General features: G+C 46.3%; 7 protein-coding genes and 1 long non-coding RNA gene across 16 annotated transcripts; 5 read left to right on the top strand and 3 right to left on the bottom strand.

Annotated features, from left to right (window-relative positions):
• Positions 1 to 39054: 39054 nt before the first annotated feature.
• On the bottom strand, positions 39055 to 60372 carry Zbtb49 (zinc finger and BTB domain containing 49). Of its 3 annotated transcripts, XM_021649642.2 has the most exons (8): positions 60254 to 60372; positions 56360 to 56526; positions 52958 to 54036; positions 50171 to 50217; positions 44460 to 44533; positions 42207 to 42289; positions 41956 to 42117; positions 39055 to 40148 (listed from the first exon to the last, which is right to left on the bottom strand). In XM_021649642.2, exons 2-8 carry the CDS (start codon positions 56509 to 56511, stop codon positions 39472 to 39474), a joined length of 2274 nt encoding a protein of 757 aa, XP_021505317.1. In that variant the 5' UTR covers positions 56512 to 56526; positions 60254 to 60372; the 3' UTR covers positions 39055 to 39471. The 3 variants fall into 3 exon arrangements, with proteins under 3 accessions (XP_021505317.1, XP_060221386.1, XP_060221385.1); XM_060365403.1 differs by lacking the exons at positions 44460 to 44533; positions 56360 to 56526; positions 60254 to 60372 and having other exon boundaries at positions 52958 to 53357; XM_060365402.1 differs by lacking the exons at positions 50171 to 50217; positions 56360 to 56526; positions 60254 to 60372 and having other exon boundaries at positions 52958 to 53357.
• A 38-nt stretch (positions 60373 to 60410) lies between these two features.
• Positions 60411 to 75514, top strand: Lyar (Ly1 antibody reactive). Its single transcript, XM_021649646.2, has 9 exons — positions 60411 to 60565; positions 64235 to 64405; positions 65101 to 65215; positions 67518 to 67625; positions 67714 to 67797; positions 71422 to 71827; positions 72092 to 72178; positions 74435 to 74520; positions 75201 to 75514. The coding sequence occupies exons 2-9, from the start codon at positions 64284 to 64286 to the stop codon at positions 75333 to 75335; spliced, it is 1143 nt and encodes a 380-aa protein (XP_021505321.1). The 5' UTR covers positions 60411 to 60565; positions 64235 to 64283; the 3' UTR covers positions 75336 to 75514.
• A 16919-nt stretch (positions 75515 to 92433) lies between these two features.
• Positions 92434 to 101860, top strand: Tmem128 (transmembrane protein 128). The gene is made up of 5 exons (XM_021649636.2): positions 92434 to 92574; positions 94178 to 94319; positions 96935 to 97093; positions 99434 to 99540; positions 101285 to 101860. Exons 1-4 carry the CDS (start codon positions 92484 to 92486, stop codon positions 99531 to 99533), a joined length of 492 nt encoding a protein of 163 aa, XP_021505311.1. The 5' UTR covers positions 92434 to 92483; the 3' UTR covers positions 99534 to 99540; positions 101285 to 101860.
• Positions 101861 to 109292: 7432 nt separating this feature from the next.
• Positions 109293 to 139180, top strand: Otop1 (otopetrin 1). Its single transcript, XM_021649644.2, has 6 exons — positions 109293 to 109735; positions 123358 to 123494; positions 129755 to 129813; positions 132990 to 133120; positions 134794 to 135701; positions 137752 to 139180. The coding sequence occupies exons 1-6, from the start codon at positions 109339 to 109341 to the stop codon at positions 137920 to 137922; spliced, it is 1803 nt and encodes a 600-aa protein (XP_021505319.1). The 5' UTR covers positions 109293 to 109338; the 3' UTR covers positions 137923 to 139180.
• A 13340-nt stretch (positions 139181 to 152520) lies between these two features.
• Positions 152521 to 156247, top strand: Drd5 (dopamine receptor D5). The gene has a single exon (XM_021649643.2). The coding sequence runs from the start codon at positions 152923 to 152925 to the stop codon at positions 154846 to 154848; it is 1926 nt and encodes a 641-aa protein (XP_021505318.2). The 5' UTR covers positions 152521 to 152922; the 3' UTR covers positions 154849 to 156247.
• Positions 156248 to 185891: 29644 nt separating this feature from the next.
• On the bottom strand, positions 185892 to 333139 carry Slc2a9 (solute carrier family 2 member 9). Of its 7 annotated transcripts, XM_060365397.1 has the most exons (14): positions 322544 to 322600; positions 319980 to 320084; positions 315285 to 315363; positions 309146 to 309244; positions 295123 to 295283; positions 284003 to 284127; positions 278311 to 278456; positions 257941 to 258073; positions 241054 to 241241; positions 233466 to 233576; positions 223731 to 223832; positions 221670 to 221745; positions 203852 to 203979; positions 186262 to 187888 (listed from the first exon to the last, which is right to left on the bottom strand). In XM_060365397.1, exons 3-14 carry the CDS (start codon positions 315330 to 315332, stop codon positions 187634 to 187636), a joined length of 1572 nt encoding a protein of 523 aa, XP_060221380.1. In that variant the 5' UTR covers positions 315333 to 315363; positions 319980 to 320084; positions 322544 to 322600; the 3' UTR covers positions 186262 to 187633. The 7 variants fall into 7 exon arrangements, with proteins under 7 accessions (XP_060221377.1, XP_060221376.1, XP_060221380.1 ...); XM_060365394.1 differs by lacking the exons at positions 315285 to 315363; positions 319980 to 320084; positions 322544 to 322600 and adding an exon at positions 311536 to 311849 and having other exon boundaries at positions 185892 to 187188; positions 187736 to 187888; XM_060365398.1 differs by lacking the exons at positions 319980 to 320084; positions 322544 to 322600 and adding an exon at positions 332976 to 333139.
• A 20861-nt stretch (positions 333140 to 354000) lies between these two features.
• On the bottom strand, positions 354001 to 386794 carry Wdr1 (WD repeat domain 1). Its single transcript, XM_060365392.1, has 15 exons — positions 386571 to 386794; positions 386161 to 386282; positions 378340 to 378430; positions 373810 to 373957; positions 372705 to 372885; positions 367702 to 367779; positions 367406 to 367486; positions 366862 to 367095; positions 363612 to 363704; positions 361661 to 361812; positions 360240 to 360327; positions 357918 to 358028; positions 356951 to 357124; positions 356540 to 356684; positions 354001 to 355108 (listed from the first exon to the last, which is right to left on the bottom strand). Exons 1-15 carry the CDS (start codon positions 386584 to 386586, stop codon positions 355002 to 355004), a joined length of 1821 nt encoding a protein of 606 aa, XP_060221375.1. The 5' UTR covers positions 386587 to 386794; the 3' UTR covers positions 354001 to 355001.
• A 97-nt stretch (positions 386795 to 386891) lies between these two features.
• Positions 386892 to 437997, top strand: LOC132646794 (uncharacterized). The gene is made up of 3 exons (XR_009585050.1): positions 386892 to 386948; positions 387652 to 387768; positions 437429 to 437997. It is a non-coding gene; the product is annotated as an uncharacterized LOC132646794 (long non-coding RNA).
• The last annotated feature ends 36109 nt before the right edge of the window (positions 437998 to 474106 follow it).

Here is a 474106-nt window from a genome sequence, read left to right as displayed (position 1 = left end):
TCCATTCTAGCACCCACCATCTAATTCCCAGGGCCACAAAGGATTGTTGGCAGAATGTGTGATTTATCCAGATGAGACCTGGATGTATAGCTCGGCATCCCTGACCCCACCTGTCGCTACTGAGATAAGACCGCCTTTACCCCTAGCAGCCAGATGCTGTTCCTCTGTACCTGGATTCAACCTGCCATTTCTAAGCCCAAGGTTTTCGGTGACTTCCCCTACTTTACTGGTTAAAGTCCAGACTGTCACCGCCATGCCTGTGTATGAGTTGGTTTTCTGTTACCATAGTGAAACCCCAGAGGATGAGCAGTACCTTATAAAGAAAGTTCATTTAGCTCACAGTTCTGAAGTTCAAAGGCATATGACATAAGTCAACATCGACTTGGCCCTGGTGAAGGGGTCCAGGCGAACTGGCAATGTGATGGCTAACACTGATTGTCCACCTGACAGGATCTAGAATCACTTAGAAGACACACCTCTGGGCATGCCGTTGAGGGATTTTCTAGACTGTGTTCATTGAGGTGGAAAGAAACTGCCCCCCCCCAATGTTTGAGCATGTGACCAGCTGCACCTAGCAAAAGCAATTTAAGGAGGAAGGGTTTATCTTGGCTCAGTAGGGAAGGGAAGGTGTGGCAGTCCGACTTTGGTGCAACTAGGCACATCACATCTGCAGTCAGAAAGCAGAGCTGTGTGCTGCTGCTGGGCTCCCTTCTCCTCTCTGCTCAGTCTGGGACCCCAGCCACGGGATGGCGCTTACATAGTCAAGGTATGACCTTTCGGGAAAAACCACACCTAAGCCCTAGACCCTTGGCCTGCTTTGAATCATGCCTCTCTTTTAGGATGTTGGGCAAGTAGGCTAACCTCTCTGCACCTCAGTTTCCCCACCTATAAGATAGAAGGTGTGGTAAAACCTCTGCAGTGGTATTATGAGACTCAGATGTGCCATTGCTATATAGTTCCTGCTGTGGCTGTTTTTAGTGCTTTGGCTTCTACTCCTCCATCCTTGGGATTACTAGTTTCACTTGTTCCTGCCAAACGAGGTGAGGAGTGCTTTTTTTTTCTTTTATTATTAATAATTTTTATTATCTTAATCACAGGTCATTCACTTGTATCCCAGCTTTCCTCTTTCCCTCCCAATCTCACCCTCCCTCCCTCATCTCCTCCCTGCCCCCTTCCAAGTCCACTGATGGGGAGGTCCTCCTCCCCTTCCATCTAACCTTAGCTTATCAGGTATTTTCAGGACTGGCTGCAATGTCCTTATCTGTGGCCTAGCAAGACTGCTCCTCCCTCGGGAGGGGGGTGAGGATGAAGCTCAATGAGCCATTCACTGAGTTCATGTCAGAAATAATCCTTGTCCCCCTTACTAGGGAACCCACTTGGGTACTGAGCTACCATGGGCTACATCCGAGCAGGGGTTTTAGGTTATATCCATGCATGGTCCTTGGTTAGAGAAACAGACCCCTGTGCCCTGATATATTTGGTCCTTGTAGGGCTCCTGTCCCCTCTAGGTCATACTAACTCCCCCTTTTTTCATATGATTTTCCCTACACTCTGACGAAGGTTTGGTTATGAGTCTCAGCATCTGCTTTGATACACTGCTAGGTAGAGTCTTTCAGATGCCCTCTGTGGTAGGCTCCTGTCCTGTTACTTGTTTTCTCTTACTTCCAATGTCCATCCCCTTTATCTTTCTAGGTGATCATGCCACCCCTGGTCCTCTTTCTTGTTTATCTTCTTTAGGTGTACAGATTTTAGTATGTCTATCCTATATTATAGGTTTAGTACCCACTTATAAGTGAGTATATACTGTGTGTGTCTTTCTGCTCCTGGGATACGTCACTCAAGATGATCTTTTCTAGGTCCCACTGTTTGCCTGCAAAATTCATGATTTCCTTGTTTTTAATTGCTGAGTAGTATTCCATTGTGTAAAGGTACCACAATTTCTGTATTCATTCCTCAGTTGATGGACATCTGGGTTGTTTCCAGGTTTTGGCTATTACAAATAAAGCTATTGCAAACATGGTTGAGCAAATGTCTTTGTTGTGTACTTGAGCATCTTTTGGATATATGGAGGAGTGCTTTTTATGGTTGTATTGTTAGCCCTCAGGCCAGCTAAGGGAACTCATCCCTTGGCATTTGGTGTACATCTGCAGCTCTAAGAAGCCTAGTTCCTGGCTGCACTTCACCTCACAAGACTGGGATCCAGAAGTCTGTGCCCACTTGCCTGATTCCAGGACAGGAGCCTCCTTCTAGGAGGTTCATGGCAGCTTTAGTGGCTAGGAAAGCCCTGCCCTCTGCCTTCCACCATGTGGCCACAGCAAACTGGAGATCCTTCATCTTTTTTTTTTAGCATAATATTAACAGTTACCTGCTGCTCTCCTCTCTCAGCTGCTCCCACATCCTACTCTACTTGGTGTGGCTTCCCTGCTCGGTACACACCCTCACTGCTGGTGGGGCTCTGCAGGCCACCCTCACTCATGTGTTCCAGCCCACCTGTCAACTGTCAGTCAGCACAGATTCGGGTTAGGGAGACGGATCTTGGCAAGTGTGAGGAATCAGGTGTGTTTCAGCTGCACACCAGCTCCACACCACTTTCCCAGATGCTTCCTCCTCCACCCAGAGTTTCCCCTCACCCCCTTCCTTGTCTAAATGGTTAGGCCTTACCCTTCAAAGCCCTTATCCCCCTCTTTGTAACTCGCCTCGCTGTACACTCCTCTATGCAGTGCTGTTTGTTTTCATGTCATTCTAGAGCACAAATAAATCCAGGCAGAATGGCTTCATTCCTTTCAATGCCCTCTGTGCCTAGAGTGAAGATATTGTGGCCCAGTGACCCCCACCCCAGAAGGCTCCACCTCTTAAAGGTCCCAGTGTCTCAGCACCTGAAATATGCTCTGAGTGGACCATTCGAGGGCCATCCACTTACCGTACGCTCAGTCGCTATGCACTCAGAAAGTATGAATGCCACTTTCCAAGGCCCAGCAAGGAAATTCAAGCCCAGTTCATGCTGGAGGCAGGGTTGCCCACGACACCATTGTGACATTCCGTCTCCTAGGTTTATCCTTACTACAAAAACACTCATTCATGGAAAATTCCAAACAATACCATAGCACATAACATACACAACAATTTGAACATAATATACAGTGGTCCCTAGCATTTTATTTGCTTCCATACTTCCCAGCACTTAGCCACATGAAGCAGCCCAAAATGGTCAGAAAACAAAACAAGAAAAGGTTGTTTTGGTTCTGAGTTTATGGTCACAGGAATTGAGCAAGTATTGTTATGAGGTCCAGAGGCATACAGACGAGGCAATACACTTGTGGTTTTGGTTGGGTTTGGGGGAGATTGTTTTAAAGACTAAGTTGACATCTCAGAAATTGCTAATTTTACCAAATTAGTTTTAAGATCCATTTCACTCTGGGCTGTGAGGCCCTTGACCTTCTGGGAAAGGCTGTGTGTGGGGGGGTCCTCTCTGGACCTCATCTTCCTCTTCTAAGAATGGGTGGGAGTTGTCCCAAATGTGTTCTCCTTTTCAATTTCAATATCTGATGCACAATATGAGAAGACTCGTCAAGGGCTCCCCACCTGGTGCCCAGTTTGGGATTTTAGCTCCAAGCGCTTCAGTTTGTACCAGCTCTGACTTGAGTGAGCAGGAGAGACAGAGGTAGCAGAGTTGAAATAGAGATGCAGGAGGGTTTCTTATAGGGATTGACTGGGTGTCTATGGAAGCAGAGCAGTTCCAGCTGCAGGATGTTGGGGGCATAGCTCAGGCTAAGCCCATAGGCCCCAAACCCAGGAAGCAGATAGTATGACTCTTAGTCAGAGGTCAAGGGCCTAAGAACCTGCAGAGGGCACCAGTTTGAGTCCAGGGCCCACAGCCAGGCAGCCCTGAGCTCCAGCACAGAGAAAGCTGTTTGTCATATTTAGATTGATCTGACAGAAATGGCTGATGGTGCCCCCCAGACGAAGGACAGACCCTACCCACACAGTTTACCAATCCACATGCCAGCCTCCGCAGAACACCCAGAAACAGGGCTTCACCAGGCTGTGTGTGCTGCGTAATCACCAGGCTGACCCTAGAGTCACCTGTCACACACAAACAAACTTCAGGCACCAAGTTGTGGTTGGCCTGGCAGTGCTATGAAGACAACAGGTCCCCAGACTCTCTCTCAGAAACAGGAGCTCCCTGGTAGGTCCGTAGCCTTCCTCAACGGACCTGAGACTGGCCTCACTCCTCCAAATGGTCCTCATTCTTTCAGGTACGCACCCCACCCTTGCCTCTCCTGCTGGCTCAAGGATGAAAACGGTCCACACCCTTGTGCCTCAGCTGAGGTCCCTCCAGAGGCCACTCTGAGCCCCACACCCTGATACAACTTTGCACACCACCCTGTAAAGCAGCTAGGTCTTTTCAACTTCTGAGCTCCAGTTAGAATATAACCCCCTCTTGGAATCCTGGCTGGTACACATGCCAACCCCATCTGGAAACTTCCTGGAGTAGCAATTTGCAACCTGTGCACCAATCTCTGGAGGCCACAGGGTCGCCTAAGACCATCAGAAAACAAAGACATTTACTTTACGATTCATAACAGTAACAAACATTACGGTTATGAAGTAAGCAATGAAAATAATTTTATGGTTGGGGTCAGCTTTAGAAAGGTTGAGAGCCACTGTCGTAGAGCCCCAAGAGAGAGACCCTATTGTGTACTCCAAGACAAGAACTCAATGGCAAGGATGATGACAACACCAAAGGTGGGAAGAAATCCTTTCTCTTCCAAACTTTCCTTTCTTTCTTTTATATTTTCAGCTTCACAAAAGTTGAGAGGTGAAGGGGACAGACAAGCTTGTACCCATTTTGCAGATGAAGGAGAGGCAACAATTGATTGGAATGACTGTGCTGATAACTGCCACACTGCAGTGAGCACCAAAGCCACCAATGTGCTCTGCAGGTGTTCTTCCAGCTGCACACCAAGGCAGGTGATACCCCGGGTGATGACTGCAACTTGACAGGACTCCAGACTCGCTTGGGAGACACACCCGTGGGCCTGCCTGTGAGGGAGTTTCTGGAGTGGGTCCATTGAGGTGGGATGGCCCAAGCTGAATGTGAACGGCACCATTCCATGGGCTGGGGTCCTGGACTGAACAGCAAAGAGAGACAGAGCTTGTTAGAATCTTTCATCTCAGCCTTCTGGCTGTGGATGTAATGCAACCAGCTGCCTCAAATTCCTGTCAGCATGACTTCTGAGCCTCAGACCGTGAGCTGAGATGACGTTCCCTTACTGCCATTGTCAGGTGGTGTTTTACAGCTGAAAGAGAAATAACTAAGATGCTGGGGAAGGCTTTGGCCGAAGAGGGGGACAAGGCAGACATCTGAAGAACTGTCTGCCTGCCTGAGCCACAGCCCTTTCCCGCCCCCAGCCTCTTCCCATCCTTCCACTCAGGCTGAGCACCTCAGCTCTAGACTCCCAGTTTCCTTTGGGCTCCAAGGAGAGGGCCAGTCCCTCTGCCTAATACCACCCCTACTTCAACTGTGTCAGTCAATCCTTTCCCCTCCTCCCACTGGGGTAGGAGAGACCTGAACCACGAGGACCCAGGCAGAGTATGGTCTCCCAGACCTCAGGTTCCCCTTCCATAAAGTTAGGAGGTGGGACAAGAATGGGATTCACTCCTTCCAGCTTAACCTGCTCCCACGTTGCTTGCCGTCACCAGGTTGAGAATGGGGAGGCATACATCAGAACCAATCTGAGGGCAGCTGAGGTCATACAGGCCAGTGAGTGAACCCAGAGATAAATTACCAGGTCATATAATCTCATTTGGCTCTTTACTGCTTTTTTTTTCACAGCATTCCAGGATCAGCCAGCACAGCGAGGCTTCTAGCTCATAGAAACAGCTCGTATTAAATTATTTAGCCAGCAAATGACTATAAAAGCACCGTGCCAGAGTCAAAGCCACAGAAAGGCCATATTCGAATAACAAGAGCACTGTCTGCTTCAATTAATTATTGAATTTTTTAAGGGGCCACGAACGGGTAAACACAATTCATTGCTTGTTCTGGGGAGCCAGTGTCCCTGGGAGGTTTCACAAAGTACACAAGCTCCCTGGTGCGGAGCAAAGTGTGCAGGAGATGGTAGCCAAGAGCTGGGCTGCACTGCAGTCAGCCTTCTTGGGCCCACTGGGCCTCTCCGCTCAGCCTCTGCAGGGAAATTAAACACGTGTCCCCTGGCCAGCCCTTGCCTGCAAGCCCTGAGTCACCCTTGAACATCTGACCATTGCTTGCCTTCTTTTTTCCTCTTTATCAGCCACAACTTACAAAGCCCTCTCTGCCTTGTGGTTTACCCTTGCTTCTCTGACCCACTGCAGAGGTCGGGTGGAAATCTTTGTGTGCAGATTCCCTGGCAATTGAATTTTGATCCATTTAAGCCAGCCTGCTTCCTTCTGGACTGGAGCCCTTCTGACATGCAAGACACGTCATCCAGTTCTGAAACATGGCCTTGAAAAGAAAGTAATGTTTCTAGAAGGATGAAGTCAGCTTTGTGAGCGTGCAGTGATGATGCTGGAGCTGTGTCAGTCGCAAAGCACTGAGCTCCACACGCAGCATTCAATGTCCCTGGGCTGTGTTGTCTTCGAAGTCTCTGAGTTGGCTTGTGTTGTCACCTGTGACAGGAGCCAGCAGGACCCTTCACCACACACATCACTGCCCTTTGCCAGCGTGCTGCTTTTACAAACCCCACACTTAAACTGGCATTTACTTGGAGCTAAGGAGCTGCAGTGGGTCGGATACTGTCTTCCCAAACTTAACGTTGCCTGCAACCCTAGAAATATGACTGCCTTTTCAGTTAGGTTCTTAGCAGGTAGAAAATGGTAAGACTCTAAAGATGAGGTCACCTTTGGTTTAGGGGTTCTTGTGGGAAGGAGAAATACAGCATATGAGGCATAAAATGAGGCCATGATGGAGTGACACGGCAACTAGCCAAGGTGTGCTGAGGGTTGCCAGCAAAGGTGACAGCCGGTCCCGCCCAGAGCCTTGGAGGGAGTGTGGTCCTGTAGACAGCTTGACTGACACTGTAGCTCTAAGGTTCTGTGCCATGGCTCATGTTGACACGTGGGACATTCTGAAGCAACTAACCCAGAGGTACTCATAGTCTAAGGAGCTGTCAGTCTTTGATGTTTTTACATTGTATTTTAATTTTTTATTATTTGCCTATTCAAGGGCATGTGGAGATCAGAGGGAGACAGTTCTCTCCTTCTACCTTGCAAGTCTCAGGGGCTGAACTGAGGTCCTCAGGCTTGGTGGCAAGCATCTTACTGGTTGGGCTGTCTCGTCAGACCCTTACATTGCTCCTTGTCAGACAAAGCGGCTAAGGGGAGGGTGAGCGGAGCTCTGGTTGTCAAGGGAAACATGAAGAGGGTTGAACTCCTGGCCACTGGGCCTGCATGGCCAGCTCTCCCTGCCTTAACTGATCTTGGGAGGTAAGGAAACCCCATTCCTGTCTGCTGGAAACCAGCTCAGGAGGTAATGAATGCCTCTGCAAGGGTCTGTCTGCCCCTAGTCTTCCACACCCAGTCTCTCTGAGAGCTCTGGGAGGGTGGACCGGGGACTTGTTCACTGCACACTCTGGGGTCTCCTGTGTGTGCCTGTGTTTGGGGGTTTCTCCACACACCTGCATCCAGGAGATTGAAGCAAATTGTGATATACAGGAGATAAGGGGATGGAACGGTGCTGTTTGCTTTGTTTCATGTATCCTCTGGCTTCCAAAGATAGATTTTTAAACCTCCAACAACGAGCCTTGAATGTGAATGGAAAATGTTTCCCCAGCAAAAGACTCATCCACTCCCCTGAAACCCGGAGGCAGTAGCAGAGACTGAGAGCTCGCTGCGTTCCCTGCTTCAGCCCATGTGGAAGGAGATGAGATGTAGAAATGATACTGCTAATTGTGTTTTTCTAGGAGATTAATTTTACTGCTTCAGTATCTGCTCCTTCAGAGTCCACTCAGGGGTGGATTGTGCCTTGGCTTTCATCTCTGCAGTGCTCGTTAATAATTAGGTCACCTTTTACCCAGGCACTCTGCTTGCCTCAGGCCAGAAGCTTCCAGCTGCAGCAGCCCTGAAGAAGCCAGGCAGCACCTCCCTGCTCGGGGTGAGGTGGTGAGCGCTCTGCTATCCCTAGTGTCAGCAGGGGGAGAACCAGCATTCGCCTGGTGTTTCACAATCCCCGGACTGCACTGGGAGTGCTTTGTGAATTCCCACAACACGCTATAACACTGGGGTTATTGCCCCGTTTCACTGACACAGAAGCTGGTTTTCACCCAAGCAGAATAATAAGGCATGAAGAGCCCTCACCCCAGAGCTGGACCCAGGACAATTTTCCCCAAAGCCAGTGCTGGCCACCCTATCGGTGAGCAAGCCACATCCCAGAGTTCATACATTTGGAGGCAGAGTTGAACCTCTCTGTCAACCAAGCTGTTTACAAAGCACACTGAACACACTGATGCTGGGGTGTTTTCCCATCTGGTGGGAGATAGGACAGCTGGAGGAAGGTTGGAGGCTCAGGGACATTACCAGCCATAGCATCCCCTAACAGCCAGGTGGGCCCGCTGCATCTGTGATGCTCACATCCTTCTGTAGGGCCAGCCATATGGCCCTCTGTTCTCCAGTCAGATGAAATTGCTGAGCTGCTGGGGACAAATACAGAGCAGATACACACCTATGGCTTGGGCCCTGGCTCACACTATTGAGCATACAAGACATTTATGCTCCTCACAAGAGTAAGCCACACCATGGTGAGCGTCAGACACGAGTGAGTGTCTGTGTGACAACAGTCACCCAGGGATTCCCAAAAATGGGAACAGCATTTGGAACATCAAATGGTTTTGAGCTAGTATTGAATAGAGAGACAAGAAAGTAAACAACTGGTTTCCCATCCTTCCTTACAGAGGGAGACCATGAGACCCTGTCCTGGTCAGTGGGAGCTGTATATGAAAGTCACATAGACATCTATGGGGAAACTTTTATTCTCCTCTTCATCTTTCCTTAAATACTAGACTGACTAATGATCTGTCAACTTGACACAGGCTGGAGTCAGCTTGGAAGAGAAAATTCAATTGAGAAATTACCTCCATTAGATTGACCTGTAGGTAAGTCTGTGAGGCGTTTTTGTGATAGATGATTGATGGAAAGGCCCACTATGGAAGATGTCACCTCTGGGCTGGTGGTCCTGGATCCTGTAAGAAAGCAGGCTGAGCAAACCACGAGGAACAAGCCAGTAAGCAGCTCTCCTCCATGGTCTCTGCTTCAGTTCCTGCCGCCAGGTTCCTGCCTTGAGTTTCTGCCCTTTTCTTGTACCTATAAGCCAAATACTCCTTTTCATCCCAAGGTGCTTTTGGTCAGAATGTTTTATCACAGCAAGAGGAAAAAAAAAAAAACTAGGACAAATATAAAAATAGTATTTGGAGACATAAACAGCCTTCTTTCATCCATGAAGCTACAAATCCAAGGGCATAAACTACCCGTCAAAGCATGTTCATGTTTGAGAGCATTCTACAAAACACACTTGGTCTATGAGAAATACAAAGCCTTATCTGCTCGCACCCCATTGGGACAGGATTCCCCCTCCCCCAAGGATAAGCACATTCTAAACTAGCCTTGGTTCACACAAGGGTTAAGGGTGGTAGATACGCTGTATCTCCCGACATTCATTCTTCCATGAAATTAAAGTGTTTTAAAAGCCTGCGACTGCCCAGAATAAAAACTCCATTGTTGTGGGCCAAGCGGAGGCTCAGCATGTGGGGGCACTTGCTGATCATGTTACGTACCTACGTTCAGTCCCAGGGACACATATAGTAGAAAAGAACCAGCCCCAGGTTGTCCTCTGACCTTCACAGACATGCCATGACACTCATGTTCACATAGATAAACACACACACACGCACATGCATCATGAATATAATACATTTTTTAAATTGTTCTCACTTCGCCAGCAGCAATTAAGTTATGTCACAAAGAGAACAGAGTGGGTGGTGGCATCTAGTACCAGGTCTCACACTCTCAGCCTGTGCTTTATCGAAATGCCACATACAGAGTGGCAGGGAGCCTGAAGGAGTAGGGCATGGAGGGTCCATACCTCAAGCTCTCCACACTCTATGACCACTCTCTCAGTAAAGCCACTGTTATTCTGGATTTTCTGTCACCAGAGTCAAACCTAATCTAAGCTGTATTTGCTTCCTGTGGCTTCTCTAAGGAGCTCACTGAGTGGTCCCACGCAGCTCGGATTCCTTCTGTTTCAGGTCAGAGGTCAGAAGCTGGAAACTAGCGTCCTGGACTGGCATCATGGGGGAATCACTCTCCTGTCTCCTCTTTCACGTTCCGAGAGTCATGACTTGCATTCCTTCCTCGATTTGCCTTCTACACTGACAAAAAGTGTCTTTGCAGCCTATTTACCTCTCCCAGTGTCCTTTCCTCTGTCCTTGTCTCCATTTGTGATGACATTGGGCTGTGTGGATAATCAGAATTCTCCACATCTGGGATCTTCTCTTCCTCATGCATCCAAAGCTTCTTCTCCTATGGCAAGGGCACATGCCTAGCTATCATCCAACCCATAGGGCCTTTGCCTTTGGTTGTCCCTACATAGGAGTGTCCACCCAAAATCATATTTGGAAATCCTAGCTCCATTTGGAGATAGAGCCTCTGAGGAGGCCATAAGAATGGCAAGATCCTGAAGTCTCCCTGATCTGTGCCATTCTAAAAGAAAGGGCCACCACAGCTCCCCCAGCTTGGGAGTGCACAGGGAGAAAATGCCATTGGCTTCACCTTGACCCCAGACTTGCTCTGCAACCTCAGGTACCAGGAACAATGCTTTTTCGATGTATAAGCCTGTGGTCTTGGTCATGGCCATCTACTCAAACCATACACTGGCCTTCAAAAGTACCATCATTGTAGTTCAGATAAAAGTAGCACAAACCCTTTGTCCCATGGGTTTACAGTTGCAATGCTACAGCCTAGACCTCAAATCTGGCTGCTGTCATCTATGCCTCTGGGGTATTTTGTAGGTGTGAGAGGCCTCTGCTCCACACCAAGAGGGACACCATGTTCTCCCTTTCTGGTGGTGAGCAAAGCAGGCTGCTAACCTCCCTGGCTGCAGGTTCTCTCGTCTGTGAACTGGGTGTGATAACCGCAGCGACAACATTAGGTAGGCTGGCTCAGTGTGCGTCAGGACATGGTACTCAATAGGCTCAGAGCAAAGATTTGTAAGTGTCAGCATTCGGGAGTTCAAACTTTGGAGGCACAACACCCCAGAAAGGACTTCCCCTAGACTTATAGAGACAGAAACTCAGGCCAAACAGGAATTCAGGACTAAACAGTTTATGAAGCAGAGGTGAGCTTCAATAAGAAGATACTTTAATGCAGGCTTAAGGCATAAGGGTAAGAGCAAAAGAGAGAAACAGTAGAAGGATGCAACAGACCTGTAAACATGGGGCTTCTTAAAGAGACAAGCTCATCATCTCAAGTTATTTTCCAATTTTTTTGTTTTTTGTTTTCAAGACAGGGTTTCTCTGTGTAGCATTGGCTGTCTTGGAGTCACTTTGTTGACCAGGCTGGCCTTGAAATACTCATGGGGAGATATGCCTTCCTCTGCCTCCCTGAGTGCTGGGATTACATGCATGTGCCACTGCACCTGGCTTTTTCCATTTGTTTTGTTTTAACACTAGCCATATACAAGATTTGGTGGGCTTCGTTACTGTATTTAAGTGGTTGCTAAGATGACAGAATGACACCCCCCGCCCAGGTGTTTCCAGTGGGGCACCTGACAAGATTGCAGTTGACAACATAAAGGTCTAGGCTGAAAAGATGGCTCAGCATTTGGCTGGAGAGGGCCTGGGTTTGGTTGTCAGTATCCATGTGGCGGCTCACAACTGCCCCAGACTCCAACTCCAGGAGGCTTCTTGTGGTCTCCTCAGGCACTGAACTCCAGCACACACATATTAAAAACTGTAATAAATAAATAAATCTCTGGAGACTGGAAAGACGGCTTAGCAGTCAGCACTCACAAAGCGGCTTGAAACCACATAAAACTCCACTTCCAAGGGATCTGGTACTTTTTCTGACCTCCACAAGTATCAGGCATGCGTGTGGCTCTACACACAGGTAGGCAAATACTCAGCTACACCTTTTGAATTTAAAAATTCTCATCCACATGGGTATAGGCTTCGTCCTTTCTAATACAGTTTATGATTTTGTTGGAGATGTAAGGAAAGGGATGTGGCCATATACATTCCAGCATTAAACTTCTGTTACTTTAAATGGAAATAGGAGACAGAAGAATCCCTGGAATCCCCCAGGCTAGCTACTCGTGGTTTATGGCTGCAAACAGCAAAGTGACCATGCCTCAAGTAAGGTGAAAGGCAAGGACCAAAACCAGGGATTGTCCTCTGGCTTCTCTATGCATGCCCTAGCGTGTGTGTGTGTGTGTGTGCATGTGTGTGTGTATGTATATGCTAAACCCATCACACTAAAAAAGAGAAAAGATTAGTTGTGAAGCAGAGAGGCTTGTAGGTATATGCAAAACCTCCCAAGAAGTTATTCATACAGCCTCAACCTGCACTCATCATCTTGCCCTTTCTAAAATGTATTAATGAACCGGTCACTTTATCATAAAATGTCTGTATTTTATGACATGTAGTGATGTCACATGCAGGAGATCTTGCCCCTCAGCTGGTGAGAGGTTTCAGTCCAACTCCAGGGCACAGGGCTCCTTTCCCTCTCCATGCTGCCATAATTCTGACTTTCCATCTTGACCCAGTAAGTGCACGCCCTCCAGTTTTGTCAGCAGCCACCCATGACTTAACCGCTTTACACAGCCCTCATTCACCCATCCCCTCACTCATTCAGCTGTGCAGAGGACCTATTTAGGAATCGGGCTGGAGTACAGAGTGTGGGGACACCAAGGAAGCAGACACGGCTCTGCCTTCCCCTCCCACACAGCCTGACTCAGGAGTGCTCTGTCCCTCTTCTTGCTATGTGTGTGGGGTGGGAATCAGCGGCACAGCCAATACCTCGTGGAAAAGTGTGTTTGGGGTGTCTCAGGCTTTCAAGCCAGAGCCTTGCTCAGCACCTGCACTCTTCATGCAGGAATGAGAAACCCTGTTTGGCCAACCCGCACAGGCCACTAATGGTTCTGTCAGGTGTTTTGTTTCCGAAGTGGGCCAGGGCAACACAAGCAAACTGACCCGCAGAGATGTGGGCTGGGCGCTGTCCATGGTGCTTGTTTGGATTCCCAGCTCCTCCTACAAAGCAGGCTCTTATTAGTAGGGCCAATCTATAGGTGAAGATTCCTTTGTAGAAAGTAGTATTAGTTGCATTTTAGGGGAGAAGAAACTGGTTCATAGAGGCTCAGTAACTTGGCCATGGCCACACCAAAAGAAATGATGACATTGAATTTGAACAATACACCTCTGTCTCGTCATGCTGGGGGCTGGAAGGAGAGGGGACAGGGATATAAAAGATGGTGAGAAGGCTCCAACTATCCAGAGAGTCAAGGTTCAGGCTGCAGCACCAGGCAAAGCTAAAGTGTGTAGATCTGTCCTAGTTTTGGAGGTGGGCCCCAGGCTCTGTAGGCCTGTTCCTTGTCTTGCGGTGAATACAGTGCCGCCTCCGCAGGTCCTCCTTAGTCTGCAGCGTCCCACAGCATGCCTGCATTGCAGACAATAAATTAAGATCTCCAAGCTGTAAAATTGACATTTGGACTCAAGTCACGTGCAAGGGGCTTAGCCTTCCTCTGTGAGCCAAGAAACAAAGCAACTTGGGGCAGAAATGGCCATTCTCCTTCCTCTGCAGGCAGATAGAGAGACAGCTGCATCCCTCTGTGTGGGTGTGAGAAGGGTGTCAGTAATGAAAACTGTGTTCCCAGGGTTGCCTGGGAACAATGACCTGCCAACACATTTACTGGATAACACCCAAGCAAGGCTGCTCCAGTCCTGTGGTTTTGCCCTTTCTGACCCTCTGGCACCCAAAGAGAAGACACAGTCACCCCTACACTCCTGTAGCACAGCATGGCAAGGGGAGTTAGACAACCCTGGGCTCCTGTCTTCCTGATGCCCAGCAGTTGTGGCTGCTCTCAGGAGGCAGCATTCAGGGCCCTACAAGAGGCCTTCAGGCACTATTTGGAGAGACACCATTGCTTACTCCACCTAGCTCAGGGCACAAACCTAAATGCTGTCTCTGTGATAAGGGTTACAGAATGACAGATGAGCCATGGGCCTATGTCCCCAAGGTATGCAAAGGGATTTAAGCAGCCCTTGGGGCTAAAGCGATTTCTCTGCAGTTAAGACCACTTGTTGCTCTTAGAGAGGACTCAGGTTTGAGGACCCAGCACCCACATGACAACTTTCAACCACTTATAACTCTGGTTTCACGGGATTCCATGCCCTCTTCTGACCTCATCCGGCACCAGACATGCACCTAGTTCACAGACATACAGGCAGGCAAAATAAGACAAATCTGAAAAACAAGCAAGAAAATTAAAAAGCAATGGCTAGCCCTGGCCCAGCCCTACACTTTCCCTTAATGAGTGTCTAGTGTTTCCAGGCACTACTTACAATGAATAGGAGCACAGGGAAGGGAATCCAAGGGCAAGCCCTACATTCCAGGAACTTGGAGTGAGGGATCAGAAGTACAGGATCCCACCCCAGAAGGTATGGCAGGCAGTGGAGAGCAGACCCTGCCCCTACAGGACTCAAGGGACAGAGTAATAGCCATTCTTGTATTCCCGAGAGTGTAGAGATACTGTGGCTCTAGGATTCAAGGGTGTAGGAGCACCACGACCAGAAGGAATAGTGGTCACATGCCAGAGGACCTCCAGAATATCCTCCTGAGTTCAAGACTCGCCTTGGCATAGACACAGGGGCTTCTTTTAGGGGCCCGGGCAAGCATGCAAGCTCTCTGCCATGTCTCAGGAACTCCTGTGTAAGTCTCAGCTGCAGCCAGCCTAATTTGTAGCAGGCCTGTCTATGTCTGGGCTGCCTCAGGACAGTGAGCTCTGGGCTGAAAATGATTAGTACCTTAAATGCATCTAAGGGCACCTTTCCAGTGCTTATAAGGTAGACTGCTCAGCGACCAGGCAAATTACAAATGCAACAGAAGTCACCTTGTTGACTCTCATGGAGATGGCCCTAACTGCTGGCTCTGTTTAGATGAGCCAGCTCTGCCAGTACCAGAGGCTTGCAAAGTGGGGAGGGGAGGTTTGCTTTGGTCCATCATGGCAGCAAGACATGGCAGCAGGAGTTTGAGGCCCCGGGTCACATGGCATCCACAGTCAGGACGCAGAGGAAGGCGAACACTGATGCTCAGCTTGCTTTCTCCTTATGTAGTCAGAGACCTCAGTCTGTGGGTCTTCCCACCCAGCCTAGAAATCCCATCCCAGACACACCCAGAGGTGTGTCTCCTAGGTGATTCCAGAGTCTGTCAAGCTGACAGTCAAGATTAGCCACTATAGAAGGGTTCTGCAAACAACCAGGGGACAGCCAGCTGCACACAGCTGCTGATGCTGATGTATGCTGCTCACAGACCTTCAGTCCAAGACTCCTCCTGTCTGAAAATTTCACCACCTCACAGTCTCCTGCCAACGGAAGGAAGGCTCACCTTCCCTATATTTTCATAATAAAGCTGTGCTTAACTCTAGGCTTGGGGCCATTTCCCCAGGTGCTATCTAGAGCTGCATCTGGGGGCTGGGAATCTGCTCCCCAAGTCGTTTTTCCAGGCAGTGTTTGTCTTGGCTCAATAAGCCCTTTTCTTCACAAAATCACTCAACTCTCCCATAAGACCCCGTGCACAAGATAAAACGGGGAAGCCACCGTGTTAACTTCTGAGAAGTTTTTAAATGGTTAAATGCAATTAAACTCAGCAACTAGCTTCTGAGGCATGCACACAAAGTAACAAGAGCAGGACTCAGGTGGACATGGGCACTCCACTGCATAAGCAGACTTGATGGTGTTGTAGCAAAAAACACAACATGAACAGCTTAGGGGAGGAAAGACTGGCTGGTAGTCTCGGAGGGGTCAGTCCATGGTCCTCGGCTCTGTTGATTTTGAGCCTAGTGATGATTCCAGAGAGGCAGAGCATCGTGCCTGAGGGAGTCTGGAGAAGAGGAAGCCATTTACTTCATGTCAGAAGGGAAGCAGAGGGAGGGGAATGCAGGAAGGGCCCTGGACAGATATAGCCCCCAAGGGTCCACTTTCTCCAAGTAGACCTCCTATTTTCATCACCTCCCCCCAGTAATGTCGCCGTGTTATGGATATACCCGCAGACCATTGATGAGATCAGAGCCCTCAGCCACAGTCACTTCCCTAACGCCATCAGCTGGTGCCAAGCCTCTGGGAACATCTCGGGTTCAACCCAGAGCCTGTGTGTTGAACTGAACGATGACAGCTGTCTCGCCCCTGTCCACAGTGAGTGGATACAGTGGTCTTTCCACATGCCGGGCAATGCAGCCCTAAGAGCAGGGTGCTCTGACACAGCCTGAGGAACCCTGAGGAGGTAATGCTGACTGACGCAAAGAGCTAACGGGATTACACACAGAGGAGGCCCTGGTGCTCTGATCCGCAGTTATGGATGCAGAGTAGAGGTCCCGGAACCAGGCAGACTGCAGCACCTGGTGCTTACTGGACAGACTTCCTGCTTTGTGTTGGAGAGACTTTGTAATGGGATAGAAATGACGATTATACAGCCAAACTGTCAGAAAGCTGGACCCCTCATATGGCTAAATGGCAACGTTTATAAAAGAGATGTAAATTATATATCATGTACCATTTACTGGCAGTATATGTTATATATACTATATATAAGCATGTACATATTATATTCTAGCTTTTGTCAATGTTTAAAATCCTGTGCTCCTGGGGAGATGGCTCCGTGAGTGAAATAAATGCTTGCTGTGCGAGCAAGAGGACCTGGATCCCCAGGACCCACACAAAACTGCACGTGCTGGCCAGTGTCTGTGTTACTAGTGTTTCTACAGTGAGATCGGAGGTGGGGACAAAAGAATCCATTCAGAGTCACATGAGCCAGCTACCCTGATACACACAGCAGTGAACAAGAGACCTAGTTTTAAACACAGTGGAAAGGAAGAGCCAGCACCTAAGGTTGTCCTGTGACCTTCACACACACTATAGCACATATATGCACCCCCCGACACACAAACATATGCAAACACACCTGTTAAATGTGATTAACTAAATAAATAAATAAATGGACACTGCAATGTGCTGCTCAATTTACAGATACACCCAGGGAGGGTGGAAGGTAAGAGTACTCAGAACACATCACACTCTGCAGAGGACACCATCTCCCTTGAGGTTCTTGCAACTCTGGGTCCGGGGAGCACAGGGATCCTGGGTCTGGGAGTGAGGGGACTAAGCATGGAGAGCTGGGGTCTGGAAGAGAGCAGAACACAGCCAAAGGCTCTGGAATATACAGGAGGCTCAGCTCTATTCCAACAGTGCCCCATGTGGTCTACGAGCACCAGGCTCCATCACAACAATTTGGGGGCATGGGGTGGTACTGCCTGGCGCAGGGACAACTGGTCTGGACTCTGAGAATGTCTTTAAAAGGCTGAGACCTCCTGAAAAGGCAGGAAGATATTCTAATGCCCAGTCCTTACCTGTGTGCCAGAGTCTTTTCTGATGCTCAAGGGCCCCAGAAGGGAAGGATACAGTGGGATGATTGCATATAACCTTGAAAAGGGTTTTCAAGAAAGCCATGAGCAGCAGCATCCATGCCCACTCTTAACCCTCTTGCTGTGGGGCTGAGGTGGGTGGCCACTCTGCTCTGATCTGAAGACAGAGCCCAGCCTTGGCTCAATGTTGCAGCCTGGGGAAGCTGTCACCAAGCACCCACATCACAGAGGCAGGCTCCCAGAAGTCCTCTCACTCCCATCTCCTGGAACACCTCCCAGCATTCCTCAGGGCAGGCTAGCCATAGCTCTGTGCTGCTGAAGGGCCAGCTCGTTCTTAACAGCAGCCTCTTTCTCATCCACCCGATACATTGTGAGAACCTTTCCTAGAAGGCACAAAGGCCCACAGGAAGAGCTAGCCACCCCCCCCACACACACACACTTACCACCTCACTAAAACAAAGTTCGTTGAAGCAGTAACCATGCCCATTACCTCTGGGACCTTATCAGGCTCTGAACATAGCAAGTATAAAGTCAATATTGATGGAGCGAATTGGATTAAAAGAACACACACTGGAAAATGAAATAAATTAAGAAGAATCAAACAGAGTCCAGATGTCTGGAACGAGATGAAAGGTGACTCCAAAATGAGATGCCCACTTAGTGACCACTGAAACCATGAAGGTGACCTTATTTGGAATTCACCCCCTCCCCGTGTGTGTGGGGTGTGTGTGTGTGTGTGTCAGCCAGAGACCAACCTCAGGTGTCTTCCTCAGCTGTTCTCTACTTTGTCTTTTTGAGGCAGGGTCTCTCATTTTCATCTGATCCATCTAGACTGTCTGGCCAGCAAATCTCAGGGTCCTCCTGCCTCTGCCTCCCCAGTGTTGGAATTATAATTTCATGCCACCATGGATGGCTTTTTAAAATGTGGGTTCTTCTGCTGACATGGCCAAGCACTTTATTAACTGAGCCATCTCCCCAGCCATGTGTGCTCCCCGTGTGTGTGTGTGTGTGTGTGTGTGTGTGTTGTGAGTGTGCCCATGCCAGGGTGCACGTATGAAGGTCAGAGACTAACGTAAGTGAATCCAGTTCTCTTCTTCCGCCATTTGGGCTTCAGGGATAAAATTCAGGTCACCAGGTTTGGCAGTAAGTCCCTTCACCCACTGAGTTGGCTCACCCACCCAAGTTAAGACTCCTGAGATCAGAACATTTTGGACTGTGCACTGGGACCCCAGAGCCATGACATTGTTCTTTCAAGAATTGCTCATGAGACCAACAGGCAATGGAGGTGGAAATGGGGATGTTGGAGACACAAGCCTAGGAATGGTGGGCAGCAGAAGCTGGTGGGGGGAGGTCCTCATGCACACCTTGTTTCTGACTTCTGGCCTCCATCAGGGTAAGGGGGCCGATTCCTCCACGACATGCACAAAGCCCACTGCTGAAGGAGTGCAAGAGGTCAGAGCTGTAGTAACATGGCAGCTTTCTCACAACACCAACGACAAGCTGAGAAGACCAGGGAAAGTGATGCCTGAGGAGTGGAGTCTCAGGGGTAAGTGGCAGGGGGACATTAAACAGGACTATGAAAGTAGAGTTGCAAGGAGGAGTCCAGAAAGGTGTGAGACCAGCATCCTGTCACAGCTGGCCAAGAAAGCTACTGTACCAACACGAGACTCCAGAGGTCAACCACATGACCCACAGCCAGCTATCATTAGGCTGAGGGTGAGGACCCAGGGCTCACATGTGTTGAGCTGCTAGGCTAAACCCCTGAGATCTAGGGCTGCCCCACGCTGAGTCCAGCTTCGAGTTAGTCACTTGTCGTTGCCTCTTCCCCGCTGTAGGAACAGCAGTGTGTCCTAGCACCCATCTCACCTGCGAATCTTGGAAATATGTCACAGAATTTTAAATTAACTTTCAGTTTTTGAGATTATGGTATGACTACATCATTCCCCTCTTCCCTTTCCTCACTCCAAATCCTCCCATATACCCTGTTCTCTATCAAATTCGTGGCATCTTATTTCATCATCTATTGATACACATATACATACACATATTCCTAACACATAACTGCAACCCACTCATTTTATACAATGTTACTTGTATGTATGTTTTCAGGGCTGGCCAGTTGATACGCGATAACCAATTAATGTGCTCTTCATTGCTTAGTTGCCTGAACTTCTTTGTATAAGGCTGAGACCTCATGGTCTTTCTACCATCCACTTTGGCATGTCTGTTGTAGGGTTGATCATTTTGGGTAGGCTCAATGGGTGTAGCTTCCGACATTACTATGCTCCCTACACTTCTGGGTCTCACATCTTTCTGCCCCCCCTTTGGCAAGATTCCCGAGGCTTAGGTGTGAGAGTAGTGTTACAGACATACCCATTTGGACTAGGCTCTACAACTTCACACTCTGATAGGTTGCAGTTTTCTGTAGTGGTCTCTGAATGTTGCAAAAAGAATGTTTTTGTTTGTTTGTTTGTTTGTTTGTTTGTTTTTGATAGAGGTGAGGACTGTGGGTATCTGTGGGTATAAGGACAAATATTACAATGTAGTGAGGGATAATGCTGGTTTAGTAAAGTGATAGTAGTAAGGTCTCCTCCAAAATCTACGGCTTCACTAGCCCTGGGTATTTCCTTAGGTTTCCAGTGCCAGGGATGATTTTCCTTTTGTTGAATGGGTGTTAAGTTCAAGAGAGCTGTTGTTTACCTCCAAGATGTGTATACCACTGCTGCACCCTTAAGGTTATTGAACCTTGTTGTGGTTCATAGGCTTCATAGCTAGGTAATGTTGTTGGTTGATTCCCTCTTTTGCAAGCTTTCACAGCATCTTCTGGTACCATGAAATCTAATCCTCAGGAAGAAAGCCTAAAAGTCAATTTCAGCTCAGGCAACTCTGGGCCCTGAAACACATTTCACATTTTTATTTTTATCCATCTATCTATCTATCTATCTATCTATCTATCTATCTATCTATCTATGTATTTATTTATCTATTTATTTATTATATCTGTGAGGCAGAGTGGTTCTGCTTGGTTTTTGTTTGTCTGTTTGTTTTGTTTCTTTGGTTTTTCAAGCCAGGATTTCTCTCTGTAGCCATGGCTGTCCTAGAACTCTTTCTGTGATCAGGTTGGCCTCAAACTCACAGAGATCTGCCTGCCTCTGCCTCCCAAGTGCTGGGATTAAAAGTGTGCACCACCACCACAGGGAAAGCATATTTTTTTAACATTAAAAATTTTATTTTATGTGTGTGTGCATGTAAATGCCAGTGTGTGTGTGTGTGTGTGTGTGTGTGTGCATATATGTGTAAGTCTAAGTACAATTTGAAGGAATCAGTTCTCTCCATCTACCATGTTGGCACTGGAAACCTAGCTCAGATTTTCAGGTTTAATGGCAAACAAGCTGACCTTAAGTGAGTTAGCCAGAGAACAGAGTTTCTCCAAGGTTTCTGTTTCAAATTCCTCCAAGTCCTGACTTGACTCCCTTCATGATGGACTGTCACCTTGAACTGTTTAAGGTGAAGTAATACCTTCCCACTCCTATGCTGCATCGGCTCCGGGGATTTTATCACACCGAACCTACTCAGAGAGTGGTGGGCTCAGCTGCTAACGTGTCACCTTCCTGGACACCCACTCCATCCTGAGTCCATAAGACTCTGCCTTGAGCTAATTCATTAGCCCAAACTCAGGCTGACTTTGGGCTCTGTGTGAAGAACCGATGACGTCCATCGCTCAGGAAATTCCAAGGCTTTTATGTAGCTCCAGGAGACACCAGTGCCAGAGACACAGAAAACTCACATTTGAACAGAGCCCACAGCTTTCCCAAAGAGTCCCTCTGTCATCCCAGGAGATGACACACCCTTTGATGAGGTTCATTCTAATGAGCAGTGCAACTTCTCTCTTCTCTGCGTGGTTTTGTGAACATTTGCGGTCCTGCCGGGCATTCGATTCTGTATCATTTTTCACAGCATAAGCATTCTTCCAAGCCACTATAAACCCTTTGAACATGTTCCTGCCCTGCCAATATGCCATTGCTTATTTAAGTAATCACTTATGGTTAGTCATCTAAGCTATCTCTAATTTGTTGTTAACCACTATTTTTTAGATGCTGCAATAACATCATTATGCAGAAACCTTGGCCATGTCTCTGATTATTTCCTTTGGAGAGATTTTTATAAGTGAATCACGGAATCAAATAGAAGGAGCCTCTTGGAAGCACTTGGGAAATGAGATCAAATTACTTCCCCCAAAGAGACCACAGCAATGGAAAAGAATGGCTATCTATTTATTTATGTTTTGGCTTCTGAGACAAGGTTCAACTGTGTGGCTCAGGTTTTCCTGGAACTTGTGATCTCCCTGCCTCAGCCTCTTGGCTGCTTAGATGGCTCAAGGGAGTGACCCGTCAGAGCGTATCTAGCATTGACATGACCACTGTATTGAAAAACATTAACTTTCTCAGCTAGAGAGATGGCTCAGTGAGTATGAATGCATAGTTCTCAATGGGCATGATGGCACATGCCTTTAATTACAGCACTCGGAAGGCAGAGGCAGGCGATGTTCGAGGCCAGCCTGGTCTATAAGGAGAGTTAAAGGGCAAGCTGTTACACAGAGAAACCCTGTCTCAAAAAAAAAAACAAAAACAAAAACAAACAAAAAAATGCATACTCCTCTTACAGAGGACCCCAGCTCAATTTCCAGTAACCATATCAGATGGCTTACAAGTGTCCGTAACTCCATCTCCAGGAGATCTTAGTGCCTGGCTTCCAAAGACACCTGTACTCACATCACGAACCCCTCCTTAAACACAACAAAAAGAGATCTTTAAAAAAAATAGTAACTTCCACTAATTTGAAGGGCAGGAGATGGTTTTTATTTTGTTTGTGTATGTGTGTGCATGTTCATGGGCGGTGATGCATGCCTGTGTGGGACCCTAAGGCCAACCTCAGTGTCATTATTCAGAGGCACCATCCACCCACCTTATCTGGGGCTGGGGGACAAAATCTCTCATTAGGGCCTGAGAATAGCTAATGAGCCCAGATGCCCCTTTGCTTCTTCCTTCCAGCACTAGAACTACAAACACATCACCATGACTGGCTTTGATTGCAGATTCTTCAGATGAAACTCAGGCCCTTACGATTACAAAAAAATTGGCTTTGCCATTTGAGCCGTCTCCCCATCCCTGAGCTATCCCAGCTGTATCAGCTGATAGAGGCATGATGACAAGGGCTTGATATCATTGCATTCTGTTCGACCAGCAACATATCCACCCATGGGCCGTGTCCACACCCTGCCCTTCACCTCCTAAAAGCACTGCTCCATCCAGCCTGGGAGCCCTAGACACCAGCAGGTTAAGGTGCTCACTGGAGGAAGAACAATGAACCAACCAAGAGCACAAGGCCCTGCTTTGTTGGGATCATAGCTGTTGCTACTTGGGACAGAGTGCCAGGCACCATAAGGCCTCCAGGCCTCCCCCGTCTGCTTCTTTTAAGCTTATGGTACACATGGATTCCAGATTGTATCATGGTGACAATTAAAAGTGACCACACCAGAGATGTTTCCTTTCCTTCCTTGCTTTTCTGAAGATGGGCCTTTGATCAGGCACCCCAAGTTCCAAGGCCAGCTCCACTCTCTGGGACTTGGCAAGCCATTAACAATTCTAGCCTCAGTGTTCTTATTTACCAAGTGGGGCTATTGAGGGATTAATGAGGTGTTACATGTGCCTTCCCAGCCCTCAGCAAGGGCTCTGCAAAAGGTCAAGGTTTAAACCCCATTCCATGACAAAGAGGATAGTCCAGAAAGGGCTTGCTCCTCTAAGCATGGCTCCTGAACAACAGCATGGGCTCCACCCTGGAGCTGGCTAGAAATTGGGTCCTGGTTCACACTAGTGAACTTCAGGCACACAGAGTGTAAAAAGCGGCTTTCGTGAGGTGGCCCCAAGCTTTCTCCTAAACGACAGAAAATGGGCTGAGAGGACATGTGCCAAGGTCTGCATCCACCAGATACAGTGGGACCCCTGCAGAGCCTGGCAAGCTGCCAGTGGATTCTCTCACTGGAAACAGCTGGAGACACTTGGAGAGCAGCTGGGACACACCTGGAGAGCAGCTGGGAGACAGCTGGAGAGTGGAGAGAGCTGATTAGGCTCACTTAGGAGCAGCATTTCCCCTATACTCTTGTCAACTGGATGGGCATGGCAGCCTGGTTTGAGAGGAGCTCTGAGGAGGTGAAAATGAGTGAGTCCCCAAGAGTTTGTTGTTGTTGCTGATGAATATGTTGTTGTCATTTGAATATGACCAAGTGACAAAGAAACTCTGGAGAAGACAGGAGACCGCTTGGGATTTCCTCAAGAATGTTCCGGCTCTCAGGGCACAGCCAAAGCCTGCCTTCATGGTCTACCCATGACTCCTCCTGGTCTCGGACTAGCAAGTACAACACCTTCAAACAGCTCCAGGTTGCTTGTCCTCTCCTGTAAGGTCCTGAGCCCCCGGTCAGCCCCTGTCAGATAAAGTCTGCTTTTGTGACAGCTACAATTTGAAGTCACCTTGTTTGCAGCTGCCAGCCTGTCTGTTCCTGCTGTAATCAGAACTCCCTGAGACTGTGTGCTGCTTGGCAATGCTGGCATCCTTGAATCTCTCTGATTCCATCCATGCATCACCTTTGATGGAAACAGATGTGTCTCCCCACAGGCCTCTACTTAACATAGGCCATTTTGATCTAAAAGCATGAGCAAGAATAGAGAGGTTGTCAGGCCTCCGTCCCCACTTCCACTCCTTCAGACCAGATTGATGCCCACCCCCTCCCTGAAGACCAGAATGGCTGGAATTCCAGCTAGGTCTTCTGGAAGGCTCTGCCTCTAGAAGCGGCAGCTTCTCCTTGCCCCACTCATTCTCAAAAGTGTATTTCTTGTTTTCTGCTGGAAAGCAGATAGCCAGGCCACGCCCCTAGTTAGTTGCTCTTCCTCCTGTATTGTACGTGATTATGTGAAGTGTTCTGCATGGCTAATAAATCTACTTGGTTTTCTCTTGTTCTTCTGTTACAGAAGTCTCTAAACTTTGAGGTTTGAGGGGAAATGCCTTTTCCCCCTCCTCGCTATGTCAAAGCTCCCCTTCTGGTGCTTATTTATAAGGACATTCTCATCAACATCGCTTTGAAGTCCCTGCTGCCCTGTAAGGTTGGGACCTGGAAAGCTTTGAGGCAGATGCCCCCAGGAGCTCCCAAAGGCTGCTGGATGCCCAGCAAGCCTGCTGGAGGAGATGTGAAGGGAGGCCTCTCAGGACTTGCACAGTGAGGACAGGGTGGACTGCCAAAAGTCCATGAAATGGGTATAGGTTGTGGACAGGGAAACTTCACAGCCAAGAGCAAATGTGAGCCCAGGAAGCTATGGAGGGCCATTCCTTCCCCTTTACAGCAAAGCCCACCTCACCTATACATGATGGGATAGGCATACAGACAAGGCATGGGACAGGATGCAGAAATGGAGGAGGTAGAAATAGGCCAGCCAGGACCTACTTTGGGCTGGGAGGTGAACTCAGGTGTGAAAGCAAAGCCTTAACAGCAGGTTAGACCAGGCTTTCACACCTGGATACCAGTGACCACGTGTGGTTTGAGCACAGGCGGCAAGCCTATAGGGTCTGCAAAGGTTTCACATAGGCTCTGTTGAAAGAAGCAGAGGTGGGACTTAGGGATGTGGCTCAGTGGATAACATTGCTTGCTATAAAAGTGAGGCTACCTGAGTTCAAATCCCTAGCAACCACATAAAAGTCAGACATGGCCAAACACACCTGTAATGCCAGCAGTGAAGGGCAGAGACAAACAGATCCTAGGATTTGGCTGTCAGGCCAGCCTGTGTAGCCCAAACAAGCTTCCAGTTCAGTGGAAGATTTGCCTCAAAAATGAGATGGTGGGTGTCTTAGTGAGGGTTTTATTGCCATGCAGAGACATCATGACCAACACAACTCTTATAAAGGACAACATTTAATTGGGGCTGGCTTACAGTTTCAGAGGTTTAGTCCATTATCAGCATGGTGAGAAGCATGGCAGCATGTAGGAAGACATAGTGCTGGAGAAGGAGCTGAGGGTTTTACATCTTGATGCACAGGCAGCCGAAGGAGATTGTGTGCAATCCTGGGTATAGCTTGAGCATAGGAGACCTTAAACCCTGGCCCCCCCAGTGACACACCTTCTCCAACAAGGCCACACCTACTGTAACAAGACCACACCTACTAATGGTGCCACTCCCTATAGGCCAAGCATTCAAACACATGAGTCTATGGGGGCCATTCCTTCTCAGACCATCACAGTGGGTGATAAGGGATGGTACCTGATGTCTTCTTCCAGCTACATGTGCATTATAGGCACATGAACACACACATACTTCTAAAATATCCAGGTCTGATAGTTCTCCACATTCATACTATACGCCATGAAGAACAGGCTTTCATCCCCAGAGTTACTGGGCGTGGGGATCCAGCTGACTGCAGTCTACTCCTGCTGTCAGGTGACTTACAGTCTAGCAGTGATATAAGAGAGGAGGCCAGAGAGCCCAGGTCACTGATGAAGGGACACACTCAGGGAGGTATTAAAAGGCCTAAGTGTGCAGCTGGTGTTTTTTGGTTTTTGTTTTTGTTTTTAACAAACCCTGGGCAAACTTGTGAGTGACCATAGCACCTTAGTCCTTCCTGTACCATCCCCAAGGGGTAAGAGCATGGCTGCATCCACCTGGAGGAGAGGAAAGACAACATGCCCATAACCACCCTCTGATGAGGATGGCAAAGAGGATGACCAAAGGCACCTACTGGCCACACACAGAAGCACTGTGTACTTTCTCAGAATTGCTGTTCTGAATGTCCTAGGGCTAGGGACTGCCACTTTGCATAAGTGAGGAAGCAAGTGATATTCACACTGACACCTGAAGCCCAGAAAGAAAGGATGGGGGGCTTCCCATCCTGCATGGCTAATAAATCTACTTGGTTTTCTCTTGTTCTTCTGTTACAGAAGTCTCTAAACTTTGAGGTTTGAGGGGAAATGCCTTTTCCCCCTCCTCTCTATGTCAAAGCTCCCCTTCTGGTGCTTATTTATAAGGACATTCTCATCAACATCGCTTTGAAGTCCCTGCTGCCCTGTAAGGTTGGGACCTGGAAAGCTTTGAGGCAGATGCCCCCAGGAGCTCCCAAAGGCTGCTGGATGCCCAGCAAGCCTGCTGGAGGAGATAGACATAAAGAACAGCTCAAAGATACGCCAACTGGAATTAGCTCAGTAAAGTGTTTGTCTTGCAGGCACAAGGACCTGAGTTCAATCCCAAGAACCCACATTGGAAGAAGAAGGAAGAAGGAGGAGGAGGAGGAGGAAGAGGAAGAAGAAGGAATGAAGGAGAAGGAAGGAAGGAAGGAAGGAAGGAAGGAAGGAAGGAAGGAAGGAAGGAAGGAAGGAAGGCAGCAGCAGAGCATGGTGATATGAATGCTTCATCCAGTACTAAGGAGTAGAGAGAGGCGGATCCTGAGACTCTCTGGATAACCAAGCTGGTCTCCTAGGCAAGTTCCAAGCCAGTGAGAGATCCTGTTTGTCTTAGTTACCGTTCTTTTGCTGTGATGAAACACCATGACCATGGAAACTTATAAAAGGAATGGTTTATTTGAGGATTACAGTTCAGAGAGTTAAAGTACATCAACATCATGGTGAGGAGCATGGCAAGAGGCAGGCAGGCAGGCGTGGCGTTGGAGCAGCAGCTGAATGCTCACATTCTGATTCACAAATGGGAAGCAGAGAGCTCACTGGGAATGACATTGGCTTTTGAAGTTTCAAAGCCCACCCCAAGTAACATACCTCCTCTAACGAAGCCATACCTCCTAATCCTTTCCAAACGGCTTCACCAACTGGGAACCAATTATTCAAAAATGAGCCAATGGGACCCATTCTCACTTACACCACTATACTAACAACAAAAAAAAAATGGTGGCCAGCCCCTGAAGAATGACACTTGACATTGTCCTCTGGCCTCAACATACACACACATACATGTGCATCATCACCTGCACACACATATGTAGACATGTACGCATACATGCCAAATAATAACAAATGTCTGCTTTTTGACTGAACAAAACCACAAATTGGTGTGAGAACCAAAGTCTGGAGGCCTGCCACACAAGGTGGTATTCTAGCTCATTCCTTCAAGGTGGCTGTTGAGGTGATTTAGGCCCAGGATGTCTACACCTTTCTCTAGTGCACTCAGCCAGGCTGGAAATAACTACAAAATAGAGTGTGTGGGGAGGAGGAGTTCAGGAGGGTCCTGATACTCTCCAAAGCTCAGTGAGGAGACACTGCAACTGAAGCCACATGTCTGCCTGGAGCACTAGTCACATGAGCCTAATAGGCCTTTCCAGGGGAAGGAGCTCAGAGAGGGCAGGCACTTTCTCAGGACTCCCATTACAAGCTGGAAGGAAAAACACTGGGGTGGTGTGTGTGTGTGTGTGTGTGTGTGTGTTGGAGGTGGAGGACTTTGTCTTAGCCAAAGGGGAAGGTCAACCCATACCAAAATATAGCACCCTCTTTCTTAGAAAATTAGGAACAGTGCTACCTCAAGATCCAGCTATCCCACTCCTAGGCATATATCCAAAAGATACACAAGTACACAACATGGACACTTGCTCAAACATGTTCATAGCAGCTCTATTTGTAATAGCCAGAATCTGGAAACAGCCAGATGTCCATCAACTGAGGAATGGATACAGAAATTGTGGTAAATTTACACAATGGAATACTACTCAGCAATTAAAAACAAGAAAATCATGAAATTTGCAGGCAAATGGTGGGAACTAGAGAAGATCATCTTGAGTGAGGTATCCCAGAAGCAGAAAGACACACATGGTATATACTCACTCATAAGTGGTTATTAGACATATAACATAAGATAAACATACTAAAATCTGTACAACTAAAGAAGCTAAGCAACAAGGAAGACCCAAGGGAAGATGCCCAATCCTCATTCAGAAGGGCAAACATGATAGACATTGGAAACAGGAGAAGACAGGGAACAGGTCAGGAGCCTACCACAAACAGCCTCTGATATACTCTACTGATTGAGGTATTGAAGCAGAGCCTGAAGGAGACCAACAGAGCCAAAACTATCTGGGCCAGGGGTCCTGCAAAGAGAAATCCCAACCAAGGACCATGCATGGAGATAACCTAGAACCCCTGCACAGATGTGGCCCATGGCAGCTCAGTCTCCAACTGAGTTCCCTAGTAACAGGAGCAGGGGCTGTCTCTGGCATGAACTCAGTGGCAGGCTCTCTGATCACCTCTCCCTGGGAGGTACAGCCTTGCCAGGCCACAGAGGAAGACTATGCAACCAGTCCTGATAAGACCTGACAGGCTATGGTCAGATGGAAGGAGAGGAGGACCTCCCCTATCAGTGGACTAGGGAAGGGTCATAGGAAAGAAGAGGGAAGGAGGGTGGGATTGGGGGGAGACAAGGGAGGGGTCCACAGCTGGGATACAAATTGAATAAATTGTAATAAATGATGATAATAATTAGAAAATAAATTTAAAAATAGCTTCTTCCTGGTCTTCAACCAGCACTAGGGACAGTGCCCTGGGGCTGCCTGGCTTGTGGTTTGGCTGGAGCTCACATTCCCCTATCAGTGATTTCTCTACCATGAAAGCAGACACCAGCTTCTATAAGAAGGCTGTAAGAGCCTAAAACCACAGGGCTGGAGGGGCAGCTATCTCTAGCCTATTGGTTTCCAAAGTTGATTTTATATGGGAAAAACATTAGTGGTGGGAGTTTAAAACAAAGAAAAAGTGGCAAGTGACATTATTTTTCAGCACCACCTGGATCTCCCTCACTGTGCTGAACACATGAATCTTTCAGTCTGGAAATGGCCAGCTTAACTTGCCTGGCATGCTGAGCCTAGTAACAGATTCCCTTGTTGCTTTGGCCACCAGCTATCTCCAGGCTGAAGGCAGTGCTCCTGTGTGAGAAAGGCAGGACTACCCGTGTATTACTTTGCTAGGGATTTCGTAACAATGTTCCACAAACCAAGGATAACAGTAATTGGCTGTCCCATAGTGCTGGAAGCTGGAGTTAGACCCAGGGGTCAGTGGGCTGTGCTTCCCTCCCAGGGCCTAAGGAGAGACCTGCTCCAGATCGTTCTCCTTGCTTCTGGTACCAGAATTCCAGACTCCAGTCTTTACAAGTCATAGACTGTCTTTGTCTGGCTATGTCTGTCTCTCTCCGTCTGTCTGTCTCTCTTTCTGTCTCTCTCTGTGTGTGCATGTGTGTGTGTGTGTGTGTGTGTACATTGTATTTTTCCACATGGGACCTGGGCCTTCTGCCTCACCTCATTGTGAATCTGTTTTCTCTGTCTCAGCCTAGTGGATATTTTATAAATATAGATACATTTGAATGCTCAGTCTGCTTAGAGTGAACAGTCTTTATAAATAACAGAAAACGGGGCCCCGGGAGATGGCTCAGTTGGTAAAATGCCACTAACCAACAAGCATGAGGACCTGTGTTCAGATTCCACGCTTGCAAGGAAAAAGTTAGGAATAGCTGCGGACATGTATAATCCTTGTGTTGAAGAGGCTGACACAGAAGGATCATGAAAGCTTGCTGGCCAGCAAGTCTGGCTAGATTGATGAGCTTTAGGTTTGGTGAGAGAGCCTGTCTCAAATAAGAAGGTGAAAAGCAATTGAAGAAGAAATCTGAAGTTGACCTCTGCCTCCCCATGCATCTGCACAGTCACGAATGCATGTGCGGGCGCATGAGCACAAACACACACACACACACACACACACACACACACACACAAACTGCTTTGAGTGCAGCACCGGGGGCCCATGTGACAGACATGACTAGCCAGTCATTTCTAGCACTTTCTTCTTTGAAAGCTCAATGGTCTTCATTTGAGCTGTTAGGAGGTCTCATGAAGGCCCTGAGTGTTCAAGGCTAGAGCCTGGTAGAGCAACAAGGGATCATACATGCGGAGCTCTTGGCTGCTGGTTTCCTGTCAACAAAGGTGCCATGTCTTTGGCTCAGTGATTGATCAGATTTCCACACAATACTTTAAGATACCACAATTGAGCCTGTGGGGCCCCTGCAAGAAAGAAACCAAGGCATCTCATCAGTACTCACCGCTCTCCAGGTGAGTCCTGGAGAGAAGGCTGGCCAGAAGGCTGCCGTGGTAAGAAAACCAGCTGCATTGAGAATCCCAGGGACAAGGTAAGACGACCCCTTTCTTCCGATATCGACCTTGCCTGCCATTAGCTTTTTAATATTGGAGTCTGAAATTATTGGCAGATACATGGAGGTGGCTCCTGCTGAGCACTCCTTCTAAATGCTAATCACAGTGCTCAGGTCACCCCACAGGGTCTGACACTCCTCTGACTGGCTAGGTCACACCAGGTCTCTTCACACCATAGACTCCGACACTGACTGCTTCTTGTTCCATCTTGGGGACCAACTTGTGTCCCTCACCAAAATCACTGGATGCTGAGGTCTTTGTTTCCAGAACCGCAGGATGCAGCTGTGATGGGGCCCCTGAAGAGATCATTAAAGTAAAGCAAGGTCACACACATGAGTCTGTGTCAATCTTCTCGGATGCCTCATGAGAAGAGGCGATGGGAACAGACACACAGAGGAAGAGCTCGTGGCATACAGGAAGCAGACACCTGCAAGCCAAGGAGAGAAGCCCCAGGAGGAACTGACCCTGTACCCCCTTCATCTGGGCCATCAGCCATCAACGCTGTGAGACACTAACCTGTTGTTCATGAGACCAGCCTTCGGGCCTTGTTGCATCCGACAACTAGACACTCTCTGTTTGAGAAGCCACCAAATCAGGCATGAATTAAATAGAAATCGAGAGGGAAAAAAAATCAAAACATGGGCAAAACTTCACTTTCAGAAGCCAGCTAAGAATTCTTTTCTTAACAGGTGGAACCATGTGCTTCATGTGTACCAAAAGCAATGTGTGGTGAAGGTTTTTGTTCTGCTTGTTCATCAGGGAGGAGAGGAGGGGAATCCAGAGTCAATGACTGGAATGCACAAGGAAGCAGAAAAGTGCAGGCGAGCTTAGCTCTTGGCCACCAAGGGCTCCAGCAAAAGGTTTGCAGTGTGGTAGGTTACCCGCTAGGACCACCATGGCAATGGCTCAAAGACACTGACTAACAGGTGTCGTCCTGGGAAGAGCTTGGTACTGTGTAGAGACATGGCAGGAGCTACCTCCCCGGAAGATATGCTCTATGTGGAGAAGGAAGTCAGCCCCTGGAGTGAGGCTGATGGGAGAGTGCTCTACCAACAACTCCCTTCTTCTGGCTTCCAGTGTGCTACTCTGTCTGTGGTCACCAACAGAAGGAGTTCCTCTCCTGAGCTTTCTCTCCCTCTCTCAGCTCCCACAAGCTGATCTCCACCATGCATCTAAAGGCTTTTGAATCATTTCTGCTCCCCCATAGGTTCCTGCACCTTCCTTCCCTCCTTCCCTCCCTCCCTCTCTCCTCCCTTCCTTCCTTCCTTCCTTCCTTCCTTCCTTCCTTCCTTCCTTCCTTCCTTCCTTCCTTCCTTCCTTCCTTCCTTCCGTCTATCCTTCCTTCCCTTCTTTCTTCACAAGGTCTCACTATGTAGCCCAGGCTCTGTGTTATTTAGTTTTGCTTGTTTGTTTGTTTTTGTTGTTGTTTGTTTCTTTTGTCACCTTGACACAAGCTGGAGTCATCTGGGAGGAGCAAACATCACCTGTAGAATTGCCTCCATCAGATTAGTCTGTAGACAAGGCTTTGGAGGCATTTTCTTGAATAATGACTGATGGGCAGGTGGTCCTGAGTTGTATAAGAAGGCAAACTAAACAAGCCACGGGAAGCAAGGCAGTAAGCTGTGTTCCTCCGTGGCCTCAGCATCAGCTCCCACCTCTAGGTTCTTGCTTGAGTTCCCACCCTGACTGACCTCAGTGAGACCGTGAGGGGGACATGTAAGCCAAATAAACCGTTTCCTTCCCAAGATGCTTTTGGTCACAGTATTTATCACAGCAGGAGAAACGAACCTGGAACAGCCTATAAGGCTAAGGTTGCAGGTGTTTACCATGTAAGGTTCTTACTAGAAGTTGGGGTGGTGGTACTTGCTAATATTCATATGTGGCTGTCATAAGCCAGATACAGGCCAGGCAATTCTGGGGCTCTGAGTTTTCCATGCCTACAGCTCATTGTCAATTTGTATCTCAATACAACTTTGTTCACGTGCATAAGCAATGAGATGAAAGTGTCATGGAGCCGCATACTCATAGGAAGATGCACAGTGCATATCTTGAAATGTTTCCTGTCCCTTTCCTGTCATATACATGAGAGAAAATAAAATTGAGATAATTGAATGAGGAAGAGAAGAGGAAACACAACAGCTGGTTTACATTTATTACCTAGTCAGGTGGAGAATGGCACTATGGCCATCTTACAGATGAGGAGCTGAGGTGGGCTCAAGGTACAAGGTCAGAGTCAAGGTCTCAGCATGGAGGAGGCTGCTGCACTTGGCTAGGTCAGGCTCATATAAGCATCAGCACTGACAAATGTTAAGGACGTTCCTTTGTAAGCTGTCCTCTGTGGCTGTTGAGGTCACAGTCTTCCCCCAGGCCACCCAAAGCATTTACCCGCCTCAGACAGGCACAGACTAGACATCAGTGGTGTGCAGACAGGGAGCAAAGACCCAGGCCTGTTTTGACCCCTGAGGTATGTCTTACAGAAGTCAGGATGGTCAAAAGCCATGGTTTGGTTCAGGAAAAGGGATTTTTCAAAACTTGCTTCATTTCGTGCTTCTGTACCTCAAAGGTCAGGCTCCAGTAGCAGGTGCATACCCAGCTCATGAAGCAGAAAAGCAGGACTTACGGCAGCGAAGGATGGGCTGAACCTCTGAAGGTGCTGTGGCTCAAATAGGCTCCTGTCTTTCCTCACCTCCTTGCTTGTTGCTGTGATAAAATGCCCAGCAAAAGCTACTTAGAGAAGGAAGAACCTTTGCTTTGACTGTGGTTCCAGGGCCTGTTGTCCATCGTAGCAGAGGAGGCATGAGAGGGAAGGTCACACTGCATCTGCCAGGAAGCACCAAGATGCCTGTTGGTGCTCTGCTGGCTTTCTCCTTACTCATTCCAGGACCCCAGCCGTGGAACTGTTTGTATTTAAGGTAGGTATCTTCCACTCAGTTAACCCATGTTAGATAATCCCCTATGCCCAGAGGTCTGTTTCCATGGCAACTCTCAATCCCATCAAGATGGACTGTTACACTCCTTGACTTTCATGGGACTGGATAGGTAGACTTCAGTGACCTCTCTCCAGGGGAACAAGCCAGGAATCACTCAAGACACGGAGGATACTCTGGCCTCCCTTCCTTTGAGGCAAAGGCTCTGGAGGTGCCCAGATGGTAGTAGGCTATGCACAGAGCATTTGCATTCAGTATCACCACAGGCAGAGGGCTGGCCAATATGGCAGCTCCAGGGGCTACAGTTGGTGGTGATAGGGTTGAAGGACAGTACTGTAATATCCTTAGGCACTGATTGGCTATAAGGCCCTGAGCAGGGGTCCTCGGTTGCAGTCAAGAGTGGAAGTCAGAGGACAGTTGCTTCCTGAGGTTCAGGCACAATCCAGGTACCTACATCGTGAGCCATGGGTTCTTAGACCCCCAAGTCCATATTAGGGGCAACAGCCAAAGGCTGGGAGTACTGGGAGAACAAGCAATTCCTAAAGATTGTAAAATCTCCTGAGCTTAAAACTGGGCCAGTTTTTTCTGCACTTCCCTGATTCAGAAAGAATTAAGAAATGATCTGCATACCCCTGTGTGGTGTGAATTAGTTTGAGACCTCAACACTGGAACTTAATTAGCTTGCTGCCACAAAGAGGCACGGACTTGGTAGTTTAAACAACAGAAACGCCCACTTGATAACCAGCCCAGGGCTGGAGGCTGGAAACCTGGCTGGCTGGTCCCTTCTCGGGGCTATGATGGCCATGTGGGCTGTGAGGCTTACAAAACAATCACGGCCATCCCTGTTCCCATCCTCAGAGGAAGTTTTTGCTGTGTGCATGTTCCTATGTCCAAATGTCCTTCTAAGACATCAGTCACCTTCCTCTAGCATGGCCTTGTTTTTACTAATGATATCAGCAATGACCCAGTTTTCAAACAAGGTCATATCCTAAAGTGCTGAACGTTAGGACTCATGGCTCTGTGTGTTTGTATGTTTGTGTTTGTGTGTGTGTCCAACCCATGGTAGTAACTGAATTTTGCTTGGCCATTTGAACACTGTCATGGAGGGAATGTTGTTTACCACAAACACCATCTCCAATGACTGTTCTACCTGCTATGCGCTGGGATACCATTTCAGGGCTAGGGAGAACACCAGTGAGCAAGAAGTACCACTCTCCTGTCACCCCACAAAAGAGCAACGGCAAGGAACACCTTAGCCTTCCATTCTCCTCATAGCCTCTAGTCTGACCTCCTGGGTTATCACCTGTAACATCACAGCACACCCTGTGAGGTGGGCAGAGTCATTCCATTTGCATCTTGCAGAGGAGGAAAGTGAGGGAGACCTAAGGTGGCGGCAAACTGCACCAGGTTGGACAACAGCATCTGACCCTCAATGAAGTCAGTTTTCTCTAGTGCCCATATTGCATAATCCAAACCCAAGATGTCAGTTGGGAGGCAGGGAGTGGCAAGGTGGGGTGTGTGTGTGTGTGGAAACTACAGGTGTATCTTACTAGGACACCAATCACATTGGCCTCACCCCTAAGACGTGTTCAAACCTACTTTCCTCCTTAAAAGCTGTGTCTCCAAACAGTTTGTGGGGGCAGGGACATAAATTAGGGCATCATCACAACTCAGTCCTAGATAAACACTAGATAATTTTAGAATGTTTAAATCACCCCACACAGAAACCTGAGCCCATTAAGCACTCGTCTTTCCACTCTCCTTCCCCGTACCTGGCCATCAGATATCTGCTTCCTGTCTTTCTGGATTTATCTGATCTAGATGACTCATAGAGAACCATATAATCATGTAGTACACACAATATATGGCCTTTTCTGTCTGGCATTGTTCACACACCTTAGGTTCAGGTTCACAGAGCCATGTTTTCTTCCGTGCTGGAAACTGAAACCCAGGACTGTAGGCATGCTAGGCCCAGTGAGCTACAGCTTCGGCCCTCACACCTATGTTTTACTTCTCTCTCTCTTTTTTCCTCTCTCCCTCTCTCTTTTCTTCTTCTTCCTCTTCTTCCTCTCCTTCCCTCCCTCCCTCCTCCCCCCTTTCCTTCCCTCCTTCCCTCTCTCTGTCACAGAGAATCAGGACCCCTAGGACCTTGTGCAAGTTCAGACTTCTGCTATTGTGTGGAGTACCCTCCTGTAGTGTCCAAGTAAATGTGGAGCATCTCAGCACTGCTAGAAACATTTCCCAGCCCGAGTTGTCCATGAGAGAATCCTCAGTGTGAATACTAGACCCGGAGTTGTGGACAATACCCAATAAGCTTGAAAAATAAGCAAGCAAGTGACTTCCTGCTGGGGGGCAGGAGTGCTTGGTCTTCACAGGGTTGCAAGAGGGCCTGAGGTATGCAAGAGGCTAAGGTATGTGTGTGCTTTGTTCTCTAGAGAGAACCACCAAGGATGTCATAGGCCTTAGCACTTGCTACCAGGCCAGGCCGTGTTTCTGAGGTTGTGAAACACGGTGATGCTGCCATCTGCTGGCTAAATGAAAACCTGCACAGAGCAGCAAAGGCAGAGGCCCGCTCTGCTCACCATTGAGAGACACCATCAAGCTAAAAGGACAATAGATCAAGGCTTTACACAGGCATTTAGAACGCTGGTGACAACAGGCTTTTTTGATTCATTTTTCATAGTTTATTTTTTCAAGATTAATTTACACATCACAAGACTTACACACAAGTATACAGTTAGTGACTTTTAAGATAAATTCATAATTTTGCAGTGATGGCAGAGTTGTATGGTGGACCCTAAGAGTCTCATTCCTGGCACACATGTCCTTCCTCAGATGTTTTGACAAGGGATAATGTCATTGGTACTTTATGACAGAATAAGGTCACTGTGTACCACTTGAAAAAATGTGTCTAAATTGTATCTGAAGAAAATATCTGGAAGGAACTAAACCCATGAATGAAAGCAGTGCTACCTTGTTGGGGTGTTGGATGAGCTGATGGAATGACACAGGGAATGGCAGAGGGTCTTGCCAAGTCCTACATACTGTTTTTTTTTTATTGGATTTAGTTTTTCATGTTATCTGTATGTGTGCAAGTAAGTGTAGTGTCTTCAGAGGCCAGAAGAGGGCATTAAACACCTCTTAAGATATGATATGACCCATGCAGCTGGAGTTACAAGTGGTTTTGAGCATCCCAATGTAAAACTGAACTACACTGGGGTCCTCTCCAAGAGCAGCAAGCATTCATATAACTCTAGAGTTCAGAGAGGTCCAGGATAAGATGTCTCGGGCTTATAGACATGTAGTCAGTAGTCCTGAGATCTAGGGAGTGGGCAAGGAAAAGGAGTGGGGATCCAGGGCCTTGAACTTGATGTTCAGATGTGGACTGGAGTCAGCAGGGATAGAGTCTGAGACTGAGTTAGTCACCAGAGAAAGTAGTGGCCCTAGGAAGAAAGGTGGGCATACTCTCAGGTCTACCTGAGAGCCACCTGAGTTGGGGATTGAGAATCCATTTGTGAATTGCAATGGAGAGGTCACTGGTGACCAAAGGAAAAACATCTCAGTGGAGTAACAGGACTAAGGTCTGAGTGACTGGGGCTCAAGGGAAAATCAGATGATCAATCTAGGGGGCCATATTCCAATGAAAAAGCCTTTCAAAGCACTCACTGGTCAAGTAAGTACTGAGTATCTGAAGTACCAGGAAATTCTTGAGACATTGTCCAGGCCTACATCCCTGCAAGGTAACCAAAGGCCTGCACAGAGGCTTACTGTATTATACAGTGAGGACATGGAGGAGGGCATGGGAGGGGGCTGCAGCTGAAGTGGGTATAGTCAATGGGTGTAGCTACAGGGTAGTGGGAGTTGTAGGAAAATTCTTGCTTCTGCATTCTCAGAACCATAGCAAGGCCACAGGAGGGATGCAGGGATAGGTGTGAGAGCCCAGGGAGGTGGAGGAAATTGCCATGAAGGACAGCATGAGATGGCTGAAATGGGTAAGGGCTCAGTGGACATGTTGGCTAGAGAGCAAAGGACCACTTCTTACAAGCTGGGTACAGAAGGCAGAGATGGATTGTCCCATCAGTGTGATGGACGACCTGGTGGAGGAGTTGTGACACAAGGACTATGCCATGTGGCCTGGCTAGAGGGATCTGTAAGATGAGATGAGAGACCAAGGAAAATATGGCCCATCGAGGTAAAAGCTACTGGAAAGAGCTGCTGAGGCAGTGGGGAGATGGAAGACAGTGAGAGATGGGAGGATGTAAGGGACTAACATTCACCAGCAACCATCACACTCCATCCATGTTCAATCCAGGCACCTGTTATTCAAAGCACCCATACTCAGGCACGCCCTTGGGCAGGATGCTCAATCCTCATGAAGCTTTGGTTCTGCCTGCTGTGACAGCCTTGGGGGATCATGATGGAGTGAGTGGCTAGGAAACTGGAAGGGGAACCTGATGTCACTCATAGCTGACAGCTGTCTGTGTCTAGCTGTTCTCTGTGGAAGCCTCTTGTCCTTGCCAGGTTCTTGTCAGGTACAGTTCTTTTCTGTGTTTGAGTTGCTGGAGGCTGCTCTCAAAGAATCCAGGAGGTAGTCCACTGTGTTACAAAGCCATTACCATGTTTGCTTAGACATCCCAGAGACAGTGCTGTGGACATGGCAACCATAGAGGCTCTCAGGCCTGAGAGATGGAGCAAACCCAGGGCCAGGGAGCTTCATTTAGGATGGGAGCTGACAGGGACTTCCAAGAGGGTGCTAGACTACTTCGGGCCTATAAAGGGCGAATCTCACTATGAAGCCAGCCACTCTGGTAAAGATAATGGGTGGCCAAGTAGTTGGCTAAGACCTACCCAGAAGTGGCTGCCAGGTCAGGCCGTTCAAAGGACTCTGAGGCCTCCACACCAGGCTGGTAACAGGACTGAACTCAGGGCTTACAGACAAGTCAGTGAAAGTTATTTCATATCTGGGTGGTGCTGAGGCTCAAACCCAGGATCTTCTGTATTGACACGTATTTTTATAGTCCTAAGTTCTTCAGGGTAATAAAAATGCTTTGAGAACTGAGCATGGTGGTACATGCCTTTAATTCTAGCACTTGGGAGGCAGACACAGGTAGACCTCTGTGAGTTCAAGGTCAGCCTAGTCAAATAAACAGACACTTCAAGGCTAGCTAGACCTACATGGTGAGACCCTGGCCAAAAATAAATAAATAAAAAGTCCTGAAAAAAATTACAAAATATAAAACATTGTATAGAAAATCAAGCTCATTTATTCAAATTAAATTACAAGTTCCATATACAAATATAATCTGTATAAATATTTAAAAATATAAGATACTAAAAACTTCAATCTTATAAAAATGTAAAAATATCTGTATTTTTATGTATACATATGTCATTTCACAGGACCAAAATGTACAGTAGCTGACAGGAGGAGGTACACTGACACATTGATAGCCTAGGCTGCTGTGGAAACAGCCCTATGTGGTCTGCCTCCCTGGAACCAGCAGGGGGCGAGCAGGTCTTTCTCCCAATTCCCGGACTCACGGCACTGGAGCTCCCAGCAATCACTGGGAGGGAACTATCTAACTTTCAACTCCAGAGTTGAAAGAGAGCTGGCCTGGGCAGGAAGGCCCCTTTTCTCCAGTGTTCTGAGATGGCATATCACTGCTCCAGCTCATGTTCATTCTGAAGCGTCTTCATTGCCAACCCCCACAGAGTCATACTAGAGAAAAACTGTCCCTCAGAGTTCCTGTAAGTCACCGGAGGTGCCCGGCTGCCCAGTGGCTCCGTGCAATGGTTGTCCAAAGTGGCCAGGGAAGAGCGGGACACAGCCATGCCATCAGTCTGTGGCTGCTCAGCACCTACTGATGTGTCCACATCTGAGTAAGCATAGGCCTGCGGCTGGCTCTGCAGCTCTTGGGGCTTGGCCAGTTTGGCAGAATCCAGGCCCAGTTTGTCCTGGTCACTCATGCTAGGAGGGTGGAGTATGGAGCGTAACTTACTGTAGGAGCCAGTACAGTGACCATCAAATCCTGCCACAGAACTTTCCACTGGGTGCACAGGGAGCTTGACAGACACAGGCATCAGTGTGACGGACACATCCTGGGAGAAGGAGTCAGAGCTCTGGGACCTGTCCAGGTCAGAGGTCTCAATGGCCTGGCTCAGCTCATCCAGCACGGCTGGGCTCCTGGCATCAGCTCGGCCGTGCATCTTCTTGTGCCGCCGCAGCACTGCAGAACGTGTGAAACACTTGCTGCAGATCTCACAGCTATATGGCTTTTCCCCAGTGTGAGTACGGACATGCCTGCGCAGGTCTCCTGAGCCCCCAAAGCACTTCCCTGCAGAGAAGGGGTACTTTAGAAGTGGAAGAATCCCCTCTTTCTGAACAGCTGATCTAAGGGAAGCTGGTGGGCCATGACACCCTCACTTTAGCTAAGTCCTTCTCCAATGGACCCTTGCAGTTTGAGACTCAGAACAAGTGCTCTAGGCCTTGATGCTAGGGGCCTGCCTAGGCAGCCATGGACACTCCCACATTGGGCTCAAGTACAGCCTTCCTCAGCAATGGTGCACCTGTGCAACACTACTGTCATTTGAACCTAAAGTGTTCCTTGATGCTCCCCAACTGAGGATGGTATTTAGGAAGGATGAAGAACTCTTAGGAGAGGTGGCCCAGCTAGTGAGAGTGAGTCACTAGGGCTAGACCTTTGAAGCCCAAACCAATCTAGTTTCTGTTAGGAATGGTGGTGGTGGCAGCCAGGCAGGAGTGGCTGCAGTGCAGCACGGCCAGCTAGGACCTACAAACACCCCTTTTCTGATGTCTGTGCAGTCAGCTTGTACCAAAGACGTGCACATACTCGTCCTTTAGACTGCTTCCTTGTGAGAAGCAGGAACTCAGTAGGTGACTGCAAAGGTGCTAACATGTAGAGAGCTCCCTGAAGAGAAACACCCCAGGAACATTGGACTACTGAGAACTCCCTTACTGAATGCCACTGCCTTTGAACTTCAGCTATGTAGGCCTTGTAGCGTAACAGGGGCATGTGGGTGGGGTTGGGGTACAAATAAGAATGCCTTTGAACAATCAAACTAGATAGGACTCCAAGCAAGAACTCTTAAATACCTCCATATAAAGCCTGAAACAGCACACACGAAGAGCTCACTATGTTTTACCCAATGTCAGGCATCTTCACAGCTTGATGTGTTGTCCTTGTAATGTTTTTAGTAATCTATGGCTCGGTAGTTTCTGGCTCTTTCTTTAATACTGTGTGTCGTGGTGGCTTTCTATCTTAACTTTCACTGGGAATTACTGGGAAGTTGCCACCACCATCTATAGGGTACTTAGCATGTATAAACTTTAATCATATGGAGTTACAATGAAGAGAGGAGTAAAACCTGACCTCACAGTTACTAGGACAATGTGGAGTTGGCTAGATCTGTCAAAACAGAGACAGGAATGAAATTCTGGCTGCATTCCCAAAGCTCTGTGCTGTCAGATGCCAACTGCAGTCCCAGACCTGTAGAGCCTAATATCCAGGTGCACTCTGAGGAACCCCCCCACCCACCCACCTAACTGCTCTGAACAGGTCACAATAAAGATCAGTAACTTAGTATATCACAGCTCCATTAGCCTTGTCAATCTGACACATGCAATGGGCACATGGGCACATGGCCTCCTCAGGTGCCTGGGGTGCATGACTTTTGATTCCATGCAGTGGTGACAAGCTACAGGTGCCAGCTCTTAGTCTTCGCCTGTGCAGCAAGGCACCTGCGGTGGAGAGATACTTGCTCTCCATGTACCATCAGTGCTCTCACTAAGGCCTAGATAGGCCCTTTGCTTTCTAATCTGTGACTCCAAGAAGCACGCCCTTTGTCCCCAAAGTGTTCTCCCACACTCCACCCCTTCCCGTTAGGGCTGCCAGCTCTTGGTGACGGGGCTTGGAGTTGCTTTGTATCTGGAGCATCAGGGTTGGTTCCTGATGCCTCATAGATGTAGAGTATGATATGTGGCATCATTCTTATGAAGAGGCAAAGGAACTACCACTTCTACCTCTGTAAGAAAAGAGCAACTCATGGCAGCCAGCAGCAGGGTGGGCCACTCCACCTCACTCAGGATGAGGCTAGCTTCTGGCCGGCCAACATCAGACTCACCGCAGGCAGGGCAGCTGTAGGGCCGCTCTCCTGTGTGCCGCACACGGTGCTTCACCAACTTCCTCTGCATGTTGAAGGACTTCCCACACTCATCACAGGTGAACACCTTGTCAGCTGTGTGTGTCTTTTTGTGCTCCTTCAAATTGCTGAAATTGCTGAACCCTAGACAGACCATAGCAGGTATTAGGCTGACAGACAGGAACCTGAAGCAGTGACCGTGAGAACAATGGGAGTCGCTCACTCAGCAATACCTCGGCCACATGTGTCACACAAGTGTGGCTTTTCTCCAGAGTGAATGATGATGTGGCGTTGGACATCACCAGAGGCCGCAAACCTGCAAGGAAGTGCAAAGTCCTATCAGGAACCTGGTGAGACTGATGAGACCCTGACAAGGAGGACCATTCAGGGTTGATGGGCTGCCCCACACACTTCCATTTCAGTTTCAGGCAGAAAGTGGTGCCAGCCTTTTGGTTTTAAGATGCTTCCTGTTTGCTTCATCACACTTTCTAGTTTCCAACAGTACAAGACCAGAAAGGCAACAGTTCAGTGAGACAGAGACTCATGGTTCATTTTCTTACCTTAAAAAATTACATTTATTTATTTACTGCATGTGCACATACACTGCAGCATGCAAGTGGAGGTCAGGGGACAACTTGAGGGAATTAGTTCTCTCCTTCCACTCTATGGGTCCTTGGAACTAACTCAGGTCACCAGGCTTGGCTGCAAGAGCCTTTACTCTCTGAGCCACCTCACTGGCAAATCTCAGACTTCAGAGGAAGGTGCTGTTGACATCCTGCTGCCATTATTGGGCTTGTGGGAAACACCCCATGCTGTGTATCAGCTCAAGGCACACACTGAGGAACACAGGGTGAGCTCTGCCTGGTCTTGGCCATGAAGCCAGCTCTGCTAATCCTAGGGTGAAATACAGATTCCAGGCTTCAGGCCATGATAGTCTGGGTCTCCTGCACCCATCCTAGAAAATAAGCTCACTTACTTTGAGACTTATACACATCTATCCCAAGACAGAGAGACAGAGAAGGGGATGAAAAAGGAACCAGTGTTCACCAAGCAGCTACCCCCAGCCCAGGACATGTTGAGTATCTGACTACTGTCATCTTCCAAAACTGTCTCCAAACACCAGAAGCCCTTTCACCCTACCACCTATGTTTCTGGATGGGAAACAGTGAGTGTGGAGTAACTAACAATCTTAGGAAGGCAGCAAGGACCTCCTCACCCATGATGTGAAAGGCTACTCCTTCCTGGCTGCCCCTCACCCCCACCCCATGATGGCTGGTGGGTTGCTCCAAGTCAGTGAGGCAAAGAAAAGATTTTACATGGAATTCCCAAGATTCTAATTTTCAACATTGCAATACACTTGGGAGCCCATGGGAAGTGGACGGTACATTGAAGCAGTTCAGTCTGTGCTGCTGGGCACCTGCCATGACCAGATGATTGCCACCCAGAGCTTGGCTTTATGTTCAAGTAGCTGCAACAAAAGGGAGCCATGGTCAGCACGACAGCCTTTGCTTTGTTCCATTTTCCTCCAATGCAGAGGCAGGCCACGTTCCCAAAACCCATATAAGGCTCACATTTCCTTCTTCTATGGTGATAGCATGTGCTGTGGTGTGGTGGAGGATTCTGACTTTGGAATGATCCTGTGTTCATCTCTATCCTCCACACATTGCAAGTCGGACTTGTGAAGGGCAGAGAATCTGAGCTACTGATGTTTATGTTCCCCTTACAGCACTGAGCAGATGGTAGCAGTATCAGATGCTAGGTGAATGAGTAAATAAATGATGGAACCCAGGCATGGAGCAATGGGCATGCCTCCGGCTTGTAAGGCTTGTGAAGCTTCTGGTTGAGGCCTGCAGTTCTAACAGCCAGGATGTTGGAGGCAGGATGATGGAGTAAGAATCTGCTGGCCTATTATCAAGCAATGGAAAGGAGGGCTGAGGTTGTGGTATGTACACAGGAGGAATGGACAAGCTCCTCACTTACCCCATGCCCTCTGAAGGAGTCCATGCAAAGGTGTCAACCCACCCCACCCAAAGAGCCTGATTCTCTGTTGCCATGGCAACACTCAATTTTCAGGTCAAAACTCAACCACCAAGGTGCAGTGTTATCAATTCTGTCCTGAAGCCAACAGCCTGGTTTGATAACACAGCTTAGTACCTTCTGTTGCCTTCTCTCTGGAGGTCTAGTCACTCAGGTTGCAGGCGACATTTTCCCTAACTAACAGTCTCCTCCTTGGGGATGATTTTAGAATGAACATTTCAGCATAAACTAATCTGTTTCCTGTAAAGCAACTTTCTTTCCTGGGGCCCTGACCTAGATTTTTATGCTTCCCATTAACTTTTCTTCTTATTCTCTCCTGTGTTGCAGAGTGAATACACTTATGCTCTGCCATGGCTGCATGAGCCCTGGAGGCCAATGACATGGACCTGGAGAAAGACACTTGGACCACCCACAGCTGTCATATGTCACACCTCAAGCCCAGCACTGACCTCTTTCCACAGATTTCACAGATGTATGGCTTCTCCCCAGAGTGCCGGCGTAAGTGAGTCTGAAGGTTGCCTGCCTATAAGGGGACAAGAAACACCAATGATGAAGGACCAAAAAAGTAACAGAAGCTCAAAGGGGAACTGACAGATTTAGCAGATCCCACCAAACTTCCAGTAAAGGGCAGACAGGAAGCTCTACACAAGGTCAAGGTCAGCCACCTGCTGCACAAGGAGGCCCAGCTGTGGCCTCACACTGGTACCCACTTTGTGATGCCTCCCTAGTAAAAGGACAGGAACTTGGATTCCCAAGCCTAATTTTAAGGAGACTTTGATATACTTAATTAGGACTACCCACATGCAGGGTCATCTGGAGAATTTAGTACGTAGGGGGCTTATCTCAATGCTCATGACTTTCTTCTAAAACACATGCATTTGTTCAAAAGAAGCAAAAGACGTTTCCAGAAAAAGTGTCTTCTCACAGTAAGATTGGCTCTGCCTGGCCAGCTTTCCACTTTTTACCTCTGTGCGAGAGTGTATCTCAAGAGAACCACAGCAGCATTACAAGGTCTTTGCATCCCTAGTTCATGTAGCTAGCAGGGTTTTGCACATAGATTTCCATACACTCATCAGTATGAAGTTAGAAAATTATCTAATATAGTGAAAGCAAAGCTGCAAAAGCTCCCCGTGTTACAATTGCCACCTGGAAATGTTCCAAATTAGGATTGAGAGGCAAAGCGTTTCCTCGATATACCTGAACAGCTCAAGCTGTGTCTTCCTGACAAACACGCCCACAAAGACAAAGAGGCCTACGGGCCATCCTGCAGTGCACAACACAGCCAAAAGGAAGAGTGAGTAACAGCCAGCTGATAAATTTGCTCTTTACCTCTGAAAGCAGCCTTAAGCAAAATGTGGAGACACTTCTGGTTATAGTTCATCTGTGAGTAAAAGCTCACAAACACAAAACACACTGCCTGTGGAATCTGATCAGGGAAGCCTCAGTTAGACACAACATTCAAGACTTTGAAAAACACAACTGAGAGAAAACTGGGACTTTCAATAACCAGAGGGACTTTGGCAGACATTGGTAAACAGCCTACTTTTAATATAGGGACTATTAATAACAAGATCACGGCAAATGTCAACAGCAAAATCCACATGCTGAAATTCTAACCAGGCTTTTATATCCACTGGCAATCGGTATTCTATTTTCCAGCTGAAAAATTGAGATTTGGCAACCAGAACAGCTGCTTAGGGCCATGGTTGGACTGGTTATTGGTCTTGTGAGTTCAAGTCTTCTCTGTTTTTGCAAATCACAAGAAACTGACATGTCCTGAACAGTCAACACGGCATCCACTTTGCCACCTGGGATACCAATCCTTGGAGAGTGGGATTTCAAACATTAATTGCTTTAGTCAGCAACATCCAAACTTCAGAAAAATGAAGGCCATACACCAACACAACACCTGCTCTACCAGAGACAGCTCTACTATCCTACTCAAGTTGCTCAGATGATGAGCACAGTCTGAGCTGGAAGAGGTGGCCCACACCTTTAATACCAGCACTCAGGAAGGAAGGGGTAGGGGAAGTTCTGCCTCTGAGAATTCCAGGCCAGCCTGGTCTATAAAGAGAGTTCCAGGACAGCCAGGGATGTTACAGAGAAATCCTGTCTGGAAACACACACACACACAAACTAAACACATTTATAGCAAGGACACCCTTTACACACTATGTTGCATACCCTCGGGGGATTACTTGTTTTAAAGCAACTGCAACCCATCTTCAGATGCACAGTGTAACAAGCATAGAAGGCTGAGGCAGGAAGACTACCTCGGTAAGCCAATGATACCAAGCAAGTATCAGGGTAACCAGGACTACATAGGGAGACTGTCTCAAAAAATAAACAACAAGAGAAAGCAACAGCAACAAAAACCTTAACATGTCTTTTTATACCAAAATCAGCATCATTCCCTAGACACAGAAGCACATACTCGGATGACAAACCACACAAACACAGATTAAATAAAACTGATGGAATGATTTGGGCACAAAAACCCAACAACCTAACCGTAGCGCAAATTCAGGTAATTTGTACAGATGGCCCATGAGACCTGACCTTGTTATTTTAGGTATCAATCCATGCTTTTTATTTTTAGCCATGCTATTGGTATCCAAAGTGTACAGACCACATCTTTAAAAAAAAAAAAATCTGCAGTTGTGTTTACAGAAACTATGCCAAGCAATGAATTATGTTACGACCAGAGAGCTCTGCTCAGGGGCCACATGCACTGCTTAACTCAAGGCTTACAGCGCTGTACTACATTTTACAGAGAAGTCGGCTGAAGTGCTGAGAGGCTTTGGGTCACAATACTGGGAGTGAGAGAGCTAATTCACCTGGTTTTGATGTTGTTGTTTGTTTCCCGAGACTGGGTCTCACTATGTTGCCCTGGTTGACTTGAAACTCACTATGTAGAGCAGGCTGGCCTTAAATTTGCAGAACTGCCTGCTTCTGCCTCCTGAGAGCTGGGATTAAAGATGTGTATCATCATGCTTAGCCTAATTCAGGTTTATCTGCTAACTTCAAAGCTGATGATATTTGCAAAAACAGATTACAGGTGTGCACCACCATAAAGCATTTTATAATAAACATTCTGATGTGGACTCAAACTTAAGTATTCAGCAATAAAGAAACCTGGACTCTCTTTCCTATAGATGGCAGTGGAGTAAAAGTGAGGGCTTCACAAACTCAGAAAAGGCATCTTAGATATTATCCATCTAGTTAAATTTCAAGTCTTTAGGATTTCAGAAAATAGTAACATCAAAAAGACACAAACATATACTTCCCCTGTTAACATTATGAAATGATGTGACTAGATCTGCCGAAGCCTGGGCCCCAGGTTAGTGTTTCAGGACATGGTCATTAAGGTATCCCCGCTTCTTGTACTTTCACCAAGGATGGGGTAAGCGATTGCTCTGATGTCAGCCCAGGACCTAGGACTGTGCCTCTGAACTGCCCCAGAAGGCTTTTTTGACATACTACATGGGACAAGGGAAGCCACCACACCTAGACAGCACTACCAGAAAACATGCTCTCTCACCCAAGACTGACCTCTGCTTATGTGGTACCAGCTGACCAAAGCTTCTCTTCCTGCCTCCCTGGGAAGAAAGAACAGCTCTGCTACTCTTCAAAGACAGCTGACTCACCAGGCTTCCCCTCTCCCCCATGTGCTGATGTCCTTGTGCACCACACAGGAAGCACAGTACACAAGACATGGCCATTCTCTAAGAGAATGTGATGCTATAAACAGCTGAGTGCATCATCACCACAACCCAAGACGATGCTGACTAATGTGCCACAGTGGCTGTTGGCACATCAGTAAAGCTGTGGATAAGTACAGACAGACCAACCCTTCTAGACACCCAATCCTTTGGAAATAGAATCAGAGATTCTTACTGGTAAATGTTTTCAAATTTTCAAATTCTCCAAAGAAAAAGCTCTTAGGAACTTGGTACTTATCACTCTGTCAGATCAGAAGGGGCCACCCACTGGTCCCAATCCACTGTGACCACCACTGTTCACTCCAGTCATTCCCAGAATGATTTACAGCAGAAATGGGAGGGCAGGCTATTATTTTCTAGGTATCTTAGACAACAGCACCCTGTCCTCCACCCACAGTCGTAGCAGTCTCTAAAGCTTATCCAACGACAGTCAAGCCCCAAATGCCATGCCTGTCAGGCAGCCATGACTGCTGTCTTCTCTCTTTCTGCACTGTTCCTATATGTATTCTGGCATATACGTCCCAAGTTTCCTTGTCCTTGACTGTCCACACAGCTATTTCTTCCTCTGAAGAACGAGCCTCTCAGAATCTTACTCATGTTTGTCCCATCCCAGCATGTGGTAGAGCTAGGGGCAGGTTAGTAACATACAACTCTTGCTGAATCAGGCTTTTAAAACAGTCCTTTTTCAGAATGGTTTCATTACTCTGTTATGAAAATAAAGCAGCAAGATCCATCTGAAAACCACAGCTATAGACAGCTCTGTATTCATAAAAAGCAAACAGAAGCAGACACCAGCCCAGAAGAAAGGTGTTTTCAGACAGCCACCCTGGGTGGCATGCAGAGGGTGGGCACAGATCAAGGTCTAAAGCATGGTTCTTACACTGGGCTGCACACCAAAATCACTGCTTAAAAAGATGACAGAGATCTACTCAAAGCAAGAACTGGGCATTTCTGAGGGATAGTATAGCAGCAGTGCTGGGGGAAGGAGGAACACACAAAACCCACATATAAAGACCAGAGGACAACTTGCTGTAGCTGGTTTCTTCCTTCTACTGTATGGATCCCAGGTGTTGGAATCATTTGTCACACTTGGCAGCAACATCCCTACCTGCTAAGTTATCTCACTGGCCCCAGTCCTCAGCAGCTAGGATGAAAGTGTGGTGGTGGAGAGGACCACAGAAAAACTGAGGTGCAGAGCCATGAGAGAGGATACAGGCTGTTCTAAGAACCTCCTCTCAACAACTCCTTACTCCTGTGCTCTCTAGGGCAGGTGCTCCTTCATCCCTGTCTAACACATCAATACTCTGGTTCATCCAAGGTCACAGGACAGTAAATCTGACAGAGACAGGTTCAAATTCAAACCCTTAAGCTTCAGAGGCCAGGCTCTGCACTCTAGGTGCCCAGGTGAAAGGCTGTGAAGGCCTCCCTGAGAATGGTAATAGAGGGATCACTTAACACCTGTCCATAGCTGGGGCTCCTGATGATGTTGCTCCTAAGTCATTACCCTGGGAAGACAGGGCCAACCACAAGAGTTGCAGGGAGTCAAGGAGAGCTAAGAGTGAACTGAGTAAGCTAGCCGGTGCATGGGAAGATAGAACAAATCCCCTCAAAGGACCCCGGAAGAAGGGTGTGGTGGCACTCGCTGCTTCCATGCTCCGTAGGGCTTCCTTCCCAATCTCTGCCATATCAGTTTCCTGTTCTATGACAAAACCAGCCCAATGCCACTTTCCTGGCTGAGCAGAACTTCACCCAGCACCACTATGGAACTACTACACTGAATAGGACAGCAATACTGACTATTCCCCCTGCAGAGTCCCACTCTGGAAACCTGGGACCCTGAATGTGACCATGAAAAGAAGGTCTCTAGTTCAGAGAGAACAGCAGCTGCCCAGAGCCAGACTATGACACTGGACACTTTCTGTGTGGAAGAGACATTTCTGAATGCCTTTGAGTCCAGGCCCAACACAGTACTTGTCACAGCAAGGCACAATAAGTATGTAAAAAAATTCCACCATGCCCAAATGACCTTCCTAGAGGTCAGATCAAAGGCTGCAGTCAAAGTAGGGAATAAAAATGGCTTGGTCTATTCTTGCCCAATATATTGCCTGTAGTCCCAGTGAGAGTATTTGTCTTGGACCTAGCCCAGCACATAGTGCGGCTCCAGGGAAGCTTTGTGTGGACTACTGGAAACCTCAAACACACCAGGGTGGGGCCCATCATCAGTGGAGGAAAAGGAAAGGTGCCTCGAGGGCTCTCACTCACAAAGGCAGCACCATCTAATGTGCTGGAAATGTATGTTCTGACCCAGCCCGAAGTCTTTAACCTGCAGCTACCACCACAGGTTTCTCTTCCAAGGACAAAAGTGAGTCTTATTGGTAATAAAATAAGCAATGGAGTTCAGGCTTCCAATTATCAACAGTAAATAACAGTATTCCCACCTGAGAGAAATGTTTCCCACAAATGTTACATTCAAAAGGTTTCTCACCTAAAACAAAGCAAAACATAATTTGTTGTCAGTATAAGAATTTGCACAATCATTTTTGTTTAAAATATTCACTCTCCTGAGTCATCCCTTTCCAAGCAAGTATTTCATTCTTTTGTGTTTTATTTTAGAACAAAATTTCCCTCTGTAGCCCAGGCCGACCTGGAACCCTCAGCAATTCCTGCCTCAGCCTCCTGAGTGCTGGGATTACAGGTGAGAGCCACATCCGGCCCATAACATTGTTTATCCCCAAAGTGAGGCACAAGGCATCACTACTTCCAAATACTTATCTCTCACTTGGAGACTCCAGAAAGATGATAAAACTCAAATCTATATACCTCATCTAAAAGTCAAATTGTTCTCCAAATACAACCTATGGTAAAATAAAGACTGCCCGGCATCCTCTCAGCACAAAACCAAATGACAACTTTCTTGCTGCATGTCTCTACTTGACTTCTGACTCCTAACAGAGTGGACAAGCCCTACATACTGTGGGGGCTATGGACACAGGAGCCCAACGAGTGGGGCACAGGTGGCCTGAGGAACAGCCCTCTGCACTATCTCATTGCCTGGGCTGAGACACAGAAATGGGCCTCCACAGTGGAGAGGAGAGGCGTGGCCTGCTGTCTTCTCCACTCTGGGTGCAGGTACTCAGTTATTGCACTGTGGGACAGAACAGAGGGAGAACATGGCACTGCTACAGTTGTTCTCCACAAAGGTCTGCTGGGAGGTGTACTTAAAGGATGCTACCTTTAGTCTGCATGAGCCTAATAAACGGATGTTGAACCTCCAAGAGCTGTCATTTCCCTACTCTCCCCAATTCAAGTGGCTACACTAATACCCTCTTAAAAATAACAACACTGTTCTGCATACAGGGCGTGTGACCTTGGCAATGGCAGCTTGCAGTGTTCTGCGATTGTACTAAGCTAGTCTTTGGCCCTGGATGATAATGACCATGTAAGCCCGTGTTTTGCCTTCTTTCTTTAACTTCGAAAGTAATACATAATGGTAAGGTCAAGAGCCCATAAAAGAGATGAATTAAAAAAAGAAAAGTCATAGTGACAGAGACCAAGGTTTTAGCAACTGTACTCCAGTGGGTCTTGGGAGACCTTTTCATTGTTAAAACTGAGGCTCTACAGAGCTTTTGTCCTATTGGCTGTGACTATCAATGTTGGAAATGAAACAGGAGGCATTTTGAAGACAGAGAAACACAAGTCTCATTGGCCATGAGCGGGGCACCATCACACACCATGTGGCCACTGGCAGCTTCCACAGCACTCTGAGAGGAAGAAGGTGGCATCAGCACCATTCTGTGGCTCTGGCCTCACAGATCTCTGGCATCCAGGCCTCGCTCTGCTGCCATCTCAATGCAGCACTTATGTCAGAGGAAGTGTTTCTGCCCTATGACTGTATCTGTCACTCACAGGTGCTCTCCAGCATTAGTAATTTAATTTTTCTCCTTTAAAGCTACAACAGGTAAGTTTCTAAAAGAAAAATGAAATAAAACCAATAGTATTCCTCAGGCTGTAGGAAATTTAGCAAACAGAATAATTTAAATCAAGCTGTTTTCATAGCAAGACTGAGCGAGGGCTGCCTGTAGTTGGTCTCCTTTTAGACTCGTAGTGATGGAACAATGGCGGCTTGTGAATACACTGACATCTACAAAGGCTGTTATAAATAGTGAAGAGTCTCCACTGATGCACAGATGTGGAAACCACCTGAGCAAACTAGAGGTCCAAAGTGCCAGGGAAGAGCATTTCAGGGAAGGCAGCTGCAGCTTACAAACAGGACAATCTGGAAGCATGCTGCTATGCGTTGCTGCTCGCGGCTATGCCTAAGACTGGGTCTCCCTCTGTAGCTTTGGCTGTCCTGGAATTCACTATGTAGACCAAGCTGTCCTCAGACTCCAAGAGATCTGCCCGCCTCTGCCTCCGCAGTGCTGAAATTAAAGCTGTGTGCCACTCCGCCCAGCTCACGGTTATGCCTTGTCATTCATTCACGATGACTAATAATTCCATCTCAGTTAGCCAGGGAGAGTGAGACATAGGTGTTACACAGTGTGATGCATATTGTATAATACCCTTAAACATTTTTTTGGAAAGACAGTAGTAGGAATTAAAATAACAAACATTTGGAAGTTCAATGTCTCAGGTAGAACAGTTTTCATTTGAAAATATAAGGTGAGGAGGGGGGCTGGGGGCAGACACAGCTCAATGGCAGAGCAGTTGTCCAGCATCCTTGTACCACTAAAACAAAAACAAGCAAGCAAACAAAAAAATAAGTAAAGTTGGTTCTTACTTAGTTTACTTCCCTGACTCCAAAATTCTAACTTTTCATATTAAAATTACTTTGGAAAAAAGTTTAAGAAGGATTCAAATCTAATGTTACTGTTCACTATCCATCTACAATCTGCTGAGAAAATAAGCTTAAGGACCCTAAAGAGATAACTAAAACAGTGCCTGTTTTAGAGTTAGAAATCTGAGTGTATCAAAGCAGCTGACTGTGCACCAGACAGGTGGAACCGATCATGAAAGGACGCCATCTTTTTACAGCAGCTTGATGACGCTCTGCACACAACATAAGCACATGTCATCAAAAAGTGCAGCAGATGGCAGCTAGCACCCTGGAGCCTCAGTACAGATAGTGGCTCCACCGAGGAGTCAAGTGTCTTACAGATAAGGCCTGCCAAGGAGATGGGCAAGGCTGCTTCCTCCTCTGTGCCTGGGAGCTCGGGGCAGTGTACCTGTATGAGACCGTTTGTGCAGCTCCAGATTGCTTGGGTGTTTAAAAGGCTTCCCACACAATTCACACGCATACTGTCTCTGGGACTGGAGGGCCTGGGATGGGTCTTCCCATGTGGCTGGGGCTCCCGGCACCTCTGCCTCATGACTGCTCTCAGGACCCAGTTCTTCGCTCCCTTTTTCTTCAGTGGTCTGGCTCCTGGCTCTCTCTCCTGCATCTTCCTTAGCAGCAGATTCCTCCCTCCTGACCAACCCATTCTCTGACTCAGGACGCAAAGTATGCTCAGCTGACTGCTGGGACTTGAGAAAGTTTAGTTTCTTCAGGTGCATGGCCTTCTTTAGGCGCATCTGCTTGGCAGGTAGCTGGCAAAGGGGGTCAGCCTCAGGGTCAATGCCAGAGTTCCTGACAGTTGGAGCCAGGAAGGTGGAAGGCAAGTGCTCTGGAGAGTTCAGAGCGCCTGGACGGCCCTCCACAGAAGGCTGTGAGTCAGCTGCAGTGAGGTCTGTGGAGGCACTGGGAGGGAGTGGCTGTTCTGCCACAGGCTCCTGGCTGGGGCAGGCGGTTTGCTTGTAGTACTGCTTGCTGTACAATGTTCTGAGTTTGTAATAGTAGTTGGGCTGTTTGCTGGGCAGCTCTGGGCAGCTGCCACCTGTAGCATCCAGTTTCGACCCTTCTCCTGTGGGACGACTGAAACCTGCTGATGGAGCATGAGGATTCAGCTCAGCCAGGACTTTAGCATGCGGGCCTTCTGCAGGGCACTCCTGCAGCGGGTGAGGAGGGTAGTGCTCACCTCCCGCACAGGTGCCATCCAGAGGCACACTCTGCAGGGAGAAGGCACCGGCACAGGGCAAGCCTGGCAGCTGTGCTGCAGAGGCCGACTTCAGAAATGTGTGGCACAGATTCAGAACATTCTGCACTTGCAAACACTGCGCCGTGTCCAGCATCACCTGAATGTTGTCCTGGTTAAGGTCGAGATGTGACGTGTACATGAAGTCCAGGATCTGCCCTATGCCGCTGACGTTTTTAACATCTAGGTGAAAAACGTCGTTCTTCTGGCTTGAAGAGTTCTGAAAGAGGCTCCTGACAAAAGAAAGAACGCATTAGCTACTTTCAAAAGAAAGAATGCATTAGCTACTTTCATATTCTGCTAACTTTTTCTTTTCAAGTTCATAAAAAATTTCAAAATATTATTTCTATGAACACTAAAGCATTTGTCACAACTATTTTTAATGTTTTATTCCCCAAGTTAATTCATTTTTATTGTTTTATTTCACTATTTTTTTATTTGATTGTGTTTAAGTGTACTGTGTGTGTGTGCGTGCACACGTGCACAAATGTGGAGGGCAGAGGTAAGCCTTGGGTGCTGTTCCTCAAGCACCACCACCCTGTTTTAGGAGAACAGAGTCTCTAACTGGCCCAGATCTTACAAAGAAGGTGAATCTGGCTGGCCACTGAGCCCCAAGGATCCATTTGTCTCTGTTTCCCCAGCTCTGGAATTAGAAGCATATACCACCATGCCTGGATTTTTCATGTGGGTCCTGGGGATCAAACTCAGGTCCTCATGCAGGAACTCTATGGAACATGATCTATACTGCTCAAAGTATAAATAACCACATGCAGCAATTATACAATGACATACAACAGCAAAAAAAGGAAAAAGGGACATTACATACTTCAGTCTGACATGATACATTTCACATCATAAAACATACATGCAAATATTTATAGACCTAAGTACCTTACAACTTCTAAAGATAAAGACAGAAAGAATAACCAAGCCTCAGTACATAATCCCTATATAACCTGTAATTTGGCTGCTAAGGTTTTTTTGTTTTGGTTTGGTTTTTGGTTTTCTGAAACAGGTTCTTACTACGTAGACTTAGCTGGCCTGGGACTTGCTATGTAGACCAGACTGGCCTAGAACCCATGGAGATTTACCTGCCTCTGCTTTCCCAGTGCTTGGTGTGCCAGCTACCATGCCTTTCTCACTGCTAACTTTTGCAGAGACTCAAAGGTTCATAAATCAACAGGAAGAAATGCACCTTGACTTAATGAAGAAAAAGGCAAGAGGTCTGGGCTCCTTGTTCCAGTACGAGGCAAGCTCACAGTGAGGGAACTGGCATCAAGCACAACTTGAGAAGATGATTTGGGTACATAACTGTCTCAAACCTGCTGCAAACATTTTGCCAACAGCCTTCGGTTTTTATACCAGCTCAGAACAGCCAACACACCACACCTGCAAGAGCTAACTGTCCCGGGAAGAGGGAAGAAACTGAAGACAGCAAAGCCCAAGAATATGGGCTCATTCTGCACAGGACAAAAACTGCCATCCACTGTACTGAACTGAGTCATAAAGTGTGTGGAACAGTGCACACAAGAATCCAAGGCTTACTGCCACAGTGTAGGGTTATCAGGGGAACAGAAGGTCATTCTCCATACACTGCTGACCAAAGCAGGTAAATGTGTACCAAAGAGAAGCTTGGTGTCTAAAGAGAGATTTACTAACCAGAGAATTTACTTCTAAAGAACAGGCAATTGTACAACGGTTTATCTACATTGAACTACAACTGCTTATTGTTATTTAGTATATGAGTAAATCATAGTCTGGCGTGGTGGCACATGCCTTTAATCTCAGCACTCAGGGTGGCAGAGGCAAGTGGACTGATGTGAGTTCAAGGCCAGCCTGTTCTAAAAGAGAGCTCAGGACAGCTAGGCTACACAGAGAAACCCTGTCTTGAAAAGAAAACCAAAACTCCACCCTCACCCCCCAAAAAGGTAAATCACATAAGCCAAAACTATGGCAAGAATAATTAAATTAAAGTTAAACCAAAGATTTTCTGACAACACTCCAATAGAGGGATAAATTGAACTGCCTTAATTTAGAAAGGGAGGGAAGTAGGCAAGTAGGGAGAGAGGGAAGAAGAGGGGAAAGTATCTGAACACTTTCCCCATGCTGATTTCTTGCTCTTCTTTCAATCATCCCTATCTGGCCTTGGCTGGCCTGGAACTCTCTATCCTCTTCCTATGGCCTCCTATGTACAGGGATGACATATGTGCACAACAACAGCCAGCCATCTCCACTCCAATTTCTATCTTAGTAAAATTCCTACCACAGATTCAATTCCTTAGTTATTTTATTCGGAAAAACGGAAATAAGAGAGAATATTGAAATTAATTCTTTTCAATCATTCCCCCATATACTTTAGCCAATAGTCTATTTTTCTTTCAGGTTACTCTAAATACAAAACAATATTAACTCAAGAAATAAGAAAACCCAAAACTCTCATTTTGTTTAAACAACAAAGACAAAGACGGAAAAATCCACGAGGAAGGTGAACTGTAGCCACGATGCTTTCCTGCCAGGGTCTCCTTGGCAGTGAAGGACATAGTGTGAGGTACTCACCTGAAATACTGGCTGAAGGCTGCCAGCACGTTCTTGTGTGCTTTGAAGCAGACTCCCCTTACCACCAGCATGCAGTCACAGAGCAGGCCTTGGATCCGCTGCTCTCGCAGCTGCTGGAGGAGGTGGCAGCTGTGAATAGCAACAGGGTCCATACTAGACCATGAGACCTACAGCAGAGAATGCAGGTAAGAGACTCTCAAGGACACCACTGGGACAAAAGAGGCCTCAAATGCACAAACCACCCTTGGCTTTCATTATGTCCATCAAGGTTTACTGCTTAAAATGCACACCTACCCACTGAGCTGTTTTGGCAACATCTAGCCCAGAGCTGTTCAGCCCAACTCTCTGCAATATGGAAATGTCTCCTTTTAGTGATCCATTATGGAAGTCATTAGCTATGTGAAACCCAAAGCACGTGAGTGTGCTAATCTAGAATATGGCTATGATAATACTGTATGCATTTCTTTTATGGCCAGCTATGAATATGTCAAATTAAAAATAAAAAAACAATACATATACACAAACAAATGTTAAAAAAAGTCAATCAGCTAAGATCAAACCTGTATTTATTAAATACCTTGTGATGCTTAATCTTGACCTTCAACTTAATGGGACTGAGACCCCCAGGGATGCACCCTTCTCAGTGTCAGAAAGGCTTAAATGAGCGGGGAAGTCACATGAGGGATGTTACCCCTGAATGTAGGTGACACCATCCCATGGCTGGGGTCCCAGGCTGAATATAAGTAAGAAAGCAGCTGAGCAGTAGCGTGCACCTCCCTGCTTCCTGGGTGCAAATGCGATGTCAACACCTGTTTTTTGCTCCTGCCACCAGGCCTCCATTGCCATGATGGACTGCACCCTCAGACTATAAGCCAAAATAACCTCTTCCTTAAGTTGCTAGTATCAGACTTTTTGCTATAGCAGCAATGAAAATAACGAATACACACCTACACACAGGTCAGTGAAATCAAAGCTGGAGAAAATCAGGACCCCATTTGGGAAGATAGGATAAAGTTAAGATAACTACCATCACTAGAGAGACAGCAAATCACTATCACAAAGCACCATGTCTGCTTAGCTGTGCCAATCACAGGTGTAGGGGAAGCAAGGGAATGAATGGGGTGTGCAGGTTCCTGGGGTCTGTGACCAGCAGGTCTGGGGACCTTTAGATGAAGAATTGCTGGGCTTCAGAGTAAGGCTGAGTAGTAGACAGCATACCATGGAGGCAGAGGACAGGTTACACTGAGCTTCATGACTTATGATAACCCTGACTCTGACTGAAAAGGAGACAATAAGCTCCTGTGTGGATACAGAAAACCTGGTCATCCCGCATCTACCTATAGAGTAACTACCATACACTACACTCTAGGACAATAACAGTGAGTGCAGCACACCAGGTCTCCAGGAAGCATCAATTCTAGTGAAGGCAGCACACACCTAATGGAATAATTATAGCTAGATATGCAGACACACAGCTGTCTGGAATCCAAACACAGTGGAAGAAGAGTGGGAGGACATTGAGGATATAAATAGCAATCTGCTGCACTAAACTGTAGAGGGCAAAAAAGGCCTTATGCACAGGTAGACACTGAAGAGGCCAGGAAAGTTAAAGACACAGCTTACCTCTTCAGTGGAATGAGGTCTTAGCTGCTTTCTGGCATGCTGAAGGAAATGTGGTGATCCTTTTGAGCCAGGCCCTGCCAAGAATTGATGTTTTACCTATCTCAGACCCTTTCCTCTGAAAACCTTGAGTATTACTTTTAGGCCCTAAAACTCATCCATGTGAGAGATGTCATTTGTACAGCAACCTAAATAAATAACACAATGCCTGTTTACCTCAGTCAGTATTTCTAGACCCTAAATCTGGGTACTATTTCTGAGTCAACAGTATTCATTTTTGTGAAATAAGCCAGATTACTTTATAAAAATAAAAAAAATCTCAGTGTAAACATGTCTTAAAATTGCTGTGCACTTGGGACTAAGTTAATTGTTATCAAAAAACTTTCTTCTCCAAAACTGCATTGTGCTTTAAGTACAGTAAAACGATCTGGGTCAGGCTCTAGAAGTCCTGGCCTGGCCCAACACCAGTTAAAAAAAAATTGGGCTGATCAAATTTCACTTTTATCTTACACTGATAAATTTTTCCTTGCCTGCTGTAACACCTACAGGGACCCTCTCACGCTAAACTGTAGTTTGGATATAAAATAGTTCCCAAAGATTTAAGGCTCAATCCTCAGTGCAGCAGAGTTCAAATGTGAGGTGGCTAGATGATGAGGGTGTGAATTCCTCAGTGGGTTGATCCACTGATAAGTTCACAGTTGAGTGGACTATTAGGAGTGCAACCTAGCTGGCAGAAGTGACAGTCTTTATGTGGCAAAGATACAGTCCAGATCTGTTTCACTGACCATTGTAACTCTGATACCTGAAAGTGTATGGGGCCTCACAGGTATTCAGCTTATCGTTTAGTAATAGAGAACTATGGGGTTCCTTCAGCAAGCTACAATCAAAACCAAAAATATAACAGCAGAAAGATCAGTGTGAAAGACATCAAACAATGGAAATGCCAATTGAAGAAATGCCAAGTAGAAACAGAAGAAAACGCTTGGGATGGTGTGAATGAAGAGGAGCTTCTCAAAGAAAGAGTCGTCTTAATGGAATTTTAACATAGGAGGCACCCACAGCAAAGGTCTTTCTGTGTGGTTAGGTGATTCTGCCAAGCAGTTAACACCAGGGGATGATTTGAGGGAAGTTTTCTGTGGAGCTTTATATCAAGCTTTAGAGGGATCCCTAGTTAACTACAGTACAGATATGTGTGCCTGTTCAGTGTATATGTGGGTACACATGTGTGAAGGCCAGAAGCCAACCTTGAGCATTGTTCCTCAGGAGCTGTCCACCTTGTTTTTTTGAGACAAGATCTCTTATTGAGATGTGAGGCTCCAGGGATCCACCTATTTCCATCTACCCAATGCTGGCATTACAAGTGCATGCCACCAAAATGGGCTCTTTATGTATTCTGTTGCATTCTCTGGAACCTCATAATTTGATTATCTGTAAAGATTATACCTTTAATAAGGCAACTGGGCTAAAAAGAGTCTATTAGCATGAGTCCTGTTCCAATATAACTGATGATCTTACTTAAGAAAATGTAGATACAAGCAGAAATGTCAATGCTGGAGTGGCACAGTATCAGGGTCACCACCTGCATGCCAGAACAGTCCTCTAAAGCAAGCAAACCTGATGCCACCACATTCATGACCATCCATCCTCCAGAACTGTGAGCAAATAAATGTCTCTTATCTGAAACACCTCATTCTGCTGTACCCTGCTTTGGAAGCCACAACAAATAAAGAAATCTCCCTGTCACAGACAAATTTCCCATCCCAGGGTTGATATTTCTCTTAATACTAGTCATAGCCAGTTTGACTTTCATCCACTTATTTAAGCAAGCGTGACCACTATCATTTACCAGATGCTGTCTTACGGGCTGACACAGCTAACGTCTGGTAAGTACTTACTAAAACACACACGCCCACCCCGCACCCGACTTGAACCGACTCATTTAGTCCTACAAGTTTCCGAGGAGTAGTGCTGAAGTAAGTAATAGCATTCTACAGATGGGACATCAAGGTACAGATGGCCACGTGGTGAATGAGGTATGCAGCGCCTATGAGGCCCAGAGTCCTAAGCGTTTCTCCTATTTTGGGGCGACGCAGGTAGCAAGAGCTGCGCAGACAGCAGCAAGGGTGACGGCGGGAAGGAGGCCGGCTCCGATGTTCGGAGCCCAAGCTTTTTGCTCGCACGGGCCCCGCTACACTGTGCTGTCAGCAGGCCCGCGCACACCCCAGCCTCGCAGACTCGCAGCCTGCGCGAGGCCAGCGTCCCGGGACGCCTTACCCCCGGAGGCCGCTCCTGCCCGGCCGCCTCCTTGTCACTCGTCCCTGTCAAACCTTCGGCAGCAACTGCAAGACTCCAACCGCCTCGGAACCATTCCGACAACGCCCCTCTGAGGCACGTCGGCGACTTCCGGCGCCGTCACTTCCGTCCAGGGGGGCGTGGCCGCGACGCGCGTGCGCTTTGGAGCGCGACGGCCCGGAGTGTGTTCTACGCGGGATAGTTGGGTGAGCTGGTGGCGGTGCTTCGCTGGACTGCTGCAGCTCCACGTGCTCCTAGCGGCCGGTTGAGACCGTTAGCGGAGTCTACTGGGAGGTAAGGGTGGTTTGGATCCCCGGACCTGGAGGGAGGGAGATGGCAGCATGGCCGCCTTCCTTGTTGACCCGCTCGCGGGCAAAATCTGGAGTTCTGAGCTCTAAGAGACATTCCGTCCCGTTTTTTAGTCGGAGAGGCCTTCGGGGCCGGCCAGATAGCATGGTTGGTCCCCACCTTACAGGGCTTCAGACCTGCTGGCTGATGGGAAGAAAGCTTTTCTCTGAGTCTCGAGAACTAGGTCCTGAGGAGCGGCCTGAGGGTCCCTGGAGCTCAGAGTACCAAAGAGCTAAGAAGTGAGTGCGAATCTCCAATCTCCAACTAGATACAAGCTACTTAACTCTGTTGTACCCGGCTCTACATCTGTCCAAAAGGGATACTAGAGAACCTAACTTGGTGTATATGTGTATAGATTATAGGGGCAAAGGGCTTGGCATATAGTAGCCACTCAGCAAATGTCAGAATTTTCCTGAAGCACCTACCTCTTAAGAGAAATAAGAGGGTTGTGTGTGCCTACAAACCTAGCTTCTGGCCATTGAGGTCCTAGGACACGGAGCCTGCTCAAATTGTGTCAGGCGTCTGGTGACTACCATAGTGCCTAACATGTAAGTCAGATGAGGCTGGGGTGGGGAGGCTCGAACTGCAAAGCAGAGGCATGGCTTGGATTCTTTGAGGATCGTTGGAAGTTGGTGCCCACTCATGGTCTTCCTCCAGGTCCCGGGAGGGTGGAGGTGTGTGCTTGTCTTTACTTTTCTTGCACTGCAGCTGTGATTTCTGGGAATTCTCTTGGAAGAGTCTGTGTCTAGTTATGGTGGGCTGAATCATAGATGGGGAGAACTTGAAGTTTAACGGGAGCAGTGGCTTGCTCCCTGGACCTTGTGCTGGAGTTGCCAGCCTGTCCTTTAAGATGTGCTGTTTTGGGGGTAAATATAGTCAGTGTGTGTAGGGAGATAGTACAGTCTGTAAAATGTTTGCCACACAAGCATGAGGATCCGAATTCTCATGCCCAGAGAATTAAAAAGCAAGGTGTGGTGATAGATCCCTGTGGCTCACTCACTAGTCAGCTCACCTGATCTAATCAGCAAGCCCTCCAACTCCCAGTGAGAGAGATGGTAGGGGGCCAGAGACATGGCTCAATGATTAAGAGTACCTGCTGCTCTTCCAGAGGACCTGGGTTCAATTCCCAGCACCCAGAATCCATGAGATCTGATGCCTTCTTCTGACCTCTGAATACTGGGCATCCACATAGACACAAAACATTTATAGACTCAATAAAGTGAATTTCTAGAAAAGAGAAGGTGGGTGACTTCTGAGGCTTATCTCTGGCCTCCCCAAGTTGCTCTTGGTTGAGTGTTTATCACAGCAGAGTAAACCTAACAGGACAATGCTATCTTCACTTAGCCTGGGATTCTGTTTCATATTTTGTGGCCTTCACACTTCTGATGCTGTTAAGCCTAGAGAAAGACTTGGACCCTGCTGGATGGTCAGTCGAGCTGGCCTTTGTGATTCTGAGCCTTACTGTTGTTTGTAGCATGTACTCTTAAATGAAAGGTATTTTCCTGGGTTGGATGTGCTGTATAGCCAAGGTGACCCTGGGTCTGGATTGTCCCACCCTGGATCTGAATAAGCTCCTTACAAATCTTATCTCATTAGCCAAGCAGGTGAACAAACTGTTACCCATTTCGTGTCCAATAAATAGATAGAAAATGAGTTAAGCATGGCTCCAGATTGATGTTTCCCTTGGACATATGATCTGATTCCAATCTTCTCCTGAGTTAGTGTTCACACTGTGCCTTGGGGACCTGTTTTTCATAGATGCTGTGAGCATATTTTTGCCATGCCATTTCTGTCGCTTCCTGTATCTTGTTTCCAGTGTCCTTCTTGGGCTTTACTTCTGGTCTTTCCTGAGAACAGACCCTGTGGTTCTCAAGGTTTGTGGAAGTCTGTTCTCTGCTCTCCTGCTTGACCAGAAACAGCAGTCCTCAGTGGCTGAGGTTGAAAAGCTCTAAGTCATGTCTAAGTTGAGTGTTATTTTCTTCATCATCCTCGTTGTGGAAGTGCCTTCTAAGTTTTCAGAGGATCCTTTAGCTAATTGTAGCAGCTATTGGCTGTGTTATGATGGCAGTCCATTTCTTGGTATCTAATCAGTGACTTTTATTCTTACATAAGTGTGTAAGAATATCCAGACCAGGTGGCAGTCAGCTCTTATTCCTGTTTTCACACTTGCAGCAGAACTGCTGGTCTTGCTGCCTGGCATCTATTCACCTCCATCTGCCTGTGCAAAATGATAGTGAGCATCTCCAAAGCCAGGCTGTGGTAGACATTAAGCATGGTCCCAGCTCCCTGAGGTGTGACACAAGTCCTTAAAAACAACAACAACAACAACAAAACAGGCTAGACAACAATACTTGCAGGCCTAGAATGGTCCTAACTGCCTCAGTCTTCCTTTGGTGCCAGGCTATAGCTGCCCACATGCCTTCCCTTGCTAATTAGCTCTGTTCACAGGCTGAGGAGGAGGGCACAGGGCATTGGTGTCAAGGACCTGTGGTTTGTATCTAAGATGAACCAGTGTCCAGCAGTGCTTCCACAGGGCAGGAGGCCTTTGTACAGCAGGATGGATATTTCCATTCAGAGCTCAGTGGAAGAAAACAGTCCTGATCTTGCTTTGGTGTGATCTCAAAGGCTTGTGTCAAAAGGCAATTTGTACTTGAATTCTCTGTAAACCAAGCGCAGCTGAGGAGTTCTTACATGAAGCAGAGAAGCAAGTCCCGTGTGTTTACTTGATGCCCACCATTCCTCTCATACTGAGGAAGAGGGTACTGGGTTAACAGCTCTCAGTATTTGGGCTGAACGAAGCCCATTTTATAAGAACAGCACTGCTCTCAGAGTTCGATGATTAAAAGCCTATGTAAGCATGGAAAGTTACTGTGGCATTGGTAACACTTAAGGAATCTGTTTGCAGAGTACAGTAGCATACATGCAACATGAAGTGGCTATGTGTGAGCAGATGCCCCTCCATGCAGTGTGCACCTTGGGAGGCTGGCATACCTGGGTTTGGGAGCTCCTTTGATAGGTTCCTTCTCTTCCTCCCTGGCATGCATACACCCTACTGAAATATCTTTGTTTGTCCTTGTCCACTGAGGCCAGGAGGATGTCTTCATTTTAACACTTGTGACTCCTTCATTGTGCATATATAAAAATAGGAACTATTTCTTAGTGTTCGTTGGAATTGTTATTTAACTTTTCCTTGCTAAGCTCTGCTGCTTGTCCCATTGCTTTGTTGTTGTCGCCTCAGTAACAACCTGCAGAGCACACCTACGCTGTGCTGCTGGCTACCACTTTGATTTTGTATAGTTTAGGCTGCTTAAGGACATTAGGGAAAGCTTTATCAGTGTTGCCAATCTTCCAGGTTTTGTGCTGTCCTGGGCAAGTTTCTTATTTTCTGTGCCTCTGTGGCTTCATAGAGATGTTGAGCCATGATATTCTAGCTTGTTGCTAGGGCTCAGTACATTAGCATGTGAACATAGCTCCCTGCTTCAGCTGTTTTTTCTGCCTTTGGTGGTATGTTACTTCTCAGATTAGTGATAAGCTTTGAGCCTGCTCTTTTATTATGGAATTCATTTATTGGGAGGAGTTTCAGCTTATAACTATCTTCATCTTGTTTTTTTTTAGGGCAAGAGTACAAACCTGTCTCAAAGAATATTTAATCATTTAACCAAAAATGGTATTTTTTACATGCAATGCATGTGGTGAATCAGTGAAGAAAATACAGGTGGAAAAGCACGTGTCTGTCTGCAGAAACTGTGAATGTCTTTCTTGCATTGACTGTGGGAAAGATTTCTGGTAAGTTCTGATAATTCCTGAAGAACCAGGTATATATAGATCCAGGCCCCACAAAGCTTGGAGAAATAGAGGAGCAAAATGAGGGCAGTGACTTAAGAATGAAAGTTTATGGTCTGTTGATGACACTTGGTGTGATTCTTCAAGGGAGTGCCATTTCATTTTAAGGACTTGTTAAAAAGAAGACCAAAGGAATAAGATCCTGTTAGTTAGAGAATTTGGGGCTAGCAAGGTGGCTCAGTGGGTTTAAAGCATATACCCTACCAGCTTGACCACCTAAGTTCCATCCCCAGGACCCAGGGTAGAAGAGAGAACTGACTGCCCCAGTTGTCCTTGCAGCTCCACGTATACTCTTTGGCAGGTAGCACGCACACACACAGTTGGGGGCGTGTAGTTGAAGGGGATATAGGTTAGTGGCAGAGCTTTACCTGGCATGCGTGAGGCCCAATTCCCAGCACCATCCAAAAAAAAAATTTGTTTTTAGTGCAAGTTTGGATTGCTCCACTTTCTAGCTGACATTTACTTCGTTGTCATTTTGTCAGAGCCCAAAAGCAACAAATAAGCAGAAAAAAAGAAGTTAAGAATTAGGCTGTTTGTGCAGTTGACCAGGTGTGGAAAGTCAAAAACAAATTACTGTGCTGTTTTTGAGAGCCACTAGCATGGTGTCAGCCTAGTGATGAACCCTGGTCCCTCTGCAGGGGTGATGACTACAAAAGCCATGTGAAGTGCATCAGTGAAGGTGAGAAGTATGGAGGCAAAGGCTATGAAGCCAAGACATACAAAGGTGATGCGAAACAGCAGGCATGGATTCAGGTAAGGGTCTCCCATCCTATTGCTCATCCCACAGCTGCTTCCTTCTGGGGCTTCAGTGATTATGTCACCTTTGCAGACAAGTCCCAGAGGCAGCACTCCTTAGGGTAGAGCAGAAGTGTCAGCACATGGTGAGAAGATAAAACTGTGGTGCATTTATCTGTGGCTCCTGTTTTTTACCGATTGGGGGTTCCTTCTGTCTCTTGGCTACAAAACAAAAAATCGAGGTATGTACAGGTACACTCCCAGTGGTAGAGGTCTTACAGCTTAAGACATATCAGTCTGTCACATCTGAACAAAGTAGACATTTTCACAAATGTAAGAACTTTCTAGTGAAAAAATGTACTATAGAGGAATTTATAGAACGTGGCTGCTTGGGCAAGAGATTCAGCAGGAATACAAACACACCTTTAATCCAGAAGACAGGCAAGCAGATCTGAGTTCAAGGCCAGCTAGTATAGAACAGGTATCAAGTAAAGAAAAGCTTAGGTCCAGGCATAGTGGTACATGCCTTTAATCCCAAACAATGAAGGTAAAGTTAGTTTGTAGAAGGAAGCACCCAAGTTTGAAAGTGATATCTAATTGAGTGGCAGAAAATCAGAGAGAGATTTGACAGACTCGGATATGTTCAACTCTCACAGGAAGAGAGAGGAAAGGGAATCTACTGAAGGGGCAATGCAGAGAGAGAGAAGAGGAAGTTTACTGGGAGAGCTTTACAGAGAGAGGTTGCAGGCAGAACAAGCCAGGAATGAGGAGCCAGATTGGATATGTCAGCTGGGAGAGGAGGTTGAGCCAGAACAGCTGAGTTGAGCCAGTCAGCCCAGAGCTCAGAAAGAAGAAGAAAGGGTGAGCTTATTAAGCAGTAGGTGTCAGAGGCTGAAAACATTCTAGGCCTAGGTTTTGATTGTGTGGAGGCTAGAAGCTTCCAGGACTAGGCCTATGTTAGCAGGCAGAGGCAGTAAGCATCCAAGACAACAACTGAAGCAGGACAGTAAAAGTTCCTTTTACAGTGTACAAAAGCAGCTCCAGTTTGAAACAAAGGAAAATGGGTGGACAAATGTCAACTTTGTGGAGATGGCATTTTCCTAAAAATCAGGTTAGTAGTTCCCTATTGAATGGCAGAGTGTGAGTGTGAACTTGAAGTGTTGGCTCTCTCTGAAGGTGCACACTCTGGTCATGGCCCTCATGAAGGACTTTGCAGTAAGTTGCCCTGTTGAGGACCACTTGAGAAGCTGCAGAAACCTTTAAGTTGTATGTGGTGCTGGCAAGATGGACCAGCTAGGGTACAGATGCTGTCACCTCCATATAAACACTATTGGGAAAAGGATTTGTGTGGTATCTCGATGATCCTTAATGTTTGTCAGGTGTTGTATATAAGAAACTATTACCAGATCAGATATCTTGAAGGATTTTTTTCCTCTGAGGCTTTATAGTTTAACTTTTAAAATTTAGGTTTTTGATTCATTTTGAACTATTTTCTGTATAACATAAGGAAAGAGTCCAGTGTCCGTGTGAGGATCCACTAGTCCCAGCTTGTTGAAAAGGGGGTTCATTCTTCCATGGACTGTTGTTGACATCCTGTCAAAAAACCTTTGACCACATCCTTGGGGGCATATTCCTTCCTTGTCCTTTCCAGTGGTCTTTGTGGCAATCCTGCCCTTTTTGGATCATTGTTAGTTTTGTAGTGACTTGTGAAATTTAAAAAACTTATTTTTCAAGATTGTTTTTGTTATTTGGAGACCCTCAGGGTTCCATGTGAATTAGATCACGTGAACAGCTGGACTTTGCAGGGCTTTCGGGTCCTCTTGATGTTGGTCCATGCGATCAATGCTGTCTTTCACACTGTGTTTAGTACACAATTCCTTCACCTCTTTGGTCGTGGCTTTTTATGTTGTATTGCAAATAGGATTCTCCTAATGTTCAAGTTTGAATTGTTTTTTGTTGGTGTATAAAAATGCAACTTGCGTTTCAAGAGTTGATTGTGCTGCTGAATGAGTTGTTAATTCTAACTGGTTGCACGAACCCTGCCGAGCTTTCTGCGTGGGGGACCATGTTCCCTCAAGGCATACCTGTACACCTGTGACCTGATTTTGTCCCTTCTGTTAGGGAAGCATTAACTCTTTTCCCCCTTGCTTAGCTGCTTTGGCCAGAACTGTGTTGAATAGGAGGATATTTGTCATTACACATAAGTGTAAATAGAGAATCTTGGCTCAAGAATGTGAGAGTCCTCTGGCCAAGCCAAGGGCATGAGTTGGGCTTTATGTACTTATGTCATTTGTTTATTTTCTTCTTTTTTCTAAAATAGAAAATTAATGAATTAATAAAGAAGCCCAACGTCAGTCCCAAGGTGCGAGAACTTTTACAGCAAATTAGTGCTTTTGACAATGTTCCCAGAAAAAAGGCAAAGTTTCAGGTATGAATTTAAATGATATTGCCAAATCAGGGTGTGGCCCATCAAGTGACCTCTCAGAGGGGACAGCGGCTTTCTCTTGTGTCTACAGAACTGGATGAGGAACAGCCTGAAGGTGCACAGCGACTCTGTTCTGGAGCAGGTGTGGAGCATCTTCTCTGAAGCATCTAGCAGTGTGAGTCCACTCCACTTTTCAATTGCAGTGTGACAGACAACTGGGAATACCGAAATGCAGTTCCATGTGTGGAGGTCAAGATGGCGTTTTCAAAGAACTCCCTACTCTGTCCTTGGTGGGCAGGATGGAGCACCTGTCGTACAGACCCGGCCATTCATTCTACATGCTTGGCAGTGGGACCAGTTTTTGTGGCATGATTTGCACAGCAGTGAGGCCGAGTGCATGGGAGTGGTCCAGGATTTGATGTCTGGCTGATCTGCTTCTGGCCTTTGTTTTGCTTTGTGTGTGTGGTCATAGTCACATTAGCCTCTGAGCTTCCACTTCCTAATCTAACATCCATGCTACTGTACACTTTGTATTTATTCCTTATAGCAGATCATAAGTATCTCAGGAGTGGCTTGGTGTTATGAAGGAAGTTTAAACAGGCTCAGGGCATCGTAGCTGAGTGGTCTTTCAGTAGACAGTGAGGGTCCCCATATCCCCTGCATATTGTAGCATTGTGTATATCTAATGGGTGTTCAGTCATCCTGCTTCTGTTACAGGGAGAGCTTGTGAACCATTAACCACCTGTTGGTCAAAGTGATTGAATAGAGAACTCCCTGGTGTAGAGTGTAGGAGCAGGACTTGGCTTGCTATTCTTTACCCAAGTTGTTATGGTTCCATTGTTAATGTACAGTTGTCCACTTACATCCTGTTCAGGAACTTTGTTCAGCCATTTGAGAACAGAGGATGCTCTGGCTAGTCCTGCTCTAGTCAGAAGTCCAGAACTCAAAACAAAGCGCTTGCCGCACAAGCATGAGGACCTGACTTTGGATCCCCAGTGCTCTCATACAAGCTTGGCATGGCCATGATTGTCTGTCACCCCAGCGATGAGGAGGCAGAGACAAGTGGATCCCAACCTGTCTGGCCTAATTAAAAAGCCCTAGGTTCTGTCAGAGACCCTGTCTGAAAAAATAAGATGGAAAGTACAAAAAAGACAGCTGATGTTGACCTTCTGGCTTTCACACATGTATACACAAACAAGTATACCGGCATACATGCCCACACAAAGAAGAAAAGCTAGTGTGAACAGCAAAAGGAAATTTACCTTTGTAGTATATCTTGTACTTGTCTCTCCACAGTACACAGATTGAACCATGAAATCTTAAATCCATTTTATCATTTAATTGACATGAATGATACCTATAATTTTAAAAGGTGATTTCTATTATTTTCACAAAAAAAATTGAAGATTTGAAATTGCTTAGTTCAATTGCAGTGTATTGATTTTTTTCTAGTTCTTTTGAGTCTTTGAACTTATGAATTAGAGGGAAATGAGCAGTCAGCTCCTGCTGTGCTCCAACAGCTCAGACATGGCTGCAGTAAGTGAGGAATAAATAAAAAGCATATAATAGCAGCCCTTGTACTTCTGCCCAGGGACGTCTATAGAGCAAATGAGCCTCTGGCTTGGTTTAGCCTTGGCTTGGACATATCATCCTATACCTGCAGGCATGGTCGGGGTGGGCCTCTCTATTTCTGACAGACAGCTTCTCTCCATGTCAGTTATGTGCCTGTCCTAGTGGAGTTGAGTGTGGCGGAAGCAGACAACAGCAGATGAAGGGTTACAGATTAGGCCGGGTCTTAGTGCTGTGAAGAGCAAAAGGCAGTGGGCAGAGAGGAAAGGGGGTGGTGGGCTGTTCTACAGCGAAGGCCATGCTTCAGGTAAGGTGTCACTTGGGAGCAGGGTATGGAAGTGGGAAGAACTGAATTTCTAAGAACTGCTGTGTGCCTTCCATCCTGCAGCCATGAGCTAGTTGAACACCAGCTGGAAACTGTCTAAGCTTAGGAGAAGGGAATTTGAAAGCTGGCACTCAGTGGTCATGTTATTATTGCTTGGGTATTGAATGTCCTCAACGGCCCATGTCTTGAAGGCTTCTGGCACTGTTAGGGGTTTTGGAGCTATTAGCAAGTGGGTCCTGGTCGGAGGAAGTTAGGACACTGAGGACATGCCTTTGAGAGGGTGTTGAGACCTCAGCTTCTTGTTCTCTCTGTTTCTAATTCACGACATGAATGGTTTACCCTGCCACACCCTTGCCTGAGACCCAGAGCATTTCAGTCTTAAATAGGAACCTTCAGATTCATCAGCCAAGATAAATGTTCTGTAAACTAGTCACCTCATGTATTCATTATGGCAATCCGGAGGTGGCTAGTTAGTACATTGTAATAATTTAACAGAAGACAGTAGGAAAAGGGTGCCTTCAGTTCTTCCTCCTGGGTCTGTTTCTGGGTTCACACTAAGCCTCTTTTTCCCAGGAGCTTTGTCAGCTTCATAGAAATCCTCCACAGTTTAGTTTGTCTGCTTTCCGGTTATGTCCTCCAAGCAACAAGTGGTAAGGTCTGAGTTTGTGCTCCAAGTGAAGGCTGATTTGCCTTCAGTTGGCATTGCAGAGAGGACTAAGTAACTTGTCCCATGTCATCTGGAAGTGACCAAGTTGTGGAACTTGCTGTCATGCTTGTGGATGCCTCAACCCAGGCTTTTTCTAGCACCTGGAGCAGCCTTATTCTTCCCTCTGCAGAGGGGACTTACAGGCAGTTCAGTACTCTGTTCTGATACATCTGGAGAAATCAGTACAGTAAGAATATAGCAAGGAGGGGAACTGTCTGCATGGGACCTAGTGAAACACCAGTTTCACTAAGTGCAGAAGCAGGCAGAAAATATGCTTCAGCACAGTGCATGAAGTGCATTTGTCTGTTTTCTGTGGCTACAACAATTTTAAGCTGGGTACTTTCTAAAGAAAAGGCTTGGGTGGCTCATATTTTGGGGGGTTGAAAGTCTAAGATCAGGTGGTCTCATTTGTTGGGCTTCTGGCAAACAATGTTGTTATGGGAACATTTTGGGAAGCAATGACATGGTTGGCAGGAAGCTAACAAGGTCTGGGGTAGGTTTGGTCTTAATTCACTGGGGGCAGCATCCCTGATGATCTAAACCCTATTGGCCCTCCATCTTGAAGGTTCTGCCAATTGAAGCCAACCTGCAGTGCCTTGCCTGTAAGTGCCTGCAGGAAGTACTCAGACCCATCAGATTCTCCTCCCCATTATTTACACTGACAGCTGTGACTGTTCTGAGGGTGGCCATCTCACCTGGAGAAGGGCAAAGTGACAGCACCTCTGTCTGTACTTGTTCGTCTTCAGAACACTTCACCTGCATCAAGACCTCTGTACTACACGCAGGACATACCTTTCTCATGTTACCGTATGTTAGCTGTCCATGGAGTTGCACCATGCCTTGTCCTACAGATGAAACAGTAGCTCCCGAGCACCTGCTAGCAGTGGAACTGGAACTTGAGCCCAGAGCTGCAGATGTGCAGCCCCCTGACTTATCCACACCTGGCTACTCTTTCTTTATCCAGATAAAGGGTGACAGTGAGCCAGAATTGGGCTTGCTTCATTTCACCCTTTAATATCATGAGAACAGGTTCCAGAATGGGGTATGTGCTTAGAGGTGTTTTGTTGTTGCTGCTGGTGGTTTTGTATTTGTATGGCTGAATTTTAGTTGTTAGGTGTCACAATCATAAACAGTATAGTGTGAACAATGGGCGTGGCCAGACCAGGCACTTAGATGATTCCTGTTTTTTACTTCATAAGGAGCAAGATCAGCAGCTACCCAGCCACACAACCAAGCCACATGCAGAGATCCCCACGAAGGTTCCATCTGCGAAAACAAATGGCACCACAGAGGAGCAAACAGAGGCAAAGAAGAATAAAAGAGAAAGGAAGGAGGAACGACAGAAGAACAGGAAGAAAGAGAAGAAAGAGCTAAAGTTAGAAAACCACCAGGAAAACCTGAGGGGCCAGAAGCCAAAGAAGCGCAAAAAGGGCCAGGAGGCTGGTGGGGAGGAAACCACTGAGGCCAATGGCCCGTCAGAGAAGAAAGCCCGAGGTGGGCAGGTCTCAGAAGAGGGAACAGACAGAAATGGAGTTTCCGAGGATGCTGCTGAAGGGGTCCAGACCAAGAGAGCAGGAAAACGGAAGCGGCAAAAGCACTTGGAAGGTACGTGCCCAACCTGCACGTTAGGTTCTCAGTGTGACTGTGAGTTCTGGGTACAGAGAAATGTGTTAGGCCTTAACATTATTGACCAAGTAGGGAGAAGAGCAGGAGCTCTGGGGAGTCTACCTAACCTCACCTCTCAGCCTTCTGTTGCTCACCATCAGCAAGCTTGATGCCAGATCTTGCAGAGTGAGGTGTGGGAAGGAGCTGATGCCAAGCCAGGCTTCTGTGAGTGATAGCAACTAAAACTTTTTGCTTCTCTAACAGTTGAGTCCGATAACAAGAAGAAAAAGATGAAGTTGACAGGACAGCCCGAGGAGGGAGAGCCCAAGGACTCTGAGGCTCCATCGAAAGGTACCACCCCCTGTGTTTACTCTGAGTGGGTAGGGAAGAGATGCTCCTTGCCAGAGGTGGGCCAAGGGCTTCCTTGCAATGCCATGCCCGTCAGAGGCACAGCCAAGAATTTTAAAGTTAATTCAGTGCTTCAGGCCTGTTTCTTAGTGCCATAGTTCCTCCATCATCCATAAGAAAAAGGAGGGGAGGGGATTGGATTGAAAATACCTAGAAATGTTGGACAGCATTTCACTACTGTATCAAATATCTGAGATGATCAAACTAAAATCAATCAATTTTGGCTCATGGTCACTAGGCCCTGTTGATTAGGGGCCTGTGGAAAGGCCCTGCTATTCAAAAGGCCTAATGGGTCCCACAATCTCTTAAAGGTCACATCTGCAATGACCCAAATCCTTATTAGTGTTGCACATTGTCAAGGGTTTCTATACTTCCTAGTGGCACCAAGCTTGGTCCCAGCCTTTAGAGGCACTCCAGAGCCAAACAGTAGCAATATATTGCCGTTGGAATTGACAGTGAGCCCAGTGTAGTTTTGCAAGGCTTGTTCCCTTCCCACCTTCCCCACCTGTCTCGTCTAGCTTCTGGTCCTATAGAGATGTCCTGAGGTCCAGGCACTTGTAGCTGTTCTCTCTCTGTCTTTGGGTCTGTTTCTAGTATCTCTTTGCATGGCCACCTCCCAAGATCTTGGGGCTCCCCTTAAATACCACCTCTAACACAGAGCTCCTGCATCACAAAGCAGGAAATTCTGTTGTGAAGTGGCAGATCTACACTCTCTGTAGACTCCTGCCCTCTCCTCCTGCCAGCAGAAATAAACCAAGATGGGAGTTACAGCTGTGGTTGAAGGCTCAGCAACTGGTCAAGCTCAGTCAAGTCTCTTGAAGCCTCTGTCTGAATTTGTTGACCAAAGGCTTTTAAAGATTAAGTTGTTCATTTTCTTGGCCTTTGTCCCTCACTTTTCTGGTTGGATTTGGGTTTTTGTTTGTTTTCCCACTATTGTGATTTGAGATTTCTTTATATATCATATGTGTGTTATACATATAGTTTTTGTTTTGTTTTCAAGACAGGGTTTCTCTGTATATCCCAGGCTGACCTTGAACCTTTCTCTGCCTCCTGAGTGCTGGAATTAGAATCTAGCTACTTCTTTCCCCACCTCTGACTAAGGCTTGAATGGGACCTTGCCTGTGCTAAGCAAACAGCCCATCACTGAGCTTTGTCCAAGGCCTCTTTTACTATTTGGGGACAAAAGTATCACTGTGGTTGTCGGGGCTGGCTTTGATCTTACTCTGTGTGCCAGGCTAGCTGGCTTTGAATGTATGATCCTCCTACCTAGACGCCAAGTAGTTGGCATTACAGGCCTTTGACCCACAGCATGCTTCCTGTCTTCCTGGCTTTCTCTCCAGACCTTAAGGTGGGGGTATTCCTGCTGCCAGGTAGATGTGAAGGAAGTCCAAGTTCCTGCTCCTTTTCAGTGCCGGGCAGAGTTGCCCCCTGTGGATTCTGCTGTCACTACAGCCTAGCAGCTTCTGACTCATTACCTACTGTCATGGAAGAAAGTTCAGATTTCTTGTTCATCTTTGACAGTGTCTCTACCACAGCCGTTGGAAAGCAGGATCCTGCCCTCAGCTTGACCCCGGCCAGCGATGGTTGAACACAGGCTGTGGCACTGGCCTGGAGTTGGTGGTTGTACTGGCAGAGTTGCTGGCCGGCCAGGCACCTTTCTTTGCTCCTTCGCTGAATCTGCAGGTGCAGACTGCGCTGTACCTGTTGGTCTTCCAGGTCACTGACTTCTCAGCTTCAAATCAGTGGAACAGAAAAGCCTGTCCTATGGCAGACCCTGAGACGCCGCCAGTCTGTCTCGCCACCTTCCCACATTGCCATAGGTTTGCAGAGCCTCCGTTAGAGTCGGGCCTGCAGAAGAAGCAGGAGCAGGCTGTGCTGCTCAGGTGCTTCTACAACCCACGGTCTCTTTGACCCAGCTCAGTGTGTCTGTTGGTCCTTTCTCCTTTGAGGCTCTCTGAAGCACAGTGCTTGTGAGGCCTATCTCTCCTCCCTGAGTTCAGTGTTCCGAAGGACCCCGTGGTGCCTGGAAGCCCCTGTTACTGGGCTAGTGAAGAACTTGGCATCTTGTTCATGGGAGAGTCATGTCATTTCCCAGGAAGCAGACAACTGTGTGCAGACTTTTTTTTTTTTTTTTTTTTGCTTTTGGGGTGACAAGACAAAACATCTTTTTTTTTTTTTTTTTTTTTTTTTGCATCATAGGTAAATTCAACTGGAAGGGTACCATTAAAGCTGTCCTTAAACAGTCCCCAGACAACGAGATATCAATCAAGAAGTTAAAGAAAAAGGTATGTCCTGTAGCAAAATGAGGCCTGAAACAACTGGGGAGGGGTTGTTTTTGTGTATATGTATGTTGTTTAACCTGAAACTCTGAGAGAGTCAGATATTTCCAGAGCTGCCCACATGGCCCTTTAGTGGTGTGCCACTGGAACAAGCCCATCTTGTTGCCAAGCCAGGGTAGCTTTCCAGTTCTGGACTGTCTAAAGACCGCGTTGCCAGCAGTTGATTGACCGGAATGATCTTTGCATGCACTTTGCTCTCCTTTGTGGATATAATTAGCTGTTGATGCTTTTTCCAAAGAAAGTTTTACTGTGTGTGTGTGTGTGTGTGTGTGTGTGTGTAGTTCTCTCTTTCCATCATGTGGGCCCTAGGGATTGAACCTAAGTCATCAGGCTGGAAAGTCCTTTACAATTGAGCCATCTTACCAGCCCTCTTTCTTTTTTGATGCTGTAATGGTGTGACAAACAGTTGCATATGTACCTGGGCAGCTGCTTGCCTTTACAAGGAGAGCATGCTTGTGTGACCAACATCTAGGGGTCTTTTTTTTTTTTTTTTTTTTTTTTGTAATGTTGGTCCAAATCTGGGCCTTTTTCTGTGTACTGCATCCCTCACAAAAGCCTTGACAGGTAGATTTTCGGAACTCATTTGCAACATGGCCTCCCCACCTGACATCTTTCTCTTTGTAAAGGTTATAGCTCAGTACCACGCAGTGACAAGTGAACATCATCTGTCGGAGGAGGAGCTCCTAGCCATCTTCAACAAGAAGATCAGCAAGAATCCAACCTTTAAGGTGCTGAAGGACAGAGTGAAGCTCCTGAAGTGAGCGCTCTGTTGCTTCGCACTCTTGTCTACTGACTGCTTTCCTCTACTATTTGTAAAATGTGTAATGAATTATAACAACCTGAACTTTTTGCTTTCTGAAAAAAAACTGCATTTTTAAGTTAAGGAAAAAATATATTTTTGTTAAGACTTTTATGAAAAAATAAATATATTCTTGTCGAATTCTGCACTTGTGGTAACAAATTCTTATACTTTCAGAAAATACTGCAGGAAACTTTAGAACGTGCTGTGATAACAAATGAAGATGGATTTCCCCATTTGATGAGGTGGGGGTGTCAGTTAGGCATGTCCACCTGCTTGCCTCCAGTGTCTCTCAAGATAGGGAATGGAAAAATACCTAATAAAATATAACCAAATTAAGTATAGCAACACATAAGTTGATATATGTTGTGACAAAATGCTTAAAAAGACAAGTTGGTTTAACATTTTCAGAAAAGAAAGTATATGTAATAGGCATCCCAGAATCAGAAAGACACACATGGTATAAACTCACTTATAGGTGGATATTAGACATATAATATAGGATAAACATACTAAAATCTGTACACCTGAAGAAGCTAAGTAATTTTACTTACTTAGACACTGCCTGATTTCACTCCATTAGACACTGCCTAATGGAGCTGTGGTACGCATTCCTGAATGGTGGTGACTGGGATTTTACCTGTGATGATCCCTGTTTAGGCAGGGGTGACAATCTGTAGAGGAGGCATCTCTGTGGCAGGTTAGGTTAGCCCATGCAACCAGGTTGTCAGGATGACATTGAGAAGTATGGCCTATGAGGGGTTAGCTGTAAGCATAAGAAAGCCTGCATTTCATCTCTGTTCCTGCTCTAGGGTTGGCTTGGTGCCTTCTGGTGACTATGCCAGTGGAGTCCTGTGCCACCTACTAAGAGTTGACATTTTATCCAAAAAAAAAACCTTAAGCCTTCAACAAGAATTACCCCTTTGTTATTCACTCATCTTTGGGGTGAAAAAAAGATGGAGACCAAAACAAGGGTGTGTGGCTAGAGGGATAAGACAAGGTAGAGTGACTTAGTGGCCTAGGAAGACTTCCACTTAGTTCCTGGACTGTGGTTGGGGACATTGTAGAGGAATTTTAAATTCAGAACATGTCTGTTCTGACAAGAGATCACATCCAAAGAGCTAGGACTGTGTGATCCGGCTGGAATACAAACATGCTTTTAATCCAGGAGACAGAGGCAAAGAAAAGCTTACGTCCAGGTGTGGTGGTACATGCCTTTAATCTCAAAAAGTCAGTAGAAGGAAGCATCCACGTTTGAAAAGGGATGTCTAATTGAGTGGCAGAAAAAGTGATGAATCAGAGAAAGATTCGACAGTATAGGATATGCCCAGCTCTCATGGGAAGACAGGAAAGGGAAGCTACTTAAGGGAGCAACACAGAATGGGGCAGTTTTACTGGGAGGGTTTTAAAAAGATGTTGAATGAGAGAACAGATATAGGTGAAGACAGGAGTCGGAGATTAGAAAAGATTATTAGAAATAGTATGAGGCCAAACAGCAATTCAGAGGCCAAGAGAAAAGCCAGATTGAAAAAGTTAGCTGGGAGAGGAGTTTGAGGCAGAATAGCTGGGTTGAACCATTCAGCTATGAGCTCAGAAAGAACAAGAAAGGGTGATCTTATTAAGCAGTAAATCTCAGAAGCTGAAAACATTCTAGGCCTAGGTTAGACTGTATGGAGACTGGAAGCTTCCAGGACTAGGCCTGTGTTAGCAGACAGAGGCAATAAGCATCCACGGCAACAACTGAAACAGCTGAATAAAGTTCCTTTTACAAGACATGCCACTGTATACAGATGAATTGACTGGCTCTGTGTCCTGGCTTGGTCCCTTAACATTAGTTCCTGGACCTCACCTCCCTCATCTGTACAGTTTAGATGAAAAGGTCCCTTAGGGTTGGAATGAATGTGCTAAGTTAGTATCTCATGCTAGACCTACATTTGATGGCTACTTTCTTTATTCTTGAGCTCAGAGAATCCTTAGACATTCTGGAAAGCAAAGGTTAAAGTGGAGATTGCCCCAGACTACACACATAATGAGGGACAAAAGGCCCATGACTGCTGAGGTCAGCCTGAGACAACCTCTATTCCAGGCCCCAGGGAACAGAAGTATACCCAATTGTCCACACACAATGGACTTATGCAAAGCAGCCCCAGGGGAGCCTCATAAAAATGTTCAAATGCTACAGTGTTTGACAGTGTGCAATCTCAGTTCTATCAGCTATCTTCAAGGTAGTTTGTCAAATGTGTTAAAAGTTAAACTATGCTATGCTCCAGTGGATTTCAGGTGGAACAGCTAGCTCAGGTCCCAGAGGAGGTTGGAACTCCTCAGGGAGGAAGAAGGAAGGCTGCTGATGTTGATTTTGGCAGGTGGCATCATGGTGGGCAGATGTCTGCTGGTCACTGTGGCCAGTGGAAAAGGGCTAGCCATGCAGGCGCCCCTGGGGTCTAGCATTACAATACATCATCCTATGGTCCTTGCATAGTAGCTGTCACAGGTTTTAGCATTACAATACATCATCCTATGGTCCTTGTATAGTAGCTGTCACAGGTTTGGCAGCCGCCTACCGGACTCAGACCCTCTCATACAAGCTTACACAGTCCTGTAAGAGCTCAGGCCTCCTGTTTGAATGCAATGTCAAGTCCAATAGTGCCACCTGCTGCCCATGCTCGGACTTATCTGCAGGGTCTGGCACCCAAGTGTCTCCCCCTCATCTGACAAACACCTATTCTGAAAAACTGATGGTCTTAGTTTGATGCCTTACAGTTTGTTGTCTGTGTTTACTGTGTGTGTTTGGGTGTTTGGCTTGCATGTAAATCTGTGCACCACATGCATATCTGGTTCCTGTGAAGGCTAGAAGAGGGCTTAGGATCTTCTGGAACTGGAATTAGAGATGATTGTGAGCTGCCAAAATGTGTGGGAGTTTAAACCTTTTTTCTCTGGAGTAGCAGCCAGTGCTTTGTTTGTTTGATGCAGGGTTTCTCTGTGAAGCCCTGGCTTTCCTGGAATTCGCTCTGTAGACCAGGCTGGCCTCAAACTCAGAGATATGCCTGCCTTTGCCTCCCATGTGTTAGGAGCAGTCAGTGCTCTTAACCACCGAGCTACCTCTCCAGTCTGATGATTTTTATAACTGGAATCTGTCAGCGGCATATCAGTAATTTTCCATGATGCCACTTAAGAAGGATTTGGGGGCAGATGGGCTTTGTCAACTTGGGAAAGATGAAGAGGTGTGGGTGTTTCATGCTGGGACCTCTTCATTATTGAGCACGTTGTGAACTCTGGTAAGAAACAGGCTCTGAAACATGAGTGCATAGAGCCGCCTTCGCCTCTGTGGCCAGACTACAGTAACCAGGCTCAAGCTGATGCAGGAGCCAGAACACAAACGGTAGGCAGCAGAGAGCCATTTATACAGGAAAAGCTGTACAGGAAAATTGCTGGCTTTTCTTGAACAGGGTTGGTGGAAACTTCAGAGGAGGCAGCTTCCCCAGAGCCCCTCCCTCACTCATCCTGCAGGGTGGCCACAAGAGCAAGTTACTGTCTGATGAACAGCCACTTCACAGGCCTATATCCTTTATCATCCCCTTTGTAAAGCTCATTTATTGCCTGGTCAGAACCTCATTTTCTCCTCAAAGCCAAAACTTGAGTTGACCTGATCCTTAAGCAGCTTTATATATATATATATATAGATATATATCTATATCTATATCTATATCTATATCTATATCTATATCTATATATATATATATATATATATATATATATATATAGTTTCACTAGCCTTTTTGCCAAAGTAGATATCCAGGAATACATGGAATACATATTTTCTCAAGATATAGATACAGATACATAGATTATGTTCAAGATATCACATGTTAATATATATTGTTAAGACGATTTTTTAAATATTTTTGGCCCTGGTGGGGAGGTCAAACCCAGGGCTCCCTACATACCTTCTATTTACTATTATTTAAAAGATTCATGTTTATGTGTTTGAGTGTTTGCTTGCATGTGTGCATATGTATTACATGTGTGCTTGGGACCCAAGAAGGCCATAAGAGGGCATCTGATGCCCTGAAACTGGGGTTACAGATGGTTGTGAGCTTCCATGTGGGTTCTGGATACTGAATGCAAGTCCTCTGGAAGAGGGGCAAGTGCTCATAACAGCTGAGCCATCTCTCCAGCAGCTGCCCACACATACACACATTTTCTTAAAGATTTTATTTTTATTTTCAAGTGTGTGTGTGTGTGTGTGTGTGTGTGTGTGTGTGTGTACATGTGTTTGGGTATGTGCAGTGAATGCAGTACTCATAGAGGCCAGAAGAAGTGTCAGATGTGCTGTGAGCTGCCCAGTGTGGGTATAGGGAAGTGAACCCAGGTCTTCTGGAAGAGAAGTCAGTAATCTTAATCACCATGTCATCTCTTCAGCACGTATATATTTTCTTTTTAAAGAAGAAAATATTTTATTATTTTATGTGTGTGTGTTTCCTACAGATGTGTCTCTGCATGCAGTGCTCATGGGGATCGAAAGAGAGCATCAGATCTCCTGGAACTGGAGTTACAGATTTAGATAGATGGTTATGAACTGTCATGTGGGTACTGGGAGTTGAACCTTGGTCCTCTGGAAAAGCAGTCAGTGTTTCTAACCACTGAGCAATCTCTCTAGCCCTATCTTTTAAAATGTTTTTTATATTATGTGTAAGTGTGTGGGTATTGCACAGAAAAACATGTGCCAGTGGAAGCCAGAAGAGAGTACCAGATCCTCGAGCTGAGTAATGGGCAGTTGTGAGGCACTGAATTTCACTGGGAACTGAAATTCAGTCCCCTGCAAGATCAGCAGGTACTCATAAGGACTGAGACATCTTTCCTGCTCACATACATATGTTATATATATATTGAAGCAAGCACGTTGACATCTGAATAAAGAGAGGTGTAAAAGACCAGTATTATATTCAGTTCATTTCCATAGTGACAGTGGTGGATAGTGTATCTTGGTAAGCCAAGCCTCCTCACTGGCTTTATGCTCCTTTGTCTCCATGGCAAACATGGACTCCAGCATAGATAATTATATATTGCTGACTTCTACCTGAACCATGATGAGGCAGAACCCATTGTAGCTCCTTCTCCTGCAGAAGGAAACTGGAGACAAATTGCTGCCTTCAATAAGGTAAGAAAAAAAGCCATGTTCTGGGCATCTCTCATTACCTTGTGGTTACCAGGCCTGAAACTTCAGCCTTTATCCCTTCTTCCAATTTGCTTTCAAGAAATAGCTGGAATAAACCTTCTACAGAAGAGCTTGCTGCACCAAGCATATTATACTTTCCATCCACTAGAAAGGGGAGGAAGTATAATTTTGTAGTGATTCCTAATTATATATGTCAAGAGGTGGTGCAGCTAGTCCTCGGGGTCTGGCAAAAGACTTGGTCTGTATGTGAATATTTGTTTCCTCCATTTTAGAGCTACTGACCGCAGCCCATGGGGGTCATGGTTGAGGCCCTGCTGCCATGTGCTCAGAACTTCACCTTTTCTAAGTTTAATGCTGAGTCCTTGGGTACCCTTTAGGGAAGCCTCTTGTCCTTCAGAATGCCCTAAGTCACATGGCTACCTGTAGCCTTCCAGGTCATTTACCCTGGGCAGAGCTGTGTGCTAGGTACTAAGGGTGTGGAGGTTGCAGGAAGAGGGGAACCATCAGGTCTAACTCAGGGAAAGTCATGTGTGTTATGATGCAGTTCTGCCAGGTCAAGATGGGTGGCGCTAGTTCAGTAGAGCTCCTAGGATTCTCCCTCCCCACTTAAATGCAGTGCTAGGGATGAAACCCAGGGCCTTTGTCTTCTAGGCAAGTGCTTTTTCACTGAGCTATACCCTCAGCTTCCACTGCATTCTTGAGTGGTATGTCCTCGTCCTAGTTAGGGTTTCTATTGCTGTAAGGAAACACCATGACTAAAGCAAGTTGAGGAGGAAAGGGTTTATTAGGCTTATACTTCCACAGATAGCACTGTTTATCAGCAAAGGCAGGACAGGAATTTCAGAATCCCGGAAGCAGATGCTAATGCAGAGACCCTAGAGGGGTGCTTCCTCTGGCTTGTTCAGCCTGCTTTCTTATAGAACCCAGGACCACCAGTGCAGGGATGGCACCACCCACCAAGGGCTGATCCCTTCCCCCATCAATCACTAATCAAGAAAATGTCTTACAGCTGGATCTTATGGAGGCATTGTCTCAACTGAGGTTCCTTCCTTTCAGATAACTAGTTTGTGTGCCAAGTTACTATAAGACTAGCCATGTGATATGTGAGGTCATTGTTTGTCACATCCCTGCCTCTTCCTCTGCTCCCCTGTGCAGGATATGTAACAGTCTCTACTGAGTCTGTGTCTTTCAACAGCCTTGTTGGAGCAGGTTGATGAGCATCTCTGAACCCTAGACTTTTGTCTCACATACTGACTGCCTAGGACAGATAGAGTGGCGTGAATGCTGTGTACACAGTGCCTGGCACACACTTTCAGGTGTCTGAAAACAGTCTAAGATGGGATAGGGAGAAGGGTCAGTGGTTAGAGTACTTGCAACTCCAGCAAGAGGATCAAGGTTCAGATCCCTGGAACCCATGTAAATGCTGAGTGGGTGTGATGGCATCCCTGTAATTCTAGCCTGGGAAAGCAGAGATAGAATTCTCCTAGCAAGTTCACCAGTTGTATTGGCAAGCTCTGAGTGACTGAGAGAAACCCTGCCCCAAAGAATAAGAAGGAAGAGAGATGATTCCCAACATCAGCCTTGGGCATGTGCATGCACAAGCATAGCAGACACACACACACACACACACACACACACACACACACACACACAAAGAAAAAAACCCGAAAGATATGCTATGCTTCCTGTGCAGGGTCAGCCACTGACCAAGGCCCTGGCCCAAAGTGGTTTCAGACACCTAGCTTCTTCCTGCATGAAGCATCCCCTGCTATGGATGCTGACTACAGCAGATAGGAAGTTTACCATCTTTCCTTACCTAATCATCCAGCCTGTCACTATTTGTCTTGCATACCAAGGATGTGCCTAACTCCTAGTCCCTCACTGTGTTAATGAAAAACAAAAGCTGAACATGGTGATGTTCATTGTAATCTCAGTGCTGGGGAGGTGGAAAACAGTTCCCTGAGTTCCAATACCAGAGGGAGACTGTGTTTTGAAAGAGAGAGAGAGAGAGAGAGAGAGAGAGAGAGAGAGTCAGACAGAGAGAAAGAGAGAGAGGGGAAAGGGAAGAAAGAAGGAAGGAAAGGAAGGAAGGAAGGAAGGAGGGAGGGAGGGAGGGAGGGAGGGAAGGAAGGAAGGAAGAAAGGAAGGAAGGAAGGAAGGAAGGAAGGAAGGAAGGAAGGAAGGAAGGAAGGAAGGAAGGAAGGAAGGAGTGGGTGATGACTGATCAACAACACTCAAGCTTATCCTTTTGGCCTTCATACTTGCACACATGTGCATGTTCACTCAACACACGTGCTGCACAGACATGAACACTGACAACAGAAAGCCTTACGTGATCCCTTGCCTAATACATGGCATTAGCCACATCTCCTCAGGTTGATGATCATTAAAGAACCTCCCATTTCACCCAGGTGTCTTAGCCCGCAGATTTTCAGCTTCTGTTAGATGGGGTTGAGCCTGACTTTTGTCTGTCTTAGTCAGAAAACGGACAGGACTTTTGAGGGGAAGTCTGCACTGGTGAAGAGACCCCTATGTTTTCTTAGAAGTGCCAGTGTTGTGCTGCTCTCCTTTGTTATGGGATCCTTACCAGCTTTAATTTATTCCTTTGATACAAGGGTTTACACAGCCCCTTTGGTGGTTTAAATGGTAATTGCTGAGCAAATACATATGTTTGTGGGAGTTTAAAGGTCAGCCATCACTCAGGAGGGCAGGCCTTTGTTGAGCCACAGAGTGGCCATTGTGAGCTATTCAAACAACTTACTGCTCCTCCCTACCCTTCCCAGTGACCTCAGGCTGACTTCTGCCAGAGGCCCGCAGTCACCCACATATTAGATTTCTCCACTGCAGATCAAAGGGAGGTAAGATGCAGTCTTAACAGCATTGCTTTGGGGATTTGCCAGTGAACTTGAATCAGGAGGCTGAGAGTCCTGTCACAGGACCTCCCCTCACAACGCTCCTTTGCATGGGGCGGTGTTAGGCAGCTGAACCTGAATCAGTAATCTCTTGAAGGATTCAGGAAAATGTTAAGGTCACAAGACTTTCACAGTCTCTCTGGGTATGTATGTTTGTGTGTACACGGAGGGAGGCATGTTCATGTGGGTACACAGTGTGTGCACACAGAGGTCTCACATGTTCCTTAGGAGCCATCTGCCTTGTTTTATGAGACAGGGTCTCCCACTGGGGTCTGGGGCTCACCCTTCCGGTAAGGCTGAGATAGTTGGCCAGCAAGCCCAAGCATCCTGTGTCTGCTTCTGCAGAGCTGAGATTTCCAGTCATCGCCGCATCCAGTGTCTTTACATGGATTCTGGGGACTGAACTTGGAATCTCACCCTTATGCAGAAAGTACTTTACTGACTGAGGTATGTCCCAAATCCAGTAGGTTTTATTTTATTCATTGTTAAGGTTAGAACATGTCGTGGTAATCCAATGTCTCCAATGTTCTCAGACATTGAAATGCTTGCTCCCCCAGTTGGTGACACTGTTTGGGGGGGGAGCTTAGGAGGTGTGGCCTTGCTGGAAGAAGTTCATAGTGTGGGGCAGGCTTTTATAGTTTAAAGGCACTGGCCTTTTGTGTTTGCACCCTCTGCTTCCTAAGATGTGAGCTCAGCGGCTTCCATTTCCAGCCACCACGCCTGCTGCTGTCCTGCTTCCCCTCTGTGATGATGAGCTCTAATCCTTCTAGAGCTGAAGGCCCTAAATAAACCTTTCCTTCTATAAGGAAGTTGCCTTGGCCATCGTGCTTTATCACTGCAATAGAAAAATAAATTAAGATTAGGACATAGTCACACACACCTTTAGTCCCAGCACTTGGGTGGCAGAGGCAGGTGGATTTATGTGAGTTTGAGGCCAGCCTACAAAGTGAGTTCCAGGACAGTCAGGGCTACACAGAGAAACTCTGTTGAAAGAAAGAAAGAAAGAAAGAAAGAAAGAAAGAAAGAAAGAAAGAAAGAAAGAAAGAAGACAGAATACAAAATTGTTTTTATTTGATTGAACTCAGGGATCTTATTACAAGTTTACATTGTTGTGACAATAAATACCTGAGCAACAATTTATACAAGGAAGGTTTGTGGGAGGAGCTCATGGGTACAGAGGGTCTCTGTCCATTATGGCTGGGAAGCACAGCTAAGCTATTACCTTCAAAGACCCTGCTCTAGTGACCCACTATGCCAAGTAAGCCCCTTTTCCATGGCCTCAAGATAGTGCTACCTATTGGGGAACAAGTGCTTAAACATGCATTTTGTGGGATACAGTGGATTCAACCTGTAACAAGGAGAATCAGAATCCAGTTGATTTGTGTGTGTGAGGACTCATCTGCCAGTGCCAACCTGAACCACTTGGTTTTCCTAAGCTTGGTGGGAGATTTCCTTTTAAAACACACATATGTATTTTACCTTTGGGGGTTTGGTACATGTGAAGAGCAGGTGTCAAGTGTCTTATGGAATGATGCCCAGATTCTCATTGGTGCAGAAGCAATGTCGTGTGTATCCCTGTTAGGTTATCTGGGGTATTCTGGACCCTTGGACTAGTGAAGCACACCAATTCCCTCTGACTAATTGATTCCCACCAGTATGAAGTGATGCTTGATGCTTTTCAGGACTCTGAGGCCCTGACTGGGTTTCAGAAAGGAAATACTGTGACTGGTGTGGCACCCACCAAGGGCATGAGTGAAAAGGGAGTGACAGGGCTGCCAGACACAATCAGCCTTCAGTATCTGCCAGCTCTCAATATGGGATCAAAAATATTGTTTTAAATGTGTACCGCACTGAGAATGTGCAAACAGTTTTCTGATCATGGTTCTCTGAACAATCTAGTAGAAGAGGCATGCACAGAGTTTATACTGTGAGTAGTCCCAAGGTGATTCAGAGAGCAGAGGAGAGAGCTGGCCAGATGGCATAGTGGGTAAGACACTTGCTGGGCAGGCAGGAAGACCTGATTTTGGTTTCTTGAACCCACATGAAGGCAGAAGGAAAAAATGAACTCCACATAGCTGTTCTTTCAGCTCTGGCCTCCACATACATGAAATGGCACATGCAACCTCCATACACATAACATATGCCAATAATAATAACATTAGTAATAATACAAATAATTATTTTAAAGCTTACCGAAGAATGTGCCCAGCCTGTATGAAAATACTGTTCTGTGTTGCATCAGAGACTTGAACTTTTTTTTTTTTTTTTCTGAGACAGGGTTTCATGGTGTGGCCCTGGCTATCCTGGAACTAGCTCTGTAGATCAGGTTGGCCTTGAACTCAGATATCCTCTTGCCTCTGTCTCCTGAGTGCTGGGATTAAAAGCATGCATCACCACCTCCTGGTTTGAGACTTGAGAATTCTAATGCACCAGGTTCCCCATCATGGTGTTCATGGGGCCCCAGAAATCAGTACCTAGTGGATCTCAGTTATTTCCTTTGTGTCTTCTAATCTTATGATATTAGTCCCTGATGATGCTGGCACAGAGCCGACATTCAGCAAGGATGCACCCAGCCTTTCCAGCTTTCTTGAAACTCGTGCCCTGAAACAGTTTTGAGTCCTAAGAGGCAGTGCAGATTGGCAGCAGAGAGCCTGAGCTCCAGTCTTAGCTGCTCCTCTTCACCAGCAGAGACTATGGCCCAAAGACCTTTAAGCTGTGACCTACCCTGAACTCAATCAGTAGTCACAACCAGCTCCCAAAAGAAGTGGTGCCTCAATTCAGGGGAACAAGTGAAAACCTCTCCATATCTCATGACAAAACATGTTGTTTCTCAGTTTCCTCACATGGACAATGAGAATCATAACAAAAGAGACATCATAGGGCTGCTGTGAGAATTCAAAGGTTGATGATCCAACGGCTTGCTTCTGATTCTAGGCAGGAGTAAGGGTGGGCAGGGGTGTCTCTGGGGGAGCCTGACACCAGTGGTAGAGGAGAGCGTCACCATGAACCTGGTGGGCACCAACTACAGTGACAGACAGTCTCATTAACTGCACAAGGTCATACAGCCTGAGATGGGTACCAGAGGAAGATGGTGGCCACAAACATATAATACTTTCTCAGGATGATCTTGCTGTGTCCCTGACAAAGGCATAAACGTAGGAGGACACTCACTCCAGCCTGATTGAAGCTATTTTCCTTCCAACATTATGGAATTCTCCAGAGAAACTGCAGTGTTTCTTTTAAAAGTTACACATGGATTCTGTGGCCATAATGTTTGTTACAGCTGTGAATCTTATTACTTTGCTGGCTGGAGTTATTTGTTAGTCACAGACTTTCTCCTAGGATAAATGACTACTTGGAAGTAATAACCAGGCCCATGGATGTTGTCAAGTGATATGTATCATGTACATATGTACGCCCTTTGAGTAAAGGGTGCTCTGATCTGTGGGTGATGTTCTAAGAACCCAGCAATGCCTGAAGATAACAGCGGCACTGACACCCACAGACATTCTGTTTACCAATGAATATGTGGCCATGTTAAAATTCAGTTTATATGTTAGGCAGAGTTAAACGTTAACAACAACTACGAATAAAACAGAACAATCATAATGAATATATTTTAATGAAAGTTGTATAAATCTTCCCCCTCCCTGTGCCCCTGGCTGCCTGTCCCCTCCCCACAGGGTGGCTAGTGCATACAATGAAGATATTCTAGACAAAGTGGGTGATTCATATGTCCCTCACAGGAGAAAGTGGGACGGTACAAAGCCACGCTACTCAGAAGAACAATTTGAAGCTTATGAATTATTTAGTATTAGAATGGTCCGTTAATACAGTTGGGTTGCTGTTGGCAATGCATGAGATATCTCAGAAAGCAAGGCCCTTGCACTGCCCTTATCCACTTAGATCCTGCTGGTGAGCAAAGACCTTAGAAAGCTGCTGATCACAGCTATAAAAATGAAGCAGAAGATGGGATGCCTAGTGTGAAGATGATAGAACTGAAAGTTAAAGTAAATCAGGAAAACAGACCTGATATTCACAAACATCCATGGTGAAAATAAGCCAGAAGAAAACGCTCCCAAATGCATTTTATTAAATTTTTTGTGAGTGAAGGCATTAATTATTTTTCATCAAGCTTTCTTCTTAGAATGAATGGCTTTAAAATTATATATATTAACACTTATTGGGTACTTCACTAAGAGCTATTAGTTTTCCTGTGTGTATAAACAATTAACATAAAAAATATGTAGATAAAGAAAAGCATATGAACATCACCATTTTCCCCAACTATCTACTGGAAAACAATTATCAAATTGATCAAGTTCATTGTTGGTCGAAATGCTGATATAGATGGCTTCTTCTGGCCCCTGCTGGTGAGAATGTGAAGTACTCCCCTTCATTAGAAACATAAAATACTGCATCATGTTAATATTTGCCCTTGCTATGCCATGTTAACGCTACAGCTTTTGTTGTGGAAAAGCCCAGACATATGTGCGAAAAGCGATATATTTCATTAACTTTTTATGAGTGAGGGTATTATTTTCATCAAGCTTTCTTCTTAGAATGAAAGGCTTTGAAATGATGCACCGTAACACTTACTGGGCACTTCCCAGGAGAAGCACTTCACTAAGAGCTGGGCGTGTATTAGTCTTCCTGAGGGTCTCCAGGCTATGTGCTGACCTACAGGGCAGCCACAGGATGCAAGGAAAGAAGAGGGCTGTGGCAGCCTGGCCACAGGGTTGTTAGAACAGGAAACCACTTGTGCTAGTTATTCTTCCTCTTGCTGTGACAGAATAGCTAGAATAGAAACTTAAGGGAAGCAATTTATTTTTGGCGGGTGTTTGTAGCCCATTCTAGCAAGGAAGCCATGGTGAAGCTCCCAGCAGTGAAACTACAGGGCAGGATTCTTCAAATCAGGGCAGCAGAAGGACACAGAGAGAAAGACCGGACCTAAAGTAGGGCAGGGCCACAGTCGTCAAAGGTTCTGCCCCCTAGTGATACACACCCATTAGTCACTTCTCTCACTACCAAGGTCGTACAACCTCCCTGGCAGCATCATCACCCGGGAACCCAGTGCTGAGATGTATGAGTCTGTCGGTAGAAAAATTTATACCCAAATCACAACGCCACTCAGAACAGCACTGGGGTGGGGTGGGGGGCTGACTCGGCTGGTGTTCTGTATGCCTCACAAACCTGAGGATCTGAGTTTAACCCCAGATCCCACAGGGAAATGCCAGGCATAATGGTGCATGGCTGTAAACCCAGCACTGAAAAAATGAAGACAAGGTGATCTCTGGGATCCACTGGCCAGCTAGCCTAGCCTACTTGGTGAATTCCAGACCAATGTCAGACTCTGTCTCAAATAAGTGGCAGTGTTCCTAAGGATGACACATGAGGTTTTCCTCTGGGCTCCATCTGCACCTGTACACAGATGGCACCCCCAACATAAAAACACATGCATACCTATACATTCACAAAATTAATGTGTGTGTGTGTGTGTGTGTGTGTGCATGTGTGTTGGGGGAGGGATTTAAGAAAAAAAATGTACAAGCGCCTAGCAATAAATGATAGCCATACCTAGTCCAAGAAGGCCACACCTCCTAATCCTTCTAACCTTTCTCAAATAGTGCCGCCCCCTGATGACAAAGCATTCAAATATAAGAGTCTACTGGGGCCATTCTTATTCAAACCACTGCAGCCAGTGAGGCTACTGGCTCCAGAGCTCATATTGAGAGATTTGGTTTTAGTTGTGTGTGTGTGTGTGTGTGTGTGTGTGTGTGTGTGTGTGTGTTGGGGGGAGTGTTGTTCACATGTGTGCAGGTACCTGTGGAGGCCAGAGGCATCAGATACCTTAGAGTTTTAGAAACAGGTGGTTGGCAGTAAGCTGCCTGGTATGGAAATAGAACTGTGGTCTCTCGCAAGTACAGCAAGTGATTCTTAACCACTGAGCTATCACTACAGAGTTCCAGTTCACAGTATTCCTGGGCTACCTAGAGATCAGAAAGATCCATGAGTTGGAACAATGATCTTAGCCTTTCGGAGTGCCCTTCCTAGATGGGCCCCTCCTGTTTCTAGTCCACACTGACCTCACAGGCCACCATTCAAAAGCAACAGAGAGAAGATCTTCTCAAAAGCTCAGTATCAGTTCCAGGGACTGTGAGGTCTGGTCTGGGTCATGTTCCTCTGAGGCAGGGCAAGGCACCTGAAAACTGACCAGGACCACAGCAGAAATGGAGGAAAGTTGGGGAGTTGTCTGTGATTAGGTTAAAACTAAAAGCAGGTTATGGAGTCACGGATATATATGCTCAGTATTTACCAGACAATGAGGACACGACTTCCCCCAACTCCAGCCCAATTGAGAATTTGTTAAGTGAAGAATGTCAATCAAGCTTGATAATTCTTGGAAGGATGACATGAACAGTGAGGATCCAGACTCCAAGTGCAAGAAAATTGATGAAGAGATGAGCAAGTAGATCAGGGCTAGAAATATAGCTCAGTGGTTAGATCACTTCCCTGCCAAATGCACAAGCAAGGATTCAACCCTCAGCATGTACACACACACACACACACACACACACACACAGGACCATAAAAAGCAAGTGTCAGATCTTGCAGGCTGACAAGCCAGACCTAGGTGTAGAGAATGGCAGGCACTACTGTCTAAATGCATAAAGGCATGGTGTGATGCTATCAGAATGGAGTTATCTCTCGAGTATATGCAGCTTCATGGATGAATAGACTGGTATTTATCACAGTGAAATCACTTGCCCAAGAGCCCACAGAAATGGAGCAGGATTCAATAGTGCATAAACATGTGGACTTAACTAGACAGCTTTGGGGGCAAAGGTCATAATCAAATTCATTTTCTCCCACAGGTAATCAACATTGAAAATGAAAATTTCTTTGTTGGTTGCAGCATGTATCACATATCTATAATTAAGGTGTCACAATGAATACACTGAAGAACCTAGGAGATGGGCCCCAGCAAAGAAGATGTCATTAAATACTGGACTGGTTCCAATCAGCTTTTAAGTATCATCAATATGGTGTAAAAGCAGTACCCTTAAGAAAAAAAAAAAAAAAAGCCAGGGGGAAATACCTGGAAGGATTTCAGATCTAAATACAAAGTCTTCGAAAACACCAGAGGGGAAACTTGACCTGACCCAAATATACCACATATGGAAACTCCAGAATGGCCATGGTTCTCTTGGGAATATCCAGTTTCAAGGAAGACCCAGCAGTGACCCTTTTTAGTTGATGGGACAATCTGACTTTGCTGTTAACAACACTTCTAACCTTGTACAAGAGAAAGAAAGGGAGAGCAGTGAGGAGCTGAATCTGGTTCTTTAGGATCCTGGAAAGAAAAGAGAACTGGGAAAAGGGACTTATTGTTTAGAAAGGCCATATGATCTGCTCAGCTGTTACTCTTTGCCTCAAAGGATGCAGAAAGGCTAATAACAGAAACAAATTTAGAGAAATTCGACTCTTTTCTTCACTATTTCTTCAGCAATCCCTACAACATATAGAAGACTGCTCACTAACTATTTCAGATTTTCCTTCTGGGATGTGAAGCTACAGTCAGCTCACTTCTCTAGCAGAACACACCACCTTTCTTCCATACTCCCCAAATCCCACAGATTTCTATCATGGCACCATACTGATATTGTCTCACCACTACATTCCTGCCTCTGTCCTCATTGTCACTGGTCAGAAAGTGTTGGTTGGATTAATGAAGCACTTCTGGACATTTCTAGTAGCACTGTACTATCTTCTATATCTCAGATCATTTTTGAACCAGGGGCACCTCAACAGCAAGGTCAGTTCTTACTCATCTCTGTCTCCATAGATTGGCCTCATGCGTGACAGTTCCCAGTAAACAGCAGGTGCAATAAACGCTTGAATGGTTAAGCACAAAATTTCTTAGCTCATGACTCATTGGGGAAAGAGTAGGAGAATAAACAATAGAATTATTGAAAGAGGGAAAAGCTGTGATCCAACGAAATGCAGATGGGTGGTGGGGGCAATTGGCTGGAGAAGCAGGCTGGTTCTCCCAGGCCAGATAGGGCCATTTTTAATAAGCCAGGAGAAAAGGGCTCACAGGAGCCATAAACCAGTGGTCTTCTCTTAAATCCAAGAAATCAGATATAGAGGTGGATATAATGTCTGTTAGGTAGAAAAGCAAACAGTCTCAGAGAGGTTTTCTCCTTGCCCAAGGCTACCCAGCTTGTCAATATCACCAGCCTCAATGGATCCACCTCTTGGTGAGCGTCAAAATGAACAGAACACCAAAGTAGTGACCACATGGAAAACAAAAACAAACAATTATCTTGCAGCAAATGGGAACATGGGGAATTGCTTTCGAAACTGACTCCCAGAAACTGGGGAAAGCTGCAGTTTATTTATAAGAGGAACACCGTCTCTGGAGGCAAAAGGTGCCATCACATGCCTGGGAGGAAGTCAGTCAAACTGCATGCCCTTTCATACTTTCATGTTATGATAACGAGAACTTGAGGATCTAGAGGCGGTAGCATCCGTCACTGAGTTACGGTGCACGCTACTCAAGGAAGCTTGTGGAATGTTAATATTTCTGAACAATCTTAATGGTATTTCTTAAAACAAAACACCTTGTATTTGGGGCTCAGAATACAGAATGGAACCCTGTCATCATCCTGCTTTCTACTAAGCTAGGGGAGGATTCATTTTTAACCTCAAAAGTAGCTTCTCCCTGATCTGGAGCTTCTTTGCTCTTCCTAGGACTGCCTACAACCCATCCTCGACAACCAAGGAAACCCCTACAAGAGCAGGAGTAGCCAGGAGACTGGGGTTTGGAGACTCACTGCTCCTGAGATCACAGATCAATATTCCAAGTTCAAATTCTTTTTGTTTGTTTAGCGCGGATTCTACCCGGCCAACTGCAAACAGCGAAGGTAATACCGTTCCAATCCGCAGGGAGATTCCGCCCTTGTGGCTGGCGCCGGAAGTACTGCGTGCCGTCACTTCCGTCGCATTGGGGCGCGCCAAGATGGATGCTCCGTGGGCTCGGGAACAGCTCCGGCGGCGTTACTTATTTCCTCCCGAAGCGGAGCTGGACTGCGAGGACGACGCCAGGCCAGGTGACGCTCCCCGGGCTCTGGGCGCCAGGGCTAACCAAGTAGGGCCGCAGGTCTTGCAACCCTCGCTTCTTCCCCTGAGCTGCATTTCCGCATTCCGTGGAGAGCCGACTTAACGCGGGTTTGGAAACACCCTTTAAGCTAAAACCAACCATTGTTTCTTGGTCTAAGAATTGACTCAAGAACCGGTACAAAGACGTGTGCAGTGTTTCGCTTCAGCTTTGCCTGTAATACGGTACGGAAATACTTAGCTGCCTGTCAGCAGAAAGCTAGTTGAGTAAGTTTGGATTAGATGCATCTCTGCCGGGTTTCAGAGGGAAGCTCTGAATAATGTATGACATGCCACCATCTGGGTATAAACTACAACCCACGATGTATCCTGTGCCTGTAGATGCACAGAATAAGGAACAATTCCATAGAACTGTTACTGTTGGTTGCCTATAGGCTAGAGAACTGTAAGGATGAGAGACAGTTCATTTTAGAGCCGTTTGACCTGGATGTTGTAAAACCTTTGTTCATTGAGTAGCTTTTCAAAATAAACACTGGCTATACCGTGCCAAGGCATGACAGTGTATGCATTTTGAGAATACCTTCGAGAACTTGTGTCTGTACTAACCTTTCCAGAGACCCTGATAGTCAACTGAATCTCACCTGGAGACCAATGGTCCTCATGTGACAGCAGCGAGAGGGAGTGTCAGAATCCTTTCATTTTGGTTTGCAGAGAGAGAGAGATGGCTTGCCTAACACCTGTGCAGTCCCTGGGACATTCTGGGGCTAGAGCTCTGCTGTGCCATTCCATGTTTAGGCTACCCCAAAAGCTGATGTCTGTTTAAAATATTGTGGTAAAATTTTTTATTTTATTTGGCATTTTTCTGTTTTATTAGTGCACCCACATGCATTTACTGCTCCATGTGCTTTTGGAGGCCAGAGAGTGACACTGGGCATCTTCCTCCGTTCTATTCATCTCCACATTTAAAAAAAATATATATTTTTTTATTGAGACCAGGTTCCCCTCAATCCCAGGATCTACCTGTCACAATCCTAACATTGGGGTTACAGGCATCCACTGCCATGTTCGGTTTTATGTGGGGATGAACTCGGGTCTCATGTTTGTGCAGCAGGTGCTTTACCCACTGAGCTTTCTCATTCCCATACAATTGACGTTTTTCCTAGTTAGCCTAACTAATTACTTTCCTAGAGGAAATGGGAAATAAATTACTATAATTTTGGATGGCATCACAGCATGCAGAAAATTAGAAAGGTGTAAATGTGAGTCCAAGATTTATTTTGAAGGGATAATTAATATATTGAGCATAGTTTCTAGTGATCTCCTATTAACTATTTCAGCAAATGTCAGTCTGCCATTTTTCTATTTGTTTGTTTGGTTTTTGGCATAGAACTTAGGACGTCATGCATGCTAAACATGTATTCTACCACTGGGCTACATCTCTGCCCCTGCGTGTAAACTTATCTTGATGGTTTTACAGAAGGAGCTTGTGCTGTGGTGGGCTGGGATTCTAGTTGCTGGAAAGGTCTAGGGGATGATTTCATCTGTCGTAAAAAACTGGTTAAGTTCTTTAACTCAAAAATCTCCCCTGTTTTGCAGAAACTTCCATAGCTGTTGAGAAAAAGGAGAGACCTCTTCCAAGACTTAACATTCATTCTGGATTCTGGATTTTGGCATCCATTGTTGTGACATATTATGTTGATTTCTTTAAAACCTTTAAAGAGAATTTTCACACTAATAGGTAAGAAAGCCTTGTGGTAAGTGTAGTGACACACACCCTTAATCCCAGCTCTTGGGAGACAGCTACAGGAGTTCAAGGCCAGCCTGGTGTACATAGGGAGTTCTAGGATACCTAAAGCTACATGGTGAGACCCTGTCTCACATAACCAAAAAGAGAACAACAACAAAAAAAACCCCAACTTTGTTGCTGCCTGTAATCCCAAGCACTTGGGGGAGCAGAGGCAGGTGGATCTCTGTGAATTCGAGGCCAGCCTAGTTTCCAAAGTGAGTCCAGGACTGCTAGAGCTACACAGAGAAACCCCATCTTGAAAGCCCCCCTTCCAAAACAACAACAACAAAACATTTTATAGTTTGTCACTTGGGTTCTCAGAATAGTGAAGAGATGGTGAGATGGTTCAGTTGGTAAAGTGCTTGCTGAACAAGCACATTGACCTGAGTTTGAGCCCCAGACCCTACTTTTTTTAAAAAAGAAAAAAAGCCAGTATGGTAGTGTCTGTCTCTAGTCCCAGCTCTGGGAAGGTGGAAGTGAGGATCCCTGGGCTTGTTGGTCAGTTACTGTAGCTGAATCTGTGAGCTTCAAGTTTGCTCCACAGTCAATCCCTGTCTTAAAAACAAGGTGCTAACAGCACATGGGAGGCCTCAGAGGTAGGTGGATCTCTGAGTTCAGGGTCAGTCTGGTCTACAAAGAGAGTTTCAGGACAGCCAGGGCTACACAGAGAAACCCTGTCTCCAGAACCAAAACAAAAAAAAAAATTAAGGTGGAAAGTGACTGAGAAAGACAGCCAGTGTTGACCTCTGTCCCCTTCTCTCTCTTTCTCTCTCACACATTCTCTTACATACACTCTCTCTCTCACACATACATACATACAGTGCACAGGGAACAAGAATTCATGAACACAACAAAATGCAGTTACTTGTTAGTCTCTGTCAGACATGGTGTTGAAGCAACTACTGATGATATAGAAAAGAGTAAAACATGTTAGCTAAAGGGTTCAGCTTTTAACATACAAGCCTGATAAGTTCTGGGGATACAGTGTATGTAAGTTCTTAATGTGAGCCTCTCATGTACTCCTCTCCGCATTATCCTCATATATGCACTATTAGCTGTATGATATGCTGGATATGTCTGTTAGCTGATTCAAGTAGTCATTTTCCTATGCTGCATACAGTAGATCATTTCATTATACCCTGAATGAGTGCAATTTAAAATTGTCACTTGTGCCTCCAGAAGGCCTGAGAGCTAGAGGAGGAGTGATAACTGTGGCCTGAGAAAGGTGTGTTTCAGAGTAGTTTTGGCAGAGTAGTTAGGAAGGGGTGATCAGAGTATGTGACTCAGAGATGCCTTGAAGGTCTATGGGAAGAGTCAGGAGCTTAGGTCTGAGTCCTGAAGTCAAATAGCCCTTCAGTCCTGGGATGGAGATTTCCTATCCTCCATCCCAGGAGTTGAGCAGGAGTTGACTATGGAACAGCAGTTACGGATCATGTGTGAATAATTTGAAGGCTGTCAGATAGCAGAAAGGTTGGTGATAGCACAGCTAGCCCGTGACTTCGTTTAGTGTCAAGAGTGGTGCCTGGATAGAATGGCAGGTCCATAAAAGATGCAGACGGGACTTTGGTCTTACTGAATCATGGATGTACAGCCCTCAAACAGGTCTTCAGGTGGAACAGACTATTCGTGGAGGCGCTGTCAAGGTCCAAGTCCAGAGGGAGTGCCTTTAAATTCTAGGGAAGAGATTGCTTCCTCTTCAGTGAGGAGGCCACCCCCACCCTATTCACCTCTCTCTGGTGGGTCATGTGACTTGTCTAAGTGAGTTTTAAATGAAGAACTATGTCCTCTTCCTAAAGGAGGCAGACTCTACTCACTTTCCTTGCTTTCAATTTTTAGAGGTAACACTCACAAGGTGAAGGTCTTATTTGTGGTCTGGAGCCTAGGAATAAGTCTGGGATTTAGTGTCAGCAAAGGCTTTATTATCACTGCCCAAAGCCATCATCTACCCTCAGCTCTGTCAATGACAAGGCTGATACTTGATCTTATTCAGTCAGCAAACTTCATCTCTCAGCTGGTTTAGAACCTTCTGGGAGAAAGGAGAGTACTTGAAATGCCACCTCAGCATCTGCTTTTTCATTAACTAGAACTTGAGATGAGCCCAGGGTGAGTCTGCCATGGAGGCAGGAGCATTTCTGATTTCAGCAGCTCATTTTATGCCTGCTAGATGGGTGTGTGTGCAGGCTGTTAGCTCTGCCTGGGAGCATTGCCTAGTGAGTCCATGCTGGGAAGGTAGACTTTTCAGGGCCTTCACTGCATGTCCTTTTTTGGGGGCTTCTCTAGAACTTTAACGTGAGAGAAGAAACGATTAGAAATGATCTCACACAGATGATGTGTTGGATCAACTACAGCCATAATTGGGGCCTTGGGACCATGTGCCCTCCAGTGGTAGAGACAGTATAGACATTAGACATTGGGCCAGGGCTGTGGAGATGAGAGAAAGTTTAAACATACCTCTCAACACATGTGCTTTTAGAGACAAAAAGACATGGCCACATAGCCAAAGACTGAAGTCATTGGAATCTCTGCTGCTCCTGCTAATGCTGTCAACACTTTCTTTGTCTCCACAGTTGGTTTCTCTTTGGTGGGGCCTTGTTGTTTGTCAGCCTGTCAGTTGCGTTTTACTGCATAGTCTATCTGGAATGGTATCGTGGGATTGAAGAATATGATGTCAAGTACCCAACGCTGGTACCCATCACAACCGCAACTTTCGTTGCAGCAGGGATTTGGTGAGTGGACGTTGAAATGTTGAATGTGAGTGAAAAATAATTGTTTTATGGTCAGGTGATGAGGAATGTGACCCATAACCTAAATTAAGCAGCGGGGTGTAGCAGGGAAAAGGGGTTCCCAGGCAGTCTGTTCTTTGTGGTCTCCTCAGTTCCTTTCTCTCTTGACCCACCTTAGTTATTTAAGACACAGATGGTGGGGGCTGGAGAGATGACTCAGAAGTTAAGAACACTGGCTGTTTTTCCAAAGGTCCTGAGTTCAATTCCCAGCAACCACTTGGTGGCTCATAACCATCTATAGTGAGATATGGTACCCTTTTCTGGTGTGCAGGCACACATGTAGGCAGAATGCTGTATAAATAATAAGTCTTTAAAAGAAAAAAAGACACAGTTGGTGATCTCTGCGCATACTCTTGTGTTCTGTCTATTGCATATCTTTCAATGCAGTGGATAAGATATACAAAAGGAAAACCAAGTGCAGCTGAGTGAATTAATCATGAGCTGAGTGCTGCTGCAGCTCTTACTTAGGTCAGGCGAAAGTGGAGCTGTCGTCCTGGTGATCATTTCTGACCCTTCCTTTCCCTTCACTGTGCTTCCTGTCACATGCAAATGCTGCCCCATCTTTATGGCCATTACTTGCGAATTCCATTATCACTGTTTTGATTTTCTGTGTTTTGAATTTTAGAGCAGTTGATCATACCGTCATTAGTCTTAACATTTAACTGCATGTGTGAAGTGTATGCTGTTCCCTTGTAATTTTTCCCAGCAGTTGTTCATTGCCATTTGTCATCCCACTACACAACTGAATCACAGGGTATCTGTCATGCTGCCACACAGTCAGGCTTGTTTATAGTCGGTGCTGTTTGGAAGGATGCCATTAAGCACACTTCTGCTCTCCTTTGGGCTTAGATGTGCGTGCATACATAGAAGGGTGAGGTCAGTGCATCCCCTGGGCATCTGTACCTTCGGCTTCATTAGATGTCATCAGGCTCTTTCCAGGTGGTTGAGCTCACCAGCCACAGTTCCCCCAAAGTGAATGTCAGTCTGTTGAGCATGTGCGGTCCTTTTCTCTCCGCTCCTCTCTCAACAACATAACAGTGCCTTGGGTAGCAGTTCACAGTATGTGGCACACTGTAAGGATCCTAGAGGTGTGACAGAAGGATGTGGGGGAAGGTGCATGTGACCTGCAGATGCTCCCCATAAAGCCCTTGAGCATTTGGAGATTTGTGTCTCGGCAAGATCTTGGAGCTAGTGATCCCCAGGTAAGAAGGGACACCTGTCATCTATTCTGTGTGTGTCTAACAGCACAGCCTGTAGTTCTAACACAGTGGAAGTGGCTGTATCTTAAAGGTTACATGTCTTTCACAGTGTGCACATGCCAGGACTGCTCAGTCCATTCCCTGTTGCACACACAGCAAGTTTTGTGCTCATACAGTGCCAAGTGAATCCACCTTTCCAAGTTCACGCTTGCTCAGTGAAGAAGAGAGGCTGTTTTTGGTTTTGTTTGTTTGTTTGTTTTTGTCAAAAAAGTAATACTTGTTCACTGAAGAAAAACTTGTAAATAATGGAAAAAAATATCTATTAGAAAAAACAAGCTTCAGCTCTTTGGCTTTTCTTTATGTAAATTGGATTCTGAGTTTTTGAAAAGTCTTAAAGCCTTATGTATAGTAAATGTATGTAAAATATATTAAATGTATATAGATTAAATGCATTATCTCTGACCTTGTTCTGGCTGTAGTTGGGCTGCTTGCCACTGTGAGGCCACTGTGCGAATTCCATAGTGAGGGGGGACTGAGGAGGCTGCTTCATTTTGCTTCCTGTAGCTGGAGCATCCCAAGAAATGTCAACTTAGTTTTAGACCTGTGACATACCCAGAGCTTATGAAAATGTTTATGCTTTCCCCTGGTAGCCTCTGCTTCTTCAGTCCAGTCATCGAAACTTGTTTGCGTTTAGACAGTGTTTTGGTGACAGGAATGCTGTTTTTTGAAATAAAGGTTTTGTAGCATTGTGTACACCCTTGTTTTCTCATTCTGCTTTAAGAGTCGCTTCGCCTTTTTCCTATGCTAATGCCTGAGATGATAAAGCAGGCTGCAGCTGTTTGAGTTTGGTCCATCACACATGCTAACAAAGAGACTTAACATCAATTGAGCCATGCCATTCCCTTCAGAGGCCACGTCACCCAGGTCCCAGTGCTGCTTCTCTTAGGACAGGCAGAAATCTCCACTGGATGGTGGTGTTGGGTGTAAAGAGCTGCGTGGGTGGACGTTCTTCAGCCGCGTTCCTTAACTCCAGTGGAGTATACGTGTCCACTTGCCGTTGTCAGCTGTTTTTGGTTTCTTTCAGCTTCAACCTGGCTCTGTGGAATGTGTGGTCATTCTTCACTCCCTTGCTGCTGTTCACCCAGTTTATGGGGGTCGTGATGTTCATCTCACTCCTCGGATAAGCTCAAGGTAGGACCCCTGTTTCTAACGGTGAACTGTGACTAACAGTCACTTCCCGAGGGCACTCTGACTAGGAAACACTTCCTGTTGTGTTTGTGCCAGAGCACGTCACCACTGAACACAGCTAAGGCCACTGTCTCAAGGTGTAGAGTTTTTGTTTTGTTTTTAAACAAGGTGTAATTCTGAGTGCCCATTTTTTTCAGAGACGGCACTCTGCCTTTCAAAGAATTCATGAGGATAGCGTGTGTGTCCTGTTGTGGTTCACATGGGGCCATTTTCTACTGTGTGGGGCTGTTGGCTCTTAATAATTGGTGGTCTTACCCAATTTGGTACATATTCTGCCATTTTCTATAGAAATTGGGTGGGTGGTACCCTAACCCTTTTTAAAAAGTTCTTTTCAGTGGCTGGAGAGATGGCTCACTGGTTCAGATCACTGGTTGCTCTTTCAGAAGACCTGGGCTCAATTCCTAGCATCAGTGTCGTAACTCACAATGACCTGTAACTCTAGCTCCAGGAGATCTAGCACCTTGGCCTCCACAGACATCAGGCACACACGTGTGGTATACATACATGCACATAGGCAAAAGATTCATGTGCATAAAATAAAAATAAATTAAAAAAATTCTATTCCAGCCACCTGTTCTCTTCAGCCGGCCTGTGGTGGTGCATGCCTTTAATCCTAGTGCTTGGGAGGTCGAGGCAGGATCTCTGTGAGTTTAAGCCTAGCCTGGTCTACAGAGTAAGTAACTACTCTTACAGAGTAAGTTCCAGGACAACCAAGGCTATACAGAGAAACTCTGTCTTAAAAAAAAAAAACAAAAGGAAAAAAAAAAAAAGAATGAATTCTGTTCTTTCATACTATTTAGAGGATTTATGTGTCCCCATGGACCAGCCCTGCCCTGCTTGGGAGTGTTGATAAACATTTATCAAGGAAGTATATAGAGTATTGAGAAGGTCATGCTGTGATTAAGGTAAAAAAGACAGATAGCGCCTCCCTTCATTCCACTCACATCTGAACTTGGAGAAAATCAACTTGACAGAGCCATTTGCAGACCTGGGGAATGAGGCCCAGGGAAGTAGAGGTCAGAATGATGTGCAGTGCTCAGGACCAGGGTGTCCCAATTGATGGAGTGTGTGTACCCTCAGAGGGGAGTCCCTCAGAGGGGAGTGTGACCTGAAAGAAGGGGTGCATGTGATGCTGCTGTTGCTGGCCCTCACCACGCCAACACAGACATTGTCCTCCAGCATTGTACAATGTCCACAGACCACTCAGACTCATGGGACCTCTGTGTCACTTTAAGAAGTTCAGACTCCCTGTGTCACGCCATTTCCACAGCTCTGGTTGACCCTGATCGCCCCCTACCCCCAGTGGCTGGAGATCTTGGGCTCTGTCTGTTTGAGTTTCCAAATGTATGGGGGAATTTGACTTTTGTGTGCCTGGTGCATGGTTGGTGTTGTGGTTCTAGGAGGCATGCAGATTGACCTTTTAAAAATGTGTGTGTGTGTGTATTTGTTTTAGTGTATGTATGTATGTATATGCATCACCTATGTCTCTGGTTCCTATAGAGGCTAGAAGAAGACATAGGATCCCTCAGAACTGGAGTTAAAGAGGTTGGGAATCCCAGCCCTCTGCAAGAACAGCCAGTACTCTTAACCACAACGCCATCTCTCCAGCCACATACACTTTGTTTTTAAATAGAAACTCATGAGCTTAAGATGTTTCACTTGGTACATAAGTGTTGTTTTCTTCCAGACTTAAGAACATGACCATTTAAAAAGAACAAAGCATCCAGCTTGTGCCACTGGTGAAGGAGAAAGAAGCCCAGGGTGCACTAGTGTCTCCGAAGTGAGTTGTTTCCATGGAAAAATTGTGACTTTCTAAATCTGCTGTTGAAATCAGAATAAATGATCTTTTCTCTCGGGTGTTCGCAGAAAGTGATTAATTGTCAGCAGTTGGTGTTAGACAGAACCAGCAAGTGTTAGTCTTTTTGATTTTGGAGTCAGTAGTGGCCCATTACAGGAGCACAGCGCCCACAGTTTTACAGAGCCTGGCCCTTCCACTTGTGGGCTAGCTGCCCTTGTATAAGATGACTGGAAGCAAGCATGAAGGAATTGTGTTGTCACCTTTATTACTCACTGGATAGCTCATATTTGTCACAGCTTTTAGGTGAGAGGACCAAACGGAAGCATTATATGGTTTCCTGTTACTTTGGATTTTATCATCATTAAGTTATTGGGTTTTTAGCATTTTCAACATAGATACGTTTAATAATTTTTAAGTATATATGATTTGTTTTCTGTAACATCAATAAAATATTTTTATAATTTTCTTGTATGTTTGGTTAATACAAATGTGGGGCTAGCTTCTGTTTTTTGCTGTTCTCATTCAGAGTTAATTAGCAGTAATGAAGCCCTTTTTAGAGTAGGTTACCCTCTTCTTAAGTGACCCCATAGCAACCAGTGCCATGCCTGTGACAAGCGTTGTGATGCCTGTCATAAGCATTGTGACACAGATGCTTGTAGATTTGCTTCCCTGTGAAGTGACTGATACAGTCACCACTGATTTGGGCACAGCATACCCAACACACACTTAACTGGAGGACTTCTAATTTGTAAACTGCAGACTAGGAATAATGCTTGTCTTTGGGGTTAGGGAAAGAGAAATAATGTTTGTAAGACACCCATTCTAGTCTCTGGCACACAGAGGCTTAGTCAGTGAACAAGAGTGAGGAGGGAAAGAAAGACAGGTTTATGAGGGTCAGACATAATCAGGAGCATCAAGCCAGTTTGTATCCTCATGTGTGAGGTAGTGTGTGGAGACTGTCACTTAGAAGAGAGAGTGTGATCCAGGCAGAGGTCAGAGTCAGCTAGACAGGTATGTCAACAATGAGGGTCCGGGACAGGCTACCGACTACTGACCTACCAGGTAGAGTGGCCGTCCGACCTTCTTGTGGAATGTGGTGCTGCTAGTTGCATAAACTGTCCTGGCTTGAATTCTGAAAATCTAATGTACGTTTTAAAACCAGGTTGGCCAGGGACAAATACTGTGGCCAACTAAGATGATAAGGAGAAGACTATGTTACTTAGGAACTGTTTAATACTTTGATGTGAGGCAGGCCTAGTGCACTACTTGAGGCTACTCAGGAGGTTGACGTGGGAGGATCTCAAGTTCAAGGCCAGCCTGGGCAACTTAGTCCCTGTTTCAAAAAGCAAAAAGGCCTACCTTTAGAGTGTTTGCCTAGCATGCATGAAGACCTAGTTTCAATTTCTAGTACATTAAATAAGCAAATATGTATGCATATACATATATACACATATGTAGATACACATATATGTGATTTTGCCTGGTACCATGCTAAACTCCTATGCATGTTATTCCGGAGACTTTTAAAAACCACTTATTTTTACTTGTAATTATGTGTATGGTGTGTGTGAATCAAGTGGTTATGTGTAGATGCCCATGGAGGCCAGAACAGGGTCTTGAGTCCTCTGGAACTGAGTTTCAGGCACTGATGAACTGCTCTATGTGGGTGCTAGGGACTGAACTCTGGTAGTCTGTCAGAGTGGTATGTACTCTTAACTGATGGGCCAGCCCCCAACCATCATTTTATAACCACTAAAGAAGTAAGTGATGTCATGCCATCTCACCACATCTAAACAAGCCTTGTGGGGTATGAACAGTGAAATTACCAATTGCAAGTTCTGATCATCAAGGTTAGGACTGTGACAGAATCAAGCATGTACTCTGACTTTGATGATGTGAAGACCAAGTTTTGGCCCTGGCTTTTGGCACTCCGGCTCTGATTCAAGCCTGGTTGTCTTGCCTAAAGCAGCCCTGGGTGATTCCTGTGAGCAGTCTGGGTAGAGATGGCCCTGGAGAAGCCAAGGTTGCTAGGATGTGTGGGAACATACCAGATAACAACATCGCTTAGTTGGCAAGGATGGAAACCAGATGAGGACTTCCTCAAGTCTACTGGGACCTGGCTTGGGAGGCATTGGTTTTTCCAGGAAAGCTGAAGCAAGGTTTAAAGTTCTTGACTGAATCTGCTTGATGTAGGAAAAAAAAAAAAATCTCTGGGACTGGAGGGATGGCTCAGTGGGTAAAGCACCTGCTATGCAAACATGAGGGCTGGAGTTCAACCAGAACCCACTCAAGAGTCAGAGATGGGTGCTTAGGAGTCAGGCAGGCTCCCTGGAACAAGCTGCTTAGCCAGACTGCCCTAAGTGGCAAGCTCTAGGTTCAGTAAAAGAGACCCTCCCTGCCTTAACATGAGGTAGAGTGATAGAGGAAGCCCCCCCCATGTTAGCCTCAAGCCTTTACACACATGTACATGCATGCTGCACATACATGTCTGAGCATGCACACAGGTGTACACTACACATGCTGGACTCACAAAAATAAAAGAAGCCTGGATCTCCTTAAGCAAACAAAATTTATCAAAGGCAATGGAGGTGCCCCTGTGAACCAGGCGTTGCTGAGGGTGGCAGGCAGGATCACTGGAGGATTGGGGACGAGGCTTCTGTGGTTGAGGTTATAGGAAACGCTCTTGGAAGTTAGGCAGTGCTGGAGATGGAACGCAGGGCCTCCCTCATGCTGCTGTGTGAGTACTCCCAACACTGAGCTGCATTTTCTACCCATTGTTACAATTTCTTGGAGTCTTAGCCCCAGCATTCCTTGAAGTGGAAAGAGTTACAGATTCTGGTCAGCTGTCTCCAGATACTTGAACGCTGAGATCACTCACAGTCTGCGTTGGTTTGTGCACACAAGGGAAGCGGTGTTAGAATAGAGAAGTGCAGAGGTCCCAGGTCAGGGGAGATTGAAAAGATGGGGGAGTCAGAGTAGAGCTATTCCAGGAAGGAACACAGATTCACAAAAGGCTTGCAGGTTCTGCATTTGAGGAACGCCCTCCCTGTATTCTTGGTGTGGGGATCTTTCTAACCGATCCAAGCCTTAAGGATAGCTGTAGTTTTTCTTTCTTGTATAGCTCAGGCCAGCCTTGAACTTACTAAGTAGGTCAGGCTGGCCTTGAGCTTGTAAACTTCCTACCTCAGCTTTCTCAATGCTGGGATTACAGGTCTTTGCCTCCATGGCCAGTTTACAAACCTTTTCATACTTTACTTTGTAGTCCTCATGCTTTGGAGTGAGCCATTTTCTGTTGGCTTGCTAATATGTTAAGATTTTCCACCTATAGACAAACATCCCATTAAAATTACTCCTGTCTCTCCAGTGAGGCCCATTTCCTTGATCCCCTATATAGCAAAACCACCAAGGAATTTTTTATTTCTCTGTTCCTGTCTTGAAGAGGAATTATGGAGGGGGGTTGATAAATGTCTGTGATCTCAGCTACTTGGGAGGCTGAAGCGGGAAGATTTTGCATTTGAGGTCAGTCTGGGGGCATAGCTCAGTGGTACATGCTTGTCCAGCGTGTATAAGACCCCGAGCCTGAGTCACATCATCGTCAGAATAAAAAAGAACTTTCATTACGCTGTGTGAAGTGCAGGGGATGAGTCCCATCACGTGTGTGATAGAGAGGAGTCACAGGTGATAGAAACACTCTGTCCTTCCCAGCCCATACCCTGGCAGCAGTGAACACACCTGAGTCCAGCATGCTGTGAGTCACACATATGCACAGCACTCCTCACTTCCCCCAACACTTGAACCATCTCTATTGTGACCATCAGAACCTTCCTTACACAGCCCCTTGTCCCTGTCAACAGGGGTCACCGGAGAAAGCCTCCCAAATCTCATCTGATCTTTGGACTCAGTCCCACTTTTGTCTGTATGTTCCGGATACCTATTGCTGCATGACAAACCACACCCGAATGTACGTGGCTTGAAACAACAGCCACCATTTATTCTGCTCAGGAATCTGAAATCTGAGCAGGGGTTGGCAGTTGACACCTTGTTTCTGCCGCACAGGGGCAAGACTCAGCTGAGCCTGGACAAGCCCCTTCCAAGATGCTGCACTGAGGTTGGCAGTGGCGCTGCTTATGGGGTTCATTCTTTGTTGACCCCTCCATGAGGTAGCTTGGATTTCCTAGATTGAAAGGGAAGGGCTGTGGCTTTTAAAATAATGTATGATCGGCTGACTTGGAGGTGGAGCCTGCAAGTCAGCATCCCAGTTCCGAGTGGGTAGCAGAGAGATGTTGACTCGAGCCCACCAGCTTGTACTTCCAGCTGCTCTGACGTGGCTCTTACAGCCCAACAAAGCCAAGGACACTTGGGGGTGGCTTTAGCCTGGCAGTAACCAATATGAGAACCATGGGCAGATCTGTAGGGCTGTAGAGTAAAAATGGCCTTCTACAGAGAAGTTATTTTCCATTGGACCGCTTCTCTCCTATTTCTGAGAATTAAATGACCGTAGGACTCCAGTTTCCATTATGAGCTGGGTATTATCTGATCTAGGCAACCACGAGGTTGGGCGTACACAGTGGTCTGTGTTGTCAAGCAGATGTGGCATGTAAGACAAAACAAGTTGACCTGCTACTGGTCCACATCTCTCCCAGATTGACACCGGCCTCATGGTCTCAATTCTTTAATTCACATGTGTAGAGACACATGACACTCTCATGATAGGAGAAGCAGCTTAGGCCATGTTTACAGGTGCTTCTATATGACAAGATGACACCAACCTAAAGAGACCTATAGCCTTGCAGCCCCACCCAGCACCAACCCTGATGGACAGTAGCCAAGAAAGCCCCTTCCTGTGAGCAGAATGAAGACTGGCTGGTGTGTCCTATGATCTGTGTTGTCTGAATAAAGAGCTGTGAAGAGCCATGGGTGGGTGCCATGTTTGGATTCTGGGAAGCCCAATGATCAATGACTTGGAAAGATGAACTATGTGAAGACTAAGACATGTGGGGGAGAGGGCTGAGGATGGACCACCAAATGGATACCCCCCAAATGGATACTGTATAAAAATCTGCACCTCAAAAGAACTCTGACCAACAGGAACCCACTGGGTTGAGCAGTTTAGCAAACTAATGCCCAGAAGGCTACAGTGAGATCAGCAGCCCACTAGATACCTTCCTCTGGAGATCTGCCTGGGGCCAGGGAGGGCTGTGCTGGGCCATCTTATCACAGAAGGAGTGGGGATTTGCCCTCCTGAACTACACACTCAGGACCTCTCCTCAGGCTGTTGCTGACCATTTTCTTTTTCTTTTTTTAAAGATTTATTTATTTTATGTGTAGGAGTACTCTATCTGCATGTACACCGGCATGTCAGAAGAGGGCGCCAGATCTCATTATAGATGGTTGTGAGTCACCATGTGGTTGCTGGGAATTGAACTCAGGACCTCAGGAAGAGCAGGCTCTTAACCTCTGAGCCATCTCTCCAGCCCCGCTGACCATTTTCTACTTATGTGTGTCTCGTGGTAATGAGATCTCACACATGTTGATGAAAGATGTGACCATTGTGGGGGAGGGGCTATGATGTCACACACTTGTAATCCAGCACTGAGGAGACAGCGAGAAGTGGATCCTTGAGTGGATCACTTGATGCTCATCCTAGCCTCTGTGACAAGTTGGTTGGAATGGGGAGCAGGAACAGTGCTGGACGAGTGATACCCAGGGTGGTCTTCTGGCCTCCACATATATGCACATTTATGCGCACCCCCGTATACAGCCACGTGGCCATGGTATTAGCTCAGAGCCCGGTTTAGTGCTTACTGAAAAGTCCCTTTAGAAAGCGAGACAAAAAGTCCCCAAATGTGAGTGATGCTTCTCATGCAGTTGGTAGTATTCTGTCTGTGTGGATTTCCTACGTTGATGTCTGTATCACCACTTCCGTGTGTGGAAGGATCAGGGAACTGCATGGACGGTGAGCAGAGATCCTCTACAATAGCCACAGAACTCTTCAATACTTTGAACATTATTTCAGAAGGAAAACAGCCTCGTTTTGACCTTGCCAGTGACCAATTACCATGACATGATGCTAGGAAAGGCATGCAGTAAAAGTGACATGCAGAATCTCAAATCCTCAGAGATTCAGTCCCTTGGCAATCAGAGGCTCTTTGGATTCTGTGATGTGGCATAGGTTTGGGACTAGTATAAACTCTGCGGACTTTTGAAATTACATTTGTTTGCTTATTTGTTGAATGTGTGTGCACGTCTCTGTGGACCCGTGGAGGTCAGGGGACAACCTGTAGAAATTTGTCCTCTCCTTCCACCATGTGGGGGCCGGACATCCACCTCAGGTTGTCAGGGTTGGTGGCAGCGCCTTTTCCTGCCGAGGCCATCTGCCTGGTGCCATTTCAATCATTCTTTGCACACACTGGAAGCCCCTCTCTACTCCTGCCTCTGCTTCCCACAGGTTAGCTATTCCAGTCAGGGAGCTCCAGCAGATGCTGGCTCCTACAGAGAACCTCTCAGCCTTCTTGGCAGGGAGCTTCCTGCGGTGCTGGTGTTTCCAGGAAGGGCTGGGTTGCCTTAGGGTTGCTGGTTATTTCTCCAGGGAACCAAGGAAACCGGTGTCTGCTATAGGATCTCATCTGACCATTGGCTTCCAGGACTGCTCTGGCCCGATCCTCACGACTAAGCACAGAGCGCAGAAAATATCTCAGTGTGGGTTATCTGTATATAAATTGAATGAAGGAACGAATGAGTTTTAAAATGAAGGTGCTGCAAGGCCCAAGGGCTCCTTGAGCCCAAGGTTTCCTGCCCCCTATCATCCCTCCCCACCCCCCATTTAGTAGTCACCAGCTGTTGCAGTGTGCAGGGTTTCATGCAACAAACAAACAAACAAACAAAAAACACGTGGGTTTCCTAATTAAAATATGAAGAAATCGACATCAGCTACGGTAGACCGTTAAAACCAAGGCGGAGCTGGAGTCTCAGCTCGTGCTTTTGCCTAGCACTGCCCTCTCTGAGCCCGATGTCCCGGTTGCTCCCCTTTGTCCTCCCGGACCACACAGTTGGGCTCTCCTCGAGGTCACGGTCAGCCTTAGGACTCTTTCGCTCTTTCGGGGGGGGGGGGGGGGGACCGCTGCGCTTTCTCTTGGCACCGGTGATGAGCGCCTCTGTGAAAGGCTTTGGAATGGAAGCGATCGGACTCTCGCGACTACGGGGCCACCGGGGACCCTTTTCCCCATCAGCTCCCTCTGGAAGCAGCTCCAGAGGAGGAGAGGGAGGGATGGCTTCTCCTTGGGTCACCGGTCTCAGCCATCGTCGAGGCTCTCGGTCAGGTCCCCACACAGACACCCAAAAGGGACTAACAGAGAGACACCCCCCCTCCCCCCAAGGGAACCTGTTTCCTTGCTTCCCACCCCGAGCCAGACACCCTGGCTAGTGGATAGACGGAGGGACTAAAGACACACAGCTGGGAAGGACCCGTGCACGCTGGTCCCTGCAGGCCCACCCAGAATTCTGGGGGTCGGGGACACAACGGGCGGCGCACACCTCAGCAACCCTCTAATCTGGTGCCCGTGACTCCATGGGTCCCCTGGCCCCCCACCCCTCCCCGCCAGCCCCGAAGCCGGCGGGCCGCACCTGTTGCAGGCCCGCGTTTCCGGGGAGCCGGGGTGGGGTAGGCGGGCTGGGCGCGGGGGTGGGGTGCGGGTGGCACAGGCAAGGCAGAGGTGCAGCAGGACTCGCGGCAGGGGCAACCTGCTGCACGGGCCGGGTCGGGCATCAGGAGCTCAGGGAGGGAGGCCAGCGCCTGGGACCTGACCGAAGGCTGGGAGTGCTGGAGGAGGGCAGGATCGTAGGGCACGGGCGAGTGGGTCTGGTGCCCAGAGGGCGTGGGGAAAGGACAGGAGCCGGGAGCAACGTGCGGGGAGGGAGCACCCGCCTGGGGACCAGACTGGAAGATGCCTGGGGGCCCGGGCGCGCCCTCCTCTCCCGCAGCATCCTCAGGCTCCTCGCGTGCCGTGCCGTCTGGGATCACGGCATGCCCGCTGCCCACACCTCCACTGGCCCGGGGGTCTCCGCAAGCTTCCGGTCCCCGGCGCGGCGCCAGTGTCCCACAGAAGCTGGCGGAGACTCTGAGCAGCCAGTATGGGTTGAACGTGTTCGTGGCGGGGCTGCTGTTCCTGCTAGCCTGGGCGGTGCACGCGGCGGGTGTGGGCAAGAGCGACCTGCTGTGCGTACTAACCGCGCTCATGCTGCTACAGCTGCTCTGGATGCTGTGGTACGTGGGCCGCAGCTACGTGCAGCGCCGCCTCATCCGCCCCAAGGACACGCACGCGGGTGCGCGCTGGCTCCGCGGTGAGTGCAGCCCGGCCGCCCTCCACACCTCTCCTTGAGATCAAACTTCAGCTTTAAGCCTCATCTCTTCCCACACCCACCGCCTCCGCCCCCCACCCCCGCTCTTCCCTCGAGTTTCCCTTCTCTGCCTTTAGGCTCTGCTGGAACGTCTCCCTGCTTTAAGTTTTCTTATGCTGTTTCAAGCCCCAGCGTGGAGGCCACACTCTCCACCTTCTTGGTGCTCAAGGCTTCTGTGATTCGGCCTCAGATAAACTCTTTCCTTCCTAGCCCTCATCTTGGGCTGCAGGCTGTCAAGGACTCTCAGTTCCAGTCAGTATTGAAAGCCCCAGGTCTTTGCATATCCTATTCCTCCTCTTGGAGTGTCCTTCCATCCTCCCCTATGTCCTGCTTTTGCTTTCCACGCCAAGGCTAAGACCTTCCTGAGCCTGAAGTGTATTCTAATACCCCGTTCTGTGTTTCTGCCCAAACTCCCATCCTTGCTGTGACCTGGACTCTCCTTGCCCAGGCAGCTGCCTCTTCACCCCATTGTGGGGAGCCTGTGATGTTTGGTCCTAGGACCACATAGGCCCGGCTTGGAGGAGGTACTGAGAGGATGAGCAGAGTCCCGAGGGCATGGTCTCCAGGGACTTCCTCACTGAGTTGGGCCTGAATGTTAGAGGGGCTGCCCATATCCAAAACAGGCTGAATTGGGTCAAAGGGGGCCGGGGCCGTGCAGGGCAAAGGAGAGGGCTGGCATCCAGGGCAAAGGGAGAAGACTGGATCCAGGGCAAAGGTGGCCTCCTCCCACTTTCTCATCTTAGACTGTAATTTCCCTTAGAACCTGCTTCCCATTTTTTTGCACACTTGACTTTAGGCAGATTCCTTGGTTCTCTACAGCCCTCTGCACAGGGGGAATCTCAGGGTGGATGGGGCCAGAGGGAACCTTGGGAAGGAGAATTCAAGGTGTGACCCTAGGGCCATTTTATCCAGGCCATAGGAATCACCCTCTTGCCTAGGAGACATGCAGGGATCAGAGTATCTTGCCTCCAGAAAAATTGTACATCACCACAAACTGCCTAAATTCCTGAAAATGAGAATTTGGGGGAGCTTATGAGTTTGTGGATTATGAATGGCACTATCAATGTCACACAGATAGGACTGGTCTTATTACCCAGGATGCCAACATGTTAACTCTTCTTTTCCTCAGAAGCATCCTTTCTTCCTCACTCACCTCCTCTCTCCTCCATACTTCTTTCCTTCAGCTCTTTTTCCTCTCCCCTCCTGACTTCCGCCTCTTTTCTTTTCTCACTTCCTCTCTCTGTTACCATCTTTTTTCTCCTTTCTTGCTTCCTTCCTCTGGTTCTCTTTCCTCTTGTTCCCTTTCCTTTTTCCTTCACTTCCTTTAGCCCCTCCCTCCATTCTTCTTCTCTCTGACTTGCCCTGTGATTTCCCAAGGTTAGGAAGCCAGAAAAAGAAGCAGAGTGCAAGCACAGACCAAGGTTTCCCTGTGGACTCAATCCATGTCTTTCAAACACCATATAAAGATGAAGTAATGGCAGATGGAGACCAGCACACAGTAAACTGTGCAAACCCTCAAGAAATGGTACCCAGGAGGAGGAAGAGGGAGCCAAGAGGGCTCATGATGTCAGAGAGTCCAGGGGAGGTCAGGACCCCAAAGAATGCTGAGCATCTGGCTTAGGGGCTTGCAAATGCCAGTGTGGGGTCCTGTAGGGGTGTCTGATACCAGACAAAGGGGGATCAGTATGGGTTCTGTGGATCCCAGGTGATGCCTGGGAGAGCCACACACTGTAGGATGTGTGGACCCTCTCAAAGTTATCCCATAGTGCTGTACCCATTCCAGTGTGGAACAGGTACTGTGCAAATGCTGTTGGCTCTGGAGGATATGGCTTGTACTCCTCAATTCTGTCTCCTTCAGCTTTCTGAACTCTAGTTCTTACATGAATTAGATAAGAATCACAGCTTTCTCATGGGGAGGAGCAGGAAGATGTTGAGAGAAAGAAGCTTGGCACACCCTGACCATTCCTGAGGAAAGTTGAGTTCATTTGGGAGCAAAAAGACAGTGTTATTACCAAGGTGCCAAGAGGAAGCACCTTGGCCTCAGTAGGGACTGAAGTTTCCTTTAATATCTGGAAAGACGGGTTTCTAGCAGTCTTGTCTATTGTGAGGATAGACGATCTGAGGCTGACGCTTTGGGATGGAGACCCTCCTCCCCAAAACTCGAGGCACTTAAGTTTAGGGCTTGGTTTGATCTGCAAAGGTACCTCTTTGAACAGGAAATATTCCATCCTACTTTCTGTGAGGGAGGACTTTTCATTTTTTTGTAATAAAAATACTGACCCAATTAAATAATTGGTAGTAATGCTGCACCGTGAATCTAACTCTGTCTTTGCTGGCTGAGGGAGGAGTTCCTCTAGAAGGGATGACTGTAGCCTTGGAACTGTATACCTGCCTCTTGAGTAGCCAGTGAGCGCTGTGTTACCAGTTAATCACTGCTTCCCATTTTTCTTCATTGCTAACCTGCTTAGAATGTGATGAGGTTGGGAAAGTTTTTTTTTATTCCCCCCCCCTTGTTGTTGTTGTTGTTGTTGTTTTCTGTCTCAAGACCAGAGGTACTTTGAACACAAATTCTGGAAACAGTGGTGGTTATTGAGTATGTTTGGTATGCCAGACTCATCACAGCCATTTTTTTTATGTGTGAAAAAATTTGTTTTGTGAAAGGGCTCACCCTGAATTTATCCTACAATTCAGATTTTCATAACCTTTGTTTTTAAATGAGGCATATCTATATGTGTGTCCAACATGCTACCATAGGCCGTCATAGAAATGGGCTATGTGGGGACTGAGACTAGCAGGGTTGCTAACAGACCAGAAGAAAGCAGACAGATGTAAGCTACCTTATCAAGAGCTGGTCTGGGGTGGTCTTAGGACAAGCTTCAAAAGTGAAGGCGGGAAACACAAAGGTGTCTCTGCTTGGAAGGAGGCTGTCCACAGTGACACACTGAATGTGTGTGTGTGTGTGTGTGTGTTGGTGGCATCAGGCAAGTCAGCCATGAACAGAGGAGGAGGGAAAGGAGAAGAAAATGGAAGTGGAGAGGAAGAACCAAGAGAGGGGAAAGAGGGTGGGAGTTAGGTTGGAGGAAAGGTTGTCCATGCTGGCTCTCCTGGCTGTTATCTGCTAACTTCAGAGCAGGTAGAGCAGGCTTGAGACCTTACCTGGATTCCCACTTTGCATCTCAGGATGGAGGCTCATCTTAACACACAGCTTTGCTTTCTTGAAGGCAGAGCTCCTCCAGACACTTTTGTTTGCTTGGGCTTCTGTCCCTGTCGCTGGCATCCTAGGGAGCCCATACCACTGCCTGAGATGGCTTCTCAGTTCTCTCCTTCGAAGCAAGCAAAACCAGGAATGACGATGATTTCTTTTATTGTTTGAGTTTATAATGTAATTATCCTAATCCTCCTTCCCTTTCCTCCCTTCAAGCCCTCTCATGTAACCCTCCTTGCTGTCTTTCAAATGTGTGGCCTCTTTTTCACTGATTGTTAGCTTCCAGTGTGGATGTGTGCTGCCAGCTCCACAGCTGAAGAGTGAGTGCACTTGGCACTCTATGTTAGTTTCCCTGACCATTGCTGTGATAACATACCTTGACGAAGCAGCTAAGGAGGAAAGGGTTTATTTAGCTCAGAACCACACAGTCCAAGATTACAGAGCCTTGTGACAGGGAAGACAACTTCATGAACTTGAAAGAACTGACTGGTCGAATCACATCCACATTCAAGAGCAGACAGCAATGGAGCAATACAGCATGCACACATGCAGGTGCCTCTCCCTCTCTCCCTCCCTTCCTTGCTCCCTCACTGCCCTTCTTCCCTCTCGCCTTCCCTCCCTCCCTTCCTTTCTTCCCTTCTTTCTTCCCTCCCTTCCTCCCTCTCTCCCTCCCACCTTCTTTCTCTCTCTCTCTCTCTCTCTCTCTCTCTCTCTCTCTCTCTCTCTCTCTCCTTTTCATTCAGTCCAGGGTCCAGCATGTGAAATGGTGCCGTTCACATTCAGGCTGAGTCCTCCAAACTCAGTTCACTGAAATCCCTCACAGGTGTGTCCACAGACAATTCTGCATAGACACTCCATTCTCAGTTCATTCTAGAGCATGTCAGGTGGGCCATTGCACACTTCAAAGAGAGACCCCATATATCAGTTCCCATTTTCTCTTAGCCCTCTGTCTGCTTTCTGCCTCTGTGAGCATGGCTGTTCTGGAAACATCCTAGAAATGGATGTATGCTCTTGTGATGGCTTTCATTCCTCAAGGGCAGCTTTTACCATGTCTGGAGGGTTTTGAGAGGGTGCTGTCACTGTCTGGTGATGCTGACAGCACTTTGGGAAGAGGCTAGCTTTCTGTCCCTGCTACGGGGTGGGTGATGGGACAGTATGACAATACAGGTGACAGACAGATGACATCCTCAATCCCCTTTCCCCTCTGTCTTCTGAGAAGGAGGATCTTGGACCTCTGCCTCGGGCAGTAGTGAAGGAATCCTTACTATGCTTGGACTTTTGCTGGGGAAGTGTCTCAAACTGACTTTTGCTCAGGTGCCTAGACTGAGAGCCCGCTCTGCCTGCCTGGCACTGCTGGTCTCTGGTAATGTGGAGACAGAACACCTGGCATGGCCTAGTGTTAATATTATTTTTATAAACGTGTTTGTTTCTGTTTTTCTCTTAACCCAGCTATTACTCAAATAGTTGAGACACCATTGTATTATTCTAACAAGCTTCACAGCACAATCCTGAGCAGTATTAACTCTATTTTTAATCCTCTAAGCTGATTTGGCTTCCTCCCAGCGTGCATCCCAAGATGCTGGCATTTTGTAGCTTTTCTGCTCCAGCTCCTCTCCTGATTTTACTTTCACCTCTCCCGTGGCTGAATCCCCTCTTCCTCCTCCTTTGGCTGGCAGGAAGTCCAGCCTTATTCTCTCTCCTGCTCAGTGGTTAGCTGTAAGCTGTTTTATTGGGCATATCAGGGGACAATTAGGGAGCAGAGTTTATACAACTTTGAGGCAGGAAATTCTCAGAACAAGGATTGTAACCAGATATGGGGAAATCAGCATTTTAATTACACAATAACTTTATACCTACAGCCTAGTACATAGTGGGCAGAGATGAGCAAGAAGAGGAAAGATAGTGAGGAGTGGCAGACAGTGATGCACGGAAGCATGGCTTCTGGGCAGGGCACAGAGCTCGACTTTTCTGCCTCATTTTCCTAATCTGTAAAATGGGGATTATGCTGTTGCCTATTATATGGAGTTGTCATGAGAATCAGGGGTTTTGTGCATGTAAACTGCTTAGAAGAGCTTCTAACTGAGAGGTAAATATGTGATTACTGTGAAATGAATGAGTCAGAAGTATAGAGCACAAGGTCAGGGCAGACAAGGAGTCTGAAAAGGATTGGCAGCCTAGAGAGTGATCCCCAGAGACCCGTTATGTGGAACTCAACAAGGCAGGCACCCAACCTTGGCTTTGTCCCATGGTTCATGGGGACCCATCACAGATTATTAAGAAAGAAGACAATTGAGATAGGTGTGCCCAGCTAAGGTTGGGAGATGGGTACAGAGAAAGCAGCAGTGATCTGGAGCAGCACTGGTCCTGAGACCTGTCCTGGAGCCTTGATGATTCTTACTAACTCCATCCTCCTCCCCTCCTTTCCCTCTCGTCCTCTCCTTTCAACTCCCTTCCTCTGCCCTCTCCTCCCTTATCTTTCTAGTTTCTCTTCTTCTCTCTCTTTTTTCCCCTTTTCTTTTTAAAAAGGCAGCCAGGCTCTCATGTGCATCTCAGGCTAGCCTCAACTTTCCTATGTACTGAGGATGACTTTGAACTCCTGATGCCCTGCCTCCACCTTCCATGATTACAGGCATGCCCGCCCACACCTGGTTTACACAGTGCTAGGGAGTAACAGCAGTTCCTTCTGTGTGCCAGGCAAGTACTCTGCCAACTGAGCTGGACCCCCGCCTGCCATTTATTTTCTTATAGCCTAATACAGATGAGGAGGCATTCTAAACCTTGATGCAGGCTTAGAATTCTTTGGAAAGGAAGTAGGACTATAGGGGTCTCGTAGGCACTTGCAGGACTGTGGTCTCAGAGGGAAGAAAGAATCTTGAGTTCAGATGACAGAAGGACGGGGCGGTCCCATGGTAGGAAACGATGTAGGCCTTCATCTCTCAGCTTCGGAGGAGCCCCGGGATTTTAGCAAACAAGTGTCATCTGGAAAACCTTCGCTGCGGCATTTAGGTTCCCGGCAGCTTTTGGGCTGCTGTCCTCATGACACCTGCCCACCATCTGCCCAGCACCCATCTTGCAGGAGATTGTATTATCCAGTTACTGTTTGTCAGAGTGAACAGACTGTGAGTTCCTGAAGGTGCAGGCACTTCCTGAATGTACTCTCCACGGTGTCCTGAGATCCAGCATCAGACGTAATGTATGATGAGGGCCAGATGGTAACTGCAGAATAATTGAATCAGTGGAGGCTGTGTATGAAGGGTGGGTGGAGGTATACGCATTTAGTGTGTATAGATGGTTGGAAGGACAAGCTGATGAAGGGACTGGTGGATGTTTGTATAAGTGAACAGGTAGATGAATGGGTACATAGGCATATATGTTTATATACATATGGGTGAGTGTATGGGCTGATGTATGGTGGAATATGTGAACAAATGGGAGACTGTCTTAATCAGTGTTCTATTGCTCTGAAGAAACACCATGACCACAGCAATTTATTTTTTCTTCAGATGGGGTTTCTCTGTGGAGCCTCAGCTGTCCTGAACTCATTTTGTAGACCAGACTAGCCTCAAAGACCACAGCAATTTTTATAGAGGAAAACATTTAGTTGGGGCTGGCTTATATTTCAGAGGCTTAGTTCATTACTGTCCTGCTGGGAAGCATGGCAGCACACAGACAGATATGCTGCTAAAGAGGTAGCTAAGATTTCTACATCTGTATGAACAGGCAGCAGGAAGAGAGATAGACACTGGGTCTGGCTTGAAGCACTTGAAACGCTAATGCTCACCCCCAGTGACACACTTCTTCCAACAAGGCCACCTCTCCTCCAACAATAGTGCCACTCCTTGGCTCCTCGGCGGCAATCAAGCATTCAAATAGATGAGCCTATAGGGGCCATTCCCATTCAAGCCACCACAGTGAGTGAGTAGGTGGATGGGTGGATGATGCCCAGATCAGGCAAGAGGATGAGAGCTCTGAGAGGCAGTCTGCATTTCAATACAAAGAAGCACTTTCAAACCTAAGCAATAGCCACCGCCATGACACACTGTGAGGAATGCCGAGCCTCCCAGCATGCATGTCCAGATGGAGGCCAGTGGATGGCTGGTCGTGATGTGCTTGGGAGTGTCCTTCCAGGGCATGAAGATGTAGACAAACTCTGAGACTGACTACCTGAAGAGGCGATGGTTCAATATTCTAGACTCCTAGGAGGGTCTTTGGTGTCAGCAGCAGAAAGATGGCTGAGTATCTTGGATTATTGCCAAGCAATATAGCTAAGTGATTATCGTTTAATTTTTTTGCTGTGTGTGTGTGTGTGTCACAGCATGCACGTGGAAGTCAGAGGATAACTTGCAGAAGTTGGTTTTCTCTTTCTGCTATATACACTCTGGGGATTGAACACAGGTTTTCAGGCTTGGTGGCAGGTTAACTTCACCCTGCTGCGTCATCTAGTCCACCCTACGGTGATTGACATTCCACTTGATTCCAACTCATTAAGTTTTCTTTTCGGGTGGAATGTAGAGAGGCTGTCCGTGGTCACATCCTACTATAGAACTTTGAAGGTATTCCAGGGGAATTCTGTGAGATGTTGTGGGAGGCATTATGATCATTATCTCTGTACTACAGATTGGAAAACTGAGGCACAGAGGTTACAAAAATGCCCAAGGTCTCAATACATAAATGGCAGAAAACAGTACTTGAAGCTAGGCAGCCTCTCTGCTATGTCCCACTTTACTGCCTCTTAGTGGATGATTGATACTTTTCAAAGTTTTACAGAGAGAGAATTTTTATGCTCTATTTTCAGGAGAGGCAAAGTTTTACACAGAGAAACTTGTAGAACTTGATTCTTCTGTGACCTCACATATTTCGTTAATTTGACTGGTCTGGTTCTGAAAATGTCTGCTCTGTTTTCTATTAGTCGCAGTTACATATAAAAATAAATTGTTATTGTTTTCTCAGACATGGTCTCACCTTGAAGTCCTAGCTGGTCTGAAATCAATATGTAGACCAGGCTGGCTTCAAACTCATGGAGATCCATCTGTGCCTGCCTTTCCAGTGCTAGGATTAAAGGTGTGGGCCTCCACCAACTGTCCAAAAGTTCTATTATTGAGCCTGCATACAAGGTTACATTTTCCACACTCATTATGTCTTATCGTTTGTAATGTGAAGGATTCTTTGTTCTAAATTCTGTATGTTCTGGTAGTAACATTCCCTTCCCACTTTCTGTTTGTGTCTCCTGCTTCCCCTCACCCACCCCTAGCCTTCTCTCACTAACCACTTTGTCATACAGCCAGCATATTCCTCCATCTCCTTTTTAATGCCGTCTTTCTGACCTTGCTTCCTAGTAAATGAGACAACTTGGACCATTTTGGGCTATTGTAAGGTTTTCCTACCTAACTATTGTTTCCATTTTATTTATGGTTATAAGAATGTATTTTACATTATCCCCTCATGCTTGCCTTTTAAAATTATGATATTTTAATTTTTCTCTTTGGTGATTTCTCACATGTATACAATGTATTTTGCATCAGATCCAACTCCTCTGCAGCAGCTCATCTCTGATCTCCACATATCTGTCTTTTTTTTTTTTTTTAAGGACTTGTGATTTTTTGTTTTTCTGCCCCACAAATGACTGTTTCATTTTCTCTTGCCTTATAACCTAGGCCATATAGCTCTCTCCCTGTGTGGAGGAAAATACTAAATGCCTTCTTTAGTAAGTCAGCTTGCTTAATGCTTTACCATGCTCTGTGACCCCTGCTTCTTCGGACTGTCAGGAACCAAATGCTTCTTCGATTTCCTCTCCCTGAGGCCTTAACTTTTCTTTTTAAACTACCAGACCTTCAAAACCTTTCTTCTTTTCCCTTCCCATCCGGTTCTCCTCTAAACTTTAGGTTTTGCAGAGACAGCTTCCTGCTTTCTGGATATTCACTCTGTCAGTTATCCTTAACGAAACCATCCACCTACACTCCAAGCAGTTCATCTCTAGGCATTTGAACTCAGCTTCTCATTCAGTAAACTGTTTCTTTCCTCGACTACTCTCTCATCTATTAACCCATTTGTCTACCAGTCCATCTGCCAATCTGTCTGTCTCTTCCTCCCGCCACACCTTTAAAGCTCTGTTGTTGTTTAAAACAGGGTTTCTCTGTGAAACAGTCCAGTCTGTCCTGTACTCACTCTGTAGACCAGGCTGGCCTTGAACTCACAGAGATCTGCCTGCCTCTGCCTCCCAAGTGCTGGGACTAAAGGTGTGTGCCACCACTGCCCAGCTACCTTCCAAGCTTTTCCAAAAGTGTATTGGTCACTATCGTTCCCCGCCCCCTCTCCCATCTTGAAGACTCTCTTCCAACTAGTTTCTTTTGTCAGACAGCTGGCCGGATCATATAGTTCTATGCTCTCTCTTCTCTGTTCAACTTCCTCCCCACAGACTCCTTTCCTGACCACCACCAGCTCACCCCCCGTTCTGCACCACTTCCCTTCCTGCCCTCAGCACCTCCTCTAGCTCTTCATACATTTCGTTTTCTGTCTTCTTTTTCTACTAATGTCTAAAAGCATGCCAAGAAACATTTTTTTCTTCTACTGACTTCCGTATGTCCAATGGCCAGGGACAATGGTTGACTCACAGTTGATGAGCAAAAATTCAATGCCGAATGAGTTATATGTTGTTTATCTTCAACACCTTTCTCTCTTCTGGCCCGGAAAACAGGTGACAAACATCTCAGCTGGAAGGTGTGTGTGTGTGTGTGTGTGTGTGTGTGTGTGTGTGTGTGTAAACCAGCAAACCATTGAGAAACAACCTCTGTCGTCTGGACTCCCAAGCTGTACAAGAAAAGTTTAGTGCCTATCCTCTATCCTTCCTAGATATCCTAATTTCTACAATGCTGTTTTGGTTTCTACAATGTACTTTGGTTTCTTCATCAGCTTCTTTCTTTATCCTTGAGTAAGTGCCTTCGTCTATTTTGTGTGGCTGTACCGAACACCCAAGGCTGGGTACTTTGTAATGTCAACAGGTTTATTTGGGCTCGTGATTCTGATGTTTGGTGCACTCAAACATCCTGGGGCTGGCATTCTATCAGTGGTCTCCTTACCATGTCATAGTAGTGTGGAAGAGCAGAAAGTGGACTAGTGACGTGTGGAAAGGGCATGTGGACAGCCTCCCCATAACAACCTGCTCTCACGAGAACAAACTGGGGCTCTGAAAGAACTGTATGAATCTTTCCTAAAGACCAATTGTTTCCAGTGACCTAAATACCTTCCTTAAGCTCCATCTCATTACAAATTTATTAGTTCTTTGAGAATTCCATACACTGTGTTTAGTTCATATTCCCAGATCAAATACCTTCCTTTTCCAACTCAGTGTCTCCCCATTAAGGCCTGAATATTCTTGCTTATGTGCCCTTCATTGGAGGTTGGCCATCAGAGGCTGCAATTTTAGAGGAATATGACCGTTTCTCTCCCAGTAGTTCTTCAGTTGGGGGGGGGGGAACCTCATGCTAAGTGCCACTTCTTTAAAAAAAAATATTTACCTGTTTTGTTTTTGAGGAAGAACCTGCTATATCCCAGGCTGGTCTTGAACTTGCTGTGTAGTCAAGGATGACCTTGAAATTTCTGACCCTCCTATTTTTAGGGTGCTAAGATTACTGGCACACATCACCCCACCCCGTTTGTATGATGTGGGGATTGAATGCAGGGCTTCCTGCACAGCAGGTGGGCACTGTTCCAGGGGAGCCCCATCCCCTCTGGTGCCATATCCCCTCCCCTCCCCTCTCCTTTTAAAGGGTCTGCTCCCCATCACTACAATAAGGACTGAGCTACCAGCACATGAACTTTGGGGCAGAAGAGACTGAAACCAAACCCAGACAGGAAGAGTCCTCAGACTGTATCAGGAGATGAGTGAATGGACTGAGAGGGCCAGGGAGGGTTTCATGGCAGAACCAACGCACTGTCAGTCACAGAGACACTCTAGACCATTCTGGGGTCCCAGAACAACCTCATCTACCCCACTTGGGAACTTGTTGGAGATACTGTGGCTCCACCTCAGACCTACTGGGTCAGAAACTGGTGTGGAGCCCAGAAATGTGAGATTCATCAATGTTCGTTCCCGGGCCTTCTGAGATGCATGCTCAGGTGTGTAAACCACTATTGGAGACCATCTTCATTTAGTAGGTAGGGAAACTGAGGCTAGGGTTAGGGAGAGGACATCTGGGAACACACACACCTGTCTGATGCCCATGTCCTTATCCCTCAGGGCTTGGTTCTTGCCACCCAAACAGGCTGCCTCACTTTGTCTTGTTACCTTTATTTTCCCCCTAAATCAGAAAGAACCTATTTGTTAACCAATCTGAAAGCCTTAGGGTTGAATCTCCATTCTTACAGAGGTTCTGATTTCCCTGGGGGGTTGCCAGGATTAACAAAACTCGGCTTCTCGTCATTTCTATAGGACTCTGAGCTGCAGGAGTGAGCCGGGCTGTTGCATTGGCAGCCGTGTAATGTGATCACTCCTGCCTGGCTCCCACCTTGGTGCCTCAATGCCCAGCACATGTGATCCAATTTCCTCTGTTCGTGGGAGAGGACATGTGAGTCATGCCACTGATGCCAGCAGGGCCAAGAAGCTCAGACACTTCCCACAAGTCCAGCATGGAAACTTTTCTTGCTCTGATTTGCATTCGGTCTAGTACCTTCCAAACGTGCTTTGTAATTCTTTATGCGCATGTTTTGGTTGTTGTTGTTTCTCTTCTTCACTAAAAGTCATCAATACTATAAAAAACTGCTTAACCCTTCACCTTACCTGGCCAAGGGCCTTTTCTGATTGCTAGTACAGACACTTTTCCTACTAAGTTTTAAGAAACCAACTTTCTAGTTTTATTTATTTATTTGTGTGTATGTGTGTGTGTACCTGTGCATATTTGTGCAGATGTGGTTGTATGTATGTGGTCAGCAGATGGCATAAGCCTTCAGTATCACTCTTCAGGTACCATTCCCTTTTGCTTGAGATAGGTCTCTCACTAGCCTACAAGTTCACCAAATAAGCAAGGCTATCTGGTCAGCAAACTCCAGAGATCTGGCTATCTAAATCTCCCATTTCTCCATCTGTGGGATGTGGCCATGCCCAGTTTTTTGTGGCTACTGGGGATTTGAAGTCAGGTCCTCATGCTTGCCAGGAAAGTGCTTCAAAACTGAGCTATCTACCCAGCCCTTGTTGTTTGTTTGTTGATACCACCCATCATAGGGGCTGGAGAGATGGCTAAGGGGTTAGGAATACTTGCTATTTTTGGCAGAGGACTGGGATTTGTTCCCAGGACACCACACCATCTATATCTCCAGTTCCAAACGATCAAATTCCCTCTTCTGGTCTTTGAAAGCACTGCAAATACGTGGTCCACATTCACACACCCAGGAAAACATACATACATACATACATTCACACACACATACATGCACACACAATTATTAAATAAATCTTTAACAAAAATAGCACCAATCATAGCATGGATGACTTGGTGTCTCATGGTCTTGGCTTTCCTCTCCTTAATGTTTAGTGGTTTGGGGCATCTTTTTCTGAAGTTGGTGACTGTTCTATGTAGTATTTGGAGAAAAAAAATTTTTAAGTTTGTTTGGATAATTTTATCCTGCAGATGTCTTTGTATGCTCTAGATATTAATGGCTCTGTAGAAAGTGTCAAGTTATGATTTTATTGCTGTAAAGAGACGCCATGACCATGGAGACTCTTATAAAGGAAAACATTTTGTTAGGCCTGGCTTACAGTTTAGAGGCTTAGTTCATTATCATCATGGTAGGAAGCATGGTGGAGTGGAGGCAGACATGGTACTGGTGAGGTAGTTTTGATGTCACAGCTGGAGTGGCTGACAGCAGGAAGAGAGATGGACACTGGGGCTGGCTTGGGCTTATGAAACCACAAAGCCCATCCCCAGTGACACATTTCCTCCAACAAGTCCACACACACTCCAAGGAGGCCACACCTCCCAGTAGTGCCATTCCTTATGAGCCTATGGGGGTCATTTTCATTTGAACACTGCAAAAGAGAACGTTCAAACATTCCCTTCCATTTTAGCTGCCCTCTTTCTTTGTTGAGAGTGTTCTGTGGTTCACACACTTTTCATTTTGGTATAATTCATTGCCAATCCCATGAAACATCCTGTTATGTGTTTTTTTTCTAATAGCTTTGCCTTTGTTAACTTCGATACTTGAGTGTTTGAATAATTTTGAGTTAATATTTGCCTACAGTATACTGGAAGGTCCCAGTTCATTCTTTTGCCTGCGGGTGTTGTTTCCCACTGTGTGGTCTAAAGGTGACATAATTTGTTTGGGATGACACTATGCATGCTAACACACCTGTGTCTCTCCTGTCTAGGAAGCATCACATTGTTTGCATTCATCACCATCATCCTGGGATGCTTGAAAGTCGCATACTTCATTGGATTTTCTGAGTGCTTGTCAGCCACTGAGGGAGTTTTCCCGGTCACCCATGCAGTGCATACACTGTTGCAGGTAAACCATTGGTGCTTATTCATGCTGCCTCTGCATCTGACATGATGTGGCAAGCCTCTGTCACACACTCCTGCCACCATGAACCCTGCCATGCAGGACCAAAATCCTATGAAACTGAGCCAGCACAAGCCTTCTTTCTTCAAGCTGTTTCTGTCAGGGATTTTGGTCCAGTTGATGCTAAGTAACAAATCCAGTGTCCACTGATAGATGAATGGATGAAGAAAGATGCCATATATCCTCGATACTATGTATTCCACCATAGGAGACAACACAATGAACTGGAGAATGTTACATTAAAGAAATCAGTCCAGTGTGAAGACAGATCTCACATAGCCCAGATTGGCCAGGGGGCCACTGAACTCCTGAGCTCTCTGCTTCTACCTCTGAAGTTCTGGGATTATAGGCTTGTGTGTCAATACTTTGGTTTACAAAATGCCGGAGACTGGGATACAGAGCCTCTTGCATGCTAGCCTGGCATTCTGCCAACTGAGCTACATCCCAGATAGTAGGCATAGAAAAGACAAACACCATGTTCTTATACATGGCTAGTAAAAGGCTGATTGTGTGGAAGTGCAGAAAAGACTGGTGATGACCAGAGCCTGGGGAGGCTGTAGGTGTGTAAGGGCTTGTGAGAGGATAGCTGCCAGGTTCAGAGGGTAGCTGGATAGGAGCAATAATTTCTAACATCTGCAACTCTGGAGACATGGCAACTATGGGTGAATATTTCCAAGTAACCAGTAGAATCTCAATGTTCTTAACATAAATAAGTGGGACAGCAAAGTGGCTCAGCAGTTAAAGGGACTTAACTTACAAGCTTGGAGACCTGAATCGTAGCCCTGAAACCCATGAAAAGGTGGAAGGAGAGAATCATTTTCACAAAGTTTCCCCTTGATCTGCACATATGTCTCTGTGTTTGTGCATGAGCACACACACACACACACACACACACACACACACAATGACCCTATGTACTCCTTGCATACTGCACAAGTGGGAACCACATTGCACAGCATAGCTAATCAATAACCAACATACTTTAACATAAGAACAGATGCTACATCATCAACCTTTTCTTTTATTCTTTTATTTTATATATTTAAGGAATATAGCACAGTGTTTTTACATATGCACACATGGTAGGTGATTATAGTCAAGACCATTGCTGTAGCTGGTGCCTCATTTTCCCTTATTGTTCTCATTAGTGGTGAGAACACCTACAACCCAGTGCCAGCAAGCCTGCAGCAGACAACACAATATCTCAACTGTATCCCTTATCTTGGCCATCAGCTTTCTAGACCTCCATCCTGCATGCTTGCCAGTTTGGGCCCTTTGCCTGCATCGTCCCACTCCTCCTCCGACTCAGTCTCTGTTCTACTGAGTATTCAAGCCTTCATTTTTGGGATTCCATATATAGTGGGCTCATGCACTGTCTGTCTTCCTGTTCCCGGCATATTTCACTTAGCATAATGTCTCCAGGTTTGTCCACGTTGCCAGAGATGATAGAATTCAGCCTTGTAGATTTTGGAGGAAGTGACTGGAGCTCAAAGGAGACCAGAGATTTGCTTACATCATGGCAAGAAGCAAAGATAGTTCCTCCTCTCGAGTCACCCTGAAAGACCATGAACTTGGTCCAGAGAGACTGTTAGCAGTCAGATATTCCTGGATTCACAGCTTGTGAATCCCAAGGGAATATATTAAAATATTGTCTTCTATTCAAAGCCACCTCTAGTTCACATACTTATTAGGTTTGTCAGATACCACATTTGATTAGGATGCTTCTAACATATCACCCCAGCTGACAGGAGCTGCTAGGGGAGCTTGGCCAGCTTGGTTCAGTGGTAGACTGGTGGGAAAGGCTGGGAACTCACTAGGGGGTTCAGGGAAAGGGGCTGCTTGTCGGGTAAAAGCTCTTATGTCCATTTGATGAATTTCAATTCTCAGTATTTTAGAATGTGTCAGTGGTGCAGGACTAGGCCTTTCAGAGAAAAATGAAATCACTGGGATGGACCTGACTCAATACCTTGTGTTCTTATAAGGCAAGCTGGAACACAGGCACACATAAAGGGAGAAACAAGTCTCACACTGAAAGGGTATTGCCTACAAGGAAGGAAAGAGGCCCCAGGAGAAACTGACTCTGCTGACACCTTGAACTTGGGTGAGCATTCAGCCTCCAGGATTGTAGACATACTTAAAACCACTAGACTCTGGGATACAGTGGTAGTAACTCGATCAGGTGTAGCCGTCCATCTACAATAGAGACCCTCAATCAAATATAGCCTCCACCTACAGTAGATACCCTCAATTAAATGTACCCCCATCTACACAAGATGCCCTAAGTCAGATATAGCTCCTTTCCACAGTAGACAGTCTTGGTCAAGTGCAGTTCTCCACCTACAGCAGACATTCTCAATCAAATGCAGTTCCCACCTCAATCAAATTTAACCTTCCATCTACCTTGGATATTTTTGCTGGAAAATTTGGGGAACCCTCATCAAGCATACCACACATTTCTGGGTGAATCGGGGTCCTCCCTCCGGGTTCTTAGTCTCATTAATAAAAGAAATTAAGAAAGCACTCAGAAGAAAGCTTGTAGACAGTTTTATTAGAGTTTAAAAGAAAAACAACAGAGCCAGCAAGCTGCTAGTCTTGGCAGCTGCTGAGGAAAAGGGAGATGGAAAGCAAGAGAAAAAAAACCATGCCTTCTGTGTTAGGCATGGAGGTTAGCAAGCAGCCAGGTGACAGACAAGTAGCTACATGATGAGGCAGGCTTCAGAGAAAGAATAAAGAAGCCCCAAAAAGTATCTAAAAAGGAACATGAGGCCTGAGAGAGAGAGAGAGAGAGAGAGAGAGAGAGAGAGAGAGAGAGAAGGAAACATAGAGAGAGAGAAGAGAGAAAAGATACACTTTTCTGAGCAATTCAGAAAAATGGGCAAACTTACCCTAGCCCTACTGGTTGTAATTCTAGTGACCACACTGAGGGTGAGGATTCTGGGAAGGAAAGCACATCATCTCATTAAAGGGATAAATTAGTCTGCCCACATATTTAGCATGCTGTAAAGTGAATCCACTTTCTTGAAGGGTGGTCTCTTGGCCAGGTGATCGACAGACACAGCTGGGTTCATGCCTATGTTTTGGGTAGACTGGGAATGTTAGGTCTCCACCCAGGCTAGAGATTTTGTTCCCTTGGCTAGGAGGAAATACGTTTCTTTAAAGAGTCTTAATAAAGCCTTAGCCTTTCAATGCTGCTGTAATAATGTCCTCAGTCATGTGTAGCCCTGCATCCACTGCAGGAATCCCGAGACCTGATTCTGTATGGCTTGGTGCTTTGATCCGGGTGGCAGAGTATAGAAGAGTGTATCTGGCCAGTGAGATACTATGTCTTCCGGGGCACCGTCCCAAGCTGGCGCCGTCGCAGTTAGTCATAGTCACTGGAAGAGGATATTGTGAGGCAAGTGGTCTTTCTGAATGTAGGGTGAGAGAGGAGATGTGGGGCTGGGGAAGCTGAGGCAGGCAGTGGGGTAGCTGGGAGTCATGGCTTTTGCTAAGGCTTCTAAACGTGGACCCTGGCCAGATTGCCTGGTGCTAAGTGAGGCCATTAGTATGACCTTGGGTAAGTTCCCTAGACTCCCTGGGGCCTTTCAGGGCTTATCCCTAAAGAGGCGACAGTCACGGTACCTTCTGAATGGACCAGCTGTGATGGCAGAAGGTGTTGAGCATGAACTGGGCTTTGCATAGGAGTAGTGTGCAGGAAGTATTGGTGAAAGCTGAGGGCTTCTCCTAGGAGGCTGGGCCCCATCTTGAGGGAAGCTGTGAGCCACTGGGGGTTTTAGGGAGAGGAATGGCCTAGACAGATTTGTACTTTCAAAATGTTCACGATGCAGGGTGGAGATCTCTATTTTTTTAACTTGGGCATTTGGCAAGTCGATCAATCGATCATTCGGTGGCCTTTGGATACACACTTACTGTGTGCTGTACTATAAGATGATTAGAAAACAAAAACTATGAATTTTTATAATAAAAACTATTATAAAACTATCAGAGCACAGGGCACAATACTTAGAATCCTGAACTCTTTTGAGCGGATCGTTCAGTAGTGTTAAGCATAGTCATGCCCCGGCCATCCACCTCCAGAACCTTCTCATCTTGCAGCAGAAACTCTCTCCTCCTTAAACAATCTCCCAGTCTCACTCCTCACAGCCACCACTCTACTGTCTGTCCTTATGAGACAGAATATTCTAGATAGCTGGATAAGTCCAGCCCTACCATATTATGTCCCTCTGTGGTTGGCTTACTTGCTTTGCTTGATGCCTTCAGGTTGGCTCCTGTTGTACAATGAAATAAAAAAATATTCCTCTCTTTTGAAAGCTGAATCAAATATCATTGTGTGTGTGTGTGTGTGTGTGTGTGTGTGTGTGTGTGTAGGTGTCTGTAGACACGTGTGCATAGATTTGTGAGTGCATGGAGGTGTGTGTTTGTGAGCATGTGTGTGTACCTGTGTATATGCATGCATGTGTACATGTGTGTGTGTTTGCATGGTTAGGTATGTGCATAGCCTTTAGGAGCCGTCTGTCCTAGTCAGCCTTTCTGTTGCTGTGAAAAAATACCAACCCAAACCCACTTGGGGGCAGGGCTTATTTGGTGTACAAGTTATAATAGACCATCATGGAAGGACAGTGCAGAAACTCAAGGAAGGAACCTGGAGGCAGAGACCATGGAGGGACACTTCCTCCTGGCTTGTTCTCTCCAGCATGCTTACTTAAAGTTTTATTTTTATTTTGTTTGTATGAGTGTTTTGTTTGCATGATTGTCTGTGTCCATGGAGGCCAGAAAAGGGTATTAGAACCCCTGGAACTAGAGTTATAGACAGTTGTGGGCTGCTAGGTGGGTGTTGGGAATTCGATCTTGTTCCTGGAAGTGCTGCCAGTCTCTTAACCACTGTGCCAATCCTCTTCCCCACAACTACCATTTTTGTACAGTCAAGATACACCTGCTTAGGGATGGTACTGCCCACAGTGGGCTTGGGCTTCCTGCATCAATTATCAACCATGAAAAGGCTTCACAAACATGGTTATCGGCCCATCTGATGGAGGCAGTTCCACAATGGAGGTTCCTCTATCCAAGCGACTCTGAGTTATGTCAAGTCGACTGCTGAAGCTAACTATGACGCTATCTATTTTGTGTTTTGAGACAGATTTCTCACTGGCCTAGGGCTTGGCAACACAGCTAGGTCCTCATCTGCTCAGTGAGCCATGGGGACTCAGCATTTATGTGGGTCCTGGGATTGAGCTCAGGTCCTCATACTTTCACAGCAAGTGCTTTATTAATTGAGCTGCCTCCTATGTGATATATTTCTTTTCTATTTTTAACCTTCCTTGACCCAAATTTTCTGATATTTAAAAATTGTATTTATTTTTGACAATTCTATGCATGTGTGTAAATAACACACTCTAGACACATTCATTTCTACCTTCTCTGGTCCCCCTCACACTCATACTAACACTCCCCTTCTTCAGCAAGTCTTCTAGTTTCATTTCTTTTCATTTTGGCTTGGTCATTGCTTTGCTTCACCAGGGCCAGTCATGTGAACTCTGGAACCTGAAACACTCCTGGTCACAAACATTCAGATCCACAGAGAGATAACCTGTGCCAGCATCTGTGCCTTTCCTTCTCTTCTGCGTTGTTAGTGATGGCATGGCCAGGGGCAGGGTAGCATACATGTCAACCAAAAGGAGGCCAACCCAAACTAACACTGCTCTTCACTGAAAGTGCTCAGCCTTGGATTTTGGTGCAGAGTAGCTGTTCAGTGGGAAATTATGGCTAAAACCTGACAAATATGACAAAAAAAACCAATAACAACAACAAAAAAAACAACAAAAAACAACAACAAAAAAAACAAGTTAGTGAGTTTCACTTCAGACTGATTCCCACCTGCCTATCCCAGAGCAGACATTCTCAATCAATTGCAGCACAGCTCCATCCACAGCAGATATTACCAGTCAGTTCTAACTGTACCTTTTCAGGAGACACCCTCAATCAAATACAGATCTCCACCTGCAGCAAACATTCTTAACTAATTGCAGCACTCCTTCCTCTTGACTTAAGAGGTCCCACTTGCTTCTCACTGGATCACTATTCCCATTGTAGAATGGCTCTGTTGGGATAAGGAAAATCATCTGCTTTCCCCCAGTTTTATGACTTCTCAAGTATGCAAACCGAAGAGCAGTTTCTCCACTAAAGCATGTTTCTTTATTTCCATCTAGGTCTATTTTCTCTGGAGCCATGCTAAGGATATTATCCTGTCTTTCAAAACACTGGAAAGGTAAAAAATTACAAGCAATTGCTCTATGTGTTCGTTGATATTTATTTAAGTTAGATGTTAGAACAGACCAGACTCAAGATTGGCATCTGGATGGAGCCAGTGAGTTGGTCTACCTCTGAGGATAACTGATACTAAGTGCATGACCTGTGTCCATCAGGCCTGCCACCAATTCTCCCTGTTTATTATGTGGTCAAGAGAACAATGTCCAGAAGGAAGGGGTGAACTCTTCAAGGGCAGGTTAGACATGGACAGATCAAGGAATCAGCATTTGCTCTATGAAAAGATCCAGCATTGTAAAAAAAAAAAAAGAAAATCCAGTATTGTGTACCCTTTCCATGGGGGTAATCAACACCTCCCTTCCAGCATTTTGGAGGAGCACTGACCTTGGGCAGATTGGTTGACATGTGACCAATCATGTTGACATGTGACCATGAGCTAGAACAGCTCCAACAGGCTGCAGATGCAGAGACTGAGTCTATGACCAAGTGCATCCTCTGTGTCTCCAGTTTGAACAGGGCTAGCGGCCTGGTGCTGTGGGGTAGATGGTGATGATACTGAAGTGTCCTTGGCTTTGTGAGAGGCACCCTGAAATTCTCATCCACCATCTGGCCTATGCAGTGGCCTTGGCAGTGATCTTTAACCTCATTGTCAGGAATACTGGAAGCCCCACCTCATGGGCAAGGTGGGCAGGGGGTGAAGTAGGCTCACCTGGTTCCCCAAGGGCAGTGGTAGTCATGGAGATCCAGGATCTCCAGAAGCTGTTACTGATGACCCTTGGGGCTGGTGAAGTGGCTCAGTTGGTAGAGAGCTTGAATGGGCTGGGGCTTAATCTCTAACACTGAAGAAATGCAGCATGGCAGTGCTTGTCTGTAACCCCAGACTCAGAAATTGGAGACAGGAGCCAAGTGTCATTCTTGGCTCTGGAGAGATACTGATATTGAGCTCAGCCTAGGCAAAGGCTTTTCTGACCATTTTCGTATCTTGTCTATTCCTCCTTCAGTGTGAAGGTACGTCTTCTGTCTGCTAATGTGTTGAGCAAGATGACAAACACGTCGAATTTCTACCACCCTTAGATTTAGATGTCAACCTCTTTAGAAAAAGTGGAAGACAAGGTAGCCCCAAGCATATGTCATGACTGAGGCTAGAGTTGAATCCAGAGCGCTCCTTTAGGGCTGGCTGGCCTCAATGTTGACTGAACCCACAGCTTCCAGTTACTATGCCAGCAGTTCTGCTTGAGTCCATGGACTTCTGACCTTGCTAACCTCCTGCATGAGCTGTATGAATGCCTCCATCCTGTCTCTTCCTTTGTCAGTAGCTTCTGGAAGGTTTTCTGCAGGTGGACAAATGTTCTTTCCAGGCTTCCATCCATCTCTTTCCCTAGATGTGCTGTTGATAGAGCCCAAGGTTCTTCACACATCTTGGCAAGCACAGATGGATACCAGAAATGACTCCTGGATCTGTGGTCTGGGTATACAGGAACTAAGCACAGGGAAGGCCTCAGGCCTGGGACATGATGCTGGCCCTTAGCTTGAAGGACTGTTTTTCCAAAGTGGTCGTGGAAGGCTATGGCTCTCAGGGTGGTTCATGGTCAAACAGAGTGACCCTTGGCAACCTCACACTGCTTCTGTGGTTTCAGCAGGCTTAGGATTAGACAGCACTGCATGGAACAGAGAAAGGAGAGACAGAAGGGCAGCTGTGTGCACTGTAATAAAAGGGAAGCCACCTGCCAGAGGTAATAGCATTGTCTGGGCTATATAAAGCAAGCTGACTATAGCAACAGGGCAGCCAAAGGGCCAGGATGATGGACAGACACCTATGTTGTTGTTTTTTTCTATATTAATTCTGGTGGTTGGGCAGATGCCAAGGATGGCCAAATCACACAGAAAGGTGCTGGGTGCCCTGGCTCTTACTCCTGAGCCTAGGAGGCCCAAATTCATCTAGGGTGAACTCAGGGGAGAGACAGGGAGGGCCTGGGCCAGAGACACTCTTGTTTTCCTGTTATTGAATTATGGATAATTCTGGATAACACTGTTGCCCCTGGGTAAAACAGGGAAGTACCCCAAACTGCCTTTAGGCTCTCCTCCCTAGTCTACTAGGATGCCTCTCCTCCATAGCTAGGCTGCTGTGCCTGCACAGTGCCCAGAAGCTACCTAGGTGGATGCAATTCAACCTGCAGCCAGAGTGGGGTGCAGGAAATTAATTCATAGCAGGCACAGACCGCAAGGAGACCGCGGGTCCTTCCCATCTCCTATTCCCTAGAGTCCCGTATCCACATGTGCCCTCCTCCTGATGAGGTGGTGTGGCTTGGAAGCAAAGGGGAAGACTCTGGACCAAGAAAGAGTCTTTCCATCATTCCAGTGTGGCCACTCACTCTAGGTGTGACAGTGGAGGAGTTCCTTAGTCCCTATTTGGGACTTCAGAAGCCCAAGTGTCATCCAGAGCAGGACTCTTCTGGGTTACACTCTGCCATCCTCAGTGGGTTGGGGCTTCATCCCATCTTGGTTGGCTCATAATCACAAGATGACGAGCACAACCTCAGCCTTCATAATCTTACTCAAGACTGTTAGAGGAGACTATGTTGAAAGGAAAAGAAGTCCACAAACAGGCTTTTATTATCTTATATCATCAAGCAAGACAAAGCTTTTCAGTAATTCACCATGGATTATACATGATATTGCCTCTAGCAGGAATGGCCAAGGCCAGATGCAAAAGAAGCCATGAGCCAGTGTGTGTGGATTGTTTTAGTGTCATTATGCACAGGTTGGGACAGCAGAGGGAATGGAGGGTAATTTCTGGGTTGGTCAGTCAACAACAAGGGTGCACCTGCTGTCCACAGGCTACCTGGACCTTCCATCTCCTTCATTGCTCTCTAGTTTCCCTTTGGAGAAAGAGTGGGCTCTAGGCATGATTGCTTGCCTTTAGCAAAATTTCTTCCCCATATTCCTGCTCCCAAGAGTCAGTGTCTTTGATGTCCCAGAGACAATGAGTTGAAAGACAGGCAAGTTCAAGGTGAAGGCAGAGTGCCAAGATGCTATGACTCTCAGCCAACTGGGCCAGTGACTGAGGGAGGACGATTGTGTGTCTACACATGCATGGGATATCTCTGTCTTACCCAGGGGCTCTGCATTTTCCCCAGAGCCACTCAAGAGAAGGTGTCTGGTATTTGCGCTTTTCAGGTTCGGTGTGATCCACTCGGTGTTTACGAACCTGTTGCTGTGGGCCAACAGCGTCCTGAATGAGTCAAAACACCAGCTGAATGAGCACAAGGAACGGCTGATCACTCTGGGCTTTGGCAACATCACTATAGGTGAGGAAGCCTTCCCCCTGATGGACCATCTGGGTCCCTGAGAGACACCTGAGCAGATAGTCCCTGCTGGGAACTGTTTCTCTAACTCCACAGACCCTCATTCTGCCTTCCCAAGGCAATAATTATAGGCTTTACCTGGCCTGGGCATGTGGAGGCCCAGGGTTATCATTTGGGAGTCCGTCTCTCACAGCTCATTGTTTGGAGAACTCTGTGTCTATTTTCCACTGTGGAAGATTGGTGGTTTTCTCTGTTGGCATTTTAATTAGTCCTCTCTCAGAAATTCTTTCTTCTGAGAGGTTGGCCTGAGAGATCCGGGGAGCTCTCAGCTGGCCTTTGTGCACGTGAAGGTTTTTATCTGACTGCATTTGGCTCATAATTTAGGCTCATTCATCTTTATTTTCCTTTGCTCTGCTGAGGGGACAGCATGGGGTTGGGGTTAACCGTCACATCTTCTCCTGGGGTTCTTGAGCATGCATGATGTCACCACATCTGCCTGAGGACATCTGGACAGAGAAAAAGGCAGGGTGGAGCACAGTGCGCTGAGAAGTGGAGGGCTTGAGTTTGGCTCTTGTTCTCATCAGTGCTAGCTGTGTGGCCTTTGGAGGTTATTCAACCTCTCTGGGCCTGCCTTTCCTCTTTGTGAAGTGAGAAGATGTGAAATCCCTGTGCTTTTAGAGATGCTTCCGGCCGTAGCCTTCTGTGAGTGAGGCTGGCCAGCCCCGTTTCAGGCTACGGGAGTGAATAATTCTACAGCCCTCTGGTGGGAAGGGCTCTGTCTTTGGCCTCATTCCCTTCGTGGTAACAATAGCGGCCACAGCACTGACAGTTTCATAATAGAAGCAAACTTTTATTAGGCACTTCCTGGCTTTTATTAGGCACTTAATTGAGTATCTGGCAGGGCTCTAAGCATTTTACAAGGCTTATTATCTCTTGCCTGGCCTTACTCTGAGGTGGGCAGTATTAGCTATTAATGGGTAGAGACACTGTGCTGCTGAAAAGTGATATGTCTGAGCTTGCACAGCCATCAAGAACTTGGAAGTGTCTGCCCATCTCATGCTATACTTACTAGCGGCATTTAGGTGAGAGCGTTTTTCCAATCAGAAGGGGACATTTCCCACAGAAATGTCCTGAAAATCATCCTAAACACACACACACACACACACACACAGACACACACACACACACAGACACACTTCCATATGCACAGAGAAAATTAGCACAGGGAAGCAAGGTCCAGATCAAACCCTTGTCGCTCTACAGCGGAGAGCACCACTGCTACCCTTTTGGTTTCTTCACTTTGGGATCTTTCCTGTTCGTGGATCAACCTGTCACCAACACCCCCTCTTTCTTACACAGAATATATCATAGTCTCAACCCTCTTTAGCAGCCCGCTTTTAAAGTTCACAGGTAGCTTGGGACCATCTTTATGTGGTGATAAGTAAATCTTCACAATACTATTTATAAAAATGTCATTATATGTTAACACATGGATAGAACATGGCTGATGCCATTCTGGGAGTAATTCTTTCTCTATGTAGGCATGGCATTAAACGTTATGTTAATATGGTTCACATGCGCTTTGGGTCTATCGGAGGGGTCCAGGCTGCTGGGCTTGTTAGTCTCCTTGTCGCCTGTGCTGATGGCTGTCTTCCGTGTTCTTTCCACTGCCCTAGTTTTGGATGACCACACACCACAGTGTAACTGCACCCCGCCTGCCCTCTGCTCCGCCCTCTCCCACGGGATCTACTATCTGTACCCCTTCAACATCGAGTACCAGATCCTGGCCTCCACCATGCTCTACGTGCTATGGAAGAACATTGGACGCAGGGTGGACAGCCCCCGGCACCAGAAGATGCGGTGTAGATTCGACGGGGTCCTGGTGGGCTCGGTGCTGGGCCTCACAGTGCTGGCTGCCACCATCGCGGTGGTTGTGGTGTACATGATCCACATCGGGCGCTCCAAGTCCAAGAGTGAATCGGCGCTCATCATGTTCTATTTGTACGCTATCACAGTGCTGTTGCTCATGGGGGCCGCTGGGCTGGTAGGAAGCTGGATATACAGGGTGGATGAGAAATCCCTGGATGAGTCCAAGAACCCAGCCCGCAAGCTGGATGTCGACCTCTTGGTGGCCACAGCGTCGGGCTCATGGCTCCTCTCCTGGGGCTCCATCCTGGCCATCGCCTGTGCTGAGACCCGCCCACCCTACACCTGGTACAATCTGCCTTACTCTGTCCTGGTGATCGTGGAGAAGTATGTTCAGAACATTTTCATCATCGAGTCGGTGCACCGCGAGCCTGAGGGGGTGCCCGAGGACGTGCGCACCCTGCGCGTGGTCACTGTCTGCAGTGGCGAGGCTGCCGCGCTGGCTGCAGCCAGTCTCGGGAGCCAGGGGATCGCCCGGGATGGGTCACCTGCGGTCAATGGGAACCTGTGTCTGCGCCAGGGATGCGGTAAAGAGGACCAGGAGGCTGGCTGGGAAGGAGCTGCGGGCACAACCCGCTGCCAGGACTTCCTGCAGGGAGGCGTCAAGAGGAGGCTGCTCAGAAACATCACGGCCTTTCTGTTCCTTTGCAACATCTCGGTAATCTTCATCAAGCTGTTCTCTCTCTCTTCCTCCCCTTCTTCTCCCTCCCTCCATCCCTCCCTCTGTCCTCTCGTCTCTCTCTGTGTGTCTCTGCCTCTCTCTCTCTCTCTCTCTCTGTATGTTTATGCACGTGTATGAAAGCCAGAAGTTGATGTTGAGATGTCTTCTATACATTCTTATTCTATACATTATTATTATTGTGAGCCAGCATCTCTCACTAAATCCTGTGCTGATCAGTTGGTTAGACTAGCCTGCCAGTGAGTCCATGGATCCTCCTATCTCCACTGCAGCCCCTCAGCTCTGGGGTTACAGGCACCCGTCTCCCAGCCAGACTTTCTGTGTGGTCCTCATGCTTGCCCAGCAGGCACTTTCTCACTGACCATCTGCCCAGTCCTCAGTATTTTCAATCAACCAATCTACTGTCCTCACCTTTTCCCAACAAGGCATGGGGGGTGTGATAAAAATGAGAACACCTCCCCACGTACACACAAAAATGAGTGGAAATGGACTGCTGGGGTTGAGTGGAAAAAGGAAGGCAGTGGGGAGGCTACTGCCTCCCTAGCAGAGGGATGGCCTGGGTGGCTGCAGGGAGAGCCTCATAGAAGGACTGAGGTCATCTCACTGTGAAGAGGATGACGGGGTGACGTGTGAGAGGCAGAGGGAAAACACAGATGATGCTTGGAGCTTGGCATGGGCATCCGGGAGGAAGGTGATGTTGATAAGAGGGGAAAGGGGAACGGCAGGATGAGTTGACAAATGAGCCAAATACCCAAGTGGCCGGTGGAAAATATGTGCAGGAGTCCCAAGATTGGCTCATGTTGGGGGGTAGATTAGGTGCAAGTAAAAGGCCCCCAGTTTCTGACAAAGGCCTAGGTGCCAGCCCTAGAAGGCATACGCAGAAAGAAGAGAAGGGGACTCATAAGGAGTCTGAGCAGATGAGGAGCCAGAAGAGGGAGCATCAGATGGGGAAAGGGCTGAGTTGTAATGATGAGACCCCTTTAAAGACCAAGACTCCAGAGAAAAAAGTGAAACAGGGCACACACCAGACAGAGTTCTGTGTGATAGTATGTATTAGTCACTGGCTGCCATGTAAGAAATAGCCCAAACATAGCAACTTGAAACCACAGGTCTATCATGTAGCTTCTCCAGTGGTGAGCCCAGAGCAACTGAGTGTCTGCTCATGATCCTAGCCTGGCTGCAGGCTGTTGGCTGCACGACTTCCCTTTGGGGATTCGGATCCAGCCCCTTGGTGGGTTGTTGGCTGGAAGACTGGAGTTCCTTGCTGCTGCCGGCCTGGAACCACCCTCTGTCCTTTGCTACACAGGTTCTCTACAGAGTGGCCCCGCTAGAGGGTGCCTGCCCTAGCTCAGGAGGCAGAGAGATAGAACTATGAAGTAAAGAAGGGGCCCAGGACATAGAGGGGCTCCTGGCATCCTGAGAGAAGGATGTGGGGGCAGTGTGTATGTTCTATGAGTGACAAGAACAGCAGTTGATGGCCTGAAGTTTTGGCGACTTCCTTTGACAGTCACTCCCATCAGTACCCTCTAGAGAAAGCGCCATTGTGACTCATGCCGTGTGAGTCTGGGTTAGCACGCATGGAGCCTGGGGTTTGAGTGGGCACCCGCAGGTTGTCTTGAAAGCTCCTAACCACAGAGTCAGCCTTTCAGTTTTGAAGGTTTTGGCCCATGGTTGGCTGGCTCTGTTGCTTACAGGTCTGTGACAGAATATCATGGTGGAAGTGCAGAGGGGAGCAGCTTAATTCTCAGAAGCAGACGGACAGAAATGGCAGGTCCCGGTGTTTCTTCTGTTTCTCACCTTGTAATAGTCCATTCAGCTATGACTCTGTCCTGGGCTAGCCTGCCCACTAATGGAGTAAGCACCTTCGTGATCTAGTTAACTTTCAGTAGCCTGTCAGCTAGGGACTGGGCCTTGAACACATGTACCTTGGCAACATAGCCAGTGAAGCTGTGGCACAAGGTTGCCTCTCTTGGCACCATCCATGGTGAAATGGTGACGGAAGGCCACCTCTTTGCCTCTTCTCTTTCAGCTTTGGATCCCTCCTGCCTTTGGCTGCCGCCCCGAGTATGACAACGGATTGGAGGAAATTGTCTTTGGCTTTGAACCCTGGATAATTGTGGTCAACCTGGCCATGCCCTTCTCCATTTTCTACAGGATGCACGCAGCTGCTGCCCTCTTCGAGGTCTATTGTAAGATCTAGCTTGAGTCTCCATGAAAGGAGAAGGGACTCGGGAACAAGGGACTCTGCAGCCACCTGCGAAGGGCTGGGCTGAGCAAACACTCTGACAAAGGCAGGCAGGGTGCCTTTTATCTGCTCGACTGTCTGGAGGTGGCCTTGCCCTGGCTGAGCCTGAACAGTTAGATCCACAGCACAGGTGGCTGGAGCCTGTCCTTAGCCAGTTCCGATTAGGCCCAAAGCGACCTGATCTCTTCTTGGCTGAGACCCCGTGTTTGAGAAGAAGGCAATCCAAGTTTTGGGGAAAAATGATGAAGTTTTTTCATAACAAGCATTTTCTTGTATGTAATTTATTATGGGACTGTGTACAACTTTTTCCTGGCCATCGGTGTAACAATCAATTTAATTTTTTTTTCCTTCTCAGGATTACTGAATTTGGAAACAAATGCAGTTTAATTTATAGTTTAGTATTTGAGTTGGCTTAATTTGGGGGGCAAAATTACTTTTAATCAACTGCATGAGAATTTGGTTTTAGATTAATGCAAACACATGGCGTTACCTAAAATTTTGGTTCATTTTTATGTGTGATCATATTGGAGTATTAAAACATAGACATTGCTGTTCTCTTTTTTTTTGGGCTACATTTATACCAGTTTATTATACAGAAATTCTGCACATTCTGGAAAAGTAGAGAGGAAAAAATACCCATATTGCATTGTTAACAATTATTTTGGATATTGTGGTGTATCCCTTGTCTGTGATGGCATGAAGACTTCTTTACTGTTGTGCTTGCTAGTGACAACCTGACATTTCTAATTTTGTCTTCATGCTTTCCTACTCAACACTAGGATGATACTTTCTCTCATTGTCATAAATTCCTCGCAAATATCATTTTACTGCTCTCCGTTTATCAAATGAATGTGCCACAATTAACTTTCCTCAACTTTTTTTTTTTATTTTAGAGCACTAAAAATTTGCTTTCCTAAGTGGCCCTGTGAAAATCAACCATGTTTGTGAAATGTTTCTTTCATTAAAATTGTGTTTTAGGAGAGATGCTTGCCCCTCCATGTCCACTGATCCCACATCTGCCTTCAGCCAGCTTTGCATAGAAAATGTTTTTAAGGATTGGGTCTTGGGGCCAGAGTGATGGCTTGCTGCTCTCGAAGAAGACCAGAATTTGGTTCCTACCATGGCGTCAGTTTGCTTGCGACTGCCTGTGATTCTAGCTCTAGAAGAACTGACATCCTTTTCTGGCTTCTGAGGATGCCTGCACTCACGTGCAAGAGTGTACCACTCCTCATAAATAAAAACAAAGCTTTAGAAAAGGAATTGCCTCTTACAATTTTTCTTGTCATTTCCCTCTAAACAATATAATCTAGCAGCCATTTATGTGTCATTTACATTGTGTTAAGTTGTGAGTGAATGAGTGAGTATGTGTGTGTGTGTGTGTGTGTGTGTGTGTGTGTGTACCTGTGTGTGTTTTGAGACAGGGTGTTGTATCTTACCTAGCCTTTTCTCAAACTTGCTGTCTAGTCAAAAACAACCTTTGACTCCTGATCCTCTTGACCCTACCTCCCAAGTGTCGGGGTTACAGGATTGTACTGCCATGCCATTTTAAGCAGTTCTGGGGAGCTGAACCCTGGGCCTATGCTTCATCTGAGTGAGCCATACTCCAGATCCTTATTAGGCATTTTAAGTGACCTAGAAAAGATCTAAATTCCACAGAAGGAGATGCCCAGGCCATAGGCACAAACATTACCCTGCTTCTAAGGGACTTGAGCATCCATGGGTTCTGGTGTCCACATGGGTCCCCGGGACCAGTCCTCTATGGATAGCAAGGGACACCCATTATGTACCATCAGGAAGCCACACTCAAAGCTTATGAACATTTTAAAGTCTCCTAACAAATACTGACACCAGAGTGTTTGTAAGCGGTTTTCCATAGCTTTTGAAACTGTAATAAACTGAGTGTACAATAAATGTACAAATTGTAATAAACTGAGTGTAAATACTAGTGTAAATACAGCTACATCCAAGTGGTTTGTTTCTTGACAGGCAACGAAAACTGCTTTTTTTTTTTTAAACATGAGCAAAATACTTTATATCTGCTTTGGGGGAAGAAAGCTTTAAAAATAGGCATACAATCTAAAAAAAAAAAGATGTTTAGAGCATCTTCGTTGTAGACCGCTGGCTCTCAGCCTTGGGTCTTGCCCCCCCCCCCCCAGGAGATAGGGTGTTATCAGTCTACAGACTGTGTTTAGCTGCTCTCACTACGGAAGCTGCTGTCACCTAGTGGTAGCGACCGGGAACTCTTCTGAGCATCTTACAATACAGAGGAGAGAGTCCAGACCCTGTAAGAACCATTTGGTCTCAAATGGGGTGTAATGCTGAGACTAGAAAGCCATGATCCAGGCACAGTGGCGGGTACCTTGGAGCTCCTAGGCACCTGCTAGTAAATGCACACAGTCAGCGCACACGCTTCCCTCCCCACAAGAACAAGGTCATTCTGATTCGCACCGAACTTGGATGTAACTTGACATTTTTTTTTTCTAACTCTACGTGCCTCTCGGCCATTTCCCAATCCCCATGGCCTTGATTCTTACCCTTTGGCCTGCATAGGGATTGCCTTGTGACTTCACGGTGACCCCTGCCCTCCTGGCTGGAAGTCCAGATGCAGTAGGTCAGGAGTGACTGGAGCTTGCACTTTCTTCAGCATCTCCTCAACCCCTCTCCTGCAGAAGCATCCTTTTGGAGGCTGGTAAGTAATTCAGTACTGCGAAGGCTCCTTAACGCCTTTCCATTCACGGTATTGGAATATGATTCTGGGTGACCTTGGAGACCATTTCCAGGAGATATCTGTATCACGCTGTTTGGTCAGTCTGTGACTTAGGACCTTCTGGTACATTCAGGAATTTTCTTTTGTTGTTGCTATTCCAAGCTGCACCACGAAGACCACCTTTATTTCTGAGTTTTTGGACTTGTCCAAAGAATCCTGTTTTATGCTGGCCCAGCAATGATGGCATGAGAATTTTGGTTTCTGAATTTTGGTTGGCATGAACTTGAGCTCTCTTCTAAGTCTTCAGCAACCCAGAGGCCTCAGCTTCTGGGTTTAGGCTTTCGCCAAGAAGAGGAAGGGAGCTATAACATTGGACCTGACTGACTGGGTGTAATAAGAGTGACCATGTTAGAATTTGGCCAAGTCAGCAGAGCCTCATTGGGCTCAGAGTCTTTTAGGGGTGACCCTTACAAGGAGTGCTTCACCTTGCTCAAACAGCAGCCTGGACAGGGTTTCTCATCTGCTGACCCTCAAACTTTCTGCCTTAGCTCTGGCAGAGGGAAAGGTTTGTTTTTGTTTTTGTTGTTTGTTTTTGTTTTTTTCATACTGAGGCAGTTCACAGGGGAAAAAATAAAGTGAAGAATATCCAAGCTTTAGGCTTTCGGTGCTATAATAAAGGAAACACAAATGAAGACCAGTGATGATTGAATTTCCCACACATCTGATTGGCAAGATTTGGCAAGACACATCGGTCTGTTTTCTGTTACTCTGTATGGTACAGTGGTTGAGTCTGAGTATTTATTGAGAGGAGAGGTTTACTTATTTCAATTTTGGAGGTTGAAAGCTCAATCAGCATGAGTGAGGTCTGTTTCCATATGGGGAAAGCCCTGGAGCATGGTATCGTGGCTGGACCAAGTGGAAGAGAGAAGACAGGGCGTCTGAATAAAGGAAAGGCCACCGTTTCTCTTACAGAAACGCTCTGATGAGGACTAACTCCTTGTCTTGTAAGAGCCACTTTAATCCCATTGAGGCCATGTCCTCAGTGACTCAAGCACCTCCCACCAGTCTCCACCTGATAGGAGAGGTCCTATCATCTCTCACCATCGCCACATGGAGGACTGTGCTTCTGACACCTATGTCCAGGTCAAAACAGTGTGAAAGTAAGGATCCACCGTGTCTGTGGATGAGAGAGGAACTGGTAAAAAAAAAAAATCCTGAAGAGCTCTTGGCCATGCTGAGTGAGGCTGGAGGTGCACATTTCCTAGGATGGGGCACTCCCAGATCTCTAGAGCCTCCTGAGACAGGCTCAGGGGTGGCCAGGTGTCCACGGCAGCATTGCCCGAAACAGTGAAAAGTAGAGGGCGTCCTGAAGGTTTGTCGGGGGTATGGATACAGTATGGACTGCTGCTCCCACCCCGGAGTACCCACTCATACCCAGGAGTGAAAGGGGATGACCCAGAACTCTCTTTCAATGTGGACCATTCTCAAACAGTGTTCAAGAGAAGGTTACATAGCACAAAAGTATAGATAACATGAAGCCACCAACACGGTATCTAGATAGGACAACCCCAGGCACCGGTACAGTAAGAAGTTACTGACACATTAGAAAAGAATGCCAGGTGCAGTGCGGTGAGCAGGGGTGGCGCTGGATGGAGACCAGGGGCCAAGTACACGCAGAGCCTCAACTATTTTCATTCTTAAGCAAGGAGACCGGACAGAGGCACCCACTGTGTTTCCCTTGGTACTTTTTATATGTATGAGGTGTTTTATAATAAAAAATATCCAGAAGAAAGAAGACTAGGGAAGAAGTCGGGACAAAGCTACCCCAGGAAGTTTTCAACCCTCATCCATGGTGGCTGAGAGCTGAGTGTCCAAGCCAGGTGTGCTCTGATCCCGGAAGTAGTAGATCCCCAAAGTAGGGTAGCACAAAGCTAGTAGCAGTTACTCTCGTGACTTTAGTCCTCAGAGAGATCACATGCTTATTAGCAGACTGGACATTGGCTAAATTGACACAATACCTCACTTTTCACCTAGTTAAAAACAAAAAACCACTAGATTTGGCTTGAAACGTTATGGCTCCGGAAGTTAGTTAGTCTTGCTATGGAAGAGCATAACCAGCAGGGGGCGCGCTGACTGCCGCTCTGCCTCCCCCATTTCTGAGCGCAAAAGGAGAACACCAGCAGGTGGACGTCCCTTGCAGCTAGGTGAGGACATCTTCTATCAAAACAGAGCCCCTGTTGGTGACACTTCACCTCTGCCCTCTCCCTTGCCATGTTCCTTCTGTCTGTTTGCTGGCTTAGGTTTCCAGCACGAGGGTCCAGTGCTGCATGAACCTTTCAGCGCTAGAGGGCGCTCTCCGCCTGGCTGGAAAAAAGCGGCTTACCGACAAATAGCAAGCGTGTGGTCTGGGACTGGGTCTCATCCCAGGGGAAGCTTAAGGGGTGGGATTGGCTCTCCTGCTGGGTAGGAGAGAGTCTTGAGGTGACTTCTTGCTGGCGACTACTAAATGCACTTAAACCTATCTTTGCTGGAGGAGAGTACGGAGTGAGGCATGCGTGAGTAAAAATGGTTGCATGCACACTCCTGCAGAGACATCTTCTAGAATCTGGCCTTTGGAGAAAGAGCATTTCACAACCCCTGGTCTGGACAACGAGGAGACGTTCTCTGCGGCAGCGAGTGTGTGGTCACGAAACAGCTATCACATGTATGCAAGAGCGACCTGTGAGGAGACAGGAGACTGGGGCCTGGAGGACATGAACCTGGAGCCACCTTTCACTTCTTTCTATGGGGCCTGACCACACAACATCCATACTTAAGTCAGAGATGGTTAAGTCTTTCTCAGGAGGAATCAATAGAAGATTGCATAGGTTTTGTGGGCCATTTGTGCCTGCTTGTAGGGAGAAAGGGAACACGAGTGACAGTGAATGGGCGTAGCCGTGTCCATAAGAACACGTGACGGTGAAACGGAGCTGGATTTGGCCCCAGGTCAGAGTTTGGTGGTCCCTGATGTGGACCTGGCTTCTTTCTTGTGGGTAGCTGACCCAACCCCCACCAGTGAGCCTCAGAAGGGGCCTTGCATTCCAACCTGGAGGGTCTGGCCTGAGAAGGGTGGCATCCGAAGCAGGCGTTGGTGAGGGCATCATGAGTCTCACCCATCGGCTGCCATTTTCCATGTGTCCATGGTCCAGCTTCTTCCAGACTCTTCTCATAGGTGTCAGAATCAGCTCAACGCCAGTGCGGTACCGAAAAAGTAACTTTTATATATGTAAAAGGAACTTTTATTCACCTGTTTCAAGTGTTGTCTCTGAGGCTTATTACCTCCTTCTGCTAACCTAGGCCTAGTCCTGGAAGCTTCTAGCCTCCATACAATTTAACCTCTGACTAGAATGTTTCCAGCTTCGGAGAATTACTGTTGAGTATGCTCACCCTTTCTACTTCTTACTGAGCTCTGGGCTGGTTGATGCAATCAGCTGTTCTGGCTCAAACGCCTCTTTCAGTTGACTTATTCAATCTGGTTTCTCTCCCGACCCACGTGTTGATCTTCTTGGCCTCAAACTGTCTCCAGCAATCTACTCCAGTGTCCTGGTTCCTTCTCATTCCTTGGCTCATTCAATCTTCACCTGCATTCTCTGTCTGCAACCTCTCTCTGCAACCTGTCTCTTCCTTGCTGTCCCAGTGAAACTGCCTTCTCTCTCTGCATTGCCTCTTCAGTCGCCTCCCTTCTCTCTCTCTTCTTATAAGAATTGGATGTGTCCTGTTCTGTCAAAAATTTTTTTTCTGATTCATCTCTATTTGTGCCACTCAATTAAACAGCACTTTCAAATGTGAGTGTTTCCTTCTACAAACTAACTTTATTTTCATTGTTTAGGATTAAAGGTGTAAACCAGCATGCCTGGACCTAAGCTTTTCTTTACTTGAAACTTGGTCTATACCAGGCTGGCCTTGAACTCAGATCTGCCTGTCTCTGTCTCCTGGATTAAAGGCATGTTTGTATTCCAGTTGGATCTCACAGACCTAGAAGGTCTTTGGATGTGATCTCTTGCCAGAGCAGCCATGTTCTGAATCAAAATTCCCCTACAGGATACCATTGCCAGGGCATTTCTTCAGTTTCATATCAAACAGTCTTTGATCTTCCAGGTGGCAGAGGAAGGCTTTTTTGGTGTATTCACTAGCCTAAGCTACATCAGGGTGGCAGTGGGCAGCTGTGCCCACAAGGCCACATGGTACAAGCTAGGCTGGAGAGGGACAGCAGAAGGTTCATCTCCCTGAAAAGTAAAGCCCAGGAGAAAGGATGATGAGATCCTTTGGATCAGTGGCTATGGATGAATCAGAGGAATGCATGAGGTTTTTGACCCTGGTGTGAATCTGGCCACTGTGCAGTCTCCTTGAGGGAAGAGGAGATACCAGCAGGGGCCAGAGGTGGCGACTTCTGGAGAGAGCTGGGTTCTGGACTCAGCTGGTGTGCACAGAGCTGGATGGACCCTCAAGGAAGTACCTGATGCGGTGTGGAAAGCAGCTTGAGTCTTGAGGCTGGGTCTCAGCTGCCCGCAGCCTTCATTTCCTTCGCTTAGGCGGTCCTGCTGTACGGAACGGCAGTCAAAATCGCCACAGAGGGTCATCAAGTGACTTGAGATGGCTCTCGGGCTGCTCCACGAGTGGTCTGCCACAAGGAGCCCTTACTGTAGCGTAATCCCGAGTGAGCCGCAGGGATTGGCTGAGCAGCACCCCTGCAAATGGGTAGCAAACGGGTAGCGCCGATCTCAGACAGCCTGCACCACTGGCTCTCCACACAGCCCAGCGAGCCTGAGCGAGAGCAACACACACCCCCGGATACGTCCATACGCTCAGAACCTGTAAACGGGAAATGGCACCCAACAGACAGCGCTAAGTCAAAGATACTGAATAGGCGCTATGTTGCCCCAAGTGTCCTTGCCAGAGGAGATGGTGTGACCCCCTTAAAGCAACTACAGGCTCCAGAGTCACAAGTGAGGGAAGCCAGCCACTGGTGGAGGGTGGGCAGCAGCGGTTTTTCATGTAGTTTCCATTTTAGCCAGTAAGACTCACTCTAAACAGCCCTCACCTCCAGGATTGTCACTGACGTGATAAAGGCCTCTGAGAATGTTAGGACAGCTGCAGCGAACTGCCCTGCCTGCCCCTCTGTGCCTCAGACACAAACAGAAATTGCAGAGGGGAGAATTCGAGGACTGAGCTCTGAATTTGTGCTCAAAGCCGGGTGACCCGAGGCACGAATCAAGCCATCTGTGACTCAGGCTCTCTTCAGAGGGACGGGTGACCCCAGAGACATGCACCCTCTAGGCTAGCACTGCCCTCTGGCCCTTCTCTGGATTGTGTTTGTGGGGTCCCCCAACTGGCTGGTTGGAGTTCTTTGGGAGTCCAAGGGGCCTCCTGGCTCCTCACTTCACTCTCTTGGATGGTCCTGCACTTGCTGGGCCTAAATTTTTGTCTCAGCTCTAGGCTGGCCCATGCCAACCACCCGCTTCTGGGGGTGGCCTTCAACTCAGTGTGCCCATAGCCAAAGTTACCCCTCATGCTGGGCATGGTGGCACACACCTATTGTACCAGCTTACTCTAGTTCACAGCCTCACCAACACAGCAGTTCTTTGACTCCTCATCCTTTAGAGAACTGCTGCCCTCACTGGCGGGAGGTGGCTCTCGGGGTAGCTTTGATGTGCACTTCCTGATGATGTGTGCAACTGTTATGTGTTGCCTACTGTTTGTATGACCTTTGCCTCGGAGTCTGTTCAAGTCCTTTGGCATTTTAAAATCGATGAGGTGTCCTCCCCCCCGCCCCCCCCAACAGGACCTTACTTTAAATCTTGGCTATTAATTCTTATCAGGTATGATTTGTGAATATTCCCCCAACCTTGTTTTTTTTTTTTTTTTGTTTGTTTGTTTGTTTTTCTAGTGTAGTGCTTTACTCTCTGTTAATGTTTGTGAAAATTTCTCTCTTGGCTTTTGTAGCATGAGCTTTTGGTTTGATATATAAGAAGCCACAGCCAGCCAGGTGTGGTGGCACATACTTTTGATCCCAGCACTCTAAAGTCAGAGACAGGTAGATCTCTGTGAGTTCAAAGCCAGCCTGTTCTACAGTGAGTTCCTGGCCTGGGAGCCTTCCCCTCGTTTCTTTTCTCGGAGCCTCTGAGTTCATTTTTCATTCACTTTTCTGCATGTGAAAATCTTGTTTCCCCATCGTCATTTGCTGATGAGACTCCTTTTTCTGGCAGTCTTGTTGGTATCCTTGCTAAAAATGAGTTTGAGTTTATTTCTAGGATTTCTATTCTGGCCCACTGGCCTGTGCTTCTGTTGCTCCACCAGTAGCCACCATGCTCATCATTATGGCCATGGGTTATATATTTATTTAATGGGCCTATTCTGAAACTGCTGATAGGACCCAGGGCCTTGTACCTAATGAGCACATGCTCTCCACTGAGCGACACTCAAAGCCCTGTATAATATGACTTTAAATCAGGAGTGTGAGAGTGTTCTGTGCTTCCCCTGTTGGTAATGTCATCTGTGGGTACAGTTCTGCTGCATTAGGGGGACTCAGTTACAGCACCCTGGTGGAGAAACTGTGGTGGGTGTGGAAGAGGCCCATCTATTTGAACATTTGGTCCCCTGTTAGTGGAACTGTTTGGGAAGGACTAGGAGGTGTGCCTCATTTGAGTAGATGTGGCCTTATTGGAGGACACGTGTCACGAGGGTGGGGGTGGGCTTTGAGGTTTCAAAAGCCCACGACATCCTGCAGATCAGGACATAAAGCTCTCAGCTACTGCTCCGGTGTTGGGCCTCCTGCTTCCCGCTATAGTGACCATGAACTAACCCTCTGCAACTGTAAGCAAATCCCCAAATTAAATGCTTTCTTTGGTAAGAATTGCCTTGGTCATGGCATCTTGTTGCAGCAATAGAACACTGACTAAGACAGATACATCTGCCATCTTCTTCCTTCCTGAGAATTGCCTTGGCTCTTTGAGGTCTTTTTGGTTTTCATATGGGTTTTACAGTCTTTTCCCCAATCTCACGAGAAGTGTCATTGGGATTTTTATTAAATTGTCTTTTTTTAATTCATTTATTTATTATACATAATTTATTATATATATACAGTATTCTGCCTGCTGGCACACCTACATGCCAGAAGAGAGCACCAGGTCTCATTATAGATTGCTGTGAGCCACTATGTGGTTGTTGGGAATTGAACTCAGGACCTCTGGAAGAGTAGCCAGTGCTCTTAACCTCTGAGCCATCTCTCCAGCCCACCATTTGATTTTGATGGAGATTGTGTTGAATTTTTGGGTTGTTTAGGGAAGTATAGGAATTTTGATAAATATTACTTCTTCTATCCCTGATAATACAGTATCTCCCAACTAATTGTGTGTCCTGCCTTCATTTCTGTTCAGTGATAAAACACCTTGACAAAAGAAACTACAAGAGAGGAAGGCTTTATTTGGCTTACAATTCCGTTTCAAGGAAGTCAGGGCAGGCACTTAAAACAGCTACTGACATCCAAGAGCGGAGAGAAAATGAATACATGCATGACTACTTAAATTCAGGCTCCTCTCTACTTAAATCTCTGCGCAGTGCCACAGAGGCTGGGCCTTCCTTCCTCAATTCATGTAATCAAGACAGTCTCCCGCAGATATGCCCCCACATCCATCTGATCGAGACACTCCTTCACTGAGACTCTTTATGTACGGGATTCTAGGTCGCACGAGTTAACACCAGCCTCCAATTAACATCATGGCCTCCAATTTCATCAGCATGTTACAGTTTGGGCATGGCATTCTCTCACTTTCTTCATTAAATGTATTACTTTTTGCACCATAGTAAGAATTTCTTTTTTGTGTGGTTAGTTCAGATAGGGAAATGCCACTGGATTTTGGCAGCATCAGTTTCATAGCCTACATCTTCAGTGGGTTCATTTGTTTGACTCTGGTGGACCATTTTTGAAAACACGAGAAAGAGTCAAGTGAGAAAAGGAAGCAGGTATGCATGCATTCCCTATCCCCCCTTTTAGAGTCAGGGTCCCAAGGCACCCGGTGTGTCCTCAAACTCAAGATGAAGACAAGAATGACATCAGACTTCTTGAGAAAACAGCATGACCAAGGTGACTTATGGAAGAAAGGCTTTATTTGGGTTAAGGATGGCAGAGGGATGAGACAGTCATGGCAGAAAGTACTAGACATGGTGGCAGGAGCTGGGTGTTGGAGGCTCTAATCTTGATCTTCAAACACCAGCCGAAAGGGTGAACTGGAAAGCACCACTCTTTAAACTCTTAAAGCCCTCTTCTGGAGACACACTTCTTCCAGCAAGGCCAAATCTCTTAATTCTTCCCCAAACACAAGCAGCGGCTGGGACCAGTTCAAACACCTGAGCTGATTTATGGCGGACATTCTCATTCAACCACCACAACTTCCGATCCTCCTGCCTTCACTCCTGTGGGCTGCTGGGATTACAGGCTTGTGTCGCCTCATCTACTTAAATGGTGCGGGGAATGAAGCCAGCACTTCACGTACGCTAGGCAAGTGCCATGACAACCAACCGAGCCTCCTCACCAATCAACCCAACCAGGCACAAACCATTGAGCCTAGAAGATGCTTGCAGAAATGGCACACCCATGCTTCTTGGGTAGTATTGCTGACCCTGTGAATAAAGTCTCCCCCAAGAAGGGGACGCTGAGATGTCATCTGGACACCAGAGTGTACCTTGAGAGTTCTAGAAATCTTTTTCACGCTCTTTGTCTCTGAACCTTTGCATATACTCATCCCTCTGCTAGGAACGCCCTAGTGGCCAAATGCTGGTGAATTCTACCTACCCTCCAGCTCTGCTGTCCCCTCCTGTCAGCCTTGCTCACCCTGCCAACCCAACAGGCAGTTATTCAACCTCTTGTTCTCATGCCCCCAAGCATTCCTTGTTTCTCGCATGGGTGAGCTTTTGGATGGCAGGTGGCCTCTGAACCTCTGAAGATGCCTTTCAGCCAAAAGTGATTTATTGGCTTTTGTAACTGCAAAGAAATCCAGGGTTATGGCTGGATTTCAAGATATTTTCTCTCTGTCTCTCTCTCTTTCTCTCCTCTCACTCCCTCCTTTCTCTCTCCCATCCCTCTCTACTCTATCTCTCTGCTTCTCACTGTTTCTCTGTCTCTCTCTTTTTGTGTTTCTGTCTTTCTTCCTGCTCTACGCCTGTCTCTGCTTGTCTCGGTTTCCTGCCTGAGCCTCATTCTCTCCTACTGCAAACAGGGAAAAAGACTGCCCATAAAGGCAAGCCTCACCCTAGTCCCCAGCCTTGCTTCTTAGCAGAATGACATTCAGCTCTTCTTTGCAGTGTTTGTATGCTGGGCCAGGTAAGCAATCCTTATAAAACTGCCTGTGGGGCCATTTCTATCCTTCCCCCTGTCACTGAGGCCAGAAAATTCTGCATGGTGAATGGTGCTTCCAAGCTTATGACACCCAGCCTCAAGCTGGGGCAATTGTGACTAGAATGTGGCTGGAATGTCTGATCCAGTCCTGACTGTGTTATTGAGAGTTCAGTTGTTCTGGAGTCCAGAGAAACTTTATGCATCCTTTTCTCATGGCTCACACTTCTGATGGTGAATAGAAATCCCCTAAGGAACTGAGTCAAAGTCAAGACATTAGTGTAGCTGCTTAGGTCTTATACCTTCTCAAGATTTTGCTATATGCTGTTGACTAGAACCCAGCACACAGCCTCCATCTAGCAGCAAGGGAGTCATTGCTGTTAAGGAGCACAAGATGTCTGCCCAAGAAGAGCTGGAGCTTACTCTTGAGAAGGAATGATGGAAGATTGTCCTGAATGTTGCAGGGATGGCCAAATGCATCTAAAATAATGCTGATGGTGCTGAAAGGGAGGGTTGGAGATTTAAACACCAGTCATCTGGTACTTAGAACATGGTTCAGTGTCTTCACCATGACAATGGACTCACCTCCTTCTCCATCTCATACCCTTGCTTTCTCTTGGCATCTGTGCTATAAAAGCCCTTCTGACCCTTGTACTTTTTCTCAGGCAAGATCATTCTGCCTCAGGGCCTTTGCATCAGCTTGTCTTCTCTTCCAGAGTGATCTGCTTCACCAAATCTATCTCATCTTTCTGATTAGCAAGAAGCTTCATTTTTGAAACAGCTTGTCCCTCCAATTCAGATACTCTGTTTTGCTTCCTGAAAAACACTCAGCATGACATAAAACTGTGTTGTTTTGAAATTAATTTATTATGACTATTGTTATTATTGGTGCTGAGGATTGATTGAACCCAGGACCCCATGCACACCACGACCATACCCTATCCCTGAGATACAGCCTCAGCCCAAACATCTTATTGTTATTTGTTTCTTCTTAGAACCCAAAGACCCAGTCGGAAGGAGCATGTTTGTGATTCTCCCTGTGTCCCCAAGGCACAAGATCATAGCCTGCCCCTGACATGAAGTTTTGTGCTTATTGGGAAACTGAGCCTGTTGTTGATCTGATTATCTCCTGCCTCACTATGCAAACCACTTCTTTTTATGACTTGCATGTGCTGTGAGCCTCCCACCAACAAGTGTTTGGGTGTTGATGGATGGACCTGCAGGTTTCCAAAGCATCCAAGAACAAATATAAACTTATTTGCTGAACATATACCAGATTGCAAGCCTAAAACCTCCTAGATATTGGTCTACATCTGCATATATCTCCACTATCTGTCTATCCACCCGTGTATCTTTATTAGGACCTCTAGTTCTAATAAATACCTAGCATCTATTATCTAATAAAGACCATATAATACCTAGTAACGTGAATAAATACTAATAATACCTAGTAGTTACTCAAGAAATGGCTGGACTTTGAGTCTATTCCTGACAACCACAGTTCTTTTCTAGCTATCATGCGGAGCTGCCCTCCAGGATGTCAGGGTCAGGGTACAGGTCAGCTCAGGATTGGAAATCCCCACCTGAACCCATCTAGGTCTTGTGATGGCTGACCTTTCTTTAGAGTGGTGCTGTTGCCTTCTCAAACACTGGTCACATGTGGAGGAACCTCAGGAGAATCAGCAGGTGCTGTGGACAGAGACAAGTAAGCACAGGCTGATGAGCTGTTTTGTATGCCTGGCCAAAGGCCCAGCTTCATGGGGAGCTATAGGAGACTTCCCAACCAGGAGAAACCATGCTAATAATCTACCCAACCACAAAACAGAAAGAGAACCCTGATTCTTTTTGAGTGGAGGGTGGTCATGGGGCCATCACCTGGGATGGTGACACGTGATGAATTCAGAGACAAGGCCCCTGATGGCAGGGATGAGAGACAGGAGTGAAGGGTGACTGTCCAGTTGGTGTTCTGGCCCTGGGACAGGACAGGTGGTCTGTCCATCTGCCCCAGCAGAAAGCTGGGAGCAAGAAGGTTGAAAGCACAAGGGGTGTTTGATGTTCAGAAGCGAGGGCTCCCGCAGAGCTGCTCAGAGCGCAAATGCTTCTGGGTGGGGAGCAAGCCGCTGGAATACGAGGCAACACCTGCAGGGAAGCGGCCCCCTTCAGGGGCCTGCTTTCCCTCACTAGCAACTGAGCTCAGCACCACCAGGCAGACAGGAAGAGCATGAGAGGCTTGTGTGTGAGAGGCGCGCTAAGGCTGCAGAACCACACTGTCTCTCCACCCTTTCCTCAGTTTCCCCTTTCCCTCTCCAGCCGGGACTTTTTCAGCTTTAGTTTTTGTGAAGCACAGTCATCGCCCACCCCACCCCCACCCCATCCCCGGCTTTCCTCCTGCCCCCTCCTGCCTAAGTAGATTGAGCATGTCCAAAAGTAAGAAAGGAGAGGCAGCTCCAGGATGAGGGGTGGCGGGGAAACACTCTTGTCGAGGCCTGAGTTTAGCCGAGTCTCTGGTGGGCGTGAGGAACGAGGTGGGCACAAGGGCCACTGTCTCCAGCACAACGTCTGGGTGACTCTCCCAAATCCTTGCGCACCCGGAGAGTAGACCTCATTGTCTCTCCTTTGGAGCGAAGAAAGCAAGGATCAGCAAAGCTGAGTAGGGAATCTAGTGTCCTATGACCCACAGTGTGGATTCGGGATGTGGCTGTGACATCTAAGGCGGAGACACCCAAGCCTCCGGTTTGTACGGAGGCTGCTGCATCCCACCACTCCTCCACTCTGCTTTTAGAAATGCGGCCAGGGCTAGGGCTCCAGGAGAGGCACCTGGTGTTCAGGAGAAGCTAATTCCCAAGCTCGGGACGGGGGTGTGGCGCTGGGGTCACTCATGGACCTGTGCATGGCCTCTGGAGTTGGAGGAAGACCACAGAGAGTCAGGACGCTGGGGCACACAGGTGGGAGGGCGTGCGGGCGGCAGAAGCTGATAGGGGCGGGAGCGGGGGACGTGGCAGCCACGGCGCCACAGAGATCGCCCAGTGCCCGCGGCTCAGGCTCCCGCCCCCGTTGGCGGCGGCTCTACGCTTCTGCTTCTCCGGCTCCGAACCAGACGCAGCGGCAGCGGCCGCCCGGCGCGCTGCCTACACAGGATCCCAGCCCGGGCGGCCCGCGGGCACCGGTAGCTTCCTGCCCCATCAGTGGGGAGCAGAGGCGCACGAGGCTGTCACCGTTCCAGGATCTCGCGTGTAGGGTGAGCGCCCCTCGGGTCTGGGGACGGTCAGCTGCAGGGCCAGCAGCACCCTCTGGGGTGTCCGATGGGGCCTTCGCGGGGGAGCAGGGCCGAAGTTGGGACTGCACGCAGCGCGCCGGTGCTACTCAGCTGGACATGTTGCCTCCTGGGCGCAATGGCACCGCGCATCGGGCGCGGCTGGGTTTGCAGCGGCAGCTGGCGCAGGCGGGAGCCCCGGGGGGCTCGGCGGCCCCGCTGGGACCCGCGCAGGTGGTCACCGCAGGCCTCCTGACTCTCCTCATCGTCTGGACCTTGCTCGGCAATGTGCTAGTGTGCGCAGCCATCGTCCGCAGCCGCCACCTGCGCGCCAAGATGACCAACATCTTCATCGTATCCCTGGCTGTCTCGGACCTTTTCGTGGCGTTGCTGGTGATGCCTTGGAAGGCTGTGGCTGAAGTGGCTGGGTATTGGCCCTTTGGGGCGTTCTGCGACGTCTGGGTGGCCTTTGACATCATGTGCTCCACTGCCTCTATCCTAAATCTGTGTATCATCAGTGTAGACCGTTACTGGGCTATTTCCAGGCCCTTCCGCTACGAGCGCAAGATGACCCAGCGTGTAGCTCTGGTCATGGTGGGCCTGGCCTGGACTTTGTCCATCCTTATCTCCTTCATCCCGGTCCAACTCAATTGGCACAGAGACAAGGCAGGCTCTCAGGGCCCCGAGGGCATGTCGACAAATGGGACGCCCTGGGAAGGAGGCTGGGAGCGAGAAGGGAGAACAGAGAACTGTGACTCCAGCCTGAACCGAACCTACGCCATCTCCTCGTCGCTCATCAGCTTCTACATCCCGGTGGCTATCATGATCGTAACCTACACGCGCATCTACCGCATTGCGCAGGTGCAGATCCGCCGGATCTCCTCCCTGGAGAGGGCAGCTGAGCATGCTCAGAGTTGCCGGAGCCGCGGGGCCTGCGAACCTGACCCCAGCCTGCGAGCGTCCATCAAGAAGGAGACTAAAGTCTTCAAAACCCTGTCAGTGATCATGGGGGTCTTCGTGTGCTGCTGGTTGCCTTTCTTCATCCTGAACTGCATGGTTCCTTTCTGCAGCAGTGGGGACACCCAGGGCCCAAGGACGGGTTTCTCGTGCGTCAGCGAGACCACTTTCGACATATTCGTTTGGTTTGGCTGGGCCAACTCTTCTCTCAACCCCATCATCTATGCCTTTAACGCCGACTTCCGGAAGGTGTTCGCCCAGCTGCTGGGGTGCAGCCACCTCTGCTTCCGGACCCCGGTGCAGACGGTAAACATCAGTAATGAACTCATCTCCTACAACCAAGACACGGCCTTCCACAAGGAGATCGCTGCTGCTTATGTCCACATGATCCCCAATGCAGTGTCCCCTGGAGACAGGGAGGTGGGCGAGGAGGAGGAGGAGGAGGGGCCTTTCGATCACATGTCTCAAATCTCTCCAACGACCCCAGATGGTGACCTGGCTGCTGGCTCTGTCTGGGAGCTTGACTGTGAGGAGGAGGTCTCCTTAGGCAAGATCTCACCTCTCTCTCCCAACTGTTTCCATAAAACTGCTTAGAAACACCCTCATGAGCATAGACAATTGCGGCCATAGCTACACACATACACACACACACATGCACACACACATGCACACACACAAATATACACTCCAAGTGTGCTGTAGTCTGGCTGTATAGAAACTAAATGATTCTCACCTGAGAAAATTAGCGGAGGCTGTTGGAATAAACGCAGATATTCTGGACAAGGAAGAGAGTTTCCTTTAGGGAAGAGGAACTGGATCCTGGCACTTTAAGAGCACACCTCAACTGAACCTTCCTAACAAAAGCTCGTTCTGTGACTTGTATCATCTGGGTTGTTTTTGTAAATAACAGGTCTGAGTGGCAGTTGTTGGGGTGGGCTGAGACTTGGGTCTGTAGTCCTGTGTTCTGGAACTCCATTAGTGCAGATTGGGGGAGGGGGTGTCTTTTCTGTGTCTGGGATTTCTTCCTGGTTTGTTCTAGTTTTTAACAAGTGCACAGTACATGTGCTTGGGCTTGGGAGCCTGGATGTCTGTCACCTTTGCCTTGCCAGCTGGTTGGTGCTCAGCATTGCTCCTGGAGAAATCACAAGCATGCTCTTAAAAGACAGCTGAGTTTTGGAATGCACATTTGTTTGCCGAGCGGCTTTGCTTTCAGAGAACATGCAGGACAAAGGGCCGTGAGGAACTGCTGAATTCTTGCCTGTCTTTTTCCTAGTCACAGCATCAGGGCACCCTGAGAGCTAGTTTCACCTCCACACTATTAGATGTGGACTTCTCAGGCCTGACACTCGGTTTTGTTTGGTCTTTTGGAACCTTCTCCTAGAATCACAGGTGACAGTGGTCCTGATTTCTAGACAGACACTCTCAGCACATTGAATAGACCACCTAGACTAACAACTCTGCGTTCTCCATCCCTCATCTGCAGTGTTTCAGAATCATGGCTTCAGTAAACCACAGTTTCTAGGGTCTTTTAGGTGCAATATGCTTCAAAATGCTTCAAACCTGGAATCCTGCTTTGAAGCAGATGATTTTCCTTGCAGACAGTAGCAAACAGAATGAACTTCAACCCACATGCAGAAAGCCAGAGGTGATACATGACTGAACGAACTTATCAGGTGAGCGTCTCACAAAGGATCCCACCTTTCTGTCTTTCTGCTTTCCCTCTCTGCACCGAGTACAGGAAAGTGTTCTTTATTCCGGTATGATTTTACTAGACACAAATTTTAAAAAAAAGTATAAAAGCAAATGAAATGTGCATATATAAGCTGCTACACGCCCCTGCTCCAAAGACAGTTTCTCAAGGACAGTTCAATCAATTTTGGTTTCCTTATGGATAACTGTATTATGAGTCTTCTGATCAGGAGTGTCTTGTTCCCTGTAAAATGTGCAATGCCTGTCACATCATGCTTAATAAATGTTTGTTGAATGAACCGTTTCCTGGAACAGTGAGGCTGAAGGCAAAACTTACTTAGTACGTTAAGTCCCATAATTTTTATCAGGCTTGTCCTAGGATCTGAGGTCTGCGTTCGGATTTTGACTTCTTGCAAGCCCACAGCTTAAGCAGATCACCAGGTCACAGCCAGGGGCTGAGAAAGCTGCCCTCTGCCAGGATTCAGGAGGTGGCTGCATAATCCTGAACCAGCCCCCTTGGTCTTCTTTGGGCTTCGCTTTGTGGATGCATTTGTAAATGAAAGGAGTTGACCATTAGCTTTCAAATACTGTTTCATGATTCGAATGATCATAGGTAGACTCTGGGAAACGCAGCAAATTTAGGTTTGATGTTCATTTTCCCTATAGGGCTCTGGAGAGCTTTCCCTGAGCATTATGAATCCCAAGTGTGCAAACATCGTTTCCCAGCATCTTTGACCCTGAGAATCCTTGTTGGCTGGAATTCCTATTTCCCTCTTTCTCTCTCTATAGTCTTCCATTACAGGAGTATAGTTTGAGAAAATTGGAAATTTAGAAGCTAAAAGATCAATTCTGTTTTATAGAAGAGGTTATAGTAGGCCAACATGGGGGCGGGGGCAAATGTCTCCCTTTAAAGAGGTTTGTGTTACGGGAAACCCATCTCATAAAGACTGTGGAATGCCCTTCTCTAAGGTACCGCTTCTCCTGTGTGCTATTTCCATTGCCCACGTGCTCAGCACAATGGGAATGCTGTCATCTGACAGCTTCTCTGCTGTCCTGGAACCTAGTATTAGTGGGCTCAAGAAAGTTCATTTTACATTGTCTTGGACCATGCTGCCTGTGACATTCATCACGCATTGGTAAAGGCTGTCACACACAAGAAAAAGAAAAAGTGGTTACATTTAAGGTTATCAGGAGAGATTTCTCTGAAGAGGAGAGCTAGCTGTCCGGGCAGAGGGAATGGCAGGTGCCAAGGTCTGGAAATGGACTGTGCTCTGCCTAGGCTAGAGAAGAGAAAGCAGGCCAGTGCGGCTTGGGGACCTTGGATGAAAGGGTGTGTGACAATGTATGCAGCCATCAGGGCCCAATGTTTCATGGAGTTTGTAACTTTCACCTTCCAGGGCAGTAGGTGCTTTTGTTAGGCCATTTTACAGATGCATATGTGAAGGCATTAGTAGGTGAAGCAGCCTACCTGAACTCATACAACTTATGAATAATAGAATGAAACTCTGTCCCAGGCAGCCTGGCCATGGGGTCGTTAATCTTTGTGTCTACAGGTGTGTGACATGTATGTATGAGCACATGTATATGTGTGTGAAGGCGTAATTGCCTTTGTGTTTAGGGGCCAGAGGTTCATTCATATTGTTGGAGTAACTTCCTCAATTGCTTCTCCTAATTTTCAGTGAGGTCTCTCACTGCAAACAAGGAGCTGATTTGACTAGGCTAGATGACTAGTGAGCCCCCAGGATCCTCTTTTTATAGACACTCATCGGCTTTGTGTGGGTACTTGGAATCTAAACTCAAGCTCTCACTCCTGCAGAGCAAGCATTTTACCTACAGAGCCAACTTTCCACCCCAGGCTCTTTAATCTTAACTGTCCTTCAAGGTAAGAGGGGCTACCAAGAGGTCAGCGTATTCAGTTCTTAGATCCCGTATTAGCAGACCATCCCTGTGACCTGCTCCATGCTGGAAAGAGAAGCCATGAGAGCAGTGGCTAAGACAGCCCTGAGGCTAAGACTAAAGCTTCCCGTGGATGGGCCATGTGCCTTTCTGGATTCTCATTTGGCTTTCCCATTAACAATTTTCTCATTTTACAGATGAGGACACTGAGGAACCACAGTGGTTCATCCAAGGCCATATGACAGCTATATATGGTGGACCCAGGGTTTGCATCTGGTTCTCAGTTGGGGCATCCTTCCTATTACTGGCAGCAATAGGCTAAGAATTCATTTTCTCTGGAAGCCCCACTTTTCAGCTCCTTAGAGAGACCCAAGCAAAGGAGCATTCTTTCACATAGATGGTCTCATGATCTGGTGTAGAGGTACATTCCTCTCATGTTGGCCCTCGGTGTTCTTCAAACAGTACTGTAACAGTGGCTGTTGATAGCAGCGTGGAGGTGGGGGTGGGGGTGGGCCACACATTTCCACACTCTTGACAGCTCATAGATTCAGAGAAGCATGTTTTTCCAACATGACTTTTCAGGGAGAACAAATGAACTCCAGCTCATGTGTCAGTCCTCAGAGCTGGAGTCCTGTGATGATAAAGACTCCAGGGCTGTATTCCAACCGGTGGCAACAAGGGGCTGATTGATACAGTGTCTGTATTGATGGGCGTGGAAGGTGAGGTGTGTGCTATGCCGAAAGCAAATGACAGTTGCTAGACAACTGCTAGGTATACCAGTTGTCCCCTTCCTTGTGTGCCACTTGGAACCATCAGAGGTTAAAACATTGGTGTCAGAAATCGACTTTAAATTGGTTCATGATTTTCTGAGGATCAGGGCCCTTGAAATTTTAGGTTTTTCAGTGTGCTTATCTCTGGAGTCACACCTGAGAAACAGCATGGGATTGCACTTTTTTTCCCCCCGAGACAGGGTTTCTTTGTGTAGTTTTGCCTGTTCTGAACTTACTTTGTAGACCAGGCTGGCCTCAAACTCACAGAGATCCACCTGCCTTTGCCTCCAGGAGTGCCGCCACACGTGGCTGGGGCTGCACTATCATCAGGTGTGCTTCGGACCTATAGGCTTTGATCCTGTCGTGGAGGGTCCTGCTGCAATATTATACAGGCTCTGATAGGCGATGATTGTACCTGTGAACTCTTCGGTCTCTTAGAAACTTGAATTATTCCTACACATCCTGCTATATAAGAGAATATGAAGGCAGAGGAGATGGCTCAGTCAATAAAGTACTTGCTGTGCTAGATTAAAGAGTTTGAATCCAGGACCAACCTCAAAGCTGGGATGGGTGGTGCCTCTGTGACCTCAGCTCTGGAGTGGAGGGCTCACTGTATAGCCAGTCTAGCTGAATCAGTGAGTTCCAGGCCAGTGAAAGGTAGAGAGAAATTGAGTAAGATACCCAGGACTGACCTCTGGCCTCCACACACAGGCATGTTCACCTGTATGCACACATGTACAACTATGAACATATACACACACATACATCCTTATATTCATGAACATGTAAACACACACACAAACATATACACCACACACACACACACACACACACACACACACAAGAAATCTCATTAGTTTGCAGTTGATGATGGAAATAAACAAACCAGCTCAAATTTCACTGCCCAAGTGTCCAGAAAGCTGTCACCAATGGAGAACTGTAGGGGTGCTTTTCCTCAAGGAGAAATCATGTAGCAGGTAAAGCTAGAACAATTTGTCTTTCATTCCTAGATTTGCAAATCAGGAATGCAAAAAACAAGCACATAGCAAGTATCTAATAAATATTTCTGTAGGAATGAACTGATGAATTTGTTTGTCTAGGATCCATGATAAAGGAAGAAGGCTAAGGTAGCTACTCTCTGTAGGCCACATGATTGTATCCTGGATATTTGGGACTATTAGAGTCCATATTGCAATTGTCTACATAGGCTCATGTAGTAAAGTCTTGGTCCCAGCTGATAGGGTTCTGGGAAGGGTCTTTAGAACATGGAGCGTCTTGGGAGGAATCAAGTCATTGTGGCTGTGTCAAGAATGGTATGCCGGGACTCTGGATTCCTCCTCTTTCTTCACTTCCCAACCTCTGTGAAGTGAGCATCTGTGTTCTACCATGTGCTCCTACCATAGTGCCTTGTCTTGCCATAGGTTCAAAGTGATGTGTGAGTAATCATTCTCTCTCTCCATCTCTCTCTTTCTTTCTCCCTATGTTTGTGTGTGTGTGTGTGTTCATGCATCAGAAGAAGACAACGTCAGGGGTTCAGTTTTCTCCTTTAAGTCAGAGTTTCTCACTGGCCTGGAGCTCACCAATTAGGCTAGGCTGGCTGCACAGTGATCCCCAGGGGTCCTTCTGTCTGCCTCCCAGTGCTGGGGTCACAAGCACACGCCACCATGTCCAGCTCTTTCACATGCATTGAAGAATCAAAATCAAATCTGCATGCTCCTGTGGCAAGCATTTCACAGATGGAGCCATCTCCCTAACCCCGAATAATTTCTCCTGAAGTTGTTTGTTTCTGAGCTAAGTAAGTGTGCTTGAGCCTCTTCAGTTTCACAGGCTTAGAGATTGAGAGAGACCTCCCTGGAAGCTTCAAAAAAAATCACATTGCCCAATTCCTTCATGCTGGGATGCAGAACAGTTCCCCAGAAGGACAGAAACTTTTTTTTTCAATGCAGTTTATTCAGGAACCTTGAACAATCATCGGACCCTGGGGAAAGCCAGCCCACAGCTTAAATAGCCTCTGGGTAGCCAACCCCAGCATGCCACGTGGGCAATGCAGATAGGTCCACATACATGGAGGCAAGCCAGATCCTCAGCCTTAGCCAAATGTGGAGTTGTTTGTGACAGAGAGCACTCACCATCAGGAAGGTGGAAGGCGGAAACCAGCTCCATCTTTCAGGCGCGGCATTACACAGCTCTCTACAGTTCCCCCTTTTTGTTTTAGACACATCAGGCAAGAGTAGAGGTCTGATCTCTGATATTAGAAATAAATTGGGACTTTGTACTGATGTTCATTTAGGTGTCATCCACCCAAAGAGCATCAGACCCGTCTGATACCTTTTTCTCAGAGGCGGGACCTGGGGCATCAACCCGCATGCAATCAGACATGCTCTTCTCTGGGTCCAAAGCGGCTGACCCTGAGTGCAGTGCTTAGCCTCGCATCCTGAGCGTAACATTTTAGCTTTTTATGGTAGCCAACCATGCTTGGGGAGACTGTCCTGCTTCAATGGCTGTAAAGGCCTGAATGGTCATGGCTGCATTACGCTGTTGTGAGACTCTAATCTTGCATATACACCACAGGCAAACCAAGGAGACCAACACCAGAAGGCCTGCTAACGCTCCCATGCCCGCCCATTCCTTCAGATGATTCATGGCTGCAGCAATCCATGGTGATAATCCTGTGGCTAGTCCTGCGTCCACTCTGGTAGAATTTACTGTGATAATGGCCACTCTCAGCTGCTCCATTGTAGTATCAAATTCTCAAGTCCAATTACCTAAAATATAGCTAGACAATTGTTTAGACAGATTTGCAGCACAGGGAAAATTCTCATGTTGTATGCTAGTGACTCAAAGTCCAGCATACTTTCATTGATAGCCAGGTTGAGCAATTTGCCATAGGGTATCAATTTGCTCCTGCACGAGGTCAATCCTCTGATTGAACACCATCAAGCCTCCTTTTAGTTGAGCATTAATTCCTTTTTGTACATCTAAGGCATGAGCTACATTGGCTAAAAGATTATTCAGGGTCTGAGCAGTCTGCACAGTATGACTCATGGCTAATGCCGTGGTGGTAGCTCCAACAGCCGCCAATGAGATGGCAGTAACAATGGCGGCTGTAGTTCCAAGATCCCCTTTCTGTCTGAAGAGAGTCATAGCGTGAGGGGCATCAATGGGCACAGGCACCCAGCGAGGCATGCGAGTAACCAGGGCATACCTAAATTCACTAGCATTCCTGCATTGGGCAAAAAAGCAAGTATCATTACCACAATTACTTGGCTCTATCTGGCTAATAATGAATAAAAATGGGGGATATAAACAAACAGGTGTGGGCTTATAGGAAATATTATGAGAAGCCTTAACCCCCTCGTTGGAACATCTTGCATCAGTTCTAGAACTAGCAGTGGTGGTGTCCGAGGTCTGAGTAGGTTCAGGAGACCATTGCCCCCAGGGGCGAGACATGCTCCATGTAAATTGACTAACTCCATGTTTTCCTCCACTTTTGAAAGTCATTTAAGGTTCTTAAATTATTTTTTCTCCTTTTTTTAAATTTTTCCTCAATTACACTTTATTCATTCTGCATCCCCTTATAAGCCCCTCCCTCCTCCCCTCCCAATCCCACCCTCCCTCCTCCCTCTGCATGTATGACACTCCCCAAGTCCCCTGATAGGGGAGGTTCTCCTCTCCTTTCTGATCTTAGTCCATCAGTTCACATCAAAAGTGGCTGCATTGTCCTCTACTATGGCCTGGTAAGGCTGCTCTTTTTTTTTTTAAGGTGATTAAACTGAATCTGGGTCTTTGGGCTCCTGGTTTGCTTCTTCTGCAGTACAATGAGCCCCAGTGTAGATTGAATGCTGTCAGTTGTTGGTGGATTATGTACAGATAGGCAGGGACTTTAGCCTGCTGATTTATTCTCGATTGGAAGCAGCATGGAGGCCAATAATCTACAACTGACAAATGCTAGTGCGGAGGGGGGTAAAACAGCATCTCGAAGGCTTGTTTTTGTTTGTATTTCATGAAAGAAGCCAGACCTTTCTGTGCTAAGTGACAGGAAGCTGTTTCAAAGAAGAGCTGGGGAAAAAGTGGCTTTAAAATTTATATTACAATCTCAAAAATAAAATATATAAGAAAAGAAAAAAATGAATCGAAACCAAACACAGGGCACCATCCTTTACTGCTCTAAGGTCCTTGTGCAGGCCGAGTGGCTCTTCCAGTGCCATGGGGGGACTTGCTGTCCCACTCAATTCTGGTCTAGTGACTCTGACATCCCAGGAAGCACAGAACAAAGATCAGAGTGGGGCTAAAGGACTTGGGTTCCAATTTTAGTGACTCTATAGAACAATTCAATATTCCAGTGTGGTCTGTTCCTCTCCAGTCATGAGAACTTTACCTCTTTCATCCCAAATTAGATGATACACTCTATCAGATGCTTTTCCACTTGACTGTACCTGGAATTAATGAAAACCCTAATGGATGGCACACCTGTGTGGAATTTTTAAATTAAATCATTTGAAGGGGAAAGACCCACTTTTAACCCAGATATTTTGGGGTAAGAAGATCAAGCTTTAATGTGGGCCACAGCTTCTGCTGGCAGCCCATATAAAGGGAATGGAAGAAGAAAGCTTGCTCTCTTTGCCTGACTGCTCTTGAGCTCCTGGAAAGTTCATTCCTTCACTGGCATTAGAGTACCCTTCAGGATTCTAGTATATACTGAAGACCAGCTGAGACATCCAGCCGTGTGGACTGAATGACTATGGAATTCTTGGACCTTCTGTTGATAGACTGCTATTGTTGGGCTATCCGGACCACAGCCTGTAAGCCATTCTAATGAATCCCTTTTTACACACACACACACACACACACACACACACACCATACACATATTTGATAAACATATGTGTGTGAGTGTGTGTAGATTGTAAATAGATTCATTCTATTAGTTCTTTTCCTTTAAAGCTTACCAACTAATACACTCAGTATGTTTATTCTGGCTCACAGTTCAAGGCTACAGTCCATCATGGCAGAGAAATCAGGGCAGCAGGAGCTTGAAACAGCACCTTCCTGAGACATTGCCTATGAGGCCCTAGCTAAGGGAACTCCCAAGGCCTGGATCTCTTGCTGGGGAAATAAGTTTACATCAAAGTAAATGGTGACCACACAGCCTGTACCCCACTCTTCCCCTGCCTCCTGCCTGATGTTGCAGAGAGCCTGGCTGTAGTCTGCTGCTGTGAAAGCTTTCCCATTCTCATGCAAGTTAAAGGAGAGCTCTCTTTCTGCCGGGCTGGGCTTTGGGCTTTGATTCCTCTAACATTCGGCCTCTGGTGATGGGTCCTGTGGACTTCCCAGAGCCCCTGCCACACTATGACTCTTTGTCTATTCTGTCCATGGTGTAAATGATCCCTTACCCCCGTCTTAGTGTCCCTCTTGAACCTGCCTCCAAGAGTTTTTATTTAGCAGCTAGAGTGTCCTATCAACTTTGAAGGAAGGTAGCATGTGAGCAGATGGAAAGGCATGGGAATAGACCCATGGGAAGAAAGGTAGCTGTCTTTCCCATCATTGGGAAGTGACATAATTCAGCTCTGGAAATAAACAATTAAGTAAGTAATCAGTACTGGTGAATTTTCCCTGGTAGCTTTTTCATTTTTAAGCAAAATCACTGAGCTAATTAAATGTATTGATGTTTTTGTTTGATGTAATTAAAGCCATTTTTTTCTGTGTTATTTTCCACTTTCTTAAAAAAACTCAACAAATTTATTTTTATTGAAACAATCTTTTTCTCTCCAAACTTCACAGTAAAGACTGGATAGTGGAAATTCTTCCCTCCGCATCAAATTTTGTCAATATCTTTCTCTCTTTGAGGCAGGGTCTCACTGTATAGCCTTGGCAGGCCTGGGGCTCAACCATATCTTTTGATACTGCAGTCGGAAAGGAAAAATGGAGTTCTAGCAACTGTCCATCTAATTTTGTGACTGTCAGTTTTATGTCTTGTTGGTGACATCTATCAGTAATATTCACTGCTAATTATATTAAAAGTAGCAAGTTGTCTTCATTGTTTTAACTGACCCATGAGAAATTCATGCATAAATCTCAGATACACTGTAATTGTCTATCGGTTCTGAACAGCTGACTAAGTTCATCCATATGTCGCCATCAAGTCGAATATTGGGTGATAATTGTTTGGCGTGATGCTGGGGCTAACGATAAGATCAAAATATTCCTAAGAAATCTGGGCTTTTGCCTGAGCTTCCAGGCACAGAGAGGTGAGTGCTGTGAGTCTGTGGGGGCCTCACAGGTCTTGGGGTGCCTGTCATGTGTGGGCAGTGGAATCCTAGTTGAATTATCTACTTTTCTCATCTCTTAGATAAAGTACTTCATACAAAGAGTTTAAAGAAGCTCCTGCTTCTTCAGTCCACGTTGGTGAAGGGCCTCAGTCCATGTCAGCACAAGTCAGGAAGCAGAAAGAGGGGAAACTCCTGCTGTTCTGCCCGCTTTCTCTTTTTACCTTTGTAGTCCAGTCTGGCCACAAAGCCTATGGGATACTGCCATCCACACTCAGGGTGGGGGTCCTCCCCTTGGATTCCCAATTTAAATAAACCTCTCTGGAAATGATCTTCATAGACACACCCAAAGGTATGCTTCACCAGTGGTCTAGGTGATTATAAATCCATTCGAAGTAACAGTAAAGATCAATAGTCCTGTCAGTTTTGGTAACAGTCTCAGGCAAAACATTTCTAGGTTCCTTGTAGTTTTATGAATGACTTATGCTATCACTAAGAACGCTCTTAATCCAGGAAATAGAATGGTATAATATAGTCAGAAGTAAGAGGAGACTGGGGTTGAACTGTAGCTCAGCCTCTCAGTAGCTGTGTTACCCCAGGCCAATCTCTCTTGTTCATTCTGTCCATCTGTCCCTCTCTCCCTTTCTTCTTTCCTTCCTTCCTTTCAGTTTTTCCTTTCCTTATTCCTTTCTTCCTTTCTTTCTTCCTTCCCTTCCCTTCCCTTTCCTTCCTTCCTTCCTTCCTTCCTTCCTTCCTTTCTTTCTTCCTTTCTTTCTTTCTCATTTGGTATATGTACTTGTTCATGTGTGTGTACATGTATTTGTAGTTGTGTGCATGTGCATGCATGTGGAGCCCAGAAGTTGACTTCAGTATCGTCCTTGATCACTCTACACCATATTTTTTGAGGCAGGGTCTCTCAGTGAACCTAGAACTCATTACTTGGGATAGACTGGCTGGGCAATGAATTTCAGGGATCTTCCAGTTTCCCTCTACTCCCTCATCCCAGTCCAAGTGCTCAAGTTACAAAGGCTGGCCATCACACCTGCGTTTTTTGTGAGTGGTAGGGATCTGAACTCGGGTCCGAGTGCTTGCTCAGATGGCACTTTACTGACTGAGCCATTTCTATAATAGTTCTTTGTTTTCAGTTTTGAGAAACAGTGAATGTTCAACTTCTATGGTTATGGAGCATAGCTCTTAACTCTTACTGACTGTTAACACCCACAGACTGAGTCTTTGCTTTCAGAACTTGTCTGTAGAAAGTAAGTCTATAAATGTCAGTATTTTGTTCTGATTTTATTTATCTCTTTATCCTCTCTTATCTTTTCTTCTACCATCCTCAGCTTCTAGGGCATTTCATTGGGAATCTGGGTTGTGAAATCCACTTTAATTCTATAGCTCATTTCTTGTTTCTTGGCCTAATATTGTATGGCGTTCCTCATGTCTGAACCTCTGATTTCCACATGTAGCCTTGTTGGTTGTCTGTAGCTGTGTTAGCAGCAGACAGAGTAGAATACTGGATGCATAAAGAAGTCAGAACATAGAGGCAGTAGAGGCTGGATTCTGGAAAGTTATGAATGCCAGTCCAAAATATCCAGATGTTTGGTGCTGGAGGGCACCAAAGTCACTTACTGGGACAGTATGAGGTGATCAGAAGTCTGTCTTAGACAGGGGATCAGTCAGCTATGTGGAGAATCCAGGATGTGCTATGTTTTCTTCTTGCCCAGCTGTGGGACAGAGTGTGGTGAGAAGGGTCCAGTAAGATTTAACTTTTTGTTTTTCTTTGTCTTTTGGGGCCCAGGTTAGCCTCAACCTCAGTGTGTAGTCAGGGGTGACTTTCCTTTTAGTGTTGCTATTGCTGTGATGAAACCCTACGGCCAAAAGCAACTTGGGGAGAAGACAGTTACTTCAGCTTAGACTTCCAGGTCACAGTCCATCACTGACGGAAATGGGGTCAGGAGCTCAAGCATGGCAGGATCCTGGAGGTAGGAAGTGACGCAGAAGCGACAGAGGAGTGTTGCTTACTGGTGTGCCCCTCATGGTTTGTTCAGCCTGCTTTTCTTACACAATTCAGGGCCACCTGCCCAGAGTTAACACCACCCACGGTGGGCTGGGCCTTCCCACATCAATCATTAATCAAGAAAATAACCCCCAAAGACTTACCTGCAGGAAAATCTGATGGGAGGAGTTTCTCAATTGAGATTCCCTTTTCTCAAATGATGCTGGCTTGGGTCAGGTTGATAAAAAACAAACAAATGAACAAACAAAACCAAAAAAACTAGCCAACATAATTGACTCCCTGTTAACTTGACAATCAAACATATCACTATCTAACCACAACCTTTTTCTTGAGCATCTGTTCCCAGGATGTCATGTTAATGCCACAGTATAAACAGTATCTATTTAAAATTCCCACAGTCTTCAGAAATTTCAATACTTTAAAAATTCAAAGCTCAAAAAAAAAAAAAAATCCAAAGCTCAAAGTTTCTTTAAAGTACCCAGAATTTCACCACAGTGGACTCCTATAAAATCAGAATGACAAGTTGAATATTTTCTTATTCCAAGAGGGAAGAACCAGGGCATAGCCACAGTGAAAGCAAAGTCAAACCAAAGTCCAACACTGTACAGCTTAGCACCAGACTTTGGGGACTCAGAATTCACTGAGTCCAAAGGGCTCAGTTTCTCCAGCTCTGCCCCTGGCAGCACTTGTGGCTTATCTCCTAGGCTCAGGCCAGCTCCATCCCACACCCGCTGCTCTCAGCGGCAGTTGTCCCATGGAGCTACATGTCCAAAACGCTGGGGTCTTCACTATAACTTTTACCGTCCTCTCCTGGCATCCCTTCAGGGATTCTGACCCCGTCACATGATGCCAACGCTCAACTTCTCTCCATAACCCCTTCAGTCTTGGGGCTTTGACTGAGATTGAGGCTGCACCTCCACCAATGGATCCTCACACTGCTAAGCCTCAGTTTTTATCCTGACCTCTTTATGCCTTCAGTGCTGTTTATACCATTCCATCTTTGAGACTCTGACACATTACCACCTTCAGCTGCAAGAACAAAGTACCGCTTTGGCTCTCTCTGGGCTATAGCTCCTGTTTGCTGACCCTGAAGAAATACTTTACAGGAGATTCCTGCCTCAATGATGCAGTTTCCTTCTTAATCACAGCTGATTCTTCAGCTCTAGCTGACCAGTATGGATTATCCCAGAAAAGTACAAGTTTCACTTTAGTGATTTTAAACTCAAACTATTACATAATTGGCCCTGATAGAGTCTTTGCTTCCTTCTGAAAAATCACAAGCCATCCCTACATCATCTGCATTACTATTAACATTCTTACCTTCTAAGCTATTCTTAAGGCAGTTTCTCTATTCTACATTCTTAATGCACAACTCTTGGAAAATTGCTGTTTTTCTATGACATAAGTTTTCAACCTTCCTATTTCTGTGACCCTTTACTACAGTTCTTCAGGTTGTAGTGACCCCAAACATAAAAACAAATTTTTTAAATTTTTTACAATTTACTCACTTTGTATCTCAGCTGTAGTCCCCTCCCTCATCCCCTCTCAATTCTGCCCTCCCTCCCTCTTCTTCACCCATGCCCCTCCCCCCAATCCACTGATAGGGGAAGTCCTCTACCCCTTCCATCTAACCCTAGCTGATCAGGTCTCATCAGGACTGGCTGTATTGTCTTTTTCTGTGGCCTGGTAGGGCTGCTCCCCATTCAGGGGGAGGTGATCAAAGAGCAAGTCAATGATTTCATGTCAGACACAGTCCCTGTTCCCCTTACTAGGGAACCCAGCAACAAGTGCTCTTAACCACTCAGCCATTTCAATGAAAAATACAAGAGCTGCAGACATGACATAGAGCAGTTATCAACCTGTACTATAGATTTAGTGTGTGTGGTTTTATATTGAGGTCTTTGATTCACTTGAACTTTAGTTTTGTACAGGGTGATAAGTATGGATCTATTTGCATTTTTCTACATGAAGACACCCAGTTGGAACAGCACCATTTGTTGAAGATGCTGTCTTTTATCCATTGTATGGTTTTGGCTTCTTTGTCAAAAATCAGATGTCCATAAGTGTATGGGTTTATTTCTGGGTGTTCTATTTGATTCCATTGATCCATCAGTCTGTTTCTATGCCAGTACCATGAAGTTTTTCTTATTGTTGCTCTATAATATAGCTTGAGATCAGGCATAAAATTATTTTTGTTGCTGCTTCATAGCTGTAATTTTGCTAGTTATGAATTGTAATGTAAATATCTGATATGTGACCCCTGTAAGAAGGTCATTCCACCCCCAAAGGAATTGTGACCCACAGGTTGAGAACTGCTCTATGTCATGTCTGCAGCTCTTGTATTTTTCATTGAAATGGCTGAGTGGTTAAGAGCACTTGTTGTTGGGTTCCCTAGTAAGGGGAAGAGGGACTGTGTCTGACCTGAAATCAGTGACCTGCTTCTTGATCACCTCCCCCTGAGGGGTGGAGTAGCCCTACCAGGCCACAGAGGAAGACAATGCAGCCAGTCCTGATGAGACCTGATCGGCTAGGGTCAGATGGAAGGGGTAGAGGACTTCCCTTATCAGTGGACTAGGGAAGGGGCATGGGTGGAGAAAAGGGAGGAAACGTTGGTTTGGAAGGGATGAGGGAGGGGGCTACAGTTGGGATACAAAGTGAATAAACTGCAATTAATTAAAAAATAAAGAACACTTATCTCTCTTGAAGAGGACTGGGATTTGGTTCCCTGTACCCACATGCTGTCTCACAACCATCTGTAACTCTTGTTCTAGGGGATCAAACTCTCTCTTTTGGTCTTCATGGGCTCCTGCATGTAAATAATGCACATAAACTCAAGCAAGCACACACACACACACAGAGAGAGAAAGAGAGAGAGAGAAACTTTTAGAAATATATGAAAAGAGTAATGAATGGCTGAAAGGTGACTGCTGATTCCACTGGAGGAGAGAAGATAGGAATGAGATTTGTCTCTGTCTCTCGTCTTCTGAAGAGATTTTGGCTGAGATGTATCTGTGGTATCCAGACATCTAGAACCTAAAGGATGGTGCCACAGAGGGAAGCAAGAAGAGCTCTCTTTGGGAGTCACAGTAAACACTAGCCTTATCACTTTTCAAAAGTGATCTCCTGAGGCTCCTGTGTTCTTAAGTCATCTGCCGCTTTGGGTGTTATGCTGGATGCTGAACTCATGCTGATTGCCTAAGACAACTGACTTTTTTCCAATCTGTCTGAACATAGCATCCCAGCATCTCCTACAGCCGGGGCCTGCTAGACAAAGCTAGCTGTCTTTATGGGTTATTTATAACCTAGTCATAGTGAGAATCATTATGTAAAGACTCTTGTTTCTCTCCTCCCCCCAGTGTCAATCTATCAATTTCATTTAACGGTGCTGGCTGCTGTGATTAGATATAATGAGTGAGATAGGGTTGCATTGCGAATGAAAAAGCATCAAGGCCAAGGTGGTTTGCTATTCTTATCCTTAAAGAGAAAGATTCCCAGATATCTATGCTCCCAGACTATGTGGGTTGTTTGTTTGTTTGTTTGTTTTGTTTTGTTTGGATTTTTTCTTTTTTTAATAAAGGTAAATAAGAAGGATGGTTGGTCGGTGGAAGGATCAAGGGAGATACTATGCACTCAGCCCCTGATCCCCATTACCCTGCTTCAATAACTTCATGTTCCTTAACAAAGCACTTTGAGCTGGGGGTTTGCACACAACAGAAGTTATTTCTCACTTGCTCCTCCGAAGGCTGGAGTGGTTAAGAGCACTTAACCACTTGACAAGTCCAAGATGGAGGTGCTGCAGATCCAATGTTGGGCGAGGGCTTATCCTCTGAGTCAAGATAGTCTTGCTGTGTCCTCCTCCACACAACAGAAGATGCCACCTGTTTTCCCACACCTTCTTTTATAAAGTCACTCTTGTGAATGCAACATGAAATATCACCCCAAAGAGGCACTGCTTCCTCAGAAGGTGGCACTGTTGTGAGGTGAATGGCCATGAGGGCGATAGCATCATTAGATGTCAATCTATTCATGAGTTCACACTGAATGGTTAAGGAAGAAGTGGGGCCTTATTGGAGGGAGCGGGTCACTGGGGATGGGCACACCCTTGAATAACATATCTAGTACCAAGGCCTTTCCTGTCCAGCTCTCTCTGCTTCCTGGCTGCTCTGGCTCTTCCATCTTGATGTGGGTACCACAGAGACAGACATGATGGAGGATGCTAGCAGGTACTGAATAATCTAAAACTGTGAGCTAAAATCAATCTTCCCTTTAAGTTGTTTTCTCTGGTATTTTGCCATAGTGAATTGAAACAGAACAAAATGAAACCAACCAACCCCATCCCACCACTAACGTAATTCATGAGAGCACCACTCACATGCCTGAATCTCATTGCACAGGCTCCACCACATAGTACTATCATTTTGGCAATTACATTTGAATATATGAATTTGATAAAAATCATTACATTTGTTTATTTATTTATGTGTGCATGTGTGTGTATGTGTGTGTGGTGTGTGTGTCATAGTGCGCATGCCCGTGGAAGGTCTAAGGACAAGATGTAGGAATCACTTCTCCCCTTTCACCATGTAGGTTCCAATGGTTGAACTCAGGTCATTAGGCTTGGCAGCAAGTGCCTTTGCCCCCTGAGCCATCTTGACAGCCCTCGACACATGAATTTTTAAGGATACAGACATTCAAGCTATAGCAGCCTCCATTCCTTGCTATGGATGTTGGCATACTCTTGGTCTTATTTCAATTTTATGCCTGACCTAGGATCCCTTCCTTGGTAGTTCTGGGGAATCCCTAAGTGTCTTTCTACCTCGAAAGAGATCTTACTAGTGTACCTGGAGTGGAGGGTTACCACGAAACGAACCCCTGAAACACACAGTATTGGCTCTGGACAAGCTGGGGCAGTAAGAAAGCCAGCATTGAAGGTTGTGAAGAGGATGGTCTGTACTGCACAGTGGTGGGGCATCTGGTTACACCATCGTATGAGCAGCTTAGGAGATGGTATTAAAGTGTAAGGTGTATTCACCCGGGAAATGTAATGTCAGAAGCATTGTCTTCCTTGCTCCAACATAAACAAGATGAGCTAGAAAAGAACTGGCTTACCTATAAATTACTATGAAAGGGAATAGGCAGCCTATGGAAGTGGGGACTGGGGCAGTTAGTACAATGACTTCTTATCCTTCTCAAGGACCCAGTCCACTGGCAGCTGTCATGCTGTTTGTTAAGCCATGGCATGGGCAACTACTAAACCGTTCCAGTGGACAGATTGGATTGGGGAGAAGAGAGCCTAGTTGTGGCGCTGTGGTTGGAAGAGAGCAACCCTCATCTAAGAAGATTGTGGTGTGGGCATTTGCTCTCAGGACGAAATACCAATCCACTTGTTGATTTTTCCCCTCGTTGTTTGTTTCTGGGAGAAAGGCGGTATCTTACTCTGTCACCCAAGCTGCTTTGGGGTTTACCAGCCTTCTGCCTTAGTCCCCCTAGCTTACAGGTATGGAACACCACGCTCAGCAGCAACCATTTGAATTTCCCTGAGAAAGTTGTACAGTTGCAGATCACCTAAATGTACTTGTCAACAACAGACCAGATGTGTGATGACTCTCCCATAATGTCACTAAGTGACATCACAGCCATCGCTCATACTGTTGAATGTCACACAAAGATGAATCATTCACACATCTCAGAATAGAGCCCTGTTGCTAAGCTGTGCATGAAGCTGTGACACACTGTGCAAAATACAGATGTCTTTCCAGTGCACCTGCCTGGCCAGGTCATTCCTGTGCTTCGAAAGGTCTCTCCACTGAGAAACCTGCCAGTGTACAGTGGGATGGTCACAGTTATTCCACGGGCTCCATGGCGGTTTCTGTGGATTTGTCAAGGGGTGGCTTAGACAGAGGTAAACATGTGGGACCCTCAAAACTTACATCTGGGTGACTGTCCATGAGGGGTGGATTGTGGGAGGGTCTCCCAGACTTGGTTGACCAAGGAACTCCTCTGTTTCAGGACTTCTGAGGTCTGAGATCTCAGAGTGGACCCTTTGAGGATGACTACCTGTTAGTCTTTCTTCATAATGAAAGGCAAGCCCTTGCATGCCACACGGTCAGAAGCAGGTGCCCTGTCGAGGCTCACAGATGAAGAGATATCATTTTGTCCAGTCCACTTGTTGTATAAGTGGGTACCTGAAGCTTGTGGGTAACTCTTGGATACAATAATTTTTGTGTGTGTTTGTACAGGTTTGTGTGTGTGTGTGTGTGTGTGTGTGTGTGTGTGCATGTGAAAATGGGGCCTATGGTAACTGGTGAGCGTCTTCCAAAATTGACCTCGACTTATTTTTCAGACAGACTTCTCACTGGTCTTGGAGTTTACAGCAAGCTCTAGAGACCCTCCTGTCTCTGCCTCCCTAGCGCTGGGATTGCAAGATATGTGCCGCCATGCCCAGCTCTTCATGTGGGTTCTGTGGATCAATCTCGGGTCCTCTTGCTCTTTCGGCAAGCATTTTACTGTCCAAGCCATTTTCCTAGACCGTGATTCTATTCTTATATGTTATTCTCTAGCAGTCCCTGTCAAATTTGTTTTCTGGAGCTATGACAAAATACTGGAGCTGGGCATATCATTTACTTTTCTCATTGCTGTAAACAAATACCTGACAAGTAGCAACATAGGAGAGAAAGTGTTTATTCTGGCATATGATTCAAAGGGATCATTCCATCCTGGTGGGGAAAACTTTGCACCAGGCAGGGGAGGCATAGCGGTTGGTTACATTGTTTCCATAGCCAGGAAGCAGAGGGAGAGGTGGATGCGCCTGTTCAATCCACCTCTCTAGTTTTTTATGCAGTCCCCACCTCCAGCAGCGGAATAGTGCCACCTACATTTACACAGATCTTCACACCCCAATGAACTCAGTCTATACAGTCCCTCACAGATATACCCAGAGGTTTGGTGACCACCCTTGGTAATTCTGGATCCCATCAAGTTGACAATCTGAGCCACCACCCTTGTTTATAAGCTCCTATTTCTGGAAGCTGATTGGGTGCTCCCCTCAGTCCAGCTTCTGATGAGGGTCTCCTGGCGGACCGTGTTATGATGGTAGAAGTGCCTATTACTGCAGACTGCTGGTGAGACGGGAAGTGGGCTCAGGCCAGGGTTCAGGCTCAGTCTTTTTAACAACCTTGTGAAAACTAACTGGAGGTCTGTGAGAACGACATTAATTTCTTCCAAGTATAGCACTCCGATGACCTAACCACCAGGCAGGTAAGCCCCGCTCCTTAAAGACACCTCCCAACATTGCCATGCTAACACATAAGCCTTTGTGGACAGACTCAGGCCACATCTAAGCCACAGTGACACCCAAACTAAAAGCAAGATGTGGACACCTCAAAGGCACTATCATGTTTTTTGTTTTTCGCATGACAATCACCACTGTTTGACTTTTTGTAGCCCATTTGTTTACTTTCTTATTCCCTTTCTTCTAGCATTTGAATGTCAGTTTCATAACAGATAGTTGGACATGGCTTAGAACAACACTCAGCATACTGTAGGAGTGGAAGATTAGAGGAAGGTTATGGGACTGAGAGGGAGGGAGCTGTTAAGTTTTTTTTCCAGATTACTGCTGCTAGCTTTGTGACCCTGGTATGATTAGTAACATTAATTATTGACTTGACACAACTTGGGGTCAGCTAGAACAAGAGTCTCAGTGAGGGACTGTCTACATTGGGTTGACCTCTGAGTGTGTCTGTGGAGAAGTTGTCTTAATTAAGTTAATTGATGTAGGAAGACCCAGCCCAGTGTGTGTGCACCATTCCCTAGGCACAGGGGCCTGAGCTGTACAAGAGTGGAGAACCTGAGCTGAGCACAGGCAAGCAGGTGGGCATCCGTTTCTTTCTGCTCTCTTAACTGTGGGTGTGATGCAACCAGATGTTTGAAATTCTTGCCTTGACTTCCCCACAATGAGGGACTGTAACCAGGAATTGTACACTGAAATAAACTTTCTCCCCTCCATTGATTTTTATCAGGGCATTTTTACCACAGCAACAGAAGCGAAGCTAGTACGCAGGGCAAGCGATTTTTCTAAGCCTTATTAGGTGGGACCCAGGATGCCCTATCTTTTTAAAATGTGGGTTCTGGACTCAGGACCCCATACTTGCAAAGCCAGCTCTTTATTGACAGATCCATCTCCCCAGTGCAGGTTAAAAGGCAGACACACACACACACACACCAAATAAAAGAAACAAAAGAAAAAAACCCTCACCAATCTCTAAGCTCAAAATCCTACCAATCCCTGAGCTTTCCCCAAGACCAAGCCATAGAATCCCATCAATCTAGGCCACTTTGGAAAGCTCTACCTCTCCCCCCAAAAAACCTATATAAAAATTTCCTCTGCACAGTTCTTTGCTGCTTATAGCCCAAGCAGAGGTAGCCAACCTCCTGGGTTTTTTCCCTTCCAATAAATTTCCTGTGTGAGGTTTGTTGTGTGGTGTGATTTTGTGGTATCCCTTGGCTCCCAATTGCCAGGATATCTTTCCCTTCAGAACTGTAACACTTCCATAGGGGAAGCCTTTCCCTTCAGAGCTGTAACACTTAGATCCAGCTCAGGCCATTGTATGGACTAGAACATCTGCTTGTGACTTGAATCACAGTAGAATGTTTGTGAGGCAGGAGTCTGGACAGTGGGGTGATGTCTTTCATCCCGAGTGGCACCTGTGGTGAGGCTTTGGGTACCCACATGCAAAGGCAGAGTATTCTCTTCTTGACTTCCAGGTGCTCCTTGATTTGTTTTAAAAGTGATATAGTGTGATTCCTGAGCTTTGGCTGGGAGAGGCTTTAAAGAGTGTCTTCTCACGCTCACAGGACATTGCTCCCTGATGAGCAAGCCAGGATGGGTCCCTTGGAAAACAAACAAACAACAACAAACAAACATATGGGTTGTCTGTTGCCCATGCCCCAGGGGCCATGCTGCTGTCTGTGGCCTGTGCTGCCCTTGAGGGCCCATAGATGGTATCTATGGCCCATGCTGCAGCAGAAGGCCATGTTGATATCTGTGGTCTATTGCCACCAGAGATCATGCTTAGGTCCATAGCACATGCTAACACCGGAGGCCACAGTCTGTGCTGTCACCAGAAACCATGTTGGCGTTCATGATCTACATTCCCACTGACTGTAAAGAACAAGAAAGCTACTTTTGCAGTGGTGTTGATGGCTGTGGACTTATAGTTGAGAAAGAGAGTCATAAAAGGTTTCAGTGACAACAGCTATCTTCCCAACCTCCCAAAAGTAAGTCTAGGAAATCATTGAAGAGAATTCTTAAAAATTGTGATAAGGATGCTGAAATGTGGCTCTCCACAACTGATGGCTTCTGGTTGAAGTGCAAGTGGGGAAGGACTCAGTTTTTGTTGTTTGTTTGTTTTGTATTTTTGTTTTAAGGGGCTGGGCACTGGTAGTTTGGCCATGCACCACTAAGTATATGGGAACACAAATTGGACTTATGTTTTTTTTTCTTTTTCTTTCTTTCTTTTCTTTTCTTTTCTTTCTTTCTTTCTTTTTTTCTTTTCTTTCTTTCTTTTTTATTTGAGAGGGAGGAGTCCATAAGGGTGGGGGGCAGACCAGGGAGGTGAGTGTGATCGGGCGTACATTATGTGAAATTCTCAAAGAATCACTAAAAATATTATGTTGGAAAAAAACTAACACAAACTTTCTACAGATAGAGAGAAATCTCTCCTGTTGAATGAGGAGCATCACCATTGTCTAAGCAGTTCCTTAAGCAGAGGTCATTGACATAGGAATGAAGCCCTTCGAGACCAAACACCCCACATGCCTGGCTGAATTTACTGGCCACCTTACACATGGCCTGAGTAACCATCCACAGAGTTGTGAGGAGAAAAAAGCTGTTCTTTCAGGCTGCAGAGCTCTGGGGTGGTCTGCTTCTCGGCAACAGATAACTGATGTATCGGGTGAGAGGCAGCTCTCTCAGCTGAGAAGAGGCAAGGCCCTGGATGCTGTGACATGAAGAAACTGCTTGAGGAACAAAAACCCAAGCAGAGAGGAGCCCCAAAAGAAGAAAGACTGAATTGCAGCCCTGGATGACATCATCAAAGCCTCTGGACCCAACCAAGATAGAACCTTCCTAGACATTATACAGGTAAAATACTGCCTTCCTTTATTTTTTAACCCAAGCCAGAACTCCATCATATATAACTGAAAGAACTCCAACTGCTCTAAACCTGTTTCCTGGTTGTGTTATTAGCTATAATCTGATTCCAGCCTAGCAAGGATTCCAATATCTTTAAATCAGTTCTTCTTTCTCTCCCAATAATTTCTAACTTTAAAAACAACCTCCTTCATGAGTCAGTTTAGCCATTGTACATTCCTTTATCTGTGCTTACCGTACACAAGGGATGGTGGTAATCCCTGGAGTGGGTATTGTGACACGCACACCCTGTGTCCTTGCTTTCTTCTGTGAGTCGTATAATTGAGTTGTGTTAAGTCCCAAGTAGGAGAAGTGAGAGTTATGAAAATATCCTTGTCCCACTCCACCCTCTGCCACTCATGCACGAATGCCAAGTGGGAATTCAGCACAAACTTGAGCAGTCTTCTTTTCCTGCCTTTGTGAAACCAGAGTCCTTTCTGAAGCTCCCAGCTGAAAATCGCCCTGCAGACGTTCTTTTTGTCATCCAGACCACACAGGGAATGCAACATTTGGCAAGGGCTGAGGTTTTGTGCTGGCCAGACGCACAACATGCTTTTTGTCTACTGTAAATACAAGAGGATCCGAGGAATTTTTAGGTGATTTTTTAGCTCCGAACACACTCCTATCTTCTGTCCTTGCCACTCACACCTCCTGCTGGGAACACACTCTTCTTTTTTTTCTTTAGCCTTCCTTTCTTCTTGGCTGAGGAATAGTACAGTCTCCAAACGCTATGATTTAATGGGAGGAAATTTACTTGACTCAAGGAACTTGCCAGGGGAAGTGAATCCGATTAAGATTAATTGCATTCACATCTTCCTGTAAATTACAGCAAATGCCTAAGAAAGCTGCTGCGTTGCTTGTCACTCAACATGACATCTGTTCTCTGGAGTTCACAACTGGATAATGAGTATTCTGTGGAAGCCAAAGGAGGAGGCTGATTGCAATGCCCAGCCCTGCCCTGATCTGCCCAACTCTCATTACTTATTTAATTAAGACACAGCATGGTGATTAGGTTTTGTCTGTCTAGACCTTTGCTCAGCCTTAGAAGGTAGATGTAAAGCAGTCTTGGTCCTAAAAGGGCTTTAAAAAGTGGTCTTGACTATCATGATTTATCAGTCTAGACCCAAACCATTGTTTAGCTTCATCTCCCGCCCTTGCCCCCTGAGGCATTTCTGTCTGTCTATGGCAGCAGTCTGCTCTTCTCTGGGTATGTCATTTACTTTTTCATCCCCATGAAGGCAGTCTTCAAATCTGCTCCTGCAGCTGTCTGATGGCATCATGGTCCTCATCTGAGATTCAGCTCAATTTCCCCACAGAGAAGTGATTTTCTAATCATCTAGCCACATTCCCTCCCTCCCCATATGGTTCCCATCACAGCCTCTTCACACCTGGATCAATGTTCATTTCTTTAGTAAGTGTGTAATAGGCACTTACCAGGTCCTGGGGATGTGGAGTCCTGAGGTGACCCTGATGTGATGATCTCAGATTCTAGCTGAGGAGGAATTCAATGAGAATAAGTCACAGCAATCCTGAAGCTTCAAAAAAGTAAAAAAGGAAATGTGCAGGTACTTGAGACAGTCAGCTGAAAGAAGGTAGCAAGGATACAGAAAGCTCTAGAGTCAGGGCTCCTTGGCACACCCATGAAGAATTGGCTGGTGCTAATACCAACGTAAAGACGAGAAGGAAGAGAGTCTTCACAGAGGGAGTGAATGTTCTGAGCCTATTCAGCTGCCCCCCAACTCTTCCTAGATCTCCTCCATTCCCTTCACACCCAACTTAGTGTATATTTCCCCTTCTCATCAAAACTAGTTTGTGCTGCCCAAATAGTCCTAGAGGTGTGATCCTCCCCTGGACTATGGCTGACTCTTCAGGAGTTAGACTTCCTTTCTCACCTAGCAGCTAAGAACTGCCAATAGTGCCTCAGCAGGGGGTGGGGCCTTGTGCTAACTTCTCTGTTCACATTAAGATTCGGTCTGGCTTGGGCTTGCACAGGTTGTGTATGCTGTCATAACCACTGTGAGTTCATACGTGCTGCTGTCTTACTTTTCCTGGTAGAAACTGTGTCCTTACAGTCATCCTTTACCTCTGCTTCTTATGCTCTTTCCACTCCTCCTCCAGTGATCTCTAAACCTTTGGAGGAAAGGGGTGTGGTATATATGTTCCGCTTAAGACTGAGCATTCTTCGGTCTCTTACTCTCTGCACGTGGGCTAGTTGTGGGTCTCTGTGGTGATTACTCTCTACTGCAAACAGAAGCTTCTTTGATTGACAGTTGATTGTTGTGTTAATCTGTGGCTATAATGAGTCATTAGGTTTATTACTATGTCCATTTACCAGAATAACAGTAATAGGCTCTCTCCTAGAGTCGATGGCTTGTGTAGCTCTAGGTTCTTGACCTAATAATGCTGCCAGTATGAGTTTCATCTTGTATAGTGGGCTTAAACCCAATTGGTCGTTTGCTCACATGGTATTTATTTGTGCCACTGGTGCACCAGTAGGCATATCTAGACTTGTTTTTTTGTTGTTCTCAGATTATTCCCTAAAGACTCTGGCCAACCATGCCTGAGGTCCTCTGCTAGCTTCTCTTGCCAAAGAATTTACTCTCATCCAGTTTTATATTCCTATTACCCAATAAAGGCATATAGAAGGCACTTAGCACAGGTCTGGAGACAAGAATCATCCATCAACCAAGAGAATGCTAATTCTGTTCTTTTTTTTACCTTTTTTTTTTAACTTTTATTAATTACACTTTATTCATTTTGTATCCCCCCATACGCCCCTCCCTCCTCCCCTCCCGGTCCCACCCTCCCACCCCGTCCCACCCTCCCCCCCCCCTTTCTGCATGCATACCCTTCCCCAAGTCCACTGCTAGGGGAGGTCCTCCTCTCCTTTCTGATCTTAGTCTATCAGTTCTCATCAGAAGTGGCTGCATTGTCAGGGTTCTAGGTTTTCTCCATGAATAGTCCTTGGTTGGAGTATGAGTCTCTGGGAAGTTCCCTGTGTTCAAATTTTCTTGTTCTGTTGCTCTCCTTGTGGAGTTCCTGTCCTCTCCAGCTCTTACTATTTCCCACTTCTTACATAAAATTCCAATCACTCTGCCTGTCAGTTGGCCATCAGGCTCAGTATCTGCTTTCACAGTCTGCATGGCAGAGGCTTTCAGAGGTCTTCTGTGGCAGGTTCCTAGGTTGTTTCCTGTTTTCTTCTTCTGGCTTTCAGAGGCCCTCTGTAGCAGGTTCCTAGGTTGTTTCTGTTTTCTTTTTATTTGGATGTCCATCCTCTTTGCCTTTCAGGATGGGTATTGAACATTTTAGTTAGGGTCCTCTCTTTTGCTTAGTATGTTTAGATGTACAGATTTTAGTGGGTTTATTACATGTTGTATGTTTATATGAGCGAGTATATACCGTGTGTGTCTTTTTGCTTCTGGGACAACTCACTCAGGATGATCCTTTCCAGGTCCCACCATTTACCTGCAAATTTCATGATTTCCTTATTTTTCATTGCTGAGTAATACTCCATTGTGTAGATGTACCACAGTTTCTGCATCCACTCTTCAGTTGAGGGGCATCTGGGCTGTTTCCAGCTTCTGGCTATTACAAATAAAGCTGCTACAAACATGGTTGAGCAAATGTCCTTTTTGTGTATTTGAGCCTCTTTTGGGTATATGCCTAAGAGTGGTATGGCTGGATCTTAGAGAAGTGCTATTCCTAGTTGTCTGAGAAAGCGCCAGATTGATTTCCAGAGTGGTTGTACAAGTTTACATTCCCACCAGCAGTGGAGGAGGGTTCCCCTTTCTCCACAACCTCTCCAGCATGTGTTGTCACTTGAGTTTTTGATCTTGGCCATTCTCATGGGTGTAAGGTGAAATCTCAGGGTTGTTTTGATTTGCATTTCCATAATGGCTAATGAGGTTGAGCATTTCTTTAAGTGCTCCTCTGCCATTCGATATTCCTCTACAGAGAATTCTCTGTTTAGCTCTCTTCCCCATTTTTTAAGTGGATTACTTGGTTTGCTGCTTTTCAGCTTCTTTAGTTCTTTATATATACTGGATATGAGTCCTTTGTCAGATAAAGGGTTGGTGATGATTCTTTCCCAATCTGTAGGCAGTCGCTTTGTTTTGATGACTGTGTCCTTTGCTTTACAGAAGCTTTTCAATTTCATGAGGTCCCATTTATTGATTGTTGCTTTTAGAGCCTGTGCTGTTGGTGTTCTGTTCAGGAAGTTTTCTCCTGTACCAATGAGTTCTAGGGTATTCCCCACTTTTTTTTCTAGCCAATTTAATGTGTCTGGTTTTATGTTGAGGTCTTTGATCCACTTGGACTTCAGTTTTGTGCAGGGTGATAAGTATGGATCTATTTTCATTTTTCTACATGTAGACATCCAGTTGGACCAGCACCATTTGTTGAAGATGCTATCTTTTTTCCATTGTATGGTTTTGGCATCTTTGTCAAATAATTCTGTTCTTGATTGTCAAGAGAACTCACAGATTTAGTAGAAATACCAACTAAGAAATAATGGGCCCTATTAGCTATTAATTTCTGCTTAACAAATAAAATGAAAGTTAATGGTTTAATCAGAGACTGGAGAATTAGCTCAGCAGTTAAGAGAATGTACTGCTCTTTCAGCGGACCCAGGAGTGGTTCCCAGCACCCATGTCAAGTGGCGCACAGCCATCTGCAACCCCAGATCCTAGGATTCCATGCTCTCTTCTGGCCCTCTTTGGGCAATGCTTTCAGATGCATAACTCCCAAACCACATATAAATGATGAAATATAATAAAATAGATGTATTTAGCTCTATATTATCTATATAATGTATTATGTAATAAATACAATGAAAATAAAGTTAATATCTTAAACATTGGTGACCTATCCTGTCTGTGGTTCCATGAATCAGCTGGGTGGTTCTGTTCTTCCTCTTGGGCCTGTGCACACAGCTGGATTCTGGTGGAGGGACCCGTGGATCTGAGCTCAGCTGGGACAGCTGAGACAGCTAAACTCTCTCTTTATGTGGCCTTTTATCCTCCTCAGAGAATCCAGACTAAGCTTTCTCAAGTGGCACTTAACATTTTCTTCATATTTTAATTTAATTATTTTTAAAATTTTTAAATTTTTTATGTATATAGGCATTTCCCTGCATGTTTGTCTGTGCACCATGAGCATTCTTGTGGCCCACAAAGACCAGAGGAGGATGTTGGAGCCCCTGGAGCCCAAATTACAGTTGTGAACCGCCATTTAAGTGCAGTGAATCAAATCCAGGTCCCCTGGAAGAGCAGTCAGTGCTCTTAAATGCTGAGCCATCTCTCCAGGCTTTACTTTTTTTTTTAACATTAAAACCAGCACCTTTTCTAATTGGGTCAATAAGACAAATGTCTTCAGTTTCTACTCATGCCTACTTCCTATTTATTGCAAGAATGGTCAATAGGATAAAAAGAAAGCCCAACCGTGTTAAATAGTTTGGTTACAGCCTAACATTTAAGAAGGAGACAAAGAGAGGGTGATGGTAGGTAATAAGGATGGAATATAGGTTACAGGACACATGAGTCATGAAAAGAGGATATAAAGCTGATTGTTTCTAGTTTTAACTCCATCATAGTTTTTTTTTTTTCTTTTTATGGTGATATATAAATTCAACTTTCTGGGTATTTGAACCATTTTTTGTATTTCCAAAAGAATCTAGAATGTGCCATTCCCTTGAAGTGCTCACATTCTGGGTGGGGGGGGGATGACTCTGGAGCATATTGGTTAGAATCATTGGTATAAGTCACCTTTTCCGAGACCTTCATGGCCAAGGGCAGTAACAAGGTCATCAGGGATCACACAAGGCTAGATACACAATGAGACATAATTTATTAAGGCCACTTCCACTGTGGTTACCATCTCTCATGAGGTTCATAGACAGCAGTGGTCAGAGAGCAGGGACTGATTCCTGATGTGGCAAATGGACTAGAGTTACTGGTCTGGAGACAGGAGGCTTCCGGAAGTCAGTGACACACATATTGAGCAGGAAGAATAGATCTTAGAGTGTGTAATATGAGCCCACTAATATTTACTTAACAGGCCACCACCTACATCACAGTCAACCGTATGAAAGTCTTTCCAGACCCGGAGGAGAAATGAATACAAGCAGGCGGGAGGGCCAGGTCAGCACCACAGACAGCTCCAGCGCTCTAGCAGACAGGGCACCAAGCACTGAAATCCACATGCTCCCGCAGGCATCTGTGCCCCAGGGAAATAACTAGCAGTGTGTCAAAAGAATTGGATTTGCTTCACAGCTTCTCATTTGCCTTGGGCACTCTCCTGTCATAACTTGTATGGATCGAGTTTCAGTTGCAAGAAAAACTAGAAATAAGAGGTGATAGAAGTCAAGACAAAATATTGAGAGTTGGAAGCAAAAGCCAGAAGTGGGCAACTCAGAGCTTGGACATGTGAGGTCCAGGCATGGTCCTCCAAGCCCTCTGGGGGGCATGGCTTTAACTTTGTGTCTAAGATGTTGGCTAATATTACTGCAACTGCATCTTACATTTGTTCCTCCAAGAAGACGAAATTTTGGTGCCTCCTACAGCATAGAGACTAACAGTGCTCTATCTAAAAGTCAGTGTTCTTGGAATTCTTAGGGGTTGGAACAATCTTCAAAATGGCTATGAAGTGAAACACCTGAGATGTGCCATCTCAGCAAAAACCAATCTGGCTTGGGACCACGGGAAATTGTGTAAAAGACTTCCCATATCTCAAGAAGCCTCTTGGGCTCTGCTGATTCTGTATCCACCACAGAGACAAAAGTTTAGAACATTTGTCCTAGCTTTCTATCATTGCTGTAACAAATGATCACAAACACAGTGAGTTAGCAGAGGGAGAATGGCAGCCACTGGAGTTAGTGGTGGGAGAGGAAGGGAGGGGTGGTGAAAAGGTACAAGGCTTTGTTATGTAGGATAAACTGATCCTGGGGTTCTCTCTACAGTGGTGACTTAACAGAGTGCTGTATTGTATACTAGACTGTGAAAAGTGGAAGATCATAAGAGTTCACCTCATGGCTAAAGAGACAAGAACATGATAAGCACCTCTGGTAATGGCTATGCTAATTGGCTAGGGAGCCCTCATCTTACACTGTAAACTTAGATGATAACATCAAGCCACTCACCTTAAATCTATAGAATTCCCATTTGTCAAATACAATTCCCTAAAAATGGAAAAGGTAGAAAATGAGAAATTGGGAAATCTGGATAACTTTTGTCTTATTTACGTTTCTCCCACTGATGCAAATGTATTTCCAAACAAAACGGTAAAGGATGGAAATTTAAAAGGAGTGATCCACACTCTCTCTTCATCGGCTAAAACAACACAGATTTCTTGCCTTACAGTCTGGGGATCAGGCAAAGATGTTGGCTGTGCTGGGCTCCTCTTAGCATGTCTAGGGACTAATTCAGTCCCTACATTTTTTGACAATGAAAGATTGCCTGTAGTCCCTGCTGGGGACCCTTCCTCCACCATCAAGGCAAGCAAGTGGTCACTGTTGCACTTGGTACTTGCAACTCCCTCATCTTTGTAGGACCGCATTGTGTCAGCCAGTGCTTTACCTGAAGCCACTAAATCCAGCTGCCAGACGCAGAGGCCAGCCGATTGTTAACTTTGTCTTTCTCCACCTGTTTGCTGGGCAATTGCATCATATTCTGGAATTAGCCAGTGAATTGCTGGTTGGGCGCCATTTCTTTTTCTTCTCCCTTCTTTTTCCATGTACTTGTGTAAGCATGGTTGGTGTTTCTGTGTGTAATCTATGTGCATCTATGGGTGTGCAGGTATGTGTGCTTGTGAGTGTGGGGTCCAGAGGAGGCCTCTGAATGTCTTGCCACTCTTCACTCTATTCCTTTGAGGTGGGGTCTCTCATGAAATCTGGAGCTGCACTATTAGCCTGCAGGCTCGAGCAATCCTCCTGTCCTGGCTTGGGGTTCTGGGTTAGACGAGCACATAGCCACACCCTCCTTTTTGCATGGGTGCTGGAATCTGAATTCAGGTTTTCATATCTATAAAGCAAGGAGATTTTCAGAGTTGATGCTTTCTAGACTCTGTCCTATTTGGCCAGTTTTTATCCCCTACACACACACACACACACACACACACACACACACACACACACACACACACTTTTATCCTGTGTGTTTGTGTGTCTTAAAGATTATACATGAACTCATTAAAAACCTTCCATGTGCTTCTATTTGAAAGCAGGGAGTCGATCTGGTTAAATTCACATCGAAAGTCCTTACCCAGGTGTTGCAGGTGGTGACTCCCACTTCAGTGTCATTTGGAAGTCTCTGTGCTGCTCTTAAGTCCACTCTGTGTGTGTGCCTGGGAGCTGGACTGGGCCTGTCCTGGGGTCTGCATGCATTTTGATTTGGAGATAAGAGAATAGATAAAACGGACTAAGAAGGACCTCATGCCTAGATCTTGGGAAGGAATCAGAGAGTGAGGCTGACAGCCAAGCCTCTCTTGGTGACCATGCAAGAATGCAGAACACAAATGGCTACAGTGACCCAGCAAAATTTTGGCCTGCAGGTTACACCTGACTCTGACTCTTGGGTCTCCATTTTCTCCTAGTATCTGAGAAAGAGCTTCTTATGTGAAGAATTCTCTACAATGCATACCAGCGTGTGAGCAAAAGTCTTCAGGGTTGAGATGATGTATTTGATTTAATATCAAGTGGAGGGTGGGGAGGATAGGAGATAAGAGAAAGCTGATTGTAACCATATTCTGTGTTTGCAAGTGGATTAACAGCAGGCAGAAAATGGGTAGGGCTGAGCAAAAAGTAAAACAATGAAGCATGTGAGATGATCAGTTTTATTATGAGATTTATGCTTCAAAATATTCCTCCTGTGGCTTCATTATACTTTCAAATATAAGAATGCACAAAAAATAATTAATTGCTGGCCTCTGGTCTCATGGTCACACTGGCCCCGGCTCTGCTCTGTCCCTTGTCTGGGAAGGCATTTCTCTTTCTCAGCTAAGACCCCAACTATTCCTGTTACATGCCCCCATACCATGTTCCTCCCCACCCCCCATACTGATGGCACTTTAGCTCACCATTGGCGCACTGATTTTCCAGCTCTTGGCCAGACCATGAGGGTGTGTAGGTCAGGGCAGTGTGTTTCCTTGTGCATAGATATATCTTCAGTACTCAGCCAAGGCAGGGTATTTATTGACTAATAAATATTTATTGACAGAATATTTAAATCTCCCAGGGAATGCCAGCTTTCAAATGTTAGGATTTCTGTTTTTCAATTGCTTGGCTCCTTTTGTGACAGGCACTTGTCAAATCTATGTGTTACTTTCTCTTTATACTTACACATAACATTTAAACCAATGCTGGAAAGCATGGTTCCATGAGCTGGGAACACACCCAAGGAGAGGCCAGATGAAGAGTGTTCGACAGGGAGGGAAGAATCAGAACACGGGTTTTGGTTAAGGCCACCCTCATCCAGAATGGTCAGGAAAACACCAGTGTTGCCTGATCTGGAGAAGCCCCTGTCTGGTACCACACCCTCTAAGGCATCCTAAACTTAAACATGCCAGTTTAAGTGCCTGCCATTTGTTTATCAGTGATGTTTGTCATCAGTGCTTTGTTTTGGAGGCAGAAGGAGGGATTCAGCCAAATGATGAAGCACAGATGATTATTGCAAGATGCAAGTTGCTTCAACTAGACACCCTACTCTACTTCCTAAACAACTGTGGAGGCAGGTGATTCCCCAGCCTTCACCTGGGAACCAGGAGTGATGATGAGTGTCTTTCCAGGCATTCTGTTACCTCTGAAGAGGAATATCCTTCACATTACAAACAAAAGTCCCAGGAACTGGGGCTGTCATTCCTGCATCCACAGCAGGCATCAGCAATCAATCCCAGTGTTCTTTCCCATCAAACCTAAGTTTAGTCTCAGAGTCATTCTCAATGTCCAGAGCTCAACTTGCAGTTACCAGAAAGTTCTTTAGCATGTTATTCATTGATTGATCTTCTGTGTGCTCTTTGTAACAGTCTGAACTAAGGATAGCCTCAGACCTGGCAGCCTTGAATGCTGGGGATGGAAGCCTTCCTTGGTAGGATCAGCAGCATGGTATGAGGTTGTTCCTAAGCAGAGCCAAAGATAAGCAACAGGCATTTGTTAGTGGGACAAATAATATTCCTATGAAGTCTGAAAGCCTCCATGCAGGACCAAGGTCCCTGTGCCTGGAAGCTGGAGACAGAGGGCAGGTCAGCGTTGCTTAGCAACAACACAGCTGATACAAACCCCAGGCTGCCATTCATAGTACAATGAGTATCCATCAGACCAGATGGTTTCCCTTTGAGAAAGCATCCTCATCCCTTTTCCCCAACTTTATTTCAAAACTATAGGTTCGGTCATGAAGAAGGCTGTATAGAATGCTGAGTGTACCAAACCTAGGGAGTTTGGAAAGACAGCTGTGAGGTCCGACTGCCACAGGCTTCTTCCTAATACCCCAGTATAAGAGTCTCACATGGCTTAAGTCAGCTGAAACCTAAGTTTTTGGAAAGTTAGCCTAGTGAGAAAACACATTTAGACAATTCTGTTTTGGCCACAGCTGTCCAGTGTGGAGGATGGATCTGGCTCAGGCTGGCCATTAGCCTTCTCCTCTGACATGGCTGAGTCAGCCTTCACCTCTGGGGGTTGAGCCTTGTTCCTCTTGGCGAATGCCTGGCTGATTTCTGCATGGGTTCTGTTCTTGGTCTCAGGGAGCACAAAATAAAAGTAGATAGCGGCTGTGATACATATTGCAGCAAAGACGAGGAAGCAGTAGGAGTCCAGGCTTTTCTGTGGAAAGGGAGAAACAAAAACAGCCAGTAAGCAGTCAATAAACTCGCTAGCTGGCTGTAAAGCCACGTTGCAAGATTCTCCTCTGCACCTAGCACTCATATGCCAGCAGTTCTGGATAAAATCCCACAGTGGCTGCCATGGCCGCAAGAGGCAGGTAGAGTCACATGATACTTGAGCTAGTCTCAAAGAAAGCAGAAGTCAGTTCCTCACGGCGGTCAAGATGAGGAAAAAAAAATCAGTCTTTATTGCTCTGTGCTTTTTCTTTTTTCAAAGTAGGCATTTAAAATTTGACCATTAAGAAAGGAAAATGTAACCCTTGATGAATAGTCTCCTGCATTTATTTTGCCATTCATCACATTCTTCCCCTTCCCATGATACATGAGACAACTGTAAAGCCTCAGTTTGTATGTAAGAAGCATATGGAGCACAGTATCAAGGATACATGTATTGCCTCCTACCCCCAATATGTACAAGATCTACCTCACTATCAAGGATACATGTATTGCCTCCTACCCCCAATATGTACAAGATCTACCTCACTAATTGGTACAGCCTTGCACAAAAAAGAAAGGCTACAAGGCAGATGCTGAACGGAGTCACTGTTGCTTGTGTCTTGATTAGAACTCAGTGAGATTCTGGGATTCCCAGGGATTCTCCTGCCTCTGTAACTCCTGGCATGGTGCTTGGTTCTCAGTAAAGGTTTGTTCAATAAAAAGCTCTCAGCTGGGGGCGGGGTGTGTGGCTCCTGAGCAGACATTAGGAGCTATGTTCGAATCCTTAATACCCATGTAAGAAGCCAGGTTTGGCTACACACTAATCCTGCCTGTGACCCCAGCACTGGGCATGGGATCAGGGACAGGAGGGGCTTTCTGGCTGTTAGGCACACACCTGTAATCCCAGGAGAAGAAGCAGGAGGGCTGTAAGTTTAAGGTCATCCTTGACTTCATGGGTAGTTTAAACCAACCTTTGGATCTATGGGAGCCTGTCTCCTCGACCCTCAAAGGCTTCTTGGTTTACAGCTTTGATGTCTGATTTCTTCAGACCACAAATGACTACTGATCAAAGACAAGTTGACAGCGTTCTTGAGTGGCACGTCTCAAGAAGCAATGTCAGGGGTTTTGCCATTTACTCTCTGATTGAAACCATGGTTTTAGAGCTTACAGTGCTTAAGAGCCTGGGAACACATACATTCAGTGTCACCATGCCTCTGTGGTGGTAAAACAAGGACATTAGTGGTTTTGTAGGGTTGTTATAAAGAATAATTGAAACATCCCCTTCAAAGCATTGTGGGTGGTGAAGAGTGCCTTCCCCTGAGGGATGTGCCTTGTGCTTGTCCACAGAGAGTCTGGTGAGCCATGTAGAGGAAGGCGGAGAATCAGGGATTCAGCTGTCAGAGAGTCCATGCCAACACAGAAGATGAGCCACTTAAGGCAGAATTTCAAACCACCGAGTGTTAAGTTTCCTTATTTGAAACGTGGCGATGTCCACCCTCATGTTGTTTTGTGATGAAATAGAGTGAGTCTTACAGTCCGCATCCCTGTGGGTGGGCTGACTCTACACCTGAGCTGTCTAATAGAGGTAGAGCCTTGCAGCCTGCTGCTGCCAAGGGGCCCCATCTCTCTGAAGGCTTAGGCCAACCGAGATACCTACAGCCAGGAGGCCTCTTCCAGCCATTTCCACTCACATCTGACTCCTCAGGAAGTCATGCTGACCCCACCTTGAGATCCAGCCTGCATTTGACACTTGGCACCACTCTGCTGGCTGCTGTTTCAGCTCAAGCCACCATTATGCTCTTCCTGGATCACTGAAAAGCTTTTCCTCTGAGTTACCCGAGTCTCTCCTAGTGCTCTGGATTATTCCCAGGAGGGAAGTCATCACGACAGTTAAGCAAAGGGCAGCTTGCCACTGTTCTATTCAAAATCCACCCTCATGTCTAAAGTCACTCTAAGTGAAGCCGAAGTCTCACCCCTAGCTGACCTCTTGCTCCTTTTACTTCTCTGGGGGCATTTTCTTTCTCCTCTGCTCCAGATCTAGCTCACCGATGGTTGTTCCTAATGTCGTGCCCCAGGGTCTTTGCACATGCCATTATCTGTCTTCCTGCCCATCCTCGATTCTCAAATTTCATCAGCTCTGCCTACAGCTCCTTCCTTAGAGAGAATCTCCCTAGCTCTTATTCTGAAAGAATGCCTCCCAGTCCTCATTAGTTGTTCCCCAATCTCTCATCATTATGCATCCATACCATAAAACATACCCACCGGGTTAAGCCATGTGAGGGTGGGCGTTCCTGTTTTGCTTGCATCCCCAGAATTCAGGGAGAGGTGGATAGACAGAAGGCCACAGCGGATGTTTGTTTGCTGAGAACATGGGTGCCCTGAAGCTCTCTAGCCTAGCCAGGGCACTCCTAGAGCTATCTGGGGTGTCCTTGCCATCCTCTGGTGACTATGAGCTTGTCGTCATTCCCCAAAGGACATCGTGAGTCACTTGGATTATTCTGTTTCACAGAATTCAGTACACCCACAGTGCCCGGAACATCTGGGGAAAGGACACTTGTCCCCTTCCTTGGGAGTCTCAGGGGCAAAAGTGTAGGGGCAGTAGATTGTAAGACTCCATCTCTCAGGCACTGAGACTATGGTGGGACACTCAGGTGAAAAGAGCTAATGGGGCTCTGACTCAGTTCTGCAAATCTAAGTGTTGGGGCTGAATCCACCATGCCGTGAGGCCTTTCTGGGGTGATTAAGTCATGAGGGTGGATCCATCACAAATGGGGTTCACAACCTCATACTGGGAAGAAGGGAACTAGGCAGACTCCTCTCATCCTTTTATTTTCCTCTACACGAGAAGACAGTGAGGGGCACCATCTTGGAAGCAGAGAACAGCCTCTACCAGATCCACCAATATCCTTGATCTCAGGGTTAGTCAAATAAGAACCACCATTAGTACAGAATCAGGTTCCTCCCCACCTTCAATGACTCAGCACCAATGCCCCATCATCATTAAAGACACATTTCCATCATCATCATCACTGTCTTGCATTTCCCCTATGCACATGTTCCATATGCCCTATAAAGCCCACACCATCACAGCCTGCCATCTCTCTCTCCTTTCCTTCCCTGTTCAGGGGTGGCCTTTTGCATCTCCCCTTTCCGTTCCCCAATAAATGTCTTTTGTGATGTCTGTTGTGTGGTGTGATTTTTGTGGCATCCTTTGGCCCTAATCCTCAAAGTTCTCTTTCACTGCAAAACCTTATCTCTTAGAAGTCTAGTCTCAGAGATAACCCTGCTGGGGGCATTTTGTGATAGCAGCATGTAGCCAGAGTAGCCCTTCTTGCTGAGGGTACTTCCCTGGAGGAGGTACAGAGCTATAGCAGACATGCTTGCTCACCACCTCTCTTACCTTGTCCTGGTGTTGGAAACCACAGTACCAATCACTGGCTCTATAGGAGGACAGTGTTACAAAGCCAGGTTAGTGAAGGTGAGGAAGGAAGGAGCTTATGCAAATGAGGATTTACTCTGCCCTTGATGGAGCCAGATGTTTGGGTCATTCATTGATCTATTTAGTTCCTCTTTTTTTAAAAAATAATATTTTTATTTAGTTCCTCTTTACAGATGACAAAAATCAAGCTGGAGTCAGGTTGTTACTGAAGTCGTTAGGGTCAGAGCCTAGTCCCTGGCAGCCCTAACCAGCTAGGCTTTAGCCACTCATTCTCAAGACACAACACAACTCAAAACACAAGAGGCAAGTGATGATTAAACAGAACAAGAAAATTTGAACACAGGGAACTTCCCAGAGACTCATACTCCAACCAAGGACTATTCATAGAGATAACCCAGAACCCCTACACAGATGTAGCCCAGGGCAGTTCAGAGTCCAATTGGGTTACATAGTAATGTGAAGAGGGACTGCCTCTGACATGAACTGACTGGCCTGCTCTTTGATCACCTCCTCCTGAGGGGGAGCAGCCTTACCAGGCCATAGTAGAGGACAATGCAGCCACTTTTGATGTGAACTGATGGACTAAGATCAGAAAGGAGAGGAGAACCTCCACTATCAGTGGACTTGGGGAGTGGCATGCATGCAGAGGGAGGAGGGAGGATGGGATTGGGAGGGGAGAGAGGGGCTTATGGGGGGATGCAGAATGAATAAAGTGTAATTGATGAAAAATTAAAAAAAAGGGAAAAATAATTTAAGAACCTTAAATGACTTTCAAAAGTGGAGGAAAACATGGAGTTAGTCAATTTACATGGAGCAGGTCTCGCCCCTGGGGGCAATGGTCTCCTGAACCTACTCAGACCTCGGACACCACCACTGCTAGTTCTAGAACTGATGCAGGATGTTCCAACGAGGGGGTTAAGGCTTCTCATAATATTTCCTATAAGCCCACACCTGTTTGCTTATATCCCCCATTTTTATTCATTATTAGCCAGATAGAGCCAAGTAATTGTGGTAATGATACTTGCTTTTTTGCCCAATGCTGCAATGCTAGTAAATTTACTAGCTGGTTACTCGCATGCCTCGCTGGGTGCCTGTGCCCGTTGATGCTCCTCACGCTATGACTCTCTTCAGACAGAAAAGGGATCTTGGAATTACAGCTGCCATTGTTATTGCCATCTCATTAGCGGCTGTTGGAGCTACCACCGCAGCATTAGCCATGAGTCATACTGGGCAGACTGCTCAGACCCTGAATAACCTTTTAGCCAATGTAGCTCATGCCTTAGATGTACAAAAAGGAATTAATGCTCAACTAAAAGGAGGTTTGATGGTGTTCAATCAGAGGATTGACCTCGTGCAGGAGCAAATTGATACCCTATGGCAAATCGCTCAACTTGGCTGTCAATGAAAGTATGCTGGACTTTGAGTCACTAGCATACAACATGAGAATTTTCCCTGTGCTGCAAATCTGTCTAAACAATTGTCTAGCTATATTTTAGGTAATTGGACTGGAGAATTCGATACTACGATGGAGCAGCTGAGAGTGGCCATTGTCATGGTAAATTCTACCAGAGTGGACGCAGGACTAGCCACAGGATTATAATCATGGATTGCTGCAGCCATGAATCATCTGAAGGAATGGGCGGGCATGGGAGCATTAGCAGGCCTTCTGGTGTTGGTCTCCTTGGTTTGCCTGTGGTGTAGATGCAAGATTAGAGTCTCACAACAGCGTAATGTAGCCATGACCATTCAGGCCTTTACAGCCATTGAAGCAGGACAGTCTCCCCAAGCATGGTTGGCTACCATAAAAAGCCAAAATGTTGTGCTCAGGATGCGAGGCTAAGCACTGCACTCAGGGTCAGCCGCTTTGGACCCAGAGAAGAGCATGTCTGATTGCATGCAGGTTGATGCCCCAGGTCCTGCCTCTGAGAAAAAGGTATCGGACGGGTCTGATGCTCTTTGGGTGGATGACACCTAAATGAACATCAGTACAAAGTCCCAATTTATTTCTAATATCAGAGATCAGACCTCTACTCTTGCCTGATGCGTCTAAAACAAAAAGGGGGAACTGTAGAGAGCTGCGTAATGCCGCGCCTGAAAGATGGAGCTGGTTTCCGCCTTCCACCTTCCTGATGGTGAGTGCTCTCTGTCATGAACAACTCCACATTTGGCTAAGGCCAAGGATCTGGCTTGCTTCCATGTATGTGGACCTATCTGCATTGCCCACGTGGCATGCTGAGGTTGGCTACCCAGAGGCTATTTAAAGTGGGCTGGCTTTCCCCAGGGTCAGATGATTGTTCAAGGTTCCTGAATAAACTACATTGGAAAAAAAAAAAAAAAGCAGAGAGGGAGATGTATCAATATGGCCACATCGGGGAAAGGAACAAATAATTATATCCAGTGAGCCTCAAGCCAGTCACTGAGGTCTTGACATGAGGTTTAGGTGTAAATAGAAAGCGAGAGGTGTGCATAACTAAGCAGTTTGGGTCAAGGTGTTTCCTGATCTATCATTGATCCATCATTGCCGTGGCTTCAGTTTCTCCTGAAAGCTGGTCTGGTAAATTGCCGGAACTCTTCCCTGAAAAAAATCCTTCCTCTGGCTTCAGCCTTTCCCTTCCTTAATCATGAGATTCCTTTCAGAACATTGCTTCAGTGATGACGATGGGTGGGACACAGGTATCTCTCTTTAGACTGTTTTCACTCCTGTCAGGACAGTTCATGTTATTTGCCAAGTTCTTGCTGCTAGAAGTGGGCAGGACTGGATTGAAACCCAGCTTCACACTCTTCTCCACAGCTGCCTTGCCCCTTGTGGGACCCTGGCTTGGGCTGAGGACAAGACCTGACAAAGTCAACAGGTAACATTAGCAACTGCTTTCTAATTGTTTCCTATCCTGGGAATTACTGACTAGCTTTGTTCACCTCAACCCTGTGACATGATTTTCAGATGCGGTGGCTAAGAGGTGACACTAGGCTGTGGCTGTGTATCAGTTAAGAGCCAAGCTCCTAGAATCTGCTGGATGTAGTGGAATCTGCCTTGAGGTGATACGTGGCTTTCCCACCCTGGTACAAGCAATCACCCCTCTTCACGACCCTGTTCCAGCTCTCAGGAGTACTGGTGGTCATGGTTACATCACCTCTGAAATACATCGTTTATATCATTAGATGGCCATGAAAGTGGTCCAGATTTTCCATTTCAGAGAGGAAAATGTCTTCTCACAATACAGTAGAATGTTAAGTTATGCTAAAAATACAAGGTAATTTTGGCAAAATACTACTTTTAGGAGAAAGTCTTTAAGATTAAGGGGGAAAAAAAAACCTCAGCTTTTTTTTTTCTTTTCCTCTGAATCATATCTGTGAGGGGGTAACTGCTTCCCAGAGCAAGGAAAAGAGAAGTACATGTTGGGATGCAGAATCGGCTCCCACACAGTGGACCTATGAGTTGCTTTGTAGATGGTGTGGTGGATGGGCTCAGAGGAGGGGCATCACCTAAATACTTGGCTACAAAAACCCAGTGTGCGCTGGGGGTGATGAAATTATAACCTAATGAAGTTCTGGGTTAGGTTTAGAAGTAGCTATTCAGTTCACCTATCAAAAGCAAAAAGGTGCTCTCAGTTGGAATGATTTCTGCCACATTAGTCTACATGTTTGAAAAGAAGTGGCCCGAAATATGTGTCCATACTTAGGAAGTGCCTATCCGTCCTTCACACTGGGTTCAGTCCTGTCCTCCATGACAGCAGAAATCCCTATCAGGGTCTGGCACTTGTGTGGCAGTGGCTCTTAGCTGAGCTCCCTGCATCCTGGGGACACATTCACTCTTTAGAGTCTCAAGAACTCATTCTAGCATCGGATGGAAACTGGTGTTTTCTGTTTCTAGCTGCTAGTGTCCTGGAAGCATTGGTATCTCCCCTCATCTCTCCTTCTTTCTCTCCCTCCCTCCCTCCCTCCCTCCCTCCCTCCCTCCCTCCCTCCCTCCCTCCCTCCCTCCTTCCCCCCTTCCTTCCTTCTTGCCTCCCTCCCCCCCTCCCTCCCCTGCCCTCTGTTTCTCTGTTTATGACATTAGGGCAGACAATGACTTTTCAGCAGTCATAATGGCAAAGCAAGCTTTGCTGCAGCTCCCCTGCAGATACCATGCAGGTGTCTGGGAGCCTGAGTCTCCAGAGAGCCCCGCTGTGAATCACAGTCTTGCTCTCGATCCAAAGACAAGACAATGACAGGCTCAGGGAAAGGTAGGGTTACTCTGCCCCAGACCTCAATGCTGACTGATATGGCTGGAATTCAAGGTCTCCTTGTTTGACTCCAAAGTCTGCTTAATTAATCCAGAAGGTTTTGCTAACAGGTGGGGCTTGGGGCACGAAGCTTGTCTGGGACATGATGGAAGGTGGTGTTGGTGAGTGCTAACTCTCCCAGGTTGCTTGAGACTGGCCAGTGTTTTAAGATCTGGGCTGTTTGCCATAGTTTTGAGCAAACACCCTAGGACACATTGGTTGCCATAGGAAGGACAGGCGTTGCACATCGGTTTATTCTCCCAAAGGCACAATGAAACTGTAGGCTCTGACCCCTATGAATGAGGCATCATTTGAGAATAGTCTTTCCAAGTGTGATAGAAATACTGTGAGGTCATGCTAGATTAGGTCATGCTTATAATCCAAGCAGTGGTTTTCAAACAAGGAAAGACACAGATACATACAGATACCAACCCAGACACACAGAGACACACAGACATATACGCACACATGCAGGCACACACACACACACACACACACACACAGACATATAGACACACAGACACACACACAGAGATATAGACACACCAACACATACAGACACAGACATACAGACATAGACATACAGACACACACACACTTAGAGACACACAGACACACTTGTACACATACACATATAGACACAGACATACAGACACCCCCCCACAAACATGCTTAAGCATGCACCTGCACATATATAGACCCTTAATTTATATCTAGAAGGAAAAAAGCTGTTAGTGCGAGTCATTTCTGTTCGTTATATTTTCATAGCTTCTACAAAAAAAGCTGAATAATTTATCATTTGAATTCCCTAAGAATCTCACAGGAACAAATGAAGAGGCGGAGGAGCAGAAGCAGAAGAGGAAGTAAAGGTCAATCAGTTCCCTCTGGTCTAGTGTCTTATGGGGCCCATCACCCTTAGTGGTGGCTGAGTGATGAACACTGTAAGGCTGTTAGGGTTGATGAGGTAATTTCCTGTGGTAGTTTGGATAGGGCTGGCTCCATAGACTCATGTTTGAATGCTTGGCCCACATGGAGGCACCCTGTTAGGAGGTGTGGCCTTGCTGGAGTAGGTGTGGCCTTGCTGGAGGAGGTGTGGCCTTGTTGGAGGAGGTGTGTTACTGTGGATGCCGGCTTTTGAGGTCTCATGTGCTCAAGCTAGGCCTAGTGTGACAATGTCCTTCTGTTGCCTGTGGATCAACATGTAGAACTCTCAGCTCCTTCTCCAGCACCATGTCTGCCTGCACACCACCACGTCTCCACTATGACGATAATGGACTAAATAAATGAAACTGCAAGCCAGCCCCATTTAAATGTCTTTCTTTGTAAGAGTTGCTGTATTCATGTTGTATCTTCACAGCAATAGAGACCTTAACTAAGACCCCTACATAAAACATCAGCTGTGGGGCTTGTGCGAAAGAACAGCCATGGAATGCCAGTATGCTCGAGGCAGTGCCATTGGTATGTGTCCATGGGGCTGAGTGGTACGGACTTCAGTCTCTGGCCATGAGCAGTGACGATCAGGTTGCTGGGCCATTTACACGTCGACTTCTTTAGTGCTCTCTTTTGCTCTCTCCTACTCCACTCCAACCCTGGGTACATAGGATTGGATTAATGACATCCCTCATTTCTTTCTTTTTTTTTCTTTGAATTTGTGTTTGCATGTGCACACATTCACAGATGTTATGTGAAAGTCCGAGAGCCACCTCAGGTACCAGTCTTTGCCTCCTGCCTCGTTTGAGACGGTGTTTTGTTGCTGTTGTGTATAGCAGGCTATGTAGACCATGAGCTTCCAGGGGTTCCCTTGACTGCCTCCCATCTCACTGGGGAGTGTCAGGATTACTACAGACAGGTACAGTGTCCATCCAGCTTTACATGGGTACCAGGGACCTGGGGATCTCAATTCAGGTCCTCATGCTTGTGGCAAGTGCCTTACCCACTGAGCCATCTCCCCAGCCTGCAATATACCCCATTTCTTGACACACTAATGCTTCTGGCCCATGCTGAGATCCTTTCCTGTTTGTATTTATCTGTTTCTATCATTTTTATTCTTGATCACCATGCTCATTTCTTTTGTCCTACAATGTTCTCCTAATGCAGGACAAAGTTACATGTATGTCTTTGATAAATAACCCCAAATCAACATATTATCTGATTATGTGCATGTCATCTCTTTATGTATCTATGCCATCTTTCTCTCTATATATATCCATCTATCTACATATATATTTATTCATATCTATATTTGTATCAAGACCAACGATAGGGTTTTCTTTCTTTTCCCTGTTTGTATATTTGTATGTGTTGTGTGTGTGTGTGTGTGTGCATGTGTTTGCTGTTTTTTTTTGGGGGGGTTGTTTTTTGTTTTTCAAAAAGAATCTCAGGTAGTCCAGGTTAGCCTTGAACTCTCTATGTAGCCTGAGCTGGTGCCTATGCCTCCATCTCTTACTTGTAGAAATTCTAGATCTGAAAGTTGGCACAGCCTGTGTGACCTACCCAATACTTTCTCTATGTGTAGGAAGGAAGGACTAGGTCATTTTGAAATCTCTGTGCTACTAGAGCCCATGCCACATCCATGCCTTCCCTGTGGGGCATGAGCTGTTCATGAGGTAGCACTTCTGGGGTAATTGAGAATCAGCTGCACTCGAAGGCAAGGTTTCTGCGGGGAGGGAGCTCTGGTCAGAAGTGGTTGGATGGAGACACTCTCTGACAGATAAGGCTTTTATTGCCTCGATAATGTCTCATCTCAATTATGTAAATCTTTCTGCTGGATGAATTCAGAGGCCTTGTGTTCCGCTGCCACTTGGAAGGAAAGGCCGCTGAGGGTCAACTGTAAATTGCTTTTGCAGAAGCAAGAGGAGACCCGGGTGTGGAGCTGCCTAGAGGCAGGTGCCTGTTCCCAGCTTGGCTGTCTGTTCAGCCAGGGGACAGCAACACCATGCAGGTGCTACCTCATGCCCCTCACCTCTTCCTTGCAGGCACTCTCCTCCCCCCATTCTTGCCCCCAGCCTTACCACAGGACCCCTGGTAAGCCACAGACTATCTCAGCCACCAGGTCTCCCTGTTCATAGTCTCTCACACCAATCTAACCTCTGAGTATCTAAAAAGAAGTCTTCCAGAAACACCCATAAGCTTTTCTGTGTGTTCCCATTGCTTTCCATCCTTTATGGGTTACCAGATGTCTGTGGGTACTCAGCCTTGGTAGCGGGCTTGGATCATTTGCTCTGTTTTGACACATGCTGGCAATTCCACTCCCTCCACATTGCATCAGAATGTGTAATGGGTACCCAACCAGGCATCCTAAACTCCTAGATGAATCTCACAGGCCTTCTAGATTGAATCCCTTTGGTCTACTGGAGTAAATGAGGACACTAAGGTCCAGGAGGATCTATCCCAAATGCTGAGAGCAGTGAGTAACTGTGAAGATGAGCACACAGTGACTGCTGTTGGGTACTGAGTCAAAATAGCCAGTGCGTCTCCCACAGCAATAGTGGGCATGTCCATTCTCGTCATCTTCTGGATGACAACTTGCCAGGTAATCAATCACCCAGAACTGGTGTCACATGACTTCTCCTGGGGGTTCCAGGTCACATGCATCCTTATCCAGGGAGGAGAGTTTCCAATTATATGTCCAGCCCCTGATCCTAATCTATGTTGGCCTTCAAAGATCCAGGACATTGCTCATTTTAAAAAGGGGGGCAGGAGATTTGAACATGTGATAAAGTTCTAGCTACGGAAGGGGGATCCTCAACCACCTGGGTGGGCTCTGTATGTCATTGTCCTTACACGGGAGAGGCGATGAGAGCCACAGGGTACCAGGCACCTGAGAAGAGGGAAGAGAGGAGCTGAGCATGCAGCTAGAATGTTCTGCTCTGAGATGATTCTCATGAGAGCTAACTCACTCCCCTGGAAACAGCTTGACACCTTCATGAAGGGGTAGCCTTCTGAACCCCAACACTTCTTTACAGTCCTGGTTTGGATATGAGGGTCTCCCGTCAAAAGCCCTGTGTGTTGAAGGTCTGATCACCAGTGCAACAGCATTCCACAGGCCTTTTGGGAAGTAGTTGGGTCACGAGGGTCCTGTCTCCTTAAGTGGATTTGTCCTCTGGTAGGGTCATCATTTAGAATGAACTGTCGGAGGTGCCGTGACGCAAGTGCTGTGACGCAAGTGGAGGGCGGGGCCTAATTAGAGGAAGTGTATCCCTGGAGGTGTGCCCTAGAAATACACCTATGTGAACTACTGCAGCTCACCCAAACCCCTCACAGGTTTTGATGCTCAGCTGGTGGCAACAGATCAGGCTGGGAATTGACAGGAATGGTGAACTGGGAGCTGAAAGACCTCTGCTTCCTCTCAGGCATTTTTCCCTGTGACAAGTCTGACCAGCACAACTGGGGACCAAACTTCAGCATGAGTTTAGGAGGAGATGCACCCCATTAAAACACAGCACCAGGAGTGTGCTGTCACTACAGTAGGAAACACATACACACTATCCTTTGGTTCTGTGGTCTGCCTTGCCACCTGGAGCTCAGGGCCCACGGTATCCCATTCCCTAAGACTGTCTGTCAGCCTGCACCCACTTCTGTCCATGGCCTGGCCCAAGCTGTGGCCTGTCAAGTATAATTTTATTTTTTTAACTTTTGTTTTATTATTATTATTTGTGAGTGTGTGTGCATGTGTGTGTAGGTGTGTGTGCATTCAGAGGCCAGAGGTTGATGTCATAGACCTTCCTCAGTCATGCTGCACATTGTATTTTGAGACAGGGTCTCTCACTCAACCTGGAACATACTGATTTGGCTAGACTGGCTGGCCAGCAAGCCCCAACGAGTGCTCCATCTCCATCTCCCCAGCACTGGGACAACAGGCATGTGCCTCTGCACATGAGTATGAGTACTGGGGATTTGAACTCCTATCCTCATACTCGTATAGCATGCACTTTGTCCATCAAGCCTTCTCCCTTGTCTAAGGATGCTTTTCAAGCACTGTACCACAGACTGTCACAAGGGCCCAGTGAGTGGATTCTGCCATTGTCCTCAGCACACAGTGCCGTCTGAAGACTGTGAGGAACCTGTCCAGGGTTGCCCTACAGTAGCAGCAGAGCTGACGTGCAAGCCTAGGCTCTCTCTGCATATAAGTCCTGAGCATTCACCCACAATTCACCTGCTCACAAAGCGCCCCACACAGAGGTTCTCAGACTGGCACCAGCCTGCCCTGTAGCATGGAGAAGATCTAGCTTGGAACACACTCTTGCAAGTTATTCCTGTACACACACACACACACACACACACACACTACTAAGTATAATAAAAACAAGACGCTTGTTTGACCTTCCTAATTAGCACCCTAGGAACCCACAGCTATCTGACACATCTTTCTGGCAGGAGCCCAGGACAGGTAGGCCTGATATAAGCTTATTCTTATATCACAGAGAAAATCCAAATTTCAGGGATGGCTGCTGGCAGCTACCCTTCTAGCCAGAACAATGAGCTCCGGGGATTTAATAAGAAGCACTCTAAAAATCATTTAGAGCCCTTCTATCATCCTTACCCTCTCACCCTCTGCATAGGTGTCCCTGCCTAAGATTTCGGGCTGTGCACTCCAGTGGCTGAGAATGAACATTCCAGAGTGACTTGTTAGCTGGGCAACCCTGAGGAAGTGACTTGACATTTCTGTGCATCAGCTGCTATCTGTAAGAGGAGGCCAGGGCGGTCTGAGACCTCAGAGACCTGTTATGGGATTACAGAAGTCACACTACATGACATGGCCAGGGAGAGCCAGCTGCACAGGGCTGGCTCATTCAGTCAGGATACTGTGTGAGTGCTTGGCTTGTTTTGTATTTATTTCAATGGCTGCTGTAATGAGTTACCATGAACTGGGTATTTCCTGTCTTCGGGCCTCATTTGGGGGCTACTAGTTCTTACAGAAAACACAGCCCATCCTGACTGATCCACAGAGCAATAAGAACTTCCACTCTACAGCCTGTCTGCCCCATGACCCCATACATAGCCAATATGTGGTCATTGCTCCCTCTGTGACTTCCTCTTTGACAAGGAAGCCAAATGAGTGGGTTGGGCTAATTTCACTGAATGAAAATGAATATGAAATGTGGGCCCCAGACACAGGGGAAACTGCCAGAGAAGGCGCAGTACTATGAAGCCACTGGAGGGATGTGCAGATGGGAAACGATTTGCAAATCTGAGTGATGTGAAGTAAAGGTCAAGTGGAACCAGAGTCAGCTGGAGATGGCTCCAATGAAACACACACACACACACACACACACACACACACACACACACACATTCTCAACACAGAGCTCTGGAAGACACTGAGGAATGGCTCCCTCTGGGTAAATCTTTATCTGTATCCGTAAGCAAATTTTTTTTTTTTTTTTTTTGGAATGCGTTAACTACTCAACTTGAAGTGGATTTTGAAGATAGCTTTATCTGCCAACTAACAAAGGCCTCCTTCTCTCCTTGTCTTACAGGTGAGGATAAAGAACTTGGGTTCAGGTTCTGACTCTGTCTTGCCCAGTGAGACCTCAGGTGTCTCTCAGAAGGGCTGCTGGAGGCTGTGCCTCCCGGCACTGACAAGGCTGAGCATTTGCCGGCACACAGCAAGTGCTCAGGTGTGTGTGTGAACGTGCCACTGGAGGCTTCCCACTTCCAGCCTGGCAGGATGGTATCCGACTGTAGTATCTATCAGGTCTTCTACTTTGCCCACCCCCAGGTGCAGAGAAGACAAGGACCTGATTCACAGACCCAGAGAGTGGGAAGGCTCAGTTTCGAAGGAGTGGAAAAGAGGGGCAACAGACAACTTCAGGTTAATTTCTCCATGTAATGCATGCTTTACTGACTCCAGACTTTGTCTGATAGCTTTAACCAAAAAGAAAAAGCCCACTGAAGGTATGAGCCAATTGAAAAACCACTTGGTGTGCCCTGGCTGCAGCTGGCAAGGGACCACTGGAGAAGAGTGCTAAGTGTGGTCCCTTTGTGTATTCTGTGGCCCATGGAGAGGCTTGGAGCACTTGAGATGGGAAGCCATTGGTTAAATGCAGCCAGAGATGATTTGAAGACTTCACAGTGCTCCTGCTTTCTAGCTGCTGGGTTGAGGAGGCTGCAATGCATGGAAAAACCAGCACAGAGAGAAGTAGGCAGGGGAGCTGGGCCACGGGGGACCACCTGTTTCCTGGCCTCAGTGGTCTTGTTGTAAGAGGGTCAGGAGTAAGTCCAGGTGAGGGGCTGTGAGACATGACATGGACACAAAGCCATACTCAGATGCAGTGGCACAAAAGAACTGGTCTGCACCTGTGAGAGAAGCAGCTGCCTCATAGTTCTGCAGCTGTGCTAAGTCATGGCGGGCTGGAGACAGGACCTTCTTGCTACTCTGTCTGGCACTAGGATTTCTGGGACATGCTGGGGCTAGCCCTAGCAAATTAAAAGGCACTGAAAGGTTTTCTAGAACAGTGCAGCAGGGAGTAAGTGTCCTTTGAGAAGAGATAGTAGGCTCTTTCTTGGGAGGTGCGTGATGTAGGCTCACCTTCTCCAGGTGGGCTCACCTGTGCAGTGGACATCAGGGAACACCGCAGGGTGTTGAAGCAGGGACATTTCACCTGGTGATTGAATGCTGCTGGGCCCTGTCTCTGTACTGAACCCTGGCAAAGACCTTGTCTTTCATGTTCTCCTTTATGGACAACTCCAAGAGCTCACTTTCTATGCAGCCACCTGGCTGCCTCACCCTGCTGCCATTTTGGTCCCTATGTTGTTTCCTACTCAGGCCAGACTTGGGGCTTTTGCACTGCTGTTACACTAGCCTGGACTTTGTATTTCACAGACTCCCCTACTCCTTACTTTTTCATGTCTCTATTCCTTTGCCACTTCCTTTAACAAGTGTTCTGGGATCACCACACCTCCAACAGCCCACAGGACTCAGAACCAAAGGTTGGGGCCCACACATTTGTGTTGCCCCAAACCCTGCAAACCCCATGTTACATTGCTAGAGAACATGTTGCCTTACTAGTTGCATTACCGGTGAATTTGCATCTCGTTCTGGAGTATGCTGGCATTTTCCAGCCAATCAGTGTCTTCTTTGGGAGGCTTGGAATGCTTGTAGAACACATACTGCAAAATTTCTAGGAGATTTGTCCCACACAGTGGTGAGCATACTGCAAAAGCAATCCGTAAGTCATGTGGGCAGAGTGCAACCTGATGAATTTCATCATGTCTCAGAGTCTCCAGGCAACGTGATGGCTGGAGGCTCCCTCGCCACACTTACCTGGATGAAGGGGAAAAGGAGCCCCACAGCGAAGTTGGAGAGCCAGTTGACTGTGCCTGCAATTATAAAGGCCGCTGGCCGCTCTGACTGCTGGAAGAACTCTCCGGTCAGGATGAATGGGATCCCACCTGTGAGGGGAGAGTTGAGACAGGAATGAAGCCCTGAACAGACCTCACCACCAACACTGCATCCATAGACAGGTGCTGGACCGCCATGAAGCAAGGATGCTGTCTTGGCAGGAGCAGCTGTACCAGCATGAGGGAAGGTTGGAGCCCTTAGCACCCCTCAGCTCTGGGCTCCAGAGACACAAACATTTCCCTGTCCTAGTCCAAAGAGGCATGGGGCCTGGGCTGAGATCCAGCACTAACTCAGTACTGCATGTGCTGAGTAATGCTTAAAGCAGGAGACATTGATGAAATACAGATGCAGCTCTGTTTAGAGGTGGGTCATGTTCCTATGAACCTGTCTTGGGTTAAGAAGCATTTAATGCGCTCCAGCTACCTGCTCGTGGCTCAGTCTTGACATCTTACACGTTCACAGCATTTGTGTCAGCCTGACTTTTGACTCCGTCTCCAAATTACGATACTTACGGTTTGGATATGAAGTGTCACCCAAAAGGCTCAGAGTTGAAGGTTTGGCTCTCTAGCTAGTGGATGTAATCATGAGATGTGACTGATTCAGGAGGACTCCAATCTAATCAACAGATTAAACACTTGATGGTGTTAGAGGGAGGGAAGGCATGCCCTGAACAGATAAACACTGTTGCTATCCATTCTCTCTCTCTCTCTCTCTTTCTCTCCCTCTCCCTCCTTCCCTTCCTGCCTGTTATGGAGTGAGCATCTCTGTTCTCTCAGTTATCTCACCATGGAGTTCTGCCTTCTCCAGAGGCAAGCCCTGGGAAGATAGGTATTATTTCTCTTTAGACCATTTCCTGTCCCTCTGATTCCTGTCTGTCACAGAGTGATCTTCTTAGAATAGAGGAAGACCAGTCTTTGATCAAGGGTATATGAGTAGCTGTGCTCCCCTGCTAGAGCCTCCAAACAAGCTCCCATATCGTTCCTTAATGTACCTGCAATGCTCTTTAATTGCTCTTTTGTGTACTGGTACCCACTGCTGCTGTCTCCTGGAATCTCCCAAGGAAACCTCTGTTATGAGTCCTTTCTGAGGAAGCCCATTCTGGCTTTTCCCAGGTCCCATTCTGCCCAAGACTGAAGCCCACACAGATGTGCCTTGTTCTGAGTCCCTGTTGACAAGAGGTTCACATGCTGTGACACGCAGAGCGACCTACTGTCCCAGCTTTACAGCAGAGCTTCAGAAACCTCCTCACAGTCAGCTAAGAAGGCCTATCACCCTGGTGAGATCTCAGCATAATCAGCTCCCAAATGCTTAAAGAGGAAAGCAATCCAGGCGTGACTGATCCCAACATGCTAAATTAGTATACTCAAGGAAAAACAGAGCAGCCTGATGAAGGAGGGATGGGTCAGGAGGACAGGCGGCTCATTTGGTGATGGGCTCACTTGGTGATGGGCTCATAGGGAACCTGGGTGGGGCAGAGGCTCAGTCGGTTAGTTAGTGGAGCTGAGACTCAGCTGGCTGGAGAATGGATTTTTTTCCCTCAGGTTCAATAGCATGCTGTTGTTGCCGCGAGGCTCTGGTGTCTGTGTGACTGGCTGTCATAGGATACAAATCTCTGCCTGTCTTTGCTAAGGGCAGTGTGTGAAGATGTATGTGAAAATCCCCAGAGGCTGCCTGATGGTGAGAGGGCACACTTCTAAGTTTGTTCTCATCCAAACCCTCGAGGGTAGTACTGCCACGGTCATCTACTAGCAGAGACGCCAAGTGATCTGTCTTCCAGTCAGACATTTGAGAGTATAAGGGAGGCATTATTAACAACTGTGTTCAGAGACAGGTGTGTTGGGAATCTGTCCCAGACAAGACACTGATGAAGGGATAGAGACATTATCCTGGATCCCACAAGAGACAGCAGGTCAGAGAGGGGGCTGGGACCCAAGTGCACTGGACTTTTCCTGCATTCTTCTCAGTTAAGGTAAACATCTTACCTGAAATGATATCTACGATGGTCTGACCTCTGCAGCTGCCTGCGCAGTTATGGTAGTCCATTGACCTGCTACTAAGACTCTTTTTAGGTGTGCATCATTAACTCAGTTTACAAGACAGGACACTGGGGTACAGAAGGGTGAGCCTCCAAGGGAGGTTCTAGGAATCCATGGCAGAGCTAGCTTTGGAAACATGCTCTTTCTCAAAGCCAGCCTGAGGCTGAGTGTGGATGCTCAGAAGGAAACCCAGTGCTGGGCAGTGGGGAGGGCGCAGAGCAGATGTAGATGAAGGCCTGAATAGACCACAGCAGGCTCTGCCTTTCTCTGCTGTCACCTTATTTTCCCTTTCTAGAAATCCCCTCAACCCCCAGCTTATGCAGCCTGTGCTTTGGGCTGGGATAGGGTTAGAGAAGCCAGAGAGTGTCCTCTGCAGCTCGGCAGTACTGACATCCTGGGTTAGCTGTGATGAGCATCTGCCCTTTACAAGGTCAAGCTTCCAGACCAGGAGGCTGAGCCCTGCAGGTGGGAGACTGAAAGCGTTCCCTGAACTCCAAGCTGACAGCTGCAGGGCTGGACCTGTTCCAGGCCAGTCTCAGGAAGATATTTTTCCTGTCTGTTTGTTTTTGTAGTGCTGGGGATGGAACCCAGGGACTTGTGCATGCTGGGCAGGTGTTGTGACTTCTGAGCTACTCCCAGCTCCCTTCCTATTTTTGAATCGTGGTGCTAGGCTCTTCAGGCAAGACCCTGCCAGTGGCACCTGCTCCCTCTATTTCAGCCTCTAGCTCTCTCTGCCTCAGGGATCCCCTTCCTCTTTTTCCCTCTCCCTGCAAGACTGCCTTCTACCTCCAACTTCCTTGTTCGTCACTCTTCCCTGGCTCTGGGTCTGGTGGTCCTACCTTCTGTGCACCCACAGTGCTCTGCCCACCCTCTGGCTCCACCCATCTAGTAGGATATCTCTGGGGAGCCCTTGTGCCTGGAAGCTTGTCATTTAGGTGTCTGCAGGGCTCGGTTCTAGGCTGTTTGCTGACCTTCCTATGCACTCCACCTGCTCAATGGAAGCTTCTGGACAAGCTCAGTTAGGATACACAGGAGCTTCTACGTGAGCTCAGTTAGGATGCTCATCCCCACTCTTTCCATCACTCTGTCTTCTTCATTTAACTATCTGGTGCTTCTTAAAATTTAGTCTTATATTTATGCTATTTGGCTACTCTGTAACTCTCTGCCTTGAAATGCAAGCTCCATAGGACTCATCCTGATGACTGGCCCTGGTGTGTAGACTCTACAGATATAGATGCAGACGAGACATGGAAACTTCCTTAAAGAAGCAGACAAATGGCTTTGTGACTTTTCTCACTTACTAAAGAAGTGGCAATTTAAGAACTGGGAAGAGAGGACAAGGCAATGACTTGGAGACCAGCAAACAGGGTGCATCATGGATGTGGTCACACTGCAGACTGTCAGCACTTGCTCCAAAGCCCCGGAAGGGGCGGTAGATAAGACACGGAATGGGCTTCCTGAGCTGGGCTATGACACACATGCCCTTGCATCCCGTGTCTTTCTCACTTACTCCTCACAGCTCCTACGACCCATTTCACCTGTGGGTAAACTGACAAAAGGAGTACACACACACACACACACACACACACACATACGTGTGTGTGTTTCTATAATAAAGGAAGTGAACACGATCTCCTCATTCTGGCCACTTTGCCCCCAGTGTGGTGATGATAATGGCTCTGTTAGTTTTGAGTGCCTGCGCCTAGCCTTGCCTTCCCTCAGAGAAACAGGAAAACAATGGTCAGAATATGAGTGCAGTGGGTTGTTTTTACCCTTTTTAGCAGCTGATTTTTGACACATTAGAGAAATGAATCATTATCATGTAATTGCTTCTCATTTGGAAAGGTGCAAATTAAAACAAGGCCAATGTTGATGCCTCGGGCCTACAAGAGTCTAGCTCATTAGAGCTGTGAAAGAAGCTGTGGGGCGGAGGGGAGGCTTCCTCATAACCTCTTTCTGCCACCAACTCAGCTTGTGGGGTTCTAACAGAAGCTGAGGCAGACCAAGGGCAATCAATGCCTCACTTCCTGTCTCAACTAACTCTTGAGTTTCTTGTGAAAGGAGATAGCACAGGTAAAGAAGGCAATACCATACCAGAATGTAAGGACCTCTCAATCAACGTGCTGATGATGATAAGGGTGAGAGTGCTGATGGGAACTGTGGTTTCAATAGTAAAAATGATAATGGTGGTAGTGGTGATGTTAGGGACTGGGTTATTATCATTTTCCCCGTTTGCACATGGAAAATCTAACGCTATGAATGCAATGGCCATAAGAGGTGAGAATCTGAGAGGTGCTTACACCATAAAGGCAAATCTCTCATGAATAAGATTAATAGGCTTAAAACGGAGACTCCAGAGGCAGCACCTTCTTCTGCCACATGATTATAGAGGGAAAAGATGCTATCTATGGGCATGTAGCTGATCTTCACCAAACACTGAGTCTTCCTGTACCTTGATGTTGAGTTTCCAGCCTCTCTAAACTGTGAGGTGTTTGCTTGCTGTTTAAGTTGCCCTATGCACGGTGTTTTATTAAAGATGCCAAAGCAGAAGACTAGAGGCAGTGATGCTGTTGCTGCTGATCATGGAGATGAGGATAGTAGTGATGGTGGTGGTGGCAATGATGGCAGTAGCCATAGTGATGGCGGTGATGATGGCAATGACGATGGTGGCCACAGTGATGGTAGTGTTGGTGTTCATAGTGATAGTGTTAATGATCATTTCTACCATTATGACACTGCAGAACTGTTATGTTGAAGATGATGATCATGGTGACCATGCTGGTGATGATTATGGTGATGGTAGTGATCATGGCAATAACTGTCTTCCTTCAGTGCCTTTCTAAGAAGTTAATTTTCCCAGTGAGTCCTGAGAATAGTGTTTTGCAGCCACCTCAGAAGGAGAGGTTGATACACACAGCACCAAATGATTCAGGATTTCCTTGGCTATTTAATAGCTATTGTGCTTCCACATGAATTGTTGGGTTGTTTCGTATTTATATGAAGAATTCCAGTATAATTTTGATGAGGACTGCACTGAGCCTTCAAGAAGACTGACCTTCATGAAGTGACTTTTCAAGCAATGTTAATTCAGCTGATATGCAAGCATGAGAGGTCTTTCCATCTTCTAGTGCCTCCCTCAGTTTCTCACAGCACAGCCTACAGTTTTCACTGTAGAGTTCTTTCTGCTCTTTAGCGAGGGTTACTTCTAGAGTTTTTGAGGTCATTGCTAATAAGGTTGTGTTCCTGATTCCTTTCACTGCATGATCATAAAACTGATATATAGAAAAGCCACTGATTTTTGTGTCAGCTTTATCTTCTATTCCTTTTTGAAAATGTGTTCTTCAGAACCAAGAGTGTTCTAGTAATCTTTTACTCAAAATATCATTTTTTCCATCCTTTCACTTTCTATCTCTCTGTGTCCTTCCCAATGAGGATTCTTAGAGATAGAAATTAGTTGAAATTGGCTTTTTAATCCATCCATTCACTCTATGCCTTTTAACTGGGGACTTACACCATTTACATTCAGAGTTATTATTGAAAACACATGTTACTTTCTCCCCTATTCATTTTAGAAATGTTCTGGTTTACTGACTTAATAACCTTTGGGTATTTTTTTTTATTTCTTATTTGTTTATTTGTTCTTTCAGTTTAATTTGTTTTTTTCCCAAGCCCTTATGATTGTGTAAAACATTCTTCCTCTTCTGTGTGTAGTATGGTTTTGAGTGCTGGAGTGCTGGCTTGGTGAACATGAATTGCTTAAGTTCATTCATGCCAAGGAAGGTCTTTATTTGTCCCTTGAACTTAAGGTTACTTTTTCTAGGTATAATAATCTTGATTGGTAACATACTTTTCAGAACTTGAAACATATCAGTCTGTATTCTCCTAGTCAATGGGGTCTGTGTTCAGGAATCTGTTGTCATCCTGCAAGTCTGTCTTTATAAGTAACTCACTACTTTCTCTCTTGTAGTTCGCTATATTCTATCTTTGTTCTGTACTTTTGGATTTTAACTTTCATGTGACAAAGAAAGGTTCTTTTTGGGTGATGTCTGTTCGGGGTTCTAAATGCCTCCTGTACCTGTATATTAAATTTTTTCCTTTAGTTTGGGAAATGTCCTGCTATAAAGTCTTTGAGTTCACTATACCTTTCATCTATAGTTTGGTTCCTTCTTCTACATGGAAGATTCATAGGTTTTGTGTTTAATTGGGCCTTACAGTTCCTTAATGTCATGATTATTATCTCTATTGAATCCTAGTGTAACAGTTCCTCACCTTTTCTTCAGTCCCTCAAACTTCCCCTCTGCCTTGTCTAATCTCCTGGGGATGTTTTCCGTAGTCTCTGTGATTTACAAGATTTCTTCTCTGTTGTTAGAAAAGGCCAATGGTCTTTATGCAAGGAACACATTATTTGTTATTAGCCTAAATCCTAAATGCTATCTTTTTATAGGCAGAAGGATATTTGGTGCACAGAGAAGAGCACCATGAGAGGACAGAAGCAGAGATCACAGGGATGGAAGATATACACAGGAAGAATGAAGAGAATGGAGAGGAAGAAGAAGGGAAGGGGTAGGTAGAGAGGGAAGAGAGAAGGGGAAAGGAGAAAGAGAAGAAGGGAAAGGAAAGATAGAAAAGAGGAGAGAAAATAGGGAAAATAGAGAGGGGAGAGGGAAGAGGAAGAAAGAGGGAAGCAGAGGGAAGGAGAGGAGAGGGGAGGGGAGAGAGGATGGAGAGGGCGTGGATAGAGAAGCTGGGGGGGGGGGAGAAAGAGAACTCTCCTAGAGCCTCTAGAGGAGCATAGCCCTGCTCAATCCTGATCTTGGACCTTTGGCTTCCAAAACTGTGTGAATACATTTCTGTTATTTGACTCCACCAATCTGTAGTAGCTTGTTACAGCAGCCACAGCAAATGGATGCATTCTGACAATGTTAATGTAGGTAGGAAAAGCAGAAAAAATTCCTCTGCTAGGATTTTCAGGAGTAGCCCAGATCACAGTTAAGAGGAAGGCAGCTGAGGTGGGAAGTCTGGAAGCTCACAGTTGTCATTATCTCTGAGGAGTAAGAACAAGTTCTGGAAACTTTCTAAGTGTCTATTAAGCCTCTATGCTTGCACAGCCTGGATACGAAGTTAATAAATTGTAATAAATAATAAATTAAAATTAAAAAACCAAACAAACCTCTAGGCTTGGCAGACCTGGTGGTACACTCCTGAGATCCCAGCACTAGGGAGTTAGAGGCAAGAGGTTCATGAGTTTGAGGCCAGCAAGGCCAAGTTCTGTATTAGTCAGGGTTCTCAGAACTTACAGAATGGATTCTATCTATCTATCTATCTATCTATCTATCTATCTATCTATCTATCTATCATCTGTCTATCTCTGTCTGTAAAGGGGTTTTATTAGAATGGCTTACAGGTGGTTCAGCTAGTCTAACCAGTGTCTGTCTACCAATGAAATCTCCAAGAATCGGCAGGTGTTCAGTCCGCAAGGCTGGACATCGCAAGTTGTTTTCAGTATATGCCAGAGTCTGAAAGAAGTAGACTCTAAACTTAGACTTGCCAGCAAAAGCAAGAGCAAGCAGGAAAAGAAAACAAGCTTTCTTCTTCCATGTCCTTTATACAGGCTGCCCGCAGAAGGTGTCACCTGGATTAAAGGTGGGTATTTCCACCTCAAAAGATTTTAATTAGAAGTGAGTCTTTTCACTTCAAATGATTTACTTAAGAAAAAAAAAATTATTAGAGGTGTATCCAGCCACTTTGGGTTTAGTTAATTCCATATGTAGTCGAGTTGACAACCAACAGTGTCTCAAAAAAAAAAAAAAAAAGAAAGAAAGAAATCAAAGCAAAACAATAACACACACACACATACAAAAAAAAAAAAACAAAAAAAAAACAAAAAAAAAAAACAGAAAACCAATCCAATCAATCAATCAATCAATCACCCAGCCTTAGCCACTGGAAGTTAGAACTATTTTAAAGAGTAACTGCTTGTGATTTTTTTTCTGAAGGCAAACCTTTTTGAAGAAAGCTTGGCAGAAAGTCACAAAGCACACAGCCATGTGTTCCTACTCAAGTTGCAGGCAGCAAGCTCACTAATTAACTCCACCTAAGGCTGTGAGGAAAGATAAGGAGGAAAACCGAGTAGTGAGAGACTCAAGGGAGGCTGTGGTGGGCTGGGAAGTGGGAGGGGAAGATCAGGCTCAGAGTCAGGCAAATTCGGGTTGTGCCTCATCTATGCTGCCTGTGTGCAGATGAAGCTAGGGATGGAACCTGGTGGGGGGGATGAGAAAAACAAACAAAACAACAACAACCACAAAATGGCAAATAACCAGGCAATGGTGGCTCAGACCGTTAACCCCAGCACTCAGAAGGCAGAAGCAGGCCACCAAGGCCAGCCTGATCTACAGAGTAGATCCGGGACAGCTAGGGTTAGGCAGAGAAACCCTGTCTCAAACAAACAAACAAAAAATTTAAAAAAGTCCTTTGCAGAGATTCTGTGGGCCTCAGGATGTACATAGCAATGCTCCAGACAAGTGGATCGCGCCCTGTGCCCTCACTGAGCAGCTTCTCCACCTGCTTCTGTCACACTGGGTGGTGTAGGTCTCTCATTTCCAAGGCCCACCTGCCCTGTGCCTACAGCTGCCTGGGGTGACAAAGCGCTCTCCTTTCACCACAGTGGCCAGATTATTTTCCTGGGGCTGCTGTAACAAATGAAGACAGTGGTGGCCACTCAAAACAGGAAGTTGTCATCCCAGAGGTGGATGCTGGAAGCGTGGGATTGGGAAGTGCTCTGTTCCCGCCAGATTCTCTGGAGGGAATCTGCTCTGTGCTTTTTTGGAGCACTCCTTCCTGGTGACTCCTGGCCCTTCTTTGTACCACAGGCTTATGGCATCCCACGAACCCTAACTAACTGTTTGCAAAGGTTTCATTTCCAGGAAAGGTTGCATTCCAAGGTTCCAAGCAGACATGAATCTTGGTGAATGCCATTCAATCCACCATGAGAGAGGACCAGGTTACCATTTAAATATGAAACGTCTCCTACGGAATTCATGTGTTGAATATTTGTTCCCCAAACTGTAGTTTGCCCTCTCTCTCTCTGTATTTATATGTGTGTGTATGTGTGTGTAATATTTTTTTAGGAGTTAGGGCCTTACTGGAGGATGTAGGTCCCTGTGAGTTTGCCTTAAAGGTTATATATCTAGTTTCAGCCTGCCCTGCTGCTCTTCCCATTTGCCCTGAGGTGAACAGCCTCTTTCTGCTTAGTCCCACTACTGTGACCTCTCACCCATAGTGTGCCTGGCATCCACAGAGCTCAGGACTGTGACTGGAAACCCCGAGCCAAACTAAATCTTTCCTCTTCAATGTTGTTCATGTTAAATATTTGGTCAGAGCAACTTAACAGCCGATTAAATAGAGCATGAAGCTGGCACTGTACTTACTGACTTGAGGAGTAAGCTTTGGGCAGCATCTGTGGGGGATAAACAGTGCCCAAGGGCTCCAGACTAACAGAGAGCATGAAGCCAAGCCTCTAGATTGTCTGAGATGATGGAAGGAGGCAGTTTTAATGGCATGGCTGGAGCTGGCAGATCTGGTGGCACTGTCTGCAGGCTTCCAGATTCAGTGAAGCGGCTTTCGCTGGCTGGTTGCTTAGCGACTTCTAGAAGTGTGGAGGTGCCATTCTCAGGCCACTGGGCCTGAGGGTGGTGGTGGGGTTCAGCGCTAAAGGGACACTTCAGGGGTGATTATTTAGCTAGAGAACACTTTATCTAGCCAGACTCCTTCTCCTCAGGGAGAGGGGAACCGAGATCCAGAGGGAGCCAAGGCAAGCCCCTGTGGAATTTGGCCCAGTTGCAGCAAACTTGTAAGAGTGCAGAAACCATTGCTTCTGAGCCCACAGCCATGGGCCGATAGGGCTGGCGTCTCTTTGCCTTGGCTAGGAATTAGGGCTCAGGAGTAATCAATGAGAGTGGAAGAGTCAGGTCAAGATCAATTCACCCAAAGCCAACAAAATACATTTGGAAGGAAATGCATTAGTGAAAGAAAGCAGGTGTAGCATGTAGGTGTCTCTTGGGATTGGAACCTCTGAGGGCCAATCTCCTGTTTTCCAAACTGAAGAATCAAATACACTAAAAGTGTGGACATACCCCTCTCTAGCAAATCATATTTCCTGTTACATGCATATCTCTGAAAAACAAGAGTGTTGCAGGGAAAGGACACGTGAGTTCTTATTATATAGGAACTATATCCCCTCATCCATGTCTTCTCTTTGGTAACCTTTGACTACAGCAATGAAATGAAGCAGAAGGGGGTGGGAAATGCAAACTCTTCAGACAAAATGAAGAACTGCACAACGATGTATAAAATCCCTGAAACTGGTCTTATGCACAGTTCTGAATCCTCACAAGAAACACCGAAAGCAATATGCTTTCTGGGAGGTGTTCATCTCTACCGCCTGCCTTTTACTAGCTTGACCTTGAATTTAAATGAACTTTATTGTCAGTGCAATGCTTTGCTTCACTCACCGCTAACAGATAGAGGGTATCATCCCAGGAAACATATCATGTGCCAATGGCCAAGACATTTATGGCTATGGCCTTGCCCTGTGTTCTCCCCACAGTTTTCTGCATACCAAATATTCATCAAGTTACCTTTTTGAAAGGAGATTACCTAAACAAATATCCACTAACACATCAGCTGGAGCCATCACAGATAAGTCCTATGACCTTCAGCTCTGGGCAGGAAGAGTAGGATCTCACATCATGTCACAAGGCTGGCTGAAGGTGAAGCATAGTTACTACCTGAAGGGTTTGCTGACTTTTAGCTCTTACATTGATGCGTTCATTACGGCCATAGCTAGCCACTGAATTGGAATATATTTTTCTCTTATAGAATGGCCGTGTTTTGAAGTCTTCTACAACGTGCATGGGCTAAATCATGTCCTCAGAAGCTGTGTTGATGTCTACCTCTGCTACCTGTGACAGTAGCCCTGTCTGGAAGAAGGGCCTGTGAAGAAATGGTCAGGTTAGGTTGGGGCTGTGATGAAGTCATGGGTAGCTGGCACCTGCTGGCTGGCACCCTTATGAGGATATAGGATTGGGAAACACCATGGAAACATGTCACAGCCAGGGAGCACTGCTGGAGCCACTGTAGATGGTGGCTACCAGCAGAGGCACGGCAGGCCTGTGGAGGCTTCTTTTCTGCAGCCTGGTGCAGAGTGTGGCCCTTGGCTACACTTCTACATTTAAGTCTAGGACTTCTGTTCCAGCTGCCTGTTGTGTGTGAAATTATTCTGGCAGTCATGGAAGTGTGTACAATTATTTTAGAGCAGGGAGACAAGAGTTGTGAGCAGAAATAACCAAGAGGGTCATGGTGATACTTTAAAATTAAGAAGCATGAGTGGGTGTTGAAGTAGTGTGCTGTGGTTTGCATCTTGAGTTATTTTTTTTTTAAGTCCTAAAGTCTTCATTCTTAACAGCTCACAGAAAATGGTGGAAGCTTCAAGGTGGTACTGTGAGGGAGGTTCTCTGGCCATGGGGGAGGGTGCCCTTAGCTGGGGATATGATCAGCTTTGTTCTGTCAGATGCTCTCTCTGTGACATGCTGCCTCATTCCAGGTCCAATGCATCCAGCCTGTCAAGGAGCTGTGGTGGTTTGAATAAAAATGGTACCTATAGACTCATGGGGAGTGGCATTATTGGAGGTGTGGCCTTGTTGGAGGATGTGTGTCACTGGGAGTGGGCTTTGAGGCTTCAGAAGCTCAGGCCAGTCCCAGTGGCTCTTTCTCTTTCCCTGCTGTCTGTCAGTACAGATGTAGAACTCTCAGCTACCTCCCCAGCACCACGTCTTCCTGTGCTGCTGTGCTTCCTGCCATGACGATAGTGGACTAAGCCTTTGAACTATAAGCCAGCCCCAATTAAATGTTTTTTTCTATAAGAGTTGCCTTGGTCATGGTGTCTTGTCTCCTCACAGCAACAAAACCCTGACTAAGAAAGAACAGAGCCTCCCAAATTATGAGCCAAAATAACCCCTCTCTGTTTCTAAGTTGGTGGTCTAATTTTTGAATAATGGGAAGGTGACTAACACGGATGGTAAATTACTGTGATGGACAGTTTAATTGTCAACTTGACCAACCTTGAAGCATCTAGGAAAAGAGACTCAGCTAGGGATTGTCTAGACCATGTTCACTGTGGACTGGCTGTGGGGGATTCTCTTAAGTACATTGTGGGGCAGTGCCACCTCCTAGGCAGGAGACTGCATCCCGCCTGTGCAGAGAGGGGCTGAGCACTAAGAAGCATGGAAGCATTCATTTCCCTCTTCTCTTGACTGTAGATGTGATTACCTGCTTCAAGCTCCTTCCTAAACGTCCCTGCCGTGATAGACTTTAAAAGCTGGAACTATAAGCTAAATAAACCTTTCTCATTCAAAGTCACTATTGCAGGGGTATTTCGGAAACAAGACTAGAGCAATGGCTTCACCTTGGGCTACTTTCCTTTTCTCATCCACCTGCCCCCAGTCCCTCTGCTATCACCTCTGTTTCTGGTCAGGGTTCTTATGCTATGAGGGTATGGCTACTGTCTTCCAGTTGGTCACTGGCGGCTCTTATGAGAAGCTCAGTGACAGGCCTCTGACTTCAGGGAGAGCATCCCTGGGCTTGAAGGCTGCATGGCAGCCACTCTGCATCATTAGAGCCTCCTTCTGGGCTACAACAGAAGTGTGTGTTTTCCCACACATCTGGATGGCCTTGGGGATGGGGCTGCTTTCCACTGTGGTTGGTCCTGAGGCCTCTGTCTCTTGCTGAGTCTTCTAGCCGTAACTTCAGATCAGGGAGGAAATCACTCACAAAACATTTTTTTTAATCCATCTGACTGCTCTGCCTGGGGTGCGGGGGCATCTCCTATCAGCTACAACTTTGTGTCATAGTGTTCACAAGCAGGACTCAGAAGGTTCATGTCACAGGGATTTTTCTACAAGCCCCTGTGTGGTTGTGAACACAGAGGGCATGAGGCTGGATTTCTACTTCTAGAAGGGGGCTACTATTAATAACACATGCTAATGACTTGAGAAGAAAGCCTAACCTTCATGTAAATTCATTGATATGCCCTTGGCAATGATAGCTGATTTTGTATTATGTGGGTTTCTCTTTCAAGAATCATGACCACAAACTGGTTTGGTGTCAGGATGTGTCTCGGTTAATGGCTCTGGTTGTATAAACGTACTTGTACCTCCTTTTCTACCCAATAATTTCTGCTTAGTCATGAACACTAGAAATTAATTTTCCCATCACTATGGCTTTGGACATAATTTTCTAACTCCTCAGGGAACAGAGTCACCTGACTTGAATCCCATCTAAGCCGATTAGTTCAGCTGTGAGAAGGCCAAAGCCATGCATGAAAGTCAATCTGTCCGTCTGTCTTTCAGTCAGTCTGATTCTCTCTCTCTCTCTCTTTCTCTCCCTCTCTCATCCTCTCTGCCCTGGCATATTCTCTTTTTCTCTCTCTCCCTCTTCTCTCTTTCTATTTCTCTCTCTCTCTTTCTCTCTCCCTCTCTCTCATTTTTTCTTACACCTGTTGATTTTCGAACAAGTAGGAATATCTGGGGTTGTGTGCATACCAGCCATTGTGCAAAGAGACTCATACCTGCTGGCTCATGACCTACTGGCAGTAGGATTTACTAGCAGGGCCAGGGCTCTTGTTCCGTTCCTTAACCACAAATGAGGTTATTGAGGCCTTGTAGCTGCTGCTTGAATTTGATTCCATGGTGGTTCAAGTCATAAACATAGCCTCCCGTCCACCTTTGTTTATTACCTGTGTCATGGCCAGGGGTCAGAGCCTAGGCCTGACCAACTGTGAGATCCTGGAGTTAACCTCACAGACACACAGGAAGGGATAATGTATAACAATGTTCAGATGTGTCTAGAATACTAGTCATGAAGCATCCATTAGTCCTTTTCCCTCCCTCTCCTGGAAACGCCTTTAAAAATAGTTACTTCCAGGTCTGATTTCCTGAGGTCTTCACCAGGTCAAGAATAGAACCTTTCTACTTCCTTTTCTGTAGATATGGCAGGGGCACAGCTGGTACTCTGCTTTACCTGTTTCACTTGCCTCTGTTCCCATCTCCTTACTTAGGTTCTCCTCTGGGGTCTGCAAGAGCTTGCCTGGGATGCTAGCCTCTCTGTAGAACTCTGGTCTGCATAGCTGGAGGACTCCTGTAGGTCCTTCATGCAGCCCTCAGATAACTTCTACCTGCAGGAAAGGCTCCACAGGGCTAGGGCACTATGACAAGTAGAGGGGACCCCTTTTCACACCAGACTTGGGCTAAGTAGGCACTTGGTATATCCTACTGGGCCACCTCTAACCTAATTCCCACCTCCAAAAACCTCCATCTGGGTACTTCTGTCCTCTCCATAAGGCCTCTCTCTTTCTGGGTGTCAGGCCCTCATGACAACCCTCAGACTGGAAAAGAGATATAGAGATCTACTGTCCTTCAAAGTAAGACCTTCAACTGCTTTGTTTATGAGATTCTCTGAGCCACCTTGAGACTGTGCACACACATAAAATATGTAGTGGGAAATTGCTGCCTTTGTTTTCTTTCTTTCCCTCTGTCTTAATTTCAATTGCCTGTCAGGTCTCCTTAAATTGATTGCCCAAGAAAGCAGTCTGAGCCAAACTACTGTATTCTCTCCTGGGAGGATTATTTCAGAGGGTCCCTGGGTTCTTGGCATTTCCTTATGGGGAAGCCATATGGAGTGTCTCAGCCAGTTATCTCTCAGCACCCTCATCCCTTACTTTTCCAGAGAGTTTCTCCTGGGATTGGATCTGCCCCCAATCACTTAGGTAGCTGGTAAAGCTCTCACAGTCTGGATTTTCCTTAGGTAATATCCCTAGGGCCTTGGGCTGGGCACTGTCAATGTGAATTTATTTGATGTCCTAGACCCCAGCCCACCTGTGGCTGAGATCATTGCATGCTGGCGGGGGGTGGGGTGGTGCTGGGATATGACTGCTGAGCGAACACCAGAGATTTGGGGATGAAGTGTCAGGACTGAAAGCTAATCTGTGTTCACAGGGTGCAGGTGACTTCCCTGGAGAGAGCCCCCTAGACACCAGTGTAGAGCTCAGCATGCCACACCCCGAGACATGAAAGCTTTCCCATCAACACCAAGTGCTAAGATTTAAGAGTCTAAATTTAAGAGCTAAAGCACAAGACCAGTTTCTGACTTCTGGGTGAGGAGGAGGCCTGAAAAAGGAACCAAAGGAAGCAATGAAGATAAGCACAGTTCAGAGCCACCTTCAGCTGAGATCTATTGGAGAGAGAGAGAAAAGTGGCGATACTGTGTCTTATGTGGATGCATGCAGGGTAGGTTTGTGAAGATGGAGGTTAATCTCATCCTGAGAAGAAACACTTGGAAGCACCCTCCTCATATCTAGAAATCTTGGTGTAGGCCCTTCTCCCACGGAGTAATTAAAAAAAATTACACCTGTTTATGTATGTGTGGGTACATTTGTGGAGGTCAGAGGACAACTTGTGTGTGGTTGGTTCTCTGTATGTACCACGTATGTCCTGGGATTCAACTCGTATCCTTAGGCTTGGTGACAAGTGCCTTTAGCTATCGAGTAACCTTGTAGTTCAGTCTCAAAATGTATCTAATTTGACTCAAGTTTTAGCAAACAGCTATTGTGCACCAGCCAGATATGTATGGAAGTTTTAAGATGACGGGTCTTAGGACAAGATAGTGAAGGTCCAAACCCATCATTTCTCAGTTCTGTGACACAAGAGATTAATAAGCCTGAACTGTTTTTCTTTTAGTCTATAAATTGAGAATAAGGTTAATTTGGAAAGAAAGAATTTGGCAGCTTGCCTTTAATCCTCTTTCTATTCCTGGGATAGAAAGAGTAAGATATCAAAGAGAGAAATATGGCCTGGCTATTTCTCTACTCAACATGCCAATCCCATCTCAGGATTGTCCTGATGAGCAGGAAGGTAAGAGAGCAGTTTACATGTTTAAAGCTGCTAGTGGGAGGTACCTGGTCTAATATCAGTGAATATCTGGAGAGAGACCACTGGAGAGGGGGGGCAGCTTTTGGCCATCAGTTTTAGGAAACATGGAGATTCCCAAATCTGTAGGTGGCTGCAGCATGCACTAGTTCGTTCACCTCTTAATTTACTGCCTTACCTCATAGGTACCTGTCTTTGCTAGGGTTTCTACTACCTCAATAAAACACCATGACCAAAAACAAATGGGAAGCAAAGCATTTCTTTCAGCTTACAGCTCTATCACTCAGAGAAGTCATGGCAGGAACCTGGAGGCAGGAACTGATTGAGAGGCCATGGAGGGGTACAGTTTGTAGGCTTGCTCCTCATGGCTTGCTCAGCCTGCTTTCTTACAGCACCCAGGATCAGCAGCCCAGGAGAGGCAATGCCCATAGTAAGTTGGACTCTTCCACCTCTATCACCAAGCAAGAGAATACAGCACAGACTTGTCCACAAGTGAGTGCAGTAAGGCATTTTCTCAACTGAGATTCCCTCTTCCAAAATGAGTCTAGCTTGTGTCAAGCTGACATGAATCTAGCCAACACCGGGCTTCCTTTGTCCCCCAGGTGTTCTGATTTCCCAGATGTGTGTGTATGTACTGAGGTGCCTGGTGCTTCCTTGATCATGACAAAGTCTCCTCTGCCATTTTATCTTAGTTCCCCAATACTTGGGTTGGGACAAGTGCTTTCCACTCACCAACCACAAATGAGAACCAACAATGTGACAGCTCTTGAAAGTTAGCAACAGCAAATAAAAGAGAGGTTTAATACCATTTGTTATGCAAATAAGCAAATGTCATCATGACAGACTTATGGAATGCTGGGGTCATCTTGCACACCAGGCAATACATGACCGACTGAGCCTCAACCCCACAATTCTTTTCACCAACACACAGAAGAGTAAAGAAAGGCTCTGGTGGCCTTGTTAGAGAGAGTGTGCAGCCCTATTGGATGCTACCCTAAACCTACCTCTCAGAACCAGTCTTATGGAGGATTTAGCTTGACATAGACATGAGGCCAGGGAAATGGCAAGACCCTGAAGAAAACTCCATCCTGCAGACAGGGGAACTGAAGCACAGAATAACAGGCTTTTCCAGTCGGTGCAGGACTGAGAAGCGGTGGAACTGAATTAATTGAGGTTCTCTCCAACCCTGGCTCCAAAGCCAGCAGGCACTATGCAAGGTGGTGGCTAGGGTCCAGGTCTGAAGCCAGGAATCTCCTTGGCTACTGAGTGACAGTGACCCTCTCTGGAGTGTCTAGGATCCCTGAGAGAGTTTTCATTCTCAGGTTCACGAAGTGCTTCCCACCAGCAGTGACTCATGCAACCCACCACTACCATCATCCAACACCTTCCAACGTCACCTGTGCCTTCTCCGAGGCTCAGAGGTCGCTTGGTTATCTTAGATTCCTACTGACAAGTCAGTCTGAAGCCTGGCACATAGAACCCCAGGTTCATCATTATCAGGCTTACAGACATTACCATTGGCGGGTTAGCATGCATCTACCTTCTGTGAACAGAATGAAGACAGCCTCCTGCACTTCAGGAAGGCCTAAGGGCAAGAAGGGGCACACCCTTTGCCCCATTAGGTTTTGCTTCTTTCTAGGTCATAAGTTTCCCACTGGTCAAGGAGATATTCCCCACCACAACCCCAAGTCCCCAGGCCAGGCACAATGCAGGAGGATGTCATACCTGGGCCGCTGCAGAATGATGCAATGATGGCCAAAATGCACACAATGCTTAGGTAAGGGATCCAGGGAGCTTGGTCCTGCCGGAGAAGGACAATATGAACAGGTGAGGAGCAGTGGAATGTCCAGGGAACATTTTTTTATTGCATTTTTCATGACTCCTGTATGACAGGATATTTCATAATCCCTGAGCCAAAGCTGCTACAAATGGCAACCACTTAGTCATTTTGTTCTCTGATTTCCAAGATATGGGTTGCACGATGATGCTAGAAGAATTCCTCAGACCCCAGTAAGCAGGAAGTGGAAAATAAGTGCACAATTCACAGCAAACTGAATGCTCTAAAGCAGTGGTTCTAAACCTTCCTAATGCTGCAACACTTTAAGACAGTTCCTCATGTTGTGTTGATTCCCAACATAACATTATTTCATTGCGACTTCATAACTATAATTTTGTCACTGTTGTGAATCATAATGTAAATATCTGTGTTTTCCCGATGGTCTCAGGCAATCCCTGTGAAAAGATAACTCAACCTCCAAAGGGATCATGACCCGCAGGTTCAGAACCACTGCTCTAGAGCAAGACATAGGAGAAAATGTTCAGGTAGTGTCACGCTTGAAATTTCTCTCTCACTCTTACTATATAAAGCGCCATGCTTATGCTCTTGCCATCCCATGAGTGTGGGCAGCTAACTCACTCATGGACCTGTTACTCATCTATAGGCAGGTGTTGAGGGAGTTCTGAGGCCTTGTTGCATGGGACTTAGGGTGGGAGAAGGCTTGATGCAGAAGAAAGACAGACTCGTGAGCAGCTTCCACTTTTTTTCTCAGAACCTCAGAGGTTCAAGGATACTTCAAAGCTATGCAGATCGGTACAACTGTATGTCTGGATATGGGGAAATTCCAGATCAGGTTCCATACTGTCCCCCAAGAAGGAGCCAGTTCAGCACTGCCTCTGAAGGACCAGCTTCTGACATCACCGCACCACCCTTGCCTCTTTGAAGAACTGTTTGGAATGTTAGGATAGCTGGCCAATGACCTAGATGCCTAACTTTCAATGTCAAGATTTATTGCTGAAAAAAAAATAGCAAGATTTATCAGCACCCTTGGCTTGAGCTCAATGAATGGAGGTTGCTCTGAGCAGGGAGAAAAGCTGTGGGCCTGGAATAAAGACTCTGTGATCCAGTCTACTGCCATCATCCAGCTGTGAAGCCTTGATCACATGTATTTATGATCTGGACTTTCCCTCCATAAAAGGTGGTAACCTGGGGCTAGAGAGAAGGCTCAGTGGTTAGGAGCACTTGCTGCTCTCGCAGAAGACCCAGGCTCAGTTCCCAGCATACACGTGGTGGCTCACAACCATCTGTAACCCCAGTTCTAGAGGATCCAGCCTACATGGGCACCAGTCACACAAGTGGTCTGCAGACATTCATGCAGGAAAAACATCCATCTGCGTAAAATGAAATGTTAAGGTTTTAAAAGGAGGCGATCTGAGTTTTACATGGATAGGGGCCATAGTTGTTCCTCCATGTAAACTCATGCACACCCCTGCATCACTCACTCACCGCGCTGACAGCTATTCCTCACAGCAGCCTAGGCTCTAGGGGTGCTTTCCTTAGGGCCCAAGAGGAACCAGAACAGTGGCAAGTGGAAAAGCCGGAATCCAGCACAAGGAATCCAGGTGACAGAGTGGTTATTGCGAGGTCATATGGCTGGGAGTGCCCAGCTCCCCTTGTAAGGAGGTGATAACTGAGGGGCACCTTAGAGGCATCTCACATGATTCCCCCCACACACACATACTCCAAAGATAGGTAAATTGAGGCTCTGGTGAGGGAGGTGTCCTGCTAACCACAACACAGCTCATCTGTGGCAGTGGCAAAGCCACAAGTCAGGTCCTTTCTTGTCCCCAAGTTCCAGGACCCATCACCAATGCCCCCCCCCCAGATCCCTGGAGGTGAAACTCCATGGGAGAGATACCTCATAAGAGATGTTGGGAGGATGAACCCACGAGGCTTCAAAGTGACAAAGCCAGTGCCAGTTTCCTGCTGATCCCCTCAAAATGTCTCACCTGCAGGGTCAGTGTCACGGTGAGGGTCCCAAAGAAGAGGGCCATTAGCCCGAAGCCACCAATGAGGAGAGGTCTCCGTCCTAGGCGCTCAATGACCAGGCCCTAATCAGAGTAAGAAAGAGGGAATGTAGAATTATTTCTCTTTGAGGCCAATAAAAAGGGAGATGGTGGAAGGCCGTGGAGGGCTGATTTTACACAGGGGTATGATCCAGGAAAGCCACCTTATACAGCCCCAGCAGCTCTGTCCTCCCACCCAGCTCTCCCATACTGCAGCTTATGGAACTGTCCATGGTCTCCTCCTACTGGCTCTTCCGTCTGCCACTGAGGTGGGTAAAAGGCAATGCCCCTAAAAGACAATGATAATGTTGATAGGCAAGTGCTGGGGTCTGGCAGGCCTGGACTGATATCCTGGCTCAAGACCACTTTGCAGCTGTCTTGACTACAGCTTATGACTTCAGGTCCCAAAGCCTCTATGGCAGGATGGGGGACACCATCACCTCACCCCGCCGCCTCACCCCCAAAGCATCTAAGAGGGTTGAATGGGTTAAATAAGGGATTGCCTGCTGTTTCTATCAGGTGTCTTCCTCTCCCCACCCCGACTGTTTCACAAAGAATGAACCTAAAGGATCCGAGAGGTGACGTCACCTAGAAGGGGTTGTACAGCAGAAAGTGAGAAGGGCAGCAATTGAACCCAAGGTGTTGTCAAGACTCGTGATTGATCTCAACTGAGCAGTTAGGAAGGGCTTGTCAGGGAGAGGGTCAGCTGGGGCAAAGTCGTGGGAGTCAGGAAGGGGGCACACTCGATAGGGGACACTCCTATTGAGTGTGTTACCTCCTTTCCCCTCTCACGGTCTTTCCAATATCACCCTCTCCCCAACACACATGATCTTCAGGTGAGAAAAACCTGTAGTATTTGTTTTCTGAATCTGGCCTATTTTGTTTAACATGAATATCTATAGTTATATCCATCTTCCTGCAAATGTCGTGACTTCAGTTTTCTTTAGGGCTGAACAGTAGTCCATTGTGTATATGCGCCACATTATCCTTATCTATTCATCTGCTGGAAATGTTCCATTTCCTGGCTACTGTGGATAGGGCAATGATGAACACAGATGAGCAGGTGAACCCTCTATGGTAGGCTGATTTATAGCCCTTTGAGGGGAGTAGATCTTAAGTTGGGGGGAAGGAGAAAAGGGAATAACAGAGTTCTTGTGACAGGGAAGAAAAAGGGGTCTGTTATGAGAAGGAGGGGGGAAGATCAACAAGAATGAATGATGTGTGAAAATACTGGAATAAAACACTAAAACTTCAATCAACCAATCAAAACTATCTGCTTTGGCTGAGCAGAAGCAGTGACATTGCTGAGGGCGTGAAGTCGGAGCATACGACCTCTTGCCTAGCAGCTTCAGGTGATAAGAAAAAGAACAAGGGCCACAAGAGTTGGGGTCTCGGTCTTGGAGTTTCACTGCAGGGAGTTAGTGCCCTCATCCCCAGAATCCAGGTGACTGGAAGCTGCCTGGGAGGAGGGCCTTCTCAGCTGAATGGGGGCTGCAATTTAGGCATCTGACATTTGGAGAACACAGCCCTAAGGCCAGCTATGGGGAGAAACCTGGTCACCCAGGCATGTCATTGCTGGGTCAGGAGGGACCTTTAGTGTATAGTCAGCTACTGGAAGCAGGTGGGGATAACTGCCTTTCTTTTTTTTTTCTGCAGACCCAGGCCTTCTAAATATTGCCTCCTAGAGGTAACTGCCCCAAGAGAATAGATCAAAGACATCCAGAGGCATGTGCACCCAAAGACAGGCTGACCTGTCTCAAGTTCTGGCTCTACCTCTGTCTCCCTTGCACGAAGGACAGATGGCTGAGTGACTGAACTTCTCTGAGCCTGAATTTCCCCACCTGGAAAGTATAGATGGCAGTATCCTGGCAGGATAAGAGGAAAGGCATGCTGGGCCTAAACACAACTCAGGGGCACCAGGGCCTACCCGTCAAAGCAGAAACTGCAGCATGACTGACTGTTGGTCAAATGCACTGCTGCTCTCACTCCTGCCTTTAATTGGCCCCATGGCCTTAAACATGAGGGTCAGCTCTTTCGTGAAGCAGAAATGCCTACAGAATCTTTTCTGGTTCTGAAGATATGAAGTTTCCCAAAGTAGAGACAGGGAAAGCCCTGGTTTGTAGCAGCCCATTTTCATGTCAAATCATTGAACACGTAGAGCACTGAGCAATAGCTGACCCTCTTGTCTCCCTCCCCTTCCCAGAAGCCCCACACTGTTTCTGTTTCCCTGGAATCTGGACACACCCCTGGCTGCCATGGAGCCCTTGTTTGCTGGTGGAGTGTGCAAAGCAGAGATGCGGTGTGCATGGGAGGGCAGTGAAGACAGAGGGGAGAGGGTGGAGAGGAGCAATAAGAAAAGAAGGAGAGGGAGAGGCAGGGGGAGTGAGACAAAGAGAGGGAGGAAAGGAGGAAGAGAGGAAGGAGAGAAGGGGAAGCACAATTGTGGGCTTGCCTGTTGCAATCAGAAAACCACCCCTGGGTCATTCCTCAGCTTTGTCCACCATTTTAAATTATTAGTATTATTTAAAATGTGAGACAGACCCTGTTTTTCTGGGGCTCACTGGTTATTTTAGGCTGGCTAGCCCGGAACCCCCAGAGATCTATGCCCCAGCCTTCCAGCACTGAGATTCTAAGCTTGAACCCAGCTTCTTTTTATCTGGCTTCTGAGGACTGGTCCTCAGGCTTACACAGCAAGCTCTTTACCAAGTTGAATTATTTCTTGCTGTTCCCTGTGCCTTAATCACGAGCCATTTCCAACACCCAGCCTAGCACATTTCTATAGCCATCTGGAATGTACTGTCACTAAGCTCTAATGTGTGGAAGCCACTCTGTGACTAACGATGAGAGATTCAAGGCTAGCAGAAGCTAAAGTGGAAAGTTGGAGGATGGGGCACGTTGACTTCCCAGTATCTCAGAGAAGCTGAGCTAGAGTCCCCAGAGGCACGTTGCTGAAATCAGCAGTCTGCCAGGGACAGCTTCTGGATAGCATAGGGGACCAGGTCACGGTGATCAGCATGTTACATTGCTATACTGATTCTGACACATGTAACAGCTGTGCCTAGGGTAGCAGGTCACAGTTAGCAATTAATGTGTCACATTGTTACAGAAGGAGTCTCTGTGGTTACAGCGAGCTGAACCCGCCTGGTGCTGTGAATCCAAGATTAAGATGTGACAATTAAGATTCAGATGTGACAATATGTTACATTCTACACACAGGCGGACATGCCCTGTTGATTGATATTCATGTTTTCAAACATTACACAAGGCTTCCTTAGCCTGGGGTGCAGGACCCTGGGCTGGAATGTGAGAGAAGCTTCTTCAAGTGAGTCAACCACAGTGTCAGCATTCAAAAGTGTGCCCCCCTCCCCCAAATACAAGCCAGTTGAGAACTGATATTTTACACTATCACATCGATATTCAGGGGCTTTGTTGGGGGAAGTCACTTCCCCCAGGTCACTGAGGAAGCAGGAAGCCAAGCCAGCCTGAAGCTGGCACATTCTTCTTGCATGGGAAGTGACAGCACCCAAAAGTCCTAGTCCTGTGAGGGTTGTGACCCCCACGGGGGTCATATGTCAGATATCCTGCATATCAGATATTTACATTGTGATTAATAACAGTAGCAAGATTGCAGTTATGGAGTAGCAATGACATAATTTGCGGGTGAGGGTCACCCCAACAGGAGGACCTGTATTAACGGATCTCTGAAAGGTTGGTCTAGGAAGCCCCTGAGGACACAGCTTTCGGAGAGACGGGAGTGAGGAAACAGTCCTCCCGGTACTGCTGGTTCAGGGCATCAGCATGCTCTCTCCTCCGAGCCTTACTGAAGCATAGCCTGTCCAAAGGGATTACAGTGACTGGATATTCCTACTCTGAACTAAAGTCGTCCGGGAAGATACTAACTTAAGATGAACAGCTGCTCTTGAAGGTTACCGATGTCAGCTAGGAACCAACGTCAGGCTTCTGGTGCTTTAGGAAGCCCCTCTGGGGACTCTGTACTGCAAGGTCCCTTCTGCAGCCACCGTCTCTCCCTACAATGTGCTGGGACCTTTGGACAGATAGCAAGAGCAACGTGTTTCTGGTTAGCTGATTTAAAAAAATCAGCTTAATTGAGTTACAATTTTGTTCCCTAAATCTACAACTGCAAGTGAGATATAAAAAAATGCCCACCACCACCCAAAGACTCCCTATGTTCCTTCCCTCAGCGGGCAGCCATTTTCTAGCACGGGGTTGATAGTCAAAAGTTTTGAGACCTATCTTGTTTATGATACACATGAATAGTTCTTTTTCATGGTTAAGCAATATTCCACTGAGTGGATATAGCACAACTGGTTTCTCCATACACCTGTTGATAGACGCTGGGTTGCTTCCAGACCACAATGCTTGTTATGAACACCGACATATGGATCTCTTTGTAGACAGGGTTTTGTTTCTCTGGGGTAGCTATTTGTGAGTGTTATTCTGAGTTTACCGGGTAACTGTCAAAAATGTTCTCTAAAGGGATAATACTACTTTAAATTCCTACCAGCAGCCTGAGAGTTCCTGATGCTCCATTTCCTTGGCAACACTTGGAATGATCAGGATTTATTTATACGTTGTCTCTCCTTATGGAGAATGACAGGATCTCATTTTGCATTTTAACTGCCCTGATGGTTAATGGTACTGATAAATTTTTCCTGTGCTTGAGCTTTGAGAATCTTCTTTGGTAAGGATCTGTTCAAGTACTTTCGGAGTACAGTTGGTCTTCTTGAGTTCTCAGGGATCGTTACATATGGAGGACCCGAGCTCCTGGTCAGATGTTTGCACAGTCTCCTAGCCTGTGGTTCACCTTTTCATTTTCTTCACAATGGCTTTTAAACAGTCATTATTTTAATTCTGATAAAATCCAACTTATTCATTAAAATATGGTTCATGATTGTACATCTAATCCAATAAAAAAAAAACATCTCTGCCTATCCCAATTTTGTAAAACTTTCTCCTAACATCTTGCTGACATTTTCAATTGTTTTTCTTTAGTTTTTAGATACACACATTGCACATTTCAAGGTGATTTTTTTTTGCACATATTGTGATAAGAATTCCTGGTGGATGCTAGCCCCAGTGAGGTCCATCACCTCCTATTGTACAATGTAGTCCTCCAAGCGAAATAGCCACCATCTTCACCATGTCAGATGTGCCTACTCGAAAGAGTTTATCAGAATTGGCCTGTGGACTGATGAGTTTCCCTCAGAGTAGAAAGGGGAGGGAAGAGCATTAACCTCTTCCAAACATTTTTTTGCAGTGTACAGTTAACTGTACACTGCCTGGGGTCTTGGGATTCTAGAATGCTTAGACTGGAGACTCTGTCTATGTAGCTATGGATAGCTGTCATCCACACTGGATAAAAACTTTTAATTCAGCCTCTCTGTCCCCTGACCCCTGCCAGTACCTGATCTATAAGCGAACTCCCAAACTCATTGGTTCCCCAGGGTGATTTTTGATGTTGTGGTTTGTTGTTGGGGCCTTATAAGGATGAAGCAGATATTGGTAATGTCTCCCCAGGGACTCTTTGTACATCTCTTTCCCACCCAGCCACGCCTGACCCTCTGGATAGCCAAAGCCTTGGCTCCAGAAGGATGAGAGCAGGGACTAGGACAGCATGGGCTCAGCTTCTTGCAGAGAAGTCCGGGCAGATGGAAGTTTGCTTGGAAATTTCTGTTTAAATGACAAATGTCTATGACAGGCCCATTTATGTGTCTATAGCAAAAGTGTGAGCAACAGGGACTGCCTCTTCACTGTCACTCCTGAGAGCCTGAGGTCTCTAGGAGTAATTAACTAAAGCAGGCTTGAGATATTTCAACCAAAAGCAGACACAGGAGGGCTCAAATGGGATATTATCCCATGGTACTTTTCTGAGGCTTTTGGGGGCATTGGGGCCAACCTTGCTCAAGCATCCATAAGCCAGGCAACAGTCAGAAAACTGGGAATCAGAACTGGGAGAGACTCAGCCTGGGATGGGCAGAGAGCAGAGTAGCTTCTAAGACCAAAATCTTGCTATTGTGCAGAAACTGTCATAGGGCACGGTAGTCATTGAACCAATCAGTTCTGAGCACCGTGTAAAGTTCTTGCACAGGTTCTAATTGTCAGAACTGTCCAGCTCAGGGGAGGCTGCCAGCACTGCTAACACCTGCAGAGGCAGGAGGTAAAGCAGATGGCCGGCTCTGTTTCCGCTGGGGTGTCCCCACTGCTGAGTTCCCTTAGGCTCTGTTCTGTGAACTAGGACTCAGTCTCAAATAACCAACAGGGATAGCAGTAATACTGTGCTACAGACATCAGGATTCAGACTTCAGGGATGCTCCTCACCTTTCTCAAGCTGCAACTCCAAGATCAAGGCACTGGGAGAGCCTGGCTCCCTGTAAGGATGCAGGGGCGGGTCTGCCTCAGCCCCACCCCAGCCTTCTGAGAGCTGCCCTGATCTCCCACATTTAGCAGCAAGTCTCCAGTATTCATGGGGTGCTCTATTTGTATTTGTGTCCAAATTTTCTCTTCTTGCAAAGACACAATGAATTTGGGGGCTCAGCCCATTCCAGTGTAAGCCAAGCCTAGCTTAACTAACAACAACTGCAATAACCTGTTTCTAAGTGACGTCACATTGGGAGGGACTTGGGGGCTTCAGGATGTGAGTTTTAGGGAGTCACACCGAAAAAGTGACATGTACTGGGCCCCCATTGAGCTTAGTGAGGTCCTCAGCAATTCTTGCTGGGATGACCTCTTACTACCACCAGTCCCTGAGAAGAAAGTTGGGGGGGGTGTCCACAACCTAGGCATCTGACCCCAAAGCTACCCAGGTAATGCCCAGCAACAGGACCAGGAGACCACTAAACCCAGATATACCCTAGTTGTTCTCTGTCACCCACAACCTTATACTCTACATACATTAGCTCCACTATCTCACACCATGGGCACAGAGAACACAGACCGTGACACTGAAATCTCGGGACTCCTGGGAAGTTTGGAAACCCTTAAAGATTTGTATTTAGTTCAACATAGCATGATCCCAAGCTGTGCTGCCATGAACAAGACCCCATTGCTCTGGATTCTGCCTCTGGCTTGTGAAAACAAAGTCTGTGTTTCTTACCAGAGGCAGAACTGGCTTCCCATGATCCTGGCACCACACAGCCCTGGCTCCTTATGGCTTACCCCACCGTGGACACTCATCCTCATGGGAGAAAAACACTCCCTGGGAAGTTCACTCATCTGAACAGCACAGTTGAAGCCCAAAAAACAGTCTGGAAAGCCAGCTGTTTTGCAAGATGGCAATTATTTACAGCCAGCAAGCTGCTGAGCGATGGCTGCTGCCCAAATTAACTGCAGATCAAAAGGAGGAGAGTGTCTTCCCATCTCCAGTTTTATTAGGCCTCAGAGCCATTTTAATAGACCGTCAAAAATCTCAGTAAAAAGAGTGGAAAAAAAATCAGGGCATCCTTTTATTGATAGGCAATTACCCCGAAGGATTGGATGAAGTTGTCTGTGTAGCCTTGAAAAGCAGGTCACACAAACTTTGGAATGAGCAGAGGACTTGCTGAATGTTGAGCTTTGGGAGGAGGGGCACCCGCCATAGGCTTTGATTTTTGTTTCCATGACTACTCTTTCTTGCAGAGTTAAAGTATCTTGTTGTTACCCTAACAAGCAGCTTAAACCAACTCAAAGGTAGCCGTTTATGGTTTGGGCAGCCAGAGGCATACAATGGGTCTTGCAGGAAAACACACACACACACACACACACACACACACACACACACATACACACACAGTTTTTTCTGTGGAGACCCTGCGGAGGAAAAGACCAGTTTGCCCATTCCCCAGAGGACTCACACATTCTACATCCCCAGTCTTTCCTCATCTTCCAGGTCAGGCAGCAATGGTGCCCCTCCTACCTCACATCCTGACCTCCCCTGCTGTTCACTAACCGTTAGTCCCAATTCCTTCTATAATTTCAAAGGTTCATTGTCTGCCCAGGCAATCCAAGGTAACCTCCACATCTCAAAATTCTCACTCCCACCTGTGAAGTTCCCTCTGACATAATCTCGTGGCCTGTATGACCTCAGACCTGGGGGTCTTTGGGATCCATTAATTTTGTCTGCCACAGACGGCAAGGCTTAAAAGCTAATTTTATAAATGTGCAAATCTATTCAGAGATTGTGTGGGAATTGCTCTAAGCCCACCCCACTGGTAAGTGCATGTTGGGGATGGGATTGTAGGGGTATGAAGCTCACACACACACACACACACACACAGCCAGTGTCCCTGTGAGGTCCTTCTCTGCAAGGACACAAAGACCTGTCCCATAGCCTCACCTCGGGCAATAGGGTGTGACTCATCTGGCCACACAGAACAGCGGGCACCCACTGAGCATGCACCGTTCTCCAGCCCTACCATCACTTAGTGTCACTTAGTCCATGAGGTAGGGACATGTCCTTACAGAAAAGGGGAACTTGAACCACAGAGACATCGAACAACTTGCTCAGAAGGAGCAGAGCTGGGATGGGAACCTGGTCCATCCATGTTCTGAGTAGAGATGCCAACAACCCCATCTTGTGGGTGAAGGCTAAGAAAAGGAAGCGGGTCACAGGCTTTGGGGGGCTAATACAGTCTTCATTACCATAGGAGATGCTCATACAGACTCTTTTCTGGCTGTGTGGTGCACCCCATTAAAGCCGTCAGATCGATAGTAGAAGGGAATCCATTCTGCACCAGCTGCTGGTTCAAAAGCAGGACCCAGGCTTCGATGCAGACGAGCCACGGCCTCCCAGGCTCAGAACAAAGCTGTAATCAGAGTAAAGTGGGCATCCCCCAGGCTGCCCCATGCTGATTAGAGGGAACCTCTTTATTTTAAGTTTTTCTGGATTTTTACAATTTATGCTAATAAGTTGGTATTGGTTTCTTATAGCAACAACAACAAAAACAAAACAAACAAACAAAAACAAACCACCCCAGGATGACTGAGTTCTGTTGATCGAAGTTGGAATAAATAATGGGATTGGTGCAGTTAACAGCTGGAGACAGGAATTTGGTGACACGTGCAGATGGCAAAGCATTTAAATATTTTCCCTCTGACAAAAGAGCAGATCAGTAAAGAACCTGAACATCACTCATCTACATTTTTAATGGTGTCCATTTTTAAGAAGTAGATTGTTAGAATGATCTAAGAAGGCAAGGAGAAAAATTGAGTCTATTGACAAGTCACCACTCCACTCTCATCAGTGGAGATCAGTGAGGGAGCCTGAATACGCAAGCATCTCTACTGAACCCATACTCTGCCATGTCAGCGACATCAACTCATTCCTCTTTCATTTCTGAAGAACCAGGAGCATACTATGTGTCTACAGAGTGAAGCACAGACCACACTCCCACAAGAAGACTGATGTGAACTTTATTAAGAGAACAGCTAAGGCTCAGACAGCTTGAGAACACTGTCTAGCACCACACAGCCAGAGCTATGGGGCTCAGCTTTGACTGGAGACCCGAGGAATTGAGATACAGTGCCTAGGTGGGCTAAGGGTCCATAGAGCATGAGCCTTTCTCAAATCCAGGCAGGGTCTTCTGACAAGACCCACCCTCGTGAAGCAAACCCTGTTAGTTTCCCTGGATGCCCATGAGCCATACAGCCCCTATGGCAATCTCGGAGCTCTTGGTGACTTACAGAGAAGATGGCAGCCAACGTCTCGATTCCACCTGTGCTCAGGGTGATGTACGGGATCTTGTCCTGAGGGATCCCAGCTTTCCTAAAGATGCTGTTGGTGTAGAACCATATCTGTAATTCGGAAAAGAACAAGGACGATCATCAAGAGACCCCAGCCTCTTCCCAAGGTTAGACCAAGGTGTGAGGCTCTCCCTGAATCCAGACTCAAGCGTGGGCTGCCCCATGTGGACACATGGTTCCCTTCCTTTTTCACTAACAGACTCTTGCATTCCTGGAAGTGACATCTGACCACCCAAGACACTGCTTCCCATACTGCCTTGCGGTGAGGTAGCAACGGAAACATTGGTGGGACTGGCAGGAAGCTTCCTGTTACTTTAGTCCTATATTTATTTATTTTTTTGTGAGTGTGGTAGAGCGCACATCCGCCAGTGTGTGTGTTGGGGGAATGGAAGTCAGAAAAAAATCATAGGAGTCAGTTCTCTTTCCACCATGTGGGACCAAGGGATTGAACACAGGTCAGACTTGGCAGCAAGAACTGTTACTGGGTGAACCGTCTCACTGGCCACGCCTTCTCCCTCCTGCCCTTACTTCTTCCTCCTCTTCTATTAAAGAAACACTATCATAGAGGTATGCTCTCACATTTGTTTTATTTTTGTCCACTCTCCCTTCTGTGGCCAGCATCGTGAATGTAATGGCTGGACCTCAGTAACTCTTTTGGGTCATTAGCTGGCCTTGGTTAAATATGCTCTGCGAGAATCAGAAACTTTCTGCTTCACAGGACATTTTACCATCACCCGGTAGAAACTGCTGTGATAAATCTACAGCAGTACACACAGTACAGATGATGTTCCAGTGGTCTGTGTAACTGTACGTGCACAGTCAGGTCTAAAGCAAACTCCAACTCCCCAAACCCCCAAAGACAGGCCAGATATCCAGAAAGGACCTCAACCTGGATTGTAGGAGGATTTCTGGCAGTTAGATAAAAGCCAGAATTCCTCTGGAGTTTGTGAAACTGGTTCCCAGCTGTCAGAAGGGGCTGTTTCCATTACCTCTGGCAGAAGGGACATCTGGATACCTGTGGTACCTATCAGCATATCAAAGCTGGTGCTGGCCTCTGGCTCCCTAGGTGTCACAAGTACCTGTTACACATTTCAGAGTCTATGCTAGCATCCTGCCCTTCTCGCCTCCTCCTAGCCTAAACTCCTTCCATCTCATGGGATTCCTCTCCTAGCTACTCATCTTCCTCATAGCCCTGACGTTGTCACTATTCAACCTCTTCCTCCTACTCAAGCTCTCTCTCCTCTCTCACTACCCATTCACTCTCTTAATTCTACTCACTCTCATGCTCTTTCTCTCTCACACTATGCTCTATCCTCTATCTCTTGCCATCCCACTATCTCCACTATTCTGTCCCATTTTCCCACTTTCCTAGCCCCGGCCATGTCCAGTCTGTTGGCCATGTTTGGTCTTCTACTTTCTCTCTCTGTGCTGGACTCTCCAGATGCTTCTAGCTGTTCTCTCTCTCATATCTACAACAAAAACCTTAGCCATATCATGGATCTGTCATGTCAGCAGTTTCTCCCCTGCACCCCCTCCCATACAGAAACACCGGGCCTGTGCAGTTCTTGGCAGAGCCACTGATGTCCACAGCTCTGGTGTCAGGCACAGCCCTGGCTATACTGCTCCCATGCTTGTGTGAGGAGACATGTTTCCTAACATGTCTTGTTACAAACACTTGTTTGAGAAGCTATTCATGCCCTAGGCAGTGAGAATCAGGACTAACTTGTATCCAACAGCTGGTTAGGTTTGCGGTGACAGGTCATTCTTCCTAGCATTTCCCAAACACCCAGAGACATGGTACAAATGAGTTACTGTCCTGATCCTTGGCCTCCCTTGGCAGAGATGCTGTCTAATGTTCACAGGAAGTAAAAAGGTGCTGCCCTGTGTTATCTGCTTCCCCACTGAGTGGGGAGGGGAGGCAGGACTTGAGGTTGCCAGAATAAATGTTGGCTGCCACACTTGCAGGGCAGAGACAGCACCTCACTAGCCCACCAGCTCCTGCAGCTCTGAGGTAATCCGTCATTCCAAACCCTCAGTGTCCCTAGATTGGTCACACATGTTCCTTCCCCTTTGGTAGCCATGGTCTCCCAGACCCAGACCTAGATACTGTGGGGTCACAGGCTCAATTAAGAGATGTTCTTTACTGTCACCCTAGGTTTTACAGCCATGATGCCTTCCACTAACGGAGACAGAACTTCTAATCCCCATCCACACTTGGTGTATATGTTACTGTAGAAGCTATTCTCCAGCCCCACGCCATCTCCAGCTCCTCTGCCCTCCATGACCCTTTTCTTCTCTAGTTTCCATTCTCCCTGAAGTGGCACAGCTGTGGACATCCTCAGAAAGTTGAAAGTCAGTGGTGAGAGTCACTGGGCATAATGTTCTGTGTTCATTGTAGCGTGGCCGTGAAGAGGGCTGAGCCATCTTGCTAAATACATCTAGACATCAGTGGGTAGGAGCTGTCCCTCACCCCCCAACCCCAGCCTGGAGCCTTTGAGGCAGTCTTGTCTCCTTCTGCCTGATCTATGTAGCACCCTGCCCCCACGCTCATTTCAAGGAGGGGGAGGTGACTGCCTTCACCTTGACCTCTGTGTGAACTGAAGGTGATATGATTGGAGAGTTTGAGAGTTTCATCCCTGTGGAATGAAGAAGGAAGAGCCTGGAATGCTCAGAGTTGTGGAACCACAGAACCAGCACTGCCCTCGTCTCACCAAGTCAGCATGAGCAATTCCCTCCACTAACCTCCCCTTTTGCAGGTTGCCCCAGGTTCCCTACTGCAGCAGTTCTAACATGCTGAAGCATCCAGGAAAAGCCTTTGCAGAACAAACATAGATGGTTTGGTCTAGATGGTTCCATCTCTCAATGGAGATATGCAGACTCTTCAGGGAAAAGAGCCTGTGCTACCAGTCTGTGTGGGAGGCACCTTTTTGAAGGTGCATGCCTGTAGAGCCTCACAGGGACAGAGATGGCATCTTCCTGAGTATCCTAGCACCTAACTCTTAGCTCCTGGCATAGTGTTTTGATGAGGCAGTATGCCATGGCATCATTCTAGCCCTTCATAGCTGTGAAAAGACTGAAGAAAAAGCAGGGGCCACTCCCTATACAATGACACCAGAATGGAGAGGGGCCTCCTAGGAACCCACTTTTCTTGCAGTACATGCCATGACACAGACCCCTCTACTGCCACCTGTGGCTCCCTGTATCTGCTCTTGGCAGTAAACACAGTGGCCATGGGCTAAGAGATGTGATCTGACTTTGCCAACAAATGTCGATGCTGGCCTCACCTTTGTCCAGCATATTAGTGACTACTCTGGTGGTGACCAAACATCTGCCAAGAAGTAACTTAAGGGGATAGTTTTGGTTGTTTCATTTTGGCTCATGGTTTGAGAGGGTACAGTCTATTGTGGCATGATTCATGGAGGTGGGACTCCTCCCAATCTCAGAGGTGAAGGAGTAGAAAGCAAATAGGAACCTGGGCTGTGACCCCTAAGACCTGTCCCTCCTGCTCCTCCTACTCATCTCGATCTTCTAAGCTGTCTACCATTTTCCCACACAGCACCGCCACCTGGGGACCATGAGCCCTAGCACATGGGGACAGTCTACATTCAAACTACAATGCCCAGAGCAAGACAATGCTGAGCTGGACGTGCTTGCTGGACATGGTGAGCGGAACTGTGGTCCCTCCAAAACATCACCATCCCAGAGTCTGGGAATCTGAGCTTACATGGCAAATCTGACTGTAAACATGGTCAGGCTCTTGGCGCAGCAGTTCTCCTGGATGGCTTGAGTGAGATGTAGATGGCATCACTCTTTATAAAGGGGAAATGGAGAGGCAGAGCTGGAGAGAGAAGATGTAGAGCTGGAAGAGGAGGAAGGGGAAGAAAGCAAACATACTGCATTGCTGCTCACTCTGAAGATGGAGGAAGGAGGCCACAAGCCAAGAGAAGGAGGCAGCTCCTAAAAAGCTGGGAAAACAGAGGGATGGATTTTCTCCTGGTGTGTCCAGGAGGAGTGTGGCTTGATTTGATTTGAGGACCTCTGACCTCCTGAGCTATACGATGAAAAGTGCTTTGATGTCAGTGCTGTGATTTTTTTCTTAATGTCCAGTGGTGACAAGAAATGCATACACCAGAAAAATGTAATTCATTTATATTACGCTTCGTCCAGGGGTGGGTACTTTCCACGTACAGTGATCTAGGGCACTGTTTTGAGATCTAGGAGGAAAAGGCCTGCTCATTTATTAAACTTCTTTTGGTTGCTCTCTCAGGCTTTGCCCCTGCTGGGCAGATCCTGCTTGCATTTTCTGTGTGTCCTGTTCTGGTCCTTACCCAGTTAAAAGCATGAGTGCTTTCCCCTGCCCGTTTTTGTTCTATCAACAGCTTTGCCGTGAAACAACAGGATTGGCTACAGACCAGCATGTGCACAGACTAAGGGTCTCTTGGCACTAAACCAGCTAAAATAGGTAGGGTTTGAAAATGGCCACACACAAGAAAAACACAAGGAATTGCTACCCAATGAGAGCCCTGAATTAACTCAGATGTTAGTTAACCTGTCACCATTCCTTGTATGTGTGTGTGGTATGTGTGTGAGCACACACGTGTGTGCTGCATGTATGTGTAAATAAGAGGTGAACCTCAGCTGTCATTCCAGGTGCATCCACCTTGTTCTTTGAAGCAGGGTCTCTCACCAGCTTGGACTTGCTGATTCAGGTAGGGTGGATGGATGATAGGTGGGCCCTGGGATCCACTTGTTGGTCTCCAGGTGCTGGCATTACAGGCATTTGCCACCATACTGGCTTTTTTTTTTTCTTTCATGTAGGTCATGGAAATGAAACTCAAGCCCTCATGCTTGCACACAGTAAGGACTTTACTAGCTGGGCCATCTTCCCAATTCACAGTTCCTTCTTAAAGAGTCTCTTTCTGTTGACAAGAGGGAGAGGGTGGGAGAGGGCTAACAAAAATCTTGAAGGCCCTTTTAGCCTCACTTTATCTTAAATTTAAAATTGCTGCTCTAAGAGGCCACATGGTTGAGCAATGTGCTGTTAGTGTCCTGCTGGATTGGCTGAAGATAACATTGCTGACATGTAAGTTATGAGAATGGCTGCTCGGGCTACCCTGTGTCAAAGCCCCAACCCCCTCTGCTTCTGTCTCCAGAATGTCTGGATCAGTGTGCCCCCCCCCCTCCCAGGCCAGCTCTCCTTTGCAGGAACTTGAATCCACTATGGCTGAAAACCTTGACTCTTGACTCTTGACCCTGACTCATAGGTGACTGAAAGGGAACAAACTTCTCCACATGGACAAGGAATTTTGGGGTAACTAAAGGCTATTAACTCAGTGTGGGCACAACCCAGAGAACACAGAAGCCAACAGGGACTCTGGCATTGGTGGCCTGAGCAATACAGAAGGTCTATTTAGTAGGGTGGTTCTCAGCCAGGGTAACTTGACCCCCAGGGTTGCAACTGAACAGGGGGCCAGGATGACACTAAACATCCTGCAACCTCAAAACTGGTTTCCAGTCTAAGATATGAATGGCTCAGAGTTGGGAAGGGCCCGGCCTAGTGCAGGTGCTGGGGGATCAGGGATGGAACCAGACATGACTTGACAGGGCAAACTCCACACTCCCTCGACCCTGAGCTGTTTCTAGACCACAGTGTCTTTCTCATCTAAAAAGTACATATGATGCCAGCCGCCCACCCTGGAGGACTTCCTGGGAACAGCAAAAATGGGAAGGTGCATGGCAGTATTGGCCAGTGTCTCCCAAGGGATCATAGCCATCAAAATGAAGGGACAAAGCATGTTTTAAAGCCACCTACTGTTTTTATCTGCTGAGTTCTTGGCTATGGCCTCTGGGGTATGGAGAAAAAGGCTGCAGCACAGGAGAGGGCCTGGACCCAATTCGACGTGCCAGGCTTGCGGCTGGCATTTACCACTACCAGTATGAGTCCCTATGGTCTATAAGATAATCTGAGGGGATACTGAGGACATTCCCTGCTTGAGGCTTAACTTGAAGTTCAGACAATTGGTGCTCAAATCTCTATACAGCATCTAGCTATATAGACATTTTCCTTTGAGAAAATGTCTCTGTACTTTACAGTGGGGTCTGAAGGACAGCTCCACTGATCAGGACCACAGCTAAGCACAAATTCAGGCCACAGGAAGCAGGTGGCTCAGGTTTCTGGCTATAGGTTCATGGTAACATCGAGGTGGGAAGCTGGGTCTCTGAGTTAGTCTGGAGCTCTTTGCCCTGTGTCAGGGAAAGAAAGTGAGCTGGGAAGGTGCAAACAGTCACCAGCCTACAGCTCACCAGACAGATTTTTTTTTTCTGGTACAACTCTATGCTGTTGGGCTTGAAGACACACTGGCATGGTTCATCCATTACAGAATATATGGATGGGAAGTTAGGTCCTGGTGGAGGAGATGGGTCTGCCCAGTACTGTCATGGCTCTCCATCTAACTGCCTCAGTAAGTGTAAATTCCATGTGTTCTTAAGACTCTAAGTATGAGCCTTCATAGACAGTGCACTCTTGAGAGTCTGATACACCTGACCTTGAACTTGTCTAGGGAAGGAAACTACAGAATGGGCGGTAGCCACCCTGGGCCTAGGCTGAGCTCTTAATGCCACTACTTCACTTCGTTCTTCTCATGTAACCGGACTGAAAACAAAGCAAAAATCTCTATGGAACAAAGTGATCTCATTTTACACCACAATTTCCGAAAACAGAATCTGGAGTTGTTGAAATTAGGCAGAACCTGTGACTGCTGTTTTCTTAGGCAGCCACCACCGCCCTTCTGGACAGGAGGCTTGCGGTCACTTCCTCTCCCACCCACTCACCACCAGGATGATAGTTGGGGGTGCCAGGCTCTCATTGAGCAGGTACAGCCTCCTCTGGGCTCTCTGGAGGCCCTGCCTACCCTTCTCTCCCTCTGTTAGATGCTCTCAGTGCTGTGTACCTGGAAGCCTGTCTGCATCCCTTCATGGATGGAGAACCGACCACACCCCGAGGCCACACATTCCACTCAGTTTCCCAGAAGCAACAACACTTCTCAGATTTCGGGGTTTTACCTTCTGGGACACTGGAGAGAGCTAGAGGCCTTAGCTCAGGCTCCAACAAGCTGAAGCCAACACAACCAAGACGGCTTCCATTTAAAGCATATCGGTCCTCTGTCCCTTGGACTTCCTGTGTCTGTTTATTGTACACCACGACTCTTAAATATTTCCAGGGACACACAGTAAAACAACTGGTGACAGTGCAGGAGACAGCCTTGCAGGCTGCTGAACCGGACACTGTGGAAAAGTCTGCTCCCTACCCTTCTAGCACATCCTCCAGAGGTGAGAACTGAGGACCAGCCAAGTCCCACAGATGTTCAGAGGCACAGCCTTAGTGGAGGCTTATAGAGCTGGGGCTTACAGTCAGGCATCCAGGCCTCACACACTGAGCCACCCGCATTCTGGCCTCCCTCACTTTCTCTGTTGGTGTTGATGCTGGTGTGTGTGTATATGTGTTTGTGGGTCGAGGCGTTGCACTCACCGCATTGAGTCCGCATAGCTGGTAGCTGGCCATGGTGATGACGACAGTGATGACCTGCCAGCGGACAAAGGGTGCCCTCAGAAGCTCCAACACGGACACCATGCGGAGGTTCCTTTGCACACGTTTCTCGGCCAGGGCCTCCTCCAGCTCTCGGGAGACATCTGCTTTGCCCAGAAATGTTTGGAAGGCTGTGAAGAAGGACCGGCAGGGATTGGAATGTTGGCCATTTAGGTTGCTGGCCCTGAGCGGATGGGCCCCTCTACCTGGACATACACTAGTCAGAGACCCTTGATCTCATGGACTCTGAATAAAAACTATGTTTATAAATTGGGAGATAGCAGCTCAGAGACACACAAACTTCCCTGAGGTTACTGAGTGGCCTGAAATAGAACCTGGCTCTCTCGACCACCCCCACCCCAGAAAAGCAGAGCATGCCCAGCATTCAAATCCATCTCCCAGGACATTTGTCACCATTTATCTTCTATATATAGTCCTGCCCTTCACAGCTGGAGACAAATTACAGCATGTTAAACCTTGCTTAGAGATTGCTCGCTGGAACTGCTATTCCAGTGAGCATTCATTGAGCACCTACTGTTTGCCTGGCCCATTCTCACTGGGAGTGTCTGGAGGGAGGTCAATGGCCACCTGGCCATAAGTTGACTAACCCCAAAGCTGCCTCTATGGGTAGAAAAAGATTGAACCTAATAACCCTCATTAAGGCCCATTCCATGTGACCCCCTGGGATGTGGATGCCCAGAGTAGAATAAGTCTCAAGCAGGAGATCAAAGATCCACACGTTTTCTTGATGAATGTATTTCCAAGCCAAGTACTGCAAATTTCCAGCCATCTGAGGAACCATATTTTAACCCTCGTAAAAGCAGATCCCCGAGATCCTAACAGCCAGGTCACACAGCATGCTTTCAGAGTGGAGGTTTGCATATTCATTGTCCCCCGTCCTCCCCCACAGGGAAAGGTAGCATTGTCGATGGCTCCTGTGGACAGCCCCATTCCACACACAGCAGGCGCTGTCCTTAATGACACAGCTCCTGCACCTTAGGCGTGTGAAATTGTTCTTTTTAAGCAGAAAAGTAAAGTGGCTAAGTCTATTCCAGATCTTCCAGGCGGCGAGCTCAGGAGCACTTTGGAGGTACTGCAAGCTGCTTCTAAGCATCTCTCTGGAAGCTGTGATTTAATGCTTTTGCCAGCGCTGATTAAGGGTGTAGGGGAGAAGTGGCTAGATTTGTACTGCACATGGAACCACTGCGTTTTAAATTTGTCTCCTAAGTTCAAAATGCAACATCCGTGTCATAAAACAAGTCTAGAGTTAGCAAGCAGGAAAATATTTCTCTCACCACCTTGATATGCATATTTTCATTACAATACATAGAAAGCTTTATCCCCTACCCTTTTCACCTTGAAGCTTTCAGCCAAATCCAATGCACAAAGCTCATCAGAATTTCTCTGCATAGTCTTGGCCTTGCTGACAGCCCTTGGGTCAGGCTCTCTCACTTCCTGCACCTTCTCTTCCCAGCATCCACCACCTCCTGCACTGTTATCGAATCTCTAAGCACTCTGCCCCCCCCCCCCGATCTCCTTCTGTCAGCACCAGAGAACAGATGCCAGGGTAATATTTGTTAGCATGGCTCAGATGGTCACTCTAGAACCTTCCCTTACAATAGGGGTCTCCACTTTGGTACCAAGAACTTCTTGGGCGGAGTAGCTGCAGTGGGGACCTTAGTGCATGGCAGGATGGTTGGCACCAACCCTAGATTCTACCCCCAACTGTGACAATCTAAAAGACCTCTGGATATTGACAAATACCTCATGGGGTGAGGCAAAGAACAGTAGGCTCCTGGATCCTCCCAAGGAGATAGGCACACACACACACACACACACACACACACACACCTACCCCACCTTCCAGTACAGGATAGTCCTCAGGACCCTGACCACTGGGCAACCCTTTTACTAATTTGTAGCTAGGTTTGAGGCACATGGTTCCTGCTTTCTACCATTGCTCTAGACAATGGCACTGTTGTTGGGGATTTGGTTTATTTGGTTTTGGGCTCTTGCTATGGTGTCAGACCCTCTCTAACCAGAGATGAGATATTCTTCTGTGAGTGGCAAACTGGGGCTAAGCTGTAAGGAGTTGGTAGTGAAGGGTATCCCAGGCTACCAGAGTAGGGGAACCTTCGGCAGCTGAAAAACATCCTGTGATTTGAGCTATGCAGACGCCCTTGGGTACAGGTGGCCCATTTCTCTGTTCTCTGACATTTTGATGCCTGTCCATCTTCTTGTGCCCTGAGCTCTAGCTCAGTCATCATCTCTTCTGGAGAAGAGCAAGCAGAGAAGTGCAGGCATGCCTCTGGGGTGGCGTGGGGCTCCAAGGACATCCTGGGCTAAGTCAGGGTGGGGGTGCAATAGTTAGGCTTCACTGACCATAAGACTGAGTTTAGAATCATTTAGGAGACATGCTTGTGTCTGTAGGGGAGTTTCTAGATGGACCTAACTAAGGCAAGAAGACTCACTTAGCTGTGGGTGGCACCATCTGTGGGCTGGAGTCCTACAGTAAATAAAAGGGGGAAGCAGCTGCCTCCAGCCTTCATCTCTCTGCTTCCTGACCAGATGTGACGTGACAGCTGTTTCCTCATGTTCCCGCCACCGTGGCTACTGAAGCTCCTATTGTCCTGCCTTCCCCATCACGACGGACTGTGCCCTCAAACTGTGAGCCCAAATAAGACCTTCCTTCCTCACGTTGCCTCCCGTCAGGTATTTTGTTACTGACTAATACAGAGGGAGAGGCTGACATTTCTGAGAGCCCGGAAGGTGCCTGCCCTGGGAGCCGAGTTCACAGTAACAAAACTCAGCTCTCCAGTCCCATGATGCTGTATGACTTTCTCTGAGGAGACCAAAAGAAACATCTCCTCCAGATGGGAGAACATCAGCAGACCAAAGAAAGGACTTTGTTCAAGTCCAGCTTGGTGAACCAATGAGCTTACTAGAGCTATTTATAGGAGCATGGGGCATTTCAAACACAGATACAACACTGAGACACCCCACCTCAGCAACTGTTTAACTCTCACAGAATGAGACTGGAATCCCAGGGAGAGGCAGGCCCTCGTTAAGGTCTTGTAGGGGTCTTGTGATTCTCTCCGCGCCCTCCACAAGAAGGTGTTACTAGGTCCGAGCTCTCGTGAGGGTCATCATGGATGCTTTGCTTCAAGATGAGTGGTACTGTCATCGTGTTCAACTTGGGGAAACCGTACATGACACGCTGCTCAGTCTCATTGACTTATTCCAGTGAGACTGACAGAACTTGTGGCCTTCTCCTTGCCATGTCTGTCCCCTGTGTCACTGTGGCAGGTGCTGGCCAAAGCCTTTTGCAAGTTTCCACACCCATGCTTTGTCAAGACTGTCCCTGCATAAGGGACATAACTCAGTGTTTGATCCCCAGTAGTGAGCACCCATGGGGTGTCATGGTTAATGTTGGAACAAAAAAAAAGCAGGACACATAGATTCCTGGTGCCATACTGTCTCCCAAAGTGGTTGGGTTGTCAGGTGAGGGTAAGGGGTAGAGTCCTGGTCACCACAGCTGAACCTGCCTCTTGATAAGTCACCAACTTCCCATATATCTTTTTTCCAACTTTACTTCCCTGCCCCACTTCCTGCCTGGCACCCTTACTCAAAGAAGCCCCCAATATGTCCTCAAAATCTGGGCCTGAAGCCAGTCACCTGTTCTAAATGCCCTGTGGCCACAGACAGATAGACATCACATCTCTGAGCCCTGCTGATTCCAATTTTTATTCTAATTATTATATTGTATATTTAATCTTAACTGCAGGATCTTACTGTACATCCTAAGCTGGCCTCAAACTCAGGAGCCTCCTGCTTCAGCCTCCTGGATACTGGAATTATAGGCATGCGACTCTGTGCTGTGCTTTGATTCCCTGACTTTCATCTCTAGAGCCCAGGAACTCCTCCCTGGAAGGCTGAAGCCCAGGCCTCAGCATCTCCAGTGGGGAGATGGTTAGCCTGAGGGTCTCTTCTCCAAGGTAACCAGGCTATGGCCTATATAGGATCCCTTTCTCACAAGATCCAGCTGAAGGTTCTCATCTGCAGCACAGAGCTCTGACTGAGTTCCCCATTCCTTGCAGCTTAGGATGCTGCAGCTGGAGAAGGCACACTCCCCACCCCAACTCCACAGACTTGCCTCTGTGCCTGGCCTGTGGTGTCCCTCTCCCTGGAGCACCCACCACTTTGCCTGCCTGGAACATCCCCTTTCTGAGAATGTGCCAAGCGGATACACCTTCCAGAAAGCCTCCTCTTCCCGTCAGGGCTAGCCCATGCCCCTTTCTCATCAGCTTCCGTTGTCCCTCCTGTCTGTCTCTCTGGGGGAACGTCTTTCACTCTTGACTAGGATGAGCCGTCTTCCTGCCTGTAGTGTTTTACCCAATGGGTAATCTCCTTCAACAAAGGGACATTATAGAGGACCCTGCAATATGGTGAGAAGGATGTGAGTCCGGGAACCAGGATGGCTTAGGTTTCACACCCTTCCTTGCCTCTCTCGTGTGACCCCGGGCTAGTTAACCATTCCTTCCATCTGCTATGCTTGATTCCATGAAATAGACATGACAAGGCCCAACTATCCGTTTGGGGATTAAAGCCCCTTCACCCACAGAGCTGGTACATAATTGATGTTCAACAAATAATGATTACCATTCTCATTTGTGCGGCTGTTGTGAGCGTACATTCCACTGACATGCTCTGAATGAATGAATAATTGAACACAGAACTCCAGCCACAGGGAACAGGGAGCATGACAGAAATATGCATGTGGAGAGCAGCAACCAAGCAAGAAGAATAGGAGGATTTGGGTTAAATGTCTACCAAATTAAGTCAGCAAAGAAAGCCATAAATATCCCAATTGGCCTCGCTGTTCTAGCAGCTGTGTCTTGACAGCCAACTCCCATGACAGCTTATGAGGAGACTGAAAGTGAGCTTGCATGCCTTACCCAGGGCCTCTGAAGGCCATGCTGCTGGTGTGAGCTTCATCCTGGCCTGGAGAAGCCCTGGTGTTTTGGACCCTGTGGGGACTCACCAGCCTTGTGGGTGTTAGTACCAGCAGCTCACTTTGTGGGAGACCACATAACCCTTGCCTGGACTCTGAATCCTGTGCCAGGAAGTGGGAGAGCAGCTTCCAGTGCTCTGACTCTTTGAACAAGTTCATCTGGTGTCCCTTCCCTAGGGCCATATGCTTGCCATCTGGAAGAAAGGGCTTTGAATGCTGTGGGATGGGGTATGACCAAAACCTGGGAGATTGTAGGGAGAAGAGCTCTGCTTTTCCAGCTACTGTGGTTGGCACTCAACTTTCAGGTCCCTTGTCTGATTACTGGTTCTATCAAGCTCTAAGGAGCACCTGTCTCTTGTGGGTTAAAAGGGGGCTTCTGATCAGGAAAGGCTTTGAGCTAATTAACAGAAACCGAGGCCTCACAAAGTCCATGCTTGGAACACTCCCTGAGTTGCTGATCTGTTCCTGGTACTGTGCCATGCACAGATGGAGGATCAAAAGCTACAGAGTCTGGGGAGGTGGTATGCCTACTGCATAGTCTTAGGTGTGTTCCATCCAGTGGCTTGAATGAGAATGGCCCTCATAGGCTCATGTTTGAATAATTGTGGTTGGATTGTTTGGGAAGGGACAGGTGGGTGTGGCTTTGTTGGAGAAGGAATCACTGATAACAGGCTTTGAGGTTTCAAAGGTTCATTCCCAGTTCACCTTCTGCCTCCTACTTGAAGATCAGGATGTGAGCTCTCAGTTGTTTCTGCCACCATGACTTTCCTTGGCCATCAAGGCCCCTAACCCTCCAAAACCATAAGCCCAATTAAATGCTTTCAAGGTGTTTCATCACCACAATAGAGTGGAAGTAAGGAGACAGGAGCTCCACAAGAAGACTAACAGAGTCAACTAACCAGGGTCCAGGGGAGCTTGTGGAGACTGAAGCACCAAGCAAGGTCAATGCACGGACTGGACCGAGGCCCCTGACACAGATGTAGCCGATGGCTAGCTCAGGCTTCATGTGCTTCACCTGGGTTCCCTAGTAAGTGGAACAGGGGCTGTCTCTTACATGGACTCTGTTGCCTGCTTTTTGATCACCTTCCCTTTGGTGGGGCAGCCTTGCCAGACCACAGCAAGGATGCACTCAGTCCTGATTCAAGTGCTGGAGTGGGGGGGGAGAGGAAGGGAAGGTGGAACTGGGAAGAGAGGAGGGAGGGGGCTATGATTGGGATTAACGTGAATAAATAAATTAATTAATTAAAAAAGAAAAATAACTAATACTTCACCATTGCATAAGCATGCCACCTTTTTACACGTGGGTTTTGAGTTATCTCTGTACTAGAAAAGGCTGCATGTTTTCTTGGCCCAAATACTGGCTGAAATCAGTTGTTAGGGTAGGGTTGGGTACATATGCTGCTTTCTGTCTGGGTCTTTACATGATGGGTATGCCAGGTCTATGGATCAGTCCCCACCTCAGGACCTCATTTTACCTAATTACCTCCTTACATGTCCATCTCCAGGCACAGCCACACTGTAGGCCTAGGGTTCTGATGTGAATTGGGGTTCACAGAGTTCACTCCATAACACCCGCTGAAGTTTTTTTTCCATTGTTGTCACAGATTTCTGAGCCCCAACATTCTGCCTGTCTACATTGGGCCGGACTTGCAGCCCTGAGCTCTTCCAGATCAGTAAAGTGGTGTCTGGAGCTGAGCATGTGCCTCCCAGAGCTGAGGCCAATCACAGCACAACTCAGCCCTTCAAATAATCCCCATGATACAGTTCTCTGCATTAAAAACACAGAGAACTGGAATGGGGGGGGGCTCCATCCCAGGATGCTGCCCATTAACTGTGGGTCCTGAATAAAATCATCCCTGCCTCAAGCCATCTTCCTTAAGCTTGATGTGGCCAATGTGATGATCTGGTGTCTGCAAAGGCCACTTGTGCCTATGGCCTGACTGTGCAAAAGCATCATATATAAGCCAGGGCTGATGGTTCATCTCCACTGTCAACAGACTGGATCTAAAATCACCTAGGAGACAAGCTTCTGGGAGTGTCCTTGATGATGTTTCCAGAGAGGTCTAACTGAGGAGGGAAGACCCACCATAAATGTGGGTGATAGCATTCTATGGGCTAGGACTCCAGACTGAAGAAAAGCGGGGAAATGAGAACGTGAGGTGAGCATCAACATTCAAGTCCCTCTGCTTCCCCATCCCCAGAGATGTGAGAGCCAGCCTCATGCTCCTGCCATCTGTCTTCCTGCCACAATGGACTGTGTCTTCTGACCATGACCCAGGCTAATGCTTCACCCCTTACATGGCTCTGTTAGACAAGTAAAGAATGCAGACACTTCCTCAAGACCATTTTCCTCTATTCAATGCCTAGCTTTACTTCCTTGGCATTTCTGTGCTTCGATTTTCTCACCTGGAAACTGGACATAATAGCACTGGGATTGTTGCTAGTACTGAATACCAGCGCACACATCATTAGAATGCTACTTGGCTCCTACTGAGTACTGGGTACTATTAATACACATCAGAGGCTGGAGATGTAGCTTAGTGATAGTGCCCTTGCCTATCATGTGCAGGGTCCCATGTCTGGTCCTCATTACTATGTAAAAAAAAAAATCAATACACTGACAACTATAGTAGGTGCTGGCTACATTCTCCCTCCCGTGACGGGACTACCTTCCTTTCCGTTTCTTTGTCCAGACAGTGGGTACAAAGCACTATAACCATCTGTTGTGCCTTAAGCTGTTTACCTTTTATCATTAGGTACCTGTGAATGTGAGATTTGGAAACAGTCAACTGCTAACGGGTAGTGGTCATGCTGGGGTAGTCAGATGCATCTGACTCCTGTCTTTGTAGACAAAGGAGAACAGAGAATGGATGCTGAAGCACAGTGGGAATGTAAGCATGGAGGAGGCTGGGGGATGCAGCTGTCATCTACACTGTGGGTATGGGAACACGGGGGTTGCTAGAAGACTGAGGATGCAAGGGCACTAAAGATATTGAAGACTAAGGGTGCTGGAGCACTAAAGATACTGGCCACCATCACCAGCTAGCAGAGGAATACGGCTCTGCTGGTATTGCCAGGGCAGGTGCACACTTGAAAGTACACATATGCATGCAGAGACAGACAGACAGAGAGAAAACCCCAGCATCTTATAAAGAGTTGGTTTTTTTTTTTTTTGTTTTTGTTTTTGTTTTGTTGACTCCATACTTCTGGTCCCCAGAACAACTGAACAGAGTCAATTGATGTACAGTTACTTGCTCTGAGCCTGCAGCTTGTGACTCTGTGCTGTGGTGGCAGCCATATATTATCTCTTTGAGTGCTCTTGACCTCTTGCGAAGCCCAGAGTGGTCTGGACGCTTCTTTCCCATGACAAAGCAGGCAAAGGAATGCTATGTGGAACATGCCTGATGACCCTTAGTGATCATGTGCAGAAAGATGTCCTGAGCTCTGCATCATGCACAGTGCAGAACTAAAAACTTTTAAATATAGGAGCTTTGTCAAGCCATTTCCCTTTGATTGCTACTGGTATTTAAGAGCAGGATGTCATGGGCTTCTATTGCAGGCTCAAGGTCCCTTCATTATCCACAGTTGTGATGTCCTCATGGGGTAAGAAGGGGTATAAAAGGAGATGTTGAGCTGTGTACAATTTTATTATGGCTGAGCCTGGAACCTCATAGTCTGTATGAAGGTGTGGGGAACCTCACAGTGTGGAGACGCCAGCAGGGGACTCATTGTTTTCCTTTGTGATCAGTGCATAGTGATACATTGCTTTTGTACAGTTTACTAGTCAGCGAATTGGATAATAATTAGCAAGTTGGAGGATGATGATTTTGTTTTTGATTGAATTAATAGGACAAATATACAGGTATTTTATAAAGAACCCGCCAAGGATTCAAGGTGTGGTGGTGCACGCCTGTAATCCTGGACCTGGAGGAGAAGCAGGGGTACCTGGAGCTCAGGGTCAGCATGGCTACCATGGTGGTTCAAATGAGATCATCCAGAGGCTCATGTGTTTGGATACTCTGACCCCAACTGATGGTGCTGTCTGGGGAGGCTCAGGAGGTGGGGCCTCTCTGGAGGAAGTATGTCACTGGGGGCAGACTTTGAGAGCTTAAAACCTTGCTCTCCTCCCAGTTCGCTCATTTTTTGCTTTGTGCCTGTGGGTCAAGATGTGAGCCCAAAGCTCTGCACTAGCCACCATGCCTGCCACACCTCCCTGCCATGACAGGCTGTTAGCCCTTTGGAGCAGTAAACCCAATGAACGCTTTCTTCTTTGAGTTGCCTTGGTCATGGTATTTTATCACAGCAACAGAAAAAAAAAAAAAAAAGTAACTCATACAGCTACATGGTGAGTTTGAATCCAGCCTAGGGCTATAAGAGACTGAGTAGTAAATAAATAAATAAATAAACAATGAAATAAATAAATAATGAAATCATATAAAATCCCCATGAAATTAAAGATTTAAAAACTAACAATGACAGCACAAACCAAGACGTGACATAGTGAGAATACTGCCTATACTCCAATTACAAGGTGATACAAGCTTTGAAGTCATTGACCAACACTGCCTAACGGAGAGTGTAAAATTAACAAGGAACTAATTTATGTTCTCAAAATAGGGGAGACATTTCTGCAGGAGTGTGAAAGCAGCAATTTCTAAATGAAATCATACAATGAAAGGAGAAATGTTTCTCTCTGGGAGTCAAAATTGTGTGCTCAGATCGTCAGTGAGAATTCTTGTATCTGGACATCTAAAACTGAGTTCAGACCCCACAACCTGTGCAAAGCCAGACATGATAGAGCATGTTTGTAAACCCAGCACTCTTATGTCAAGGTGAAAGGCAGAGACAGAATCCCCAGACCACCATGGCAGACACAGTGGGGAAAAAAACAAGAACAACAAAATCAGAGAGCCTCTCAAATGGGATGGAAGGTGAAGACCAACACTTGAGTTGTCCTCTGACCTCCACGTGCATGCCAGGGCAGGTGCACACTTGAAAGTACACATATGCATGCAGAGACAGACAGACAGAGAGAAAACCCCTAGCATCTTATAAAGAGGGTTTTTGTTTTTTGTTTTAATCCCTGCTCTACAATGATCCAAGTGAATTTCTGTGGGCTTTGCAAAATTGTGCTTGTCTACATAAAGAGTAAATCCTTTTATTATTTCACAAGAACTGACTGACTGACAGTGGGGAAGATGGAAATTTTCTGGCCATGTTTTCACTTTCTCCAGATGCTTTGTCCTGGACACGGAGCTGTGTGAGAAATGAGATGCACTGGGCCAGTAACCTCTTTGCTTCCTGTTGGGTTGTGCAAGCTCATCTTACTGCCAAAGTCAACATTAAAACCTTTCTCTCTCTCTCTCTCTCTCTCTCTCTCTCTCTCTCTCTCTCTCTCACACACACACACACAGGGTGGGGGGAGAAAGCATATTCTGGAGGCTTCTTGGCCTTGTTTAGTTCTCCTGTGACCAACCCCTGAGGTAACAAGGTTAGTGTTGTCATTCTGCAGGTAAGAACAGGGAAGGGACTTGGACTGAGAACCGGTGCCTGAAAGAACAGCCTGGGGGTTCTGTGTGAGGAGGTTGCAGGCTCAGAGGCCAACAGCACAACACATGGGGGACCTACTTAGGACAGATAGGTTGTTTTCATTGGACTTCCGAGCTGCCTCTGAAGGAATAGCTCCCAGAATGCCCTCCTTGGGGGAGGCTGGATGTTTATCTGAGAGGAGTCAACTCCCCACACATCCACTCTGCACAGTATGTGGGCTGGATGGGCTCCTGGCTATGGAAACCATATGGTGTGTTGAAGGCACAGAAGTGTCTGCCCCTGTCACAGCTGTAAGCACCCATCTGTGCTCACAGCTGCCTCACAGCTGGGTGGCAACTGCAGTTGGAAAATGAGCCAGGGACAGAAGAGGCCAGGAGCATCCTGGGGCTAACAGGTGCTCCTGAAGTCTCCTTCTGAACCTCAGTCATGATCCCTGGGAGCTGTCTTAGTGGGCATGAGCTGCTGGAAGGAACAGCTCAGGATGAGGCTCAGACAGTTTCACAGTCTGGAGGTTACAAGTCTGAACAGAAGGTACCATTGAATTAGTTCTCTGAGTTGAGGTGTGACCACCTGCTCTCTCTCTCTCTCTCTCTCTCTCTCTCTCTGTGTGTGTGTGTGTGTGTGATAGAGACAGACATACAGAGACAAAGACAGACAGACAGAGAGAGAGAGAGAGAGAGAGAGAGAGAGAGAGAGAGAGAACATGCATTTGTCTCTCTTCTAAAAGACACAAATAGTCCCCCTCAGGACCCCACTCTCATGAACCCATCTAACCTAGTGACCTCCCAAGAGCCTAGCTCCTGAATGCCATCACACTAGGCCTTAGGATCTTGATATATAAATTTAGGGATGCACAAACCTCCAGTCCCCAAAAAGAACTTGGAGCCAGACCTTGGAACACTGTCTTAACCTTTGATCTCTCCTCCTTTCTTCTCACTTTCTCAATGCTATTCTGCATCCTGAGTTCTGGGCAGACACAGGAGATATTCCTGGCTTTTGCTCATTCAGCCCCCTGCCATCAGTTTCATCAGCATGAACTCTGTGAGCTAAGTCATGGTATGCTGTACCCAGAAGCATGAAGAGAGCTCTCTGGGATTGTATCTTTTCTGCCTGGAGCCTGTGCGGAAGAGCATTTCCTCCATCTCTGTCTCTGGAGAAGGGAGACCCGAGGTACAGAAACTTCTGGGCAGGGAGGTGTTGGGTGTTCAGTACTTCAGATAAGCAGCAGCCACCATGGTGGCTTCTGTTCTCACCTAGCCCTATCAGCATCGGAAGCTGTTGCAAACTCTATAAACCTTGGGACATTTCTTGGCATAGTCTGGGTGTGTGTAGGGTTCTTTCTGTCCTTGGTAAGGTCAGAACAAGATGACAGGAAGGAGGTCTGATGTGAGGGTCCGGGTCCAGAATGGGAACTGCCTGACTCATGTGCCTAAGGATGGACCGAGTTCTCCATTCTGGAAGTATACAGAGGTGCTTGGTGACTACCTCAGTGGTGCTGTGGACTCAGTCTCCAACAGGAAGACAGATGGACAAGGGGGTCTCTGTGTGTGGGAACTCTGGATGATGGGACCAGGTGAAGTGATAGCTTCTAAGGAGGAGGAGACAGAACAGACACTTTCCATTTTAACGTTGACTCCAGGAAGAAATGTTTTCAGGCACAGTGGGGCCCATAGACTGTGCCACCAGGGAATATGGCATGTAACTACAGTGAGGGGGAGATGGTTCCTAACCCCAGAGATCTTTCTTGAGATCAGCATGATCAGTTCTTTCCTGTTCTGAGCTACATGCCCTGGCACAGGTAGCTGTGACCCCCTACCTCTGCAATTCTCAAGGTGATCATGTAGCAGACACCTGGATGCAAGGAGAGCATCACCAACATCCCAGACCCAACCAACGATATTCACCCACCCTGTTGTGTGGTAGGGATTGGGCCACAAAGACCCACCAATTAAGCGAAGCATAGGCAGGACTGCTTCTGCAAGGAGGTTAACCAGAGAGGCAGCACTATCTGGGCTGCATGAGCCACACCAGACCACAGCCATCTCAACACTTACTGCCATTTAACATTTAGGAAACTGAGGGACAGAGAGATTAAGTCCCACAGGAGAGTGGGAATTTCCACTTTTGCATTGCTCTGAGTCTGCGTGGGTGGCACAAGCTTGGGTCAAGCAATGACCTTGATAGGAAGAGTTCAGAGATGAGTTGATCCCCTTCTACACTGCCATGTTTCCTGAACAAGAGTTTAAGGTCACCCCAAAACATAAGGAAGATGCCCCTGCCATGTGCATGATCCAAGTATTGATTTCACTGTGAGGGAATTCCCAAGGCTCTTATATGGCTGCTAATGGCAATCATATCTCCATAGGTGTGGCTTTAATTGGGCCAATTATTATGATGGCCACAAGCTTCTGCTGTGATAGGAGAGAGAGAGCTGGGTTCTACTTCAGCTCTACCTCCATCCCTGAGTGATCTAGACAGTCATGTGGCAGAAACAATTAGGATGAACACAACAGAGACAGAACTGGCAAGCTCCTGGAGGGCCACTCTGAACTGAGACAAATGAGAGGATTGCTGCCATGAATGACAACAATGGGAGGCTTGAGCAAGATTTAAGTCAGTCAATTAAATAAACACATGAGCTTCCTCCCTAGTCTGCCTGCGCTTGATCCAAACACATGCATACACACACACACATGTTCACAGGCTTAGCATCAACCTAACTGCACACATTCCACAGTTATCCTCACTTGATCCATGTCAATCATTTCCTGTACATTCAGCTGCCTTCTCCCCCAGGAAGTTCTTCGCCACTCTTCCCATTATCTATCCTTGGAATACAGGGCCTCTCTCCTTTAGCTGTTGGTACAGGGTGACACTACACTGATCTGTGAGGGCATAAGGTTCCTGGTGGATTCTCTCACCAACTTCAGGCTTCAGTACTCAGGACCCTGACTGACTTTAGTTCTTATCTCATTGTCAGGGCTCTGTGTTCTGGGACATTGATGAGAGAGTCAATGGGGAGACCATTTTTTTTTTCATTTTTTTTTCCTAACTGCTGAAATTGGCAGCTCCTCCTAGAAAAATGACATAACTATTTCCTGTGGCCCAGCCATTGCAGAAGTCAGGTTGGAAGTACTCTGTGTCAGTTACATAATTAACCCGATGAGCTCAGTGCCACACACAGAGTACACAGGTAAGTGTGTTGGCTATTCCTAGCTTCCATGACTGCCCATGTTGCCCATGACTCAGGGCCCCATCCTGCCATCTTGAAAGCCAAGTCCTTCTCATGGGGGTGTCCTTCTGGCTCTCCCTCTGCCTCCAGTTCTACTTTCTAGAAAGACCTTTGTGATTGTACTGTCCCCTTCTAGGCATCCCACACCCTTCCAGTCTGAATCCAGTTGATTGGCAGCCTCAATTCCATCAGTCACCTTTCTTCCTTTTGTCTTGTTCCACCTTTAATCTTGACGGTTGGCAGAAGGGGACTGAGAGCCTCCCAAAGAATTAATACAGCTTACTCTGGGTGGGTCTCCAGATCAAGAGGACTTCGAGGTAAGGAGTAATTTAATCCATTGATGGATTTTTTTTTAACGTAAATAGACCATTGGGACAAGGAAGTTATGTGGAAGATGGAGTGTGGCTGAAGGAAGTGAGCCACCAGCAAGTACGCCTTAGGGAGCTGTCTCTGGTACTGATCCCTCCCTGTGAAGGCTCAGTGCTGGTTTCTGTGCGAGTTGCTTCGCCACATCATTCTACTGTGATGGACACAGGCCTCTAAAACTGGTCTTTTCCTTACAGTGTTTGTATGTAAGTCACAGGGGTGCAAAGTCTGCTGAACACACCAAACAGTGGAGGTCATTTGTAGAGCTGGAAGGCTAGCAGAGATTTCATAAGTTTTCTCTTATAAGGCAGGAATTCAAGGCTCAGAGATGCTTGGCTGCTGAGCCATAGGAAGCTAGCTCAGTCAGTGCCCTGTGTCACTTCACCTGCTTTCTCAGAGGGACCAAGCCACAGGGGAAATGGAAACACCATGTGTCCATGAGGCGATGAGATCAGACACTGCCCTGGCCCTGGACACCTGATGACCACACCAGGCTTTGGAAGGCTGATATGGTCACTGCTATACCTTCAATGATGTACCAACACATGCCCCACTTTAATGTTTCGTTAACCCATTCTGCTCCTCCTCTCATGCCCTACATGAGCTGAGAACTCAGGCTTTGCTTGGACCATTGAAACGTTGTTCTAAAGAAGAGCCAGGACCTCCAGGCTGGCTAGGGCTGAGTCCAGAGAGTCAGACCTGCATGGACTCTCCATGCAGATGCAGAGCTAGATGAAAACACAGGTACAACTGTTGGTCTCAGGGCTCTTTCTTAAAGGATGAGCCATGATGTGTACATGTATTTCCCTCTGCTGTTTCATCTCTCTGACTGCCCTTCCATGAACAATGCATGGAGGCAGTTCTCAGCAACCTCAGGGCTTTTACTTAGCTTACATATAATGATGGTTTATCATCAAACTTTCAAGGCATATTCTTCATGTGCCAACTCATCTTTATCTCTTGTTATGCTTTCCATGGCTACTTATATAGAATCATATGCTATCAGTTTCTGGAGCCCCCATGTGACTCCTCCTAGTTAGTCTCAATCACCAAGCCACTCTCATTCTCTACCTATACGGCAAAGTCTAGCAGTATGCAGAAACCACCTCTCACTGCCCTCTTCCCTTGAAGAAGATCCTGACATTTATAGCAACAGATGGATGAAGGTTCTGTGGCAGGGAGGAGAGGCTGTGAGATCATGTTCTGTTCAAATGTGTGACACTAACAAGGAGAATTCTGAATCCCTTTTCACTTGTCCACTTCTTGCTGGAATGCAGGGTGACTGCAAATACTTTAGAAAATGATACCTAGGGGGTCTTCATAGCAGAGACCACCCTGGCCCCAATCTATGAAGTATCTATCTGCTGCTCACATTCCCCATAATGACATTACATTTCTACTCAGTTAATAAACTACCCTTCCTTGAGGAAGCAAGTTTGGGCTCTTGCCCCAGTTTTTAGGCTTAGCCCATGCCTCTTAAATAAATACAATCAAGGGCTAGGACTTGATCCCTGACTACTGTGAACTAGAAGTGGGACTAAGTAGAAATGTCTGAAAGGGACTATGGGATCTGTTACAATGTTGGCCCTAATTCACGGCCTTTCTATGTCTGTGTCTGTATCTGTCTGTCTGTGTCTATTCTATGTGTAGCCAATTTCCACTGACTTTGATCTTGGTCATGTGAGTTACTTTAAACAACAGAATTTCAGATTAGGATAATATGCATGTACTTTCTGCTCATTGGTGGTATCTCTCCATCTTTTTTTTCTTTTTAAGACAGGTTCTTACTCTGTAGCCTAGACTGGTCTTGAGCTCATGAGGATCCTCCTGCTTCAGCCTTCAGAATATTGAGCTTATATGCTCCACCACACCTTGACCTTTGTTTTCTATTTTTGTTTTGTTAGAAAACTAGAGATTGAACCTAAGACTTCGCACATGCCAGGCAGGCAGCATACTACTTACTCTCTCTACCCTCAGACATGTCTGCCCATCCTAACAGATCACTCCAGTCACCCCAGGGAGCAGGGATTCCCCTGTCTTCCCCACTGCCTGGCAGAACACCTAGTACATCAAACAAAACGAAACAAAAACAAAAACAATTTATACTGTTATTGATAAAAATGCAATTCTCAGATTCAACCCGAGGCTCAAATATCAGTATCTTTGTTCTTTTTACCCCATGTAGGGGTAGTATTTATCATATTTTATGACTTAAGATGTGTATACTGAACTGTGCACACACACACACACACACACACACACACACCTGTGCTGTGAAATCAAACTTTAGAGCCTCCCACACTCACTCTACCCCCATTGCCCACTCTGACTGTATGTAACTGAAGACCTTTCCAAAGGTCCTTCCTTTGCTGGGCAGGTAGAGAGGCATTCTCCCAAGCCAGGATGTAACATGTTTTCACAAGAGGACTCAATTTCTTCCAGAGAGCCTGCTTGCTTTCTGGAATCGGACCCCTGGGGTTCTTTTCAGAAACCCTCTTCCCACCCCAGACCCTCTGCTATCTGATCAGTGCCTTCAGCTAAGGATGCAAAGAGAGCAGGTGTCCCTCAGCACCCACCACAGTGCTTGCAGAGATGCTAACGCTCGCCCTGTCCAGCCTCACAGCATCTTGTTGTAAGCCAGGCACAGGCTTACAAAAGGAAAGGACCCTACCTTTCGTGGCTCCTGCCTCATCATGCTTTTCAAAGAGGAGGTAGCGTGGGCTCTCAGGGAGAAATGGCAGGCTCGCCAGCTGGACCAAGGCAGGGACAACGATCACTCCAAACAGGTACGGCCAGGTGCTCTCCTGTAGGGAGAAGACTTGGCTGAGGGATAGAGCCTTTGGTTGTTCTACTTGTTCTACTGGGAACACTGGACTGAGCAGCTTGGATTCTGCAGGAAGCCTCCCTGCTCAGCCTGTCCCCAGTGACAACAGCTAAGGGAAGGAACAGAGCAGATGAGATAATGGCAGACGGCATTTTCCACATTGACTTTGTGATGGAGTAGCACATCTGTGAAAAGCAAAGGGCTGTTGGCAGCCAGGCCACTCAGGAGGTACCAGAGATAGCTTCCTCCTTAACCTGGGTCATCATGGCCACCATGGGGTCACATTGGATATCCTCCATTCCTTTAGCATATTTCCTCCCAGGCTGCCATGGGCATGGAATCAGACTTGAGGGTGAACCCAAGATACCTGTGCAATGCCCATCATCTTTCTATTGTCAATGAAGGTAGGAGAAGGAAGGATGGCCCTCACGTGTGGAGGACCTTTGCTTTCCAGCTGGTGGGTAGAAACAAATGGACGCCTCCAACACGTGCCATCAACACACTGTGTGCAGTGACTCTCACACAATGCAATTTAAATGCAGCGTGGAGCATACATTCTTATGCCCATTAAGGTGCCCCTCATTTCCCATCTTTGTTACCCAGCTTTACAAACATGCCTCCACTGTGCTCACTGCATAGGCGCATGTCACCCTGGGCAGTGTTGATGGAGAAGACAAAAGGCTTGGCTCCAAGCTGAGGGCTCAGTGTGCTTTATTTCCTAAAACAGGCAAAGGAAACAGCCCAGAAGAGAACAAGACACACTGAACCCTGAAAAGACTCCACCTGATGGGCAGAGGTCTGCTAGCCTATTCAGGCCCGGTGAGGGCAGAGCCCTTGAGTGTATGCTTGTCCTCAGCACACGGATGTTTGTCTCCTGTTGTGGATATCAGAAGGGAGAATGTCCTTGTCAGCTTTTCTGAGACCCACAGTAGAGCTCTGACGGTAGAGGGCCCATGAGAATGACAGGCACTACCAGGGTGCAGCAACAGGGACCCCTAAAGCATGGAGCAAGTCAGAGGGGGCCTGCCGGGACAATCAGCCAATGCTGGCTCAGCCCTCCTCTCCAAGGTGACTCCAATTCCCTCCCCCACCTTCTGAAGCTAGTGAGTCCTATTCAGAGGACAGCACAGTCCTTGCGTCTCCCTTTGAAGGACAGGCAAGGCCAAACCAGGCTTTTCAGCTTGAGGACTTGTGACCAGGAGACCATGCAAAGAGAGAAATCAGATGGTCTGTGTAAAGTCAGAGAGAGCAATCTCGGGTGAGTGCCAAGCGACACAGATGGGTTCCGCTCAGGCATCATGGAACACTCGGAATGTAGATGGTCTCTGGTGGCATCATTTTGTGAATATTCTGAAAGCCATAGGGTTTTTTAGTAGAAACTGGCATGCAAATTATACTTCAGTTAGAAATTTTAAACAATGGTAGAAAACAGTGGACAGAGTCTGTCAGTTCTGCCTGTGCGTTCTGCACCCACAGGTGCCACCCACTGTGGACTGAAACTGTTCAGAAAAAAAAAATGTATCTGTGTTGAACACTCACAGGCAGACCTCTTTCTCTGTCATCATTCCCTAAGAAAGATGGTGTAACAAGTATTTACATATTATAATGAGTCTCAAGATGATTTAAGGTGTATGGGAGGAGATGCATGGGTTACATAAAAATATCACACAGAAGCATTGGGATGAGGAGCCGTAACAACCACCATACTTGAGAAAGGCTTTTCAGTCTGGCCCAGGCTCACCCCATGAGTGGTAAAGAGCCCTGCCCCTGAGCAGACAGCTCAGATCTTATACTACAGTCATTTATGGCCACGGACAAGTACCCTGAACTGTCCTGGAGGGCACCTCAAGACTCCCAGAGGCTCCCATCTCCTAAGTGACCTGGATTTGACCTTCTGGCTTTCTGGTGCAGGCCATCCACGGTGCTCCTTGGTATTATACCAACGTGAGCCAAGAACCCAGCATCTCCCATTGCAGTGACATCCAATCGCTGCTTTCTCTATTGGGAAGCAAATGAAAGTGGGAGGGGCTTTCTCATACACACTGGCCAATTTTAGGGTCCTTTATGCTACTTCTAGAGGGTAGCCTCAATCTCAGGCTGTTTTGGGAAGTGTTTTCATTAACTCGTGATTCAAGGCAACTAACTATATGAAGACAGATACTGCATTCTCCCTCATGTGGGTCCTAGATTCTAGCTATGCGTCTAGGTCAGAGTAAATGCAGATGAAGACTAGGTAGGAAACTAGAAAGTGTCCTATGAAGTTAAAAAAGAGGCTTTGAAGGAGAGCAGTGGTGAGGGATTTATATAACCATATGACATATGACAGGGAGAAGAAGTACAGTGGACAGAGGGTATGGGAGCATCAGGGAGAGGAGGGACAGAAGTGTGGTGAGGGGAGTCAAACAAAACAAGATGTGAATGAAAATGCCATAAGGAAACCTGCTACTCTGTGAGCTAATTCATAAGACAACTATGTGTTACTCCCCTAGGCAGGAGCAAAAGGTGCCACAGGTATCCCCATTGGAGGAGTCTTTGCGGGGCCAGCCAGGGCCTGAGATAACGGGGAGAGACACAGGGCTCCAGCTCAGGGTCTTTGGGTCATGGTCCTTACACCCATTGTTCTCAGGAGGAGAGATGTGTGTCACCTTGTCCACCAAGACAATGCTCAACCCCCCAATGGGGAAGGTACGTGGGTCTTCTAATAACTGTGTTCTGCTCTTTCAACTGCAGGGCCTCTGCTTTAAAGATAGACTTTCTAGGCCCCACTTCCTCCCAAGCTATCAAAGACTTTGGTCCTTTCTATGATAACCCACTCCTGAACTACTATGAGACAGCAAACATGTTGAGTAGGCATCGTGGGGCTTACAGAGTTAAGTTCTTATTGTGCAAACCAAGTGCCCAGGGATCCCAGAGGAGTGAAGCAGGAGCAGGCTATGCTGGCTACCGGCAGGAGCAGCTTCGACTGCTGCTTAATGTGAAGCATGGAGAGGCTGCCCATCTCCCAGGCTCTTTAGGGATGCAATGGGATACCCTTCTTTATACTTCTTCATACTCACAGTCTGCATATGGGAGGCTGTCAGTGGGGTGAAAAACTGAATTACCTTGATTTTCCATGTTCTTCCGGGAGACTGCGTTTCCCAACATCCATCCCACCTAGTCTTGCATCTTGATGTATCTGCCAGCGCTTGAACATGGCAGTGTTCAGCAAGTGTCAAACACACCCAGTGTGTGTTGGATGAGGTGAGTGGTGACAGATCATTGATGCAGCTGCTGCAGATGAGACCCCTAAGACATCCTTGTTTGTTTTTAAATCTAAGCTTTTCCTACATGGCCTCCTATTAAAGGGCTGACACTTGACAGTAATGTAAATAATATTTCCCCGTGCAGCGTTGTTAGCGTTTCAGGTCTATTGGAGAGGAATCTGATCCCTGAAAGGTGAGGGAATACATGTGAGGTCCCTTGAGAAATCGGGGGGCTGGTTGGATGAGGAGTTAGCTCTTCGGACCCCTGCATAGGCTCTTCCCTTGTTGTCTTTCCTCACTTCAAAGCAAAGCAGAGGGGGTATAGCTCTCCTGGGCCTGGCAGCTTCTAGCTATGGCTAACTAGGGGATTTGTGTGTCGGTTCTATTAGGGTAAATCTGTCCCCTGAGCAGAATTCATCAGCAATCACTCAGACTCAGCTCCAGCGTCTCACCCCCACACAAGAGGGACTCTATCGAAGGAAGACACAGGTGCAATAGCAGCCATTCCAGGAGGCAGACACTGTGTGCAAAGCTGAGCCACACATCTGAGTGATCTCAGCGTATGTAGGAGCTGGGGCTCAGAAGGCAATTTGCTCCATCAGCAAATGATGACACAACTCCTGTGGCCTTGCTGCTCCCGCCTCCAGCCACTTCCCAAGGAAGGGCCCTGATAGCCACAACTTCATAGTGCTAGACAGAGCATGGCCACCCGAGTGTGGTGTGGTGCTCTTTCCCCACCCCTAGATCTGTCTCCAAGAGTCCGTTCCAGCTTCTAAAACATCCCTTATGACCGTATGTTGTATTATATAGTTTTGATGTATATCCATGGCCTGATTCTATTTCTACAATAAGAAGGCTCCTTATACAAGTTTATAATACTACCCCATTTTCCTCTGTCATAAATAATCGCATGACAGTCCAAGGACATGACCATCACTGTGTGGTCAGTCTTTGCCGGTACCACATGTGGGGACCCTGTACATACAGTGCTCATTCCCCTCCCTGTTCCTACCACCATTTCCTGCTTTCAAAAGGGTTTGCCTGACTTCTGGCTTACTTGGCTCTCAAGGTAAGTCTCTGTTATTCCGTTTGTATAGATAAGGAACCTTAGTCCGGGGGTGGGCCTGAGGGTGGGATGCTGGGAAGTCCTACAGCAAAAGTTCACAAAAAGTTCACAAACCAACTTCATCCTGCTCCTATTTAAAAGAGAGTCAAAATTCCACACTGTTTTTAAAACTCACTGACCCTATGAATTGCCCCCCTGCAAACTAGATTATTAGATGGGACATTGTTGAGTTTGTACAGATTTTCTGAGTCTTTGTCACCTCTGCTGATGCTCCCGATTCTCAGCTGAAGAAACCAAGGTACCAAGAATTTTCTACCCCATTGACAATTACACTCCCTATATATAGCTGTGGTGGGGGGGAAGGGGGATCCAAACCTAGGCCGGTAGCTCTGTGCCCTTAACCTCTGCTGTCTACAAGGTCAAACAGTCCACTGTGCAGCTGTACCTTGCTAAGGAACACCCAAATTCCTTGACTACATCCGTAGAATTCTCCTCTCTTCTTCTCCCTAAGGAGTTAGCTAGCTGCTGTTCTCAAAGCCACTCTCCTTGGAATTGAAACCCATGATTAATCTCTTCACCAGCCTCCTGTTTTCCGGTTGAATCACCCTGGCTTCTGAGTCTCATTGTTCCCTTTGTCTGCCATGTGCTTCTTCATCCCTCGCTGACCAGCAACCCCCAAACAGAACTCAAAGTGGGAAGGCTTGTATGTGCAGAGGGATGCGTAGGGATGTGTACAGACACGCTATATGGACTGGTTTTCTCTTTAGTAACTCTGACTCCAGGGATCCATAAAGTCTGAGGTTTGATTTCAGATGAGGCTGAACTCACTCACTGGTGCACCTATCACCTTGGGTGTCATCTGGGGATACCAGAGACCAAGGTCAGGGGAAGGACATCAACTAAGAAATTAGACCCAAGTTCATATTCTGATTCTTCTGCCCCTCTCTACGGGGCCTTAAACTTGCTCTTTGTTGGATCAGTTTGCTCAGCTATAAACCGAGATGAGCTCACACTGCTTTCTCTACAGGTTATTACTGTAGGGATCAGAATTCCCTACCGTGGGCCTGATACAAGGCTGACAGCCAATATGTAAAGGCCACTTCTTCCCTCACAGTTTGTCGGCATCCGCAACTAGCCTATATGATCCACACTAACTCAAGTGCTGGTTTAAGATCACATTTGCTGCCCACCAAGCCCAGGGACTGTGGCATCTGAGTTGGGTCTATGGAACCTGGGTATGAGCCTAGGAGTTGGAGAACAGATGCACCCACTCTTAGGGGCCTTGCCCCTCCTCCTCAGTCCTCTCTCTCCTCACCCAGAGAGAGGTTTCTATCCAGGGTTTATATCCACACACCTGGAGCCCTGACCTCTGAGCCCCTGGTTGCAGGGTGACATCCCAGCCTAAGAATACTCAAAATTGGGGCTGGAAAGACGGCTCAATGGTTAAGAGCACTGTTTGCTCTTCTAAAGGACCAGGGTTCAACTCCCAGCTCCCACATGGAAGCCCACTTGAGCCTATAATTCAAATTACAGGAACTCCATTATTCCAGGCATGTACATGGTGAACATATCTGCACATGCAGGCAAAACACCCTTAACATCAAATGAAAAGAAATCTTTTTAAGAAGAAGCCTGTTTGCTTGCTTTCCCCTTTGTGTGCTCCCACACTTCAGCCAGCCCTTGCTAACCTAACAATGAAGTTGAATGAGCACCTGCCTCAATTTCCCTGCTAAACTAGATGGTTTACCTGATACTATGACACTGCCACCTACCCATCTGCCATGTCTTTGACCCCTGCAAGCTTGTACCCTGCCCAACCAGCTCACCCTGGATATTTCCCCAAGGACAGAGACCTATCACCCAGGGCTGGTTATTCCCAGGATTCAGTGGGGCCACTGGTGCTCTGCTTCATGTACTCTTAGCTTCTACCTCCCTCCATCATGCCCTTCTGCAGAACACATGTTACCCACCCCTCTCCCAGGGGCACTTCACATCCTCAATGCCTCAAATCACACTTTACCTTGAGGGCACTCTCTTCAGGGAAACAGTTTGGGTTTTCAATACTGAAGAAAACCTTTTCTCTCAACTCCACACTCCTTTAACCCACAGACATTCTCAGAAAGGACCAGGCAGATCTGGGGCAGAGATGGGCCAGCAAGGCAGCAGTGAGGCATCCTGGCCCAGGCCTTATGCCTCTAGCATTTTTCATAGACTGTACTATCAGCTTTCTAGCTCTCCATATACTCTTGGTCCACAGATCCACAACAAAAACATGCACATGTGCACACACACTAAATCAATGAATAAATAAGAGTCCTAGAAGCACAGGATTGTGGTCTCTATCTTCTATGACCAACTTTCTGTGATGCTCTGAGAGTCTTTCTTATGGGCATTTGGCTCAGTATTGATGGTGCCCACCATCTGTGAATCTGACAAAAGAGGCAAAATGATTGTCCTGTTTTCCTAATGTACCAAGTCCATGGCCTCAGTAGGAAGTAGAGTCAAAGCCTAGAGAGAGACAATGCCCCACCTGGCTCTGAAGTGGCCTCTCACAGAGGCCACTCTTCTATCTCAAAGTTCAGTCACATGCTGCTACTTGACAAGCTGGTGTGGCCATCAGCAGCCAGGAGAAAGAGACAATAGCTAGCCCACAGTACAGGCTGACAGGGGGCTTCAGGAGAACACATGCACAGAGCTCAGCCTGGCATCCAGTCCTCAGTAACATTCAACCAAAGGCTGCCATTGCTACCACTTTAAATACCTTAGCAGCTCCTAGGGCAGACAGGACTCAAACACGGCTATCCCTTGAGAGACTTGCTCAAAGCCTCATCTGCTCGGGACACAGAAGTATCCTTGCTTCCACTGTAGTAAGCTACATAGCAGGACTTTGCCTGCACATTCCTGTTCTCTCACCCAGCGCAGACTGTCCCCAGGGCTGCATTTATGGCCCCAGTCATTGAGGAAGTCACTGGTGCATGCTGGCTGGTGGGGAATAAAAACTTGGGCAGATACGGAGGGCCTTCTTTATGTCTCTTTGCCTCACCTTGGCTGGGTCCGTGTCCATTCTATAGACTCAAACACTCCTGTACGTGCAGGCAGCATGGGCTAGATTGGCCTGGCTTGTTGCTTACACATGCTCTCCCACAAAGCCTGATCAGTAAAACAGGTAGTGTCTGGATCCTGCCTCAGTCTCTCAAAGACTACCAAACTGGGCCATTGCTAGGCATTCGTAGCCTCTGGAGCACTGGCTGTAGAAATACAGATTCAAGGAGCCTGAGGTGCAGCTTGGATCAGGATGCTGTGAGAGTACCTCAAGGCACTGTGATATGTGGGGCACGTAGGCTGAGCGACCGGTGAAAACAGGTATAGGGCTAGAGTGAGGTCAGAGACATGTCCAAATCCCAAAAATCTTACCCTGAGATGGGTAGGAGTACAGCTGCCCCTTTTCTGCTTCACTGCCTGCATGCCCCAGGGCAGGCAGACTGACGACCCCTAACCCCACAATTCTCAAGGTAGTTACAGGTAGTCATGTAGTCTGGTACCTGGATGCAAACAGAGCATCATTGGAACCCCAGCTACAACCCTAAAATACTCTTCCCACTTGCCCAAGGTTTGTATAGCCCTTGTCTGCCACGAATAAATGGGCATAAGCTATTTCAGCAAAGAGCATCTGAGAATGGCTGTTTCACTGAGCTGTAGCACTTGAGGATGTGCTTCAGAGAGGGCTTCCTCTGTGTGGACATTCACTGCTGGATCCTTGGACCCTTAAATGCCTGATCCAGCACCAGAGCCCAAGCTTCTGCCACCAGCCCAGCACTGGCATCCAAACAATATGGGGCGGTGGGAGAGTGGGGCCAGTCTAGGAAAGAAGAGGACGTTGCATGGTGCTAGAGATGAGAACAGATCAAAAGGAGATTTTGGATGCCCAAATCAGGGACTTCTGAATGCAGTCTGGAATATGGCTTTCATTTAATGGGCACAACAGTCTGTTTGGCTGGACTCTTCATATACAGCATCTCATTTAATGGTTACATTGGCTCCACAGAGTGCAGGTTATTTTCATTTTACAGACACAGATTCTGAGCCTCGGAGAGCTGAAGTCACTTGTGAAGGTCACACAGCTGGAGAGCAGCAGAGGCCAGACTCTATCCCACAACTTCTTAACATCCAAGTCAGGTTACTTCCCACAGTGCTTTTGCACATAGGAGCAGCTGGCCTGCCCATCTCGTATCTTGGTACCGTGTCCTAGGCATGGTTACTGAAACGTTCTCAGTTTTCAAATGGATTAGACTCTCCATTTCTTTGGTTTTGCCCTGGCTGTTTCCTCTGCATGGAACTGTGTTTCCTTCCTCTTCCACTTGAGTGACTGTCTCTCATACTGTAAGGTAGATGATGCCCTCTTTAGAAAGATTCTCATTGTATTTTTTCTCCATGGCTTTCCCACCCTGAGTTCCCTTATGGTCATAAAGGTCACACTTGTCCTTTAGGCCACTCCTCTGTGTTTCTTCTGACACTTGCAAACACTGAGGTGTCCTGCCTGCAGAAGCTTTCCTTGGCTCCTGACTGTGGGGTCCAACATTTTTAGAAGCCCAGAACAATGAGAAGAATCATACGAGGCATGCATTATAGACACCAGAAATCTACCATGGTCACAAGGCCCATTCCAGTAGTAATGGGAGCTCCATGAAGCAGAAATCTCAGGCGTCCTGGTTCAGATGAGAAATGGCAGAACTTGGGAGACAGTTCGCAAGAGAAAGCAGTGTAATGGGAGTGGTTGCCAAGGAGTGAAGGCACAAGTCCTCAGGGGTGTGACTCACCTCCCTTCCGACTCCCACTCCAAGCCATATCCTCAAAGGGCAACTTTACTAATCATTTCCCCTGTGGCCCTGCAGAGATAGGATAGCAGGGTTCAGAAAGCTTCAAAGGCTTTCTATACAATTCCATTTGACACGACTTCAAGAACTGTTAAATTTATCTTTGCTTCCTTTGCTCTCTTGCTTTCAGATAGAGCTGGCATGGCCGAGCTGCCTCTAGAAGTAAGGTGCCCCCAGTAGAGGCATGAGTCACCAAATCAGAACGTCAAGGAGCCAGGAGCCTTAGAGCTAAATAACACTGAGACTGTCTTTGATGTGCAGAGAACTGGAAGTGAGGAGAGGCCGTTTACCCTCGACAGACACCCATGAGCACTTAGTGGCCAGTAAAAGTCTTGGCTACTCACCTCCTAGCCCAAAAGCATGGAGTGGGTGTCTAGGTTCCAACATGACCAAGGCAGCTTATGAAAGGAAGCATTTCCAGAAGCAGAAAGACACACATGGTATATACTCACCTATAAGTGGATATTAGACATATAGGATAAGCATAGTAAAATCTGTACACCTAAAGAAACCAAGCAAGAAGGAGGACCCTGGGTAAGATTCTCAATCCTCATTCAGAAAGGCAAACACAGTGAACATTGGAAGAGGGCAAAAACAAGGAACAGGACAGGAGCCATCCACAGAGGGCCTCTGAAAGACTCTACCCAGCAGGGTATTAAAGCAGATGTTGAGACTCATAGCCAAACTTTGGGCAGAGTTCAGGGAATCTTATGAAGGAATGGGGAGACAGAAAGACCTGGAGGGGACTGGAGCTCTACAAGGAGATCAACAGAACCAAAAAATCTGAGCCCAGGGGTCTTTTATGAGACTAATACTCCAACCAAGGACCATTCATGGAGATAACCTAGAACCCCTGCACAGATGTAGCCCATGGCAGCTCAGTCTCTAAATATGCTTTTTAGTAAAGGGAACAGGGACTGTCTCTGACATGAACTCAGTGGCTAGCTCTTTGATCACCTCTCCTTGGTGGGAGGGGAGCCTTATCAGACCACAGAGGAAGATAATACAGACAGTCCTGATGAGACCTGATAGGCTGGGGTCAAATGGAAGGGGAGGAGGACCTCCCCTATCCGCGGAAGGGGTATGGGAGAAGAAGAGGGAAGGAGGGTGGAATTTAGAGGGGACGAGGGAGGGGGCTACAGCTGGAATAAAAAGTGAATAAATTGTAATAAATTTTTAAAATAAATTTTATTAAAAAACAAAAAAAGAAAGCATTTAATTGGGGATTTGTTTGCCATTTCAGAGGGAAGTCCGTGACCATCATGGTGGGGAACATGGCAGGAGGAGGCGGGCGTGGCAGTAGCTGAGGGACTGCATGGCTAGATAACAACTGTGAAGCAGAGAAAGAGCTGCCTGGGTTTTTGAAGAGATGCCACGGGTTTTTGAAGCCTCCAAGCCCACCCCCAGTGATGCAACTCCTCCAGCAAAGGCACACCTCCTAATCTCTCCCAAAGAGTTCTACCAACTAGACACCAAGCATTCAAATATATGAATCTATGGAGACCATTCTCATTCAAACCACTACTGTGGGGTCCTGTTGGCTTCTTGGATGCACGAGAAAATTCAAGGTCAAAAAGGTCCTGCCCTCCTCCTGAAGGGGACAGACTATGCATTTGGATCTATGACTAGACAGAGAAGACATTGGACCATTCGTTTTGGGAAGTAACAATAGGTGAATGACCGCTTACCTGGGATGTGGAATAAAGAGTCAGAAGAAAGAGTCTTTTGTGCGAAAAACGAATTCTAGTGCCTGGCAGGAGAGAAGACACCTCTAGAAGGGCCCTGCCCTTGCGACCTTGAAAGCTGACACAATCAGAGGAATTAGGGAAGGGAATTGAAGGGCAAGCATGAAGGGGCTCAGGGATGACCCAGGAATGAGAGCTTGCGGTGTTTCTACTCTGTCCTCTGGCTTATCTGTTCTGAGAGAAGGACGGCATCTGAGATGAAGAGGGCAGATGGGAGATGAGAGATGGGTCAGCAGGCCTGGCTTGTCATCTTCCTGGGAAATGCAAATCTTGTCATGGGGAAACCACGCAGTCACCATTCTGTTTGAAAGCCCATATGTCTAAAAGAGGAGATTTGAGGACTGAGTGTCACTTAATAATGGCGTTTAGACTCTGAGGTAACATTAGGAATACAAGAGCAGGCCAGGGGGATGCTTGCCTTACAAGCGTGATCCCCAAGGCATGGTGCACTGTGGAGGAAATAAGTGGATTGTTGGGGCTTTCCAGCCTATTATCCTGGCCTGCTTGGTGAGTCCCAGACCATTTCCAGACACAGTCTGAAAAGAAAAAGATGGACATTGCCTACAGAATGACAACTAAACTGATCTCTGTCCTCCACACGCACATACACACGTGTATCAACTCACACACAGATGTGTACACATACATGCAAACACATACAGAGACAGTCAAAGCCGTTGGGTAGGCAGATGGAGACATAGAGAATGAGAATGCAAAGGTGTTCACCTTGTGGCTATTTCCAACCAACCTGGTATTTTCTTGGGCTATAGAACTGCCTGCAGGTAAGGGGTTGCCCCACACGAGAATCTTCCCTTCAATGAAGAGAGGTGTGACTTTCAAGTCAGGGTGACTAAGGGCTCTTCGATCAGGTGCAGATGCTTGAAATAAATTTCCCCGGATGAATATATTCTTGGCAAAAACAAAAACCTCTGTCCTTCCTGCATTTCACTGAAGTCTGCTGGGTGCTAAATTATAATGTTCACTGAAAACAAAAGTTTTCACACCCTAAGGGTGGGGTGCCCTAAGATAAATGGAGACCCAAAGGGGCTGACCCCACCCAGGGCTCTGTGCTCTTGGATGCATCTCCTGATCTCTGCACAGGGGAACCAGAGGCCCTGCTGCAGAGCTGTGATCTGGAAGCCAGGAAGCTCAGGCTGTAGGCGCTGGAGTCAAACCTCTCCAAGACTGGAGGTTAACTGGAGAGAAATTAAAGCTACTTGTTTGCAGTGCTGAGCATGAGCTGAGTGATGGCCAATACCAGCTTCACAGCAGCTGCATGTTTTCTTCAAGAGCTCGCTGTGTATTTCAAGATACGTGGAACATCCGTGGAAGAGACACCCCTACTAACCCCACCATCTAGATACAGAGACATGCTCAGATTTGAGCCACTTACTCAAATCCCCTCAGCTGGAGAGTGACAGATGGGATGCATCCTGGGGCTGTCTGGCAGGAGATGCTCTAGCTGTCATGTGGTGACTGCCTGGCACCCTTCCCTGTAAGGTCACTCTTCTGCGACACTGTCACATTTTATCTCTGCTTTCTAATATCGTGGGCAATTCTTCCAACTTAAAGCCTTTTGTTATTTTACAATAATTCTTTTTCTGGAACAATCACTTCCCAAGTTGGGTCTACATGTATTGCACTGAGAAGAAGCTATACTTCTTAGGCAAACAAACATGAAGCATTTGCAAAGGTTGGTCACAAAAGAAGAGCAGAGTCAATCTTCATGGTTCTCCAAGGGAGGTACTCATGAATTACAAACAAAACAAAACATGGTGAATGGCAATAAAAATAAATCAGGGCTACATGGGATTGAAGACATTGCTGTGAGCAGTTTGACTTAACTGCAATCAAAATGACAAATTATTTAGAAAACAGTCTCTTGAGAGCATGGCAAACTAAAAGTTCTAGAAATAATACTGTCAAATCCATCACCCAAAATGTCACAGAAGGAAGACAGTGAAATGTATGCACTAATAGTTAGATCTTTCTTTCAAGAAATCAAATTAGAGGCTGCAAATTGGGAGAAAAAAAATAGATAATCATTGGGGCAGGAGATTGGCTTAGTGATTTAAGCATTTACTGGGTCTTGCAGAGGACCTGAGTTCGGTTCCCAGAACCCATACAGTGATTCACAACCATTAGTTCTAAGAAATCTGATGCCCTCTTCTGGCCTCTGCAGGCACTGCACCCAATGGTGCCCATACATAGATGCTTGCAAGCCCTTATTCATTCACAGAAAGTAAAAAGAAACTTTTAAATATATATGTGGAGAAACATGACAATTGTTTCCAATAGAACTTCCTACAGACTCTCACTGTGTCAAGCAGCAGTGGCAACATCTTGAGATCACAACAGTCATGGCTGTCACCATTAGGAAGTGAGAAGCTGACTGATAGTGAGGAGGAGAAGAGCACTGCTCTGAGGATGCTATCAACAGCCAGCATTTTGAACTAAGCATTTTGAACTAAGCAAAGGACAGCATTTTGAACTAAGCATTTTGAACAGCATTTTGAACTAAGCAAAGGACAGACGCCGTGAGGAAGTGAAAAAAGAGTCCCACATCAGCATAACCAACCTGTCGATCACCAGTTTGAAAACATAATGCAGAAAAGAAATCCCCTCAGAACTGAAACAGAATAGCTTTTAGGAATCTATACACTGTGTATTTTCTTAGTAAAGAACACAGCAGCAGGGCTGGGGATCAGAGAGTGGCAGGCTGGCTTGTGCAAGGCCCCAAACTTTTTTCCAAGAACTGCAACTATAGATAATAATAACAATTAGAAAAGGAAAGAAAGAAAGAAAGAAAGAAAGAAAGAAAGAAAGAAAGAAAGAAAGAAAGAAAGAAAATCAGAAAAGAAAAGAAATCCGGCCCACCTGTCGGTACAACTGAATGATATAAAGGAGACCCTAAATGAGGAGGGAAACACTCTTCTTGGCAGAAAAACAGGAACCAACCTCAACCTTTCCAAACCAATGTATCAGTTCAGTGTAATTTGAATCAAACACTCAACGGCAGTTTTGTTTGAGATGAAAATGGTCCTGAAGGTACCAATGGACAGTGAGCAAAGGAAAGATTCCAGCTTTGACAGTATGGAGGCAGTCACACAATATTTAAACCTTGCAGAGTGGGCTGGATAATGAGGAGCCCACAGGGACACACTGGGCAGTCCAGAAGCAGGAACTCATGTGGACATGCTAACTTGGCACGTGTTTAAGAGCACCTCAAGCTGGGTGGTGGCACGCGCCTTTAATCCCAGCAGTCGGGAGGCAGAGGCAAGAGAATCTCTGAGTTTAAAGTCAGCCTGGTCTACAAAGTGAGTTCCAGGATGCCAGGGCTACACAGAGAAACTCTGTCTCAGAATAAAGAACTTTAAAGAATGCCTCAAACACGGACAGGGGGAAGGTTGTTTAACTTTAGGTGGAGCTTGGGGAAAGTGGAAGAAAGGTGGGAAGAAAAAATTCGAATGGTTTTCATGCCATATTTTAAGTAGCTCAGATGATCTTAGGAGTCAAATACAAAACCAGACACAGCTAGGAAGATGGCGGGTAGATAAAAAGCTTGCCGTGCAAGCATGAGGAGCAGAGTTCCGTGCTGGAACAATGCAGATGTGAGCTGTGGTTGACATCCATGCTTATGGAAACAGTGGCCAACTTGCCTGGCCTGATGCCCTAGCCACAGCACCTGCTTGGGTGTCCTCAGACCTCTCCTCCTGTATTCCTGCTCGCCATCTTCTTCCAGCTTCTTTTCTTTTTATCTTTGCTAGAGCAATACTTCATTAATATGCCTTTCAGCATGTCCCTTGGAAGCATAAAATGTCACAGAAATGTCCTACCTCCACTGATTTTTTTTTTTACAAGTCTGATGAAATTCACAATGCCAGTTTAATTGATCCTGTGCTAGGATTGCTGTCTTTCTTCTGCCACCCTGGTCCAAAAGCAACTCTCACCACTTCCTCCCTCCTTTGCTTTTCAAAGAAAGCACCTGAGTGGAAACATCTCTCTTCATTCTTTACATTTTTAAAAGCTTAGATGTCGCCGTCTTTGAAGGTAAATGAGAAACAGGATTAAAATGAAGAAATAAAATCCTTAAACCTGGAGAAATGCCTGTGGCTCCCGCTCGGCTGGAGCCTCACACAACCCAGGAGGAGATGAAGGAAAAGCTTTTGTCTGATGTCCTTTCCCTCCTCAGAAGCTCAGTCTCCACAGACAGGAAAAATACAACAAACAAATCCAACCCTGTGGTGTTTACTGGGCTACACGCTCATTCTCCTAGCCGGAGTCAATTCAGCCCAGAAAACCCAACTGGTGGGTGGGGAGTATTAGGGCTTGGAGATTAGGTGTTCCTCTGAGAGAAACATGTGTTGAAGGCTTGGCCCCCATTGTAATGTTCCCAGGGGAGGCTTTGGTAAAGTGACTTCAGCATGAGGGCTCTAACCTTATCATTTGATTAACATGGGGTTGGATTCACTGGAACAATGCCTTTGAAGAATGTGTTTCTGTTTCCTTCTGTCTCTCTGTCTCCTTGTGTCTGTCTCTGTCTGTCTCTTACTCCTTCCTTCCCTCTTTCCATCCCTGCTGTGAGGTAAGTATCTTCCTCTGCCCTGCCCACTGTAACAAAAGTCCTCAACAGTGCAGCTAGCTGACCATAGACTAAATTTTGAAACCATGAACCAAAATAAATGTTTGCTCCTTTAAAAACATTTAATAATTTTTCCAGTTCTTTTATCATAGGAAAAAAAAAACTAGCACAGGAAATGACAGCTTGTAGGGACTGTCTTCTCAGCTGGCTCAGGTGAGGTAGTGGGCACAGTTGCTGGACCTTCTGGCCAGAGTCATGCTAATGTGCCCTGCTATTCCAGGGGCAGCATTCCCAGCCTGGGACTAGAGGTGCTGGGTATGTTCTCAAGTCAACTCTGCCTCCCAGTTGCTCTCTAACCTGGGCCCTTCATTGTCACTTTGGATCTTGAAAAGCTGCTGCTGCTCCTCTATGCCTTCTTGTATTACTCACTACTCTACCTGGCCAACAAGTCAGACACCCAGAGCTATCTCTGACTCCTCTCCCAAACTGCGACAGACCATCACCCACTGATGTCCTCACTCCTGTCTTCCCCATGCACTCTTGTTGCTGCCATGCTAAGTCAAGCTCCTAGAAGCTCTCTGTGGACCAGGGCAATCCCTCTGGTCTTGGCTGAGATGCTGAGAAAACCGGACATCCACATGAAATGGAGTTCTAGGTGATCTAATACCCTCTTCTGACTTCCAAGGGCAGCTGCATGCCCCTGGTACACAAACATAAACTTGAAACCACACAAGTAAGCAAAAATTAACAAGTAGTGTAAACCTTTAAAAAGGGCCAAAAGAAAAAAGCATTTAACACCAGTCATCATCAGAAAAAATACAAATCAAAGGCACAATAAAGTATTACCCCTCCACCTTTACAATGGCCATTATCAAAATGACAAGATACAGAAACTGGCAAAGGCCTGAGTGTTGGAAGTTGGTCTGATGCATGTTGCAAGCCCTCAGGATCTGGGTACACCTATCCATGTTGTGTCAATCTACCTGATTGTCTAATTAAATGGCCTGTACCTGAGCAGGGCAGAATGGGGTATGAGTGGCTAAGGCTCCTGGGCATGGAGAGGACAGAGAGAATCACGAGGAATGGATAGGAAGAAAGGAGGAAGAAGGACATCACAATGGGTTAGCATCGAGAAGAAACCACGTGGGCCATAAGAAAGGACTCCAATAATAGCAAAAGGCCCAGATGAAGAATACAAGCAAGTACCATGGATTATGCATGAAAGGTAGACCAGATGAGGAGGATTAAGGTGGATGGCATTGGATGGGGACTGGGAGATGATGGTAAGGTGATTCAGACATCTTAGGTAAAGTATCTGCCTGGCCCAAGGTAAATACGGCAATTATAAATCTAACAGGTGTCTGTGTCTTACTATTTGTGATAGCGGGTTAAATAATACCACCGTGATAATCATAGGGCTAATAATAAACATTATATAGCCCAACCCTCATTTATTTTTTTAATTTACTCCAACACCTGAGCAAAGGACCCTCCCTAGTGGAGGCTGGAATATCATCCCTGGTTTTTCTGCCTCTAAATAAATGCTAGGGTCTCACCTAAACTGTTCTCCCTTCACTTAGTCCCTTCCCTCCCCACCAGTCCCGGCCTGGACAAATCCTAATTATCCTTAAGGCACTCCGTTCACATCACTTGTGCAGAAAACCATCCTTCCCCCAGCAAGGTCAGTGTCCTCCTCCTTCCATCCTCTATCTGCCGCTGGCTACTCACTCCCCTGTGGTTTCCACGATGTGAAGCCTGGTCTGACCACTCCATAGTTGCAGCAGGAGCAGCCAGCCCAACACCTGGCACACGGCAGACAGGGCCCTCTACAGACCCGCAGACACGTCTGGACTGCAGTATGTGACCGTCAGCAAGATGCACTCCCCAGCAGGGAGGAGACACTCAAGAACACGGAAACGGCAGAACAGCAGAGACCAGTGCACAAGGTGCTCCGAGAACACACTTGCCAATGATGTGTTCCCAGAAGTGGTGTTTAAGTGGGACATGGGGATTTGGGACTTTGGGATATATCTGATTCCAAGAAGGATGCTGGGGAAGGAGTGGCCAGCCAAAGTCCACGCAGCCCTGCAGTCTGTAAGTCTCATGAAGATGTGGCTATATCTGACATGCTCATTGCTAGACTCCAGCATCCAATTCAGTGTTTTAACTGAGCTGACTGAAGACTGAGTGAATGAATGAAAGAGGACCTGGGACAACAGAAAGTCTCTGATATTGGCATCCAAAAGGTTTGATGGGCAACAAGGAATTTGGAGTCCTGTAAGGCAGGCACTTTTTCTTAATCCCCAGAGAACAAGTATACTGTCTGTCAGCTTTAATATACAAATAGCAGTACACGCTGAATATGTGCAGCTCCTTTTCATCATGACCTTGTCTGTCCCTCCCGGTCTGCTCTTACCTCCTCATGCTTGCATGGCAAGCTTTTTATCTACCCAGCCATCTCCCTAGCTGTGTCTAGCGTTTTGTATTTGACTCTTAAGATCATTTGAGCTACTTCAGAATATGGCATGAAAACCATTTTCATTTGTTCTTATTGTCACTGACAAATGTTCACTTTGAGAACTTAAAATATCTTTAAACAGAAAGCAAGCGAATTCTTTAATGTGAGACCTCACCCTGGCAGACAGGCTGTTCCGGACACACTCGCGCTAATTACTGAAATTGTCAGGCACAAGACAACTGGAAGGACAGAGTAGGCATTGTTTGTTCTTGTGAAAAGAGGAAAACAGGACTGTGCCCGCCTGTAGTCAGTCCAGACAGTCAGCACAGGGAGGTGAGAGGCAGGTGGCTCTGAGGCGAGCTGGGCAGCTGAGATGTAACAAGTCATGCATAATGACACAAAGATACATTTAAGGGCAGGTAGGATGGCTCCTCTGGCCAACCCAAGAGCCTAGTCCAACTCCATGGTGGAGAGTCATCCTTTGACCTCCACATGTGTGTTCCTGGCACACACACACACACACACACACACACACAGAGAGAGAGAGAGAAAGAGAGAGGATAAAATTAAAATTTTAAAAGGAAATGCATGTTTTAAATGGCTAGAATGCTAAATTCTGTTATGAATGCTTTAACACATGAAATGATCAAAATATTTTAAAACTTTTAAAATGTGGTGCACACTGGTCATTTGGCATCATCTCTTCATAGTGGACAACATGCCCAGTTATTGGGCCCATGAAACCTCTACTGATTAAGATAGGAGCTGTATCCAGAGTTAATGGAGTTATGCAGAGCACAGAAGCCCACAACAATCAGCCCCCTGTTTTTCCTAAGCTCAAGCATCCCCAGAGAAGCCTGTGCTGGGTTCATGGCTCGGAGAAACATACCACCTTTGCCCTTGAGTCCTGCATTGTCTTGCTCTAGCTCTCAGCTCCAGCTTCTACGTTGTAAGCAGGATCTAGGCAGAAGGCAATGGCAGGCTGTGGGTGGCTCACTAGAGCAGCATTACCCATGAGCTAAGAGCTGTTGGCATCAGGCACTGCTTAAGTACTCAGAGCCGTCCTTGGCTAACAAGCTCTGAGCAGAGGCATTCTGTCTTCCTCCTTCCTGCACTCATCCCTTAGGAGGCCAGGAGAGGCCTCTGTATCCCCAGGAAGCATCTGGACCACTCTCCTACCATCACCCTCACCCATCACAGGCAGTAGGTACTTTGGACTCAGTTTCCTTCCAGGTCTTGATCAATGCACTGTTCCCTAACCACAGCCACTGTTGGCTCTGGCCACATGTGCCAGTAACTACGGCCTCCTACGGGGCCTCTGAGCCTGCCTCACCCTCCCCATTCCAGTTTGTTCCCTTTCCATTACCTACTCATAACCCCTCTGACTATGGATTTGACCCCACCATTGCCCTGCTCCTGTTCTTTTAAGTTTGAAGCCTGCTGGGCTCAGTGAGCAGCTCCTTGCCTTCTCCCTCACTGAGCCTCCTTACCCATCTTCCTCACCCAAGTGGCTCATTCCTGCTCCCTCGTGGTGCCAAAGCCTCCCAGTTACTTCAGAGACACTGCTCCATCTAGAGGCCTCTTATGTTTTCTTGTCCTCTCTCTAGGACATCTTCTCTCCCAGGCCTCATCACCACTACCTAAACCTCACTCACCCTTGGGAGTCTCAGGTAAGAGGCCCCACCTTCTGGGAAATCTTCTCTGGGCTCACCCTACCCTGCACTAATCTGAACGAACACGCTTCTTTGCCAAGCCCACCCAGCAAGCATGTTGTTGTGCCGGGATTATAAGCCATTCTTGCTTGTTCCTCACACAGCAAAGCAAACTGGAAGACTGAATGATTATTTAAAAAAAAGAAAGAAAGAAAAAAAAAAAGAAAAACTCAAGAGTGAGGTAGAGTTGGTGAATATCTTGGAAAGATACCCAAAATGTGTAAAATTGAAAGCAGCAAGCTACAGGATCATATATATGGCGTGATCTCATGAAAACCACTGGCAAGGGTATATTCAGGTAGTAAGATGCATGTACGGTTTTTGAAGCAGAGAACAAAGCTTATACAAGTGCAAACTGGGCCGTCAACACTGGGCAGTGGGCAGTTTGCGTTTGTTATGTAGCACTCACGTTCTAAGAAAGTGAAAGGCGCCCTTTCCCTATGAATATGTAAAGCCCTTGAGCCCTCAGGAATCACCATGTCAGAGATGGGATTTCTAAAAGGAAGATTGCTGAGAGCAGCTGCGGAAGCCACCTTACCTTTCCCAGCAGCTCAGGCAGGCCCAGCAGCTGTCCAGAAAACACGCCAATGCAGATGAAGATGGCAGTCACCTGGCCCAGAGAGCCCCGGATCTCCTTGGGCGAGATCTCATTGAGGTACATGGGGAGCGCACTGAGGGCGATGCCTGAGGACAAGACACGGAAGTGAGAGAGGACCCCCGGTTCACACGCAGTCACCTGATGGGCACTTACAGATGCTGCTGTGCCTCCTGCCCGTGACACCAAGGCCGTGAGAGAGCACTCGTTAGCTCACAGCTATGATAACTGCCATGGGGAAGAAGCAGCATGGGTCATGGCCATGAGTGGTGATGGCTCTTTAAATGAGAAATGTCCATTTTAGGCTTGGGTAGTTGAGCATTTATCCACCAGCTGGTGGTGCTGTTTGGGAAGGTTGAGGATGGTGTAGCCTTGCTGGAGGAAGTGCATCACCGGGGCCAGGCTCTGAGATGTCACAGCCTTGTCCTACTTCCAGCTTGTTTTCTATGTTTTGTGCTCCTGATGTGAGCTCTCAGCTTCCTGTGTCTGCTGCCATGCTTGCTGCTTGCTGCCATGCCTCTCCACCATCACAGACTCTTCCCCCACTGGAACCGGAAGTTTATTATATGATACACTCCTTTCCTAACACTCTTGGTCGTGTTTTTTTTTTGTTTGTTTGTTTGTTTGTTTTTGTTTTTGTTTTTGTTTTGTGTGTGTGTGTGTGTGTGTGTGTGTGTGTGTGTGTTTACCACAGCAGTAGAAAGTACCTAATGCTGTGTGGTGTTAACTTCCCTAGCTCACCAGTACAGTGGAGGTAAGAGCAGACAGGAGGGACAGTTGAGGCCACAGCCACTCTGTATTAAAAGCACATTTGTGCTTCGTATTATGAAAAGAAACTGCACATTCTCAGCATGCACACACTGTTATTTTTTCTTAGTTGGCCTTTGGCTTAGAAGGAATGGGAGATGAAGTTGCTTTGTGAATATGTGACCCTCCACTAAGTAGAAGGCGATAATGAGAAGAAAGTGCAAGAGGCCATAGGAGAGAAACACGAACGCCATGAATCTCAGAGACAAGGCTGAGCCCTACCCAGCGGGTCAAGGCTGAACTGCGGATGACTGGCTGCCTTTATTCAAATTCCCTATAAAATATGCTAGATGGAGACAGCCCAGAGAAGGTAGATTATTTGGGGGTGACAATCTATTATTAGATTGTCATCTCTCTGAAAAAGTGTAGTTTAAAGATTTAATTTCTGCATCTGCCCACTGGTGTTTCTAGTTGTGGGCAGCACAAGCCACTGTAGTCTGGATATACACACAGGGGAGCTATCAGCATTATGGAAGTGGAGCACAAATTTAATGTGAACACGTATACATGGATTGGCAGAGTTACTGGCACACATTCAGCTGTTAGTTTATGGTGACTGTGGCAAAGCCGGTGGTAAAGGAGGAGGTAAGCTATCTCGTAAGCCTACGATCAGGCCCCTGGTGCATCCTGGCTTGCCTGGTACCATCTGTCCAGGCTGCTTTGTCACTCACTAAGCATCCCCACTCCTAAGGAGCCTTGTTCAACTTCTGACCCTATTCCCTGGCATCAATCCTTCCTAGTCATGTGAACCTCGGGGCTCAGTGAGCACTCTAGGCCCACTGTGCTCTAGGAGACTGATCTTTGTTCTGCTTGTTTCAAACCCTTTATCCTCAGAGATCCCAAGCTGATGTCTACCTATCCCTCATGTTTCAGTTCAACGTTACCTTCTACAGTAGGAGGTGGAGTTGTGTCTTCCAAAATATGTTCAGTCTATCCTCACTTACCCATGGGTCTGACATTTGGCCATCTTTACCAGTATTATTATGTCTGGATGAGGTGATAAGGGGTTTTAGATGGGCCCAAGCTCAGTGCTGGGATTTTATAGGAAGGCCACTTGAGGGTACACAGACCCAGAAGAAAGAAGATCATGTGCAGATGAAGAGTTAGAGCGGGACAGCATCAAGTCAGCGACCACCATGAAACTATTCTGGGGAGCACCAGAAGTTGGGAAGAAGGGCATGAACATGGCCTCCATGAGAGCCTTGGGAAGGGATCAGTCCTGCTAACTAACATCACGTGCGCATCATGTTTTGAATGTGAAACATCTCCACAGACTCACGTGTTTGAAACTTAATCCCCAGCTAGTGGTGCTGTATGGAAGGCGGTGGAAACTTTAGAAAGCAGAAGATTGCTGAGGTGGCCTTGAAGTTTTATAGACTCGCTCTACTTTCTTTTCATTCTCTGCTTCCTGACAGGGAAGGCAATGAGACCAGCTACATCACACTTCTGCAGCCATGCCTTCCTGCCAGAAAGGTCTATGTCTGCAAACTGTAAGCCGAGCCCTTCTTCCCTTAATAGCCATCTGTCAGGTATTTGGTCAAACAAACGATGTAAGTTATTTGGGCTCCTGGATTCTATGAGAGTATACATGGTAGTGTTTTTTAAGCCACACAGTTTATGGCATTTTGCAACAGTAAATATAGAAAACTAATATACCTCCTCAATGCAACCTTCCTCAACCAGCTCTTCCATCCCCTCCATGTCTTCTCCCTGGCTGGTGTTCCTCATAGCAGTCAGCACTAACTGGAAGTACAGTTTTCCCATGAGGGATACACTGCAAGACCTTCAGTGGATACCTAGAACTGTGTATTGTAACAGACCCTACACAGATGTGGGTTTTCCCTGTATAGGAATGACTATGGGAAATTCAACTGATAAATCAGGCACAGAATGACTAGCAACAACAATAATTTACAAAATAGAAAATAATGATGATGTGTTCTTAAAAACATTACTTTAAATTTGTAATTTATCTCCAGTGAATAATTTCAGAAATGGATACCACGGAGCTGCTGCTGTAGCCAGCTGGCATGGCTTGTGACCTGGGAAACTCCTACTGTGGCTGGACACGGCCCAGGCATAACCTTTCCAGAGCTGCCCGCACTCCCTATGGCGCAGTTCCCTGTCAGCCACAAAATTCCTACTTTGAATTCTGCAATCTATGTGACTTTGTCTCCAACGCTGTATTGAATCATATTTATTTCTGTATAAAAAAAAGCAGTATGTTGATGTTTCTCTGAAACTCCTAGGGAAAAAAAAAGGTGTCCTACATTTCTAATCTGATTCAATCGCTCCATGAGCAATTGAATTAATGGATTTTATTAGTAGATCTTTTACATATTAATAGATCTTTCTACTTCTAAAATGTTCAGGATTAGCTTCATTTTGAAGCAGGGTCTCAAATAGACCAGGCTGGTCTTGATCTCAATATGTAGTGAAGCATGTCAAGGATGACCTTGAACTTATGATCTTCCTGCTCCTACCTCCCATGTGGCATGTGCTACCATACCTGGTTTTCCATGATGCTAAGGACTGAGCTGAGGGGTTGGTGAACGCTAGGCAAGCACTCCGGGCTACTGAGCTGCACCCCCCAGCCGTGGATTTAAATTCTGTCTTATGAGCACACAGCCGACCTAGCCCATTCCCAGTAGTTTTCCTCTCTTCCTGTACAACTTCCTTACCTTAGATGCCCTCGCTCTTTCTCTCCCTGCTCTCAGGGTTTGGTGAGAATAAAGGACATGAAGTCTCCGGGTCCTGGCATCCCTTCAGAAGGCTGTGTTCCAGGAGTCATCGTGTGTTTAAAAAATTCCCCTATTCTTCCTTTTCTTTTGCTTCTTTCCGAACAGCTCACAGGAAAGGGGTCTAAAGGCATTTATTTTGAGTCTGTGGCTGTGAAAGAGTCGCATTCATCTGCGAACATGGATATTCAGAGAGCAACAAGTACAGCGCAAGTCAGCGAGGCAGTCAAAGCCAAGAGGAAAGCAGCTGATAAATATAAAACCCTCTAGAGAGAGCATCGCAGAGGTTTCACTGGAGAGGCTGGTAGGCCGTTCCTAGCTATGCAGCCTTCCTCTGTGTCGGTTCCAATCCTGGATCTACCCTTTACAAGCTTAGAATTAAACATACAGCAGCAGCACTCACGACAAGAATATCCCCCACCATCCCTGGGAGTGGGTGCAGGCAGGCCTGGATCCTGCTAGATGGAGGATTTTACCCACAGGATAATTTCATTCTGCCATCACCCAACCAGGGCAGCCTTGCTATTTGGTTCCTATGAAGCAACAGGAGGAGAATCGGACAGCAAGGAAAGCTTCAGTGCTTGTCCCCACTGCAGACATCCCCAGCTGGATCTCTAACTGCTCTTCCCATCAGCTTTGCTTTGGCCCGAGTGACTGTGACTATGGTATTGTGAAGTGTTTGCACCTGAGGGCTTCTTCCTGCTGCTGTCCTCTGGAGCCCGTGGAATTCTGTGAGAAGAGCCCCTAGATACTCTGTTGGGCGAGGCCTGTCTCTCTATGATTTCTATCTCAAACTAAGCAAGAGAACCCAAACTGACAGAGCTGACAACACTAAGAGAGTACAGAACACAGGCAGGTGGGATGGCTCAGTGGGTAAAGGTGACTGCTACTAAGCCTGATGACCTGAGCGCGATTCCTGGAACCCACGTGGAGGAAAAGAGTCTAATCCTGCAAGCCACCCTCGGACTATCACATACAGACAGTGGCACACAGCTTACCTCCAATATGAGCAAAAGTAATTTTTAAAAGTAAGAATTAAAGCACTTGGAGCTGATTGGTAATACTGAACCTTAGAATCTTTGCTCTACTGAGCAGGTTTAGGGCAAAAGCAGTTTGTTCTGATAGTAACTTAAGTCTGTAATCTCACTCCCTTGGCAGAAACTGGCCATCCCTCTCTGCCTGCTCTGCCACACAGTCTTGCCAGTGTCATATAGGCTGTCCCTCATCGTCCCTATCCCATTCCTGGATCCACCTCACACTCCATATCCAAGTACCCACGGAGTAGCACTGACTCATAATCCAGTCCATGCCCTGCCCCTCTCAGCCCTTTCTGGCTCCCTCTCATTCTCAGCACAAACACTTGGTCCTAACTGTGGGCTGTACCATCGTGCCCTGGTTCCCTTTCAGCCTCAGATCCCACACTTCCCTCCTCACCAAGCTCCAGGCCCCTCGGCCCCTCACTCTTCCTCAGAAATGCCAATCACCTTCTCCCTCAGGACCATATCACTCTCCTCTCCACCGAGAACCCAGTTCCTCGGATTTTTACTCAGCTCTCAATCTCTGTTCACTCTGGTCTCTGCTCACATTTCCCAATACTTCTAACTGGTTTTCCTAAAAGCCTTCTTGCTAGCCCTTTGCCCTGTCTTGTTTTCTTTTTAGAACTTTGCATAATTAGATGCCTTTTGTCCCCAGCATATGGAACACAGGGAACAGCCAGTATTCTAACACTTGGTGAATGAATGGAAGAATGCGCAGACAGATGCCCAGAATCGCTTGATGAGCTTGCAGCTTACCACCTAGAGTACAGACTTTCTAAAGAAGGTGGCAGAGGGAGGCATAGCACACTGTAAGCCATCAGGGGCTTTGGTAGTGACTCAGCTCTATCTACCCAACCTGGTTTTCTCAAGCTGAGTGCTACAGCACTGTGTGTGTGTGGGGGGGGGGGGTATAACACCACGGAATGCCCCACTTTCTGTGGAGTTCTAGAATCTCAGCCTCCCCCAGGACTACCTCAACCCCAATCATCTCTTTCCATCCGGACAAGCCCTGGGAGCATTACTGCCTCCCTCCCCAACTGGGGTGAAACTCACCTCCATCCACGCCCATGATGAACCTTCCCACAATGAGCATCTCAAAGGTTCCTGCGGGGAGTGAGCAGGCCAACAGCAATGCTGCAGAAATTGCAAATCCATTGTTGACCAGCAACATGTACTTCCTGGAAGGAAAAGTGACTTGATGAGGGCAATGCGCTATGAGGCATGTTAGTATCCTGCCCACCCCCAAACAGAGAAGCGAGTTCCTTCAAAAGGTGGGGTGAACATGGGCCAAGGAACTGAGGTCATGGGCCTACCCCACACTCCCTCGCTTGGCTGTGGGGCCTTGAGCCTGGCATCCACTGTCTCCAGGTTCACAATGGGGTAGATAAGGGGCACTGCTTGTGGTAGGATTTGATTTCATCAATTCTGGGTTTTATTGAGCTTTTTTCTTCTTTCGAGACTGGGTTTCTCTATGTAGCCTTGGCTATCCTAAACTCACTTTGTAGACCAGGCTAGCCTCAAACTCACAGAAACCACCAGCCTTTGCCTCCCAGAGTTCTGGGATTACAGGAGTACACCACTATGCCCAGCTCTTTATTTAATAACATTTTTATAGACAAGTTATAATGCAGGAGCTAGCATTTGAGCAGAAAGCCAGAAACCACTAGTGGACAAATATTAGCTTATGGAGTCAGATAAACCATGTTAGAAGAACGATTTGTGTAAAGACTCTTTGAAAAGGGGATGCTCATTCCTGAAGAGCTAGCTCAGAGCAGTACTGCCCACTCGTACTGCCTCTCTGATGGGTACTTCCTCTGTTTCTGGGGGTTGGACAAAAGCTGGAACCAGTAGCCAAAGAAACTGAGGCAAACAAAAACGGCCAGGAAGCATGATGCCCGGATAACAGCTGGACAGCCAGCATGGCATCCTATTGTTCTAGCTGGCAGCCTTTACCCTCCGTTTCTCTTTCCTTCTTCCCTGCCTCCCTTACTTTCTCCCTGTCACACAATAAAACAGTCATATTTCCTAATACTTGACAGGCACCTTGGATTTAATGAACTACAGTTTTAGATGTAATACTGGATTGGAACCATCAAGCAGAGCCAGACAGGTTCCCCTGGCAATCGTTGCTTTTACTGCTCTGTGTCAGGACCGCTGTCTGGCTCAGTAATGTGTCCCTGGGCCCTCACAGTTGAGATTCATGCCTCTCTTGGGGGGCTGGGTTCCTGCATTGGCTCTGTCTTTGAGGAGTTAGGAGGCCGTGTTTTCTTTTCCTCACTTGCAGAACCAACCCAGCAGCTTCCATTCATTCAGGGCCTCACTGTGTGACGGGGCCTAGTCTAAGCGCCAGGCATGACCAGCCCTCTTAGAATGTAGAGCTGTCTTTCTTCTGAGGCAAGTGCTCCTACGTGCTTATGTCATACAAAGTTAACCAGAACTGCTGTTGGCAATAAAATGGTGTTGGGCTAAATAATGTTTATTATTTGCCTTATAATTATTATGGCAGTATTATCTAACCTGCTCTCACAATCAGTAAGACACAGACACCTCTTAGATCTTAAAATTGCCTTATAACACTTTGGGCTGGGCAGATATTTCTACCTACACTATCTCAATAGCCTCCCAGTCTAAATCCCATGCCAACTGCCTTAGCCATCCTATCTGGGCTGCCTTCTATCCATAATCCTATAAATACTTGCTTACATTTTTCATCTTGCTGTTTTTTATGCCATTCTTTGAGTCCTTTCTCCTGGCCCACGTGGTTCATCCCCCACACTAACCCATCTGGTGTCCTCCTTCTTCCTCTCTTCCTATCTGTCCTGACTTCTTCCCATGATTCCCCTGTCCTCAAAGCCTGGGGATCTTAGCCTCCCCTCCCTCCTTTCTCCCTGCCCAGGTACAGGGCCATTTTTATTAATCAGGAGTAATGTCTTAGGCAGGTTTATAAAACAAGGATGGGGCAGCAACCAAATCTTGAGAGCTAGTAATGAGCATCAAAATACAGGCATCAGACCAACCCCCAACACAGGACCCTGACATGTTAGAAACCTGCTTTGCGTCATGAGGTTAGGCAGTCAAAGAGTTTGGGAAGCAGCCTCTCTCCCCACTTCCACCTGTCCCCTCCCTCCCCCAAAAAAGACACTGAGTGAATTAAGAGACACTAAGTTGTTTTGTAAAATTATGAGAAGTGAGGGCCTTTCAAGGGATACTCAATATTCCCTTTAACATTTGAGACTTCTCGAGCTGCCAGGTGCAGTGGCACACGCCTGTAGTCCCAGCACTCAGGGAGGCAGAGGCAGGAGGATCTCTGTGAGCTCAAGGCCAGCCTGGTCTACAAAGCGAGTCCAGGACAGCCAAGGCTACACAGAGAAACCTTGTCTCAAAAAAAAAAAAGTATTGAGCTCTCGGACAGCTGCCTGTGCTTTCTGCTTCATGTCAGCATTGCAGCTAAGTTTCCTCCCTGACTGCATTTTCCTGGACAATCTCACAGCTGCTGGCTTTTGCAGCCATTGCAATGGTACCAACATATTCACAATAGCATCCTATAGCAACCGATGGTTAAAACAGCAAACTAAGTTCTAGCCTGTTTACATTGTGCTGTTTACATTGTGCCGGCATTAAATCAGGGGTAGCTTTCTGTACTCTGAAGTGGGAAGAGCTCCGAGAGAGAAATAAAAAGGCCAAAGTGCAGAATGTGGTGTAAACTAATTTGGTGATTTGTGTGGAAAAGAAGTGTGTCTATGTTCGTGGATGAGTGTGTGCGTAAGTATGTATGTGTATGTATATTCATGTCTTTGTGTGCACCTGGTGTGTGTGTGTATGTGTGTGTGTGCTCCTGCTAGGCACCAACCTTAAGAAGACACTCAAACTTGTAGGACTGGGTGTCTCCAGAGAGGACTGAGGGACTGGGAGGCAAAAATGAAAAGAGAACCCTAAACTTTGTGTCCAGTAGGCCCTTTAGAAAGCAAAGCCACATGGATGTGCTAATGAGCCAAAAATGATGTGATTTTATTTTTTAAAACTTAACTTACGCAGACTGTATGATGGAAATACAGTTATGTCAGTGATAAACCAAGATGGCTAGACATGATTACAGTGTGTATGGTGTAAATGGTGTGGACGCCCTAGATGAAGGGACAATTTGTGTCCCAGGACAGAGCAGGATGGCATGGAATTCATCTCTCTATTCAGAACAGCAATTATTCCAACATTTATCAACTGTTTGCTTCTGGATTTTTTCCATTTATATTTCATAATACAGCTTACTTCAGATGCCTGGAATCAAGGAATGTGAAATCCCAGATAATAGAGACTATTATGCATAACCAAGACAGTGTCTATCATTTGCCTGTTTCCTTTCCATCCCTTTCCCCTTTCTCTGCCATTGGTATGAAAGGCCTCCCAAGGGAGGTGGAGAAGGCCAGTCACAGGGTTCCCCATCACACTCCCACTGCTCCCATTACTGAGTGAGCATCTCCTCTACGGAACCAGCTGTGGTCCCAGCACTTGCCTTGCAGTGTGTGGTGCTGACCTTTGGATTACAGTAAGGCTGCCTCTCCATTTTGACTTTCCAATCCAGAGAAGGGAGATGCTTGACTGTAAAAATGGGAGGGGGGGATATTTCTTGCAAGCACAATTTTCTCCTTGTATTAATTCATGGTCTCTGTCTTATCCTTTAAGGCCTCACAGGCCCAAGCCTATTAATAGAGTCTTATCAGAGAGGCTTGTCAGAGGCGATGGTTCTCAGATCTGGCAAAGACAGTGTGCCCTCACTCTATGGACAGAGGAATAATGAGCCTGATTAGCAATCAACCCTCAGCTCACTTGCAGATACCACCTCCTCCTCCATGACATCACTACCATTAAAGTGGATGTTTGGAGCTGGAGGATGTGAGAGAGCAAGCCATCAAGTAACTTCTGTGAGTGCCTCTCAAGCTGGGCTGCTCCTCAAATTCACCAATAGTGCTTACACACAGTCACCTGACATGTAATGTCAATGATAGACGCTCGGGAATTTGTGATTAGCTGATGACTTTGTAGGTGACAAGCAGAGGGCTGAACCATGAACTAAGTGTCTCGGGTGCCCCCTGCTGACAACCCCTTCAAGCCACAGTCACTCATACAGAAGTCACTCATGCAGAAACCTCGCCAAGCCCCTAACTGCAAACACGGAGCTTCACTGTGGAGCAGGCAGTCTTAAACACTATGTATTCACTGTATAAGATACCTTATGAGTTAGATAATGTTTTTAAAATGTGTGGGTATTTTATTTGTGTGTATGTCTGTGTACTTCATGTATGCCTAGTGCCCACATAGGCCAGAAGAGGTAATCAGATCCCCTGGAACTGGAGTTACATTCAGCTGTGAGCCACAATGTGGGTGATGGGACTTGGACCTAGGTTCTCTGGAAGAGAAGGGAATGATCTTAACTACTGAGACCTTCCACTACCTTCAAGGTGGATAGTCTTGAGGAAACAGACTTGCAAGTATCTTAGTCAAGGCCACACTACTGCATGCTGATCTAGAACACCAGTGACCATCTTGCCTGCAAGGTAACTACCATATTCACTCATAGTCATTTATTCATTCAGCAAATATTCACAACGCAGGACTGGGTTCTAAGCACCAGTCTACATTCTGGTTTATGGGACAAACACAGTGACATCCTTATTCTTAAGTCTTCTCAATAAGCAACACAAGACATGTGGCATGCCAGTGATGACCAATGCTAAGACACACGAAGCACAGAAGGGGCTATAATTTTACAGAGTGACCAAGAGGCTGTGACTGGGAAGGTGGCGTGTGAGCAAAGGTGTGAAGGAGGTATGGACAGCTAGCCAGGCAGAGCACTCCAGGTAGAAAGAAATAAACATCCAAACAGCATCACTGAGTTCAGTGTGGCTGAAGAAGTGGAGGACCAGGGAGGAGGTAGCAGGCAGGTGGAGGAGAGTGATGGAGCAGCTCCTGAGGGGTGTTCTAGGCCAGCAGGAGGTGTGGGGTTTCTACCCCTGGAAAGGGGGGTAGCCACAGAAGACAAAGAGAGGACGGACTTGGCCAGACTTCTAACAAGACAGCTCAGTCTTCTTAGCTATTCACGGCCAGGAGGGGGCGGGATCCAGTGTGAACAAATGCTGCTGTCACTGTGGACCAGGCTGGGAGCTAGGCAGGTTGTGAGATCCCAGCATAGTTTGAGGTCAGACCTGCTCCGATTCACTGTTGGACAGACAGAGGTGAGGCGTGAGGGAGAAGCCAAGATGTCTTCTGAGGTTCTAGCCTAAACCTTTGCCCAGTGGTGTCTTCAATGCTTTGCAGGAAATGTTAGTCAATTCTGAGTCAGACAGGAAGCATTTGCAAACAGGGATGCACCCCGTCTAGCAACTTTATCATATCAAATTCTCCTTCCCAAAATAACCCCAGCCTGTCAGCCTCCCAGGGAAAAAGGAAACCTTATTTGCAAATAATTCTCCAAGCTGACTCCCTGGGGCTCAGAGGCAGACTTTAATTCATCGTGTTTCCATTTTCTCCCAAGGATGAACATAGCAACACAAACAAGGGACATCAATTTTTGAGAGTAGAGTCCAAGATCCCCCGCAACTCCACCCACGGTGCCTGATTCACTGCTGGGAGCTTCTCCAATAGCGTTTGGTCTACCCTGTGTGACCCAGCTCTTGGGCAGAGAGGAAAATGGATAGGGTGGTAGAGAAAGGAGAAAGGCTCAGGGTGAGAGTTGGATTGGATACAGGAAGGTCAGGGGAAGCCTGGGAGCTGCCTTCTACTGACTCATTCTTTACAGGATCAGGATTGGGGGTGGGAGACAGGGGACTACTATTTTGACTTGCATTTGCAAAGCGCTCGTCAGCCAGCCCTAGTGAGTGGAGAAGCTGTATGTGTGCCACTTGCCTCCACATGCCACCCAGCAACTCTTAAACCATCCCAGGCCTGAATGCCAAGATGGTACCTTACTCCACATCAGTCATGTTCTCCACCTTTTCTTGCTTCCCTGGCTGGAATTCTTCTGTTCTTCACTTCCTTCCACGTGCTTGGTAGAGCTCAGTGGTTAAAGGGTACCCTATCAAACACGTGCTCCTGCCATGCTCAGCGTGGCTGAACGTGTTGAAGATTTCATCAGAACTTGAGAGATCAACCTCCGTCACTTTCCACTGAACTTGAATCTGATTGCTTCGGCTGGGCTGGCAATGAGTTCTGGAGATCTGTGTCTCTCCCCTGACTCCTAGGCTAGGGTTACAGGAGGCAGCCACCACTCCCAGCTTTTTCTGTGGATTCTGGGAGCGGGGGGCGGGGGGATCTTAGGTTCTCGTGGCTGTATGGCAGGCACTTTACCAACTGAGCCATCTCCCCAGCCCAGCACTGTTCATGTTTAAGGTGATTATTAAGGGAGAGATCACAATGCTGGCCTATGCTGACCCTCCATGGAAGAGATTGACAGGAGGAAAGCAGAACTGAGAGATGGAGGAAAGAGAAAGATCAGTTGGATTTCCTTATGACATATGACATTTTCTGAGCTGGCTGGTCCAGTGTAAGTTATGTGTGCCAACAAATTCCCTTGGGGGCTTAAGCCAACTTGATTTGGGCTCCATGACAGGCAATCAAAAACCTTCCTGTGTGGCATGAGATGCCATGTAAGTGTGTGCAAATTACATCATGTCCAGCCCTCATAGCTCTCCCTCGGGTCAGTCCTGCTTATCTGTGCTTCCCAGACTTCCACCTTGGGGGGCCAGACCAGCTGCCTCTTGCTGTCACTCATTCTCAGTACTTACAGGGACCATGGGAGCCTGCAGAGGAACTCAGATTATCTCTCTGCCCCGGCGGCAGCCCTGGGCCTTAGGAGTGGTGCTTTTCTGGTTCACAAGCCCAAGTGTGCTCATATTAGTGTCCCATCCTTATCCTGAAAGCCATTCAGACATGTGTGCTGCACTGATAAATGTGGTTACACAGGTTGTCTGAGATCTGATCCAGGACCTGGTTTTAAAGCCCAGGTGGGCTTACTTAATTTGTTTCTTGTTTTTATCTTTTTCCAGAGGTAATAAGTAGGTTCAATGATATGTGCAATGAGGACAAGTCTAGCATAGTTTAAAACACACACACACATACACAGAGAGAGAGAGAGAGAGAGACAGACAGACAGACAGACAGACAGACAGAGAGAAGGAGAAGTAAAATGCTGCTCTATTGAGCACTAGTAACCCACATGCGGAAGAGCCCATGTGGTAATGGTGCTCAGGTATCACATGGCTATGGGAACCATGGTGGCTGACTTCTGCCTTCTCAGGATGAGCATTTTATAACCAGCATCTATTTTGATCTAGGTGGTAGCACCCACACATGCCATTACTTTAATTTCACACTCATGTGAACCAGGTGGGGCTGGAGAGTTCATGTAACTCCCAGACAGCTCATGAGCCACCACCATCAAAGCCCAGCACGGAAGCCGAGCCTATGCCATGTCTGTAAACTGAACACATACCATCCTGCGTCGGGAGCGAAAGAGGGGTCTGTGGCTACAGCGCAGGACAGATAGCTCCAAACAAAGGGCTGTGGTTCCACCACAATTCTCTATGGTGCCCCAGTTGAAGACTGCTTCAGAAGAGGAGGAAACTGTATCCTGGGGCCTGCCTGAGGAGATGTGGCCCATCTCCAGAGACTGCTCCTGGCTATTCAAGCTTCCCCGTCTTCATCGCTCTCTGAACACAGACGTTTTAGTGGCCCAGCCACAGCTCCTACCCACCCCCAGAGACTACTGGGGCTACCAGTAGCCAGTCCTGCACCCACTGCTGGAGTCCCAACTTGAGCAGAGACCCATGCCCGCTGCACTTCTCTCCCAGTCCCACGCTGACTGGAGCACCCTCTGGAGGCACACCCAGGATGCTGCCGCTGTCCTCGGCACCTCACAACGATCTGGGCTTCCTCTTCCTTCCTGACGATCCCAGGAGGAATTTCAGATAACTCCGTATTTAGTCACAGTTTCAGACTAGCCCTGTTCTTTGCCGTGTAGGTGAGCCATCGAAGCCTCACAGCCCATCAGGCTCACTGCTTGTAGAGCAGGGCCGACAGTGGTGGATTTCTGAGGTAGCTGACTTGTGATGATACATGGAGCACTATCCTCCAGAAGAAAGCAGCTTCTCTTCCACTTTGCTCCTTATCCTCCCAGTAGCTATTGAAGTTGAACTTCGATTTAGCCCTGATGCCCAGAATGAGGAAAAGAGGAGCTGACCATGGCTGGAGGCTTAGTGAGCAGAGCTCTCTCTCTTTCTCTCATCTGGCCTTAGCAGTGTAACTCCCACAGTGATGCTCCTGCTGGGTTCAGATGAGGATTCCTCGATTGCTCAGAAGTTCAAGGTGTTTAAGATGTTTCCAAACACATTTCCCCCATTGCCTTACAGCCGCGAGGCCGCTGAAGGTCGTAAAGCTACTGTCAATCATCTCAGGCTACATGTGAGAAAAGCATGGGTTAGGAGATGAGGTGGTAAAGTCCTGAGGTTCATAACTGGTGACTGGGAGCATGTAGCCCCCAATCCCAGAGCACCTTCCTCCATTCCACTGCTTGGGTACAGAGCCTCCTTAAATGCCAGTGCAATGGAAGTTTTATTTTCTTTTAAAACTCGGTTGTGTTATGTAAATATGTTTGTGTTTTAATCCCAAGCGTGGGATTTTAGTTTGGCCTTTAGTTTTTCCACAGCTGATAATTGTCTTGTGGAGGGCTGAATCATTGCCAGCCTTCCTCACGCAGCGTGGAGAGGGGCATGATCTACGGCTCTGAGGATATAAATATGAGAGCCCAGAAAGACAAGGTGTGGATCACAGTGGTGGGGTGTGGCATGTGGCCGTTTGGGGAGACCAGAGATAAATGGTGTGGTAGTTTGCAGACAGATGGAGAGAAACACTTCAGGGCGCAGTGGCTTGGAGGAGACTGCTGGCTGTGTTTGCTGTTGATGGAGACTGGCATAGCCCTGAAATAACCCATTGACCCTAAACAACCAGGAGAAATAAAGAGGTCTGCTCCCCCTCTCTGCACTAACCTTCTCTCTCCTACCTAGGGCTAAAAGGTTGGTGGAAGGGAGGTGGAGGTGTTAAAAACCCCAAATAAAGTAGAGTTTTAAAAACGAGTGCAACAGACCAACCTTGGGCAGGAGGGCACCGCCAGGTGCAAGGTCGGTGGGAAACACAGTCCACAGAGCCTTGGGGCAGGGACCACTGTGCCTAACTGGGATAGGCAGGAGGGCTGTGGACAGGTCTAGCATGGGCCAGAGGGGACCCTGACCATCTGGGTGCCACCCCATCGTGTGCCTATGGCTCAGTAGCCATGGATTGCACAGTCCTGTTGCTGGGGGAGGCCTTACCCAAGATCTGCTTGAACTACAAAAAGATGGTGTGGCTGGGACATCATGTTCTGCTCCCGGCATGGGCTCAGCCATGTATGAGTTAGCTGAGCCTACACAGCACTTTGCATCTCTGACCTCATCCAAAAAATCCCACCTGCCAGAGCAGAGCAGATGAAACAAGAGTATGAGAATGCCAGGGATGCTGGAGGACCTTAGAGAACATTTCTCACTGCCTTAGGCAATGGCTGTGCTTTCCTAGTACTGAAATCCCAGTAGTTACTGCTCTGGACCTGGCCTTGGGGACAAAAAATAACATTAGAATTTTCCGTAGCTCACTGGGTATCATATACCTTCACAGATGCTGTGTGGATATCTCCAACATGGCTTTCAGAGAATCTTACTGAAACATAAATATTCTAAGGAGCTCTTTTGGGGGGACATTGGGCAGGCTGGGAAGAAATGGGTGGGACCTTTCTTAAGTGTTTCTGTAACCCCAAAGTCTGAGAGATTTTTCTGGGGCTTGATGAATGCTCCCTTGAGTTTGTGTGAATGCAAAAATAGAGGCTTACTGAGCAGCTCCTGTGTATGGATGACAAGGTGACCACAAATACATGGCCTCTGCACTGGGATACTTCTCCTGGTATTCTCTCTCCACTCCTTTCCCCTGGCCCCTGTAACTTTGCCTAAGCAGAAGCCCTCATCCTGGGCTTTGAATAAATTAAATGACTTGGCAGAGGTCATCCATCTACTGGTGGGAGACTCATGATTCAAGTTCAAACATGAAACTTGCCGAGACTGTCTTGTCCACACATACCTCAGTGGCCCCCAAGAGGTTGTTACTAGCAGAGAGGCGACAGAGAACACACTGGGGTGAGGGTCTGATAAACCAATCTGCCCTGAGAGGATTCATGTCATTAATAAATTGGGGATTAGGCAAACAAAGGGAAGTGGATCTGATTGGAGAAAGTTTAATGTGTGTGTGCTTGTGTGTGTTGTACAGGGGTGCACTGTTGTGTGAGCGGATGTGGAAGGCAGAGGTCAACCTCAGGCACCTTCCATCATTTTTGAGACACGGTCTCCCATTGGCCTGGAACTTCACCAAGAAAGATAGACTAGCTGGTTCACTGGCTTTTTGAGGGCCCTCGCATCTCAGCTTCTTATCTCGCCTGCCATCCCTGGGATTACAAGGATGTGCCACTATGCCTGACCTTTTACGTGGATTCTTGGGATCTGAACTCAGGTCCTAATACTCATGAAGCAAGTGCTATACTGACTGACCAGCTCTCCTCCTTGAAACTTGGAGTTTATGATTCTTAATTTACTGCAGCCTTATCGGTGATGGGAACAACTGAAATTCCCTAAGTGTCCATCAGTAATGCAGTGGAAGCCATCCTGAATAGCTTGGTGATATAGCCATGTTTCTGTGGAACAGCCTCTATGGCCCTGTGCTGGGTGTTCTTCAGACCCAGACCCAGATGCACTCCCCTCTGTGTTCTATTCTGTCCTCTTGGATGGAAACAACTAGGCACCTTGGTTTTTTCCTGAAGCAGACTAGAAGGCAGCAGGACAGAGGATTCAGGGAATTTCTTTCTGCTCCCCTCACTAGGGATCCACACAGCCCAGCCCCTCCACACTTTCAGCCTTGTTCATCACTGTGTCACCCAATCTTCCTGGACACTGTCACCCTCTTTCTTACCCTCTTGCCCTTTATGCAGTACAGCTTTTCCAGTTAAACTATGGAATCTTGTTGCCTACAGGGACACTGATTATGATGTAGACACCTTAGAATCATTATGTAGGGGACCCCCAAACAGAAACAGTGCCTCTACTGACCTCCCAAGAAACTTTCCGATTATCTTCACCATCAGTGTTCCCACCAGGCCACCAATTGCGAATATGGACACTGTCACAGACCAGAGCAGAGTCAGGGTGTCCGGGTCTATGGGATGTCCATGCCTTCTGACCCAGGTTTCATTGTAAAAGGCCTTGATATACTGGAAACAAACAACAGGAGGAGTTATTTCCTTCTGCTCTGCCCACTGCTGGACACAAAGCAAAGAGCATATTTACAGGGCAGTTTCGCCATGCTTGCAACCTTGCAGAACTCTGAACTTTATCTCACCAGGGTCTTCTAACAGAAGACCTCTTACTTTTACATCACTGTCCAGGAAGGGAAAGTGAGGCTTGGAGAGACAGCATGATTTGTTTGGGAGTCAACAGCTCTGGCCCTAAGCTCTGACTTTACCATACAGTGACAACAACTTTGAAGTGTGTTAAAAGTTCACAGTTCTTAGACCCCCTACATCTGTAGCAGATGTGCAGCTTGGTCAACATATGAGTCTCCTAATGATGGGAGTAGGGCCTGTCTCTGACTCTGTTGCCTGCCTTTGGATCCCTTTCCCCTAGCTGGGCTGCTAGGCCTCAGTGGGAGAGGATGTGCTTAGTTCTGCTGTGACTTGAGATGCCAGGATGGGTTGATATCCCTTGGGTACCTCCCCTTCTCTGAGAAGGAGGAGAGTGGGAGATGGGGAATGGGCATGAGGGTAGGACTGGGAGGGGATGAGGGAGGGATCTGGGGACAGGCTGTAAAGTTCACACCTCTAACAGAAGAGCCACTGTGCAATAGCAAAGAAAAGACAATAGGCATGAAAGTGAATCAAAATTTAAGTCTCCTGTTCTTCAAGAGACACTGTCAAAAAAATGAAGACAGGGGCCTAGTGAGGTGGCTCAGTGGGTAAAGGTGCTTACCACCAAGCCTGAGGATCTAGGTTCGATCCCTGGGATCCACATGGTAAAAGGAGAGAACTGGGCCCCTCAAGTTGTCTCTGGCCTCCATACATGTACTATAGCATATCCCCACATACAAATAAACAGTGCAATTCAATTATTTTTAAATGAAGATATGTCATAGACTGAGTTTTAAATATTTGTAATGCATATACAACAGAAACGTAATCATGATACATAAAGAACTGTAAAATATCCACTAGAAGACAAATTCATGGCTATAGAGATGGCCCAGGAGCTAAGACCACTCTTCCAGTGGACCCAGGTTCAATCCCCAGCACCCGCATGGCAGCTTACAACCATCTGTAACTCCGATTCTAAGGGATCTCACAGGTTCTTCCGGCCTCAGCAGGTAGTGCATGTAGTGTTCATATGCACATATATACACATACAAAACACCCAAACATATACAAATATTTTTTAAAAATAAGACAAATATAATTTAAAATGCTCAAGGAGCCTGAACAGACCTAAACATGCACATGCCCCATTAGGCAACAACAGAATCAGTACCATGAGCAATGCACATGAAACCACAACGAGATCTATGTAGACGCCCACTCTGTCCTCATCACTGCCCCTGTATCTGGAGCAGGGACTGGGTGGGTCTAATGTGCAACAACGGCTGGGTTCATGGTACTCTGCTCTCCAAGAAACAGCCCAGATGCTCACAGCAGAACAGATAAACAAATTACAGAACAATTATATTGGGAAACCCAATGGTAAAAACAAAACAAAACAAAACAAAAAAAAAACAGAACAAAACAAAAACAAAAAACAAAAAAACAACCAGGAGCTAACTATAGCTCCGTGCAAACAGAGAGGGACTCTTACACCACACTGCCCATCCCAAGAAGGGAAGAAAAGCACACCATGGCTCCATGTGTAACATTTGCAGAAGCAGACCTGAGCATCTGCTGGTGGAATTCTACGCAGGTAGCAAACTCTGAAAAAAATCTTTCAGTGCCGGGCCACTGGCTTTCGTGGGGGATGCTGTGAGAAAGGAGTACTCCATTAAGACCGCGAGTCATCACCCAGTTGGTGGCAACATAAATTCTAGGTTTACAATCTTTATTCTGTGGGTGAATTCACACACGAGATACATGCTTGCGCTTTATATATTCTTTTGTGAATCTGCGTAGGTAGTCCCTTTAAAGCTTAAAAAAACAAACAAGAACAATAGCAGTGGAGGCAGACGAAGGGAAAGTTGTTGAAACAACATGGTACAGATGCAGAGATGCAGTACGGCTCATGACACACCATCCTGAAGCGTTCTGCCCCAGGAATCCATATTAAGAAAGAAATCTGGCACAATGGCACACATCTGTGATCCCAGCACTGTGGAGACAGAGACAGGTGTGCAGCCTAACAGGGCAGGGTGCTGAATCAGCACTCCCTAAGCCAGGGGGAAACAACTCTCAAAACAAACAAAACCAAGATGGACCACCCCGAGAAACACCTGAGTAGGCTGTTGACTTCTGGCCTTCATGCCCACGTGTGCACGCAGCTGCGCGCATACCCACAGAGATGTACACCCATGCACGCATGCATGAGCACACACCCATACACCCACACAAACAAGGCAGCATGGTGGGGAAAGGCTTGAGTGTTCAAAGAAGGAGAGAAACTCAGTGGTGTAATGGGACAACGAGGGAAAAGACAGGCAGGCTGAGGTAGAAGGCTGTGTGCTTTAAGGATTCTGATCTTGAGTGTGGCTTCCTTGCAGTTTACTCTGGGTGGAGCGGGTTTGGGAGCGAGGGGTGGGCATGGAATGTTTGCATTTTCCCAGGATCTCTCGGGCTACAGGGTGGAAATGAAATCCAAGGGAGGTACAAAGGAGAGTAGGTGCCTCGCCGAGGGAAGTGCTGGGACCAGTGCAGCCCTCTAAATAGCATGGAGGCCTGGACTAAGAAACCAGGATGGGCAGACAATGGTGGATTTGAAACAGAATCTGGGAGTAAAATGGACAGGATTTGCTTGGTGACAGGCTGCATGCAGGTTTGGAGAGGGGAGATATTGAAGAAGGTGATGGGGAAACATGACACCCCAGGTTTCACATGTAAAGGGTCTGAAGGCTAGGGAAGAAGTATGGAGAGGAGGCATCCTCTCCTTGGGCAATATTAACCTTCTTTCCATTCCCTCTGCTCCCCAGATCTACAACCTCTTTCTTTGCTCACGTCATGGAGTAGGGCTGGAACACATTGTGAGCAAGTGGAGTGTGTCCTATTGATGATGAAGTTTCCTGCCTTAATACACAAGACATGGATTTGCCATCACCCATTGATTCATCTAACAAGCATGTACTGAACATTGGGCCTTGAGCTGGACGTGAAGATCAACTAAATCTAATCCCAGGTCTCAAAGAAATAGCAGCCCAACAGAGCTGGCAACATCCTGTGCCACTTAAGGATGCTCTTGACTTCAAGTAACAGGAAACCTCAGCTTTAAATGGCTAAACTACAAGGTAGCTCACAGCAGTGGTGAGCTTAGAGAATGAGAGATCGATTGGCCCAGTACCTCGGACTGCAGGAGCTTCCTGATGCTTCACTCTGCCCTCTATAGTTTGTCCTCATCCCGAGCCTGCATCCTTTCACAATTGTGGGATGCTCCTCATTGTAGTTCTGTCCATGTGCTTTTCCATTTAGGTGTAGCAAGAGAAAGCATTTCTGGGCTCTGGTTGATGACTCTACTGGAAAGACCAGACTAGGCTTCCCATCGCTCAAAGGAGCCAGCTCTGCCAACAGATTGATCTTAGACTTTTGGACTACAGGGCTAGGAGACTACGTAGTTCTGGTTTTCAAGCCCATGGTACTTGTAATAGCAGCTTCAGAAAAACCATTCTGTCTCCATGGATTCACCACTCTCTCCTTTCAACCAGTCTAAAAACACCATCTACTTATCAGGATTGCCACCGTGCTGACCCTTGGGGCCTCACCTAACAGCTCTGAGCATCCTCTCTGAAGAAATATCTTTGTCACTGGCTAGACGTCAATAAACATTAACTGCTTAGTCATATGAAGTCTCTGTATACAACACTAGTCTCCTTCCTATTTGGGGACAGAACTCACCTTCCTCATAAAAGCTCTAGAAACTAGAAGACCCACACAGAGCCTGTGTTACCTACACCGTGCCGCTCAGTTTCCCCAGAAGCCTTTCAAAGTGCTGCCAGGGATAGTTTGTCTTCCTGCTGGAAAGCCAGCGACGGCCCAGATGACAGTCTGTGGTCCCCGGAGTCAGGTGATGAGACTGCTTCTAATTTATCACACGGACATTCATTGAATTTGAGACTCATTGAGCTTGAGACAGAAGGGTGGCTGTGTGCATGCTTGTGTCCTAAATTTGGGCTTCTACTTTGTTATGGTCATGGAAAATTACAATAATAAAAAAAAAAAAAACAAACAAACCAGGAAACGGGCATCCATTCATCATACCATGGAGACTTCTAAGCACTGTACACCTGACATCATCACCTCCATCCACAACCCTCTGATATGGATGGCATTTTTGGTTCTCTTTCAGGGAAGGTGAGGAATTGGAGACAGAGTCATAAAGGGCTTGCCCGAGCTCACAGCATTGGAGTGTGCTGTTGTCAGGAATGAAGCTCAGGCAAGAGCCCTTGCCACGAAAGGAGTGTGAGCGGAAGTGACTCTGTGAGCATGTTCATTCACACATGCCATTATGCTCAGAGCCTTTCCCTGTCAGTTGGCCCTTCCCCCAAGAAAGCAGCAGGTTGTTCAAAAGCCACTGAGAACGGTGGGGCTACTGGCTTTATGGAGCAGAAGGCTACGATCACCTGTCTTTGATAGTGACGAGAGTTTTAAAAGGAGTGGCCGTGGAGTTGAGCTGCTGTGCTGCAGGGCTTATTTGTTTCAACAGATAGGTTTCCAATGGACAAAGCACGTGGCATCACTACTCACAGAGTTGTGAGGCTTCAAGAGGGCAAGATTCAGGCCACAGCATGAGGGTAAGCGGGAGTGGACATATAGACTTCTGCCTAATGCTTCCTTCTAGTGCTTTGGGGAAAGCTGTCAGCTTCCATTTGAAGAAAACATTCTGCAACCCAAGATGGTCTTCAGGCCACTGTGGTCATGAGACCCTGGGCCAACTCTGCATCACCTTCATCCTGCATCCCATGCTTTACTTTTTCACTGCCCCTACAGCCCTACCCCTGTGTCTTTTTCTGTCTCTACACATCTGCTTTCTTACCTGGGGAATCCGATCTCCACCTGCCTTCTAACGCTAAAGCTCCCTCTTTCTATCTTCAGGGATCTCAAGAGCCAGTGAAGACAAGTCTACCACAACTACATGAACGAGAAATGCTGTGACTATAGAATCCAGCCACATGACCTAGATCAGGGAAGTCAAAAGTGCAGATAGGCTGGGTGCAGGCTGGACAACTACAAACAAAGGGAATACAGGGTGCATAACCTGTAGATCATGTGTGGACATGGAGGAGTTGCACCTTGACCCACCTGAGGGGTGACCCAGCTCAGGAGAAAGGCTGTAGGGCAAGGCAGGGGCTGGCTAGGACTAGCTTTATCCACATGCTATAAGTGTGTGTTTGGTCCTGTAATGTGGTCTAAATGTGGATTAGCAGCTGTGGTTTGCTGCTTGCAGTGTTCACGGTAGGTATAGCTTGAAGGCTATTCCAAGGTGTAGGAAGGATGAAGGCAGGGTGCTGAGGGAGCGTCTGCATTTGGTATAAGCTGATATAACTTCAGAAGGAACCTCATATGGAGTGCTATACTAGAGCTTAAACTGCAAAGAAATGCCTAAGAGGCAGCATGGGTAAAGGAAAAGAGACCGAATGAAAACTTGACCACCTTGAGTCCAAGACTTGCTTGCACCTTTGAGTTGTTTTGTGACCATTGGGGTGGCAGGTGCTGCAAAAGTTCCATGTCTCTAGAAAGTGTTCTTGGGGCCAGGAACCTTGGCATCTGTTTTGCCCCATTTGCGTTTTTGCCACTTACTTGCTGGGTGACTGAAGGTGTTACTTAACCTCTCTGAACTTAGGTTCTGAAACTGGTGTCATTGCCCCCTTCAAGGATTTACTGTGTGGACTTAAAAGACAGAAATAAAAAGCCCAGTCCCTGGGTCCTTAGAGTCCCATAAAAGAATCCAGGCGGAGAGCGAGCTGGTGGTGGAACAATCAATATCATTATATTTCTGTATCTGTAAAATAAGGAAGGTCTAGACACATTTGCTTCTGAGGTCCAATAATCTATAAATAATTCAGCATTACCTCCCAGCCTAAAAACCCTAGGGCTGTGCTTTGGCAATAAATTGAACTCTGAAATTCTCTTCCTCCAAAGGATGGCAGGAAATGCCAGGCAACGGAAGGCAAATTACCTTGCAGCCTGGTTTGTGATATTAACACTGTTAAAGTCAAGACCCTGGCATTCATCTGCAGAGACTCTCAGGGTGCCAGAAATACACGTGGAAACAGAATACTTTGTGGGTAGTCTAGAGGACTCACGTGTTGCCTAACAGAGCCAGATGCACCCTGAGAGGCTTGTAAAGAGTCAGCACCACCAACACACTGGCAGAAGGAGGAAACGGATACAAAGAGAGCCTTGCCAGGGCTCTCTGATATAAGTGCTACCAGGGCCATCTCACATCACCCGGCTCCCCACACCAAAGTGGCATACAGTAGGTATTCACTTCATCTCAAAGGCATTCCCAGTAAGCAGAAGTACTGTTTCTACATTTGTCTGACTTTCTCCATTCCGGCAGTGTCTCTCCCTCCAAATTTTCTCACCTTGCATCTACCTGGGTCAGCCGTCCTAGCTCTCTGATGGTAGTGACCACTGTCTCCATCCTGATGAGCAAAGGCTCCTTTGAGCAATGGTGACACTGTAGTCTTTACCCAACTGGGGCAACGAAGGCATTTCCCCAGGAACCTTGGTGATGTAAGAAGGCTCTCGATCAAAGATGAAGGCTTCCCAGCTCTAATAAGCTGAGACTATAGGAGGCGCAACAGGGGAGGGCGTTGGTTTCTGCTGCCTAAAACACCCAAATCAAGAAGGCCCTTTCTGCCAGTGTAGCCCAACCAGTTCTGACCCAAACCAAACCATACACAGTGGAGACTCAATGCCCCCAATTTAAATAACATAGGGGCCTCTTCAAGACAAATTAGAAGCGACAGCCCTGAATCAGAGATGTACAAAACAAAACAGAACAACAACAAACAAACGAACAAATACAACAGAGATTTCCCAGAGCATGGAAGGATGCTCATTATATAAACAGGACACTGGTGGAGGTGGAGGGTGATCCACAAGAAATAGCCTATGTCAAAAGCAGGTTTATATGAAGCCTTCCCAGGGGCCTCTGGAAGGAGCCCAAGCTTTGGCTGTTGGGATGACTGAGCAGGCTGTCTCGGGCAGCGGTTTACTTCCCCCTTCATTAGAACCATGGGGTTATTATCCTGGCATGGTCTGTTGACAAACAAGAGACATGGTCCCGACTCATGGAAGCGATTCATGCCAGGGGCTCTGCTGTTACATCTCTGGCTCTTCTCTAAGTCTGTTGCTTTTACAACCACCAAATAAGACAAGATGAAAGCAAGAAAGAGGGCAGAAGGTGGAGCAATGGGGAGGAAAGTCTTGGGTTTGGAGATGCCCATTCCATCAGCTTTCCTGGCCTGTGAGACTGTGACTCACAAAACCAAACATCCACAACTAACTGAGCATCTCAGCTTGCACCCTCCTTTGTCTCGACTGCAGTCCTTCTTGGTGGCTCTTCTTGGAAGCTACCACAGAGGTCATTCTGCCCAATTCTGCTTTTCCTGGCTCAGTGTAGCATAGAATAAAGCCTACAACAGCTGTGCCTGCTTAATTGCAGAAACTCATTCCCGCTCCCAGAGAGCTGTGTGTGGAGTTCACACGGCTTACTGCAGTTGTCTCTATTCAGCCCTCTGTGGCTTCTCAGATGATTCCAGGCATGGGGAGACCACATGAACCAAGGCATATCTCCCTCTGTGGCTCTGGTCATCAGACTCTCCCAGGAGTACTAACAAAACCAGCCCCCTGAAGAGCTACATTCTCCTCCTTAAGGTCGACGCTTAAATAGTATGTATCTGATGCCATTTTCCATGTGCCAAATCAGCACCTTTAGTCTCCATGACTGCCTGAGAGTCTAGGCAATGTGCAAAGACATGCGATTAGCATGTAAATTAGTCTCAGACTCTGCAGCGTTCTACAAGGGTACCCAAAGGCTTCTGACAGACATGTAGATAGGTTGAAGAATAGATGCTAGACAAAGACAGATGATAGAGTTGATTACTGGAAACAAACAAACAAAAAGACACAGACCTGGGCAATCACCAATAATGTGGCAAAAAAAGTGAAATCCTGGGAAAGAAACACCACAAGAAGACTTCAGTCTCAACCTAACTCTGGTGGCACATGGCTTTAATCCCAGAACTTTTGGGGCAGCAGCACGTGGATCTCTGAGTTAGAGGTCAGCCTGGTCTACAAAGTGAATTCCAGGACAACCAGGCCTACACAGAGAAATTCTGTCTCAACAAAACAAAACAAAAAGACTTCAGTCCATGTTGGACACTACATAGCTTTAACCATACTGTCTGACTCACTGTTCAGCCAGCTAGTCTTCTGCCAGAGACTAAGACACCAGAAGTCCACCGGCACCTCCACACTCTCCCAGAACCTCAAATACAGGAATCAGCCAATGATTTCTGGCCCACCACTTATTTTGGTAAATAAAGTTTTATTGGCACACAGTTTTATTTGTTCATTTACATCTTGTCTCTGGCTGCTTTCTAACCATAAAGGAGAGTTGAAGAACTGCAAAAAGAACCTTATGGTCTTACTGAATCAAATATGTGGTCTGGGCCTTTAAAAAAAATATGTGTTAACTCCTGTATCGTGTCAGCCTAGGAGAACAAAAAGATAGGTCACCAGACAATTAGTCCTGGTTCTGAGTGTCATCTGTGAACACAATAGAGGCAGTGCCTGAATTCCTTTCTTTTTAATTTTTTATTTTATTTTTAATTACACTTTATTTACTTTGTACCCCCCCTCTAGTTCCCTTCCTCATCCCCTCCTAATCCCTCCCTTCCGCCCCCTTCTCCACACATGCCCTTCCCCAAGTCCACTGGTAGGGGAGGGTTTCTTTTTCTTCCTTCTGATCCTAGCCTGTTAGGTCTCATCAGGAGTGGCTGCATTGTCTTCCTCTTTGACCTGGTAAGGCTGCTCCTCTCCTCAGGGATTGGTGATCAAAGAGCAGGCCAATCAGTTCATGTCAGAAGCAGTCCCTATTCCCATTTCTATGGAATCCACTTGGACACTGAACTGCCATGGGCTACATCTGTGCAGGGGTTCTAGGTTATCTCCATGCATGGTACTTGGTTGGAGTATGAGTCTCAGGAAATTCAAATTTTTTGGTTCTGTTGCTCTCCTTGTGGACCTCCTGTCCTCTCCAGATCTTACTATTTCCCACTTCTTTCATAAGATTCCCTGCATTCTGCCCAAAGTTTGGCCATAAGTCTCAACATAGACACACTATTGATAACACTTTGACTGGAACAGAGAGGCCCAGGAAACTTGTTTCATAACCACAAAAAAAAAAAAAAAAGAAAAGAAAAAAAAAAAGAAGATTCTTGCTTTGTGTTGGGTCTTGTTCTAGGTGGTGGCACTGTAGAAGCAGTGAGATAGATCAGAGATACTCCGTGTCTTCATGGAGCTTAAACTTTAAAATGTGGAGAGAGACTAGAAGCAAAGATAAACTTACTATCTCAGGTGGTGGTGAATACTACAAGTACTACAAGGGGAAATAATTTGAGCGAAGGTCTAGAGAGGATGAGATAAGGGCTGTCCCCATATTGGCAGGTTGGGGAAGGTATCTCAGAGTAACACACATTTGAGAAGAGGCAGGAGGTAATCAATGAAAAAGCACAGGCTATCTGAAAAAGGGAACAGAAAGTGCAAAGGGCCGGTGGTTCCAGTATGGGGGTCAAATGGATGGAAGAGGCAGAAGAGGAATACACCCTGTGTTGAGAGCACACTAGGAGCCAGACTCCCCGGCTGTGCAGCCACAGAGGTCTGCATGGCTTTCTAAGTGTGACATGCACCCAAATTCATCAGATATCTGTTTGGTCTTTGACTGGAAGAGAAACTGATGGGATCAGGGTGGAAGCAGAGAAGCTAGTTAGAAAACAGCTCCGTGGGCCAGGCTACAGACAGAACTGGGAGAGAAGCTGTTGGCAGCCATCATGATCACCAATTCCTACCTCATTGAAGCCTCCCCTGCCTCACACAACAGGTTTGATGGCTAAAGACAGTGATGAGTCTACAGTCACGGTAGAGTCTACCATGTGTCAAACAGCTGTCCTGGGCCTGTGGGATCCTTCTAGGGTAGAGTCTCCAATGGGTCATACACACCCTGCTCTGTGCTCATCTACTGGCTTGAAGTGACCACAGATCCTCTGTGGAAACATGAAGCCACACAGGTGCTCTCTCCAGAGGGGCTCTAGGACAGGACATAGATTCTGGAAATCGCTGAAAGCATGGTAAATGGGTTCACTTAGGGTGGTGGCACTAAGGGGGAATTTCGGAAGATGCTCGTCCCTCGAATCTAGACGTACTGGCCTGCCCTGACTTCAGTTCCTTCTATTAAATGAGGTTAGCCAAGGCTCCTGGCAGAATGGTCATGAAGATGGAGTGTGTGAGGCCAGGACAACCAGAGTCCAAGGTGGTGGTGATGGGGGCGGTGGCAGCAGCAGCTCTTTGTGTGTGTGTGTGTGTGTGTGTGTGTGTGTGTGTGTGTGTGTGTGTGTGATTACTATCATTGTCTGTATTCCAGGCTTCCAAATATCAGAAGTAAAATAAAACAATGAGGCCTGGATGACAGTCAGGGACAGGGTCAGCTAGTGTGTGGATTGGTCCAGCAGCGAGACACTGCCTCCCTCTTGGTACGTGACAGAAGCATGGATTCCTTCTGAGCCTTGTCACCGGGACTCCAAGTGCCTGACCCATCAATAAAGCTGGTGACACTGGGTCAGGACTCAGTGAAAGGTTTTAGTGGACAACTCCAATTTTTCTCTCATAGCACCCCCTGGTGGCAGTCTCTGCCATTCTCTCTGGACATCTCTGTCCTAGTATCTAAGTCGTTAAGTCGTCCCGTCCCTGAACTGCTTTTTCCTTCCCAACCTCCTGCCATGTTCTTATCTACACAAGAGTCCCCCCCCCCCCAGAGAGTCTTCTCTGTTCCCAGGCCCTTTGGTAGCCTCATTAAACAGGCCTACCCATACCCCAGGGCAAGATGGATGCAGGGACCATGGGATACTGAGCAGGGTCTCTCTGATATCATTCCATCCCTCAGCTGGTTCAGGTGAGGTTTCACTCTGCTCCACTGAATCTGGGAGGAGGAAGAGGAAAAGGAAGAAGAGGAGGAAGAGGAGGGGGAGCTGAGAATCTCACTACAAGCCTGCTGGCTCCAGCTCCAGGGAGGTCTGACCTGAAAGAGATCCCTGGGTGAGCTTCCACAGTGGACCAGCTCTCTGCTTTACTTCATCTATACCTCCTTAACCAGAGCCAAACAGTGACCCTAGTCTCTTCAGAACTCACTAAATAAACCAGACCCTTCCACAGTCCTAAGCTCATGACTCCACTTAAGCCACCTCTTCTTGCCAAGAAATGTCTTGGGTGTCTGTTGCTGCTAGTGGTGTCAGGAAACCTCCAAGAAGTGGCAGTGAGATCTATTCATCTTTTTACTGTGGCATCTGGCCACACCGTGATGCCAAGTAAATGTCCCACAAAGCAACATGAAGTGTTTTAAAAAACTACGAAACATCAGGCCTTTGGACAGAACAGGAAAATGGGTGACATGAACCAAGAGGCTTTCCTGGGAGAAATTTTGGGGTGCTGCTATGACTAATAATAAAGTCAGCATTCGTCTCTCTGTTGGATCATGTTTTCACATGTATTCCTTCCAATGGGAGCCTAGGGGGAAGGAAGGGCGAGGACAGTGTGTAGGTGACAGCAAGTCATAGGCTGCAGCGTCCTCAGAGTGTGCCCTGGAGCAGCTATGAGCAGAGAATAGCCACTTCTGTCTCCATGTTCATCCTGTCCTTCAGCTTGCCATGCCAAGTGTCTCCATGCTTGAAGAACCTCGCACTGGGCTAGAGAGGTGGCTCAGAGGTTAAGAGCACTGGCTGCTCTTCCAGAGGTCCTGAGTTCAGTTCCCAGCAACCACATGGTGGCTCACAACCATCTATAATGAGACCTGGTGCCCTCTTCTGGTGTGCAGGTGTATATGCAGACAGACCATTGTATACAGAAACAAATGTTTAAATTAAAAAAAAAAAAAAAAGCTGGTACTGGTAGTCACTGACAGGGGTTCAAAAGGTCATGGGTTGAATTCAGACAGACTTGGGTCTGGATATCAGCACTGCCTTCTCCTAGCTGACCTTGAGCAAGTAGCTATTTTATTGTGATGAAATGAAGGTAAATAACAGATTGAATTCTGTCCCTCCACCACTACGTTCTCACGTTGAAATCTTAACCCTTTGGGTCTCCCCTCCTGAACTACTGTATCTCTCTAGTGCCCAGAGACGAAGCAGACTTGAGCTCTATTTCTTTTCCTTTCTGTCTTTTCTCTTTTAAAGTGTTTTCAGTCTGCAGGGTTGGTTTTCCTGGTCTCGCTGTTTGTTTTCTCAGTACTGGGGACTGAATCTAGAGCTTCACCAGCGTTAGGCAGGGCTCAACTCCAGCTTCCTCTGCTTTCCACCTCTTCTCCCATCCCCTCTCCTCACTCCTCCTGGGGCCTGGCAAGTCATGCCTCCACTGTCATCAACACACCACCATCTCATTACCACCAGGTCTTGTGTGCTTTGGTTCCCATGCCTCTGCTTCTGCCACTATTGGAAATGCTTCCAGCCATCTAGGACTCAAGGGTCACCTCCTCCAAGTTGCCTTCCTGATTACTGGCATCCAGCATGTGATGAGTACTCAGGATATATTTGTTGGATGAATGACTAAATTACTAATTCCTGTGGTTCATGGGTCAATGATGTCACGCTCTTCCAGGTTGAAGGCCCCATCCTCTTGGGTGAATGCCCTGGTGAACTTTTCAGATGAAGCAAGAATCCAAATTCCCAGTTGTTGTTTTGTTTGTTTGTTTGTTGTTTGTTTTTTCAGAAAAGAATCCAGATAAGTCAGATTCTCATCTTGAAATGACAAAGTAAAAGACCCAGGAAGCTGCAGATATCTGGAGGAGCCACCTGACCGTGCTGTTTTTCCCAGAAGCCTTTAGCATCAGAACCCATTTTTGTAATAACTTAGACATCAGCCCAAACGTCAGCACTAACACGATTTTTACAACCCAGATCTGCCTTGGCACTGATGGAACCTGCATCTCCGTAGCACCTGTACCCTCTTGGACACTCACCAGCCTTGGCTCCTCTGTGTTTGACACAGGAGAATGCTGGCACTCAAACAAAGCAAAGCCCCAAAAGGTACTGGAGCCACCAGCCTGGCTTCTGTCTGTCTCAGGCTGCCCGGGACATGCCCAGTGCTCCAACCATCTGGAGCTCGGAGCCTTTCCTGGGGTTTCTCCGAATTGGTAGCCTTTCAGCCCCACCCTTAACCTTCAAGCCTGGGGCTGGCATTAGCTTCTGCCCTCCCCTTGCCACCTGCCAGGAGCAGGCAGCAGAAAATCTGGCCTCTGGAAGACCTTCACGTGCTACCAGCAGAGAGCCTGGAATGATCTCAAACTGAAACAGAAGCCAGGGGAGGGACAAAACAGGTGGCTCTCAGTGTTGTTAAAAATTAAATTAAAAAAAAAAATCAAAACACGGGAGTCTGTGTCATCCAGGCTCCTTAACTCCTTGCAATGGCATTAGAGTTCTCAAGCCCTCTGTACCTCCGCAGTCCCCTCTGCCCCGGAGGGCACCTCAGTTTAGCAACAAGGAACTGATTCTCCACTCCGGACCAACCTCTTCTGTAACCCTGTTTTTGCTGGTCACCCTTCACGTTCAGCCTCGCATCCAATCTGCAGGCCTCTGCATGGGCGCAGTGCCCTCTGGCGGGAGAACCGAGCGTACACTCACCGGCGTGGGCGCGTTCACCACCGAGAGGTTGTATCCGTACAGGAAGGAGGATCCGAAGGCTCCCACGAGAGCAGCCACGACGAGTGAGCAGGACCAGTTCTGGGAAGGTAGAGGAAGGTGTCAGAGCGGGATGCCCCCTTAGCCTGAAGGCAGCCCAGAGAAAACTCAGGAGGGAAAAGACGCAAGGGGGGTGGGTGGGTGCAGCAAGCAGAGTTCCTACCCCAAGGTCCCAGGGCGCAACTGTGGTCCTGCAAGGCTGCCTGAGGGTCTTGGCATCCTCCTTAGCAGGCCCCTGCTGTGTGCGGCCGCTGTCTGACTCAGAAGGAGCAAAAAGCAACGCTAAGCTGTCAGCAGTGGCCGGCACTCCTTGAGTGCTACTAGGAGTCATTGTTCTAAACACTTTCTATGTATTGCTCTTCCCTGAATCTCTAGACTTGTCAATCCGGTTCAACCCAGTGTCACAAGAGCCGGGGTGGGGGGTGGGGGGTGCAGAGCTGTCCAGGTGTTGCCTGGGGCCAGGTGTCCGTTACAGGACAAGGCTTCCTAACTGGCACAGCTGACTCTTCAGCGTCTAAGATGGGAGGTGGCCCACAGATGCACACCTTTGTGTGTACACACACATGCACAGTTTCAGGTCTGCAGACTGGTGAGCGCAGCTAAGAGGAAGGACTTGCAGAGAGAGAAGCAGGGCTTATGCTGAAAATATGGCACCTGCATCCAAAGTACTCCTGTCCCAGCCTCATCCAAGATGACCTCAGCCAGGACCTGGCCATGCTCATGAACACCTGGGACCTGGGTGAAGGAAGGCTGACCAGCTGGCATCAACTGGGTACTGGAGAGCTGCCACAGGCCAGTGGTCTGGTAGAGGGAACTGGGGGGCGCTTGCAGCCACCATTTAACATATCTGTGTGCACAAGCGTGTGTTTTGTAGGAGTTAGGTCCTGCCCCCCCCCCCCCCGGGGAGGGTGTACAAAAACAATATCCAGTTTAGGGACCAAGATCAGGCACAAATATAGTTTGGAACACAGCACTGGATCCTAACAGCAATTCTGTGCTCTGCCCTTAGTCTCTTCTTACTAGACTCCAGAACCATGAAGTTGCAGGCATCAAAGGAGAGACTGGAGGTTTCTGGGGTTCAACTTGTCCACTTGTAAAATGGGCTTTCATAGCAACACTGCTGCTAAGAAACCAGTGGGCTGTTTCTCAAACTGGTTTCAAACTCACAGTGACCTGCCTGTCTCTGCCTCCCTGAGTGCTGGGATTACAGGTGTGCGCCACTGTGCCTGGCTCATTTCTCATTTTTATCTCTTTCACTCAGCTTTGGATTCTAACACTGCAGCTTCCACAGTGTAAGCTTCAACTGGTAACACAACCACTCCTTAACCAGCTTCCTCATCTTTAAGAGAGGATGTAACAGAAACCACATCATAAGGGGTTTGTACAAGAACAGGCTCAGCCTGGCACTGGCGCATGCCCTGCCTGTGTCAGCCTCCTGGAGGTGGGACTTGTCCCGAGGGCTGGAGCTATGCTGTTTGTCTCCTGTGTCTGGTGTCAAGCCTGCTGCTGAGGCAGCCTTGGGTAACTCCTGGAGGCCTGACAGAGGACAGGAGTTGCTATTCCAGGAATGGACATCACCAAATAAAATGGCCTAGAATAGTTTTGTACAGTAGGAGGAGTTTGATTTAATTGGATTCATTGCACTGATTTCTTAAGTAGTACTCAGTCTCCATCACCTTTTCTCCTTTAGGTCCCATTGGGGTCTGAGCTCAGACCGTTTGCTCTGAACTGCCCAGCACCAGCTACACTAAGCATCTTTTCTAGGTTCTGCACCTTCCCTTTTACTCTGAACTCATTCTTAAGGAAGGACTGCTCCCATGGGGTCTGCAGGGGTCCTGCTAGGCAAGGGAGAATGGTAAGTGGAAGCCATCTCCTGCCTCAGCCTCTCTTCTGGGGGTTCCCTGTTTCTCTGAGGCCTGTTGGTTCCCTGTTCTTGTATAGCCTGCCTCCACTTCTTCCTACTCCCCCCCCCCAAAACACACACACACACACACACACACACACACACACACACACTTCTTCCTACTGATGCCAGGGAAGAAGATTTCTATGACCAAGAGTATGACTGTGCCTGCTCTGGGAAAGGACAGACAGCAAACCCCGAGCAAGCATGAGGCAGCTGTGCACCAGAACCTCATTCTCAGTACACTGACAGGCTGCCAGGAGTGTTAGTGAGTGGAGGCACAGAGGTTAACAGGAGAGAGTACAGAATTCAAACTCCAGCATTCCTGCTCCTGGGTTATGCTGTATAGCTGCCAGACAGGGGCTGAGCTCTGCCCCACAGCAGCCACCTAGGCCTGTGTTCCCCAAAGCTCAGAAGCCATTCTGTTTACCTCCTTCGTCTTCTGCTGCTGACCCACAGGCAGCTCCCCAGAGCAGCTGGTGTTAGGTATCAAGGAAGCTAAGGCGAGCTCCCTGGCATCCATGTTTTTTCTTCCTGGCTCCAGGACCCTGGACTCGCCGGGGCATCTCCAAAGTGAGAAGGCAGAGTCCACGGGAAGGAGGGCAGAGCAGGAAGCGTGGCTGTGTGATCGTGCCCCAACAGGAAGCAAGCAACACTTCTCCCTTGCTCCTAAGCAGCTGGAGAGCTCTCCCCAGAGTCACACCCAAGACATGTATTTTTGGTTTTGGTTTTGTTTTCTTGGGGTCCCCCCCCCACCAGCATGATTCTCTCTAACAAGGCCAGAGCTCTGGATGGGGCCCGATGGCACAAACCCAGAAAAACTCCTATGAATTAGGCCAAAGGCCATTGGCTTTCTTTCCCGCTGGGTGGTTTCCAGGGCTGACTCCTCCACTTAACTGTGTCCACAGGCAAGTCCTGACAGTTCTCCCAGCTTCCACTCTGCCGAGGCAAAGTGAAATATTGATCTTTCTCTAATTGTCCTGCAGAGTCAGATCTGCTGCTCAAATAGCAAACAGGCAGCCAGAGCTATTTATCGATGGACCTTTCTGCAGGACCCAATGGGCTCAGTTAAAATTAAAAAAAAAAAAAAAAAAAAAAAAAAAAAAGCCTAAGGAGGCAATGACCTCGTGCACACCAGGACAGCATGAGAATTAATTCACCTCATGGCCAGTTTGCTTCGGCGTGTCAGTCAGAGAAGGACAGGCTGTGTGAACTCTGTGATCTGAGAGTCTGGAAAGGGACAGAGGCAGCTTGGTCAATGCAGAATGCCTAGGAGGTGAGGGACAGGGTTCAAGTCCCCACACAAGACCCTGAGAAGCTATGTTTAGTGGAAAGGACACATGGAGATACAGAATGTGAGGAGGGGAACTGTGCTGGGGACCTGATTGTCACATGTGCTTGAAGGCATCCAACCCCAGATGCACAGCAAGGAGACAATACTGCCTGCCATAAGCAAGAACAAAACAGCCCCTGTCCTCAGCAGGGATTCACAGAGGCCAGGTAATCGCTCACTGTGACATTCCTCAGTCAGGGACAATTCCTGAGGGCACAGATAGCTGATGCAGATGAGGACAGCCACACTCCTCCTGCGTACTAAGAACTTCATGTTCTCATTTCTTCCTCACCCACCACCCAGCTTCCCTCAGTGTACGTTGTTTTGTTTTGTTTTGTTTTTTCACTGCAATGACAGGTCTCATCAGTTCTTAAAAGCTTTCTGAAATCCATCAAGTGACCCCTTTCCAACTTGAAACTTCCCCAGTGCCCACTGGACTGCAAGCTCAGGGGCTTGCAGCCAGCATGCATCCGATGCTCAACAAGTACATATAAGTACGAGTCACAATATCAGGGAGGGTGCCAAGGCCCTGCCTCTTCTCGAGAGCTCACTGGGGAACTAACTGGCTTTCTCATCTTGCTTGTCATTGAGGACAGGATGCCTGAAGGTCAGATGTCCCTCTTCAGGTGGGCTATCCCCAATTGAACCTTAGAGGGCTGCCAGGGTGATGGAAAGGTGATTTCTATGCCACATTCTCTCTCTCTCCCTTTTTGTCTCTTTCTCTCTTTCTTCTCTCTCTCTCTCTGACACACACACACATACACCATGAGAGTTGACAGTTACTATGGTAACAACAGAAAAGAACCATAGGAGGAAAGAATGAGATAGGGCTCGATTCCTCAACACCTCCATTCTCTATTCTGAGAAAACACACGGATGTTCCTTGACTTTCTAGATTATCCACTTCCATTCTTTGCCAAGAACAACAGATAGATGGAGAGAACTGAATGGGGGAGTAGGTGTCTATGTAAAGGTGTTACTTTGGCTGCAAGCGCTTGGTTGTGGTTCAGAAAGGTACAAAGAGGCCTATGCAGGAAGGGGACCTTCCCAGCTGCTGCTAGGTTAGGTTTGAGCCAATCAACCTTGGTGTTCTCACCTTTTTACAGACACTAATAGGCATCCCATGATGGGGTCAGGGCATAAGGCTCCCTGGGGCCTCCAGACTTCAGGTTATGACAAATCCCAGGTGCAGGGCCAATTGCTATCTCTCTGGCTCCTGCAGCCAGCACGTCTCTTAGTTGATTCTGGGCTCTCTGATGATGCAAAGAAACGAACAGCCTGTCTAGGATTGTAAGGACATCTCCCTAGGTGTCCAAACTCCAGGAAAATGACAGGGCCTTAGTGTTAAGTTTCAAACCTGGGGTAAGGGGCTGAGGTGCCTATTTAACGTATCAAAGCACACCTGGTCTCCAGGCATTTCCAGCATCCCTCAGTCCTCGCCAATTATAGGGTATGGCTGGCATACCTCTACTTGAACTCTCTGAACTCTCCAGCCCAGCGGCTGAGCTGCCCTGCCCCCAGGGGCTCTTCCAGAGATAAGCCAAACATTTTGGCTCTCTCTCTCTCTCTCTCTCTCTCTCTCTCTCTCTCTCTCTCTCTCCCCCTCTCTCTCTCTCTCCTTCTCTCAGCCTCCTGGCTGCTGTACTTAAAGCTCCTCTCTCCTTTCTTCTCCCCACACCCTTTCTGCACATGGTTCAGGTTCATGACTCTGGACTCTCCCAGATGTGTCTACCTTTGGCTCTGCTCTCCCACACACGTATAATAAACTTTCTCCTCCACTATACCTACGAGCAGTCAGGTTCCTTTTCCTTTCCTTCTATTTCTTTATTTTTTTTCATTCACTTAGGAATTTAGAGACTTTAGACATAAAGGGCTAAGGCACCCCCCTCACTCAGTGAAGGCACGTGAGGTGACTTTTCTCTACAGTGATGCACTCTATCTGCTAGATTCCTCACTTCCCCACAGTGTAAAAAGATCTCCAAACCTTCCCCTTCCCAAATGCTTTAAAGCAGCTCCCCCCCATATCTTCCGTAGTGCCCCGATATTGTCCCTCTTCTTCCCTCTTTTTTTGGACCCCTAACAGGTCCTGTCTGGCATTAAATAAATATTGTTGCTGAAGGAATGATCTTTGTCAGTGTTCTCTATCCTATTGGGGACTTCTGCTGAGGACTTCCTAGAGGCAAAAACTGGTAGAGCAGGGATGGTTTTCAAGTCATGCCTACTGAAATTACATGTGTTCCTGGGCGTGCGGCATTGGGGGGGGGGGGCATACACACAGTGAGGAGTCTGAAGTTGATGTCCGAAGTCTTTCTCTTATTTCTCACCTTATTTTTTGAGACAGGGTCTCTTATTCAATGTAGAGCTTCCCATTCCTCTATGCTGGGTGGCTAGTGGGTTCCAGGGGTCCGTCAGTTTCTACCCTTGCCTCAGCACTAGAGTTGCAGACGTGAGCCCATGACATATCTGGCTTCTATGTGGGTTCTATGCAGCAAGTACGTTACTGACAGAGCCATCTCCCCAGCTCCTTAAAGCATCCTTAGTTTAAGAACAATGACAAATCATTGTCCTCATCAATGTCCCCCTGCTTGACCTCTGGAATGGGGACTCTCATAGTAAGTCCAGGAAGCCATAGCATAGCGGGACCTTGATGTCCATCTCCCTGCAGAAACCATTCCAGGTCTAATATATAGTCCGCAGCTTCCCACACTGCTGTCCTCCCGGCTCTCTGCTTCCTGCTATTGTCGCCCCAGACCCACTCCCCTGAAGGAGGAATGCACTCCCCTGGTCACTAGAATGCACAGAAAAGGGGAAAACAAGAAAGCATGACCAACCACCTTCCCCCTCACCCGCTGGCTTTCTTTGTTTTCTGCTGGGTCCTTCTCGCTGAGCTTCATGTTTTTTTAGGTCTTGGGCTTCCTGTTATTCCTAAGAGCAAAAGAAAGGATGCCATTAGCCATCTGCTGTCAAAGATGGGTAAATCAGAGTGGCCCAGAGATGCAGGCCTGTTACTCCCACTACTCAGGAGACTAAGGCAGGAGACCACACGTCTAAGGTTCTACTGCTCTGCATGGTGAGTCAAGGTCATTCTGGCTTGGTGAGAACTTGTCTCAAAGTGAAGTTTTTTAAAGGGGCTGGAGATGTAGTTCAGTGGTAGGATACTTACCTAGCATGCATGAGATCCTGGGTTCAAGCCACAGTGCCCCACACAAAAAAAAGAGGAAGTCACAGGAGATGTGCTGAAAGATGCTGTCAAGTGAGGACAGTGAGACAAGACATTCCAGTGTCCTCACTTGACCCCAGATCCTTGGAAGACCCGGTCACCTCTGGCAGGCCTCCACTTAGGAAACATGAGACAGGGCAATTGCTGCATTTCCCACACCTGCCTCATAGCTTACGAATGGCAGCTGTTCCCTGCTGGAGCCTCACTCAGAAGGTCATACTCACAAAGGCACAGGTTGGAAACACCAGACTGTCTGTCTCCAGAGGGGAAAATGAAGCCAGTGGAAGTTGAGACAAAGCGCTAAGTCTCTCCTGTCAAGTTGAAAACAATCACCAAAACGGTAACCCAAATCACCGTGTGGCAGATGTGGGAAACCTTGTCAGCTTTCTAGAGTTTTGAATTGTTTTGGAGCTTCAGAAGGATTTGTATGCTCTAGCTAAACTTGTCACGGCATTTGTAAAAATGTATCCGATGACAAGGAAAAAAAAATGAGCGCAAAGCTTTCTTTTTTTATTAATATTTTATTTTTAAATAATTTTATACATTCATTTGTATCCCAGCTGTAGCCCACTCCCTCTCTCCCTCCCAATACTCCCCTCCCTCCCTCATCTCCTCCCTGCCCCCTTCCAAGTCCACTGAGAGGGGGTCCTTCCATCTGGCCCTAGCTTATCAGGTATCTTCAGGATGGTTGCAATGTCCTTATCTGTGGCCTAGCAAGGCTTCTCCTCCATCAGGGGGGAGGGGAAGCTCATGAGTTCATGTCAGAAACAGTTCCTGTCCCCCTTTATTAAGGAACTCACTTGGATACTGAGCTACCATGGGCTATGTCTGAGCAGGGGTTGTAGGTTATATCCATGCATGGTTCTTGGTTGGATAAACAGTCTCATAGAAGACCCCTGTGCTCAGATATATTTGGACCTTGTGGGGCTCCCTGTCCCCTCCAGGATATGCTAATTCCTCCTTCCTTCATATGATTCCCTACACTATGCCGAAGGCTTGGTTATGGGTCTCAGCATCTGCTTTGATACATTGCTAGGTAGAGTCTTTCAGGTGCCTTCTGTGGTAGGCTCCTGTCCTGTTGCTTTTCTCCTATTTCCAATGATCCCCTTTGTCTTTCTAGATGAGGACTGATCATCTTACCCCTGGACCTCTTTCTTGTTTATCTTCTTTAGTTGTACATATTTTAGTATGTTTATCCTATCTTATAGGGCTATATAAGTGAGTATATACCATGTGTGTCTTTCTGCTTTTGGGATACCTCACTCAGGATGATCTTTTCTAGATCCCACCAAAGCTTTCAATCCAAAATATTTACTGTAACATTTTTCGTGTTCTAGAATGGTATTTGCGGTAGTAACTGTGGTGTCTTACAGTCTCTGGACCTTGAGTGGTTTCATTTTCATTGCCATAAAAGAAGCAGAGGAAATCTCAGACAAAGCAGACAGAATCAGCCCACAAAAAAAAAAAAAAAAAAAAAAAAAAAAAAAAAAAAGGTTAAAAAAGGTTTTATTAGGGGCAAGGAAACACGGGGCGGGGGGCACTCAGAAAGACTCTGCAATTTAGATGAGGAGTTGAGGAAGCCAAAACCCAGTCCCTCCTTGAGTGCTGGAGCTTTAAGGATCTTCAAGGGGGTCTTGAAGTAGCAACAAAAGCAATGTTATGGTTGGGGATCACCACAAAATGAGGAACTGTATTAGACGTTCACAGGTTTAGGAAGGTTGAAAACCACTGCCTTAAGGTTTTTCTTTATGGTCAGGAGTATGAAGAAAAACTGGAAGTATGCCATATTTTTTTTAAATCTGCTTGTGGCTCCTGTCTGTCTATTAGGAATCTGTCTAACTGCTAGTCATGCAACGGGAAAATGTATGTATGTCACTGTTCATCCACAGTGGGAAATGTCTGTGTGCTGTGAGTGTGTTCTGTGTTCTCTATGTGTATTACATGGTGTGTGTGTTATGTGTTGTGTGCACTGTGCATGTCTCTGTGTGTGTCTGTGTGTGCCCCAAGGCTAAGGACCATGTCAGGTGTCGTCTTCGATCACTGTCCGCCTTATTCTCTGAGACAAGATTTCTAACTGAATCTGAAGCTCACAGATGTTGTTTTTAACAAAAATCTCAATTGCTCAAATTTACCAGTAGACTAGGGAGCCAGATGCTTGTGTGAAAGCCTGCTAGCTCAGAGAGGCAGAGAAGGCACCCAGCTGGCCTTCCTCCTCAGATGATGTCCCAGAAGGAAAGGCAAACCTCCCTCTCTGCACCAACTCAAAAACTCTCCAAACTGAATGTTCTTCCCTTCTAATTCCTGTGCATCTTTCTATCTGTCCTCCTTACTTCCTTTTACTCTCTATAGTTTTTCTCTGTGCTCACTCCCTATCAACTGGTTGCTTGCTTCGCCTCTTGACCCATGGTTCACTTTATTTAACCCTGTCTTGGATTAAATGTGTGTGTGCTAGAGCTGAGTCACACCACAACTAGAAACAGATTTTTTTCAATAAACAGCACAATCTTGGGTCTCAGAGTTTGAACAAATGTCCTGTAACACATAGATTTGACTGGCCTGGCTGGCCAACAAACTCCAGGAATCCTCCTGTCTCTGCCTCCCCTGCACTCAGGTTCCTGAGGTTACTGCCCACCTTTTTACCTGGGTATTGGGGATCCCAACTCAGGTCTTCATGCTTGCATATCAAGCTCTCTACTGTCTGAGCATCTCCCCAGCCCATGGAAAGCCTAACAGTCCTCTAAAGATGTTATCTTGGGGTAGAGCAGCGGCTCAGTGGCTAAGGGTATGTATTGCTCTTGCAAAGGACCCAAGTATAGTTCCTAGTGTTTACGTGAGGCAGCTCACAACTGCTGGTACCTACAGCTCTAATATATCCTCAGGCACCTGCACTCACAGGCGCATACTCATACACATGTACACAGATACATAATGTAAAATAAAAATAAATCTTGTTTAAAAGTATGCTATCTAATGAACTCAGTGGCTGGCTCTTTGATCACCTCCTCCTGAGGGGGGAGCAGCCTTACCAGGCCACAGAGGAAGACAATGCAGCCAGTCCTGATGAGATCTGGTAGGCTAGGGTCAGATGGAAGGGGAGGAGGTCCTCCCCTATCAGGGGACTAGAGGAAGGGTATAGGGGCAGAAGAGGGAGAGATGGTGGGACTGGGAAAGGATGAGGGAGGGGGCTACAGCTGGGATACAAAGCAAATAAATTATGATAAATAAAAAAGAAATTATAAATAAATAAATAAACCAAAAAGTCTGTTATCTAAGAACACGTGGTGACAGGAAGAAATAGTCAGAATAAATTTATATTTGACAAGTGGTGGAAATTATATAGGTGACTATGTATTGTTTGACATTAAACACAAATGTGCTGATAATTAATAGTTCATATGTTAAATGTTGCTTGTACTTAAACTAGGTCTGTGCCCTCTTACTAAAATTTAAGTGTAGGATTTATGTGTTGCGAACTCACTCAGCAAACACTATATTCCAGGATCCTAGTTATGAGGGCCCAGTCCTGGGCCAGGCAGCCTTCTCTCTGCCCTCACAAAGCTGGCATATGGGGAGAAGAGATGATTTTAGAAGAGAGCTCAGACTGGTCACAGGTAAGTGGGAGGTGACAGGCTGAGCAGGGGACAGTGCAGGCAGGGCTTCAGGGATGGGCAGGAACAGTGGAAATGGGGCTGCAGGAATGAGCATGGGGAGCGGAGAGGGGACTGGGAGGATGAACAGGGATGGATATGTTTTCATACATGAACAAACGCATCAGAAACTGCAAAACGTAAGTTGCAATTTTCATCTTTTTTTGTTTTTTGTTTGTTTGTTTGTTTCCCCATAGTTTTCCAATTTTTCTGCAAGGAAAAAAAATGCTAGCCTAATGACACATTTTAATTGCTTTAATTTTTTAATGAAATACATATTAAAAAAAAATCTCTGAAGTTCTGAGTAGCCAAGCCAAGTCACAGCCTACTTCGTACCAGTTCCTAAGGTAAAAGGCATCCCATTCTGTCTGCATTGCATTACCCAGTGACATCAACATGAACTGTGAAGCAAACAGTCAGCCAAAGGGAAGGTAGGACCTGGTTCGGGTGTGTGTCATGAGTGCAGACTGAAGAGCAGCCTTATGTCCATGGCTGCTGTGGCCATGAGGCAGGGTTGAGTGTGCAGCATTGGAGAAGGAAGAAGGTTGGGCATTCCCCATCAGTGTCCGCCATGGGCTTAAATTCATAAACAGATTAAAGAACGGCTCAGAGAAATTGTGCCCTCAGCTGTGGTCAGAGTGTGGTTTCTGTTAGGATACATACTATGCACCCACCTTTGGGGTCATCTGGAAGTCAAGGTCTGGGTGTGCAGGCAGCAGTCACAACCGTGGAGGAAAGAGTGAGGACAGATGTGGGTGGAAACAGAGAAGGGGCTGAGCCTGTATGACAGGATTAGGACAAGAAGACATGAGCCAGGAAGGGTGGTCAGAGACTCAGCAAGTCCAAAACGAATAGGCTTCTGTGCTGAGGGGGACCAGGAGAACCCTAGGACAGGATGACATGTGCACTATTTCAAGGAAAGATGCTCTATGTGCCTTTTCTCCTGGCCCTCTCTCAGGTACGTCTGACCTTTAATCCATGTATCTGGAAATAGCTATGAGTGTAGTCAAACACAAAACTGTAAACATACTTAAAATAAGAGGTTTTCTTTGCTTTCTTTTTCAGTTCAATCATGTCATTCTCAAGCATTAATTCTATGAATGACAACTCGATGCTGCAATGTCAAAGTTTGGACACCCATATGAGATGGCTGTGAGTGATGAATTGGGCTTCTTTTTCATTCGCAGACAATTGGGATTGTCTCCTATTTCCTGGTCAGCAAAGAACAGGAAGAGAGTGATTAAGTCAGCAAAATCCACTGTCTATGGAGAATGCACTGGTAAGGGCTCCAAACTGGAGGCCTCACCCTTTAGAACCCACCACAGGCCACGGACACCCTTTCTCAGCCCCAGTATGTCGCAGGCTACATTTGAGAGTTTATGCCTCAGACAGCATGGACTCTTAAACCAGGAGGTCTAATCTCAGCTCTAAAACTTACAAAGCTAGCAGAAAATGTTTGACTTCTCTGTGCCTCCATTTTAAATGGAAAGGGTGGCAAGCCTACCTCATGGGACTGCCATGAGGATGAATTGAGCTCTTCATGGGATGTACCTAGTCCCATAGCAAAAGTGGGGGAGCGAGAGTGATTGGGTAATTCCCACTGGAAGCACAGCAAACAGTCTCTGCAGGCAGATATGGTGCTTCCTGATTATCCGGGCTTTGTGGAATAGCTGATATCTTAGAGCCGGTTAAGGTGACTCACTATGTAAGTCCACTTGGTATGGAACCAGAGAACTCTGCCTGCCCTCAAAGCAGCAATGAAAGGCTTAAGTAGAATAAGAACAAGCAAAATCCCTAAGATAAACACAGGATCTGTTTGGGGACAATACTAAAGTGTCAGTTCCCTGCCCTCAGCCTGCAGTGACCAAACTATCATTCAGGACAAAGCTACCCACACTGGAGAGAGAAGGTCAGTTCTTAAGTGAGAGTACTCTTGTATTCAGTGGGGGACAGCCAGCTCCCTTGAAGGCCAGGAGCCACTATGGTAACCCACTCTTCTCTTCATCAGGCTTCTTCAAAATCCAGCAGCTCTGGGGTTAATAGCCAATGGCCCAAACACCAGGACTCTGTTCGGGAAATGTGACTGAGCCCTACCTAAGCCATTCCATGGTTAAATACTTGGAAAATCAACAGCACTGTTTTACTGCTGCCACCGCTGCTGCTGCTGCTGCTGCTGCTGCTGCTGCTACTGAAATCCTGCTGCTGATACAGGGTTGGCCCCTGTTAGAAAGAAGGCAACTACGACTCAGAGAAGTGGTCTCACCCATACCACTTGTCACAGAGCCTGGTTCCATGAGACCCTTATTGAGAGCCCGGGTTGACTATAAGAGCAAAGGCAAGTAAAAGGGTGCTTCCATCAGCAACAGGCCACAGAGACCAGCAGAAAGGGATGTGGACTTTTCTCCCTCACCTGGCCAGGCAGGCTAGCGGCCACCCTTCCTGGGTGGCCTACATCACTGACTTGCACACCCTCCATTTGCATGTGTGGCTCTGTTGACCTGAGCAGAGACAAGTGCTGACTCCAACAAACTGTTGGTTGGTAGCTCAAACGGAATATCCCACTGTAGGGGCCAGCGAAATGGCTCAGTAGATAAAGGAGCTTGCCACCAAACCTGATGATCCAGTTTCAACCCCCCAAACCTATATGTTGGTAGGAGAGAACCAAAACCCAACTTGTCCAAGTTGTCCGATGACCTACACACACACACACACACACACACACACACACACACACACACACACACTTACTCACTCACACACACAGTGAAAAAATAACTAAAGAAGATACAGGTTCAAGACTGGACCTTGAACTCTCCCACTGGTTTGCAACATTTGGTGTTCAAGGTTCCCTTTAGTTTCTGCCTTTATCATGGAGCTAATGTGAATTCTAAAACAAGGATCTGGGAAAAAAAATGTGGAATAAAGAAGACTTTGAGAAAGAGAGGGAGAGAATAAGAAAGAGGGAGTATGAAGATTCAGAGGAGAAAGGACAGATAAGAGGAAGGAGGAGAGAAACAGGATAAATACAGCCATACCCATCAGCAATGTTGTTTCTATAGAAAGCTTTCCAGACTCCACACTAAGGACTTTATCTGCATATTCTCACTTAATCTTCGCCAAAGCTCTGCAAAGCTGGTTCTCAAATTTCTCTGTCAAATCCTTGCCCCAGTTGCTCTGGAACTCCTCATCAATGGCAAAATCCTCCCAAAGCTGTCTAAAGTCAGCGACAGTAACTCACCTGTGCCCCGAGCCTCGTCTAAAGAACGAATGGACTAAGCTTCAAAGGTAGATCGGCTCCCCAAATGATCAGATATGAACCTGGGAACTTGTGAAATAAAACAGCATTAATGATTAAGCTGCATCCAGCTGTTACTGTAAACATCTCGGATGCCCATCATGATAAGCAATTAATGATTAACGTCTGAAGATGAGTGACTGGCAAGCTGGGCTGATTGAAAACACATGTCCGAGTGTGTGGCAGCATGCGCTTGAGCAGAAATTCCAGGGCAGGGAAGTCCAGATGAAGCTTTTCCCAGACAAACCAGTGAGGTTGGTATCCTCTCCCTGTCTGTTATCCAAGCCCCTTAAGAGGAAGGCATCACCATGGAAGAATTAATTCCCCCAGGCCTGAAGCAAAAGTCGATGGGAATGCCATGGAAGAGTCCCAGCATGATAACAAATGACATGTAGGTGCCAATTGAGCTCACATGGACAGTGATAGGCAAATTCTTGCTGCTCAATCCCTAGCGAAAGGAAACTCTGTAATTATTGCTATTTTATGCACACCTGTTGCCATGGCTCCCTAGCTGAAAAGTGACCTGTATAGGCTAATTCTTCTCTCTTCAGCACCTGGAGATACTGGAATTGGTGGAACCATATGGAAGAGGAGAATATCTGGAGAGACGGTGGGCATCCTGGGTAATTATTTTGAGTTCTGTTTTTGTATCTTTGTTAGTTTTCTAATGTTTATGAGTCACCACTGTCCTAGTTTGCTTTCTGTTGCTGTGATAAACACCACAGCCAAAAGCAACCTGGGAGAGGAAAACATTTATTTGATATCCACGTCATCATCCAGTTATGGAGATGGAGGAAAGTCAAGACAGGAACTTAAGCAGGAACTTGAAGCAGACACCTTGAAGGAACACTACCTACTGGCTTTCTTTCTGACTCACACTCAGCTACATTTCTTGTATATACATCCAGGCCACCTGCCTAAGAATGACACCACCCACAGTGGTGTCATTCTTATATAAAGTAGTAATCAATAAATATTTCATAGATGCTCCCACAGGCCAATCTAATGGAGGCAATTCTTCAACTGAGTTTCCAGAAGTAACCCAGTCTGTCAAATTGACAGCCATGATCAGCCTTAACACCCACTATCTAGCCAATGTGTGGCTAGATATTAAGCAAACTACAAAGAAGAGAAAACCTATTCCTTCTATCCAGCAATTCACATGTAGTTAAAGAATAAACTAATGAGAGGAATATGTGTTTAGCAAGCACCTACTGTATGCCAGGCATGTATGATGCAAAGCCTCATTCAGTGGTGCATTGTGGTTCCATCTGCCACGTACGGCTGTGGTCGAGAGTTAGATCACATGGCCAATGTTCCAGGCCTGGGGATTAAAGTTAGGGCACAAAGCAAGATCATCTATACTCCCTGTCTCTTCCACGGATGCTCATTCATGATGCACTGTAGGAAGCCCATCAGCAGGAAGGCAGGCAGAGGCAGATGGATGAGTGGCCAAGGCTAGTTTTATGTCAACTTGACACAAACTATAATCATCTGAGAGGAAGAAACCTCGATTGAGAAAATGTCTCCATAAGAGCTGGCTGGAGGCAAGCCAGTAGGACACTTTCTTGATTGGTGATTGGTGTGGGAGAGTCCAGCCCATTGTGGTTGGTGCCATACCTGGGCTGGTGGTCCTCGATTTATAAGACAGCAGGCTGAGCAAGCCTTGAGAAGCAAACCAGTAAGCAGTACTCCTCCATGGCCAATACAGAGGTTCCTGTGCTGCTTGAGTCCCTGTCCTGATTTCCTTTGATGGTAAACAGCCATATGAAGTGTAATCCAAACAAACCCTTTCCTCCCTAACTTGCTTTTGGCCATAGTGTTTCATCACAGTGACAGGAACCCCGATTAACACAGTGACCCTCCCAGAGACAAATGTCTGTTATAAAACAATCTCACAGCAGGGTTGAGGCAATCAACCACTTTTCTTATTCCTGGGACTTTCTAGATTCTTTCTTTTCCTAAATTCTATGCACCCATGTTTCTTTTTACCTTCTTCTCTATCAGACTTCCAATGGTGGACTCCTCCTCGTTCTCTTTTGCAATTTCTCTCCATGGGTCATGTCTTAGTCAGTGTTCTATTGCTCTGAAGAGACATCATGACCATGGCAAAGCTTTTTTTTTTTTTTTCAATTATTTACCTTTATTTTATGTGCATTGGTGTTTTGCCTGCATGTATGTCAATGTGAGGATGTCAGATCATGGAGTTACAGGCAGTTGTGAGCTGCCGTGTGGGTGCTGGGATTTGAACGCTGGTCCTCTGGAAGAGTGTAAGTGGAAGCAGCAAAGCTCAGTACACACATCAACCAAAATTTAAACCATGGCCGTTACCAGCCAGCTGTGTGGCCTTCGACCACTCACTTAGGCTCTCTGGAGTTAACTTGCCTAAACCATAGGGGTGACAACATGTTTCTGTTTGGGGATTAATAATAACATGTGGACATAACACCCAGCCTTCAGCAGAGACTTGTTGGGTGTAGCTATTTTTAAGGTCTATAAGTCAATCATTCATAAAATTCAGAGAACTCAAGGTAAATATTTATATTCAGACGTTCATTGAGTTTTTCTTGGGTTCTGGTTCTGCTTGGCTGGAGCCATCTGACGAGAACATAGCTGTCTTTGTGGCCTGAGAAGTTCTGCACCACCATGCTCCACTCGGGAGACTCAGCACATGTCCTGATGGTGAAGCAAAGGCCCAAGGCCCACACACCGGCCAGCGTGGGTCTTACTGAGCCTTGAAGAGGTCAGTCTGAGACCTTTTGCTGAGCACAGCCCGGAGAGTAAGGCCCTCCGGCTGCTGGTGTCTCTGCCCAGTGCAGAGATTATGGGCACCTTCATGAAATGGCTCTGGTGGGACGGAGATATTGAGATGCCCGGAAGGTGGGGTGTTGAAGAGGTTGGATCTGACGAAGAGATGCATAAACTGATGCGTGTGGTGTTAGGAGAGACGAAAGGATCATCTGAACCCAGGATGCTAAAATGCACTGGAACCTGCCGTGCAAAGTGGGGCGTTCTCGTAGCCTGTTACTCATATTCTCTCCAGCAGAACAGAGCAATGGAGAATACACATGCTTACTCATACTTTTATTTATTGAATACCTACATGTCCATTCAACAGCCTGTATTAGTACCCCACTGTGCATCTGGTTATACCTTATATCTAGGCAGGGAAAGCCCCGCCCACCTGTACCTCCACACCCCTGACCCCTATATTCAATAGACTGCAATCAGACACCAGCAACCATACACCTACATTATCATTTATATACAACCTCTTGGGATTGATGCTTAGGCACTGTAGCAGTTTGGTTGTGTTTTGAGGGTTGTTTTTCTTTTCTTTTCTTTTCTTTTTTGAGACAGACGTTTTGTGAATCTCCAGCTGGCTTGAAACTCACTATGTTGAGTTTGGCCTTGAATCTACAGAGACCCAACTGCCACTATCCCTGATGGCAGGGATTAAAGGCATGTACCTTTATTATACCCCATGGCTGGCTCACCATGCTGGCTTGTATGTGAAATGTCCCCCTTAGGCATTTGAGCACACAGTTGGTGCTGCTGTTTAGGAAGGTTATAGAATCTTTTTAGGAGGTGTGGCCTCGCTGGAGGAAGTTTGTCACTGCAGATGGGCTTTGAGGTTTTACAACATCTCCCTGCTTTCTGTGTAGATGAACAATGTGACCAGACAGCCTTCTGCTCCTGCCAGCATGGTGACCCCCCCTTTCCCCATAATTATGGAACTGTAAGTCAAAATAAGTTCTTCCTTCTACAAGTAGCTTTTGGTCATGGGATTTTGTTGTAGACGGTGACAGGTGTCAGGAGAGCCAGGGCCAGGGAATCCTGACTTCCCTGGGAGACCTTAAGGGGATCATGCTATAGCACAGGGTGGGCTGGGGGAGGTAGTCAGTCAAACTGTAGGAGCCATCAAGCAGAACGTGCTCAAGCTAGAAGGAATGTGTTAGAGCAGTGGTTCTCAACCTGTGGGTCGTGACCCCTTTGGAGCTGAGTGACCCTTTCAGAGGGGTCACCTAAGACCATCTGAAAACACAGATATTTACATTAAGATTCGTAACAGTATCAGAAAAACAGTTAAGAAGCAGCAACAAAAATAATTTTACTGTTGTGGGTCTCCACGACATGAGAAACTGTGTTAAAGGGTCAGAGCATTTGGAAGGTTGTGAGCTACTGTGTTAGAGAGATCCATGTAGATGAACACTGGACATGGGGTGAACAAGACTTGTGTTGGGAACAAGGTTAGTAATGTGGATTTGTCCTCAGAGCAATAGGAATTCTGATGGTTTCTAAACTGGGGTAGTTGACCAAGTCAGGTCTTTATGAAGGTGGCCTGGAACCCCATGAAACTGGGCATAGAGGTTGGGGGAGACAGAGAATATTGAAGAACTAGAGACAGAAATACCCACTTCAGTCCATAATCAGATGATGTAGGCTGGACCAGAGTGAGGCCACTCATAGAAAGCTACCTGTAAGGTGGCCCCGGGATGGCAAGAGATGACCCCTGCCAGTTCCCTGGCAACATGGTGTCACCTGATCTGGGCTGTAAGTGAAGGCCACACTTCTAAATCTCCCCAGGGAAGATAGCTTAGAGGGGATAGCCTAGTCCAGCACAGTGGCACATGCCTGTAATCCCAGCACTCAGGGGGCTGAGGCAGGCAGATCTCTGTGAGTTTGAGGCCAGTCTGGTCTACAAAGCAAATCCAGGATAGCCAGGACTACACAGAGAAACCCTGTCTAGAAAAACCAAGAGGGGGTGGGGCAGTCTCGTGCAGGGATCAGTGTGGGGGCTTCAGCTTCAGACACAATGGCTAGGCTGTGTGACTGGGACAATTGAAGCAACCAGGCTGTCTGGATTTCTTTGGTAAAGAGAACCTTGGCTCTCTCACTACAGCCCGAAAACTGCAGACCTGCATCTAAATGAGATACGTGGAGAATCAGACTTCAGTTGCAGAGCTATTCACTGAAACTTCATGTCCACTTTACCCTCTCTCCACCGTGGCATGGAGTGTACACCCCTCTGTCCACTGTGTCAGGTACTGAGTCTCCAAGTGGCTCCCTTCCTCCCTTTGTCACCTAGCATGACACTGTGACACCTAGCATGAGTCTGCAATGCTAGGTCATGCTCCTACAGAAATCTAAGACTGTTCTCAAACTGGTAGAATGAGTCACCTGTGTATCTATTCTCCCTGCCCCAACCCTGGAAGGGAGTCTCTGCTCAGAGCCCTTTACCTAGTCTCCAACTTCTTCTAGAACATTCTCTCTCCTTTCTGTGTATCTGCCCACACTTAGCCCTCAAAACCTAGACTGGGTTTGAGCCTTCCCAAGAAATCTCAGAACCCATCAGGAAATCTACATAAGATCCTGATAAGTGGAAAAAGTAAGCTTATGACCTTTGACACCCAGGACCAAGTTCACATTCTTCTGCACTTTGCCTTCACCTCTGAGTTTCAAGTGTACAAAAACAGCTGAGAAACAGCTGACACAAGGCCATCACTCTTCCCTTTCACTTCCATGGTAGACACTGTGTGTGTTTGTGTTTGTGTATGTGTGTCTGCATTTGAGGGCTGCGGGCACACGTGGGGTATGAAGCACAACATTTGGGTCCTCACTCTTCTGCCCTCTTTGAGGCAGAGTCTCTTCACAGCTAGGCTTCTGGAGACTCTCTTGCTGCCTCCTCCTCCCATCTTCCCTCAAGGATACGGCGAGATTTCAGATCGTTTTGCTACTTACTGTATCTGGCTTTTATGTTGGTCTGAGGTCATAAAGTCTGCACAGCGAGCAAGCAAAGCACTTTTAGTCACTGAACCACCTCTCCAGCCTTCAACAGCATTCTTAAATAAATTTATGTGTGCATGTGCGTATGTGTATCTGTATGAATATATGTCATATCTGTGCAAATGCCCAAGGAGGCCAGAAGAAGGTATCTTAAATCCCTGGAGCTGGATTACAGCAGCTATGAACTGTCTGATGTGGGTGCTAGGATCTGAACTTGGGTCCTTTGGAAGCAGCAAGTGCTCTTACCTGCTAAACTTCTCTCTAGTGCCCAGTAGACATCCTTAATCAATTGTACTACCCTTTCCATCAGCTCAGGCTGAGCCTCTGCATCCTTTTCACCACAGCACCATGAGTTTTCGGTAGGAACTGGACTGGGAATGAAGTGGCACCTGTTGGCTCTTGCCACAGACTCAACTCTGCCTGTGCACACAGCACAGAACTTAAGAACATCTGCCCATTTTCTCTGCTTTCCCCACCCTGACCACAGCCACATGCTACAGCTATTGTCTCCCAGCCTTTGGTCAATTCAACACAGCCAAAGGAAATCACTGATTCCATCATTGGCAGATGAAGATACCCCAAGGCACCAGTACCAAACCCTTCCGAGCCAGGGATGAATGGAATTTCAGGTGGCAAGCTGGTCTTGCATTGATTTGCATGTTTTGGTCATAAGAGAGGCAGTGGTGGTAGGAAACAGAAACGCTTGAGCATGGGATGGATTCCTTTCAAGCCCCAGCTTCTAGACCAGAAGTTCTCAACCTGTGGGTCATGACCCCATTGAGGGTTGTGTATCAGATATTTACATAACAGTTCATAATCATGGCCAAAACTACAGTTATGAAGGAGTGACAAAATAATTTTATGGTTGGGGCTCACCACAACATGAACTGTATTAAAGGGTTGCAGCATTAGGAAGGTTGAGAACCACTTCTCTAGATCAAGAAGATCCTTGTCCTGGCTTCCTCAGGGTGTCTGGTACTCAACGTAGGTCATGAGGGGCTGGTAAGATGTTTCAGCAAGTAAAGGGCTTGCAGTGAAAGTCTTATGACCTGAGTTCAATTCTTGGAACCCAAATAAAAGTGAAAGGAGAGAACTGATTCCACAAAGTTATCCTCTGACCTCCATAGTGTGCACACATACACATACATATACATCATCATCATCATCATCATCATCATCATCATCACCATCATCATCATCATCATAATAATTTTTTAAATACCTCAAAAAAGAGGTATTTATGAGACAGTTCCTTTCCATGCTTAAGGGCACAACTCTTCCTGGTAGGCAGTCCAACTCCTGCTACTCCCTGCTTTAACTCTCAAGTTCCCTGGCTATACTCATCTGCTCATTTGCTCATTCAGCAAAGTGCCATTCTTGCTCATAGGAGAGAGTATCAAGGCTCAAAGAGGTAAAGGTACTAGCCCAAAGTCACGCACCAAGAGAGGGCCAGCCCAGGGTGCTGTCTGTCATCCTAGTCGACTCCCTGCAGGGCATGCCTGGTATAGGTTTCAGAGGTCAGAGCCCTTGGTGCTGATGTGCTAAGCTGTGTCCCTGTCAACAGGCCCTACTCCCTCTGCCTGTCACGGAATTTCCTGGTCTTTGCACCCTTGGGGCGCTGACTGGACAGAAATCACACCCATGCCGTGCCTCCCTCCTGATGGTCTTGGCCCTGAGCCAAGCCTTTTGACAGTCTCAGCTCAGAGACACTCCCACCTTCCCAGGACACGCCAGGTGCTTAGCACTCAGCCTGGCCAGCCCGTGGGTGTCCCAGCTTCCCTCTCAAGCCTGAGCAGCCACTGAACCTGTCTGAAGCCCAGCTGCAGCACCTGTATCATGGGCGTAAGCCCCACTTCCTGAGCTGGCCCCTAAATAGTTTCACGACTACTATCCAGAGCCCACCACAGTTGGCGCTTCATCTGCAAAGGTTCGGCAATTGGAGTCAACCAATCGAATACCAAAAACTGTATCTGTAGGAGTCATGAATGGGCCAGCACTCCTGTGGCATTTGCTCCCAAAGATTCAGGACAGTTAGCATAGGTGATATCCAATACCAAAGCGTTTTATCTATGGGGTGTGAGCATCCAGTTTGGTACCCACGGGGCATCTTGGAAACCAAGGGATGATGGTGTTAGTGGTATGTCTATGCCACAGTTTTTGGCATAGGCAACTGGCAACTTTAGAAAGGGAGGGAGGGAGGAAGCATAAGCATTTAAGCGGGCCTGTCAGTGTGTAGCTGTCTCTGGTATATGTTCTGCCATTACCGCTGGCTACAGGCATCAAAAAAGATCTGTGCTTCCCACACCTCAGTTTTCTTCCTGTTGCTCCCTCTGCATATGGGTCCCCTACAAAGGCTTCCTTCATCTGTGTGCCTCCTCTGGCCAGTTAGAATCTACAGTCTAAATTTTCCCATGCAGTCTGTGGGAGGTCCTGGCTGGTTCATTCCGGTTCTGTGCCAGGCTCTCAGGCAGCAGGAACTGAGTGAACAAATAGCAGTGGCTTCAGTGTTCTAGGACAGATAAGATCGGGATCTCACTGTGACTGACTTACTCATCAGAACTAATCATCAGGCGACCCCAGGCAGAGGCTTGGAACACAAGCTTCCCTCAGCTGCACAATGGTGCAGCCTGCTCCCCAGGGCACTCATGCTCTCCTCCCCAGGGAGGAGGCTGGCCTCCGTCACTGCCTACACAAGTACTGTCTGCTAGGCTTCAGTGACTCAGGTTCTCAGGGAACACATGCACAGACAGACAGACGTCAAATGATTTGCCTGTAGTCACCCAGCTGGGTATTAAGCCTTAAGTGTGAGCCAGGTGTGGTGCTGCACGCCTTTAGTCCCAGCACTCGGGAGGCAGAGACTGGTGGATCTCTGTGAGTCTGAGGCCAGCCTGGTCTGCAGTGCAAGTTCCAGGACAGCCAGGACTGTTACAAAGAGAAACCCTGTCTTGAAAACAAACAAACAAAAAACAAAAACAAAACTAAAGTGTGCTGGGGCCTCTTAGACACCCACTCACTTTTCACCCACTTTTCACCAAGAAATTTTCATATGGCCGAGGGTATATAAAGGTATATAAAATAGGCATACAAAATCAAACATTTGCTGATAAAATCCTAAAGAAATCTTTTAACCTCAGGTGTACATTTAACTTTGTTATTTATTGGTCATGGAAGCAAAGCTGGAGACTAATGAAATGGACGTACTTGTTTATTTCACACAAAAAAGTTAGGTCTTGGCTCAAGGTTTGATTCTGCAGGATACAACATCTTCGAGGTGCTTCTGGCCTGACGGGTATTTTGATTTTAGCATTGTCAATGCTGAGAACACTACTTCACATAAATACATACCACAAAATGGTAGGAGCATGTTTAGGGCCGTTTAGAAATTGTTAGAAATTCTGTCCTAAGCTTGGAGAGATGGACTGGTGGTTAAGAGCACCCGATTCTCCTGCAGAAGACCTGAGTTCAGTTCCAGCGCCCACAGCAGGCAGCTCACAACTGCCTGTAACTCCAGCTCCAGGGGGCTCCTCTGGCTTACATGAGCACAGCATTGACATGCGCACACACACATACACATAACTAAAAATAAAACCTAAAAAAAAAAAAAACCCTACCACAATACAATCTAAGCAGTCACTAACTTGATACTTACATGCTGAGGAATGATAGTTTGAAAATATTAAAAGACCTGTTTCCATAATTAACGCCACTATGTCTCTACAAGAGCAGAAAACTTGGTTCACACAGTTAGGAAAAAAAAAAAAACAACATGTGAGTCACAGCACAGAGTAGTCCCAAACCTGAGCCTGTGGGGTTTCTGGCAGAGCTAGCAATGTGTGAGAGCGTGTCCAGAGCAAAGTGTGCATGTTGTGTGTTCAGATTCAGCGCCGAAGTGGTGGCTGAGTGGTGTTACATACCTTTAATCCCAGCACCTGGGAGGCAGAGGCAGGCAAATCAATGTGAGTTCAAGGCCAGCCTGGTCTACTAATAGAGTCCAGGACAGTCAACAGTCAAAGCTACACAGAGAAACCCTGTCTCAAAAAAAAAAAAAAAAAGCAAAAACAAAGAACGCTGCAGTGGTCATACTGCATGGGTGAACTCACTGCCAGAAGCAACTCAGATCCATTGCATGTTTAATTATTTTTTAATTAAACATTTTAATTATTTTAATTGTTACATGTTGACTTATTTTTTTTTTTTTTTTTTTTTTTGGTCATTGTGTGTTCAAATCCCTTTACTGTTGCCAATATTTTTGTGTTTCCCCTCCCCATTCAGTCACATGACCTTATACAGGGCTGGGACCCACCAGCAGGCTCCAGATGACATTCTGACCATCTCAAAAGTCTTCTGTTAAAAGAATCTAAAGAGGCAGACTATGAGCTCTGAAACCAGAAGCCGGGGTCAATGGCATGACACAAGTCAAGAACCAACAGGTTTCAAGCACAACATGACAAGTCAGGAGGCTGCTGGCCCGGTCACAGGCCAACTGCAGTTTAGCATCTCCCTTCTGGTAGTGAAACTGGTGTCAGGTTGTCCTACTTTAAAGATGTGAGTGGAACAGGGCCTGAGCCCCACTCCAAACACGGCTTACCCGGCAGCACTTCCGTCTCATGGCAGCAGGATTCCAGTCACACACTGCTTTTCTCTGAGCTGGAGAGTCACAGCACTGCTAGCCCCCTCTCTCTCCAGGGTCGTCAATCTCAGATGTCCAGGCAGCTGTCCTGCCTGATTGCTGGCAGTCCCCTCTACCGTGCCAGGTAACACTCAGTGGGCTTACCCTGGTTCCTGGAGAAAACCCTACTGTTCTTTCATTAGAACTGGAAACCTGACTCACTGTTCCCAACACGGAAACTGAGGCTTTCCTCTTGGTTGGTTGCAACAGGGGCCAATCAGGAAGGAGAAAGACAGAATTGGATAAGAACTGCTTGTCCAAGCAGCCTGGGGCACACAGACAGCCTGGGGCATGCCAAAGCCTGAGGACCAGATCCCTTGCAGAGATCTGAAGAGTTGATGTAAATACGCTAGTTGATGGGCTGTGATTCTTTTTTCTCTTTTTATTTTTATGTGTATGGGAATGTGTCTGTGTATGCTTTTTTGCATGTGTGGACACGTGTGGGGTGTAGCTGTGTGCGTGAATGTGTGTGCATGCGGAGGCCACAAAGGGGTGTTGGATCACTCAGGTTGCAGCTCCAGGTGGAGTAAACCACTGGATTTGGGTGCTGGGAACTGAACCCCAGGAGTGGAAGAGCAGCAAGCTCTCTCATCCATGGAGCTGTCTCTCTAGCCCCTACAACCAAGTTCTTTGTCTGTTTCCCATGCTGGCCCTGCTTTCCTGTCGAAATCCTGGATGGGACTTGGAACCTTGTAGTGGTAGTGCCTTGAATTTTTTGCAACCATGCAGCCTGTCGCCAACCTCCCCCACAAAGCACTTGTCAAACTTCCCTCACTTTCCTGCTCTCACTGTCCAGCCTGCCTCAGGCTCCCAGCAGTATGCTGAGCGCTACTGGGATCTCTCCATTCTATTACATTATCGATACTAATATTCCAAGCACCTTTCTCCTGCCCCTGCCTCAGCTTTGATGAACGTGGCTGGTAACTCCTCACAGTGTCTCCCTTCTCCACAGAGCCTCCACGTCTCAGACCAACTAGTGACTAGTTGTGACAGGTCCCCTCAAGGTAGAAGAGCCAAGGGATGCCATGGAGGCTCCCTTGTTTGGTACCCCAGAAGACCCAGTGGATACTGAGTTACAGAAGCACACTGAGGAAGGACAGACACTGCAAAAGAGCCCAGGGTCTGGGTTGATGCTTCTATCCAGGACCCCAGGTATCACTGACTCCTGGCCCTGTCCCACAGACCATACGGAGGGGGTAGGGCAGTATGGATGGGACATGACAGACAGGAACCTGGCCCTGGTGAATCTCATGGTAGTGTGCTGTAGCCATAAGCACACATTGCTCATTTCCCTGGAATCTAAACGCATTTAAGAAGGACATTGCAGGAACCTCATCTTGACCTCTGATCTGCAGTATGAGAGCTAACCAGAGTAGGAAAGTCAACAAAATCCCTGGAACTCCCAGCAGCTTTCTCTGTGAGTGAGAAACGCCTCTGCACCCCAGGTTGAGACAGGAGCCAGGTCAGGTGACCCTCTGAGTGTGGACACCTCCAGGAAGGGCAGTCTCTCTCTCACATTCCAACTGGCTCGCCACTCTGATCCTGCAAATAGTGTGTGTCACAGCAGATGCCTCTGGAAAGCAGCAGCCCTAACCTTAGCTACTGTCTCAGGTAGTGTCTCCCTCCTCAAACTTGGTTGTGAATAACACAGCTCCTGATTGGCCAGTGGATTTCTCTATAAGCCAATCACAAAGAGATCAAAACTGTTTACATTTGTGATGGTTAACATTACATTTAAGGTTTTAATTGCTGTGATATATATCATACATAATCATAATTGCTATGATACACACACACACACACACACACATTATATATATATTCTAGCATGTAAACTTCTCACTTGTACAAGCTGGACCCTGTTAGCCCACTTCCCTTTTCTCCCAGACATTGAAGACTATTCTTAAATTGACTGATTTTTAAATTTTGCTATTTCTGCTTTTGTAATCAAGCATGCTTACTCTTCATAAAAAGATGACTAGGACAACTGCAAGATATATATGTTAAAATAAGACCCTGTGTGGTGGTTTGAATGAAAATGGCCCCCATAGGTCCATAGAAGGTGTGGCCTTGTTGGAGTAGGTGTGGCCTTGTTGGAGGAAGTATGTCACTGAGGGTGGGCTTTGAGGTTTCAAATGCTCAAGCCAGGTCCAGTGTCACTCTTTCTTCCTGATCCCTGCTGATACAGATGAAGAACTCCTGGCTCCTTCTCCAGCACCATGTCTGCCTACATGCCGCTGTGCTTCCTGCCATGGTGACAGTGGAATAAAAAGACTCTGAATTGGGATAGGTGTGGTGGTGCACATGCCTTTAATTCCAGCACTCAGGAGGCAGAGGCAGGTGGATCTCTGTGAGTTCCAGGCTTGTCTGGTCTACAGAAAGTTTTGGGACAGCCAAGGCTACACAGAGAAACCTTGTCTTAAACAACAAAAAATAGCAACAAAACAAAAAACCTTCTGAATTGTAAGGTAGCCCCAGTTAAATGCTTTCCTTTATAAGAGTTGCCATGGTCATGGTATCTCTTCACAGCAATAGAAGCCCTAACTAAGACACCCTCCCTACACATAAGCAGAATACATGTAATCTTGTGGGTTTTGTCTTTAAGCTCTGGGCTGATATGGCTAGGGCTGCATCTTGGAAACACTCTCAGATAAAGCCCTGGGCCCGCATTGGATGCTAGTACCTAAATAAAATCCTCAATTAAAAAATTTTTTATGGTCATGGTGAATCTCTGAATGACCCCAGAACTGTAACAACACTTACTAGGACAAAACTTGTCCCAACCGGTCTTCTAAGGCATAGAGCTCCAGGAGCAGGCATCACCACTAGGTTGACCCTAGGCAGGCTCTTGGGGTTCTGCCCAAAATTTCTCTCCATCTCAAACCCTGTGTCTGACTCAAAGCCTCAGCAACTGGTCTTATTGGCTTCCTGTTAGTTAGGACCCCTACTAGTTCCTGATTCTATCTGCTTTCTTTTTAGCCTACTGTGCCTTAGGAATTCACTGAGTTTAGACCCAGAGAGCATCTCAGCCCTGTTCTCTCCCTAGCTAAATCTTATCCTTCTGTCCATTTGTAGCTCAGTAGCTTCCTATCACATCTGGAAGACAGTCTGTGTGGCTTGTATTCTCTTGTCAACCTGTCCGCACCCTTTGTCTTGTAGACTTGGGGCCAACTGCCTTTCTCAGGACCACTTGAGCTCTGTTCCAGTGAGAGCTATGCACCTGTCCCATTCATAGCTGTAACCGCACAGCTATCCCAGTGGCTGGCTCCCTAGTGTTCCATAAAAGCCTCCACAGCCAAGAAGGACAAGCATGGCCATGCCATTACCAGGCATTTTCTTGTGCCATACTCAGATCTGGACGGCACTGGCCACTGCCGTCAACTCCGGTACTTGTACCTCATGTTTCCAAAACAGTAACTTATGAAGTTAGACAAGATCATAATGAGTGCAGGACCTAAGGGCAGAGGGAGGACAGGCCACCAGCAAGGGGGGGGAGGGCTTTGCAATAACCTTTCTGCAACGATGCCTGTGAACATTCTGAAATCATTGGCATCTTCACCCTGGACACTGCAGTAGTGATAAGAATGGCACAGAGGTCTACAGGTAGGAAACAGTGTCCTGGCTCTTGGCTCACCCTGGGGAGGACCTGCAGGTGATGGTCACTTGTGAGCCCTCTGCTTCTGCTCTGGCATTCATGTTCTACCTAGCAGGCCTGTATGAAGGATGTGTTCCCCCTCCTAGTACAAGTCCCCCCAGAGTTTCACATCCAATATTTCTGCTCCCTCTTGCCCCTTCCTCTCCCCACCCCCAACTTTCTCACATATAGAAAACAGAGGTCTGCTGTTGTTGCTGAAGATAGCTGAAGGGACTCTAGAGAACCTGGAGAACTTAGTGGGTCCGCTGAGGTCCTTGCTGCCATGTGATTGCTCTTCAGGGCCCCTAGAAGTATATGTATCCTGAAGAACGCAATCTGCTCCTCTATGTCAGTGGCAAAATCAGGAACACAGAGTAACAGAAGGAGCAAACTGGGAGCCAGGTTTTTATAGGACATTTTCTTTTGGTTAAAAAAAATTAAACTTTATTCTAAAGTCTGTTTTGGTCTTCTAAGAATTAAAGAGCCATACAGATTTGTTTAAGATACTTGTATAGCTGGAAATTCACACAGGAGCCTAGGAATCAGATGTCTCCTGCCTCCCTTTCATGTATTCATAGAGAAATAAGGAGATCAGTGACCCAATCTTACACTATAGATGTGGCCATTGCCCAGCAGAGCTCAGACATGTTTCTGGGCACTTGAAGGAAAGGGGCCAGGCTCTGAGCTCCCTCTGTACCCTGGGTCACAGGCAGAAGGCTCACCTGGTCTCAGCTCACCTTGCCAGGGCACCGTGGAGAACCCAGACCTGATCAAGGACAGCTTGGAAAAACAAAAACATTCCAAGGTGGACTGGAATTTGGGAATGTCTGTCCCGTGTCTTCACTTCCTCCTTTTCTTGAGTGGGCTTTGGTTGCTCAGGCCCTGAAACAGGAGGATTTTGTGTCTAACTGCTGAGTTCAGTTTATCTCTGTCTTCACAGCCTGAGGCAGAGCCCTCCCTCCACCTTCTCCACTCCCTTTGCTTGTTTTGAGACAGGATTTTCCTATGTGGCCCAGGCTGGTCTCGAGCTCATAATGATCCTCCTGCCTCAGCCTCCTGAATAGTGATGATTACAGGTCTGTGTGATAGGCCTACCCTAGCTCTCTTGTACGGCTTCTATTCTTGGTATCCTGCCGTTCATTTTCCACACTGGAAAAAAAAAATCTCCCTAATATTTGTGGCTTATCAATGAGGTCTCACATATCCAGCTCTCTCCAGGCCCAAGAGCCCCTGGAACACGAGCGGATGTCTACATCCTGGTTCTACTGCATCAGGGACCAGCATTCCAGGACAGCAGACAGTAGCATTCCACTCACCAAAATTAACATAGGACTTATTAGTTACATTTCTGGGTACAAACTAGAAATCTGGCAGCCCAGGTGCAGGGGACTGGGTAGGTACTTTGGAGAAACTGAGGCCTCAAAGGACTTTATGAAATGGAGATCTTAGAATGTAGAGCTGAAGGAGTGTAAAAGCAGGTCTGTTAGAACGTTCTAGAATGAGAAAGACCGACTTCACTCAGCACTGCATCTTCAGGATGGTGGAGAGCCTGGACATTAGGAAACTCACATGCTGTGTGCTTGCTGCTTCTAGTAGCTTTCAACTAGTCCTTTATCTCTCATCAGTGATGCTTCTAAAGTGGCATGGGATCCTCTCGTGTTGATCTGAGCCGGCTGGTGTCTATTTGCAGAAGTGTCCTGGAATCGGTGCAGACCTGCCTAGCCACAGTTCCAGGCCACCATGCTTGTTCCCATCAGTTTCAGACCACAGACGACAGTTAAATTTTGCCCCTGAAGCTGAATGACACTAGTGCCATCAGCAATAATAAATCACTTGCTTTGATTGACACCTCTGCTGGGCTAGGATGAAGGACAAGCCCCTCCCTTGTCTCTTTCTCATTCTAGAACTATGAGGTGGTGACTCTGAATCATCAGGGTTTGTTCACTGCAAGATGACAGGAAATTGTGCTCACTGTGGCCTATGACTCCTATATCTTCAGGCTGCTGTGAGGATGCATGGGGTAAAACACAAAATGGCTGTCGAAACAGGGTTATTAGATTGAGTTCATACAGACAATGTCCACTGTGAGGTTGGCTGAGTAGCAGCATGAATTCTCTCCGCAGCCTTAATTCCTCTTAAGGCAGTAAGGTGACATGGATACAGGCTCCTGGGATTCAAGTATGGGTATCTTTAGGAATAACCAGGATGCTATTTTTGCCTACCACCAGTTGTTAAGTGGTGACAACACTATACTAAATATATATGAAGTGCTTGCACCTGTGTGTGTGTGTGTATGTGTGTGTGTGTGTGTATGGTTTGTGTATTTATGTGCATGTGTGTATTCACAGGCACATAAATGTGCCTATTTGTATAGATGCTTGTGTTTGTGTCTGTGTATGCACATACTTTCCTGAGGTTTAGAAAAGGATTCATCTCAACGCAGCTCAGCTTTCTCAATTTTTTTTTCTCAGCATCATCCTAGAAACATCCTCTGAGATAAAATGACAAGAGGGAAGCAGGCAATTTCCAGAGGATAGCGGTATTTAAAACATGGCATGCCTGTGGGGGTCTTGTGTCCTCAGAGGATCTGCATGCCATCTCGGCTCTTTAACATCCTTATTTGCAGATGAAGAGGGGGGAGTGCTATTTGTTGTATAGTTGAACCCTTCTAATGAATTCAACTAAGGTCAAATTTCCAGCGCTGAGTATTGCGTTCTGAAAATCACACAAGGCTGTTACTGCCCAGGTGGGTCTCGCCACCCCAGAGAATCACATGTGAGGCTATATTAGCTACTGTTCTCTGTGCTAAGGCCAAATACTTGACAAAGATTTATTTGGGCTCACAGATTGAGGGCTCAGTCCATCCTGGTGGGTAAGCCATGGCAGCTAGGATTTAAGGCAGCTGGTCCCATGGCATCCACGGTCAAGAAGCAGAGGACAATGAAGGTCAGTATTTCTTCTTTTACTCAGTCCAACCCTGAATTTTTGCAGGCACCAACACTAGGGAATGGGTCTTCCCTTTTGGATCCTTTCTGAAAACACCTCCATAGATACACCCAGAGGTGCTTCCATGGTGATTCTGAATTCCATCAAGTTCGACAGCCATGGAAAGCAAAGTCATGCTGGGGTTCTTTCTCCCTCCATGCCTCCACTTCAGCCAGGCCAAGATCTGTTCCGCCTATCACAGTCTGAGAGGTGTGTGCTCTAACATCCTTGGTTTTAAGAGAGGACCTGGAGTGGGTGCTGCATTTACCACTGTGCCATAAGAGGACAATCCCCATTTACAACTGTGTTGAAAGAAGACAAGTTCCACTTCAACAATTTATACACACACACAGACACACACACACACACACACACACATGGACGGTATGTAGGGCTTTGTTCAGGGGTTAGAGAAGATTCAGCCTTTGGTCTGGGCATGTGGCAAATACTTCAACATATTGCTCAGGGTTTTCCAGAGGAACAGAATCAACCGGATGTGTGTTTACATCTGAGAAGGCACAGAGATGCTGAGAGTTAATTTAAGGAACTGGTCCATGGGACTGTGAAGAAGCCATAGGTCCTAAATTTCCAGGGTGGATTGGAGTTTAGGAATGCCACAACCTATGCCCAAAGGTGTTTGCTGGCTGCTTTCCTTCTTACCGGGGCAAGTCGCTCAAGGGTTTGGTTGTGGTTCATCTATGTTGAGAACTCTGCATGAAATCACAGTGTACCCCAGCAGTGCGAGAGGCCTGTCAGACACACTTTGCCTGCTGTAAGCAACTTCTGGGCAAGGGTCTGTTGTGACCCAAGATTTCAGAGGGCTCTCTCCATAGTGGGGGGTTCCTTGTTGCTGGGTCTGTAGTAAGATAGAGGGAGCATCATGAAAAAAGGGTGTGAAGACGCTGGCAGCAGAGTACTTGCCTTAGAGGGTCTCTTCACCTTTTATTTCATCCTTGACCCCAGGCCATGGGACAGAGCTACTCACATATAGGATCTGCTTTCCCTTCTTAGTTAATTTCCAGAAATATCTTCACAGACACACCCAGGAACACTTTACTAACCTCATGCATTTCTCAGTCTACAAATTGACCATTAAGGCTAACCATCTTAGCAGGTGGAGCCTTCCAGAAGAACTACTGTCTCTCTCAGAGGCTGGATTAGCTTTCCCTGGAGCAGGCTGTTAGAGGATACGTAGCAGCTTGTTCTCTCTTCTCTTCTGCAGGCACCTGCTCCCTGCTCACAGGCACTCCTGCCACATGAGCTCATTCACCCTGTTACGAAGCAGTGTGGGGTCCTTGCCAGAGAGATGAGACCACCTGACTTCAAGTTTTCAGTCTTCCAAGCTGTGAACTAAACTTGATTTCTTTACAAATTATCAAGCCTCTAGTATTTGGTTCTACCGCCAGGCAAGGTACACACACACACACACACACACACACACACACAGAGAGAGAGAGAGAGAGAGAGAGAGAGATGGGGCTTCGCTCAGGGTTAGAGAAGATTCAGCATTTGGTCTGGGCACATGGCAAATACTGTAAAATGTCAATTCTCTGCAAATTAGTGGTAGTTTAAAATACTTACTATCTTCCAAATCAGGATTAGGCATAGGAGTTGTTCCTCAACAATTCGTGAATTCTGAGTGCACCCTCTAGAGTGCCCTGCAAGTTCCAAACTCATAGCAATTTCTTACATTTCTGAACAGAACCAGCCGCTGGGTCCATGTGTCAATGTCAGGTTTTATCCCAGGGCTGCTTGTGACAGTGAGGTGCTATTTGCTTTCCTGTGCCTGGACAGGCTCAGATCCAACCAATTGATTTTAGAAGTTGGTTGGAGAGTTTAAAATATTAAAATTGTGAAACCTAGTCCAGGCTAAATTATAATACATGCACACACACAGCACAAAACTAACTGAATGAGCAAGTGTGTAACAGGCATTCAGGACAGGTGCCTGGAGTGCATGCCGGTGGGGTGCTTTTCCTTACAGTGTGGGCAGAATCTCTGTCCTGATTTTGAACACACAGAATATGTGTGAGAGGGGCATCCATGTGCTTACACTGCGTAAGACGAGCATCCATCTTGCTGGAGACTCTCAGTCTCAGGCTGTGAAGAAGCAAGCTGCTGGGTGGTGAACCACCTCAGGTAGCTCATGTCAGGGAACTGACACCTACCAGAAACTGAAGACTGACAATGACTGCAGGAGAACTCAGGTCGGAAGAGCCATGTCCGCTCCAGCCCATGGTAACTGTGAGGTGAAAGCTCTATGGCTTTAGCTGTTAAACTTTTGTAACAATGTCTTCACCAGTAGATCATATTTTACCATTCACAAAGGGTGCTGGAACATAACCTCACCCCCCTTCTTAGCCCCACCCCTTCTCTCTTTCCTAAAAGTGTTGCCCTGATTTTGTTGTGTGGTTTTTTGTTGTTTTTTTGTTTTGTTTTGTTTTGTTTTGTTTTTTTCCACTCTAATGCTTTTCTGGATAGATGTGTCACTTATAGAAATCTCACCAAGTAGAATTATGTTTCATGTGAAAAATAGAAATAGCAAATAAGGACCAAACTCTATTAAAAACAACAACAAAAATGGCCAAAGGAGTAAATTTTTTTTAGCTAACGAATAATTTTGAGACCTTAAAGAATATATACAATGTCATTTTTAAGTATCTTGTAAAAGAAATAAGAAGGATTTCCCTATTCCTGACATTGCAAAGATGGGATCATAAAATATTGTCACGCTTGTAAAATAATGGATAAAGCAGAGTAAAGCTACAAAAGAGGAATTCTGTGGAGGGTGATCATTTGCTCCCACCTTAGGCGGCTGGAATATGGGGTTATGTGTTGAGCGTGTTGGAGCATATTTATAATCCCAGCCCTCAGGGGACCGAGGCGGAAAGATCACTACCAGTTGCTGCTTCAGAAATCATAAACAGCTGAGCAAATAATGCTAAATGATATAAGAAATCTGTAATACTAAATAGGCTCATGTCACCTCACGACATGTTTGTGTCTACCTCTGCTGTCCCCTCTTACGTACAAATATGTAAAAAGTGAAACCACAGAACAAAAGAAAACACCAGCAGCCATGCCTTTGGGGGCCTATAAACTATTTGCTTGTGTATACTTAGGAAAGGGAAGGTGGAATGCTGGGGGGGGGGGTTCCTTGTTGCTGTCGGTGACAAACAATGAGAGCCACTGTTGGTTAAAGAGTTGCAGAGTCTAGTGGTTAGGGATATACTTTGAGAGCTACCTGAGTAAAAGCCCCACTCTTCTTAGGAAATGAGCTTGCAGTGCTGTGAGGTCTCAGCAGAGGACTGGGGAGACGACAGAAGGGGAGTCGCTTTGACACCTTTGGGGAGCAAACCCTGGACTGAGCTAGAGAGAATGCAGTGGGGACTAGGAAAAACTGGAAAGGGTAAGGACATGGAAGTCTAGCTGTCAGGCATCCCATCATTCCCCTGAGCTGCGATAATGCACATTATTTAATAGTAAAAGGAGATTCCACCAGAAGAGTTGAGCCCTAGGGGAAGCAACTATCTCTCCTCATCCTAAACAAGGTAATTGCTGAGCAGAATTCCTGCTAGCTTGTCCTTTTAATATAGGAGAGATCAAAGGCGGCTACACCCCCTGCTGGGCCCCAGCAGGCTCCCAGTGCCAATGCTTATCTGGGGCACTGTCCATTTCAGACTTCTTGGGAGGTCTTTAGCTAGACCCCTCCAGTTTCTGTGAGAGCAGAAGGCCAGGAGACACCTGTTGGCTGAGGTGCATAAGGGCGGCTTGCCAGGAGCCCCGGGGTTCCCACAGCTGCTCTCTGCTGTCCTCTGCAGAGCAATGCAAGCAGGGAATCTCGGAAACAGAGACAGGAAGGGGAGGAGAGTTCAGCATCAAGGCAGCACTGGAGCAGGTTGTACAGCAGCCTCTGTACAACCAGGACTGCACTGAATCCCAAAAACTGAGCTGTTTGGCCCTTCCTATTCCCAACCCGGGCTGGATCTCCGCTCTTCATTTTTAGGGTTTCCATGGCTCCCTCCAACACAGCACATACTCCGCTACTGTTCTAGAACCCCTTTCTTAAACTCTCCTCACGGCAGCAAAACCAAAAACCATGTCTGCCTTGCCCTCAGAGCCGGGTGTACCCCCAAAGCCAGGTGAGGTGCCTGATGCACAGGGGATGACACTAGGATTAGGAGCAGGAGTTGAGAAGGAGGTAAAGCATGTGTTTCTGTTATCCGCTGTTATCTGGACTGCTTAAGCTCAAGTACCCGAGGAATGAAAGGTGCAAGGTCGCACTGCCCTAGAGGGTTCCCGGAAGCATAGGGTGAGATTTCTGTGTGAAAGATACAGAAAGCAGCCAGATCCTCAGATCCTCAAGGAAGATGGGTCCAAGAGAGAGGGAGAAATTACCTATTAGTGAGTAGATTTTTTTAATTGGGGGCTGGAGTTTAATTAAGATGCCACTTCAAAATAAACATCAAAACATCAAAGAGCTAGAGCTCTGAGTATGGATAGAGATAGTTATGAAGACCGAAATACATGCATTTCCTGAACTTACATAACTGCCTAATTCTAAAATGTTCTTTTGATTGGTTTTAGTATCATAGTTTCCCCCTTGTTATTTAATAAGTAAAAGCTCTAAATTTTACTCATGTTTGCATAAAAGGCATGCCTTTACCAATTCAAAGATTTTATTGGACTTTGACACATCCACGGGGATGCCTGTGCCCATTCATTTGATACAACCTTCCTAGCCATAGAAGGTTGGCGCACACGTGTGTGTGTGTGTGTGTGTGTGTGTGTGTATAGACACATTCTATATGATTCCAAACAGCAAATAAATAATTTCCTAGTTTTGTTTTTTGTTTGTTTGGTTAGTTTTGGTGTGTGTGTGTGTGTGTTTAATGGACTTAGGGTTTCATTTTTATTTGGGATTCACACAGCAATAAATTTTTCTGGATTTATGGCAGCAGCAAAGATTTGATTTCCCAGAAGACTCTTGGGTCTGTTACAGAGATGGTTACATTGATGAGAACAGAAGATAGGGCCTCCGAGCAGGAGCTCTGAGAATGTCCTCGTTAGAGGCCAGGGACACAGGGAGAAGGGATCTGGTTTCTTGTTATCTCTTACGTGAGCACCTCTCTGCATGAGGTATGGGTGTGAGTGTGACGGAAGCCAAGAGGCGACACCTGGACACCTTTGGGCTGGGCCAACAGGATTGACCAGCTCAGTCCATGTTTCACTCATTCCTGCCATAAGCCCTGTTAAAGCAGCTAGCAACGCAATGGAGCCCTGTTTCCTAAGACCCCCTCCTGCAGTGTAGGAGTTGTTCTCTTTGTCTCTCTCTTCCACCTATAAATTTGTGATAAAGTCTTCTATAGTCTGTGAATCTCATTCTTCAAAAAAAAATTTTTTTTGAGAAAAGAACCCAAAAGCCCACATCCATAAAGCCATAAAGCCAGGCTTTCCAAAAGTTGAGAAGAGCTGCCTTGTTCTCCTCTCAGAAATATTTCAATATTCCCATATTCAATGTAAGTATTCCTTGGTGTAAAAACTGGCAGAGAATCTAGCCAGTCACTTCACTTTCTTGTCTGTTACCAGGTTTGATATCAAATCAGTCAGAAGTCCGGGTTCCCTGGAACAATAGCCTTGGAGACCTGGACTTCAGCAGTCCTGTGAGTTCAAGCTTTCATTAGATTGCCGGTGAGATTAGAAAACTTAAGACATAAGGATTTTCCCCCACAATATTTTTCTATGTATTACAACATTAATAAAATAGGTTGTTTTCATCACATCCTAAGATACAGGAGCCTTTTGAAAAGTGAATCATAAAGGCAAGACATTCTGTAAATTAAGTATAACTGACATGCTCCAAAAATATGGGAGTCTAATTATTATATTAAACATTGTGTAAGTCAGGGGTCCCCAGAAAAGCATAAGGAAGAGGATATAAAGGTTGTACATCGGGCAGCTAGTATGGAATGTGGTTATTTGACTAAGAATAGCCCCCATAGATTCAAACATCTAACTGCTTGATCATCAGGAAGTAATACTGCTTGAGAGGGATTAGAAGGTTTGGCCTTGTTGGAGGAAGTGTGTCACCAGGGGGAGGCTTTGGGGTTTCAAAAACTCAAGCCAGATCCAGTGGCTCTCTCTTCCTGATGCCTAAAGATCCAGATGTAGAACTCTCCAACTGTTTCTTAAGCATCATGTCTGCCTGTGTGCCATGCTTCCTGCCATGATGAAAATGAACTAAACCTCTGAAATTGTAAGCCAGCCCCAATTAAATGCTTCCTTTTATAGACGTTTGCTGTGGTCACGGTATTTCTTTAGAGCAGTGGAACGTTGGCTAAGACAGGGATGTAGGTTCTGTGATCACAGAAGGGAAGAAGGCTCCAAAAACTGCAGACCTTGCAGATTCAGTCATAGGGAATCAGCATTCACTTTAAATCTCGAGTACCAGGAAAGCCAACAGTCTGAGCCTGAAGGTGTGGCCTGGACAGGTGGTGTGACCAGTGCAAATTCTGAAGTACCAAGGCTAGAGGACCAGGACCTCGGATATCTGAGATGAATGTTTTAGCTCTGAGACAAGGGAGGGAGAAAGAAGAGGATGAACATGGAGATAGAAGAGGAGAGAGAGAAGACAGGAGAGGTGAAGAGGAACTTACCTTTCCCCTACTCTAGCTTCTATTTGCACAGGGGTGGAAAGGTGTCACCCCTGGGCTGGTGGACCTGGGTGCTGTAAGAAAACCTGCTGAACAAGCCATGAGGAGCAAGCCTGTGTTCCACCTGGCTTCAGCTCCAGTTCCTCCTCCCAGGTTCCTGCCTTGAGCTCCTGTTCAGATTTCCTGGCTGGTCACATTGCAACCCATAAGCCAAATAAGCCCTTTCCTGTCTAGATTGCTTCTGGACAGTGTTTTGTTTTTGTTTTTGTTTTGTTTTGTTTCCCCCACAGCAACAGGGCAGATGCCTTACTGACATGGTGTGAATCTTCTTTATGACAATCTGTTGCTACTTTTCTGCCACCAGTCAGTTTGTGTGGGATCCTGTCTCTCCCCAGACAGACCTGGGGGAACGTGAAGAGACTGTGGCCTTTGGCAGCTTTTGTGGCTTCTTATGAATAGCGGTGGCAGCAGCAGGTGGCGTCCTCCAGGATTAGAGAGCTCACGTTGCCCTTAGATGTTGAGATACTCACTGTGTCAATGTTACCCACTTTGTTTAGGCCCTAAAAATTCCAATTTTTAACCCTTGGTGGCCTCCAAGCAGGCCTGGGTACCAATATTCCTCTGCTTTTGATGGTGACTACTGTTACAGCCCCTTAACCTGAGGAGCTTGCCCCAAAGGCTCGGCAGTCTTCTCTAACTGCTCCATCTACAGGGCTTGAAGTTGCTCTTGTCTATACAGCTGCCTAGGCTTCTCCAGCCTCAGCCCTATGTCCTCTGCTTCCACTTTTTCCCTTGTTCCTGCCCTGGCCTGTAGAGGAATTTTAATTCAGAACATGTCTTTTCTGGCAAGAGATCATATCCAAAGACCTTCTAGGCCTGTGTGATTTGGCTGGAATACAAAGGTCTTTACTCCAGGAGACAGGAGCAAGCAGATCTGAGTTCAAGGCTAGCCTGGTATAGAGTAAGTTTCAGGTAAAGAAAAATTTAGGTCCAGGTGTGGTGGTATATGCCTTTAATCCCCAACAATGCACCCATGTTTGAAAGTGATGTCTAATTGAGTGGCAGAAACAGTGATGAATCAAAGAAAGACTTGACAGAATAGGATACGTCCAAATCATACGAGAAGAGAGAAAACATAAGCCACTTAAGGGACAATGAGAGAAATAGAGGCAGTTTTACTGGGAGAGTTTTACAGAGAGAAGTTGAAGCCTGAACACATGGGTTGCACCAGCCAGCCCAGAGCTCAGTAAGAACAAGTAAGGTATTATTAAGCAGCAAGTCTCAGAGGTTAGAGACATCTAGGCTTAGGTTAGATTGTATAGAGGCTAGAAACTTCCAGGACTAGGTCTAGGTTAGCAGACAGAGGCAGTAACCCTCCCAGACAATTAAAACAGGTGAATAAAAATTCCATTTACAATGGCCATTTTCTCAAACTGTCCGGCTGCCTCCTCTTCAGCTTTGGGGCATTCTACCACTTTTACAGCTCAGCCCTCTGACTGCCTCTTCCAGCCCCATTCCGCTGCCCTGGCTGTTCGTCCCTTTTTGTCACTAGCCCTAGGTGAATGAAATGAGTAAGTCCAGCTTTTAATCCTTTTTATCTATTAGGCTTGTGATGCTATTCTTACTGATAGAACCAACAGCTTTTTAGAAATAAAAGGATCCCTTCACTTAGTAATGCTGGGAGACATTTCTGGTGTAATCTCAAAGTCAAGGAGAGTTACTTGCATCTGGTGCTCAGAGGCTGGGGGTGAGGTAGGGTGGAGATGCTAAGCATTGGGCAGGAGCCGGGTCTGAGGCCACCACAGGAATGGTCCTGCCATAGTCAGTAGTGTGGAGACTGAGGGAGCTGCTCTCGGGAAGCAGTCCAGAGGAAGCCGGGAGCTATATGGCTTGCTGCGAACAGAGGAATGTACTCAAGGCCAAAGCCAAGATTCAAACACTGAAATGGATGAGAATCATGTAGAGAAAGTAGATCCGTTGCTGTCCTATTTGTTGTGACCAAACACCTGAGATTAAGAGCTCAGAGGTTAAGAGCATTTGCTGCTCTTGCAGTGGGGACCTGCATTTGGTTCTCAGCACCCACGTGATGGTTCACAATCATCGTTAACTCCTGTTTCAGGAGATCCAATGCCGCCTTCTAACTTCCCTGAGCACCACACACACACACACACACACACCATACACATACACACAGGCATGCAAAAACATGGAATAAAACACAAAAACCTAAAAACTCTTTTTAAAATATAGGGTACATTCTTTTTCCAGTGGGTAAAATATGGTGGTGTTCACGGCTCCATGATGTGGAATTGGGAAGCAGGAAAGTGAGGATGCCAGCACTCACCTGTTTCCTATCTTTCTTAATTTGGGGATCTAGCCCATGGGAGTGTGCCACTTACATTCAGGGCAACTCTCCACCTTCATTAGGACCTATGAAAATGCCCTTGCAGATACACTGGGAAGTGTTTCTCATTAACTCCCTAGGCATCACTTAATCCAATCAAGTTGCCAATCAAAAGTGAAGATCACGGGTTTTAGATGTTGTATCACAACAGCAGAAAAATTGGCCCCAAGTGAGGAAATGGCCGGGGTTCCTATTAAGAATATGTTAAGTAGTCTGGGAGATACGTTCAGACCATTTGGACTGGAGCTGAGAAAGCAATAGGATAGCTTTGCTCCAGGCCAAAGATGCATGATTGTAGTCATTTAATGCAAACAACAAAAACTGTCTTCATCTTAATGACTAGTAGATCTGTCCACTGCCTGAGACATAGGTAGCTGCTGTATTGATAGATCTGATTGTATAGATCTGTCCACTGCCTGAGACATAGGTAGCTGCTGTATTTAATGCAAACAACAAAAACTGTCTTCATCTTAATGACTAGTAGATCTGTCCACTGCCTGAGACATAGGTAGCTGCTGTATTGGAAAGGGCTGGAGACCTGGAAGGGAGGCTTTGTCATACACACCCTACAGCCTCGTGTGTACAGCCTCGTGTGATCCAGGAACACCCTTGGACATCACTCAGGCTCTTCCCGCTAGCCTGCTCACTCTTTGCCCTGTTCTATCATTAGTTGGTACTTACTCTGTGTCCTCCATCTACCCTACTATAATGTAGACACTAGTCCATTTCTGTCGGCATCTTTCACATGTCCAATAATGAAATGAGGTCTGAAGCTTGTTGGTTAGGCCCCAGTTAGGGCTTTACTGTTAGGAGTGTCCCAAGTAGACCCTGCTTGGTCCCATGAGGTGTGTCCATTGTGGTTCTCATTTTGCAATGATGGACGCTCACACTACTAAATACTGCTAGACACTGCTAAATACTCCTGACACACAGTCTATCTATTCTTCTCTGTATGTCAACATAGGACAGGTTCTCCTGTGTTAACAAGCATGTTCATGGGCTTATGTTGTGCTCACACCTCAGTCTGTAGCCACACTGGTTGATTACATGTTTGCTGTGTTGGTTCTGTTTAGACACCAGGTCCCTAGCCTTGGCACTCACTCCCTGTAGGGATCTAGCTCTGGCTAGTGAGCTCTAGAGGGATTCAAGCATTACTCTAGCAAGATCTTTTCCCTGATACTTAACCACCCTTCTTCCTCCTTTACCCTCTTTCCCAGAAAACAGATACAGCCTTGAGGGACGGAACCATACAAGTCAGAGATGGTGGCACTGAAGCAGGGGCTAGGACTGTCTGCCTCTGTTAGCAGAGGTTCTGGGTTACTCTGTCCTGCTGTGCAGCTGAGGGTCTTTTCCAAGGGGGGCTCTAATGGAACTTGGGATGCCCTGTGAGCGAGGCCCCTGTCAGTTTGGTTTAGCCAGTGGAAGGTTCCACAGAACTCCCCCTGGTCCCACAAGCTCTCTCCCCTTGCACCTTTAAGCCCCACACTAGTAACTGCTTTCTCTAAGGTACCTGCAGGCGCTTCACCCACTGCCTGGGTTCCTCCTACCCACAGCCCTTCAAATGGTCCATTTGCTTGGTCATCCCCAGCCTAATCCATGGAGCTGGCATCTGTTTGCGGGCACACTCATAGGCTACTCACTGCTTTCTGAGGCAGCCTGTCCCATCCATGATGTGGGTTGTCTCATCATCTTCCCTGTGCTCAACTCTGCTTTGAAATTATAGGGCTTGCCTGGAGAATTCTGACAGGCAGAGCTATTTTCAAGTTTCTATGCTATTCTCTGCAGGAGTCCAGTTATTTAGCATTAATTGCCCAGCAGACTGTTCCCAGCCTCAGTGTCTGTTACTTGGGGAGTAACACCCACACCTTCAAGAACAGCTGTGGAAGATAAGCTACAGCCCATCTATGTCAGGTTATTGCAGGTAACAAGACAGCAGAAACAGTGGATCTGAAAATATAATCCATGGCCCTGCTACCCAGAGCTGCCTGGTCTCATCTGAATGGTGTAGTTACTCCAAACGAGTACTAAAAGCTTAGTGTCGTTCATCTGAGATTCAAATGCATTTAGGTGTCTTATAGTGTGGCCCCAGTGGATAGCAGCAACCAATCTTAGTATTAACCTCCAAAACCCCTTGCCCTTAAGTCAATATAATTTTTAAAAAAGTCAACATCTGAAGAGAACTATTAAAGATGATTTCCTGTTCCCTCAAATCATACCATATGGATATATGGCTCTCAGACTCCTAAGTGCCTGAGACTGACTATGGTGTTTGTAAAAAATACAAAGCCTTCTAGACATTAAAAAAAAAAAAAATTAACAAAACGAGTCAACATGGAGAGAACTGGGAAGGGGATTTGTCTGCAATGGGGCATGTGTGGCTGCAGAGTCACAATCTGGAGCTCTAGCATCCTTGCCTCTGGCCAGTATTCCCCAAAATCACAATGGAGAAAAAGGTGGAGGAAAGTTCTAGAAAGAGGTAATCCTGGTAGGGCACTGGGTAGACTCTCAGCTCTATTGGGATCAACCTTTAATTTTCACCCAGAGTAATAATTATACACTTGTTTATGTGTTTCTATATGGTGTTGGTGAACATTCAGCTCTAACAGGTCCTGGGTAACTTGCTGAGAAAATTCATACAAGACTAAGTCCCGAAGTATTTTCATGCCTTGTCTGGTCACCTCCACTGTCAGTGCGGTGGTCAGTTACATGTACAGAGGCTTGGCAGAAGCTTCAGTTTTACGGTCTCATGTTCAGTTCTTAACCAAATATCGAAAGCTGCCAATCCTGGAATTTGGAAGATAAAGCAGGAGGGGCAGGAGCTCAAGGCTAGCCGCAACTACATAGCAAGTCTGAGGTCCAAGAAGAAAAGCAGCTCTGCTCTAACACGGCCCTTAAGTGGCAATTTAATACGGCTAGTATTGATTCCTTTAATAGTGGGAACAAGGCTGGGGGAGTAGCTCAGCGGGAGAACACTGGCTCAGCATGACACACCAGGGTTCCATCTCAGTGTCATAAATTCAAGAGTGTATTCTGCTTCTTGCCAAATGCATGGTATACAGGAGACAGCTCTAGAAGGCCAGTGCTGGGTGGAAACAGGCTGCATCCCTGAGGCCATAGGCGTCACAATCCTCTAAGTTGGGCATCCTTAGCATCTAACAGATACAGTGTTAACCAAGGAGTCCCCACACCCTTTGTCTAGATTTCCTTTTAATTGAGCAATTATTTTTAAATTGAAAACACATCTTTTATACAATATATTCTGATCACAATTTCCCCTCCCACTTCTCCTCCCAACCTACATAACTCCGAGCCTTCATTTTATTTAGTTAAAAAAAAGGCAAAAATAAATGAAAAAACAAAACAAAACACAAAAGCATGGGAAACACACTGCAGAAAAACACACACAGATATACAAACTCATCCCGTAAGACTGGAAACCATAATATACAAGCAAAAGACCTGTAAGGCTATTAAAAATAAATAAAAACACAAACAAAGCAGTATGAGACACAGAGAGAGAAATCTCCCACAATAATACCACTGAATTTGTGTTGGCCAACACTTATGGGCATGGGACCTTAAGCGTGTTTTGTATATCCAGTGGGACTCCACTAGAGAAAATAACTGCACTGGCTCCTTTAGGATGAGAACTAGGCATCCATGTTGCCGGGAGCTATGTTACGCTGACTCAGTGTAGCCTGGGGGTGGGGATGGGGAGTGTCTTAGGATCTTCGCTGTTTCAGGCAGCTGAGGCTGTACCCCAAGTGGAGCTGACTGGCATGGAGCTATCATCCTGGCCTTAAGAGGAGGGCTAGTCGCAGACACTACTGTGAATGCCTCTCCAAGAAATCAGTGGGTGCTCGGATGTGTGGCCACCAGTAATGGCAACCTGGGCTCTCACCTGACATTGTGTTGTCTTGTAACTTCCACATACAGATCTTGTTGAAATGGCAAAAAATGGTGTAAGTGAGCCATTTTTTATTTTTTTGAAAAGCCTCCAAAGAAATGAAGGCCATCCCTCCAACTTAGCTGGTGACACTTGCAATGGGGTCACTTGACGGACATTATCCTGCAATGTAGCTTCTATTCTTGTGTTTTGAAAGCTGTACTGTTTTCATGGGGAAAAAAAAAAGTCAACATATTTAAAGAAAACAATTGCCAGGAAACAAGCATGTGAACATGTCTCCTGATCTAATACAGGGCAGTGTCTGTATCATTTGTCATATTGTCATTTTCCAGCCAGCTTGGATCTGAGATAATTAGTAGTCAAATGCCATCACTTTCACTATTTCTTAGGCACAAGTTTGGGGGCTGTAGACATGCCTCAGTGGTTAAGAGAACCTAGCATATAATCATAAGGGCCACAATTCAGGTCCTAGCATTTATATAGTAAGCCAGGTATTCTTTGTATGCCTATGGCCTCAGCTCCAAGGTAGTTAGACAGACTTGTTAGGGATTGATGGCTTGCAGTTTAGCTGAAAGAACATGAGCTCCAGGTAGAGGGAGAGACCCTCCCTCACGGCTTCTGGCCTCCGCATATGTAACACATATGCACTTATATTCACACACACAAATAAAGCTTATGTTCAAAAACAAAACAAACCCAAAACACTTTTCACTGAATTCTCCCGGGGAGTCTTCTACCCTGGAGGAAATAGTCGCTGTTGTCAGTTCTCATGTGTAACTCAACATGGTGTAAGGACAGGCCAAGCCACGCTCCCTCACGTGCTGCTACTTCCACCCACCCAGTGACTCCTTAACACGAATGCATCGGGTCTCCATGCCAAACATGTTTCTGACCTAGTTCTGTAGTGGTTTACATCTCAGATAATGTAACTTCATTTTCTTGACTTCTATCATTCTTGTAAGAATGGCAGAAACAACATTAAGAATCAGAGATGAGTGTTTCTATGGGGACTACAAACTTGCACCTAAGAGCAGTGCTTTGAGTTGTTTTAGCTGTATAGGAAGTTTTCTCAAACACCTAGATCCAGTTCCTGGTTTGAGGCGTTGAGGTTGATTACACAGAGGAGGGTGAGGCAGGATCTAGGCAGTATCAAGCCCAATGCTGTTTCTAAGAAAGGGTGTGGGCCAAGTCATGTGGGGTCTGGAAGCAAGGATGGGAAAAGTATGAGTCTTGGTTTCTCTTGGGCTGTTGATGGCCACAATGTGAATTCATAAGGACCCCACCAGAGATATTGGCTAGTGGGTCCCCAACAACCCCCCAACCTCCCACATGTACCACCATACAGAGCCAGTGATCCACAATCAAGAGAAAAAGATATTTAATTATTTCTCAGTCTAATCTCTTAAAGCGCTCAAAGTGTTTTCACAAGTGCAAGGGGAGGGATTGTTCTCAGCCAACATTTACCAGTGATTCCGACACACGCAAAGAAACTGCCAATCACGGTGCTTTATACTTACTTTAATTTCTGCACTGAAAAAGAAAAAAAAAAGGTAAAAACATGACAAGTTACAGTGACATCATCTTGTCCTTAATCTCTTCTCTTGGGGCCAGAGTGGGGACGAGACAGGAAAACATTGAAGCATGGTGATTATGTGACCAGGACACCTCAGTCTGGCTAACAAGGGGTCTACTTGCCTGGACACTGTACTGTCAGCACGCCAGCTCAGGAACAAGACAAACAACAGTCAAGATACATTTAAAAAAAAACAAAAAAACAAAAACCATGGTTTTCATTCTTAAAATCAAGCACAAAATCTGACAATGAGATCAAGGTTCACATGTCCCTGTGGAATCCAGGGATGGCTCCAGGGAAGCAGCCATACAACATGACTTACACTGAGGAGCAGACCTGCTCTACAGAGAATGCTGACACAGGGGTCTGCATTGTGGCTCTTCCTCTCCAGTGCAGCTGCATCCTGCATGGGAAAGGGGAGCCAGGGGCTGCTCTCTACCCAGCGTCCTGAAAAGCTGCAAGAGCCATAGGGGCTGGGGTCTGTGCTTTGGAGGCTGCTGCCTCTGGAATGTTCCACGCTCTCACAGTCTGGTGGGCTGTTAGTTTTTAGGTACGCTCCACACGCTGTTTAAGTGCTTGCTTTATTTTTCATGTGCAAACTGTTACTGTCTAAAGCTTTCAGAAGGACGCGTACAGACATGGACACCCTACAGAGAGGAGGGTATTCGCAAGCCCTGCTTACTCCCGGGGCAGGCGGGAAGGGGAGCATTACAGAAATAGTTAAGAGAAGGGTGCTCCGAGGCAGTTAAACTCTAGTCCCTGATTCGGTCCGTGGGGTGAGCAGTGTCCTCAGTAGGTGATTGTCCACTCCTTCACAGAGGCATCATGGGAGGTGGTGACTAGTGTGTGCTTGTCCAGCCAGGCCAGGCTGCTGACATGGTGCAGCCGGTGAGCATCTGGGAAAAGAGTGAAATCAGAAGAAACAGGTCCCACTTTGCCTCTACCTGTATCTGATTAAGAACAGAACCACTGGGCCAAAGTCATCAGTGACAAGCAGAAATTGCCACAGTAGCAGTTCCATTTTCCTAAGGACAAGTCTGTGAGGACAGAGGTGGCAGCGATAGGACTCCAGTTGCCATGTCACTTCCATTATTCTTGACTCTAGCTATTTTACACCTTTGGGTTTCTTCAAACCAAACTTCTCATAAAGCCTCAGGGGCCTCCAGGAAAGGGGTCTCCCTATAGGATCCCTGGTCCCTAGGCCCAAAGTGGGTCTCAAGCTGGTTCAGCAGCCCTGCCTAGGTGAGGCAAATGTGTCTTAGCAGACCAAGCCATTATGGGCCTGAGAACTGTAAGCTACAGCACTCTTTGTTTGGCTACAGCAAAGCCAGCTGTGTTTAGGGGTCTGTGAGCAAAGCAGACAGATGCCAAGCACCATTCTCTGCACGAGTCCTGACATATTACCTTCTTGATCCATTTCTAGATTGCCTTACAAGCCAAAATGACTACCTGGAAGCTGCTTCAGGGCTTCTCCTCCTAGTCTGCCTTCCAGGATAGTAGGCCTCCCTAACTTGCAGCTGTTGGGATGGTCTTAGGATAGCTTTAAAATAGGCTAGGATCCCTGTTCCAGTGAATACAAAGGGTTGCCTTCTGTGTAGCAGGTAGACCAAGGGGACAGTATAAAAATGGCATGTAGCTCGTTCTCTCACTCAGGACCACCAGCCATATGTGACTGTGGACTCTAACATTGAACTACCAGCAGGAGCAGTGATAAAAGGTTGGATAATCAGAATAATGATTAAAAACAAAAAAGAAGGACTGGAGAGATAGTTCAGAAGTTAAGAACACTGGCTGTTCTTACAAAGGTCTTGAGTTCAATTCCCAGCAACCACATGGTGGCTCACAACCACCTACAGTGAGATCTAGTACTTCTTCCTGTGCATAGGCACACATGCAAGCACAATGCTATATAAATAATAAATAAATCTTAAAAAACAAAAAACAAAAAAGAAAATCTGTCTCCTTTGAAAATATGGCTACTTGGAAAAACATTACCCTTCTACTGACATCTCCATGGTGGGAGTAAATAACTTGGTTATGGGTTAAGGCACAGGAGTGGGATGGAGAAGAAAGATATCAAAGGTTTTTTCTCCTGTATGTCCTAAATATGGAGATCAAGGATTCCTACCAGAATGAATGCCTCATGATTCATCTGCACAGGCCAGCAGGATGCCCAGTATATGCCAGAGGGAAGAATGGAGCCACATCTCCATTAGGTCACTTCTTAAAGGACATACCCCAGGGTCACTTGACCACAGGAGTCAGGATCATACGACTGTCTCTGGAGCAGCCTACAGAGCCCAGATCTTAAAGAGGGTGGGAGTTACCTTGAATCTTGACTTTGGTCTCTGGGTCACTCAGGGTCCACACGTACACCATCATGTCCATGCCACCAGAGGCAAAGTGTTCATTGTCTGGTGACCAGGCCAGGCACACAATTTTTGCATGGTGTCCATAAAACACATTATTCTCCTAGCACAGAAAGAAAGCAGAGATGTTAAGATCAGAGTTCATACCAGAGAACCATGGTATTCCCAGGCAGCCCTTGTAGGAACAGGGAGAAGCCCCAGTCCCTGATCACGACCCCCAGCTCTCTGCTTTCTCCCAAGAACCCCACCAGGTGCCTGCCACTCATGGAGATGAAGGCATGGCTCAGGAAAGCATAGACCACGAACATCTGGCTAGAGTTCTCCCCTAACCCCTCTAGCATAGAATGGAAGGGTCTGCACCCTACTCACCGAGTAGCCATCAGCTACACTGAACACTGTGACCACCTTGCTGGCATCACACACGGCCAGGAAGGCACCATCATGGGAGTAGGCCAGGTCTGTCACTGGCCCCTTGGCTTCTAGGAGTTTGCCTTCATCCTTTAGTGTGGTGCCCAGGATAGAGTAAATGCGCACATTGCCATCCTGTAGGCAGGGACAGGAAGCAGTTACTCCTTAAACATACACACCATGTGTATGTTAGGGGAAGGCTGAGGCTTCAGTAAAGAAACCTATCATGGCTCAGTAAGTACCAGTATGTGCCCTGGGCTCTGGGTGCAAAGAAATGGCTGGCTTCTCCCAACATACTCCATTACATGTTTCAGCTCAGCTTCCTCCTTACCTGAGCAGAAATGATGGAACCCCAGGCCGCCCTATCTCATTTTGTATGTTGGCTGGCTGCCAAGGAGGTCCTATAAATAGTGCTCATGGTTCCCTGAAGGTGAACGTGGAGAAAACTACACAACAGTTTCCCAGACTCTAGAGGCACTAACTGTGCCAGGCAAGCTGCATTACACCAATCTCCTACAAGCTTCCTGTCACCTTGTGGCAGGTACACCCTATTTGATGGATGTTCTTGGCTGTCATTTCACTAAAATCCAAGCAGCTAGGTATACCTCTGAGTTGTTTTTTTTTTTTTTTTTTTTTTTTTCTTAATTAAATCATTTGAAGTGGAAAGATCCACTTTTAATCTGGATCTTTTGAGTTAGGAAGATACAACTTTCATCTGGACCACACACCTTCTGCTGGCAGCCTATATAAAGGACACGAAAGGAGGGAGCTCTCTCTGTCTGCTTGCTCTTGCTGTCATTGGCAAGTCCATTTTATCACTAGCATTAGAGCCTATTTCTATGGGATTCCAGCATATACTGAAGATCTTGGCCTTCTCTAGGACCCCAATCAGAAAATAAGGTCACAGGGTAAAGGAGAATGGTCTTACCGTGCCCCCAACAGCCACTGTGTCCCCACCAGGGTGCACAGCCACGACTTCAGGCTCATAGCCAGGGTTGTCGATGCTGAAGCACTTCTTCTGGTCCTTTAGAAGAACAATCTGTGACATGAAGATGCAGTCAGATCACTGGTTCCTGAGACACTGATCATTAGCAGGAAAGGCGAGTTCTCACTGGCTCTCAATTCTAAGCCATATCCTGCGTCAGTCTCAATCTTTTGACGGAGGCATTATTTTCCTCCCCACAGGACTATGTTACTGTTAGTTGGTGGCCAGGACTTGAGAAAACACCCTGTGACTGAACCATTTGAGTGCTGGTCTCTGAGGGCAAAGGGCAGAAGCGCAGGAATGGCATTGACTCTTAACCATCAGGGGCAATAGCCTGACCCCGAGAATTCCGACTCTAGATCTTAAGAAACGGTTACTGTCTGTGCAGGTTTTTGTTCTGCCCAGGCGACAGTATGGTACCCATGACAAAGGTTACTAGACACCCAGCACTGATGGCCCAGTCAGGGCAGCAGTGGCACTCTGTGGAGACAACTGCGCAACCTCAGATGCATGAAGGAAGAAGACAATATAGTGTACGTGTGTGTGTTCAGCAGGGTTCTGCAAACGCTACTGCTCAAGTGCTACCTGCTCTCATAAGGTAGAAGACTTGTGTGGAGAAGGCTACACCACAGTCAGGTACACTGAGGCCAGCTATGCCCGCCTGAGTGGCAGACATTTCCATGTGTCAGGGCTTTGGAGGTATGTGGTGGCTTGATCTTGACTAAGCTACCTGCTAGTTAGGGGTCAAGGTCACAAATGGACCTTGGCTTGTCCTCAACCAGCAGATAACATGGCATACACACACACACAGAGAAAAGTCCTGTCTGGGAGCTGGTGCCCTGACCTGCCAGGACATTGTGGAGAAATTTGCCATCACCTTCTGAATGGCAGGTAGTCTGAGTACCTGCTTTCACCCACCTTGGCTACGTCTTCTGATCAGCCCCAAGGTTAGGGTCAGCAAACAGACACTATGACCTCCGATAAAGTAACTGGGACAATGTGTCTGTCTGAGGCCTTGCCACAGAAAAGGCCCTAAGTCCTCATGCACTATCCACCAGAGCCAGGTGTTGATATAAGGCTGGCAGATCTGCCATGGAAAAGCAGCCCTGACTAGGGCACCCCATGCTGCACATTCCTTTTTGTGCCCTGTGGCTGCTACTTAGTGTAGTAATTATTTGGCAGGGACACTTGATTATCTGGGACACAGAATCCACTCTCCCTTTAGCAATCAACTTCACAGAGCAGGGAGGGGTAGGGAGATTCTTCAGCAGGGTCTATCACTCATGACTAGGAACCACTAGTCAGCTGCTGGCCCTGACCACATGATGGCATGCTTAGGTTTGCAAAGATGGAATGCGGTGAAGCAGGATTCTGCAGAAAGTAGACAGGCACAGCTGTAAGCCAAGGGCTCTGTTCTAGCCACGCTAAAGGAAAATGTATACAGGGACCTCAGAGAGTTAGAACCTATCATGGCCTGGGCTCTGCCTTATCCTCATGTGGCAGTGTCACTCAACAGCTAAACTGTCAAGGTGTATGACTACTGGATCTTCATGATCATCTTGTGCTCAGAGAGGGTGTGGAAGTGATTCAAATCACACAGTTCCACCAGGGAAGGTTTATGAAATGAAGGATACATGACAAAACCACATAGCTGAGTATCTCAGAGCCCCCTGGACAGATGGGTCTATAGTTTGGTCTGATGTTTAGAGACAAGCTCTGCCCTTTTCCTGTGTACCAATTTAGGGGGCAGCACTTTCCCTAACAGTCAGTACAGTGACTTCCACGAGAAGCCACACGCACAGGCCAATGAGCTTACAACGAAAAACACTGTCAACTTGATAGAACTTAAGAGTCACCTGAAGAGGAAACCTCAAATGAAGAATTGCTTTAATTAGATTGGCCTGTGGGGCACCGTCTTGACTGCTAATTGATGCAGGAGAACCCAACTGATGAGGGGTGGTACCATCCCTAGGCAGGCAGTCCTGGGACAGGTGAGAAAGCTAGTTGAGCATAAGCCTTTGAGAGACCAGTAAGCAGCATTCCTCCAGGGTTTGTTCCTCTTTGAGTTCCTGCTCTGCTGGTCCTCAGACATGGACTATCACCTAGACTAGAAGCCAAGTAAAGCCTTTCCTCCCCAAGTTACTTTTGGTCTGTGTTTTATCATAGCACCAGAAATGGAAACCAGAACATGGATAGAACTCAGAAACTAGAGAGTGGTATACATCTCATATCCCATTACTTCAGTCAAAATGTAGCCAAACATACCTGCCCAATGCATACGACCACGGCATATCCCCCAGGGCCAACAGCTACACACTTTGGTTGAACATCCAGTTTCACAACGCCTTGTCCACTGTTGGGGGAGGGGAAGCAGTGCAGGTTACTTGCACATTCAGGTGGCTCGGTGTGGTATCAATACATGCACTGCACCACTTGGCTATGTGGGAAAAAATGCTACTGTAATCTCTGCTGAAGGGCAGCTTGCTAAGACACAAGGTGACAAAACAGGGCACTGAGGTCTTTTTATCATGAAGGGAGGCCAGAGTGGGGAAAAGGTAGTGGCAAGAAGTAGAAGTTAGAGGACTGTGCGGTCTCTTGCAAACTTATTATCCCCAACTCATCTGTAGGTTCAAGACTTCAATTTTCTAGGTATATACAAAGCTGAAGTCAGTTCCCCCTGTGGGCCATAGCTGCTCTTCCCAAGAGGGGAACTAGGGCTCCAATACCTTTAATAAAAGCCCCAGTTCCCTCTTATAGTAGAGAAATGCTGTCAAAACTCAACTAGAGTAATTTATAACAATCTTTCTTAAAAATGTTAACTAAAGCTTCCACAGAACTAGGCCAAGCCATGGCTGGATTTCAGTGTCCAAGTCCTCTTGACCCTTGTAGCCACTGGCTGCCAACAGGACAACTTTCACAAATGATATCACATGGCAATAAAAAACAGACTACTGGAGTCCACGGGTTCTTAAATGCCCAGTGGCCACTGGTCTGAACACACAGGACACGCTGGCAGGTCTGCTGCCAGCCAGGCCCATGCCTAGGGTTGGGGGCTCAAAACGAAGTTGTCCAGGACCTCATCATTCTCCAGGTCAGGTACATTCTTAGCAGGATTTGAGTCATAAAAGGCCATGACTCTACCAAGAAGTGCTCTACAGGTGTCAGCAAGAGTGAGGGCAGAAGTGGGGTGGGGTGCCATTGTGGTAATGGGAGGTCTTGCCAAGGTTGCTGAGTCTGTTTTGGAGCCAACGACTTGGAGTAGGACCCCATAGCCCCCTTGCCTGTTCTCACCTATCACTATGGACTGACACCTCGGATTCAGCGTCCTTATGACCACTTATACCCCAAACAAGAGGTGGCTCCTCACACAGACATGGCATGAGCCTTTGAGCTTCACCTGACCTTTTCAACCAAGCTCCAATGTCACTCTCTCTGTTGGCACAAAGACACAAAGGAGAGCAGACAAGCTAATGACTCATGGGGCTGCAGGGTCTGTATCTGGTCACACTTGTGAGCCTGGTTATTAGGGCTCTGTTGCTCAGCTCCCTGGGCTTAGTACCTGAATGATGTTCAGAAACAAATAGAAAGGGCAGACAGAAGCTGCCCCTGCTGGAACCTTTATAGACACCTACGGCTCATTCTGGACCTCTCTAGACCCACAGCTGGCCATGTCAGGAAGGACTTACCTGTAGTCCCTGAGTGTGAGGTTGGTGTACCGCACAGTGTCATCCATGCTGCAGCTGACCAACTGCCCAGACTCATCCACGGTCATCCTGGACACCTGATTTGTGTGGCCTTTTCCAGAGAAGGAATCATTCTCTCCTGTCTCTGAATCCCAGTAATGTAGGGTATGATTAAGGAGAAACCAGACCTCAAGCCTACGCTCTAAAAAGGCCTGACTAACCTTCATGGAGGCAGAAGATACTGTAGAAAGGACAGGAGGTATTCTCACAGATGGCCAACTTTGGGATTTCAGAGAGCTAAGGCAGTGTGAGCCAGTGAGGCAGCCTGGCTACTAGCCAAAGGACCAAGGCAATAAATCGCATAACCTATAAAAAGCATGTAAAGCCGGTCTGATGGATACAGGCAGACTTGTCTATGATGGCCGTGACAGCTGACACACCTAGTGTATAACAGTTCAAAATCTAACTTTCTAGGTGCTGATACAATGCCAGAAAGTTGCATGACATGTGGCAGTTGCAGTCAGAACACAGGCACACAAGAAATACTATATAGTATTATAACCTAACCTCTGGACCAAAAGATACACATGAATTTCACGTTTAAACTTGGGTCCCACTGCCAAGGTAGGTATTTCTATGTAAATACTCTGGAAACACGAACAAGGATAACACACTTCTGGCCACAACAACTTCAGATTAGGGGCACTCTAACCGTAGCATCACTGACTACTCCTGGAACAACCTTTAGGTGGGCTCCTGCAATGAGCAGAAAGCACCATGTTTAGACAACAGTGTGACTCATGTGTCACTGCCCACTCCGTGTGAGCCAAATGCTCATTTTGTACTTCCTGCATCAGTAGCTGAAGGTCTATGACTATCCCCAACTAAGCTGGCTGTGCCCCAATGATCAAGTAACTACTGCCTAGGTGCTATTGGGTACCAGCCTGAGGGTGGGGGAGGGCCACCTGACAGGGATGATGTGTGGATGCTGAGCCTGAGGTGCTCAGGGAGAAGGTGTGGCTGAAGTGCATAAGAAAAGAGAATCTCATTTCAAGTAACCGTCATCACTTCCATGGGAGGCTCAGTGTACATGAGCTATTAGGGATGGAAATCCAGACATGGTACTGAAGGACACAGTTCAAGTGAGTGAAGACAATGCATAAGGGACATAGGCGGTGCTGATGGCCCTGGTTACAACTACAGGACACACTGGCCCTAAGGACTGCTTAGCCATCAGCTGTGATACTTTTCCTTCCTAGTAATAGAGGGCGGGTACCCACCCTTTCTAGACTAGGGGATCTTCCTGGGTCTTCTGTGGGAGCCATGCTGTGAGGGTACTGGAACCCGCCTTCGGGAAGCCAGCAGCATGTGAATAAGAGGCCATCATGCAGACGCAGCCCCACAGTGGGAACACAAAACAGGAGACAGAGCACAAACATGGCAGGCATGCCACTAATAGGTTACACAATCCCTAAAAAGCGTAAGTTACTGAGGGGAGGGGCACAGAGAACCCAATCCCTCCTGAGTTCTGGTCCCAGCTTTGTTGTTAACAGGTCATGTGGTTTTGGGGAAAGCACATTGCTTCTCTGGGCTTCAGTTTCCCCATGTTTAAAACAAAGTGCCTCTGCTGAAGGGTCTCAAGTCCTGAATCCGAAGACTCAATGACTTCATTGCTGGTGATAGAAATGGTCACAGTAAGGCACCAATATTACAGAAGAAAGGAGCTCAAGCGCAGAGACAAGCACTGTGTTAGGCTGAGCAGTGAGCAGGGCCAAGGGCTTTCTTTTGCCCGAGGATGGAAGAGGTCAAGGCACCAAGTGCAGACAGATGTATCAGGTCAGCCAGCTTAGTGAGTGCAGCTGGGGCTGGAGCCATCTGGCTGGCCTGGCTTCCAGCACCATGGGAACAGAAAAGTCCTCTCTTGCCAGTGCCTGTGCCAGCTCCCCAGTCAAAGGATATTGATATGTCCATCGTGGCTCCCAGAATAGATATAGGACTTGCCACCATTTCTGTGCACTGTCAGACACTGGATGGATTTACTATGACCCTGAAAGAGAGACAACGGGTTGGGGTTAGCTGAGGTAGCAAATCTTGTCCTCTGGCACTCAGCAGCTGAGCTGTGCTTGGACTGCAGCAGACACACTGTCCACAGATTAAATCATGAGCCACAATCAGTCATCCATCTCCTTCCTAGTCAGCTTCTCTGACAAAACTATCACATGCTGCTTCCCTCAACACCTAAAACCTACCTGGGCTAAGGACAAGGTTTGTACCAAAGCCTAGCACTCAGGGACCTAAACCACTTGTAGAGAAAAACAGTGCCCTGATGCCACCCATGAGCACATCAGCTAGGCCTCTTCATAGGGAGTGAGGCAGCTAGGATTACACACTGGAGGCCCTATGCTCTAGGGGTGACCACTAAGGCTCAAGTACTGATTTTTCCTAGGACCCCTCCTCCCTACTGATGAAGCAGATAATGTTGTTGGGTATACAGGACTCTGTAGAGGGGGGCGCTCTCACCTTCTCTATAATTGGCTCAGATGGTGCGTCTCTCACATGTGTTCCACTCTAACCCTGGGTCCCCACTAGCCTCTGGTATTTTCCAGGAACATTTGAGGAATAGCTAACTGATCTGCTTCTTGCTTAGGGCTTTCTCCTTACATCTTTTCTCCTGGAACCTCCATGGGTCTCTTTTGTTTTCACAATATGGCATTTACCCTCAGAAAACAGTGACAGTCCTTGGTAAAATACACTCTAACTCCTTAAGAGACATGAGCCCACGTCGTCTTCTGTTTGACCCAGCATGGGCCTTACAGGCAACCAGAAGACTTGCCTGGCCTGCTGAATGAAAACCTGTGCTCAGCAAGATTCCAGGGAGACCTGTGTGCTACTCGTTGCCTATGGCAACAGCCTTGCTTGAGAGACTTAAGATTTCAGTCCTCACTGCAATGTCTAGCTCCCTCTGGGCTATATTGTTTAACAAGCTAGCATTCTTGGGTGATTCTCACACACTCTTAAGCTTGAGAAACATGGGCTACAGAAAGCACCACAAGGGCCAGCTCCAGAGACTCTGACAGAGCCCCTTTTATCAACCAGTAAGCCCTTTGCTATAAAGCTCCCAGGAAAGGTAGCCAGGTAGCCAGCCAGGACTAAGATTCACATTCTAGTCTCAAAACTTCTAGCTCACTAGAATAGTACATACTCTCTGTAGCCTGAGAGTAGCAGCTGCCACCTGACATGACCCATACAGTTGTACAGAGAAGCTGAGGTTAGGTTTCTCTGAGAATTTAAAAGACAGGGATACTACTAGAGCTTGCCTGGCCAAGCAGCATTCTCAGAACCCTGTGAGTCTAGCAGCATGGGTAGCCCACAGCAGTAGTCAGACCAAGATGCCCAGAAGGCAGCCGACCAGAAACTGTTCATCCAGGTACAGGTACTGGTAGGAAACAGGTCTGCCTGATTTCTCACCATTGAAACCAGAGCACAGAAAAAAAAAAAAAAAAAAAGGTGTCTCTCTCTGAGAGGTTCTGGCCTCCACAGGCACAATTTCCTAGCTGCAGTGGTACCCATGTTCTACTGCACACAGAACTATGCTCTAGGACCCAAGACTAGAGAGGCTCCAAATTCTATCCTCAGGACCAGTGTCAAGATACCTTATTCTGAGGAGTCACTCAATGGGGTTGGAAGGGCTGAGGTCAGAAGGCCCCTTTCTTGGATACAATCTCGCCTACAGAATGGGGATTGTGATTCTATATGTTTTGGCCCTCTAAAAAGCAGGCTGCACTAGTGAGAGAAGGGCTGGGCTGTAGGTTTCACTAGAGCAGCTTAAAATGCAAGCTTTGGAAATTATCAGCAACCAGGATGGGGAACAAGGCATGGAACTTGTATTGCTGGCTAGTTTTATGTCAACTTGACACAAGCTAAAGTCATCTGAAAAGAGGGAACCTCAATTAAGAAAATGCCCTTGGGCTGTAGGTCACCCTGCAGGGCATTTTCTTAGTGGTTGATGGGGGAGGACACAGCCCATTGTAGTGTTATCCCTGGGTTCATGGCCCTAGGTTCTATAAGAAAGCAGGCTGAGCAAGCCAGGAAGCACCACCCCTCCATGGTTTCTGCATTAACTTCTCTTTCAGGTTCCTGCCCTGACTTTCTTTGATGATGAACAGCAAATATGGAAGTTTAAGCCAAATAAACCCTTTCCTTCTCAAGTTGTTTTCCGTCATGGTGTTTCATCATGGCAATAGTAACTAACCCTAACTAAGACAGTCTGACTGTCTTAGTTGAAAACTAAGGGAGGTTGAAAACCTCCCTTAAAAATCATGGCTCAGTCATTAAAGGACCCTGGGAACTGTCAGAAGACAAGGTAAAGGTGATCCTGGAAGCTGTTCCTGCCCAACCTGGCTCCAGGTCTCCTGAGAGGCCGAAGCGGCAGGGGCAGTTGGAAGCAAAAGCCAGAGAAGCACAATGTAGCCTTTAAGCACCTGGCTCTAGTGAGCCCCACGGAGGGTTTGGAACCTCAAGTTATAGTCTGTCCAGGGTGGCCTTTTGGGCCTCAACTGGGGCCTTGTCCAACTTGGCAGCTTGTCCAACTTCATATGCTGTGAACCCTAGGGCCTCTTTCACACTTATGCCCATTTTTTTTTTTTAAACTGTTTAGGCTTGTGGACTATGTATTTTCTGCATATTCTTTTCTTTTTATATAATTTATTCACTTTACATCCTGATTGTAGGCCCCTCCTACAATCATTTTCAAACTAAACCATGATCCAGATTACAGGCCATTTTCCTGCTGAACTCTTAACTGACCCAACCCCTTATTTATTCACCCTCTACCTTACTCTCCATGCTCTATAACCTGCCCTAACACTCAGAATGTTCCTCGATTTTTTTTCTGCAGTTGTGAGGTATACTCCAAGTCCTAACAGAAAGCCAAGCCACTCTAGCTTGGTAGTGAATTCTAGCAGGAAGTAGTGACTTCTTGCAGCAGAGAACAGTGGCCCAAAGCACCCATATTCCAACTGTGCATTGCTCACAGTACTTTTAGCGGAATACTAATGCCCAAAAATACCAACCTGACTTCTGCCAAAACTCCTAGGACCAAGGAAGCCTGATATCTCTCCTCCATTTGCCATCCCTGTTTCCCCTTTCACAGTGAACCAAAGCAGTCTGTTTCCTATCTACACCATGCCTAAAACAAGGCTCACCTTGATGACCCGAAGGGGCTTGGTAGGGTTGTTCTTGTCCAGGTAATTGATGTATCCGGACAGGGAGATGCTGAGGAGGTGGTCCTTCTGCCATAGGCAGCCCAGCTGCTGGTCCAGAACATTGGAGCCCATAGGAAACGTGCTGACCACAGAGTTCACATTGACATCCCAAATCTTGGAGGTTTTGTCTCCAGAAGCAGATAGCAAATGGGTGCTATCAGGACTCCAACTAATCTATTTCAACAAAAGCGTCACATGTCAGTGGATTTCAGAGCCCCAAGAGCCCCAAAAGCACCTACCTATAGCTACCAAGAGAGAACAGGGAACCAAAGGAGGTGGTAGGATGGCCCCAGACCCCAAGGGTTCCTGCTCAGCCACTGGCTGTTCCCACTACCTGACTATGACCTTAAAGCTCTGTGTCCATGGCTCAACTCTTACCTGTTTACATTAAATATTCATCTAGCTTCAAAAGCATCTTTGATGACTATCAACATAGAACTGGCCAAATTTAAGCCAGAAACTCAAGAAACATATTTATACTCACAGCATAAATTCCTCCATCATGGGCCTTGCTTCCTCCAAGGGCACACACCTTCTCTCCTGTCTTCCCATCATAAATGAATATCTTCAAGAAACAAACAAGTTATGTAGAAGCTGGTGTAGTGTGCTCTTAGCCTGCCGTTTCCCCAGCAACTGTGGTTGTACAGCTGGAGCCTTGAGCATTCTTTGAAATGAAATGAGAGACTTATGTCTGCTGGGCTTTGGTGACAGCCTGGGAAGCAGGGAACAGGACTATAGAACCTGCCTACATACAGCCTCCTTCCCTGCCCCAGCTCTTACCTGGCCATCAGCGCTGGCTGTGGCAAATCTGTTTCCATCAGGAGAGAAACGCACACAGTTGACAAAGCGGCTGTGGTCCTATGGGAGAGAGGGCTGTCAACACTTGACAAAGCTCACAAAAGCTACTAACGTCAGTAAAATTCATCAGTCCACAGGAACAGTGCAGAGTGTAGAGAAATACCCAGGTAGTCCCTCATGGCAGTTAGCTCGGCATTCCTGCTCATGCCTGCTCACTGCTGTCTAGAAAGCCATTCTTCAACCAAGCCTGCTCCCTTAAAAAGTGCCTACTGATGCATCCTCTTTCCTTTGGGGCCCCAGACAGCTTATGTACTAGATTGTTGGGCTCTGAGATAGCCACATGAGGCACCTACCTTGTTAGGCCTAGTTAATTCTGGGAGTGTTTATTGAGGAACAAATTATTTTTAAAAGAAATCAAGCAGTGGCTGTGCCTTTTAATCAGGACTAAGTCTGAGACCAAGGTCTAAAGAAGACCAAGGCAGTTCCAGTCTTCAGAAGCAGAGCCACCAAAGGCCCCTGCTCTAACTATGCAGTCTCCTTGATTGTGTCTGTATGTGCTTGCTGTTCTGCTCTCTTGGTTACTCTCACACATCTTTCACCTCTTTCAGAGGCTTGTATCTTTATCTGCTTAACTGTAATTTCTCAGTACATATAACTCACCACCCTGCATGAAGTCAAAGCCTTCCCAAGTCAGGGTCTCAGAAGCACTACACACTTCTAGCTTTGCAACTGTTGTAATCTGTTTACAGCAAGTTTAGTGTAGACTCTTTACAGCACAGCATGAGGCCCAAAGAAGCTGGGTAACTCGAGCTGCACCAGTTGCAAAATTCCAGGCTCCAGTTTCTTGTCCAGCACTGCCTTGCCTACACTGGCAGGCTTGGGCATGCCCTGGCCAAGAGCCATCCTAGTGGGTCAAAGCCTTAACTCCTCAGACTGATCTGCCACCCATTCTGACATCCATCTCTGGGTACAAAGAGTCTGCTACCAAAAGAGCCTGTGCTCCATATCCACTAGCTGTGGGGTCAAAGATGACTGAAACAGTATCTCAGAGCCAAAACCTTTACTGATCACTGTGGGGTGGCGGATGGGAGAATACACACCTTCTTTGGGTCAAGGTCAAATAAAGCAGAAGAGGTACTAATATAGCCACAACTGAACCAGAAGTATCCAGCTTACTGCCCCTTAATCCCACCCCCAGCATGAGGGCCTCACACTGGTTCCTGGAATCCCTACTCTGCCTACTCCCACAGAAAGAAAGCAAAGGAGCCACAGCGGTGTCAGCTCACTCCTGGATCCCTCTGTTTGGATGGGGTACTAGAGCACTCTAGAATTCAGAGGCAAAAGTGCCCATCAAGAGAGCAGCAATCTGGAGACCAGGGTACCAACCTGTCACTGTGTGAAAAGAACATTAGCTACCTTTGTGGGCCTCTCTTAAAAAACACAACCTTGCAGGGATGAGGTTGTGTGCTGTAGAGACCACACAGGTCTAGGTGACAGCCTACATAAGCCCATTTGGAGACTTAGCTCATCATTCCTTCCTGCAACTCAGCCAGGCACCAGCATGTACATGGGCAGGAGACATGTCTGCTCCCGAAATAGACCCTGTGCAGGCAGGGAATAGCCAACAGCAGTCCACTAGCCAAAGAAAACGAGGGCTAAGAATAGCATTTCCCATAGGGAGGACCCAGCAGTGTAGAAGGGGAGTATGGAAAATCCAGAGGTTCAGCCACCTCACATAACTGCCTGAACCCTGCTGTTTACTGAGCCAGACAAGATTTCTGGTCCCTGGCTCAGCTGACAAGATGAGTCACATTCAAGCTTACATGTTCAGTTTCCAATTTCCCCGTGTAAAATGGTCCCATTCCCCTGGAACAAAACTTGGCTGCTTGTTAGCCAGCACTCAATGAACTTGGGTATAGGCTGTGTCAGTGAGTTCCTCAAGAGCCCTACACCTCCACCCTCATCTCGTCACCGAGAAAACAAGATTCAAGTAGATATTCAAATCTATACTACTGTCAGGGATTCAGGTGCTCCTGGGCTCCTGATGGCCTGACTCTGTCATGGATATACTTACTATCTGGGCCTCATTACTACCTTATTAAGGGCCCTCTATAGAAGCCCTCCTAAATTCCCACTAGTCTCTAAAAGGGTCCTCTGAGTAGGTGCTCTCTACAGTTGTTTACAGAAGATGGCAGAGCCTTGCTCCGAACTCCATAAGGTCTCTCCTCTGTGATTCACCTATAGGGAACTGCCAAAGGCTCCAAAAAACATTCCTATGTTCACTAACACCTTAAGTACCACTGGGTCTGCCCAAGCATAAATCTGTAACCAAAGTAAGCAGCTATTCCAGTAAGGGCAAAGTGTTGCCCTTTTCATGAAGAAGTGATCCAGTGTATTTAACGTGCCTTTGGCTGGTCACCCTGGGGAATGGTGCCATACTAGGGCTCAGTGTTTGTCTTTGCAGTTGGCAGATCTGACACTCATCAACAGCTTTAGCCAGATCAGCCTTAGTAAAGAGAAGTCTATTTTGTCAATCCCACACAAAACCTCCATCTCTGACACCATGGCCACTTCCTTTGTTCATGGGCTCACTGGAATATGACAGGGATGACCAGCAGTAATTAGTTATCCATGGTCTCTCCTATGACCCTGGACCCTCCCAAGGTTACCTACCACATCTAAAAAACACAGTGGGTGGGACAGGTAGTGCTCTGGGCCTATTCCAGGAAAAAGGTTTCTCCACCCTACCTTCAAACATGGACAATACCCAAGTGTGGCAGTAGAGAGGCCTGGAAGGCACAGGTAAGTCTACAGGTGAACCTGGGCTCACTTCAGAACAGCTCAAGTTTATGCCCTGCTCTTAGCAATGATGTGACATGATCTCCAAACTTGGATGAAGAGGCTGGATATGATCTCCGTATATCAGATGCTACTTATCTTTCCCTAAGCTACTATCTACCTTCTGAGTCTGGCACATCACAAGTTGATTTTACCACATACCACACAGAATTCCTAACAACTACTTTCTGAGGCAGCAGTTTGAACTCATCTCTCAACTGTGCCCTGTCCCATCCAAATACTATGGGCCTTCTCTCTTATATGTCAGCTGGGCTTTAGGTGGGAAAATGAACACTCCCTACGGTCCAGAGGCACACCTAGCTGGATGGAAGGCAGTAGAACCACCTAGTTCTGTGCCAGGTAACACTTGGGTCACTGCTCCTTGGTCCACAGCCCTTTCTTCCTCTTCCAAGCCTTTATTCAGGATCCAGTATAGTGGCTTCGTTGACTTAAACATAGATGGCGGCACTCACCTAGCAACAGGCCATCTGGGGTATAGGGGACTGTGTATCAGGAAAGAAAACAGAAACAGCTGGGGTCCCAGTGAGCCCACACAGAAAATGAGAGAGTAAGGCATGAGCTCCTTGCCAACAACAAACGGTGACCCCATAGCTCCATTAAATGCTCTTCAGTTGCTCTGTGATCTTTCTACACAAGTCTAATCCACATGTGCAACAGAAGGGATCACTCCTGCCACAGGAAAGGGATCCCAGCTCCCAAACCGCTCAGACCAAAGCCAAGAATCCAAACTGTGTTGTGGGAGGCCTGGGGAAGGCAGACAGCATCACTAGAAAATGGCAGGACAGCCTCTGGTTGCTGCAGAAACCTCATGATCTTCCCTCTCCCAAGACCAGAATCCAGGAACTGGCTGGTTCAGCAGTCCTTAGCAAGTAGCCTCAGGGGCATCTCACTCTTGCTTAAAACTCCACTCTCAGAACAGCCAAGCAGCTACTACCTATCAACGGTAGTTGCAGCAGACCAGGATGAAAGCTACTGGAGGTTAAGAAGAGCTTGGATCAGCAAACCTGCTGGACACACAGGCCTCACTTGGCTTCCCAGGGATGAAATAGAGCCTGCTTCTCTACAAAGAGGAAATCCCTAGATAGCCATCTGTACCCCCAAGCCAAGACCTGTTTATGGAAACTGCCTTCTTCATGAGTCCTGCCTTTGCTCCTGCCAGGGATGCTATGCCTACTATTTATGACACGCTACTAAAATACTAAAATTAACAGTTCTCCTCAGCAAGCTACTTTAAGGATATTATCTCATTTAATCCCCAATGAGGTATGAACACTGGAACTACTGACATTACTTAAGGATTAGTCTGAAGACATTGGAGAAGCCCCAAACTCAACTACCTCCAAGGATAGAAGCCATACCTTTTCTGGTTAAACTGTCACTCCATCTCCTATTACCAGAACTAGTACTGGCTGCTTTGTTCACAGTCTGTAGGAAAGAGTCACTGAGAAAGCTAGGGCAAGTAAAGAAGCTGCAAGAACTGCCCAGGTCACAGAGCCCTCACCCCCATCACTTGCCTTCACGCAAGAATGCCAGCCTGAGCACTGGAACAGTGACAGAGCCATGAGCACTACCAGTTGTACCTCAGACAAGGCCTCATAGATCACCATTACATGATGGAGAATAGGAGGTGGACGAGCCTATTCCTTGGCCAAGCCAGAGAAACTGCAGAGCAGGAATCCCAAGCAATGCTCCTTGAAGAACACGCTGAGCACTTGGCTCTTCCTATCACATTCCACTCTGGGACATCTTTACTCCCACAGCCTCTACATGGAGGTATCCTATGGGCCAGCCCAGATGTCCTGAAGGCAGATCTTGGCTAATTTGGTGGCTCAGCAAGGTCAGCTCAACACAGCTAAATACAGTGGCATTTCACTACCCTCATACTTTGTACACTCACATTATCTCAAGACATACCTTAGAGGCCAGCCTGGGATCTCGGATTGTGAGGGCTGGGAACAGGAACTCCATCGCTATATACTTTCTCCACTAAATCTGCTTCCTATACATTACAGCACTTAGAATATACACTGTTCCTTCTTGTATCCATATCTAACCATGTCTACTCAGGCCCTAGAGTCTCATATACAAACCACAAAGTTCACCCAAAGAGAAGAAAGCCCACTTACGCCAATTGTAAACTTGAACTTGAATGGGGGGCCCTCGAAGAATGCAGCACAGTTATCATCACTCCCTGTTGCTAGTCGGTAGGGCCTGCTCTGCTTGATGTCCACACTGTTGATGACTTTGTTGTGTCCTGTGATCTCACCCACAGAAGAACCACTGTCCCATAAGAAGACAGCTCCAAACCTTTCCCCAATCAGGGTCAAGGAGCGAGAAATAAGAAAAAACAAAAAAGAAAAAAAAATCAATCCCAGAAGGACAATGGGAAAACCCAATGGCAGTTACTGAAGCATAGGCTGGTAGTGTATATTGCAAGCCTACCTCAGGATGCTCTAGAAACAAATATCCTAAGGACTGATTTGGATCTTTCAAACTCTATGTCCAAAGTGTACCAGAACAGATGGAGCCCATGTGAGAAAGGGATTGGTTGTCCCTGTGTGAATGGCCCAGTGTCAGCACCTCCCACATGGATGGTGCTATAGGAAGAAGCACTGGGGAACATCTTTCTGGTCTAATCAATTCCTAAGTTCCTTTGGCAAGGCCAGGCAATAGGCAAGTTGCTATCTCCTAGTGGAAAGGAGCTGGCCAACTCTGTGCTGGAACCCATGACAACTACCATAGCTACTACTTGCTCCTAATGAGAAAACCTGGGCTACAGCTCTCAGGATACTGGTCACTAAACATCCCCAACAGGAACTGCTCACTTATTTGTTGTACACAGAAAACTTCAGGGTATGGGTCCATCTAGAAAAACAAAAAACAAGCCCAGCTCTTCCTGCAGCTTCCAGGGATAAAGTAACACACCTATCACCTGGCCCTTTCTTGCTGCCTAGGATGCAGGAACTACTACTAGAGTCCAGAGTTCCAGGAGGTACAGGGCTCACGACATCAGAGTGTGGGAAGAGATGACATTCTGCCTTGGTGGAGTGTAATGTAGTCTCCCTAAAACAAGACAAACTGACCCTAAAGAAGTCAGTCAGTGGCTCCAACTACACATTACTAGGAAAGAAGGAGCACTGGCATCCTTCTGCAGCCTCTTCCTTCTACAAAGAGAGGGCAGAGCATGAGAATGGGAGTGGGAGCAAGGAGGGGCTGAGGCAAACAACTCACTTCTCCCTTCCTTCCCCGACCACGGCGATCCTCTTACTGTCTTCGGTCCAGGCAATATCTTTGATCTTCCCAGCGAAAGGCTGGTACTCATACTTCAGAAGGTGCTCCTTCTGTGTTGTATCCCAGATCCTTAGCTTCCCAGAGACATCTGCAGGACAGGACAGGGGTGGAAGGGCCACATTACACCACTAGCAAGGGAAGCATGGCTATCGCACCTTCGGCACCAGCTCCATTTCTTCTGGCCCAGACTCAACAGGTGCTGCCTCCACATAGCTGTCACAGTACCCTTGTGTTCCACTCTGGCCAGCAAACCTTCCGCAGGAAGTAGAAAAAGCCCAGGGATGGCCAAATCCCAGCACACCAGGAAGCAGTTTCCTGTATGACTTGCAGACAATCCAATCTCCACAACACTTGGACTAAAACCTCCATTTCTCATGTACAACAATGTTACAGGGCCTGCTTCTCCTGTCCAGTGTAGCTGAGAAGAACATGTGATGCTATGATGGCCTGTGGCCCTTTGCACCACATAAGCCTTGCTCTCAAAGGCAGATCTGCAATCCCAGTCTCCTGAACATCTGTCCCTCCTCCCCATGTGTGAGAGCTGGGGCTGAGTAAGATGCTTCTGTGAGATGGATGAGGTGGGTGGTACAAAGAAAGAACACAGACCCGTGGTGCAAGGTGCTCCCACTGGAATGCTGCCAGCAGACTGTAAAGAAAGGAATACTTGAGGCCCCACCTACCTCTTCCCAAATTAGTACTGTGCCTGTGCCACGGGAAGAAATGGGAGTGCTTTACCTAACTCTTCAGGCTTACAAAGCTCACACGGCCTTCAAGAAGGCAACAGCAGATAGCTTTGCCTAAGGATGCCAGACCACTTTTCTGAGGATGCCGACACCACTTTCTGGGCTAAGCAGAGGTGATAGACGGCAAATGCAGCAGCCAGCAGCCAGGCCTTGTTAGTCAAGTGTTCAGGAACCAAATCTACCTCTGCTGGATACAGGCTTCCTGAACCTCATCAGGACTTCATGCATGGGCCCTTTGTAAAAGTATTACCTAAAGGGCCAGCTCATGGGGTTGCTTAGAGGTCCAAATAAGCCACATATGTGAAGTCTCAGGCTAGTCCTGGGGTGCAGTCAGTCCTTGCTCTAAGTGAGCTGGGAACCAAGGCTCTGCACACTAGATACCCTACTACATGCAAACATAGGGCCAACATCTAGACCAGTTGTTCTCAATCTTCCTAATGCTGAGATCATTTAAAACAGTTCCTTGTGTTGTGCTGACCCGCAACCATACCTTTATTTTGTTGCTACTTCATAACTGTAATTTTGCTATTGTTTTGAATGGAAATGTAAATATCTGTGTTTTCCAATGGTCTCAGGTGACCCCTGTACAAGGGTTGTTTGACCCCTAAGTTGAGAACCGCTGGACTAGAGTCAGTAGAGTCATGAGACTTGAAATACAGTTTCTATATGATGTCCAGCTGGGGACCATGTAAGAGGGAACACCAATTCCTAGGAGCAGAAGACAAGTTAGGTGGTGGTATGCCAGAAAGCCCCCAGCCCTATCATCTGTGGATGAAGTCCAGAAAGACAGCAGGCATGTTCCAGAAAAAATGGAAACCTGGTTGGTTAGTCACTGAAACAACAAGGATAGAAAGGAAAGGATGAAGCCAGCAGTATGAGGAGTCGTGTGTGTGTGTGTGTGTGTGTGTGTGTGTGTGTGTGTGTAGGAAAGGCACTGCCCCCTCCCCCATCTAGAGAGGTAATCTACACATACATAGGCAACCCTATACATATGCGCACACACATGTATTCATATACATTCATGAGTAAAAATGTACACAGGTACCACATAGACACACACTCATGTATACATGCATACTAACTCAAGTGCACATGACAAGGTCCCTCCCTATCAGGGCCCACACTGTTCCCTGGAAAAGAAAATAAGGACAGAATGGAAGGTGTCCCTCCCTTTCAGGTAGTGTAGGACCCAGCTTATCCAATCCCTTGTTGATCGACCTGCTGTCATTCTGCATGTAGTTCTCCCCTCTATCCTTCGACTGGCATCCAGCTATTTATGTACTACCTCTGCTACCAGACCAATAGCCTCTCCCTCTGGCCTAACTTCACCCTTTGTAGAAGCAAGTAGAACAGGTAAAGAGATAGAAGAAGCCTGGAAAGCAATTCCAAGGCCTCAACCTATCAGGGCAGACCCCAATAGTCATCAAACCTGAGTTGGGGAGAGTAGTTATCCAAAGAGACCAAATCGTTGAGAATTTAGCAAGACCATTTTAAATGATCTGTTGGTCTGTACAACCCCAGGAAGAAAAACTGCCCAGTGCAGTATGACATCAAGGATGGGCAGAATTCTTTTGAGTTTGCATCATCCCTCAACCTGACACATGCAGTGCTGGGAGCACAAAGCTGCTCATCAAATGCCATGGGGCTTGAAGAGGGAGGAGGAGAGCTTGAGCAGAGTGGCTTTTATTCCAGCCTGTGGAACTCTCCTCCCTGCGGTACACTTTCACTTAGGTCAAATCAGGCACCCTGACTTGTAGCCTCTTCTACATTCCTTTCTGGGTATGAAGAAAAGTAAGACTGCCCTAGAAATAACTCCTATGATCAGAAGGCCTTCCCAGAGGCACAGACTCCAGGGACAGACCTCTCATGTAGTTAGTATTCCTGCCAGAAGGTTCTATCCTTCAGCAGCTGTTGGCCAGATATACTGACAGCATCTGCAGATTTCAAAGAAACACAGGCCCCGGGTGGGAGTGAGATGTAGGTTTCAGGGTACTGGGATCCAACCCTGCTGGGCACGCCCGTTAGGAGCTAACCTACCCATGACTGCACAGCCTTTCCTAAGCTTCCCCAATTCCTCCCTTGCTTCAAACATGCAACACTATTTTTAGCCCAGGGCCTTCATGTGCACAGCAAATGTCCCACTGTTATCCTTAACAATCATTTTGCTCTCCTCAAAGAAGTACACTGGAAATGTGAAAATGTGGCCACCCTGACAAGTTCCCTTCATTCTGCCAGCAAACCAGGACATTTTTAAGAAAACATCAAAACCAATGTCCTCTTTTGTAAACTGTTCTTTGTCACATCCTCTGCATCAGCCTTCTACATACATTCTGTATTCATTCTGAAGGCCATCGAACATCTGTCCTGTTCAACAGCCCCATGTGGTCAGTGAGGTCAGGTCTAGGCCCACAGGCTTTCAGATGGGAATAGCAAAGTAGGAGCTGTGCCAAGCTGGGTGGCTGCCCTTACTAGCAACCTTCCTCTCTTAATAAATTTCTCAGAGCACTCCACTGTGTTAAACATAATTCTAAAAGGCATCCCAGCCAAATCCTAGGGCTTAAATGAAAAGACATTTTGCTGGCAGGGCCAGAAAAAAAAAAAAAAAATCTACAAGGTTACAACAAATCATAGGATCTGAGCTACTTGTACAGAGTCGAAGTTATCTAAACAGAAAACCAGTAAGTGCCCTATGTGAGACTGCCAGCCTAGCCCTTCACTATTATGTTAGCAACATAACCACTGTCTTGCTTCTGTCACCACAGGGCCCTTTCCCTTAACTGTGTCCTTGTTTCACTGATAGCTGCCATGGTCATCCGCAGCAGGTCATATGCTACTAAACACACATCACCTTGGATCCTCAACCCATGGAGGAGTTATCTGCAGTCCCAGTTCACAGAAAGAACTAAAGGTCCAAGAACATAAATTACCAGAAGGAAGGTACATCCAGTAAGGGGTGAGCTGGAGACCCTCCCAGCCCTGCAGCCTGCCATCTCCTAGACAATCTGCCTTAGGGTACAGGCACACACCACCACCAACAGTGTGAGGGCAGTGCAGATAAAGACGGCCACAGTACCTAGAAATCTTGGTCATCCCTGTTGTGGCTAAGTGTCTGGGCTCTCAGTCCTAGCCATCGCTCAATTACACTTTCCTCCTATTACTGGAAACAGAGATAGGTAAGCAGGCCATTAATTGTTTATTGGCTATCTGAAAGAAAAAGTGAATGAATGATTTGAGTACATAAATGAATGAGATGCAAAATGCATAGTCAATCTATCTTCTCTGCTTCTTATCTGTAAATGGTTAAATTCTAGAGTGTAAGCTACCACAAATGCCTGTCCCATCTGCCACAGTCCCCTACTGAGCCACACAGAGGCCCAGGCTGGAGGGCATAAAGGCCAGGTCTCACACATAATGCCAGCACTGGTGGCAAGGCTGGCTGGAAAGGAGCATCAGTGGATTGACACAAAATAGCCATTGCATTCCCAGGCTGAGCTCCAACAACACAGTGCAGATACCCAAGGGCCTCCCAGAAGTGTTTCTGCTGACCTCCAGCTAGAACACTGAAAACTACAGAGAGTCCATTATAGATCGGAAATGGGTACTTTGGGGGTTTATAGTTTCCTCCTCACTTTAGCTAAAGCTAATCAATGTTGCTTTCCTTATCCGTAACCATCCCCCAACCCCATTCCCAATTGCCACATGTGTCCGGAATGGTACTCATAGTTACCTCCAGAAGCAATGTAGAACCCGCTGGGGGCATACTTGGCCACTACAACCTGATGGGCATGTTCTGTGTAGATGTCAGCAATAGCAGGGTTCTGTAGGGGAGAAAAGTAAAGGCTGAATGTAAGGAATATACAAGGCACCAACTGCTGCTAGCTCCCCAACCCAAGACCAGAGCAAGGACACACAAAGTTTAACATCAGACCATCACAGATGAAGTCCTAGAAAGATACCTACCTGTCCATCCACTGAAGCCCATTTGGCTTCTTTGGGTGAGAGAATCTCAAGTCTTTGCTGGCTTGCTTTTATATACTTCCCATAATGAACATGAGGATTCCTTACACCTTTCCATAGCACAGATCACCCTCAACACAATACCATTCAACTACAAAACTGACCAAACTACTAACACCTACCCAGTTGGACTGCCAATGAACCAGTCGTGAAGACCCAGGAGAGACGACACACTGCTGACTCCTGTCACAGGGTAGCTCCCATTAACATGGATCAGAAACTGCTAAGGCTGCAGCATGCCTGGGAGGAGCCAGGGGATGTTCTGGAATGCTGGGAGTGTTGCTACGATTATAGGACTAGTCAGGTCAAGCTGTGCAACTGTAGCACACCTCACCAAGCAGTAAGGCAAAACCCCTCTTGCTCTGATCAGCCCAAGCTTCACGGTTTGACCAACCCCTTCCTTCATGGCATGTGGTACATCGAAAGCTGGCTCTGACACACTCATCCATAACCACAGCTGACAGAGCCTCTTGCGGGCTGTGCGAACTGTGTGACCTTCCGGGCAGCATTGCATTCCAATGGTAGGAAGCAAGTCAGCAGGAAAGGGCACCCCAAAATGGAGGAAGAAGCAGAGGCCAAGGGACTAAGATCTGCTCCTAACATTCCTGACCCTAAATGGTCAGGGCGTCTGCAGAGGGTTTGTAAAACCCCAAAGGGCACAAAATCCCGCCTAAGCTGGATGAATCATTCACTCTCTCTCACTCACTCACTCACTCACTCACTCACTCACTCACGCACTTTCGTTTGTATTCTGAATACAACTGGGTCAAAAGACTCCAAATTATAGATAATGACTTGCATCTGAGTCAGCACCCTCCTCCCCTCCCTTCTAGGCTCACAGCAGGCACAGTTACTAGTGCCAGGAGGATGGCTTCCCTGCCCCAGGCTACTCTGTGTACCACTGCAGAAGGCTCAGTCCAGGCCATAAGACACCCGGAGCGATTACACACCCTTACCCCTATCCTACAAGGATCCCCTTCTCAGCTTCCTCCTTAGGGTGAGCAGCTTATTTGAAGAAACAACTTTAGGAATATGGGACATGGCTACCTGTGTGCAGGGACCACTGCTCTAGTTGGGCCTGGGATCACCATTTAAAATAGCCTCCACATGGTGACGCTCCTCACCCTAGACTTTCTTTTTACACTACTACTGCAAAGGGGATGGGGTCAGGATCCAGGCACCAGGTCAGAGGTCACAAGATTACTGGGAGAAATCAGAAAAGTGCTACCTCACCTCATGGACAACATGTGGGGTTCTCCTAGGCTCTCTATGCCAGGGCTAGCCTGTGTTCCTAACAAGCCTTGGAATGCACTCATCTGTATCCAACACAGTTTCAACCAAGTTCTTCCTGTCACTCCTGGTGTTAGCAACAACCACTTAACCAATCCTCTACCATCTCATCAAGCCATGTCCTTTGACATCTGCTGGCCTATCCTGTGCCCTGGAATCACAGGCCTTTCTTCCGGAGTTCCCAGTAATATATCTTGTGTGGGAGGGCATCAGAAAGTAGCATAGCCCCTGCAGCTTCCAGAGCGCTCTGCCTCCAGGATGAGGCATTAAGATCAGACTGGGGGCAAGTCTAAGTCAGCTACAGCAGTCTACATAGGACATGTGCTTAATTGTCAAAGGTCTCCTGGAGTCCATGGAGAAGAGTGCTAGGCAACCTCCACCACTCACCTGTGTGGGGTGGAGGCACACTTCCAGGTAGGGAACTGTGTTCCAAAGTACTTCCAGGCTAGGGGTGGCAGGGACTTGAGAGATGATCCTGCTATGGGCAGGCCTATGCTAAACACAATTATGCAGGGGTCCTCTGTTCAACGTGACAACCCCATCTTATCGCAGTAACCCAGTTCCAATGCAGTATACATACCTTACATACACAGCCACAGCAGAACTTATGACTTATGTATGGGCCAAGTTGAACCCAGACTACGCTATGCTGAAAGAAAGAATTGGAGGAGTCCAACTGGTCACCTCAGAGCTACCCTCGTTTGGTACAGTGCCAGCTTTGGCCCCAATAACTCACAATGTATTGGTTAACCTAATTGGGCAGCCACCAAACAGCACACCAGACACTTTCTTTGGTTCCATACCACAACTTTCGGCTCACCATGGTCCAAGGTCCTTTCCCTGTCCATTCTTCAACCAGCCTGTGCTCCACAAATCACTGCTTGAAACACCCCTGCTTCTACGTAAGACTGTGCCTCCTTCCTAATCCTGAATCTTCTCTTTCCTAGTCAAAGATGTATTTCCCAGCCTTCCCTGATAAGCCACACTGAAAAGAACACCCACATTTTGGGATGTACATCCTTTTGGTACACCCCGCCAACCTTCTATACATGTGGAACACACACTTAGGATTTGTGAATGATTCACCATCCTAAAGAACCCTGTATTCACTAAGACAGGCACTAGGCAGACCTTTCCATTGAGACTCTCTGCAAGAACATGTGGGTTATAACCTAATGCCTAACTGAATGAGCCAAGGCACAATGACACTAAGTGACTAGATGTGACCCAAGCCAGTTGTGTATGACCAGTATTTGAATTAAGTCTTCATCCCTCCATTTGGTCTCACTGTCCTAGCATAGCCAGTATAAGTATTAGTCTGGTTCCTGAGCTCTGGAAGTTAGAGCTCACCCCAGATGACAAATATGTACACGCTGTCATGCTAAATGGAGCCAGGTCCTGAGAAAGGGTAGGGTGGTCCCTTACAGGTCTAGGAGTATTCTAGTGTGACCTAAAAGCACCAGTGATCCTTAGACTTTATTAAGACACTGACACCTTGCTTCTATAACTCCTCCTCACTGTACAACAACTGCCTGAGCATGAGCTATTGGGAGATGATTCCAGCTACCCAACAGGGAGGCAGCAAAGATGTCAGGAGAGAACCAGCACAGCTAAACAGCTTTTTGCAGATGCTGAGTCACTCTGGCTATACCTGAAGACCTCTACTACAAGCACTCCATCCCAATGTTTGACCCACTCATTAAGAGATAAAACGAGATGCAAGATTCTTCACAGGGAGTCACAGCCAAGAGATACCCTGGGTGAAGACCGAAGATGGGGATGGCTGTGGAGGTGGGACAGGGCCTTTTCAGGTAGGTCAGGGCCTTTTAAGAAAGTTAACAAGTCCAGTATCAAAGCTGGATCTTTTGTGAAAGAGGTGTCACAAGTAGGGAGCACTCTCTACTGAGATGGCAGAAGCAAAGCAGGAAAAGCTCCTAAGGGAGCCCAGGCCTGAAGCAGGGACAACTCTCCACTGGTCTCAAATTTATTCATTCATTCATTCATTCATTCTTTGTTTCTTTTACATCAAAGAAACAAAGGCCTCTTGATCTCCCTGCTTGCTTCTCCCATAAGAAACACACCAAACCAAAGCCACCCTGCTGTACAGACAGGATTTCTGTCTGGACTTTGCCCACATCTACTGTGTGTCTAAATCCTCCTCTGGGAGAACTCTTGCTCATTTTCTGAAATCCCAAATGTACCACTTCTCCAGTAGCTGTCCTTACAGTACTCTTCAGCATGAATGGCTTTCACTCATGCTCCACAGCACTTATGACATTGCTGTAAAATAGCTAATATAGTGTGTGAGAATGTTATTTACCAATATTCTCAAACCTGGCGTTCCTGGCATTTTGGAGTAGGTATTTCTGTTACAGGATGGTCCTGTAATTTGCAGAACGTTCAGCAACATCTATTATTAAATACACTGTATTTAAACATTGATAATGAACAAAATCATCCTCTCCCTGTAAGTAGTACAGAAGTTCTGACTTACAGCTTATGGGTTAAGCTGATGTGTACTAGAAATACCCACTAACTATGGACAGCTACCTAGATGAGCCTTTCAGCAATGCATTTATACTCCTGGCCTCAACCTATAAACACAAGTCTCAACTGCATGAGTAGTCACCTTGTCACTGTCACATATCTTTGAATGCTTCCAATGGCCTTAAGAACTATGCTGGGCTGGGCATTAGTGGCACATGCCTTTAATCTGGAGGCAGTGGTGGATCTCTGAGTTGGAGGTTAGCCTGGTCTAAAGAGTGAATTCCAGAATAGCCAGGGCTACACAGATAAACCTTGCCTCAACAAAACAGAAGAACAATGCTGGCCTTCTGCAGAGTAGCCCGAGTCACACACACACAGCATCTAGCTGTCATCTTGAGTCTTCTCAGCCCTGTCTTCTTCCTCATCCATGTTGCTGCAGCCACTACTCTAGCTTCACCCAAATGGTACTCACAGATCTTACCTGAACCACAGACCTTGACTGCCTGCCCTGTGTTGAAGCACTCTATCCACCAGGTGACTTGGGGTGCAGGGAATGGAGTTCCTGGCTCTGGACACTGAGCTGCTACTCTATGCTCATTTCTGTCCAGGTGGTCACATACCTTGTTCTGCTTTTTTGCTATGACAGTGTGCTCTATGAGCAGGCCCTTTAACCTGTATTTCCAAGGCTAACAGCCATCCTGAAAATACAACAGTGACTCAGCAGGAATGCACTTGGACAGGGGACTATTAGTCCTCAAGTCCTGTTTCTCCCACCCCCAACCTGCAAGGACCCACACAAGGACCTTGTGCACAGGCTGATAACAGACGGTGCCAAATGAAAACTGGTTTGAGTTCAACCTCCTCCAAGAGGTCCAAAGAGATAAACCAGTGATTAGTCTAATTGCTGTGTGGCATTCTCTGGGAACTGATTTTACAGAACTGAGTTTCCCAGATATATACCTTAGTTCTGCAACCCAGGAACCAAGCACCTTCTTAACGCTTTTCTCATGTCACTCTCTCTGTTTAGGGGGTTCACATCTGCCAAGGCATAGAACTGTTCTAAAGTTCTCAAATGCCAATTTCCAGATGGCCTCCATCACCACAGACTTTAACCCTGAAAAGAATTTCCTCTTCAAGTATGGCAACAGAATATTGGGACTAGAGGCAGAGCACCTTCCCTAATAGCTAAAGCCAGGCTCACAAAGCTTGTGTTTCAGTGACAGAACAGCTGACCGGCAGCCCCAGTAGGAGGTTGGCAAGAAACTCTTGTACAAATTCAAAAGGTAAGCACCAGAAAAATTAGAGCACGCTATCCCTGCACCAGGGAGGCAGAAGCAGGCAGATTCCGAATTTTATGCAGCTTTTGGCTATAGAGTGAAATCTTCTATCAGGAAAAGAAATTAGGTGCAACGAGCTCAATGGGATACTGTGGGCCTTTTGTTCCAGTGTAAGGACATATGTGGTGAATGACAGAGAAAAAGGCTGGCTTTCCTGGAGTCAGAGGCAAGAGAACATCCTCTAACACTCAGGAACAGCAACAGCAACGGTTTGGTTGACATTTACTGCCAGGAGAAAGTAAGAGAAGGCCAGAGAAAGAAATGTTTTAGGAGAAAGGCCTTTCAGTGAGGTAATTTTTAGACAGAAGTGTAGACGACAGGGAGCAGGCCATGTGGACACAGAAGAATGAATATCTCGGCAAAGGCCACACCACCAGCAGGTCCGAAGAGGCATGTTAAGGGATGTGTGGCACATGGGGAATGAGGAGGCAAGTGAGCCTGGAGCTGACAGAGAAGGGAGGGTCAGAGGAAGAGCACTGGGGCAAGGCTGCTGAGTGTGAGCCATGGGGTGACTGATGAGAAATGATTCAGCTGGCACCTCAGGGCAGCAAGCGTGGTGCTTGGATATGGGAGGGAGCAAAACAGGACATGTCTGTCAGATCCTGTAGGACTCTTAATTAAATGTGACATGGTGGCTATGGGGGTCAACGTAGTCTTGGCTCTTGTACCACAACCCTAGAGGAAGGGTTGAATTTGAGGGAAAGGGTATGCAAGAACCCCAAATGTGGTCTGGGACACATAGGTGTGAGGGGTCTACAAAGCATCCGGACCTCTCATGATGTGAAGCTAGCCTTCCTGAACTTGGATTCCTACCAGACCATGTTCCTTCCTGTACCCTGAAAATTCACACTGCATTTTCTCTAGCAACACTGTCCAAATAAAAACCTAACCCATCTCTGAGGACTGGTCATCCATCAGCAAGTTACTGTGTGCCTGATGTTATCCAGCACACAAAAGGATACAGTAACAAGACCCTATACCATTTGTCTTGGCAGGCTGGGAACTTAACCTGGGTGGGTTGGGAAAGGGCTCCACCTTCAAGAGTTAATAGTGAAGCCTGGAGAGGAAAAAATTGGCATGGGTACACGTTCCTGGAGGTGACCCGCTCTTCTGATAGTACCAGGCCAGGAATAAGCTAGCCTAGCACCAGAGTGTCCACTCCATACAATTCTATCAACTGGAAGTGAATAGAGATAGTGGAGTGGAGAGCCTGTGGAGGGGGCAAACCCAAATACTTTAGACATCTATTCTAATCCACACAGCTCCCATTGTGGCTATCCCCATTTTTCCTTTACTGTTTCAAAATCTTATGACCCAAATACAGTGTTAGGCCCTTGAGGACGCTTCCCCAATTCTAAGGAGGCTGGGTCAGCTTTCTAGGAATCCATGCAACAAGCAAGGCAGCCTCATACCCAAACTTCCACTTCATTTGAGGTGTTCAACAATCTTCTGGAGGTCAGAAGCCACCAAAGGGCTGATGACTGGCTAGCTTAATCACTTACAGAGACACAGCCAGCAGCCACCACAGTCCAAACTGCAGCCTCTCTTTACAAGGAAACTGGGGTCTGCCCTCAGCCAGCAGGGAGCACTTGGAGAACAGAGGTGTCTGTGACAGCCTTGGTGGAACTGTCAATCAACATCTCCACCTCACTAGCAGCCCTTCCCTAAGCACAGTAGTAAAGTGGCCCCATACTCCAGGATGAGAAGGGGAGAGACAAGATTTGAGCCACCATCCTGGAAATGGAAAGGAGGCCCATTTCAACACTCAAGAGGAAAAACATGAATTTGCAAAAGCTGGCCTGGGGACAGCAGGTGATTTGCAGAGAACCAAGCAGTGGAATACACTAGTTCCTATTTCTTCTCTGTCACTCAAATCCAAAAAAGTTGGAGTTCAGAGGACTGGGTGTGTAGGTCTGGGCTCTGGCATACCAGGAAGCGGACAGTATTAGGATGATTAAGCAGAAGGGCCATTTACCAAGCGCTCCATTTATGTCAGGCACAGTCAGCATGAGGACAGCCGACTAGCTCATTCAGCCAAGCCAGGCAGCCAGGGGAAGTGGAGGATCACCTCACTCTCTCCATTTCCCCAGTGCAGAAACTGGGCTCAGGGAGAACCAATCACCGTCCACTCCATGATCAAGCAGCAGCAGACTCAAAGCCCTTGGCTCTAAGGACCGAACTGATCCAAGTCTCAGTTTCCCAGTCAATGGGGGGTGGGGGAGGGAGAAATGAAACAGTCCAGTTCAGTTCACTGAGCCTCCAAGGTGTGGCTCCTGGGCAAAAGGGGCGTGGCTCCCCTTCTCCCAAGCCCAACCGGCTAGGAGATGAGGGGGAGGAAGGGCAAGAATTCCCGACTCTGAAGGTAGTAGCTCGCAGGGCAGGGACGGAAGCAGGCCCGCGGGGCACGGGGTACTCACGTCGATGTTCCTCAGGATGACGCACTTGCCATTGGTGTAGAGGAAATGATCGCCCTTGGGGTCTCCACCGAGAATCTTGGAGACGCCCCGTTCCACCTGGGGGAGGCTGGCGAACACTTTCTCTGGGGAGATACAAACGCGGCACGGGGCATGAGGGGCGGTCCCGGCCTCGTGGGACCCGGGGAGTCGCAGGCCGTCAGCGCCGGGGGTCCCTGGCCGGTCACCTGTTGCCGCCTGCGGGCTCGGCCGGCGGACTTCCTGGTCGGCGGCGGCGGCCAGGGCCCGGGCTCACAGCGCCTCCGCCGGGGTTCCCAGCCCGTACCCCGCGGCCGTGCGCGACCCCGGCCGCGCCCTCCTGCCCGCACCGACCCCAGAAGCCGGCGGCCGCGCGCGGAGGCCCACGCACTCACTGATCTCGTACGGCATCCTCGCCCACTTGTTACGGGCGCCGCGCTCGAATGGGACCTCGCAGTGGCCGAGCCAGGGGACGGCGCGGAAGGCGGCGCCGGGCGTGCCGGGCGCGGAGGGGGCGGTCCGAGGCCCGGCTCCGAGGGGCCGCTAGCGCCTGCCCTGCGCGCTGCCGCTGTGGACGACCCAACCCGGAAGCGCGGCTCCGGCGCGGCTCGCCCCCAGCTTTGACCATATATAGTCAAGCGCTAGGCTCGGCGGCTGCAGCCCGGCGAGCCTGCGCGGACACCGCCCCGCCCCGCTTGCGGCCCCGCCCCGGAAGTGACGCAACACAGCCCGTGAAAAGGCGGTGCGGGAGGCCGTCGGTGCGGAACGTGAGGGTTAGTTTGGGGCTCGTCCCTACTTCCCGGCTATCTTTCTCGCTGAGCTCCTGTTACCTAGCTTTCCGCCAGGTTGCTTTCCGCCCAGGCTTGCAGAAGACTTGAATCCACAATGCATATGGCTTAAGTTTTTCTTTTTTTTTCCCACCGGTTATGGTTAGGAACACTTTGAATCAGAAACTTTATAAAGTGTTTTCTGAACCTGAAATGTCGCTCTTAACCTGTCTTACTCTTAAAACTTCCTAATAGCAAGGAAGCCAAGATAAAAGGTGTAGGACAGCAGAAGTTATTGCCTAACAGATGGGGCTGGGGCCATTGTTACAGCCTACAAGAGCTCCCAAGTTTCATAGAGAGCTTTTTAAGTGTCCTAGGTCCTATGTGGAAGCCTCAGTATTACTTGAAACTTGTTTTCGGTTTTCTTTTTCTACCTAGTCTCTTGTGCTGAAACACCAACATTTTTAAAGCTCTAGGAATGTTGACCCCTACCCTCTGTGACATCTGTTGTTTGCCAGGATTGCTGGTGTAGGGATACTGGGTGGTTAATTTCTCTCAAAAGTCGCTGGTCAGTCACTGCTTTCTCGGGGTTAAACAGGGGCCTTCTTGCCATCTCTCCCCATTTGCTCTGTGATGTAGAACAGTTGCTCACCAACATGTGACGACTTAACCACAATTATGACTTAAAACAGTTCCTCTGTTACTCTAGCTACCTTACTGCCCAGTGCAGATGAAAAACGTCTTCCCTGGTTTGGGGACATGTTACCAGATGGCTCTGATATAACCATATACGCCACTTCGCCTGCCTGGATTACCTCTTTCTAAGGTAACCTCACTTTCTTCCTTCTCCAGCCTACACCAAGACAGACTGTCCGGATGGTTGCCATGTGCTCTGATGGAGGTCTGACCTTGGGTAGGATTTGGCTGTCTGTTGTTGGAGCCAACCTTCAAGTCCCTTGGCTGCATAGCCTACCTTCTTGGATCTTGGAAATCTTAACATCTAACCCAGGTTAAAGACTCAGATGCACTTAGATAGGACTTAGGAAGGTTTTTAAGTCAGATGGGGGAAATGAGATTCAAGGTACTTGTTTGATTCTTGGACGGGACCTGGAGGGTTGTCTGTCCCCTGGAAGGGAGCGCTGAACGGTTATTACGAAAGAACTGCTGCTCTGATCTTCAAGCCCTGGGTGAAGGAATCTGAGGACTGGTTACAGGGATCCTGACTTGACTCTACAAACCTACCCAGAAGTTATTAGCCTTAGCATTGTAAATTCTTCAGAGGGGAGGAACAAGTGAATTAAGCTCCCTAAGGGAGCTTGTTACTGGATCCCTCCTTAGCGTCTCTATAAATACTCTGTTTTCAGTTGATCAATGGTATGGTAAGCTTGTAGAGTGTGTGATGTCTGCCGTAGTTTGCTTTTCTCTTTCTGTAAATGATCCAAGAACAACCCTTGCACAGGAACTGTGATTTTTGTGAACTTCAGTTTCATTCTGCCAAGTTTGGTGTGGGTAGCGAGGTTTGCACCCTTTTCCTTTTTTTCAACTTAGGCTGAGAAGCCAACCCTCTTAGCTTCTAGATATGTGGTCACATGTCTGGTTGTAATGTTTGGTTCTGGGGAGTGGTATGTGTATGGTCTGTCTGGTAGCTCAAGGAATGAGGGCTTGGCCTTGTGATTACCCTGTATCTATGTGGGCACTGTTATTGCAGGGTCTGATTTGAGGGTCATAGCAGATGCTGATTGCATGGGGACCGCTTCTACAGTGATCTGTTTGTGTAGACTCTAACCTGCCCTGACTTGCATGTCTAATTGGCACTGTGCTCTCATCCTGACCCTGATTGGGAAAACTGCCATGGGATATTTTGGGAGTGCTCCTCAAACCATTCCTATGGAATCAGCCCAGCCTTCTTCCCAGGGGGTGCTGAGGATCTTTGTGTAGGCCCTGAGGCTTGGAGAGCTCTATCCCAATTCCTGCCTGTGCCCTCTGACCTTGTCCCCAGGGTGGCTGCTTCTGAAGCCTCTTGTTAGCTTTCTCCAGAGTCCATGTCTCTGAATTAACAGGAACCAGAGGCCAGCTCCTTCCAAAAGCACATCTATGGGTACCTTAGCCTCTGTGGAGAAGGGATGCTAATGAGCTGAATACTCCAGACTTCTTCATTTTCTTGCTTCCTAAAAGAAGAATGAGTGAACTGCCCTATAGATGGCCTAGGGGAGGGCACAAGTGTAGTTACACCCTAGAACTCCCTTGATTTTGGGCCTCTGTTCATCAAGACAGATTTCTGTTGTTTAAGCCACTTGGGTTTGGAGTGTTTGATTACGGTCACCACCCTTGTTAACCAGTATTCTTCCTTATTCACAGGCAGACCTACAACTCAGTTTCCTTTCTGGTGGGGAAGCCTCAATTTACTTATTCATAGGCAGACCTACAACTCAGTTTCCTTCTGGTGGGGAAGCAGATTAGAGCAACAGGCAGAGCTCAGAGGAAAGGGTGTGTTCCAGTTAGTGCTGCTCTTAAGTACATGGGTATGGGTCCATCTTCTGGAGCATGGCAACCTTCCCAGACGATCACACTTCCAAAGAGAAATGACACTTCATCTTCCTGTACCATCAACTGCCAATAACTCCTACAGTAGGGATGGAGCCTCGGGAGCTCCAGTGCTGGAATGGCGCTTCTCATGAACTCTGTGCTGGTCTTGGGCAGGCTTGGTCTGACTGACTTGGTCTTATGCAGGCTTTTAATCACAATTGTTATGGATTAATGCTATGGAACAGCATGTCCTTTCCAGAAGACAGCATTTCACAGTGCTCCTCCCCACCCTTCAGCTCTCATTTTTCTGCCTCTTCTTCCTCAGTGTTCCTGAACCTTGTTGGGAGAAGGGGCTGATGATAAAAATGTCCCATTGACATTGAACATTCGGTCCACTTATCTCAGCTCCTTTGACCAGTTATGGGTCCCCATGTTAACAAAAAGAACCTTCCATGACCAAGGTTGAGAGTAGCCCAAATCTGGATCTATAAACAAGAATTTTGACAGCAGTTTGTGACGTGACCATTGAGCGAATTGAGCGAATTGTGGGTTTTTTTCTTCGACTACTGTGAAAGATGAGAGAGGTTAGGTGATATTGATGAGGGAATTCAGTGTGAGATCTGGCCTTGGTGCTTAGCTTGAATCTTGGCATAGGTTAGGTCCCAGTGTTTGGGGTCCTTGCTTCTCAGTGGTTATGCTGGAGGAGGTGGGTTGAAGATGGAGAGTGAGTGGACCCTCTGCACATTGACTTGGCATCAGAATCATCTCAGAACTTGGTTGGAGGATGTCACGCGTCCCTTGCAATAGCATTGTGCCAATGGGACAGATGGTGCATTCTTGTTCTGGTCTCTTTGCAAGGTGTAGCTCTACAGTACTCAGGTTATTTGACAAAAGATGGTGTCTGAACATATGTGCTTTCTGGCTAAAACTGGGGGTAATAGAAGTGGCCGTAAAGGATGAAGGATAAGAAACAGATGGCCTGCCAAGGCACAGGTGTCTCTAGACAACTCTCATGGTCTGTTTGCCTACAAGGTAATCCTCAAACATCATGGATCTTACCAGTTTAGAATAGGCTTGAATGACAGTTAAATTAAGTAAAAGTCCAAATGAGAGAAAACAAGCAAACAAAACAAAAACCACCAAACAACGATAGCAACAAAACCTGAGCTTATGACAACTAGCAAAAACAAATCTTTCCCTAAAAGGAAAAAGCAGTTTGTTTCTCCCATGGCCTGTCAGCATTTAGTTCCCCCTACCCCAACTTTCAGCTTCTCTCCAAATGAAAATTCTCAGGACTTACAGCTGCTTCTTTCTTTTACTGGCAAGTGACTGTATTGCATGTGCGTACGGGTTCTCATGTGTGCATATGCTTGGAAGCCTGAGGCGACATCAGGCATGTGGGGAGACAAGGTCTCACACTGAACTTGAAACCTACTCATGGCTGGTCTATCCTTTGCATTTTGCTCAACGGATTCCCTGTCCACACCTGCTACATGCTGGTGGGCCACTGCATCACCTAGGTTTTTGGTTTTGTTTTATTTTAATGTGGGTTCTCAGTATCCAAATCCTGATCCTCACATCTGTGGATCCATCACCACAGCCTCTCAGCATCTTTTAAAGTTTTAAAGTGAAAAGTTACCTTTGCACCTGCTCTTTGCTGATCTTAATGCCAGTGGCAAAGAAGTGTCCCAGATGTGTCTAGAAGCTAAAGGAGTTAGCCATGGCAGTAGGAAACAGGATCTGGGCAAGTGGTCACTTCGTGATAAGCATTCATCTTGGGTGGTCTCACCAAGCCTTGACTATGATGGGGAGGGAGACATCTGTAGTTTCATCCTGGAAGGACTGGCCCCCCTCCCTCAACACCTCCTATCCTTTCCTTCTGAATTCTAAAGGATGTTGGTTGGGCCTTATGGGTAGGGCAAAACCAAGTCTGGGTGTATGCTCAGTGAGATCACACATGGGGCAGGGGTGGGGTGGTGGTTCTGAAGGGCATAACTGGATTTTAAAACCTCAACTGTTATGTAACAGCCTGGGCAGAAACTACTGCCCGAGTGCTTGGTCCATGAGTGGAGATTGGTTTGAAGAGTGCAATACGAAACTTGATGAGTGGATTCTGAGTTAGCTCAGTTCTAGTTCAGTGTCGATGACCATGTGTCCTCTGAGAATGGGATACCCGAAACGACTACATCTTTAGATGCCACGGCCGGCTGTTGGGAAGGTAGTACTTTTTGTCCTATTCTATCCTTTTACCTCACTCTTAGCCCAGGGCAGGCATTCAGCATCTCAGGGCCCAGAAGAAAGGTGATGTCCTCCTCGCCTTGCCCTTTCCCTCAACACACAGGTTAAGAGTTGCTAAACACTCCAGCAAAAGAGTCTTTGCTGCCTTCCTCAGGATTTGCCAACTGCCCTGGAACATAAGGCACACTGGACTAGAAAGGCTTTCGGGGCCACCACCTGTGAGAGGATGTCATAAGTGAGACATCTACAATACATCTCTGGAATTGTCTTTAACTTGGAATGTGATGCCAGTTTCTCTTTAATGGGTTTTGGAGTGATTACTGGGGGTGGAGGTCATGGAGACTGTTTTAGGGGATAGCAACCTGATTGTGAATTCTGGCAAGGGCCTGCTCTGAAACCTGGGAATCTGAAGGCTGTTCAGGGCAACTGGAGCATACCTGGAGGGACTTAGAGGATTCGTCTCTTGATCAACAACATTACCATGTGCAGGTATCAGTGCCCCAAATTCCAACACTCCTTGTGGTCTAGGGCTAAGTTGTACTTTTCCTGGGAAAGATTGGTCAAATCAGCTCCATGGCGCTGGGAAAAGAAACCCCATTCAACAATAGGCAGAAACAGGTGTGGTGGTTACTTTTCCAAGGCAGAAAAGCTCTATATAAACACACTGAGGCAGAGCTCATTTGATGTCTTTCTCCAGAAGTCCCAGAAGTCGAGAGTGGCACCTGAGGTGAGAGTTTGCATTAAACCATACAAGTCTGATATGTGTTCCCTGATTTGATTGTGTTCCAGTGCTACTTAACTTTGGAAACTTTAGATTTCTGAAATTGCCTTATTTCTGGTCTTTGCTGAAGCCTGAAGCCACGTTGATGTTTGTGGGCTGTATGCTACCAAGGCTGCAGTAATCTGGCCTGTGCTGCCACCTAAGGCCATGGGGATGTCCCAGTCTGTGCTGCTGAAAAGGGCTGTATCTGAGTCCGGGTTTTAAAGCGACAGGGTCTGTATTGATATCTGTGACCCATGTAGCCACTGAATGCTGGATAGATGTCCGTGTTTTGTGCTGTGGCCAAATCCATGATGATGCTCGTGATCCCAGCTGCCTTGTCCAGGTATGTGACCCTAATGCAACCAGGAGCCCTGTTTGTGGTCTGTGCTGACGTCAGAAACCATGTGGAAGCTCATACTCCATGCTCCCACTCTGTGTAAAGAGCAAACAAGCTACTTTTGCAGTGATACTGATAACTGTTGATACACAGTTGAAAAACAAGGACATAGAAGGCTTCTGTGACAACCTCTGCCCAAATAGTAACAGCCTAGACAGGAAGCCATTGGAGAGGACTCTTGAAAACTGTGCTAGGATGCTGGGGTGTCACCCTCCAGAGTAGATGACTTCCAGCAGGGATGTGGGAGGGGAGGACTCAGCTCCATTTAGGGGGCAGGGCACTGAAAGTTTGAACACTCCCTAGATAACACAAATTAGACTTTTTTCCCCCTGGGGGCAGGTAACAAGGGTTGGGGGAGAACAGGGAAGAACCAGGAGGTGAATGTATATGATAGGGGTGAATGATGTGAAACCCCCAAAGAGTAAATACAATAATTATGTTGGGGGTAGAACTTTTCTTACTTCTAGCCAGCATTGCAGAAATGCACAAACTGAAAATATTTTCAGGGTAGTCTTATGTAGTTGGGGGGTGGGGGAGATGGTGGTGGTGGTGGTGAGAGGCTCAACTGCTCTTGTAGGGTTGGGGTGCTCCTTGTGGAAGTGGGGCAGTGGAGGAGTCTGAACCCCCATTGTGGTTCTATGCCATGTGAACTTGGTGGGTTCTTTCCTTGACTAGTCAAAGTCATGCCTTAAGTGTAGCTCTGTCAGACCAGCAACTCAAGTGAGAGCCAGGGAATGCATTGCTGGGTATATTTCTGGACTGAAGACAAATGTGTTTCCTGTTATCGTAGTGTCTAGGACTTAAGAATGTTTCACAATCTCCAGACATGCTGGGTGCCAGCATGTCACAATAGAACTTTATGATGTTTGTAGGTACTTGTCACAGTAGTGTCCTTGAGTAGGCCAACTGGACTATGAGGGTACATCTGGAAGGGGAGCCATGTTCTTTCGCTAGTCCTGTAAAATGGGCTGTGTTTGCTGTACATGGATCGAGTGCAGAACAGGAAAGGTTGGTGCAGCCTGAGGATATGCCCTTTCCCCCTTAGGACTCAATGTGGGCAGTTCCCTTATCATGGTGGGCACATTTCTGCCTGGAGCCTCGAGACTTTCCACATAGTACCTTCCGTAGGACGTGTAGCCTGCGTGCTGTGCAAATCTCTTCCAAATCAGTGCATGCCTCATAGAAGTCCTGCTTCTTAAATAACAGCCTTCCTGACCACAGAGGATGCCATCCTTGGGTTGAGGCTCCCAGTACAGACTAACATATTGTAGGAAAGAGACTGAAAAGTTTCAGATACTTCCATAAGACTTCCACTACTGCCCCCACCTGGTGGTTCCCTAGGATTCCATAGTCATGCCTTAGTGCTTTGGAAGGTATGTGTGGTTGGGGAGAACTATTGCTATTGGGGCCACTAACTGAGTTTGAACAGGGCAAGGGAGTTGAGAAAAGCAGACCTTGCAAGAGTGGGGCTGAGTGATAAAGTGTATGAGACTTGTACATATGATGACTACCTTAAGCATTGAACCCTTGTCTGTCTGTAGATTTCATGTTCATCCCTTGCCACATGGTGGTAGGTCTGACAAAATCAGCATATCTGGCATCTTAGGTTATTTGCCTAAAACTATGTTGAAGTCATTCTTGGAAAACCCCACTGTCCTTTCTGTTGGCTCTGTGCTCTTCACCCAGACTGTAATTAGGGGCCACCTTGGAGTGCTGTGCCTTCAGTCCCAGCTGACTAACTCTTGTTTCTCCTTGCTAAGGAAAGGAATAAGTCTGTAGAAAGCACTTCTTTACTGAATTCTGTTCTCAAATGACAAGGTGAGTTTTGACCTCTGAGAAATGCTTAAAGATACACGCTCAAAAACAGTGTAATGCACACCTTGGTCTGCTGATGTGTCTTCTGATTAGAAGCTTTCTAAAGGCTGACCTAAGTGGTGCATGATTGATACGCTGAATGATGGAGCAATGATGTTTTCTGGTACCAAGCAATGGTCTAGTGACCAGTGAGAGGAACATCTAAGCAAGAGTGTCCAGCCCATGTTGCTAGGGCAGGTCTACTTTCAGACTTTTCTTTTTTCACTTTTAATTTATTTCACAATTTATTTACTATATATCCCAATTGAAGCCTCTGCTGTCAACTCCTCCCAGTCCCACCCTCCCTTCCTCTTCCTCCCATCCCCTTTCCCTAGTCCACTGAAAGGGGGAGTTCTCCTCCTTTGCCATCTTCTTATAGCTTGTCAAATCTCATCAGGACTGCCTAGATCCTCTTTCTCTGTGACCTGGTAAGGCCGAATTGCCAGGGGCAAGTGATCAAAGAGCAGGCAACCAGCAGACTTTTCTTAAGACATATGCAAATGTGTTTTCCTGGAAACAGAGTCAGGACTGTTTCTTTGAAAAGAGCCCAAGGATTTTAGTGACCCTTTGCAAGGTTGTCTTGCCCATGACCTTTATCTCTACTTTGTCTAGCGCCCAAGATGGATGCGGTTGGAAGCCCCTTGGAATTCTCTCCAGCTTGAGAGAAGATCATATCTTGAGCTGTCTTAGGCCAGCTAAGTCAGGTCTTGTGTGTCAAGGGACATGAGGTGAGGGTATGAATGTTTGGGAGTGTTAAGCTGGCAGACAAGCTCAAGCTTAGTCCTGAGAAATTAAATAGCTATGGAAGGTGGGGAGTGTGGCCCAAGATGGCACTTAAGAGGAAGCAGCTTCTTGAAAATGGTACCTAACCTGGAGGGAGGAGTATTGTATATGGAAGGGCTCTCCTTACAGAGGATTTCCCAGGAGCATTCAGAGAAGAACCAACAATATCTCAGGTGCAGAATGTGCAAATCAACCCCTATGGGACCAAAGCATGCAAGTGGAACCCAGTGAAATTGAAAAAGCCAAACTCAAATAGTATCCTGAGAACTGGTGAGGACCCATCCCCATGGGAGAATGATAGTGTTGCCAGTGCAGGGCCTTCAGCTTGGCAGCCCCTATTCAGTTGGTGACTTGCCTGACTTCATGAAGCTTCAATGGCCTCTAGAGAAGGTGTTGCTCTTGGCCTGAAAGAATGTCCACACGGGGTCACATGGCCCTGGCTATCCCTAACTTGGAGTCAGTCCTGGGATTTCAAAGCGATATTGAGTCTGTAGCAGCTTGCTTCTTTTGAGTCTTCTCATAGCACACTAGATGCATGGTCTGGCTGAGATGGCGCTTTGCTAATATATGAGCCTGTATATCTGAGAAAGGCTGACATGGTGTATTAGTTAGGGTTTTAATGATCAAAAACAACTAGAAGGGTTTATTTCACCTTGCAGCTTATAGCCCTTCAGTAAGGGAAGTCGGGGCGGGAACTGTAGTGGAAGTTTTGGTTTCTTTAAAACTCAGTTATGTTATGTAAACATGCTTTTGTTTTAATCCCAAGTGTGGGACTTTAGCTTGTCCTTTAGTTTGTCCACAGCTGATAATTGGCTCATGTAGGGGTATGGTCTTTGCCAGGAGGAGTTAGTTGAATTTTAAGGACTTTGAGGGGTTTAAATATGAAAGCCGAGAGAGAGAGAGAGAGAAAGGAGAGAGGAGAGAGGAGAGAAGGCACAGCAGCTGGACTCAAGGGATGAGGCAGTTCTAGGGAGTGACTTCAGTTAGGAACTCTTCAGTGTGCTGTCTTCAGTGTGTGCCATCTTCAACAGAGGACCTTTCCATATTCATCGACTGGGTGGTTCGAAGTGTAGCCCTACACATCCTGGGAAGAGAAGCCTCAGGGGAGGCAATTTTGCACAGGCAAACTGTACTTTTTCTGACAATGAAGCAAGAGTCTTCTCAGCGGAGGGGCCCCTGGCAATCAGAGGCTCTGATTTTCAGGGGCTAGAGCCTGCCTCCCTCAAATTTCCACCAACTGACTCAAACTGAGATCCCTTGTTCAATAGTGGAGTGATGTATGACATTGTTTCCCCGGGAGAAAAGGGTTGTATTGTAAAGCTCTGCAGGACTCACTGTGGCTGCACAGAATCCTCTAGGCTGAGATGCCTTCTTTGTGAAGCTTTCTGTACTCCATTCTGCTCTGCTGTCTCTTGGCCACCAGGTGGTGCCAAAGGAATCCCCCTCAGCTTAGCAGCAGTCAGTCTTCGGGATAGGGTTTGTGAGGACTACACTAGGATGTGTACTCTCTAGCTTGCATTAGTGTCACTTTTCCAAGAATTTTCTCTATGAAAGAAAATATTCCTACAAAGCTAAAATAGCTCTGAAACAGACATGACCACTCTTGTGAGATAAGGCTGCATAGGGTGGACTGACATTCACTGAGCTCGCATCTCACTCAGCCTCACCTCCCCAGTTTAGAGGATATGCACTAAGCAAGCAAGTCAGTTTCTCAGCAATAGTCTCATGAGTGGACATGTAATTTTCAGGGATGGCTTAGCAGCCCGAGACCCTGCTACCTGAATGAGATAGACATCCTCACCTACAAACAAAGCCACCAGTCACTCCGACCTAACAGTTCCTAATAAGCTTACCGCTCATGCTTAAACACATCCCAGAACGGATCCTGGAGCTAAAGGCATTGCACTGATGCAGTATGGATTGGTTTTGTGTGCATGCAAATTTAGGCCAGGCATAGGGGCTTCCTCATAGATATACTTGTCCTCTCGCTAGCTTTCTTCAGTCCTAACATAATTCAGGAATCCCTGCCTAGAGAGTGGTGTCTCAAAATGGGCTGGATCTTCCTACATCGGTTGACAGTTCCCACACAGACACACCCACAGACCAATTTTCTCTCAACATCTCTACTGTGAGGCACACTTTTGGGTGATTCTCTGTTGTGGCACGTTGACATTTAAAACTAATGACAAATGGTGAGGTTTGGAGATTTTCTGTGACTTCAGATGGGCAGGGATGGCTTTAGGTGATGACTCTCAGTAGATAGAGGTGTGTGGCCCATCTTAACTGTCTGCCAGTAAAATATTGAATGTTTTAATCCCAATGTTGAGGCTTGTTCTACAGGTGCTATCTTTGAGGAAAGGATAAGTTTCTATAAATAGTAGTGTCTGAAAGGGGGACTGTTTTAGCCATCAACATAGCCTCTTGCCTATGTTTCTTCATCACAAGATGAGTGAATCTTGCCACATTCAGCACAGCTCCAGGGATGGACCTGACTTGAGGGGGAGGAGGGAAGGTGGCAAGGGAATGAAAAAAACACACACACAAGGGAGAAAAGGTAGGATGGGGTGAACTGGGCTCTCTGATGGAAATCACAGCCTCCTGGATGGAAGTGCAAGGTATTTGCTATGTACAGCTGAGCCAGGAAGGTAAGTTTAGCTAATCTCCATAGGAACAGCCTCCCAATCTCTGTTAGGGGAGAAGTCTTCAGGCATAAATATCCAGGAGACAAAGATATGGTGTATTTCTTCTGCTCATGTTGCCTTGCCAGCATCTCTGAGTTTCATCCCTCGTGTGCAGAGTGAGTGTGGGAGTAATGCCATTTTGCCATGGGTCTGAGGTGTTCGTTCTTAACGTGGCTAGCTCATGTCACCACACCCATTCAGATCTTTACACATTCAGCTTCTACTGATCCTCACACAGCCTGCCCACTGAACTGTGAAAGCTTTTTTTCCCTCTCTTCAATGGCTCCAAGCAGGATATAGTTCATTGCCCTATGGAGGTGGGACTTTCTATGCTTTTAGCATCCTATAAAATCTTAGATCTGATCCTATGTTTGGAGTTATATCAAGGCCTTTCAGTATCTTAATATTCCTGTTTGATAGTGGCTTTTGTTGATGCAGAGTCAATGACAGGCCCTACTGTTCCCCAATGTTCTAGTTATTGGCTTCCTTTGAAATGGGGAGTATTTTTCACAGCCATTTTGCATTGTCTAGCCAGTTGCTGTCATAAAGACACCAGGGAGGCTACAGGATATGTGGTATCTGTTGGATGTTGTCATCTTGGGTTACTTGGGCATTGATACCATTCACTTTTAGCTTGATCAAGATTGCTAGGCCCAGAAGCTCAAGAGAACTAAAACTACAATGGAACTGAAAGCACTAGGGGAAAAAAAAAAACTGATGGGAGCAGCAAAGGTTTGAAAAAACAAAGTAGATTCTGGGACTGACATTCTCCATGGTGGAAGGTCAAGGCTTGCTGGGTGAGACTGCTACTTCTTCTAAGGAGCAGTATGCCCAGTGTTTGTAGCAGATGCATGGACATAATTGGTGTCAGTGTCAAGGTAGGCAGGGCTGTGACCCACAGCACCACTGACAACTGTAGCTCCTGGGGATGGCCTTGCTCAGCATGGTATGAAATAAAATCTTATCAGACATGAAGAGTAACTTTCCCTGAATTTTTGTGGATGGCTCTTTTCAACATATGACGGTCATCACTCGGGGCCACACTGACTGATAGTGTTCTGTTTGGGGCACTTCCCACTGGGGAAGCACAGCCAGCCTGCTTATTTGCAGAACCCCTGGAGGTGATGCCTGCCATGGAGTGGTCAGGATTAAAAGCTCCCCTTTTTAAAAAAATATTATTTAATGTACATTGGTGTTTTGACTGTGTGCATGTGAGGGTGTTGGGTCTCCTGGAACAGGAGTTACAGGAGTTACAGACAGTTGTGAGCTGCCATGTGGGTGCTGGGAATTGAACCCCGGTCCTTCGGAATAGAATAGCAGTCAGTGGTCCTCACTGTTGAGCTATCTCTCCTAAGAGAAACTCATGATGTTAATCTGCACATAAGAAAATGTTCTAAAGAGTGGAGGTTGAAGGAAAGCAGAATGGGGCCCTAGTCTAGAGAGTGAGCTTTCATCATTTGGAGGGGCCTTGTTAGTACCAGTCTGCTGCTAACTGAGGAAGGAACAAGTAAGCACAAAGCTCAGCCCAGAAAGGGCACCTGGCTGGGACCATGGAGATTGGGCTCCCAAGGTCAGACTTCGTACTCAGCAGTCACATCTGGCCTCCAGGAGATGGGCCAGTTGATTCCCTGATTGACTTTGGGATGGTGCACAGTGGTCTCTATCAAAAGCAAGAGTTGATCACAGTTATTCCCAACCTTCATACCTTGATACATACAGTCTTGAAGGCAGCAGTGTTGCACAGTAGGGTCTTGGGGAAGCTTGGTATATTCCTGCTCTACTCACCACTGGGCTCTAATTGGGATGACCTTGTTTATTGTGATGTGTTGCTTGAAGTAATTTCTTTCTTTTTTTTTAATTTTCTTTTTTCCCCAGCATTAAAAATATTTTTTATTACAACTTATTCACTTTGTATTCCAGTTGTAGCCCCTCCCTTATTCTCCAATCCTGCCCTCCCTTCCTCTTCTCCCCCCATGCCCCTCCCCTAGTTCACTGATAGGAGAGGTGGTCCTCCCCTTTTATCTGATCCTCATCTATCAGGTCTCATCAGGACTGTCTACATTGTCTTCCTCTCTGTCCTGTTACAGCTGCTCCCTACCCCAGGGAGTAATTTCTTAATCCTAAGGTTCCTAGCAAAAGCTGGCCTCGATTATGATGCCTGATTCTGTTTCTTAGCTTCTTGCCACAAGGCCTCATGATTTTCTTCTAGCGATGTGTTGCATACTGTAGGGTTTTAGTGGTGTCTATCTTGATGCTAACTTCCATGTATCCCTATATCTGAAGATGACTAGCAGAGGGGAGCTATGCTACAGTGTCTGTAGTTCCTCCAATACACAGTTCACGCAGAGAGGCTGACTGAAACTAAGGTCTCCATGATCCTGACAGTAGGGAGCATTTGCTATGACTTTGGTCAGAGGCTAGGGGACTTGCCTAATAGAACAGACTCTGCTGCCAGGAGTACCGTAGGCTGAGCTAAGACTTCAGGGAGTGAACTGGCCTGGCCATTCTTGCCTCTCATTTTGGGAAATTCTCTTCATACGTTGAACTGTGGCCAAGAGTTTGAATAGGGGAGGCAGCAGGCTGCTTGAGCAGCAGCTGAGAGCACACTTCTTAAACTGCAGGCAGGAAACAGTGCACATTCAAAATGAGTCTTTAAACTCAAAGACCCCCTCTTGAGCAAGGCTATACCTCCTAAATATACCTAAATAGTGTCATTAACTGGGGATGTGAGTTTTCAGATGTTCAAGAATATGAGGAACATATGTTTCTAACCATCATAATAGGTTGGAGACTATGGACAGGTCTTCAAGAGGGACTGGCCCTGCTCTAGGGTTGAGGCCAGGCCCCTCAACTTTGTACATTGGTCCACCACCAATACTAGGAAAATTGAACAAAGTCAGTTGATTGCTGAGGTGATCTACAGTTTTGCAAACCCCACCAACGTTAGTATTGTCTGGAATTTGGAAACTGTATCTTCAGTAGCCATTGTGATGGCTTTATCTTATTTTGAAGCATCAGGAAAATTGAGTCTCATCAGTATTCTTATAGGGCGGCATCCTGAAGCTGTCAGCTGGTTCATTGCCAGGATCTTCTGATCTCTAGTTCATGAGTTGGAAGTCCCCGTAAGGACAGAATTGCTTCTGTGAGCATAGAAATGATTACTGTCATGACTTCCACTTTGGAAGTGGAGTATCAGGAACAGGCTTGGCTTCACTTGGGAAGAGGGGATAGTGAGAACAACTTATAAAGTAGTGCTATATCTTGAAAGCTAGTCTTTGAGGGTTTAAGCTAGCAGCTTGGATTACCTACAGCAGGCCAAATAGTCTTTACTTATCAGGATATAAGAATAAACTGCCTAGGCTCATCTAGTTAGGAAGCCATCTGTGTGGACAGATGGCCTCAGACTGTCCCCAATACTATACTCTGGGATTTTTTTTTTTTGTGTGTGGAACCAATGGGCTTTTAGTTTGTCTGCCTGGATGCATCCACCCTTTGCACCGTTTGGAGAAGCAGAGGAGGTGCATGGGCTCTGCTGTCTGTGGATGTCAGCTTAGGGGTAACCCGGTGGACCTTTGAATAACCTGGGTAGGAGTCCCGAAGTGAGTTACAGGAGCACACAGCCTTGGTAAGGGCATCTCAGATAAAGGCTTGGTTATTTGATTCTTATTGTATATTTTTCTTAATCAACAGATATGTAGCATCTGTGTCCTCTGTGACGCTCTGCTTGAGCGTCTTGAAACACTTTCATAAAGGACTATGAATTGCGTGTTTCTGTGTCTGCCTGTGGAGGGCAGTTACCCTCTCTCATCTTCTTGCCGTTGTTGAGCTATGAAATCACCATCATGACTAGTACTTTCACATCTTGTTCTAGTTTAATCTGTTGCTGTGAAAAATACTACAACCAAAAGCAATTTAGGCAAGGAAGTGGGGGTTATTTGGCTTACACTTCCAAGTCACAGTCCATCACTGAAGGAAGTCAGGGCAGGAATCTGGATCAGAAATCCCTGGGGAAACTACTTACAAGCTCACTATATGGCTTGCATTCAGCCAGCTTTCTGACATAGTTGAGGTCCATCTGCTTAGGTATGGTGCCATCCTAGTCACCTCTCCCCACACCAGTCAAGACAATCTCCTACAGTTGTATTCACTGGCTAATCTGATTTGGGCAATTACTCACTCAAGGTCCCATCTTTCCCAAGTGACTAGTTTGTATCACATTGACAGGAATAATCAGTACATTGATTTAAGTGGATTGAAAAACCAAGACCTTAGCTGCTTGCGGTGGTACATGCATTTAAATCCAGCACTCAGGAAAGCAAAAGCTGGAGGATCTCTGTGAGTTTGAGGCCAGCCTGGTCTACAAAGTGAGTCCAGGACAGCCAAGGCTACACAGAGAAACCCTGTCTTAAAAAAAGAAAAAGAGAAAGAGAAAAGGCCAGAGCTCCTTAAAAACCTGGACCCTTATCTGTCCTGTGAATTCCTACCACTCTTTAACATTGATTATAGATGCAGAAGATTTATCCTTGGAAAGCCATGGTCTTAGGTTTCTTACCTCTCTGCAACAGGAACAGTTTCTGCTCTTGGCAAGAGTTCAGATGATTTGTCAGCACCCAGAACAAGAAGGTTAGGCTTATCCTGAGTTTGTGTGGATGGAAGGTACACATCCTTTGAATCACTGATTTATGATACAGGAGGAAGCAACTTATTTGATTAATCTTTATTTCTTGTTGCTATAATTAATTACTCAGACAAAAGCAACTTAAGGGAGTGGAGGAGGTCTTATTTATCTCACAGTTCAGGACACAGCCCATCATAGCAGGGAAGTGACGGAGGCAGGAGCTTGATTGATGAAGCTGGTCATATCCATCTCTACTGAAGCAGACTAATGCATGTGTGCTTGCCTAGTGCTCAGCTAATTCCTATTTTCACAAGCCCAGGACCCCAAGCCTAGAGACCTATTCCTAGGGAGTTGTACCACCTGCAGTTAAGATTGTCCTCCTACACTGATTAATGAAATAAAGATATAATAGCTTAGACATCCTCCGATGTCAGCCTTGATCTATATAATCTCCCACCTATATGCCTAGAACTTATTTCTTAGCTGGTTCTAGATTGTCAAGTTGATAGTTAACAAGAGCAGTGTCCAAATGCTTTCCTGCCTATAGGGAAATACAATTCTATGATAGTTCAAAATTGGTGCTGCAACTTGAATGCACCGGGGCTAAGTTTGTATTAGGATTCTCTAGATGAGCAGAAACAATGGGATGAGTAAATACAAAACATAATGATTAAGTCATCTTTTTTTTTTTTTTCATCAAAAGAGCAACAGTGGCCGAATCACATCTGATAATCTGAGACCCCAGTAGTTGCTGGGTCCTTGAGGCTGTGGCTGTGTCGGTATTTGGAGTATTCTCACCGTAACTGTCACTCACTGGAGAGACCGTGAGGCTGAGTGTCACAGCAGCCCTAATCTGGTGCAGAGACCCTGAAAGTTTCTTGGAGAGCTGTCTAGTCCTTAGCCCCACAATGGAAGCCTGGAAAGGCTGGTTCTGACATAGCAACAGGGTAAATCAACTCAAAAGCAAGAGGGAAGGCATGGTATCTTCTGCCTTTATCTGGACTATTACCAGAAGGATGGCTGTACCCACAACTGGCATGGGTCTTCCCCAATCAATTACAGCAATCAGGACAGTTCTTCAGTTGAGACTTCCAACTCAGGTGACTGTAATTGTGTCTATTGACATTATTAAAACCATAAGCTATCCAATATGGATTAGTGGACATTCTCTTGACTTTAACAAATGAGGTGGTCTACAGAGAAGACATCAGGAGTGTTCCTGCCCTACTTGGGACAACACAGAGATTAGGGCCCTGGCCCTTCCTGGTGGCTATAGTTGAGATGCTGAATCAAGATTTGAAGAAAGCTAATATAGGATCTTCTGAGGTACAGCCCTATAATGAGAAAGAAGCAGAGTTGGACAGACAATGTCAGACTAGGGTGAGAGTCTAGCAGGGAACTTCATAGCAAATAGCTTCAGCCACAGTTGTCTTGTGTTAGGGTGGCTGAGCTTTCCACTCATGGTGTAACACCTAGAGGCCAATAGCTGTCTCCCTATTAAATGACATGTCCTGACTTGGAAAAGGACCATATAGTGTATTGGTGTCTGCATGGCACACTCCACTATGCACTTCATGTATTCAGAACTTCCCAAGTTAGCGTTTTTGCTCAGAATTTCAGATAATTCTTCTAATAATGCCAGGGAATATGATAAAAGCAGGATAGCCTGTCCCATTGTTCTTATTGAAATCTTGGTCACTTGTTCAGGTGAAGCACGTGGGATTCATTGTAATAAACTAGATGCTCTGAATATAGAGGCATGGGATGTTAATTTTCTATTTAATATATATCCATCATAGGAAGGGTGGATGTTCCTCAGGATGGAAAGTCAGATGTTATTGCCTTGCCCATAAGAGGTAGTTTGCCCTGATGAAGGGATGCTAACGTTATCGGGGTCGGGGGGCTTAAACATTCTGCTGTTGACAAATTGGACTAGACCATGCTAAATCCACTCAGTTAAGGGCTTCCAGCATGGGTTTCTTGAGTAGCAAAGCATATACAAGCAAGACTACTTGCCTATTGGGTTACAGTATATTCTTTGGATTAATCCCCAACTAGACTGACCTTCAGGTACAATGTGCTTTGGTTGGTGTTTATACAGCTTCTTGTAGATGCCTACTTCTCAGAATTTGTTGTCCATTTTCTACCAGTGAATCATGTTGGTGTCAGTGATACTACCTGAAAAGCAGCTTTAAGTCCATGCAGCTGAAGTCCATGATGAGGAAGGCATAGTGGAGTGGCTGAGTGTGTAGCATTGCTATCACTTCTCTGGGGTGCCAGTTCTACTCCAGCAGCAAAAGAAAACTCAGTTATTTCCATAGATGGCATGCTGGATGCTTCCACAGTTCGTTTTGGAGAAAACGTAACTCTCTTACAAATGTTAATTGTCTCCTTAGAGAGAATCCAAACCATGGTGTAGGTTCTCAGGATGGGGTTCAGGCAGGTCTCTCCTCACCTTGAGGAATTCTTTTCACTGCTGGGGAGTACTCATGAAATGTAAAGACCCAAGCCCCAAACCCAGGTGCTCACTGAGAAATTATCAACATGCTGGGTCTTCCCACTCAGAGGTCTGAATCTGCGTGTCATTCATGCCCTCATGTGGAATGACCTCTGCTTCTCTGAGCCAGGTTCTCAGCAGATGCCGAGAGACACAAGTGAGCCTTGACTCCTTCTGCCGCCTGAATGTAACAATATAAAGGCTGAACATTTGCTGGGGTTGGTATGGGCTCTGTATCACTCAGAATTTCCTCAAAAGGAACAGCAATATCAAGCCCATCACAGTGAGCTGCCTCAGATGGTGGTGGGAGCTGGGTAGCCTGCAGGGCTGGGATTCATAGGCCTCATCAGGAGGAACAGGTTAGGCCATGTCTACATTCCTATAAAGAGTGCCTATAAGTATTTTTATATTTGGTAGAGAGGATTATTGTCTTCAAGATATTGTCCTCAAGTGATATTTGTGGCCTGGACTATTTTTGGAGGGTCTCTGAGGTGCTAATCGTTGGATTGTAAGGATGTAACTGAACCATGAAACCCCAGTCTAACCCAGAATTCACTCTGTGTAGATAGTTCATGAGCATCAGGATAGCAACATGGGACACCCAGGGTCTGTCCGATACCATAGGTTTTCTTGTCTCCATTTGTTGCATTCTTACACGATTTTGCTTTGTCTCCCACAGGAACTTCTGGTAATTTCTAGTCAGTCCCATAGCAGCTGCTGCTACTGCAGCCATGTCCCCAAAAGTCTATATTCTGGGGCTGCCCTTTTTCCAGCTGCCTAACCCCATAGGTTTTTGTAGAGCCCCATCTCCTCTTAGATCTATCATGCATCAAGTCTTTTTAGTGAAATAAAACTAATCACAATAATACATTAAAAGTCAATATACATTAAGTATCAGTTTTCAGTGTGTAAGATCTGACTGACTGACCATGCTTGCTTGGAGTTTTATTGTAGAGAGTGGGTGCTGCTATCCATTAGCTGCTATTGTTTTAAGGCCTTCTTTCTCTCCACTGGCCAGAGGCAGGACCCCAGTCCATTCCTCACACATGTCTGTTGGCTGAATAGTTGATGGCCCAGCATGTTTTTAAGGAGCTCTCTAAAACGAGGACAAATACTAAAGCTTCTGAGTGAGATGACACCAGATGAGGTAGTTTTAGCCAGTGCCTGACTTTCCTCTTTGAATGTGGCATTTCTAGGGTACACATGGCACATGCTCAGCCCTACTGTCCTTATGCTGGATCTCAATGTGGGCCTCATCTGGAAGAGTGTCTTCATGACGACACTGCTTTTCTTTTGCTGTGATAAAACATCATGGCCAAAGCCAATTTAAAGGACAAGGCTATTTGGTTTACTGTTCCAGAGAGTCCATCTGGGTGTCATTACCTCAGCTTCCTCCCTTCAGTCGTGAGAAACCCCACGTGGTAGGTCAACTACTTCGCATCTTCAGCTCTGTTAGTGCTTCTGAGTGTAGAAGAAGCTCTTGGAAGTGACATGACTGATAGCTAAAGGCTAGAAAAGACAGTGCAGAGGTTAGACACAGTGGCTTCCAGATGCTTCAGAAGCCTGAGGTTCTTGTTCAAGATCAGGTTATGGTACTACTCAAGAGCTCTGAAATTCCAGATCCTAGTGTCTTAACAGCCACAATTGGCAGTAGTAGACATATCAGATAGGGCTGTAGTTGGCTGGGAGGAAGGCCCGGAGCAAATGTTTTCCCTCTGAGTTGGTAATTGGCAGATTATATGTTCCCAAACAAAAGCTCTTATTACCTTGGGCAGTGAAATTCCTTTTATTTTTTTCTGCAGTAAGATTTTTTTTTTCTCAACTTCATATGGAATAACAAGAAACCCAGAGTTGCTAAAACAATCCTTTACAGTAAAAGATCTTATGGAGGTATCTCCATCCCTGATCTCAAGCTGTACTATAAAGCAACAATACTAAAAACTGCATGGTACTGGCATAGAAACAGACTGGTGGATCAATGGAATCGAATAGAAGACCCTGACATAAATCCACACACTTATGGACACCTGATTTTTGACAAAAATGCCAAAACCAGTCAATGGAAAAAAGACAGCATCTTCAACAAATGGTGCTGGTCTAACTGGATGTCTACTTGTAGAAAAATGCAAATAGATCCATACTTATCACCCTGCACAAAACTAAAGTCCAAGTGGATCACCTCAATATAAAACTAGACACACTAAACTGCTTAGAAGAAAAAGTGGGAAAGAGCCTTTGAACTCATTGGCACAGGAGACAGCTTTCTGAACAGAACACCAACAGCACAGGCTCTAAGATCAACAATCAATAAATGGGACCTCATGAAACTGAAAAGCTTCTGTAATGCAGTAGGATTTTTTAGTTGTCATATGAAAATCCATCATTGTGTATGCTCTTTTCATACATATCACTGTATTTTGCTCATACACATGCTCCTATGACACTTCCTTGTCCTCCCACTTTCTTCCTGTTTCCTTTGCCCACACAGGACTTTCTTAATATTTAAGTGTAGATTCACATGTAAGAGATATGCAGTGTTTTATCTAACTCACTCATTGCCCTTTCTTTCACCCTCAGTTCTCCATAAATCTCCTTCTATTTTCATGTTTTAAACATTTTATTTTGGGAAGTGGAGAGATGACTCAGGAGTTAAGAGCATTGGCTGCTCTTCCAGAGGTCCTGAGTTCAATTTCCAGCAGCTACATGGTGGCTCACAACAATCTGTAATGGGTTCTGATGCCCTCTGCTGTCATGTAGGCATATATGCAAATAGAGCACTCATATACATAAACTATGAAAATGAGTAAATCTTTAAAAGCATATTTTTTTAAATTGTTTTGGTAGTTTTACACACGTATATAATGCATTCTTATTCCTCTTCCACTCTCATTTCTTCTCCTCCTGTCCACCCTACTTCTTCCTTATAAATCCATGTGATACTATTGATGTCCTGCTGAGTTTATTCTGTGCCATCAGTATGACCATGGGTTTGGAATTATCCATTGGCACCTGGTAGACTCATTTCCTACTAGGTAATATTGTGCCTATGCCCTTTACCAGGTTAGTTTCCACATTATTCTGGAGTAATTGGTAGGATCCCATGCCCCCACCCTCTCCCACACCAAAACCTACAGCTGACTGTGGACCAGGCCAGTCTCTAGTCAGACCAGTTGTCAGGAAGAACAGCTGCTGAGAATTCATGATTGCCATGGTCGTGCCTTTTGTGCATGCTCGAAAGGGTGGTACTTCACAGCTCCTCCCTTTTCTTCCATTCCCTTATCTTGCATTCTTTGTATCTTTTTCTGTGAAATTTTCTGAGCCCAACGGGGGTAGAAATGTCTTGCTTAGGGCTACACCAGCTGTCAGTCTTTGTATCATGTGCAGCCAGGGGTCTCTGTGTTTGCTGCTGTTGTCTACAAAGAGATTTCTCTGAATAAGGCTGAAGTGTGGCCTCTTGTGGGTGTAAGCATAGATATCTAAAAAAGTAGTTTGATGCTATTCCAAGATAGGTAGAAGCCTTAAGTAGTCAAGGCCCTTGGACTTGAATCCTGAGCTTTTGACTGGGTTCCCAGAACCATAGTATAGGTCTATCTGTAGCACCTTGGGTTGTGGAATTTGGAAAACAGCCAGGTTAGAGGAGCTGAGGTATCTCCCCCCCAGAGAGAGGTTGGGGCCTGATACTTAGTATTTAGCTTTGAAGGGACTGGTCTTGACACAAGACAACCCCAAGATTAAAATCTCAACCCAAAGGAGATTTATTTGCTGCAGAGGGGTAAAGGGCAGGAGATAAAAAACAAAGACAGAGATATAGGATGAGAGAGAAGGGGGAAAGGGACAAGGGAGAAGGGGAAATATATATATATATATATATATGTGTGTGTGTGTGTGTGTGTGTGTGTGTGTTTGTGCTGGAGGACAAAGGAATGCCTCTGGATAGAGAGGAGACAGATATAGCTCCTAGGTAAATGGCACTTTATAAATATAAAAGGGAAAACCCCATGTTAGGATAAAGTGTCCAGTTTTCTTTATATTTATTTTATATGTATCAGTGTTTTGTCTGCAGATATATTGCTGTACCACATCTGCAATGCCCACAGATGCCAGAAGATGGCTTCATGTCCCTTAGAATTGGAGTTAGAGACAGTTGTCAGCATAGCCACATGGGTGCTGGGAATAGAACCCAGATGCTCTGGAATAGCAGCCATTGCATTTAACTGTTGAGCTACCTTTCCAGTGTTTAATTAGGTGAGCCAAAGGAAGCTTTTGATTGCTAGACTTTAATACTCTGATAGCTGGATCTTGATAGTCAGTCTCAAGAAGAAGAAGTGCCCAAATAAGGAAATGGACCATTTTAACTACCTTTAGGAATGTAATCTAAGAGTAATTAGCAAGGCAGCGGAAACAGGGGAGAAGAGCAAGGCCTGCCAGAGCCATGTTTGCTGTGCTCCAGCTGGCTAGAGTCCCTTCAACCTCACAAAAAAAGGGATTATCTTGCCAATCACAGTGGAAGCTAACTAAGGTCCATGAGTTTTGGAGGTGTCATACCCCAGAGGATAACTTGGTTTGTATGAAACTTTCAGGGCTTTGGAGTAATTCATACAATGGCAGTAGTATATGTACACATGGCATCCTATCAGAGAGCTGGGACCCATTGTCCTCAGCTTTTGATAACAGTGGATGTGTGGGTATATAAAGCCTACAGACTTCAGGGGCATGTGGAATCCCAGGACCTGATTTACCCTTTGAATGTTTCTCTGCTATCTCCAAGTTCCTGTATGAATTCATTCTAGGGCAATGCTCTCAGTTCTGTAGACCACCATGATGTTGGTTAGTCCACAGTATTATTTACCTCAAACCTTTTAAGTCACAGTCCACAGACTTCATTGCTGTCTGGGTGTTTAAAGTCAGTTTTTGACAATAGGGAATCTAACACCAGGTTTTAGGTGAAAATATCGTAAACAGTTCAGAGTTGAGGCCTTTTAATGAAGAGCTTGCAGCCATTTTTTATAGCTATTGCTTCATCCTTACTGAATTCTTGGATGCCTCCTTTCTTAAGCCGCTGCACTGGCTGAAGGGTGGGATGCACATCACTAAGGCGACATGCATCTTGGTGGAGGAAGATGAGACGGCTGGCCTCTTGTCCTTGAATTCACAGGGAGACAGACACTTCACAGTTACACTTTTGTAAAACAGGACTTGGGGAAATAGGTTCCCTCATTCTAAAAAACTCCAGCTGCTAAAATAGGTTACTTCTGTGCTCATGTGGCTGAGAACTAATGTGAGCACAGGGCTGATAAAGGGAAGAGGACAGCATCTTTTCTGCACGTAAGTAGGATAAGGTATTCTTCACAGAGGCATGTAGAGTTCTTATAGAGGGGCGCTAGTTAGTCGATCATTCATAAAGTATCTCGCTGTAGTCTGCTGGCTCTGTACTACCCACTGATCCACCAGGGATTTCACTGACAGCAGTGTCACAGCAGCTGTGCTATTTGGCTGTGGAATATGTTTTCCCAGGAATGGATTTAATTTTGATCCAAGCCTTTCCCTTGGGCTGAAGGTCATCCTAAGGAGTATTCGTATCTTTGCACTTCTTGACTGAGGGTTTTCAATGACTTGGACTAGCATCCATCTAAGGAAGGTGTCTTCCTGAGGAGAGGTAGAGTTCCACTGAAAGAGTCAAGTGCTGTGGCAGGTGGATTTAGTTCACCAGGTGTCTTCCATTTCTTAGCTAGACATGTCACTCAAGGACTGAGCATTATCACATCCCAAGGTTTGTGATTCTATTGCTTAATAACCTGTCCTGGTTGTGAGTGTGTGCTGGAACCTTTACAAACACTTCCATCTATCTGTTCCCCTTGTCCAGCTCCTTTTGTGTCCTCCTCTTACTTTGGGTTACTATTGCTAGGATGAAAACACTGTGACTAAAATCAAGTTGGAGAGGAGAGGTTTATTTGGCTTGTGCTCCCACACATAGTCCATCACTGAAGGATGTCAGGACAGGAACTCAGCAGGGCGAGAATCTGGAAGCAGAATCTGCCAGGGAAGCTTGCTGCTTTTACTGGCTTGCTTCACATGGCTTGATCACCTTGCTTTCTTATAGAGGTTTCCTCCTCTCAGATAAGTTTGGTTTGTGTCAAGTTTGACATAAAAGTATCTAGCACACCCTCCCTCTCAAACTCATGGCTTCTTTATTGTTGCACACATATATAGCTTACTGAGTCCATTTAGTGTTGCTTGTTTATTTGTGAGGCTCCATTGGGACTTCTCAAGCTATCAAATGTTGCAGCATTTCCAGACACCATTTAGGATGTAGGCTGCAGATATATCCCACTGTCTGAGCCATCAGTATGGATGACTTTATTGCTTACAGTGAAACAGAAGCATTCCAGATGCCTGTATCTACTGAAGCTAAGCTTTGATTTCATGAGTGCCCATCCCAACCAGGCAGAGATTTGTGTCCACTCTATTGTTTACACAAATGACAGACATGCTCAAGGAATAAACTAAGCACTTGGGAATTCAGACTCTTAAGCTTTGATAAATCAAGAAACCCATGAAACGACACAAACTTGCTATATCCTTGAAAGTGGGTATGCATGGTAGAGATGACTCTACCCCAGAAGATGGTGAACTACGAGAAAGAATGTGGCTCACTTCTCAGGTGTGGAACAACCATATTTGCTCTGGTTGCGGGTTCTTCCTGTGGTCCATTATGATGAGAGACTTGAGAAATTTTTAAGATACCTCTCCTTCCTAAGGTTCCGAAGTTTTGGAAATTGATGCCAAAACCACCACTTTGTCTGTACTCAACCTTATTAGTACTGAAACTCAGATAGATGATTCTTGTGGCCAGGTGCCCTGCGTATTGTGGGATGTTTATCAACATATCCCTTGACTATTTTCCCTAGTTATTTCCTAGCACTTCCAGATGCAAAAAGATGAAAAAAAAATTGCCCATCCACTGCTACAAATTTGTTGGGGTGCCATCTCTTCCTAGGCTGGGGAAGCTAGCTCAGTGGTCAGGAGCCTTCTAGATGATGCAAAGCACCTATGGGCTTTCATGGGTGGAATTCTGAATGTTTGTGCACTTTCCCCATGATCTCAGAATCTCTAGGGAAAGTGTGTACTTAGCAAATACAAGACAATTTCTTCGCCAGTGTTGGCCTCCCTTCTTCTCTTAGTTTACTTCCCAGGATAGGCTTCTCATTCATTATTTCACTTTGGAAAATTTTGCCACTTGATAGCTGTCATGGAGTTTGAAGACATTATGTTATCAGACTATATGATGCCGACCCCAGCTTGGACTTATTTCTGCCCGAGGTATGGATCTGATGATATGTTATGACACCCTGGTTCATATGTACTTCGGGTAGATGCTGAAGGAAAGATTGACGAATACTGTATGTCTGGACTGGACAGAAGCTGTCAATGATGGGTTTATGAATGAGGCACTGCTGGGTCCAAAGTCATATTTGTTTTGGGGACCAAAAGGCACATATGTGAACTCTCATTACTTAGGATGTCACCAGAGAACAAGGAGCAATGATTCATTGCAAGGATTTGCCCCATATGATGGTGGGTGTGTTTCCACATGGTCAGAAAGACAGACTGAATCATGTTTATCTCTCTGTAAAAAAAAATGTCGTTGAATTTATGATCTTCTTATTCTGGTCACAGAAAACAAAATCGCTATAGACCAAACTTTGTTCCAGAAGGAATTTGTGAACAGGGCAAGTGGCCACTTGTGATATCTGCCTTCATGTCTGTGTGCTAGTAGTATGGCTTATTCTACAGCATGCTCAGTGGCCTTCACTTGTGCATAAGGTAATGCAAATAAGCTTCATTATCCCTAGTCTAGTAGTTCTGTATAGATAGATACAAGTAGCTTCAGACTTGGCCCTTATTATTGTAGTTAAGCTGAGCTGGCTGGTAGGTTATATCTGTTCTGTGCTCTGACTAGACAGTGTTATTGTGAATAATAGGAGATACAGCTGAAGCTGTCTGAGAAGATATCAGCTGCAGCTGTTTATTAATCTTCTGACAGCCAGACTGTCATATCTACCTCTGTCTTTTTCTTGCTATCATTGAGAATACCCCATAACTTCCAGAATGTAGTCGAGGTCAGCATGCATTTGATGGGTTCTTTGCCTTTCCATTTCCTCCCATTGTTAAGATAATAAGACATCATCATGTGGCAGCTGTGCTACAGCGGTCTGTGCTGTTCTGAGAATCCAAAGATGATCTCCATGGTCTGGGATACAAGTCAGTTTTGGTTCTGGCTTAGGATTTCAGCCAAGAGTCTTAATTTTTTTAGGTAGAGTTTGGCCTTCATTGAAGGCCAGGACAATGACGCTTTCATTGCCTTCTTGGATCTCTGGACCTGGGCCATTTGGAACAAAGTATTTTTTGATGGCGGGGCATGGTAGTGATGACTGCAAGGTAGAAGCTCAGAGCAGGACCTCTATGTCTGGGTTCTATAGAGGCTTCAGGAAGCTTCTGTCTGAAAGTTGCTATTTCCATCCATTTGGGACCATGTCAGATGAACAGCAGAGCTTGCTTCAGAAACATGAGCAAATGCTGACCGTGGAAGTCACTCCTTTAGTCTGAATCCTTTCAAGGCTCACTAGATGTGGCACTTACATTTTGTATCCTCAGTGTGTGTGGTTTTATTTGCCATAAAAAGTGTTTTTTAAAATTTTTTGTTATTTATATGAGAGCATGCATGCCTGCACGCCAGAAGAGGGCATCAGATCACATTATAGGTGGTTGTGAGCCACCATGTGGTTGCCAGGAATTGGACTTGGGACCTCTGGAAGAGCTCTTAACTGCTGAGCCATCTCTCTCGCCCATAAGCAAGGGTTATACTTCAGTTGGCTTTGACAAGTAAAGTTCTATTTTCAGTATGCCCAGCTTTGAAATGCCGCCTGGATACAGAATTTCAGGTACCAGCCATGTCGAAAGGAGCAGAACATCCCCCTGTCAGAGTGCTTAGGACCACTGCTTCCCTTGGAACACCCACGAAACTAAGGAGTTTGCTTGCTCATTTTGGCAGGTGTCATGCCCTGGTCTCCTAAAGCCCAGCTTGAGCCTGACTCCTAGGAGGTCTTAGTCAGTGCTGGCTGAGAATTAAGAAAGGCAGAGTCAACACTGAGCTTTGCATAAAGGGAGCACTAGTTTGAGAGCAGAGAGCTTGGGGTTCTGGAATCTGAGTCTAGAATGAAACTCTCACCACAGGCATTTAGTGGGGAGGACTCTCTAGGTTAATGTCCTCATCACAACTTTATAAATGTATTAAAGTTATCTGCAATGGATCTTTCTAGATGTCCCAAGTGTGTTTCCAAACACTGTTTCAGAGTCAGATTGCTGTAGAAGCTTTAGTAACGCATGGCCCTGCCTTGAAGCCGTCTCTGACTCACTCTTGTAGAGGCTGCCATGATACTGTGCGAGTATCTCCCACCCATCCTCTGATAGAAATGAGAGTATTTTGACAGAACTGATATAGAAACTCACAAAATGACACTTAGAAAGGTTCCATTGTCACAATTTCAGTCTTGACATCGCCTCCATTAAAATCTGACAGATTCTTGGTTCTATGGCTGCTTGACATTTTAGAATTCTCTTACAAACTAAAATCTCAAGGAAACTAATTTTGCGTGTTTGCAACTTAGTGCAACTTCCCTTAAAATGCTTGCTTCACTGATACAGCCTCATTGTTGTAGTAACTGTGATATATATGAGGCCACAGACCCATGTCATCTTTCTGATAGCACGTGAGTCTGCCTGGAAACTCATTTGGCTGCCCAAGGGGTCTCTTTGAGAAACAATTGTGAAAGTTGCATAGACAACACCTGAACTTGGGAGAGTGGCACAAGAGTGACTGAAAACATGGGATCTTCAGCTACCTTAGAGTTACCCTCTCATCTGAGGTGACAAACTGTCACCTCTGGTGACTTGTATCTTCATTTGCTCTGGATTCCTGTGTAGCTGCTGAAATGCAGATATGAGATGTTGGGATTAGGGGTATGAATGCTTTTTTTTTCTGACTCTGGCTGATTACTGTCAGAAAGATTATACCCAAGTCTTCGTGCCCCTCATTGGCTTTTCATGTACTGTGGATGTAAACATGTTTTTGTTTTGGTCCCAGGTGTGGGATGTGGGACTCTTTCAGATGGTCCACAGCAGCAGACTATTTGCGTCATGCGGGCTCTGAGAGGAGCTCTTTGCCAGTTTGTTGGAGCCTGATGGCAGAGTCGAACAGTACCTGAGTACAGAGTGAGGACAAATCACACTTCACATGGAATCAGCTTCAGAGGGCTGTCAATCTGACTGAAACATCCTGGGTTTATTCCAGGGTTCATTATTTACAGGCAAGCAAGGAACATCAATACAAATAGAAAAAGGGTGTGGACCCACCTAACCTTTTTTCAAAAACTACTTCCCCAGGTGAAAACATAACAAAGCAGCTTAACAAGCAGCTCTTCACACCACAGTGTGAGTCCTAGTGATCCAACTCAGCTCATCAAGCTTGGCCACAGGTGTATTGTTTTAGCAAGAGGCTATTTGCATCCAGGTGCTGGAGGCTTCCGGGTTACCTGGAGCATCCTGTCTCTCAGGCTTTGACTTTAGCTTCTTCCCATGGCTCTCCACACCAACTGCAGATAGTTTAAATCTGAGGACTCTGGAGAGAATAAATGCCAGAGCCCAGAGAGTGAGCACTCAGAGAAAGAACAAGGATGCTTCTGCTTTCCACCTTGCTCCTCTGGTTGCTGTTGTGAGACAAGAAGTTGGAAGTCTCCTGAAACCAGGACTGAACTGGCTCCAAGGAACCCGACAACCCTAACTCATTGAATCCAATTAGTGTTTATGTGTGTGCTCCCTGGGGAGTGGGGGCACTCTTCAACAGAAAAAAAGGTAAATACCAACTCAGCCGGAAAACGTTAGATACAATGGCGACCTGCCCTGAGTGTGACATGACATGTCGGTGAAACAGTGGTTGGTTACTCGAACAACGTTTATGCAAAAAACTATGATTGGATTTAAGGCCCACTCCGTGAGACAGCAGCTTTGCCTGGCAATACTTGGTGACAAAAAACTTGACACTAAATAGTCCTAGGGGAAAATCAAATACCGCTGTCCTGCTAAAGTCATGTAGCAATAAAATGACTCCCAATGACATTCTGCTCTTCCTATTGAGAAGTGTCCCACTCAGCCACCAACAGAGGAGCTTCCTCTTCCAGTAGAGGGGAACTAATAGAGATCCACAGCTGGACAATGTGTGAGGAGCTAGACATTGGAACACTCAGTTCTGAATGGGATGTCTTCATCAAACCCCTCTGCTCAGGGTTCATGGATCCATGCAGAAGAAGAGATGGAAAGAATTTCAGAACCAGAGGGGAAGAAAGACACCAAGGAAACTAGACACAACAGAGCTGATGCACATATCGACTCAGAATCTGTGGCAGCATCCACACACAGGGCCTGTGCAGGTACAAGCCACACGGGTCCCAGCAAGAGGGGAAAGTGGACATGGACTTCTACCCCTAACCAAGGAGCTATCTCCAACTGAAAGCTGCTTGCAAAGAAAAACTTGGTTTTGTCCGATAGAGTCTCGCTGGATGTACAAACCAAAGTAAGGGGAAGAACCATGCCCAGCAGTGGATGACCAACACAAAAGAAACTCAATAGTATATTTGGCATTTTTTTTTTCATATTGCCATGTTTGAGCAACCTTTTTTTTAACCTTACTGGCCTTTTGCTTGAGTCTGGGGAAATGGCTCAGAGGTTCTTATCAATGGAACATAACCACTTACTGGTCTGATTTAAACAAAGCTGTTTGTCATTGCAACAAGATATTCTTCTTTTGGCAATTTGTGCACAAACTAGGAGAATGGAGCCGCATGTCCAGCTATGACTGAGGGATTCTCGTGGTCACACTGAAGTAAAGCTGTAAGTTGGAGCACTTGTGAGGCTGTGGACTGCTCAGGACTCTTCTGGGATGAGCTCTGCTTCTCCTTGGTTTGTAATGTTCCTTTCATCTCATCTTGGTTATTTCCTTTCCTCCCCAATAGAGTGCTTTCTCCTTTTCCTCTTTAAAGCTGACCAAAGGACACTTCTAACCTGCAAACTTTAAGCGCAAGAGCACCAGGTCTCTGAATACACACACACACACACACACACACACACACACACACACTACAGAAGTTTCTGTTAGCATCATCTAGGAACTGACCCTCTTCCGTAGTAGGACCCACAGATGTGTGCTCAAAAGTTCTATGTGCTTCTTTGCGGATCAAGAGAACTCTAATTCCAGTGACTCTGGGTTATCTGGCTTCCTCCATACAGTTCTCTCAGCTTGCACAGGGCACAGGGTGACAGATACTGCCATAGAGACATCTGGGTTCCAGGCAGAGCAGAGGTCTTTATTCAGGTTTGCAAGAGATTCTTCTATGAAGTTGTTCATCTTTCTTGTGTTTGAGAAATCTATGCTGCATTTTAGAGACAATACTTTGACATTCCACTCCACTGTCTGAAAGTATGGGGGAGGGGGTGTGACTATTGCAGTTCTGCTGGTCCCTTAAACATTCCTCGGGTCATTTGGGAAGGAAGAGACCGACCACTTGGAATTTGGCCCCTGGAAGGACTCTGTGCTGCCCTCTAGTGGAAGATGCATCATAAAGCTTTGTTGACCTGGAGCCCAAAAGGCTGAGAGGACTGTGCCCATCATCGTCAATATATATGCTGTTAGAATACATATCTGACATATGTCTCTACCTGGGATCCCAACACTGATAACCATTTTAGGTGTCACACACAGGCTGAAACCATAAGCTAGAGCTGACTTAAATGCAACCACTGGGTAGAGCACTGGTCTTCAGAACACTGGGAGGCTGTGCTCACTGCCCCAAAGAATGGGTCAAGTGACCTCAAATAGGACAGTCTTCCTCAGAAGGTTACACCCACTGCTGGTTAGCATACTAGAGTTTATAAGGGGCTGAAGCTGGTGCCTCTCATCTTTTATCAGACCTATGAGCTATGCTGGTGTCAATGGTGGAGCTTGAGCATGAAGTCCTCCCTCACAGAGAGAGTCCAGAGTGGTTCAAAAGGATGTGCTTTGTGCATGAGGCTGACTGGCCCTCTGAAGTTTTAGTGGTAGGAAGGCCAAGCAAGGCCCGAAAAACAGAATGGATATGGGAGGCAGGCATTAGCCATGGTGATGATGCTTATACATTGTAGGTTTTGAAATGTGAGCATTCTTGGGAGAAGAGTGATGGATACCTAATATATCCAGCCTCTCCAGACAACAGAGCCAAGTACCCGGTGTTCACCTTGTGTTGGTGACATTCCCTCTCCACTGGGATGACGATCTTCAAGTAGAATATTTCATTCAGGCCATTTCTTCCTTCGCCCAAGAATCTCCATCCAGAATGAGATGGTTTAGATCTTGAAAAAGAGAATCTGGTTGCTCATCAGTGTTCAGCGCTGGTCTTTCGGTCTTCTGAAAACTCTTCTTTTTCTAGAAATGGAGTTGGAAGGGTGGGGAGGTTGGAAAGAGATGTGGGAGGGGAAACCATGTTTGGAATATATTATATGAAAATAACTATCTTTTTAAAAGCCTTTGCATTAAAATCACTTTATTTAAAGAAAAAGTATAAATGATGTAATAGGAGATTATTGTAACACATTAATTGCTAAGAGAGGCTCATAGTGAAGCCAAGGGGTGTTAGCTCACACCTGGAATTCAAAATTTAAGAAGCAGAAGGATAGCCAGAATGTAGAGGCCAGCCTGTGCTACATATGGAAACACCGTCTCAAAATAGTTAAATGTTGAAAACCTCTTTCTTAGGCATGGCATGTACTCACTTATGAGTGAATATTAGCCATAAAGTACAGAATAACCATGTTAAAATCCACCGAACCAAAGAAGCCAAGGAGGGCCCAAGGGAAGAGGCTTGAATCTCACTCAAAAGAGGAAATAAATAGACATCTGAAGTAGATGGAGGAAGGGAATTGAACAAGAGTCTTAACATTAACTGTCTTCTGAGAGGCTTCCTCCAACAGCTGATGGAAACAGATGCAGAGACCCACAGCCAAACAATAGGCCGAGCTTGGGAAGTTCTGTGGAAGAGTGAAAGGATAGAGGGAACCAGAGGTGTCAAGGACACCACAAGAAGACCTATAGAGTAAATTAAACTGGGCCCATGGGGGCTCACAAAGACTGAACCACCAACTGAAGAACATGCATGGGCTGGACCTAGACCACCTACACACATGTAGCAGATGTGCAGCTTGGACAACATGTGGGTCCCTTATCAATGGGAGTAAGGGCTGACTCTGACTCTGTTGCCTTGCCTCTGGATCCCTTTCCCCTAGCTGGGCTGCCTTGTCAGGCCCCAGTGGAAGAGGATGTGCTTAGTCCTGCTACCACTTGAAGTGCCAGGGTGGGTTGATATCCCACTTCTCTGAGAAGAAGGAGAGAGGGGAATGGAGGGTAGGACTGGGAGGATAGGAAGGATGGGAACAAGCTGTAAAGAAAGTAAATAAATAAATAGAGAGAAAAAAGAAGGCAGGTATTGAAAAGGAAGGGGGACAATTCTTGTCTTTAAATCCTAGGCAGTTGTGTGACAAGGCTGATAGGATGTCCCCACCATGGTTCCATATTGGACCATGTCATCTTTGAGATCCCAAGTGGGAGGCTGTCAGCCACAGTGCCTGGTGTGATCAAGGCCGGTTTCATCCAGGCTGTGTCCACACAGCTGCCTCCTTCAGCAGCTCTCTCCTGCTCAACTCTGAAGTCTGATAAACTAACCAAGAACCAAGAACAGAGATAGTAACTCTGATAAAGACAAACTCAATAGGGACCTACTCCGTTCTGTAGGTAGAGAAAGCATGTCTAAAGGAGATGTAGGAGTGAAAAAAGGTTGGGCAGTGGGAGGAGGACATGGTAACCATCATTCCCTGCTGTCTGAGTGACCCTGCCCCGTGGCTGGTGTTGCTACAGCCAGTGACAAAGTGCTCTTCTGTTCTGCGGTTGCATCCATGGTAAGACAACTATCCTCTGCTGTTGACTTTTCACTTCAAGGGATTATGAGGTCACAGGTTCATCCAGAACGCCAGAAACACCAAGAGTTTGCTGCTGTGGGAAGTTCCTGGTCCTCCTGTCATGCTGTGCTTGCCCTCATAGGCATTGGCCTGCTGTGGATCACCGGAGCTGGAGCCCTACAGGCCTGTAGATAAGACGGGGGTGGTGGGGGGAGATAAAAATTTGAGGAGAGCCTTCCTCGCACCGTGTTCCCATCGTTTGTCTGTCTGCTCTGGGAGAAAGTTCCAGAAAGAAACACAGGCCTAGAAACATTCTTCTAACCGCATCCCTGCTGTGGGCCTTTCCTGTCATCCAAGCCGGCAGCCAGCAGAAAGGGCAAGAGAGGATCTGTTTTCCTGCCCTTGGCTCCCTCCTCCTCCATGGAGGGGAAATCGGCCGCAAGGGGGAGCTGGAGAGAGACTACTGTCCTTAGCACAGAGTGCGGAAAATTCAATTCAGATCAGAAAAGCAGGGTCCTGAAAAACATAGACGAGTCCCCACTTCCCTGACTTCCCAGCCCTAAGCTGATCTTGATTTTAAATGAATGTCTAGAAGTCCGAAGGGGTCGACATAGAATCTGCACTGGAGTCGTTGGGATGCTTTTCCTTAAAGCATCATTCTCTTTTGTAATCCCTACCCCCCCCCCTTCCGACCCACAATCTCATTTTCTCTGTAAGGAAGCTGGTACTGGAAAAGAAAGGAAGAAAACAAGACAGAAGATCAAAAAGCACCAGTATGTGTGATAACCCATTCTCTGGGATTCTGTTTAAAAAGTGTGGATGGAGCTATGGATGAGGAGGGAGGTGTTAGGTCCATACCAGCCACAAACAGGGTGTGGCTGGTAGACCCTGTCCTCTTCCTAGGGGCTGGGCTTCCCCTCTCCCAGAGGCTCTTCACTATATAATCCAGACATTTTGGTTCCTCTAACCCCCCCACCTCTCTCTCTTTCACCTTCCCTTCCTTTTCCCCTTCTCCCTTTTCCTTGGCTCTCCTCTTTCTGTATCTCTCCTTCTCTCTCTTTCTTCCTCCCTCTCTCGCTCTTTCCCTTCCCCCTCTTCTTTCTGTGTGCCTCTCCCACGATATTTCCAATAAACCTTTGTTTATATTAACTTAGTCTAGCTGTTAGCTTATTCCAATAATCAGATGGTTTCATTTTGATAGCTGTAGCTGAACTTGGAGTGCTGGGGCATTCCTCAGAATCTTCTCTCTGTTCATGCATTTGCTTAAAATGTCTTTATTAGAATTAAAAACCAATAACCCAGGTCATCAGGACCTGGTGAAGTATTGTCTGTGCTGCGGTAGCATTGATGCATGCTGTAATTTCAAATAGAACCTTCAATAAAAGAAATTTAAAGCATAAAGACAAGGGAAAAAATGCTTTATAGTCCCACAATGAGAGAAGTCAGTATTGTCTGAAAACTGCATTAGGCCTGCCTCAGCCCACGTGGGAGTTTAGAAGCAATGTGCTAGAATCGTTCAGCTCTTGGTGCAGTGGGATGAAAGGTCAGCTCAGATTTCAGCCTTCTGACCTGTTTTTAGCAAGGTCACATAGCTCTGTCCCGGGGTTCAGAGATTAAAGTTATCTGAAGGCTTTGTTTACTCTCAATATTGGAGGCACTTCCTTTTCATTATGCAGCCTTCAAAAAAGCCACTCCCCCCCTCCCCAGGCACGTAAGTAAGTTTGAATGCTTGATCACTAGGAAGTGGTACTACCTGACAGGGATTAGAAAGTGTGGCCTTGTTGGAGGAAGTGTATCCCTGGAGGAGGCCTTTGGTTTTCAGAAGCCCAAACCAGGCCCAGTGGCACTCTCTTCAGATCTGAAGGCAGAGCTGTCCCCTACCATGCCTTCCTGTGTGCCACCATGCTCCTGCCATGACGCCAATTGGAGTAGACCTCTAAAACTGTAAGCCCCAACTAAATGCTTTCCTTTATAAGAGTTTCCATGGTCATGGTGTCTCTTCACAGCAATAGAACACTGACTAAAGATACTATGCCTAAGAATTTGTGAGTGAGAAGACCATAATTCTGTAGACTCTGAGGTCTTGTAGTGAGGCCTATTCTGGAATTTGTGTTCCATGATGAACTGAGAAGCAAAGTTGACATGTTCATCCATACCACTGCTTGGGTGGACTGTTTAGTTAAGTCCAGCTAGGGCAGCTGGGTGGATTTGATCCTGTCCCAGTCCACTAAGTTCAGGGGGATGGTTATAAGGACAAAAACATTTAACGCTATTTTGCTTGGCCTCACTCCCAAAGAGAAGCATTGTGTTTGGGGTACACTTAGGACTTCATCAAGCTTCTGGAATAGCTTAGATTGCCCTCCAAACTAACATCATCCATTTTGCCTTCCTGTCTCCCTTACATTCTCAGTGTGCCTTTCTCATACCAGAATGCTTTGGTTGGCTTTCCAGGGAGAGTCAGAAATTCAGAGTGCCTCTGAAACTGTAAGCCAGCCAAATTAAATGTTTTCCTTTATAGACTTGCCATGGTCATGCAATGGGTTCTTTACTGCAATAAAACCCTACCTAAGACATCCTCCAAATACACAGAACAGGCAATGCAGAACAAATGGTCCATTTTTGTGTGTATTGCGCCTAGACTCTCATTTTGAGCCTAAAATTCTCTGGCTCCCTCAGCTACGCCTCTTTGGAATTATTTCTTTCACTGGGGCCCTATGTGAACTGAATACATGTTTGTTTTCATAGCCTCAGTAAAAGCTGACACAAGACCTGGTACTGGAACATGGGTTTGGGAGGAGCACTTATGTGATTGCCCCTATGGTTGTTGGGACCTGCGGTCAAAGCTGAGCTGTTGGAAGCTGAAGCAACATGGCTGTCATTTCCCGTGCAGTGTTAGGTCTCACTACAACTTGCTGGGGCAGCTGCATTGTCCTTGTTGTGGGTGGGAAGCCATGTGACTTAAGGCTCCTTCTGAAGGTAGAGGGATTTTAATCCAGGAACATGGCTAATCTGGCTAGACTACAGACATGCCGCTAGTAGACACCTTTAATCCCAAATCATGACATCTAAGTGGAGGGAGTTCAGTGAGTTCATTCGAATTGAGTTCAAGTCAGTTGAGTTGGTGCAGCTCAGAGTTAAGTGAGTTGGGAATCAGTGTAATGATTGCAGTTCCTTTGTGAGTTCAGTTCAGTTTGTGTAGAGGAGGCTGTTTTACTGGAACAGTTTTACTAAGACTGGGTTGCAGAGAGAACAAACTAGACACAGGTGAAGATAGAATAAGCCAGAGAGTAAGAAGGAGGCAGAAGACTAGAACAGATTGCTAGAATTAGTTTGAGGCTAAGCAGAGCAATTCAGTTAGAATCTGGGAGAAGGCAGTTTGAGTCAGTCAGGTTAGAGAGGAGTTTGAACCAGAACATCTGAGTTGAACCAGCCAGCCAGAGTTCAGAAAGAGGTAGAAAGGGTGAGCTTGTTCAGCAGTCAGCCTCCAAGATGACAATTCTGTCATGTGAATAAACGTTACTTTTACAGTACAGTGTGTGTGTGTGGGAGAGATGTGGAAATTCAAGGTGACCATTTTACTCTATGGTATTAAGTGGCAAGTCTTCTAGATGAATGGGGGGCTATGTAGGATAAACAACCACAAAAATGTGGGAAGATTTGAATCAGCTAGAGGTTCAAAGAAAATGAATGTAAAAATGGTTCTTTAGCCTTTGGAGGGCTTTGAGGACTGAGTAAGACTTTTATTAAGGTATACATGATAGAGCCGTGTAGATGAAAGTCTGTGCTTACTCCAAAAGTAGGTGGTTATCCCTTAGAATAAGCTGTGTATTCTTCTTTCCTACAAGAAAGCATACCAGGGCTAAAAACTGGTCACCCGCTCTGGATTCCTGTCAGCATCCAGGTATGACTAATAGAAAGGTAACAGTAAGCCACCACTAGGCCTTGAGGGATTGTACCACTCAGAAAGCCTGTACAGGCACAGCTGGGGAGAAAGTTCAGCCAGGCTGTACTCTTCCTTAGCCCTAGACTAGTCAGCCAGAGCACTGAGGGCCAGCTCTAACCCTGAGTCTGGGGGTGGGGGAGGTCCATGACAGCTCTTTGACAACACCCCCAGGATGAAGTAATGGGATGGTTCATGGAGAATGACTGGATTGTGTAGGGCCATGTGAGATGGTACCTTCCACTCATACCATTGTACACAACATTGAATTTTTTTTTTTAAAGGAAATCTTTGACCCAAAGGAACATTTTTCATTCTGTGTTGGGCTTTGATAATTTTCTTACAGTATCCAGTTAGGGGATGATTCCTGAAGGGAGTTGGCACTTGCTTAGCGTGGTGGAAGGCCTTCAGAGCTCCTGCCCATCATTTGCGAAGAGGGTTTTGTTGTATGGATCTAATGCTAGCCTCCAAGTGTTTTACAGACTTAGGAAAGCATCTAAATGATATGCAAGTTACACCTAAATAAGAATGGGAAATCAGCTCACATAGCATACAAGGACAAGGCACAGCTGAAAGGCACAAACGATGCCCAAGAGAGTGAGAAAAATCCCTCAACAGCTGGTGCTAGTTGTTAAAACAGTGGTTAAAAAGTCAGAACAAAGGTGTAGCCTGGGTGGGAGGCAAATGATCCCAGATTCATAAGGTTATTAATAAAAATCACAGGCCTGAAGACCCAGAAAACGTCAGGGCCTGCTGCCAGTGCTCTTGGCTGCTCACCAGAACTAGGTGATAAGACCTTAATTCTGAAGATGCATACTTTGTTGCAAGACGTGTTTAAAAAATCAGTTTGGGACTAAGCTGGAAGCTGCTTCTTGATGAATAGCTTTCATATTTCCAGAACACGCTAAATAGGCTTTGGGGGGAGAATCAGCAACAGTCTCACTCCGCTGTGGACCACATGTGCAATATTACCAACGCGGCAGCCAAGGTGTTCCCACTGCTTGCACTATTGGCATAAATACTAGGTGTACAAGCAACTGCTTTTCTATTGCCTGCTCCAGGGGAGAGAATTTGCATCTGGTACTGTAAACCCAGTCAAAAGCTTGTAGCTGGGAAGACCATGGGCTCTAATGGGAGGAGGGTACCACTGTTTCTCCTTTTATGTGGGTGGAGAGGGAAAGGGGCAACTACATGCAAATACGGAAGTTAAGGGAAACTTGCAGGAGTCCTCTCTTTTGTACGATGTAAGTGCCAGGGATCAAATTCTGGTCATCAGGCTTGGTGACAACTGCCTTTATCCTCTGAGCCATCATACTGGCCCTACCAGTTTCTCTAAATGGACCTGATGTGCTTGCCAAACTGCTTTCTCAACATTTCTCATCAGTAAGCTGTCCGTGAGTTAAGGCCTGTCCAGGCTACTTTCATTCTGTTTTGTAAGCCCCGTCTTGTTCTTGATCCTGTGCTGGTGAATGGTCACATTGATTTTGCGAAGCATTGAGGATGAAATGTGGGTCTCAGCAGGGCAAAAGTCTGTATTGGAATTACTGGTTGCATCTGCCCCCATCTTCCTCTGAAATCTCTCAGACAAATCCTCTTCCTCTGTTCTAAGCTGGTAATGGAATGGGGACGGGGTTGGGTTCCTCAATATTAGGATATGAGGTAAAGGCACAGAATCCTGTCTGAATCTTTCTGTCCAGAACAGTCACGAGAATCCCAATCAGATGTACCTGGCAGAAGCAGTTTCACAGCAGCCTGTGAGAGAACATTGGCGGCCTTTATGGTTTCCTCCACTAACTGAGCAGATGGGCATTCATGTCTCAGAAGACATGGTGTCATCTTTTCTTTGATACCCTCACCCCAACCATGGCTCAAAAGTGGGACCTTAAACTCTGCATTCCTTGGCATGTGACAATGCCTGTTGGCCCCTAGCTTTGAACCATCTTGGTGTTCTACATCAGTAGACCTCAGGGTTCTGTCTCATTCTGTGTGGCTAGAGGAGGCTTCCCTGAAATCTTAACCACAAATTAGTAATTGTGTTTTTTCTTTGTCATGTTGGCTGCTGCCCTTCAAGCATTTTCTCTCCATCTACTGATTATCAGAGGGGACCTCAGAGCAGTCATGCACTCATGTAATTTTCCATTTGCTACTTAGTAAAGGATTTTAAAGTTGCCAGGCAACTGGTCGTGTATTGTTCTGAGAATTCTTCCTTGATTTGGAACAGCCTAGGATGGCTACTCTTGTGTTGTCCCAAACTGGAAAGGAATATTAAAGGACACACAGATCATCTTTGTAAGCATAAAATTGGATTTTGTGGGGTGCTTCCCACCTAAAGCTGACAGGCCTGTGATGTTTATACCCATTGCATATGTTTTTCCCTTGACTCGCCTGCCTGGCCAGGCTAATCTTGTCAGGAATGTTGGCAGCCCTTGGCCTTGAACTCAAGATCTGCTTGCCTCTGCCTGGGAGTAAAGGTGTACACCACTGTGCCCAGCTTGGAACTTGCCTTTTTTTAAAAAACGGATTAGTCATCCTAACAAATCAGTATTTAAATATTAGCTTTTGACCTAAGAAATCAACCTGAGTGTCTTGATATCTCTTGAACTCAAACAACAACAAAACCTGTACAGACCTGTTTGCGTGGATGTTTTTCTAAGACTCAACACTAGAAAACCTAGACAGGGTGGCTGTGGAAGGGTAGGGTGACAGGATAGTATGTGCCTTGAGGTGGTCAGTTAAGCCTGTATGTAAAGTGACTTCTTTAGAATCCATGGACAAGAGACTGATTCTCCAACCAGGGACCATACATGGATATAACCTAGAACCTCTGCTTGGACGTAGCCCATGGCAGCTCAGTATCCAAGTGGCTTCCCTAGTAAGGGGAACAGGGACTGTCTTTGGCATGAACTCTATGGCTAGCTCCTTGACCTTCCCCTTCCCACCCCCCCCTCCATGGGAGGAGCAGTCTAGCTAGGCCACAGAGGAGGACATTGCAGCCAGTCCTGATGAGACCTGATAAGCTAGGGTCAGATGGAAGTGGAGGAGGACCTCCCCTATAAGTGGACTTAGAAAGGGGCAAGGAGGAGATGAAGGAGGGAGGGTGGGATTGGGAGGAAATGAGGGAGGGTGTTGGGCCTGATAAGGCCTGCTGTATCTACCTGAACCTGGCTCAAGTTTGGAGACTTTTCTTTAGCTTCTGATTTAAGAGGTGCCACTTCCGAGCAAAATTGATTCAGCATATCCTCCTTAAAATCAATCCTGCCTGGTAACTATTACGTGAAGTTTTGTCGCTGGCCCACCTCTCCTTGCACTACCTAACCTTGCCCTCTATGTCATCTTACCTCACTTCCTTAATCTTGCCTCCTGACCCAAAATTATAAAAAGGACCATTTTATTCAATAAACCGAGTTCCTGCTTTGACTGATCTCCCGGCTTGGTGGTATTTTATTCCCTGGGGCATCCGGGGAGGTCCGGGCTGTCAACACTCACCATCCTGTTCAACCACGGAGGGCGTCCAGTTGGACTGGCCACCCTCCTCTCAGCTTCACCTGCCGGATATCAACCCAGCAGGAGGGGGCTACAGCTGGGACACAAAGTAAATAAACGGTAATTAATATTAAAAAATTATATATAAAAAAAGAACCCATGGACAAAACAGAAGATGCCCCAGGATGAGTCTCACAGAAAACAAATCCAGAAATTGCCAACTACTCCGTTTCTTCCCTCTACTGCGTTTTGTGTGTTCATTCTGTGGATCCCTTGAGGTCCTGGGTAATGATTATGCAGCTCACAGTCCATTTTGCTTTGATTCTCTTCCCTTCCCTGGCCTGGCAAGCACAACAGAATGTCTTGAGTCTCAGTGTTCTTGTCAGGAGCATGTTGTTCTCATCAGGACAGATGCATCTGCTTTGTTTCTCAGAGGCACATGATGAGTACAACAGCTTGGAAATTCACTCATGAAGTAAAGAGCTAGAAATAGAATACATAGTTCTAGAAGGTTCTCTTTTTGAGTGTCATCAATACTCAGTCTTATTTTCGAATGTCTGGGGAGAGTGTTGATCATGCTTGTATTAGCTTCCGTGCCTTTTAGCTTAGTTTCCTGTCCAAACAGGGCTGTGAAGTCACTTCTGTCACCATGATGTGGAAATGTCGGACCTGCCATGCTCAAGTCCAGAGCTTGGGACAACACTGCTAGGTAGCGCTGAGGCGGCTACTAGAGCTGGTATCAGATCAAGGATATTCTTACAGTCGTTCTCTAGGCAGAGTTGACTCAGTGATGGCTGTGTTCAGAGCTATTGGTCAATCTTGCAGTTTGTGGGGTGGGATGCAGAAATGGTCTGCTGTCATGAAGACTAGGTCTACTGGGGACTAGATTGTGAGCCTCCAGTGGTCTTAGCTAGTGAAGGCTGCAAGAGAATGCTCCTTGCTTTTTGTCAGGGAAGAGTGAGATTGTGAGACATTTCTCTTCCTGTTGTCTCAAACAATTAGGACCTACTTGGGGTCATTTCTTCACTGAGAATAGAGGCAAATGAGGAAGTTAATTGGGTCTATAAGATGCACAAAAGATGATTTCTTTCACAATTGTGCCCATGTTTCAAGGTTGTATTAAGAAGTGATGACAATTGCTCCTCAGCTTTGTACAATGGTGCCATGAAGATACTGCACTACTTTGGTTGCCTTGACTCTATTGCTGGTCAGATTTCCATCAGAGAGAAGTATGAGCCTGTTCCTGTGAAATTAAAGAGCAGTGGACCTGACATACTCGCGTAACCTGGGATAGGACCTGAAAAAGAATTGTGGACAGGCATGTCATTTTGTCCCTTCTCTGATGCAGATGAGAAATATATATCTGACTAGTTTATTTGGAAGTGTCCTCAAGGTGGCCAAAAGGGGTAGCAGAGCAGGAAGATGTGTGACCACAGAACCAAGCTGGTCAGTCACTGGCTATATATCGCATCTAGAAGGACATTTTGGGTGATTCTGAACAGTGAATCTCAGGATGGTCATGTTGGCTCAGATTTTATATGCTGATATCAATTCCATCAGCAACCACTGAGATGTTACTCTGTGTGAAAACAAGTAGACAAGGAGGTCAAAAGTGTGATCTGACCTCATCAGGTAGAGGTGAAATCCATCTGGTTTCCATTAAACAGGAGAACGGGATTGATGACTACTGCTACAAGGAGTGCCCTCATGCTTTTTCCTATAAGGGGCACTTGTCCTCTCCCAGGATACTTCTGTCAAACACCTACATACTTGAAAATATTTGATCTTGAGGTTCAAAGATATTAATTGTAAATAGCATCTGACTTTCAGGTCTTGATCATTTTAACACTGCCCCAGACTGGCAAACTTGAAATACTCAGAATAAAAGAAATGAATTAGGGCTGTAAACCCAGGTGAGACCAGAAATCACATGATTAGAGTATACCTCCAAGCCTGGGCAAGGTATGAAGAGGAAGTTGGAAGGGCAGAGTGTGGGTTTGGTGAATGTCCTAAAGCTTCGGCTTGACCTTTAACTATATCCGGACTATGTGTGGGTATCCTGGGAAGGAGTGGAGCTTGGAAAACCAATATGTGGGAAGCCTACCCCTTGTATTCCAGAAGGATTCTACTCTCCTTTGCAATTGTCTCAGAAGGAGACCATCTTGTTCTTAACCCAAGAGTAGACAGATGCATTCCATCAGCTGTAGGCCTATCTTATTTTTAAACGTGACAACTTGGACCCCTCTTGTGCTCTTATACAGTAGGTCTGCCTCTGTGCAGGGAGTCTGTGTGAATGAGTAGATTTGCCTCACCTGCCTTGGGTTTCTACTTTTTCACTTCAGAACTCACTATTTGAATTCTGACTACCCGAGCCCAGCACTGGGGCTGGTGACGTGCAGACACTGTTGAGCAGACACTGCCCTGGGATGTGCCTTTTTATGTACATAATCAGTTGTTGCTGCATAGCTCTGTGCTCTGTTAACCTATAATGTTTGGAACATTTGTCAGAGGATTCTGCTTAGCCACAGTGAATGTCTCTGCCCTGCCCACTAGAAATAGGGCAGATGGCCCAAACATGGGTAAGATGTTAGTTAGCTTCTTAGTACATTTGGCCCCTCCTCAGGCCATGGATAGCTGGTGAATCTCACAGGAAAGTGGTCTGGACATGTTTTGAACTGGGTCATGGCATGTGTGAGGCTTCTTCTGCCCTTTAAGCCAGAGTCTTGCTTTCATCAGCAAATCTTCAAATAGAATAACTTCTGAGATAATTTGTAATCTTTTGCCCATCTTTATTTTTGGATGGGAGACTCTGAATTCAGTTTCTAAATAATGACTTTCAGTATAAAGAAGGAAGCAAATGGGCAGTAGCCTGGCTGGGAGTGTCAGTTTCCAGACTTTCCTGTTTACAGACAAACTACGTGCACTACAGTGACCTCCTCTAAGCCTGCTAAGTGGCAGGTGAGAGTTTAATCACTGAACCATCAATGCCCTAAATGTGTTAAGTGATTGTTTAATGTGCATAGCACTCAACTGAACGAAGCTTGTAACTTTCTTGCATTTTATAGTTTGTTTTCTATCATGGCATTTTATTGATCACTCATGACAAAGAGTAAACACAACCTATTTGCAACACAAAACAAATCCCCCAACATATGTTTTTGGTTTTTATTTGGATTATTTCAATTCAAAGGCAAAGATCCTTTTTTTTTTTTTTTTTTTTTTTTTTTTTTTTTTCCAGGATTCAGAAACTCAGATGGCTGGTATCGGCAGAAATTCAAACATTCCATATTCTGTGATGATACCAAAGTGTTACAGCTCTTGGTTAAGCTGCTGTGCTGAGCATAGCAGAGGCGTGGGCTGGAGGGCAGGCCTAACAAGACATCGCCTGATCGAGGAGAATAAATGATGAATCTCCGATAGCTGTGGTGGAAGGCTGATAGTATCACACAGCACCCAACCAGCCAGCAGCTACAAATGGTTCTGTACTGTCTGTTCCAGGAAACAACAACCTTGCTTTTGTTTCAAAGAGTTGTTCTGACCGCTTTGTTATGACCACCCTGCAAATATGTCTTTGTCTCAAGAGGTTGTTATGACCAACTTGTTATGCTTATGTTCTGCTTCTCTAACTAGTCTATTTGCCTGCCAAATGCTCCATTTGGAAACCCCCCACTCCTGAGCTGTAAAAACCCTTATTTTCCCATGTTCAAGGCTGATATCTTGAACTCTACCTTAGGTTAGGACAGCCCACATACATGAAGAAAAATTTTGCTTTAGTTAATTTGGCCATGATTTGGGTCAATGGTCTTTCTTCAAATCTGTGTGATCAGCAATACCCAAACTATACCTTGTTATACCATGACACTTCTATGCCAGAGCCTGCTGGCAGAGTTGAACAGTTCCTGAGTGGGGAGTGAGGATTAAAAAACAAAACAAAACAGAAAAACAAAACAAAAAACTCACCCACACTACACATGAGATCAGCCAAGAGGGCTGTCTGTAGAAACTGTTGCACCTGGTTTATTCCACGAAGCCTTTTCTTTAGTCAGAGCAAAACTCCTCAAAACAGTGAAGGGGTTCATGGAGACAGCAAACTTGTTTACCTCAACCACCTGTCTCTGTGATCCTCACACAAACAAAAGGAATGGAACTTGGCAAAACATCCTGCTTATCTCTGTCTCCAGGTGGAGGCCAGGGTGAAACATGTTTCTCGCTGAAAACTCAATAACAAAGCAGTCTGACAAGCAGCTCTCCACACTCCTATAGCCCCCAACAGTCTCTTCTCATCTTAATGCAAAATGCATTCTGTACCTTCCCCGAAATCTCCATGTCTTTAACAATTCCAAATCAGCTCAAAATTTTCAAGGTTAAAGTCTTCTCTATGGCTCAAGGCAAACCCTAGCTATGAGCCAATATAAGTCACAAAAAGGTATACATTGATTCTTCTAAGATACAGTATCATAGAGCAAACATTCATTCCAAAGAAGAAGAATGGGGTGTCTGGCAGTAAAAGATTGGACTAAGTCAAGACTGAAACTCATCAGGGCAAATACTAAATCTTAGTTTCATATCCACGTAGGGCACATGGTGGCATGATATGAGCTCAGACAGGCTTGGAAGCCCCATTTTTGTGGACATCCACGAATGTCTTCTCTGCTGAGCAGGCTGTACTTACTGTAGCTTTCCTTGGCAGACATCCCACATTTTTAGTATCTCCAATGAGTTTCACTCCTGTAACTTTGCACATTGCTCTCAGGGGGACTTCCTGAAGGAGTTAACCCTGCTGAACACTCCCTGCCCTCAAAGACCTTCGTTTGAAATCTGAGTGAAAGCCTCCATGATATCATCCTTATAATAATGCAATCCTATTGTCTTCAACAGTTGTTCAAAATCTTCTATTGGTGTGCAATTCCAAGTGAGATACTAGGAGTTAGACTCCCTGGAAAGCAAGCAGATAGGGAGAGGAGCATGCCTGAATAATGAAGCTGGTGAATTTCTAAGATGGCCAGCTTCTTCCTCATCCTCCTGATTTGAGACAAAAGCCTGGCAGCTTAAAACAAAAGCTTTCATCACCCCCCCCCCCCTGAAGGCCCCTTGCTGATGGACTGGCTCAACTTGTTCAAGGCAAGATCAGGATAGGTCACATAACAGTTGTGGGCCAACCATCCATCCTAGTTCTCCTTAAAATGACCAACCCTAAGTTAAGGAAAGCTCTTCAGAGAGTTTAAAACTTCCAGGGCTCCAGAAGAGACTGGATTTTTTTTTTTCTGCTTCTGTTGTCCTTTTTCTCTGTGTCTGCTGTATGTGTTTCCCCACCCCTAAGAAACACCTTTCTTCAACTGCTGATGCTGTCTAAAGTGCTTGAGATTGCTTTGCTGCCACCTGTTACACCCATATATTTCCTGCATTTTAACTCAAGAGTGGTAGATGACTTGTTTAAACCAAGCAAATCCACGCAAGGCCTCTGAGTGAAGCCCTTTTAAATCCCGAGAGGTGTAAGTACAGAATAAGAAATCCAAATTCAGAGCCCCCACTATAACTAGAAGCCTGTAGGGATCCTGAATTTAAAGGGACCTTTAGATTAGACACTGATTTTGTTTGGGTATTATGGTTTGAATGAGATGTCCCCCATCAGTTTGGGCATTTGAATATTTGGTCCCCAGTTGGTGGTTATTTGGGAAGGATCAGGAAGTCTGGCCTTGCTGGTGAAAGTGTGTCATTGGGGATAGGCTTTGAGGCAACAAAAGATTTGGTACCGTTTTAAGTGTGCTCTCTTACTTCCTGCTTGCTTTAAGATGGAAGTCTACAGCTATTCCTGCCACATGCCTCTGCTTAGCCATCATAGACTCTTAACCTTCTGGAACCTTAAGGCCAAAATATATACTTCCCCCTTTTAAGTTGCCTTAGTTGTGGTGTTTTACCACAGCAATAGAAAAGTAGCTGATGCAGGTATTAACCTCCATTTTCCTCGCTTTAATCAAAATCTTAGGCAAATTGTTTTCAGAATTGGGCCTTATGAAATAGCACCTTAGGTAATTGATGTAGCAGGGAGTTTAGCACCAAAATTCTGTTAAGTACACATTTTCTGTTAATTGGGGCTTGCTATAAACGTTATCAGCATACTGTAGCAACACTCCCTCAAACTGTAGTCTTCTCAAGCCTCTGACTAATATCTCACCAAAAATGATGGTTAAAACACTGCAGTACTATAATGTAGCAATATTGGAAAGTAGAGTTTCTCACTTCTGGAATAACTGAGCTTGGTTAGTGGTTGCAAAAGAGCATCAAATTTAAGTCACAGCCCACCATAACCTGCAAGTAAACCCCAGGAAGGCCTAAGGACTTGGTGCTATAGAAGAACAATTCACATCATTCATAGCTTACAAGTCCCTAACAAAGCTATATTCATAAGCTTTTTACAGGCAAAGCTGTAGTATAACATGAACCTATGAGGTCAGATTGGTCCATATCTAAAAAGCTTTCTTTCCCTTTTACTCCTGTAACAGGTACAGCTTTTTGGCTCATCTGAATCACTTTAGTATTGACGGTGGAACATGCAGCTCTCTAGAATCCATCAGGAAGATATTAGTTGGTTTCCCATTGTCACTCATACCTAGGGTTTTCTTGGTGTGATGGTTATTCTTGGTTGTCACCTTGACATCATCTTGAATAAAGTACAATCCAGAAATAGAGGGTATACCTTTGAGATTTTTGCTTGGTTTAAAGTAGGTGAATGAACTTCTAGTTCAGATCTTTGAAGTAGGAAGACACAGATCTTAAGGCTGGAAGACAAAGGCCTTTAATTTGGGTCTGGAGGCTGAAAGACTCACACCTTTAATCCAAATCTTGAGGCAGGTAGACACACTTCTAATCTGGGCCACACCTGCTGGCAGTCTATATAAGGACACAGAAGAAGGAAGCTTTTGCTTTGTGCCTGCCTGCCCTCACCTTGCTAGTACATCCATTTCTTCACATGCATTGGAGCCTGCTTCAGGATTCCAGAAGACCAGCTGAATTCCTCCTCATGCAGATGAGGCATTCCCAGCACCTTAACCCTGGCCAATGATGTACACTCACTCCAAAAGCCTCTCCTTACTTATTCCTCAAAGGTTTAAATAACCTGTGTTCCCTCCATTTAAAGGAGCTTCTCAACAAAGCGTGCTTCCCAAGAGTATATTCTCACTGGCTTACATGCTCCCCACCCTCCCTAGTCTCCTGAACTCTCCCCACAAACCTCCCTTCCCTCCTACCCTCCTTTCCCCCACCCCCGATATGCCTCCCCTTTGCTTCCTCCTTCACCCACCATATGGTAGTGGGCACACTGAGCCCAGCCAGCAGATGGTGCCACCCAAAGGGCAAATTTGTTAGCTGCTTGCCTCCCACATTTACTAATACATCCAAATCAGAAAGCTGCTCAAAGTTCAGGAGGGCCAGAGTAAGGGAGAAGGCATCAAATTGATTCAAGTATCGGTACTCTGTCAGAGTCGGGAGCAAAACCTACTTCCAGAACTCAGGGACACAAACCTGCTTTTCTAGATTTGGCATGGGAGACAAGGGCAGGAACTTTCAACAGAATCTTTGTCATCCAGAGACTCTATCTCTATTTCTCTTGTGATGGAAGATCCTTGAGCTAATGCTTTCTCATGTGCCCACCCATGTCATTCTGCTGTCTTTTTTTTTTTTTTTTTTTTTTTTCTGGCAAGTTACACACCAGTCCAGTTTCTTAATCAAAGAACCAGATTAGCAAAACCTTGGCCCACCCACATTTTGATTCTACTTTTAAGACCTGACTCTAAAGTAGAGCATGGCTGAGAGAGTGTTGGGACAAGAGTTAACAACAGCAGGGAGTGTCTCAGCCAGTCAGAAGCTGTTCTTTAGAATTTACGATGCGGGGCAAAACCAGAACAACAATAGCAACCAACCCCACATAACTTCACAAAAGACAACAATGAAGACAAATGTTCATGTAAAACAGAGTATGGCAGTCACAGTGACATTGGCAATATCAGTGCCACGGATGTCAGATGAGTCCATTATCAAAGTCAACCGGGCATCCTGGGGAACAAAGAATTTAGAGTTCTGGGTAGGAGGTCGGAGTAGTGGCTACCTCTTTGAGGACCTAGAAACAAGCCCACACCAGTATATAACCACCTGATTTTTGGCATAATTGTCAAAAACATATCGGAGAAAAGACAGCCTTTGCAATTGACGGTGCTGGGAAAGCCTGCTATCTCCATGTAGAACGAAACCATCCTGCATAAGAATATCAGTTCAAAATAGATCAAAATCCTTAATGCAACAGCTGCAGCTGAAACCTCCAGAGGAAGATTTAAGCAAAACACCTCAAGACACAGGCATAGGTGAGGATTTTCTGTGGGGACTCATTAGTTCAGAAAATAGCCCCAGGGATTGAAGAAGGGCAGTGCATGAAGTCAAGCTTCTGCAGAGCAAAGGAAACAATTTAGAGTAAAGAGGGCAGCCCACAGAACCGAAAGACCTTTCCAGCTACACACACACACACACACACACACACACACACACACCAAGTTTTAATTCCCAGGATATATGAAGAACCGTAAAATGTAAATCATCCAATGAATGAATAGGTTAATACACAATTCTCAAAAGGAGTAAAAATGGCTGATAAATACTTGAAGTGTTCAGCATCCTTAGCTATCAAGGAATTACTAAGGAGAACTGTTTTGAGGGCTAGGATGCGGCTCAGTTGGTAGGGTGCTTTCCTAGTATACACACAGCCACAAAATCCTCAGTTTGATCCTTTAGTTCTATATAAACTTGGCAGAGTGGGGCATGGCTATAATCTCAGCACCCAGGAGGTAGAGGCAGGAGGATCAAAATTTCAAGGTCATACATGACTAACCACATAGTTTAAAGCCTGCCTTGGCTTCATGAGGTACTGTTTCAAAACACTGAAAACAAAACAAAAAAAAGTCTTTAAGATTCTATCTTAAGAAGAATGGTTGTCATTAAGAAAAGAAATGACCAAAAAATACTGGCAAGGACGTGCAGAAAGAGAGTTATTCATTGCTGGTGGGAATATAAACTTATGAAGCCAATGTGGAAGCCAGCATTGGGATTCCTCCAACCGAATATAGACTTACAGTAGGAGCAAATAGCGAAGGCCTCTCTCCCAACTTAAAGGGCCAGCAGCCAAGACCAAGGAGGCCAGCTGCGCTGGTGTGACAAGGGGTCTACATGTCTATCATTTTCTCATACTTCTAATCTGTGTCTTGCTCATATGTTCTTATCTAATAAGCATCACTCCAAAAGTCTTCTTGTTAGGGAAGAGAGGAACGTGGCGGTGCAGAAGGATTGCCAGGCTGGGGGATACCCATTGTGGAGCTCCAAGCTAAGGAAGGCTACAGATATGCCTTCTCTGAGGCCTTAATCCATGATGAAATAAACTCACTTCATGATGGGAAACTGCTCTGTGGCTACTTCCTAGGTTTAAGTGTATTTGTCTAAGATACTGTATATTGTAAATCCCAGGGTAGGTTTTGTTGTTGGCTTTGGTTTTTTGTTTTGTTTTGTTTTTGTCTTTTGTTTGTTTGGTTTGTTTTTTGGCTTGACATGTATTTTTCAGGTTGTGTTTTTAGTTTATTTCTTGATTATAACATTGCTAGCTTTTTCTTTTTTTTTTTTTCAACAGTGAAAACGACCTGCTGAGCTGGATGGTGGTAGCACACACTTTTAATCCCAGCACTCAGGAGGCAGAAGCGAGAGAATCTATGAGTTCAAGGCCAGCCTGGTCTACAAAGTGAGTTGCAGAAAAGCCAGGGCTACGCAGAGAAAGTCTGTCTCAAAATCAACCAACCAACGAAACAAACAAACAAAAAATAAATAAAACAAACAAAACAAACAGACAAAACTGTTTCACTCCCTTTCTGTTTGCTGATTGGCTATAGATTCCTACTGCCCTTTGCCAACTTCTTACACTAACTATGTTTAGATTCGCTTCTCTGTTAGTTTTCTCCCAAGACTTCACTAGGATGATAATGTTTCAACGTTAGGGTTATCCTACAGATGTTAAGCTGCTTTTTAAAATGAGCAGCAGTTCTCATCTTCCTCTATAACAGAAAGAAAATGGATCATCAAGAGTTCAGTCAGTCCTTTATAATTTATATAACACCTGTACTACTATTTTTGTCACCTCAAAAATTAAAAGCACTGCATGTTTAAAATTTTTCCCTTCCAAGAATTCCTTCTACTTTCACGTCATAAGCATTATACTATCCACCTTCCTTTGAGGACTCTCCTATGCCATCTAATGGCTTCTTTGTAGCATCTTGCCCTCTACAGGACCTTCAGGTTAAAAGCACTAGTCTAAAAATTAAAATCTTTTTGTTCTTGCTTGCTCTTGCTTAAGGTGCACTGTCTCTCTCAAATAGTTAGAGTAGCAGGGATTTTGGGGTGCAGGAGATTTAAAGAGTGGGGGATCTGACGTTAGAGTAGGGGCCTTAAAATATGTAACAAGTACTTGTGAATAGGAACTGTATTGGGGTTTGGTCTGATGCTATGTATTCTGATGCTAATTATTGGCCCTCCAAAATCTGGCTGCTGCTCAAGTGAGCAGACACTCATTATGTCATTATATAATTATGTTACAAACAAAATTATGTTTGTAACCTTGTGTAAGCAACTATTCCTGGGTATCTCCATCCCTGATCTTAAGTTGTACTATAGAGCAACAGTTTTAAAAACTGCATGGTATTGGCATAGAAACAGAATGGTGGATCAATGGAACCCAACAGAGGACCCAGAAATAAACCCACACACTTCTGGACACCTGATCTTTGACAAAGATGCCAAAACCATACAATGGAAAAAAGATAGCATCTTCAACAAATGGTGCTGGTCCAACTGGATGTGTACATGTAGAAAAATGAAAATAGATCCATACTTATCACCCTGCACAAAACGAAGTCCAAGTGGATCAAAGACCTCAACATAAAACTAGACACATTAAATTGGCTAGAAAAAAAAGTGGGGAATACCCTAGAACTCATTGGTACAGGAGAAAACTTCCTGAACTGTCAGGGATCACCTGTGGGAACTCGCCAACTTCAGGGACTACCTGTAGGAACTCACCAACTTGCCTCAACTTGCCCGTTCCCTTACCTGCGGTAAACATACTGCTTGGCAGCAGCAGAGATGTGCTCACAGAACTGTGGCTTATCATAAGATGTTTCAGGCCCCTGGCCCAGAAGAATCTGTAACTTTTCACCCACCCTACTTCCTTATCCTGAACCCTTTATAAAAGCTGATTCTGCTCAGTAAAGTTAGTCCTTGACAAGCACCTGTTTGCTTAGACTCGTTCTTTTCTCTCGTCCATCTTTCACAGGATCAGATCCTCTTCTATCCTCTGAATAACTTAAGCTCCGCTGGCCGGGGCACTGAACAGAACACCAACAGCACAGGCTCTAAGAGCAACAATCAATAAATGGGACTTCATGAAACCGAAAAGCTTCTGTAAAGCAAAGGACACCGTCATCAAAAACAAAGTGACGGCCTACAGATTGGGAAAGAATCTTCACCAACCCTTTATCTGACAGAGGTCTCATAAGCAGTATATATAAAGAACTAAAGAAGCTGAAAAGCAGCAAACCAAGTAATCCACTTAAAAAATGGGGAACAGAGCTAAACAGAGAACTCTCTGTAGAGGAATATCGAATGGCAGAGAAGCACTGAAAGAAATGCTCAAACTCATTAGCCATTAGGGAAATGCAAATCAAAACAACCCTGAGATTTCACCTTACACCCATGAGAATGGCCAAGATCAAAAACTCAAGTGACAACACATGCTGGAGAGGTTGTGGAGAAAGGGGAACCCTCCTCCACTGCTGGTGGGAATGTAAACTTGTACAACCACTCTGGAAATCAATCTGTCGCTTTCTCACACAACTAGGAATAGAGCTTCCTCAAGATCCAGCCATATCACTCCTAGGCATATATCCAAAAGAGGCTCAAGTACACAAAAAAGACATTTGCTCAACCATGTTTGTAGCAGCTTTATTTGTAATAGCCAGAAACTGGAAACAGCCCAGATGCTCCTCAACTGAAGAATGGATGCAGAAATTGTGGTACATCTATACAATGGAGTATTACTCAGCAATGAAAAATAAGGAAATCATGAAATTTGCAGGTAAATGGTGGGACCTGGAAAGGATCATCCTGAGTGAGTGGTCCCAGAAGCAAAAAGACACACAAGGTATATACTCACTCATATAGACATGCAACATAGGATAAAACCACTAAAATCTGTACATCTAAAGAAACTAAGCAAGAGAGAGGACCCTAACTAAAATGCTCAATCCCCATCCTGAAAGGCAAAGAGGATGGACATCAGAAGAAGAAGAAAACAGTAAACAACCTAGGAACCTGCTACAGAGGGTCTCTGAAAGCCAGAAGAAGAAAACAGGAAACAACCTAGGAACCTGCCACAGAGGGCCTCAGAAAGCCTCTGCCCTGCAGACTATCAAAGCAGATGCTGAGCCTGATGGCCAACTGACAGGCAGAGTGAATGGAATTTTATGTAAGAAGTGGGAAATAGCAAGAGCTGGAGAGGACAGGAACTCCACAAGGAGAGCAACAGAACAAGAAAATTTGAACACAGGGAACTTCCCAGAGACTCATACTCCAACCAAGGACTATTCATGGAGATAACCTAGAACCCCTGCACAAATGTAGCCCATGGCAGTCCAGTGTCCAAGTGGGTTACATAGTAATGGGAAGAGGGACTGCCTCTGATATAATCTGATTGGCCTGCTCTTTGATCACCTCCCCCTGAGGGGGGAGCAACCTTACCAGGCCACAGAAGATGACAATGCAGCCACTTCTGATGAGAACTGATAGACTAAGATCAGAAAGAAGGAAAGGAGGACCTCCCCTATCCGTGGACTTGGGGAGGGGCATGCATGCAGAAGAGGAGGAAGGGTGAGATTGGGAGGGGAGGAGGGAGGGGCTTATGGGGGGGATACAAAATGAATAAAGTGTAATTAATAAAAGTTAAATAAAAAATTTTAAAAAAACATTAAAAAAAAAGAAACTATTACTGATTAGCTGATTAAAATGTCTAAGCCTGGGCAGGGCAGAATACGGTAGGTATAGCACATGTTTGAAGGCTTTGAGGACAAGAGAATCTTTAGAAGGAGACAGGTACTGGAAGAGGGAGAGGAAGTAGAGAGCTATCATGGCTTAGTGTGGAAGAAGCACATGGCTGGCCTGGAGGGAAGAAGTGGTCCAGATGAGAAAATAAACAAGTATTTATGAAATTATGGATGGGAGGTAGCCTGGAATGGGGCTGTGAGGTAAAGGTAGTTTGGAAGGTTAATATCTGCCCTGCTCCAGGTGAAATAAAGCTGTTCTAAAACCTATTAGGTGTCACTTTTATTGAATATGATAGCAGATTAGATATACTGCCATAATAATTATAAGGCTAATACTAAACATTATTAGGCCAAACTGTTAGAAGGACCCTGCTGTTTGAGGTTGCAGTCTTCAAACAGCAGAAAGCCATTCTGAGCTAGGCAATAAGGGGCAGGACTCCCTCTTCCCAGCAGGGCCTCCTGCTCTCTGCCTGACTTCATCTGGAGAGTGTCTTTAGGCACAGATGCCCCTAACCACGATTGATATATGGCCTTTGACACAGCTCCCTGCTAGCTCTCCTCTCCCCTCGCTTATAGGATAATTAGGTACTGTGTTTCTGTTCATATGTAGGAATGGGCTGTTTAATACAAATCAAGCATCCTTGAAGTGCCTAGTTCCAATCAATTAAGTACACCTAGCTTTGGAGGCCTCTACCCACGCCCCAGCGGGTACACAGTCTTTGTTCTCTGGGATTACAGTTGAGCTAGCTCCCTGACTGTGGTTCCGGGGGTGTGTGATCTCTGTACAGTGCTCACCAGCCATTCCAGGCACGCTCCTCATCTTGTGCCCCTCCTGACTTTGTGGGCTGGTGGGAGACAGTGCCCAGGCAGGAGGAGGACCACACCATTCCATTAAATTAACTGATACAGGACTAAGGAAGTCTGGTGGGTAGCATAGGCTTTGATATGCAACCACGGGTACATGTCAATGGAGCCATATATCCCTTCTGCCAGAGGCAAGGGAAATGACTTCTTTTAACATATGGGAGCTAGTTTTACAAGTTCCTGAGTAATGCTGGCTTTTATATAATTGAAAAATCCTATACTGAAGATTGAGCTGTATCTAGACTCAGCTTTGGACTGAGTGAGTAGGCCTGCTCTTTTGGGGAGGAATGCTGGATGGGGTGCTTTTGGACCTGACAACTATAACTTGCTTATTTACCAGCTGATGGGCATTTAGGCTCATTCTGCTTCCTAGCTGCTGCCAACAGCAGCAATGAACATGGATGTGCGAGTATCTCTGTAGTACGATGCAGTGTTACAGGAATATGCTAAAAGGTCTACACCTGGCTCATATGGCGAATCTAGTTTTTAGGTGTTGAGAAACGGCCACACTGGTTTCCAAAGTGGCCAAACCACTTTATATCCCCACTAAAAGTGAATAAGCATTCTCCTTTCTCCACACTCTCACCAGCATTTATTGTCATTTGTGTTCTTGGTAACAGCCATTCCTCCCTACTCCCAACCTGCAGTAGTCCCGAGAGTTGCCTCTGAGGGAAACTGGAGCACAAGAGCTAGTCCTGCTCCCTCGTCACTGTAGAACTTGGAGAGCAGGCTCTGCACCTTGCCTGGGCAGCACAGTGGAGCTGGCCCTGATGGTGAAGGCATGGGTGAGCCAGCTCCAAGAGTGTGAGAGCAGGACAGCCGTCCTAGCCCCTCAGTCTGCAGCACTGGGGAGGGTGGGCCCAAGGGTGGGCCCTGCACCTTGACTGGGCAGCACAGTGGAGCTGGCTCTGGAGCCATGGGTGCAGGTGAGCTGGTCCTGAGGGAATGGGAGCAGGAGAACTGACCCTGCCTCCTGTCAATGGTGGTCGGCCAGAACAGTGCTGGAGAACTCATTCTGGTGATATGGATAAAAAAAAGAGCCAGAAGCTGACCAGCTCAGCTATACCTAGGCCCAGATCCAGGGCTCTGAATTGGAGCACCACAAAATCTATATCACCTGTGAATGATTGGGACAAGTTGAAAGGGCCCGTCTTGGTGATCCAAAGCTGCAGGGTCTCCACGACACAGGGCAACAACAGAATAACCAAGAGGAGTCCTAGGAACGATCCAATATTGATGGTGTCACTGAAGCCTGAGACCTCAAAACTGACCATTTACTCATTGCAATGGACATTTGCAAACAAAGAAGTGTGGACAAAAGGGTATACAGTGGGACACACTATGACACACTACAGCTTCCACAATGAGATATTGTTCTATGGTTTGGTGTGTGTGTGTGTGTGTGTGTGTGTGTGTTTGTGTGGGGGCAGAGGGAGAGGGGAGTTTGCAAGAGCAAAGGGAGATATAATGGGAAAAGTTCAAAAACAATTTATTATGTATATAGTGTTCTACTGGCATGTACACCTGCACACCAGAAGAGGGCACCAGATCTCATTACAGATGGTTGTGAGCCACCATATGGGTGCTGTGAATTGAAATCTGGACTTCTGAAAGAAAAACCTACACAATCAACCTCTGAGCCATTTCTCCAGCCCCACTATTAGGAATATTAGCCATTTGTATTTCTGCGTTGGAGAGCTCTCTCTTCAGATACTTGGGTTCTTTGTATACTCTAGACAGATGTTCCTTGTCAGCTATGTAGCTGGTAAAGACTTTCTCCCATTCTGCAGGCTGTCTCCTCACTCGATTACCAATTTTCTTTGATGTTCAGAGAAGCCTTTTCATTTCACAGGGGACTGACGTCAGGCTGAGGACTTCTCACTTCCCTTCACTTTAGCAGGGTCCTCACTGCATGTCCCTGACCTTTTGTTGCCTTCAAGGGTTGAACCTGCTGGCTGTGAGTCCCCAGTAGCTTCCCGGCTGGGCTGGTTAGTGAATAATCACCTGCAGAGACTGTTTGCCTCTGTATTTGATCTTTGCCTTCAGTCATAGTTCTTCGGACTCTACCTCCTTTTTCAAACTCTTTCTTTTATAACCATTGTGTAATACACACACACACACACACACACACACACACACACAGCACACAGCACATGTGGTCTGAGAGCTGGTAATTAACTTTGGACTAAAAGATTTTATGAATGCCACCAGCTACCCTAACAAGGGAAATTGGTAAACTACAAATAACAAAATTGATGTAACTTGTGAATTTTTGTTATAAATTTCAGCATTATGAAAAGATAGATTTCCGTTTTTCTTATATATATATGATTTACCCAGTGGCATTTTTGGAAGAAGACACATTTAAATAAGGATCAAGAGAAGTTAATTTAGAACCTGAAGTTATATAGTTTGGGGCTGGAGAGATGGCTAAGTGGTTATGGGTACATGTTGTTCTAGTCCCGGGCCATTTATAGTCTGACTTCTGAATGTCCCTTGCTGTTTCCTAATCACTACATCTCTCCTAACTCTCAGAAGAACTATAGAACATTGGAGTACCACCATCCAGATGTCCCCAGAATGGCCTTGAGTTTGGAATTAGCTAGCCATCTTATTCCACACGCAAATCCATCGATCAGTTTATCTTGACTGATTGAACACTGACATCTGGTGGACACAGTGGGTATAGCAGTGGTTGCAGGGCGGGAGGCCCTTGAGACAGTTTGTATCCTTTATTTCTTGTTCTTTTAACCCTGCTCTTCCAATGAAAACATTCAGGACATAAAGTCAAAACAGTCTTGCCCAGACCTCTGTGACTTGCTTGAAGAGGTGAAACTAAAGGTTAGAGTACAGGTAAGATTTGTGTAGGCCTCCTGCTGAGAAGGAGGAGTCCAACAACAGGACTGTAGTTACCCTGCCTATCGTCGTCGTTACCATGGAGTGCCTCGGATCCCTTTCACTGTCTCACTCCTTTCCTTGGCGAGGCTGCCCATGGCCCTCACCACATGAGGAGCAGAGTGATGTAGCAGAGTGTAAGACACGCCCCTCTCCTCCCTGCTCTTCCTTTTATTATGGTGATGGGCAGGGGCTGGAGGGCAGTAGATTTCTGGGTACACGGGAAACAGTCGCGTATACCTCCCACGCCCTCTATTGTTGCTGTCTGAAAGCTTAAACGACTATACTTTTCCTTAGCGAAAGGAACCCGTGTACAGCACAAAATCTGTAATCGGTTTCAGTGCGAAAGCCCCTCCCCTCCCTTTCCCCACCATTCACTTAACCATATTCTTTCAGACAGGTTTTCTGGGAGTAATGCATTCGGAAGACTAAGATACATCAAGTCCGGAACACACAGTGAGAGGAGGCTGAGGCTTTGGACCGTGAGTGGCTGACTTCCGTATCTGGAAAGTCAGGGCATAAACTCCTTTGAATAACTAGGCCGCCATCCCCAGGAGAGAAGCCCAAATGTGCCATCTTTCTGTATGGATGCAGGGGTTTCCAGATTGCGCAGACACCCATGGCTGGTTTGTGAGAGCATTTCTAACAGCCTTACCGGCACCATGCTGTGTGGATGGGTGAGCTCAAGTAACCAGGATCTGTTGTGAGTTGAGGGAGTATAAATTCTTCTCAGGCAAGAGTGGTCAGAACTGTTTCTAATTTGGTTTCTTTACGGAGCAAAGATGTCATCTACTGCCAAGAAAGCATGTTTGGAAATGAAATCCAAAGCAACAAGTATTTGGGGACGGCACACAGCCTTGGCACTTGGATCCTCGGCAGGACCTCCCCGAGCTTTTTCAGGGAGAGAGCAGAATTCAGTATGGAGGCCAAGGTGGCATCTCGCCAGTTCCCCAGGTTTGTTGTCTGATGGTGAGCAAGACTGTGCCTCAGAATTGTAGTATTTTTTGTTGTTGTTGTTCGTTAAATCAGGAGGAGAATCAACAACAGTTGATTAGAGGATTACAGTAAAAGGCAGTGTTCATGTGTTCCTTGGCACAAGCCACCTCTGCCCCTGCTTTGGTGTGCCTTTTCCTGTCTTAAAGGGAAATGGTCCTTGATGTCTCTTGTGCTTAGCCTGGTTGTTTTGATAGCTTCACTCCCCGGGTTTTAAACACACATGTTGCTGATGACTTCCGCTTATTTACCTCTACTGTGGGCCTCGTCCCTCGCTTTCCATAAGCCTGAAGTCAGCCCGAGGCTGGAGTCTTCCCAGGAAGTGGATTTCTGTTGCTTTGGCCTATGTATCTGACACATCTCTTTCAGGTATGGAAATAGTTCTTTCAGGGTTCACTGCCCCTACCACCTCCCACCAGAGGGAAGGACACAAACCTCAGGATCTAGGCTCAAAGAAATGCCTCTTCCTTGTTTAGAATTTTCCAGAAGCAGACCTCTGGGCCTAGTGATGGTTGTTAATGTTTCTTCCTAAGTGTTGCTGAAAAGCCAAGTGTCCAGTTGTAATCATTGGAAAACGGAACTCAGCACTGCTGACTGTTACACTGTCAGGGTTTTAAAGTGAGCCGAGGAAACGAGAAGTCATTTGTGCAACCGTTCAGTCCCTGAATCTAGCTGGAGCAGGTGTAACCACAGAGCGTTTCACAACCAAGTGAAGGGAAGTAGCTCCTGTAATAAGGAACCGGTTGCATTAGTCTGAATCTATGTTTCAAAGCATCCACGGATAAGTCAAGGTGTTAACTCCTCCCAGGCAATTCTCGCCTGTTCCTGCGTCAGTGTGCTGGCATCCTCAGATTCCTTGGCATGATGCTTTCCAGTTCTTTATTTATTTGTTTTCCAAAGCAGGGTTTTTCTATGTAACAGCCCCGGCTGGCCTGCATTTGCTTTGTAGACCAGGCTGGCCTGGAACTCGCAGAGATCTGCCTGCCTCTGCCTCCCTGAGTACTGGGATTAAAGAAATGTGCTGCCTTGCCTATCTTCCAGTTATTTATTTTTCAATGCACTCAGTTTAGTGCTGTTGTATCTGTCTCATTCTACCCTCCTGGGACCTGGCAGTGGGAGTGGCAGGCCTTGCAAATACAATGACTAGAAACTTGAGCGTTTTCCTTTCTTCCCGACAAGCCATTCTTTCCCCCAGTGTTCGTTACCCTTCATGTAAACTGAATCCACTCCTCTTTTCAGCTAGAAGTCCACAAAAGCCTTTTTAATGGAACCATCTACAGGATTGTTAAGGACATTGTCCCTGCCTTGTGCTCCACCTACCCTATTTCTACCTCTGCCTGGAGTGAAAGGACGGTTCATCACAGCTCCTTCGGGAAAAGGGGGAAGAGCTTTGTTTTAGAAGTTAGACTTCTGAAGGCTGCTGAGCCTTACGATAGTAAAGGGAATGAAGCTGAATGTCAGCTGTTCCATTTACATTAAGGTGCCTAGGACTGAGCTGGTGAAATCTTGCTCCTAGGATCATTCAAACAGTACAGACTTCCTAACAGAGATTGGCACAAAAATGCCTGGCCAAAGAGAAGACTCGCCCAAAAATGTTGTGGCTGGTTTCCCTCTCAGGCTTTAAGCACTTCCTCTGAGAAGAGGGCCTGCTACTCTTGTCACCACACAAAAGTCATTTGTGTTCCTCAAAATGTGTGCACGGGAGACCTTCCAGCCTCCCTGAGGCCTGACCTCCGGTCTGGGCAGGGGTGTAGGTGGTAGTTTTGATGATGATAGTAGACTTGTTGATGGTAGCCAGGGCATAAACTCCATGTTTATTCTTCCCTGGACTTCCCTTGCTCCAGGGCAGGTGCTCGCTCTAACTTCCTCTTGCGGGGAACCTCAGCAGCACACTGTCAGGAGAGGATTGCAGGACTGTTAAATCGGTGTGAAATATCAAGACTCCAAGTTCATCTAAGGACTTCACCTGTCTTGGGTATTGGAGTTGATAGTTTAACTCTGTTGGACTTTTGAGTCGCTACTCAGTTTGCTCCAAATTTGGGAGTAGAGAAAAGGGCTGAGGAAGGCCAATTAACACTGTATCATGGTTACTGGCTAGAGACTTAGGGACACAAATTCTAGTGGCTGGGAAGAAAACACGTAAGGAGCAGGATACAATTTGGGAGCAGTGGCAGCTGTCGGTCACAGCAGCTCACACGTCTAGAAGCTGTTTTAGGCTGGTCTGGCTGATAAGCACTCAGAAGAGAGAGCCCTGTGGGTTCTCAACAGCTCACCAGCTGACCTGGCCATGTGCAGGCAGCCTCTTGACAAAGAGTGGGTGCCACAGAGACGGGCAGAGTATCCCAGAGCCTTGGTTCAGGGATACTATTCCAAAAAAGCAAATATTTCTCACATGGTCAAGTAGGTGTTGGAGGCATTCCTGTTTATATTTTTCATTAGCCAACCCTGCAGGCCAGAATTTTAGCATGAAAAGATGACCATGTTTCATGTGAAGTCGGCCCAGACTAGCGGCCCCAGGCTCGGCTCCTACTTAGGCTTTTCACAATTTTAATTATAACCAAGCCACAGAGGTGGGGGAAGCTCAGATAGCTTCAGACGATCAAGTGAGATACTGGAGCTGTGATGACTCCCATTGAAACAATGCAGTCTCAGTTTTAGAGATGGCATGTAAGATATACTTTAAGAAAATGTTGGTGGATCTGTGCATGAGTGTTACATATGTGTGCCATGAACACGCGGTGTCTGTGGAGGCCAGAAGGAAGGCATCACATCTCCTGGAGTTGGAGTCATAGGTGGCTATGAGCCAACTGATGGGTGCTGGGAACTGGAGCAGGTGCTCTGTAAGATCAGCGAGGTCTCTTAACCACTGAGCCATCTCTCCAGTCCAGTATCTGCTGCCACCTGATGTTCATGCTTTCTGGGGCTTCCATGTTGGGCCATCCAGGCCATATTTATCTCTTTAAATTCAGTACATGTTTTCTGTGTCCTTCATGACACACATAAAGAGACAGTATCCGATGAACTCATGCCTTGGAGATGGAGTTTTGGAAATCACTGAAGTATTAGAAGAGCGTTTGTGTTAGCACTCTCCTGTTAGGTATCATAGTAACAAAGGCAGCTGTGATAGGTGCCGTATTATAACAATCTAGATAATAGAATCAGTAAATTGGGGTTCAGGGTGAGTCAACGACTAAGTTTGTAAACATTCCCAAGAAGAAGAAACAAACATACTATCAACATGGAAAAGGCAATTGAACAAAAATGGCCGATCCTGAAAAGTAATCATTAGACAGCAGGTACTGCAGTTCTTTACAAAGTTTAGTAATAGGGGTAAATCGTAGGAGGCAGTAAATGAAATGATTTTGAATACTATGTTCACGTGTAGACCTATACGGAACGCACTTAACTATAACATCTAGCAAGGATATATTTATATATTCCCTTACAAACTTATTACATTATTACAAGTGTGTGTGTGAGGGGGTGCGTGTCAGTGTGGGTAGGTCAGAGGATAAGCTGAAAGAGTTTCTTCTCTTTCTGTCACGTGTGTCCCCAGAATCAAACTTGGATCTTCAGGTGTCACGATAAGTCCTTTAATCACCGAGCCATGTCACAGTCCAGGTATCTGTACATTTATACCCCTTCTGTGTTTCCCTGTGTCTGACCTGCTTGTAACCCTCATGTATACTTCTCCTATCCAGTATCTATTGCCATCTGATGTTCCTGCTTTCTGGGGCTTCCCTCTTGGACCATCCAGGCCAGACTTTAAGTCATTCAGTACTCATTTTCTGTCTCCTCCACGACACACATAAAGAGAGGCTGCATTCGATGAATTCATTGCTGTGAGACTATCTCTCTTACCTAGGGAAGATCGCTCTGTTTCCATTTCCCAGATTTTCTACCTGTGTTCTGACTGGGGCAGAGTTTAAAGATGTGATTTTTTTAAGCACAGCCTTACAGTTGTACATCCATTCATTCCCATTACCCTGGATGGATGGTCCAGATTTCCATCGTGGCCCTTGGAAGCCTGTGTCTTGTTCTCCTTCTCACCTTGTCTAGTTCCTTCTGGCCAAATGCCTTGGTCACTTTCTATTGCTGGGATGAACACTGATCCAAACCTACTTGTTGAAGAAAAGGGTTTATTTCATCTTAAACACCTTACTCTTGTTATAAAGTGAAATCAGGGCAAGAACCGGAAGGTGGAGACAGAAGCAGAAGCCATGACGGAAGGCTGCATACTGGCTGTTAGTGTACAGGCAATTCTCCTGGCCTGCTCTCAGGGACCTAGCAACTGCTTATGTCATCTTCTGTCACCATCACCTGCTGCCTCTGCCAGGTGTGTGCTGCAGATAAAAAAGACCAGCAACCACCCAATTCTCTCTCTCTATTATTGGTGCGCTCTCTCTCTCTCTCTCTCTCTCTCTCCCTGTTCTCTGTGTGCACCCTCCTTTCTCCCTCTCTGCTCTCTCTTTCTTCTCTCATGGCTCTGCTCCCTGTCTTTCTGCTTGTCTACATATCCACTTGTCGGCCTCTATCCCTTCCCGAGCAAACCTCTTATTACACCAGATCAGTTGCATGGCCTAATTTCTCAGGGGCACGCCTTGACTCAGGCCTGCCAAGGGTACTTTCCCTTGCTGCCTTTTATTTCATAACACTGGCTTGCTCCCAGATTCACATTCATCTGCCTTACTTACACCTCTTAGGACCACTTTCCCAGGAATGGTACTGCTCATAAGTGGCTGTGTCCTCCTGTTAGTCATTTTAAACAAAGAAAGAAAGAAAATTAATGAAAAACAGAAACTGCACCATCGACTTTTCTACAGGCAATCAGATGGAGCCATTTTCCTCCATCAAGATTTCTCTTTCCTTATAGCATTTTGTAAAGTTGACAAAAACAGAAACAAAAACAGAACAAAAACCCTAACAGATACCTCCCCCTTTCCCATCTCATACTTTCTGAACAGAAGGATATCATAAGCTACTTTTCCTCTTATCCAAGCACATCTCCAACTCAAAACTCCTGCAACCTGTGGAGGTGACTGAAACAGCAGAGCCCACAAATCTTTTTGCCTTCTAGGTGTTAGGCCCGGGGGTGGGGGGGAGACCCTAGGGACCCTAACTTCCCTGGGTGTTGAGGGATGAAGAGAACCCAGGAGACCAATCATCGATGCAAAATCGCAAGAGGTTTATTTTGACTATTGTACAATGGGGTCACCCCTGCTGGTCAGCAAGGAGTGGCACTGGGAGACAAAGGCCTTAGGTTTTTAAAGGACAAAGTGCGGGAATTTTCAGGGGTTGCAGTCTTGGCAATTCAGGATTGGATGAGGTATTTAACTTTTAAAATAATTGGTTGGTTCTGGGCACCCTTAGGTCCAGTCAGCCCTGTCGTAAATGTCTGGGGAATATCTGATCTTCAAGTCAGTTTGGAATTTCCTGCCATATGAGATATAGCCGCAGTTGAAGGTGGGAGAGTAATTAACTCATCCCGTAGACACTGAGGAGTGGGGGCTACAGGCTTTGGGTCAAAGGTCAGGAGCTATTCAGGAGAAGGATTGGGGTCATTTGGCCCAGTTTCCAAACAAAGTTTATCTCACAGGCTCCGGCCAGTGATTTTCTTTCTACTTAGTAGAGATCTCTGCTTGTTCTCTTCCTTATCTCTGCCCTCACAGATGGCTAATGTCAGGAACTTTTCCATTCCTCTGTTCTCTGGAGAAGCACTAAGAGGCTTTAATTAATATGGGCCTAAAACTTGAAAATATAAGTTATAAGGCAATTAAAAGAAACATAGGTTACAAAGTTAGTCTGATTCTTTCATAAGCATGGGCAACCCTGTTGTTAGCTCTTTAAATAGGAGCTGTATAAAAGACCTCTCTGTGGGCTTGAACCATGGGGCCAGGAGAAAGGACATTAGAGTCCAACTTTGAGCATCCAATCCCAGTTATGGTGACTCCCATGTCTGGAAACAATGGGTGTACATTGTGTGTTTGTGGTGTTTAAGGACTTCTTGCCCACTTTGTGAAAGCACACTCTGTCCTCGAGCTCACACTTGGACTACTCTTAAGCCAGACTACATTTACTGTAACAGATCACTGGGCAAGCTGACTTGCTCCAAGAGCTGAAGTCTTGCTTTTGTTTTGAGCTAATTCTTCTCTAAGCCGCAGGCCTATGTTCAAGGAGAACAGAGTACTGTAACACAGCTCCCCCCCCACAAAGCACATGGAGATCATCTTATCTCCATCTGCCCGCAGAGAAATCTCCATAGCCATGGTAACCAGATAAACAGTATTAAGTGATAGCTAGATCTATGCTAATGATAATAGCCATGTTAATAGTCCACATTGAAAGGGGTGAAATGGGATTCTAACTCAAGAGTCAAGCCTTACCCCTTCATCACAAGAATTGTGAGTGGTTGTATGCAAGTGGGACTCTGTGATGCAGTTTCCATCATGTCATCATCCACAAGAACGTGGGAACAGCTGCTTTGGGGACTTACATTCCTGTAAGTAACCTCTCACTTATGCCCCTATAAATAAACCCAGTAATCTCATTGGTTCACCAAGATGAAGTTGGTTGGTACTCTTATTATGGTCTGTTGTCATTTCCCTATCTAGGGTGAATAGACATTTGTCTATGTGGACTTCTGAGACTTAACAGGTACCTATGAGAAGAAGACAGCAAAGGAAGATTAAGTGAGGTAATAGTGATAGAAGATAAAAATGGGCCTTGAGTCTGATTAAGACAGAGAAAGGGAAAACCAATGATTCAGTGTGAGATGGCAGGACTCCATTATGGCCCAGCCACAAAAAAAGCCACAACAGTCAGAGTACTCAGCTGCTGCACTTGAACTGGGAAGAACGTTCAAGTAAAAAGCAAATAATGCTAACTCCTGCCCCCAGGCCATTGTCACACGCGCGCGCGTGCGCGCGCGCACACACACACACACACACACAATAGTGTAGGTGGGAAAGAGCATATCCAAAATCTGTAGGTTATAAAATAAAATCCTCATGGCTGGGAGTGGGTTGAAAGGGAGGTCCCTGAGGTTATACAAATTATGAAGGTTATTGACTTTGCTGTTGGTTGATTCTAGAGCTAGCTGTAAGACCTTACGGCTGAAGAGACCATGTGCTTTTGTTACAGGACATAGAGAAACCAACCTGGGATTGAGCTGGCAGCTCTCTACCTGCTGGTTGCTTTTCCTTGTACCAAAAGATGCTGTGTGAGCTGCTACCGAATAATTATGCCACAGAGTACTGTCACTGGTACTCTTAATGGTCAACTTAACTGGATTTAAGATAGTGCCCAGTGAGGAAAGCAACTTCTTTTTAAAAATTATTTATGGTCAGGCACTGTGGCACAGGCCATAATCCCAGCACTCAGGGATGCAGAGGCAGGCAGATCTCTGTAGGTTTGAGGCCAGTATGGTCTACAAAGTGAGTCCAGGACAGCCAAGGCTACACAGAGAAACCCTGTCTTGAAAAAAAAATCAATAAATCAACCAATCAATATTTATTTTATTTTTTTGTTAAATGGATGTGACATGCTTTCTAAACATTTGTGTTCATATCCATAGATTACTGTAAATATTGTTTTTATTTCCTCAGATGAGGGGATGAGAGGAGAGCCATACCCAAGCTTTACATGGCTTGGGCTGAATCCAGAGCATTTCTAACTTCCTAGGCCTGGAAGTGTCTAGCCTTCATACAATCTAATCTTCTACAATTCTGGACCTTGAAGGCTTGAGCTTCCAGCCTCTGTCTGCTAATCCAGGCCTAGAATGTTTTCAGCCTCTGAGACTTACTGTTAAATAAACTCACCCTTCCTAGTTCTTTCTGAACTCTGGCTGGCTGGATCAACTCAGCTGTTCTGGCTCCAAACTCCTCTCCAAGTTGACTGATTCCAACTGACCTCACTCCACTTATCACTGAATTGCTCTGCTTGGAAAAAACTGTCTCTGAATTCCACGAACTGAACAGCACAAACTAAACTGTGCTCAACTGAACTGCACTGAATTGTCCTGTACTCTCAAACTCTGTTGTACTGTTTTCACAAACTTTATGCTTTTTCTCTCTCTGTACTGCTTTTAAACAGCTTCTCTTTTCCTGTCTATTCTCCTAAGAGTTGGGGGAACTGTAGAAAGCTGCGTAATGCTGCACCTTAAAGATGGAGCTGGTTTCCACCTTCCACCTTCCCGATGGTGAGTGCTCTCTGTCACAAACTCCATATTTGGCTAAGGCTGAGAATCTGGCTTGCTTCCATGTATGTGGACCTATCTGCATTGCCCACGTGGCACGCTGGGGTTGGCTACTCAGAGGCTATTTAAGCTGTGGGCTGGCTTTCCCCAGGGTCAGAAGATTGTTCAAGGTTCCTGAATAAACTGCATTGAGAAGAAAAAAAAAATAAAATAAAAAAATTAAAAAAAAATAAAGAATGCACTGATTTCATGTGTTAAGAAGACAAAAAAAAAAAAAAGAGTTGGGTGTAAAACCTACATCTGCTCATTTTTGTTAAATCTTTCTCTGATTTGTCACTGATTTTCTCTGATTCTTCCCCTCAATGACTGTTTGGGATTAAAGATGTGCACCAAATTCCAGCCAGAGGGATTAAAGATTTATATTCTAGCCAGATCGATTAAAGGTATGTACTAACTAAGGGGGTGTCTGTATTCCAGACGTAGATCTTTGGATGTAATTCCTTGCCAGAACATCCATGTGTCTGGATTAAAATTCCTTTATAAATTACTTGTTTAGTGACAAGACAAGACAGTGCATCTTGTATTCTTGCTGAGGTCCTTTCAGGCTTAACTAGAATTTGATCTTGATGGAGAATCCTGTAGAAAATTGCCGAACTCTATTCTAGATCCCAGCTGATTTATCTTTAGCTTCTGGTAAAAATCTCTGATTGTGAAAACAACCCCACTCTCGCTAACCATGTATCTTACTTTCCGATAAACTGCTTGCACAAACTTTCCCCTGTAGCTGCCAAGTGAGGTACCAGGATGTGTGTGTGTGTGTGTGTGTGTGTGTGTGTGTGTGTGTGTTTAAAAACCCTTTACCCTAAACACTTGGCACTACACTTGGGTTTTGAATACCTGAGTGTAGTCCCCGCTAGCTGGAACAAAGACTTTCGATTGGCTGTGTCTGAGTAGTCACCTCTCGTGGTTTCTCCACAACACTATTTTTCTTCCTTGTGGAGGGAAGCTTCTTACTGTAGGCAGTAGTTACTAGTGGAGACATACTTTCAAGTAGTGATGAGCCTGCTTGTTTTGGGTAGTATAACTATAACCATGTCTGTTTCAGGTCTAACAGCCACATCTTCTCAGCTTGTTGCTGATATAGAAAAAGATTCTCTGTACAAGGTCACATTGACCAAAAACTATGTTTATGTTCAGCATACTCTGTGGCCTGTTGTTCCCAGAAATTCCCCAACCATAAACTGTACTTGGGACCAATCAAATTAAAGGTCATCTAGAACTGCTTGTCTAGATAGGAAAAAAAAAATATCTTGAGTTGGAGATGACTACCCTCTTCCGCTGTGCCCCCTATGCTCCCACTCCCATGTGAGCTAATTGGGGTTTTTACCTTTTAAAAATGTAGTACATCTTCACCTCAGTGCCATGGTTCAGATCCCAAACTGACTGTCTCCCTGAGCTCAGAAAATAAGCTTTCATTTTAAGCTTCTGTATCTGAAGTAAGTTTTTCTCAGCTTTCACCCCAAATCCAATAGTAGGTTAGACAGTTTATAAATGATTATTTAAAATAACTTGGTAGCCCAGTGCTCAGAAAAGGATTGTACAACTATGACCCCTTCTAAGGCTCACGGAAGAGTATAGAAGATGTGGAAGAAAAAAAGTAAGACCCAGAGGAATAGAATTAAGTATTGTAAAGCTTTTTCCTTTAGGTATAGGGTGATCATCTCATATCTATTTGGGAGTATAGATAACTCTGGCCTGATAGTCATAGAAACCAAATAAATAAGACATTATGATAACAGCTAAATCTGTAGTGATGATAGCTCTGTTAACACTTTCCAGTAGGAGGCAGGGAATGATCCAAAGGCTTTCTCACCCAGGCATCCAGCCTTTCATTCCTGGTGAAATGTTTGTCCACTCAACCACAGGTTAAAAGCAGAGGGTGGTTCTCTTTTCTGGAGTCTGACAGTGAACACCTTTTCTGTACCTGAATGAATACTAGCACCCCTTTTTCAATTCTTCCTGTGCAGTCTTATACCGGTTCACAATCAGTATCTGCCCCTAACTGCTCTCAAGAATCCATAACAAATGACACCAAAGGGAGGGACCCTGGGAAGAAGCCACAAGTTCCACTTCAACAAGGCTGAAGGCCTATGAACTTGCAACTTTCCAATATCCCCACAATCATTAAAGTTTTATGATTGTGGGGATATTGGAAAGTTTAATGATTGTGGGGATGTTGGAAAGTTGCAAGTTCATAGGCTAATTGGGGCAACCTTTTCTTGGACCATGGTCACTTATATTTGGATTCAGAAAAAAAACTGTCTTTATCTCCTTTGAGGTGAGAGTTGGTTTTTGCTTTGTCAGTTCCCAAAGAAAGAAACAATTCATAAATACTGTTTAAGTGAATGAGCCCATTTCCACACTCTGCCATCAGTACTTTGCAGTGGTCATTGTCTCCCTTGCAAAGAACAGCTACATTTGGCCCTCTGCCCACTAATCAATTTGGAACCATCAAATGACTCATTGACTAACTCATGACTCCTTGTGTGGGCACAGAGTTGCAGCATAAATCTAGGTCCAGAAGATAAAGAAAAGTGAACGAGGAACAACACGATTTAATGAGTTGGAAATGCCTAATGAGGTGTCAGAGGGATTAACACAAAGAATGTCTCTCCTTAGCACTTATTCTCAGTGCTTTGAGAATAATAATTACAGACTACCTGGGTGCCTCTGAATTCATTCACCATTGCAGATTTAAACATGCACAAGAATAAAAACTGACTCAGAGTTGACAAGTGAGGCTCAAATCTAACAGTGGAGCCACATCTGAAAAATAGAAGCTCAAGAAATTATGAAATGTAAATATAGACTAAAAGAGAAATTAGACTGTGTCAAAGGCATTGGGACAAGCTGCCTTATCTTGACCTTCAATATGGCTGATGAAATATTATAGAGCAGGGATGTGAAACAGTCTTAAAGGAAGTCATACACCATTTTCACGAGGTCTGTCTGGAATGAACCCCAGCATCATGAGTAAAGTAAAAGGAGGTCATAATTGCCTCAAACAGTTCCCTGTGGGCACAAAAGCAGACTCAATAACAAGCCTGAGTAATGAGGAGACTCGTGCAATTAGCAGAGTGCAGAGTTTTGAAAGGAAGACCATTTAGGAGTACTCTTAGCTGACTGGCCCTGGAGTCTTTATGAGATCTACAGAACACATTCATTACAGTGAACTCAGTTGAGTAAGGTGTAACAGAGCTGTTCTCTGAACCAAGGATAGCCCAAGCTATGAAAGATTTTCTTGTCCAAAGAGGAAACCCAGAAGCAAGTCCCTGGAATCTCTTCCTGAAATAAATTGGGATGAAGAAAAGGACTGGGGACTTCTGGCAAGACAGGACAGTATGCCTCAAAGAAGAGGAGAGAAGCCTCCACAATTTGGTGAGGCCATCCTTTTAGCATCCTTAGATGCCATGCCACTATTGGCTTTCAAACTTTTATTACCTTCCTGTGAATACAAAAAAGAAAAAAGTGGATCACCACCAAGCTATCGTTCGTGTACTCAGGAGTAATAAGAAGGCAGCTCTTTCTATCTATGTTGTTCATCCCAACCTGAGTTTCCTGGCTCCTGGCTCAGTTGTCATTCTTCTGGAAGGTAGTTACTTGTAATAGATATGACTATAGACAGGACACTGGAGGTATACTGGAATGAGTAAATAAAAGACTGTTTCTCTGTATAATTTTTTCCTGTAAGTAGGAAGAATCAAGAAGATACAAAAGAATAGTTTTAAGAGTCTTACCTTGTGTTTCTCAGTTGAGAATGTTCTAGATGTATGTGTCTCATTCGCTTATTATCCTTCTCAGATCTTTGCTCTAATGTCACCCTTCATGAAGAAGCTGTGAGTATCAAATATAAAGGAATTCAGTATCTCTCTCTTGGTCACCCTGCAAACACAATTCAATTCTTACCTTACATGAAGGTCTTCTATGAAAAAAAAAAAGACAAATAAATGCCTTCTAGCAGAGCTTAACTATAGAAGACACACCATGATGCAATGGACATTTTTTATTCTTAATGATCATCTGTGCTTGAGCTGTAGTAGCTGTTTAAGTTACTGTTCTATTGCTGTGAAAGGAGGCCATGACTAAGGCAACTTATAAAGAAAGTGCTTAACTGGGGGATCACAATTCCAGAGGTTTGAGTCCAGGACTATCTTGGCAGAGATCATGGCATCAGGAAAGTAAGCATGGAACTGGAGCAGGAGGTACGAGCTTACAGCTTATCCACAAGTAGCAGGCAAAGAGAGAGCTCAAGAGAGAGGAAGAGAAAGTGAGAGACAGGGAGAACTAGAATGGCATGGGCTTTTAGAATCTCAAAGCTCAACCCCCAGTGACATACCCCCTCAAATCTCATAATCCTTTGCAATCAGTTCCAACACTGTGGGGTCAAGACTTCAACTATGTGGACCATCCTCATTCAAACCACCACAGTGGGCACTCAATGCATGTTTTTTATTTTAGTACTGGGGATTGAATCCCAGTCCTTATGCATGCTAAGCAAGTCCTCTATCACTGAGATACAGCTCCAGCATCACTAAATATTCTGGAAGGAAGGTGAAATCTGATGGGTGTATTGAAATTTGAATCAACAGTGTGTTGTGTTTTCCCTACTGTTGGAGTGATGTTTTTGTGCACTGTGAAGGTTGTCTTTGTATAGTCAAATGCTGATTTCTGTACCAGCAGATTGATGAGTACAGACAGAGCTTTGGTATTATTAAGCGTCACCTGTTTCAGTGTTTTGTAAATATTGCTCTCCATCACCTTCTGATTGTTCAATAAGGAGCTGATGGTCCTATAGCAAAGGCAGGAGAGAATAGGAGGGGTTTTCAGAGAGATAGGAACTCTGGGAAAGAAAGAGGCATGAAAAGATTTGCCTACGAGACACGGAGGAAGTTGGACGTATGAAACTGAGCCATAGGGCAGAACATAGATTAATATAAATGAGTTAACATAGGTTATAAGAGCTAGTTGGGAACAAGAGTAAGGTAAGGCCTAAAGCTGTTATTAATAAATATGTCTCTGTGCCTTATGATAGTACTTCTTATGGTAGTATTAGATTTTCTTGAATCTTTTAATATAGTTACTGACTCTCAATATGCAGAAAGAATTGTTTTCCTTATTAAAACTCTTGAATTTATTCTGGATGATTCAGAATTAATTTTGTTATTTATTCAACTGTAACAGAAATAGAAATCATCCATTTTATACAACACATATCAGATCCCATATGCATCTACTGGGACCTCTAGCACGACGTAATGATGAAATTGATCAGATATTAATAGGAAATGTGCTAGAAGCCTCAGAATTTCATAAGAAACATCATGATAACAGCAAAAGTTTGAAAAAAGAATTTTCTATCACTTGGAAACAACACAAGGGATTATAAAGAAGTGACATATTCATTCTTTGTTTAACCAAACTCCATTACTTATAGGAAGTAACCCAAAAGATACCCAGAGAAATGAAATTGGGCAAATAGATGTATTTAATTTTGCAGAATTCAGAAAATTAAAGTTTGTGCACCATACTACAGATACCTATTCAGGATTTCAATGGGCAATTGCTTTAAGTCCTGAAAAGGCTGATTCTGTAATTATACATTTATTAGAAGTTATGGATATTATGGGGATACTTGTACAAATTAAGACTTACAATGCTCCAGCATATGTCTTTAATAAAATAAAAGTTTTTTTTAAATATTACAGCATAAAGCATATTATAGGCATACCACACAATCCTATAGAACAAATGGTTATAGAAAGATGTAATTGTACTTTAAAGAAGATGATTAATAAATAGAAAGGCATAACAAAACCCCCCAGAGAGAGATTACATGGTGCTTTATTAACTTTAACATTTTTAAATACTAATGAGTAAAAGCCAACAGCTGCTGAGAGTCATGGGGTTGTGGAAAAAAACCTGTTGAATTAAATCTGCCTATTTATTATAAGGATGTTGTAACTTCAGAATGGAATTCAAAAAATGTGTTGTATTGAGGAGAGGTTTGCCTTTATTTCAACAAGATATGAAAAGCTATGGATTCCTTCAAAATTCATAAAGATCAGGTTTGACCACTGGAGACCTAAAAATCTTGATTGCAAATATGAAGGAAGAACTCAAGAAGAAAACTGAAACAAGTAACATGAATGCTTATCCCTCTACATGGGAATATCTCTGAAAATGGCTGAGACATAAAAATGTCTCGTGTAGCCAATAAATCCTGTTGGCTACAGAGTCCTCATGACTTATTATTTCATGCCACCCTTTCAAATGGCATGGATGGAGGGAGATTCATATTACAGAATGTCTATGCAGTCCCAACAAACTTATAAAGTTTGATAACTTTCACCTGTGCCAACATAGAGCTGATTTATGAACACCACATATTCCATATATGTTAATGCAGAAATTTTTAAATTTTCATATATTTATAGAGCAAAAGGGCCAGACACCAAAGAAGACAAGGCAAATAGCCCATATCACCCAGTCTCACAGACTGCCTCAAAAGCTGTTTCTTCAAAAATCTGCATCCAGAGCAACTTCAAAATGGCTAGTTAATATGGTCCAGCCTCACAGACTGTTCCAGCCAGGACTTCATTTAAGCTCTACATTTTCTTATCATACCTTGACAACAAATGCTACGACTAGCTCTCCTAGAACTTGGCCAGTATCCTCTTTTTTGGCCCCCCAAAAGATACTATTGCCTCCAGATAGCAGGAAGCAATTTTAAGAGAATGATGTCCTATTCTGAAGAGATGGGGTGGGGGCTTGGATGTTCAGTGGGTGATAGGTTTTGGTTGTAATTTAAGGGAGGTTGGTTGCAAGTTGTTAATGGTCTTGGTTAGGGAGAAAACAAAGTAGAGGAGATTCGATTCAGTGATTCTTTTCCTCTATCCTTCTTTCTTTCTTATCTAGTTAGGGGGGGAAGAGGAGAGAAGGGATGAAAAAATGGGGTGATAAAGGAATGAGGAGAAAAGGGTAGAGTAGTGAATGTACTTTTAGACTACAAAGCATCAACAAGCAAAGCATTTTACATTGGTATATATTTTTGTGTATTGATACAAGTTTAAGGTTATACTTTGGTACAACATACTGTGTATGTATATTTCAACTCTTGTTCAAGGTATCGTACCTAGTCAACTCATTGCAAAATGCAATGTGAAGTTCTAGTCTTTTTGAAAGCTACTTTTGTAAACTTTTTAGGATAATTAAGAAATGAAAGTTAGTAGTCTTTCAAACTTATGGTCTTGTTAGGTACCAGTTTAGCTAATCACAGAAATAAGTTTTATTTAGCCTTTTGTAGCTGTTTTCAAAGTTAATCAGATTGTAAACAGAAACAAGCATTCAGTCATACTACCATAGATAGATGGTCTTCAAAAACTTCAGAAATCTACAGAATATAGCATTTAAAGATTTTTTTTTAAATAATAAAAGAACTTTTGACAGTGAGACATGACGACTCCTGGAAGCACCCCCATAATACTTCAAAGAAGATAATGGGCCTTGAAGAATCTCCATATGGAGTTTGCTTCGAATGTGTCAAAGATAGGCACTGGACCACCACCAACAACAAAAACAAACAAACAAACAAACAAAAAACTGTCCTTGCCCCAACGGCTGACAGAATGCTGCCAAAGCTGTGGACAAGCAGAACACAAAGAAAGTCAACTACCAAACTTTGCCAAGTCAAAGTAGGCAAGTCCTTCATAATTCCTACTTCACGGAAAAGTCTGTGCGATATTCTGGGTCAGTAGGCTGAAGAGATGGATGCTACAACATTGCAGAAGTCTTGCTGACTATCCAGGTAGACTCTGTCATTTCTACAGTTCTGGAAGCTGCTTGCTCTGCACTTCCTGTTTACTCAGGTAATATTTATTCTTCTCAGGTCTCTGATGGGCTTGAAAACTGGATATTCACACTTTACAATTTTCCTTGTTACCAAATTCAAGAAAAAAACTCACAAAGAGATGTAAAGTTTATGAAGGTTGAGAGACAAAGTTAAAGTTGTTTAGGATTTAAGAAAATGTTTTAGGGTCTAAAGAGATGTTTTTAAGTTGATAAAAACAAGATATGATAGAAAGTATTTAGGTACAGAACTTTAAACTTACCAAGATAGGATAGAGAATGGAATACTTTCTACAAGGTTGCCAAATACAAATGGACTGGACATTGTGAATACAATTCTTACCTGATAGTTTTAATAATTGTTCTTATTGTATCTAGTTTATTAATATAAGAGAAAGAGCCTTTTATTGAACTAAAAGGGGGGAGATATTGGAATGATGTTTTGTGCACTATATAAAGGTTGTCCTTGTATATTCAAATGCTGATTTCTGTACCAGCAGATTGCCAAGTACAGACCAGATTTTGGTGTTGTTAAGAATCACCTGTCTCAATATTTTGTAAAGATTGTTCTTTGTCACCTTTGGATTGGTTGGCTAAGGAGCTGAATGGCTTAGAGCAAAGGCAGGAGAGAGTAGGCAGGACTTCTGGAGAGATAGGAACTTTGGGAAAGAAAGAAGCATGAAAAGATCCACCAATGAGACACAGGAAGTTGGACCTATGAAACTGAGGAGAGGTAACAAGCCACAGTGCGGAACATAGATTAATATGAATGGGTTAACATGAGTTATAAGAGCTAATTAGGAACAAGAGTAAGCTAAGGTCTAAAGCTATTATAAATAAATATAAGCCTCTGTGTCCTTATTTAGAGTTGGGGCAGGCATAGAAAGTCCATACGGTTCTAATCTACAGTGTGTTCATTCCACTCTCCTTGTGTCTTGTCTTTGACGGTATTCTCATCCCCACCAGCCCATAATACTTTGGTTGTTTTTCTTCGGTCTCCCTTCACGAATCCATGGTCCTTGCCAACTCCAGATGTGGAACTCCATCACTGAGGTAAGTCCTTCACATACCCTCGCTTGAAGACACGCACTAAACTTATAGGATTCCGTATGAGATTATCCTTCTCCCGTGTAAGGAAACTGGCCAAAGTGTTCAGGCTCCACATCACAAAACTCGGAAGTGGCTGGTTGGCTCATATCTTGGCAGCACACACACACGGTGTAAGTCCCAGGAATCAAGTGCACGCTGAATCCTACGCAGCAGACCTTGAGTGTGTGCGTGCTTTTCTCTGACCTCTACGCGAGGTCCCACCTGTGTCTAGGGACAGTTTCTATTTTAGGGATGGTCTCTGGGGCTTCTCCTATTACCTTTTGAGGCAACTTACTCAAGGTCTGTGGCACCGCACTGCAGAAACAGAATCATAAGCTACGTTATGTGCAAATGGGTCCCACAGAGCCCAGTTACCAGAAGTTGGTCCGCCAAGGAGAAAGAAGGAATTTGAAATGCGCTAAACCACAAACTAGTCTGAAAATTCACTCAGCATGGAACACTGTAAGCAGTTCACTTGCTGCCACTCCCGTCTCTGCCACTGCAGTCAAAACTGAAATAATCAGGTGTCCAATTTCACATTTATTCCAGAGAACTCCAATGTATCAATAACGCATTGGTGATAGTGAGCAAGCGGTGTCAAACCAGAAAATTGCTTGTCTGTTTTCTCTACTAAACATGTGACAACAATCATCAAAAATTGTTACATAGCAAAAATTTTATAGAATTATCAGAAAAAGGTTAACCGTACAGAAAAGGTCCTCCTGATGAAGTGCATTTGAATGTTGTGGGGCGCATGTGTCTGTAAGCTGTGTGCACCTGTGAATGTATGTACAGTCTGGAGTCCAGAGGTTAAGATCAGGTGTCTTCAATTTTCCACTTTTTTTTTTTAAAGACAGGGTCTCTACTGACCCTGGAACTTGCCAATTTTGCAGGACTGGCTGGACAGCGAGCCCTAGGAATCCACCTGTCCCCACCTCCCAGCACTAGGATTATAGGCATGATGGCTTTCTATGGAGGATTGGGGATCCAATCTCAGATCCTCTCACTTGCACAGCAAGTACTTTTCTGACTGGGCCTAGGGCCTGCCTAGCAGCTCTTCATTTTGAAAGTGAAAATTTCTCATCTTTCTACCTAATTCAGTATTTGCAATTTTGTATTATATTTTTAAAGACGCGTCCAAAAGTTTTATGTGAAGTTTCCCACAAATTACCTCTGCCCTTATCCATGGTGTTATGTAACAACAACAACCAAAACAACAACAACAATTAAAAAACCAGACACACAGGCAGACATGATGGCTCAGCAGGTAAAGGTGATTGCCACCAAGACCGACAACCTGAGTTCAATTCTCTGCACCTGGTGCAAGGAGGGAACTGACTCCTGAAAGTTGTCCCCTTACCTTCTTACATGCTAGGGTGCCTGTGCCCTGTCTTTGTGTACGCAATAATGACTAAAATGTAATAAATATGTGAACAAGACATAGAAGGGAACACAAATGGAATGTGGCACCGAGTAAGCTGAAGGAAAAGATAATGCCTTCACTTCTTTCTCATGCCACCTTCTTTTATCCTAACCCAAATGGGAGCTAAGTATCTGTCCATGGAGGACTGGCTTTTGGGCCCAAAGCAAGGTGGCAAAGTGATCAGTGGGACAAACCCAGCACAGTGGACGTGTCACGGTGAATAACATAAGCTCTATACTAAACTTTCCCTTTGATACAGATTGAGTTGAGCGTTTGGCAAGCTCAGGGGTAGGGACTGAGCGTGGAGGGATTGGCATAGAGGGATTAGTCTCTTTCACTGGAACCAGCCTATGTGGCATGGTGTCTCTGCTTTGACCACACATTGCTCAGTTATCTGGCTGTGCTGGTGAATGGGAGCAGCCACCAACACAGGAGGGAGTTTTAAAATGCATTGCAACAAGGTTCCTACTCTACCTGAGGGGGTGATAATGATTATAATAAGTCCCATTATTATGATATAGTTTAATTCCTACACTTCACACATTAAATCTTTGTTTCAAGATAATTCCATCTTCACGTAATGTTGTGGTTTGATGACAAAGTGTCCTCCATAGGCTCACATATTTAAACACTTGGTCCCCAGTTAGTGGTGCTGTTTGGGGAGGCTGTGGAACTTCTGGGATGTGAGCCTGTGGTGGAGAAAGAATGTTGCTGGGGGCAGGCCTTGAGATGTGATCTCTCAGCTTCCTACTCCTGCTGTCCACCTTTCCCCTGCCATTTTGGTCATCTAGCCCTCTGTAGACATAAGCCAAGCTCTTTTTAAAGTTATTTCTGGTTGTGATATTTTATCACAGCCACAGGAATGTAATTAATAAATGTGGGTTCCAGGATTGGACCCACTGAGCCATATATATCAGTCCTAACTTGTTTATCATGTTCAGCTGCTTTTTATTTTTAGCTTTCTTATAAATCTCATTTTCTGTTGCATCTAAAACATATAATCAGTTGGCAGTGATGAATTTTCATTTACTGGAGAAGTTTTTGAGTTCTAAGTGGTACTTACTTTCTGACTTTCTCAGTGGGATTTCTACCCAAGTAAACAAAGACTAGGAAGGAGCTGTTTCCTTCTGAGTAGAGCACCTATATAAGAGCATAATTTGTGTAAAATTGAGGCTGGAAGAAAAAGAGTGAGTTAATCCCATGATTCTTGTGGGAAAGAGTGAGGGCTAAGTCATAGTTCTCCGAAGACATTAATTGCTCTGATCAAGTAAGTCTCTTGGAGAGAAATTAAAGATAACAGACCAGGACTGTTTGGGTTGGGCTGGGGAAGGGATGGGGTCTTTGTGCCATCTGCTGAACCCAGAAGCAGCTGCCTAGATACCCTGGTGGGAGTTAAAATCAATCATGGGACCAATTTAGAGATCTCCAGGGACCCATCCCACAATGGCTGCTTCTAGGAGTTTGTTAGAAACTGTTGTTCAGAAGAAACGGAAATGAGGCTAGAATGAAGTTTCTTATATAAGCAAATCAATTTTATTAAAGTCCAAAGGTAAAAAGCCTGTTAAGTCATTTTACATCACATTAAGAGACAAATGATCTGGTGAGATGGCTCAGTGGTTAACAGCTCTGGGTGCTTGTTCTGGGGTCCTGAGTTCAATTCCCAGCAACCACATGGTGGGGCTCACAACCATCTATATCTATATCTGATTATCGCTTCTGTCTAATGCCTCTGTCATGCAAGCATACATACAAATAGAGTGCTCATATGCATAACTAAGTCTTAAAAAAAAAGACAAAAATTTTGCTTCCATAGTTGCTACAACCTATGCATGTATATATAATATATGCACTATAATATATAACACATATGACATATATTTATATACACGCAACCTATGTATGTATAACATGTGCAGTTTAATACATAACATATATGATATATATTTGTATATATTATTCACATATGCAGCGAATTACCTGAGCAGCATGCTCATTTTTATGTATATCTTTGCAATCTATTTTACATATGCCAAAAGAGATGGAAATATTTAGCCATGCAGAATATATGACCAGATCAGAGCATATGCTGGAAGACTCTCTGGCCGCCCTAACTCTGCCCTAAAGTGATGGACTCTATTTGTAATGTGTGCCATACCATGATCCTCAGTGATATTAGCAAGTCTCCAAACATTAACAACACAGTTTGTTTCCCTGGAACAGTCTTCATTCATGAAACCACATGCTGAAACCGGGCAGTCCTTTTTAAACAAAATTATTTGCAGGGCAGAAGGATATTAGATTTGATTATTAAAGGTTTTGTAAATAAAGGCATCAGAGACGTTAAATTGCTGTTCCAAACACCATAACTCCCAAGTTTCAAATTACCTTGTTAGGAGATTCAAGGACCCAAGTCCTCAGATGTGACGTATGAGTCAGGGGTTCAGAAAGGTGAAATGTCAGGTCAATGAGAGAGCTGCACACTGCGATTCAGGTGACCAGGATGTGAGCCAGCAGGTGATGGTGAGATCATTCTGGAGAGAGCACACATTGAGTATCAGGTTCTTGGCAACTCCAGGGCATGTTCTGTTTATGGTTGTGTCGAGATCACGTATATACGCCACAGACAGGTGGCAATAGATTTAGTACATATTTTCTAAGTTTAATACCATCTGATGCAGCATGTTGATACAGTGTATCATAATGCTGCAAGATATTCAATGTGCTAAGATTGGGGCCAATCCATCAGCCTGCTGGCACAGGGAGGTGAGTGGCTTTCTCAGGGTTAAGTGGTTACTTGCTCAGTTGCCATGTGCCAAATCTCCACAGGCTCCTCTGCATTTTCCAACCTTTTGTATTGTTTGTTTTTCTGAAACCGGGTTTTTCTGGGTAGCCCTGGCTATCCTGGAACGTTCTCTATGGTGGAGGCTGGTTTTGCATTCAAAGATTCGCCTGTCTTTACTTCCTGAGTGAAGAGATTAAAGGTTTTCATGGCCACCACCATTAGCTGGCTCCCATTTTTTTTTTTTTTTAAGAAGTTGCCTGTGGTATATATGCAAGATTAGAGTCTCACAACAGTGTGAGCCATGATGCATTCAGGCCTTTACAGCCATTGAAGCAGGACATTCTCCCCAAGCATGGTTGGATACCATAAAAAGCTAAAATGATACGCTCAGGATGCGAGGCTAAGCACTGCACTCAGGGTCAGCCGCTTTGGACCCAGAGAAGAGCATGTCTGATTGCATGCGGGTTGATGCCCCAGGTCCCGCCTCTGAGAAAAAGGTATCGGACGGGTCTGATGCTCTTTGGGTGGATGACACCTAAAGGCAAAGAATTTATTCAGTGAAGTTATAAAGAGAATTTCCTAAATCTTGGTAAAAAAAAAAAAAAAAAAAAACCAAAAACAAGACTTAATCCACTTCTGTGCATTCGATATCTCTTCGGAGTGACAGTCCAGCACCTCCCCCTACCCCCACACACACCTTGGGCCCTTCCTTGTTACTTAGCTTCTTTGGGTGTGTGGATTGTAATATGGTTATCTGGTACTATAGGTCTAATATCTGCTTATAAGTGAGTATATACCATGTGTGTCTTTCTGGGTCTGGGTTACCCCACTTAGGATGATCTTTTCTAGTTCCATCCATTTGCCTGCAAATTTCATGATTTCTTTGTTTTTAATAGCTGAATAGTATTCGGTTGTGTAAGTGTACCAAAATTTCTGTATCCATTCTTCGACTGAGGAATATCTAGGTTGTTTCCAGTTTACGGCTATTATGAATAAAGCCGCTATGAACATAGTTGAGCAAATGTCCTTGTTGTATGATGGAACAACTTTTGGGTATATAAGCAGGAGTGGTATAGCTGGGTCTTAAGGTAGAACTATTTATTCCCAATTTTCTGAGAAAGCACCAGATTGATTGTCAGGGACCACCTGAGGGAACTCGCCAAATTCAGAGACCACCTGTAGGAGCTCACCAACTTGCCTCAACTTGCCTGTTCCCTTACCTGCAGTAAACATACTGCTTGGAGATGCCCGTTCCCTTACCTGCAGTAAACATACTGCTTGGACATGTCAGAGACCACCTGTGGAAACTCATCAACCTGCCTCAACTTGCCTGTTCCCTTACCTGCGGTAAACATACTGCTTGGCAACAGCAGAAATGTGCTCACAGAACCGTGGCTTATCACAAGATGTTTCAGGCCCCTGGCCGAGAAGAATTTGTAATTTTTCACCCACCCTACTTCCTCATCCTGAACCCTTTATAAAAGTTGATTCTGCTCAGTAAAGTTAGTCCTTGACAAGCACCTGTTTGCTTGGACTCCTTCTTTTCTCTTGCCCATCTTTTCACAGGTTCGGATTCTCTTCTATCCCCCGGAATAACAAGCTCTGCTGGCCAGAGCAATTGATTTCTACAGAGGTTGTACAAGTTTACACTCCCTCTAGCAATGGAGGAGGGTTCCCCTTTCTCCACATTCTCACCAGCATGTGTTGTCACTTGAGTTTTTGATCTTGGCTATTCTGACTGGTGTAAGACAGAATCTTAGAGTTGTTTTGATTTGCATGTCTCTGATGTTAAGGACATTGAACATTTAAGTGCTTCTCAGCCATTTGAGATTCTTCTGTTATGAATTTGGATGAGAGAGGGAACTGGGTAGGAGATGGAATGGGGAGGGAAACAAGGATGGGGATCAGATGTGGGGAGAACAGGGGTGGGAGGTGAGAGGATGGGAACAAGAAGGGAAACTGAGGAGGAAAATCTTTGTCAAGCTGGAGGTCTGTGACAGGGTAGGCTCCTGGGAGGATATGGGTGTGACTCTAGCTGAGACTCCTAAGGTGATGGGGGAAGCATGAAGATTGAAGTGACCATCTCCTAGCCAGGCAGAACTAGTTGAAGGAAGGGAACAACAATCTACTGACAAAACTTTTGATCCAAAAATTACCCTGCGTACAAGAAGTGAAGGGATTAAGAGGGAACAAAGATTGAGGGAATGACCAACCAGTAATTGGCCCAACCTGAGACCCACTGCAGGGTAGAGAGCCAGTCCCTGACACTATTAATTATGCTCTGCTATGTTTGCAGCCAGGAGCCTAACTTGACTGTCAACGGTGAGGCTCCAGCCAGCAGCAGATCCGGGTAGATGCTGGGACTTGCAGCCAAGCAGGGGCCAGACCTCAGGGAGTACTGTAGAAGTGTTGGGGGAAAGGTGCAAAAAACTGGGGGGAGGGGGAGGGTGGACAGGAATCTCACAAGAAGACCAACAGAGACAACTAAACCAGTCCCATGGGGGATTATAGAGACTGAGATATCAACTAAGGAGCATGCATGGTCAGGACCTAGGCCCCCATGCATATATGTGGCCTATTGGGTGCCTGGTCAGTGATGGGGGCTATTTCTAACATGGACTCTATTGCCTGCTTTCTGATCCCTTCCATCTGGCAGCACTGCCTTGCCTGGCCTTAGGGTGGGGCCATGCTCAGTCCTGATGTGATTTGATGTGTGGGGGAGGGTTGATGGGGAAGCTCCTCTTTTCTTGGGGGAAAGGGAGAGGGGAAGGGGAAAGGAGGGGAAGGTGGGGGACTGAGAGGAGAGGAGGGAGAGGGCACCTTTGGGATATACAGTAAATAAATTGAAAAAAAATTCTAAAAAGTAAAGTAAAAAAGAATAAAAGACTTATAAGTGGCATTTTGAACTTCAGACAGACATGACCTGACCAGGGAAGGTCCTCACCATGATACACTACAGTCTATTAACATGCATGTTAATATACAGATTATAAAATGCCAACACATAGGCAAACACAGCATCCAAATGACATCAGATCTGAACAGAAGCTGGAAAAACATGGGCTGCATGTGGTATGTTAAGCCCTGAAAATGACTGATAAAAAAAAAATAGCTATATCCGGTAGAACTATCTTTAAAAATTAGCAGAGCAATAGGGCTATTTCAACTTAAAAACAAACCAGGCCAATACTGCTGAGGACGAGTAAAGGAATTGTAAACACAGAGGTGGGCTAAAGGCAGGCTCAGTCATAAGAGCACAGGGAAGCATAAATGTTCTAAGTGGAACAGAAAAACCAACGGGAACTAAGAATACACCATGTCCGACACAGTAAACAAGTAGCTCCAAATGTTAGCAGGAAACAGAAGAGTTGCTTTTGGTCGTGGTGTTTTAACACAGCAGTAGAAGGTGAACCTAACTAAGACAAAAGTAATGGCAGGAATTCAGGGAATGTTTACTAAAACAACAAAATACAGAAGCAGTTAAAGAGTTGGTTTTGTTTGTTGTTTTTGTTTTCGTGTGTTTAGTTTGAGACAGTCTCACTATGTAGCTCTGGTGGTCCTGGATCTCAAGATGTAGATCAGGCTGGCCTTGAACTCACAGAGATCCACATGTCTCTGCCTCCCTGGTGCTGGGATTGAAGGCACATACCAGCGTATTTGCTTAAGAGCTGGTTCTTTGAAAAACAAACAAATACAACAAAACAAAAACACAACTGACAAACATAAGCTGACAAAGTGATAAGACCCAAGTTAATAAAATTAGAGATGAAAAAGAAAGCATAATAGATAGATACCAAGGAAATCCTGAAGATTACTAGGGAATACTTTGAAAACTCAGAAGAACTGGAAAATCTAAAAGTGGATAAATTCCTAGACACATGTGATCAAGTAAACCAATACGTAAACAACTTAAGCAGATCCCAGATAACCATGGTGGAAGCAGTAATAATCTCCCAGCAAAGGACCAGAGAGTCACTGGTGAGCTCTATCAAAACTTGAAAGAGTTCACATCAGTGATCCTCCAAGTAGTCCATAAAACAGGAAGAGAACTCACACTACTACACTTTTCTAGAAAGCCAGAATCACTCCAGAATCAAGACTGGATAAAAAAATACAACAACAAAAAAATACAAAAACAACAACAAAACACAGACCAACTTCCCTGATGAACACAGACACAAAGATTCTCAACTAAAACATTTCTAAACGGAATTAAGGACACATTAAGAGGCTACACAGAGAAACCCTTTCTCAAAAGCCAAAAACAAACCCCCCCAAACAACCCCCAAACCAAACCAACCTGATTCTTCTCAAACCCCAACAGAAACAAAAACCCAAAGAAAGAAATGGAAAATACTAGAAGTTGAGAAGATCTCCCAGGCCAATGAATTGGCAGAAATCTGTTACTAAAAATGATGTGCACACTCAAGTGTATCCTCATTAGAATTTCAACAACACACCGTTATCAAAACAAAACAACTGCCTACAGATTGGGAAAGAATCTTTACTAACCCTTTATCTGACAGAGGACTAATATCCAGAACTAAAGAAGCTTAAAAGCAGCAAACCAAGTAATCCACTTAAAAAATGGGGAACAGAGCTAAACAGAGAATCCTCGACAGAGGAATATTGAATGGCAGAGAAACACTTAAAGAAATGCTCAACCTCATTAGCCATTAGGGAAATGCAAATCAAAACGACCCTGAGTTTTCACCTTACACCCATCAGAATGGCCAAGATCAAAAACTCAAGTGACAACACATGCTGGAGAGGTTGTGGAGAAAGGGGAACCCTCCTCCACTGCTGGTGGGAATGTAAACTGGTACAACCACTCTGGAAATCTATCTGGCACTTTCTCAGACAATTAGGAATAGTGCTTCCTCAAGACCCAGCTATACCACTGCTAGGTATATACCCAAAGTTTGCTCAAGTACACAAAAGGGATACTGGCTCAACCATGTTTATAGCAACTTTATTTGTAGTAGCCAGAACCTGGAAACAACCCACATGTCCATCAACGGAGGAATGGATACAGAAATTGTGGTATTTTTACACAATGGAATACTACTCAGCAATCATAAAGGAAGAAATCATGAAATTTGCAGGCAAATGGTGGGATCTAGAAAAGATCATTCTGAGTGAAATATCCCAGAAGGAGAAAGACAAACACGGTATATACTCACTTATATAGACCTATAAGATACGATAAACATAATGAAATCTATACACCTAAAAAAGATAATCAAGAGAGGGGACGGACATGGGGTAAGATGATCAATCCTTGTTTAGAAAGACAGATGGGATGTGCATTGAACGTATGACAGGAGTCTACTGAGCACATCTAAAAGACTCTAACTAGCAGTGTTTTCAAAGCAGATACAAAGACTCATGACCAAACCTTTGGCAGAGTACAGGGAATCATATGAAAGAAGGGGAGTTAGTATGATGGGGAAAGGATAGGAGCTCCACAAGGACCAAATATATCTGGGCACAGGGTCTTTTCTGAGACTGACATTCAACCAAGGACCATGTATGGATATAACCTAGAACCTCTGCTCGGATGTAGCCTGTGGTAGCTCAGTAACCAATTGGTTTCCCATAGTGAGGGGAACAAGGACTGTTTCTAACAGGAACTCAATGACTGGCTCTTTGACCTCCCCACCCCCCAAGGGAGGAGCAGTCCTGTTAGGCCACAGAGGAGGGCTTTGCAGCCAGCCTTGAAGATACCTGATAAAACAGGATCAGATGAATGGGGAGGAGGTCCCCCCTATCAGTGGACTTGGAAAGGGGCACGGTGGAGATGAGGGAGGGTGGGTGGGATTGGGAGGGAATGAGGGAGTGGGATACAGAGTTAATAAAATGTAACTGATAAGAAAAAAATAAAATAAAATAAAAAAAGAATTTCAACAGCATCTTTCACAGAACTACCAAAATAAAAATCTTGAAATTAGTAAGGAGCACAAAAGGCCTCAAATAGCCAAAGCAATCCCAAGAAGAAAGGACAGAGCTAACACGATAACCAACTGCTAATTATATTAGAGGCACATTAACAGAAAGACATGGTATTGGCACAAAAAGACAGTGGAAATAGGAGAGAGAACTGGAAAATAACTCCATACAGCCACAGCCTTTGAAAAAGATGTTAAAAATATGTATTTGTAAAAAGACAGCGTCTTCATTGAACTGGAGAAACTAGGTCTTCATATTTAGTAGAATAAAACTAAATTTATACTTCTTTCCTTGCACAAAAATCAATTCCAAGTGAATCAAAGCCTTTAATATAGGACTTAAGACTTTGAAATTGCTAAAGGATAAGAGTCCACTATAAAGGCATGGGTGAGGACTTTCTAAAATGGATTCTAATATTACAGGATATCCCAAGAACTGACTGACTAGATTACATGAAATAAAAAACAAAAACAACCTTCTGCACAGCAAAGGAAACATGCAGCAGATGGAAGTGAAAATCTGCACCATCTGAGAGGAGATTAAGATTAGTCTATGAACAATCTAACCTCCCCCTCCAAAATCCAACCAACCAAAACCAAAGCAAACAACCCATCCAACCAATAAACAGGCTAATGATTCAGACAGTTCTCCACAGAAGACATACAAAAGGGCAGGGAACATTTTAAATAATGTTCAACACTCCAAGCCATTAGGGAAATGAAAAGTTAAAGCTACATTGAGATTCCACCTCCTGTCAGAATGAAAATCATTAAGAACACAAAGAATGCAAGTGGAGATGGAGGAACCCTTATACAAACCGATACAGCCAATGTGGGAATCGGCAGAGGTTCCTCAGATATTTAAAAAGCTACCATGCAATCTAACTATCCCCTCCTGGGTACATACCTGACGGAATCTAAGTCAGACACAACAGACAAATCTGCATCTGCTGCATTCTCAACAGCCAAGACATGGAACCACCAGATGAGTGGCCCAAGAGAGTCTGTGTCCAGGTTTCATTCGGCCCTGAAAATTGAAATTCTGCCACCCAAAGAAAAATGAACAAAACTAGACATCATAGTAAGTGAATCAGGCCAGACCCAAATGTTACATTTTCTATCAGAGGA

The sequence above is a fragment of the Meriones unguiculatus genome, chromosome 12 (assembly GCF_030254825.1).
Source record: "Meriones unguiculatus strain TT.TT164.6M chromosome 12, Bangor_MerUng_6.1, whole genome shotgun sequence".
Taxonomy (NCBI): Eukaryota; Metazoa; Chordata; class Mammalia; order Rodentia; family Muridae; genus Meriones; species Meriones unguiculatus.
This window is presented reverse-complemented; position numbering and strand designations above follow the sequence as displayed.

Coding starts and splice junctions, on each gene's coding strand:
- Otop1 (XM_021649644.2), top strand. CDS start 109,339: ATGCCTGGGGGCCCGGGCGCGCCCTCCTCTCCCGCAGCATCCTCAGGC. Junction 109,736..123,357: donor GGGTGCGCGCTGGCTCCGCG/GTGAGTGCAGCC, acceptor TCTCCTGTCTAG/GAAGCATCACATTGTTTGCA. Junction 123,495..129,754: donor CAGTGCATACACTGTTGCAG/GTAAACCATTGG, acceptor ATTTCCATCTAG/GTCTATTTTCTCTGGAGCCA.
- Zbtb49 (XM_021649642.2), bottom strand. CDS start 56,511: ATGGACCCTGTTGCTATTCACAGCTGCCACCTCCTCCAGCAGCTGCGA. Junction 54,037..56,359: donor GCCTTCAGCCAGTATTTCAG/GTGAGTACCTCA, acceptor TTCTTTTGTCAG/GAGCCTCTTTCAGAACTCTT. Junction 50,218..52,957: donor GCACAAACGGTCTCATACAG/GTACACTGCCCC, acceptor GCTTTGTTTTAG/GTGAGAAACCTTTTGAATGT.
- Wdr1 (XM_060365392.1), bottom strand. Junction 378,431..386,160: donor TCATCCTGAGGAACATCGAC/GTGAGTACCCCG, acceptor TCTCCCCTACAG/AACCCTGCTATTGCTGACAT. Junction 367,096..367,405: donor ATGATGGAGGAATTTATGCT/GTGAGTATAAAT, acceptor TTGTTGAAATAG/ATTAGTTGGAGTCCTGATAG.
- Lyar (XM_021649646.2), top strand. CDS start 64,284: ATGGTATTTTTTACATGCAATGCATGTGGTGAATCAGTGAAGAAAATA. Junction 67,798..71,421: donor TCTCTGAAGCATCTAGCAGT/GTGAGTCCACTC, acceptor TTACTTCATAAG/GAGCAAGATCAGCAGCTACC. Junction 72,179..74,434: donor CTCTGAGGCTCCATCGAAAG/GTACCACCCCCT, acceptor TTTGCATCATAG/GTAAATTCAACTGGAAGGGT.
- Tmem128 (XM_021649636.2), top strand. CDS start 92,484: ATGGATGCTCCGTGGGCTCGGGAACAGCTCCGGCGGCGTTACTTATTT. Junction 92,575..94,177: donor CGAGGACGACGCCAGGCCAG/GTGACGCTCCCC, acceptor CCTGTTTTGCAG/AAACTTCCATAGCTGTTGAG. Junction 94,320..96,934: donor GAGAATTTTCACACTAATAG/GTAAGAAAGCCT, acceptor TTGTCTCCACAG/TTGGTTTCTCTTTGGTGGGG.
- Slc2a9 (XM_060365393.1), bottom strand. CDS start 311,628: ATGGATGCCAGGGAGCTCGCCTTAGCTTCCTTGATACCTAACACCAGC. Junction 295,284..309,145: donor TGGTGAACGCGCCCACGCCG/GTGAGTGTACGC, acceptor GTTTGTTTCCAG/TATATCAAGGCCTTTTACAA. Junction 284,128..295,122: donor ATCGGAAAGTTTCTTGGGAG/GTCAGTAGAGGC, acceptor TTTTCCTTCCAG/GAAGTACATGTTGCTGGTCA.
- Drd5 (XM_021649643.2), top strand. CDS start 152,923: ATGGACCTGTGCATGGCCTCTGGAGTTGGAGGAAGACCACAGAGAGTC.